At 39.0% G+C, this 452186-nt stretch overlaps 28 protein-coding genes, 3 long non-coding RNA genes and 2 other non-coding genes across 41 annotated transcripts; 18 read left to right on the top strand and 15 right to left on the bottom strand.

Annotated features, from left to right (window-relative positions):
* Nucleotides 1-22825: 22825 nt before the first annotated feature.
* dact2 (dishevelled-binding antagonist of beta-catenin 2) lies at nucleotides 22826-27666 on the top strand. 2 transcript variants are annotated; one of them, XM_088421639.1, is made up of 4 exons: nucleotides 22826-23207; nucleotides 24281-24395; nucleotides 24495-24785; nucleotides 25473-27666. In XM_088421639.1, the coding sequence occupies exons 1-4, from the start codon at nucleotides 22935-22937 to the stop codon at nucleotides 27341-27343; spliced, it is 2550 nt and encodes an 849-aa protein (XP_088277765.1). In that variant the 5' UTR covers nucleotides 22826-22934; the 3' UTR covers nucleotides 27344-27666. The 2 variants fall into 2 exon arrangements, with proteins under 2 accessions (XP_088277765.1, XP_088277763.1); XM_088421637.1 differs by having other exon boundaries at nucleotides 24263-24395.
* Nucleotides 27667-45606: 17940 nt separating this feature from the next.
* On the top strand, nucleotides 45607-66036 carry lrrfip2 (leucine rich repeat (in FLII) interacting protein 2). Its single transcript, XM_088421422.1, has 26 exons — nucleotides 45607-45893; nucleotides 47003-47120; nucleotides 50821-50907; nucleotides 52216-52272; nucleotides 52378-52416; nucleotides 53692-53763; nucleotides 55325-55372; nucleotides 55458-55526; nucleotides 56061-56150; nucleotides 56433-56495; nucleotides 57540-57593; nucleotides 57715-57771; nucleotides 58074-58145; nucleotides 58293-58406; nucleotides 58810-58851; nucleotides 59505-59636; nucleotides 60010-60081; nucleotides 60675-60845; nucleotides 61996-62088; nucleotides 62421-62513; nucleotides 63084-63185; nucleotides 64431-64563; nucleotides 64686-64856; nucleotides 64933-65012; nucleotides 65089-65193; nucleotides 65273-66036. Exons 2-26 carry the CDS (start codon nucleotides 47031-47033, stop codon nucleotides 65381-65383), a joined length of 2217 nt encoding a protein of 738 aa, XP_088277548.1. The 5' UTR covers nucleotides 45607-45893; nucleotides 47003-47030; the 3' UTR covers nucleotides 65384-66036.
* LOC148420216 (uncharacterized) lies at nucleotides 53653-59610 on the bottom strand. 2 transcript variants are annotated; one of them, XR_015866393.1, is made up of 4 exons: nucleotides 59482-59610; nucleotides 56378-57766; nucleotides 54504-54587; nucleotides 53653-53851 (listed from the first exon to the last, which is right to left on the bottom strand). It is a non-coding gene; the product is annotated as an uncharacterized LOC148420216 (long non-coding RNA). The 2 variants fall into 2 exon arrangements; XR_015866392.1 differs by having other exon boundaries at nucleotides 54504-57766.
* A 1327-nt stretch (nucleotides 66037-67363) lies between the features above and the next one.
* mlh1 (mutL homolog 1, colon cancer, nonpolyposis type 2 (E. coli)) lies at nucleotides 67364-76023 on the bottom strand. 2 transcript variants are annotated; one of them, XM_088420878.1, is made up of 19 exons: nucleotides 75610-76021; nucleotides 75444-75534; nucleotides 74208-74306; nucleotides 74072-74145; nucleotides 73928-74000; nucleotides 73650-73741; nucleotides 73517-73559; nucleotides 73352-73440; nucleotides 73169-73281; nucleotides 73000-73093; nucleotides 71827-71980; nucleotides 71413-71726; nucleotides 70462-70619; nucleotides 69088-69196; nucleotides 68293-68356; nucleotides 68065-68229; nucleotides 67900-67992; nucleotides 67712-67822; nucleotides 67367-67636 (listed from the first exon to the last, which is right to left on the bottom strand). In XM_088420878.1, the coding sequence occupies exons 1-19, from the start codon at nucleotides 75714-75716 to the stop codon at nucleotides 67481-67483; spliced, it is 2199 nt and encodes a 732-aa protein (XP_088277004.1). In that variant the 5' UTR covers nucleotides 75717-76021; the 3' UTR covers nucleotides 67367-67480. The 2 variants fall into 2 exon arrangements, with proteins under 2 accessions (XP_088277003.1, XP_088277004.1); XM_088420877.1 differs by having other exon boundaries at nucleotides 67364-67636; nucleotides 73000-73281; nucleotides 75610-76023.
* On the top strand, nucleotides 69835-72532 carry LOC148420214 (uncharacterized). The gene is made up of 3 exons (XR_015866343.1): nucleotides 69835-69975; nucleotides 70496-70622; nucleotides 71463-72532. It is a non-coding gene; the product is annotated as an uncharacterized LOC148420214 (long non-coding RNA).
* Nucleotides 76024-82362: 6339 nt separating the features above from the next.
* sack1ha (scaffolding CK1 anchoring protein Ha) lies at nucleotides 82363-90401 on the top strand. Its single transcript, XM_088420876.1, has 6 exons — nucleotides 82363-82572; nucleotides 83394-83845; nucleotides 83931-84095; nucleotides 84991-85115; nucleotides 85242-88806; nucleotides 88967-90401. Exons 2-6 carry the CDS (start codon nucleotides 83402-83404, stop codon nucleotides 88976-88978), a joined length of 4311 nt encoding a protein of 1436 aa, XP_088277002.1. The 5' UTR covers nucleotides 82363-82572; nucleotides 83394-83401; the 3' UTR covers nucleotides 88979-90401.
* Nucleotides 90402-90559: 158 nt separating this feature from the next.
* LOC148420211 (androgen-dependent TFPI-regulating protein) lies at nucleotides 90560-94846 on the top strand. Its single transcript, XM_088420879.1, has 5 exons — nucleotides 90560-91458; nucleotides 91536-91661; nucleotides 91736-91837; nucleotides 91936-92051; nucleotides 94416-94846. Exons 1-5 carry the CDS (start codon nucleotides 91306-91308, stop codon nucleotides 94588-94590), a joined length of 672 nt encoding a protein of 223 aa, XP_088277005.1. The 5' UTR covers nucleotides 90560-91305; the 3' UTR covers nucleotides 94591-94846.
* LOC148420210 (uncharacterized) lies at nucleotides 92573-95721 on the bottom strand. The gene is made up of 4 exons (XR_015866342.1): nucleotides 95630-95721; nucleotides 95490-95543; nucleotides 95274-95321; nucleotides 92573-95196 (listed from the first exon to the last, which is right to left on the bottom strand). It is a non-coding gene; the product is annotated as an uncharacterized LOC148420210 (long non-coding RNA).
* Nucleotides 95722-99026: 3305 nt separating this feature from the next.
* On the top strand, nucleotides 99027-108982 carry herc4 (HECT and RLD domain containing E3 ubiquitin protein ligase 4). Its single transcript, XM_088421430.1, has 24 exons — nucleotides 99027-99189; nucleotides 99848-100111; nucleotides 100383-100542; nucleotides 100630-100706; nucleotides 100777-100998; nucleotides 101115-101206; nucleotides 101335-101465; nucleotides 101550-101704; nucleotides 103354-103430; nucleotides 103518-103642; nucleotides 103774-103833; nucleotides 104458-104569; nucleotides 104651-104840; nucleotides 104986-105158; nucleotides 105357-105476; nucleotides 105611-105709; nucleotides 105785-105952; nucleotides 106042-106185; nucleotides 106507-106673; nucleotides 107352-107418; nucleotides 107765-107847; nucleotides 107984-108167; nucleotides 108350-108452; nucleotides 108562-108982. Exons 2-24 carry the CDS (start codon nucleotides 99886-99888, stop codon nucleotides 108768-108770), a joined length of 3144 nt encoding a protein of 1047 aa, XP_088277556.1. The 5' UTR covers nucleotides 99027-99189; nucleotides 99848-99885; the 3' UTR covers nucleotides 108771-108982.
* Nucleotides 108983-109693: 711 nt separating this feature from the next.
* On the bottom strand, nucleotides 109694-111558 carry cox5b2 (cytochrome c oxidase subunit 5B2). The gene is made up of 4 exons (XM_088421431.1): nucleotides 110818-111558; nucleotides 110257-110327; nucleotides 110083-110182; nucleotides 109694-110003 (listed from the first exon to the last, which is right to left on the bottom strand). The coding sequence occupies exons 1-4, from the start codon at nucleotides 110906-110908 to the stop codon at nucleotides 109891-109893; spliced, it is 375 nt and encodes a 124-aa protein (XP_088277557.1). The 5' UTR covers nucleotides 110909-111558; the 3' UTR covers nucleotides 109694-109890.
* LOC148420208 (signal recognition particle RNA) lies at nucleotides 111251-111549 on the bottom strand. The gene has a single exon (XR_015866501.1).
* Nucleotides 111559-112181: 623 nt separating the features above from the next.
* Nucleotides 112182-115534, bottom strand: dnajc12 (DnaJ (Hsp40) homolog, subfamily C, member 12). Its single transcript, XM_088421618.1, has 5 exons — nucleotides 115269-115534; nucleotides 114427-114505; nucleotides 114175-114314; nucleotides 113957-114101; nucleotides 112182-112807 (listed from the first exon to the last, which is right to left on the bottom strand). Exons 1-5 carry the CDS (start codon nucleotides 115344-115346, stop codon nucleotides 112725-112727), a joined length of 525 nt encoding a protein of 174 aa, XP_088277744.1. The 5' UTR covers nucleotides 115347-115534; the 3' UTR covers nucleotides 112182-112724.
* Nucleotides 115535-115896: 362 nt separating this feature from the next.
* On the top strand, nucleotides 115897-121930 carry sirt1 (sirtuin 1). The gene is made up of 9 exons (XM_088422156.1): nucleotides 115897-116281; nucleotides 116703-116825; nucleotides 116936-117171; nucleotides 118537-118689; nucleotides 118787-118934; nucleotides 119377-119456; nucleotides 119780-119963; nucleotides 120052-120570; nucleotides 121631-121930. Exons 1-9 carry the CDS (start codon nucleotides 115936-115938, stop codon nucleotides 121903-121905), a joined length of 2064 nt encoding a protein of 687 aa, XP_088278282.1. The 5' UTR covers nucleotides 115897-115935; the 3' UTR covers nucleotides 121906-121930.
* Nucleotides 121931-123385: 1455 nt separating this feature from the next.
* On the top strand, nucleotides 123386-128572 carry cacul1 (CDK2 associated cullin domain 1). Its single transcript, XM_088420636.1, has 8 exons — nucleotides 123386-123787; nucleotides 123899-124025; nucleotides 125115-125217; nucleotides 125621-125716; nucleotides 125793-125895; nucleotides 126351-126440; nucleotides 126881-127019; nucleotides 127445-128572. The coding sequence occupies exons 1-8, from the start codon at nucleotides 123499-123501 to the stop codon at nucleotides 127482-127484; spliced, it is 987 nt and encodes a 328-aa protein (XP_088276762.1). The 5' UTR covers nucleotides 123386-123498; the 3' UTR covers nucleotides 127485-128572.
* Nucleotides 128573-133108: 4536 nt separating this feature from the next.
* Nucleotides 133109-152264, top strand: mypn (myopalladin). Of its 2 annotated transcripts, none has more exons than XM_088422110.1 (20): nucleotides 133109-134136; nucleotides 138185-138360; nucleotides 138605-138644; nucleotides 138750-139104; nucleotides 139186-139260; nucleotides 139340-139481; nucleotides 140219-140242; nucleotides 140614-140730; nucleotides 140852-141584; nucleotides 143620-144654; nucleotides 144728-144860; nucleotides 146137-146217; nucleotides 147138-147359; nucleotides 147539-147688; nucleotides 147757-147836; nucleotides 149228-149354; nucleotides 149436-149643; nucleotides 149742-149907; nucleotides 151008-151141; nucleotides 151220-152264. In XM_088422110.1, the coding sequence occupies exons 1-20, from the start codon at nucleotides 133109-133111 to the stop codon at nucleotides 151396-151398; spliced, it is 5205 nt and encodes a 1734-aa protein (XP_088278236.1). In that variant the 3' UTR covers nucleotides 151399-152264. The 2 variants fall into 2 exon arrangements, with proteins under 2 accessions (XP_088278236.1, XP_088278235.1); XM_088422109.1 differs by having other exon boundaries at nucleotides 138605-138656.
* A 2955-nt stretch (nucleotides 152265-155219) lies between these two features.
* Nucleotides 155220-156176, top strand: atoh7 (atonal bHLH transcription factor 7). The gene has a single exon (XM_088421807.1). The coding sequence runs from the start codon at nucleotides 155371-155373 to the stop codon at nucleotides 155797-155799; it is 429 nt and encodes a 142-aa protein (XP_088277933.1). The 5' UTR covers nucleotides 155220-155370; the 3' UTR covers nucleotides 155800-156176.
* A 2927-nt stretch (nucleotides 156177-159103) lies between these two features.
* On the top strand, nucleotides 159104-165204 carry pkd2l1 (polycystic kidney disease 2-like 1). The gene is made up of 15 exons (XM_088421685.1): nucleotides 159104-159404; nucleotides 159590-159703; nucleotides 161208-161335; nucleotides 161439-161692; nucleotides 162122-162346; nucleotides 162414-162642; nucleotides 162709-162879; nucleotides 162959-163140; nucleotides 163227-163347; nucleotides 163458-163556; nucleotides 163643-163764; nucleotides 163847-163964; nucleotides 164083-164216; nucleotides 164297-164435; nucleotides 164697-165204. Exons 1-15 carry the CDS (start codon nucleotides 159131-159133, stop codon nucleotides 164808-164810), a joined length of 2424 nt encoding a protein of 807 aa, XP_088277811.1. The 5' UTR covers nucleotides 159104-159130; the 3' UTR covers nucleotides 164811-165204.
* Nucleotides 165205-165404: 200 nt separating this feature from the next.
* tial1 (TIA1 cytotoxic granule-associated RNA binding protein-like 1) lies at nucleotides 165405-174785 on the bottom strand. Its single transcript, XM_088421619.1, has 12 exons — nucleotides 174609-174785; nucleotides 174094-174190; nucleotides 173744-173842; nucleotides 173594-173648; nucleotides 173431-173518; nucleotides 171174-171249; nucleotides 169187-169295; nucleotides 168981-169076; nucleotides 168808-168892; nucleotides 168615-168738; nucleotides 168173-168318; nucleotides 165405-167518 (listed from the first exon to the last, which is right to left on the bottom strand). The coding sequence occupies exons 1-12, from the start codon at nucleotides 174635-174637 to the stop codon at nucleotides 167395-167397; spliced, it is 1128 nt and encodes a 375-aa protein (XP_088277745.1). The 5' UTR covers nucleotides 174638-174785; the 3' UTR covers nucleotides 165405-167394.
* Nucleotides 174786-176511: 1726 nt separating this feature from the next.
* On the top strand, nucleotides 176512-182253 carry bag3 (BAG cochaperone 3). Its single transcript, XM_088422299.1, has 4 exons — nucleotides 176512-176859; nucleotides 178764-179099; nucleotides 179945-180295; nucleotides 180377-182253. Exons 1-4 carry the CDS (start codon nucleotides 176662-176664, stop codon nucleotides 181145-181147), a joined length of 1656 nt encoding a protein of 551 aa, XP_088278425.1. The 5' UTR covers nucleotides 176512-176661; the 3' UTR covers nucleotides 181148-182253.
* An 819-nt stretch (nucleotides 182254-183072) lies between these two features.
* On the top strand, nucleotides 183073-198042 carry inpp5f (inositol polyphosphate-5-phosphatase F). Of its 2 annotated transcripts, none has more exons than XM_088420865.1 (20): nucleotides 183073-183506; nucleotides 184688-184768; nucleotides 185254-185390; nucleotides 185947-186072; nucleotides 186238-186405; nucleotides 186524-186580; nucleotides 187883-188081; nucleotides 188567-188746; nucleotides 189435-189502; nucleotides 191465-191589; nucleotides 191688-191765; nucleotides 191927-192047; nucleotides 192253-192381; nucleotides 192493-192610; nucleotides 192696-192894; nucleotides 192985-193056; nucleotides 193138-193211; nucleotides 193411-193539; nucleotides 194156-194243; nucleotides 194329-198042. In XM_088420865.1, exons 1-20 carry the CDS (start codon nucleotides 183410-183412, stop codon nucleotides 195482-195484), a joined length of 3402 nt encoding a protein of 1133 aa, XP_088276991.1. In that variant the 5' UTR covers nucleotides 183073-183409; the 3' UTR covers nucleotides 195485-198042. The 2 variants fall into 2 exon arrangements, with proteins under 2 accessions (XP_088276991.1, XP_088276990.1); XM_088420864.1 differs by having other exon boundaries at nucleotides 186220-186405.
* Nucleotides 198043-198119: 77 nt separating this feature from the next.
* mcmbp (minichromosome maintenance complex binding protein) lies at nucleotides 198120-205844 on the bottom strand. Of its 2 annotated transcripts, XM_088420868.1 has the most exons (17): nucleotides 205687-205844; nucleotides 205458-205544; nucleotides 204838-204929; nucleotides 204614-204754; nucleotides 204464-204505; nucleotides 204308-204395; nucleotides 204086-204223; nucleotides 202784-202929; nucleotides 202625-202722; nucleotides 202374-202546; nucleotides 202000-202123; nucleotides 201807-201924; nucleotides 200439-200604; nucleotides 200197-200330; nucleotides 199512-199679; nucleotides 199248-199336; nucleotides 198120-198431 (listed from the first exon to the last, which is right to left on the bottom strand). In XM_088420868.1, the coding sequence occupies exons 2-17, from the start codon at nucleotides 205522-205524 to the stop codon at nucleotides 198305-198307; spliced, it is 1911 nt and encodes a 636-aa protein (XP_088276994.1). In that variant the 5' UTR covers nucleotides 205525-205544; nucleotides 205687-205844; the 3' UTR covers nucleotides 198120-198304. The 2 variants fall into 2 exon arrangements, with proteins under 2 accessions (XP_088276994.1, XP_088276993.1); XM_088420867.1 differs by lacking the exon at nucleotides 205687-205844 and having other exon boundaries at nucleotides 205458-205621.
* Nucleotides 205845-206294: 450 nt separating this feature from the next.
* Nucleotides 206295-213311, top strand: sec23ip (SEC23 interacting protein). Its single transcript, XM_088420866.1, has 18 exons — nucleotides 206295-206483; nucleotides 206932-207440; nucleotides 207530-207737; nucleotides 207820-208013; nucleotides 208317-208406; nucleotides 208522-208642; nucleotides 209096-209185; nucleotides 209332-209473; nucleotides 209575-209783; nucleotides 210262-210350; nucleotides 210438-210593; nucleotides 210757-210852; nucleotides 210919-211059; nucleotides 211160-211315; nucleotides 211481-211583; nucleotides 211687-211869; nucleotides 212000-212171; nucleotides 212874-213311. Exons 1-18 carry the CDS (start codon nucleotides 206351-206353, stop codon nucleotides 212953-212955), a joined length of 2874 nt encoding a protein of 957 aa, XP_088276992.1. The 5' UTR covers nucleotides 206295-206350; the 3' UTR covers nucleotides 212956-213311.
* csgalnact2 (chondroitin sulfate N-acetylgalactosaminyltransferase 2) lies at nucleotides 212979-220413 on the bottom strand. Its single transcript, XM_088420869.1, has 8 exons — nucleotides 220292-220413; nucleotides 217824-218692; nucleotides 215984-216200; nucleotides 215759-215860; nucleotides 215494-215672; nucleotides 215317-215411; nucleotides 214628-214709; nucleotides 212979-214556 (listed from the first exon to the last, which is right to left on the bottom strand). Exons 2-8 carry the CDS (start codon nucleotides 218473-218475, stop codon nucleotides 214264-214266), a joined length of 1620 nt encoding a protein of 539 aa, XP_088276995.1. The 5' UTR covers nucleotides 218476-218692; nucleotides 220292-220413; the 3' UTR covers nucleotides 212979-214263.
* A 1629-nt stretch (nucleotides 220414-222042) lies between these two features.
* Nucleotides 222043-248216, bottom strand: ret (ret proto-oncogene receptor tyrosine kinase). Its single transcript, XM_088422182.1, has 20 exons — nucleotides 247973-248216; nucleotides 236553-236804; nucleotides 236069-236362; nucleotides 233176-233414; nucleotides 232909-233104; nucleotides 232631-232830; nucleotides 230996-231278; nucleotides 229754-229876; nucleotides 229569-229679; nucleotides 229311-229424; nucleotides 228153-228397; nucleotides 227919-228066; nucleotides 226249-226356; nucleotides 225959-226173; nucleotides 225755-225877; nucleotides 225612-225682; nucleotides 225389-225526; nucleotides 225170-225269; nucleotides 223709-223856; nucleotides 222043-222941 (listed from the first exon to the last, which is right to left on the bottom strand). The coding sequence occupies exons 1-20, from the start codon at nucleotides 248046-248048 to the stop codon at nucleotides 222784-222786; spliced, it is 3342 nt and encodes a 1113-aa protein (XP_088278308.1). The 5' UTR covers nucleotides 248049-248216; the 3' UTR covers nucleotides 222043-222783.
* Nucleotides 248217-252406: 4190 nt separating this feature from the next.
* Nucleotides 252407-282517, bottom strand: LOC148420193 (heparan-alpha-glucosaminide N-acetyltransferase). Its single transcript, XM_088421700.1, has 18 exons — nucleotides 282436-282517; nucleotides 282006-282100; nucleotides 280363-280481; nucleotides 278739-278857; nucleotides 274697-274766; nucleotides 274008-274074; nucleotides 272101-272183; nucleotides 268617-268693; nucleotides 267580-267610; nucleotides 267326-267486; nucleotides 263672-263784; nucleotides 263259-263380; nucleotides 261620-261743; nucleotides 261457-261543; nucleotides 260188-260265; nucleotides 257209-257279; nucleotides 253152-253264; nucleotides 252407-253053 (listed from the first exon to the last, which is right to left on the bottom strand). The coding sequence occupies exons 1-18, from the start codon at nucleotides 282515-282517 to the stop codon at nucleotides 252872-252874; spliced, it is 1794 nt and encodes a 597-aa protein (XP_088277826.1). The 3' UTR covers nucleotides 252407-252871.
* Nucleotides 282518-283938: 1421 nt separating this feature from the next.
* pcbd1 (pterin-4 alpha-carbinolamine dehydratase/dimerization cofactor of hepatocyte nuclear factor 1 alpha) lies at nucleotides 283939-286339 on the top strand. The gene is made up of 4 exons (XM_088421674.1): nucleotides 283939-284096; nucleotides 284719-284850; nucleotides 284969-285049; nucleotides 285762-286339. Exons 1-4 carry the CDS (start codon nucleotides 284094-284096, stop codon nucleotides 285852-285854), a joined length of 309 nt encoding a protein of 102 aa, XP_088277800.1. The 5' UTR covers nucleotides 283939-284093; the 3' UTR covers nucleotides 285855-286339.
* A 64-nt stretch (nucleotides 286340-286403) lies between these two features.
* Nucleotides 286404-298947, bottom strand: sgpl1 (sphingosine-1-phosphate lyase 1). Its single transcript, XM_088421672.1, has 14 exons — nucleotides 298799-298947; nucleotides 295555-295720; nucleotides 295209-295276; nucleotides 294785-294932; nucleotides 294633-294712; nucleotides 293060-293188; nucleotides 292840-292928; nucleotides 291678-291786; nucleotides 291496-291594; nucleotides 291264-291410; nucleotides 289479-289717; nucleotides 289262-289408; nucleotides 289050-289170; nucleotides 286404-288367 (listed from the first exon to the last, which is right to left on the bottom strand). Exons 1-14 carry the CDS (start codon nucleotides 298808-298810, stop codon nucleotides 288224-288226), a joined length of 1698 nt encoding a protein of 565 aa, XP_088277798.1. The 5' UTR covers nucleotides 298811-298947; the 3' UTR covers nucleotides 286404-288223.
* A 667-nt stretch (nucleotides 298948-299614) lies between these two features.
* Nucleotides 299615-299913, top strand: LOC148420190 (signal recognition particle RNA). Its single transcript, XR_015866500.1, has one exon.
* Nucleotides 299914-304168: 4255 nt separating this feature from the next.
* On the top strand, nucleotides 304169-305113 carry neurog3 (neurogenin 3). Its single transcript, XM_088421996.1, has 2 exons — nucleotides 304169-304277; nucleotides 304618-305113. Exons 1-2 carry the CDS (start codon nucleotides 304213-304215, stop codon nucleotides 305111-305113), a joined length of 561 nt encoding a protein of 186 aa, XP_088278122.1. The 5' UTR covers nucleotides 304169-304212.
* A 178-nt stretch (nucleotides 305114-305291) lies between these two features.
* pdlim1 (PDZ and LIM domain 1 (elfin)) lies at nucleotides 305292-311741 on the bottom strand. The gene is made up of 7 exons (XM_088421099.1): nucleotides 311513-311741; nucleotides 310387-310538; nucleotides 309231-309315; nucleotides 308458-308642; nucleotides 307267-307412; nucleotides 306985-307102; nucleotides 305292-305871 (listed from the first exon to the last, which is right to left on the bottom strand). The coding sequence occupies exons 1-7, from the start codon at nucleotides 311603-311605 to the stop codon at nucleotides 305685-305687; spliced, it is 966 nt and encodes a 321-aa protein (XP_088277225.1). The 5' UTR covers nucleotides 311606-311741; the 3' UTR covers nucleotides 305292-305684.
* Nucleotides 311742-312830: 1089 nt separating this feature from the next.
* sorbs1 (sorbin and SH3 domain containing 1) lies at nucleotides 312831-362401 on the bottom strand. The gene is made up of 28 exons (XM_088421098.1): nucleotides 362342-362401; nucleotides 348348-348390; nucleotides 348169-348255; nucleotides 347765-347881; nucleotides 345200-345291; nucleotides 344979-345120; nucleotides 344744-344773; nucleotides 343741-343883; nucleotides 343516-343576; nucleotides 343302-343370; nucleotides 341295-341330; nucleotides 341081-341183; nucleotides 339787-339901; nucleotides 337817-337900; nucleotides 331186-331235; nucleotides 329265-329443; nucleotides 324767-326170; nucleotides 323861-323925; nucleotides 322865-323035; nucleotides 321959-322005; nucleotides 321572-321686; nucleotides 321358-321483; nucleotides 320282-320476; nucleotides 319608-320120; nucleotides 318398-318493; nucleotides 317283-317470; nucleotides 316279-316385; nucleotides 312831-316029 (listed from the first exon to the last, which is right to left on the bottom strand). The coding sequence occupies exons 3-28, from the start codon at nucleotides 348200-348202 to the stop codon at nucleotides 315962-315964; spliced, it is 4350 nt and encodes a 1449-aa protein (XP_088277224.1). The 5' UTR covers nucleotides 348203-348255; nucleotides 348348-348390; nucleotides 362342-362401; the 3' UTR covers nucleotides 312831-315961.
* Nucleotides 362402-363470: 1069 nt separating this feature from the next.
* On the bottom strand, nucleotides 363471-386412 carry pik3ap1 (phosphoinositide-3-kinase adaptor protein 1). 2 transcript variants are annotated; one of them, XM_088421725.1, is made up of 18 exons: nucleotides 386370-386412; nucleotides 372808-372935; nucleotides 370575-370994; nucleotides 369306-369547; nucleotides 369080-369224; nucleotides 368203-368345; nucleotides 367993-368122; nucleotides 367060-367256; nucleotides 366786-366933; nucleotides 366617-366679; nucleotides 366284-366532; nucleotides 366155-366208; nucleotides 365195-365388; nucleotides 365046-365118; nucleotides 364776-364943; nucleotides 364268-364329; nucleotides 364083-364180; nucleotides 363471-363773 (listed from the first exon to the last, which is right to left on the bottom strand). In XM_088421725.1, the coding sequence occupies exons 2-18, from the start codon at nucleotides 372836-372838 to the stop codon at nucleotides 363656-363658; spliced, it is 2535 nt and encodes an 844-aa protein (XP_088277851.1). In that variant the 5' UTR covers nucleotides 372839-372935; nucleotides 386370-386412; the 3' UTR covers nucleotides 363471-363655. The 2 variants fall into 2 exon arrangements, with proteins under 2 accessions (XP_088277851.1, XP_088277850.1); XM_088421724.1 differs by lacking the exon at nucleotides 386370-386412 and having other exon boundaries at nucleotides 372808-372957.
* An 11177-nt stretch (nucleotides 386413-397589) lies between these two features.
* On the top strand, nucleotides 397590-415078 carry fam204a (family with sequence similarity 204 member A). Of its 2 annotated transcripts, none has more exons than XM_088420655.1 (7): nucleotides 397590-397912; nucleotides 398238-398328; nucleotides 399036-399066; nucleotides 399157-399259; nucleotides 400635-400724; nucleotides 413625-413734; nucleotides 413920-415078. In XM_088420655.1, exons 1-7 carry the CDS (start codon nucleotides 397724-397726, stop codon nucleotides 413969-413971), a joined length of 666 nt encoding a protein of 221 aa, XP_088276781.1. In that variant the 5' UTR covers nucleotides 397590-397723; the 3' UTR covers nucleotides 413972-415078. The 2 variants fall into 2 exon arrangements, with proteins under 2 accessions (XP_088276781.1, XP_088276780.1); XM_088420654.1 differs by having other exon boundaries at nucleotides 399154-399259.
* Nucleotides 415079-452186: the final 37108 nt, after the last annotated feature.

The following is a 452186-nucleotide window of genomic DNA, read 5'->3' as shown; positions in this document are numbered from 1 at the left end:
GGAATGAACCAACACAGAATGCAAAAGAAGAGCTTGTGAAGATCAGCAAAGAGGATTTGGTTCAAATCAAATACAGCGGACGTTGAGCTGTGACAGTGGGAGTGTAATAAGAGCAAAATAACAATAGTTTAAGTGTGCTGTAAATAACCTACATGATGAAAACCACATGCAGTAAACACAGAAATATATATATATATATATATATATATATATATATATATATATATATATATATATATATATATATATATATATATATATATATATATATATATATATATATATATATATATATAAATGATGAAAACATACTAGAAATACTAGATATGCGCATATATTTTAGGTTTTGAACATTTTGGACGGTATTGGACATAACATTTGCTTTCATTGCTAAATATTTGGGGAGATTAAAAGATCCTGTGCTAGACTCCAGACTGTAGGCATACATGTGAGGGGGCACTTGCTCTTTAATCTCGTCCTCCCAGTGTCCAGCTCTGACATAGCAATATCCCAGCTAAGCCTGACTGCTTGTGAAAAGCAAAGATGTGAAGAAGGTGCAATGATGAGAGTGAGGGAGGCAAGGAGGTAGATGGAAGGTACGAGAGGAAGACTGAGGGAGAGATGAATGTCGTGTCTAAACTCAAGGGATTAATGGGGTGACTTCTCCTCTGGAATGTTCCGCTCGCAGCCAAGGCCCGCCCACCCACAGCTGCCCACTGCAGACAGGTGCACAGCTGAGGTAAATTCGCACAACTAGTTGGTGGATGCAGTGACTAACATTGTAAGATGAATTTTATATTTAATCACATGCAAACTTTCATCTTGAAATAATTTACTTCTGCATTTAACTCATCATAATAGTGAATTACAGTGGGGACATCAAATTGAGGTGAAACACCAGAGAACCTTTTGCCTAGCTAGGTGCAGCTAGCTAAACCCTAAGCACAGTTCGTAGGTTGAGATGATGTCTTTCTCTGCCAAAACAGGGAACAGTGGACTGGTTAGACAAGACATCCAGCAATTCTGCCACAAAAAGGATTCAAATATATCAGCAATCAATCAAATTGATTGATTGAAATATATCAGCAGAATCTAATATAAAGAATGGATGATTACATCCCGGTATTTAGAACAGCGCTTAAGGAGTTTTAGCTATTTCACAACAATCAGCCTAGGACTTAACTGGACTTACACACCTTCCTAAGCAGATTTAAAACTGTGGATTTTGGACCTGTTGCTGCAAAACTAATGAGTCTACTTCCTGCACTTCAATTTTTGTTGTTGTTGATGTAGTACAAAGATCTATAATGTGAAATGAAGAGAAATGAAGTGATGCATATTGATAGTCATCTGTTGTCTACTTTGTGAAATCATTGTTGATAATTATTCATTAACATTTGATCAATGCTTGAGATGTTCGATACACTCTTTGTTAGACTGAGAAATTTCCCTTTAAGATTTCACAAAAATAATGGGAATTCACGATGATCGTCTGTTTCTTTACATATATTTGCAGTAACCGCTTCTTAATGGGCATCCGTCTGACATGTATGCCTTAAGTTCCCCTTTGTAAATCAGTCACAAGCAGGCAGACACCAGTATCTGCCACTGTCTGGGATATGATACATTGGAATTAGGCAAGGTGTGGCCCCTATACCATTATCTAGTATAGGTAATCATGCACTACCACTCACTTATTATATGAGACAAATTCTGTAGTGTTTGGCCTTACTGTCTAACGACTGTGAATAAATATGACTGATGACATAAAATCAAAGGAAATTTGAACATGGATGTTATTTTTGAAGTGAGTATCAAACTGTCTCTCAGTTTCATAAAGGTTGGTAACCTGGATCTAGAATGTCTTCTTATTTATGTCAGTCTAAAGGCAATTTATCATTAAAAAAAACAAACAAAAAAATCCCATGATTTCCTGTCTTGTTTGGTAATGTCCTCGAACCTGCTCCTACTTGTTTTGTGATATTATAGAAAAAGAAGATAATATTCCATGTATTTTTTCCCTTATGGTAACTACCCAAAAGTCTCGGTTACATCCTCAGGTTGTGTCAAGTAGCAACAAAGAACAACAAACACCAATGCATATCTACAACAACTCAATTCTGTGACTGTTGGAAAAATCCCTCCCATGTGTGTCTTTGAAGCCGCTGGGATTCCTGAGGGTCGTGTGAGTGTGATTGTAAGATGTTTGATTGATAGAGGCTCTGTGAAATCTGACTCTATGTTTTCATCTCTCTTTGGTGACCTGCCCTGTCATGTTTTCATTGTTTTGAGAAACAGGCAGTCTATCTAAACATCAGGTTAACACCAGAGGACAACAAACTGCTCAGTCACTCTAGGAGAGGTCAAAGGTGACATGTCAGGGTCACTCTGGAATCCAGGTGGATGCTCTAGAGCTGGGCTTCTCAAACAGTGGAGCGGGCCTCCCTGGGGGGGTCGCGAGGTGATGCCAGGGGAGTGCGCAGATGACACCAGAGAAAAGGCTTTATTTTTCTCATGTGAAGTTTAATCGCAATAAAATAAGAATTTTCATGATTTTCTTTATAGTTTCAAGCACTTTGATGCACTTGGTTATTTTTTTTAGACCAAGCTGTAACCCATATAAACGCCGTAAAAAATAATTAACATTTGTTGAAAGTTGATTTATATTGCTTTTTTCTTTTGTTAATGTTAAAAAGGATACACATTTAGGTATACTTGTACGTTTTTTAACATATACAGTATTAGATAATAATCGTATTCATAGTCAGCGTGTCGAGTTGGGGGGGGGGGGGGGGGGGTCTCTTTCCTGGGGGGGGCTTGGCAAAATATGATTGAGAAGCACTGCTCTAGAGGAACATCAGGGAGTTGTGGAGGTGCCATCAAGCTAAGCAACACACGCATGAATTCTCTCCGTGACAATCTCGATTTCTTTTCAGCAATTTGCTATAGTTTTAGAAACGTCATTGTATTTTTAAATTCTCACTATGTTAAAAATTACCTAGCCAAATATTTCTTTACAATGGAATACATTGGGCACAATGGAAAAATACCCCATGGGAAATGGCTTGGTGTTAAAAAAAAAAAAAAAAACATACGCATATAAATCACAGAGGAGCAAGGAGGAAGTTACAATTAGAAAAATAAGATGAGCCCCAAGACTTTTCTATTCAATCATTACAATCGCCTATTTACAATGAATCGGTTCAACCCTGGATTGTTCTAAACATGTTGTTTTTTCGCCTTAAAACGGCCGTCTATCCAAAGTACTGTTTATCTACTGATCATGCAGCATCAGGAGCACCTGGGGGTTCATTTTCTTGCTCAAGGCTACTTGAACATCGTTCCCATGGTCAGGGATCAGCCCACAACATTCTGGTTGGGGGATGAGCATTCTGCCACTGAGCCATGTTGCCCCGAGTTTACTATTTAAAATGTAGGACATCATACTGAAAGCAATCACTAATATTTTGATTACTGAGATAACTGGAATGTGCTGCATAGTGAGAGAGTGTTTAGCATGTGCACCTCACAGTACAGAGGTCATGGCAATGCTTATTTTTCCGTGAAAACTGTTGGGTCCCTGGCACTCCCAATACTAAAGAGCTATGCTTCGGAGCAGGAATGTTTGGAGTCCCAAAAATTGGGCAAAATAAATGGCAAAAGTAAGTCTAAGGGTCAAACTGCATTTGCACGACATGAGCAAACACCAATGAGATCTTTGTAAGGAGCTATTTCACTCAGCTTACTTTGTAGGCTTGCAGTACTCATCATTTCGCCTTTCAGGATTTTATACAACCTAGCAGACCGAAACCTTTTGTGAGGGTCTGCTGGGAAAGTAAGAGAGACTCTTGTCAGAAGAAATTTCATCTTCCGCCTCCAGCATAGCATTGACCACACCCCGGGTAGGGCCAGGGACATTGAGTCCTAATGGGCCTTGATCCAGGATTCCATTCTTGGGGTGAGTGATTGGAGCTGTGACCTTATGAATGTTTGTTTTTTTTGTTTTTTGTTTTTTGGGGGGGGGGGTATTTGTTTGTTTTTCTAACAAGTGAGCAACAAATAGAATAGCTTGACAGGCTGCTCGGTATGATATCTGATGGATGGATGGATGGATGGATGGATGGATGGATGGATGGATGGATGGATGGATGGATGGATGGATGGATGGATGGATGGATGGATAGATGGATGGATGGATGGATGGATGGATGGACGTTGACATGTATGCCTTCAACACCCCACCATGTTCAGTGTTTAGGGCAGATCATTCAGGCAGGTGTACACACCACACCTTCCCCTTAAGAGTGTCAGGAACAAAATTACAACGTAGTTTTTAATCATTGTCAAGAGTTAAAGACGCTGATCATTTGCAGCTTAGTGAAGAAGAAATTGTTTAGAAAGAAAATGTTGTTGTGCCTTTTTCATGCAATGGATGGCTCTGAACAGAGTTAAAGAAAAAATGTAATTGGTTTATGAATCAAACACAAAGCTGAGTCACCCATCATTCAGCACACTTCTCAACATGCTCTTTGTCCAAGAATCGAGTGTAGCGCACTTTGCTTGAGGTTACATACTTTTAAGGCGCGTTCTTATGTTTTCAAAATGGCAAAATAAAAAGTAATGACAGGGAAGGTTTAGGACTTGGTTTTAGAGACACAAAGACGGAATCAAAAAATGTAGGAGTTTTCTTAACAGGTGGCGGTGCGAGGTGGGCGAGGGGGTGAGGAAGTTGATGGCGTGGTTGAAAGATCTGTTGTTGAAGGAGACAGCATGTGAGGTGTCAAAGCAAACAGAACTAAGCAGAGGGGCCACAGGTGTGCAGTCTGCTCTCCTGCCTATGAACAGGCTGCAGCACAGACAGCCTTAAGCATTCGACGTGCATACCATACTGCCGCTTGCCTGCAGGACTCTGGCTGGCCTCCTCCAGCCACCTGGAGCGCCGACATATGATTGAAAAATATCTTAAATTACTTTTTCACTACAACGCATCTTGTGACAAAATATATTGGGCATTATTTTGTCCTATGATTCCTATTGATTTATTTAATGAATGACACATTTATTTAAATACTGAAAAATGTATTAATGAATTAGACATTAAATTAATTAAACATCTATTTAATTAATGTCACATTTAATTAACAGTGACAATTTTGTTTAATTTTTTTATGGTACTTTTATTTGTTGAATTTTGGAACTTTAGGTCCTCTCTTTTGTGAAGTCATAGTTTTGCAAATGAGAAGTATACAAAATACTTTGAACTCGTAAGTTCTCAATTTGTATTTTTTTGGGTCTATGATCCATTTTGAAATACATTTTCAATTCAAAACAATTCAAAATGATTTGATGGACAATGATTTCTGCTTCAATCAACAGGCACAATGTCCATTTTTGACAAAATGAAAGGATTTCAAGCGTGCCTTATGGTCCGAAAAATACAATAACTGCCAACCTGCTACTTGCTCAAAGTCGGCCGTGACGTGACCCGAAATGAGCAAAACTGGATACAAAATATAGAAGTTTGATTGATAAACATTAAGGTTACATTCGAGTGCTACATCACTAATTGCTGTTGAAAAGTGGTTGATGGGAGCCCTTTTGTAAAGTGTTTGGAAAATCCCTGAGCATGATAGCTGACCAGAGTGCTCCTGAGATGATTTTGCTGTTTTGCTCTCAAAGTTGAAGCTATTCTGTGTCCCCCTCCAGTCTCCTCCTCCGAGGATAAGTTGTGGTTGGGCCCTGACATCCCACATAATTTATTAAATCAACATAGACTGAAGAGACCCGTGTGCTGCAGAGAAAGCCCCTCTGTGAGATAACCTCAATCCCTGAGGGAATATGGCACACCACAGCACAAGGCTGTGGGCCCTTTGCCGATTTTTAAAAAGTGTATATATATATATATATATATATATATATATATATATATATATATACAATAAATATAATATTATTGTATTTTTGGTTATACAAATTAATTCAGCCCAAATGTAATCTATTTTTTTCAGTTCAAAGAATGACTGTTGGGCCAATTCTCTGAACAATTCCCCAGTGTGATATCATGAAGTTGGCCAACAGATGCTTATTTCTCAACTGAGTGCATTAATTAGTCACAGTATAAGCAACATATCTTATGCTACGGATTATGCATTGCGGTCCAGTTGTGTGTGTGTGTGTGTGTGTGTGTGTGTTTTTTTTTTCTATTTGGAGCAAATAAGATGTGAAAATGTAAAAGACAGTCACAGTGTACAGTAGGAACGCAATGCACACAAACACATTCATAAACGCACATGCACACATTACGCAAACATGTAGTGCTCCACTTTCACTCGTAATTGGAGCCTTATAATCACTGTTTGCTTTCCCATTTGGTTGCCCTTCAGATGTAAGTGTGACCTTGAGTGGTTTACTTCCCAAGGAGAGCATCTTGCACCAAAGATAGAATGACAGACATGACTAGTCAGCACATACATGTGTACAGCTTTACTTCGTTGCGGTATGTAAGTGGTTTTCATCACATCAATAAATGTTTTCAGCATGACAAAACAAACACAAAGCCACATAAAAACAAAACACATGAACAGTCAATGACCATGTAAAGTGGATTCAGAGATTTATTTCCAAATTCAATGTACACCGTTAAGATCATTATTAAGAAAAAAACACAACTTGTTAAAACTGCAAACTGAAGTAGAGACATAGGTTACAATTAGGGATGTCCTGATTCCAATCATGTGATTGGAAATTGGGCCCTATCACAACATTTTCAGCTCATCGGAACTGGGCGGAAAGAATACTTACATCCATGTTATTTCTTTATGTATTATTATCATTCAAGGAAAGCCTTAGTCATCAAGGAGGGCCTTCCAGAAGGACAACCTTTACTGCAGCAATCTATCAATCAGGCTATACGGTAGAGTGGCCAGGTGAAAGCCACTCCTCTGTAAAAAGAGCATGGCAGTCTTTCTGGAATTTGTCAAAAGCCACCTTAATGACTCTCAGACCATGAGAAACAAAATATTCTAGTTTGATGAGATTAAGATTGAACTGTTTGGTGTGAATGCCAGGTGTCAAGTTTGGAGCATAGCAGGCATCACTCAACACCAGGCCAATACCATCCCTAGCGTGAAACATGGTGGTGGCATCATCATGCTACGGTTCAGCAGCAGAAACTGACAGAATAATGAGGATAGAAGGTAAAATGAATGCAGCGACATACAGATACGTGCTCCAGAGTGCTTTTGGCCTCAAACTGGGACAAAGGTTCATTTTTCAACAGAACCACGACCTGAAGAGTGCAGCCAAGCTCTCAAAGGATTAGCTTCAGAACCACTCTGTGAACATTCTGAAGTGGCCCAGCCAGAACCCAGATTTGAATCAAAATAAACATCTCTGTAGAGACCTGAAAATGGTACAGACGTCTCCCATCCAACCTGATGGACTTTGAGAAGTACTGCAAAGAAGAAGATTCAAGAACAATTGGCAGAACTGTCTACAGATAGGCGTGTTAAGCTTGTGGCATCATGTTCAAAAACAGAATAGGCTGTGAATACTTTTGTAAATGTGATTTGTTCATTTTCTATTTTTTATAAATTAAGAAAATGGAAAAAAAAATCACGTCATTCAGAATGGGGTATTGTGTGTAGCATTTAGACGTAAGACATTAACTGCATTTTGATGTCAGACATTAATTGCATGAAGTTTGGATTGCGGCACATGATAAAATATGGACAAAGTGCTTTCCGGATGCACTGTGGTTCACTAACACATTCTCTTAGGTTAGTAAAACAGAGTCACTGAACAGTTTTCGGTGTATTGTGCGCAAGAATGTGTTCACATTCAAGCAACCCACAAAGATGCACATTTGAAATTAATGGTGAGATTTATGTAGGTGTTTACTTAGGAGTTTGACTTATCCAACAAATTATTTCAGCAATCTCGAGTTTGTCTGCTAGAACACAGACACTGTTTGCCACATTTATGAGTCAGATACAAGGGATGGTGCACATTTACGAGAATTAGATTGGAGGAAGAAGACGTGAGGGAGTTTTCAATGTGCTCACTGTAAAAGGCAAAATGGTCAACTTCACAGCAGACTGAGAGTTTTATGCAAGGACGGACGATGAGTTAAGACAAACCTTATCCTGAACCCAGGACAGAATGTTTCTTTTGCAGTCACCCACATGGACACCCTGGCCTGTGCCTCGTCTGCCAAGACCCAAGAAGGATTTCAAACAATACAGATTATGCTGTGCTGCATTTTACCCCACCTCCCACCACCATACTAAAGTTCTATAGACAGAAAGGCATGACTTGAAGTCACCCTCACTGCCTTACCTTCCTAAAGTCTGTGCCTCTTTGTTATCTCGCTGCAACTGTCTCTATTTTTCATCTTCAGGCATTTCCACCAAATAATTCCAGGACAAATAATTCGGCATGACAACATATTTACCAACATTATAAAAACCAATATTTGCAGTGAAAGCAAACTGTTTTCACACACAAGCTCTTGAGTGTATTTTCTTAAGTCCCTGGACCATAGACTTGCTCAGCGTGTGAAACAATATTTTTACTGCAGCAAATCCAATAAATGTAATGTTGTCATTATGGTCAATAAAATCAGATGTAATGGCCGCAGTTGGCAACGCAGTTGAATTGTAGCCAGGCTAGGGATGAACACTGTACATGGAAAGTTAATCTTTTAAAGCACCATTAGGTCCAACCTTTGAGCTTGAAATAACAGTTTAAAAGATATTTAGAAGGCAAACTGGCTTCTAAAAAGTAGAATAACATATATGTCACTGCTTCGGTGACTTAGTATCACTACTTTTAGTGGTCTGTTATATTAGAAGACCAGCCAGGATAAGCCAAGTGTTATGTTCTCAAAGCACTTCCAAAACTAATCTCATTTATGGATGAACAAGGAAATTTTACACTAAAATTGAGCTAAACAAATTACATTTAGCCATTCATTCATCACCCATACCACATCCTCATTAGGGTGCTAGAGCTTCAAGTAAAAGGCAGTGTATAATAGAGGCATGCCAAAGAAACCAATTCCCAAATGAATTAAGATTCTTTTTTACCATGATTCAGAATTGATAGAAAATGTGCCATAATTTGATGAATTAGATAATAATAACAAATGCAGTTCTTATCAGCTTCCGTCAGAGATGGGAAATCCTGGTCCAGAAAGTAAAAACCCTGCCACAATTTGACTGTAGCCACAGGTGCTCCTAATCAACTTGCAGGCAAATGAGTTCATTAACTTACCTGGTAAGTGAAAACACATGGAGCTACAACCATACTGCGGCAGGATTTTAACTTTTCATACCTGATTTTCCCATCTCTGGCTTCCGTGCAGCTACGCTGGACATGCACTACCAAAGAAGAGAGCTAATGTCACTAGGTAATGGCATAAGGGTAGCTGGTAGCACCCTTTGCTGCAAAGACCAACTTGAAAATAACCACACCAAATAATAAATGGATGCCAATGCAATGGCCTTAGTACTCTTTTTTTTTTTTTTTTCTGAAGACAGTCTTCGCAGCAGTAGTTGCTAGCAGCTACTGTTGCTGTACTCCTCGTGACTCGTTCATATTTCCATCACCTCAAGACTCAACCAACATAATTAAAGACGCTAAGAAGCCACGAATCAATTACGATATGGTACACGCCTCCAGCATTAGCACAAGCTGCTAACTATGTGGTGAATATAAATGTAGTTGGATATATCAAAAGCAGTCAGAAAAATCTGTGCATTAAACATTAACAACTAATAATTAATTAATGTATTTATTAAATATTTTTGATGGTCCACACACTGTTTTTATGGAAAAAGACTAATTTCTTACAAATCTAAACAATAAATATTATCAAAAAAAATGTTTGTTATTCTTAGCACACCTATAGACTGAAGCAGAAATCATCGTAAATCAAATAATGTTGAAACACAAGCCTTTTTGAATGAGAAATCGATAGAATTGAATTTTTGACTCAAAAATAAGAATCAAATCGACAAAGTTTCCCATCCTTAGTGTATAACCCTGACTGGTTGCCAGCCAAATAACCGGACATATTTACACCTATTGTAAGGATAATTTAGAGTTGTCACTTAATCTAACGTGACTGATTTGATTTAATTAATGGCACCTTCACAACATACAATTAGGTTTTATGAATCTCTCACCAGTTCATGTAATTAGGTCTCTTTTTATTACATGAGACAATTTCTGTAGTGTTTGGTGCTGGGCAGTGCTGAGAGTGTTCCTCAGTGGTCATGTTCATGCAGCGGTCATCAATCACTAACAGTGGGGAGTGCGAGGCGCCCAGCTGGCAGGACGAGTTGATGGCTTGATGCAACTTGGCTCGGACTGCCAAGAAAAACTTGAGCAGAGGCTCAAGGAAGAAATCAAGTCTCGCTGTATTTTGCTGTGACTATTTATTACTTTGTACATGTGAGGTTTGTGAAAGTGCAAGTTCATTATGTTAAGCTACCAGGCATTTATGCATCAGGAATGGAAATGTAAATACAGTGTAGCTTAAAGTTACAATTTCATCCATCCATTCATTTTCTAATTTAATTGCTTGAAAACATGCACCTCAAATCATCATTCCCCTTTGAAATGAATGGAAATGTCATTTATCAATCCAGCAGCTGCAAAAATAGAAATCACAAAAGTGTCTCTAGTGTTTTTATTTTAAAAAGAAAACTACACAGTATTGTACAAGTACTTGGGCTAAAACAACAAACAATGACCGATATAGAAGTTTTTTAGGCACAGGCCAATTTTTGGCATTTAAAAAAAGCACTGATTACCGATTAAGGAACTAAATTTTAATGAATAAAATAGCGTTTGTTTCCTCCATCTGCATTTCTACAGGTAAAAATTATGTGCAGATTTTCACTATTCATGCTGGCCTTGCACCTATTCTTCGAGAATAGCATGGGTCAACAGTAAATATACTGTTAAAAGAAAATCACTTGGTTGACCAAATACGTTGCGTGGCACAATTAATGTAATTATATGGGCATTAATTCCTTTCATGTGTGGTTGTGTTACTAGTAGTTGAATGGACCTTATATGTAACTTATTTATGATGGTATAGATTTATGAGTAATAAAATTAACACCTATAGAAAATGAATGGATGGATGGATGGATGGATGGATGGATGGATGGAAATCATGAGGAATGTTAATTCCTGTAAATGGTTCAGTACATGAACAGCTAGAATAAAAACTTAAAATCGGGTCACTCCTTATCACACGGCACTCTTTGAATATAAAGATGGTCATATCCTTGCCACCTTTTTAGAGGTTTTTGCATTTCGTAACGGCCGCCCAGCGTAAGAAAACTACTGGGTCCTCACTTTGCTACCTCACCAATTGAGTATCGTCCAGCGAAAGGTAGCGTTTAAGCAAACCAGTTGTCTAAGTTCCAAGATAGAACTATTGCCACCAAAATAACTCATTTAATAAAGAAGTGAATGCCTATCACACCAAAGGTAATTTAGAATCACACAAGCTAATATTTAACTGTGGGGATTTAAAATAACAAAATACGAACACGTTAAGCTCTCTTGGAAAAACTTTTTACAAAAATAGGAAGTGCATTTGTGGGAATATTGCCCACTATTCCAGAAGACTATTTGTTAAGTCAAAGACAACAGATTTTGGACAAGAGTCACAAACTTTGTTCTGGTTTATCCCAAACATGTTGGATGGGGTTGGATATGTGACAACCCCTGATTAAATAATCGATTAATTATGTGGTGTATATTTAAGAATGGAATCAATAAATGAATGATGTAATGATGTTGCAGCGATACAGGCCTCAGAGTGTGCATAACAGGTTGGTGCCTTGGAGCGAGGCCAGTGTTACACAGTCAACAAGTCCTCTCTTAGCAACTCGGCAAACATTCAACACAAACACACAGCTAGAGCTTAAACCGCATGGCAGCTTTTTTCATTTCTTTGAATGTGTCAATTTTATGCTGTTCAGATCTTAGAACCAACAAGACAGGTAAAGAGAGGGGAATGTCTCACTTTTTTGAGCTGCAACCAATTGTGAATTAGTTTTTTTTGTTTTTTGTTTTTTTTTTACAAGTGGGTTCTACTGTGACCTTTCATCATAAAAACACAAGAACAGTGAATTATTTCTTCTGATAGAGATGACCAGCCATGATGCCGTCATGGCATGATGACATTATCTGACTCATCCTGACGACTATACCCACAAGAAAAGTCTATGTGCCATCTTCACCTCAAAGTACAAGAGGGGGAGCGCGTTTGTTTCCCTATGACCCACATCGATGAGTTTACACAGCTCAGATCTGCAGAGATATACCACGGCCTGTCGCTCTTCACATCCCAGGGACATAAAAAACATGATAGGAACTAATCAGTATATGCTGGCGTCTGGGATCTGACGTTAGCTGGACCTCACAGGTTGAACCAAATCCATCACAACAAAACAAGTATTCTTCACTGTATGAAAGCCCTGTTAATCGGGATTTTCAAGCATTTACATAAGTCAAGAACTGTCATTGCGGGGTAAGCATTTTTCATGAGCAAATACGTCTGAACACGTTCCAAAATATTTTGTCAAGGCAGAAATTAAAAATGAATGAATATGAGCAAAATATAACAGATTCTATGCCGATCAGATTACTTGATTTATGATTGTATAAACGAAAAATAACACTGACATGATAGAACATATATTTTTGGAAATTATTGAAGTTAATGAGATGTATTATTGAAGTTTGTGAGTTTTTATCTATCCATCCATCCTTTTTCTAAAGCCGTGTACCCTCACAAGAGTCGCAGGCTTGCTGGCGCTCATCTCAGCTGGCTTCGTGGCAATAGGCGGGACACCCTGAAATGGTTGCCAGCCAATCGCAGGGCACACAGAGACGAACAACCATTCACGCACCCAATCGCACCTAAGGACAATTTAGTATGTCCAATTCACCTGCCATGTACGCCTTTGGAGTGTGGGAAGAAGCCGGAGTGCCCAGAGAAAACCAATGATTTTATTTTTATTTTTGTTTTATTGCCACCAGGTGTTGCTAAATCTTACGCACTGTCTCTTTAATGTGAATCAACCTCATTAAGCACACTTTTCCCCTTTTAATATAGTCCCAAAACAAAATGCAATACTTACTCGTCAATTAACAGTCAACATGTAGCTTTTGTAGGATGTTGCCCATGAGAGCACACAGGGGATGCCATGCCGTGTAGCAAGGTGACAGAGTTTCTGTTGTTGGCTGTCCACACAGACCTGCTCTGTGCCGTCCTGCTGAGCATCAGGTTCCCTGCGTCAGACCTGGCCTCGGAGAGAAGGCCTATATTATGGTTCCTTGGCCCTTGCTCCTTTGCTTAGGTTTGCAATTTTTTCACCAGGAGAAATGTCAGGGATCAAGTTTTCGATTATGTCCCCTGAAATGTCCTGTCTTATCACACATCTGTGCTTTGGCTGCTGCGGCTGCCTATCTCAGCACCCATTCGGGTCCAAGACATACACTCATCAGCAATGCCTTCAAAAAATGTATTTACCCTCCAAACACAGATATACATAAATAATTCAAGGCTCAGACACCAACGATTCAAATCGCCAATATGCAGTATGCTTTGAAATACCTGTGCTGATACTTGATACTCGAAGGATTTACATAAGTGCTTTAAAGACGACAACTGAAGAGATGTATAACCAATAAAGGCAGCAGACCTCTCTTTGCCCTCGCACATGACATCAACCAGCATCACTTGCTGATCTCACTGTCAAACTGGAATGGCCTCGATTTTTTTTCCACCTCGACAACCATAAACATCATGCAAAGTCAACCAACGGAGCAAGGAAGGAGAAACAGGAAAAGAGGATTTAAGACACGCAACAGATGAAATTTTCTCACTGCCGCCACACTGACGTTTAATAAATGGTTCCAAGTTTGACCTTGAGCTCCTTCTATATAAGGTGACAAGTCTTGCACAAAGAAAAAAATCACTCAAAATAAAACAGGATCTCAGCAGAGAGCCTTTATTAGTTTATAGTTCTCATTCTTCAAATATCTGAAGAGTGATGCTGAGGAATTTGCAAACACTTGCCCTTTATCATCTTGTCACAAATACTCCTAATCCTCACACTTAGACTCTGATTGGAGGGAAACATAATTGATAATAATTGCTTTCTCAGGGAGAGATTCGTTGCACTTGTTTTCAGTTAACGGGCTGAATCTCATTTTCCATACTAAAAATTGCGGTAAAAATGTCAACTTGTAGATATTTTTGTGTTTACCTTAAAAATGAAACAAAAGAATAATCTGAGAAAAGGACAGATTTGATTTGGGCTTCAGTGTATATTTTTTAGTGGGCATCTGGAATAGAAACTCTGAGCTTTGTTTGTGCAAAATTAAACATGATTCTGGTGGTAGTTGTTTCACGTGTTTATTGGAATGCAAAACAGTCTTGTGTGGTCCATTGTCGAATGAAACACACTCGTGAGATCTTTGGAGACTGTCTACCTGGAAGTGTGTTTTCTCATGGGGTAAGCACATGGTGGACAATGACAAAAACTTTTGTGGGCTTTTCTCCTCTGCGGGGAGCTTCAGATTTGCAAACGGGGGTGTTGGGAGGCTGGGGAGACTTTCAGCCTTAGCAGCCAGCTGTGTTGGTGCTGTCAGCCTCATTGCCTCCAGTTCATCTCCTTTTGGCCACTTGAGCTCTCATGGAGGACTTCAGGCGGATTAACGCTCCAAAGGACAGCTTGAACTGTTCAGGTGCAAGTGTTAAGGGGTCACACGATTTTTTTTAATGCTGTCGCTCCTTTTGAATGAACACATAGACAGCACATAGAGGATGCCCTCTATTCACACAAAATAGTAAGCATAGATTAGAATGAACACAATAAAACTGTCCACTGATTGGATGTAATTTTATTCTTGGTTCATATCAATAACACAGTGCAATTTTAGCCAATACCTTTTTTCTACAGGCGTCCAGAAAAGACAAGCACTTGTGGTCTGGCAAAGTATGTCTATTCCAGTTTTCTCTTGCAGTGATTTATTTCTTTTCAATAAAGTTTTCAAAGACTGGATTGCCTCGTGTATACACATTACGCAGAACCGGGCTGTGTCACATTCTTCATTTTTGATGACGAGGGTAAAACTACTTTGATATTTTGTTTAATTTGCTTACAATAAATGGTCCATCAAGTCACTTAGGTTTACAATACCCAATTAAATAAGAAGTCTTCCGTCTTTGTTTCTTTTGGCTGCCCATGTTAAATGATACAAAAAAAAGCAAGAGTAGCAACAGTCCATGTTTTTGTGGAAAAAGGCTCTGTCCTTTACAATTCAAACTTCAATAAATGTAAAAAAATAAAAAAAGACTTTTTATGTCTCCATTTGTTATTTTGTCATGGAAAGGAGTAAATCATCGTGTTTCTTTGCACATCTTTGGATTAAAGCAGAAATCATTGTCGATCAAATCATTTTGAATCAAAAATAAATTTTGAATCAAATCGCTTACCCAAAAATCTAAACCAAATCAAATCATGAGACGGTCAAAGATTCCCACTCCTACTAAAATCACTTGAGTCAAAAATAACTCAAATTGGGTTAAAAATAGATTGACCTTGGATAGAACTTTTGGGGTTCTACATTTAACCCCCCAAAATACGGCAAGCCCTTGAAATAGTCCAGAAAAGAGCAAAAAAATAATTGGGTTACTTTGTTTTTTTGTTTTGTTTTTTTCATTATAAAAACATATTGTGTGTACAAAACTATCCCCCCCAAAATCGAGTTGTCTTTCAGGTTATTCATTTGATTCAACATTTTGGGTTAAGAAATATTCCCAAAAGCTTGTTCAAAAATGTATGTTCAATGACAATTAAAAAAAGAAAGCAGATGGTCCCTTTCTGACCCAATTTAGGTTGTTTTAGACCCAACTATTTTTAAATCGCATGAGGTGAGGTGTTTACTTCTTTCATTTGACAACAAATTGAAGCACAGTGCATGAGAGTGCAGTGTCCTCCACTGCTCCTGTATCCATATTGTTCGTAACGTCAAATCATTTAGCTTGGGAATGGGACATAAGACCACCCGAGTCTAGTGTTTTCCTCCTAAGTGCAGTCAAGGAGAGAGCAGTAAGCTGTTTTGGTTAGGTTGCTGGTGACAAATGGCACAGCATATTGTCATCAGTGTCATCAGTGTTGTGCAGCAAAAGTGTTGTATGTTGACATCTTTGGTAAAACTTCACCTTCTTTTTTAAAAGACAAAGAATAGTGGAATGTGGCAGCTGTGAGCTTCCAAGTATGTATTCCATTTATCTAAGGATATTTACCACCCTGTGTATATGGAAAACTCATAGGACTGTTCTACAGGTGAAAAATAACTGACGGTGCACCGTGAAGATTGGAAAGACAAGTCGTGTACATCACAAAGTAAAACATATTTGATTGGTGGGAAACATATTTGAACAGCTGCATTGTGGCTGAAGAACAGGGTAAGAGCCGAACTTTCGAGAATCAAGGGTATCTGAGCACATTTTCATGGCAGGAGTTGTAGTTTACGAGCCATTTTAGTATAGTGAGCTAACTGCTGAAAATTGCATGCCACAAGCAGACATGAAAACGTTACCCATCCCTCAAAACAGAAGTCCTTTGTGCAAAACATGTCTTTGGCCCATCCCATTGAACCACAGTTGTGTTTCCTAAATGTAGACTCAAATACAGTTGCACAATGAATTGTGTCTTTTGGCCAAAAGAAGAAATATAGTATGTGCATGCTGAATTCTTGCCCAACTATATTGTGTAAAAGTAGCTCTGTCAAGAGCTATAATAACAAACTCTGTGTTATGGAATATCCGACTCCTCTTACTGTATGTATTTAGACAGCGACTGAGTATGTGACATTGCATGTCTCCAGACCTAAAGTTATAGCTATGATATTGCGTGGGCTAGAAAGAGGGATAAAGCGGCTCTCAAGTATTTGATCATTTTGTCTTCATCTGGAAAGACTGCAAAGCAGCTTGGGTCAGTGTGGTACTTTTGCAGGACAAACCACAGCATGTCTCTCATATTTAAATTAAAAAAAAAAAAAAGGAACGTGCCACTTGAAACCAAGTGACCTTTACAATGGCTTGGACATTTTAATATCCATTCCTGAAATATACTCTGTGTGTGTGTTTTTTTTATCCAAACAATTTGGGTACAGCAAAAAATAAATAACATTAAAAAATGAACATTACACTTTGATTGTGTGCGTGCACTTTTTGACAACCTAATTTGGGGTTGTCACAAAACTAATATACTGTATGTGTGTGTATTTTCCACAGGACTCTCTTACTTGTCACACAAGAGGCATTTACTGTTTTTGCTTCTCATCAGGAACTTGGCTGAACGCTGCACACACTCTAAAGTAGTAAAGCAATGCTAAATCAATGTTAATGTGGACCAATGTCTTTATGATTTACAGGAGTACACTGCATGGAAGCCAGTCTCGCTCACTTGCTGAATAAACAGAAGTTTGCTCAGCTCAAATAAAATTTGATGAGGAGATAATTTTGTGAGCATACAGTATAAAGGTCTCTCTCATGTGTCGAGGTTCCGCACTCTAAGGGCAAAGCAAGTCAAAATCAGCAGCATGCGAAGGACCAGCTGATGAAAGATAGAGCTGATCAGGCCTTCTCAAGCCTGACCATTTGAATTATTTCAGTTGATCTACAATTTCATACCATGTACAGTTATTGACCACAAGTAGGAGACCTGAGGAGTCGATTGAAATCTATGAATCTGGAGTCATAAAGCTATTAGTTGATTAATGCAGTAATTTACCAATGCTGTTTTACTTTATAGTAGATCATAGTGGAGTTGAATTGCACAATTGATAGTATTCACATGACATCACAGAGTCCCACCAATTGACCCGATTGCCATTTTCTGGGTCTAACAAACATTTGAGGAGAGTCTGTGTTTCTATTACATTATTTCCATTCATTGATTTTTTTTTCAGTATTCACTTCACAATGGTATGCACACGCTCCATTCGCAGATGCAGCAAAAGGGCGAGCAAAAGGATGCAAAAGATGTTTCTTTGGAGCACCTCTAGTTAGACGCTTTGAATAAAAACAATCAAAGTAACTGAGTGAACAAAGAAGAAACTCATGGATATTTCAAGGATAAATCGGAAAAATGTCCAACTAACAAAGTTGGCCAAAATGTGCTCTAACCATTTTGTTGAGGGTAAGTGACTCTCCTTAAGGTCGCATACATCTCCTCTACACAAATATTGTTAGAAAAAGATGAACATTTTCCATAAATAATATTCGATGTAAAGTTGTAAACATGACAGAGAGCTGAGATTCTGTACACTAGCTTTATACAATGTCACTGACTCCCAAGCTCATGTCATTGCAAAAGAGATATTTTGTTTTTCTCATGTAACAAAATGAAAAAAAAAATATCACAAAGTGCAATTGGTGATATATGTTCACAGCATTTACACAGTATATGGTGCAATAAAAATCTTCCTGGCAATCAGCCCAAAAGGATTATTAGTACCTTTGTGGCAGAATAGCAGAATTTGTTAACCAACAAGAGCTGTGTTGAAATTAGGCCAGTTTACAATAAGTCAAATATAAGCCCACCGCATTAATTCTTTAAATATCTCTATTCCAGCCAGCAAAGTAAGCCAAGTATGAAAAGACAAAGCATACAGTTCATATAACTTTTTGGCATGAACAACTTCTAATCAAAGCTGAAGCCCACATATTCAAGCCTCTAATCTCAGATTTCATCAGAAGATAGATCTTGGAGCTGCTCCACTGACAGAGAATAGAAAGCTGATACGTTGAATTGTGCTATGACTGTCTGAGCTTAAGAATCCATGTATCTTACACAGTAACAGCATCAGTGCAGATCAAATACTGTGTGAAACTCACCTGAAAGACAAGCAAAATAATGCTCGTTGAATACATTTTACCTGATACATATTGAAGACTTCTCTGCATCTGTTCATATGAAAAAGTAGAACGGAAATCATTCAAATGCTTTTCGTCATATCCTTCCTATCAGACAACCCATTGGAAATTCCTTACATCACACAAACTCTAGATTTAAACCAAGAGGATTTATTATCGGGAATTTTCTTCCTTTGTGGGATCTGACTCTGACAATGATATCAGATATGCCTTACTTTGAAGTCCTACAGTAAGCTTGTGATCCTTAAATGTGAAAAGGTTGTTTTTCATATTCCAAGAATGGACAAGAGATTCACCGCCCGTTTCCACCACACCGGCCTATTCCCACATGTGACAACACCCCTTGTTTATCTAGGTGACTTCCACCCTGTGCATCCTTTTGTGGCAGTGTCTTCCATTGTTTCCATGTCTAGCTACCTGCACTTCATCACATTTTAGGGCCAGGACACATATTTGTCAACTTACGTCAAAACAGGCATCACGTAACTCACTATGAGCCAGTAGAACCATGTGATTTCTCACAACCAATCAGCAGAAAAAGTTATGATGTCACAGTCAGGAGATATGGGTTTAAATCTTTGTTGGAACATCTCTTTGTGGAGTTTGTGTGTTCTCACAATGTTTGTGCGGGTCTTCTTGGGGAACTCCAGCTTCCTCACATATTTTAAAAACATGCGTGCGTAGGCTAATTGAATAATTTAATCTTGAGGCAAGTCACATATTTTGATCTTTGCAAATCCAAGAGTCAGGCCACACAACAAAACGAATGAAACAATCTCATTTTGGTTGAATTTACTCACAAATGGACTGAGTGTGAAGTTGAGACCCGTTCATCTGTATCAAATTATATCTTCTGTTCAGAGGCAATTCATGAGTCTGAGGTGTCCAGGGTGTCCCTCGCCTATTGTCTGAAGACTGCTGGGGTAGGCAGTAGCAAGCCAGCTACCCCATTGAGGATAAACGGCAACAGAAAGTGGATGGGGGGGTAACCTCTTCCATTCCAATCCAAACATAGGACAGTTATGCTGTCTGTAACCACCTGAAATGTTTTCAGCTAGGAAAAAATAGCATCAGCTAACTCCAACCCAAGGGTTAGGGTTATAGGGTTCCCCAACAAAGAGGAGCGGTAATAATAGGGGAGTGTTAGTAAGGTACTGAGCGGTAAGATGCTCTACATATTTTGGTTTAAACCAAGTATTTACGAATTGCAGCACAACCACTGTATGTATGGGTTAAAAACAAAAATAACACCGGGTGGCATTATTGTAATTTTGTCATTCAAACGTTACATTTCAATAAAATACTGTTACCACACTTTTATAGCTTGTTTAGATTTGTTTTTAAATAAACACACAAATCACCTCTTAAATTTTAGGGGTGCTGAGATTCAAATTAAGGGCATTAACATATATTGGTAATAAATAATCATGTACAGACCATTTAAACAAATTTTTAAGATATGGACATGAGCTTTTCTGCTGATGTCAACATGTAGAAGTCTTTGAAGGAGATGGGGGCACAGGGGACATCAAGGCTTCACAATGCAGTGTTGTATGTCAGCAGCATCACAAGGGCATGACACTATCCCCCTGGACAATGGACTGTATATGTACTATAAAGTGGCAAGCATGTGTGATGAAGAAGTAAACAAGAGATTGGATTCTATGGTTATGAAAAATTTCCGCTGGATGTACAAGCAACACTTGAATTAAAAATCCTAGCAAACCACAAAGTCCACGAGTGTGTGACTCAAACAATAACTGAACTAAGAAGTGGAATTTAGTGTGGGACTGCCCTCTAGCGTGAAGAGCGTGAGTTTGCTATCGTTTGTGCGTGTCTTTTCTTTGAACACCAGCATGATGCGAAAGATTATGGCAAATAAAAGATAGCATCTTTCCGAGCACTGTGTCGTTGTACAATAACTTGCCATAACTTGGGAAAGGGTCTACTCATTACTGCTTTATTGGTGCTGTGTTATCTGATTCCTGGTACGCGTATTTCATTTGATTGACATTGATGAAAAGAACTTTTCATATGAGTCATTATATGAGTCTGCATCAGGGTGGATATGAAAAGTCTAGGCAAAGACACATACTTTACAGGGACACTGTGTAAGATTTAGACCGTTTTTCATTACGGCCAGCGGGAGGTGCTGCAGGTGCTGCATTTACCATTGTCTGTAGCTATAACAAAGATCGCCGCCTCGGGAGAAGTGCCACCCCCCATTCAATATAATTTAATGACAACTCGATCACATGATTACATTTAAAACATACTGTTGGTCATTAAAAACACTTTCATTTGCATGTTTTTTAAATTTACAATCATTTGATGTATTCCTTTTGAATGAAAAGCAGTCTAAATCTTACACACTGCCCCTTTAATACCATGCTTAAAAAACAGGCAATTTTAAATCACTTTGCTTGTTTATTTTTCAGATGTTTATTTTTTTTTAAACACGTACTTTATTTTACTTACATTTCTCAGTCATAATAGACATGTTAGTATTTTTATATCATATTTTAGTTGGCCAGTGCACGTGTGCCAGTAGAGCTGATATGATCAAACCTTTTAGCCCTAATAAAGTTTCTGCTGCAGTATTTTGTAGGCCCACTAACTGCATGCTTATAACGGGAAAGCCAAAATCATGCATGGACAATATCTGCATCACACATTGATAGAATAAATATGATGTAATCCCAATTCCCTGAGTCATGTTGGGTCATTCTATTTTGCCTTGTGTCAAGCAGGATTAAGAGGCAGTATCTCAGTTTTCTCAACATTAAGAAACATGCATGTTTAGTACCCGAATCGCGGACTAAATTCTCAAACAGAGTGGTTGAGCCCAATGAGAACAATTCCTATAGACAAAAATGAATGCATTTGCTAGATTTTTCTTTTGAAAACGTTTTCCACATTGCACACATTATTTGGGGGGGTTACAAATAAAATTCTGAGCATTCCATGGCAAGGAATCTCTGACAACACATCTCAATGTTCCTTCTTATGTCAGAGACACTGTATTTAATTGCCGTCAATGTGTGAACTCAAAATTGGAGCACAGACAAGCCGAGTCCCAATTAAAGTGATACGTTCGTAAGAGGGTTTATATTTATACCTCCCACATTTTTTATCAGACACGACCCCGCCGACCCTAGAAAAAAATCCCTCAACACCACAAGAGAGCGCAGTTGTCCATGGATGTTCAACTATTTACGTGATCGAGTTTTGTCTTCTCTCTGCTGGAAAAAAAACCCATACCCCTTTACTAATGCAATTGTTACAGATCGCCTACCCAATTCCAATTTATTGTTCCAATAGTGATTCGCTCACTATATGTATGTAACGAGTCAATTTATGCCAGCGGCGAACGGTTTGGTAGAACAATTCAACGGTCCTCCACTAGATATCAGAAGAGGCAAAAAAATGGGTATTCGAGATGGATGGATGGATGGATGGATGGATGGATGGATAGATAGATAGATAGATAGATAGATAGATAGATAGATAGATAGATAGATAGATAGATAGATAGATAGATAGATAGATAGATAGATAGATAGATAGATAGATAGCCGTGTGCAAAGTCGGTAATGTAATATTGATTGCTGACGGAACAAATTAGGTTATTTAAAATGAAGATGGCTCACTGTGTCCATTTTCGTACGTGGCCTGGCAGCTCCGAGGAAAACTTGAAAAGGTAAATTAGAACCAGATGTTGAACGGGGCCTCGGGGCCAGCCAATAGGAAGTGGTGCCATTTGGTCTGTGGGCGGAGTTTTATTCCCTCCTCTCTGAGCTCGGGAGTCTCTCTATCAGGTAGTTTAAAAACCAAGAAGGTCATCAGCAGAAGCAAACTGCAAGACATAGCCCAAGCAAGTCATTACTCTTCAGTCGTAGAGACTTTTTCTTCATTGAATGAAGTATCTGGATATGCACTGTGCCCGCACTCCATCATGCTGAGCACGAATGGTTCATGCGTGGCCATAATGAGCGCCGCCGTTGGAATGGATCGCAGCAGGATAGGGGAGAGGCTCCAGGCAGCTCTGGCCGGGTTGCAGGAGCTCCATCTGCTTCGAGACAGACATGGCGACATGGTTAGCTGGGCGCTCAGAGCGGACCGGGAAGAGCCAGTCACTCGGGTGCACGCAGTTCCGGAGGACGCCAGAAAGATGGGGGCCGAGGAGCAACGCTTGGAGGCGACCCTCACAACCCTGAAGCAACAGCTGGTAGGAAGTTGTTTAATAAGTTGTTAATAAGAAGACAGCAGTTAAAATAGATGTCTGACATCTACTGTAGATGCAATCTGATGAGAATATTTGATAAAAAATAATATTACGCAGCAGAATATTTAATAAAAAAAAATATTATTACGTTGCATGAATGCTGCAGTCAGCTGATGTTTGGTTTATTTGCAAACTTTCAAGGTTTCAGCTGAAGGTAGGAAGCAGGAGCGTAGTCATAAATCAGGTTCATTGCTGTAGCAAACTATATGGCGTAGACTGCAGGGGGGCTGTCACAGTCATTAACCACTAATGTCAGGAAATAATAAAATGAAGACTGGTGTGTTTTTTGTTGAGTAAAGTGCCAATCAGTGCTGGCAATGAATGTTGCTGACAACTTGCAATGTGAGGTCCTATACATGACACGTTTTGCCATGTGTGCTGCTTTAAAACATTTGCAGAAAGAGCAGACTATCAATGCATGATGTATTATTTGATACTTGTGATGCATATGAAGAGTGAACCTCACAAAATCATATCACACCTTAAATTACACTAACCATATATTGAATTTAAAAAATTTACATTATCAGCTATATGTTTTAGAGATGTTCAATGTAGCTGTAGAAAAATAATCATAAAAATAATATAATAAACTGGCTATTAAAAAAAAAACGTTTATTTTTCACCCCATTAACAACTGTAACAGTAAATGCCATGCCCTGGCTGCAAAGCAAACAGTCCCCCATCCCAACCCCCAGTCTTTGCTCCTCTAAGCAGTTTACACAATGGCTAGCCTTTGCTGTGGGGGTGAAATGAGTTACCCACCACTGTTTTTCCATGCTCCCCCATGTCCTGCTGGGGTTAATCATCTGCCACAGCTGAGGTGAGCCTCTTTTTCTAAGGACTGTACAGTAGTTATCTTTATCAACAAGTATGTTCAACAAAGTGTACTTCTTTTGTGAGACCCAAATATAAATAAAAACTGACCATAAGACCGTTTATTTGCAAGAGATTACCATCACACGAGGTATGTCTTGAACAAAAATATTTTTTTACAGTCTCGTCTTCGGAAACAGGATGTAGGACTGAAGACTCACCTGCAGCAGCTTGACCAGCAAATAAGTGAGCTGAAGCTGGATGTAAGCAAGGCCTCAACTGAGCAACTGGAGAGTGACAGCAGGCCAAGTTCAGGTGTGTATGATCATGAAAGAACTCGGCAGAACTCTTCATTTAAGAAAGAAAGCAGAAAGTCAATTTAGTTTTGCGATTGAGTGATGTTTCTTTCTCCAGGTTTCTATGAACTCAGTGACGGTGGCTCATGCTCCTTGTCAAACTCCTGCACCTCTGTGTACAGTGAGTGTCTGTCATCCTCCCACACAAGTCTTCTCCTCCCTCCCACAAGTCCGGCTAATTCTCAAGTCAGCCCCTCATTACAAGCAGACATGTACCGTCGACGTTCAGCCGATGAAGGTGCAACCCACCAGAACCCCACCCGAGCAATAGGGTTTCATTTGGGGAGCAGCAGGATCAGAGCAAGTTCTACAGTCACTGAACTTGGACGGCCAAGACCCGTGTCAACAGGTAGACACATTTGTATGATCTGACTGTGTTTAGACTAATGACAATAAAGCTTGGTCTATGCTTGACATGTCCGCGAGCTTCGCGCGACTCCGCGTGTCAAAATGACGTAATTTCAGCAACCACGCCCTCTGCGCGGTGTCCGCATGGGCCAGATCTTACGCAACGCCTAACTTCCGGAATCCCCTTCACTTTCGCATGGAAAACATGGCGGACGAACTATTGCTTATGGAAGTTACCCGGTACAAAGACCTTTATGATTTGGCTGAAAAGGACTTCTGTGACCCAATTTCCGTAAACAACTCATAGAGAGCACACACATTGGGAAGAGATGAGGAGTCTGTTAAAAAAAAAAAAAAAAAAAAAGCTTGGCAGAATTTAGATCCCGTCAAATCTACTAAGATTCTCTACTTCTGTGATAATGTTGTTCCTATGCTGCAGTCGCTATTTACTGCACTATAGTATGTGAGAATATTGGCTGACTGCGGGGGAAAGGCACACTGAGTTTAAAGTGCTGTCGGTGAGATTCCGCACATCGCGTTTCCGAGCGAAGTGTTCACGCATCAAGCATAAACCAAGTTTAAGATTATATTGGACTTGACTTCTTTTAATGCTGTATATACACTCATACTGCAGTTCATGTGTCATATTAAAGGCTAATTCTTGTTTTATGCATGATGTGTTCCCCAGGTGACCTAGAAAGGATGCTAAATCAAGGGCTGAACTATAAACCAGTGGACACTAATAAACCACCGATATGCTCAAATCCAAAGCTCCCTACAATGGACCCTAAGTTCCAGAGCAATTTGGTATCCCGCAGTGGAGTTGAATTGTACCACTATCCAAGCCCCTTGCATGCCGTTGCCCTCCAAAGTCCTATCTTTTTTCATGGTGTGGAATCAGCAATACCTGGATTTACAGGTAGCAACAGGCCCCCAGTGAGTGATTCTGATATGCTCCTGGGTACTGAAATGGGCTATGACACCAAGACTCTGGGTTACATTGACAAACTCCTCCAGCGCAGCTCCAACAAATCTCACTTTCAAATGGCCCCTGAGGTTATGCAGACACACGGCAACTATCAGAGGAAACCACCTGAAGTCGTGACTGTGTTTCCTCAGAAGCCGATATCTCTTTCTCAACCTCCCTTAACTCAAGCCACAAACTTCATACCACCAGATAATGAACAGAAGAGACACTGCGTGACACATTCCGGTCCAGAAGCAACTGATAACGCTGGCCTTCTACAGCCTGGGAGACCTCAGGAAGTTTCGTGTGGGCATTCCTATCCTGCTGCAATAAGAGAGTACAGCTCTGATGAGGTTACTACTTCATCCTTGAGGAGGAAGGACAAAACAAATGTTGGTTTTGTATGTAGATCCCACACAGAAAAGGCATGTGGGGATTGCCTACAAACAAGGCCCATCGAGAAGAAGGTTCCTACACACGGACCATTCATGTCTCACAAGTCAAGCACGAAAGACAACCAAGTACTTGAGGAGCAAAATGGCCACACAAGATCTCCCCAGTTTGTCCATGCCAAATTTGTCCCTGCTGGAACTCACAGGGTCAAAGTGAGACAAGCCGATCGTAAGACCAAAGCAATAAAATTCAAACGAAAAAGCACTGAGAAGCCTCGAGTGATGAAGCAGCAGCACAGCTGCTCATCTGGCGAACGAACCAGAGAATCCAACGGGTCTAAAGGAGATCCAAGACGACCAGGAAAGGGGAAGGTCATCCAGAAATACCGTTGCTGTCCAAGTGAGGAGCACAAACAAGGTTCAGGGTCAGACTCAAGTTTGTGTGGCCCTGGAATAATCTATCCCCACAAGATCCATCTGAAGCCACACCCTGCTGCTGCTGCTACCAAGTCCGGCAAAAGCCGCAGACTTCAATGTGGGGAGAATGAGCAGCCAGCGGAGCAGAGGAAGAAGAGGCAAGGGCCTGCCAAGTGCTTATCTGATGGGGAGAAGTTCCCAGCTTTATGTGCTCAACGTCTGAGGTCCAAGGAACTTTTTGTACAAGCACCAGGGAGTATGCATTTGGAGCACAATATGAGTGCCAAGTCAGGCCAATGGATAAGACATCAGCATCCTTTTATATCTTCCATGTCACCTAATTCATTCAATTCTAAACTCAATTCTAGATATCCCCCAGCTCCCTATCATATGTCTAACATTTACCCACCCCGATGCGAGTCAGAGTACTCGGCTGAGTGCATGTCACTTTTTCACTCCACCATTGCCGCAAGCAGCGACGGGGAGATGAGTGATAACACCACCAATCGCTTTGGCGATAGTGAATCCAGCCAAAGTTTCCAATCCTTCTCCGACTCTGACAGCAGCCTGTCTGTGGAGGAGGGGGACCATCTGGATAGCCTTGAGGAGGAGGGCGACCTGGTATGGGCCGATCCGTCTCTGGGCCCCACTGTAGCCGGAAAGACCCTCCAGCAACTCCCACGAGTGGAAACCTCAGCTTGCCGCATCAAAGCTTCACGAGCGCTGAAAAAGAAAATTCGGCGTTTCCAGCCTGCCTCAATGAAGGTCATGACCCTGGTGTAACACTGTTACCTCAGGCAAAATATTTGTCACCAGGGAAAAAAACACAAAGAAATGTGTGAAACTAACGCAAAAATTTATTGGGAGAAGATCTCATGTTAGGAGAACCCTTTTTTTTCAGTGCACTGATTGCTTTACCAAAAAAAAAAAAAACCTTGATGCAAAATTGTTGAAAATGCATGGCTTGTAAAAAACAATTTTACTTACACTTATCTGTAAATATTTAACATTTTGTCATTCAATTCTAAATGCCAATCATAATTGTTGAAGATTTTGTGACGTCATAAAAGGTAATAAAAATGTGTGCATTGATAGAAACTACATTATTTCTTGTGATTGTTTATTGTTGTCTTGACTTTGGCTGACTAACAATGCATGTTTCTTATAATAAACTGCCATTTGGTAAATACAGTAATCCCTCGTTTTTCAAGGGGACCAGAACCCCCCGTAAAATGACGAAGTAGCGTCACCACCCCAACACGGAAAATACATTCATGTGTATGTGGGTACCAGAGTTTATTAATGTGAAAAGTATTTACACTTTACATATTTAAGACAAACATTACTGCAGTACACATATTTACATAAATCTTAAATTATTAAAACTTATTCAGTCATATTCAACAAGTGTTATCCCTTCCCATCCATTTGGCTGTAGTCTCGCGATAATTTTAGTGGTGCCCGGAAGTCTAATTAAAATGAAGCCTGTAGCTGACCAAACATGACACCAATGCGAGTTTACACCTGGAATTCCAATTTATTACATAATAAACATATATATAAGAGATTTACAACGCCCCAGTGAAGCTTCTTTCCGCCTCTCACTTGCGACTATCTAAAAGGGTTTGTGTTTCATGAGGGAGATGGGTACTCCTACAAGACACGTGATTGACTCCCAGCACGACTATCGACTAATGAGGGTAGGAGTTGTTATCTACTCACGCCCCAACTCCCGCTTTTGAGATAGACCAAGAAAGGAGTGCCGGTCTACCTCATGAAACACACATGCTGTTCTCTTTAAGACACTTTTCATTCTTACAGTTTAATGACACAATCACAGGTGACTGCGGGTTTCATCAAAACGTCTTTACCATGAACTAGCTTTGGATGTATTGCCAAGTTGCGTATAGTACACATTTATATTTTTTTTATTTTGGCAATATCTTATTTTGGCAAGGTCTGTGCACTTTTCTAGCCCTTAAAAATGAAATAATAAAAGAATTCCCTTGTTTCCAAATGAAAATTATCTGATCAGGCCAAATTTCCAATTATCTGATCAGGATCGGGACATCCCTACTACTAGCTATTAGATGTGACTAAACAACATCCCAACAAACATCCTGCTGTGGCTAACCAATTTAGCACAGATATCCGTAACAGCTCCTTATCTGGTTTCCTGATTTGGACCAGCTGTTGGCTTAATAAATTGCAGATTCAATGTTTGACCCAGACAGTCATGCTTAATTAGACGGGTGAAACAGCAATCAGACATTGAAATGAAAGTAAACACATTTGTGCTCAAGCACTAAAAGTACCATTTATCACACATGGATGGACATTGCGATGACAGTAGGTGAAAGAGTTGCAGCTAGGCTGTCAGAGCTCGGGCTTAGACTTTTGAAACGATAAGTGTTCGTGGGATGGAGGAAAAATAATGGAAGCTTTATTGGTAATGAGCTGTGAGAGGGAGATTAGACAGTTGACAATGGACGGCGTGGTGATCAAATAATCTCGTTTTCAAAATTAATCAGAATTCTTCTAAAGGTTTAGCAAGCAAAAAGGTCACTTGTTTTGACCAGGCACCAGATTTGTCTCCTGTGGCCACATGTAATAGCATTCTCAGATCAAACAACAATTCTGGCCTGCAAATTTTTAAGGAGCTTACAAGAAAGCTATCCCCAGTGTTTCATCAAATTTTACTTTAAAATTGTGTTCCCTGCAGCTATAGTCACTACAAAAGCTAGCATTTAATTCTCTTTCAGTCTGAGCTTGTCTCATTCTTCTTTAACAAGAAACCTTTGCCCTTCAAGAAGAAAAGGAAAACTTCTTAGAGTTGGAGTACACTGAATGGCAACACTTCTTTATATGCAACACAAAATGTGGGTCTAAAGGGCAAAGGCCTCAAGCCACATCAAAGTTAGTGTTTTAAATTCAGCAAATTACTTTGACTGAATCATCTATTTGGGGTTTGGACGTCCTCTGTCCTCTCCATGTGGGTGACAGTGAGTCCTCGGTGGGATTAGAGTCGCTGCTTTAGAGCAGGCTCAGGGGGAGTTGGACTTAACTTTGATGTTGGGTGAAGCAGAAGCATGTCAGCTTGACCTTGTGTGCTGGTTGACCTTTGCAGCTGTAGCAACGGCTCATCTCCAAAGACATCTACAAAAGAGGGGTCAGGGGGCCTTTTTTTTATCCTTGCTGTCTCTTCGATCTTATTTTCACACTTTCAATGTCTGTTTTACTTTCCCTTTTGCTGTTAATGTTTCCAACGTAATTGCCCAAAAAATTAAAAAAAAATACAAAATCCAATCTGAAAGTAAAAAAAACACCTGGACCTCGAATGGATAGATTTGCATCCAAATAATTTAAATATTCAAGGTTACCACACCCTGGTTACTTTATTGCACTAGAAGTTAAGCATGGATTTATTTTGTATTGACTGTCTTAGCCTTTTTCCAAAACACTCCCCACAGATGCCTCTCAAGCCATACTGAAGCACTGCAGATGTCGTGTGGGATCTCATTACAAAGCTTGTCGTTCAGGCGCTCAGACATCAAATGCATGAACACACATGGGCAGATGTCAGTTCTCATCAATATCATACAGTTTTATGCTGACACCACAAAGACTGGTGGAAATATCTCTACTACTTGCCAAAACAAAGGCAGAGTGAACGGTGTTTTTTTTTGTTTTTTTTTTCAGAGAAATATATATCTGAGTTTTATCACATCCCGCGCTATTAAAAGTCACAGATTTTTATATTTTGAATACATCAGTATCCAAGGATTTGATGAGAAAAATGTTAAGGCAGCAATAGGTAAGTTTCCTTACTAGTACATCCAGATTTCATGAATCACAATGAGTTTCCACTTGCACTTGTTAAGGGGTCGTTAAAAGTGCTCTCATTAGTTGGACAGATGATCACTCAGGTCATTAGAAGGCGTGTCACCAAGCTTCTTTGGACAGTGATCTTATTACATGTTACACATAAGGTCATTGAGCTACAACTAGCTGTAAGCACAGCAGATCAAGCAAATTTCTATGGTCCGAACCTATGCAATGAAGTAACCAATCAAAAATATCAATTGTGTATTGCTACACTGCTTTAACAGTTCTGTGACAATGTGACAACTGTGAATCAAGGACAACATTACAAACAAACGCAAAAGAGAGCATAGAGAGCTAAGAACAACAAAGGGGGTGCCGCAGACAGGTGCTAATTAAACTTTGACTTGGTTCACTTGAGTCTCAGTAGGAGGAGGGTTTCTCTTCTTACGTGAGGATGAGGTAATCCCGAATCCTAATTCATACCAGACCTTCCCTGTCTGTCTCTAGGCTCATAGTACATCTTTTTGCGCCCTCACGTCACCATTTATCTATTTTTCCAATGCAGCAATTCACATTTACTTTATCGTTGGTTTATTCCAAGAATATTTTTAAGAGCAGAATACAGTCTATTTTTATCACGCATTGAAGACATTGTTTCTGTTACGTGCCTTTTTTGTTTGTTTGTTGGTTTTTATTCTTGCTGTCTTTAACTATTTCTTTTGGGCGTTGTTGAGTCATGCGCTGATGGAAACATTTGGGACACCGGAGCTCAGTCTTTTTATAGATTCTGGGACGAGATCAGAAACTCATTAATGTCCGGCTTCCCGCTGGCAGCATCGAGGATGTCATGCTTTCTTGTGGAGAATCATTTTGCATGAAGTATTATATCTTGACCTCTAGGTCTATGAATGTAGAAAACTACATAAGGTATACCGGGGTGCTCAATCCGTCAATCGCCGTCAAGCGGTCGATCATGAATGTAGTATTGGTAGATTGCATGACATTGTGTGACATGCAAAAAAAAAAAAAAAAAAGCACAGGGATAAAAGCTAATTGCAGATACAAATGACTAACAACTATATATGGGGGGGTTAAAGGTTACCCTAACCATTAGAAAAGTCGATCTTTTGAGGCAAAACCATTTAGGCACTTATACTGTATACTGTGTATATCAGGCCGTTTTTACCTTGCAAAAAATGTTATATGTAATAATATACGTTATTAAAAAAGTATATTAATACTATAATATACTCATTTGCATTTTGTATCTATGTAATAAGTATATTATTTTTATATTTTATACAACTCTTTAGCTGGGTATTATAATTGTATCTGCATATGCAATATTTTACAATTGTCGATTAAAATAAGCATTCCTGATTGCGCCTTCGCTCTCTTCTCTGTGCCCTATCTGACTGTACAATTGAATGGGATGAACAGGAATGTCCAATCTCATGAATGTCAATTGTCTGCAGCAGAGTAAAGAAACAAGTTTCTCTGGTTGTTAAGAAGTGGACAATGGAGATAAAGAGTGGAGATTTGAAGAGATTGAAGTTGAAGAAAAGAAGTCAGTGGGGCAAATATAAAAAAAAAATACTGAGACATGTGTAAGCATGAAGTCCAAAGCAAATGGTGAGCAAGCCAGAAGAGATTCGTGCCATTCTACTCGTGTAAAGCTTAGCAGGCCCTTCCTCTACCACCACCTGCTCCTCTTTAAGCACATCCTGTCATTTAATAGCTAATCCCTTCATTCACTCCACACTGTTTGCTTACCATTGTTTCAACTCCCTTCAAGCTGTGGTCAATGGGTGGTTCAAAAGTTCGCAGTGCATGGAGAGCACGCAGTCACAGCAGCAGAGGGCAAAGTAAGTGCATTTACCCCTGCCAAGCAATTGTTTAGCAGAGAAAATCTGTGCACATGTATACGAAGCGGTGTTTGGTTCTAACCTTTGTGGCAACAGCACATTTTGCATTTTGGGGCATGTGTAAAATGCTCTAATACATAAATATATATATAAAATCTGAAGTGCGAAATGATTTGAAAGTGGAACGATTCAATTCATTGGAATTACAATTCAAATGAGTATTATACAGCTCAATTAGGCTTTTTGTTGTTATTGGACATACAGTACATTTGAATGTACTGATATTGTCAGAAGTATATGTCTCTCCAAGACATATCTCCCCAATAAGTGACTATTCAATATCGTATCTCGATATATCTCATACTGATGGGATACCTGAGAGATATACAGGGTGTTCCAAAATGTTTGACCCCATTTCGTCGGCCAATAATTTTGACAATTTTCGTTGGAATTACCTCAAATTTTCATAGCTTGTATAGAAATGTTTCTTATTTTTGGCATATGTTTGGCAGTTCTATTTTTCAGGTCAAGAAATACCTTCACTTCAAAAGGCATTTTGCATGTTAGAGTATGCTCGGACTCAGTCAACGAAGACAGTGCAGTGTGCCTTATTCACAAATTTTGCAAAGAAGGCACCAACTACAAAACAAATTAGGACTTTGCACCATAAATTTCAAGAAAAGGGATGTTTAAGCATACCTATAGAACCAACAAATATGTGTACTTTTCTTTGTAAATTTAACCATTAAAACGTATGACCTTCAACATAAAGTGCATTTAGTTTAAATAGGATCCATCAAGTAGTTTTCGAGAAACGGGCATTTAGAATGGTTTCAACCATTTTGGAACACCCTGTAAATATGGAGATGCAGTATATTATATATGGGACTATCTTGTTGCTCTGTGTCATTTTCAAACTATAGAATTTGGCAAATATCCTAAAACAAACATGATAGCTCTTGATGTTATACATGCCTAGAATTTAAAGTCTGTCTGGTCAAACTTTTTGAGTTTGAGTAGGCAAAAATGAACGCCATCCTCTCCACAGTGTGTACGTTTCAAAAGAGGACGTGTGACCATCAAGGGAACTAGTGGTGTATCTGTTGAATACTTGGTGCTTATCAAAATAAGATTTGCTGTGAGGATGTCCTGACGGTTTTATGAGCAGGATGTCCTGTGTCACTTCAGAGGATCGTTTCTCTTTTGTCAAGTCTGGAAGCTCTAATCTATCCATTTAAGCTGTCTCAGCTCTATGTCTCTTTGAGCTGGAATAATTTAGCTTTTTTTGTTTTTTGTATTTTTCTACTCTTTGGTTTGTCAGCCTTCCAACAACGCCACAAATAATTCCCATCTTGAAGAAAAACAAGGCTCTTAAATGGTGAGTGTGAACGCTGGAAGAGGACATCAAAAGCCCGGTAAGAGTGGCAGCTGGTCCTCCTCTTGGCTAGGCCCCCTGATAAGATCAGAGTGACAGGAATACATGGGACCCCACAGGTACCCCCCTCCAGTCCTATGACACTCCTCTCTGCTTCCATATGGCTACTAACTAAGTCCCTCACCTACTGGCGTAAATTCCTCTTGACATGTGACAATTTTTCTACACAGATCAAATAAGTGATCAACTTTGGCTCTGATATTGCATGCTCAAGAGTATTGAAATAATAACAGCGTAATGATTTTTTCTTCATCAACTACTACAGTGGCTTTTAAATGTGGTCAAATGTTATTGAAGTCAACCGTAGGGCTGTGCAATTATCCAAATATTGATGGAATCAATACTAAAGTTGATATAGATATCATATCATTACCGAAGTTCATGCAGATCATTTACATTTATATATTCATTTATTTATTTGTTTTGGTTTCTTATGGTTCCCTCATGCAATCCATTTTTATTTTGTATGCATCGGACACGCTTAATTGCCAGCCTACGCTATAGCTTATCGTTTGTATTTTCAATATTGTCAAATACTATTTTGGAACACAGGTTATTGACTTTTACATATTTTTTATTCCAGTGTCAGGTTTACCTGCGTGTAATCCTGCTTTGACTCCAATCGCGATGTTTGCGTCCCGATATTCTTTTACTTAAATAGTTTTGATTCACAAACACAAGTCTGGAGTTCTATTCATTATATATTCAATGCGAGCGATTTGACTAGAGCTGCCAATTAGAACTCAAACAATTTTCCAGTGCAAATGAAGGAAGTTAAAAAAGACAATTTGCAGACAGAAAGACAACAAAACCCTGGGTCTAGCTACACTGAAAAAACAGTCCTTGGATTTGCTCCATTTTATTTCGTCAAGTGGTTTCACAAAATGAAATCATCTGGATCCAGACACCTCTTTAAATTGATTAATTCTTACTTAAAATTTGATCAAGATCCAGATTATTTTCAATTTTGTTTGATATATTCTTAGAAATCCATTCTCCTTACACTGTACTATTGGCCCTAACTATTGTACAGGCAAATCTGTCTTGCATTAAACTCAAAGTATTTATCCATGCAATTTACTTGATGCAGATCTCTTCACTTCCTTCCTCCACACTATTTGACTGACCTTCACGTGTGACTGCTCTGCTTTTACATGAGGCCATAAATCCACAGCAAGCACTTTCTCAATGGCTGATGGAAGGCTGTAGCGTCCTTCAGGTCAAACAACACACAGCCTAATGGACTCAAGTCGAACACTGTTTACAATATTCTAGATGTCTGCATTTCTCCTTGTAAAAGAATGGCTCAGCTGTCAATTTCGAAAGTGTCAATCTTCTATTCATTTTACGATCACATCCACTATTTTATGGCCTGTCTTCCTAAATTAATTAATTTTAAAGACATTTGTCTCCTTAAGTATGTTGGAGCATACCATATCATATCATCAGACAGGAAAATAACCTAGAGTCTTTCCATATAAAATTATATGTGCACAAATGCACAATACATTTTCCAAAGCATTGGAGACTGCTCAATTAAATTGTATTCAGATGGGAGGAGTTGCTTATTACTGGGCAAAGTCTGGCATTTCCTTAGGGTCAATATTGTTGTTTGGTTTGTTTGCGTTTGTCTCACAGGTATTGTTAGTGGTTGGCTTTTTCTTTCCCCAGATAAAACAGATCAGCACTCACAGGTGCGGTGGAGAGGCTCACTCATTGTGAAATTGCAGAAGATGCTTTCTTCAACATGCAGAGTCATAATTACAGTTCTGGATATCTGTTTGGCAGTACCACTCATTTTCATTTGTGTCCGTTTCACTGATTTTACCTTGGAACGTATCACACTATCATGTTTATGATAGTGCGATGCATTCAAAGGTAATCTCAGTTGACTCCACTAACAAGTTGCAAGACTCCCTGAGGTCTTGTCCCTTGAGTGATTTCGACAAGCCGCCCCTCTCTCAGTGCAGAGGTCAGGGGTCATACAGGGTACAGACTGATACTCCATGCAGTATCAAGTCTCTGCACCCAGAGGTTCAGACAGCTGTCACTATCTACCTAGAAGTATGGAACACAGACAATGATTGAAGTGGAATCTCATCATCAACATCATCACATAAATAGCTCATGTGAAAAGGTCGAAAGTTTGAAAACGGTGTATGGTTTTGTTATTTCTATACATCATACTGATAAATGTCTTTTGGAAACATGACTCAAAGTAACTTATGAGGGAGGGCTGGCTGTTTGTACTAGGAAAAGAAGAACATTTATTTCGTGAGAAAAACGAATAAACAGACTAGAGGATGGCTAGTCCGGTTAGAAGAAATGTGAAACATCAATTTCTCATTAATTACGTTTATATGGAATAAGACATAATGCACAGTATGCATACATATATTTCAAAGTGGTCCATCAAGACAGCATATGGTGAGTCCCTTTATCTTCTCTTGACAGTTTGCACCACTGCTTCCTGGCATAAATAAGTTAAATAAAGGGGTGGCAACTGAGCTTCCTTTTATGGCTGTTAAGATAAACATTAACACCTGACGGTGAATGTGCTTCAAGATAAACCAAGCTTAATGTTTTTGATTTATTGCACTACTGGCAGAGACGATGGAATCTGTTGAGAATGTTTTGTGTGATCGTAATGGCTGATCTTCCATAATGGTAAGAACACAGATGCATAAATCTCAACAATTTGGACCCATAGCTCAGTGAAAACTCCCCCAGAGGGCTCAATGGTGACATGTGGATGAAATGTTTATAAGGGCTGTGTGCCCATGCAGTAAATCACAACAGGTCTGGATTGTAGGGGGGAATGACAGTGTATCTAGGGCTCCATGTGTTTCTTGAGAAAACGGGGTTAGTTTGGGGCTAACTTTGTTACTTTTAGCGAGGTTTATCCTGCAGGATTGACCCCAAAGTTTCTTTGAACAGAACCCAGGGTGACAGTCTTGACTAGTTTGTTGTGGGATTTACACATGTGAAGGATAGGATTTAGCGGATCTCAGAGGACAGCTTGCAACTGAGCTCCCTTTTTGAATGAGGCATTTCAGATATTAAAATCAAAACAGATGAGCTTCACTTGCGCCACAGCATGTCTACTCTGAGAGGAAATATTGCTGGTGAGTGAGTTTCCACAGATCTGGATGAGGTCAACATTTGACTTCAAAGAATCATCCATAACCACATGTTCAATTTTGTGGAGAAAGGCCTATCTCTACAGGTTGGATTAAGATACCAAAGTGCAGGTTTACTCACTGCGAATCAAAAGATATGAGATAACACAAAGTAAGAATAAACAACACAAAGTGCATCTAAAGACACTACTTGTTTAATTAAAAAGCCTTGATTTAGCAACACATCATCCAAACATCCTTAGATGTGCCAGTTCAAAGCAACACTTATAACTCATGCACTATATGACCTCATGGAGGATTATGTGGTTGGCGCCACTTTGTAAATACTTCAATCATAAAAGAAAGAAGAAAATATGGTAGATGGGAACATAGGGTCTTATAGGCTCCAGTCAGGCTGCTCACCAGCATCCGGCAGGCATCATGTAATAAAGGTTGACACCCACGCACTTATGCCTCCCTGGCAGATCTATCCTATTGATTAGGGTTGTGTGCACTTTAGTGTGATCAATGCCCAACCCTTTTCATTGCAGAGCTCCTAACGATCTTTACACACATATTGTCCCTCTGTGAGATCCATAAAGGTTGAGACATCCGCTGCAAAAAGAGAGTATGGAAACACCAAGTGTAAACAGAAGAGAGCGTGAGGCAGCAGAGGCAGTCTAGGTATTTGACAGAATCCATTTACAGTTTGACAGCAATGTTTTTAATGGCAAAACTGAGCTCTGAGATGTGTATTTGCTGAAAAACAAAAATATGATCTTAATTTAAAAATACTGAATTAGTCCATCATAGCCAGGCTTTGATCAATGTATTTATTTATTTACGTTTCTTTAGCCAAACACTTGAAAAAAATAATACAATTACCCAGAATTGAATGTCTGGGCATCCAAAAAAAAAAATCATATACCTTGGGATTGCATGACTTAATGTGTCTATCTGGTTTTGGTTGGATTAACCAAATATAAAGTCATGCAAACCTAGCAAGTAAGTTCAACCAATAAAGTAGAAATATAAATAATAAAAGAGTACCGCAAATCTTTTAGCAAAAATCATCTTGGATTCATCTTTTATTATTTTGTCTAAGCTTTTGTGCAGACTTCATTCCTGTGTAAAAATAGTATTTTAATCACTAACCAGTAGAAGTTCTTCTCCCACCATCTATTCAGTCAATTCATAAATGTATTGCTGTGCTTGACACTGTAATAAAATGGTCCCAAAAAGTGTTATGGTGTGGTTATTTTGATCTCCTTACACATTTGCGATATGGTTGTAATGCAAACAACAAAAACTACAAATACTGTGTTATGTGAATATAGGGCCATCTGGGGGCTTTGGCACTGATGTGGTATCCAGATGACCTTTGCTTTGGTCCGTGCAGAAAGAGGGGGCTCATCTGGTTGGGGGGTTATCCCTGGTCATGCAAACCAAATGCCAGAGTATATCTTGAGTCAAAACCCAAGGTGGAGTTAATGTAAGCTTATCTCCAGTTTTAAGAAAAAACACAGAGGTTAGAGTATTTACATTTGGTCTTTTTTTTTTATCCTAACCTTTTTTTCACAAGCCTCAAACAAATGCCTAGTCTTTGCAGTGAGGTCCTTCTTACTTTGAGAGACAGCCTACAAGATAAAGTTACACCCTATTGCACACGAGGGCACAGCTTGGACATATCTCAGTGTGTCTCCAACTAACAAACAGCCCAGCTCCCTAGGAGATCCCCCATGTGTTGTCATGGCAGTCCTCCAAACACAGTAGGGATGCATTTAAGGACTTTGTATTTCCTGTGTTTACCAAGCGTCTTGGGCAATCCTGCAGTGAGGCGCAGGATGCCTTCTCCACAATGGCAACTGTGAAGTCGTTGGATCCTTCATGGAGTGACAGTACACACACACACACATATAGGCAGAGGAGGGAAGCTAATCCCGGATGACAATGGTGTGCAAGGCCTGAGCTGTTATGTCACCTTTCCATGGTGCTGGCTAGAATGCTAATAACAGACATCCCCTCAGCACTTAACATTCCTCATTATCACGTCTTACCTCAGGTATCACACAAGTGGGCAGAACGCAACATTTGGTGCAATGTTGCGGAGAGGCTTGGAGATCTTGGTTGGCCATAAGTGGATTTGTCAAGCAGTAAACCAGGCTGTATTTAGAAAAGGATCTAAGTAAAGGTCAGAGGATCTGATCTGTTTTTAGCTTGACATGAGCTAATATAGTACAACACGATTTGGGTTGGAGATGTAAGTGGCTTTTCCAGGTGTGAGCTCAATGAGACATTGTTCCTATTCACCCAGCACGCAATAACACCAGTAAAGGACTACTGTAAACCCTTAAAACCACAGTAATGGTTGTGGCAGGGGACTAACTGTCATCAGTTTGCATATGTCTTTGTTAAGAACAGATCAATTATGCGCAAATGTGCTACTGTTTAGCATAATGAAAGGCCAATGTAAAGCTCTTCACTGAGGTTCCACCCAAGACAATAGAAACAGTGTGCCTATAGCTGTCACTCAGGAAGAAATATGCTTAATGATACAATATCTCTGGCTGCTACAAAATTTTATATTACTCAAGCAGATTGTCTTTTGTGTCATGAATTAAATTAACAGTTTTTATTGACTTGTTAATTGTCTGCATTTTGGTTAAAATTTCAATGAAGGCACAATGGTGTCCATCTCATAAGAGGGGGAAAAATTGGCGTCATAGTATTTTCTCAATTATGCTCTGCAGTTGGTAGGCCTGTTCAGATAGATACATGGAATCAATGATAAAATCTGTATTGAATAGATATCAATAAGTTACAATTATTTTGTTTTTTCTTGGGTTTCTCATGCAAATCCCTTTTTAGTCCATGTGTATGAGACACCCTTGCCAGCCCACCATGCTAGAATTAAAAGTATTTGTATTTGTACTGTTTGGAACATAGTTTATTGATTTTTATGTGTTTTTAATTTCAGTTTCAGCTTTACCTAAGTATAGTCCTGCTTTGATAAAAAAAAATTGTTATTGTCTTTCTTTCCCATGTTCTTTTTTTGTTTTGTTTTTTTAATCCATGACAATTATACACCTTTAAAATCTTACTAGAATAACAAATTATTTAAAATACCATAATGTAACTGAGAAGTACAACATTTCAGTCAATCACTCAGCCTTTTCTCTAATTTGATTGGAAGAGAATTAGACATTAATTTGATTATAACTGCTGTACATATGAATAATGGCACAAATGACATTTGTGAACTCTTTAATTTTCTTAAAAAGCCGCCACAATATTAAAAGGAGCGTAATGGTCCACATTAAATAGTTTTGCATTGAGGTGAGCACACATTTATCATCTTGCGAACAAAATATTGAACGGCTTTTTCTTTCAGAATCCATACGTTTACAGGAAAAGGTTAGACTGATTTACTGTATATCTGAAACTGATATGTCTGAAAGTCCACAGTTGTGTCCCTGTTGTAGTTTATTTAGCAGTTCTTCAGGGTCGAACAGTCCATGCTGTATATTTACTGCTTCTTTAAAGCTCATTTGACCTGCCCCAGAAAGTATTCCATTTGTATTTTTCATTTGTTTGTATCAATGCATTTCAAAGAGTTAAAACAAGTTTGATAAGCAAGTCAAACAATGCAAATTCCAATGTCTAGTCTTATTTGACTTAAGAAAACAATCTTCATTAAACACGTGCAGTGCAAGATCTCATGAGGCAATGAGAGGCTCTGTTTGCATTGTTGTCAGCTGACTTGTACTTCACAACACATTCCTAGTGTTCTTCCATTTCTCATAGCAAAACTGACATTGCAACCCCCCGCAGAGTGGCGTCCTTCATCCCTCACCGAGTCTGCTGTCTAATGAGGGGCTTAGAGCCATTACTTCACTATCCGGTTCTTTGGGTTTTGCGGCAAAACGTTTGCCGTCATGTTATACAGGCTATCTGGACTCGCCTCCTTTCTGCTTTACTGTTTTAATTGCTTTTCAAAGTGAACACTGTGGGAGCTGAGTGGAGGATCAACTCTATAATTACTTTTATTCACGCAAAGTGTACTCAGTCGGGTTAGGGTTAGGAGAGTTTGCTTGTTCTTCCCATTGCCTGTGTGATTTTTTTTTTTACAGTTACTCTGGTTTCTTCCCAAATTCCAACAACATGATAGGTTAAGTGAAGACTTCAAATGTGTATGGATATAAGGGTGTGAATGGTTTGCCTTTTTGTGCTTTCTCATGCTCAGTTGGGATAGTTGATCACAGTTGACATGTCAATCGCAAAAGATGCATTGACAGATGGTATGACATCGCGCAAAATGCCAAAAAAAAAAACAAATAGGCACACAACAGGGCTAAAAGCTAACGGCAAATGCACAAATATAATAGGTGACAAAGTATACAATTGTGTTAATCTAAAACACTTCTGTTATTATAATTAAGAATAATTATTTTCTTTATTATTCATACCTGTGCACCCATGACGTGAGATGGTGTGCGTGCTGTGGTTGACGATTGCGTGGGGACGTCAGGCTATATATTTGAACTGTCATTCTCGCTTTAATTTTGTACAGTACATCAAAATAATTTGCTGAACAACATCATGCCATTCAGTAATTTTGTACAAATTATACATTGACTGCGCTTATGGATATGCATTGTTGTATCCCTCATGTTTTACGAAAAGTAATTATAGGGGGAATAGGCAATCAGCCTATTGTAATTGGCTATTGTAATTGTAATTGTATAATTGCAATTGTACAATTCTATTGTAATGACAATGCATATTTGCACCTAAGTACATCATGCCATCATATAATTACACGGATTGTACTGTCAAATCAATAAAACCAACTAATTAATTTGAGTTATATACAGTACATCTAAATAGCAATGTAAAGTGGTGCAGAGTCTTGCTGTTTTGATCAAATAGGGACAAATCAAAGACTTCTCCTCACACAAACACATCATGTCTGAAATGAGTTTCGATGTAGAGCATCCGCCTCTTGCTGTGAGGTGTTTTTTTTCATGTAACACCTTTGCACCAAATGTCAATTGGCAAATAAAGCAGAGCCCACACCCTGAGAAGACCCTGATTAAGCTCAAGTTCCCTTTAGACAGAATAGGAGGCAAAGAGACGCTAAATGTGGGTAAATAAAGAATTATAGACCTTTAAATATCTGCAAACTTGCATTATGGAAATCATTTAAAATCCTGCAAGCACACAAATACACAAGGTAAAGCCACAATCACCATTTGAATGACAGTTGTCTTATTTATGGTTTACTTTTGTTTTTTTTACACAAACTTCAGATGCCTGGAACATCACCATTATCACTTCATCACAATATGAAAGGACAAGCACAAGCTGAGGAAATATGCTCATAAATCATCTGCAGCACAAAAGGTCTGTATCTCTGACAAGATAAGGTCAGTCATGGCAAGCCTCTGGTAAGTAGACAACATTCCTCTGTTGGCTTTTGAACCTTTTTGCTGCAAGGCTTTTCCACTACTCCAAGAGGATCATTGTTGCGGTGTGGTCTTCCCAGTGTCTTAAGAGCGTAGCTCCTCTGATCATTGTTTTGCCATCTGAATGGGCTTGAATGACGCACCCAATATATGTTCTAATCAAGTGAAGCAAGAGTGACAAGACAATTACAATGCTTGCAGTCCTCAATACAACTCAGTCCAAAAACAAAACAAAACCTCATTAATTCTAATCAAAATAGAGGTCTGTGATTGATAGTTCAGGCAAAACAATCAAAATCCTCCTTAACAAAATATCACACGTACAATTAAAAGTTCATTGTGTTTTTGGCTTGTTCAAACTGCTATAGAGCCTGTAAGAACCAGGGTGCTTTGCTCAAGGGCAAGTCACATGTTGAAGGGATCAGTCCAGTTTTACTTTTTGTCGATCACAGGCCATATTCTTTGTCACTCATTCAGACGTATACATTTCATAAATGATAACTAGCTCATTCGACAACACCAATTGCTGCTTTATGCCTTAATTCTACCTATTGTAGAACAGTGCCTCAATTATATCAACTGGACATGTTCTCACTGGTCACTGGGTTCAACACCACAGGTGTCCTGAGTGCAGGCCTTGAAAAAATCAAAAGGCAATGTTTCTTTTTTTTATGGTCTGCTTGCTTTGCCTGTATCTGTTACTTCAGTTGTCTTTTACAGTCTTTACTGTTACAATTATTTACATTTTAATTAGTGCCTCACATCTATTACTATCCAATGTAGCTAAATGAAAATGAAGATGCAAGTATGTGATATCGGTTATCGCAAGGAATATGTAACAGTTTCCCATGGAAATAAAGAGCTATGCTTTACCCTATATTACCTTATTCTATAATTATGTGGTAAGAAATTGTAATGTTAAAATTATACACTCTCTCATGAAAGGAAGACTCCCTATGCCGCAAACCCATCAGCCACACTCAGGATTAGTTCGTTCACTCGCTGTTTTAAATTATCACTGCATTTGTCGTCCGGACTGCCTTATCCTCAGAGGAGAGCCTCCCCCAGTTGACTTTGGTCTATTGGCAGTGTAACCCTGGACTGGTCGCCAACAAATCGTAGCATTGTTTCATTTCATTCACGATCAGTTCATTAATAATTTCATTTGGAATGCAAATAACCTATGACATGCTCCTGTTCAGCATTTTTTTCACCTTTATTTAACCAGGAAGAAATCCATTGAGACCCTATACAGTATTCTTGGTTGACTTTGCTCCAAACAAGACCGACAATGGACTTAAAAAAGGAAGTTAAGACCGAATTTTTCTGATCAATCGTCACAGCTTACCTGTTTTGTGGGTTTGGTCATGTCATTTGGCCATGGATAAAAATAGGTGGGTTTTGTTGCTTAATTGATATTTTGCAAACGCAATATAAACTACAATTATGTGTTGGGACTAGTAGTGTCACATTGTAGAAGTTTGTTAAGTTTTTTTTTTTTTTTTTTTTTTTACTGGACTTCTCTTATAACAAGCCAACTGGGATAATTACTGCACAACAATGTGCATCTGGTTGTTGACAGAATCTAATTTGTGTTCCAGGTCGTGGCCATGCTGTTCGCATTGAATTGCCACCATCAGACTGTATGTGCACACTTTCAGGATGCTACCCTCCCCCTGCACATTCACCTCATGTTATGTTCCTGGAAGCTTGCAAAGAAGTAATCAATGAGTCATGTGTCCTGATAACAACCAACTCCCCATGGGGCATCTTCAAAGGGCTCCTGGGGAGATGGAGAAGGAGAAGCATTGCTCTCCATGGGGTAATTACAAGTTGGAACTCAATGGTTTCTTCTTCTTTTCAGGGGAGAGCTTAAAGACAGACCTGTAAACAATTCAACGAGTTCTGTTAGTGCAGCAGGAGGTTGCTTCACTTCAACTGGTGATGCATGGAGACCACAGTGAAGTATGCAAACGCACTCGTGCACATGTACTGTACTCCACTGTACTGAAGTGCAATGGTTACTAGGTGAGAATAATATACAACAGCTGAAGAGGGAGTAGACACACATGGAGACAATTTCATGTTTGGTGCAGCTGAGTACACGGCTCTCTGTCCCAGGACAACCAGCCAAGTGTTTGGGTGCTTCTCAGCTGAAAGGGTAATAAACTAGACAAACACCGCAAAGGAACCAGTCTGGCAGTCTTAAAGTGTTTGGTTTTTCTACCCTGCTTGCATCCAATCCTCATCCAATAAAGGAACTTAAATATTCCTGATATGAGAAACATTAAATCACATGCTCGTAAAAAAAGTGAATCTACTTCCTTTGATACATTTGAAACGACACCGCAACATCTGCATTGTAGAATCCACTGCTGCACATCTGATGTCTATTTAGGTGAAATATTTTCGCAACATCCATGAAATCCATAGTCAGCACTTAAAAGACTGTGACCAAATTATGACTGCATGACTGAGGACATCTTCTGGGTAATGAATCCTGTAAGTCAGGGTAGCATAATAGCAGTAAAACCTAAAGACAAACCAGTCATTTGTGCCCTCTAATGAGACTAATATAATACAATGTGCGTGCACTGACTAATGTGTCAACATTTCCTCCAAACAAAACTGTAATCTCTCTGCTGAATTATAATACATTAGCAAGAGGAGCAAGCATTGATTTCGCTTTATATTTGAATTCCATATTACAAAATTGGTCAATAATATAGACATCTTAAAAAAAAGCTGTATTGCATAACATGCGCTAAAATTTTTATAGAAAGATTATTATTAGTAGTAGTAGTAGTAGATTTTTAGTAGTATTACTACTACTAGTAGTAGTAGTAGTAGTAGTAGTAGTAGTAGTAGTAGTAGTAGTAGTAGTAGTATTTGATAAATAAGGTCATTAACATACTGCATTATAAAAAAAAATATATCAGTATGCTGCAGTGATGTTATAGGTCTCTTATAGGAGCGCACGAACTGACTGGTTAATCACGTAACAAAATAAAGGCTCGACGGTGGCGCGCTTATTATTTGAGAAATGATCAGCTACTGCCTCCTTGTGGCTATAAATAGACCGCGCAATTTAGAAAGGCTTGCTCGCTGATTTAGAAGGTAGGTTTTAAAAAAAATACTTTTCATTCTGAAAACTGAACTGACAATGTCCATTCTCATGTTCCAATGCTGTAAAATTCATGAAACCAATTTACCGGCTACCAAACTGATGTCCTTTCAAAGATGGAAAAAAAAACGTACTCTAGTCCTCGTACTTTGGGGGCTGGTTAGTGCAGAGCTGAATTCGGGGAAACATTGAGATGTTTATATTGTCGCGTCGTGTAACAACTTGCCCACGTCGTGTCCTGAAACAATCGCCGACGTGATTTGTGATCATTGAACGCACCATCACGCCTTCATTTTTTCCCAACATCCGGGAACTTTTGAGCTAACCAGAGTGGCGACTGGTATAAGGACAGCGGTGGAAAGGCGAACTGATGACAGCTGTCAGTGGGAACGAAAACTCTTCAAAATTCTCCAGAGAGGACTAATGTTGGACCCATAACCTACCGAGGGGGAAGGAGAACACCTTTGCTGTGTCTTGAGTTATTTATAGACGTCGTGAAGGTAAACTGACTCTTTTTGTGTAGGAAATAGGAGTGGAAGACCATTGCCAGTTTTCCCTGAGAGAATCGAGGGCTAGCTTCAGTGTTAGCAAGCTAACACCAGTTCAATGAGTCTGGTGGACTTCCACTTATTGTATTTAGTGGAGAGCGATATTAAAGCGTGGATCTGTTTGGATACAAGTCACGTTTTTATTTCGGGCTTGTGAAATGCGTGTTAAAACTCGTCAGGCCAATAGTTAATGGCCATTGGAGGAAAAAGCTAGTTAGCAACTAGCGCACCAGTGCACTCCTCTTCGTAAGATTTTCCTTTGCGTTAGCGAGAAGAGTTACCTTGATCGGACATTTACAAATGGCCCGTTAAATTCCACGTCTCTCTCAACGATAGAGTTCAAAGATCGTTTGTATTGTCTTTTAGCTTTGCCAGTGAGTGGAAAACTGTGGGGGCTCATGCATTGACGTAAGCTATTTGAATTGGTTAACGCTTGCTTTCGTTGTTGATTGTAAAATGTTTATTTTTTCACGAAATCGCGTCTGTAACATGGTAGTTTACCCCCCCCCCCCCAAAAAAAAAAAGTAATGCTGTTGGTTTAAACGACTTAATGGCCCTTTCCTTTCTTTTGTCTGTCCCAGGCAATCAAGATGCTGTTTCTTCTGTAATAAAATCGGTCAGCTGTCTCTAGTATTCTAGTTTAGTCACACACCCTTGTCTTAATATGAAGGAATATCATGTAAAACGTCTCAGAACCTCCTATTCGAACCAGACCACTATAGTCTAATGTTGTTATAATCAGTCTCTATTCCAACCGCACTCATTTTATGCTTGTCACATTTCAAGCTGGTTCATGTCACACACAACTGTTATCCAAAGCCCTTATTTCATGCAAGAATAACATGTTTTTGTTGGAATAGAAGTTGAAAATTTAGAGGGTTGGTTCTATGATGATCTATAATGTCTAGTGATATAGAGTTAAAAAAAAAAAAAAAAACTTGGTCCAAAATCAGGAAGTGTAATTGTGTTGAATTTGCTGACCAGAGCAAAACGTGCCCTCTCTTTCTCTCTAGGTTTTTATAATAGTTGGATTCACACAACTTTTGTTTGCACATCCTCAGAGGAGCTGCTAGAAGTTGGTGGGACAACATGGGCACACAAGGCACTGGTAGGAAACGTGCCCCACTAAAAGATCGCTTCTCTGCTGAAGATGAGGCCTTGAGCAGTATTGCGAGAGAGGTAAGTTTTTAAAATAGTGACTAAAATACATGCTTTTTAAGTAGTGGTCCTTACATGGTTTAACGTGAGATTTTAACAGTGTTTCAGCAAATCTAATTAAAAAAATTTCAATGCTGTTACAGCAACAATGTGTTTTTCTTTTTAAATTAAAAGTAAATAGGTTGGAACATGAAACAACCTATATCTCCTTTGCAAGTGAAATATGCCTTTACTTTGTTGAGATTTATATGAATGCGCCCTGTCATTATTTACACAATTTTCCAGCCGATGAGCCAGAAATAAAAAAAAATATATGTTAGGCAATTCGCTTCTGGTTTTACTCACTAAAATACACTTGGGGATGTTTTACGCTGTTAGGAGGTAATTTGCAAAAAAAAGTATTTCACAAGGAGTACAGTACAACTGAGTGCAGTTAAAAAAAGAAAGAGAACTACTGGTCCAAAGTGTTTCAGTAATTGAATACAATGTTTACACTCTCCTTTCCATTTATATGAAGTTCATAGATGATTTATTATTCAATTGTAAATGCAGGAAGTATGTGATGTGTTTATCAGCACTTTATCAAACCGTTTGGACATTGAGCTATGACAAAGGATATTCAGTTGCAGGTCAAAACCAGGTTAATAAAAACCCCTGGTTGATGTTATGAAAGTTTGGAATCACATGGCTATTAGAACAATGCTGTGTAATAGTACACATTTACCAGATTAGTGTATGTGAAACAACACTGTAATTCCAGAATGGCAGCAAATATATTGTGTACATGACTGTATCAGCTTATAAATCTGCATCATACTCTGTTATTAATAACATATACTTTATGTATCTTGGTCAGACATGCTTTCTGATATTTTCAGTTGATAGCAATAGAAAGTGTTTTTTGCAGTGATGGTCTGCTTCATGACTGCTTTAGGTTTTATTGTACGCAACATCTATAAAACTTTTTTTAAAGTTATTTTATTCACACACTGTGGATCAAATGTTCCTGTGTTGAAGTGTACTGGTCATGTAAATGTCAATGTGTGCTAATATGTGGATAGTCAACTTGTAGGAACAGCTGGTTTTGCCGCACCATGTTTTTGAGGGTAGCTACCTGTCTTGTAACAACTTGTCTGTATAACTTCACTTTGTTCTACTGCGGGCTGCCATTCTACTCTCATACTACTCACATGGCAGGATAACTGTGGAAAAAAACTTTTCAGGCCAAAGTGGTCAAATAGCCACGTCTTTGCTTGTGGTTTCCTAACTGTTTCACACCTTTACATAAATCTGTCTGAAATGACTTCTTTTAATAATGACTCATGTCTAAAAGCTGTCCAAGCCCTCATTCTTGGGCACCAAGCACAAGGCTCCATTTGCTTTCTTTATAAGTCATGGAGGCCCGTCATAGAAACATGAGTCATCTGACCCACCCGACCAGCTTCTAAATTTGAATCTCTTTGCAACAAAACAGTGATTAGATTGACTCTGCAGGGAGTTCAGAGGGTCAGTGTGCAATCTATTGAATATTTACCTTACAAAGAAGCATCAGCCATATATTTTAGAATTGGCTTCACTTGGCATGAATCGTTCCCATATATATATTATTTATATATATATATATATATATATATATATATATATATATATATATATATATATATATATATATATATATATATATATATATATATATATATATATATATACACACACAGTATATATTTTTTTTACTATTATTACTGTCACTTGAGTAATCATTACAATCAAAATGGTCAGTAACCACCAATCTTTATCAATTTTACACAGTGTGTGTGCAGGATGGGATAGGTCCAGCACACCCTTGAGCCAAGTGAGGATAAACAGTATGGTAAATAGCTGCTTGGATGTAAGGCTGGGTATTGATTCAGATTTCCAAAACCAATTTTATTCACTTCACAAGGGCCCAATTCGATTCACGATTTACTTTGATTTTCAACCCTAATCCTCAGTTAATAATTTTCTGCAGTACCAGTTTTACTTAATTGTGGAAGACATAAGAACTAATGGAAATCGAATGTCCCTGCTATAACGTGGTGCTTTATGAATGTTTACATAAAGAATTGAGCACAACGCTTTTACATGTACTTTTTTTTTAACATGACCTGAGCAACACACTAATTCAAACTAATTACATGGCAGGCTATGTAAATAACGTGGAAAAAAAACACATTCTTAACTCATGATAAAAGAGCACCCTTACTGATGCTACTCAAAACCCAAAGCTAATGACACATCCATGTTTGGCGGGTTGGATCCCCTTGATTATCACATCTAGAAAATTGCAGCATTCGCAAACATCCATTTTATGTAGGTTACAAATTGATTTCTGGTTTTATATGTTGTCTTGCAATAAAAAGAAACAAAATCATTTATTAACCCCACTGAATCATAACTTTAAGTTTCTTCATCCAAATCACAAAATTAATTTTCTATCATTTATGCAACTTTTGTGTTTACTATTTTGCTATAATTAACTACAAATGACCACATTTAGTAAAGGAGAGGTCTTAAATTAGACATGACTCCTAAAAAAAGTTGCTAAAAACCTACAAATAACCGTATACAACTCCACTGACAGTTTTCAGATAAAAGATAATGATTTAAGTACTGCAACAGTTGAGTTGATGGTTCAATTTGTGTTTCGATTAGTGAAACAGTCTCATGACGTGCTTGTCTGTGAGCTGAAGCTATAGATAGACAGAGGGAGACCTCAGCCGTGGGCCTATGCAGCACATCAGACAGACAGCTCAACAGGTGCAAAGCACAAGACCAACCATCTCATTGGTATCTTCCGATAATTCTGTTTCCGCTTTGCAGAAAGCGTATTTAATTTATTAAATTTCCTTTAGAGACTAAAGTGCGAACAATACTCACTGAACAACACTTAAACACTACTGGTTTGCCGGGTTAATGTTTTGAAAACACTTAAACTTAGCAGGGTTTTTGGTGTGCGTGTGTGTGTGTTACATCACTCATCAGCTGATAGTGAAAACAAAACTGTACGATAGCCATATAGTATTGAGCTGAATGTAATACAAACGTGTTGGAAGCGAAAACATTTTGCAGACAGTACATTTGTCAAGCCAGTTTTTGGAAAACCAAAAGAACAATGACCATTTGCACCAAAAGGTGCAAATGTTTTGTGAAGCTTTACATCGTAAAATTAAACGTGTGATAAATTGTACTAAAACAATAGTTCACGTGATGATGTACACCATTATACTGCTCAGGTTTACCAAACCTCGGTTGAATTATTTCTTTAATATTTTACCATGAGGCCATATTCATGTGGGTAACACAATTCCAAGTTTGGTAAGAGACCCATCCAAAAGGGTTTGGTATATTTATTTTATAAAATTGAAACGCAAACCACCCATATGACTGGTTTTCTGCAGACATTGTCGATGAATTCCTGGCATTACATCGGCATTGACATAATTAAAACAATCTTCAGTTATGACCTGTCTTGTCATTGTTTACCCCCCCACCCCCCCCCCCACCCCACCCCCCACACACACACATACACACATACACGCAACACACGTGCACACACACATAAACACACTGCTTTTTTCCCCTATGTGTTTCATGAAACACATTCTTATAATATGTGTTAATGGGTCCCGAGATATGTCAATTATTGAGTGGCTAACAAGTGTGTTCATGTCGTGTCCCATAGGCGGAGGCCAGGCTTGCAGCAAAGAGAGCGGCACGGGCAGAGGCCAGGGATATTCGGATGAGGGAACTGGAACGTCAGCAAAAAGAGGTATATCTAAAGTACTTCATTGGAAAAAGGAATGTGTCATTTTTTTCTTTTGCTTTTTTTAATAATATACTTAATATACCCCTGCTATTCGCAGGGAATAGGTACCAGGCTGGCACGTGAATATTGAAAATCCGCATGTAATTTACACGGATTGAAAAGCATTGGAAGGAAAAAAATGATATTTTATTCATTACATTTAAAGAAAAACATTTTGGCCATTTAACCATCATTGCCATTATTTTGTTTTTGTGTGTATGCAAAATCTTTCCTGGCTGACAATCTCATTGCTATTTGCTTTAGTTGAGCTACTTTGTGCTGAGTTCCATTTGCATCAGTGTCTGGGATCAATATCTGCAAGTTTTATGCTTTCAAGTTCAGAATACAGTATGGTTGAAGCTCCGGAGCAGTGATGCATACTATATTTTGTGCTCACTTGCCTGTAAACCTAAGTATCTTCCACATGCCAACCTTTTTCCCTTCTGATGCAAAAGACCTGTTACAATTGCTTCAATTCTTGGAATAATTCTTAAAAGTAAAGGGAAACTTGCTTCATGTCCACACAAACACCAGCATTTCTATTCTTGAAAGAGATGTTGGCCACATTTGACTTTTCAGCAGTTTTGGGTGTTGTATGATTGTATGTTTTTCCTGGCACTTCCTCCCACTGTCCAGCTTTCTTACCGCTCATCGAGCAGCAGTAGCAGCAAAAAATGGGGTCAGATCCACCAGTGGATGGTAGGCGAATGAGAGTGTTGTAGACCTCTAACGCGGCCTGTTGTGTGGGATTGAGCTCCAGTTGGTTTTGACCCTTATACGCTATTTTTGAGCAACTGACCATAATAAAGCTCCGCTAGAGAAATTGCATCAGCATGTTTGCTTTTTGGATGATACTCAGCTTGATTTTATTGATGGTGGATGCATGCAATTTGATGTGGACACAAAGTGATTTTTCCTGTTTTCTTCTTTTCGGGTTAATTGATTCACATGTTAATGAATCACTGTATTATTCTATTTGTTGAATAATTGCTGTGGTGAGGAATTGAAGATTGATAATACTAGCGTTAGTAGCAATGTTTTAGAATGTTGAAATGAAACCCAAATAGCAACCACTATTGTTTTAACTGACTTTTCTTGAAGGAATATTGCAAGACTAACAATGAAAGACAGTGAGGGTGTACATTTGGTGATAAACATTCTGATTGTTTTGCATGGTTTGGGCATTCTACGGCAACAATTTGGCCATATCCACCCTTGTAATTGAACCTCTTGTACTCTCTAATTCTTACCAACTTTCTTTCTTGACTCCAGGCTGACTCAGAAAAAGCTAGAGCCACTAGTAGTAGTAGATCAAGCAGCCGTCATCGGGTGTGTATATTTCCTTCTTTCTACCATCTTTCCTACTTCCTTTTTTTCCTGCTTTCATTCTTTGTTTTTCCTCTCTTTTTGTTTGTTTGTTTTTTAAAACAACAGGGTCTGGAAAAGGATGTCATGTCTGTCCACAGTTACAGAGTGCGTACATTTCAAATACAGTGAGCCCTCGGTTTACAAACCCCCTGTCTTACGTATTTTTCATCTTACGACATGGACCGCGGCGTTTTTTTGTCCCCCTCTAATGCAAAAACCTTTCGTCTTACGAACCATCCAACATGCCGGTCAGTGTGTCAGCACTATTTTTTCCCTTTGCTGCATAAACAAAAACAAAGTTTCTCGCATGTCACAGAAATGCCGATATGCTATTGATTGATTAAGGCAGTCACGGAGATGCCGATATACTATTGGCCGGCGTCACGTCAATCACAGAAATGCCGATATGCTATTGGCCGAACTCCCTCACCTTGCTTGATGGCACAAGCTGGTCCGTGTGTTATGAAGACTTTGCAAACTTTTATCTATTAGACATCGCTTCTAAAATTGCAAGTGGTGGTAAAGGAAGAAGTAAGAGGATGATGACAATCGAAACGAAGCAGGAGATAATGAAAAAATACGAAGGAGGCGCACGCATAGTTAACCTTGCTAGTGAGTATGGCTGTAACCACGTGACAATCGGTACAATTCTCAAGAACAAGGAAGCCTTTAAAGCAAGCAAGTGTTCTAAGGGCATGACTTTCCCTGCCAGGGGATGGACCTCGGTCAACAACAAAATGGAGAGGCTTCCTCTATTATGGATTAAAAAGAAGGAAATCGCCGGTGATATGTTCTCGTTTAAAAAAAGTTCTCGTTGAAAAATAAGGTCTCATTTAAAAAAAAATTATAGTTTAAACAAAAAGTCATTGTTTAAAAAAAGTTCTTGTTTGAAAAAAGTTCTCGTTTAAGAAAAAAAAAAAATTCTGCTGCTTTGTCTCTGCTCCCCTCCGCCTCCACCCACCACTAGCTCAAGTCACGTCGGCCCAAAGATAGATGTCATTTTTCCTTTGTACATTTATGTTATTTAATTTAGCTGTACAGTAGATTATGTTACTAATTTTTAATACGTGTATAAAGTCGTGATGTTTTTACCTAAGGTTTTTGCACGCGTTGCACGCATTCACTAATTAACATAGGTTTGGATTGCCCGTCATACGGCCAATTCGAGTTACGAGCCTAGCCGCTGAACGGATTAAGGTCGTAACACGGGGGCCCACTGTACCAGCTATTATTATTACCCTAAAAATCAACACTCATTACATTTTTTTTATTGCTAAAAACGGTTTGTTAAATAATTTCAAACCAAAGTACAGTAAACTAATACTTTATGTTCATGCTCATTGTTGGCTTTATGATAATCTACATGTACTGTTTTTGAAGTCAACATCATCCGCCATCCGTGACTTGGGCTCGAGCAAGAGTCGATCCAGTTCCCATAGAAGGGACATCTTGGTGCGTTTTGTGTGGCTGTGTAGTAGGGATGGGACGAGATCTCACAGGACGAGATATCAAGATCCGAATGCCACAAGATTCCTAATTCCTGCACAGGATGAGATCTTTTATTTTTCTTTTGGAAGTCCCCCAGTACACATGAAAATGTGCTTCATGACAATGCTCTGCATTCCTAGTTACTGCTTTAAATGACAGCATAATATGACACCCTATGTTCCTGCTTCTGCAGTAAGTTGCAAATCGTAATCTAAACAACACAAAATAGTTTTGAAACCACAATCAATTGCCAATTTAGGAATCTGAAAAACAACTTAATTACACGGACATGGTATTATACTGCACCTGTTGCCAACGTTTAGCACAGCATCTAGCCTAAATTAGCCCCTACTTAGCAGCATTTGAGTGCTCCATGATTGTTGGTGAAAGGAAGTTAAAAAAATGTAAATGACTGCACACTTAGTTGCTGATAGCCGGAGTTTTCGTTCCTTTTGATTGATGCGCTTAACAAGCCAGAGTGACTCAAATATGTGTTCAGTTGTTTTGATGTCACTGTGTCTCATTGACCAAAGTTTATAGGAGGGTTGTCTAAAATCTCACCTTTTATATTTAAGTTGAATAATGTTGATCATAAAAATATATAAAAGTTGGCCACTCATTATCAAATGGCAGTGCGTTATATTCTTTATTCTACTCATCAAAAAAAAAAAAAAAAAGAAGCAGATTTTCATCCAAATACCAACCTTCTCAATAGCTCCAGCCCTATTGGAGAAGTTCAGGATGCCCTGATTTCTTTCAAATCACCCCTTGTGGCTATTTTGGTTTACCTGATGAAGAAAAGGATGGTAAAATATTGGCAGATAAGACAAAGAATAAATTACACCATGCACTGCAGCTAACACAGGCTGTATGTGTTTTGTTCAACTATTCAGTAAGAGAAAAGATCTCAGATACAGCTAAAACATGAACCTGACTCTTTTATGTTTACATTTGCACACTAAATTGTTGATTTGCAGTCTTGCTCAGTAAAAGGAAAACATTTCACTATTAGGCACTGGGAAAGGAACCAGCAGGCCAGCGAACCTAAGAGGCTAAAGAAAATAGATGGATGTATTACAAATTTAGCAAAAATGTCATCTCCTTGTTCTTGTGGACTCGAATCTCGTCAGACATCTCGTCTCGTGGCTCTTGTGTCTCGTTCCATCTCTCATGGTGTTGTTATCTTTTGGTGCTGCCTTGCGGGACTGCATTGTTGTAGTGCGTGACGATTTCCCAGTTTGCTTTTTAGATTAAATGTTAGTTTATCCAGCGGGAAGTGTGATTTTGAAATAACTAAGATGATACTAATGGTACCTTGAGTCTATGACTGTTTTGTAACAGTCAATTTGTTTATAACATGAAAGTAGCCGCTTGTTGTAAAGGTTGGTGTTCCTGAGAGAGCGTTTGCTTGATGGCTTGATTGACCTATTAAACACTTAACAAGCAATGCTGAGGCTTATCAAACATTTTCACCACCTAGTTGATGTTCAGTCTGTTTTTCTTCTTGCTCCTGTTCTCTCTTCAGTCTGATGGTGTGACAAATAGCTCCACTCTCAAGAGCTCACGTTCCACTGTATGTATTCATTCTTGACACAAACGTGTTTGATTAATCGTTGATATTCATTGAGATCACATGAATTTTTTTCATGGAAAAACAGAGTTCAGTTTACAATGATCTACATGGCCATAAAAAGACTTCATCTAGTTCCTCCAGGAAAGATCTGCTGGTCAGTAATTTTTTAATTTCATTTATTCTGCCTTGGCCTCATACCATGGATGCACAATAGTAACATAAGTGTCTGGTGGTTTAACCAGAGAGTTTGATTTAGACATGATATATTGATACATGGCTTAGTTAAGTGCTGCCTTGATTTAACATGAGAAATGATGAACCAAAGACAACCTTTGTGTGAAGGTCCTCAGATGTACTGTATTTGTTTTCTGACATTGATGTTTCTGCTGCATCAAGATTGAACTTGGCAGGGATAATGCTGGCACAGAGTAGCCAATTTATTTCCATTGTGTTTTAAAATCAAGTACACATTAGGCTCTGGATCCCATCTCACTAGAAGCAATATGATCCCCTTTTAAAAGAAACTCGATGAAGATGGTACAGTAGCATGCTTACAGACCTGCGCATAAAAATCTAGGTCTTATCCAGGTGTTGCTCAAGACAATAAAATCTGAATCTGAAATATTGTAGGGGACAGTGTGTCTGTTTCTTACTTTTTGCTGTGTTATACTATTTGCTGCCCATCCAGACTGGACTGTACCATGATCAAAGGAAATACACCAGCTTGTCGAAGACCAAACTTCCGCACTCTTCTACCTTATCCTCCTATCAGCCACGGGTCTGTCCTCATCTGCAACTCATTTTCCTTTCATACAGACAGCTAGGTGTACAAGTCTTTAAATGAAAACTAGAGCCTTTACACTGTACTAATGAGTCTGAAATTGTTAGTTTGATTCTTTACATTGTTGTGTAAAGGTACCGCTTTACCAGCATTTAAACCTTGTTGAAAGCTTTTATGTTCAGTGAATCATGCATCTGTCTCCGTGCACTGTTACTCTTACTTACTGAATTGTTTTCCTCACATGAGTTGACAGCCCACTGTTCCCCGACTCTTTACCAGGCCACCACTTCCGCCTCCTCCTCTGTCACTGCTGGCTCAGGGCTGTCACGTAGCTATAGCATGGTCAGTTTCCGTACGTTGTATGGAGAATCTTATTGCATGTATTTAATTCAAAGTTAGGGCTCCCCCTCTCCTTTGGCCGTATACATGCTCTAGGATGCCCAGGCAGAATGACTCACATAGTTTATTTTTAGGTCCTGGACAAACTCAGCTCTTGGCAGAGGCCACTGATTTATGCCTTAACAGGATTAGATGTGTGAGTGTGTGTGATCATGCATCAAGATCATATATCTCACTGAACAAGGATTCCCATCGTAATCATTTTTCGTATCTCAATTTGAACTGAAAGCAAACCTATACATTGCGGGAATCACTTTTCTACACTATAGTACAAACAGATTTGTACTATAGTGTATAGTATACTTGTATACTGAATGATTTTTTAAATTTTTTTATAAGATCATTCTGCAGTCCCATCATTCAAAACAAAGCAAACTATTACAAGCATCAATTCCGTAATTTTCCAAATATAGTTTTTTGGATGCACTCATGTTTTTGGCCAATATTTTCTCATATATAGGGAATTACAGGATTTTTTTTTTAAATTTATCAGATGATTAATCCATAATAGCTATTTTTTTCTGCCAAATCGGCATCTGCCTAAAGAAAAAACAAATCCATATTGGCTAAGCCCTACTAATTTCTTTATTAAAAAGTACAATGTTCATTTACTTTTGTTGTCCTTATTCTCTATTTTAAAAAATTAGTTGTAACTTCTTTACGAAGATTGTTTGGGATCAGCTTTGTGGTTTGCACCGTGTTCCCCACAAGTTCAGTTGTATACTGTGCTTCTTCAACAGTGCCAGTTGTATTATTCCTGGAAAGTTTTTTTCAAAATTTCTGTCTCTGTATCAATTCAAGTAAGGACAGATTTTGAATGAAGTCGGGGTTTTGGCAATGCAACACTGAAAGAAAATGGTCCAACCTTATCATGCAATAGTCAGCGCCTTTGCTTCCTGCATGACCCTCTCCAGCCTAACAGTTACACAGCTCTGCACCCTCTGTGTTTTTGCTGAGTCCTGCGTTGTCTCCGCTGTTTGCCCTCAGGCCTCTATTTATGACGACAACGCTCTTTACGGCTCAAGTCAGGGTTCAAGAGCAGTAAGTCTTGTTCATGTAAAATGACCACGGCAACAAAACCTACCTTTGTGCTTTTGACTGAAGTTCTGCCACTTGATGCCATTTTCTGCCACATCTGCCACTCCCACACCTTTTCACACAGCCATCTGAGTATAGCTGGTACTCCTCTGGAGCCAGTTCCTCTCGCAGCAGCCCTGTGGTGAGCGCTCTAATCAGCCTCCAATCGCATGATTTCCATTAACATCACACGCAAGATGACCTCTGCTGCAGGGCTCCATTACTTTGATTATCGATACCATTGTTGTGTGGTTTAATATTAAGGATGTTGTTAATCGTGAGCCTTGAAGTACGTGAATGAAGACTTGAGAACATTTCTTTTAAAATTGCGTGAAAGCTTGCATTAGTTCTCTGATTGTCCTGTCAGCTGACAAGAGTGTGAATCCTCACGGTGTATGTTTTGGCGTGTGCTTGTGTGAACATTTCCGTGCGTGCCCATGTCAGTCTTCCTCAGATGAAGACACTGTGAGCAGCGTGTCCCAAGAACGCTTCAGGAGAGGCCGCAGGGACAGTGCGGTGAGCTTTAGGGACAAGACAGTGCTTTATGTAAAACGTTTTTCATTTCTCAACTCAGTGTTGAATTCTCAATACCATTGATTGATATATTCCTTTTCCCCTTCCTTTGTCTGTGTTCATGTTTCATTTTGTGTTTGTTGAAAGTAGTCGTCTGACTTCTCAGACATAAGTGAATCTGCAGCTGATTATTTCAGCCGCTCCAACAGAAGGGGCAGTATTGTGTCTGATCTGGATGATTTGAGCATTCCAGATCTGGATGCTGCTGTAAGTCGCCAAACTCCGTTACAGGCACTGAGTGGTAGAATGACTTCTTTTGTTGCATGGTTTGAAACGTATTCATCATTCAAGATTCATCTCACAGTTTGCGATTTGGCAATCTTATGACTCACTATATAGTAAAATATATACAGTAGTGATATGAGTGTTAAAGAAAATTTGATAAAAGCAGTGTTGTTTTCTTCTTTTTTTTTTTTTTGAGTAGTGAATGCAGAGATGATTAGTTGTGTTTTGAATCTGTTCATGTACAGCACTTGTCCTGATTCACCTGAACTAATTTTTTCAATTTTCAGAGTGACGAACTGGCACAAGCATGATTACTAATTGTTTCTCAATTCTCAGAATTGTCTCTTCATATAATATACAATTATATTTCTCCTCTTTTCAGCTGGACGAAAAATGTGACAAGCAGTATTCAGATTACAGTCGGGTAAGTCCACTCCCCTCCTACATATTTGTATTTCAAAAAGTTCAGAGCATACACTACAATGGAAATGTTATACACTCAACATTTATATGTTTTATCCACAAAATACTAAAAAATACAATGTTCCTTTTCTGATAAACAGTCACTCCAGAACAACATGTGGACCTCTCATTTACTCAAAATGGAAATTCAGATATTCACAAAACACTGTAAGGAAATTATTAAACTTATATCAAGTTAGCCTTGAAAAAAAATCTCATTGAATCTCTCCAATTCGATATGTATCTCAATACAGTATTGCAATACTTAAGGATTCTTTGATTTTCCACTACATTTATTCTACTACATTGATTTCTGTTAAGATTAATCACCCATCCAGCTTTTATTTTTAATAATGTGATCTTCACGGGCATGCTTTTAGAATGGTCACAGTTCTGACTTCCCCTTAATCGACAATAAATGAAAAGCGAAACCAGAATGTTGTACACATACACACCTTGAGCAATCTCAAGAGCTGGTTTATCAGGTTTAGTAAAAACACCACTCAAGTGACAGTGGAAATGCCAAATGATTTGGCTCGTGCTGTTAGGTGACTAATTTTGTGTGTGTGTGTTTGGTTTTGTTTGGACTGACCGTATGTCTGTTGTATTTTCCAGCCATCTTCGCGCTGTGCCACACCAGGCCTTTCAGCAGCAACCTTAGCCTCGCTGGGTGGATCCTCATCACGACGGGGCAGCGCAGACGCCGGCAGCAGCTATGACCCAGACACTAGTCTGAGCGAACTAAGGGTAAGGCACACAAACAGCACTTACCTTGTGTTTTCACATAAACAATGAAGAAATAAAAAAATCCGTGATATGGTGGGACCAGGGCATGAACAATGAGCCGTTCTCTGTCATTGAATCTTTCCAAAGCAATGCTTCCCTTTTTGTGCTCTCTTCTGATCTAAGCATTTACTCGGCCAGTTTTTTCATTTTGTATGCACTGGGGGCCGGGATGTGTGATCTTTGAAGCTATTCCCTACGCAGGTGTGCGGGTGTCATGTATTTGGGCAGGACTGTCTTTTAAGAGATGGCAGCATGTGTACTTTGTAATCTCTCCTTAATCATTCCCGCCCTCTCTGTAGCCCCAGTTCAACCATTCCCTCCATCTTCTCCACAGGATATCTATGAACTAAAGGACCAGATTCAGGATGTAGAAGGGCGATACATGCAAGGGCTTAAAGAGCTGAAGGTAGAGGGGCTTGAGCTCACGGCATGCCTACTCGTATGCTCTGGGAGCTGTATGGCGTCACTAACTGCCTGCCCGCCCCTCTCATGTTCCCTACCCCATTACCCAAATAACACCACGGCCATGTTATCAGAGTGCTCCTTGTCTGAATTGCAATGACATTTCTTTTGCATGTTCTTCCCACATTTCCTGTTTTTATCTTAAGTTACTGTCTGTGGCCACAAATGAAGACACTCCCACATTTCTGTGGAAGCTGTAGCAATGACATGCTCCACCTGCTGACTGATGGCAGGAATGTTTTGAATGTCTACCTTCATACTTGACTGACTGTATGCTTGCTCTTGGTACCGTTTAATGTATTTCACGATACGTCCAGTATTTGAAGTAGATTACAGTATATCTCCTAGTTCACTGTAGTTCTTAGTAATAGATGCTTGCTCTACAAATACTCTACAAGTAGTTTTAGAAAAAAAAACAGACGTTGTACCAAGAAGGTGTAGGAGAATTAAAATGCTGTTTTAGTTTACATTTGATTCGAACAGTTGAGCTATGTGTCAATTGTGGCGCTGTTATTAACATTCTCTATTTCGTGTCAGGAATCCCTTGCTGAGGTGGAGGAGAAATATAAGAAAGCAATGGTATCCAATGCACAGCTGGACAATGACAAAAGCAACCTCATCTACCAAGTGGACACATTAAAAGATGTCATTGAGGAGATGGAGGAGCAGATGTCAGAGATGAAGCGAGAGTTGGAAGAAAAATCAAAGGTGGAAAAGAAACATCTTTTATTGTGTTAATTCATTGCAACTGATTGCAGTCATAGATAAACTTTTTTTTTTTTTACTGTGTTAATTTAATTTTAAGTCCCTAACTTTTTTTCTTCTGTATACTTATTTAAATCCATTTTTATACCTCGAGCTTAGTGGACTTGAGACATTGGGGGTTGAAAATCTAAGGTGGCCCTGAAGTGCAAAACAAATGAACAAACTGTGAAACACTTTTGCATTTCATGCAACAAAGTTACGTTTCCGAAAACAAATTAACAAAAGCCAAAACACATTTGCACTTCAGAAAAGATTTTAACAAAAGACGAAACTAGTTTACATTTCACAAAACAAATGACCAGAAGCCAAAACACATTAACATTTCAGGAAACTCATTCACAAAATCTGAAAAAAATTGCAATTAAGACAAACCGAAAAGGGTATGACCGTATTGCTGATTGACAGGAGGAGACCAGAAGTCATGGTGGAGCAGACAATACAGACAAATACAAATAAAACAATACAAACTAAACAAAAACAATACGAAATAAATGGCAGAAAATGTTATACAGCTTCTTGATTTATGAGTTTGATCAAGGGGGCGGTTTTCGGTGCAAGGTAGAGAGCCTTGATAAGCGAAAGTTTTTCAGGGACATCATCCTGGAGGCCAGGGGGCTTTATCCAGCACCATCAGACATTTCCAAGGGAATCAGTTCTCAGTAGTTCATAGTGAGATCGAAACACAGGTTGACCCACCATACGAAAAAAACTGCCTCATTACCCGTTCTTCCTCGTTAGCCGTCCACATCACAGGAACCTAAACGACTAGTATCAGGGCAGGAGATACCAATAGGAAAGCGGGGTGACAAATGGGTCTACAAGTTTTTCATATTTTGGTGGGTATTATGGGTCCAAAAATTATTTGGATGTCTTTTCGTACCTTGGGTTTTTTGTAAACTGGGAGATTCATATCCCAAGGTAACACTTTATTTACATTTACCTACAACAACAACAACAACAACAAAATTGGTTGACAGTTTTTTGTCAGAAATTGTTTGGTGACTTAAAAAGAGATTAATTAAATCAAATTCATTCCTCGGTTCTTCTAAATGTCTTGACATCACTATTTAAAACCTTTTTCTTTTTTTTACAGGAACTCGAAAGGCAAAAGCACACATGTACTGTCCTGCAGCATAAACAAGAAGAATTGAAAGAGGGTATCCGTCAGAGAGATGAACTTATTGAGGTACGTCTATGCTCGCTGGAGTTCCATGTGACCCTATCACTCGCATTATTGTCAGCCCACCGAAAAGTGAGCTTGCTCTGTGCAGGCAAGACTACGTGCAATAACTTGATAAAGACTGATTGACACTGGCCTCCCTCAAATTCGTGTATATTTAGTTTAGTCGCTTATCACTACAATTCTCTGCCTTACCGCTATGCAAAAAAAAAAGCACATTTTCACCCTGTTTCAATCTTGTTTGTATGTCTGTGCATTTGTGTTTATTCTGTCTTCCTCTGAATATTTCCTTCCTGTCTTGTATTTTGCATTCTTGTTACTGTTCATTAAATCTCCAGGAGAACCAGCAATTTCAAGCTAAGTTAGATGCTCTCACCAGAGAGGCGTTTGACCTGCAGGAAACTATAAACTGGAAGGACAAAAAGATTGGGGTAGGAGGTCCCATGTAGATCCTGAAACTGAGAGGCACAAGATGGTCCGCATTTCGAGTCATGCACATCTTTTGTCTCTCACGCTCGCTCTCTGCATAATGGACCCTTGTGTCATAGGCAGCACACTCACATTTAGCTGTTTGTGCATGCCACAATAACGAGGTGTTTAGTTGTGATCCAACAAGCTCAGCTCACACTTAAAGCCGCGAACACCCTACATCTAGATCACAAATATGATTGCTAATGTTTTATAAACTTAAGTAGTGTGTCTGCTGGTGAAAATAAGTTTACAGGTTAATCGCCTGGCGTGACGTGCACATTTCACTTGTGAACAGTTTGACAATTCCTGAAGAATTGTGTTTCCCTCCTAACGCACTCTCGTCATTCATCCTTTAACTTTGCCTCTTTTTTTCCACTAGCTATCTCCTTCATACATTTTCTCTGTTGGTGTGGCATGCACGATGCATGGTTGTGCATGAGGCACCCCAAGCATGTGCTGGTGCATGTCTGTCCACTGTCCAACTTCACTGCCTCTTGTCCATTCTTGTCTTCTATCGTCTGTGCGGCCAGGCCCTAGAGAGGCAGAAAGAGTATTTTGATTGCATTAGGAATGAGCGAGATGAGCTCAGACATGAGCTTGCTGACCTCAAGGGGAAGGCCAAATCAGGAGAGGTAGGTTAACCTGCAACGTGATACCAAATAAAGCTGAGACATGGGTTGCTTTCCACTATTGACTTTTGGTGGTTTTGGTTGGAAATGACTGCCTTCAAGTAAAAATAACTGTTAAGTTATTGATCTTCTAAGCTTGTCTTGAAAATGTGTTCGGATATCCAAAATGAAGCACCTCATTTTCCTATATCATTTGTTTAAAGGGCCTTAAATGCTACAGACTATGTGTTTATTTATATGGATTTTGACACAATGATTAGCAATGTATAGTACTTGGACATAAAAAAAAAAAAAGTTGTATTACTGTGGTACTTTGACATGAGAGGCCCGACCAAATTTTTTTCTGAGACACATGACAGATTGAATTTTTTTTGTGTTTGTGTGTGTTTTGAGCCAAAGTTTGAATTTCTATCAGTGTGATGATTTTAAACTCCCCTTGACATGCTCAAAAGCAAGCAGCAATTTCAGCAGTTAAAAAACAATTCAAGAACTTTTAAGCTTTTTAATGCCCTGTCCCAGGTGACTTGTACTGTCAAACTAAACATAAGACAGATGTACCATAATACTCCAAATATAAAACACCCCCCCACCCCCCAAACGAAGTGTGCGTATTAAATGCAATAACTTTAAGATTTGAATTTTCTTTCTCTGCGTCACCATTCAAGGAAGCTTAATCTGTCAGCAGCATGAGCTGAGTTTGGATGCACAGATGCACATTTTTATATCGGCCGTATTCTTCCTTACAATAATTACCATAACGGGACAAGATTAATTAATGAATAACATATATTTGACGGTGGTAAAATGCTTGAAGCAATGAATATTACACAAACGGTGCAGCAACACATATAGACTGGCAATATAACAATGCTCACAGGCTTATCGTCGGTGTCAGGCAGAATCCTCACATTTCCAAAATTTTCACTTGTTGACGCCCCATTGTGAAAGACAAAAAGTCATTTTCAAAACTTTCGATCAATCACTAATTCATCAGAATAAAGACCTATTTTATTGTTTAGTGAAAAAGAAATCTTCTGCCAAACAGTGACGACATCTATAGCTAAACTACCACACCAAATGTAGCTGCAATTAATCTAATTCAATCCTGATGCACAAATTGTTTAGAATGGTATTTCCCTATGAAACACTACAAATATGTGTACTACTGTAAATGGCATTTTTCTTTTTTTTTTAAAATCACAATGGGGAAAGTGTTTTGAGTAAAACCCTCATGGTGTCTCCTGACAGACACACGGGCTAGTCATCATCCCAGATGGCACACCAAACGGAGACATCAACCACGAGCCCGTGTCCTCGGGAATCACCGTCGTCTCGCAAGAAGCCGCCCAGGTATTAGAATCTGCAGGAGAGGGACCGCTTGGTAAGTCCTACAAATGGCTTTTTAATAACAAGTGACTTTTGCGGTAGGCTGGGTGTGAATTTCACGATCCTATTCAAACTTGCAAACTGATTTCGGCGCATGTATTTTTCTTGGTTTTATAGATGTCAGGCTACGGAAGCTGGCTGAGGAGAAGGACGAACTTTTGACTCAGATCAGGAAGTTAAAGAATCAGTTGGAGGAAGAGCGACAGAAAAACTCCAAGGTGGACAGTATGTACACAGACGGCGACAAGATGGAGAACGGTACCGACCTACACGTCATTGAAATGCAGAGTAAGTTGACCGCATCGTTACTTGTCGACATTCATCAACTCATCTTCCTAAATTTCAAAATTCTTTTCGTCTACAGGAGACGCCAACAGACAGATTAGCGAATACAAGTTCAAGCTTTCCAAAGCGGAACAGGAAATGGGTACTATGGAACAAAATGTAAGCTCACCTTGCTTGTCAAACGCTTCAGAAATGTGGAAATAACCAAACGCTTCACTCGGCCGTCTTGCTTCAGATAAACAGGCTTGAAGGACAGGTGTCCAGGTACAAGACTTCTGCGGACAACGCTGAGAAAATAGAAGATGAGCTTAAAGCAGAGAAGCGCAGACTCCAGAGAGAGGTAAATACAGATAGTTTGCCTTAAATACAGGAAATTCACAAACACAGCGTGTGTGACGCAGCCTGTTGTTGCCCGGCAGCTCCGCACGGCTTTGGACAAGAACGAAGAGCTGGAAATGACCAACAACCATCTGGTAAAGAGGCTGGAAAAGATGAAGGCCAACAGAAATGCTCTCCTCTCCCAGCAGTGATGCGATGCAAAGGCGCCATCGCAACAGAAGCCCTTAAAAGTGGCACCGCCGACTGCCTGGAGCACGAGCGTGTGCTCTCCAAGCTCTAACACTTCAACATGTGTAGCTCACCCCCCCCCCCAAAAAAACAAAACACTCAAACCCTGCAAATGGACAAAATAATGAGCAGTGCTGCATTGATTTGCAAACCAAACATTTTTGGTTTGTCCCAGCCAGCTGTTGTCGAGACTGAAATTGAACATGAATGGGAGATCTGAGAGGAAATTTTGAGTTTCATCTTTCGCTCCGCAACATTTTATTTACGCGTTCTATTTTGAGTTCATTCTGGCTGGGTGCTTGGCTGTATTTTTTTTTTTTTTTGGACTAAGTTGCATGAATGAGTATCATGATGCTTTTAAAGGACTGTCACAGCTGCTCTGGCCCTGCACCTTCCAGCTTTCCCTCACACAAGTCAAGTGCCTTCTCCATCAAATCATTGTTTTAACTGGTGGTACAATATGTATTTAAAGGAGTCATGTCATGATGTTTTAAACTTTCCACAATTAAATATATGCTTATAAATGATGGACTCTTTTGGCACATTGGCGATTTATCTTCTAACTATTTGCAACAGTTACACTTTGAAACTAATAAATGAAAAATTGTTTACAGTGTTTAGCCACTCTGAAGATATCAAATTGATGCAAGAACGCAAGTCCCTGATTATGTGCTCGAGCAGGGCACAGCAACGTCCAAGAATTCTCAGATGGATGGGTCAAGAAAGAAAAATAACACTTTAATAATTAACTACAAAATGTTTAAAAGCTCCAAAAAATGCAAAGTATAGCCTGTCAACTGCTACAGCTGTACTTTTTTTGAGTCATGTATATATATATATATATATATATATATATATATATATATATATATATATATATATATATATATATATATATATATATAAAATGTACCATGTGTTGAAATCTTCGATTCAATTACTTCCTGAGTAATGTGGAGGACATTTTGCTTAGTGTAAATTTGTTGATAGATGTTATTTTTTTGGGTGGAAACTTTGAAACAGCCTACGATTTTCCACACTTACAGTGGTCATTACAAACCAGGAGAGAGGGCATAAATTCCACCCACTCTCCTTGAGAATGTGAGGATGTGGAAAGTTCGTAACAGCGAAGTGTAGTGATGTGTTCACGGACTCAAAACAAAAAAAATGGTTTGACTTTCAGGTTGCTCAGAGCCAGGGTGTGTGAAAATAAGTGTTTATGCCTTAATTTTTTCAAGTAAATACTTAACACAATTTTTTTCCATCATCAAATTTTATAAAAAAAAAAAAAAAAAGAATACAAAATGCTGTTTTATTGTTTGTTTTTACAGGGAGGGGAAAAAAATCCAAACATGGCCCTGTGTAAAAGTGATTTACTATCATTAGTGATGTGTCCACCTCTCTGTAGACAGTACTGTGGTCAAAAATGTATTTATTTTCTCTGTCTGATCATCTTCGTGGGGAAAACTGCAAAAAAAAGTTTTTAAAAGAGGGCAAAAACTATGCATGGCATTGCATTTGATATCGAACTTCAGCAGGGCCACGTTGGGGGCTGCGTACAGAAAAATAGGATAATGCAAGAGTCATTTTAAATGTCTTTAGCCAGCTGACCATTTTTAAGTGTTACATAAATCGGACCCTTTCCTTCTAAAACGAGATTATCTTGATTCACCGATGTTTTGAATACAAAAAATTCAAAGTTTATTACTGCTGCACAAATCTCAGCAGCAAATAAACCAATTTATTAGTTTCTAGTATTATTAGTACAGCCCCACAACTACTAGTAGGTTCTGGTATATGTCCTATTTCGACTAGTTGCAATGGTGCAGTGTTATTTTATGATGTATGTACTAATTGTAAGAGGAACATGATTAATAAGATGAATTCTAACGGTGTGCTTAATTGCCTATGACAAAGAGCGTACCCGTGATCCCAAGTCTGGATGTCAAGGATATAAAATTGGAAAAGCTTTGGCTTGAGCCAAACATGTACAAAGAATGAATTTAATGACAACATACAAAAAGTTACACGCTGTAAACAAGAAGCAGCATCTGCCATTGCTAACATCTCTCAAAAACTTTGTAGAGGTCAGGTAAATTGGCGATCTGCAGCACCGTGCCATCCTCACTGAGGTGTTTGGGTGGACTGATGAGCGAACGGAAAGCTTTGCAGAGGATGTGCTCGACGTTCCATCGCCACGAGTGCAGCTCTGCGTCCTGACGTGACAGAAAAAAAAAAATCAATAATCAGGTAACGAGCGCGGCGTTAACAAGCATCCGGCGTCCCCTGACCTGCTCCTCTCCGGGCTCCGCCTCCAGGATGTATTGCTTCCTTATGGAGTAGAAGGCGCTGCACTCTTTGCTGAAATCTCGGAAGCATTCTTTTTCGTTGTCCCAGTTCACCTGCGTGGCGCCGAGTGAAACCATGAGGGTGTCGCTCTTGAACATCATTGAGGAGTCTTAAACGAGCAGGTCGTCACCTCGGTTGCCAGGCGGAGGATGAACATGGGCAGACCTTCCATGATGGGCGCGTACTTGTCAAGCAACAAGGGTAGTCCTCTTAAATTGCCCTCCTGCCGCACAGGATCGTTGTCACGGCGAGCAGTAAATCACAAGAAACGCGACTTAAGTGAAAGAACCTCAACCTGATCGATCTCCACGGAGAAATAGTCCTCCAGCATCTCGGCTTTCTTCTTCAGGAAGTCCACTATGTACTGAGCCAGGCCTTCTTTGGGTCCATCCTCCTCGGTCCAGCCGCTCTCCTCAGAGTCCAGAGCCAACATGGCCAGCTCGTAAATGGGAGCCGGAGTCTAGAATCCCGCCAGGACACATTATGCACAAACCTTCACAATATGTGATCACTTGCTACTTACAGATAGTCTGAGGACACCAAAGTTCCCAAAGTCATAGATGAGGATTTGGTAGAAGAGCTCCTGGCTGCAGCAAAAAGGACAATGACAAGTTAACTCAAATAAAAGCTTTGCTGCGTGTGCATGCGGGATGGGACGAGACACAAATCCTACAGGGCGTCACACAAGATTTTTTGCAAAATGTAGATGTTTTTTTTCTTTTTAATCAGCAATTCTTGTTTGTGTTTAGAAACCGTTTTAGTCTTATCTGGCAGTAGTTTATAGCTAAAAACGTAAATGTTGCCACAGGTGATTAGAAAGTGATTCAAAAGTGATCAGTGCAAATGGCGATTGTCGGGCTGTAAGCATCAAAGCGTGCGGACACAATTATTCGTTACATCATCCGATTGCTATTTCCAGTCGATTAAGAGCACTCAAGCGCTGCTAGCTAGCTAGCTAATTTACGCGAGCAGCTGCGCTAAACGCTGGCAACAGGCGTTGCGCAATCAAACTCCAGCGTGATTAAGTAGTTTTTCTAGAACTACGAAATTGGCTGCGATTGGTTGTTTTCAAAACAACGTTGTGTTGTTTATATTGAGCTGCGACCTACCTTTGACTCTCCCACAGCAATAGGTTGTGCTGTAAAAAGTCCGTTTTTGTCGTGACATGCTGCGCGGAAATGAAAGCTTTTGTGTCAAAATACAAGCATTTGCGTCCATACTTTATTCGCTATGATAACGTTTATTTTGAAATCTTGGAGCGTTCTAATCTCGCAAGGTCTCGTCCCATCGCTAGTGTGAATGTGCGTAAATGTATGACCTTAGTGTTGTGATGTTGAGCAAGTAGAGTTTAGTGTGATGCTGGATCAGAGTCCACTGAGGGTTGACGCAGCCCACAAACGAGTGATTCTGCAGCATCTCCTGAAGACCTATAGACACATAGGAGCAGAGCCATTTATTTTGCTTTGGATTAAGTGTTATTTCATTTTAATAAAAGAAAGAAACAGGACTAGTAGTCACACTTCTAAATCCATGTGAAGTTACACTACTCGTCAAAGGTTTGGAAACACCTCCAAATTCACGTGGCATCAAGCACATTAAGTTGTTAACTTTTAAAATGCACAGCCGAGAAGTGAAAGTCATTACAGAATGGAAACTTTACATGCCCATCACTTCTTCTCTTCCTGGACTTTTTGGGATCATTTTTTGCTTCTCAATTCGACTCGTTGGCATTGATGTGGAAACACTGCCATTCAGTGGCAAAGAGTGGTCACTACGTGTATCATAGTCTACGGGCATTGTGGGAAATGTAGTTTTTGATCAAAGCAAGCTTTTGACCTATTTATTTTTGTTCTTGTGGTCTTTATAAAATGATGTCAGGCCACATAATAATATGTAAGAATCATTATTTATTTATTATACATTTGTTCAAATATATTGAAGCTGTTTCAGCAGGAGATTGTACATTTTGTTCTAAATATTAGAAGATGCTTGTAGTGGAAAAGTTTTGGGTGGGGTCGAATTTCACAGCAAGATTAAGGGCCAGGAGACCCCTATCAGATCTGCGACTGAAGCATGGTGCCAAGTTCGAAGGGCCTATTTTGCCAAAGACCCACGAATGACGCTGATAAAAAATGTTTCGACATGCATAACATGTGACTGTGTTCAATAAAAAGTCAAGTTGAACAGCGGGCTGGCAGAACGACGGGTGAGACTATCCACTAATTTTAATCCGTTCTCCTTGCAATTCCACTCTACTTGCAAGTGAAACTATTTTGGTGTCTTTGCTTCTTCACTGACTGGTGTTTTTCTACAAATGTCTATTGGATGAACCTGACATAATACATACATAATCATCTAAATTAAAACATTGTTTTGATCAACATTTTCTTTATTTATCTACCAAACAATTAACATGCTATTTCTTAGTATTGTTGATGCCTTCAGTATTAACTCATTCAATCCATGAATTAGGTCTTAAAATAATCAATTACTTTTGATAATGAAGTACTGAAGGAATCAATTACTTTGGGTTGTTCAGTATAAAATTAATTTTGGATAACATAATTCCCAACCACCCTTAATTTTAGATTCAAATTCTGGTATTTTCTATGTTACCGTGTATAGGATATACAGCACCTAGAGTTTTGTTTTTTGTTTTTGTTTTTTGTGGGGGGGTAGAATTTTTTTGTACCTGTGTGAGTGTTGTTGCTAATTTCGCCTCTCAGCTCTTTGACGCTGTTTAGTTTGATGACTCGCCTCTTGGGCGTGGCTGCGGCCATCAGTTCCTCCTCTCGTCCCGCTTCCCCTGCATCTTCCTCCTCCTCCTGCTGCTCTTTCCTGGGACGCTTTCTGGTAAGATACATGCATATTCACCACTGTGTTTAAGTCGTCCCTTCTCAAATCGTGAGGCGTTTATGACCCCAGGGAACAAGCTTTGCTTTTGCTTTGTGAAGTGTGATTCCATTGATGCATTGACACTCACTGTGTGGGAGTTTTAAACATTTTAATTTGCTGTCAACAAGGCCTTTAAGAGACTCCAAGGACAAATATTTGACAGTAATGAATGTGCTCATTGTAGCAATTAATGATTACTTCATGAATGGGATCCATAAAAAATAAGTACAATGTTTTATAGCTTTTTCTTAGAATGTTTTAGATGTTGGTGCTCCTGTTATAATGTTCCAAACCAATTTACATTTTTTTCCAGCATCAAAGGGTTCAGGTGGTCAAAAATGTTTCTAGTTTAAATCAAGATTGACAGTTTATATTTCGGGTACTTTTAGTACTTTTTAAGTTATTTTTTTCAGTACCTGTATAACCGAGTAAAAACGTAAACATTTTGAAAGTCATGTGTTAATTTTAAAAAAGGGTGCAATTTTAGGCGTATACAATTTTATATAAAATGATCTCATTTATAGTCACTGCAGCGAGAGGAGTGTGTGTATGGGGGGGCAGGAATGTTTGCTTTGAATAAAATAATTGAGAAGCACAGGCAGAAGTTCATGTAGAAACCATGTAGAGGCCAGTTGGGCACAGTATCACTAACATTAAAAAAAAAAGCCGCCCGATGTTGCGTCAGCCATCCATTCATTTTTTATTACGCTTGCATTCTTTATTCCCAACATAATTAATGGGGATTCACCTTTGAACATCTTGCACTTCGTCGCTCCTCTCTTTCTCACTTTCCGGCAGCTCTGCCTCCATTTGGTCCAGGGCCTCCACCATGTCGACATCATCCGGCTCGACGGCCTTGGGCTCAGAATCTGAGCCGCTCTGTTCGGCAGGTTCGGGCTGGGGGAGCACCTTCTCCTTTGGCTGGAGGAATGCGTCCAGCTTCTGAGCACGAGAGTCGGTCCTCACCATCTGGTGCGCATAGATGCGCTCGGTGGACTCGGTCGCGCCGTTGGACGACTTGACCTCACCTGCACCACACACAGACAGCCCAGGCAGCAACGTCTGCACAAAAACAAAGTGAGGCAATTTTACTCCTCTATTCATAGTCAGCCTAATCCAGTAGCACAAAAATGTCAGGACATGACACACATCCAAGTAGCACCTGAGTGAAGTAAGTACGTGAAGAGTTGGAGCCTAGAAGCTTGCTCTCAATGTGTTTCTGAACGCTTTCGATGATGCTGTCCTCGTGCAGGAAATGCACCTCGTGCTTGGTGGGGTGCACATTCACATCTACGTTTTGAGGAGCGATCTCTAAACTGCAGAGATCATGTCAAACAAAAACACACGGACAGTGGATAAAAAACACTGACAAATGCATCAACAGCCAAATCTCCTACCCGGCTTCGGGTGGCTACATGTTTAAAAAGCTGAAAATATGGAAATGTGTTATTGTCTGGTGAAACCTAGTTTTGGCTATGGGTCACATTACTCATGGCAAAATTTGAAAATTGTATTTCTCAGTCTCATACATCACGAAAACCTGCCATTTGGACAAGATTGTTTCTACATTCACTCTGTACTGAAAATTGAATATTTGTGTTTGTTCTAATATGTTAACGCAAAATGTAATGTTGGACTATACACTGGAGTACAATGGAGTGTATAGTCTAACCAAGCGAATCTCAAAAGATTCAAAATAGTGTTAAGATGTGACACGGGGCCAATTAATATGGACTTAGACATTTATTCAATAAAAAAAAAACCTGAAATGCGTTGTGTTGCTCAATGCATTTCATGAATGAAATGCTCACCTAGGCATTGCTTGTAATAATTAAGATTCACTTTGTTTTGAATGATAGGTCCACAGAATGAGCTTATCTGCAAATCTCATGATATATAATGAAGCATACAAGGTTATGGTATAAATTTATGTATAATAAATAATGGCAGCATTGTTATTTGTACACAAATGCTGTAAACCTTTGTCCGATGATTGAAGGGCCATAGTCAGGAGATTTAATCGCCGGCTGCCGGCTGATTATTCGGTCAGGCCCTACCGACATAATACTTATTTTTTACCATTTGAGTCCAATGTAGAGGTAAACTGTAATGGGGTCATTAGAAGAATTGTATTTAATGTATGTATGTATTAATGCATGCACGAAAATAGCTATAACTCTTGCCATTATCTTTTACCTAAATGATGTCTGTTCACTACAAAAATCACCAACTCAAAACTTGATCGGAGGTTGCCATTTTGACAGAAGAATGTAAAGACACCTTTTTAATTTGAAAAAGAAAACCTCATACCACGTTTCCTTGAACACATCGTTACCTGAGATACAGGAAAGGGTGTGTGTTCTTAGGCAAGTATGCAGCATAAACTGTCTCCACAGCTTTCTTCAACGCGCTTGATTCCACCAGACGGTCTGAAATATCCCGGGTGCCGTTCAAAGCCAATCGTTTTACGAGCGTGCAACATTTCCTGTACGTTTGGCACTTACGGTTGATGAAGAGCACCATGATGCATTTCTTGACCGAGTAGTTTGCGTTGGAGATGTAGCCCTTCAGTTTGAAGGCCAGCTTCTGGTCCTCGCAGCCAACCTCAATCAGCTCCCTGGGAACAACCTTGATAATTAGAAGTGCTGTGACAAAAGTGTTCTTGAGTTTCCTGGATTGTCCAATACCTGCTGACTGCGTTGCCAAAAACTCCTCGAATGTTATCCACCACTGACGCGTTCGGTAAAGTCCTCACATCTGCTACCGTCTCTCCTTGCTGGAAGAGGGCAGAAAGATGTGTTGAAAAAAACCAAACAAACATCATTTTAGTAAGTATTGAGTTGGTTTGTCACCTTCTTGACAGAGAAGCTTTTCCCAGAATTATGTATAGCGTACCTACAAAAACAAAACAAAATCCAAAATGTTGAATATACTAAAATTATCAGAAGAATTCACTGATATGAAAAACAGTTGGGACAACAGTACCTGCTCACCACCTCAACAATCCTGGCGTACTCGTCACTAGGGCTTTTTAAAGCTTTCCTCCTGGTGGACATGTTGTAGAAAAGATCCTCTGCCTGTGCACAGACAGATCACATTATATTATTTGCACACTTAATTCTCAGCACAAGGCACCATCATGCTGTATACACCTGCACCTTACTAAGCCAAAAAATGGATGTGCGCCATCACTTAACCCAAGTCCGCCGAGGTGTGTTCCATACAAGCAAAATGGATATACAGAGTAGTAGTGCACAACTCACCAGTATTTGTGTTCCCTGGTTTCCAGCGCAAGGTTTGGGAGGGCCTTTTAGTTTACCATCACTGTAGTTGCCTCTGGAAGACATAAGAAGCGTCAATCTAATCCATTTAATTCGTTGTGAAATCTATTTCACACGTGGCCATACCTATAGGCGCATTTGGCATCAGCTGTCTTTGTTGTTATGGTTAGATGCGCAACGTGGCTTATACTGGCCAGAGCCTGCGAACAGACACCAGGGAGATGTGCGTATTGTTTACAGGTATTTAGGTGTGAGTACCTACCTCTCCTCTGAAGCCATAAGTTGCAATGGCAGAGAGATCTTCAAATGTCTGCAGCTTGCTTGTGGTAAAACGCTCGCAAACTATTTCCATGTCTTCTCTCTGAAAGACAAATAAAGATGTCTTAGTAAGAGCCTTGTAAGGAGCAGCCAGCGCTTTACATAAACAACTGGTTTTGTAATGGTTTGGCCTCGCAAAAGCTGGAGCGCAAAGTGAGTACAGACACGACTCAAACAAGCGATTCTTTTGAATGAACAGATTCTAATGATTCAGTACTTTTAAAGAACTGTTGTTCATTATTACTACATTATTATTACTACTATTACTACTGCTGAGCCAAAAACAAAAAAAGACCTACCAAGGAAGCTCACGTCACATGCCAAAGGACTGTTGTTAAAAGCTAATATCGAAATAAACACACCAAAAAATTAGGGATGGGACGAGATTAAAACGGCACGAGATTTCTCATCCGTGCATAGCACAAGATCTAGCGTGTCATGGCAACGACTAACTTGACTCACAGCTGTTTCAACAGGAGTCGCAAGGCAACACGACGTTCTGAAATCACGGCTAATGCAGGGGGCGAAGGAAGGACTTAATCATGCTGATGGTGAATCGTGTGGCACCTGTTGCCAGTGTTTATTGCAGAATCTAGCATTAATTAGCACAAGCAGTGCTCAAGTGCTCAATATCGTCTGACGAAAACGGTCGGATTACTTTTCAAAGGTATTTTAATAGGCACAAATTACTCAATTTGACACTGCTATCCTGAAGGTTGCCATTAGTACCAATCATTTTGAATGAACCAGACTAACTCAGATATGTTCTGCGGTCATCTAACCATTAACTATATGGTGAAAGAGTTGTCTAAATACAGCATACTCTGATTACTTTCAAATCATCTGTGTGGTGACATTTTGGTTTAGCAGTAGAAGAAAAGGATGGTAAAATATTGGCAGATAATACAAAGACAGTTTGTCTCCTTTTGCATTTACATTTAAACGCTGGCTAATGTTTACACTTGCACACTAGCTTGTTAATTTTCTTTGCCCGTTCGATAAGAAAAAAATTGAAACTGCTAAATTTATATTAGACAATATTTCATACTTTGCACAGACTGTGGGCAAAATGCTAAAACACTGCATTTTTCCCATAATACCACGGAGTATTGACTTGCAGATGTGAAAGTTGAAAAAAAAAAATCTATCGATCACAGGAACGAGCTTTCAGGCGTCCTACCGGAATACCGGTGCCATTATCCTGAATCTGGAGCATCTTAAGCCCGCCATCTTTAACCGTCACCTGGATGTTAGTGGACTTGGCATCAAGACTGCAACATTAGAGCACAGCCATTGATTCGAGAGAGATAGACCTTTGATGTTGGCACTGAGTGTGCGCGTGTTACCAGTTTTCAATCATTTCCTTCACAGCGTTGGCAGGGCGCTGAATAACCTCTCCCGCGGCTATCCGGTTGACAACCGTCTCGTCGAGCCTCCGGATGACTCCCGCCATGATTGACGGGACTCCTCCACTTCAGTCTGCAGTGCGAATCGGTTACTCTTAAAAGGTAATGCTGTTTTAGCACACCTGCTTGTTTACAAGTTGCTCTTCGAACAAGACAGCGGAACTTGCGTGGTAAGCGTAGATACATTACATATTAAAGCGTCTTACTCTTGACCGAAATGTTCTGTGTTATTTTCACCGTCTCGTTTGCTTATCCTGTCATATGAGTATTTCATTCATATTATCTTGTTACAAAATTCTAACTTAAACTTGAACTAACTTGGCTAAGGAGTGCAGTGGACTGCTGCTAGCGGAATATTTTACTGCATCTGTAGTTTCATTCGCGATCTTTGAGAACACCAGCGCGCGCGGGAAATGAGGCGGGGTCCTAAATCGTCACGTTGCTTTTCTTCTTCTTGTGCAAATATATCGTAGCTTCGAAGTGTTACTATGGACACAGCGCTACGAAAATGCTGACTCGTACTAAGCAAACTTTGCAACTAGCTGTACTGTACTTAGTTTAAGAACGATTTTGCACTACAAATTACAGATGCTCAGTATGTTTTTTAATAACTTTAGTGACGAACGTTTGGTTAACTCGTCCTCGAGTTGTTTTTTTAAGTGTGTGACAAGCATTTATATTGTTGTGTACTCGACAAAATCAGTAAAATGGAAAAACTATTATCTACTGTCTATCTTAGTCAAATAATTGTTAAATCGCAATAAAAAGGTAGTAAAATGGAAAAAAAAACTATTGTATATTGTCTATCTTAGTCAAACAATTGTTAAGGGCTACTAAAAAGCGGAGGGTAAAATGTAAACATGTCTTTGAATGTGCTTTACATTATGCTAATTGTGGACCGTTGCAAACTACGGCTAAGGAGGAATGACTTGCTGAACTTTGTGACAAAGTAGGATGACATATCCAAAAGTAATTGCAATAAAACTTCCCTGGGAGAGGCGCAGTTACAAAATCCAATCAGATTTTCGGATTTAGTGCAGCCCATCTAAATGTCGGTCCAGCTTCAAGAAAGCTTTTGAAAGTCACTATTCAAACATACTGATAACGTAGAATATAATCTAGAAGTGGCATTTATATATTCAATTATCATAAATGACACCTTATTGTAAATATTGCTTGAATGGATATGTACTGTAGTGGGTGAGTTGTCTTAACCCTTCTAGATGTAATTACACTGAGTAAAGTGTGTCAGTTGTGCAGCTTAGTTGCCTTTGGAAAATTTTATCTACGAAACTCATTAAAATTATGCCTCAAGTGCATTTTTTCATTTATGACCTTCATTCTAGGTCGGCCTCTACACAGGTGCTGTTTAACAGCTTAATTTCATAGAAACAGCGTAAGCATTCCAGGGGATCACTTTGAACGCCAACTTGGCACAGGCACAACTTCTGCAGCTTGTTGCACTGCTTTTTGAGCCTTAGTTTCAGTACAGTCAATAAACAAGCCTCTGGCAGATGCACGGCATAACCTGAAAGGTCACTCAAAGTATGAAAGGAACCATTTTGTGAACTGTAACAAATAATGTCTTTCAATTGTTATGCTTGCTCAGGCATGGCAACTTCTGTTGCTGTAAAAATGTGCACCACAGGCATGGCATAAATTCCGCAGGTCATATGACTTATTTCAGGAATTCATTGTCATTTCTAGCCGGTTGATGTTTCAACTTGCACTTTCTTTAGGGAGTTGCATGATGGGTTGCATGGCATAGAAGTAGTTTACTGTATCCACAGATACAACTAATAACTAATACAGTACTAAAACTGATTCAGAAAGTCTAATTAAAAAGAAAATCTAAAAAAAAAACAAAAAAACTTACAAACCCATGCTTTAAACTATATTAAAGCTATCTGAATTTAAAAATCAAATTAAAAAAAGCACTGATAGAATAAGTATGGTAAAAAATTAAAAACTGTAATAATGTGTTGCATGAGTTTTCACCAGGTACTCCAGTTTCTTTCCACAGGGGAAGTAATGTCAAACATTTTCTTTGCAAAAATACTTTCTATGCACCTCCACTGAACACAGCTTTCTGAATAATATTGTATTTGTGGAATATGAAAAGAGCAGCAAGAACAAATCATGACTCGCCTGTTACCTGTGCTTGGACGTGTGATTTTCCCAAGATAATCTGTGACTGATCGTTACCTGCACCCTGAACATCTGTGATGTCATTTTCAGTTGACAGCAAGTGGCAGAATTTCAGACTTCCGAAATGGACAAAAACGTGTGGATTTTGCTACTTAATTTGTATTCCACAATTGTGATGTTAATCACAATGTCATGTTTAGACTTGTGAGACCGCATAGAACACATAGTAAAGAAAAGGTTTAACTTGAAAACTGGCCAGAATTGTGAATGGTTGTTTATCTGAGGTCCAGATTGGCTGGGACCAGTTTACCTGTAGTCCAAATGGGGACGAACGCTATAGAAAATGTATGAATGCTATCTTTGCATCAAAAGAGTATTGGAGGGAAATGATTTGCATCCTGTACCTGTCTTTGACGTAGTGCAGGATGGAGCATTCTGGAAAACTTTTGCATCCACAGGATGTGCCTCAGGAAACAGTACAATAGGCCAAAATCAAGTAAAATGAAAGGAAGACATCACTGCTAGATATGATGCCATGGACTGTTTATGTTGTCAGGCAGCCGTTACCACATAAAGATGACTCACTGTTTCACCATCAAGGTACTGTTTGTTCATTTTTGGATGGAGTCAAACAGATAGTAGTCTGTGAGAGGTCATGTGTGTGAGTGGTTATGTAATGCCCTTTTTTTTCTTACACCGTTACAGCTGTATCAATTTTTACATTTTTTCCCTCGCTTACAAAGTGGATGCTTGAGCTCACACTACAACAGTGCAAAAGCCACTCCTTTGACGGGGCGCCACATGTGGTGACAAGCATTTCGAAGAATGCAAGTCAATGTGATTGCGCCCTCACATAGGTGAGCAACAGAATTTTTTTTGTGGTGTAGGGGTATAGAAAAAGCTCACAAAATCACAGAATAAATTGTTTACTTATTTGACTCCTCATAGATTAAAAAAAAGATAGTATATACATAATATAGGATCATTCCACACCTTCACATTACTGTGTTGATACATTGTTGACATACATTCCACACTAACAACAGCCCCCGCAGTTTCATCTGGTGGTTTCACAGTTGATTTTTTTTTTTTTTTAAATCTCATCTAGAGGTGATTTTAGCTGGTTCAGGACTTCCACCTTAATCTGTGGACTGGTCACTTACATCACATCCCCTGATAGTAAAATGTGTCATCTTAGAAACACCAGTCATTATAGAAATGTGATTATGTGTGGTATTTGCTATGGCCTCTCTAAATTACACATACACAGTTGATGTTTCCTCCTCATAAAATTCAAAGGCCTTTGGGTATTTTGTTGTAATGGTGGAGGTTGGATGACACTTTGTCAAATGAAATGTATTCAGATCTGACCAGTATTAGTCTAAATACAACTTGGAAAACCAGATTTACGTTCGGGTGCATGTCGTTGTGAAATCAGATCATGTTGCATATTGTTTACTCCAGAAATAGTCATTGAAAACTGGGTTGTGTCATTGCCCGTCCATTATGGTTCAAATTTAGTCCAGAAATTGTTGTTACAAGATGGGTTGTGTTTTATCCTCTAATAGGTAGCATCTTCAGTCATCACAACTGTTTAATGGCTATTTTGGTTCATTTGACTCCCATTGTCACTTTAAAATCTGGCCTTCTTAGTTTCTATGTTCTCATTGTGCTTGAATTGATTTCCTACTTGTGCTTAATCTTCTTCCTACTTTTCAAAAAGCTAAATAAAGAACTCCAAATTGCTCGGTTGTGAAATTGAGTGTGAATGATTGTTTGTCATACCTGCCCTCCACCACTGGTAGCCAGTGCCCGTGTCTTGTCCGAAGTCTACTTGGATAGGCTCCAGCTAATCCGTGTCCCTGAGTGCTATAGAAAAAGAATAGGTGGACTGGTGCTCATTCATCTTTGTTTGAATTCCACTTTCTTCATCGCTCTATTTGAGCATAACCTCATGTCCTCCAGGAGACCTCCTGTGCAGCTGCATGAAAGGCTTCACCCAGTAATGAATCTCACAGATGGTGTGCTTCCTTTTCGCTTTTGTTTTCCAAAGTCACATTTCCTACTGTACCGCTAAAAGTGCCGTAAAAGCGCCAAAAATACAACATGCAATTACAGCCTTCTTTCAGTACATATAATACGTTTTCTAGAATGACTAATGACTAATCTCTAATGACAACAGTATATCTCCCATCTGCACACTTAAAATTGTTGTCATAAAAAAACAAGCTTAACATAGTGTTCTGTTATTTATTTCAATTTTATGTAGTGATACTTGATATTTTCTGTTGTTTATAATGTGTCCGTGTATTTTTGTTGCTCAATTTCTTTATAGTTGGTATTCTTTTTTTCTAGTGAACTTTCATTTCTGAACAATCATGTTGTAGAATCAATGAGATTTCTGTTGTATTTTATTCTTTTTCCTGACTTCACTTTGTTGTACTCGCAAGCATTGTATAAGTTTTGTACCTTGCTCAAGGTTACCTCAACACCACAACTGAAAGTACTATGAAAGAACACCACCAAGTTGCATTCTGACAACAACCCAACAAATAGTGTAGATATGTAATTTGGTATAATGTTTTCCCACTGTATGTGTGGTACATACATCTATGATTCCATTTATTCCGTTGTACGATTGGAACATATGCAGGTTCTTTGTGGTGCAGCATTTTATTGTTCTGCCTGTCACTACACACCGCTGGCATCGATAGATGAAAAAAGATAATTATATTACTGTGACTCCCTTTATGATCTCACCGTGCTAGACATTCTAGAGGTGTATGTTTCTTACAAATGGATGCCTCATTGAGAAGTCAAAATAAACAGGTTTTAACAGCATCAAACTTCTTGACAAAGTGATGTTCTACCAATCATACATTCAAGAACTAGAAATGAAGCTTCTTGAGCACCCTGTTGAATAGCACGCAATCAGCACTATACACACTTTCTCTGTTAATTTTAGCTGTGTGTTAATTATAGCTGGTGTGCTTACCGAGAAATATCTCGCTTTTCTTGGCTTTACACAATGTGTATTTAGCCAAACATTTCCAAATTCATTTTCTCTAAGCCACAGAGGTTACAAGGGTGCAATGGTGAATGGCGCACTGTGGCATGCAGTGTAACAACTATCTATGAACAATTTGAACATACGTTTTCGTTTGTCTCCCCTCATACATACCTCCTCTGTGTATTTTAGTTAGTGATTGAAAGGAACAATGAGGGATTATCTTCAAATCTCCACTTCAGTAGATATCTTGCATCACATCCTTAACTTCAGTTACATCATAGTCAATCACAAGGCATAGCTATTTTAGGTCTGAGTTTGGAGCAAACCTCACAGACAATATCAAAACATTTGGTTTCTCCCTCTCTCCTTCTATGGCTTTAACTAAACATCCAGACAAGAAAGGTCCTTAATTTCTTGAATTCCAACTTCCAAGATGATTAATCAAAGAAGATGTGTTATCCATGGTCAGAGGATCTTCTGGTATAGCCCATTGTTAGAATTGTTTATGTTTATGAAAAGAAAACAGAGATCCAAAGTTGACAGAGTGACTGCACTATTCCTGTGTGCTGTTTATACTAGCTCATTTACACACACATCAACACACATAGTGTTTATTCATAGGATAAACTCCCAACCCTGACCCTAGTCTACTGTTTTTTTTACAGTAAAGATCTTTTCAATTGGAATATAGCCTCCACTGCACTGCATATTTTAGTTAACTGTCTTTATTTTGAGCGCTCCAGTAAGGTTGACATGTTTTATCCGAGGAGAAAGTAATAGGTTTTAGTTTTGATTGTTTTTCTTACAGTTTGTTTCTGTATAAGGTTTTGAACTTGCAAGTATAAAGGTACTGTAAAAGTGTCCCAGTGCCTTCCAGTTTGTGGCTTTGATTGTCCGTGCTCATTAATTAATTTCTTTTGTACGAAAGCATGCATTTGTGTACGCTAAAGCCACCATGGTAACGGCCTATTCTCTCAATGTCATTTAAATTCAGTTTCTGAGGAGGAAAAAAAACATTCCTCGTTTACTTTACAAGTAGTAGGAATACAATAAGTGTATACTCGTTCATGTGAATGAAAAAGAGCTTTTAAATAATACACAGTAATAAATCAATATTCGTGAAACAGCCTCTTGAACTTGAAGACCTAAGAGATGACATGGAAAATACAGATGAAGTATAAAAGGACATACTTTTGCAGGTGAGAGTGAGTGAGTGAGTGAAAATAAGTAATCCAATAACTAAATAATTAAATTGTTGGAAATATGTGTATATTTTTTCGGCAGGAAAAATGAATGTTGACTTAATATTGTTTTTTATTTGTTTTTTTTTTGTTTTTCACGTTATTAGCCCGGAGCATGCACGAGAAGGGGAGGGAGGGAGAGAGAGAGAGAGAGAGAGAGAGAGAGAGAGAGAGAGAGAGAGAGCGAGAGAGAGAGAGAGAGAGAGAGAGAGAGAGAGAGAAAACGAAGGAACTATGGGCGGTACGGTGCTCCATTGACCCTTCCACTTCTCAGTGTTAGCTCAGAATAATCGTCGTCAACATGCCTACAGCGTGACAGTAAACTGGTTTAGCTGGGTGGCGGGTAAAGAAAAAAACAAAAGCGATGTGTCGGAACACTTTCGGCAGGTCCCACTTGTATTAGAGGCGCGACTGAAGACGCAGCGACCGGAAACACGGCAAAATGGCCCGTTTCGACATCAAACGATGGGACCCGTGACAATGACTTGACGTTAGTTAAACTCGGTAAGTTCATCGAATAACGTTCGACTTGCTCTTGTGTGTAAATGTCCATTTCTAGGTGTGTTGTGACAACATGGAATGAAACATACGGTCCGAGACTTTTTTTTTTTTTTTTTTGCCAAGTGTGCTACGTTATTACCTGTTACGCGCTCGTCATAGCAGACGAGTCCAGAGTGACAGAAACTAAACTTTTAAGCATGGAGTCGTTAGCTCGTCGCTTTGTACAGTATTCTCCCGTTGGCTGCTCATTTTGATTGGTTTTGGTGTTGGTTTGGGGAAAGTTGCTCAATTGTGGTTTTTCGTGAACTCGAGATCGCAGACTCGTGTTTTTTTGGCCAGAGGGAGGAGCCGCGCCCAGAACTGTGCAGGAATTTCACCTCCCCTCATTCATTTGTCTTTAACCCCGACTTGTAGAAATGTGGGCTGAAGAAACTTCCATACCGTCTCGTATGTAAATATTTTGTTGGGTTACAGTGTTGGAATAAATGCTATCTTACTCTGTTTTGGAAAACAAACATTTGTAAAATGGCATAAAATGTAAACACTGGCCACTAGCACGAACTGACGTTGACAGTTGATCTGTTTATCACATGTCCGAACTCTATCTATCTATCTATCTATCTATCTATCTATCTATCTATCTATCTATCTATCTATCTATCTATCTATCTATCTATCTATCTATCTGTCTGTCTGTCTGTCTGTCTGTCTATATCGTTTTTTTATTTGTGATTGTTTAGTTGGTTGTTTTGTTTTTAATCCATATGTACAGTATTTACTGTAGATGTAAGGAAACTGATTGTGTTTTTGCTCTTACATCTCAGCCAGCAGTATGGCACGTCGCTCTCAATGTTCTTCTGCTGGGGATAATCCCCTGCACCCCAACTACCTTCCTCCTCACTATCGGGAAGAATACCGTTTGGCAATTGATGCGCTGGTTGAGGAAGATCTGGAAGGATATTATGAGTTTCTCCAAAAGGCAGATGTGGTGGACTTTCTGTCCACACCTGAGATCCAGTTTATTCAGAGCTCAGCACACCTTCCTCAGCAGACCGCCTACCAAGAGCAAGCCTTTCTTGAGAGTGGAGGAGACAGCTCCTCGGATACATACTGGCCAATCCACTCGGACTTGGATGCCCCAGGCCTTGATCTTGGCTGGCCACAGCTGCATCTTTTTGGTGGACCAACGGAGGTCACCACCCTGGTTAACCCTCCTGAACCTGACATGCCGAGTATCAAGGAGCAGGCCCGACGACTTATCAAGAATGCTCAGCAGGTGGGTCTTTGTTATTTTAGCTCATCATTTTACAAGACCCTCACAGTGTTTTCACGGTTGTCATGCCTGAATTTTGTCTCGACAGGTGATTGCCATTGTGATGGACATGTTTACAGATGTTGACATATTTGCTGACATTATAAATGCAGCCATGAGAAACGTTGCCGTCTATATTCTTTTAGACGAGCAAAATGTACATCATTTCATGAACATGGTGTCCAACTGCAGAGTAAATCTACAGAGCATCCAAGTGAGTCCATTTTATTTCAAAACAAATACATATTTTGTTAGAATAGCTCCACTCACACTTTAGTTAAAAATGTAATATTTCATCCCCTAAGTGCTATTTATTCTCAAGGCTGTTGATACCAGTACTCTTAATTCTGCTTACTTCTTTCATGTCATTTGTTTATTTAGAATGAGGTTGCATTGTAAGCAAAGACACGATCATTGATTGATTAGTAATACTGTACTATAATTGCCATTGTGTTATCTAAAATACAAGAAAAAAGTGTACAGTTCACACAAATAAAAAATGCTCAGATTTAAAACTCGAACCTCTCCTACAACAATGTAGCATACGTCTGTTTGTAAGAAAGCAAAGATGATTAGGATGTAAACGCCAAAAAGCAGAAACAAGTTGGCAAATTAACTCAATGAGCTATATTCATTCATATGTGGCGAGTAAACTAGTGTATGTTCGCATCTTCTTAAAGTCCTCCAATTTAGATAAAATAATCTTATTGTTTCCAAATGGAAAATTCTAGTGATAAAACAGGTGACAGATGACAAACAAGATCACTTTCTGTGTTAACAGTTGCTTTATTGTTTTTTTTTTAGATACATTCTTCAAATGTACTGCAGACATCAAATGTCAAACACACCCCAGTTCAAATAATGGGCTTTTGTGATGGTAGATATAAGATAAATAATTTCAAAACATTATATACCATTAAAATAAATCAATAAATATATAAAGCTTTTACAGGATATGTGGATGATGGGCCACAAATGGTCCCAGGCCGTTCTGATTTAGGTGAACTTTTAGTCACTGTTAGCACAATACTGTAAAAATTAGCAAGAACATTGCAATAATGCCACCCTGGTTTAATTTGAAAATAATAACAACCATAATTCTCTTGTAGTTTCTTCGTGTGAGAACTGTATCTGGCATCACTTATCACTGCCGCTCAGGGAAATCCTTCAAAGGTCAGATGATGGATCGCTTCTTACTGACAGATTGCAGGGCCGTGCTGAGTGGGAACTACAGGTAATGTTTCTGCCTGTTCCAAGCAAATGAAAAGCAAGAAATAAGTTGTTTGTGTTGCAATAAAATGTTTTGACACATCACTTAGCTTATATGTTTACTAATATATTTTCATTGTTATTTGTGCAGCTTCATGTGGTCTTTTGAGAAACTACATCGCTGTATGGCACACCTTTTCCTTGGACAACTTGTATCTACGTTTGACGAGGAGTTTCGGATCCTCTTTGCACAGTCTCAACCATTCTTGACTGATGCGCCTGCTGCCATGGAAGACATCGGCCTTTTACAAAAGAGGCAGTACCCAAGTAAAAGAAGTTCAATTGTCTACAGAGAGCCCAGAAAGCTGCTACCAATGGACATGTCTCAGACAGAGGATTGGACTAAACCATCATATGATGAACAAATGGAAACTGACTGGCGAATGGTGCCCCTGAAAAGGAATGAATCTTTTCACGGTCCTTTTGATATGTACGGTCGATTTCCATCACAGCAGTCAGGAATGGAGCAGCAAAGTCAATCCAAGTTTCCCATGACGGAAAAACGCCACATTTATGCTGAAGGTGTTCATGGAAGGTACAACTATCCATTCCCGACTCAACCCGCAACAGACTTTGAAGCCCGGGGTAGACTTTTTCACAGAGGGCAGCAGAAAAATGTGGGGCCAGGTCCTGAAGTCGACTTTAGGGGCCCTGAGAAATTCTGGAGCCAAAACTATCGTTCTGCAGATCAGTATTCTGAATCGGGATTGCCACAAGAAAAGGAGCCTTTTGATAGCTTTGACCCTGTGCTTAACTATTTATCATCCACCAGGAATGTGGACTTTGAGCAGGTCTCAGAGAAATTACAACCTTCTGCAGATTTACCTTTAAGTTTATCTCAGTCTACGGTGGATGACAAGCAGTTTTTCCAGGAGCCCAACACTGACCGCAAAGATCCCATGGTCAAGCGGGGTTTAAGAAATTGGAGAATTAACTCATATCTCAGTGCATTTGATAATCCAGGAGATGAAGGCCTGCCAATGTTGCCACCTCAGGCAACAGATCCTTTTGAGGAGCCATCCAACCCTGTAGAGCCAGCAGCACCGGATTTATCAATTCCTAAAATTCCAAATGTCAGAGAGTTTAAGATTCCTGCCATTCCAAGAGTAAGTCAGTTGCCATGTTATGCCAAGGCTTTTGCACTGGAACCAGAGCAGTCAAATAAGTTGCCAGAGGAAAAAACTGCTGCGCCAGCTGACACCAAGACAACACCAACACCTTCGGAATCATCATCAACAACCGAAGGAGAGAAACCAGAAGAGGCGGAACAAAAGGAACCTAATAACACTCTTCGAAAGGATGAGTCATTTAGGAGGAAATACAACGCAGCAATGCCAAGAAGCTCCAGATTAAGATCATCTCTAATATTCAACTCTTTAGAACAGCATACACCGGGACAACAAGATGAAGAAAGTGAGAAAAATGAGAGCGAACAGACAAAATTACCCTTTGCTTCTCAGGTTTTTGGACAAAGAAGATCAGCTGCGAAGGAATCTTTCCCGTGGACTCGTTACCTAAAGTCGTTTGACAAACAAGACGAAAACAATAAATCAGAGGATAAAGATTCATCAAAAGAGGATTCTAAGAGTTCCTCAGAGAACCTTGAGGTACAAGAATCTGCAAAACTTTCAGATATCGAAAAGGGAAAATTTTCCCCATCACCATCCAGACTGAAGCGGTCTGACTCTGATATGGTAAAAACTGATCAACCGCACAAGTCCTCGGTCAGCAATTTGTCATCTGTCGATATGAGTGATCCTGATAAGAGACTCATGTTTTTCAAAGAGCTGGCAGCAAAACGCAAAGCTGCTAAGGCTGCAGAGGCAGAAAAGAGAACACCCAAAACACCAACTGATCCTGACAGTGTTACTATAGAACAAGTGGAATCTACACCAAACGATGGAAAGAAAGCTGGTATGACTTCCCAAATGTCAGTCTCCTTATCATCAAGTGTCACGGCAAAAGATTTAAGTAAAAATCCACCCGTTGATGTCAGTGATGAATCGAAAAAGCAAGAGGGCCAGGTCAGTAATCTAACCGTTATCTCCCAAAGTGCAAAAAATGAGCAACCTCGAGTATCAACTGATTTCAAAAAGGTCGAATTGGGAACCAGCCAAACGGCAGCATCTTTATCTGTTTCCGCAGAAACAGAAGCTCTTCAGTGTGAATCGGAAGATCTAGATCTTCACAAAGGTGCCTTGAGTGAGTGTAGCTCTGGCCAACACTCCATTATAACAAAAGAAACAAATGCTAATCTTCCATCGCTTGAGCAGAGTACAAATAAAAGTAAATCACAATTACTTAAGTCTACCTCTAATGAGTCCACATTATTTACTCCCAGTTTGGGGGATTCTGTATCATCTTCATCTACCATGGTTACTCCTAACATCCAAACTCAAGACTCATCACAGGTCAAGCTCACTGTGGCATCACAAGCTAGCGAAGTAGCGCCACCAGATGCAAAAAGCTCTAACCCACTATTGATTTGTAGTCATCAAACCACATCTGTTCCTCATGACCCTAACATCAACTCACCTGGCATACAGCCTCTAACTTGTGATGCACTACACATAGAAGAATGTGTCAGTGCCTCCCCTCCTAGATTCACCCAGGGAACTGAGGAAAAATCATTCTCTTTCATGACAAAACAATCTTCACAAGACCAAGACACTTCTGCTTCAGTGGCACCTGAAAGAAGTTCTTTGTTATGTGACTCTGCTTATGGGCAATCTGGTGCTTCCCAAGAACATTGCGCTTCTGATGTAATCGTAGATGAGTCTGGGGTATCACCCAATGTTGTTCCTTCATCCCTCATGCAAGACAAAGGTGATATCCCAACTCATAGCCTTAGCTCTTCACTACTTGAATCCAACGTATTTGGTTTTCAAAGTCATTCTAAATGTGACCAAATAGAAGGCCGTATCAAAACAAGTCTAGGAAGTCCATCTCAAGAGCCACTAAGCCAAGCAAATTTTCCTTCTGAACCAGAAAGATCTTTGGCTCCCGCTGTTACAGATTTATGTTTTCATGAGTCCTCTGAAACCAACTTCATAACCAATGGGAATCCAGCTGACATGGACAAAATTACAACGCACCCTACCTCCATTACCACATCTGTTATGGATGATACCAACACAAAACTCAACTCTGATCATTCTGAAGCCTGCACATCAGAGATAGCTGTTGCTGACCGTAGTATGAGCTGTCAAAATGATGTCAGCAAAGATTCAAAATTGCCTACGCCTTGTGAAAATAAAATGTCGGACGGCGAAAAACTAAATGAACCAACAGGGCAAAATAAATATCCAGAGGAAGGGGTATTATCATTACAGCAATCCAAGCAACCAAAATCAAGCCAGTCTCGCTACCACTCATCCACCGCCGGTGTGCTCTCCAGCAGCAACCTCCGAGACGACACAAAGCTGCTGCTAGAACAAATTTCGGCTAATAGCCAAAGCAGGAATGAATCAACCAAGGAGTCACCTGTCACTGATGATGAAAAAGAAGATGAAGCTGACAAAAATGCCAAAAGGGAAAAAGAAAGAGAGATAGGATCCCTAAGTAGCAATTTGCCAAAGTCGTCTCAGGACCGTGACAAGCTGCTGGAGAGACTCCAAAGCATGAGGAAAGAAAGAAAAGTTTACAGTCGCTTTGATGTAAGTTGAAGTCTTCTTACAATATTTTTCACACACAAATTCATTTACTGCTAAATTGATGGCTATAGCTGTGAAGGATCCTTTGTAACTGGGCTGGCATTGAATGAGAAGATTTTTGTTCATCTCTATAACATGATTTTTTTTTTCCTCTGGCTTTCAGATGACTCCTTAACTGGGATCCAGAGCGAAACCAGAGAGAAGAAATTAGAGACTGAAGTATAGCAGAAAGTGGACATGCTAAGACATTTACATGATCAGTAAAGACCAATAGGGTAGGATTTCTATTTGTCAATCACTATCAGTGTAGTTAGCGTGGAGTGCATTCACTGAAGGTTGACGGTGCACATGTATGTGATGAAATGTTTTAACGACACAGATGGGTAAAGTGCAATTTACTGATTATTTGAGATGCCCTCGACAGGACTTGGCTTTTACTACAGTCATATCCACAATACATATAATACTGTTTGCTTTGATGGCTTGTTTAGAAAAGTGATAATAAGATCCTAGGTTTTATCACATGGGGTCTTAAACATGTACCATGAAGTAAGGTCGTGTAGTTTCTTACCAATTGGCTGGATGGATTCTCGCTGAAGTAAACTGTCCTTGTGAGCGATTTATTCTTAGTGCAGAAACAGAACTTGTTGTAAAGTATCATCTGCCATCTAGTGGATCTTGTTGTTATTCCAGTCCCCACGTCAACATTGTTTGCATTACTTAAGGCAAAGCTAAATGTTACCACATTGGTGACTTGTTGGAAGTGCGGTGTAACTCCACATAAATGCCTCGCTACATATTTCACCAACAGCCATGGTGTTGCATGTTCCTTTTAAGCAAGCCAAATCATGTCTAGTTTTATCCCTGAACAAGCAAGTAGGCCTTTGAAAAGTAAGAAAAAAAATCAGAAATAGAAACCAGACTGCTATCTGGGAGATAACTTTGAGTTTAGAAATTGAAATTAAAACACCAGTACTGAATATTCTCATTCATACTTTTCAATTAATCCAATATTAATCGCATGTTGAAACATGACTGTGATTAAAACAATCACATTTTGAATCTGATGCTGTATCTTAGTAAACAAATTTAATGTAACTATCTTCTCTTTTTTTAACTGGTTTTAATGCATTAATGAAGGTATTAATTAACAGCATAAGCTCCACTTTTTAAGAGACCAATATAAAAAAGTTACATAAAAAATAAGGTATCTGTTCAATGCCATGTTATTGTATTGCCAACTTTTTTGTGTGTTGTGTTATGTCTGAACAGCATTGTCATGTTGTTGATATTTTTTGCAGCTTTTGAGTCATCCATATTCCATTTATGACTGTAAAAATGCATGTTCCTTAAAGGACCTCAAACCCTGACCATGTACACTTATGAAGTTCATTTAGGGTTAAATAACAACTTGTAGTTTACTATTTGTAATTCGGAGAAACTGAGCTTTTGTGACTTTGTATTCTTCTGAAATTTTGCCTTACCTATAAAAGTTGTAATATGAAACAAATTAACAAGATATAATTATCTTTTAAGATACTTTTAATTGATGTCAGGTCTTCTAGACCAATTTATCAAAATAAAATTTCTTTAAAATATTTGTTTATTTATCTAGCAATTTGTTTTATTTATTTAGATACCTGCACTTGACACATGACCAACACAAGAAAGTAAAGTTCAGGTCTTCGCTTCCTGAAATTAACTGGCAATAACCAAAATAATGGTGATGTTTATTAATATCCATCAAAGATGTTGTACACGTATTAGACCACCACTTCAATGTAAAGTTCAGGTTGCCGCTGCCCGAAATGAACAACACTGGTAAAAAACAAAATAATTATGATGTTTCTTCATTATTTATGTAGTGATATCCTTGTAGTCAGTGCGCTGAAGTCTTGGTGGTTGAAGGTTATTCTTTCTTTTCGCAATTTCTAACTCTTGGACAATCCCATTGACCTGCCTGGACTATGGGTATAACTTGTTGAAATTGCTCATTTCTGTCCAAAATAGTAAAACATCAAAAGCTTCGCATTAAAAAAATTTTTGATGTGACTTTTTTTTTTCGTTTTCGTTTTTTAATGACACCTGGTCTAATAGTACATTAGTTGAGCACTGTATTTGTGATGTGGAATAACAAATATTGTCGCTTGCATGCATGATTGTCTGTGTTGTATTATAATGCCACACTAAGACAGGATTTCAGTGCTTAACTTTTCGAACCAGATATTTTACATTGTACTGTACTTACATCAGACTTCCCTTACAAAACTCTAAACGCGATTAAGATCCCTGAGTAAAAAACCATCAAGTCACATGCTGTAGAATTCTGCTTATGAAAAAAACCTCCCCTGCTGTACTTAATAATGAACAGTGGGCCTCTTGTGTGCATTGAGCTGCACATTTGCACTAATCTTCTTTTCAGTTTTCACGCTTCAGTCGGGAGATTCAGTCAGTCTTATATTTGTATAGCTTTGGCCCTGCAGAAATCAGAATTGATATAAAATGAATTCAACTCGGAAGGGAATTTACCACGTCACAGCATTCAGCTGGTATGCTTTTGTTGTAACGACACTGGCTGCTAAGGATGGAGATGAATTACCGCCTGGGATATTTGTGTATGGGGGACCTTGGAAATATCTCACGTTTCTGAACTTGGTGAGTACACTATTGTGCAGTGCAATATTTTTCAAGTGGGAACATATGGAAGACGTATCTTACTTTTTATGTTTCAGTTACTACAAATGTTATTCTTTGGGCTTGCTGCAGTTAATGATCTTCAACATGGGAAAAATTCTCACTGCACACTGAACAAATGTACAGATCTAATTTTCACTGTCTTTGCCTTCCCTGTGGGCATGGTGAGCTATATAAATGTAATACTCTTTTAGAGTTACACAATGAATCAATATCACTTACATTAAGTCTTGTTTAGTTTGTTGTTCTTCTTTTTTGGGCTATCTTCGCCTATGACAGAGAGTTGGTCTACCCGGCAACAATTGATGCCTTTCTCCCACCTTGGATAAACCATGCAATGGTCTGGATAAAAGCGTATTTTTAACATTTTGTGTAGAACCAACTTATTCATTATCTCAATCATCTTTTTCTTGACTGATTTCTGACCTGTTTTCTTAGCATACATTCGTCCTTCCTTTGTTGCTTGGGGAATTTCTGGTGCAGCCACATGCATATCCACCAACAAAGAATGCACTGGCCACACTGGGATTAGTGGGTGTGGGGTACCTATTCTGGTAAGTGCCAAATCAGCATAATACAGTCCGAAATAATAACAGAACTGAACTGCTGTTGTTGCAACTTTAATTGTCTTTCAGAACATCGAACTTTCATATCAGGGAGGCTTAAGGTTGTGTCCAGTAGCTGGGCCAGTCAAACAGCGTTTAATAAAAGTGAACAGCTAATGTTGGCGTGTGTGTGTGTGTGTGTGTGCGTGTGTGTGTGCTTTACACTAAAACGTCTTGAGACAAAGTTAGATAATCTTGCAAACAAAAAGTCAAACTCAAAGCCCACCACATATTTGTCAGCGGCTCTGACAAAAGTGTGTGTCAACAGATGAAAATTGAGTATTTCATATACCTTCACTTAATTAACTTTAAAATGATATACAGTGGTACCTTAAAAAAATGATATTTAAAGCAATTTGAAAGTTGTTGGGTTGTGTTAAGTGGGGAGTGAATCCCTACCCTTATCACCAGATTAATAATTACGTGTTTCTTCAATCTCGATTAGAAAAGGGTACTTAAGAAAGCACTCACTCAGTTGCAATTTTAATAAATCCTCTCAAGTTCAACAGATTGCGAAGTTTACAGATCTGGGCCTTTTACCCCTGACCGCGATTCTCCTACACATAAACTAGCACAACAAAAAAGACAGCACATTCAGACAGCAGCTCATCCTGATATCACATCTACCAAGTCATCCAGAGGGTGGTCCTGGCAGTCCTTTGCCAAGTGTTGACGCAATACAGACTGCGCAGCAAGGCCAAATTCCCCGTCTCGCCGCGTCGGCTCTCCGAAGCCAGACTTTTCATAATCTGCAAACACTTATCAAAAGGCACAAGCAATGACCTCCCTGCTAACATGAAAAGATGACTAAACGAAGCTGTTTGAGAATTTAAAAGTATCTAATCCAACAGTTGAAATCCCTACTTTTGAGAAAAATACATTTGAAGTTTAGGCATACAGTAGATAGCTTTCAGAATTCCATAGAAATGAGTACCTAAGGAAATATATTGACTTCAAACAAAGAAGTGTTGAAAGACCTCTGGAAATTAAATTCCAATTGACAAAACGACATCTGAGATTATTTTTATTTTTATTATTGCTATGTGGGTGTGTGTGGGTGCGCATGCGGGTTTTTTTTTTTAGTGAGATCATCATAAAATTGAATTAAAAATATTTTGTCACAAGAGTATTTCCTATTTGATGACAGTTTATTGATATTTTATATAGATATTATTTCAACACCAATATCTCAGTTAAAATATCAATTTTTCAAATGCATTCGGCAGAAAATTTAAATGATTTGATGTTCTGACATGTTTTTTGCCTTCAACGTAATACAAAAGAAACATTGTGTTTCGTGCGTCACGTGTAGGGCCAATTACGAACTTTTTATCATCTTCTTAACAGTGTTTATATTCGATTGTACATAGCATAAAGGGGACTTGTCACTCTGCCACGGGATGATTCATTTGTCGCTGACCTAGCTGTGTCATCATGAAAATGAATTTTATGAAATTACTACATCGAGAAGTGCTCAAAACATTACATTATTGGTGTGGATTGCACTATATTCATTACATTTTTACATGGCATTATACATGCAGGGCATTTCAAAACTTTTCCGCTAAATCTAATACACTTTAAATCCTTAGGTGGGAGGAGCCTGCTCACATGTAAGCACAACAGAGGAGCATCTCCCTCGTATTAGTGGGAGCGTCTCTGCTCTCATGTATATAGTCTTGCCTTCATGTGTGTGACTGTGAGATTCCTGAATTGACGATTAACTATATTTAATGAGGCTCAGCAGTTTGGATGATTTTTTATTTGTATGTTTTTCCCTTTATGACAACAATGCAAACAACGCAGTACCGTTTTAACCTTTTGGCTGCAGGGAAATTTAAATATACTAGACCTTAAGGATATTTCTGTTCAAAGAAAAAAAAATGTCACTCATTCAAAACTTTATCCGCTGACATGCAAACTTTTTTGCCAGATCAGGTCGTTTTGCTAGGGAGATGTGTTACTTTTATTATGGCATAAAGTTCATTCAAAATTTGATTTTTTTCATCCATTTTAACGGGTATTACAAGCATTTTGTTTTTCACCAAATCCACTCTTAACCAAAATAGAACAATACAACAGTCGTACAGGTAGGTATTTTTTTGTCATACAGTATCTTCCATGATATTTGATTTCATATTCTATTTCTTGTTTAAAAAAAATACATGCAATGACATTCGAATGCAGGTTTTGCATGGCTGCCAACTGGCAGAAACCACAACTACAATGATGCCTGGTGGGGGAATTTTTTTTTTTTTTTAACATCTCTGAATAATGACAGTGAAACTTGTTTTTCCCTTATAATCCTTGCAGGATTGTTTGGGTGTACTTCTCAACAGGGATTTGGGTGTATCCCCTCCTTGGACATTTCAGTGCTGTTGGTCTGCTGGGCTTCTTTTGTTTTAACATGTCTGTGGTGACCTTGCTCTACCTTCTCGGAGACAAACTTAACAGCCACGTGTGGAAAAATTCACTTCATCAGCACTGACAGAGGAAAAGTCAACAGGACAAAGTTTGTTCAACAAGAAACTAAATTCTTACTCAATGCAATGTGATGAACAATGTTCAAGAGTAATTATTTGTAAATATCAAAGCTGAACATTACAGAAGCACAATCCCTGTAATAACTGTAATACAGTAGTTCAGTTTTACATCGTCATGGCAGTTTTCATCTAACTGCAGATAAAATGACAAAAAAGAAATAAAACAAAGCATATTACAGAAAACATTTCAGTGTCTGCCATTTTCTTGTCAACTCTAACACTTTCTGTCGATTAAGTTATGGATTTAAATTGTGTGTCACGAGATGAAATAACTTGTCTCTACATGTCCAACCACAATGCAGGGCAATTCGTGGTAGAACATTTTGGCTTGTGTAGGGAGGAACCCAGGTTCCAAAATTCCATTCTAAATAGCCAAAAGTAGTCATCATTCGGTCTGGATCTTCTTGAGTAAACACACGTGTTTGTGCATGTTATCCACCTCCGAGGTCTCTGTAACCTTTAAGATGTTGGAGGTAGTTGGGATCTGCATCCACCAGTCCAACTGAAAGGATCTTGGCCAGTAAATGTAGATCTGTCTCACTCAGATCCCTCTGTCGACACGAACATCAATACTTGAACGTGTAATTCCAGTATAAGTATCAAGAGCCTTTTTTTTACGAGTACTGACCTTGTTGCCATTGGATTCTGGTATCTGTGATTTTTGAGGTCTATTTCCCTGTTCAAGACAATACTTCTGTTAAAATCCCAGGCACTGTACACCAGTCGCTACAAAATAGTGTTTCCTTTTGACTTCAGTTAAATGTGACCACTTTATGGAACACTGGTTTCATTCAAGATCACTTGATCTAAATAAAATGCAAAACCAATTTTTTGGTTTACTCACCTCTCTGAGTCCATTTGAAAAACACATAATGATGACAAGAAGACCAACAACTATCTGTGTGTGTAAACAGAAATTCTGCAGTCGGCATCACAAGCGTCCGATTTAGTTAGACGGTAATATAGAAAAAGTTTTGTACTTACTCCGAACAAGTACAACATGTCTCTTCTCGGCTGTGTGCTGAATTTTCAAGTGTCACCTGCTCTCAGTGGGAAACACACTCGAATGTTTGAAACAAATGAGACAACCTGCCTGACAGGATATACAACATTTTCAATCCTAACTCCCGTGACAAGAATCAAAGGGCTTTTACGTAGGCAATTGCGTCAAATAGGGTGTTGTTTGACTTTAAGTGTCTGCTTGTTTTCCCACTCTGGTATAAAATACATTGAAACTTTTATTCATTGATCACTTCTACTTCTATCTCACTGTTCTAATGTTTGAGAGTTTTGATGCTACATGCTTTGCTTGCATGGCTTTACTCCTACTGTAACTTCCTCCAACTTTCAAAACATGCACGTAGGAATCGAGAGTTGAAATTGGAGATAGGCATTATAGTTTTTGCAGATTTCGCTTGCAAGTGCTTGGCCACTGGTTCAGTTTGTTCAAAGCCTTTCACTCCTAAGTCAGTTTGCACAGGCTCCTGCTCACCCGAGAGCATAATGAAGTGTGATTTGTTTTTAAAAATCTATGTAGGCCTGTGATTTTATTATACTGCATTTCTATTATACACATTATCTTGGGCGGTGAGTGAGTGGTTGGCACATCCGCCTCACAGTTCAGGGACCCGAGTTCAGTTCAAGCTGGTTTCGGCCTTCCTGTGTGGGGTTTGCATGTTCTCCCCGAGTCCGTGTGGGTTCTCTCCCGGCACTCCTGCTTCCTCCCACACTCCAAAAACAAACATGGCAAGTGTATTGGACACACTAAATTATTCTTAGGTGTGATTAGGTGCGTGAATGGCTGTTCGTCCTGGTGTGCCCTGCAATTGGCTGGCAACCAGTTCAGGGAGTCCCCAGCCTACTGGCCAAAGTCAGCTGGGATAGGTACCAGGATAAGCGGCTATAGAAAATGGATGGAACATTATCTTAAAGACATTTTAAGATTTTGCTGATATTTCTGTTACATACATGTGTAACTTAATATATCTTCAGTTTTTCTCATTGATTTCTGTATGCACTGTAACTACTGTCGAATGCATCCATCCATCCATCCATATTTTGCCAAGCCGACAACACAGGTGAACGAAGCAACTGCTTTGGGCCCTTGAACCAAAATGGAAAAAAAGGCCAGCAAGTTGATAATTATGTTTTATGTTTCTAATGACTAATGTTTTCCAGAACAGTGATTTCCAACTGCCATGTCCTGAGATATTTACAAGTATATCACTTCAATATTTATTTATTGCAAATACAGTAATGCATCTTTCCAGCCAATGACAGCAAGAGTGAAAGACAAAACAATTTCTTGCTCCTCCCTCCACTAGATGGGAGAAGGTGCAATTAACCCACCTTTTGCCTTTCGTATAACACAATAGCTTTACGTTCAAATGAACAAACATAGAGTTAACGCTTAGTAGTTGTACTTGTGAGTAAATAAAGACAAAATCATGATAGTTTCAGTATACAGTACATACTTTGTGACTTTTTCATCGGGTGGGGTTTGGGGATAATTTTCCACAGATAAAATGTGCACTTTGGCGCAATTAACCGGCGGGTGTCCTTTGACCCAGTTTGGGCCTTTGGGGTTACCTCCGGACACCCCGGCTTCCTCCCACACTCGAAAAAAAACATGCATGGTAGGTGTATTGGACACTCTAAATTGCCCTTAGGTGTGACTGGGTGCGTGAATGATTGCTCATCACTGTGTGCCCTGCAATTAGCTGACAACCATTCCAGGGTGTCTCCCACCTATTGCCTGAATGCTGGGATAGGCACCAGCAAGCCAACGACCCCTTTGAGGATGAGCGGCTACAGATAATGGATAGATGGATCATGATGATACGTCAAAAACAAAGCAAAACACTAGGATGCTAAAAATGACCATAGATTGTCAAAAACAGGTAGAGGTTCAAAATGGCACCATGTGTTCATTTTTAAATGCTTGCAAATGAGAGCTGGAGTTTTATACTTGGCTACTTGGCACAACCATCAACACTTACAGTTAAAAGACCCCTATAATGCAAAATTATTTTTGGAGCTGCTAACCATGTTGCAATGTAATTTCTTCCCTTAAACACCCGTGGTGAGAGGCATAGTCTCAGTCAACAAGACGTTTCACTTCCGAGCTGGAAAAATTAAAAAATTAAAATCCTAAGAAATAGGTCAAAAACCTAGAGAAGAGAAAAAGTAATGAGAATGACAAATTATTTAAAGAATAAGTCAAAAATAATTATACTCACTTTATGGAAAATCTTGCTTCACATGTATGAGTATATTTGAATGTTGTCCAACTGTGACATGTGCTTTTGTTACATTTTGTCTTGCTGCTATATTCTGTGACTATCAATCTGCTTCCTGTTTGAATATGTGGAAACAAAATTAATTAATGATTTTGTATCTAAGGACTGGATGGAGGACAAAATAGACTTTTACAACAGCAACAGAAAAATATACAATGAGACTGATTTTCTGATTAATATTGTTTTATGTGCTCTGGTTTTGTTGAGGTCAAATTTTAGGGCCTCTATTATGCTGGTTTATACTTCTTAGCTTATGGTCTAACTATAAGAAATCACATTTGCAGAGGCTGAAAGTCACATATAAAAATGCGGCTTCTGCATTGTGGACCAAGGTAACACGTGTGCCAGTCAATTATGCGTTACAGTTACTAGAAGAATACAAACACACATGCACTGTTATGGCAGCTGGTTTTTGGCTTCATTGGGCGACTAAAGTCAGAAAAGCACAGAATAGACGCCCTGGTCAGCCCAATAAAAAGCTGCTTGGGTTTACTTCTAAGACCAGAATGCAGTGATGTAATAAATGTACACAAAATGTGCTATTATACTGTTTTGCTTTCATTAATTTTCTTTTGCCATTTTTTGTGTTTGCACTTGTGTGTGTTTTAAATGCACGTGTCTGCAATAAAGATACAATAAAGTTAAAAAGTAAATAAAGTAATTGCGTTAACGCGTCTGAATGTGCCTGAGAACGGCACTTTCACTTGGATCCATTTATCAATGCAGTGTGTAAACGTGTAACTAGTATAACCATTGGGGAGGTTTTGTAAACCGCGCATGAGCGACGCGAACGTTATGGAGGCTTCGCGACATTTCTACACCATCTTGAAGTAAAGAGCGCGTCAGTAACGGAACTGCCGCGATTTCACCTTCAACTTAAAGGTATACACGTTTGCGCACATCTATACGAGCAACAACAAAAACTGCACGATGAGGACAAATGTGGATTTATGTCGTTTCAGTTGTCTCACTGGTATCAGTTAGACGTGCAGTCTTTTCGTCTACTCTTTTGTCTGACTAATATAGACATTGACATGATAACTTTTGTTTGCAAAATATAACCGACAATGCTAGTTGATAAATACGTCCAACTTGTCACACAGTACTGCCCCAACAAGCCCTAAAACAGCAGTTGTTGACAGATAAGGAAGGGTATGTGGAGTGAAGTGAAGCAACAGTGGGAATTAACGTGTCTTTGACAACGTCATCTACACAACAATAGCGTCATCAGCACAGTCTACATTGGTAAGATTTGCTGCGTGCAGCTTCCACAGCCTCGTTTCAAAATGCAGGTTACCACTGGCGTATAGAATCACGTTTGTCTCCAAAACCGTGCGTGCCCGGTTTGAAGACATTTAAGTTGTGTTGTACTAAGTCAAGAGGACGTCTAACTAATTAAACTGCAGTAGCAACGCGTTTGAGCTAGAAAGCAATTAGAAACCTCTCCTACGTGGATCCTTAAATGAAAAATCGGAGAAGGGGTAATCTTGGCTAAAGCTAACACTATGGCCACCGTGCCAAAGACGTCAAAGTAAGAAAGCTAAAACCGTGCGTGTAGATAACCCTAACGGCATGCTAGTTGCTAGCTTGTGTTGCATTCTTTCGAAAACGCTGGCTCCCACAAGCGCGTTTGACCTAATTGGCAATGACTACAAATTTAGTTCATAACAAGCTTATGCGGCGTGAGACTGATCTCGGCAGAGAGTTCATTGTAATTTGTAATTTAAACCGGAAGTGTCGTAGAAGCAGTGGTTAGTTTGGCATAAATTACACCGGTGTCCTTGTTTAACCTCTTACCTGGATAGCCTGGAGTAGTCGCACATTTAATGTTGCACGTTTTTTTAACGGCGCCGACTAATCTGTTATGTAACTCAACTATAAATGTGTTCATATTTGCATATAGGCTCCTGCTGGCTGTTTTAGCCACAAGGAAGGACCACGATGCTGTGCTGGGGCAATGCCTCCTACGGCCAGCTTGGTTTGGGGGGCATTGACGAAGAGATAGTTTTGGAGCCGAGGAAATGTGACTTCTTCATTGCAAAGAGAGTGCGCGATGTAGGCTGCGGACGCAAGCATACAGCCTTTGTGCTGGAGGATGGTACAGTATACACGTGTGGCTGCAATGATCTCGGTCAACTGGGCCATGAGAAGTCACGGAAGAAACCAGGTAAGTGTGTTTATTTTAAAACTTTTCATTCATAAGTCTAATGGTTCACAGCATCTCCCGCCCTGTGATTGTGTAAATCTTTACGTGAATGATAGTCTGTTTTTAAAAATGATTGGCTGGCGGAGAGTTTCATCATCTTGCCTATTGCCCCAAGTGAACTGGGATAGGCTCCACCTCACCTGTGACCCTTAAAAGGATAAATGGTCATGGAAAATGGATGGATGTTTGGTCCTTGTATGAAATGGTTCATCCGATCTCTGTCCTCCATTAGAGCAGGTTGTGGCTCTGGATGCTCAGATCATAACAGCTGTGTCTTGTGGAGATTCGCATACCCTTGCCTTGAATGACAGTGGGCAGGTTTTTTCATGGGGCCTTGGCTCAGATGGGCAGCTGGGCTTAAACAACTTTGAAGAATGTGTTCGTGTGCCTAGGTAAATGTTATGTCAATATTATATCGTATGTATCAATGATCACAAAAATGCATAATTTTTTATGCTTTCTTTCCCTGATGATGGCAGAAACATCAAGACTTTGACTGATGTTCAAATCACTCAGGTAGCCTGTGGGTACTGGCACTCATTAGCACTTTCAAGAGGTGAGGATGGTTTAAATGCAGAATTATCAAAACCGCAATCCTCCTGAGATGTTTATTTTGTTCCTCTCAGGGAGCCAGGTTTTCTCCTGGGGCCAGAATCGATACGGACAACTCGGGCTAGGAGTAAATGGACAAAGCATTTCTACCCCTCAAATCATTCAGTCTCTGCAGGGCATTCCTTTTGCTCAGATATCAGCAGGTGGCGCTCACAGCTTCGCTCTCACTCTCTCAGGAGCTGTATTTGGTTGGGGCCGTAACAACTTTGGTCAGTTGGGTCTCAATGATAGCAATGGTGAGAGAAGCCACAGATTCTTGCATGTTTCTGCATCGGTGTTTTGTCGTTGTTGTTGTTTTGAATAAATATTCATTGTCATCGATCACAGACTTTGTCTTTGCTCCTCCACCCAGATCGGTCTTTTCCAGCCCTTCTGAAATCACTTAGATCGCAGAGAGTAATTTTTCTCTCCTGTGGAGAAGATCACACAGCAGCCCTGACCAAGTTAAGTAGTAATATGTAATGGCTTATTTTCTCTCATTCCACCTCAGCTCTCATTAGATGTTTAATAGCAATTATGTCTTTGAGCAACTTCCGTATGAGAAAGTTGAACTGCTGTTGCTGATTCCACAGGAAGGGGGTGTCTTTACATTCGGCGCAGGAGGATATGGTCAACTGGGGCATAACTCTACAAATCATGAAATCAACCCAAGGAAAGTGTTTGAACTCATGGGAAATGTAGTCACACAGATTGCATGTGGAAGGTAAGACTCTAATGTGTCGGAAAGTCGCAATATTTTAAAGTTATTAACAACTATTTTGCTCTCCCAATCATTTTGAAAATGAAGGCAGCACACACTGGCTTTCACACCTTCATGTGAAAAGATGGACTCATTTGGTCTTGGCGGAAATGGACAGCTTGGAACACGGACCAGCTGCAACAGGAAAAGCCCAGGCCCAGTCAAGGGTCCCTGGATAGCCTCTGTTGATTCAGATGATAAAGGTGAGGCTACACAACTGTCAATTAAAAGCGGATGTGCATCTTTAACCTCCTTCCTCAATGAACTGAAACATTTGTTGAGTTTCACAGGTGTCTAGCATTCTAATTGTTTACTACAACATTATAATGGATGGTTAATAGGAACTAGAAAGCAGAGGTGGGCATTTTACATTCTTTTTTTGAATCTCACCATTCTCGTTTCTAGTATTTAAACACAGTGTTCGCTCATCACTTCGTCCTCCATCTTCGTGGCCTTAGTACTTCACGTACTTTATTTTTTGAAAAAAAAATCTATATTGTGAAGAGACATGCTGTGAAGGTTTCTTGCATGCCAAAAGGACGAGTTGACTAATTGCACGTCATTAGCACTCCTTGGACTTTGGCCCGTAGAGGAGCCCGAAGCTGACCAAACATGAATAACAGGGAAGCAGAGTTTACACTCAAAATCTCAATTTATTACAACAACCTCTTTGTAAAACCTTCCCAATGCTTTCTTTTGCCCTCATCATACTCCTACACATCGTGCGTTCTCAGTCTCGTGTGAGATTCACTTGGAGACTGCTACTGGACTTACTGTACTGTAGTTAACAGTCAACAGCTTGGCACAGTCACTCCTACAAGACACGTGATTGGCTTCCGACGTGACATCGACCAATGAGGACAGAAGATGTAATCTACTGCTGCCCAGGAGTTTTTATCCTCTCTAGCCAATCACGTGTCTTGTAGGAGTGTTGCAAGCTGATTGACTGTCTCGCCAGTCTTGTTCAAGGTGTTGAGGACAGTACTTAGAATAGTCGCTGAGTTAACTTCACACACAAGTGAGAACGTGCGGAAGGAGCGCAGTGCTGGAGGAATACGGTTAGGATGAAAGAAAGCGTTAGGTTGATGTTACAAAGACTTCTATTGTAATAAATTAGAATTTAGAGTGTACACTCTGGTTCTCTGTTATCGTGTCTGGTCAAACACAGGCTCCACTCTAGGTTGGCATCCGAGGGCCGCTATGTCTAGGGCAACTCTGGCCCTCTGTGTTCCCTGACTACAACCAAAGGATGAAAACGGGACGTTATAACAGTTTAGTTTTAGTTTTCAGTTCAGGTAACAGGCTTAGTAATAAAAGATTTAAGTAAATAATTCGGGTCGGCCGATAATATCAATACATTGATATATTGCGATACAAAATTATGCAATACTCGTATTGCAATACGACGTTCAGTTTCCAATATATCGCAAATCGTCTTCGAAACGCCTTATTTTCATGATCTTTCATTTTTTTTTAATCAATCAGCTCCCGAGTGGTTTTTGTATATTGATATTATGAATCGTGTTTTACATGTAAATCATTCCAAGCACTTCAAAAACACATTAAATTTTACGATGTGTTACCATACGTTACCTTTTGAATTAAGTGATGTTCCAAAGCAAAAGTGGCAGCAGCAGAGGAGGGGGACAAACAGCAGAAAAATAAATCTTTATGATACAGTAGGATGATAGCATTTCCTTAATTTCTGCCATTGCCTTTGACCTTGCTTTCAGTAAGTACAGTATGTGATCAATGTGATCATGCACATTCTTTTATGCATTGGGTTTTTGAGTATTGTCACTATAAATTATATTCAAGTCAGTAACGTCTTCTTTCACATTCACCTTTACAGCCATCAATCAGAACTGTTTTATCAAAAGGATTTATGCTGGAGGAGACCAAAGCTTTGCTCACTATTGTACTACCAATGTAGGTTTTAATTTAGTAACATAGTTACATGGCTGTGGAATTATCCAGTGCAGTTAATGCTTAGCTTGCTTGGGGTTGTTCTTGTAGAGCCTTCAAAACACTGATCATTTGGTGACACCAGACGCCCAACGAAAAGTTTGCACCCTGAGTGAGGAAACCATACAAAGATGGCTGAACCACACACCAGGCAGACTCCCACTAGAAATGTCCAAGTAAAGTCCTCTCCTCAGCGTTGGCTGACTGTATTACAGAACAAATTGTACATGGTTTAGTCATTTCTTCATTCACAATTGGCAGTAAAAAAGTAGTCACTCCCAGTGTTTCCCTTTTGTGATTCCCTCAGTGAGATTGACCTGGTGTTCTCGACTGCAAGCTGCCTCAATGGATCCTTCTTATCTTTGAGGTAAGAAGCCAAAGAGCAAAACACTTGCAAAATTAATCCTTTAAGTTGCTCACTGAGCTAAACTCTCATTAGATGTTAGAGGCACCACCATAATTAACCAGACTGGCAGACTGCAAAGTAGACAAAACAGCAGTGGCGGCTAAGAGTTAGCCTAGCTGTAGTGTCAACTATACTCTAGCTCATTTCATAAATGGCTATCGTTGTGTTTCACATCACAGTCACAGTCTGTGGTTCGCCCGAACTCAGTGTTGAGCACATGCGCAAGGATTTACCAATCAAAATAATTCATGACCAGGGTATATTACAGTCTTTACAAATTTGGTGCCACAGCTGTTTTCTCAGCAGATCAAGGGGAAAAAAAACTCAACACAACTCACACCATGGGGAAAATGCTCAACGTTTGCTGGCGTAACTACTGTCGGTGTGTCTACCCTGCTTTAGATCTGAAGACAAGATAATGTTACACAAAGTATGCGCACATTTTGGACTTCATCACATCCTAGACTTCACACTCTTACTCAGCGTGTATGTTGTTATGAGTGAACAGAAGCTTAAGATCATGCAGTGACAGAATTAGCATTTTTTAAATTGGATCAATTCAGTCACATCAATTTTGCTCCTCAGTCATCCAGATCACTACAGTACCAGCAGTAAATGTTCAGGGATCGATATGAACATGGCCCGTCTCCTGTTTCAGAGACTTATTACACCAGACTACCCTGAAATTTCCCAACTGGTAAGTCATCAATGGATCAAGGATGATTATTGATTGTTGCAAAGCGGACTTATATACCAGTACTTTCTACATCACCGGCAGATTGCTGCAAGTCTGGAAAAGAATCTGATTCCCAGACTAAGCAACTCCCCTCCAGACATAGAAGCTCTGAGACTGTACCTCACTCTTCCAGAATGCCCTCTCTTCAATGATCAAAACAATTATGTGACTATCTCCATCCCATTTGCCAAATCACTCGTCAGCCTGAAAGAAGCTCCGCGTAAAGTGCTAGGTAAGAAGTAAGGCTACAGACGCATTCCTCCACATTTATACATGTTTCCACCAAGCGATTTGTTCAGTTCAGCTTGCCACGGCACATTTGGGAAACAACCTTTGCATGGAACATTCATTTTTTTGGACTATTTCATTTTCCCCAGGAAACTGGTGGTCTACATTTGAGCCCGAAGTCTTCCAGCGGCTGGTCGAGTTGTACAAAGAGGTAGTGGTGTACCTGCTCCAGATGCACAAGGTCGGAATCCCGTCGATAGAACAAAGAATTTTCACCTGTTTTCTGGACATGTCACTCCGACTTCTGGAGATCCTTCACATGGTAAGAAAGTAGGGAAATATATAAATATATCTTTTTTGTTTTGGCATTTCTCACTCAACCCCAACCCCAAAGACATATTTTAACTTTTTTTTTTTTTTTTATGAGTGCAAGACATACAATCCCAGATGTGTGTTATATTGAGCTTTATCACAGAACAAATAAAACTGTTGAATCATGTCCACTTTTGTGGCACCTCAGGTGAATGAGCGAGGCGGACACATGATAGAGTACGATAAATTCTACATTCATGAGTTGGATGCCTTGATAGACATCAGAAATGATTACATCACATGGATTCAAAGACAAATGTATCCAGGGGTAAGTATTTTAGCCTGAAATTGTATATCAATGATTGCATGAAATGCCTAAGAGCTGTGTTTTTTTTTCACTTGTGAATTTTGTCTGTCTTTGTAGACTAATATGGCTCATTGGTGACGCCTCTCTGTCCTCAGGGTCATGATGGTTTGGTGACTATGTGCAGATATCCATTTGTATTCGATGCCCCAGCAAAGACGACTCTGCTACAGACCGATGCTGTCTTACAAATGCAGGTAAATTTGAGCTAATGGTGTTTAAAGAATAAAATATTTAATAAAAAATATCATCTGTGTTTTCTGTATTGATAGATGGCAGTGGACCAGGCTCAAATGCAAAACTTGAGTTCCATGTTCTTACCTGCTGTGGAATCTGTAAACCCATGCCTCATCCTCATTGTCCGGAGGGAAAATATAGTTGGAGACACTATGGAAGTTCTCAGGAAGTCAAAGAACGTTGACTACAAGAAGCCACTGAAGGTTTGTTTTGACAAATCATTCCATTATATTTAAATGAATCAAAAGCGGTTTCTCTCTGTTGAACACAAGGATGTGGCTACTCATGGCAGGTTATCTTTGTGGGAGAAGAGGCAGTCGATGCCGGGGGTGTAAGAAAAGAGTTCTTCCTCCTGATTATGAAAGAGCTGTTGGATCCTAAGTACGGGATGTTCCGTTACCATGAGGACTCCAGGCTCCTCTGGTTCTCAAGCAAGGTATCAACGGAATTAATAGAATGGCTAGTGGCTAGCTAATATTAAGCACGTATGACAGAATGGAGTGTCCCTGAAGGACAATGAAAGTTACATGAATTAATCTCACTGGAGTGTATTATACTCATTCAAGTTGCTCAAGGGAAAAATCTACACACACTCTACTGCACATTTAGAGAACCAGATCGCACACATGCAGCCGTGCAAAGGGAGCTGTCAGGAGTAAACCTCGAACATTGATAAGCGCGCGTAATGTTAAAAAGAGCAAGACACCTGTGGTCAACCATCTCTGAATGATTGTGACAATTTTTTTGTTTTTTCCAGACCTTTGAGGACATTGAATTGTTTAACCTCATCGGAGTCATATGTGGTTTGGCCATCTACAACCTCACCATCGTGGAGCTCAACTTCCCAGTGGCCCTGTACAAGAAGCTTCTGAAGAAGAATCCGACATTAGATGACATGAAGGAGCTCATGCCAGAAGTGGGAAAGTAAGATCAAAGGGCATCATGGACGCTTTCCATCAGTCACTCTTCTTCAAAAGTATTGGAGCACTCAGGCCAATTCCTCTTTTGATGTAGCATATCAAGAATACTTGGAGATCAAATGGACATATTCTCTTTTCCCATATTCATATTTTCATGCCAAACCCCAATTGGCCTAACTGTTCCAATACTTTTTGAAGGTAGTGTAGACATCTTCCTTGTTTTGTATTAGCTGTGTCTCAAGTCAAACTACATTTCTTATACCTCTGAAGTACTTTTAAATTAGGAGTCAACAAATTTGAAAATTCATGAAATTATTTTTCCTCAATATGTTTTGTGCTTGTTGTAATTTAATACAGGACTATTTTCAAGTTAGTAATTAATACAAGCTAGACTTTTTAACTTATTTAACTACTTGGATTGCAGTCTTTTAGGCACTCACTATTCAAATTCTACTGAACATAAATCAGATTCCAAATGAATGCAAACAAATGGGACTTCATTGGTTGAACATTTTATATTTTATGATTTTTTTTTTTTGTTCCAAATTGAACCTTTTGCTATTTGAAATTTGTACTTCAATATTCATTTCAGTTCAATTATTTGCCGTAATTTAAACATGAGACAGTCAAATCACACTTTGAAACAGTCGAATCAGTAAACATATTCTTTTACTTGAATTAGGAATCTGCAAATATTACTGGACTATGCTGAAGATGACCTTGAGGAGACATTCTGCTTGAACTTTACAGTAAGTATGACAAGTTTAACAAATATAGAAATTAAACAATGATGAACACTTTGTTATTCCTTATTGCATACGTGTGTAACACAGAACAGGATTATGGCCCGGGAAGGAAAAATTGTTGTCAGGGTTTTCATTTATCTCAGGAATATGACTTACTGTCAAGATTCTCACTGTAAAGTCTGAATTCTGAGAATAAAATTTGAATAAATCAGTACATCAAACCATCATGGAGTATACCACGCTATTTTGTGACTTTTCTTTGCTTGGGCATTACTTTGCTTCGTTAACACGAAATTCATAGGGGCGTTATAGTTTGTTGTGTACGTGTCACAATGTTTTTTCTTATCAGATCACAGAAGAAAACTATGGTGCTACCGAGGTGTTGGAGCTCATACCCAATGGTGAAAACATCAACGTTAAGAAATCCAACAGGTAGCTTCTTAAACTTGTTTCGGCTTTGTTTATCAAAGCAAAACGATGCGATAAATTACTTTGAAAGAATTGTATGCCTTGTACACATGCAATATAAAGCACTCACACTATTAAGTGTAAACATTTCTCCATCCAGGGTGGACTTTGTCAATGCATATGTGGACTACACATTCAACAGCTCAGTTGCCCCACTGTTTGAGTGCTTCTATGCAGGCTTCCACAAGGTGTGTGGAGGCAAGGTTCTGGAGCTGTTCCAGCCCAATGAACTGCAAGCCATGGTGATTGGCAACACCAACTATGACTGGACTGAACTTGAAAAGGTTTGGCATCGTTTGGGCATTTTTGTTTGGATAAACGGTTGTATGTTCATTTGGAATGTATAGCTCAGACTTTATTAGTTACTTGGATATGGTCCCATTTGAAATGGAATATTTATGTAAAATAATTCCTGATTCTTTCTTGGTCTGAATTTTTTATAATCATATGCTTTTTCTTTTCTCAGGGCACTGAATATAAGGGAGAGTACTGGGCAGAGCATGCCACCATCAAGCTCTTCTGGGAAGTCTTCCATGACCTTCCTTTAGAGAAGAAAAAGGAGTTTCTCTGTAAGTGTTTCTCTTCCTGTTTGGGTTGTACGGTACATAGCAGGAGGCCAGTACTTGGAGAATGAAAGTAAAGTTGCAAAGATTAAATTGATGTTATTTGTCCCATCAGTGTTCCTCACAGGAAGTGATCGCATTCCCATCTTGGGCATGAAAAGCCTTAAACTAGTAATCCAGCCGACCAGTGGAGGAGAACATTACCTGCCAGTCGCCCACACCTGCTTCAACCTTTTGGACCTGCCCAAATACACTAATGCAGAAACACTGCGGGAGAAGCTTCTTCAAGCTATCGAGCATAATCAAGGCTTCAATCTAGCATGACGACAATTTGAGAGGTCCTAATGACCACGCCCAGAATGTTGATGGCCGCCATATTCCCAAACGTCTTACTTTGCAGACTGTGTTTGTAGGAACTGACTACAAGACACAATAAGACTTTTTCCATGTCAGCTCTTTGTGTTGGAATTTTCAGCATTTCACAAAGCACTCATTGTATTCTGTTGTGGAACACCTATTAGTCGATTTACATTTGATATTGCAGTTATGTGCATTCATTGTTTGGATAAGGCAAGTTTAAGGAAGTTGTGTTACAGTACGTATGTCTAGTAACCAGAGATTGGAAAATCCCAGAGATTGGAAAATCAGGTCCAGAAGGTTAAAACCAGTTTGGCTTTAGCCCAGGGGTCAAAAGCTCCAGTCTTCAAGGGCACCTGTCCAGTATGTTTTTGGTGCAACCCTCCTCCAATCAGGTGCATCGGAGAGGGGTTCCACCTAAAACATGCTGGATAGGTGACCTCAAGGACCGGGGTTGGCGACCCCTGCTTTATCCACTGGCCTAGTTGTTTACTTTCCGAGCCTGGATTTCCTCTCTCTCTTTAACAGTACCAACACATAATTAGCCATAGCACTTATCTTCTGGCACCTGAAATCAAATTCTGCCACCATATTTGATTGGACATGGATTATAAATTACTGTAGATTTAAATGAACTCTTCCAAGTGTTCTTTACAAAACATGCTTGTCACAGTGTAGCTGGGACGCTTAAAAAAAAAACAACACACTTTTGCAAAAACTAACATAGTCTGCCTCCTTGTGCATGAAGTGTGTGTTATAGAAGACTACTAACCTTTGTTTCCCATAAATTCTTCAGTGACAATTGATACGGAATAGTGCAAAACATTTGCTTGGAGTGCATCGTGTCATCTTTGAATATTAAAGTGGTCAACGAAATAAAATGCTGGTCATTGTCAGGAGGGAACTTAAAAGTAATTTATTGACATTAAAACTTACTGTATATTTGGCTTTTCAGGCTTGGCATAGTAAGAACAGTTGTAAAGCTGTCAGCCCAATTTCGTTTTAACAGTACATGTCCATAAGAGAAACTGAAAGATTATGGAATCTGGAAGGTCAAAGTGATGTTACTATCACCTTTGGTGACACTTTAATGAGGCAACTCATGATGGACTAGCTGGTAATGCGACCCACAGGACGGGCAGCGTTGAGCTTCCCCCTCATGAAGCCAGAACCACACAATCGCAGTGTTATCTTCCTCACCTGTTGGAAGATTTGTCAGTTTGATTAGATGCTGAAATCTTTTTTTGTTGTCCTTTTTCTTCCTTTAAACAGCACTTACAAACGCAGCCCACCAGCCTCTTTTGACCAATACATGGCACAATGTGGGGGTCTTCTTTGGTTCCTGCGTACCTTTTAGGTTTTAGCATACTGTAGGGATCCTGTAATATACATCGAAGCCTTATTAGTACTTGGAGTGTATTATAAGACTTAACTTTGCATGAGGTTAACCCACTTTTCCCTGTTTAAGCGCTTGCAGGGCACGACGTTCCAGTCCAGTAGCTTGTTCCTCATCTGTGGGTATTCCTAGAAATTGTAGGACATTACTTTGTAGAAGATCAAATCTACAAAATATAATTCATAAAAGCTGTGACTATATAATTGAACGCCATCCAGCCGTTGCTAGAACGTGTCTCCTTATGAGGATGCTGGCATCCAACCAACACAAGCCTGCCAAAGGAGGGACTGAGGGGACGAGTTAAGGCAGTTGTAAAACGAATGACCTTCGTTATTTCACTTTGCAGTTGAAAACACTAGGAAGTAAGGGAAATCGAGGCAAATTTTAATTTTACGTCACAACAAACGCTCCACGCAAGTGAATTGACATTTTAGGACACGACCTGCTCGCTGATTAAAACGCTAGGTTAAAAGAAACGAGTAACGGCGACAACTTCGGCTAATTTGCGTAAATGCAATATTTAAAAATTAAGTTTCAAATGCCCCTTAACACTTGTATTTGAAATGACCTGTATCGTCTTCATGAACATGTCGTTTTAGAGGCGTTGCTGTCACTCACCTTTCATTGTGGCCATGAAGCGAGGTAAAGCAGTTCGACTTCTCAAGTGAAAGTTTGCTGCGCAAGTCCGCAGAAAAAGTCGACCCGCCATGACTCCTCAATACAGCAGCACACTCAACCCAAGTGACCTCCGCTGACAGGTGTCTGCTAAGTTTACTGTTGTTTGTTTGACTTCTATTTGAGCCAATGGAAGCGCAAGTGGAAAACTTTATTGGCGTATATTGCGACCAATACAAGCATCAGCTACATCAGCCAATGACTGTCTGAACGACGCAAACCCTGGTACATTCCAAGTTTCTCCACGGGGAGGCACTGCAGGACACACAAAAACAGTTTTTCCTCAAGGAAAAGATGGGATAAAAGCAGCTTTCCGGGTGTAAATAGATTAAAGTGCAGCGGTGTGTGATTATTTTGTATTCGAGAGACGAGGAGTAAAAGACTGCGTTTCGCTGTCTTGCTCAGACTGCACTGCAACACCTATTCACAGGCGCGATCCCGCTACTGAGCGATACGGGGGCTTTGACCTGCTCCGTTCCCGACCTGGGCCGGTACACCCCTCCTCAGACGACCTGGTGACCTCGAGCTCCCCCGGGAGCACCATATCGATACCGAACTTAGCACGGACACCCGCTCGACATAGCCCACTGCAGCTCAGAACTCCTGAGCTCAAACGATCCGCCAGTCTCAGCCTCCCGGTAACTTGGATTACAGGCGTGCGCCACCACACCCGGCGAGAACTTGACGGCCCTGGTAATGCTTTTGACATGAACGCATATAACGTCACTTGCTGGCATAACGACATCTAGCGTCCGTTTCAAATGATGCTGTCGGTAAACCATTTCACATACTGTCCCGTGACTTTCCGTCTTCAGCTATTTGTCGGGGTTATAGCTCCTCAATATGAACAAATATTTTCAATTTTCATAACTTGGAAGTAACCGACTGTTTGAATCAGTTTTTGAATGTAATATATATATATATATATATATATATATATATATATATATATATATATATATATATATATATATATATATATATATATATATATATATATATATATATATATATATATATATATATATATATAGATAGATATAGATAGATATAGATAGATAGATAGATAGATAGATAGATAGATAGATAGATAGATAGATAGATAGATAGATAGATAGATAGATAGATAGATAGATAGATAGATAGATAGATAGATAGATAGGGTTCCCTGAACCCGGGATGCAGTTGCGATTGATCTAGTGCCATCTGGAAAAAAAATGACCTTGATGAAATAGAATACCCACAAGTACTGTATGTAATTTTTGTCTGTGCAGCGAGAATAAAAAGACAATAAATAACACACCATGTGAACACAAAATATAAAATATTTATATACCTCTTTTGACAATACTATAGGTAAAGTATACATCTATCCAATTGCAACAGCTATCCAAGCGGACTTTGGACAAGAGTAGACAGTAAGGCACGTATATATAACCAAACATTCACACAATAGTTAAAATGTACAGTAAACAATTTAAATTAGCAGTTTGATATTTAATTTGTAGTCTGCTTGGGAAGGGAACGGAATAAGCTTTTCACTGTGGTACAGTACTATACATGTGACAATAAATCTCTTTGAATCTATGAGTTTGATTTTATTGTCTCTTTTATAGAGATACTGTAAAATGGAAACAGCATCAACACTCATCCATTTTGCTCAATTAGCAATGTTGTGAATTGTCAGTTCTTTGCACTCATGAATGCAATACCAAAGTTTGACAGTAACATCTTTGACTTGGTAAAAGTCCAGAATCTACATTTCCATTTTGCACATAGATGACGTCACAGCTTGACCATGTCCACAAACAAGGCAACTTGAAGTAACGGTGTGATATGCTGTATTGTATTTAAATGTCATAATTACGGAACTTTTGCAGCAGACAAGATGGTGAGTCAGAAGCCCAGCGGAAACGTCGATGACAGTAATCGCCTAAATGTGGACAGCAAAAAGTTAGTTTTGTGGAAATAAAAGCTGCTCTTTTAAAAGATTTACCAGTCCAAAAATTAGGGGGGGATTGGGATTTTGAGTAAAATTTCTGGATCAATTTTAAGTTCAATATCACCCTGATGCATTTAATTTGACAATCTCTAAGTTAGGGTTGGGCAATAAATCAAATTCATTTGTCATTTTAAAAATCAAAACTTTGAAAATTTGCTGAATCATAAAATCGAGATTTTGCAAAAGTGGCATAGTGCTGAAGGGTGGTTAGGTTGACACGTTGACAATAGGTACTAATAACTTCACTGTGGCATTTAAAGGAATCGCCCTCTTATGTAACCCTTTTAGCTTTCAAAAGTTAATATCGTGTCTATAACTCTAACCATCCATTTGAATACTCCTTTAACCTAACACTTGAAAATATTTGAAAAGAATATGAATACTGGATTGAATACTGAATGTTTGGACTCTTAAAAATGTATAATTATGTCTTTGGGATTGAATGAGTTAATTTTATAACTAAATTGTCATCACATACATTATTATTATTTATAGGGAAAAAAATTACATTTCCTGCTAAAATATGGCTAAATAGATGCACTTTCAATTTATTCAAGTTACGCAAGCTATTCATGTTCAGTTTACGTTAAAACTATTTAAAGCATTCTGTTCATTATTTTTGTTACAATATTTTCCAATGGATTCTTTTTTTAACAAATCAAACCTTTAATATGAATGTTGGTTGTGTTTATGTCCTTCATTAGAATTGATTTAAATAGTGATTGTCCAGAATGATTGAAGAAAACCAAGATTTTATTTTTTCAGCCATATAGTGCCCAGCCCTACACTAGGCATTTGAAGGCACAAATCCAACTGTTTAATGTTATTAGTATGTTGTTGTTTTTTTACAACCTACATATTCTCACTGATAGATTTTAGATTCATCATGAAACTTCACCCCAAACTCAAATATCTCAAACCTTTTGTGTCTAGTGTAGTCAACATGACCATCTGGTTTTGAGAACATGTGATGATTAAAAAAAAAAAAAAAAAAAAAAAAGGAACTACATAACTTACAAATGATATCGGGCTTCAGCATTGCACACATTCTATGAATGGGTTTGAATGAATGGTAATTACCTGAGGATAGCATGTCTTCACTTGAGGACATCTTCTGTGCTTCAGGCTGGCAATTCAAGTCCTCTGCATGCGAAATATTTGGTGCATCTACTTTCGCAGCCTCCAGCATGGGTTCCTTCTTATTTTTCACAGCCCAGTGCATTGACTGCAAACATTTTTGAGTCAGATCATTATACCGGTTTTCCTTTGAAAACATACAAAAGTAAAACATCACGCACAGTTTTTACAGAGTCATTTAAAGCTTGCCAGTCACGGAATGGGATAGCAACTCCACTTCTCTTCCATAGATCGTAGTTTTTTCTTTTAGTGTCGTTACATAAAATTTCTTTGGCTTCCAGTAACTTTTGAAACTCTGCCACTGTCAGAATGCAAATAAAGACAATAACCTTTAAACAACTTTCTATGAATAGTTGTTAGTTGAATCTACAACAACAACAAAAAAGAATGTCAGAACAGTTCAACAAATACACCTGCTTGGGGGTTGTCTTGCTGCTTGTCTGGATGGCATGTCAAGGCTCTGATCTTGTATTCATTGAGAATCTGTTCTGTCTGCAAGAAAAAAATGCCTTGACAATTGTGACTGTGAAACGTGCTCAATGTCCCACATAGCCATCATGGATTCTATTTTCCTAGACCTGTTAATGCAAATGCAGCGTCTGTATTGCCAAACAATAACGGAGCCCTGATCTAATTTTTGAGCTCTACGATCAAGAGTGTTAAGTTTTGAAATCTATGATTAAGCTTTTTATTAATCAACATTTCAAAATCAATCAAAATAATCGGGATTTGTTTTCCATATTCACCCAGGCATATCTCACATTAATTATTTTGCCATCAATAGTCCTTTCCCAATGCTGTTTGTGTTTTTGTTTTTTACAAATGCAACCCCCCCCAAATAGTCATTTCTGCCAGGTAAGTGGTACTTTGCGATTGTTCATTTACCGACTGATAATGAAGCTTCGGTGGTAACTGGTTGCTCAGTGCCTTACTCAGGGATGCTTCGGCAATGGCACTCAACGGGTTGCTAGACGACCACTCTTTTTTTTTTTTAATTTAATAAAATAAATACAAACCGGTGAAGGGTTAGTCTCATTTGATCGATTCGGTGTTTACATTTTTAAAGAACTTAATATGTGGGTCGTGAACACTCAGTCAAAAATCATCTGAAACGGCTGGTAATGCGGCGAAATTGGGCTGTGAATGAACTATGTACAACATGTACAATGAAGACTTTGAGTTCTCAACAGTTTTGTGGCACCTAACTCAGAGTCAACCCCGAGGTGGAAATTACGTTACCCGATACACAACTTACCGACGATAACTCATCGCATCCTAATAAACCGTAATAATCTTCTAAATCCTCAGGTCTGCTGTTCAAAACGGCCTCCATTTATCAATATGATGATGCTTCGAGCTAAAAGAGCGCTTGGCAGCTTCCCTTGATGAGGCCCCTTGTCACGCGTATGACGGAGGTATCTTCGAGTTCTGCAGAATTGTGATTTTGTGAAATCTTTAGGTTTCCCTCATGAGTTCGGTTGAGCCAAACTGTAATTGCTGCCATGTGACGTCTGATGCATTCGAGTGACTCATCCTACTCTACGATACATGACGAATTTTAAAGGAACATACATGTAAATTACATAAACAAGAAAAATGAATGATTACACACTTAATATTGTGATATTATAAAGTGAAATAAACCGACAGTAAACAAGCGACACTTGTACAAATATATATACGTTTCAATGTCATAAACATATGTATATTAGTAACAGTGCTTTCCCTTTTCCGCCAAAACATCTGATAGTACATGAATGCATCATTTTTTTCCTCTGATGGTTTCATTTCAGTGACGTAAAGGGGGACGTTCCTACAACTACGACTGGAGGAGAGCACGTCACGTGATCTATGCAAATGAGCCAGCTGTCCGAGGAGGGGGAGGTCTCAGTTCACTAGCTCAGCGGCTCTGCGGGCTGAAGATGGCGGACGGAGAGAATAGTCTGGGTACGGCCTGCTCGGGCGCATCCGATATGGAAGAGCCCGCCGCTAAAAAGTCGAAAATTCCCCTTTCGACCAGCTACGGCCTCAAAGTCAGCGACGTCAATAAATTCCCTTGTGTGTCCGGTGTCACGGGGAGTTGGGAGGCGGCGGTGAATTGTGCCCAGGCAGCGGAGAGGGAAGCAAAGCCGGCGATGGCGGTAGAGCAGGCCCCAGGAGCGCTAGGCGGAGACAACAATGGCCTAGAACCGCTTGTCTCCGAACCTTTTACGTGCGCCGCGAAACCAGAAGACAGCGCCGTGCTTGGGACATTCGAGACCAGTGCTGGTAGGTCAACAGGCGGACATTTCTAAACACGTTTTGCGCTTCTCTCCGCCCGGTACACGTTTTCCCAAATTGAGCGCGAGTTTCTTTTTAACCGAACGAAGATAACCTAAAAAAAAACTACGACACCCTAACTGCAGCCGTTTTTTTGTAAATATGCTGTTTAATTGATTAGGAAAGCGTCTGTAGTCAAACTTGCGACTAGTTTTCATGAATGGAGTTGTTCCCACGAGACGCTGAACTTTGGTAGCGGCGTAGCATTTGTTAGCTTTAGACACCGAAGAAGTATAAACCAGTGAGGTTCTTGTCAATATGTAAAAATAAATGTAACGTTAAGTGTTCTTATAAGCTCCCACTTTAAAAGTATATTTAGCGAAGCTTCACTTGAAGTCTGCGTTACAGTTCTTCCGATGTCTATGTTCAGGTATCATTGGGTGTGTCGATCGCCCCTCCAATGGCTTGGCTGTTACCCCGGAGCATGTCACAGAGGAGGATGACAGATCCTCCCATGCCAGCTCCAGCGACTGGACACCTCAGCCACATATAGGTAGATGCCTGAATGAATTTATACTGCATCTTGCACCCTGTAGCTCATTTTACGACAATGCTTGAGTCATCTGGAATGCTTGCCTGCTGAGTTGTTGTCTTCTTGGCCAGGTTCCTACAGTTTCATCCAGCAACATATTAGAGAGACAGACCCAAGGACAATTCTAAGGGAGTTGCTGCCTGAGACTGTACTCCCGCCTGATTTAGATGACATGACACTGTGGCAGATCATTATCAACATCTCTGAACCCCCTAAAAGAAAAAAACGGAAGGATATCAACACTTTGGAAGATGTTGTCAGGCTACTCCACGAAAGTAAAAGGATTCTTGTGCTGACTGGTGCTGGGGTAAGTGTCTTGTCCTGAATACGTTTACACTCACTCTGCTTTCCTATGTACCATTCACCCCTGTTTATTGCACGGGAAATGAAATGTGTGTCACAAAAGATTAATTGATTGATAAATTGTTCTCAAGCATGAGAGGGTCATCAGGAGAACCTGTTTTACAGAAGTGGCTAACATATCATTTGTCTGTGACAACAAACCTGTGAATGATGTTGGAACTAATGGCTTCCAGTAGCGCATGAAGGCATGGAAAGTGGGTTAGGGCCACTCCACAGGGTGCAATGCTTCAAACCCATCGTGGACCAGACTCTTTACATGCAGTTTAATAGCCACTTTAAAACAATATATATTGGCAATATTGAGGTTTTAAAATGCCAACAAATCAGGCTCAATAAAAGCTCATTTTTTTGCAATGCCCATTTAAAACTCACCATAACAAACAGGGGAGGTAAAGCCGCCCTGCATTACATTTTCACTAGCTAAGCATTGATGACATATTAAATTATAACTGGTTAAGTATTATTGCAATATGCGATGGGGAGGGCTGGTTACGTCCCGCTTGATTAATTTCTGGTAGTATCGTTTTAGTGTGTGAAAGCTTATCTGCGTTTTATTTGGCTGTTATCAGTGACATCGCCTCCTAGTGCTACAGAGTCACCACAAAAAATGTCTACGTCTCAATAACTTAAGAAATGTAGTTGGCGAACCATGACTACTGCATGAATATTCAATTGAGTTATGTCACATAACCAACACTCAGAAGACTCAAGGAGAAAAAAAATGTACCGTAGTTTGGATTCGGAATCTTTTCTGACACTAGACACATCCCAAATACCAGTAGATGAAAATCTGTGTAGAAAATCTATAGACCATTCTAACATGCTTTAAACTCATTTCATATTAAGTGACACTTTAATTTTTGATAATGCACTTTTTAAACCTGAGAACCAATTTTCACTCTCTAGGTGTTGAGGAATGGGAGATTGTCTTAACATCAGTTTGAAAAATCTGAGATTCTTCTTCACAGTTCTACAAACAAGAGGCAGTAATTACATGCTTCAAGATCTTTTTCATTCCCAGTTTACCTTAATTCTATACTGACATGTAAAAGATGAATATAAATTGAATGTGAACTTATTCAACCAAACTAAACCATATAATTTCTCAAAATGAAAATCTATCATCTTAATGCTTACATATAAAGCAAACACTATAGATGTGCAAGAGAATATAGCAACAAAGTTTAGGGAATTAGAATATTCAAATCAGTTGCTACTACTGGAATGCAGTGAGGTTGCAATATAGTAGGAATCGACTGTATGTGATTTTATGGCCACACTAAGTGTAAATGATCTGCTCTTCTTTCAGGTGTCAGTTTCATGTGGTATACCAGATTTTCGCTCCAGAGATGGAATTTACGCTCGTCTTGCTGTTGATTTTCCTGATCTTCCAGACCCACAAGCTATGTTTGACATTGAATACTTCCAAAGAGACCCAAGGCCGTTTTTCAAGTTTGCTAAGGTTTGCTTAATGTATGTTTATTCTTATGAAGCCAGTGCAGGCATGATGAGTGTGTCAGTTTTGCTCGCAAGGTCTCAGTGCATCGTCTTTGTCACAGGAGATCTACCCGGGTCAGTTCCAGCCTTCGCCCTGTCACAAGTTCATATCTATGATGGACAAGCAGGGAAAGCTGCTGCGTAACTACACACAAAATATTGACACGTTAGAGCAAGTGGCCGGAGTTCAGCGAATCATCCAGTGTCATGGTAAGTGGCAATGCTAACCGATAGCTCACAAGCGGCCAAAATGAGTGTCCTCCGCAGGGTGTCTGGGCTCTTCCTCAAAGATAGTGTGAGAAGCTCGGTCATCCAGTAGGGTCTCAGTGTCGAGCCGCTGCTTCTCGGCGTTGAGTGTAGTTGAGCCAGTTGAGGTGATTTGGACAATGGTTAGGATGCCTCCCAGACACCTCCCTGGTGAGGTGTTCCGGGCACCCTGGACACGCTGAAGGGACTATGTCTCTCGGCTGGCCTGGAAACGCCTGGGTATCCTCCCGAAGGAACTGGACAAAGTGGCCGGGGAGGGGGAAGTCTGGGCTTCTCTGCTCAAGCTGTGCCCCTGTGACCCAACTCCAGAATACAGCGGTAGAAAATGGATTCATGAATATAGATTTTCAGAAAGTCTTAACAATGGTTCATATGACCTTTTCAGGGTCATTTGCAACTGCTTCCTGTCTCATCTGTAAATACAAAGTGGATTGTGAAGCTGTAAGGGAAGACATTTTTAACCAGGTATGTTGACGTTTATTAACACTGATCTGTACATTGTTCATTGTTCATCATAATCTGTTCTTGAATCAAATTGCCACCCTCCACTGTTGGATGCTGAACTGTGCTTGACTGCTGTATATATTAGGTATAACAACAAGTTAACCTATGTATAAAACGTTTAACGAGTAATGCATGGAAATTGTGTACATTTGGTAAAGCATGACATAATGGGCAGTCTTGTATGGTTACCATGACAGTCTCCTTTCAGCATTTGGCAGCAAACAAAAGCAAAACTCAAGATAGTGTATGAAATTCTAATAATGAATCACAAACTTTTATTTCAGCGGGTCCCTCATTGCCCTCGGTGTCCGGATATTCCTTTAGCAATAATGAAACCAGACATTGTCTTCTTTGGAGAGAATCTTCCCGAAATGTTCCACAGAGCCATGAAGCAAGACAAGGACGAGGTGGATCTTCTAATCGTTATTGGGTCATCTCTAAAAGTCCGACCGGTTGCCCTCATCCCAAGTATGCTCTTGCCCACTTTAGTGAATGTGCATTTGTGTACAGTACGTGTGCAAACGTTTTTATCAGATTTACGTGTTATCCCTTTTAGACTCCATTCCTCATGAAGTGCCTCAGGTCTTGATCAATCGGGAGCAGCTGCCTCACCTCAACTTTGACGTGGAGCTGCTCGGCGACTGCGACGTCATCGTTAACGAGCTCTGTCATCGACTAGGCGGGGACTTTGCGCAGCTCTGCTACAACACCGTAAGACTCACAGAAATCACGGAGAAACCCCCTCGGGTACAGGAGCATCCACCGTGCGAGGCCTTGTCCGCCGCGGCAGACGGAACGCCTGAGGAGGCAAAGCAGCACAGTACGGACTCGCTCCGAAAGCCTTCGCCGCAGAGTCCGAATGACACAGAAACTGGCGGTCATGTTGCGCCTCTGGAGCCTTGTCCTAATGCTCAGTGCCCCAGCGAAGAGAACTCAGAGCCTAAACAGCTACCGGTCAAAGACGCAACTGAAGAAGAGACCACGCAAGAAAGGAGCCAATCTTCCCACCACGAATTTCGGCGACGGTGCTGGATGAATCGCATCAGCCGAAGTCCAATCAGCAAGCGCCTTGACGGTAAGTTAGGGCTAGGTAGAAATCACTGACCTAATGATGATCATGTCTCAATATTCTTAGTGTGAAATGTAAGCTTATGAAGTGAACACAAAAGTGATATCCCATGAGACAGCCATGACTTACTTTATTTTACAAGTGGCAAGAGGTGGAATCAGCAGTTTGTTTTACCTTCTTCTTGGGCTGGTCAATTTAGCTTAAAAAGTAAAAATAAAACTGAAAATTCAAAACAAGTTTTGGTTTTATTTTAGGGAACATTTGACATAACGCTCTTTGAATTGAGTTGCAAAACATCTGTCTTGCATGAAATACTTCCGTAAACAACTGTAGCGTAGTGGAACGTGAGAATGAGATGAATAAAATACTCGATAAAAACTTAGACGTTTTTCAACTTTGCAAAACATTGCAACTTGTATCACTTTTAAACTAAACTATTTGGATAAAGTTACTGCCAATTTCGATGTATACCAGCTGTACAATGACAACAGAGGCATTTTATTCAACGCCAAGACCTGAGTCTTTTACAAACAAACTATTTGCTGTCTTTAGTTGTAGCAATAATGTGCTAGCCTACTGTTTGGTGTGAGTGTGAAGGAAACAATAAGAATGTGGAAGCTACAGAAGTTCATGAGGGCCATAATGTGCTGCAGCAAACAAGGGAGGAAAACATCAATGTTATTATTTTTAAAAACTTTGAAAAAAATCAAATTTATCAAAAAAAAAAGTGATTAATCACACAGGCCTCAATTGGGAGAGTGTTCAATTGTTATTGTTGTTAGTGTGTTTGCCTCACAGTTCAGAGTCCCGGCCTTCCTGTGTGGAGTTTTCATGTTTTCCCCGATCCCGTGTGGATCATTGTCCTTAGGTGTTATTGGTTGTGTGAATGGTTGGCTCGCAACCCGTCCAGTGTGTCCCATCGCCACTGCTCAAAAACTGATGGGATGGTTTTTCTTTAAAGTAAAATTCAAAATCATGCTGCAACAGAATAGTGCCAACAATTTTGTCAAGTGTAAAACAAAGACGTGGCTGTTATAAAAAAATTGATTCTGCTTGTGACTTCCAGCGGGCCAGTACCTGTTCCAAGCACCACATCACTACATCTTCCATGGGGCCGAAGTTTATTCAGACTCTGAGGATGAGACGTCGAGTTCATGTGAAAGCGACAGCGAGGAGTCAGAATGCAGTGGCGACGAGGGAGGGGAGCTCAGTGGGCCGGAGGAAACCGATGGAGAGGCTTGCCTCAGAGACACACTACAAGACTCTTTGGCCAATGAGGCCACAACAAGTTTGCAGGCGGACAGTACGGCTGAACAGACTCACAGCACCACACACCTTTAAAGTAAAAGTACCAGTTGATAAAGCACTCGTCTATATATGTTTCATATATTTTTTGACTCATCAGCCTATTTTTCATAAAGATTAAAGTGTGAGACAACTCGATGTGAATGTGGAACAGCCCCCCCCCCCCCCCCCCCCCCCCCCCCCCCTTAGTCACACATTGTGTCTGAAACACCGCTTGCTTAACAGAAATCGTTGCCATCTCTTTTTGTATTCATGATTGAAAATGCATCAGTTCTACTGGAACTTCAGATAAAAGACAGCAGTTTAAGCTTTAAGACATGACCTTGTCAACCAACATCAGTTCATAATTTGACATTAACTGTGGTCTAATGTGATGTTTTGCAGCTGTTTTATGTCACAGTAGCATGAAAATTTTAGTAATATGCCTGTTAAGACGTACCCTTCAATAGCTTACTTGAACATTTTGGCTAGCCTGAACATGAACCGTTCAACTGTCCGGTCTTTCCTAAGGGTAAACGCAGCAGATAACAGTCCTCTTTTAAGTTGAAACCAAAGAACATTTCAATATAAGCTTTGTATATTCCTCATGTAAGTTGAGTATTGGAAAGAGATTATTCAAAAGGTGTTTCCTTCAGACGTGGCAGCTACTTTTTATGGTCAAGCTTCTTATTTTTATACTCAGCTTGGAGACATACTTTGCCAAGAGTAGATGACGGTCTTTCTGTACAAAGTTTCTCCTTTGTTGTATTACAAAGCCTTACTATGTTCAAGCAACATTGAAAAAAAGTATTCATGAAACTGTTTCTTGCTCTTATTTTTTAATACAAGTGGGGAAATAATAGGACTATTCTCTTACCAAGCACCTGCTGCATGTTAACATGTTGGTTGATTTGATTTATATGAGCCTGGTGCTAACAATTCACATGCCATTTTAATTTACGGCTAAAGAGAATGGTTTACCACCATTTAATTTTTTCTAGGGGTTTCAGTAAAATAATAAAGAATGGTTTACCACCATTTAATTTTTTCTAGGGTTTTCAGTAAAATAATAAAAAACAATTGGTCACTCGTGTTATTTTTCCTCTTTTATAACTTCATCAAATATGTATTCTTCAAAAAATACGTGATAAAATCATGTCATGTCATCATACAGAGCATGAATTGACTTGTACTGCAGCGATGAAGCAAAATGCTGTTCACCAAAATTCGCATGTAAATGGATTGGTAAAGTTTGCCAATAGAATTGCCTGAATAGATTGGTAAGTGCCAGCCTCAAGACGATATAATATATATACGCCGTTAAAAAAAATACACCTCTTGGAAGGAGAGGGCGGTAACAGGTGAGTTGTTTACAGAATGTTGTCTGTTTTGTCCTGATTCCACCTGCTGCTCAGTCCCCAGCTTGTTGCCGTTCACACGCCGAGCCAGTTGTCGGTGGTAACGCGCCGTCACGTCGTTAGTCTTCACATAAATGACGTTACGAAGAAGAATAACGTCACGACAATGTCGTAAAATTCCGTCATCAACGCCAGGCTGAAATTCCTTCAGGTGTCTGATAATGTTACTGTTTTTATCGGCAATACGTTTACAGCTTTAAATGCCAGGCATCAGCTCACGGCGACGGTTGGAATGGAGGCCATGGAAGATGAGAGTTCGGACGTAAAAGATGATCATAATCATAACTATTGTGCGAGCGGCAGTATTAAGGTCCAGACCCGTTCAGGCAGCCAACTATGCGATGTAAGAACGCAACCTGTGGAAGGGGAGTCTTCTCGGAGGAGTTTGCTATGCCGAAGCGCGTCGGCTTCAGAGTTCATGGAATCGGACTCGGGCAGCGAGTGCAGCGATTCCGGCGGCGAAGCACCGGCGACCACCTCTGTCCAAGACAAATTCACTCTCGACTCCACTTCAAAATTCCGTAAGTCGACGTGGTCGTATACGTTTGCAGAATCCCCGAAAGAAACGCACCTTTAAAATGATGAGGATTGCAAAACGGAACTAAAACTCTCCCATCCTTTCACGTTTCCAGATCTAAATGCATCGGCCGTGGAAGACTACCGTAACAACCACTGGCCAAACCTGGAGAAGGCAATTGAGCGCCTGCTAATACAGAATCCCTCAGACCATATTTCTGTTTCATACGCTCAGATATACAGGTAAGGACTCACATGGGGAATTGTCCCTCATATGATTTAAAGCAGATCTCACCAACATGGTGTCTGCTGGTGCACCGGCTTGGGTCCCATAGACTAGCGGTCCCCAACCTACTTATCACTACTGACCGGTTAACCACGCCTTCAAAATAACATCAAGATACATAATAAAATGAATATTAAGTGCACCTAAAATCTGAACTCACCATTAGCACCAAGTTAATAGGAGCCTTGAGCACGTTTCTCTGCAATGGCCCATCTAGGAATGATGGGGGTAATGACACTCAAAGTGTGTTTGCTTATAACCAGTCGACTCTGTTTTTTTGTTTTTGTTGTTTGCAGATAGGATGACAGAAATGGCAACGGAGTTTAGTGTTCTGTGGTGGCGATCTCAGGGTATTCTGCCATAATCAGGAACATTGGCAAAGTTGTTGTCTCAAACATACTTTTAAGGCCGCCGCCATTTGCGATCTCCAGCCGTTGATCACCTTCCTGCTAGATTCTTCTTCACATGCTAGATTTGCCTGGTTTGTTAACAAATGGCTCACAGATCCATTCCTTGCCATTTTGTGGGTCCTTTTTGGCTGGAAAGTAGCCCTTGAACTCTTAAGTACGATAAATCATTATTTCAAGTAGGACCCCTGGTATTGCCTTTTAAGACTGTTCTTTTTCTTCAAAGTTGTAGGCTCTTCCCCTGTTTTATCACTGGGCTTTTCCCCTTTCCAAAGAATGTTTCTTATTCATTTTGCTGCTTTGCTGGTTCAATTTGGTGCACTAGTGACTGAAACGAATCCAAGAGAATCTGGTCAGTTTTCAAAACAAAAAGGTTTTTCAAAATAAAAACAACTTTTCAGTCACAAATAAAGCTACGGACGGATATAATTCATTATTTCTGGTACCAATTGACCCACGGATCGCCGTGGTTAGGGGCCCCTATTCTGAATTAGCAATCTGGTGATGATGCATTGCAATTTCCTAACAGTGAACAGTCAATATCCCACGTAGAGCTTAATATGTTGTGTATTTTGTTTGCATTTGAATGATGATTGTGACAGAATAGCAAGCCCGTGTGTCCTTTGTTTGTTTTCACAGCTACGTCTACAAGTGTGTTTGCCAACAACACTCAGAGCTGCTCTACAATGACCTGAAATCCAAAATAGCAAATCATCTACAGCGGGTGTCCACCGAACTCAACGTAAGATCAAATAAGCATTTGTGTACAAATCCATTAGTTGGGTCTCTGGTGTGTCTGCTCATCAGTCAAGTGCAAAATTAAACAACCAACAAATAATGTGTCATCGTGGAAGCCAATCAATACATCTCCACTCCCACTGAAAAAAAAATCATCCTACTTATCCTCTTATCTGCTACCATCAACTTTTTATCCTGCATCATCCCAAAATCGTGATCTTTTTTGAAGTTGATTACCGTCCCGGGATTCTTGTGACCAATGAGATTCCTGAAAAAAAAATGTCAGGCTCTACTCCTGTGCCACTTTTTATTTGATGGCGTTCCCAATCTCCATTATGCTACTCTTAGAGGTTCCATTATAAATGTGATATTACAAGATGGTAATAATTTGTTTTGTATTGTTTTAGGCCATTCCACTTGAAAACCTGATTGAAAGCTTCAACACAGCCCTGACACAATACATTGCTTCTCTTCAGTGTATTGTCCCAGTATTTATGTATTTGGTAAGTAACTTTTCAAATAGCACCGTTGTGAAAGAGAGTACAGTTTGAGCAGCTTTCTCATGAAAATCATTTTCAGAACAAGTTCTACATCGAAACGAAGCTTAACCGTGACCTGAAACAGGATCTCATGAACCTGTTTGCCGATCACGTCGCACAGAAATACGTCGACGCGCTCATGCGTGAGCATCTTGCTTTTTTATGTGTGTGCGACTGGCAAAACAACCAAACAGTGTGTCTGGAACATTATGGTCTTATTCCAAAAGGAATAAATTTGTTTTTTGTGTGCACAGATGTCAGTCACATTGAGCTTGAGAGGTATTGAAAAGAGGAAGGGGCATAACCGCCCAAAGATACTGTAGGAGTGCCAAGCTTTGTGGCTTTCATATTTAAGAAAAAAAACTTGAGTTTGTAATCACCGTCAAAGGTGGATTAAGAAATGACTGCAAACAATTTTTTGAAGGTGTGTCATGTGATTCGTACTGTTTTTTGTTTGTTTAATAGTCAACATCGGAAGTTGTGTGTAGAATTTGGAGGCAAAATGAATTCAATCCATGTTGGAATAAGGCCTTAACGTAGAATGTGATAATGCTCACAACAAGTTGTTACTGACTTGATGAGTTTTTGTGTCTTCCAGCCCTTCTTATAAAAGCTCACTCGGTGCCCTTCGAAGTCCAGCCAGCAACCATGGCCAGTGTGGTTAAAGGCCTCCACAGCCTCCGACCAGGTGAGCCACTGCAAGACAACGTTGGTCTCACCAGAATTTCGAATTCATGTCCAAAAGGAGTGGTGGGTCACGTTTGATTGTTGGTGTTCTGAAAGCTCAAAGGCCATTTTAGATGACCAAGCAGGCAGTGGATTTGCCTAGGCAAAACATTAGTGTCCACTGCGTTCTATTTTTTAGAAGTGAACTTAACCTGCTCAACCTTTAAATGCAGGTATCAAACCTTTTCAGTGGTCTTAGTACAAACCACAATTCCAAATATTCTCATCTTGAATTTGATGCCCCTGTAATTCTGACTTTTTCACTGTGTTAGCATAAGTTGGGTATAGAGTACGGGGATTGGGTTCTCGAGGAAGAAGTTGGTGAAACCTTTCCGTGTCAACGACTTCCCTTTTATCATTTGAAACAATTTGCATTTGAATTTTTGTTGTTTTGTTTTACAGAGTGGGCCCAGTTGGCGCCTACTCTTTTCTCTGACTTTATTCCTCAAATCAACCCTCCCGCTCTGGAGTCTCTGCTGTCTGACTACGCTGCTCATGATCAGAAGCTCCAGATGGAGCTTTCAATGAACGGCTTTCCACGGTTAGTTTGAGATCCTCACCGCGTCACAAGTCACAGACATGTTAACTGTGTGATGTCGAATCCCCTGACAAAGATTTTTTAACTTTTCAGGTTTTTGGGAGGGTCACTTATGGCATAGGTCAAACTGAGTTTAAGAAAAGGTTTTGAAATGAGTCTTGAACAGTGTGTGTAGGCTTTTTTTTAAAACATCCATTTAATTTTATTTATTAATTGATGTATGTGCATGCATCTGTGTGTTGGGGGAGGGTATATACGTTTTGGGTTCCCCCAAATATAAGACACACAATCCATACTTTTTAAGTTTTTGAACGATAAGTCCCGGAAAACTAAACCGTTTGTAAATTGTACTTAAAGTACGTTAATGTGCCAACCTGTAGTTGTTTATCTGCACTTGGATGCTTAAAGGTTGTGTTTGTGTTTTTCAGGGGCGATCAATCGCGCAAGAGGGCCAACGACGACTCCTGAGCAGAAGGTCGGCATCTACGTTTACATGGCATCACAGTTCCGTGTGAAAGATTCTCACACGGAAGGGCTCGGAATTGGCCGACTTGGAAGCTAACATTGGAGGCGCACCTGAGTCTGCGTGGAGGCTTTGTACAAGAGAATAGCGAAACGCAGGGGCCGGAATATGACGCACATCTGCCGTATGTCACTTCAGACCTCGGAGCGGATGATGTCATGCCGTGTCACGTGAACAAACACACACACAGATAGGTCTTTCCTGCTTAAGTGAGTTGAGAAGACTCGGGCTCATAGATGCCGGCTGTACTTTCATGTCTGACGTGCCTAACACTGCGTGAACAGGACCCATGTTCTTGTGCCTCTCGCCTGTTTGTCACCTGTTTGTACAATATTAGAGACACATGTCCCTGTACCTCAGTGGCTAACCACAGATAAAACACTGCAGCGTGAGCAAGCCAGTTCATATCCATGTTCTTGGTCAGAGTGCCTTTGCAGTGTGTGTTGTGATCAAATACGAAGAGGCGATATAGGCTGGTAACGGTATCGCATTCCTAAAGTCTATCGTTCAAATTTCTTTCAAAAGAACGGGCTAACAAAGATTCCTGCTGCTAGCTAGCTACCTATTCTTTGTGTTCGGATGCAAGGTCCCTGGTTTGAAAGCAGCAGCTTGAACGCAAGAGCGTGCGGTGTGAAATGGGAGCGACACTGTGATTCTCCATCCATCTCGTTGCATTTACTGTGTTGGTTTAATCCGAATTGTTTTCCAGTGACGCCAAAGAGGATTTGCAGTACAGTAATAAGTATTGATTCAGTATGATCTCAAGCTAACATTGTCCATTTTGCATGTTTACTTGAGTATAAGTATATATATTTTTGATACTAACAATTAACGGAACTTAAATCTGTGTGTTGTAGCCTTCCAGGTAGCACTTTTGAGTCACTAAAGAGCCAGAGATTTTATTTTGCCTCATTAATCTGTAAATGTGTCAAGTATGAATTTTCATATGACAACAAAAGTTATGCAAATATTACAATAATGTGCAGGTTTACATGAAAAGTCTGAATAAAGCTTTATGTTAATTCATCAGCAATCATCAAAATGTGTGACAAACAGTATTAGTGTAATAATTCGCTTGGCTTTGGATCTTTTACACTGGTTTAAGTGTAATTTAGCATCTAAAGTTTTTGAAAATGTCGAGTTGATGTACCCCTTTTTTTGTTTTCAATGTTTCATGTTGGATTTAAAAATCTGTTAATATTTTAGTGTGGGTGGAACATTTTTTTTTACCAAACTTTTCATCCATCTATCCATCCTCTGTACCATAACGCTTGTCTGTTTACTATACTTTACTTATAACTTAAGCTAAATTGAGTTACTGATCCTTTAATTTATCACTTAAAGGGAATCTCATTACCTCTCCCTTCAAACCTTATGTATGTACACTGTATTCTATTTAGAGGCAATACTACATTCCGCCACAAGGTAGCGCACAAGTGCATACCCAGTAAGTGGCCAACTGGTATGCTTCATGTCTTTGGTGAACTACGCACCAAAGACATGAAGCGTGTCTTGAAACTGTCTCCCAGTATGAAATACAATGTGAAAAATACAAATAATTGAGTAACTCACTCATCGAATCACAAACTATGTAAAACGTTGCTTGCTTGTTAGAGGACAACAAAGAGTATATTGTATATTGACTTGAGGAGCTATTTTCCATCAAATGGGACCACATGTTTAACAAAGTCTGTTTGCTAATTCTCAATGCTAATGTGGTATAAGGTTCTTCAGGAAATTGATTAAATCCAAGTTCTAAACATGTTTAACTCCATTTTGATTGCTTGGAGTTTAATGTGATAGATCAGTTGAAGCGGATGCTATGGCGATTAGGATAGTCTAATGTTACTCGTGAATTAGGTCACCACTACACTAGCACATATAGTGCATGATGTGCTACTGTAGCGTCTAGCTATAATGTAGTAATTGTGAAGCTAGCCACGCTAAAGTTATATAAGTAACAGTTTATTCAATTATAAAGTCTATAAAATTGTATGCAGTTCATTGAAAGTTCATTTCAATCATTCTAATATAGTGACTGTGATTTATGTATATATATATATATATATATATATATATATATATATATATATATATATATATATATGAATATATATATATATATATATATATATATATATATATATATATATATATATATATATATATATATATATATATATATATATATATATATATATATATATATATATATATGAATATATATACACACACACACACACAAAATGTTTTTTTTTTTCAGTCACATTGTGTCAAAGTGTATACATTGGTCAACTTCCAGTGACAATTTTTTTCCACGAAGGGTGTTTTGTGAGTAATGAGTCTACAGTGCGTTTTTACCGCTTAAGTTGCAGTAGTGCAGGGGTGGGCAATTCCAGGCCTCGGGGGCCGGTGTCCTGCATGTTTTCCTGTTTTCTCTCTCAAACGCACCTGATTCAAATGATTAGGATTATTCTCAAGGTCCAGCAGAGCTTGTTGATAAGCTAATGGTTTAAATCAGGTGTGTTAGGAGAGAAAACTGGAAAACATGCAGCACGCCGGCCCTCGAGGGCTAGAGTTGCCCACCCCTGCAGTAGTGCTTAACTTGGAATTGATTAGCATGATTGTGTCCAGTGAATATCGTGCATATTATTATACTGCATAATTACCACCCCAACAACATAATCCAGACATGAATTGAACCGTCATCACCGTCATTGCGGATGGTTTTGCAGGAAACTAGCAGAATGCTTTCAAATTGTGATTGCCGTTAATCTGCAGTGTTGACAGTTATCAGTGTGTGTGTGTGTGTGAAAGAGAGAGGCTGGCCAGTGGCTAAGAGGCTTCTATATCTGTAGGACGGTGGTCTCTGGCAGACCAGCAGAGGTGGAATCCCTTTTCAGCATGCCCCCACTGGCCAATGAGCACGGACGCCTCCCAGACATATGGGCCTGGCCTCCCCAAAATAACCCGCGACCGCGGCGCTGACAAATGTTGCTACTTTTACTGCTGACAGGTTACCCTAGCGACTCGCCTTCATATTTCCCCGTAAACGCCAAGGGTAACTGTGCGGGAAAAGCGGGAAAGCTGGGCAGCTGCCTGTCCCAAGGTTTCCCCAGGTGGCAGCAAGTGGAAGACCGGAATCTCCCACTTTTGAGCACAGGTGCACCTTGAGGATACGCCAGTCCGTTGCCAGAGGCCAGCTGGGCTTACCCTGAAGGTAAAAACAAAGCAGCCCTTAAAGTCATTATTCCTGCATGGTGTCCGTTGGCAGCAGCCTCACGCTGTGCATATCCTCAGAAAATCTCTTGACATGATGGACTTCAGTCTACTTTTAGATCCCGACGGAGAAAGCTGCCGCTTAATTCAATTACTCGAAGCCCGCCAGTTCCGCGGTCCTGTGTTTGTGCGGCAAGGGGCCGGGTCATGAAAACAAACCTCTTCGTCTCATCCGGCGGTCTCGATTACCGATCGTAATTGCAATTTTGATTTGATTGGTGATCGCTTGACCGGTCGGGCTGCCGATAACAAGGTCGCGCAAGATGAAGGAATCTGCTTTTCTTTGTTGATTTTCTTGGTGTAAACTGAGCCCCCGGCTATTATTAGCTATGACTTGGTGGGCTCGGAGTCTGTTTGCAAAGGATTAATGTACACAACAGCTGCACCTTCGGGTCTGCTGGAAGGGCATTGCGGTGCGCTTAATCGCACTGATTTGACTGTCAGTAGCATATGCGGCGCCCTATCTCATGTCTGTATTCCATGACTTGCTCGTCGGTGTCAGAAAATTATGCAAGGAGGAAACTTTGCACAAGTTACGTAGGGACAGGGGAGCCTGTTATGACCAGCTGGAATTAGACAAAAATAAAATGCTATTTTTACCAGATCTTTTAAATCAGATTCATTATTCATGCTGTCAACAGCGGCTGATGTACTTTGTCAGAATCCACATTGTCCATCCATTTTCTAGACTACCGTTTCTCACTGGGCTTGTGAGCGAGCTAGAGACTGTCCTAGCTGATTTGGGCCGAGAACCAAGGTACACCCTGGACTGGTCGCCACCCGATTAGACCAGTTTTTCTCGAATGGGGGTACGTCGGTTTTGAACAGGGTTTCTGCTGGCATCTCCAAAAATCCAATTAAATACTTTATGATGCGGCGACAGGAAAAATGCATTTTCTTTTCAAATCAGAAGCAAATCAATGGGAATATAAACAAAAATATTGGTAATGTGTGTTATAGTGACTTTTTTGCAAAATATTGCATGCCTTTCTTTTGTGAAGTTTATACGCATGCACATTTTCATTAATGACGCAATACAGATGGGTCGGAAATAAAACTGATATGTTTCATGACCTATCTTATGGAGGTTTGGAATAAAATATGGCTAGCGATACCACTCCAAACGTAGTTTAATCAATCAGACGGGGATGGCACAGAGATATTTTTTAACTTTCTTTCATTTTCTTCTTTCATTTTCAGCAGTAATAAAGTTTATAAGTTGTTAACAGTTGATTTGATTAAAAAAAAAATCACATATGATTAATACGTTCAAAAAAAGTTTGCTTTTGACTGTGACCATCGATTACAGCTCACTTGTTTTCAGGTTTTGTTTTCATGTGATGAATTTACGCCGTGATTGGTCAATACATGAGCCTTGTTGTCATTATCAGTTGACAGCAAGCGGGAAAATGTTTTTAAAGTCCCTACCACTGTGAGGGCCAAACTTTGGCAAGTGGCAACCACTCGCCAAATGTTTGCATATGCTGCTCGTTGCAGGTAAATGCTCACAATTATATTGTGATGAGCAGTATAGGCCAATATTTAGCGAACGTTTGTGACTTTGATCGATCCCTGACGAGATTGAAGGAGCTGCTTAAAGGTATTACTCGTACCTTAGTAAGTTAATTATAGACAAAATTTGTACTTTTTCCTGCTGAAAATGGCAAAAAATGTTAAGCATCTCTTTAGAGAGCTTTAATTCATCCAAAGTGCATACCTTGTCATGGTATCCTCAGGGCTTGACAGTACAAAATTGCATACGTGTAGAATTGACAGGGTTATTCGAACTTTGGTGATAAGAGGATCAGGTATTTTTTGTCATATTATGATCCCCAATTATCGAGTAAACACATGCAGCAAATGCATATATCGACAGATTGAAAAAAAAAAAGAAGGATGTGATAATTGGTCATCAATTGGTCACATGACACATTGCGAGGGCCTGTCAGGGACATCATTCTCACTCGGTCTACTGCAACGCTTCCTCACACACTATAATGCTTTCAATCACAGTATTGAAAAGCTCACAAACCCTACGGAAACACACTTACACACTTGTGAAGCGCCTCATATTTCAGCATCAGTAACATGCGTGAAGGCCTTTCAGTAATGTGAATAAGAGCTTTTCACTTAGTGTGCAATCCTGAATTATGGCCCTGATGACCCCTCATTTAAAAAGCCAACCATGTCATTGTGCATGACAGATGTCAGTTAGCCGCCACACTAGTGAAGACGTCGACGTGTGCAGCAAATGAAACTTATCGAGGCTGCCATGATTCTTTTCTCCAGTATGCAAGAAAACGAGCCGCCCCCGTCGCTCTCTCAGCTCCTAAGGGAAAGCTACCTGGCCGAGGCCCGAGCCCAGCAGCGTCACAGCGAGATGAGCCGCTCGGACGCGTCATCGTCACGCCTTCAGATTTTTGGCTCGCTCAAAGGAAAGGCTGAGGACTCGGCGGTGCTCCATGAAAGCCAATTGCCAGACCTGTCGGCGTTCCTCAGCCAAGAAGAGCTGGACAAGAGCGTTAACTTGGCCCGCCAGGCCATCGGACATGAGCCCCGTGAAGAGAGGGCGGAGGTCAAAGCCATCGTGGCTCCAGCTGCTTCAGCTTCCGTTTCTTCATCTACAACCTCCTCTATTCACCTCGCAAAGTCATCGCCTGCTCCCTACATGCCACCCTCCTCTATGCCTTTCACGCAGCCGCTTGATTTGCCGGAAACACAACCAAAGCTCCCGCTTGACAGAAAGCCGCAAGCGGCCTCCCTGATGAGGGACAGTAATGAAGGTCTGAATCACTTGAACAAGTCAGTGAGGAACTCCCCGTTTGGGGTGGAGACCCAGTCCAAGAAGGAGTTCCTAAACAAGGCGGCCGACTTCATCGAAGAGCTCTCATCTCTCTTCAAGGCTAACACCTCCAAAAGGATACGACCGAGAGCGTGCAAAGCCCATCGGAGTCGGAACCAGAACAAGGGACAGAACGATGGAACCATTTACTCCGACGGCTCCGACAGCAGGGAGCGCGCGGCCATGGGCGAGGATGGGCCCCAACCCGTTGTTAGCCCCCAGCCGGAGATCCAGCTCAATACTGGGATTGCTCACGTCGGGTTACAGGACAGTAGGACTACCGAGGAGCAGCAACTTGACTCCAAAGAGATGGAGGCGGAGGAAAGCCACATTCTGACACAACCTCTGCCATGTGCAGACGGGCCACTATGTGAGCCTCCGCATTTTATCCAAAAACTGAAAAGCAGAGAAGTTCCCGAGGGTAGCAAAGTCCAGTTGGACTGCATTGTCAGAGGGCATCCTACACCTGAAGTCCGGTAAGAAGCCAAAAATCTGCATGTCAATCCGCCCCGACCTTACATCTAACATGAGTTATTAGACGAAAGGTTTGCATTAGCATTTGCGTCATATTTTGACGTATTACGAAAGATGAAACGTTACTGTGGATGAGGAGGACCAGCAGTGCTCAGAGTGCCTTTATTCTGAGAAAGACTAGACCAACCATGGGCAAACAACGGCCCGGCAGCCATATGCGGCCCGTTAAGCTTTTAATCCGGCCCGCGAAACGAGGAAATGATCAATCAGGAGAATGTTAATGCTAATATCCCGAAGGATAGTGGAACTATCAGTTTTTTAACATAACAGTAACTGTCAGTACTGAAAAGGCATTTCAATGAATAAAAACATGAATTGAGTAGCATGGTTGCAATGCTATTTTAATTTTCTATTGAAATATTCCACATTTTTTTATATTATGAGGTGGATTATCAAAACACGTCATCCATCTGCTCCTGGTCTGGCCCTTCTGTCAAATTTTAGAACCCTTTGTGGCCCTCTAGTGAAAATTTTGCCATCCCCTGGAATAGACCGAGATCTAAAAGAGGAATTGGAACGCAGTACATTGGCAACCTGGAAGTCTGGTTAGTAGCATTACTTTAAAATCAACCAAAGAAATTAAATCAGTCAGCGCTTATAGACAAATCTTTACAATGCAAAGTCAATAAATACATTCTTGAATGTTTGCTGTGGACAAACTTGAGAGAAACAAAAGTGAAAATTTTTACAGCCGCAAAAGAGGGACCAACTAAATTGTCATTTTCAATTTCCAACCTTCTTGATGCATTTCACTGAGAATCATTTTGTGAGGACTCATTATGTAAAAAAAAAAAAAATCCCAGACAAGCAAAAGTTACATATGCTAATAGTATTTTTTTTGTATGCTGTTTAGTTCAATTGACTTAATTCTAATTTGTTGGTCTCAATGTGGCACAATTAACATAAGCATCTTGGCAGAAAAAGAACCCGAATTTGGATTAAAGTTTGATGCATAGTAAAGGTGATGTTTGGTAATGTAATTTCAGGGTAAATACACAGCTTAATGTATGTATGACTTATTTATTCCTGCTTCCGTATGTGTTGTCTCTGGTTGTCTCATGCACAAGATGGCAGATATGTGCCAGTCTATTGAAAATGTGCATTTATAAAAATCTGCTATACACCCTGAATCGGAATTTAGGCCTCCAGTAAAAATCCAGCATTAGGTTTAAGGCTTTAGGCCAATGTAAATTTTCGGACCCCCAGAAAAATACAGATAATCAGATGGTTAATTTTGAAAATGATAATGAATGAAGTTGGATTTTTTACCTCCCAATGCATTTCAATACACTCACTTATATATTCACTTATATGTGAGTCATCAGTCCACAGGCCTGAAGAATAGCAAAAGAATAAGAGTAAATACTGTATATTGTTAAAAAAATGTACTGTGTATATATATTTTTGGTTCATAGAATGCAAATGCAATTAATGGTTATAAGGGCATTCATTCTTTTCATGTGTTTGTGTCACAAGAATAGGTGCCATATTAAACACATGCATGCTTAATTTACTGTATGTTACACGATGTATTTTATGATTTTTTATATTACTGTATATCTTTATATATTACTATTACTATTTATTATCTTATTATTTTAGTTAAATCAAGGTCAATTCTTTGCACAATATCACCTCACCTAAGCATTGCTAAAATTAAAATTAGAATTTGCTTTGTTTTAAATGACACGTCCAAATAATGACCTCATCAACAAATTTGATGATAACACTTCAATTCTGGCATGGATTTCATGTAGTAAATAATGACGTACCTGTTATTGATATACAACTACTGTTAATGGTTAGAGTACATAAAGGTAAAAAAGAGAAACATCTGCAAATATCAGCCATTAAGCCTCTTATTTTTGACCGACGAAGGCCCACCTGAGACTGTGCAATCTAACAATGTAAAAGTAAGTTAACCACAGTTGAAGTTCTAATGTGAAGGTGAATCCTGTCAAAGATGAATCTCACATGTTGACATTTTTTGGACGCATATTTGACACGTGCAAAAGAGTTTCAGATGTTATTTGCAGTAAATATACTCAAACTTTTACTTCATTGACATCATGAAACTCCCAGTCAATTGTTTATTCTTCCTCACCATTTTGAGACCCATTGCTAAGAAAAGCCTTGCTTTTGAAAAAAATTTTTGTTTTGTTTTTAACTCCAAAATAGTGGGAGTTAAGTTTTTAAAAAGAAAAGAAAAAAGACTCATCTTTGTCGAATAGGTAAGAAAACTTTATTTGAAGACGTTCCAGGCCGGGCAGCATGGAGACATGGAGCATGGAGGTATAGGGAGGTCGAGGGAAGGGGGCATGGTCTTGTTAGTCCTACTGAGTATTGTTGAGGCACTAACATATACTTGTGCTGGGAGAATGCAAGCGCTCTGCCATTTTTAGACTGGACTGGCACTGCGAGCTGCAGTCTCGTCTGATAATGGAACCGAGTGAGCTCTTGGCAGTAGCATGACCATGCACGGCCCTTTGGTAAGATGGCTTATTTGCTCTCTAGTGGAAATTTGACATTGTTTCTTAATAAATGTAGTTGAATCTATGGCATAAGCTGTTTTTTAAGAAAAAAAAGTTAGTGTATTAGATTTTTCTCAAAACCTATTTTCATTCTATAGATCTCATTCTTTGTATTAACAGTTACTTATTTATGATTCCCATTTGATGTACTTTTCTGTATGTGTGCTTTCTGAGAGGTTTCGCTCGACGTGAGTTTAATATTGTAGTTTAGAGCTGTCAGGCTCCAAAGGGAATCTCCTTGCTAGTTTTGAGCCGCAGAAGGAAAATAGCTCTGACAGGTGCAGTGTGGAGCACACCAACCATCCTTTTTACTACTCATGTTTTTAATTTAGACTCTTACTCATGACAAATGGCTCTCGTAGCAGAACGTCCTGCAGTGACTCTATTCCAGTGAGGCACGAAAAGGAATTTCACTGACCCTTCAAAGTAAAGTCACAATCGCACATTAAATGTGCAGTAAATGATGAGTTTGATGACATGCACTGAATTGGATTTATTCATGTAAAGCTCTCGCCATCTTACCACAGGCACACCTCATTCCTCTTTGATTATTGGCTGGATTTTTAGAAAGCTCGAGGACTCATCGACTGAAAATAGATGTTCGGTGTGGCTACTGCTCATGTTGCTGCATTGGAAGTCCGTTTACTGTTAAAGTTTAAAAATGAATAGACTGTTGCCAAATAAAACTCTGCGGCAAAACCAGAACTATAGGGCAAATACTCTATTTACTGCCACTCTTATGCATCGTTACAGCCAAACATGTGGAAGGAAGTGACTACTACTTGATACTAATCTTATCCATCCTTCTTGTAATGGACTTTGAAAATGTAGCATATCCTAATATTAAAAAAAAAAAACAAAACCTTCAAGATTATTTTTTAAAATTGAAACCATGCAATTTGCTATGGTGTACTGAGTGTGCTCTGTATCCTGGGACTGTCTAAACTGGCAAAGCTTACTTTACAGGCAAAAGGGAAAGTGTTTGCTCATGTTTATATGATGGAATTGAAACTCAGCCCAAACTTCCCTCATGCATATTTGTTGCTTTAAAGAGACGGGAAGAAAATTGATAGAAAGAATGAGTGTGAGCGAACTAATTGAAATAGCATAACAACGCAAAGGAAATCAATCAAATGACTTTGGCCACCCAATAAAAACTGACATGGGGGGTAAAAAAAAGTTTGAGCTGCTTCAATACACCTCAATCAATTTCAATCAATGAACTATTAATTTAACATTATGTCCATTGTTGTGTTTGTCATTTCAAAACAAATAATGTAAGCTAAATGGCATAAATAACTACAATAGATGAAAAAAAAAACATAATTAACTTCAAGATGAACTACAAACTACAACCACAATAATAAACAAATAATAAATGCCACAAAACCAGAAAATGAATTCTCTTTAGAAAGTGTACGTGTAAATAAGAGCACATGTTGATTTTTCTGCATTGCAGGTGGTTCTGTGAGGGCAAGGAGTTGGAGAACAGCCCTGATATTCAGATCATCACCAATGGTGAGTTGCACTCTCTGATCATCACAGAGGCCTTCGAGGAGGACACTGGACGTTACTCCTGCTTTGCATCGAACCTTTACGGCACTGACTCCACCTCAGCGGAAATATACATAGAAGGTGAGTCTTTCCTTCTCTCTTGAGAAACATTAAAGCAATAGCTCTCAAACCGTATTTTCACTGAATTATGTTTTGTTATTTTAAATTCCTAAAAACATATGGGGGCAGCCTTCGTTTTGGGCCAATTAAAAGCTATTATTATATTTTTGGAAAGAATATTTACCAGAGCAGTGTGACATTTTTGAGTTGCCCTGCTTTGCAGAACCTACACAAAATACTCAAATGTGCGCATAATATCATACAGGTGCATCCTCCTCGGACTCTGAGGGGGAACTACACTTTGAGCATGTAGCCCAGTAAGTGTTCCTAATCTCACCATTTAGATTTGGAAGAATTTAAATCACTTTATTGCTAACGATGAGACTTCATCCTTACTTTGATTTGAAAAGCCTGCATGGAAAACAGCCCAAGTCCACACCACTGTCGAGACAAATCGTCACAGAAGCTAAAGAGTCTTCAACAAATCAAACCGCAGGAGAAGCAGCAGATGAGCTGAGCACTCTTCGGATGCAACAGGTGCCGGTTCCGGTTCAAACGATAAACAGCTCATCTCCAGGCCCGGAGCTCCCTCAAGCATCAGCAGGATCTACATCTTATTCGGAGGAGACGGAAACAATTGTTTTACCTGTTGAGGTGTTTCCGACGTCACCGCCAGGAGACCTCACAGAGGGTCAGTTGCTCGCTCTCTCACCACAGCTTTTAAACTCTGAGCCGCCATTCCCCAGCACAACATCCCAACCTGAGGTAGAACTGCCGACACACTTTCAATGTTTAAATGTTTCTCCCGCTAGGATGTTTATATTTTTTTTGTGTGTGTGTGTCTAGAGTCAAACGTCTAGCATCAACCTACTGCAAGGCTTTAACGGGCAAGACATCATGGCTGCCCCTGTTTTTACAAAGGTATTACTAGTCTTAAAAGGGTAGTGTTATGATGTGACTAGACAGCGTGTCACACCAACACCGTTTCTCACACCTCTAGAGTCTGCAGGACCTGGTGGCTTCAGAAGGGCAGCTGGTAGTGCTTGAGTGCCGTGTGAAGGGAGTGCCGTCCCCTCGAGTGGACTGGTACAAAGAAGGAAAACTCATTGAAGACTCTCCTGATTTTAGGATACTGCAGAAAAGTAAGCAGAAACAAAAACAAAACATGGTTAAGCTGTGACACTAGAGTACTTTTGGTATATTTCTGAAATGTTTGTAAAAATGGATAACGCATGGGTTTTTCTATGGGGTGTCGCAACAACTCAATGAGGGGTGGGCAGGGTTGGCATGCACAGTCAATGAAAGACAATCATGTTGTATTATATACATGTAAATGTAAATGTGCATTTAATGCAGTGCTTCTCAATTATATTTTGCCAAGCCCACCCTAAGAAAGAGAAAACTTCCCAGTTCTCCTCTCCACTCGACGCACTGACTATAAATAAATTATTTTCTATAAAAATTGTAGAAGTATACCTAAACTTGTATCCTTTTTAACATTAACAAAAGAAAAAAAGCAATATAAATTAACTTTCAACAATTGTTCATATTTTTTTACAGCATTTATACGGGTTACAGCTTTGTCTAAAACACAAAAAAATAACCAAGTGCATCAAAGTGCCTGAAACTAAAACAAAAGAAAAAAGAAAATTACAAAACATTACAAAAACAAAGCCTTTTCCATGGGGTCTTCCACGTGCCCTCTGGCATCACATCGCGCCCCCCAGGGGGGCCCGCCCCACTATTTGAGAAGCACTGAGTTAATATAATTAACCTGTTTAATTTCTTACCTCCAAATTTCAGGATAATCTCTTTTAACAGTTATTACATCAGATACTGATGATATGTTTTTTGTTTTTGTTGTTGTTGTTGTTTTCAGAACCCAGATCTCCAGCTGAACCAGGTAGCTTTTTCAGAATTCCTCGTTTGTGGAAAAATATAATTCTAGCCTTAGATATGTAACTTGCTGTGCGCTTACATACTGCTCTGAAGTGTTTAGTTATCATAGGAGACTTTCTGCTCCTCTTCTGTACACAAGTCAGGGCTGCTTTCCTGTGCCTGTGAGCCTTATAAGGTAGTCTCTCATCCTGTGTCGAACCGCCACGGCAGATCATTTCAACCAGCCTTGGCTTCAAATAGAATCAGCTACACGCATAAAAAAATTTTGGGCGTTACATTCTCAAACAAGCCATGAGCCCTTCTCTCTCGCAAGACTCTCAACAGCAATCTCATCCAAGCATTTCAATCATGTGAGTATCATTTTTGTTCCGCCAGAGGAAATCTGTACTTTGGTCATAGCTGAGGTTTTTACTGAAGATACCGGGATGTTTACCTGCACAGCAAGCAATCCCTATGGAATAACGTCTAGTACAGCAGAACTAAAGGTCAAAGGTACTCATTTGTTTTTGTTTTAGAAAAAAAAGGCATCACATCACATAAGTCTTCTCTCAGTAAGCTGAATGTATCTACTCGTTTGTTTCGTCTTTTTTATTTATTTATTTATTTTTTACAGGAAATGGTGTTAAAAACCACACAATTAGGCCTTTTTGCACTTTAACCGTGGAGCCCAGTCGAGTCCAAGAACTTTCCGCTTCAGATCTGATAGTCTCTTCTGTCAAACCCCAAACTGAGATCGCTCTGACCAATAACATCAAGCCCCACTCTAGCACCATCCGACTGGATCCATTGGTCAACAGCAACGTACGTTTAGACCCCTTAAACACCAGCACCCTTCGTCTGCACCCCAACAACTCCAGCATGCTGCGTCCGGACACCTTACGTACCAGCCTGCACGGTTTGGACCCCGGCAGTCTCAACTCTCACAGTGTTAGCACCCCCAACCTAGACCCACTCAGTCTTCACCAAAAGCCCCAAGAGAACACAGGACAGCTGGCTCCACACTCAAAACCGCTCAGTGCCCCACCTGCGCTTGAGCAGGACGCATCCGGACCGGTGTTGACATCACTTGACTCAAATTCCGATCACAAAGCGGCCTCTAACCATCAAAATGGGACATCTGTTTTGTTGCCCCTCCCTGATCCACCTCCAAACTCCTGCTTAAAGTCAGGTGCCCTTACAAACCACAAAGACTCACGTTCCAGCTCCAGAGTGGGTCTGCGTGTACATTTCAAACTACCTGATGATGAGGAGGGAGGGCAAAATGACAGGTCTGCTCCACCTGATGAAGATGACTTGGATGCTTTGGTCAACAAAGGACCACCACCAGTGCTGGCAAAGCCCAAACTGTAAGTAGGGGAGTCAAATTAACTCATTACAGTAAATGCAATCGTTTAATTACAGTCATAGTAAAAGTGCTATTTTTTTTCATTGCATGAATATAATGTAAATTTCTTTAATTTGACTCAACGAAGCAGTCTGGTGGTATGCAAGAGAGTGTGCAGGGACAAATGAAAGCTAAGATTCTTAAGGCTATGGAGAGAGGAAAGACGAGACGGGAGGACAAAACAACATAACAATTTATGTCTGTGTTGAACTCACTTATCTGTCAAGGTCGTCTCATTCTCGCAACACAAAGTGAAACGGTCTTTGTTCAAACAAAATCAGGGTGTCAGTGAACAACAAATGTTATACTAATACTGGATGAATACATATTTTCCGTTACAAAATGTATGCTTTCTTTATCCTGATGAGATTAGTTTTTGTGGATCAGGCTTCTTGTGCTTCAGTTGTTGGGGGTTGGAAAACAAGGTCCTTTTACACCCTGAACTGGACACTGATTGGTTGTCATAGTGATTAGCATAACCTGAAAGGCTCGTCTTGTGGGCGGAAGGGCAATTACAGAAAGTAATTGAACTGAAAATGGAAGAACATGTGAGAGTTGTCAGTATAGAATGGTAAATTCAACTTAAAAAAAAATCCCGGAAAAAAACGGAACCATTAAAAAGGGTAGGGTGATATTCACTCTTTGTAAAAAGAAGTTTGGCGACCACAGAAGCTGCTCAAGTTTAGCCTATTACATAAATGCAAAGCAACCAACTGCGACTGCAGCCACAGCTAACGATAGCAGCAACACTCCTTGCCAAACTAAACTCAAGAAAGCCACACCTTTAAGCTGTTGCAACAAACAGGTTGGGTATTGGTTTTTTTTTCACATTTATTTATAATTGTTTAGTGATTGCCAATTGAAAACTGCACCATTCCTCCCATTAGTTGAATCTAAAGGTTGCAGCCAGCACTTGGGACTAGTCTCAAAAACAGCAAAACGCTAACATCTGAGTCTATTAATGAAAATGAATTATTGTAGCCACTTTTTTAAATCAATATTTTTTTTAAATCAACAATAAAGCAATCTATCTACTTACTCTAAATAGTAAGGTGTGATTGGAAAAAAAATAATGAAAGATCTTTATTAATCTCCTCTTTTTATATCTCTTCATAACAATAAGACCAGATAAAGTAGATTTGTGAGTAGACAATGAACGTCTAAAGCAACAGTGGCTCTTTAACATTAAAAAGAAGCTTTTCCCCGAAAGGCCAAGACCCCATACAGGCTAAACAAGCCTCCATCTGTTATTACTATTTTATATATTGTATATCAATGCTATGGCAAAATACAATACTGTATAACAATCTAGTTAGGTCACTTAGTCAAAGCACTCCTCAGATGAAAAAGCATGCGAAATCTTGCCACTGAATGCGAAGATATTGCAACCCAAATCACAGTTTTAGTTCAAACGTATGTCAACAATATTTGATCCTCCCCCTAAAGTCCAAATATAAAAGCTCCTCCTTCCGCTCAACTATTAGTCGCAATTCACTAATCCTTGCAAGCAGATCTCAAATGTGGACCTTCAGGCTCTCCAAAACAAAGGATGGCATTTTCTATTTGTAAGTTCACTGATTATTTTCTTACATTTTATATACTAAGCAGTCTTTGCTCACCATGAAAAACTGAAATATTTCTATTACTCTACTTTGGATTGGATTGGAATTTGGCAATTTACTTCTTTTTATAAAAGGCAAAATGATGCAGTGATTTAATAGTAGTTGAATATAATGTAAACCACGATTGTATGATGCAATTAAGTGTGCATTTTGAAAGAGTTCTGAGGTTAGCCAGAGTTGCTTTGTGGTCACCTTGTTGGTGGTCCTTAAAAGGACAGATCATCTTCATGCTGACTTTGGCTCGCTCCTGTTGAGCTTTACGGGACTGACCTGCTGTAATTCATTGGAACACAGCACTGAGCCTCTCCCTCTTGTGCACCATGTATAGAGTCTTTCCAGCTCATCTCTTCCTCTCTGCTTGTACTTGATTGACAGGGACTCGGCGCAGCTCCAGCTCCTTCATAACCAGGTTCTTATGGAGCAGCAGCAGGAGAGCCAGCCCCCAACCCAAACCAACAATCAGCCTTCATTCCAGGCTAGGCAGGTGACAAATTCTTGTGAAGCTTCACCCTGGTCCCTCAGAGAAAACCGTGATTCCCATTCCACTAGCTTGAACAACACCTCGCAAATGACACCCAAATCTGGACCTCAACACACCACGACACCCCCTGCACCTTCACTGAGTTCTGCACCTGCGATCAACAGTTCACCCCTTTCTCCAAGATCCTTTCCATCCACTTCCCAGGTTAAAACCTCCTCCCTGCTGACGTTCCCTCCACCTATGCCACAGCTAAACACAGCTCCGCCTCTCAGTGCGACACCTTTGACCCAGATGAACACTATCCACGCCTCCCACCTCAACCTATCCACAACAGTTCTTGCCAGAAGCACCCCCACATCGCAGTTTTCCTCTCAGCCAGTTTCAAAATTAAGTTCAGGCTCAACAGATTCAACTGCCGCCTCACATCATGTCACGTCTCCAGCTGCTTTCCTGAGAAGCACCCACGCCTCCCTCATGAATCTGACCGCCACCTCACAAGCTTTCAACTACACCCGGCCCAAGGAGTTCATCGCGGCACAAACTCTCTCGCCCATCAGGAGTCCCTCCCCAACAGAATCCCCAGTCCCGCTTCTCCACGAGCTGGCAGCTGAGCTGAACTCTTCCACCACCAGTTCGCCAACGCTTCCACCATTCTCACTACCGACCAGGACCTTTCCCACGAGGGTGCTCCGGTCCCCGACGAGCCCCCCGTCGCTCATATCCTCACCCACGCCGGGTTCGGCACCAAACCTAAACAACGCGTTCGCCATCAGAGCTCAGTCACCTCCGCAGGCTTCCTCGCCCACCTCCAGCAGCTCCACACCGAGCCCCATCCAAAACCCCGTGGCTTTCCTGAGCGCCATCTTGCCTTCCCTGACCCCGTCTCAGCCTACCAACTCCATGGGCCTTCCCAAAGGAGCTCCTTTAGGGTACTTTACATTGGACTGCTTGCGCTACTGGAGAGGTCTCATTTGTTCTAATAGGTTTCTTTTGCCTCCTTAGGTTCAGCAAGAAAGTACCAAGGACGCGCCTCCCATCAACCGAAAACAGTCGCGAGATCAAAGATGCTGTTCTTTATGACATCGAGAAAAAAGTGCCATTTCAAGATGATCTTCCTATTTTGGCCTATCAGCAGGTATCAAACACCCCTTCTGTTAGTTGAATGATAGCGTAGTTGGGCGTGTTAGTCTAGTAGACTTTGACTAATTTTTAACTAACCAATATAGTAGTTGGGTGTTTAGTCTAGTTTGCAACAGGTACGTGGACATGAACCATTTTTTTTATTTTTGGCAGAAAAAATACAGATTGACGAGTATTTTTTTTTTCTTTTTAGATTAAACTGAATAAAATAGCATTTCAAAATGTATTAATGATATGCAGATTTTTACTATTCACGAGCCGGCCTGGTTCCTTTTCTCTATGAATGACAGGGGTCAACAGTAAAAATATTGTTTGGGGAAAAAAAAAAACGTCTTTCCACTCCAGTTCACAGGATGCATTACGTGGTGCAACTATTCAATAAGGACATTAATTCTTGTGATATGTGTTTGTGTGACAAATACCTGTAGATAAATGGGTGTCATATGTCATACATTTGTACCTCATTTATGTTGCACTATATATTTTATGATACTTTTTATTCTTTTAAACAAACTGTGACTTTAGGTTGTGTGCAAAGTCTGAACATCCAGGTCAAAGCTTTATACAGCTTCCTTGCATTGCTCACCTAATCATTGCCTGTTAAACGTAAGATTTGTTTTGTTTTGAACGACAGGTCCACAAAGTGACCTCATCAGCAAATTTCATGATATAAATAAGGATGCAAGGTTATGGTATGGATTTACAGTATGTATGATATAGACATGTGTGTTGTTTTTGTTAATGGTTAGAGTACATAAAGGTAAAAAGATAAAATAATCAACTTGCCATTTGGATGATTATTTTCGGCTGATACTTGAAGGGCATTAATTAGCCGATTAAACGGCCCTACAAATTAAATGTTAAAACTCTCACTCTCCATACACCTTACATTCCTAAGAAACCTTTTACAAGCACTTTTTTTCCCCCCTAAAATTAGGAAATATCTAAACTTACACCGAATATTGAAAATGGACCTTTTCAAGTTTCCACCACCACACCTGCACAGTCCCTAGTCTTTATTAGCCCCAATGGCTGAAAATTCACAATTCCTTTTTAACTTTGTTTGTTACCATTTTCTGTATAATTATATTTCCTTTAATGGGTGGGCCATCAGTCAGATATTTTTACTTCCTAATTCCCGATCATCAGTCACTGTATCCATGTACTGTAACCAGGCATGTCTAACTTAGCCTAGCTTGTCTGTGCGCTTCTCTATCAGTCGGTTAGAGTGTTTTTGTGGGAGTTCATCATCCATCCCTATCCTCTCATAGAAGCGGAGTATTGAGGGGAAAACAGCGAGCAGACCCCTTGTTGGACCAAACATTCCAGCAACTGTCATTAACTATGATGAGGTACAAGGATCATCTCATTGCATTCGAGAAGCTAACATGATGACAGTTCATACATCACACAGCGCCAGTCACGTTTGGACACAATTTCTCATGCATTAGAATGGTTTGTCCAAACATCCATCAACTAATATATAACCTGCACGAAGAAATCTATTACATTGTGCTCTTGACTCACTGTTGGTTTTCTTCAACGTTCACTCATTTCCACTTCCAAGCTTTTATTTCCTACGTCCTTATCACACATCCCAAATATGACATCAAAAACACTGAAGTTCTTACAGAGAAAACTTTGAAATATTCTTACTTAATTTCTGTTCTCTGGTTTACCCTCTCGTCTTGCTGCATGAGCATTTCCTGCTTTTCAGCAGACATTTTGTCAAACAGATGCTACAGCATGTTTCCAAGTGGTATTAAGTCATGACATAAGTTTAGGTTCAAATGTCCAAGGTTTTACTCGAATAGTAATACCACCAATGCGTACCAAGTTTTGACTTCAATACCACCAAAAATATACACAATGATGTTTAACCTTTTTGTGGTATTTTGTCTAATCATTTGATCTTTAAATCAAAGGCATTTCACATCAAAGGGAAAGGATTGAAAGCAAAAATTAGGGAGCTGAAATTTCACCTAGATGATGACAAGATATCAAATTTTCAACATGGCACGACCCCCGAGTCACACTACCAGAAGCGTGCTATCCCTTGCCTAAAATACTTCAACAACGATGTGAAAGAAAATGACTCAAAAATGGTCAGAATACCGCAAAGGGTTAATTAATGCATACACTTTTACAGTCTGTCTGCAATATTGCATACTGTGTTACATACATATTGTATGGTATGAAAATGATTTCTGTGGGTTAAAAAGGCAACGAGTGCATTAATCATTGCTTTCATGTAGAATGTTTCCTTTTTCAGGAGTACAAAGTTTCCAATTTTGAGCAGAGATTAATGAGCGAGATCGAGTTCCGCTTGGAGCGGACGCCAGTGGAGGAGTCAGATGACGACGTGCAACACGACGATGTGCCCACGGGCAAATGCATTGCTCCCATCTTTGACAAAAAACTCAAGAACTACAAGGCCATGGAGGGTGTACCTGTTACGTTCTCCTGTAAAGTTGTTGGCATCCCTGTCCCGAAGGTGAGATGTCAACTGCTGTCAAAGAGCACAATAATATATTCACACTGTTTCTTAGTTGTGACAAACACTTTGAGCACCTTTTTTGTTTTTTGATTGGGGGGGGGGGGGGGGGGGGTAGATTTGGGCAGCCCTGATCCTGTTCTGGCATTAAAAGAGTTCATTACAATATGTGCCTACAGGTGTACTGGTTCAAGGATGGGAAGCAGATCTTGAAGAAGAATCTACATTATAAGAAGATAAGAGAGGGTGATGGAACATGTGCTTTACATATAGAGGCTACAACAGCTGATGATGATGGGAACTACACTATAATGGCAGCAAATCCACAGGTGACACCTTGCTCTAAGTTTCCGTTTCATGACCTCATTGTCCTGATTCATTGTTTGAAAATTAACAGGGACGAATGAGCTGTTCAGGTCATTTGATAATCCAAACGGGACCACCCCGAAACCGGCAGACCCCCATTAACTCCCAGAGGTAAGCAGGAGTGTGGAGTCCTAGTTTACACAACTAAATTAAGTGCAAAGATTTTGTGTAAAACAATTAGGATCCAGATAAATTATTTCAAAATGTTTTGTTTTTTTTAATCACTATTGCTGCCAGTAACATTGCTACTAATGTCCAAACCCTCTTTTTTCTTTCCTCAGTATGCTATCTACCTACATAGACAATTAACAGTTGGAATTTTTATTCAGGCCTCAGAGGTGTATTTTAGAAATGTAACAGACAAAAAGAGAAATACAACAATATAAAAAAACTTAAATTGTCCAACTTACATTGTTTTCTGACTGTATAAATTTGCCAAAATGTGAAACAAATGAATGTCTGAAGTCACTCATTAAAAAAAAAAAAGTATATATATATATATATATATATATATATATATATATATATATATATATATATATATATATATATATATATATATATATATATATATATATTTTTTTTTTTTTTTTTTTAAATGAGGGACTACCACCTGGTACATATTATATTACATGGGAAAATGAATCTTTATGAACCCCGTTTTATTATTATTTTGCTTTTCTGGATGGCCTTTTTTGATTTAAAGATAGGGTGGAACTCCAATTCATTTCCATTGCCCTGGCCTTCATCTTTAACACAAGAGCGCCATCTACAGGAGTAAAATAAAATATCACAGGCGGTTCATGAGATTTCATTTTCCTATCACTTCAGCCATGTCATTGAATCTTGACGCTATCCCAAGGCAAGCTGATGTACGTATGCACATTTCACCACTGGAGAGAGCCAAAGGCAACATAACCCAATGCTAATTCAGCATAACGGCGACTAAACCATTATTATCTTTCAACTGGGATGTGGCCACGTTCAAGATTAAGCAATGCCCTTCAAAAGCTTGTTCAGTGGGAGTGAATGTGTCTGTTTAACCACATATAAGGTTCAGATTTTCTCGTGGGCTTTTCCTGACCTTTGTTTCACTTTTAGTTTCTAACAGAACCATGTTCATAATTCTTTCTACCTTATCTAAAGCCTAAATTCTGATAAAGAAAAAGAGCCCCAAAGCATGATGGTGCCACCACTATGCTTTAATGGAGGTGCAATGTAACCTAGGTTGAACTTTTTGGCTAAAATTCTGAAAGGTGCCGTATGTTTAGCACAAACACAACACTACCTATGCAAATACAACATACTGTAATGTCATAGCTGCAATGAAGCATGGTGCGGTGGCGTCGCTGCAGCAGTATCATGCTTTGGGACTGTTTTGTAGAAAATGAACATAAACAGCTCTTTCTGCCCAAAGCTTCAGGTTCATTTGTTAGCAGCCATTTTAAATGGTTTTGGAAGCCAATATATAAACTTAATGAAACTAAACTTCTCTTTTTCAGGGTACGAAGTCGTGTCCAAGAAGTTGAGGGTGAGCAAAGCCATGAGCGTTTTTTCCGTCCTCACTTCATCCAGGCTCCAGGAGACATGCTAGCACATGAGGGGAGAGTATGCAGACTAGATTGTAAGGTAGGTAGCATTTTCAGAGAATCACATTCACATAAGATTTGTAGAGTCCGTCCCCAAATATGGTCCCTTTTTGTCTTTTAGGTGAGTGGTCTGCCCAACCCTGAGCTCATGTGGTTGGTCAACGGTAGGCCCGTCTATCCAGATCTTTACCATAAGATGCTGGTGCGGGAAAACGGCATCCATTCTTTGATTATTGACCCCTTGACACAGAAAGATGCTGGCACGTACACCTGCATTGCAAGCAACAAAGCAGGGCAGAGCTCCTTCAGTCTGGAACTAAAAGTTGTGGGTGAGCAGATTTCTGACACAAATTGAGAAGAACAGTTGCAATGTCATGAGATCTGGGAGGTTTTTCAACATGTTTTGAGTCTTGAATATTGTCTTCAGAGAAAGAGATGAAACAACCTCCCCATTTTGTGGAGAAGTTGCAGAACATCGGAATACCTGAGGGGAGCCCCGCCAGGATGGATTGTCGGGTGTTAGGCATGCCCCACCCTGTTATATTCTGGAAGAAAGACAACGACACCATTCCCAGAACACAGAGCAGAATGAGGTCAGTGAGACTCTAAGAAAATAAAATCTTCACCCGACATTTACATAGAACGCGTGGAAGACTGGTTAGCACATCCGACTCTCATGTTGAGATCGTGGGTTCGGCCCCGGCCTTCCTTTGTGGAATTTGCATGTTCTCTTTGTGTTCGGGTGGGTTTTCTCTGGGTATTTCGGTTTGCTCCTACATTCCTCAAAACATGCATGGACACTATGAATTGCCCTGTACCCGACCTGTTCCCCAAAGACAGCTGGAACGGGCACCAGCAAGCCCGCGACCCTTTGTGAGGACAAGTGGTTAAGGAATGAGAAAAACAGACAAACAAAAGAAGCAAATAAAAAAAACAGATGCGATCATAAAAACATGATAGAAACAAGCTTACAAGAAAACAAGGGCAAAAAAATAAGACATTGGGAAAAAAACAGCTGCAAACAACACATCCATCCATGCTTTCATTTTCTAGAGCCGCTTATCCTCACAGGCTTGCTGGTGCCTATCCCACCTGACTTCATGCAGTAGTTGGGGGACACTGTGAACTGGTTGCCAACCAATTGCAGGGAACACAGAGACGAATAACAATTCATGCTATTCAGGCCACCGTGATATACTACTCATTAATCAAAAAATGACAATGATGATATTGCAGCAATTTTAATATTACATTATCGTCTTTATCATTAAATCCCTACTACTTGATGAAACTTCCACTCTGTGACAGGATAAGAGGAAATGAATGCCATGAAAAATTAAAGCCGTTAGAATTTGAATGGTCGACCCCCACATATTTTCATCTCACCAAATCTGGCCCTGTTTGTAAAAAGCTGGGACAGCCCTGCTCTGAAGTGAATGTAAACATTTCCTAAATTTGGCACATCACACCATATAGATCCATATAGACAAGCCATATAGAAAAATGAAGTAACACAATTCAATCCACTCTTCCATCTCCTGATCACTGTGGGCATGTTAAAGATAATAACACAAGATAATTTGTATGCATTATCTCAACTTAAAACAACAACAACAACAAATGCAGGTTGATGAAAACAGCATACTTGGCCATCCATTAAAAAAACAACAACAACATTTTGCTACTGCCCCAGCATGCAACAGGATGCCACAGGATACGTGTGCCTCCTGATCCAGCCAACCACCAAAGAGGATGCCGGCTGGTATACGGTGTCAGCCAAAAACGAGGCTGGGATCGCGTCTTGCACCTGCAGGCTGGACATCTATGGTACGAAGATAAACTAGATAAACTGTCAGCGGCTTTACCGAGGCTCATAGTACATGTCACCATGTATATGACCTTCAGCACAGTGGCATCAGAGCGTGCCGGCGCCCATGAAGAAGACGCCGCGTGCGGTCAGCCGCTACGCGGCCCTCACGGGCCAAGGCCTCGACATCAAATCGGCCTTCCCCACCTCGGAGACGAGCCCTTTCTTGTTCGCCAGTTCGCCTGCTGAGGCCACGCTGGAGAGCGAAGAGCTGTGAGGAGTGCCTCCATCGGGAGGAACGGGGGTGGGAATGTTTACCTGCGCGGGTCGGCATGGCGTGCGTGTGACGGGTTTGAAGGGGAGACATGCCGAGTGATTGTGAAATGATTGTGCCACATGCTAGCACAGTGTCACCATTCCGGTTTCCGTAGGTCATATCAAAGTGTGTTTCACATACAGAATGAAAAAAAAGAACATTTTTGCTAAGTCTTAGCTCATGAGCCATCAGTGGAGAATCATTTTGCTCTCCGAGTTTGAGTTTTTTTTTGTTTTTGTTTTTTACTTTTGAGAATGCAGTTCTTGATAACAAAAATCAAAAATTTGTTCTCAAAGTAGTGCCCTTTATTTTTCCTAGCAAATAATACTGTCCTCATAATTTATATTTCAATAAAATGCACAGCATATGAAAGCTAAGCTTCATGAGGAATTTGGAAAAGCATTGTATTATTTATGTGGTTGATATAACATTGGATTTTTTCAATACAAGCGCATTATTTATGTAAATCTATTAGGCTACTGATTTACCTCTTTGCACCATGTTTTCCATGTGTGTGCATGTTGAATGGCTAGGGTTTTTTTTTTTTTCACAGTTATGTAGTATTTTGTTAGTAGCCGAAAGCTGGGATGTTTATGATAGAAGTGAGTCAAGATACAGCCAAAAATGTTGTGGTGCAGTGCCAAATGCAAAATTGGATCCAACGGGGCAGTATCAGGTGGTTTCAATGATTAACTTTTAATGTAGAGTTGTAACTGAGTTTGGAATAACGCTGACGGAAGCTTTAAAGCATCCAAATCTATTTCTGAAAATGTTGCACACTGTAAAATAGTTTTATCTTCAAAATAAAATTATATTTATTCAAGTGAGTAAGGGTTTGCTTCACCGGAATTTCTGTACATGCCGCCAAGTATAAAACATGCATAAGCAATTTGGGGGTTCCTGAAATTTCTGCAAATATATGGGGGCTTGTTTTGACTTTGACTTATTATCTTGAATTCAAAACAAATAGAAGATCTCAGGAGCCAATTAAGCATAGCTAATCAGTCCAATTAGAAGGGAAGAAGGTTCATATAAGCATAAAATCACATTCACCTTCTTGACCCAATTAGAGTGTGAGCCTCATTTGACCAGCTGCCATGTCGAGCTGGCTGGCGCTTGTGCGCCTTGCACTCATACATGCATTATGGGAATATATGAGGACCTTGAAGGAAATTTTATTATTACAAAAGTGGGAAACATTATTATTGTTTTCTGATCTTGGTTCTTTATTATCATTTTCAATGTAAATGTGATCAGCATATTCAAGTGTGTAAATGACATTTCAAAAGAAAAGGCCTCACAGTGCTCCTTCAGATCAATATGGGTACATTTATGTTTTCCGTGACTAAATGTGCGATGATGCTCATTTTGTCATAATAATTTGGAGATGATGATGATTGGATTTGATATACACTTTCTCCAGGACTAAAGCATACGTACGTGCCTAATCTCCATTTCTCCATAAGGGGATCTGGATTTGACGCGGTACGTCTTTCTGTTGGGGCTGACGGGTCACTCACTCCTCAGTTGAACATATGGCTTTTGACAACAGGCCACAGCTGAGTTGAAGGTTCTCAAATGAGCCAAGCATATAACGGGTTGGGGGGGAAGGAAAAGCGTGGAATACTCCGAAGGGCAGGACCTCATCTGAGACGAGGCCCTCAGACAAGACAAGCAGCAGCTGGCAAACTACATCAATCTGTAATCAATGAACCAACTGGTAGATGGGATTATATGCCTAATTGCACAGCTAACCAGTCCATCCCAAAACGACCAGACAGCTTCAGCTTGTGTCCATGACCCAATAGCAGAGACAGTCATTATACTTTGCCTCTTCAGTGATTAACCATTCAAAGCTTGTCTCTGCATCCGACCCTGGAGTTTCTCCATCCAGTTAGGCCAAAAACACAAAGCGTCACTCAAAATGCAGCAAATTCGCAAATAGAGCAATTGCGATAAATCAAATTTAGATTTCAAGTTCAGAAGTTAACAAACCTTGTGTTATCTATCTATCTATCTATCTATCTATCTATACAGCTATAGATATAGATTAGTGTTGTAATTTTAATTCATCAAGACCAAGATTTTCCAGAATTAATCACAATTATTCACATTTTCAACAGCTAATTTCTATGAAGCTTGTAACATTCAATAAAATCTTGCAATTAAATAAAATGAATTAAATAAAACAAAGCAAAAGTATTATCTTTTTAAGACTGTTAGGATGTCTTTTGTCTAGCACGCATGTTCTTGTTTTTATTTTTGGTGGTTTTATTCAAGTCATCAAGTAAATTTTTAAAGGAATTTCTCAATGATCCATCTTTTTCTTAGTGCTGGTGACTACCCTCTCAGTTTGTTTGCAGTTTGCAGTTCAGCTGCTACAATTTTTTTTTTTCATGGCTTTATAACATTATCACTGCACAATCTCTCATAGACCTGCTCAAAAAAAATCATTCAAACAGCATTTTTATTCATTTATTTAATTTTAATCCATCGAGTGCTGGAAATGCTATCCCTGGCTACCTGAAATTCAACTAAATTCTTTATCAGCCACTAAATTGTTTGTGACTTTACAACACCAATCGTTTCTTACCTAAATAGACTACATTATACAAGTTGTTATTGAAGAATGTTGCAGACAAGAAAATACATGGTGTTGTGAATTTGATAAATATATCAGGCCCATCCATTCCAAAGATTGAGTAACCAGATGGGAAAGATGAGACAGGCAAATTATTCTGTCTGTCCCATTTTTTCTTGGCTCACTAGACAGATCAATTATTTATTTCCCATCTCCATCTGTACTTAAAGACATTCATGCCCCGCCCCAAATACTGTCAATCATCAGGACCACAACACAAAATATCACTGATTATAATTCAAAATGTGGAAAAAAAAAATAGCCCTTAGCTGCAAGGTGAGCAATATTACTTCTATGGTTTGAGGGCAATAATCTGCACATCATCTTGTCCATATTGTTCAAGACCTATAATCCCCAGATTTTCTCTTAAAATCCCTCAGGTTACTGAGCACACTTCCACTTGTGTTGCCTCAGGCTAATCTCAGATTATGCTTCTCATCACATGGAGACCAGGTCCACAAGTAGTGAAAGGAGATTTGAGGGCATTTGTAGCATGATATTACTTTGAAGTCCTGTGGACCAAAAACGTTGAGGGAAGCTTTGATTTATTTAAAAATAAAATCATCAGTATATTGGAAAATAAATCCTATTTTTTCTCCTGAAATAAATACTAATAAGGATTTTTTTTTACTTAAAAAAAATGACAAGAACAATTTTGCCCAGTAAGACAGTAAGATTTAATGTTCACATTTTTAGATTGAAAGCATCAAACAACTTGAATTCTTGAACATAATGAATGCAAGGACTGTTTTTCATCATTTTTTAAAATAAATATCATGTAGACCAAATTTACATTTTTGACCTCTTCACAAAACGTGTTTGCAGCATGATGAGTTGCCCAAGCAGATGGTAGACTTTGGTGTTTGTGACACATGGCACCGAGTGTAGCCTCAGTCCGAGTGCCCAGCCCAAGATAATTGGAATTTCATTAAGGTTTTTTGTTTGTGTGTGTGTGTGTGCGTGTGTGTTGAGCTTGCATCTCTACTTTACATGCATGTGTGTGTGTGTGTGTGTGTGTATGTGCCAAAGGAGTCTGGTGGACGGGTGTGAGGGGGTGCTTGAGGGCAGGGACTCCACCTGCTGCCACCTGTTCATCTGCTGTGTGCCTTATAAAAGCTGCTCCATTCTCTGCAGTGCAGAACCTTGGACTCTTCAGACCATCCGCTTCCTGGACGTTTAACTCTTTGACGCTCAAAGGACAAACAGCCCGGAGGTCAGATAGGACACAAAAAGACAGTTTGACCTTTCATTTTGGTATCCTTCATTATCTGGTTCATTCTGCGAACAAAAACATGAAGCCTCGTCGCTTGAGCTGCTCCGATTCCGGATCCGAATCCTCGGAGGCGGACTCCAAAAGCCCGGAGAAATACGAGTCGGCCACACGTCGGAGGATGGCTGCCAATGCCAGAGAGAGGAAGAGGATGCAGGGCTTGAACACAGCCTTCGACCGTTTACGGAAGGTGGTGCCGCAGTGGGGTCAAGACAAGAAACTGTCCAAGTACGAAACCCTGCAAATGGCTCTCAGCTACATCATGGCCCTCAACCGGATCCTGACGGACACCAAGAGGCACAACGCTGCACATGTGCAGTGGGTGGACTTGCAGTTTGATTGCGCGCAGCCTGACAACTATCAGTACCTGGTGAGGTACGACTCCGCGGGGCAGGACTATATCAACTCCTCGTTCTCTTATCAGTTCGATGGGCATCAGCTCAACGTCTAAGACTTGATATTAACAGTCTGTCGGATGGCACGTGAAACAGTCACGTTGTAAGTGGCGATGTGAAACGTTCGATTCTCCATTTAAGGAGCCGGTAAATACATTTGTATTGATTTATTTCTTTTGATTATTATTGTTTGACAATCCAAAGGCTTCTTTCTTTAAGCCTTGGCTATATTTTTGCTAGGATATTGAGCAGGTTCTTCAATACATAGGAAAGAAAAGACATGTAGCGTCAACAAAATGACTTTTAGATTATACATGCAATGCTGTATTTTTTTAAAGAACTTTTCAATATAGCGCCCTAAAGTTTTGTGCAATTTCAAAGAATCCAGAGAATCATAGGTACTAGTTGCATAGATAAAGCTAATATGGAGCTATTGTCGGGACGAGAAATGTACTTGAAAGGTGTTGTTTTTCACATGCTAAATTATTGTTTTGTGAATAAAGAATATTTTTTATCAAATATACAAAATTCTGCTCACCCTTATTGCCTTCCATGGAGATTGTTTTTATTATTATTATTATTATTATTATTGTTATTTAAACATACAAATTAGTTGTTTTTCTGCCATGATGAATTGACAGATTTTTTATAAATATATATATATATATATATATATATATATATATATATATATATATATATATATATATATATATATATACATATATATTGATTTAATTGATTTGCAACATTTTTTCATCGTAAGATGGTGATTTTTCTTTTTTATTGACTCGTACTGGAATCTGAGTTTCCCTCTTAATAAACTAATGCATCTGCTATCACTCATTTGTGTGCTCCTAAACAGAGCGTTCTTGAAGAGGTAATCTCATCTCTAGTACAGTCTTTATTGGGCGGGTGTGACGAGGCCATGTCCACTCGCACTGCACGCTGACATATAACTCCTCCTTTTGTTCACGGCTTCTGTGCACCGAGATAACAGAATCTTACGTCAGTAGCAACAAAAATAAGATTACAACCTTACGCAGTAAGAACGGATACAATTATAGTGATTCTTTTCATCCTTGTTTTTTACTGTATGATCGCTGTTGGGAAGAAAAGACTGGTGTATATTGTATATGTACTTAGTGTTTCATGCAGAGCAACACAAGATTGTTTACTATTGGAACAGCACTACAGATTTAAATGGCAATCACAGCCTATTGTCAAGCGATTGTCACAGATTTGAAAAGTTTGAATGGTGGCACAAGCCAGAGCAAATTAAGGAAGCCTCTGAGCAAGATGCCGGCCCGGCTTCAGCGGGGGTGCAGAAATTAAACTCCATTGTGTGCTAATGGCTGTGTGTAATCGCTTAGTTCAGAGTCACTGAAGCGTGAGTGTCCGGAGCCGGACCCAAACACTATCTGCTTTAAAAAAAAAGATTCATACAGCCAAGGCTCAACTGTAACGCCCAACTGCCACTACTGGGCTTTGCAAACTTATTTGATTTGGAGAACACCTACGCAGTCAACTAAAGTCTTTATTTATGAGCAAAAATGTCTAAGGTACAATGCCCTATCAACCAAGGACATTAAAATGACACATAAGTGGAGCGTGACATGAGCTGTGAGGAGCATTTCATTTTAGCACCAGAAGCTGGACGTGGCAAACACTGATACAGATGGTCATAATGACTCATTGGCCACATTGAATGTTTGCATACCTCATAAACGCTTTCTGACAGTTGGCATGTCAAAAATGAATAGACAGTAGAGTCAAAAGTGCGTGTCAGTGACACTGCAATTACTATCCTCATTATTTCAGTCACCGGCAGCGAACAGTTGGCAGCGGGAAAAAAATAGCCTCAACATACAACTGATTGATTTCCTCACGACGAGCGCATTACTGCATGAGTTGGTCATCAGCGTTGACAACAATGTGCTCAGTAGGACAGAAATTGAGAGGACTGAACCACAAAACGATGCATTTGCATTTTAAACTAATGAATTAGGAGTAAGACTACTTGCAAGGCGTTGATTGGAATGACATGTTTACATGTTGCACTTTTAGATTTTAAGACTAAGTCACAAAGCATTAGCAAGAGTGTTTGTGTGAAAATTTTGTGATGAACAAAACAATCTCATGATATAAAGTACAAAGTGAAAATCTTACCAAATGCCTTTCTTTTTTTAGGATAATAAAGTGTACCAGGGATGGCTCAGCTAACTCCTGTTAACTAGTTAGAAAAGTGTGTTTGAATCAAGTGGTAAACCACATTTGACATGCGTATGATATTTCAATATCATATTTAATTATGATAAATTAATAATAGAGGATACAAACTGGTGAAACTGCAGGTCTATTCTGCGATTCAGTGATAGAACATTGTGATTTTTTAGGAAATTTACCGGTAGGACTTCATTTTTGGGTGCTAATTTTGAAGCTAGCTTAGCTTAAGTGATATTATTAATGGTCGGTAATGTGTTTTGGTTGTATGAAATTTATGTATGTAATTCATTCAACGTTTTTTGTTGTTGTTGTTATTAAAATGCTGAATGAGACATATAAATGTATCACAACACATTGTGATTAGGCTACACTACAAAGTGATTGTGTTGGCCTACAACATCATTTTGTATATGGATTTTTTTATTTTATTTTTTAAAAAATGAGCACTATTTAAGTGTCCTTTTCACATATTTTATTTTTTTTCATTTTTTTCCATTTTTTTCATATATTTTGTTTGTTTGCCACATTTTGTTGTGAAGGCATAGTCATACTGTATATATAGTCAACTTCCTGTCACTTGCAAGTGTCCGACCCTACAAACCTAAATGAATGTCAAATTAACTGGGATTTAAGTATCATTAATAACATACTAAACAGCCTGGATTGGAATTGATTTAAATGATTAATTTTAGATTAGGTCAAATTCAATAACATACATAACTAATATAAATGCATGAGGTTCAATTCTTCATGTAAATCTGTATAGGAGAAGGTCACAGCAACATCATCTTTGATTCATAACAATGCTTGCATAAAAGGTAGGATTTCAGATAATTCCAAGTTGCTAAGTACATCCCAGATGCTGTCCAAATAGTCGCTGTAAAGAAGTTTATTTTTGTCTTTTTCCAGTGTGGGCTACCAAGGTGTGTACATCTTTTTTTAATTGTTCAAGTTTTGAAAATTCCATACGAAGCGGTCATCATGCAGCTATCTCCATTTCCAAACAAGACCAAATCTGATGACAACAACGGCTCCTGCGTCGAGACCGCCAGCTCCTCCCTCCGCAAGGCTTATGTCACCTACTCTTTATAACCATCTGAGTGCGCAGGTGTTCAAACTGCCAACACTGCCCTGCTTCACTTTCCTCTCTGATCCTGCACCATGAAGAGTCTGAACAACCGTGCCGATAGCCACCTGTCCAGCCAGGTGGAATGTGAGTTGGAAAATTTGGGTTCATGGGTGAACCAGGGTTTTATTGACAACTCGCCGCCATTGCCCCGAGTTGTGAGCACAGTCTACAACCCGCAGCCCCTCTTCCAGGGCTCCATGGAGAGCATGTACAACGTGGACATCCCTGGCCCGTTTCCAGAAGAGAAACCCTTGGCTGATCAAATCCTGGTGAAGGAACGCAGAGGTTGCTGTTCTTTTATTAAAGGTAGGAACATTCTTAACTTGGCTGGTTCCACTCACTAGATATCAGCCCTGACGCTCCTCTAAGAATTCACATTTTTACCCGGGCATTGATCTCGTCCATGTGTAGCTTTGAAATTCTCCATTGATTTTATTTGTTCAACAACAGAACAATGTTTTTGTTCTTCTTCTTTTGAATATTCTTGGTAGGTTTGTGGGGTACGACACTAACAGAGAACACGTCGGACAACCGGGAACTCTTTGTCCGGACAACTCTACGAGAGCTAATGGTCTATCTGGTCTTTTTGGTGGATATTTGTCTTTGTAAGTAATCACGTTAATAGAATAATTGTCTGTGCCTGAAATGGGATGAATGGTTATAAAGTAAGGTATGACTAAGTTGTAAAACTTTTCAAAGATCTATAAATGGTCATGTTTAGTCAAGTTTTGTTGACCCCCCCCCAAAAAAAAAAAAAAATCAATGATCAATGTGAAATTTGGTCCACTTCATCTTATTTGGGGAATAGCATAAGTTGAATTGTTTAGATATTTGAAAACAAATCATCGCGCAATAAAATCTATTACAAAATTTGCCCTCTTCTTTTTGGGTGTGATGCAATCACTGCTGTCTTGTTGGGTCAAAATAGGAGAACGCAACAAAAACACAAGTGCCAAGACCAGGTCTCAGGAAGATATCACAATCTTGGACAAATCGTCTCATTGACACACTAAAAATAATTGCGTTAAAAGTGACCAAATTATGTATTAAAAAAAGGAAAAAAAAGGACCAATCCAATATATGAATCAATTTGACCGAACTTTCTGTGTTGTTTTGCACAAAACAACCCAAAAAACTGGAACCATTTTATAGGAGACAACCTCAAAAGTTGGGTTGTGATGTAAAAAAATCATTTATGAACTAATATATTGAATCTTTGGTTCCGTCCTTTTTCGACCCATCATTTTTATTTGTATTTTTTAACAACATGCGAAAGTGTGACCAAAATTGTCTGCTACTGTACCTGCGCAATTTAGAGACCCAATAAAAGAGCTCTATCAAATATTCTGCTTTACAAATGAGTTAAGAAAGATGCAGTTTCATTTGAAAATCTTTATTTTTGTTGTTCCGTTTTCCCCACAGAAAGGGGGATTGTAGTTTGCAGTGAAGTGAGCTCTACTGATAGTTATTTTGAATATTTTGCTTGCCTCATTTTAGGAGATAAAGAGAGTCAAGATTAAATGAGCAATGACCAATTAGTTTCATCCGGGTGAGACAGGAGCAAATCTATTACCAAAAATGCTCCATTGGATTTGAATAAAAGTTAAAGTGCTCTAAATGGAGAAAAAGAGAATCGAGAACACGGATGAAAGTGTATCCTTTAAATTGGGACACCGTGCTCACCATATCAAGTCCTGCTTAAAAGCCAACCACAAATGTCCTCCCCATCCCTCCACGCGAACGCCTTTGTCACGTCAACCATTAGTCGTGAAAGGGGCATGACCACAAGGCTTTTGCCTTTTAGCGATAAGGGCATTTGGCCTCATCCATTGTTTCTTTGTCCACGTTCCACTGACATTGTTTGATAAAGTATTTGCGTCAAGCCTGGCGTGCTCTCTCCGCAAACAAATTACAGCCTCTAATCTGGAACCATCTGATGGTTGTGCCATAAATACATCCATAGAAGAAACGTTCAATGACGGCTTGTGTGTGTCCAGCCTTTGACGTGTCTTATCTTGGGTGCGCTGAATACAGCGACGTTCGCAGCCTGAGCAAAGCCTGATGAGGATCAATTTAAGGCCCTAACAATGTCAAGTTGTTGTCTTTCAGTGACATACGGTATGACAAGCTCAAGCACCTACTATTACACTAAAGCCATGACTGACCTGTTTGTGAATACGGCTGGAGAAAGTGGGGTTAAGTTTCAGTCCATTAGCACCATGGGGGATTTCTGGACTGTGAGTATTGGTCCATGTGGATTTTTCTTTTGTTTTTCTTTTTTCACCACATTAGCAAGCAATAGGGGTATTTTCACGATTTCCATTTTTTCCATATAAACAGTTTGCTCAGGAACCATTATTAGATGGTCTCTACTGGACTAAATGGTACAACAACCAGTCCCTGGAAAGTGGAGATCAGTCGTTCATCTACTATGAGAACATGTTGCTGGGAGTTCCCAGGATGAGGCAAATCAAGATCAAGAACAACTCCTGCAAAGTTCACAAAGACTTCCAGGATGAGATCTCAGGATGTTACGATGTCTACAATGAGAAGAAGGAGGAGGATCTCAACTTTGGTCTAATGAACGGCACGGCGTAAGTTACACTTTGGGGGTTCAACATCTCATTCTAGATGAGTAGGATATTGAGTAGTTTTTTTTTTTTCTCACTCGTCTGTGATGCATTTTCACACTAGGACCCAAATATCCACAGTCAAATGTTGTTCGAGCACAATGGCTATTATTATATACAAGAGATGAGACCTTTTCACACTGCACTTAGTTTTCTTGATCTTGAACAAAGACGCCCTGGTGCAACTTTCATATACAGTATGGGCAATTTTGCCCATACTGTATATGAAAGTGCTTCCGTAGCTGTCAACCAGGAAATAACACACACTTTTTCTGCTGTGTGTGCTATTGACCCCCACAAATGTTTTTTTTTTGAAAATTTCAAGAGTACAAATTTGAATGTTGTTTTGCTACCTCTAATTTCCTCATATTTGACCGATTCGTGCGTCCGCAGATGGAGTTACCACGCCGAGAAAGTGATCAAGGGCTCCTCGCATTGGGGTTTGCTAACCACCTACAGCGGCGCCGGATACTACCAGGACCTGGGTCGGACCAAGGAGGAAAGCTCCGTCGTACTAAGAGAGCTGGAGGAAAACCTTTGGCTGGATCGAGGAACCAGGGCTATCTTCATCGACTTCTCCACTTACAATGCAAACATCAACATGTTCTGTGTCGTCAGGTGCAGACTGAAATTCAAATTGGTCGATTGGTATCCCAATTTGTGTTTGACGTCAGTCTGTTTACAGATTGGTAGTTGAATTCCCGGCAACCGGCGGAGCTATTCCTTCCTATCAGATACGAACAGTCAAACTGATTCGCTACATCAGCTACTGGGACTACTTCATCCTGGCTTGCGAGATGGTCTTCTGTTTATTCATCCTCTATTACATTGTGGAGGAGATTCTTGAGCTTCGAATACACAAATTCTCATACTTCAAAAGTATCTGGAACATACTTGACATAGTAGTCATACTGGTAAGAACATGTTGAGAAATTGTTCTAGGTTGCGGTCTCCATTATTAACATGTTTCTTCTTTCCAGCTCGCCGTTGTTGCCATCGTATTCAACATTTTCCGTACAGTCAAAGTAGACAAGTTGCTTGGCAAATTGTTGGAGCAGCCAGAAATCTATGCTGACTTTGAGTTCCTGGCATTCTGGCAAACCCAGTACAACAACATGAATGCTGTCAACCTGTTCTTTGCATGGATCAAGGTAAAATGCCGCCTCGTTCCACTTTCAAAGTTAATATTTTCTATTCCAACTTGAATGCGTGGCCTTCTTTTCTATGCAGGTGTTCAAATACATTAGTTTCAATAAGACCATGACGCAACTGTCCTCCACACTGGGTCGCTGTGCCAAAGACATCGTCGGGTTTGCTATAATGTTCTTCATCGTGTTCTTCGCGTACGCTCAGCTTGGATATTTGCTGTTTGGCACAGAGGTGGAATCCTTCAGCACCTTTGTCAAGTGCATGTAAGGGATTTGCAAAATGGCAGCAGAACTTAGAACTGCATTGTGTTGTGCCTGAACTAACCGGTTTTCCAATCTTTTTCCTGCAGCTTCACCCAATTTAGGATTATTCTTGGGGACTTTGATTATGACGCAATTGATCGTGCAAACAGAGTGCTCGGCCCAATTTATTTTGTCACCTACGTTTTCTTCGTTTTCTTTGTCCTGCTAGTAAGACATCCTGATACTCAATTAGTTTGAAAGCAAAATATCTGGTAATATGGTATTATATTTAACATGGTATAATATGGTATTATATTTAACATTTCATATCTTTTCAGAACATGTTTCTTGCCATCATAAATGACACATATTCTGAGGTGAAAGAGGAGCTATCATCCCAAAAAGATGATCTCCAGATCACTGACATCATCAAGCAGGTAACAGAAATGACTATGGCGTAGAAAGGTTTGCGTATTTAACATTTACAAAGGATCTCACATCGTCTGGAATTTTTTCCAAACAGAGCTACATGAAGACATTCATGAAGTTGAAACTTAAAAATGAGAAAATATCAGATGTCCAGAGGGCGCTACGTGCTGGATCTGGCGAAATTGAATTCAAGGATTTTAGAGAAACTTTAAAAGAGTAAGTGGAAAACAAAGATGAGAATGCGTTTTGTTATGGCAACGTTTTAAAAGCAATCCTCATTACTTTGATGATGTCACAGGATGGGACATGCTGATCATGAAATTTCTGCAGCTTTCTCCCAGTTTGACCGGGATGGGAATCACATTCTAGATGAGGATGAACAGGAAAAGATGAAAATAGAGCTGGAGGAGAAGAGGGTTCGTAGAGAATCCTGCTTCTGCCTAAAATGACCTCAAATGTTGTTCTGCTATGCGACTTAACAAAGTCTTCTACTGAACAAGTTCAGTTAAGCTTTTTTTGTTTCCCTTTTCTCAGGATGCCCTGGCTGCTGAACTCAACAATCTTGGAATGAACTATGGGAAAGATTTAGGGGCAAAGCCTCCCATGATATTAAGTGACCAAAAGAGCAATTGTGGACACACATTTATGGATCGGGAACAATTTCTGAGGTAACATTCCCGAATACAAGCACAACTGTTGATATTTCATCCGACAATCAGGTCTATTCACCTCTCTCTGTTAATTGCAGACTGGCCAGGCAGGTTCTCCACCTTGAAAGTGCCATTTCAGGCATTACGGCAAAGATTGAATTAATTTTGAAGAAAATTGGATTGGAGGACATCACTGAACTTAACAAGATCAACGGAAAAACGATGACCAATCACATTGTGAGTATTCCTGGTCGAATCTTAGAGTAAAATACTGGAATTGGATGAAATCAGGGGACAAAGATTCCCACCCCTAAATTGTAGGCTCCCTATGCTTCTGCCATTGCTGTGTGAGAGTGGTGTGTTTAGAGTTTAGCACAGTAGTAGAAGTTGGAACCAGCAGAAATGCGGCGCTATATATATGCAGATATACGGTAGTAAATATGCATTGTGTCAGCGACAGTACAGTATGGCAGTATGACTTTTAATTACCCCATGCAGGTGGATAAAAATGCCTCAGAAGGGAGCATTCCTGTCTGTGCGGACCGAGGGACAAAGGCTACGCTGCCATCAGGGAGAATTTGCACCATCCCCACGTACGATTCTCGTATGTGAAAACTCCCTGCGATTAATGATGAGTAATCGATCAAATGTTAATGCTTTAAAAGTAACGTATCCTACAGGATTAACCCTGTCATTTCAACACTTTGTTTCGTTTGAGTCGACAGGTCGAGTTTCACTGAAATATGTAAATAATGTATGCACTTTTTGAATTTGCTTTCTAGACATCAGCACTAGAACTAAAGACAAAGTTTTATCTTTACTATTTAGACAACTACAATGTAAAGTGTTGTAGATTCCACCTAAATATAAAATTACATTAGTGCTGTGTACAGTAAGATATATCTAAATAGACTGTTGTGCAACACAGTATAACTCATTCATAATGTAATGTCTAAAAAATTGGCTTAGTTGCTGAATGGTTTATGAACACGTTGATATTTCACGATTTGCTCAGACGTAGTTAACTTCTTTGCGCAGTATGCTTAAGTGTAAAAACGTTAATGTGCAATAAAAGGTTTCATATATTATTCACGTCTGTTCGGGCCTTAAGATGCAAATGTTCAAATACCAGAAAGCAATGAGTGTTGATTTAGATGCAAAACGTAAATGCAGTTAAATAAAGTGTCTAATAAACATACAAAAACATCTGGTTCGTATGTGTCTTTATTTCACGTGACTTTTCTATTTTCTAATGAAAACCATTCCCAGCTTTTTTTAAGCATCACTTATTTTTTACTGAAGCAAATTGTCATTACATTCAATACTTTATGCAACAGAAATATACTATGCACGTCACAATCGTGCAGATCAAGCTAAAACATCATCGCCCTCCTGCCACTTCAAGAAAATGGCTAAATTCTAAGTGGACAATTTAAAATGGGTTAAATCAATTGTATGTATGTATATTGCAGATGTACATTTTTTTTTTGGTAACATCCAAACAGTATGTACAGTGTTGGCAATTATTCTTTAATTATTTTTTGTCACTTTGTCTATTAATCCAACCAGCTCTACACCCCCACATAGAAAATCAAATGTCAGTTACACGTGATAAAAAATGCACACACACGTAAATTCAAGCCAAATGGGTGCCTATGATTAGCCTTTACTTCAGAGGGCACAGAGGGACAAAATTAGTGCCTGCGTTAAGAAAAGAAAAAAAAAAAAAAGTTGACATATACAAATCTTTCCGCTAACATGCAAAAACCCTAAAATAAATTAGGCAATCACATTTTAAAAGAAGGACTGGAAACCTATGTGTCTTTACAAAGCTGAGGGACAATGTGAGAAAATGCTCGTTAATCAGGGATTAGTCTGCAAGGAATAAAGAAAAAGTATGAAGACTTTATATTCCTCTAGGAAACCAGCCCAGAATCAGCATGAAGATTTTCTGTCAACAAGAGGATGAATTGTTTTGCTTAATTTAACACTTGACCTCAACACAACAGTGAACTTATCTTGGAAGTTTCTCCTTTGCTATAAAATAGGTTCACCCCAAAAAGAAAAAGAAATATATCAAAAGCTTACTAAGAGCATGCGGTTAATCACTGAGAAAAACCAAAACCTTTCCGGAGCGATGAAAAGAATCTAATCCTTGCTTATAAAAGTAAACTGAGAAATATCTCCACTGCTGTATTTGACAGCCACAGCATAATAGAAATTGTTGTGTGCTGCAAATTATTTCAGTTCTATTTACAAAGCACTTTTCATTCATATCAAAAATGCAGTGGCTGTACGGGCGTCGGCCGAACACAAACCAACGCTGCAAAGTTGCCGTGGCTCGTTGCAATTGTTCCAATGGTGTTTATATGAGACACGTGACTTGCACAGACTTAAATTAAAAATATCTCCTCAAACTCGTGGCACTTGTTTTTTTAACCTATCGTATCAAATGATAAAAACTGCAGTAATTAAGAGCAGTACATAAACAATCTGATAGGATGACAACCAAGAAACTGAAAATGTGTAAGGTATTTGATATTTACCTTAGACGTCAAATGAACATTGTATATATTGCTTTAGTTTGAGGTTTCAAACAGGCTAAGCTATATTTGAGTGAGATTCCAGCAAAAGACACAAACATAGTTTTGGATGTACAGAGGGATTTGATTTTTATTATATTTTTTTAAAGCTTTTATTCAAATGTGTAATGCGATTGGGGGATGTTTTCGGGAGGGGGAGAGGTGATGTCGAACGTGTAGCCCAGAGTTAATAGATACTGTAGTTGAACACTAGGACAAATGTCCCTTTACATTAGTTAATAAAGAAAAAAGACGAGTTCCCTACCTGTGGATTACATGATGGATTGTCATGTTCCGGAATACAGGCGAATACACATTTATTTAAGTACCACGATGTGCAAATAATATGAGGCTAATTATTATCCCTGCTAAAAGGAATCGCACGAAGAGGCCGATTTGCGACACAGGAGGGAGAACATATTCTGATTGGTTTTGATGTTGGCTAGATTTACTGGAATTTTCTCATGAAAAAAAAACAAAACAAAAAACGTTTAACATGTTCTTAGTGAAATTGCTGAAAACTGTTATTTGTCCTGCGAGGCGAATCGATGCTTTAAGCATATGGTGTAACCCCAGCTGATTCTTCCCTGCGATAGGCTTGTTGTCGGACCAGCTCACTGTGTCTGGTAACCGGTCATGTTGAAGTTGGTAAGGTTGGACGCAACTGAACTCGGGGAGGCTGAAGCCTGGGGTGACTGAGAGCTAAATCCACCGACCCAGCCGGGTGACTGGGACTGCCTGTGAAATCGATACAATATTAGCGAGCAGGTTCGTTGCACACAAGGAATTTTATGCACATTTGCTAAGTTTCAAGTGTCCTGTCTCTAAACCTTGGTTTATGCTCGACGCGTGCACGCTCGGCGCGGTAACGAGACGCGCGGAATCTTGCCGGCCCACATTTTGCAGCACTTAATACTAGATGCGGATTTCCCCCAAAGTAAGCCAATGTTCTCCCGTGCTATAGGTGGCAGTAAATTGCGTCTGCAGCATACAACAAAACCACTCTATATAAACAGAGGTAGAGAATCCTAGTAGATTCAAACGATCACTTTTTTTTTTGTAACAGACTCCTCATCCCTCCCCAGTGTGCGTGCTCTCCAGTTGTTGCTTAGGGTATTTAGGGCACGGTAGTCCTCATCAGCCGAATCATAAAGGTGTTTGTACCAGCGAACTGTCATAAGCAATAGTTCATTGGCAATGTTTTTCACGCAGTAAAGAAATTCTGGAAGGCGGACGCTGCAGAAAATCTGGCCCGCGAGGAAGCCGTGCGGAGGGGCGCGGTTGCTAAAATGACCTAATTTTGACGGATGTAGCCGCATGTAGCTCGCCAATGCGTCAACCATGAACCAAGCTTTAGGCTCGAATGAAACATTGCACAAGTTTGATACATACTCTACTCCAAAGCCTTGTTGATTCCATGACTGGCCATACATGTTGTAAGAGGGAACTTGCCATCCATTAGTTACATACTGCTGCCCATATTGCTGCTGTGGACTTCCATAGACCTGATTCCACTGCCCCCACTGACCGTAATCAACCTGTGAGGGGGGAAAAAAAAGTCACTCAATCAGGTCCAAACAACAGACTTGACAACATGACGTATGATGACGTTCATTAGAACAGCAGTTCTGAATTGAGGTACGTGAGACACATCAAGGGATGTCAAATCAGCAAATTTACAAGCTCGCAATTTAATGCCAAAAAGGGAATAGTGCAGCTTTTCAAATTAAGAGCAAATGAACTACGACAATAAAAAACAAGAAACAAAATGTTGATAGCAACTGCATTAGAAGAATATCTTGCCAAATATGTTACTTTATGAGAACAACTCTACCTGCTGCGAACTTTTAGCCATGTCAGGAGATTCTTTGCCCCAGTAGCACTTCACTGTATGGCCTTCAATGCCTGTGCCATTAACTGACACTATGGCATGGGCAGCACTGTCGTGGGAGGAAAACCTTTTAAGAAGAAAAGCGTTTTCATTAGAGAACTTGCTTCACAGCTACAGGCCAACCTATGCAAATTACCTGATGAATGAATATCCTTTCTCTGGGAAGACTCTGATTTCCATGATCTGACCAAAAGGTGAAAAGGTCTGCCGCATTAACGTATCTGTGATAATTATAGAGAAATATCATGCTAGCGCACATTTATTTAAAGTGAAAGAGATCCATCGGAACAGTAAATAAGAACTACTTGCCCGACAGTCCGGATTGGATCCCTCCACAGTACACAGTACAGTTCTGTGGACTAGACTGGCTCACAACATCATCAAACCGCAATTGTTTTGAGCCATCTTAAATGAAGGGGAAAAAAAACACATCTGTGACACATCAGCACACAAACACACACAAGCCTATTACCAATTTTCATGGAATAAGCAAAACATCTTAATTCAAAACTTACTATCCTGTGAGTTTTTTGGAGCAGGTGGCTTTCGCGTGGCCCAGTTTGTCCTGATTTGGCGCCCTCCTAGCCATTGCCCGCCCATGTGAACGATGGCGTTCTCTGCATCCTATAACAACAATTCAAGAAGTTGAAAATGCTAGTTTAACGAAATAATTTCAGTATACTGATTAGTAGCATTAGTGTCCTATAACTGAACATGCTGAATTTCCACAAATAGTGGCCAGTTTAATTTAACTTCAAAAGGGAAAGTTTTTAGGTTTGAATGTGCATTATTGGAATATTATCCCAAAACTTTCCATAATTACAAATGAAGCAAAAAGCAAGAAAAATGAAAACTAAAGCACCTAGATCCCTGAAATATGTAATATCCAGGCCATGAATGCAGACAACAGTGCTTTGAACTCATTTGAGTCTAATGAAAGGCCAATTACAATTACAGATGAGATTTTAAAATGTATTTAAATTCATTTTCCTTTTCATATCCTGATGTACTTGTCTGGTGAGCCTCGTGAACAAAAGAATAAATCTCCTGGTATGAAAAATATCAATAGGAAATTGATCAGTATGAAATGAGTTGTTTGCTTATCATGAAAACTAAATGTACAAATACAGCTGTTTTCCATCAAATGGGCCCTTAATGTTGAGCTCCAATAAGCTAGGCTCACCCTTGGTAAGCCTTTACCCTTAGTAAACAGGGTTCACCACAATGCTTGCATGCCTTACATGTACCACTTAATGCACTAGCTACGATGTTGGATGGTAATTTTGAACCTAGCTAAGCTGAAGCGTTATTATTTATGTTCGTTTATTGACACAACATTTCTGTGACTGGAATGGATTTAAAATTACAGCGTTCCCTCGTTTTTTGCATTTAATGGGGAGAGGAAACCCTACGCGAAAACTGAATTCCACAAAGTAGGATTTGCCCCCTGACGGACAATAAGCGTACATAATTAAAGTGAATGCCTACCTTTCTTCCTTTTGTCCAGTGACCTTCAAGTACGGAGGCTGAAAAGGCGTGTCTCTTTTTGGGCACAAACTATTTTCTTTTACAACACACAACATAACAGTGCGCCACAGTGTCGCGAGTTGCCTCTAACTCTCTCCACATAGAACACCCCCCCATGTATACAAACATGCATATGTAGTAGTTATATATATATATATATATATATATATATTATAAGAGCGAGATCGGCACTTCCATAAGACACGCGACCAATGAGGGCAGGAGTTGTAATCGATTCCCACACCAACTTCCACCTGTTATGTAGCCGAAGGGAAACACGTAGGCTGTTGGATAGAGCCATGGTAGAGGAGCAAAGACCTTCACTGGACCGTTGGAAATCTCTTACCTAGATTTATTTTTTTTTGAATAATAAAAAGGTATTTCAAGTGTAAACTGTCATTATTACCATGTTTGATTAATTACAGCTTTGACTTTAATTACTTCCGGGCGCCGCTAATATGACTGGGGCTGCGGTCACCATTAACCGTGAAAAACGAGGGATCACTGTAAGTGTTTTGTTTAGGCATGTTGAAAAAGATACTGCATTAGGTGCAATTATGAATGCAAATACTCATGTACTAATCCATCTATTTAGAAAAAGACTTTTATTTGCAGTACTTGCTCCACTGAGAATGGCTTACATATAAAAGAAATGTTAGTAATCCAAGTCGAAAACTTCAGTTGCGCTCAACCACATCGCTCAGTGTTTCCCTCGGCCTTAAGCAGAGGACGCATCCAGTGGCTAATGGGGCATGGCCACTATTTGAGTAAATTCAGTACTCACGTTAGGGCTAGTAATTTAGAAAATACTCTGTGCATGTTATTCTCAACAATATTACGATAGTAAATGATGTAGGTATGACTGTGTGTGTAACTACGCACTGCTACATACTGTATATTTGCCAACAAAAAAAGTAGAGTAATAAACAGGAAAAGAAATAACCTTTCATCTGTGTTGCAGCACTGGAGCCTTACCAGTTTGTTGTAGAAGGACACAAATCCATACCCCTTTGATTTGCCTGTCGCCATGTCCTTCACAACACGAGCATCTCTGGAGCAAAATGTGAAAATGTTTTGAGTGAGTTTTTCAATCAAAACGCATGAAACTAAAAAAGGAGCCACGCAAGACACTCTGAACTTTGATTCCACTACACTGTCCTATATTACTTGTAGCTATCAAGACCCTGGACTGAGTGCTGAAAAGCTCAAAAGCAGGAATTATTTAAGTATACATGCAGTCTAAATCTATTAACAAATATTGCCAGGAGAGCACCGCTTTATCGACTACTTTAAGTCTCATGAAACATGACGTACATTAACCATGCATTCTTAAAATAGTCTTCTACCCTACAAATGAAAAATGTATGGATTACATAAGAGAAAACAAAAAAAGGACTTAAATTGAATACATGGCAAGATTGTTTTATATTCCTTGGCCAATTCTTCACCACCAATATAGAGTATGGTATTTTGGCAGCAACAAATTTTAAGAAATTGAAAATTTTCAGAAATTTTGGAGAAGACCTTAATGCGACAAAACTTATACAATTGAAAATGGTTCACTTTATAGATTTAGAGGAATACATGTAATATTGAATGTGATAGTCTATGCAATATCACGTAAAGACAGAGTATCTACAAATGATGACAGAGAAAAAATGGAATAAATAGAGAAAAAACTACATCTGAGTCTCCAGAGTGCACAGTTCCTTGCTGTTAGCCTTCAAGCTCCTTTCCAATCCTATGAGCATTTCTGTAAAATAACCAAAATGCTATTACTTCACTGAGACCCACATCTAAAGGCTGTTCAGGTTCATAATACACAGCTTACATTGTGCTGACACTTACCATATACTAAATGCAAAGAAGAGCAACACTAGTTAACATAATGCAGAAAACACAAGTTAAAAACAGTAGGTAAGAGACCATTGCTGAAGGTGACTGGTAATCAACAACTCCAACCTAGGCAAATACAATTCTTTCATCTTACATGGACTACGGCAGGGGTCACCAACCTTTTTGAAAGTGAGAGCTACTTCTTTGGTATTGACTAATACGGAGGGCACCAGTTGATGGAAAGGTACTGATCATGTTAATGATTTCTCACAATAATTAAGGAACAGCTGTAGTAAATATGTAAGTGAAATATGTTATGTACATGCAATACATATATAATTGTTTGTAACATTCCTTGAAAATCACACCGTTCTATCACTTGTGAGCTATTTGCAGAAGAGGCCTGTGGGCAACTCATTTGATCCTCACGGGCTACCTGGTGCCCACGGGCACCACGGTGATGACCCCTAGACTATGGTGTGCATAGATCTATGGTTACAGGTTCAGATGCTAGTATCATGTGATGGCTCAAGTTATGATTACAGATTTACAGCTTTGTTTACAAAGCGTGGTGCGATGTTTTCTAAGTATTAGGATGCTTACAGAGGACTTGGAATTTATTTTGTTTTTAATCTTTATGCACACAACCAATTGAAGCAGGACCAAATTGAAACTGGTAGTAATTTATGTCCAACTAGATGATCAAAAATGTAATTGACAATTTAAGATTTATTCACAGGCATGACAAAAACAGTTCAATAATGAACTAACACCAGTGGTCACCACCTTCTTTGTCTTCCATAAGAACAACTTTACTTTTTGAAAACAACCACATTTAATATTCTTAGCCTTTTGGGGCAAGCATTGAGGATGATGAAACTAATAAAATGGGGGCGAAGTGCAAAAAACATATTTGCCACAATTTCTAAATGGTAAATGCCATACTAGTGAGAAAACTCTTAAAGTCGACAATGTACACGTCAATAACGTATTGATCGTTTCTTTCTTTCCAACCAAGGCAAAAGAAACCAAAACAAAAAACTGCTCAAGCAGTCATTCTGAATACTATATCAACTTAAAATGACTAGACTACATTTTCACAAACCTGCAAAGGTATACGTTTGTTTTCCTCCCAACTTATCTTTTTGAAGTAATTTGAAAGAATGTACCAGGGTACAATGTAGACACAAATATTTTGTGGTCCTTCTTTTATGTTTTGATCTCAACTGTCATTCTTCAGTCATTATAATCAAGCGATACATACAATTTAGAGTATTCTACAAATTTTACTGTTGCAGTAGGTTTTTCAGACTAGGTGAGAAATCATGATTCTACCCGGATAACATTAATGTCGAAGTTGTAATGATGGAAAAATAGAAAAATTAAATAAACTTACGAGATTTTCCCAAACGGTGCAAATGCAGCTCTCACATCTTCAGTGGTAATCTCAGGGCTTAGATCACCCACAAACACATGGAAATGGTCTAAAATGGCATACAAAAAATATTAAAAATCATTTACCTTTTCAGTTTTAGTATGTAACTGCTCATAACACTTACTAGATGTGTCTTTCTTTTGGCTACTGGGTGTGGTGGCCCAATTTACTTTGACTTCCTGAAAATAAAGATAGTTACCCTTTTATTTCTAAAATACGAAGCGATCATGTATTTTTTTAAAAGACAAAATGTGTAGCAATAAATGTATCCCACCTTTCCAAGGATTTTTCTGCCGTTCATAGCTGCGAGTGCTGCTGCAGCATCTCTGTGCTCAAAGAATTCCACAAAGCAATAGGGGTCATTGGTCGTATGCTGCAAGAGAAAATGCCAGAAGAAATTGTTAACTTCGTTGCCTATATATCAATTCAAATGACTTGTTAAAATTCAAATATTTTTTTTATGAGTGAACGAAACATTAAGACGCTGTGAATTTGAAATTCCCAGTCACTCCAGATTTAAGTATGCAATGTTTTTGAAAGCGTCGGTTAAACATTTCTTTGACGATCAATCTATTGTATTTATACTTAGTACTTTTAAAATTCAAAACTATGCTGACCACTTACCTCCGTGATCATTTTACAACTTTTACAAGGCCCTATTTGAGAGAAGAGTTCAAGAATCAGAATTTCAGTCACATCCCTGGAGAGGTTTCCCACGTACCTGGAAAGAAACATTTTGTAAGCGTACTGCAACAATTTAACAATATCATGAACATAACAAATACCAACATTGGAAAAGGTTTGTGTACGAATACTTAACAAATGTCTAAGTGTTCCATTTGGTTTCGTTCTCTTGATGGTGACACAAGCAGCCGGGGCTAATGTTGCTAATTTAGCTGCTTATGGCATTTTCGTGAGCTTTCCGCAGACTACTGTTACGAAACATAGTCTATGCGCCACAGCGACAGTTGTCAACCGATACTTTTACAAACATGGTGGTCTTGAACTTCACCTTCGTCTGAAATACAATCGGATAAAAATCAAGCAACATTTCGTGCTGGCAACGCAAATTAAGTTAGCAACCGCTTTTCGACATTAGCCCACCAAACGCTTAGATCTGTAAAACTATAGCTACTTACAGTGTTTTGGGGTAGGAATCGTCGTCCATTATCGATGTTGACAGTCACCAAAAGCAATGAAAACACTATTTATTGATGAGCAAAAGTTTCTTGGTTCCTCAGGACGCTATTTTGTCAACTTGCTAACTAGCCAGAAGCTAGCCTAACCGGACACCACGTTTACGTCATGCTACTCAATACGCCACGAGTAACGAGAGCGCATGCGTCTTCTCTGACGGTATGTAAGACAGAGTTCTTGTAAAGAACAAATATTTTTGGTGGTGTAAAACCTGGAATTGAGTCTACAAATATCTAAAAGAACGTTTGTTTTATTTAACAGTGTCTGGACTTAATGAGATTGTTTGAATCTTCTTATTTGAATCTTCGAATCCCCCCCCCCCCCCAATCAGATTGATAAAATGTGTAATTGATAAGAAAAAAAAAATAAATATATATATATATATATATATATATATATATATATATATATATATATATATATATATATATATATATTTTTTTTTTTTTTTTCTTATCAATTACACATTTTATCAATCTGATATATATATATATATATATATATATATATATATATATATATGTGTGTTTTGATTTAATTGTATTTTATAATAAATTGCAAGTATTCATGACTCAATAAAGCAATCAATTCAATCAGTTTTACATATTTTTAAAAATGTAATATTTTTTTAATTTGTCAAAATGTTTTGAGTCTACAATTGTTTGCAATGAAGCCAGCAAGGCTAAAGCAGCATTTTATTTCTCAATACTGTTTTTGACTAAATAGCAGGCAGCAACCTATTTGAGGGAAATGTATCTAATTTATAGTGAGGAGACGTGCAATTATGAATTCTTATTTTGTAAACTTCAGTGTGGCATAACAGTAAAGAATATACTTGTCAAATTTAATTTGTTGTTGAATAAAAGGACATTTATGTTCTGCTTAGAAGATTTTTTTTCCGCAAACATCGGCAAATTGGGGTCCTTGGAAAATCTGCTTTCTAAAAGGGGTTCCCTACTCCAAAAAGTTTGAGACCTCTAGTTAAATGAATGTTATCTACTAAGCATTTCAAACATTTCATGTTGGAGGAAACTGGAGTACCCATGTGGGCATGGGGAGAACAGGCAAATTCCACACAGGAAGGTAGAAATCTAACCCAACGACCAACAGATGTGAGGCAGACAGTCTAACCAGTTTTCCCACCCCGCCAATTATGAATCTCTTTCAGGACAATTGAAGAAATTTACCTAATGTGAATGCTTGTCAAGTGTTCCAAGTGAGGTGAAAGCTGGTCACTTCCGCTTATAGGTTCTAGTGCTCATCCAGGCTTTGCATGTGTGAGTATGATTTATGACAGTAGACAAATGGGTTCGTTCTATTTATTTTTTAATGCTTCGTAAAATCATCTTGTTAGCCAGATTAACCCTTGTGCAGTATTTTGATCATTTTTGGGTCATTTTCTTCCAGATCATTCTCACGGTATTTTAGCCAAGTGTGATAACAAAGCGGTTGTGCCGTGTTGAACTTCTGACACATTACTGCCTGGGTGAAATTTCAGCTCCCTCGAGTGTTCTATCAAATGTTTTTTTTTCTTTGATGTAAAGATCAACAAGTGTGACAAACTACTGCACAAAGGTTAAACCTTCTTGCGAGTCTGATCCTGAACCGTATGTTTTACAAGTCTTAAGCAGTAAATCGAGTGCCTCGCTATTTGGAAAAGACAATTTTTCAGAGGGGTTCCCTGTTGGAAGTCTATATACTGTACTCGTGTGCATTTTAATGGTTGAGTGAAAATAATGGAAAGAAATGAGAAAAAAACATAGACCGTGTGGGGCAAAATGCAAGGCTAATTTTGAACAACTGAAACGTGTTTACTGCCTGCGTGTTGGTGTGGTGTGGGGTTGAGGGAGTGCTGCGCGACACTGGTTAGCGAAGCCATGCCTCTGTATCCAGCGCTGTCCGCCCCCAGTATTAACCCAGCTATTTCGAGAAACTTCCAGCCCACTTTTCCACGTCACTTGAAGGAATCTTTAAAGCGTCCGTCGCCGGTATTAAATGTCTCAGTGCTGGGCAGCCAGAAGCATGAACGGCATGAAGACGCAGTCGCCGACAACGTCGATGGCGAATAACGACAACGACCCCTTGCCCCTTGGATGGGAAGTCAAAATTGACCCCCAGACCGGCTGGCCGTTCTTCGTGGATCACAACAACCGCATCACGACCTGGAACGACCCTAGACACGACACGAAAAAGGTACCGATAAAGTTGCTGTATCGAGGCGCGCATGTTACGTCATCTCCATCGTGCTACCGGCTGTTCCGATCTGTTAAATGTTCCGAGGTGCGCAGTTCGCTTGGCTTGAGCCACCAACGGTGTTGACCACAAGGCCATGTTTGCCCCTTAACTCCGCCTCACTCACGCATTCTCCTCACGAGCCTTTTAGAAGGGCTCACCAACCCTGTTTTGTCCCCGCGTGCTGATCTAACTACATAATTACTCGGTGACTCATCCTGCAGTGTATGTAAAGATCACCCCTGACTTCTAATATCAGTTGCTTTACGGCGACAAACATCGCGACGTCCTCATATTAAACTTTTCCCTTACAAGGCTTTGACGCAGATCCGCTGTGGTCGGGGTGTAGTCTAGTCTATATATCAGGATTACTGCGCGTAATAACGTAATCATAAAAAGCATGGAGAAAACGATATTGGGAGAATGACGAAGGACAGAAAAGAGGCTCGCATGCTGCCACTTGTTAATCTTCAGTGAGACGTAGCTGTCGAAGGCAGATAGAAGCTGCTGGAAAGAGGACAGCTGTCAGCGGATAAAATGGGTGCAATGCTGTTGCCTGTGTGCAGCGTCCCAAATTGAAATGGCAGAGGGTAAAGGGTCACGCCTAGAAATTTCAACACAACTTTTTTTTTGGATAGATAACTGACGGTAAATGTGTCTAAACGTTGTAATAGTACTGGCATTTAAATGCAGTTTTTGTCTGGACGTCTTTCGGATCAGTTGTCAATGGTTACCCAGACAAATCAGTCAACTATGAATAAACCTGTTGCTTGCCTTCCACCAAAGCTGCCACTGGCAGTTGCTTTAGACACTTGAGTTATATTGACAATACAGTACTACAAACTAGTTTTCAATTGCAATTCTTTATAATCAATGTTTATTGTTATAGTAAAAATAACTGATGATTCAGAGCAAGCTGTTGAACATGTTTCATAGCACCTTAATAAACCATGAATACACATTCAGTACTTGCCTAACAAATGACACTATCTTCCTTGAAAGGACATCTTACACTCTAAAAACAGTTGGGTTAAAAAACCCCCACTCAATTATGGATCAAAAAAGGTTAGACACAATAAAACAAAACAAAAAATGGGTCAGAAAGAGATCCAACGTTTGGGTTGATTTGAACTACATTTCCAGGTTGTCTTACATAACAACATCCCCCCCAAAATGTGTCATTCTGTACTAGACAAGCTAAAAAGTAGGGTTATTTTTTTTAACCCAACTCTATTTAGAGTGTAAACTTGTAAACCAGCAAAGCCAATGTATCTCAGGTAATCTTTGTAGTGACGATTTAACCTGCAATCTTCGCATTTAAGTCAAGACTGAGACCCTTCATCTTTCGGGTTTGGTTTTCTTTAATCCGTCTTATATTAAAAAGAAAACTAAAGATGTTCATCTGGAGTGGGCACGGTGGGCGATTGGTTATCACATCTGCCTCACAGTTCAGAGTACGGGATGTTTGAAGTCGGGTTCCTATGCAGAGTTTACATGTTCTTCCTTTGCTAGTGTGGATTTTCTCATCGATTCCTGAAGTTTGATTCTTAGGTTATTTGAAGACTCTAAATCTTCTATTAATCCACTGATTCTAAATGGTTTTGTAAATATATTTAGATCTTCACTTGCACTGTGATTTTCGACAGACATAATTTAAAATTTTAATTTATACAGATTTGTAGACATATATAAATAAAACTCCTTTTTAGTGTTGGAGCATAATTTCTTAAAAGTAAAAACACATTAGCTGGATAGCTGTCACAATGAGTTTGTCTGGTTGCTGCATGTAATCATATTTTACTTATGACAGACAGGTTTGTCATTACCGATGATATCACATTTGAGCTCATGTGTATGTGTTTCAGGTTAGGGAAGTGTCCACTAATGGACCCAGCACACTATCAGAACCAAGCCTTCAGGAGACGCCGAAGACTTTTGTAAAAGAAATGAAGCACCCCATCCTTCGACCAGGTTATGTGCCAATCCCAGTCTTCCACGAGGGTGCCGATCTCAAACAGCAACAGCACCCGTGCTATTCGTACATCCAGCCAAACACTGCACACAATATCAGGACAGAGGGGCGTATACCTTCGCCCACACCAGGGTTTCATTGTAGGCCTAGATCACCTCTGCATGGAGCTGGTGATGGCTGCTCCACGGGGCCTGGAAAAGGGAGCTCACCTATATCTCAAACGGCAGAGGTTGGTTGATAACAAAAACTAAATGCCCCAAATATTTTTTTCAATAAAATGTTCTATTCAGCCCCATTGCTTCAAGTGTGCCAGTATACCTGCGATCAACTTTAACGTCTCATGTACTGGGACTTTTTGCAACATTGCGGAGCCTCACATGAGTGCACTGTACCCTCCATTTTTACATTTGTCTCTTGCGCTTTGTGATACTCAAAATGACTCCTTCAGTAATTCAGGCACCGCATAAAAAAACGAGTCTTCAGCATTGGTGGCTAGACGCATACAGAAGTGTTGGCATGTGTCAATGCCATTAATTATGAGGTGCATTTGAACATTTCAAACAGGTAAAATTAATTCATTATGAATGAAATACATATTTTTTTAATTAATAGTTGTCATTCATGATATATTTATTTATTAATTAAGTTGAATCATCTGCTGTTACTTACTGCCTAGTTTGCCTAGAAACAGTTAAATAAGTTGAAAACTGGCACTTGATTTTTTTTTTTTTTTACCACTTAAAGCACTGTGTGGCCCAAATACTCTAAAGTCAGTGTTTTGAGAAGTCTTTTGTATTTGGAAAATAAATTAATCAGCAAAATTCATCCATTTTAATTCGTCCAATAGGGCAGCCATTTTTTAGTCAACAGCGATTGGCAAAATGTCGGCCTTGGTGGATTTTGCTGCTTAATTCATGTTCCACAAGCACAGTTATTAAACAGAATGCCACACTTAGGTTAGTATGGCTGCATAGAACATATTATTGCTATTTTTTTTTACTTCCCTTTTAAGTAATTAGACTTTGGAGTGAAAATAAATGAGAGTTCATAATTTTCTATTGAACTGTTTTCAAGGCTTATACCGGGCCACATAACCAAATCCCTCGGCCCAGCAGTACTGGTCTTCAAGCTGGTTACATCCCAATACCAGTAATCCATGAGGGCGGAGGAGGTCAAATGCAAGCACATTCTCAGTTAAATCCACCCCTCCACAGTCAGCGCGTCCCCTTTTCGGAGCAACAGCAACCTTTCCACCGTGTTCAGCAGGATGAATGGCCCGGCTATTCTGCAGGCATGCAGCCTCCACGAGAAAGGGCTTCTCCCTCATTGTATCCCCAGCAGAGAGATACTGCTGCTATTCACCCACGGCATAATATCAGAAGTCAGTCACCTATTGTCACACAGGTGCTGGGTGAAAGACCGCAGGTAATTGCTTTGGACTTACACACATATTTGTCAGTATGTCATGTTGGATATCTAAATCTTTAAACCTCTGATTGCCCACAGCATACCACTGTGAAAGAGCCATCTCCGAAAGTGGAGGAAGAACAAATGAGTCCTCTGCAAAAAACAGAGACGATCCAGGTTTCTCAACCTGTGAGCACAGACGTTGATGGGCAAAAGCCTCATTTTCAGCAGCCTCCACCTCAACAGCATCAACACTTCCAGCAGCCTCCACCTCAGCAACATCAACACTTCCAGCAACCACCGCCTCAGCAGCCGCAACAATTTGAGCAGGGAGCACCTCAGGCATCCCCGCAGTGCGAGCAGCTACCACCACACTTCCCGCAGCCCCATCAAGCAGAACAAAACACTGCAGATGTCACTGTCAAAATGCCATCTGAACCAGAGGCGCATGAGCCAGCAGCTGTTGGAACAGAAGTCCCACCTGTAAAGGTAGAGGCCGAACAATTGCCCCAATGTCCTGTCCACCCAGGTTTGGCTAAAGTACAGAAGATAGTTGAACGGGTTGCTAAATTGGAAGAGGAGGTGAAAAGATTTGAAGGGAAAAAGAATGATAAGAAGTACTTGTTACTGGAGGAATTGCTGACCAAGGAGCTCTTAGCGTTAGACTCAGTTGATCCAGAAGGTCGCGCGGATGTACGGCAGGCGAGAAGGGATGGAGTCCGTCGTGTTCAGACCATACTAGAGGAACTAGAGCAACTGGAGGAGCAACCTGCAAGCGAGACCTTGGCGGAGGGAGACGGCCTGACACAGAAATTAGAGCCCAGCATGATCACCAAGGAGAATGTTGAGATGGCAAAGGAGATATCCTAACAAAAGCTGGAAGTGTTTATTTGAGAGTGAACAAGATCACATTCTGCACTGTATTTGTGAAACTTGCATGCATTTATTAACAGTGTTGGTATTTTTTGCCATTCACCATGTAATTGATGGGAGCTCTATGTTGTCATGGTTTTTGAGACAACATTGTTGCTTTTCAGTATTGTGCCAGTGTTTTCATAATAAGACACCTGTCATGAGCAAGGTGTTGACAAAGTTTTAGTCAAATCTGAATTTGATGAAGAGGCCTTTATCGTACAATAAAGAAAACATGTATTTTCTTAATGAATGTTATGTGTAAATGCCTTTTGTCTTTATTGATATCGTATGAAGCTTTCCTCAATCCAGTCGGCATATTGTTTGTATACACTGCATGAAGAGTGCAAACATTTGGGGCTTTAGAGCTGAACTTGCTGCAACATGCAGTCAACACAAAAGCATTTGCCCTTTATTACGATGTTGGAGCTGTTGTGACAAAAAGAACAATGAATATGTCATTTAGGATGCTGCTTTTTGGTACATGAGTTACTTGGTCATCTTTGCACTTCATCATGGAAATGTATCACACTGAATGATCAGCATCATTTTTGAAACGTTACACCAATTTTGTTGTGTTTCGAGTGTTTGTATAGACATTGGGTAATGTGTAATTTCAATGCAATCTATCAAGTATTTATATATTATATAGTATTTCACTATATAGTATTTTACTATATTTATGAATGTGTTAAAACAAATGGAACTGTGATGTGAGACAATCAGCACTTCGTGCTAACAAGGAAGCAAAAGTTACCAATTGTCAGAATGTTCTTTGCAGAAACACCAAAGCCACAATCTGTAATGTTACTGACAAAAACTGCCTTATAAGTGCAATATGACACCAAACTATCACTTGAATAGTGTCCAAATTTATTTTATGATTAGCCTCACACCATTTGCGCAATGATTTGTCACCAAAGTAAAGCCCTCTGTAATGCCTTATAGTCCTCACAAATTATGGATTGTGGCTTAGTATTGATCACGGGTGATGAGTCGGAGTCAAATGCATTGTTGAAAGCAAGTCATATTGGTACAATTGAAATAAATTGTATTTGACAGTATTTCTGACTAATATTTTGCTCCAGCAAACACCTGGCAAAAACATTTACTCTAAGTAGAGCTAAATGTGCAGATAGAAATTGATTATGGTACAGCCACCGGTTTGACCCACAACCCACAAGTCATAAAATAGGCAAAAATGTTGATACTTGTTTTCAAATGAAAAAGTAGGTAGTGTATGCTAATGTTTTAAATTGATTTAATAGATAATCGCTTCGCTTCGCTTCCTCGAAGAATGACAAATCTTTACGTTGAGAATCCGAAAGTAGCAGTTTTGACAATTCCGAACTAAGCAATGTCTTAATATATCATCAAAGTAGCTGCCCATGAATTTGATAATTGACAATCTTTACCATGAAGAATCAGGAAATAAGCAATGTCGTCATTGATACTCAATACAGTAGTTGTCTGAATTTGATAATCGATTAGTTGTCGATTAATCAACACTTCTCATATACCCTCGATTATTTATTTGATATCTTTTCAACTAGTCCTCTATGTAATCTTGAAAGGTTTTAGTGCGTCTAGTACAAAGATTAGTCACTGCTCAGCTGCTCCCTGTATTGTCCCCTAGGATGCCTCTGAGTCATAGTGGAGAAAGTGTTAACCCCTCTCTTCCTGTGTGAGTGACAGTGGGCACAATTCCTCAGCTCGTAAGAAACATTAACACGTTCATTCCAAGCCGCAAATTGTACAATAAACACAGATTCGGGCATGCGTTATTTCCGGTGGTAACTTTTCACTCCCAGTGAAACCTGGCGACGCTGCTTGCACGCCACTTGCTTCGTTTTGGTGACGACAGGTCACGTGTCATTGTTTAGAGCAGCAAACTGGTCCTGTACCTCCTGGATGGCTTCCACGACAGTTTGCCGAGAGAAGTGCCCGTTGATTTATGCCTTACTTTCATGCCCAGCCTAACAATGGGGAGGAATGTGTATCCGGCGGTAAGGGAGAGTAATCGCCAATATGCGTACAAGTGGAGCAAACCCATCGGACAAGCATCCAGCTGCTGCTAGCTTGTAGCTTTAGCTCACCAGCCGGAGGGGGACGAAGAGCTAACCGGAGTTAGCAATTCACCGTCATCCGCCCGAGTTGTCACTTGCCTTGACAAGCCTTTTCATCTAGCTAGCGACTTATCGTTTAACGTATACAGACAAAATGGAGCTGTTCCAAGCCAAAGACGATTACATTCTTCAGGACGGCGACCGCGCTCTTTGGTGTAGCCGAAAAGACGGTACCATGACAGTCAAGCCTGGTAGGTAACAACCGCCCGTTCGTCTTTTTCTTGAATCGAATTGACACTCCTTTTTCTTCTCAAGTTGAAATAAAACCCCTACCGATTCCCCAAATGACTAGGTGCTTTAATTGCGTTATTGGACACGATAACCACCAACCTCAATCACGGTGCTCAGTGCTCACAATTCGATAACCTACTAAAAATATCACACTTTGTTCAAGTGTTTTGACGAACTTCAACGACAATTCGCCTCAATGGGTGTTGTTCCATTTTATGCATTTCATTTTTGCGTACTTGCGAAACTAGAGACAGGCTGGCGAGTGTTCTTGTGACTTAATGTTGCACGCACAGAAAAGTAAACGAGACATTCAAGTTCTTAATTACACAAATTAGCTCTGACAGATTTCCATCACATAATTTTTTTGACAGCTTCCTTGACTTAATGGTTATTTTGGGGAACGCCTAGCCATTTTATTTAGTGCTGAATTCCTATGATGGTCGTCTTGTCGAGTATACTTGCCTGTGGATCGAACCCTCTAAGTAAAAATAAAAGAGCCAATGACTTAATAGATCCCTTCCAGACTACTGATGATGTTGATACCTGAAGTCCTACGGTTGTATAGCCGTCCTGAACAGGTTTACAGTTGCACCACTGTTTCATAATTTAATTGGAAGAAGGGTTTCCGCTCCCCTCTCAACTTCCACTCTACCCCTGTTCTCAGAGGGAAGTTCAGTATGTCTTAAAAGCACTTGGCCAGAGTTGGGTTTGCATTTTTCTTCAAGATTTTGCCTCTATTGATTTGTGGTGTCTATCGGACTAAGAATTTCTATTAAGTGTTATTTTCAACATCTTTCTTCCTTTGCCACACCCTTCACCCGTTTTCAATTTTCACCACCACTCCAATTTTCCTTTGACTCAGCCTTGCCACTTTATGGCTGTAACCGGTCACGCCTAGCCCGGGATTTAAGCACACAGATGTTAGCACACAGTGGCTGTGTTTTTGACTGAATGTCTCCTTTTTGTATTATGTTTTGAAGAATGACAAATCACCAGTTTGAATCGTTAAGTCACATGTTGCAATTTGCTGCGTCTGAAATCGTATTGGAATTGTGAATAATTTGTGGCACTTGGTTTATAATTATTCCATGACAGTCCGTCACACTTGCACAGATATGTCTCTATCTTAATTTTCATTTAGCAACAGACCTGCTGCTTGCTTGGAACCCGGTATGTTTGGGCCTGGTGGACGGAATCATCGGAAAAATACAACTTCACACAGGTAAGAGGGTGGAGTACACATTTGACTTTGCTTTTAAACTGTTTGGATAAAAAAAATTCTTGGCTACTTGATAAGGCAAATCTTCTGTGACTCGTTTCACATTCACAAGAGAAAGTGTGAAAATGAGTGTAAATGTACTTTGAAATGCATGTAGTTATGAAGAGGAGATGGAGGAGTGATGTGGTGATGATTCAATTGATGATGATTTTTATTCCCTCATGTTTTGCCTCCCAGAAGCACAGAGCATGAGTTATTTTTATACACAAGTGTGATTTTATTACTTTCACAGACATTGTAGTTTAGCATGATGTGATACTGTTTGATTCAATTGATCTACCAAGTGACTTTTACTGTTGTATTTATAATTAATTATTAACTGCAATGAGGCTGGTTTCTTCACACCTTTTAGAATGTGAAGAATTCTGCACCCGTCATGCAGTCAGCCCCTGCCCACCTCCCTTCCCTTCTTCTACTTCTCTTGGCAGATCTTCCTCTTGGCCTTGTATTAATCCGCCAGAAAGCACTTGTTGGCCATTTGCCAGGCAACCACAAAGTCTACAAGATCATCAAAATAGCTGTCATTCCTCTGTCTGATGAAGAGCCGCAGGAGCTGGAGCTGGAGGTGTGCATCCTAAGTCTGTATTCAGACTCGTGGCAAAGTGTATGATGCTTGACCTCATTGAGTGTTGCCAAGAATACAATGACTGCATCAGCGTATGAATCATAATCGGTCTATCAGCTACTAAAATATATTTGTCTGGCTTTTTTTTAAAGTCCCACATAAAGGTGAAATTTAAAGATTTGATGTAATCTCAGAGGAAATGGCTAGTGCTAAGATTTCAGTCTTTCAGGGGAGCTTCATGGATGGTGAGGCACAGTATTTTCAAGTGAGTAATACTAGCGATTAAAGATTGCCCCTGAATAGACTATTAGACTCCTCCCTGTTTTACATTGTGCTGCAGAATAATGCCCCCCCCCCCCCCCCCCCCTGCCCCACTAGGTATTGAAATCCTGTTTACCAAATTTTACTAGTAGGTTCTAGTGTTTCCTTTGTTTTTTTTTTTTTTTTTTTTATTTATTTTTTTTGTTTAGACTTATAATATCAGGTCTGTCTGGATGGCATTATGTATACAGTACTGTATTGCATGTACACTAAAGTGACATATGCTCTTTTTCAGCTCTGCAAAAAGCATCATTTTGGAATTGACAAATCAGAGAAACTGGTTCAGTCCCCTGATGAGTCCAAGTTAATGAAAACATTAAGCCAGATCAAATCAAATGTGGCTGTGCCCATTAAGAAAAAGGTTGGTCTTTGTTCAGTCTGTCACACACCTGATGCCTTTGGTGTTTCCGATGCTTACACTGCTCTTTACCGGTTTAACTCATTGCCTGTCTGCTTGCCTACCTACCTACCTACCTCCTACCTGACCTACCTATTATGCCCAATCCAGTATTCCCCTGCCTTCCAGGTAAAGGAAAACAAAGAGAAGGAACGTCTAGAGAGGCGACTGCTTGATGAGCTGTACAAAATATTCATGGATTCTGACTCCTTCTACTTCAGCCCTACCTATGACCTGACAAACACAGTGCAGCGCCAAGGAGACTTGGAAAAGTCCAATTTACCACTTTGGAAACAGGTGTGAAGGGAAACACACATTTGACCATGGTTCCAAATTCTGTGTGAACATTAAATACAAAAGTTGGTTTATAACAGAAGCGGTTATTAATAATAATAATTAATATTTTTTGTGAAAGGTGGATGACCGTTTCTTCTGGAACAAACACATGATTCAAGATCTTGTAGATTTACAGGTATGTCCGGATGTCCACATTTGTTGACATGAGGAAAATATTTGTAAATGTAAAATGCCTCCATTGTAATTGTGCAGCAGATGTACAATGAATTTGGCAAATTGAAGAGCTAAGAGCCGCTGCATCCATGTGCATTGCCATTGTATGGCTCTATATTCAATACAATATATAACAGTGACAAAATAAAATATTAACATAAAAACATTTAAACAATATTAGTAGACATAAAACAAGACTGTGACTTTTCTGCAAATGCCTTGTTGTTTGAAGCATAAATAGATTCAAGAGGAGGGGTTCAAAGGCATTTTTTCAAGATCACACCGTGCATGATATCGCATCGTCTTCTGCAAGCAAAGATTGAAAATAAATGAGCAGCTGTAGCAACCGTTGCTGAGTGACATAAATACATACAAAAGAAAAGTTAATTTCACCAGTCCCATTTAGAGCCGCTTCAATTCCAAGTGCCGACTGTGTTTTGAATACACATCCACGTTCCATGCCGATGCTCTTCTATACTCTGTATCAACTTCATCTGCAGTCTTCCTTCTGCACGAATGCAGACTGTCCAACGGTGCCGGCGTCTCTGCTGAACATAGCGGGGCTTTGAAAAATGCTGCCCATTATGGGTGCAAAAAACACAAGTGTCCCATGGCATCAAGTGGCAACAGTTAAACAGCACCGACATTCTTCTCATCAAAATCTGTGCTGATCCACACATATTGCCTTATGTTTGTAAACATGACCCAAAAAAGTCTTTGTAGCTAAAATGTATTACTTAAGTAGTTTGTTTTTTTTCTCTGGTTGCCAGTTTCCAAAACCTCCAATCACAAAATATGAGATAATGGACTTAGGATATTGCTTTGATCAAAATTGGTACTTTTTTTGTGGCATCAAAACTGCTCCTTCCATGTGCTGTTGCAGTGAAACACACTTACTCTATTGTGCTGTTTCATTTCCGTCGTTGCCATGGCCAGGGAAAGCACTAGCAGACAAATACATAGCAACAGTATATTGCAATCTTCTGGTATAGCACAGCCACTGCTCTAGCAAAATCACTGCTCTCACTTTGAGAGCAAAAAGATAGTTAAAGAGAGGATGGACTGATGAAGATAAGATGATCTTGTCTAAGTGAATGTAATCTTATCAGATAAGTTACCAGTTCAGTATTTTCCCATTAACGAGAGTGAGGCTTACACTTTTTTTTTTTTTTTTTTGGTCTTAGATGGAGATTAGAATTTTATTTTACCCGTAATGGACAAGAGAAATAATATTCAAAACAATGAATATTTTATTATATCTCAGACCCCTGAGGTGGACTTTTGGGTGATACCAATCATCCAGGGATTCGTTCAAGTTGAAGAACTTGTAGTGAATTACAACGAGACATCTGATGAGGAAAGGAGTAGTCCTGAAACTCCACCACAGGAGGTGACCTGTGTTGATGACATCCATCCCCGCTTCACCGTTGCGCTTATCTCCAGACGGAGCCGGCATCGGGCAGGTATACCACCAAGATGTAGTGCTTAAATAATCTTCTAGCCTCGGTAATGTTTATGCCACATTTATGTTTATGCCCTAAAATTAACAGCATTTGTCATTACCAGAAATAATTTTACGTCTCTATTTGGAAACCCCATAACCAAAATTATAGTTTATAAATTTTAAATCTCAATGAGCAACACTCAAATGGGGACTAAAAGGAATTCAATTTGAAAGCCCCCAGTCCTGTTCAAAATGAACATGAGAACATTGAAATAAGTGCTTTAAAAAAAAAAAAAGCCTGAATCGCGAACACTTCATTTCAGAGGTGGTCTACTCTTAATTTCCTTGAGGCACTGACAACTAAGAGTAACTGAAAAAGCAATTGGTGCTCTTTTCACCTCTGTTGTCTAATATTTCAGTGTAGGTTTACATAATATAGAACACGCTTTTCTTGTCACGTGAAACAATCTTTTAATAGTCTTCATCAATTCTCTTTGCCCAAAGGGATGCGGTACAAACGCAGAGGAGTAGATACAGATGGCCATGTGGCTAACTATGTGGAGACGGAGCAGTTGATCCACGTGCACAGCCACACTCTGTCCTTTGTACAGACTCGTGGCTCTGTGCCTGTCTTCTGGAGCCAGGCAGGATACCGCTACAATCCCCGGCCACGTTTGGAGAAAGGTCAGTGAAACCATTTCTTGCATGCAGTCAGGCTACGGAAATAATTTCTCAGACATTATTGCAGTTGTTGGATTTGTGATTAATTCAAATGGTACTTAAATCAGTGCCACTGTACCAGTGAGACGTGGTAATATTCAGCCTAATTTTAAAATTAATGAAATACACGACAGTACACCCTACCCCATTTTTTTCAACAGTTCATAACTCCTGTCGTGTGTTTCCTTTGAATGTATTTCCACTGTTGACCACTAGATGGCGAGACAGTAGTTTGACACTTAATTCACAAAAGAAGAAGCTTGAAACCAGGGAATACATTATTTCAGGTCCTATTTTTTTTTTTTTTGCAGCACGATTGAATGTCATTCTGCTTCAGTCCTGATTTTTTTTTTATGCCAAATAATGTGACGATTGTAAATCAATTTTATCATTTCCATCTTTGGGCATAATTATTCATGTATACTGTGATGTGATTCATTTATTTGTGTGGAAAAAGGGGAATTGTTTCCATTAAACACTGCAAAATGGGTACACATTTATCTTTTTACTCTCCATTGTACTTGCTTTTTCTCAATATAGTAAGTAAAAAAAAAAATACAAAATTTGAGCCAAAAGCCCTGGAAAAGGACAATCGTGTATAACGTATTAACTATTTTTTCCATTAAATATTTTTACATTACTGGTGTTTCAGAGGAGAAAGAGACCATGACGTACTTTGCTGCCCACTTCGAAGAGCAACTTAAACTCTACAAGAAAGAGGTAGGTTTGCCAGTGTAGACGGGTGTATGTGTATTTTTAAAAATATTGTTGTCATTGCACCTCCCTGTAATGCATTTGGTGTGAATGTTCTCGGCATCCCTCTTAGATACAGTGGTATGAAAAAATCTGGGCACCCCTGATCATTTTCAAGATTTTCCTTTTAAATATCATTGGTGGTATGGCTCAGCAATTTCAGTAAAATATATAATATAGAAGATAAACACTCTTATATTTGAGAATTGAAATGAAGTTCATAGGATTTATAGAAAGTGTGCAATAAATATTGAAACAAAAGTAGGAAGGTGCATAAATTTGGGCTCCCCAAAATAAAAATTACATCAAAATTTAGTAGAGCCTCCTTTTGCAGCAATAACAGCCTCGAAACGCTTCAATGGCTTCCGATGAGGGTCTGGACTCTGAATTTTGGCTGAAGGTATTTTCATCTTTACAAAAACATCTCCAGTTCAGTTAGGTTTGGTGGTTTTCAAGCATGGCTCCTCTGCTTTAAATCACACTACAGATTTTCAGTAATATTCAGGTCTGGGGACTGAGATGGCTATTCCAGAATGTTGTACTGGTTCCCCTGCATGAATGCCTCAGTAGAATTTGACCAGTGTTTAGTGTCGTTGTGTTGTTGAAGTATCCAGCCCCGGTGAAACTTTTATCTTTGTCACTTATTCTTGAACATTGTTTTACAAGAATCTGCTGATGTTGAATTCATGCGACCTTCAACTTGAACAACATCTGCATGGTCCACACAGCCCCACAGCGTGATGGAGCCACCACCAAATTTTAGTTTGTCAGGTTTTGTCTTCCAATGCTGTCTTCTTTTTCTGGCATGCACACAGCTCCTTGTTACTGTATGTCCAAATAACTCAATTTTCAGCACCTTATTCCAAAATGAAGCCGGCATCACCTAGCGCAAAATGCGCTGAATAGTTGAATGATGCACAGTGACACCTTCTGAAGCAAATCATTTTGTAGGTCTTTGGAGCTGGTCTGTGGGTTGAGTTTGACTGTTCTCACCATTTTTCGCCTCTGCTGATCAGATTTTTCTTGTCCTGCCACTTCAGGCCTTAACTCGAACCGTGCCTTTGGTCTTCCAATTCCTCACTCGTTTCCTTAGCTTAGTCTAAAACATAAAAAAAACTTAGCCACGTGCATCAAAATGTCTGAAACTAAAATAATAATAATAATAATAATTATTTTTTTATTGCAATTATACTTCACATGACAAAAACAAAGTATTTTCTCTACGGTCATCCGGGCCCCCTGTGGCATCACCCAGGGGGTCCCGCCACACTATTTGAGAAGCACTGATGTAGGCCATGGGTCAATGAGCTTGCCAGATAATCCCCCTCCCCCAATATTAGCGCTCAAGGTATTCAAATCAATAAAACAACAAGGGTGCCCACATTTATGCACATACTTACTTTTGTTTAAGTCATTATTGCACACTTTCTGGAAATCCTATTAACTTCATTTCTCTTCTCCAATATAACTTTTATCTGCTATATGATCTATTTTACTGAAATTGATGATCCGAACCACCAATGATTTATAAATGAAAATCTTGAAAATGATCAGGGGTGCCCAAACTTTTTCATATCACTGTAGTTAGTTCACACTTTGCAGCCACTTGGTCAGAAAGTGTATTTTGACTGCTACTGGTTATGCAAGTGTTATAACATGAGCATTTGTTCGATCAGGGATGAGCCATTCAATTTCCCAGGGGCACCCATTAAGAATTTACAGTTGCCAAGGGCCTCACCACCATGCTAACCTCAAATGTGTTCCATATTAACTGAATGTCTTTAAATAAAGCTGATCATTTGTTTGGACTATGCTTTAAGTTTAAAGTTTATTCATAAAACATTTGTGAAAATGTACTAATTAACACCTACTTTTGAATGCAGGGCTAAATGTTTTGCGAGTTGATGTCTTCTTTGTTTTTAATTTCAGGTCATCATTAACTTAGTTGACCAAAGCGGACGAGAGAAATTGATTGGGGACGCGTATCTAAAGCAAGTGCTTCTTTACAACAACCCAAACCTCACCTATGTGTCATTTGACTTTCATGAGCACTGGTGAGAGAAACACAGAGAAACAGCATTAGCATGATTCTTTTGAACTCTGTAACACTACATTGCTTACCCTTTTATTTGCTTTGTGCACTGTATCTTAGTCGAGGGATGAAATTTGAAAATGTGCAAATACTGACGGATGCCATCTCGGATATCATCACTGACATGAAATGGGCCTGGTAAGTGTGACTCACTATTTTGTTTGCAGAAAATCACAAATAGTTTGGGAAAGGTTGTCATTTAGACATGACAGGAGATAGAGCTATCTAGTGAATTTACCAAAGCGTTCTCATCAGGTTTCTTTGTTATATCCCAATTTCCTGTTTGGTGTCTCCACTAGGGTGGACCAAGCTGGAGTCATTTGCAAGCAAGAGGGAATCTTCCGAGTCAATTGCATGGATTGTCTTGACAGGACCAACGTAGTCCAAGCCGCTATTGCTCGGGTGGTTATGGAACAGCAGGTAAAATATTTGACTCATCAATACAAAGGCAGAGAGCAGCACTTGCTCCTAATTTTATCAAGGCATTTCTTATGATTGATATTTGAATGTACCGCAGTGTGTAATTTAGCACTTAAAACTAAAGCTTACCTGGCTCAGATTTGACATTGACATAATAGGAGAATGTAGCAGATAGAGCTTTAAAATTGATATTCATTTCTTTCAGCTGAAAAAGTTGGGTGTGATGCCTCCAGAGCAGCCCCTGCCTCTCAAATGTTACAGGATCTATCAAATCATGTGGGCCAACAATGGTGACACCATCAGCAGACAGTATGCTGGCACAGCAGCACTTAAGGTAATTCGGCTGTTATGGCACAACTCATAATTGTGGGATGTAGTGATGTTTTATTACTTTTCTGGGCTGCATCAGTATATGGACAAAAACCTTGAAATGGTTTGTATTTAGGGAGATTTTACGAGGACGGGCGAGAGGAAATTGGCAGGTGTGATGAAGGACGGCGTGAACTCAGCCAACCGCTACTATCTGAACCGATTCAGAGATGCTTACAGACAAGCAGTAATTGGTATAAAACAGAAGCAAAAACATTTGCTGCCAGTATATCTGTGCTCAAAAACAACTGTTTAGTGTGTCTCTCCCCTTCCTCGCAGACCTCATGATGGGTCTTCCAGTGACTGAAGACCTCTACTCAATTTTCAGTAAGGAAAAGGAGCATGAGGAAAAAGAGCAGGAAAGCCAAAGAGGAGCCCAGGAGCAAGTCAGCCTTTTGTTGCAGACATACATGCAGCTTCTCTTGCCTGATGATGAGAGGTTTCATGGTGGTTGGGCTCTCATTAACTGTGACATGAGGTTTGCAGCACATTTTACATTTTTGACATTGACACCGTTGTCAGAAATGTGTATATCAGAAGTGTTAAATACATGTCTTCGCCCTGTCAGCCTTATCGATGCCACGAATAAAGATGTGGATGTGCTTCTTCTTCTGTCTGACAAAGCCTACTACATTGCTTAGTAAGTCCTAACTACATACAGCATTCCCATCTAAGTGGGATCTCTTCCTTTGAATCATCTTCTTGTTATGTTTGTTCTTAGCTATGATGAGGAGGCGGATAAAGTCAACCAGTACCAGCGCCTCAATTTAGAGGGTTTGGAAAAGATTGAAATTGGTAAGTATTCTGTTTTACTCATAGCGGAAGTGACTGGGCTTTTGTGCACAGCCTGAGTCACCCAGCACTTCCTCAAAGAGTGTGTAATAGTTTTTCTCAGTACCCTTGTTGTAATGTTGAGGAATATGATTCATCCAAGGAAATGAAAACGAAAAACACCCAAAAAATGGAAGTAGTAAGTGTGAATATTCTGTTGCAGGTCCAGAACCAACGCTGTTTGGCAAACCAAAGTTTTGTTGTATGCGCCTGCATTACAGAAGTGAAGAGGCCAGTGGATATTTTCACACCTTGAGAGCAGCCACTCGAAATCCTGAGGACGATGGAAAAGGTTGCATATATATCTGTCAATAACTAGAGAGGCTTTAAGTCAGGGGTGCCAAATATGTTTTTAGTGGGCCACATCTTAGATATGGTTTCCTTGGGAATTCCATGACCATGACCCGAGTGAATGTATGATGGCCTCATTAAATATTCACAACAAACTGTTAATTACGGTAACTATTTTTTTATATCAGAAGCCAGTATAATCTGGTTAAAAATACTGTATTATCTTTAAAAGGGTGTTAGTAACAAAATTAATGCAATTCCTCAATACTTCAAACGTGAAGACAATTTGCAATAAATTGCTCTGATGAGCCATGTAAAATTGAGTAGTGGGCCAAATCTGGCCCCCGGGCATTGAGTTTGAAACCTCTACATTAAGTGAATCAATAAAAAGTCATAAACCCATATCCTTACCATATATTATCCGCTGCACGAACAAAAATCAAATGCCTTTTTTTTCTCTCTGTATATCCTTGAATAGCTTATTACCTAATTTCATTTGAGATTTTTTTTTTTAGGTCATAAAATAGTCTGCTCTTTGCTGCTTTACCCTATATTGCTCTAACACTGTAATTTCCCCTCTGGGGATCATTAAAGGATTTTCTTACCGTATGTTTCAGATACACTACAATGCATTGCTGAGATGCTTCGCATTACAAAACAAGCCGGGGGGCTGGACCTACTGGTGCTTGAAAAGAAGCTAGAGAGGTCATTAGGATATATATTTATAATACTAGCACAATGTTCGATATTTCTGACATTCATGTCCTTTCTGTGTATGTATTCATTTCAGGCGTCAAAGCAGACCTCATGAAGATATAATGGGGATCCAGAACAAAACTGGTGAGCAGGCGGAGGGCAGCTCTGGGCTGGCCCAAGGCAAAAGTTTCCTCCTCAATAAGTTCTCCTCTCTAAATCAGAAAGTAAAACAGACCAAAACGAGCGTGAACATCGGCACCTTCAAGCCTCTCGGAAAGCTGGGAAGTTTCTCTAAGCCTGATGTCAAGGTCAATTTCCTGAAGCCGACTATGCATGTTAACCTGTGGAAGTCAGACAGCAGCTTGGAGACATCGGATGGCAATCCTGGCACAGCGAACCTAAAAGATATCAGTGACATGAATTTTGATAACTCGGACGATTCCGACTCTTATAATTCTGATCCAGAGCACCCGTGCTCGGGCTCATTTGAGAACGTGGACTATGTGCTGCCGAGCTGCGGCATTGTAGCATCTAACCCAAGACTGGGCAGTCGCTCCCAGTCCATTGGGAGCGCGGAGCTAAATATCCCCTCTATTATCCGTGTGAGTGGCTGTGAAGGCCAGCAGGAGAGCTCGTCTCAAGTCTGCGACGACAAGTCTCCGGGGGCTGCCTCAGTAGCTGAAGAAGCTATTCTGATTGACTTTGGCACTCCCTTCGATGCCTACTGCCATCAGTTTGTCCAAGACGCACAGACCAAACCCGTAGAGGTGTTTGGAGAACGGCCACCCACGGCTGCCCATCCGCCCAATCCCGTAGTGCCGGCGCAGAATAAAAGCCCGGCGGACCTCAAGCAGCCAAGCACACAGCATCAGCAGGAGGACTCAAACCTCCCCAGGCCATCCCAACTCGACGTCCAGGCCACTACCTCCGCTTCGAATCTTCTCAGAATCCAGAGGCCCACATCTGCCGTGTCAGGCGGCTCTCAGAGGAGTCTGGGCTCACAGCTAGAAGGCAGCCTCGGCCCTTCTCCAGCCGACAGTAACGGTAGCCGGGTAGTGTCCCCCTTTGCCAAGATCAAGAGCTCCATGGTGCAGGTGGCCAGTCTCACCCAGGCGGGGCTCACTCAGGGCATTAACTTTGCCGTGGCCAAGGTGCAAAAGAGCCCTGAGCCCGACACAGTCAATGAGGCCCAAGAGAGCGAGTTGAAGGCAATGTTTACGCAGTGCCAGACCAGGATCATTCAGATCTAGTGCTTTGCTTGGAGCCGCTGTTTTGGAAGAAGAAGCGTGTTACTAGCAGTAGGAATGGCCCCCCCCCCCCCCCCCCCATGGCCAACGCGTGCCCTCAGTTAAACCCTTTAGTCCAAGTAGCCAGTGTTGTACAGAATCCAGAACTGCGAACACTTGTAATGTGGCAGTGAATGTTTACATGCACACAAGAACATGTGATTTGCCCTTTCTTGAAAGGAATATTTTGCACATAATGACAGCCAACAAATTCAGGCGTTTGTCAATTTTATTGGTTGTCAATTGCCATCATTATATTTTCTTGGGATGTCTAGATTGCTAAGATATTCATAACAGTTTGTGCAATTTAATACTGTACGTTAAATAAATTTGCTGTAAGCACCTTTCTAAATAAGGCTGTGTATTTGCATCAAAAAAGCCAAACTATTTTCAAACAGATCTTTCTACTGTAATTCAGTGAAAGAATTTAACATCTGCTGTTGATGAAGACTTTTTTTAAGACAATAATATTACATACGGTGTGACTCAATTTAAAAGGCTTTTGAGTGCTCATTTCAGGAGAAAAGCTACAGCCTAATTACACATATTTTAAGGTTGGGATCTTATGCAGTTTGAACATGTGTGCAATTTTTGTGCATGTAAACATGACACTGTTCTCAATTGATCTTAATTGCCCAAAATGCTTGCATGACAGGTTGGTGGCTAATGGCCGACTTTGACAGAGCAGATAATTATTAGCTGCATGATGACAGACCAACTCTCGATGATTAATGTATTACAAGGTATGTGCAGGCCGCCTCGTGGTATTCGTAATAGATCAGAATACCCTTTTGTCACAGGTATCCTCATGTCTGACAAAATGACTTTTGTGGTTCTAAAATGATGTTCTGGTGTTAACTATTAGCCATCGTAGAGCAGTCCAAAACTAGCAGACACCAATCTATGTAGTTATCCTCTGTCATATTAATATTGTCAAGTGTTGCTATAATGTGATACAAAATGACTACACAAAAACTTAGTAAGAGTATCATGATTGTGAGTGTGTCCAGAGTTGGCTCGGGTTCGTTTAACACCTTTTCTTCGGATGTTTTTTGTATGGATGACAAGGTGGCAGCTAAATGGAAATAATAATAATATATATATATATATATATATATATATATATATATATATATATATATATATATGGTATAGATATATATAGATATAAATATATGGTATAGATATATATAGATATAAATATATATTTTGGAAACTTGTATCATGAGTATGTAGGGTGTCTCCACATAACCACAGTCTTAATGGTAGAACTAATTCACTGTAATCTAAAGTTGAATTGTTATATATTGTTGTTGTGTAGTTGACCAAGACAGCAGAGTAGCACATTGTAGGTATATATGCAAATGCACCAATCCAACCATAAAGAAACACTCCCGAAACTAAAAGCTTACTTGCCTTAACAGGGATTTAAAGTGGAACTGTATATGTATATCAGGTATTTATGGTAAACGCTACATTTTCAGTCCATTCTCACATTACATTTGTGTACTGTACTGTACTGTTCAGGGTAACTGCTTCATCTTGGGATATTTTATCAGCTGACGCATTCAGTCCTTATTTTGTGTGGCACATGATTCTAATGACCAAGTTTGTCGACTGTATTTAAATGGACACACTTGTACCTCCTGAAGATTTAAGAACGCTTTGAAATCACATCCATAGCAACAGCAATTTTGTTTTATCTTAGCCTTTCTAATCTGCAGTTATGTTTCATTGCTTCCTGAAAATATTCCATTGGAAATTCTGCCATATGTGAAATACCCAGTGAAATACGTACTCATAATTTGGGTTACTATATTGAAATATTTTAATTTCTATACTGTACTGACCTGGTGTGTGCTGCGATGGAAAATCCCAAGATAATTGATCATGTTTCATGTTTACCATGGATAAACACGGCTGTTTTCTGCAATCAGCTTGCTGTGCCGCAGTTAACGTGCAGTAGTTGGCGTTGCGGTTGCTATGTTATTTTAGAGAGCTGCCAAAAGCTTTAAGATATCGCTGGAATGCACAGAAGTCGGATTTCAGTTGTGCATTAGGATTACAACACTGGAGGTCGCGTAAAAGGAATAGTAGTCCTCAACATTCCTAATAGAGACCACAATTCTATATATATATATATATATATATTTTTTTTTTAAATGCAGGAGTTTGTTGTTATTGTAATCCTCTTTTTCTGGGTGATGTTTTTCTTCGGTTTTGACAAGTGCTTGAGCAACCGTCTGTTCATTTTCTGTCAGTTGCGCCTGTCTTGCGCTCCCACAAGTATCCACATGGCATTTAAATAGTTCTTAAAGCAAACATTTGTTCAACACTGTTTCTTCAAGTCATTATTTTTGTGGTCACACCTCTTTATCAACCCTCTTCCGGTGTTGACGTTGTATTATATATTAAAGTCTCCTATTTATTCTCATCCTCTTCGGGTGTTACTTGATGGCAAAGTGCATTGTACACTTTTTTTATTCAATATTCCATTGGAATAAAACATGAGTGGATGAGCATGAGGTTTGTTGCTTAATACAGTAAGTTCAAGGTGATGCACGGATCCATACATTATTCACAGTGCAAAACAAAAGACTGGACTATTTTTTTACAATTTTATTTACATTGGGAAACAATTATAAACATGGAAAACTGTGTACAACCATAAGGATGTTAGCTGCTAGCATGTAGCAACTGCTAGACAATGCTCGTGAACATGGATGCGTAAACGTTTGTTTCATCATTTAAGTATCAAAAGGATAACATTAACCAAGAGAATAACTATGGTTCGTTTCCGTTGACGGTCTTGTGCTGCTCCATCCTGCAACTACGCTGAATCTCCATGTGTTTGGCCCTCAACCAGATGTCTCGAGACAAAGAGCAGTGCCCGAGGCTCAGCGATAGCAACCTAACAACAGAGAGCTGGTCAATTGCATCTCATTGCACCATTCTTATGAACTAGTGTTTCCCAAGGCACATTTTGTGCGTTTTAAAAACATTCTTGTGCTTTAAAAAAAAAAAAAGGAAAGTGGTTAACTATGTACCTTTTGCCATCTATTGTAAGAACATTAACCCCTGGGGGAAATTTTAACCCAACTCTGGCTTTTTGATGTGTGTTATGAAAAGACAAGCATACAAAAAAAACAAAACAAAACATGAAGTTAAAATATTGCATAGATTGTTAAAACAGGACGGCTTCCAGAGAGACTGCCGTCTCTTCTAAATGCTTGCAAATGGGAAGTGGAGAGGTACACCCTTTAGATCAGTGGTCCCCAACCTTACATAAGATCAACAGTGGCCAGAGGCGGCGCCAAAAAAACAAAGATCAAGCACAAACGTATGAACTGTTAAACGAAATCATCTCCAAAACATTGTTTTGGGTGCAGCCCATGCGGACTGGTACCGGTCTGCGGACTGGGGGTTGGGGTCCACTGCTTTAGATGTCAATTCTAGCCCATGTCGGGCTCATCTCTGCCATTCAAAATTGGAAATATTGTCAATTTTAATAAAAAATCTCCGGACACCCAGGGGTTAAATTGTTCTGTCTAATACCTGAAATTGGTCATTTCTCAGCACACATCTAATCTCGGGCATCATATTAAGGGAGTCACAGCATGTCAAAAGCTAGTCCACTTTGGTTAAATAGTATATTTCCGATTTTGAAATTGTCTAAGTGACTTTTAAAAGGTACTTTCTAAATAGAAGAAAAACAACTAAAGCCCACCTTGCCACAATAAGCATTCGGTGCAGGTCCTCAGCACTAATGCTTTGGGGATCGTCCTTCCTCATGTCTACAAAATCATCCTCGACTGACTGGAGACAACAAGGAAAGAAACTATTTAAACACAGGTTGAATAGTTTGAAGAGGCTGCTCAATATATTAATTCAGACTGCAGTCTATGTTGAAAGTTTTGCCTGCTGGGCTTGTAGCTCAGGTCTTCCTGTCAATTTTTCCAGGAAGTAGGAAGAGAGACTGAGAAGGTCTCACCTTGGTCACTTCGTCTGATATACTATAGTCCAGCTGCCGGGCCACGCTTAGGTAGAGTCGGAACTTGTTGAACTGAGGGGAGGTCTGCGCATGGATGGGGAAGCTCGAAAGATATTCATCCATGCGGTCTGGAGCCACTTGAGGTTGTAGGTTTATCTGACAGTCAGACTGTTGGATCAAAGAAAGAAAGGTGGAAAATATTTGACATTTATACATGTTGGAATGCTTTCATCACATCACTGCACACCAGCAAGGAGCAAAGCTTGACCAGCCGTCACGCCAAGACAAACAACTGGACCTGTGACCAACCCTGGAGGTTGTTTACACTGTGCTGCCCTTCCCTGCAGACTGACGCCTCTTTCTAGATTGTTCCTATGGCACACAGCTGCCGCCATGGCAACATAACAGCCCAGCACACAGGAATAGCACAGTGCATTCCTTGCAGTGTTCACAACAGAGTGAGACCCATGCTAAAGCCCTCAGCTGGAGGGGGGGTTCTGCGTCCAGCCAATGACAGCTCAAACAGCAGCGTGATGCTAGCTGGAAACAACCTCCAGCGTCGGACATGATCCAGTCTCAGGAGAGGCTGGTGGAAACCTAACACCTCTCGGGCCTGGCAGGGGAGAGGCTCGGTTGTGGCGTGGGCGTAGCGTCAAGTGAGATCAGTGTGATTGCGTGTCCTCACCGGCAGCAGCGAGCGCCCCTCTGATGCGACCAACACGTTAATATTGCAGGGGAATTCCATCTGGTGGTAGTTAAAGTCATAATCAACCTTCTGCCATGAGATCACATTCCCCAAAGCTGTCACATTGCGCACACCTGCAGCACCACACGCACAAACAAACAGAGGCAAGCTTGTTAGTGTCAAAACACGCTTTCGGAGTTGGCCAGCTTGGGTCGTCCCCTCGAAGCATGTGCAAGTTTCACCTGTCGCGTCTAGTTGGCCTTGTTCCAGTTTGGTCTCATCAAGGAAGAGGGAAGTGTTTTTGGCCAGCTGCAAGGCTCCGCTCACCAGCCGGTTGGCCACATAGTCCTTCTTTGGCACCAAACGCATTTGATTCATGTTGTGAAGAGTCATGGCCAAGTAGAATGACTAGAGTGTGTAGATAGAAGAGGAGTTGGATTAACTAAAGTATTTTTTCTTTTATCTCGCTTTTTCGGTTGTAGAAATTTTGACTTGAAAGCGGAACATTTTTTTTTATTTTTTTTTTTTTTATTATTATTAGGTCATCCACACACTGAACGAAGATCACTAAACGCCGACGATGTGACGACATCACACATTATGGCCATTACTTCTGGCCGCTGTTGATATGACAGTGAGAAGGGTGGTGTGGTTTTGAAAGCAGTCGGTGATGCACACGTTGTTTTGTCTCTGTGAAATCTGGCCCACAACTGTCTGTAAGTTGTACTTTCTCTGTAAGAATGTTGATGTATGATAATATGCCCAAAGTGTATTTGTTTGTTGATCCAACAACTTGTGAATATGGATAACATGCTACCTAATATTAGTTCTTATTTTCATCGCGTTATATTGTGCTGCCCTGTATGCGTTTAGCTTGTTAGCGTTTTCCTTTGCGCCAGGTATTTCCCTTGAAATTAATAGCATTTGTAATTCAGTTTTATGATTGACTTCATGTAATTTGCACACAGTTTTTGAGCCCACCCCCTCAACCCGCAATAAAGCTCTCAAGCGTTGACCGGTCCGTGGTGATAAAAAGGTTGGGGATCGCTGCTATATGTGACTTCAGTGACTCAAGTAAAAAAAATAATTATAGATTATAAAACACCTAATAAGGGGACCTCTAGTATTTAACGGTGAAATGCATTATGGGAGTATTCAAATTAACATTTGTATCTGAATAATTGCTTAGTGTTTTCAAGATGCAAGTAAATACTGTCACTACCTTGACTTTGTATTAGCTAAAAAAAAATTCTTATTTTTTAGCGTCAAAAACACTATTCAAAAGCAACCCCCCCCCCCCCCAAACAAAACAAAAAAACCCATCACATTTCACTATGCATACAGTCACACCAGGTAGGGGCTTCAGGAAGTACCCAAATCTAATCGTTAGATCATTAGAGATGTTGAGTTATCTTATGTAAAATGTAGATTGCATTCAAATGAAGCGAGCCCCCCCCCCCCCCTTTTTTTAAATTCCCTCTCACGACCATTTTCGTATCACGCAGTGTGTGGCGACTCTAAAGCATTCACTTGCCAATTTTCAATGTCCATGTAACACTTGGAAATACTTTGACACCAATCTCATGAAATTACTCTTGGATTTTACTCACAGAAGGAACAAGTTGCTGGATGACCTTGTAGAGGCATTCCGTGTATGAAGACATAGTAGGACATCCACTCAGGTTCAGCGTGAACTTGCCTAGTGGTAGCACATCTCGTCTGGTATACCTAAAAAAAAAGCTCTGGATGAAATCTGCTTCTGTGACAGGCAGCCAGGTAACAATGCATAAATGTGGCACATACACATTGGAAATAAGATGCAGCATTAAGTACTCTGCAGCAAGGGAATCACCCAGAAGGACATGTGTTAGATATGCAAGGAAGTCCCTCCGTACTGACGCCATCTCGCTCAAGGTTGAAGATAAAACTAGAGGAAGGAAAAAGTTTAACGAGGACATACAGTACATTATTGATGTCTGTTAAATACAGTAGCTAGTAGACAAAAAGTCAAGATTTCTAGAGTGTCTTCCCACCTATTCACTGTTAAATTACACAACCAGGAAGTTTTTATTAAGCCTCTTATTTGTACTGTATGTGTAAAATGAATTATGTGTGAAAAAAGTTGTGGTGCATGTCTTGTTTTAGATCACTGGTGAGAAACCAGGACTTTTTCTCACTGGCGTGGTTGTCTTGCAAGGTGGCACAGGGCAACAGGGGGTTGTTATGTGCTAGTAGTTTGGCATAAAGCATATGGAGGCGAGGAACCAGTGACGCTGGAGGGCTGTGCACCCTCTGTTCCTCCGCTGTCTCCATTGACTCCGAAGCATCGATGAGGGATGAGGACGCGTCCCTGCGTGGATATACAAACAATGAACAAGATGTCTAGGAGCATTTTAAGAACATCAAACTGCTCTAAATGGTCTCTCACTTGTCTTCTGCCAGAGCGCTGAGAGCAGGGCTCACTGAGAGGATCCCGTAAACTTCCATGACGTCATTCAGTTTGAAGCTCTCCCAGTCCTCATAGACCTGCCAGAATCACGTCTTGAGATTTGGCCATATACGTCACTCCGCCTGGGGATTGACATACCTTGATTAAACAAGACGGGCCTTTCTCGCCTGGTAGAGGGAAATTGAGGTCAAGATGTGAGGTAGACGTCATGTGACCGGGAGCAACTTCCGTCTCCTGCCGCTGAGCATCGCCCTTGTGTTGTTGATCTGAGGAATTCTGAATACCTGTACATTAGACAGGAGGAATCTCGTGTAAGGCAACGCGGCTTGATTTTCCATTTATTAGTAATTACGGGTGCAACAATGAGAAGGAAGCGACATTCGGAAAGCTACAACTGATGAAGCTCGGCTTCATGGGTAATCATTCCACCACTTGTGTTTTTTTTCTGTGAAATCTGAGATGAATGGTGGGGGCCACCAAATGAGTTAAAAAAAAAAAAATCTTGTTTAATCTACAGAGTACAAGCTGGTAAAAATGAGCTGACTTGTTTTGTAGATAACGTATTGGGTGTGTCCTAGGGCTCAATTCTGGGTCCAATTTTAATTAGTATCTACATCAATGACTTGCTGTCAGTGTGCTCTGGATGTGAGATAATAATGTACGCTGATGACATAGTCAATTACATACATAGGAGTAAGGCTGGGCGATATTTTCTACATATAAAACCTACATTTCCCCCCTCAATTATAAAAAAAAAAAGGAAAAATAACAGAAAATTTAAAACAAAGTATGCTTTCCTTTTAGCTATCATTTAACATACATAATTCCCTAATCACAAACCCTCACCTTGCATGAAATACTTCTGTAAACAAATGTAGCAATATTGCACATGTTATGAGATTGATAAAGTGCAAACTTTGAAACGTAAAACTTTTTTCAACTTTGTTAAAGATTAGACATTGCAACTTTTATCACATATGATGTGGATAAAAGGGGTGATGCCAAATTCGTTCTATACAATGACAATAAAAGCATTATATTACATTCTATGCAAGACCTGAGGTGTGCGCTCATGTTCTATAATTTTGTATCATATGCTGTTTTTATATTAACACATTTTTATGCTTTTTGTTTTTAGCTACCACATTTAACACCTTAAAGACTATAATTGGAAATAAACTTTGCAGCAAAAACTGTTGCTGTCAGAGAAATTCTCATTAAGGTGAACTGCCCATGCTTAAACAAAATAAAAAATAATAATAAAAGGCAGAAAAAGAAGTGACCAAGAAGTTACTAATGTGAATGGATGGAAAACACTTTTTTTTCTTCACTATTCTATTGCGCTCAGCCGGTCTGTGCAACACAGTGATATTCTAGAATAAAATGTCATTACATAGTTATTAGAACTTTTTTTTTTACATTGTGACAGCATTGTCATACCTGCATGATGTTCTCTCTGTTTCTGTGGCTGAGCATCCATGCCATCGACATCATCATCTTCATAGCTGCGCTTTTGTCTGTTGGGCAGGTACGAGGTGGACGGCAACACTCTGGCTTGACTCGATTCAGCATAACAGTGCAACATAGTTAAGGGAAATGAAGTAAATGTATAATTCAAAATATCACATGTTTACACGGTTTTTCGTTGAGATCAGGATATGTCTTTGACCCAAGAGTTTTCCCCAGGAATAGGTACACAGTAAAAAGTTTGTCTTTCGGAGGTCACTGTGTCTTTGGAGTTAAAATCCACCTGAAGGTGTACACGAGAGTCATTAATTGGGGCGTTTATGCTTCTAGAATGAACAGAGATGAACTTACCCCACATTCAGCCACATCTCTATACTTTCCACACCTTAACACCTAGACAGAAAAAAACCCTCAGTAATCAATATATTGATTTAGTGTGCTGTCAACTAGAACGTGTCTGTGTGAAGAAATCCTGACTCAGAAAATGATGTGAGTGCTCACTTCAGTTTGTGATGATGGATCAACAGTTTTATACACTCCCATGTAAAACTCTGGATCAAACATGTCCTGAATTGAACAGCGGAACTTGACCAGGCTGTCAGGCTTTAGGTAGTGCAGTGGGACGTCATTCATCGATGGAACCTAGAACAATATAAATATATTAATATTTTCAAGACAAAGTACTTTCTGACAGGCAAAAAAAAAAAAAAAAGTTTCAACATTACCCAAGTGTGGGCATCCGTTTCATTTAAACGACCTTTGAAGAATTCAACCACTTTTGCCTCCCAACCAGAATTTGGGTTGTTCTGAGATGCAGCTAAAATAGCAACAAGAGCAAATTAAAACTCATTAGTTTTGATACACCAGGAAAGACAAATATGAAAGTCATGTGCAAGTCATACATTTTTAATAACTGGAGCATCCATAGGAAAATAAAATGTAATAAAAAAACAAAAAAACTTAATGGGGTGACAACTAAAATAAAATTAGAGGAATTAAAGTCTTACTTGTAGCTATTGTTTTTTTTGTTTTTGTTTTTTTAACTGATCAGTTTGGAGTTCCATATACAGTATTCTTATATTGTGTACCCGTCCATTCGCATGCGTGGACGCGGGCGCAAACTTCATGTTTCTAGCACAAACGCAACCCACCGTTACTGCAACCGATCGTGAGGGGGTTTTACTTATTAACTGACGGAAAACAACCAGGATGTATGTTACCTCCGATGAATAGAAAGTCACGAGTACAGTACATAATGGCCATGAGCTCCCGAGCTAACAGAGCTGCACGCACACGCTGTGCTGAGCGTTCATGTTGAGTAGTAAAGTTCGCGTGAGTTTCTTACCGAAGATTTCCTCAACAACACCCAGCGGGTTGTTAATCCAGTCGTGTGCGGAAGGCATCGTGTCCATAGACAAATGATGGATGGATGCTAAGTAAATCGGGTAAATAAGAGAAACACAATAGTGAGCTTCAATTCACTTTTGACAGAACGGCAGAAGAAGCTAGGGCGGGAAATACACGTCACTGGGCGAAGAAAGGGTGCGTTTGTTTTTAATTTAGACATACTGGACCTCAAGTGGTATAACTTTCATTTCCGTCAGATTTTTTATTTTGTCGGTTTTATCTTGTTTCTGCATTGACGCAAGTTTCACTGCATCGAAAAAAATTGCACGCTAAATAACCCACACTACGAAAAAGAAAAGGAAACTCAAACTACCAGTGCGCAAATACTTCCTCACGCCTACAGGTGGCAGTGAAAACGCCGGGATATTATTGCTTTTCTCGGACCCAAAGAGCGCTCAATTTTGTTAACCCAGACGCGGCGTTCCATTTACTCGGAATTCAGTAAACTATACAGTGACATGTTGTCTTGTAACTTACGGGAATCTATTTGCGATTACAGTCACACCATAACCTAATAGCAGTATCAAGAAGTACAACAGCAGCAGTACTACCACAAGTACTTTTATTACTCATATTCCTGTTACTATTTACTACTATTATTACTGTACTACTACGTCTATAGTAGTAATGCGTTCTCATTTTGACTGCCTCCAGAAAAAAGGGGAATACTGTATTGCAAATCAATTGAAATACTGTATCTAAATTTCTCTGCGGTAGATGTATCATTTAAAAAAATGTTCTGTTTCTTCCTAGTGGACTTGAACGCATCATGCTCTTACTGCCTGCCCACTCGCCTACTCCGGTAGTGGCTACGTGTAATTCACAGGGAAAATGGCAGATAGAAAAAACAATAATGTACCTAACTCCGGTGCAAATTTGTTATTTAGTGGGGCTCCGGAGTTTAACTTCAATTTGCCTTTCATGCCAGTGAGTCAGGCCTCTGGTCCGGCGGTGCTGTCAGGAGGTAAGAAGGAATAACGTTGGCCGAAACGTTAGCATACAGGATAACTAGCAGAGTTTTTGTTGGGATGATTGTCAACTGTTATTTAGTCCACACAGTTGAGAAACAATAATAAAAAGCATGTAGCACATGTCATGTGGTCAGAATTCTTAACTGATTGTCATTGATTTATTTACATGTACAGTTTTGTTAACATATACATTAGTTCGCTGTTCTCGTCTTCACAGTGAACTCTTAACAAGATTTTCAGTCATTATGATGTTCCATGTCATGCATTTAATTTTTTGGAAATATATCATTTGTTATAGTCTTTGTTAACCGAACGTAATTGATGTGTTATTAGATTAGTAATACTGCAGTAGGCTTTAGTTTGAGTGGTTATGTCTTATGCAACGCAGAGATAAAACAATTCGTGCATAAAATGTGGATGATGATGTCTGATGTCTATCAGATGATTCTACCGAAGTTGGCGAGGAAGACAGCTTTTTGGGGCAGACTTCTGAAAACGTACAAGCTCCATCTACCTTCAGTTACTTCTCTAACCCGGTTACCAGCAGTGACCCGTTTGCATCTATTGGCCAACCATCATGCCCACCACCATCATCATCAGCAGCAGCAGCCACATGTGCCGTCTCTGCACCGCTTCCTAGCAGCACTAATATGGCCCCTATGATGCCTCCAAGCTCACAGTTGAACACTACTCCTCCTGTTTTTGGCAGTACAGTGTATCAGAGCCCAATGGGACGCCACACTCCTCCCCCGGGTACAATGACCCCGCCACCACCGCAGATGCAATCACAGAGTCATAATCCATATAGACATACCGCCATCAGCAGCAAAGCAAGCCCCTATATTCCAGCTCCAGAAGTCCTGCCGCAAAGTCGCACATCTCAACACAATCCCTACTCTGTTACCTCAGGGTCACAATCATTTCCGCTGTCAGGACCCGCATTCACAAAGGTAAACTTCATCACTGACTGTGCCGGCTTGTACATTTGATGCATAATGTAACATGCTTGAATTTTTTTTTTTTTTCTTTTCTACTCCAGCCTCCTCACATGCAAGCACCACCACTTCCTCCTCAAGCCAATACTACTGGTGCAGTTGTCCCTGCTATCCCAATGCTGCAGTACCACTACAATATATATGAGCCTATTCAGCCACACTGGTTCTACTGCAAGCTAGTGGAGTCCAAAAGTGTGTGGCTTCCTTTCAGCATCATCGACTCCCTCCAGCTTGAGGAGACGTATAACTCTGGTACTACCAGCATCATCGTTTCAGAAGAATGCCCATTATTCTCAGTAAACATAAATTAAGATGCGTGGTGTTTTATTTACAGTTCAGCCAGACCCAGAAAATGTAATCGTGCGAACAGACGGCGGTCGGTTTGACGTGCACCTCTACGACCGCATGCGATCTGCTGTTTTCTGGGAGGAGGAGGATTCTGAGGTTCGCCGCTGCACCTGGTTTTACAAAGGGGATACAGATAGTCGCTTCATCCCCTACTCGGAGGAATTCAGCGACAAACTGGAGGTTTGTTATCCGACTTCATTCAAAGTTAAATAAAATTTAAATGCTAAAAAGGGGGGCAGGGCTCAACATGAAATGAGTATACGTCAACAGAGTTGTTAGAAAACCTTAAGTTTCCTTTTCTTTTTATTAGAAAATACTCCCTTAAATGTGACTTATGGCAACACAAACTAGTATATAAAACACACTGGTTAAATTATTGCAAAGTTCCATTTGAGATTTAACTAGTTTACGAAAAAACAGAACTTGGCCCATAGCCCCTTTTTTGATCTGCTGTTAATTTCCTCCATATGTCTCTTTCTCTAGGCTGAATATAAGAAAGCTGTATCTACCAACCAATGGCATCGTAGGCTGGAGTTCCCGTCTGGAGAAACTATTGTCATGCACAATCCAAAGGTACTATTGCAAGTCCCACTTGTGCTTGAAAGTGTCTTCAATCTCTCCCCGAGTAGCTTGAAGTAATGGCTATGACCGGATGAGTGACCGAGATTTGTTGTCAATATTTGTGTAGGTGATAGTGCAGTTCCAGCCTTCGCCCAATCCTGATGATTGGAGCACAAATCAGGATGGACAGAGCAGACCCAGAGTGGTGAAGAGAGGAATTGATGATGACCATGATGAAGTCCCTGACGGTAGACAAGATCCTCATTATACAGCTGACCTAGACCAAGTTCACACATAGACAGATATGGCTGACAGTCAAGATCTTCTGGGTTTTAGTCTCAGCTCTTTGTGTGGAATTTGCACCTCCGCTGTGTGCTTGGATGTTTTTTTTCCTTTTTCACTTGTTCCCAAAATATACATGTTAGGGTAACTGTAAAAAGCTCTTGAAAAAAAGAAAAAGAAAAGGCACATAGAAATATGTATTTATGAAAATATCAGTAGCTTTAGTTTGGAGGATTCGAGAATTGTTGATCTCAACATGGAGAAACCATAGGATTTAAAAACTGCCTTTTAAAGTGTGACCGGATAAATGCCATTTATAAACAGACAAATGCATTGTGAAATGCCTTCTAATGCACCATAATGAAAATTTGAATAAAGACTAAAACAGAGCATATCGATATTTCTTTTACCTTTTCTAGGCGAGCTGGCCAAAGTGGACCATCTTGTCTTCATGGTTCATGGAATCGGTCCTGTATGTGACCTGAGGTTTCGAAGCATGGTTGAGTGCGGTGAGTTTAATCCCAGTATGTTATTCGTGCAGTCACTTGGGTGTTTATATTGCGGAGTGCCCCCACCTGTATATGTAGAATATAATAAGCACATTTTCTTGATACTTTATTACTGAGGTAATAAATACAAATGTATATACTTTCAGTGGATGACTTTCGCAGCGTGTCACTGAAACTGCTGCAGAGTCACTTTAAGAAGCCCTTGGAAGATCACGCCATCAGCCGGGTGGAATTTCTGCCTGTCCATTGGCACACAGCTCTTCATGGAGATGCCACAGGGGTGGACAGGTGAGGAGACCTTACATCTTTGAGATGCACTGATATATGCAGTATATGTAAACTTGTCAAACTGGTCATTTTACTCTACAACTTTTCTGTTCTCTTTTCAGGAGAATAAAGAAAATCACTTTGCCCAGCACTGGACGATTACGCCACTTTACAAATGAGACATTGCTAGATGTGCTGTTCTACAACAGTCCTACATACTGCCAGACCATCATGGACACAGTTGCCTTCGAGATTAATCGACTCTATGCCCTGTTCCTGGAGAGAAATCCAGATTATAAAGGAGGAATATCTGTTTCTGGGCATAGTTTAGGTAATGCGCAATTTAAAACAAAAAAAGTGCCGTGGCAAGTGCGTGTGAATGGTTCTTTGATAGGTATAGACCTATTGTTTGGCAGGGCCAGGAGTTTTGACAAATCCCCACCAGCTCATTTTAAAAATCTGAATGCTAACTGTGTTAACTTCAGTGAACTATTTACAATTTCAGTTACCTTTATAGGTGATTCTGCTGACCATGAGAGCATTCAGCACCTTTTGTTTTTGTTAGAAATTAAAACAAAGATAAGTGAGAGTTTAATATTTCTGCTGTTTAGAGATTTTATGAGAACTTGATTTATGGTAGAAAACTACGGGGTTATAGGTTTTCCCTTGACTTCTTAGGATGTGTTGATGACCCTCAGAGCTCTCTGGATTTTTTGTTGGAATTCTATAGCAAAGATGTCTGTTGTCTATATAGAATTAAAACATCTCAAGTTATTATATTGTTATTGTTATTGTTATTGTTATTGCAGGGTCCCTTATTTTGTTCGACTTGCTGTCAAATCAAAAGACTGACACGAGCCCTCCCGTGGTGCCCACCCTCAACGGAGAAGCTAAGCGGGTGAATGCCGTTTGATTTCTTTATTCATTAAGCTTGGCGGCCACATATGCTTCAAAAGTAGTTATAAAGTTTGTCTCCAAAATCAAGGTTGCAGCCCCGGTTCCACAGGCCGTCACCCCTCCAGTTGCAGAGGAGGAGCCCAAAGAAGAGGAGTTAGAGGACCTTTCTTCTGCGCTGGATCATCTTGGCCTGTCCGAGTACAAGAAGACTTTTGACGAGGAAAAGATTGACCTTGAATCTTTTGTAAGTGAAAATTCAAACCTAATGAGAAGGTCACAAGTAGACTGGGGTCTATTGATTTTGTGATCCTTTTTTTCATGATCCCAAACACTACTTGGATAAGCTCCAGCTCACCTGCAAATTTGACGTGACCGATTTGTGTCTCTGTGCTGCTTGTTTGTTTCAGCTCATGTGTACAGTTGAGGACTTGAAGGAGATGGGAATTCCGCTTGGACCCCGGAAGAAAATTGCCAAATTTGTCAAAGAAAGGATGACTAAACAGGCAAGTTTGTCAAAATTGAAAAATGTGATCCCTTGAATAAAATCTCCGACCTGCTCTTCCGCTCAGGAGAAGAAAGCTGAGGTCCAGGAGGTGAGTCAAGTTGTGGAACCTGCACAAGCTGCTGAGACTCTTCCTGAAAAGACTCTGCCAGCAGGCGTCTCCTCCATTCACGTCGACTATAACTACTTCGAAGTTGGCACTGGACAGGTACGTGTGGTCATGTTGCTGAAGCGCTTATGAAGAGGATTCTCTTTTTTTGACCGAATGTTGAAATGCGAGCCTATATGCATCCCGCTTTGCTTCTCAGGTGTCGGTGATCTACCACAATTTAGACTTCAATCCAGTCAATTTCTTTGCTTTGGGTTCGCCGATTGGCATGTTCTTGACGGTCAGAGGCTTGGAGAAAATTGAAGAGAACTATCAGCTGCCAACCTGCAAAGGATTCTTCAATATTTACCATCCGGTAGGCATTCCTCCTCATTGTCTATCAAGCAAGCCCTAAATAAATCAAAAGTAGGGATTGGCGATGAATCAATTTGATTGATTAGTGGATTGTTTTGCGCCGCCGAGGTTTTTTTTTTTATGTAAGCTACAGTCCTCACGGCTGACTGTCGCTCATCTGTTTCAGTTGGACCCAGTGGCATACAGGATTGAGCCCATGATAATACCAGACCTGGAATTGAAGCCTGTTTTGATACCACATCACAAAGGAAGGAAAAGGCTGCATCTCGGTAAAGTGGCCATTTCACTAAAGTCAATCTAGTATATTTATTTATGACTGACATTTTGTAGTTGTGGATCCAGCAGCTCTGATGGCATCTTTTGGTGTTTCAGAGCTCAAGGAGAGTCTCTCTAGAATGGGCTCGGACCTGAAGCACGGTTTTATCAGTTCGTTGAAGAGCGCGTGGCAGACACTCAACGATTTTGCTCGCGCCCACACCTCGTCCGCTCAACTTCAGGCACAGTTGGCCATTGTGGCTGATCAGATTGAAGAGCAGGAGAAAAGAGCGCAAGACTGTGAGCCCCCTCTCTCTCTCTCTCTCTCTCTCTCTCTCTCTCTCTCTCTCTCTCTCTCGCTCTCGCTCTCAAACATTGGTGCCCCTCGGATATGTGTGCCTCTTCTTATAATGGTAATGCTTCGTTGTAGTTTCAGAACAAAAAAACCCCGCTGAAATCCCTGAACCACAAAAAGAAGAGGAGCCGGAGGTCAAGATCGGGATGCTGAATGGAGGGAATCGAATCGATTTTGTCCTGCAGGAGAAGCCCATTGAGAGTTTTAATGAATACCTGTTTGCCCTCCAGTCACACCTCTGCTACTGGTACAATCATTTTTTTGTTTCAGGGTTTGGCAGTTTGTTGCTTGCACCACATGCACAGATCTCCACACTAATTGGAATTAACTAGTGTAATTAGTTTGGTGGTAAGGTTATCCATGGGTGAAAATATAATCAATGCTGCCTTTAACTGTCTTTATGGGCGCTTGGGTTCACTTCACTCACCCCCCCCCCCCCTTTTTTTTTTTAAATTAAAATCATTTTTCATCCAGACCTCCAATGGTAGAGGGAGGCAGGCCCTCAGTGCAAGTTGATTTCAAGAGGCTGCCAGACATTAAAACAGTGTTTTGTTTTGTTTTGGTTTTTTGCTTCAGGCACTTTGCTGCGCTTTTTTTTTTCTGTTTTAGACTAAGCCATAACCGGTATAAACGCTGTAAAAAATAATTACCGTAACAGTTGTTGAAAGTTGATATATATTGCTTTTTTTCTTTTGTTAATGTGAAATAGGTTACAGGTTTAGGTATATACAATTTTTATAGATAATAATCTTATTCATGGTCAGTGCGTTGAGTGGGGGGGGGCAAAACGTTTTCTCTTTCCTAGGGGGCTCGGCAAAATGTAATTGAGAAGCACTGCATCAAGACAATTGAGATCAGTCTATGTCTACAAATGTGATGTTGCTTAACATTTCTAGCATTTACACCTTCTTTCAGCCTGTAAAGAATAATAAATATTTGTGATTTGCAGGCAATCTGAAGACACGGTTCTGCTTATCCTCAAGGAGATCTACAAAAGCATGGGCATCCAGCCGGAACACACAGTACATTAACACAATAAACCCCCATCACAAAAGACTTTGATTTTGTTTATTTTCATGCCATTTTCTTGATTTATGATTTTTTTTTTTACAGTCTATCCATGTGATTTTGCTGTATGCAATTGTGTAATACAAATGTATTACACCATCTGTTTTAAATTAAGGAACATAAAAGGCCATTTTAGACTTACAGAATAGTCAAGTTTATTGTAACATTTTATAGTATAAATTATAGAGCTGGACAAGGAAGAGAAGTGTATAAATAGACAAAATGCCAACAGGAAGGAATGAAGTAGCAGCAACAGTTATTGAAGCCTTTTCTGCATCCAATGAGAACATTGACCAATAAATCATTTCCTTGCACGTTTCTTTGTGTTCCATTGTTTGGCTGAAAAGAAGAGTAAATGAACCAACTGTTCTACCAATTTTTAAATGAAGGAACATTCACAAAAATCACACATCATTGTGAGACAGAAAACCTCCCACCTGCCTTTGAACATTCTAGGCTCCTCTGATGACTTCATGTCTAGCGTCAGCAGACTAATCAGCAGTTAACATGACCTCTGGAATCAAAGTAAAGGAGTCTGCAGGCATCAAAAAGTGGGTACGAGATGAAAAAAGTCATTCATTTGAATGAAGGACAACGGTTTGTAAAATTATTTACACAAGGGTACCATTCCAACACAATCCAGTGCTGGGAATAAATAGTGCCAATAAGCCACGACACACTTTGGAGAATAAAAATGCAGGTACCTCAGACTCAATATTAGTTTGCATGCTCACATTTTTGCACCTTCAACAATCACATTGACATGCTTCTCTATTAAGACAGAGACTGACTGTCACAGAAAATAAAAAAGGTCCCTTTTCACCAAACAGCTAATAAATAGAATACTAACTGAACAATATGGCTCCTCAATCAAAAATAAAAGTTGACCTCTCCCCAGTCGCAAAACCAAAGAACAAACACAAGAAGTGGATTTTCACCTTCATTTTAAGGAATGTCAACATGACAAACTGCTGAAATCAGCAGCAGTGAGAAATTTGGTGGTTATTCTGTTGGGTCCATTTCACAGCAGGTCAATACCTGACCTGCAAGATGAATTGATTTTTAGGGGGGGGGGGGGGGGGGGGGGGTACGTGTACAAAACGCAGCAGGGGTAAGCAGTGATGTGATCAACTGCTCTTTTCAGTTTGCCGTAGCTCAACAAGCCACGTAATTGTTCTTGGTACATTCATTTGTCTACAGCTGTGCATTGATAAAGTCAGCATTTCACAGGCGTGTTCCGCTGATGTCACACCAGACGCGCGGCGAGCTGCTCAGTCCTCTGCTTTATTCTGAGGCTTGAAGGCCTGCTTGCGCAGGTGAGCCTCAATCTCATCCCGGAAAACCAGCATTCCTAAGTAGGAGTGGGAGGCCTCGTTCATGGCTTTGGACTGGATGCACATGCGGTACTGTTCGGGGGTCAACTCGTCAGCGCACTGCTTCTCGTGCCACAGGTGGAACAGACTAGACACCGGGGTCCGGATCACAACTAGGTCGCTCCGAAGATACTTCCTGTACAAATGGACGTCTTCGACACCCCAGCCTTTCACTTCAAGGTCGAAACCCCCTACAAGAGGGAAAATGATCAGTAAGCTTCCGAATAAAACGGCGAGTAATAAACAAAAGATTTGTCCTTACCGATATTTAGGAAATCTGAGCGATACTGACATGTCATACCGAAGCCAAAATCTCTCCAAAACCCAGCATCCTTTTTGTGAACCTATCAGACAAGACATTTATGTGTCATGCAGCTTATCAAATCAGGGGGGAAAATTTGACCAAGTTGGGTAAGTCAGCTTTACGTATAGGTCGACTAAAAATAATTGTCCCGAAGATCCGTCGGGACCACGTTTGCACTATCATTTTCTACAAGGACCTTTCCCGCAGACAAATGCAGAACTGCAGTGACGGCAGTGGAGAAAGACTACATAAAACCGAGGATGTCAGATGTTTAGGATTTCCCCAAAAAATGTTTTTTCAAAGTGGGTCTGCATGCCACAGCAGAACCTTGACTGCATCCCCACTTAAAGTGACAACATGCAAGATGAGCAGCTATATAAACTCACTATAACAAACAAGGAATGAGTGTTTATATTCATTCGCTTCAACATTCACTTTTATCATTATTATTTTAATGATAATTTAATACGATGAAAACTTATATCCAAACAAATGTAATATTTTTAAGAGAGGTGGAGGCTTGATTACTCAATCGTTCTATGGGATAATCAATCGGCTAGTCGATTTTAAAAAGATTCAATGGTGACAGCCCTACTGTTACGTAACTAACTGGCAGGATTAAATTGTACTTCGATGAGAGCTCTTACCAGTTGAAGTTCAACAGGTGGAGCCAGTTCCACATTTCCGTAAACTATGGCAGGATTGTACAGACTAAACACAACTGGGTAGAAGACTTTCTTGTCTGTAAAATACAATAAGCAGCTCGTTTACTCTCAAATGCAACGAGAAAGACATTTTGAATGAAATGGCATGTTCAAGCATACTTGGATCTGCATGGAGGCGACATGTATTCAGGAAGTCCAATGTGAAATGGATGTCGACATCACAGAAAAACATCAGGACGTCGCCTTTGTTCCAAGCACGTGCTCCGATATCCAGCCCCCGCCCTCGGGAAAACTCCTCATTCATCGGGATCAGAGTGTAATTAGAGAAATCCTCCTCTCTAAAATGAAAAAAAAAAGGGATATCATCTACATACTTTTCATGACACATCTGGATGACAATAGCTTGTTGTAGGCGAGGACAAACCTCGACATTGTTTCCAAAGATGACTTGACTTCTTGTAGGCCTTCTCGACCAAAATAAACCACCGTGAGGTGAACTCGCTTGTCATTGTGTACACACACCTCCCTAAAAGTCAGTGACAGCGTTACATCTTTTTTTTTACAATGCTAATAACAAGAACAAGGTCATAAAAAAAGCATGTGCGGAATCAACAAGCTACAACGTGTCAGAAGAATCAAATGTTCTCACCTGAAGTTGTGCAAGAACTGTAAAAAGGTTTCTACTCTGCCCGCCAGAGGCACAATGATGTTGATAATCATCCCGGATGTGTTAACAGTTGTGCTCTTGACTTTCATCAGTGGACCAAAAGGTCTGAAGAGGGTGATGTGGCGGAAGGTGCTGGACTTCTTTTTAGCGAAGAAGAGCTCGTAAAGTGAGCCTTTGTCCCGCTCGGTCCTGTACATACCTGTCAATACAGGACACCATGGTAGTGCACATTTTGTGCCCAAAACAATCTTGTGAAGCTCATTTTAGTCTATCTTAATAACAATGATTGTGGAATAGAAAATAATTGGCTTCAATGTTTGAATTCATATTCCCTTGACAGAAAAAGAAAGCACCTTTAATTAGTTTGCGTTACATTCAGTTCTTTCCGAATAGTGGGTGCGTTTGCGCTGTTTATTGTAATTGCAAATCTCCGGCACCAGGTGGTGCTGCGGCGCTCCCATTGTGAACGTGTGCAGGGATTAGAAACTAAATTGCAGTCCACATTACTTTATATATTAATCGTAGCCAGTCCTGGCACAATGGTAATGATAACAATGAAACAATTATGGCTGATGAGAATGTAAGAATTACGATATACTATTCCCATGAATTACAATCAATATTGTCTTGAAGGCTTACATTATGCTGTGTCCCCAAAAAATGTAACGTTTTTCTGGTGAAGTATGACATTCATAGAAAATGAACATGCTGTTTGTGTTATTATGATCAAACAGCCAGTTAAAAACTTGCAGTGTGTACCTGCAGAAATTCAATACAAATAAAACAAGTGGAATTTAGTTTTGCACGTCACAAAATGGGAAACGCATGTTGTAACAGCTCAAATGCCCATATTGTACGGCTTTGTGCTAAATCTACAGTGCATCCGCTTGAATATGTTGGTGGAATTTAGATTTTTTTTTTAACACACCAAAGCCCATGTTTTGTGTTTGCCTCAGACAAATGTCTGCAGCTGTGATTCATTTGAATTTAAAATAGTTTGCTGGTTTTCCAAATATACTTGTAAATATGAAGCTCATGGTGCTCTCACTTATTTAAAAAACAAACAAACATGTTTTGATGTTGGATGTTGTACCAGTGAAAAGTTTAGAAACCACTCCAAATTCCACACACAAGTAAAAATGTTATTCAAACTAAAGCATGCTGATTTTAGATTCTTCAAAGTAGGTACATTTTTACCAAGAGGATATCTTTGAACATTTTTTGTATTTTCTCAGTCAACGGATTTTGCCTTATGTTCTGAATGACTAGTTTCACGGCTAAGTATTTTCAAGGGTTAATCCCTTGGATTTCTTTCTCTCCTTAATGTTTGAGGACATTTTAACGCCAGCCATTTAAAAAACAAAAGAACCCGCTGGCAACTTCTGAGCACTTACTGACTGTAGTTAAGTGTTTTTATAGGTTTTCTCAAACCTTTTCTTCAACTATTTCCATTTAAAAAAAAGTATCAGCAATGTTGTCCAAGTCTTAATTTGAAAGTGTTTTTCAACTTGATTAATACTAGTTCTATACACGGTCTAAAAACAAGGATTTCTTTATATCTGTCTTTAATAGAACACATATGGACAGACGGGTAAATATAAAAATGCTCACAGGCCAATATTCTTTTTTTTTTGTGCAGCATGACGATTATTGTACTTTTTTTGCATTTTTTTTTATGGACGAAACCTTTACTGAATCTAAAATTAGTTATAGTTATGCAATTTGTGCCCCATCATTTTGGATTCAGATATTGGTTTACTCCACATGCAGAAACTAAGCCTTTGTGGATAGGCAGCTCGTTTCAAGGCACATCGGGAAATACCTTCTACGAAATGGCCCTCTTTATAGGCATGCTTCTCCAGCGGCACGCCGTCCTCCACGCCGTCCTCCTCGTCAGGGTTGTTGATTATTTCCAGCGCGGCTTCGATGACCTCCACCAGTTCATCCCGGCGATCTTTGCGAACGGGTTTCTCCTCCGGGTGTCTCGTCAGCCCCATCTCCAACTGGTAAACCTTGGATGAGGTGAAGCTCTCGAATGGCACCAGAGCGTACTCGCTGGGTAGACGCGCCCCCGTGTTAACCTCGGCCTTGTCAATCTGAGAGTGCAGGTAGTCCAGAAGGTCCCCCGGCTCTTGCTCCTTGTTCTCACCCAAGCCTTGCGCCTCGGGAAGCTCTTTCTTGTCCTGCAGGAGTTGCAGCTTCTCGCTCATTTCCTGCAGTTCCTGTTTGAGCTGTGCAATTTGCCGCTTCAGACTGGCGGCGCGGTTTAGGTGCTGCTCTTCCTGTTCATGCAGCAAGACCTGGTAGTACTCTTTTCCATAGGGCTCAACAGCGATGCCGGGCAAGACCAGGCTGACGTCGGCTTGAGGGGTGCAATCCAGCAGGTAGGCAAAAATCAGCAGTATCAGCAGCAGGAAGAGGCCCAGGAAAAGCCAGCGGACCCGGCCATGGAGCAGCAACCCCCGTCTGGGCATCACGCTCTCATACAAGATCCAGCTGGCCAGTCTGCATTCCCTTCCCTCTCTCACATCACTTTGGACATCATTCAACTTACGCGTTACACAAGTAACATCTTACAGGTTGATTTTTGTTTTTGCAAGACATTCCAAAAACATTTGCGCCAAATTAAATTAGGTGATTCCAGTGGGCAATTCCTTGGATCCTTTGCTAAAATATTTCCTTGGCAGTCACCTATGGAGGAAAAAGAAAAACCCATATAAAGACCATAAATTGCTTCACAATCATTGGCCAATGGCAGACTCAGAAAGAATACACACCTCCCAGATGTTTCTTAATGTTTTGTTTCTAGAAAGTCTGTTTAAAAGAGAAGATCATTTATGTCAACTATTGAGCAAGACACAACCAAGCCGACGCCACTTACATAACCACCACAGTGAAACCACCACAAGGCTCCAAAATTAACACAAAAAAAAATCTCGTTACCTCAAACAGACTTGACTGTCCAAACTTAACAGCAATACAAATGTGAAGTGAGCTACTTCCTGTTAAACAGTTTGTCCTTAGCAAATAAAAGCATGACACTCATGCATAAAACAGCATCATATGACAGCTGTACCATATAATTGAGTAATGTTAAAGCCTCAAAATTACTAGCAAAGCGTGTCAAAAAGTGCAACAAAATAAAGAGTTTTCTATTCAACTTTTCTCCTAATGTGATATACCTTAAAGGTTAGGCTTGAAGGTCAGCTAATCAAGTCTCGTACAAGATAGTGCAATACTTCTAACCTGACAGCTTTGGTCGTTACCTGGCCTTTCGGGAGTAAATCAGTCAAACAGCTACAATGAAAAGCAGCGGGGCACGAGTGGAGTCTACCACTGTAATTCTAATCAACATCTTAATAACACAATGACCTTGAATGTGCTTCAAAATGACATTCAAAAAATATCTCTAAAATTAATCCAAGAGGATTTCTTTACAATTATTTTCATGAAAGGTGAACACAGTAAACAGTTTAGTGTTTGCGTGTGGCCTTTGGTCTGACCTTTGTGAGGGTGCACCCACTGTGGGCATGTCATCAACAAATTGCAGGGACACGCACGTGTGTAAAAAAAAAAAAAAAAAAAAATCCTACTCAAGCACACAACTGGACAATTTAGCGTCAACTGTGCGACATGCATGTTTTGGGGATGTCATGCAAGCAGGCAAAAATATGTCGCGCAACCAGCACATGCTAAATCCTCAAGAGGAAAAAAAAAACTCAAACCACAGAATTGCGTGACAGATGATCTGCCACAAAATGATATCTTAAAGAAAATTCCCCAAACCACACCAGTTTGACAGAAAAATACGATCATCATCTTTAATTAATACTTGCATGGCTTTCCTCCAAGTATTTTGAGCTCCTTCTACATTCCAAAGATAAGTTTGTTATACCCTTTACTCATAATACTAGGGTGTAGAGTACCTCCAACTCTCATTGTGACAAGCATTATAGAAAGTGGATGGATGGATTTCAGTGCGGTCATTCATTAACTGTACACTTCATACAGCAAATAAATGTTTTTAAATTGTCTGTGAGGCAGCGTGGTGCAGAATGTTGAACTAAATACTGCATGATAACGCCGTGTTCATTATCTCTTTATCAAAACTCAAGTGAACCATTAAGCATCAATTTTGCGTGTGAACAATTATTGTGAATTGTTTAAACCGGAAGTCGACCAGATCGTGCCGTTAGTTTAGCTACATTGGGTTATTTATTCGGTTTCCAGTAATTTTTCTGTATATAAAACTCCCGCAAGGCAAGTTTGTTGTGCAAGCCCTATACTCACGTCATCGTGCTCGCGTCCTTCGCCGTTTATTCTTGAAGCAGGAGGATCGGAGTGCTTCCCGCATCGACAGGCAGCCTGTGTTGCAAAATGCCACGGAGCAAAAAGAAAAGAGTGGCTCGCCGTCTACTTCCGGTCCGCAACAGCCAATAGAACCCATTGACGTCACAGAGCACGTTGAAGCTCGTGAAAACAACAAAAATATAATTTATACACTCTAGATAAAAATATCAACAGAAAATTAATTGCTGTTAATAATGCATTAAAAACGTCAATTTGACATCTAGCGATAGCTTACATGTAACTAACATTTCTCGCTACGCGTATTGACGAAATCTTGTATTCGTGAAGTTGCTATAATAAATCTGCTATCGCTTCACTTCTATTTTTAGACATTAACCGTAATTTGTCCGTCACAAATAAACAAAGTAACGCCATCAAAGCCATTTGAGTGTATTCCTGGAATGAATTCCTTTCCAGCTCGTTTTCAATTGCTAAAATGCGTGACTTTATGAAGAAGCCAAGATTAATATATTCACTGTGATACAGTGACTTTTAAAACTATTTTTCATATGGCATTTTCAGTGCTGCTTTTATTTATTTTTGTCTCTATTTTTATTCCTTTTTTAAAAAAAATAAACTTGCATTTCCACCCCATTTGTCATTGTATCTGCACCTTCAGAGTAATGAAGGTGTTCCAGTCCGTTCAATTCTGACGAAAATATGTTTGAATTATTTGGGACAATTTAATAAAGAAATCAATTTCCTAAGAGTGTTTGGGACCAACATCTGCCAGAACCTGCACGCGCGCTTCTAACACTTGACCATGGAGAGCATTGTGGCAAATTGCTTCAGTGTGGTTCTCCCAGAACTGGAAGAGGCTCCTGGATGTGGTCAGGACATGCAGAAGCTCCTCAGCTGCTCCCTTCCGCTCTCCGCATCCACACTTCCTGGAGCCTAAAAAGAGCTGAGGCATTAGAAAGTGCCGAAACCCACACAGAGACAGCTCTGCATTGAACTGTTAATAACACAAACAGTAATTCCTATTGCTGACACTTTGCACATTCGAACATTCCTGATTCCGAGGTTGAGTCTATTCTATTTTTTTGGGTCACTGAAAATGTTGCGGAACATTTGCCTGACTTCTTTACTAGCCATGTGTGTTCAAATTCCACTCAGTCGATGTGTGTGAGCTGTTTTCTGAATATGTGCGCACACGCACGCACACACATATAAGTCCTCATAGGAAGGCCCTAAACTGGAATCAAATCCACGAACGCCACAGGCAGACGTGCTAAGCCTGTGGCGTTCGTGAATTTGATTCCAGTTTAGGGCCTTCCTTTGAGGACTTTGCATGTTCTCCCAGTGCCTCTGTGGGTTTTCTACCGGTACTTCGGTTCTCCACACATTCACAAAAACATACAGGGTCGGTATATTGGACACTCCAAATTGCCCCGAGGTGCCTTTGCGTGCTGTGATTGGTAGGCAACAAGCGCCGCTTTTGCGTGCTGTGATTGGAAGGCAACAAGCCCCGCCTGCTGGCCAGACAGCTGGAATAGCTAAGAAGCAGCTAAGAAAATGGATAGGTACACGGTTTTCTGTGTTTATGTTGCATGTAGTAATTTCAGCCTCTCTGTGACCCTGAACAGTGAACATGATTATCATTTAAAACCAAGTATATGTTTTAATATATTCAATGCAAGAAAGTCATTATCTTTCTGTTGCCCCCCCCAAAAAGGTCTGCCAACAAAAAGTATGTTTTTATTGTTTATTACCTATAACATAATCGAAGAAAAACAGCAGTGATAGCACTCATTATTTTACATGTTTTCCCCTTGATGTTTGCTTTTACATGGAGTGAAAAATGAAATGATGTCCCACACCGAAACTCGCAACAATTTCTATTAAATCATCGAAAAAGAAGCACTGACATTTTTCACGTATTAAAAAAATAAAAGTAAGAATTCCGTTTTGTCTGTTTTTTTCTGAAACATGGCTGGGGTAGAACAAAACTTTGGTCTTTGGACAATAGTAAGGAACACAATCCTCCAAAGTAGAAACTTTACAATTTTTGTCCACACAGTTTCAGCTGTCTACAGCAAATGATGGTAAAGGTGTCCCTTTGTATTCCTGGGCTGGAACATGATCTTCACAGTAGCACATTAATATTTGGAGGCTATTGTCGAAGCGACACAGGCACTTAAAAAACATTGACACTGACATACAATCTGGTACAACAGTCATGCAGTGATACAATGTGGCCAACATGACTGTGAGGTAATAATCAATCCACATGTACAGTATATGAGCTGAATGAACATCGGCCTACTTTGATCCAGCTAGTTTGGCAGCAAAAAAGACCCCAGTTTTAATACCCGTGCAACAGAAATAAAAGGGAACCAACTTTAGCATCAAGTCCTATGTATATACAGTCTTATAGAAATATACACCTCTACCAACACATTTCTACAGTGTGGATTTGTCTTGTCTCACATCTAACTATCAAACTTGTCCACAGTTTTTGCGGGTGAAGGCAAAGCCATCCAGTTTGCATAAACACTATCATTGGCATATCTTGTAAAGACTGGATTAGTGGCATCATGTCTGTTGAGCGGTACCGGGCTCTTCTCGGGCCAGTTGGGGTATGACATGCCTAAAAATGAGAACACATCATTTTTCTGCACTCAGTAAAAGATAAGCAGCGTGCAGACAGCAAGGCTTTTAAATCAAACTCTGCAGTGGCCCAAGGAGGGGGCGGGGATTGAAGTTGATAGACATGTCACTTATGGCTTTTGTCACCTTTAACGATGGTCGGTCTTGAGAATTGTATCAAGGCATCAATTGATATTGCATCGGCAACCCGTACATTCCGTTTTAGTTAAGTACCATCACTAAAGAGTTGCACTCAAAAGCCTTACTGTTTCTCCATTCACTTTTATGGAATCGATATGGATTAAAAGCTACACATGAAAAAAGTGAGGAAAATTTTAAGACAATCTGAAATTCAAACCAAAAGTAGCAATTTATTCAGTAAGGACCTGTTTCAAATGCCACCTGTTTCCACTAGTGCCAAGAAAGGAAATTATGACCAAAAGAAGTAAAAAAAACTCATATACAAATAAAATGTTAATGGAAGGTGAATGGTGTTGTATAAATTAAAATGAGCGTATTTACAAATGCAGCGTTTTTGGTCATCTTCCCTGTACATTAGAAGCAGGTCCAAATAAAACAGATTGCAAGACAACAGTATTTTATTTCACCGAGCCTAATTCACGATGAAATGGTCAGGAATAAGCAGCAAAAGGCATGCCCAGGTCACAGTCACACACACTTGACTATCCAAAGCCAAACATAACTGGCTAAAACAGACAGCCTGTTTGCCCTCTTTCTAAAATCTAGTAAATGCATTGGAAATTCTACCATAGAGCTTGTTTTCAATCCATGTGGAGGGGAGGGTTCGAGGGATAGGGGCGTTATTACAGTCCACAAGTGGTGTGTCCTCTTCAGAGAGCGCGTCATCGTACAGCAGGGCGTCAGCAGGCGTGGATGCTGCCAGGTCCAGGTAATCCTAACCAAAGCAGATCAAGGTGTGATTAGGCTGATTATGTGGGGTGGGCTGTGTTTTCTTTTTTTTTCTTTCGCTCTCGCTGTGCGTGAATTAACACACTTCTTTGTTTTGATTGACCTGGTTTGAAGCAAAGGGTGCAGTAAACGCATCCCTGCTGGGCCACATTTTTATAATGCTAGAGAGCTAATTATAGGTTCCGAGGTTATAGCTCGGAGAAAAGAAGCACGCAATTACAGACCAAAGGAGATAAAGCTTCATTATAATGTTGTCTTCAAACATCAACTTGCAATATTCTGTAGTTGTTACTGCATGCGGACATTTTGTTTTACATGTATAGCTGATCATTGTACTGTATGCAAGTGTGAATTAAAAACGAATGAAAGGGAAATCATGCAATTTCTCACTTATATTTGGATGTGCAATTCTGGGCAATTGTTTAAAAAACATACTCTCATTCAGTGTGTTTTATTTTTTTATTACTGTTGGTTTCCTCCATTGTAGATTAATACTTAAATCAGCAATATTTTGAAGAAATATTGATGGACTTTTTTGGCAAAAAAAATGTTAACGAAAACGTAATGTCTTGTAATTTTCATTCTTAAAAGCAGTTATATAACAGATAAACATATTCATTGTGATTATTCACAGTCATAATTGAAGCGTTTCTGTATACAGAGTAGATCCGTTGTCGTGATTGAGTTGTTGGGGGGGGGGGTTGTAAATCAAAGATCAATCACACATTGAAGTGGACGTGAGTGTCTGTCATGTGTTTTGAAATAACTTGACAGGCTCCAGTTGTGGATGGGAGCAGAAGAAAGATGTGAAAATAGGAGAGCATGTGAGAGTTGCCAGTCAAATTTAATGCCAAAAGTGTCAAATTTAACTTTGAAAAAAATCCCCCATGACACCTTTGATAAAAGCAGAGTGACATGTATTCTTCGTGAGAAAGTGCTGCTCTCCACAGAAGCTGTCAATTTTAGCTTACCACATAAATGCAAAGCCCCCCAGTTGTGAGTACAGAGCCACAGCTAACACCATAGCAAAGGTCTTTGCAAACTAAACTCGAGAACACTCTGCGTTAGAGCAAGTCTGCAATGGACAGGGCGGATGTATTAAAAAAACAAACAAAAAAAACTGGCTTTTCTCTGAAATTTTTGGGTGAGGTTATTGAGATCAATTAATTATAGATCTTAATTAATTCATCATTTATTTATTTAAATTCCCAGACATCCCGAGCTAATACTGAAAAATAGAAAAATGTAAAAATTATTTGAGCTCTTTAAGGAGATTGGATTGGTAATGCTTCACCATACCCGACTTTTAACCATCATCTTTTCCAGTTCTTTGCTGATGTCAGAGAATGTTGGCCTCTTGTCTGATTCTTGTTTCCAGCATCGGCTCATGAGGTTATACCTGCAGAAGAAATGTTTTTGCGGTTGTTTGTGTAAATATAATTTGATTTCCCCAGAAGAGTACATTGTACGGAACATTGTACTCATAGAAGTCGCAAAATAACAAAGAGGAGAACTCACATTTCTTCAGAGCAGTTCTCCGGTCTCTCCATCCTGTAGCCAGTCTTCAACAGGTTGAAGAGGCGTTCAGGTGCAATTCCCGGATATGGATTGCCTCCTAATGTCACAATTTCCCATAAGAGCACACCAAAGGACCATCTGGAAAAAAAGTAGTAAAGACCAATCAGTGTCATATCTTAATTGGATCACATTGCGGTATTTCTGTGAAAACTTCAGAACTCACACGTCACTTTGTGTTGTGTAAATGTGATCAAACAGGGACTCTATTGCCATCCATTTAACAGGTATTCGGCCCTTCAAAAAAGATACCATATGAGGTCAGTTATATCATTATAATTATATAAAACCATTCCTTTTTCTCTTCACCTTGCTCCTCTTAACATAAGAATCCTCTTCATACACGTCTCTCGAGAGGCCAAAGTCTGAGATTTTCATCTTTCGCCCCTCTGCTACAAGCACATTTCGTGCTGCGAGGTCCCTGTGCACAAGCTGTTTGGCAAAAAAACAAAACTCTCAGAAAGCCTCATCGCAATAGATCATGGAGATACACAACGCCCCAATGAGTCAAACCTTCATTTCCGCTAAATACTGCATGCCTCTGGATATCTGCCAGGCAAAGGAAATCAGGTCACCCATAGTGAGCGCCCTGTCGTCCGGGTTCTCCAAATAGCTGGAGTTTCGGTTGGCATCCATTCCCATGAAGCTCGGGCCAACTTTCCGGCTTTCGCGAAGGAAGTTGCGAAGTGACCCAAACTTGGCATATTCCACAATCAGGTATAATGGACCTATTCAGAGAAACGGCGTCTTCACATTGCCTGCGCGAGAACGGCTGTGACTGAAGAGTTCTGCTCGGGTCCTACCGTCCTGGCTGCATGCTCCATACATCTTAATGACGTGGGGATGGTTAACTTGCTTGAGTAAAGTGAATTCCGACAACAGGTCCCTCAGTTCACTATGGGAGGCGTTTTCTGTCATGGGGAATAACAATAATTATACGTGAAAAACAAAAATCAGCTCAACTCATTCACAGCCATTGACGGTTAGAGACGTCAGATTCGCTTTTACTGGTCGGGCAGTGAATGAGTTAACAGACACACTGGCCAACTGTGTTGCCGCGGTTGTCTTGGAAAAGATACTTTAAAGATTCAAAGAGGTTTTACTGTCACATGTAAAGTACTATACCACACAGTGAAACTGATTACTTATTTGAAAAAGTAACAAAGTAATGTTACAAGTTACTTTAAAAGTTACATTATTGTAACTACTATTATTGAAACTATGCAGATGTCGATAACAATGTGGACTGTGCAACAAACTTAATAGTTTTGGATTTCGGCTGATAGCAACTCGGAATACTGTTGGATTTCTCATGTATTTGAAAATGTACACATTTAGGAGTAATGCATTACTTGTATCACTCCTGGCCAGTACACATATAAATCAATACCCCCACTCATGTACCAATTTTATAAGACCCATCTGTTTGATTGTACTTTGCTCATTTGTTAACGTGAAGAATTTTACAAAAACTCTATCAACAATTTGCATGAAATGTGTAAGTCATCACTATTTTAGACCCTAACAAGTCAGATGTGCTCAAGAATGTACATTCTATGTGGAGGCAGGGCTGGACTGGAACAAAAAAAAAAAATCAGCCTTGGCTTCTTGACTTTTAGACGCTGTCAGCCATGTGCAAATAGGCTTGAACTTTTAGGCACACAAACACACACACACGCATGCACACATGAAAACAAGTGCACGCGCACACACACACATACACACACACGCACACCGAACCTTACTTTGAAGTTCTTGTCATATTTATTTTTATCCTTGAATACTGTAGCTGTAAAACTGGTTTAGTAAAGCCCCTTCCTCATTTCACAAAACAAGAACTGTAACGTTAATTTAAGACTCTTGATTTCCTTTGGGTGTAATTGTGACATAAAAAATATGAAATGATGAAACATTTTTTTTGTCAGTTTGTTTTTTGTACCATCTTCAATCAAAGTTTCAACACACTCATTATACAAGCGGAACTTTTAAGTAAACAGCAACACTTTGCTGAGTCTATTACCTAGACAATGTCATTTTATTTTCCTTTTTTTTGTACTGCATATTAGAGCATACTATTACTACTAATACTATTGCATATAGTGGAATAGTGCAGTGGTAAGTTTCCCTGCCTTCAATGCAAGTATTGTGGGTTCAGTTGTCATTAAAGTCAGTGATGTGAAAGTGAGTAATAATCCTTTCCTGTTGCAATGTTGCTCAGCACGAACTGCACTGACGAGAAGCTCCGTGTGTACAAGTCTTTAGTCTTTTTTTTTTGGCATCTGAACATATTTTCAAGTACTGTAAATCTAATTCGTTCGTGGCAGTGGGCGGTGCTCAGTGAAAGCCCAGAAACGCATCGCCCACTTCTGATTATGACAATGTTGAGCAAAGTTCTCGACGCGTGTAAATTTCATGAAACGATACATATCAACTAATCATTTAGTTGCATGAATGACGGTTTGAGCTTTCCTACCTTTAAGCATCTTCACAGCCACTGTAGTGTAACCTGCTTTTCCTTTCAACCTGAATGCTGTTGCCTTGACAACTTTTCCAAACTCCCCTTCTCCCAAAGTCTTTCCAAGCACGAGGTTCTTACGAGGGAACTCCCATTTGGGATCCTCCTGTCGGAAGAAATTGAACACGATGTCCAATTTAGTACTCCGAAGGGTCAAACATGACAAAACGTGTGATGTTACAAGAAGCTCACAGGTATTTTAAAAGTATCGGTCTCGATGGATTCCTGTGAGCCTCTTCGCAGGTTGTTGGCGGGGAAGCTGATGGGATAGGCCTGGGCCGGCCGGCGGAAGGTCATCTCAGCCGAAGCTATTGGGGGCTTGGGTGAGTTCTTGTGGTAGCGGTGGATGAAGTATGAAGAAAGGAGGATGGAAACGATGAAGGAGAGGAGCAGAACCGTGGCGATGACGGTCTTACACATGTCGTCGCAGAGACCCTCTGGAGGGGGGGCAGTAGAAGGGTGAGTTTAGTATTGACATGAATGGGGGACTTAATCACAACATTTTTAGTGCATAGGCATGTACATAATACATCAATCGAAATGAATGTGGTCCATCTTTGCATGTGTTTAATTATATGCACCATATTTATTCATTATTTTTTAAATTATTTGATTTTATTGATCACATATAAAGCGGTGGAGACAAATGTTGCACAAATCTAACACTTTAATAGCAGACAAACATGTCTAAATGAATTGACTATATTGATGACTAATTAGAAACTATTTGAATATTTATAATGCAAAAAAGGATCATTAGGTTGAAAGGATTTTTGTATGTACATGTAGCGATGGTATTTTTTTCCAGGCCAGGCTTCTATTTCATGATGGTCAGTTAAGGAAAGGCTTAAGGACACAACACAACACAGCACACCACGATTCACTGGAGATTCCTGCCAGGAATGCCAAAATCTGCCCCCCACACACTCACTCACTTGTGCTTTAGTCTGCGGCCCCAAAATCATTCCCCCACATTCTGTCATTCCTCACGCATCTCTTTGGCCGATTAAAACATACCCTTGTGGGTCGTATGAGCTGTTGTTCTAATTGGTGCGACCGAACTACACTGTGCTTTAACACATTTTGACAAAGGAGCTGCAAACGTCTGGTTTTGACTATTTTTTTCATGTATATATTTCTGCCCTAGGAAATATATAATTCTACATGGTGTTTGAGAACTGCATTATTGGCGCTGAATAAACATTCACTTTTCACGGTTTACATTTTGTGCGTTTATTTGTCCACCCATTTTTTTCTCCAATAGAAGGTGCCACCACCAATTACAATTTTTAGTCTTGCCCTTAGCTTCATAGACATTTGACATTAACATGAAATGAATTGACAACTCACCCTCAATATCTTCCTTTTCACAGAAGCATCTCTCCATCAAGCAGTAACAGGTCCCATAGCCAGCCTGTATTCCATTCCTTAGGCCGAGTTCATGACCTCCGGTGACAGTTTTCTCTTCACACACGCACACATGCACCCATAGACACGACACCCAAATAGACACACATGCACAAAGTGAACATTGTGAAAGCAAAAGAATCTTAAAAAAATAAAAATAAAAATAAATTAAAAAATATATAAAAGAATGATATAACTTACTCGTACAGTCTTGAGGGCATATTGATGTATCTTTGCTTTCAATTGCATCGCAAAAGCTATCTGGACATGTGCGCAGGTCTGGGGAGCAGGTTGAGTAGTTTTCCGTAATTCCTGGAATAATAATCATCATAATAATTATGTTCTTTACTTTTAAATAGCGTAGAGTGTTTATTTTCCCAAGTTACCTTTTTCAGTGCCTTGCCTCCATTGGCATCTCCCTTTTGTTGCCCCCAGGCCTCTGGTAGACTCACAGTCTCCACGGCGTCTGTTTTCCGCGCAGGGTAAAAACTGCTGACTATCCGGGTTCACTGTATAAAACACAAAACATATTTTAGCAAATACACTGGAGTGAGAAAGGAACAACATTTATAGTTCAGTCTAAACAATGGAAAAGAAGCAAGACAGAACCACGTGTTGTTGAAAAGGATTTTCAGAGGCAATCATTTTATAATGTGAGCTGAATGTGCAATGTCTGGCTACAAATTAAATTCAAAAAGTTCTCTTTTTCCAGCTAGCTTCCTTTTTTGATTACTGTGGTTTACCCACATTTGATCACAACTTAAAAAAAAAATGCTGGGGCATACTAAACTGGACTTTGGCTGGTGTCCTCGTTTTCTATATCTATATCTATATGAGACATGGCTTCATACAATTTAAAGTTGTTGATCGTCTAAACTCTAGTCTACTCGCCTGAGAAACTAGCAAAGATTTACCCTGGTACTAATTCAATGTGCCCAAAGTGTGGTATCAGTCCTGCGACATTAGGGCACATGTTTTAGCTGTGTAATTCACTCAAGACCTTCTGGATTGGAGTTCTTTGAAGCAGTGTCCTCTGTTTGTGGCATGTCCTTCAGTTGTTGGGTTTTTTCCTTTGGGTCAGCTGGGAATTTCGGTTTCACAAGAAAATGCTGTAGCCTTTCTTACAAAGTTGGCTTGGAGGCGAATCCATTTACAATAGAAATTGAGTAACCCTCTCTCATTTAACCGGTGGATCAAAGGGGTACAGTTGGTAATTCCACCAAGAGAAGATGTGACACAACCGGGTGAACCTGCGGAATAGCTTTATCCAAACCTGGACCCCCTTTATGGAGTATATCGAGAACATGTCTCTTTCATGAAAACATTCTCTCTCCTTTTTTTTTTTTTCTATTTATTCTGCCACCTGCTGAACTACGCAGTATTTTACCATGGTGTCCTTACTTATTGTAGTGTATGTCTTTTGAGCTAAACGCCTGTTGTTTGTTGTTGGGTGGGGAGAATTGCATTTCTGCAGAGATTCTTATTAGCTTGTGCTATGTTGTCTGTTTAAATTGAAAATCTATAAAGTACAAAAAAAAAGAAAGAGAGAGATAAAATATCCTATGCTGATAAACATTTCTGGGGCTTAGTAAATAATGCATTAAGGATAGCATTTGCTGGTATTTCACCTTCAGTGTCCAGAATAATTTGGATTTGAGTGCTGGCCTCAGACAGTGTGTGCGCCGCCTGTGCTACAACAATGTACTGCAGATCCTGGCACTCGACTCTTCGAAGAGGCTCTGAGTCGTTCACGAAGAGGAGAGCCCACATTTCGTCAGGCGCCTGCGTGATACTTATGGCGGCATAGCAGGACAGTTCGTCAGCAGAGATGTTCTTATCGGGAACCTTGAGTTGGTATGTGACACTGAAGCCATCAAACTGCAAGCAATTTTCCACGCAGACTCTTCCAACCTGAGATGGGGGAAAAGAGAAAGCGGTCCCTTTGAGATGTGTCCTGCCATTGACGAATGACCAGTCCAGGGTTAGAAAAGACATTATAACTAATTGCATCAGTTTATTAAGTAGTTAGAATAAACATATTCTTTATTGAGACAATGCAAAAATAGAATATGTTTGTTTTAACTAGTTGTGGTACACTTCATTGGAGTACATTTTCTAAGTTGTCTGCTTTTGGCATTAGACTCAGCAGTCGATCATCTGTAACTGGAAGCTATCACTGATAGGCTGGCAACCAGTGCAGGGTGTACCCCACCTACTGCCTGAAATCTTTGGAAGCTTGCCTCTTCATCACAAAGGGAGACTACATTTACTGTATTTAGCAATATTCATCAGCAAAATGTTAATACTTTGTCTATAATTACTTTGCTGATTAGATTATTCGTTACGTTTATTTAATAGGTTTAAAAACACTTCTAGCCACTTGCTGTCACTGAAGATTATATCATATGTGTGCAAGGCTCAGGTAACAACCAACCCTTTGTATGGGTTTGGTCATGTGATGTTTGTCTATACAGTACAGTATAGGCCAAAGGTTTGGACACAGCTCATTCAATTTCTCAGAATAATGGCAGCCATTTGTTTTTCTTTAGTTAGGTGGTTCTTGCCATAGTATGAATTGTAATACTCTTTAATATAACTGCTGATGGCTGTGTATTAACCTTACTTGTGCAGAACACAAGCAATGGTCCCAACCCCATTGATAAAGCATGAAATTCCAATAATCAACCCTGATAAATTACACTGGCGAAGCACCACTGACTTTTTTGTCCAGTCTATATTTATATTTCACAATATAAATATTAATTTAAAAAAACCCTTATTAAATGAGAAGGTGTGCGCAAACCTTTGGTCTGTACCGTACATGCGATGTTCTTTTGAGACAACAGCAAATGGCAAACTGTTTTCAAAGGTATACAACTGTACATGAAAAATAATTTAGTTATCAAATCATGAATGGAGAAAACATTCATTTTTACTGCTGAAAAAAAAGCATAAATAAGTTTAGGATCCCTTTAATATTGTCTTGTCATAGCGTTGTGTTCTTCCCGGAAGATTACTCCAGGGTATTGGATACCTTTTGTTGACAAATTCGATTGATCAGCGTTTAATGAAAACTGGAAAAACGGGCCACTGAAACAATCTATCACTGTGGCTAAAATCAAGCCTGAGAGATTAGCTCGAGCTAGGAAATGGATCTAAATCACTCTAACTTTCAAGCAAAATAATAAAAACATCACAGTGTTTCCTTCTGCCGCAAAAGTATACCACTGTGAATCTGCCTTCATATAGGTGAATGTGAGTACCTGAGCATAAATGGAAGCTCTTCTCGTGAGCGTGAAAATATGTGTGATGTTCTCAAAGCGGATGTGGACTGGTAAAATTGTGACATTGAAGCGAAGCAACGCAGTTGCCTCTAGACCGGGATAGGTGGTGTCATTGACCAGGTAGTCCAGCTGCACGCTGCGATTCTCTGTCACAAGCAGGTTCCTCTTAAGGATCAGCTCTGAAGGGTAAGCATAAACAAATTCTCTTAAACATCTGTTCCCAAAAATGATAAGGTTTAGTTGATGGGCTTACTTACGATAATTATGAATAGTTTCTCTGACGCCATTATGAGCAGCTTTCTTTTCACTGAAGCTACGTTTCACATCGAATGTTTCTCTTGTCCATGGGTCAGTGCTGAGTAATGTCTCAACATATCTATTGTGACTTTGGTCTGTGGAATAGATTGAGGTCAAGTCCCTGTCAAAAACTGACAACGTCCCATAACTACCACCCTGGAAGAGACAAATAAGATGAATCAGCTCTGCTGGGAATTATCCATTCAGACTTTTCTTTGTTTTCTTACTTTCGTCCGATTGAAGCTTATGACGATATCGGCTGCATCTGTTCCATTCACGAATGGCGCGTTATCGTCCTCGTCATTGACAAACACATCCAGAGGAGTGTCCAGCGTCGTGATGGCGGCCTCGGTGCTAACTGTGCAAACCAGCAGGAGTCTGTAGCGTTCACGCTCTTCTCGATCGAGAGGAGCAGTCACGACCATCTCGGAGGTGTTCTGATTCACAGCGAATGGCGCAGGCGCCTCTGTTAAAACAAGAGGAAATATACACCGCTGTTTCGACTACACTGAGGAACATGTGCTCTGTCAATATTGGGGATAATGTCAGAGTCCATTAGTTTCATGATGTGATCCGACACGATGCCAGTGGGCACCAGGGTGCTCCCAAGGACCACTTAAATCACTGCGGTCCTGTTACCTCACCAGTGATGGCACATTGTTGAAAAAGTGATCATTTGAAAATGTAAACACTTGCACGGTTGCACTTTTCTCACACTATGAAGAGTACAGCAATAAATAAATAAATACTATTACTAGGGATGGGATGAGACAGTAGTAACCCTTCTTTTTCCTCAACCGTAAAACCAAACTAACACCACACAGGTGATTTGAAAGTAATGAGCATATTCTGTGTTTCACCTTTAGGGCAACAGCTATAGTGTGCAATATTTTGCTATTTGGATTATTTTTTTTATTTTGTTTAAATGCTTGATGCAAACACAGAACACCATTTAAATATGAATGACCAACTTTTGTAATTTACTGATTATCTTTTTTTTTTTTACTTAAACATTAACTTTGAGATTTTAGACAACTCTCTCCCTATAAATTTTGGTCAGTGAGATGAAGTAACGGCAGATCCACAGAATAGATGTTTGAATCAGCCTGGATTGTTAAAAGGTTATCAGTAAGAATGGAAACTGTCAATTCGGCAGCATCAAAATCTGCAGTCATTTACATCTAATAAAATGCATTAGAAAAGTTTTTGACTGTTCTCAATAGCCTAAATGACACAGGTGTTAAACTACAGTCCAGGATGTTTTTACTGTTTCTCTTTCCAACACACCTTTATTCAAATGATTAGCAGGAGCTTGAAAATGATCCTAATAATTTGAATCAGGTAAGTTTGAGAGAGAAAGACTTTAAACATGCAGGATCCCGACCCTTGTGGCCTGAAGTTTGACATCTATGCTATATAGGGTCTTGAGCACTGCTCGCTAGGAGCTAATTTATGCTAGAAGCTGCGCTAAACACTGGCATACAGTAAAATGTCAGTGTAATTAAGTTGTTTTTAGCGCCTTGGATTGGTTATTGAAACTGATATCTCACAATGTTGTGTTGTTTATATCAGGAGTTGCAACTGTGGAAGAGTCAAGTCAGTGTGTTTTACTGTCAAAGTAGTATCAAGAAGCATTTAATAAGCAGCTCATTCTCATGTGTACATTGCAAAGACAAAAAAAACAAAACAAAAACCCCACAAAAATGCATAATGTGCTATGCAGAGAAGAGAACTCTAGTGGCATTCTAATCTTGTGTACAACGAGATCTCATCATATCCCCAAAAACATTAACCAATTTATTTATTTGTTCATTTTTAGTATGGCATTTGAAAAGTGACAGTAACCAAGCAGAACTTTTAGTCAGCAATTTGCACTATCCATATTCCATAATGAGCATTCCCAGAGTGGATGTTTAGAGGAGAAATACAGTAAATAGCCACAAGCATTTGCACTTGCCTGAAGGTTATAGTATTAAAGACACAGCAATGTGGGAACATTTTTCCACCTCAACTCCCTACATTTATTTTCAATTGATAAGAATACAAACTGTCAATTACAAATCATTTGCTTTTACTGTTTTTTTTTTTAATCTTATTATTTTACTGTGGTTTCAATATTACTTTCAAAGAACTGGCAGGTATGTATGAATTATAATTTTGCTTTTTGTGATTAAAAAAGTAGTTTATTTATATTTGTTTCTGAACATGTTGATAACTACTATTCATAAATCATGAGCATGATCTGTTTCTTCACATAAATGAATACATTTAATTCCCAATAATATATTTGTAAAGGTATTTTGAGCATATATGCCTTTTTAGAAGTTTGTATCAAACTGGTACTGCTTTACATTAATCAGCACCAGAAAATAGCTCTGTTGAAAAAAACCCGGTTTGCATTCACACTGCAGTGCTTAATGGTCAATTACATGTTTTTTCTTGAGGTCATTCACATTTTTCAAATAAATGCAACCTGTATGAGACCTGCCTGTGAACGCTAAACGGCCCAAAACTCCCACATGCGCATTAAGGACACTGTGATGTCACATAACAGGCGAGCTCAACGTTTGTGTTCACGAAAGTACCACAATGGATGGCCGAACGGAGAACCAGATGATGTTGAAATGGCTGTCTACTGAAACCAGAATATTTTCAATCTGTTACATTTAAGGAGGAAAATGAGGAGGCAAAGGCTGGCGTTTTTAGCCATGGTATGAAAGTAGTCTTGGTGACCTCATAAATCTAGCCAAGATAAGCATTAAGCAATGTGACATGCAATCAAAATTTTGTATGTACAAGGTTTTATTCCACTGTAGTGTCAAGTTATCCCAAAAAGTCATTGTATATTTGTTACTAGTAATTCACTGTTTACGTTTTGTACTTTACAGCATCTTTTTTGTAATATTGGACTCACTAAGTAAAAGATTGGCATCAGTTCTTACACAGTACATTTAAATTTAAACAGCATGAGGATTTCACTTCTGTGACAAATTGTTTCAGGTGTTTCATGGTTAGCCGAGGTCACCTATGTTTCTATCATTGACCAAACGAAACCAAGCTGTAAAAGTCTCGGATCAATGCAGAAATAGTAGCATTTGGTACTTTTATTTTGTCTCTCACCTGATTCCACACCGTAAGAGATGGTGTAGTTGGGGCACACGTTTAGTCTCGTGAGTCGTCGCAGCTGCATTACTGCCCCGGGGAATCTGTTCTCCATGATGTGTGGCTTGGAGATGTCTCGGTGAGGGAAGCATAGCTCTTTCATATCCGTCTGCGCACACTGTGGTATTGTGGCATTAACAAAGTCTAGGACGATCCTTGCGGTATTTCTAGTGATACACCAGGACTTCTTGGTGAACTTAGGTAGCACCATAACGTAGAGGGACAACTTCTTCACAGACCATGAAGGTTTATCTGATAAGACACAGAGAAAGGGAGCGAAAAAAAAACAACATTTTAATCTCTTCAGACTTCCCGATGATGGAATTCCTTTATCGGTATGGGAAGAGCGTAGCCAATCTAATTGAATCTTAATGCAGAGGATACCTGACAGCAGTACTTCTGCTCCTACATTAACATAAAATGCTTGTAGTATGGCACTCACATTGCAAAGCAAAGCCAAAGTCATCCTCGTCCAGGGTCTTGTTCAAGGACAACACTCCAGTGTTGATGTCCATGTCGAACCAGGAGCTATAGGCCGGCCGCTTGAGAGAGTTGGACCAGCACAGGTAGAAATGGGGCTTCTCAGACTCGCTGTCCAGCATAGCGTGGACCTGGAGGACCCAGCTCCCTGCGGTCTGGCCAACATAAATGGTCTCCTTGTACTCATTCTGAGGGAAGTACAATCCTTTAGCCCCTGGTAAACACACACAATAATAGCCGTCTGTGTATGATGAGCTTGATGCTGTACATGCGTATGCATTAGAGAATGGAATGAATCAGGGATGACTTGAATTTATAGTGAATTGGAAACCAATGCCATGAGGTGGGAAAGCGCATGTATGGTTATGTCGCATAGCATAAGTACATACTGTGGGGTATATCAACACAGTTGTGTGTGCTTCTAGCTTTTGTTCGATATCGTACCAAAGGGTCTCATCATGATGTTTTTTGCTTTAATTGGTTAGGAAGGGGATTTCCGAGGCAGCTTCACAGGGATGCGCAAGCTAGCTTGTTGGATTAAAAACATCTAATTAACAGTGCATCGTCTTCTAATTTCTTATTTTCCTACACTAAGATTCCAATTTCAGCATTATGGCAGATGGGAAATGAGGAGGTTGCTTTTGTAGAAATCCAAATATGGACATTTTTGTCCAAAATTTGCATCTTTGTCAATAACTGAAAACGAATATGTACATACACTTGCTTTTGTGAAATCACATCACACACACACACACACACACACACACACACACACACACACACACACACACACACGCATAAATACATATACATACATACACACACACACACACGCATATATTTTAAATACACACACGTTTGTGTTTTTCAGATGGAAAGATAAACATGAGATGACATTTCTGACCTCATTTATTCAATGTTATTTCTACCCACTTTTTAAAGTGAGTATTGGAACATGAATGTATCTAATTACGCAAGTGTTACCTTTGAGATTAGTTGTTTATTTGTAAATAGTGCTTGTTTTTGGAAAATTGCATTTGCTGTTAAGCACAAAGATGAGAGCTGTCTATGCTAGAAAAGTAAACCCTTTTGAAACTGAATGCAGAGGGAAAATTGATCATAGCTATTTAACAAATGTTAGCGTCGCGGATACAATTAATAAAGAAATAAACAAGAAAAAACCTACTGGCATTCTGAGAAACATACATTACACTGGTCGGCCAAGGGTATTCCAATACATTTGGAGGGAAAGTGTATAACCTATGGATGGAGGTATATTTCAGCAGGAGCCCCCCCCCCCACGTTGCCCCCGCCCCCTCTTCCATTCAGTTAGCGGAAATTGAAAGGAGGGCTCAAATGACACTTAGGCAGCTCTTTTAATGAATTTCTCATGTGGTCGATAATCATGTGGTTTCCGATCGCCCTTGTATTCACCTTGAGAAGTTTAATTATGCCAGATCACATGATACAGAGGAGAAGCGAATCATTACCGGCCAAAGGAAGGGAGGAGGTATACTTCATGTGCTTGTAAGGCTAATCCATAAGGAGATGAACCACATCAGCTATATGTTTTACAGGAAAATTGAGACGTGAGTGTTCGTCCTGTAATTATATCCCTGCTATGATCCCCTTTGACGACGGAGAGCGACCATTTAGGGAGCGCGCTAATGTCATTAGCAGACAGCAAAACTAGATTTTCTATTTCTGTTGGTGCAATTCAGGCCTCAGCTCTGGTTTCAGACATTGATTTAATTTCACAGGACTTGGTTGACAGGAGGCTGGATTGATGGATAAAATGTTCCTTCCTGAAAGATTGTGATTCACTCAGTGGCTGCAACCATTTTTGTTGAAATGGCGGGGAAAAAATGGGTCCTCTTGCTTGTTCCTTTTGTCGGACGAGTCATAACAATTTAATTATATATATTTTTAATTTTCAGTTAAAGCCAAGGTAGTGGATCCATACAAAGAAATATTGAAAAATATGTCATATTAAATTTGTTATCGCATTAAATAAATTAAATGGATGGTTTTCGTGCGTGTATTTATTAAGAGAACTATGGATTAAAAAAAACAAAAAAAACTTTAATTTGCTTCTTATACTTTACTCATGGTTATCATCTCTGTCATAGTTTAAGGGACATTAATGATCTAAACATATTGAAAATAGAAAAAAAGAAAGTCAATGTGTCTGTCAAACGTGTTAATACATATGGAATGACTGAAATACAACTGAAAAGCTGTGCACCATTTGCTATTCACAAAGAAATAAAAATAAATTATATATCTATGAGTTTAATTTAAAAAAGGTTTATTTGTCTGTGAATCTGAAATGATGTGAAGAGGAGCATGTTTTGTGATGTATTTTCTTTCTTTCTTTCTTTCTTTCTTTCTTTCTTTCTTTCTTTCTTTCTTTCTTTCTTTCTTTCTTTCTTTCTTTCTTTCTTTCTTTCTTTCTTTCTTTCTACCAATGTGGGCCCATAATTCACAAAATAGGCTGACCACTCATTATACCAACTATAACCTTTAGAGGGCAGTATTATCATGGCAAGCGAGACCATTGCATGTCTCATAGGAAAGCGTTTAAATCATTCTCATGTCAGCAAATGACAATAATGACTGACGATGATTTATTTGTAGACATATAAATAACAAAAACACATTAGATGGGACCATGAGCTCTTCAGATAAGATCCTAGTTTGCATACCAGCTGGGAGCAAAACACATTTGGTGAAAGCAAATGTTGGCTTGAAGCCACTGCGTCTTTGCAACACAACTTGTTCATATCAGTCAAAATTCAATTTCTCTCCAGGACTGAAGCCAATGGAAAGCAAGTAATCAGACTTAATTTAATGGATCAGCTGACCTCTCAAGGCAAAGAGTAGCTTTGTTCGGTAAAAACATGATGACTCATTACCTTGCCCGGCAAAATGAAACAAAAGTGACATTTGAGTTCCTTGGACTGAGTTTATTATAATGCAAAACAGCAAATAACACTTTTCCAAGAATTGGAATACCAGTCGGTTTTTTTTTTTTTTTTTTTCTGGAACAACATTAGCCTGTTATATCCAAGCAAATATTACCTTGATAAGGTGAACCTTTACAACCATCAAACAGTTATAAAAGCGGACACCAAGCTGCACCTGCTGCATACGTAATCTCTTCAAAGGTAGGAGTGTGTAATTTTGCAAACAGGCACTGTTTGAACAAGAGGCCTCTTGCATAGCCCCCATGTTTACAACAGCTATTTTCTATCTCTGAGTGGATGTGAAAAACACTAGAAAACAGCCACAATGATGGCGCACTCTTTGCTTGCCCTTGTTGCGATGCCAGGAGGTAATACTGACCCGTGTGTCCATTTTCCCTCGTATATTATCTGTGGAAGGACAAAGGGGACGGAGCCTCATCACAATATCTGAGATGCGACACAAACCTAAGTGTGTCTAGAGGTGCTTTGTCGGGCCTGCTTGTGTGGGACGCCCTTTCTGTTGTCCTAGACAAAGACGGCAACTCAATTAGCTCAATGCGCGCTTCGACTGATAGATTTACCAGCAATGAGCTCATGCGCTTGCGAATACTCGCTGGACAGGCTGTGGACATCAAAAGGAAATAATACAGAGAGCCACGCAAAACTGACAGAAAGAAAGCCGCGCATCCGACACAGGACATGTTATTCAACCTCTTTTCAGTCATCTCGCTTGGTTGGTATGAGCGTTGGGGCCTCTGTTTGTCAAGGTCAACATGCTCTTCATGTGTCCTTGGAAACGACTCATTGGAAAGGCAGCAGACCAATCAATAACCATACTAATCAACAGTGATGTTGATTGTTTTCCCATGATGAGACAGACATGGTGAAAATCATCTCACGACACACATAATGGACCTGCTTTAGTTAGAAGGATTAATCATCTCTGGGCATGGGCCAAGGCTATATCAGGGGGTCTGCCCAACAAAAATAGAGAAACGATCTATCAACACTCATTTTCACATTGAATAAAAATTGCACACGTACTGTATATGCACACAGATGCACGCATACTTTTTCTATATTCACAGTTACTCATACATTTATTGATACAAATCAATTAATAAAAATACAATATATTTTTTAAGTTGTTCAACCAGATAGTCCTCGTTCTAAATGAATGAATGTCATGTTTCGAGATGTCTCATGAGATTGAGTCTGAAACAAGATTCATGTAAAATGTGTAATATAAAATACCACAGAATCTAAATATAATGAATATTGTTGTTTTCAAAATGATTACTTTTTATTGAGCAGATTGCAACAAAATGAATGCTCGAGCATGCAAAAATAAACAAGAAAGCCAGGATCATTTGTCAGCTGCAGCTGAGATATTTCCTAATACTGAATAGTTTTAACAAAATGCATATGGATCCTGTTAGCTGTGGCGTATAATGTACTGTTTTTTTTAAGTGTTTTCAAACTACTTTTGTCTTATCTACCAATATTTTTCCATCCTTTTCTTCAAATGGATAATAAACATGATTTGAAAGTAATCAGACTATCCTTTATATCTATTGTAGGGCTGCAGGAACTCTTGGTATTCATTATTGATTTATTATTAATTAAATAAAATAATTTTGCTAAATATAATACATTTGTTTTGCTTGGTGAAAGACAAATATAAACAAAAAGACAAAAACTTTTCCACTTGATTATGAATGACCAACTTTTACATCTTTTGATATTTTTTGATAAATATAAAATAAGATTTTAAATAATGCTCCCTAAACATTTGAAAAGTAATCCGACTGCTCTCGCTACCCGGTATGGAGTACTGAGTACTGCTTGCTAGCTGCTACTTTAAACTACACGCTGTGCTACTTTAATAATTTCAGAAAAACATTGTGTTGTTTATATCAGTTGTGACTAGTGACCCACTCAGGAAGCAACAGCATGCATGGTTCTGGGAGCAACATCAAAATAAAAGGACGCCAAGGCATTTTTGGCCATACTATTATACATACATGCTATTATGAAGACACCACTTATGAGACAAATGTTGTGGGATTTGATGTCAGGTTTCAATTAGATAACAAAAGTTGTATGTTGAGATATAATCTCACTTCTGAAAGCCATTATTGATTATAACATTTGAAAGTGCCTCTACTGCTGCGCAGCATTGTTTCATCATATCTCAGCAGAAGATCAAGGTTCATCGAATGAAGATCATGCTTTCAAAGGAATAAGGTGTTAGTGGGAAATGGTCATTTCCTGAAACAAGGGCAGCATTAAGATCCATCTGATCACTTTCCAGCAAAAGCCAATCATGTACTTTGCTCAGTTTACTGTGCTGCATACCTTAACATAATAATCCATGTAATCCAATTAGCTCAAAGAGAATAGAAGAGCACAAGATCCAATGTACCATGTTCATCAGTCATCAACAAATCTAATAGAACATCTCCTTAGGGGTTAGATGCAAGTACAAATTAAGTTTTAAGAACTCCCAGGGGTCTAACAGTGGGAGCAAGGACTGTTCACGTGACGCGACTCACAGTCATTATCTTGCTTTGAGGAAATATCTCATCACTGTAGTAGAGAGTCATAGGGTTGCTTTATTTTTGTTGACTAAAATGTCAAAGTAGAGAACTTACAGTTATCAAAAGAGAAAATCTATTTTTGAGATTATCATTTTTTGAGTTGTCAGAAAGCAGGTCATTTCCTGATTCATAGAGGATGACAAACCGGTAGATGGTTTATTACTTGATGTGATTGGTTCCAATAATGTTAAAAAAATAATACCTTTATACCTTTTTATACCTGCATTTATACCTTTACCTGGGTAGTCATCAAAGATTTTTGGTAGCCAACCCACAAACTGTAAAAACGACACTAATGTTGGCCTATTATGTTTTCCCACTTCTGTTATGCAAATTGTATCTTTTGAGAAACATTTAATTTCAGCTGCCAATGTGATAGGAACATCATATACTTAAAGACACTAGTGCCCAATCAATATGAATGTTTTTAGGCCAATGACAATTTTGGCAGATAAACATACTGCTGACCAATCGTCTGGACAATTAATGAAAAAAAATAATCATAAATAATAAAATAGCATTTGTTTTCCTTCCAATGTATTTCAATAGCTGACCATTAGATGGTTATTTTCCCTATTCCCAGGCCAACCTTGTACCTATTCTCTGCGATTAGCAGGGGTCAAAAACAAATATATTGCTTTTAAAAAAGCATTGTGTGGTGCAATTAATTCAGTTATAAGGACATTACTTGCTGTGTAATTGTGTTATAAGTCGTAGAATAGGTGTCATATTGAACACTTTTATGCTTAGTTTATATATTTGATGATTTTTATTTATTTTATTTGTATTAACTGTGACTTTAAGGTTGTGTGGAAAGTAGTCATCTAGGTCAATTCTTTGCACAATTTCCCTGCATTGCTCACCTAATCTTACTAAACTTGCTTTGTTTTGAATGACAGGTTTGCAGAATTTCATGATTCAGTAGATAATTGAGAATACAAGGTATGGGGGGGGCAAAAATAATGGTTACACTGTTAGTTGGATAAAACTGATGGAAATGGTGAGAGAGGTAAAAAGTAACAATAGATGGCAAATACAGTATCGCCTCTTTGACCAACTATTTAGAGCCGATGTTTGACCATAATCGGTCTATTAATCAGCCGGCCCCCAATTTATACACCAACACCACCGAAATAAAAATAAAGAATTTTCGATCCGAGAATACACTTGTTAAGAACTCATTTGTAATTGTAGTCGACAGCTGATTCCTGCAATCATCATCGAAATTGTATGTTGAATATGGACCACGTTTTGGAAAACAAAGGTGGAATTTGCCTTATGGGAGATGGAGGTTTCATATCTTCCAGCAAAAATGGAACTCTAGCTCGCAAGGTTTCTGGCAGTGACTAGAAAAAAATTCCCAGGTAAAGTGAAGGCACCAATAAATGGATAATTGGCAAATCACACATCCAGAAATTAGAAAGAGTGAGGCTGTTGGGGATTTGTGGCAGGGTGGATGAGTGGTTAGCTCATCTACTTCTGAGGTTAGGGGTTCAAATCCCAGGTCCTCCATCTAAATTATCCATTGGTGACCCTCGTGAGGATAAGCAGTATGGAAAATGGTTTGATGGATAGGCACAATGCGGAATTCAATATGAACAGCAGTCCACTAATGAAATGAGAATTTACTAATATTCCTCCCATCTGGATTTGCCATAGTCACACAGCCCATAAAAAAATAAAATGTCTTTCTTTCTTTCCCCCATAGTTGTAAATAAAATGTCAAACACAGAGGGCAACAATGGGGAACTAGAAAAGAACTTGTCAGGACCTATGTGAAACAAAAGACCCAAATTCCCAAAGGGCAAAATTTCAATCAACGTCTCCTTGTCCTTTCATCACAGCAAATTAAATTCTACCCATGCATGAGGAGGCGGCATGACCCATAACTGACTAAAGGATGATGCGGAGAGCTGGGGAAGCCTCCATGCAGTTAACAGGGGGATGTTAGACCACCCAGCAGAAACATCAACACGACTTCCTACAGATTATAGTAGTATGTACGTATATGTTAGATTTTGATTGAGTTCCCTGAAAAGTGTTCCTGATGAATATTATTAGGGCCTGAAGAAAATCTAAAATCGGAATAGAAAAACATATTATTTTTAATAATCAAATACCTCAATTTGCTGGCCGAAACAAACTCTTGATGCATCAAATGGCCCGAGCATAAATCAAGCAAAAATGAACAACCTCATAAACAAATAGAGTACCCGCCTGTGTATTAAGGAAAAAAGATGATATCAAATATGTAAACAGCACCGTTTCACCAAATAACATGCAGTATCATGTTTTCAAATAGCAGTAAAAGATGCGTAATGACAGCTAGAGAGACAAATTGACAAGATTAATGAGGCTTCCATATTGGCAACACAAAACAGAAGCTTTAGTAAATCATGTAATGCAATAAGGAGCTAAATCAAATAGTAGCATGCACCAAATGAGATTTATTGGTTTGGTGCCGCTAAAGGAGAAAGATGCTGATGAAAACGATGCAAGCCAGTGGGAGGAGATTTGAAAGAGGTTGTGGTTGTGGCCTCCTCTGGGATGGACAAGACATGACGGGTGGTTACCGCTTGGTTAAGGTTACCAAAGGGCAAAGGGGGTCAAAGCTACGGAAACACCGTCACGGTGGAAGATAAACGGCTCGATGCTTTTATGTGAAAACATCTGTGGCTCTCCTCGCGGATGTGATGGATTACGTTGGACTGTCCACTACTAAAAGGATTCGGAGTAAAGCTGTCGTGGGGTTTGTGCGTCTACGACAAAGCTTGCAACTGATGCTCTTGGTCTTAATCAACTATTAGTCAACACAACCATTAGGACGAATCATTAGCTGCTTACAATTTTTTGGAAGGTCTTTTACAATATGTACTAAAATTGCTTCCCATCAGCAACTATTTTTAGATCTTCAGCTTTTCTTTACGAAAAGGTGGATGTGTGGCTGCTATTAACCACTGAGTGTTAATTGCCCATTTTCTCAGATTCATTACCTCAGCAAGAAACGCTTCACCAATCAGTGCCGCGCGACATAAAATGGGGAGGATGGGAACTGCCACTAAATGCATTAGCGAAATGTTTAAAACATTAAAGACCCCAAAATAAGACACACTCGATTTATTTTTCCTCTTATACCGTTGCGTTACACGCCAACATTAGGCTGACCTGCATAATTGATTTTGATTCAAAACAAAATATTCTTCTTCTTGTGTAGATTGATGTCACCAAAATAATAATAACTACAATAACAAAGTTGTTAAAATAATATCCAATTAAAACTGAGCATTATTAAGTTTGCAAATGCAGATTTATTTTAAAAAAAAAATACACCTCTTTTACGTAACCTTTATATATTTACACACACAAACACTCACACACACAAATATTAGGGCTGCATCATTTGTGAATGAACTCTTACATGTTAATCAGGCTGTTTTAACCACATGTGGTATCACACATTACTATTAGGTCAATTATCAGGTCAATGTATGGCAAGCTTCTGATATATTTTTCTACATTATTGCCAAGAGCCTTCTTACTCAAGAGTTGAGTACTCATATTAGTATTTGTCTAGGAAAAAGGAGTATTTTCAACATGTGCTGTACATCAAACATCTAAGTGTATGGTTACAGTGTACATTACATCAGGAGCTTCAATCAGGAGTCACTATCATTGACATTATGGGATTGAGGGAAAATTACAATCAATGTGATGCGTCATTTGGGCAACTGATAACAAACTGAGCAGTGTGTTCAGGCAATATTTTCCCAAAGAAAACAATCGGGCGGTGTTTACCCGGAGATGTGAGCAGCTGCTGCACACCTGCCTGCTGTTCACCTCCTTTCCTCTTTCACCCTCTTTTGTTGCCACAACCAGCCTGGTGACTACATCATATGAGGTGTATTTCAGCAACCAGTAAATTACCGTAACGCCCTTCATTTTCTCGCACCAACCAAAGCATTAAGAGCAAATGCCTTTTAATGCAGTATACATGGAAATGCACAGGATGTGTGATGCAAACTCACATCAATCAGCCTTTGTGCATCTATAAAACTGTTGTCAACATGACAAATAATCATAGGACATTACATATGGCCATGCCACCTTAAAAATAATCGTGAATCATTTTAACAACCCCACAAGAAGAAAGGTTCTCCTGGTTTATTACGTTTACTGGTAACGCCACTTTTGCAGAAATGATAAAGCACAGACAATTCATAGGCGCACATTTGCCTCATCTTTGATTGAAAAAAAAACAAAAAAACAATGATGAAGTGCTCTGTTATTACTTGATAAGGCTACATTGGCCCTCCCTTACAAACCAGTTGGTTCAGACAATCATGTAAGGACACATGGATCTTAAATTAAACCGTGGAGTTGGTCTTTTCTGAATCTATGTGAATTTACACTTAGGTGAAAGGAATTTAGAAAAATGATTCTTGTTATTCTTTGTCAAAACACCTTTTCATCAAACTGAAAGCTTGGACTTGGACTGCAAAATATCAAACTCGAGATTCAAGGAGAACGAAGGACCAAGGAGAATGAAGGATTCAAGCTCAACTCCTGAGTGAGACTTTAAACCAGGGGTGTCAAACAAATTTTTATCGTGGGCCACATTGTAGTTTTAGTTTTGTCAGAGGGCCGGAATACATCTAAAAATAGTCTAAAAAAGTCAGTCATTGCTTAAATTTTAACGTACCCCTGAAAAAGTCCTAAAAATTTAGGACTTAAAAATAGAAAAATGTGTCTAATAAACGCCATTTTCGCTTATTTACATCCTTACCTAGTTTTGAAATCAGAGGCTGGTAAAAACTGTTCAAAAGATAGATCTGAAACAGAATTTTTTTTTTTTTTTTTAAGACAACCTGCAAGTTTTGCTGGAAACTTGAAATCAAATCAGCATTTGGCGGGCCACATAAAATGATGTGGCGGGCCGGTTCTGGCCCCCGGGCCTTGAGTTTGACACCTGTGCTTTAAACCATCAAGATGTTCATTTCACTACAGTCCACACGATATACTTTGCAGCCTCACAAAGATGTCCACACTCCTGAGCTCTGAGCCCTACTTTAAATATAGACTTCTTGGGATGACCGTGTTGGTACAGTTGGGCTGTGGGATTGTGAATGGGATTATGATATTATGATATATGGCTGTATTTGCTCGACTGTTACAACAACATGCCATAATTCACATAACATGAGATACACACCATGCCCGTGCCACTTCACACACAACGCACTGTTTCAGCTCAGGAAAACATTATTTACATGAAAAGAATAGTTAAGTCGGTTGATTTAGTATTTAAAACATGCAATACAAAACAACAACAAAAATGAATATTATACACCATAATGAAATATGTGCCGGAAAAGAAGCAAAGAAAGTCATCTAATCCTACTCCTTTAAAATAGATTATCCAGTAAGAATTGCAATCCAAAATGTTTTTATATATTTACAAGATACGCAGAATTTTCACCATAAAGTATGTGTATAAACATGCATTCATACATTTACAAATATAATCCCTTTATACACATTAGTGTTTACATATATTGGATGTCTCTCCCTTGAACCCATACCCCATGTCCAATAGATATTTGATTCAGTTTTAGTAAACATAAACGGCATTTTAAAGAAAATGTTACATCTCCCAAAGTACTTTGAGATGAACAACACATTTGAATGCCAGACGAAGTCCCACACTAGAGAAATATATATTTTTTCAAACAATAGCCTGCACTTCATCAATGATTTTCCTCCCATCTTTCAAAGAAAATAAAAACAAAGAAAAAACTAGTTGTGATGTTGATTCTTACCTCTCAGCAGCATCCACAGTAAAAGTAGCAACACCGAAGCGCCGTTTCCCCGTGAGAAACCACAACTTGACCCCATCTTCGCCAACCATAAGTAAAAGTTGATGCATGCAAATGCAATTCACTCACTCGACGGAACCACTAGGGAAAAAAAAGCGACAATGAAAAGAAAACAGTGCGCGCGTCCCGTGCGGCCACCACTCCGAGTCGTCCGCGTTCCGTGGCTCCAGCGGTGCGGTCGCTGCGTGCAGGCTGCAAGTGGCTGCTGGAGCTGCTGGGCGGACCGGCTGCGCGGGGCGCGGGGGGGCTGAAGAGGGGTTGGGGGGGGGGGGGGGGATGGGGTGTGCATCTCACTGCCTCATTGCCCACGCTGCTTCCGCAACAGCAGGCGGCAAAAGCATCCACAGGAAATTTAAGAGCGTAATTTAACAGCGGGTCAGCCATCTCATTAGCACCCTACAGGGAGGAAATAATGAGCGAACAATAACCATTATATGTATGTTACTGATATTATTAAATTTGCAGAAAATATGTGCCAAGTTGAGAAATTCGAATTAACTTATGCAGCCTTTTTCTTTTTTTTGGTTAGATTTTCGTATACCTAAACTGTCATTTAAATCAACGGATGTAAAAACTTAATAAAATGGCTATAAAAATGCGTATATCAGGTGTGAAGGAAAGTGCAAATCAAATTAAACAGACTGGAACAGCTCATTTTGGACTTTAGGTGGCATGCATGACAGAAAAGAGAACCCATAAAGATGTAGTCATGACGTCACAACAGACACGAAATTGCTGCGTGCTAATTGCTGAGCAGTATATATATATATATATATATATATATATATATATATATATATATATATATATATATATATATATATATATATATATACGTTTGGCGACCTATGATGAATCTCTTTTAGACGATTAGCAGTGCAATGACAACGTTGAATGCTAGTGCTATAGTGAGCGCTGTTGTAGTGTTCCACTTTCTGTCACTGAAGCGATCAGTAAGCTATTTCTTGCAAGCATAGCAGCTGGTCACTTTCGCTGGTAGGTTGCAGTGTTCATCTGGGCATTGCTTGCAAAAGTAAGAATTTGTGTCTATTGATTATGGACAGCAGCTTAATGGGTTTAGTCCTGTTCACTTTGTTTAATGCTTTACAAAATGATCTTGCAGGTGGGATCGGACCACGGGCCCAACATTTTACACACCTGATTTACACAGGTTTGTGTTTTCTGCTTGTTCTTTAGTACAGAAGTTATTTTGAAGCTTGAATGGTCAGGCCCATTCACACAGGGGCGGAGTTACATGGTGGCCAGGGGTGGCCCCTTGTCACTCTTGCCACTCTATTGCCCCACACACAAGGGAAACTTTAAATATCTTGACAAATGCCAGTTATTTATATTTACATTCCTGCGATTGGCTGGCAATCAGTCCAGGGGTTCCCCGGCCTACTGCCCGAAGACTGCTGGGATAAGCACCAGCAAGCCAATGACCCTAGCTGCTAGAGACTTTGGATGGATATTTACATTTAAATTGATTTAATCAAATAAAATAATTTTATTTAATGACACTCTGACTGCATGCCACCCTCAATGAATTGTGGTGACACCAAAAAATTCTGACTCCCCTAACTCCAAGCAAGGCAGATTTGGTGTAATTTTGCTGGCTTGTAAGGTCACTGCATTCTGATGGCTGCCTTTTAATGCCCCTTACATATAATTAAATGGTAAAGTGATAGCATCTGGCATGAAATAAATTTCCTTTAGAGATAAGAGCTGTATCTTCAGTGGATTTTTTTTTTAAGATGTACTCCAGTAAAATCATTTCTTTTCAATTTACTTGGCTAGCATTTTACCTTCAACAAATATGTAAAATGTACTTTCTCTGTATTTAATGTGCAAATCAATCATTTTTCTGTTATGCTTCTCCATGCTAGGGACACAGGTAAACTAGGTAAATGATTGCAAAATAAATATACATTGTCAAACACAAGTTCACGCTTGAAGTCTTCATTTACCTTAACATGCATTTTTGACAGATGAGGAAGGGGGGCAGAAAATCCTGAGAAAGATAATTAACAATACATGTAGAGAAAGAACATGCAAACTGGATAAAGAAAAGACTGATCTGAAATTTGAAGCCACAATCCCAATACTGTGAGACAGATATACAAACCACTATGACCCAGGGTCTTTGCAAAAATAAATAAATAAATGATGTAACTAACTCACTGGACCGCATGTAACAAAATCAGGCGCTTTCCCGAGATTCAATATTCTATTGTTTTTATTACTGTTCATCGAAAGTGGGAAAATGGAAGTCACAACTAACATGGAATCAAAACATTATATTTGTTTCATTCGAATTAAAGGTCTGGACCTGCTGAGACACATCAGTATTTCAATGCGTATATTTATGTTGAATAGGACATACATCCTGTTCTCTCCACCAAGGGATGTAACAGATCATTACATGATATAGGAGTCAGAGAAAGCATCATTAGAACATTGGATCTGGGATACAATTTCCACATGACAGACTATAGCTGTCTCGAGACATATGCATAACAAGAATCAATAAGAGCTAGGGAGTGTGGTAGTTCAGACATGGTATGTTCAACCACCAAGAAGCGTCTTATTTAATGCTGGGATGGGATCACATTTGGAGTCATAGTATTTCACTCTCTAAAAAGCACACTTCATCAGCATCTCCTATATGTATGCTCCATTATCAGTTCCCAGTGAAATGCTAAGTGTGCTTATGTTGTAGTTCTTCAAGTGCAGCTTCGGCGTCACGATCAGTTTTTTTCTAATGCAAACCTGGTTGAAATTCTAATAAACTTTTTATTCTTAGTTCAAACAGCTGACATTGCATTTCCAATGAGGACCGAGTAATTGAGGAAAAGGCTAACGGACTTGAATCTTACGCTGGGAGCAACCAGCAGAGCCATGTCCACCATATTTATAATGGAAGTTTATGAATGCCACCAAAAATGATGCCCGGGGGGTGGGGGGGGGGGCACTTATGCATCTGTGCTCATACATCACTTCTGAGGCCGAATGTTAATCATGTGCCCCTAAAATTACATTTGATCAATTTGTGTTGACCCCAATTTTGCATGAACAGTTTAAATAAGGCTCTTTTCTGTTTAACCCTCAAGGCATGGTTACGTGAGCGTGCTGTAGAAAAACCTGAGTCTGTCACCAGGTGTTCCCACACACGTCGCCATAAAATTGTGTGCAGCGGCTCGGTGATGGCTTTGTTGCTGTCTTCTGATATATTGCATTTAATTTTCTTGATTTTTCACCGGGATGAGTGTGAGCCAAGAGGTGTCGATCCCATTCATTTGAGTTGTGCATCTTGACCCCTATTAAAGTATTGTCACTCAGACAGCAGATGGTACAGGCACACACACAAACACACAAAGAAAAAGAAGAGCGGCCATGGCAACAGACTCATAATGGCTGTGACCTGTTATGTGGTGGAATCACTTGGTCTAATTTGTTAAGTACCACTTCACTACATTTGATTTAATCCCTGTAATTAATTCACAAAACAACTTACTTCTATTTCCTGCAGTTAAGAAAAGCTCCAATAAGACTGATTTACATTGGAATCATTTTTACGATGGGAGACCAAACCTAGTCGTTTTAAGCATGCCTCATGAGCCTTTTGTGATGTAATTGAATTATGAAAATTTGTAGGAAAAATTAGATGTTCTATCTGCTAGTTGCCATTAATTAATTGCAGTCATAGTTCAAACTTTTTAAAATCACGCTCATCTCTAAAGATGCAGATGAGTGAGATGAATTACAATTAGTTTAAGTACAGTCACAGATAAAGCATGATTTTCTTTCAATTGCATTGATCTGATTTTTAATCTCTTACTCCTTTTTGTATTCAGATGAGATCCATTTTTTTGCAGCAGGCTTCTTGTGGTTGAAATGTTGAGAATTGGAAAATAAAGGTCAATCACATCCTGAAGTGGACACTGATTGACTGTCATTGGGTTCGACATAACCTGATAAGATCCCGTTGTGGGTGGGAGGGCAAGGTTAGGAACAAAGGGAAGACATGAAACTGGAAGAGCACGTGAGAGTTGTCATTCCAATGAATGGTAAATTTAACTTCAAACAACGTTTGTGCCATTGATAAAATAATAAAATATGATATAACAGAATAGAGTAGAATAGGATAGAATACCTTTATTATCATTGTATGGCAGTTGTACAACAAAATTGGGAGCACTGCTTTGAAAGGTAAAGGTAGGTAACGGTAGAGTGATGTGCATTTATTGTAAAACAGAGTTTGCATCCCACAGAAGCAGCTCAAGTTTAGCCTACCACATAAATAAAAAGCACGCAGATACAACAACAGCAACAGCTAATATCGAAAACACTAATGAAAGGTTCTTACCCAGTCTAAACTCAAGAATGCTACTGTTTTACTTTAATGTCAATATTTTGCTGATTGACAAAAGAAAAGGGTGCGATTTCTCCTGATGGTCAAAGATAAAGTCTGCAGCCAGCACTTGGGGCTAGCATAAAATACATCAGAAAATAAAAGGTTCTAACCAAGACATTTTTAGGTGACATTTAAAAATAGATGAATTAGATCAATTAATTACAAATCTTAATAAATGAATCACTCAATTAGTTTTAATTTGTTGACAACACTAACAATAATTATGTTTCAAATTAAATTATCAAGTAGTTGAAGTCAATAAGCACCTTCTAAATGTTCACATATTTACTTGACAAACCCTTTCGCAGAATTAATAATTTATTGATTATTTGGGGTGACTGAAATATAAAAAATATCCATCCAAAAAAGTTCGGATAGCTTCCACCACAGCCAAGAGTAGTACAAGATTCAACTCAGACCACTGTTCTTCAAATTTTGAGGAAAAAATTCTTTCTGTACAGCACGTAAGCAATGATCACCCACAATGCAGTTCCCCACAGGCTTTGGAAGAGCCACTCCCAGTGGCTTTCCTGAAAACGCATCTCCCAGCTGAACGGGAAGTAGAAACCCAGGAGAGAATGTCCCACGTACACCAAAATGGAATTCATTCCTGAGGAAGAGATGGATGAACATGTTTTTAAACAACAGTGCACTATTTTCTTTTTTTAACACCATTAATCTTTTAGGGTTAGGGGCCATGGTCAGTACCTGGATATATGAATGGTTGTCCGCCCCACCAACCCATAACATCCATGATAAAGTACATGCCTGCTAGCAACAGGAAGGAGAGTGAGCCCATGCACGTCACGTAGGACAATGACCTGATGAAGACAAAAAACTACAGTTATTTACTACAACAGCAATGTGTTTTTTGCTGCGAAGAAAAAAAATCAGTTAGTGGACTACATAATAAAGGCCAGGATTTACTCAGGGGTTGGGCCAGACCAATGCGACAACTGTTTACTGCCACCTTGTGACCTTATTCCTAAATTTAAAACTCCTTATAGATATAATATTATAGGGGCGTTTTGCATAGCATACTGTAGTCAAAGACGACCGGAAACTTCTATAGCTGCAATCGTCTAATCTTCAACCGACTGGACAAAAAGGAGCTTAACCGTCCATGGCTGGGTCACCTGGGTGACCCTGGGTGACCCAGGTGACCCATATGACGCTCATAAACAAACCGAGTCTTTTGAACGGCTCTTCACTGTGATCGATGGCGCTCATGTCTTTGTAGGTCACCAATGATGCGGCAAAGTTTATTCAAGATGACTCTTGTAAATACAGTGTGTGTAATGGCCAGCGCACTCTCCAGACACTTAGGTCCAATGAGTGTATAAAGCAGCAGCAGCAGCAGCAGCAGCAGCAGCAGCAGCAGCAGCAGCAGCAGATCTTTGGCGCATGCCCCGTGGCCTCTCGCCAGCCAGCCATGTCCCGTCTGTTCCTAAGTGCAAGAATGTTTGATGCAATATCATCTAATGCAAAATGGCTGCCTCCCAACAGTCTCGGAGATGCCTTTTTTCCCTCTATTTTATCTCAGCTGAAGTGGGGCCAAAAAGGACTCTTGGCTGGGAGTTAATTACTGCTTGACATCCCGGCAGGGACTCGTACTCAAGAGCTCAATAACCTGTGCATGATGAACTGCCTATAAAAGCCCAAGCAGGTAATGGCGAGGGATGAGCACAGCTTTAGGGAGGGGGAGGCCCTATGGAACATAAGCAGGAATTTGCTTACACATCATAGATGAAATGGCATTCTTCCTGCTGCAACATTAAGAGGTGCCCATCATACGAAAAGCAATGGGCAAGTGGAACAAATGCACTCATACAGTTGTGAGTGTGTGAGCAAGTACAGTGGACTTCACAAAGTGGACCCACCCCTGCTAAAACAAATCAGATTTTTATTGCTATTTAAGAAAAAAAAAGACTGCTAAGGTTCATTTCCAATTTGGTAATGGTGTGAATGTAAGTGCGCAAGGTTGGCTTTCTAATAGGGACGGGCAAGTACCATAACCAGGTATCGGTATGGGCCGATACCAGCTTGGTCCGCAAGTACAAAGTACTTGCCATCACTTGCCGATACCAATACCTGACAACTCTATTTCTATGTGAACTGCAACATTAATCCTCTCATTTGCCAATCAATATTCAATATTGTGTCTGTGAGTATATTTACCATATTTTTTTGGACTATAAGCTGCGACTTTTTCCTCATGAATTGAGCCCTGCGGCTTATACTCCAGTGCGGCTTTTTTCGTTTGTTGTTTTTTTGATTTGTTTGCTAGCCACCGGCAAGCAAATGTGTGTATCTGTTCAAGGTTTCAATTTATGGAACAGCTATGAAATAGAACTGAAAATATGTGAACCAATGGCTGTGCTCAAAGAGTTTTAAAAATATATTATTAAAAAAATATATGTCTAAACTGAATTAGAGAATGTATAACATGTTGGTTAAATATGTGACGTGTAAATTTTATAAACAGTACACAGTATATATAATTTTATATATGTATTTATGATTGTATATATGAATTATGTGCAATGTGTTTTTATGTTCACTAAAATAATCTATCGAACAAAGATAGAAAAAAAACATACTGTTGAAGTATTGATTTCGATTTTGAACTGCTATTTAATTAACAGTATTCTGTTAGTGTTGAAAATATCCATCCATCCATTTTCTATAAATATGTTGGGACTAAACCGTGCCTGTTAAAGAAAGTATGTCATTTTTTTGCTCATATTTGGCAGCTGCTGCTTGTATACCGGTGCGGCTTATAGTCCGGAAAATACGGTATGTTAATATAGTTTATATTACTGCTTAGAATTAGGGCTTGACCTATGAAATGGCTAGCTGAGAAATTCGACCGATTATGGCCTTTTAAATACCGGCCGAACATAATTGAAGATATTTGTTGACTGTTATGACTTTTTGCTAGTGCTGTCAAACCATTACATTTTTTTAAAAACTAATAACTAACAACATTTCTCATTTGCATTTTTCAACAACTATTTTCTACAAAGCTTGAAACATTTGCTTGAGTAAAATCTTCCTCTTTTATTCTTTTAGGGAGCAACCTTTTGCAGTAAAATTATGTAAACGTTCATCTTTGTCTGTTTGTGTCAGTGATTTTCCCTTATGAGTTTGTTAACAAAGTCAGAAGTTCAGCGGCCAAAGGAAGTAAGTACAACTGAGTTAACACAGTTTTTTTTAAATGCTTTATAAAATGTACATTAAATTCTAAGGTTAACGTTTTGATAAAACAAAGCAAATCTTCATTTTTACAAGCTATGCTTATGAGAGCAACGCAAAGAACTGACCTGGATTTCACTATTTTACTCATAACCCAAAGTCAAGATATAGAGTGCAATATAAATCACACATAATTGTTAAATGTGACACATATTCAACTTTTGGTTAACACAAACACATACATTTTCTTTTAACAGGGCCATTTTTTTCATTATAGCTGTGGCACTGTAGAAATACAACGATAATACGTCACTGCACATTCATTTTGTGATTGGAAAATAACTTGCAAGTTGCATTATCATGCCTGCACTTCCTAACTGTGAAAAATAATATTGTCCTAAACAAATACCTCTATACAGCTTAGAAATATTAAACCCGACACCCACGCTGAGTAATGGCAAGCATCTTTTCTGCTGAGAAAGCAGATGAGAAATGTAGCTACACAGACGTTGCAATCACTGATCTCAAGTTTTAGCTTTTGGTCTAGTTTGCCCAAGGAAACGTGCCTATAGGTGTCTTTTGTGATATTTTTCACTGTAAATTCCTATCGCTTACAGGCTTGAACCCAGCACAGACATTACTCAGGATTTCCCCCGGACTTTGGGAAAAGTATGAAGAAAAATATTGTACTTTTATCTGACCATGATCACCAATCGCAACAGACACCAAGGCAACAGTGTTTTGTTGTAATCATATTGTGTCCTTTAAGGATATTTTGGATTAAAAATCGAGTCAGCTTACAACTTTTGTCTGGCAAAAGTCCTGTACCACTCACGCAAAAGGGCAGATGAGCGGAGCACTATTCTGAAAATAGCTCTTTTGTGTCATTAGGGTTTATTGACATCTATTGAGATACATTGGAAGAAAATACACTCTTTTTGTCATATATTTTTCATTAATCAGTATATTATTTGCTAAGCATTATATTTTTTTGTGGGAAAATTGGAATTGGCCTAAAAAAAAAAAATCCTTATCAGTCGTCTCATTCTTAGAATGAATTCTCACCAAAATTTGTGTTTATTTGTTAGGTCCCCATTGGCTCATGATGAGATCTTACGTCAGCGTTCCCCCTGAGGCGATTTCTTTTTTACGCTCAAGATCATCAAAACAATATATTCCTCAAGATTCTGTGCTTTCGTCTTTTTCTCCAGTCACATGATCGTTTTGGATCAGGCCGCTGCGCGGTTACGTTGATGCTTTTTCCAGATCCCGCTTCCATTCCGTCACAGTCAAACGACGGCGCGAGCGCTTGTGCCAAAACTGCCGGAGGGGGTAGGAAGGATTGAGGTTCCCGATTTTGCAGCTCGTAAGGAAGAGTGATCATGTCGGTAGGATGGATATGAGCACTCCACTTCACACTTCTGACAACCCGAGTGATTATTTACAGTCCGGGCTGTCATTAGAGGTAACTAAACGCGTGTTTCACTGGCTGTGATTTGTGCCATTTGGAAAACACATCCTTTCTTTTGTGAGGAAAGTGGCTGGATTTAGAGGGTCAGGAAGCACTTACCAAAGGTTTTTATTGACAGGTATAAATCCTTCGTCTCGCGTGCACTTAGAAAGGATGGCCGCCGAGATTCCCTGAGGAGGGAAATGAAACAGATTTCAAATCGATGAAGAGGAATAAAGTGAGTTGTATAGGGCAACTAAAACGCCAGGCAACAGAATCAAGCAAATGCTGCCGCTTGGAGGTTCTGGATCAATCGAGTCACACGGATCAAACTACAAACACACCAATTCGATCGCCACTCTCCTGACGCTTCTTCAAAGAGTTAGTGACGGTGGCACACATAAGCAGGGAATCCATTTGGTGCCCAGTTGACCTCGTAGACTCCATACACAGAATGAACGCTCAGATGAATCTGGCATCAATAAGCGTGTCTAATCTGTTTCTATTTAGATATGATTTAGATATTTGAAGAAAGATTTTGCACTCCAGGGACAAAGCAAGCAGGGGCAAAGATCAGAATCAGTGCTTGTTGTGGGGATATCCATCATCCATGTATAGATGACAGAATCGATGGTGTGGAAATAGCCTAGCCGGGGCTGAATTGAGCCTCCGGGCGCTTCGGGCTGCAGGATGTGGGATGAGGCTGGTATGTGGGCCAATCGCTCAATTTCAATCTCTCACTTCTGGAGTCTGATCGTTGGGATTTAATTAACACGGCTTGTTGTTGTTCTTCCTCTTTTTTGAGGGGGAGGAGGAAGAAGCTCGGCTTCACCTTAATAACAATCTGCCATAGGAATCAGACCAAAGCACACATTGGTGGAAAGCAGGTTGGGATTTTGCGGTTTTTTTGAAAAAATCGTGTGGTCTTGTGGTTGGATTTCTGCAAGAATGAACATGGTGACCTGCTAATGTCAAAAACATCTAAATTTCCTTTCTCTGCACAATTGTGGTTGTTTCAAGACCTCAGTAAAACTATGAATGAACTAAACTATAGTTTAAATTGTGTCTAAACTGGTCATCCAACTCCATTTTATTTTTTTGCCTAGATCCCTGCACCTCTTCATTAATAAACATGATATATCTCCACCAACAACATTACATTGAGTAGCATCCACAACATTAACTATCAGCCATGGTTGAGGGGAATCATAAAGTCCAATGTTTATTCATCTCATTATGTGTTACCTGCCACTGGGAGAAACTATATGGATCTAATCTATGTAACTTCCCTCTAGCCAAACCTCAACAACAACAGGTAGGAAATATTCCCCAGAGGGACATATAATGTAGACAGATTGAGGTTAATGATGTCCACTTTTTATGACAGAATTTCAAATAATTGTCATTTTTAACAAAAGTAACTTACTAGTCAAAGGTTTGGAAACAACTTTAAATGCAAACACATTATTTCTTGAAGCACAAACTCACTTGGCTGTTCTTTACTGGTATTCCTAAACAAACAGAAATATAGTGGTTGAATGGTCTAATTGATTAATTCTGGAATTGTAAGAGAAAGTCCATAGCTGTCTTGAAAATTGTTTTAAAAATGTGATAGTATGTTCAAAATATCTCTTTCCTGATTAAACTGGAAAATTAGGGGGAAATCTGTAGCGTCTGCATAAAAGCACTGCATGATGCACGATGGTTTTGTTGTTGGTACGACAGGTGGCGTATTAATTTCATTAAGCATCGTATATTAGCAGCTCGTGGTGCAGAACAACATTGCATTTGCATTTGTTGCATTTGACATCAAATATTGGAGGCGGCTATATAGGCGAGTAAGTCTGTAACGATAGAATCTTTTGAGCAGTTATTGGACTGAGTAGTTGTTTTTGTGTCTTTTTTGTTAACATGGCCAGCCTCTTCCTTTCACCCAGCCTAGTTGAATATCAAAGGCAGTGAAGGAGGCAGCCCAAACAGCTCCATCGTCACTTCGAGTCACATGATTGCCTACTTGAGGACGTTTCCCTCCGCAGCGCTCAGGCTGCTCTTAAGCTCATTAGAAAAATGATACATAAAGTATCTCTGCACCATTTCACTCTGATTAGAAAAATAAGGGGCAAAGAAAAGGGGGGCCTTCAAACATCGATGACTGTCAATCTCATTAAGAGTGGACATAGAGCCTCATGACACGTTTTGAGATGCAAAACAGGCCATCTGATATAACCCTCACCATTCCCTGAGGGACACATTCCCGCTCTCAGTGAAACAGAGGCCAGCTTGGCTGTTTTTGCCCTTTTTGTGTTTGGAGACCACCCAGAAAGGAGTGAAGGTCCAAAACAAATATTAACTAGAAGCTACTATGTGATGAAAACTTTTTTCAATGAGGGTAAGCTGCCTCTGTTATACCGGTTTGTCATTACGGCCATGTCTTTGGTCTGCAAATATTTGCAGAGACTAAGCATGCAGGTGAGCAACCTTGCTATCCATCATATGTGATGTACTGGGCAGTGTCCTGTCAACAACATGCAAAATATGCCTTAACAAAGCACATAGAATGAAAATAATAATGTTCAGTGTTGATAATACTAACAAAACACCTTCATTTAACAATATATTTATAAATGTGATTGTAGTTTTCCACCAGTAATTACGTTGAGTAAAGTAAGTAAATAACAAAGTAAAGCAAGTAAGTTCCCAAAAAATAACTTAGTCAGCAAGTACGTAAGTAAGCAAGCAAACAAGCAAGCAAGTAATTAAGGAAGGAAGGAAGGAAGGAAGAAAGGAAGGAAGGAAGGAAGGAAGGAAGGAAGGAAGGAAGGAAGGAAGAAAGGAAGGAAGGAAGGAAGGAAGGAAGGAAGAAGGAAAGATAGAATTAAGTAAGTAAACACGTATGTAAGCAAGTGACTAAGGAAGGAAGGAAGTTGAATTGTACTGAGATCACATACATGTCATGGGGCTTCCACAGTGATGATTAACATTCAGCCAGCTTTTAAAAAAGTGCGGCATTTACCTACAAGATGAAATAGTCTTATATGTATGAGTGTGTTATGTAGATGGAGTGGTTTGCTGTCGCATTACAACGTCCAGTCGACCTACCAAGATGGTGGCCCACGCAAAGAACCTGCACAGGATGTGGATATTCTTTTCCTTGTAGAAAATGATGATTTTTCCCGCCTGCAGAAAGATAAGGACAGATATCAAAACTCATTTCGATACAAACTTTAAAAGAAGCAACTGAGACATCCATCGTATTCAGTTATTTGTCCTTGGGTAACCAAATAGGCCTGGGAGGTGTCCCTGATGTGGCGGTCACATTTCTTCCAGCCTGCGATGCCAGATGTGGGGTGTAAGTCATCTGGACCCTCTCTTTAATTTGGTGATGATGAATACATTTCAGCTGAGGACATTAGCACGGGCCAAAACAGACGAAGCCGTTGGACACCTGGCGTGTCATCTAACACCCAATGACTGATGTGCCCAGTCTCAACAGTCCATCGGGAAATGAGAAATGTTGCACTTTGAATGGCATATTCTAACCGTGAAAGTTTAAACTGCCGCTGCTGCGTCCAAACTGTCGAAAAATGACCACCTCTAGAAGCAAAATTATTCAGATAACATTTTGGATTTGAATGAAGACAGTTGTGTTTCTCTAATGACTGCTAATGAAGTGCCTGGAGAAGACCTACAGGCAGTGGGAGAGCATGCAAACTCCACACAGGAAGAAGAAAATAATTCTGTATCTATCGTTCATTGGCATGAACACTGGGAATTGCTGTATTTGGTACCCTTATCTCAGATAGTTTATAGTGATTGGAATCATTCACCAATGACTGTTCTTTTTTTTTTTTTTTTTTTTACGTCAAATCTTAAAAATAAATGTAAATGTCTCAATAAAATGATGTGCTACCTAAAGTAAAATAAAATAAAATAAAATCAGTATTGAATATTTCAAATTTGCTGGTGAGCTGTGTGACTCTAAAGAGGTCATACATCTTAACTGTACAGTACCAACAGTAAAAAAAAAAAAAAAAAACCCCTGATTTGAAGATTACTACCTTAGCCTTTAACACAAGAGAGAAATATTGATGGATTTATTTTGTGATCAAAACATGTAAGTGAAAGTAGACTCAGAGGTTTATCATTTAGATTCTCCTAAGAAGGCATCGTTTGCCCACATAACAGCTTTGCACATCTTGGTATTTTTTCAGTCAGCTTTGTGAGGCAAAAGATGGTTTATGACCTTGGAATGACTTTCATTTTAACTTGAAATCCTTGACCTCTTAATATGTAATGCTAAAATCGAAGGTGTTTCTAAATGTTTGACTGGTACTGTAGGTGACGGAACAGTGTATAGATGTGAATCACCTGCATTCCTAAAAATCCCATCACAATGGAGTTGATCGTGCCAAGAATCCCCTCCGGGTCAAAAGGTTGCGTAGTGCGAAACATTTCCTGGAGAACACACCAAAAAATTATTTGAAATTGTCACACTAATACTAAATGAAGAAAAAGAAAAAAAAAACCTTACCCTGCAAGTAGGATATCTGTACATGTTGCCACCAAATAACAATCTGTCAATGTACCCTGCTGCCCCTCCAGTGCAGTTCGGGAAAAGACCATTATCTCCGATTCCACCAGCTCCCAGATACCCTCTGTTAGCAACACAGACATAAACATGACCTTTAAAAAAAAAAAAAAAAATCACATTGAATTTCCCATACTGAAAGAAAATAGGTGCAATAAAAACATACAAATACTGTATGTGTGCAATCTAATAATTTACATAGAAAATAAAAATGTTTTATTACAGTTGACAGGACGATCTTGGCTGAGTGGAAAATAACAATTCATCAGGCTAAACACACTCACACACACACACACAAAACAGTAGCGGAAACAGACAAGTTTTGCAACCGTAATTGTGTGTGATAGGAGCGTCACACTAAAAAGAGCACTTAGCAGAGGAATCCGAGCGAGAAAGATGGATCCTTTGCTTCTTCTCCTCTTATTGCACATGACAGAGCCAGATAGTCTAATTAGACCGTCTGAAGCATTCAGAGCAAGCCCATAAATCACTGGAGTTCATAACACCAACAACACAAGGTGCACACCAGTGACGTTGACAGGACCCTTTTACTGGGGCACGTGCCCCAGTATTAATGAGATTTGCCTCAGTATCAGGCACAGACTGCTGAGTACAGTTGAAGTGAGAAAAATAGGAAATAGGAAAGAGGAATTGCAGCACAATAGTTAATATGCTGTAACCAGTCACAGAGTTCCCCTTAAATTCATTAATTAGGGAAGGTTTATTTTAAATAAAGTATCATGGCGATTAAAAAAAACTCACATATTCTTTACCTTTAAATAAAACAATGTCTGTGCAGTTAGTTAGGCTTTTAAAATTAGCAAGTAGCAAATGACAATTTAACATTTTTTTCAAGACCATGTACACAATGATTACTGGTACTCGTTTATCGGTGGGGTGGAGGTTGATTGTTTTTTTTTGTCAATCATTTATTCAAGTTTGTTTTAATGTATCATATATATATATTTTTTTGCTTTACTATTTATTGTTAGTTCGTTAATTAAATTAGTTAATATTTTTAATGCTTTATCTGTTTTACAGCAATCTCCACAGTTATCGCTTCAACTTTGACAACCCTAGATTTTTCTTTTTTTTTGCATGAGTATGTCTTTGTTTTGGAATTCTTTTTTTTTCCATTTGTTTTAAACATGTTTTATAGCTGAAAAATCACTCTATCCTTGCACTTACTGTAATACACTTTTATCAAGCAGGAATGAACCTTTTCTCACATTTGTTTTCTCGGTTAAAACGTTTTCAAAATTCAAACATTTCCATGGAGGCAAAAATTGCTTACAAACAAATCGAAGTGAAATAGCAAAGGCCTCAAAAGGTGAATTGCAATACTGTATAGCAAGGAAACACTGTCATTTTCTTTTTTTTGTTGAGTGTATTGTGAGTAGACCTTTATTTGACCTTTTATTTTTTCTGTGTGCCAGTACAGCTTTATGCCCAGCAATTCCCCTGGTGCACACTAATAGATGAAAAATCACAACCATAACCACAAAACTACCCATACGATGAGTGACTTATTCGGTAGACTGATTCAATTCCATACTGTAGGAACAGGCTTGGTCTTACATACGTGGGGCAGTTGGGTACCGGTAGGAGAAAGGTGATGCATAGCCACAAGGTCTCCAAAAGCATAACGGTCAGCCACTGGGGCCAGTACAACACCATGTCTTGGATGGGGGCCCACCAGTGGCCCTGCGGGTACAAGTTAAACTTCAATGCTTGACAATAGAAAAAAAAACAAAAACAAAAACATGATGTACAGTAATTTTCAGCCAAGAGCAAGAGGCAAATGGTTATGGATTCAAAGAGATGGGGCTATGGATTAATAAGGTATATTGGGTATATATTATCCACACAGTCTATACAGAACCTGTATTATTCATAGTCTATTCATTGAAAAAAAACTGCAAATATAAAATACCAAAATAGATGATTTGTTTTTCTTCCAACAACAAACAAAAGTGAGGCAAGAACACTGCTTACTGCTTTTTGTTGAGTCTCCTTGTGTCCCCACAGAATCTGCAGCAGAGCCAAAACAAAATAGGTGAAGCCCAAGCGCTGCAGTACCCCGGGGATCCTGAGCCATGACCAGGACACTGCAACACATGAAGGAAGTCTGAGTGCTGAATACATGAACACACACATAACTCTTTTCAGTGAAGTTGTTGCTGCTGATCTGAGCACATTATAAATCAGCAAAGTGATAATATTGGGAATGAGATCTTTTCAACCATCCCACCAATACAAGCGCTACATTCAGGGGAAGACTGATGGACAGCACAAGTCAGCGGGGACTGTCAGTATGCCGGATATGGACGGTGCATGCGTATCAAAGGTTCCAAGTCATCTCCTGCTCTGCGCAGATTGAGCAGGATCAAATTGACTCTTGGTTGAGAGATTGATGGTAATCTACACATTAGTTAATTGAAAAGACCTTTGCTGCGAAAAAGTGTAGTTAAAACAATGAAATCCCAATCATCGATCAGGTCACATCCAATGAGAGGAGGAGATCATGGAATGGGGAAAGCAAATTTACAGTGCATTTGTTAATGTGGAGTCACAACATACTATATTGGAGTATGCACTTGTTGTCTATAGCTGAATATGTGACTAACCTGGCTGATGAAGCCACTCATCATTTTTCTTCTATTTGTGGCCAAAAAGTTCTCTTTGGTTCAAATCACTCATTCACTTTTCCTATTTAGAACAATTTGCTTGGTTTATAGTGATGTAAAGGACAATGCCAATCCTCTTTCTAACTAAAAGTTCTGTTTCATATCCCAACATTTACACGATATGTACTGTGGTAGGAATAGATGATCTATCTTGTTGTTCCAAGAAAATATCTTAAAAAACAATTCTAAACTAATGACTTAAACTTCTTTGGCAATAATTATTACTTTGATGAGTTGTTCAACACTTTTAGATGTAAATACCCTAAAATAAAAGCAGGCCCTGAACGTTTGTTTCATAATCATCATCTGAAACCCAGATGTCTTTAGTACACAGCAAAAACTTGCCGTTCCAATAATTTTGGATCGGGCATCATGTACACTGAGGACTAGAAAGAAGCAATTTGAGCATTTCACTATGATTGGGTAAACACTTACTCATCAGGAAAGACAAGTTGTTAAATATTTTTGTTGAATATTGATCACATTTGCATGGACACTACTGTAAACTTATTTTTGACATTAACATTGTGCACCAAACTATATAAACACCGCAAACAGACACTGTGCAAAATTTAGACAGTTTTTCATTAAAAATGAATACATTGAATAAATTAAATGATTATACATTGCAAAAACTTAAAAAAAAATAAATGCAAAAAAATAAATGTGTTCTTGATGACCAACAGTATGTTTCAAACATAATAGAAGGTCTAGTTATCATTAAATGATATTACATGGGGGGGGTGGCACTCCTCCGGAGGTCGCCATGTCTGTTATAGCCATGGACAACAGGAGGAGGAGTGAGTGTTGCTACATTTACCGTAATGTCCCTAAAGCTCCCACAGGCACGTGCAAAAAATTAAACATACACCCCTTAAATGAAAAAAAAAAAAAAACAAAAAACAAAAAAACCCACTGATGCTGATAATGGAGTATTCTTTCTGGCTCACTGATTTAAAAAGAACAAAATAAATAATAATAACAATAATTAGCTTATACAGCATTCTAGTGGCTATCATAGGAACACTTTTTTTATCTGACAGTTTATAATCAACATGCTCACATTCCCTAAAATTGACTTCAGTCTTTCCTTCCACAACAAGCTGGTTAGATGGTATCGTGAATTCCAAAAGCATTCAAAAGACATAATCAAAATGCTTTAATGTTTATATGAGGTGACTCGGAGTTGATTTTATTGCTTATCACAGGTTCCTCTGCCTAGCCTGACATTGACGCGCACGGAGATAATGTGACTGCATTCTCTTATTAGATCAAACAAAACATCTCAGGGTGTCCTTGGAGGCCGAGATCGAAGCAACGGTTTATGGTAAAAGTCATACTGTTGTGAGAAGCTACTGGAGCAGCTGCATGGAGCTGAGGGCTGTAATTCTATCTCTTTGTAATCGTCCATTACCGCGCTGCTTGTTTTTGCTCAATCTTCCCCTGTTAAATGTCCCTTGGTGCTGGATTGGAAATCCACACACATACAGTAATAACAATATTTTTGTTAACTGGGTTACACAGACATGCACCCAGGAAAAGGACCATTAGCATCTGGCTAATGTGTGAAATGGCGCCCCGCGAAACCCCTGGTGGACGATGAAATGAGGCCAGCCATGCTGCTTTTCTCTCCTTTAACCCTTAGCGGCACTTTACTGCAAATTATTGCAAGGTAACACATAAGCTATTTGGACCCTGACCAACTGCTACTGTGTATACGGTGGCTCCAAAGAGAAAATCACGAATAAGTAAATAAATAATAACATTTAAAAAACAAACAAACAAAATAAAGCAAATTGAAAACAAAAATTTAAAAATATAACAGAACACAAGCATGAATGAAAGTCACAAATAAAGATCAAACCAAAGAAAAAGAATCACAAAACAAGTTCAAATAACAAAAGACGAAATATAGCAGCAAATCAAAAACTCACAAAAAACAAACAAAAGGAAATCAACCGCAAATAAACACAACAAAGAAAAATTAAATGTAATAAAACGAATAAAAAAGCATTTGTGACACAAAATAAAGTGAAGCACAAACAAAAAACATTACAAAAGATGAAGCACAACAGTAAATTAAAAAAACAAAAAAAACAAAAGAAAACAAAGTATAAATAAAACAGCAAAAATACGATAAAAAGAATAAACAAACGCAAATATAAAGTCTGGAACAAAACAAAAGAAAATAAAACAAACAAAAACATTCAAGATGAAAATCAACATAAGAACATTACATAATAAGAACAACATAAGAAAATTAATCACACAAAGCAAAAGCACAAGAAAAACTTCAAAACAAATCACAAACAAAAAGTAAAAATGCTTTTTTGCTTGTGATTCAGTTTTTCATTCATTTTTTTAATTAGCCTTTTGTTTTCATTTTGAATTTAAATTGTGTTTAGTAATGTTTAGTAATGTGCAATGTAATGCTTTTTTGTTTGTGATTACTTTTCCTTTGTTTTTACTTTGTCATTTTTTAGTTTGTTTTCATCTTTTGTAATGCATTTAGAGTTTTTGTTTGTGATTAATTTTCATGTTTGTTTTTAGTGTGTGATTTTTTTTAATTTAGTGTTTTGTAATATGTTTTTGGATCACCTTTGCGATTGTTTTCCTTTTGTTTTTTGAGATTTATTATTTTCTGTCATTTTTTTGTTTGTTTCTTTATCCATTTCTGCTATTTGCACTTCAGGGCTTCCGTGGGCAATGCTTTGAGTGTGCTTTATCTAAATACGGCAGAAGACAAACATTTTTGCAAACTCTTCACTGGGTCCAGTTTGCACAACATCTTGACTTGGCTGAGTCTTGTTTTTCAAAAGAACAGGTACATTATTTATGCGGCGAGTGGACGAGCTATTATGCTTTAATGATGTTCCCAGCACAGAAGTGAAGTAAATAACAAACCTGCCCGCAAACAGGATGTACCGGTTCCATTAGCAGCGCACGCTAATTTTGCACCTACGTGGTCCATCACGCGGGGAGTAGTTGAGGAAGCAGAAGCCGAGCGTCAGCAGGACCACGGTTCTCCACGTGATCTTTCGTAGCAGCTGCAGACGACCTACTCCTCTTCTCTGCATGGAGTTCATCGCCAATACCACAGAGGTCCCAATGATGAAGACGAACCTCAAAGGCACAACAGCTGACTTTACAAAAACAGACTTTTTTTTTTTTTTTTTGCTGGAATAAATGTGGTAACAAACTAAAAATATGACCTACCATGGCATGACGAGATCCGCCACAGTAAGGCCTAAAGAAAAATATGGTATCATTAAAAAGTATATTTATTGTATTGCATTATTCCTGACCTGAATAATTCCTGTAATCCAAAAGCTACAATACGGTAAATAAGAACAATTTTTGGCCCTAAAAGTAAAAATGATTAATAAACAGACAGTGTCTTGTGACAGTACCGGCCCTTGCAGCACAGAAAAGATTCATCACATCACCTGTAAAATCAATACGGTCTTATAGATTTAGCAAAGATGCTATTATAAAGCTTAAAGTGCACACACCTCATGGCAAAAGAAATCATTCTGAAAAACAAAAAATTGATTAATTCTGTTTTTGTACGCTTCCTCACAGTCCCATGCACACTTCAGACATTATTGTAAATAAACAATAAACAATGATGGATTTGAACCTCCAATCTAATGCATGACACAAACTGCATGACCTGTGTGTGAGTGTGAGTGCATGGATTTAGTTCACATGCTTCATAATTAGTTAAATGGGGTCAGAAATTACTCAAGATGGGGAATTTTGTCCAGATACAGGTCTATTTTTTCCTTATATCATCTATCATCATATATCATATATATACTGTATATATACACACATATATATTGCTATCCGTTCTATTATAACAAACCCAGGGGTGCACATATTTTTTTTGTGGGTTACTACACGTGAATAACAAGACATAATATTTGGTACGCACCCTTTCTTTCGTTCAAAACCCTTTCTTTCGTCTTTCTCAAAGTCCTTCTTAGTGTCGCTCCCACATGAGCAGAGCACGCATCACTGACGTGTTGTGAAACTTGATTGTTGACTCAAACTAATGTAGACGCTTATACATAATTGTATGCATCCGTAATTACTTTCTTTCTCTGATGACCTTGGAGGTATATGAACTGTCAAGGTTTGAAGAATGTGTTTTTTATATGAAGACCATTGCATTGGTAAATTTAGCCCTGACTACAAAATGACATTTTGGGACTTTATTGTGTAATTTAGTGCCTAAGAGTTTACTTCACCATTCCACGGGGCATGTTGGAAGAACCAGTAGCCTCCTCCACCGTAGTTGACAAACACCATCACTGTGAGGGCAAACCTACAAAGCCAGCATAGGTAAGCAGTGGAGAACTAGAGCTGCTCAATAACACACTTTTTCAAAAATAAAAATAAAAGATTTTGAAATTCTGCTATATTCCGCATGCAGGATAATGCAACCTGAGCAGTATAAATCACTCAGGAAATGAACACTTGTCCTCTGAATCTCCTCAGGCAAGACTGCTGACTAAAGGCTTTAGTGTCTAATATATGATACACTTGATGCTTTGCAGCAGGAAAGGTTGCTGAAACCTCACACATGATGGAGTGCTTCACTGAATCATGCGCACTGGCGGGAAAAAGGTGTTGCATGTGAGAAATCTGTGCCGTATAGAATTACAAGGCACACACTCACAGAGCAAAGTTTATTGGTATGTTGTAGCTTTGCTCTGGGGAAGATTCTCTCCTTTCAGCATCTTAAATACATCATATATATTGTTGTGAATTCACTGTTATTCAATAACAAAAATATTTCCTTTAAGTGTCATAACGAAATCAGCGAATGTTCCTATCTGTCCGATAAAGTGCTCTGTACTTCTGCCCGCATTCGATTAAGGGGCACACCGAGCCATTACTGCTCTTTTAGCTTCGGACTGCAGATTCGAGATTCTAATCAGCCGCTATCTTCTCCAAAGGTCCATCAAAGTGAACTGCGCTCATGTGACTGTGTACTCTATCTAGTGTGCACATAAATCATTGAAGTTTTGATGCGAATATCCATTAGTCGCCATAGTGACAAAGACAAAGGTTAAATAAGTGACCAGACGATTCCTGGTAAAAGAAATGACTGCAATATGAGGCTTTATGGGCCATTTCTCTAATGAAAACATTCCGTCTTTGGCAGATTAAACTACAACCGTCACGTACTTGACACTTGCAGCTGCAAATAATCGTTAAATTTTCCCCTAAAAACACTTGTTCTCATACAGAGTGGAAGTTTTTTTTTTTATTTTTTTTTTTTGGGGGGGGGGTTGAATCAGGTTATTTGATGAGTCCAGATCAATCCAAATGCCAACATGCCTTTCTCGAAAACTTATTACATCAGCGATTGATTGATCTGGTGGGGGTCACATAGTATCAATGATTTACTGGTAACAGATTAGTTATAGACGAATCTTGCCGACGGAAGTGAGTGGTTACGACTCACTTACAGACCTCGTTGATATGAATCATTGGGTATGCATGAGCAATTTCAGGCTCACCTTCACCAGGCAAGTGCTGTATTGCAATCATAGAGTCACAAATAAGCAAAGGATAACCTGATACCACTTGACCGCAAATATTGGGTTGATGATAAGATTATTAGGGGGATGAAGCAATTTCTGGAGAAATTGTGTGCAAATGCTGAAAACAATGAAAAACATGGAAGCATATGGACTGATTTGGAATTATGGAATATAATAGAATAATTTTTGAAATATATGGAGTGATATTGGATATTGTGGAGTCATGTGGGGTTAATGATCCAGCCAAAAAAAGGACATTTTTGTGGGTATAAAATGTTGAATATTTGGAAAAGTGTGAATTTTTAAAAACATTTTTGGAATGAGGAAAAAAAATATTGTTAGAAAGTGTTGACAGAAAAGTGAGACTTTGTAGGTTGTAGAAATTGTTGTCATACAAAAAACAGTGGAAAAAGTAAAAAGATTTTAAAAAACTATGAAAATTGTGAAAATCATGGAATTCATGTTTAGAATTTTGAATGGAAACATGTTTTTGAAGTTAACATTAGCATTTTTGAAGTGGAAAGTGTTTAATTGGGGGGAATGAGAAAAATAATAGCCTGTGAAGCACACATTTTTTGAAAATGTTGAAATTGGCATGGTTTGAATCGGACAACATAATACTAATATCAACAACATTAAGAACAACAATCATATGTGCTTGATAACAGTGCCAATACTTTATACACTATATATGTAGCTTCTTGCTCTTTGGCCAAACTTCTGAAAGCCAATCAGAGAAAAACCTGGAGCTCAGTCAAAGTCAGGACCAAAATGAATGAGTCAGCCATTTGGCTGAAAAGCTGGCAATCCTCAGGTCTGCTTTATTATTTGTTCTCCTGTTCCACTAAATACTGACGAGGCAATTTTTTCAAAGCAAACTGGCGGCAAGCTTTTAGTTGTGAGGCACGAAATTAAAACCAGAATCCTTTTAGAAAAATTAACATGCAACCGTCACCGCACAGTACATCATGTCACTAGGGCAATTATTAGAACTCCCTTCTGCTCACAACAAACGTCTTTTGCCATGAAAAATGGATCAGCATTTACGGTGGATGACTGATGCCTGTGTTCTCTGAGGCAAGAACTTGTTACTTATCAGGGGCATGGATCATAAGTCAAAAGGCGGAGACGCGCTTTGATTAAATACCTCTGCCAGGTATTTCACATTATTACCATTCAGGAAATTTATATTGCAAGATCGAGGGCGATATTTTTTCACTTGTTATCATTAGCCAATGTTGCACTTTTTTATGTTATTCAGCACTCACATTTATTCAACTTTAACAAGAATTTAAGCCCCGTGCAGTGTTTTGATTATTTGGGGTTATTTTTTGTGTGATAACTAAGTGGTTGTACCATGTTGAACTTTAACATGTTGTCACCATCCGGGGGAAATTTCAGCTCCCTTCTTTCAGTGCTTTCCCTTTAATGAGAAATACCTCGTTACTTTTCTTAACAGTTTCCTATTTTTTTTCATGATTTATAAGAAACCTAAATGACATTTCAGCTAATATGAGCAGCCAGGTGAGTGGCTAGAAGCGGCACTGATGGGAAATGGAATATCAGTCATCCTTTCCTTGAACCGTTGGAATCACTTGTGTGAATGCACTTAACCAGCTGAGCTCCCAAAATAAATAAACGTAAGCGGTGCTTTTGGATCAGATGAACTGCGAATCCTAATGCGAGCCACAGATGGAGAAGATGTTAGTCATCTGTCGGATGCTGCCTTTGTGCTGCTGGGTTTCCTCCCCGTCTCCATTTTGGCAGGAGATCTATGGCCATGCGCATGTGTGCTGATATGTTGACTGTATTATTACATCAATTATTTGGCATGAGGGAGGTCAGGGCCACACCAGCATCCTGTTTCCAGAGAGGCGTGCTTTGTGTCTTCCCCTAGGCCACAATTAAGGCGAGCAGGGAGCCCAGATTCAATCACACACACCCTGTCCACCCTGTCCAATTGGAAGACGCGCGCGGCACCAAGGCAAAATGCGCTGATATCAGACAGTGTGCCCAAAAGTACCCCGCCTGATAACAAAGGCTTGGGGGAGATTGTGGCCAGACTGTGACCCTTGTGATGATTCATTACGCTGGGCCTGTAGATGGACATCATGCGGCACCAAAAAAAAAAAAAAAGGCCGGCCGAGTGGTGATAGATTGAATAATAAGAAGGTGCGCATACCCTCGAAAAGCGTCCAGTGAACGCAGACGTTTCTGTTTCGCTTTGGTGGCACTGACCTCAGCTTGTGTAGCATGCGCGTCGTCCTGCAGGCACAATTAGAAAGGGGGGAGAGAATAACGTCACTCTGAAATATTAAGTGCATTACATCACGAGTAGCAGCGTTTGTCATCTTAAGATTCAAGCTTTCTATAGTGTGTTCTATTGAACATACAATATGAAGCAAGTATGCATTCATTTTTGCTTCAACTTCATTCAATTGTGGTTAGCATTTGTTGTGTGGAACAAGATTATTTTTGCCTCATGTGGAAATGGTTTAACTTTTTGGGATTTTAAATGGGTATGTCAATGTTGTGTTTATTTTAGTATTTTCAAATTGTACTGCAAATGGGATTCGTCCCGCTATGTAAAATTGAACAGCAGCCATTTGTTTATTCAATGCTGATATTGATGGGTGTAGCTTTATTCTCTCGCTTTCCTTATATTTTTTTGTTTTACGTTATGTACTTCATAAATATTAAACAGCAGGCATTCAGCTGCACACTTATTTTTTTAAATATTTGCAGTGATGTATTTTTTGTGAGTATGTATATGAGTGAGTATATAAGTGATTCCTCAACACTATGCCATATATTATCAAGTGTGCCGGAAATCATACGATTTGTAATAATTTGTCTAAAAATAAAATGTATATAATAAGGGCTTTCAAAGTTAAAGTGATAACTCTGGGGATCAATTTGAAAAAAAAATATGAAAAATGTGACTAATAGTGATTAATTTGGGAAAAAATTTCAATTAATTAGCTAAAAAACACTCTTGACTGCACTTCAAATAATGTATTGGACATATAGTGACAGGAAGGAAGAATAACTGATATTGATGTCATAAGGTACAACTAATGTAGATTTGTGACACGTTGCTTTTTTAACAGCAGAAAAGATCTGTATTAAATGCAAGTAAATAGTAAAAATAAATTAAGATAAGATCTTTATTTCAATATTTTTTTCTGTTTGATGTAGAATTTATGTCATCTGCTGTAGCTTTTTCTCGATAATGGTTTATGAATATTGTATTCTGCCTGGTAAAAAGTGACTGAACAACCGGTTGACTAAGCAAAAACTGCATCTGCTAGAAGCAGGACAGTTTGATGATAGCGGTGGTTTTAGAATTTGTTTAAATTGTACAAACAAAAGATGAAACAGAAAGGCAGGATGTTTTGACTGCCCTTTTTTGTGTTTCTGTGCCATGGGTATTATACTGTATCAATAAATGTTTTCATTTTTTGGAAAAAGATGCATTTAGGAATTCCAAACTGAAACATTCCAAATTAATAAAACATGAAATTTTGACTGTAAAGTTTTGTCAGACAAGTATTCTAAAATAACGTTCTATCTTTCCATAATGTTCAGCTCCTGGCTCGTTAAGTCTTTTTGTGAGAACAACTCTCTCAGATTGCCTTCTCACTCGGATTAGCTGAACACGTTGGCCCCCAAGTAGATCTTTAAAGCAGCAGAGCAGGAAGACACCATCACTAATAAGTAATGATGGATCTACATGTCACTTACACAGCATGTGCAAGACTGAGACATCTTGCTTGTAAGAATGAGAGGAGCCATTCATGCTCACCAAAAATGCATCACATGAACTAAGATGTTTGTCTGAATGCCTCTATGGCAGTCTGCGGCACAATTGGCTCTGCTAACATTTGTATCAATCTTTCTATTAGTGTCTCTGGAGCTTGATGGCTGGAGCCTCTGGGAAATTTTACCGCGCAGCATGCGCTCTATCTGAACAATCCAAACAATGTAGTCCAACTGTTGGATCAGGATGTAACCTAAACTTTGTTAAAGAAACTACAGCTAACACGTGTTATTTTAAAAACTGACAAAGTCTCATAGCATTTTACTTACATTATCAAATGAATACCGAAGGCTTTGGCAGCAAATGGTCTTTAAACGTTTTGATGTGCAACACTTTCTGTAAAAGAGACCCAGTATCAGTGAAAATAATCCATTTGAATCTAAGGGCTCTATTTTCGAGACTGGCGCAAGTCTTAAATGGAGTGTGTTTCAAATTTGCACAGAGGTGGGTTAGACTGGCTGTTGGTCATTTCAAAGACATGAACATAGCTGACTTTATTTGTTGTCAATAAATCAACATTTACGGTAAAATTTGGTCAACTAACATCTCGCAAGGAGAGATGATTTAGACAAAGAAACCATAAATGCGTGACTGCAGCATAGTTTAACTATGTTTGACCAGTGTGCAAATTGACAACTCAATTGGGTTTGATGACATCCATTCATCACAAATGTCCTCGGGGCTCAAGTATCTGCCTGCCTCCTAATTGATCTTAATGACCAAAAGCATGTTCGACAAATAATCTGACTTGGTTTGAGTTAAGACTGACTTTCAGCCACCAAATTGTCACATGTGCCATGTGCATGTCAAAAGACATGACCCTCACTTAGGTCAGGCGCCCAGTAGAATGTAGAGGAGTCAGCCAAATTCTCAAACAGAAGTAATGAAGCTTGTGCCTGCATGAAAATAGAGCCCTGAAACTAATATGACAAAAAAATTGTCAAAGTTGTGTAGATACCTGTATATGTAGTGTGCAACACCAAATAAAAGAGAAGTTGTAGCCAAGAAAAGAGCCGCCACCACAATAGCTTGATAACACAACAGAAAAGATACACATTGTTACATCATCATTGGCACAGAACAAACATTATGGCATTCTAAGTATAAATGAAAACTTTAAATTTGAGTGGGATTTCAACTCAAATTCCCAACTGGTTGGTGGGAGACCATTTTTTTTAAATATATTTTCGGGTAATGGGGGTGGGCATTACCCAAAATATAGATCATCACATGATAAATACAAATACACTTGCTTATTTATACTTCTATTAAAGTGGATGGCAACTGTGATGGCATTATTCTTATGTCAAATGCTGGTCTTTGGGCTGGGCCAACATCTGATCTAACTTCAAATAGTTCAATGTAAGGAATTCCTTTGAGTTCTTTGCCTGTCAATCAGTGCCCACCATGATCCCCTAGTGACAAACAAACAAGAACCTAATGGACCTAATTCTTGGTCAATCCATCACATGGGTAATCTAATCCAAGAGGCATACAAGGAATACGAACACAGTAACAAGGGAGAAATATGAGAAACATTTGGAGTAGACATGAGCATGAGTCTCTTTAGTCACAGAATAAATAGGTTAAGTCTTTGTTTGACACTAATTATGGCCTCTTTCACAATCTAATGAGTTGCAGTACAAGTAGTGATAATTTCTAGTTTGTTACAGTATGTAATATTTACAATCTCGTTTTTGCTAAAAGAAAAAAATTAAAACATTAGAAATAATCTCAATGTGATTCAGTGTATCTCAGCTACTGGGTCATTCCAGAAGTGGAGGAAATGTTACATCTCACTCATTGAAATTTAAATAATCCTCATTCTTCAAGAAACATATATTCTGCCCTTTTAGGATGGTAAGAGTGTGTCCTCTCTTCTATTTTTCATATTTGTATAACATAGTTAGCCTTGATTAAATGTCTCTCTCTACTTTGTGCATATAATCAGAACAGGACAATTATTTTTCTTATATTTCTTTACTTGTTTGCACAAGCAATTTTGTCCTCAGGCTTGCGCCACGTATTCAAGCAAGTAATAACAATTCTACCATTGACCTGTAAAATGTCGATTATTATCTGTTATTGTTGAAATGTAGGATAAATTCATTAACATGATAGTTTATTTTTCAGTCGTTCTGAAACTCAAATGCCCAAGGGAATACCTATAAAATTCTCAACAACAAAAAATAAAACCCCAATGTAAGAGCTCCCCGAAACAAAACAAAGAAACCCTAAGAATACATTATAATACACCGTACAGGAGTTCATTAAGACAAAACCACACTGCTAAATTTACTTAAAAACATTATGATTTGTCCCCTTTAAAGGTCGGTGATGTATTTCACAGGTGTGAATCATTCTACAAAAGTAGAAAACGGGATCAGGAGATGTTTGTGTCCATCAAAGCTGAGTGAAAGGGGAGGCCGTGGATGCTGTGTTTGCCTTTTTAGTGGAAGAACAAATAAGAAGAAGCCATTTGGACCCGAACAGACAGCCACCCTGACATCCTCTCGGAACATGGAGTGGTCACTTCATCGCCTTCGGAAAGTCATGGCATCTTTGTTGTACGCTCATAAAAAACATCATAAAGCTCTCAGCACATGAAGTGAAGCGCACTTTGCAGCGGTTGGTCTCGCTCTATTACTGTCAGAATAAACGCATGATGAATCGAGGCACTTGGAAACAACCAGATTAAGTTCATCAATACATTTGCGTAAGACGGCCACTTAATAGGGATGGCTATTGAATTTGAAGTTGCGGTTTCGGTGAAGTCACAGTACTAGCGTCAGGTGAAATTGCGCACAGGCACACATCCTTTGAGGATGACCACACCAAACAAATGACCTCACAATTTAGCCGTGCAATCAATGGGATACAAACTTTCAAATTCCCTAGCACGGCTTCAGCTGCTGACCAGACCATTACTTAAACTGAGCGTACCCTGTGGGGAGTTTGTATAATCACCAGTGTGTGTAGCTAATGGAAGCTCATCACACTGCGAGGGGTGCAGTTCCACCAACCGTATATCTGCTCGGATAATGGCTCCCCGGCCTTAAAAGTCGGATCCACAACATAATCTGCAATATTGTTAAGTAGGGTGTACATTATGGACAGAGACGCTTTCAAAATCCCATTATGCCCTAATCCTTCCACCTTCCCTAATGTATTACTCACAGACCTCTACGAACAGGATTGGGCCTTCAAAACAATCACAAAAAGCTTTTCTTTTTATCCCTTTTCAAGAAAGCATGTCTCATGTGATCAATACACACAATATCCCAAGAGACGGAAGAGAATACTGTCCGCTAAATGCGAACAAAGCATGTGATGCTCCTGTACGCTGACCCATGAATAAGAAAGTGGCTTGGTTCAGAGGCACCTTTCCTTTCTCTGACAGTTATTTACACTGAACACGAATGTGTGCCAAAATAACTGATGGATTCATTGAATCCCAAAGACCAATTTTTATATTCTTTTTTGAAGCGTACAGACATTCAAGCTCAGGTACTGATTTTTTTTTTTCAAGCGTTTGGCTAAAGGAGGCTCTAAAATTAAAATGTCTAAATATGTCTAGCGCGCAATCAATTAAGTGGTAAGGTAATCCATTACTTTAGTACTTTATTGAGGTAATTTAGTACAAAACATCAATTTCTTTAAGTAATTAAGTACTTTAGGTCATTTATAACTAAAGAAATCAATTACTTTAGGTACCAGAGTAAAAGAGTAACGTAGAGTACTAAAGTAATTGATTACTTAGGCAATTAATTCTTAAAGTAATCGATTGCTTCTGGAAATTAAGTACTTTAGGCAAAAGTCCAAATTGATTACTTTAGGTAATCAATAATTAAGCACAAACATAATTGATTGCTTTAGTACATCAAATACCAAAGTAATGTATTAGTTTAAGTACTAAAAACATTAATTACCTAAAATATATGATTACTTTGCTACTTAATTCATTGAGTACAAGCTATTTTTAGACACTGCTTTAGCCAAACACCTAATATCAATGAGCACCTGGATGCTTAAAAACTAAAAAAAAGTCTTTGGTCTTAAATGAGTTACAAGAATAGTACATATAGGGTTTTTATTTCTAATCACAATCAATTCAATGTATTTTCATGCATCGGGCTTGTTGTGCTTGGGGTGTTGGAGCTTGAAAAAGAAAGGTCAGTCACACCCTCAAGTGGGCACTGATTGGCTGTCATTATGTTTGGCATAAGCTAATAGGTTCCTGTTGTGGGTGGGAGAGCAAGTTCAGGAGCAGAAGTGAGACGTGAAAATGGAAGCGTATGTGAGAGTTCTCGGTCTGATGATTGGTGAATTTAACTTCATAAACCACTGAGGGCACCTTTGATAAAGGTAGAGTGGTATGCATTCTTCATAAAAGGTACCTTGCCTACTACCACAAAAGCAGCTCAATTTTAGCCTACCACATAAATGCAAAGCACACAGACAGGTAATGATCACAACAAGGATGCAAATTTAGTGAGCGTCTGTGATGAACAGGATGGACGACCTTTTGTTTTAATGTTAATTTCTAATTATTTGGTGAGTGACAAATCAAATCAGCATCTTTCCTGCAAGCTCCTCCTGATAGATGAAGCTAAAGGTTTAAGCCAGCACTAAAGGTTGCAGCTAGAAGGCAAATGGACACAATCGCATCTGTTAAAGTCTGTTTTGTTGTTGTACATCTTTTCATCTTCCAAAATAATAAAATAACCCTAGTTGAAAATTTTTCTCGGAAAGTTTCAGGTAAGAATAAATAGGGATTACAATGTTTGTGTGGGGAGAAGCCGGAAAGACCAGAGATAACCCACGCAGTCCAGGGGAGAACATGCAAACTCCACACAGGGAGGCAGGAGCCAGCTGGAATTGAATTTGGGTCCCTTAACTGTGAGGCATACGCGTGAAACACTCATCCACTGTGCCGCCCTGCATAAAATCAGTAAACATCTAAATCATCGTCCTTCAATAGGAAACTGTTGGTTACTTACGCAAGTAGGAATTGTGAGGTTTTCTGTCCACAATATGAACACAGGTGGCATTGCTGGGATGGTCTGATCTTAAGATCCACACTGAATAGTGACCACCCTCCTCATATGTCTGATTCCATCTGCATTCAAAACGGTGAAATAATTATTACATGTAGAAATGAAAACAGATGAAAATGTTTGCTAACCAGAAGACTATCTGAGGCACTGAACAAAATTCACAACTTGAACGGTAACATTTGTATTACACACAGCACACACAGCAGTCTATTTTCTTCCTTTTGTACATTTGTCTTGGGTGCACTTCTTCCGATTATTTTACACGTATATTAGATTTTTTCCTCATCCAATCAGATTTCAGTCTCTGAGTTAGGATGCCAGTCTATTTCGCTGAGCGTTTTCAGAATCAGTCATGCTGTCTGGAGTAACTTAAACAGCAGTGAATAGCAATGTGACTGTGTTTCCGACCAAAAAGACAATTTTTTCCTCACAGGGCCAGTGTCCAGGTCCTTGATGACTGGCATTTTTCTGTCCTTTCGCTGGTTGGTCAAAGTTAGCCAAGTTCGCTTAGCAAGACATCTGATATGTACACAACATTTATACTGATATAATTAACATATCTGGAGCGTGTGATGTGTGTAATTACAGTATTTAGATTTCATTTATATATTAATGAAGCAGTTTGATTATTTTTGTATTGCTCTCTACTATATATGCTGTCTTTCTATCTATGTTTTTAATACAAATAAATCGTATTGTATTTTCTTCACACATTTTCCAATGTTGACACTCCTGGTGTTTCTCGTAGTTTCTCCTGGAAGCAGCTGGGCCTTTCTATTAACCTGATCATAGTGGTCTGCCTCACAGTTGTCAAGTATTAGTTTCAATCTCCTGCTGGTTTTCCTGGTCCCCCTCCTGACCACTTGGGCCTCGTAATAAAATAAATAACACCAGTGAAGCCCTGCAGTGCCCCCCTGTGCTCATTAATTGTAAGTGCCTCAGCTAATACCTGTTTCCGACCTCTAAACAAACATGGCCTGCTCACGTTGATCCACCCACCACCACGCATGACTTACTAGCTATCACTTGGAGTGTTTTTTCAAAAGGGCAAGGAAATCAATAAGAGCAGCCTGCTTAGAGACCTCAGCATTGACTAGGGAAGCCCATGTCCTGACCTCTGAGAGGGCTTTTAATGTGACACTTGGTTCTTTCTGACAACATTTTCAGGTGATTCCCAGATGGGAAGGCTTCCTTTCTTCTTGTGAGACCTGACAGGTTATTTATGACAACTGTTGTCTCCAATTTAACCTCCGGTGTGAGTTTTGAGCATGGTGCTGTGTGGCTTTAATGATCACCCTCCATCAATACAGAAATGTCAGTTTTTATTAACCCCAAAAAGACTAGTGATCAATATCAAGCGAGGTAGTGGTTTCAGAAAGGGCATCACTCAGCTTCAGAAAGTCAGTCAGAAATACATCCCCAGCTCCCCTATGCTAGATTGTGCCTGGAGACATGGCCAAAAAAAAAAAAAAAAAAAACCTTCACTTGACAATAGTTAGCAGAAAAATTGAGAACAAATTAGCTTAAATAAAATAAACATCAGGTATTTTTAATTGAGACATTTTACCGGCAAAGAATGTCATTCATCTTGGATTCCACTTGAATGCTCAAAGTGAATTTGGTGCTGATGACTATAGATGCATTGTTGTACCTGGTTTTCACATGAACCAAACTCTGGTACACACACTGAAAAATATATTCAAGTATAAATGTTAAAATTTCACACAGGTTATCACATTGTTAAGGCAATGAATAAGATTGGGATGCACCACAAAGATTCTAATTACATCTATTAAGAAACTAAATAACCAAAACGTTTCAGAGGACTTTTGAGCTTCAAAATGATTGAAAAATAAACTTTCACTTAAAAGATTTCTCTACTTCATAATAAAAAAAAAAGCAGGTAACTATCAAAGTTTTTATTACGTGATCTAATAACAGCAAAATAACGGGGTTATAAAACCGCAGGAATTTTAGCTTTCTCTCAGGTGTAGAAGCTAGCCAGACAGCTGTTACAGCTGACCAAGAAGACAAGAATACTTATGTAAATAAGAACGTATAGGTGAATATAATGTTTGTAGTAGCTTCGTTCATTCCATAATTGGACATTTGGTCTCCTTGGAAAATAAACTTCTATGTTGATGATTTTCTGCATCATACTGTAGTCATCATTAATAGGTCAGAAACAATCATAGGCTTGATTCTCTTATCTTACAGATACATAGTAAAATTGTATTATATGATTTAATGCCTGGTGCAACCGTGGCACTGATTACAGTAAAAAGGGTTGCACATTTGGACAAATATTAGCTTTCTCTCAGAAGTAAAAGCTAGCAATCTAGCAAGGTGTTACCTCTGACCGAGGGTTCAAACTCGTAAGTGGAGAAAAAAGAAAAAAAATATGTAACATTTGAGTTATTTCACATAATTAAAACTATTTCCACGCATTCTTTGTTTTTTTTGTTTTTTTATATATTTTCTCTCAGAACATGTAAATTTACTCAGAAACGGCACATTTTATTATTTTGTGTGTGGATTATTTAAAATTTGGTTGATATGTAAAATGTCCTTCAATACTGGAATGACCCATAAACAATAGCATTCAGGTTATAGAACAATCCAGCCAAGCATCAGAAAATCATAAATCTTCTAAATCATTCACACACTGGCCAAATTTTAAGTTAGTTTTATCTTTTGGGGTGGAATGCTGTTTTACTACGGTATGTTTTAGCAGAAAATGACACAGGAAAACAACTGTGTATCAATCCATCCATTTTCCTATTTCAGGCTAAAAGCCAATACACATGGGCTGGTCAGAAGATGAACATACAACAAATAAGACATTGATATCAGGCCAGGCTACAATGATGAATTAGCTACATTATGTATTTTTACTCAGTATCATGTGACTACAGAGTAATTAAAACGAACTTTTGAAATTAAAGGGTGAACTATACTATACTTACATGATGTTATCATTTTATTGCTCATCATTATTAAGAGTACATGGAAAACAAGTCCATAACACTTGAATCATAAACAGCCTTGCAAAAATAAACAATAATCACATCTTTGTTTAAAACAAAACCTTGTGTGAAGAGTCATTTTGACACCAGGCTATGTTTAAAAAAGAATAAAACAACTGTAAAATTTTACAAGATCTTAAAACCCAGTCGACAGCAGATAACTCCGTTTAGTGGGCATGTTTACCTTGTAGCAATAATCAGAAGTGTACAAGACCTCCACTTCATAGGGCAGCTGGTTATGAAAAATTAACAAAGCTTGGTCCATTTTCAGAGTGGGCACTGCATGGAGAAAAATAACTGATTTACAATGTCCATGTGTCACTTTATAATCATCATAATTATAAGATATCAGATCTTCTTCAAGATCACTATCACGAGGACAATGAAAAAGTGTTGTCCGTGTCTGTGTTTTTAAACAGTGCAATTTTAACCTTAGCGTACAGGGAAAGTATAATTTAATTTGGAGAATGTGCTATAGAACTTTTTTTGGGGGTTTGGTTATCAAATGAAAGCTGTGTTGCGCATTATTTTAAAACTACCGAACCATGAAATAACAAGCGTGATGCACTTAAATGTTGTCTGTGAGAACCATCATTGAAGAACACAAAACTCACCCGATGAGATGTGCGCACCAAAGCCAGCGGTGGAAAAAACAACTAAAGTCACAAATGCTGGCACAAGTCTGACAGGCTCCATGTTGTCATTTGAACACACTACCTCTGCTCATCTTTATAACTCTGATCTCTAACTAATAAAATATGGTCAAAGGGCGGCTTGCATATAAGTTTAGTGGTTCCTGTCGTACAGTTGTGTCAAGATTGTCATTTTTATGGAATACGACTGTATTTAGGCTCAAGAAGATACAGAATTTGACCCAAATAGTAAATTCCGGAGGATGAGATACTCTGCCTTTTAAAATCATAACACTGTTCTATTTTGACTCATTCGGTCAACATTTCAGTCACATTCCCAGCTCAAGTAAAATGGCCACAAAGCATGCTGATGCCAGCACTATGCTTCACGACAGGAATTTATGTGTTTATTTTTCTGAAGGCAGTGTACTGTTTGCGCCAAACACGCCTTTTGGAATTATGGCCCAAACGTTCAATATGAGTTTTCTTGGGCCATAACGTACAGTACTTTCCTACATGTGTTTGGAAATCCCAGGGGTATTTTTGGCAAAATGTAGTGGGGCTTGGATGTTATTGCCATTCAGCTAAGGCTTACACCTTGTTACGCTACATTAAAGCTTAAACTTGTGCATACTAAACAGCCATTATCTACCAGAAATTTCTGCAGGTCTTTCAGTTTTCATCACATTAACTTTTTGGGTGGATGTCAAGACTTGTTTTTCTTTTAGTGTTTGTGTGCATGCGTTTTGTTAGCGTTTTGTTGTGTGAGAGGTAAATGTTAGTTTTGGTTTACATGCCAATAACAGACATGGCGACCTCCAGAGGAGTGCCACCCCCCATGTAACATAATTTATTGATTACTAGACCTAGAATTATATTTAAAATATACAGTTAGTCATTAAGAACACATTTGCTTTTTTTGATTTTAAAAAAGCGGTCTAACTCTTAGTAACTTTAAATTTAATTTTCTTCTCTATTAACGCTCAGAACATCAAGTACACACTGAAAATATCTAACGATTGTACTTTGTAAAGCTACCAATTCTATTCTATTTATTGTATCCACCGTTCATATTTATTTAATATGCACCAGAAAAATGCCCTCAATTTCCCTGCGTACCTGTTGAACAATGACTACAAAGGTATTGTATTCTATTACAAACTGAATTAAAGCATGTTCTCATTTCCAAATTTAGCAGAGCATTAAGTGAACAACTTGTGCGACCTGTCCCTTGTTTCATTTCATTAAGCACCTCATTTCCCCAGGCGCTCACTGTGACAGAGGAGTTAATGAGGGCGTTGAGGAGTAGCACATTTGACCTTTGACATGAACTCCCCTAAGCCAAGGGGCAGCACGGCTTTGTTGCACAGAGTGACTACTCTCAGCCGACTGTCATTTGGAAGTCATAGGTTATCTCTAACGTGTTGATATAAATGCAACACAAATAGTCTGGGCTGTTTTTTTTTTTAACTCGCGAGTTCAACAGAACAGGTTTATGATTAAACCAATGTTGACAGATGGATTTTTGTTCAGGCTTCTAAAAGGGCAGCTAAAAGGAGGACCTTGGTTGCAGCTCGTGTTGATTCATTCCAGTTGTTGTCAGAGCACAGGGAGAAGCTGTTGCCTTTGTGTATGAGACCATGGTGAGTACACAACCTGACACACACCTGTTGCACATGCACTATTTTAGATCACAGCAACAGTTTTAGTATTAATTCTCCTCAAATATTGTGTCTATTGTGCAATTGTTTACTCTATTATTATACTTTCATCATGGCATGATTTGTGCATGTGCATGTTTGCCGCTAGTGTAGTAGGCGAGGCTTGACTCTGCTTATTGTTTGCTGCTGCCACTGCTCATCAGATTAGAGCGTTGCTATGGTACCTGTTGATGTCATTGTTCTCTTGTTCACTCAGGTTTTCTTACTTCAAGAGCTCATCTAGGGACACTGCAATATAAATTCCCCCTCCCCTGCAAAAAGTGATTCCAACAATATATAGTAATCAGTGGTAGAGTGCAGGGTCACGAGGTGTGACAGGAAATCAGGATCAGGCCTGTAATTCATGTGATTCGGCATCATGTGCCAAATGAACAAAGGCAGAGCAAGTAATCCCCCGCCTCCCCTATCATGATGACCACATAACTTTGTACCAGCCTGTTTAAAAGCAAAGAATGCAGTTTATTGTTTCCAGATGGGATTCCGGTGTAGCCAATCACAGTTTGTGTTAGTGTAACGGCCCCCTTGCTCTCTTGTGTCATTTCAGGCTGCGAAAATTCAGACTTTGACTGAAGAGGAGCGAGCTCACCTTCTCCCACTGTTGCAAAGCGCTCAGTGGGTGGAGGTGGTGGGACGGGACGCTATCTACAAAGAGTTTCTTTTTAAAGATTTTAATCAGGTTCTTATTCTAACATGTCAGCCATACACACGCACACACACACACACATATGTAATCAATACATATTAGGTACATTGTACAACATATTGATGATTGAAATCAATATTCTTCCATTCAGGCTTTTGGTTTCATGTCCAGAGTGGCGCTACAGGCGGAAAAGATGAATCATCACCCCGAGTGGTTCAATGTTTACAATAAGGTATTGTGAGCCCCTACAAATTTAGCTTTCGCGGAATTTTTTTTTTTTTTTTTTTTTTTTTAAATCGCTCTTTCCTCACTTCTTAACTTGTGCCTGTGCCTCAATTATTAACTTGTGCCTCTTATCTTGTGGCATCTTGAGGCATTCCTGAAGGGAATTGAGGGACTTCATTTAACCAAAACTGCTTTGCCAGCATTTTTGTGCCAAGTATGTTGATGTGAGTTAAGGATTCAATTTAATGGTGCTTTTCCACCACATTGAGGCATCTATAGGTAATTATAAAGCTATTTGGGGGTGCTCAGTTACTTGCTTTTGCTGTTGGTGGAGGGTCTCAGTCACTATCAATGAATGAAATAGCCATCCATCCAGTTTCTATTGCGCTTGTCCTCATTTGGGTCATGCATGATTGCTGCATGTTCCTGCTGACTAATGCAAGACTCAAATTTCATCTTATGAATGTCACATGACCAAACTCAGCATGTGAGCTTAATTAGTCATTACTTAAGCAACTGTTAGTGTCATTTTCAGTCAACGACTCATTCTACAAATGCAGTATTAATCAGAATACGTTTAGACTGAAATGGGCACACAGAGCACATCATTGGAATAGAATGTTTTTAGTGTCATTGTATAGCAGATACAATGAAATTGGGATTGTTTAACAAATTTGATATTTTAGTGACATTAATATCCCTGCATTGTGACCACCCAGGTGCAGATCACCCTGAGCACGCACGATTGTGGGGGACTCTCGCAGCGCGACATCACTTTGGCCACTTTCATTGACCAAGCCTCTTTGATGTGACCATCAGATGCAGAAGCTCAACATACCTTTATTCTAATTAGTGTGCCTAGAATACCCAGACTAAACCTTGTGTGGTATTTTCAAATGTCTTGAATATTGTGGTGCTCTGTACAGCGTGAAAAGTGTGTTTGTTTTTTGTTTTTACAGGTGTCTGTTAGTTGTTTTGCACACAGCAAAGTAGCTGATGGGAAGTATCACTGTGAAATACAAATCTTTGAGGAATTGTTTTCCTCCATGTTACAAATCAGAATTCATTTCAATTTCGATTAAATCTGGTGAAGTGTGTATTAGAGATAAACAGTCATTTTACTACCGATGTTCCGCACTAATTTATTTTAGTTATCGGTTTAATATTGATGATATTGATAATATTGATGATGAAACATCTGGAGATAGAATTATTCTGGCTACAGACACCTATATACTTAACAATTATGCATCATATTTGCACCAAGATTTGTGCTAAAATACACTACTTTATTGCAGACGTTTATCTCCTTGTTTTATCTACATGATGACGCCCCCCACACACAAAAACACAAAACAACGCACAGTATATGTATTTTATTGAAAAGGAAACACTTAAGATTCCACGTGGATAAATCTTAATACTAAACTGCTCATTGTTTCTACTTAAAATTCGGACTTCTTGATTGTAAAGATAATTGGGCCATTATTTCGATAAATATTACAAGTATGCATATTGTCCTGGTGTACACATCTCAAACTTTCAAACACAGAAATCCTCTTTCAATGCCAACAAAATCAACTATTATGCCCACTCCAGATAAGTGCGCTTGGCTTTGATGATGTATGATAAATGACTGTATCCCTGAGGGTGTTAGGAGGAAATAATAGTAGTATGACCAGAAACTTCTGTGGACACAAAGGTGAACACTTCTTATTGCTACATCATGAAAACATCCATTGAAACTACAGTAAGTCACTTATAAGGCGCTATATATTTTTTTAAGAAAAAATTGTGCGATCCTGTTTTGAATATTCATTGAGCTATTTCTCATTTGGAACAGGGATGGGGTATTGTTACCATACGTTTTTGAACCAGGCACTATCTGAATCAACATTATAACCCTGAAAGGAGTGCAGCTCACACATGTACAACATTCATGTATTGATCCTTTGAAAAGTATTAAACAAACGTTAAACAAAAATTACAAACACCTACTAGCCTGATAAGCTATCAATAACCATGAGACATTTTGCTATTATCACACAACCATCCCTATTCTATCATTTAGTGAATGAAAAAAAAGTTATTGCACAGAAAAACAAAGCCATGAATATAAAACATGGTCCTTTTAGTGCAGAGGTTAAAAAGTGTTGTTTGTTAATCAAAATCATGGTGGATCGCAATATTTTTTTTTTTTTTAAACATTAAAAGATAACTCGAATGCCCTGACAGTGTTAACCTTCAACAGGCGCAACTTGTAGAAATGAAAGCAAACATTCGCTTTGTAGATTTGCACCAAAAGTAAAAGTACACAGTGAGGTAGTTTGAATTAGGACATAATTATCAAAACAAGGGCGACTCCAGCAATGGAAGTCATGCACTTGAGCACATAATGTTAGCAAATGGTTACAATCTCTTCATTCATGTTCAATGTCATTAGCCGGCCTGTGATCAGATGGGTATGGCAACCAGTACAGCTATTACACTTTGGGTTACACTAGCTGTTCACTTTCAAACATTTGCCGGATGTGCAATAAAACGCTCCCACGTTTGAAACACATAAAACTCCAACTATAAATGCACAAAAATTGTAGATCAACTGAAAGTAATGAGGTGCTATCCAACAAGGACATTAGAGAACAGGATGACCAAGTGGTACTATCATGTGCTTTATGGAGGAACCTAATTTGCTCCTGCCAGCCAATTGCAGTGCTTTCACATTGAAAATGCAGTTAGAAAACTATTTTTATGACATGCAGAACCGGCCTCATGCAGTCATATCCTGTTTCACAAACGCAGCACAGCAAAAAGCTCTTAGTGGTCTTGCTTTTTTTTTTTTTTTTTTGCGGAGTCATCAGACACTGCCAAAATGACAGTAGCACATTGAAATGTTTCGGCTTTGCTATGCAGGTTGATTACAATTGAAATGAATCTAATGACACAAACACCTTCACTACATTATTTAAGTCAATTTGAACAACTCATTTAAGAGCGCCGGTCTTTCAGTAATTATCCCCCGGGGTGATTGAAAGGACATCTTGTGCTTTAAAAGCCTTAGCAGGCTTTTTCCATGCAGTGATGCAGGATAAGGCAACCATTCAGCGATGAACTCGACGCACTGGGAGATGATGAGCAAGTATCCCGTGTGCGGTGAGTTCAGCACAACCCTGATCCTTTTTCAGTGGGCTTTACCATTACCGTTCATGTGGCTGGGGTTGGATTTGGGCACCTCCGTACTGTACAGACAGTCCAAGAAGCCTCGAGAGATCTCTGTTACCAAGGATCTGTCTGGGATGGACTGGGCCATGCCATATATGGCTCCCTGGAACAATAGGCAAGGACAAAAACAGCATGTGAGAGTACTGCTGAGTACACTTTGATCGTGAACTTTGAAGTGAATCTTCACATTTGCATACATTTCAAAAACACACATGCTGAAAGACATTCTTCTTAAGGGATCAAAAATGCATTATTGCACAATCACATTCAATAAACATGCAGTTTTTGATACAAATGTTATGGATTATGTCTAGTGATATATGAGTAAGATTTTTCAGGGAAAATTTTATTTGTCAAGGAGACCAAACACCAATATTTTGAACCAATATTAGCTTGCTTTAAAAGTGAAAATATAAGCAATCAATTTCGGTCTATCGCCAGTAATGGTAAATGAAAACACCATTTTCTAACGGATTATTGTACGTTCCAGTGAGGTAACGAACATGCAAGACAGCAATGTTACTGAAAAGTCAGACTTTGCAAAACACAAAGCACATTCGCTACAAAACTGTCTGATGTAGGTCTCTTAAACACTTTTGCAATTGCCACATTATTAGACAAATGATCAGTCATTATACGCCCACTTTTATTATCTATATCTCAGCAATTCAGTCATTCACATAATCTGCCATTAATTGAAGCGAATCCGGACGAATTTTGAAGATTGCTATTCAATACCTTAACTATACTTAATTGAAACAGGTACAACAGAAGACTCCTCTCACCTTTCCTGTGGTTTTCTCTTTGGGGTTTTTCATAATGATGGCAATCTGTTCTCTGACTTCACTAACAAAGCGCTCCGCAACCCCTGGCTGGGTGTGCAGAACTGTGCAACAAATGTGGATGCTGTCAAGACATGAGAACATAATCACGCTGGTGCACACTGATGGTATTACGAAACAATGTTGGGAGATGCTGCTAGCTGGCTTCTACTCACCTGGATGGATACTGAAGTGTGTTCAAATTCCAGCCCTTTGATGTCAATGCGTTCGACAGGCGGAAAATATCAAAATCATTCGAGCCTATCGCCACCACTGAAACTTCAGGATCCCCAAATACAAAAACACCTTTCATCTTTCGAACCCTGTCAACATAAAAAAACAAGTTTTCTAATGTTCAAAAGAATGACAATTCCACAAGAGTGCAGCTCATACTCTGCTTTGATTTTGCGTGCTACACTGATGATCTTCCGAGTGGCGTCCACGTAGCCATTCTCTCCCATGTGCATCATGGTCGCCCAGCAAGCCGCAACAATTCCTCCGGGCCTGGAGCCCGCGACGGAGGGCGAGGCATAGATTCCACCTTGCCAGTCCGGAGCCACAAAGTACTGATAGTGACGGTACTTTTTATCACTGTAGAGAATCACTGAGGAACCTTTCGGGGCGTAGCCGTACTACACAGGGATGTCAAAAAATAAGAACATTAAATGCATCTTGTTAATGCTACAAATGTATGCATTCTATTTAAAAAAAAAAAAAAAAAGCCTTGTCAAACAGTGAAATTTAATAGAGAGATTGTTTAGTTTAAAAGAAAATACAATGCAAATAAGCATTGGCAAGAGGGTTTAGAGTATCTTCAGGTTTAAGAAACTAACAATTAAGACTTTCATATTATTTAAAGTTACATTTTATTTCATTATACGTAGTCTTTATACGGGCCTGACCACTTAAATTGGTTGTTTACAACCTTTCAAACATCACTAAAAAAATTATGGCAAAATGTCTGATATTTGTAGATTAATTTAACTGTTTATCTTTATGTACTTTAACCATTTACAGCAGTTCTATACAAGTAACATTGGTGTCATTATTTACTACACATAAATCCATACCCTGCATCCTTAAATATATATCATGAAATCTGTTAATATGCTCATTTGGTGGATCTGTCATTCAAAACGAAGCAAATCTTATTTATTACAAGCAATATTTAGATGAGGACTAAGTGTGAACCAAACATTTTTTAAATAAATGTAAATTATATTTACTGTTGACTGCTATTAGCAGAAAATAGGTGCAGTGAATTAACTGACACCTATTGAAATGCATTGCAATGCATTTTATTCATTGTCGATTTTTTAGACTAAAGAATTGTAATCTATTTTTTTTATAGACAAAAATTGGCATTGACCTAAAAAATTTCATATCAGTTGGGCCTTGTCTTTTATGACCATTTGGAGTGAAGATATTTGCAAATTCTATTATTCTTTGTGCTGAAACCTTTTATATTGGACAGTAAAGGTCGTATAAAACATTTTTACAATGCGTGTTCCTTGCAATATTCATTACAGCAAACTACTTAAATCTACCATCATTCCTATACACAACAAAATGAAACAACATGGACTTAAGTTAATATTTTACTAAGCCAGCTCTATGCCATTTATTCGTTTAAGTTACATTTGTCTTCAACTAACTTTATGATAATATATGAACTACAATTGTGTAAATGTAATTTTTTTTGTCAACTTTATGGAGATATTGCACAAGCGAGACACCTTTTCTGAGCGTACAAGTGCAATTTTTTAGCATATGCTTTATAGATCCACAGGAAAAGAGGTCATAAGTTCATGCTTCTGTATTGCTTGTAATTTTTCTGTCTTTCAAACATGCAAAAACATGCAAAAATTGATACCTGCCTGACAACACTTCTTTGTTTAAGGAACAATGTATATGCATTGGTGCCTTCATAAACTGCTGTGCATGCAATGAAGCTTCTTTAATTGAGTTATAAGCCATTGCAAGCAGACATGCTGCTCTCACTGTCATATTTAGGCTCAAGAAAAAACATTTGGTTGATACACTATTGTTACAATCACAGTATGGACATTTTTTTTATCCGGCCAAGAGAAATATATAAAATGAAGTATGGTCGTTAGCATTTTTCTCTTTTATTTCAAAAAGCACTTTTATGACTCTGGACAGGACACAATTCATTACCTTGTGAGTGTCTGCAGAGATGCTGGTGACACCTTTTACCCTGAAGTCAAAAGGCGCTAGGGCGTAACCGGCCTTGGCCATGAAGACGATCAGAAAACCACCTAGACAAGCATCCACATGCAACGGCAGGTGGTTGCGCAGAGCCAGCTGGAAAACAGATCATCAGAGAGTTAAGAGAGAAATATGCTTAGTTTCAATACAGAACCTAAGTAAAGGGAGAAATGCTTCTGACCTTAGCAACTTCTTCGATGGGGTCGATGATCCCGTGCGGAAACTGGGGGGCGGAGCAGACAAGCATGGCTGTGTTCTTGTTAATGGCTCTCTTCATAGCCTTGTCAAGACAAAAAGAGAAAAACAAGATTGAATAAGCAAAATTACACAGGTCATGTCACACATGATTCATTTCCTTCTCACCTTTACATCGACCTGCATTGTTTCCTTATTGAGGGGAACATGAACAAGCTTCATCCCAAAGTAATGTGCTGCTTTATCGAAGGCTGCATGGACGCTAACTGGCGCGACGCTGCAAAAATGGCAACAAAATACAATGCTTGTCAGCAAAAAAAAAATACTAATAATGAAAATAAACATCAAAACCCTTGCATAAATATCGACAATAGGAATTAAATGGTTTATGGGCGATCAATAAACAATAATAACATTTTAGGCCTATGTTATTGACCAGTAGAGTACAAGATCACAAGACACAAAATAGGCTTTTATGTAGGGGCCCTCATACTAATCGACAAGCGAATTATATCACCTGATTATGGCCCTTCAAACATTAGTCAACAATAATTACCCAAAGGTCCGAGATTTTCAGATTATTTTAACTGTTTTTTAAGTTCTCAAACTTGCAGTTGTATACAAGAAATACTGGTGTCATTCTGTATAAAGACATTAATTATACAATAACCTTATACACTTAAATATCCATCCATACATCCAACATCCATTTTCTAGAGCCGCTTATTCTCACAAGGGTCGCATGCTTGCTGTTGCCTGACTTTGGACAGTAGGTGGGGACCCAATTGTGAGGTGCACAGTGACGAACGGCCATTCAAGCGCCCAATCACACCTAAGGACAATTTAGTGTGTCCAATGCATCTGCCATGCCTGTTTTTGGAATGTGAGAGAAAGCCTGCGTGTCCAAGAAAGAAACCACACGGGCTAAGGAAGAACATGCAAACTCCAAACAGGAAGGCCAGAGACAGCTGGAATTGAACCCAGGTCCCTTTAACTGTGAGGCGGACATGCTAACCATTGCTCCAATGAGCTGCCCACCTTTAAATAAATATACAATAAATGAAATGTATAGATGTGGTCATTCTACACACCAGCCGATTGATCGACATTTTCTACTTTGAACGAAAAAAAATGTCATCAACCACAAGACAATCCATATGGGTAAGGCCCTTTTTAAGCCACTGTGATGTTAAAATGACTTCAAATGTGTTATTTGTAAACAAGGACTGTTAGGACTGTTAGGACTGTTTCTTTAAAAACAAAAAAATATTGAAAGTTAATCATAGAAAGGAAATCAAGCTTCCAAGAATTCTAGTGGAGCTTGCCTTACATTTCTGGATATTTGACACCTCGTTCATACGCCATGTCTCTGTATGCTTTGCAGGCCATTAGTATGCTCTCTGTTCCTCCTGAAGTCACCTGGGGGGGAAGAAAAAAAAAAAAAGGTCAGACCAAAAAAAAAAAAGCAATACATTTTCAGCTTATGTCAAATTCCTGCCTTGTATTGATCAATGCAACACTGTGCTGTACATCAAGACAAATTAACTTACTGTGCCACATGAGTTGGGTCCACCGTGGAAAAGCGTGCAGGTCATTCTGACGACCTCTGCCTCCATTTTTCTTACACCGGGAAAGATGTCTGGATGAAGTGGGTTGCTCCATGCAAAATCACCGTACACCTTAGAAAATACAGTAAGTTATGTAAACATAAAAAATAAAAAATTGAGAAGAATGCTTCCAGTAAGTCATGTGTAAGCCACTGTGTTAGAGGTAAATACTTTGGAAATGTTTGTCAATACTTAAGGAACAACATGTCAGTATATCTTCCCCAGCAAGCCAAACAAGTATGAAAGCAAATGTGTTCAGGCATCTGCTCTGCTTTATTTCTTTTTTAAAAAAACAGACTGCCATTATGCATAGCAAAAAATACAGCAGCGATAGGATCTGCTATTTTAAAATTCACAGCTATTGTGTATCTGAAACAATGGAAATTATTTATCATGTTGTGAATGATAACCTTCCAAACCTTTTTTGGTCATAATTTGATTTTGGTAATGATTTGTTGGAATTTATTTTATTTTTTTCCCTCTGTAGTATGTATATAACTGAAAATCCTTTTTTGAAACTTTGAGCAAAGTGAGAGCACTGGAATGGAGTGTGATGAACCTTAGCGTTTGTTTCGAGTTCTGCTTATTGTGGCAAATGAATGATCAAATTTGAGGACATACTGCAGTCACATAAGCTGCTGTGACCGCATACTGCCCTGCGAGCTTTCTTTTTGAGTGTTATATAAACTATGTTGACTGTGCAACAAACAGTAATACATTTATGTTTAACTTATGCATCCTGAAAATGTGACGAAGAACTCAGATATGAATGTTAATTTGAATACTCCCTAAATGCATTTTGCTACGTTAAATTCCAGAGGTCCCTTTATCAGGTGTTCTCAATGGTATTGTCATTACTTAAAATGTTGAAATGAATGCTCTCATTATGCATTTTTTCTGCGTTACCATACCAAAGGTCCCCTTATTAGGTGTTCCATGAGGTAAAGTTATTCGTTAGAGACATAAGTGAGTACTATAGTGTTAGAAATTAGGTGATTTTCTGTATTTTATTATTCATGACAGTGCACCGTGAGTAACAAGTATGTGCTTTTCATTTTAATCTTGTCAACTGTTTCTCACTGGTGCCTAATGCAGGCAAATCAGTGTTACTTAATGGAGTAACAATGTATGTTTTTTTTTTTGTTTTTTTTAATGTATTGTCTTGTTACAATTTGAAACGACCTGTAAATGTACATCAAACTATAAAATTACGAGACCAAAAAAGTAAGTGTAATCTAATTACTTACTTGTCTGGAAATAGCTAAGGGTTAGAATGTTTGGAATAAAGGCTGATCACGTTGTGTAGCTATTGACTCGTTCGTTGCTCAAGTGTGGCCACAGAACATTGTGTTTGAGCTTTTTGAGGCCTTTCGGTTGCTATTTTACCAATGTAATCATTGGATTCGTATTATTTGTACAGGTACTTAAAAAATAGAAAAAAGAAAGAAAAACCTTTCGGGTGACTTTCATTGGTGTCTCATACACTTTTACGTAAGATTTTTACAGTGATGCATACCTTCACCAGGAGTTTAGTCAGTGTTTCATCACCCCAGTACACCGCGCCTGATACACAGCCGTTTTGCCACTGCACCTCATCTGCAACAATACACTTCGTCAGAACAACAGTCCACAGTTGGTTTGAAATGTAACAAAACTTCTGGTACTTACTCAAAGTTTGGTACTCTCTGATCTTGTCCAGCACTTGGCTCTGCGAGAGACCTTTTGAGGGCAGTTTTTTAGTGTAGCTCATGCCATTCTTCAGAGTGCACAAACCGGCAGCCATGTCATCTAAAGCCTTGTTCAGTTGGCCCTGGATCTATCATGAGAGTGGAATTGTTTTAGTGACAATGTATGAGTGCCACAAAAAAGAAAGGATTTCACTAGAACAGTTTCCTTATACTGAATGTGATATTATTCTCAGTGCTTTGTCAAAGCTCCATGTCATTTTGATGTAAGACAAACATGACAAGAAATTGGTAAATGTTATCTCCAGAACACAATGTTAAGTGTGTCAAAGGTCTTCCCCTCTCTACTCCGTCATCAGACATGACTCATAAGAGAATCAGCGGATTCAGTCAGTCAGGACACGTACCGCCCCACCAACAAAGGGTAATTTTCTGATGAGTCGAAAGCATTGCTTCTTCATTCTGGAAAAGAGACCTAAAACCAAAAAGAACAAGACAAAGTGAAATGCTGGTACCTAATCAACCGCAAACATTTGACAGATGACTATGACACATAACCGCATGTCAAGAAAAAAAGGCCATTTCAGTAGGTGTGTTTCTGAAATCTGATACAATTTTTCACTCTAAGCAACTTCACACATCAATTCAAGGGGTAGAATCAGGCTTATACTAAATAATTCCAATGCATGTTTCTAAGGCTTCCATATGAAAGGTACAATAATCTTGTAAACATCACTTATGTAATGTGCTCACTTTCTTGTTGGAAGAGGAATCCCTTAAGCCATACTGCTCCCAGTGTGGTGATGAGCGTCACTCCAATGATCTGCCATGGTTCCAAGTCCCTGCAGTACAAGTTCACCTGTCGCCGGCCCTCCTCCAGGTAGATGAGCACCATCTCCTTGTATACCTCCAAGGCACTCTAGGATTCAGACACACACGCAGTTCTGGTTGCAAAGTCACAAAGCACTGTCACAAATATTTGTACAGAAGTACATAACTCATCAGAAGAGAAAAATGGCATTAATTAATGCAGATGTAAATACATAAGGGCCTATGATTATCATTGGCATAGAGTTTGCTGATGTACTTACATCAGTGGGCATTGTTGAGCTCAAGTTTCCCCTCACACAAACACCGTCAGCAATTTGCTTAGTACAAACGGCTCAAACAACACCGTGCTCGTCTTTCTTCAGAAGAGCCAACTACTTTGTCAGTCGCCTTAACTTCTATCACTACAGACTCCTCCCTACAGTTGCACTGCTAATCAACACTTGAAACTGCCCAGAGGTACTGGGATGTTCATCAATCTACCTGAACTAACCTCAAATCATCGCCAAAGTCACTATGTAATGTATTTGTAAATCTGGTTATTTAAATCACAATAAAAAATGACTAATAAAGAAAATTATATTATGTATGACTTCTTTTGTCATTATCTTTGGAATTTTTTATGATACAGTAGGTTTGATAGCACGCAGGCTTGTACGCCCACCTCAACCACTAAGTGATAGAGGAAAGCTTAAGGTTCAAAAAGATAACATCTTCACTAATCACTACCTGTTCAGCACACAGAACACTCCATAACTGTGCACCTTGGGCAGGTTGTATAATTATTCTCAGTATCCTGAAGACAAAAATGCACCAGCAGCAAGTGGTGACAATAGAGATATTACATTTAGTTTGAATGAATAAAAATGGAAGGATGTGAACCAGCCCATTGTAATCGTAATGTCAGTTGGGATAACAAACAGGTCTGGCAAGGTAAGCCACGCCAAGTGATAAAAGAGCTGCTAACAAGGACCACATGTTGACTGTAGGGTTCACAAATATCTGTAAATGGTGGCAGAGGTAATCACACTCTATAATCTTCACGTACTGCAAGTAAAAGTATGCATACTTGGGGGACAAAAGCAGAGATATTGATTCAATATATTTACTTTAGAAAAATAAATACCTTGATTAAAAAAGGTCAAACTAAAAATGTTAACGTCAATTACAAAATATACCCATGTGGATAATTTGAGACAAAGAAAAACAGTCCTGCAAAAAAAATGTCTAACTTGCTATCAATATGAACGGAGTTTCAAACAGAGGTTTAAATATCAAATGTGGTATAAAAATGGAGGGGTGGAGATATCTTTTTTTTTTCATGTCATCATCCCAAAAACTCTTAATTCATCAGTCCTAAACCACTGCTTTTGTCAAGATAATTGCTTAATCGTGAGTGTGCTTGTGGTGTTTTTAATGCCAACATACAAAGGACCATCTTAGTAACTCAGTAATGTTCACCTTGTTACCATTCAGGTTAAAAAAGAAAAAGAAAAAAAAAAAAACACAGAAGAGACTCAGCAACTGTTATTCAATCTATTACGAGGGCATCATATATTTTATGGTACACAGTTTGGTAACATCAGATTTTGTTCCTGAAAATATAAACAATTTAACACAAGAGACATATGTTTTCTAAAATTAATCTACGTACAGATGTACAAGTAATCTAGCACCGGAATGAATTTTGGATTGTCAGCCTTCTCCTACAACAGTTGTAAATGCTGGAACACCTTCGACATGTAAGTTGTTCACCTCCAAAACTAAACCCTGCCCTAGAAGGAAAACAAAAAACAACAAAAACAAACAACAAAAAACACTCATCTGTGGCAAACCTGAACTACATGGTATATTTTGTTTTAGTTTTTAATTTCTATTAAAATGAAAGACATTGAATATTTCAAGTCTGAACTTTTTATGTAATGTTGGATTCTTTGATGTTTGAATTGTGTTATGTCTTTGTTTTTTGTTTTTTATTTGATGTATATTGTATCTTGTTACCGTATTGGAATGTTGCACAAGAGCCCAATTAGGGACCAGAGTTGAGAATTAGCAATCACTATAACATGGAACACATCAACTGCAAGACTGCAACTATGTTTGAGTGCAATGTCCCTGTAAAATAAAGCATGATGCAGTCATTCAAGAATTAATTGCAGGCGGCGTTATGTATTCTGTAATAATAAGTGTCTTTTGGCCTACCCTGCATATGGTTTTCACAGTCAAGACAGCCACCAAGAGGAAAAAATAGCTACAGTACAACATGGCCTGCTGTAAAAACTTTGCAAAAAGTTGGCCGAAGACAGTCAATACTGTATTGACTTACTCATTTGTTGCTCACCCCTCATCAAACAATGCAGCTCTCCTTTGTTGCGTCAAAGGAGAGGCTGTGTTCTCATGGTTGTGAGGTGGTCAAATTACAGATCACTGAAACGACTGTAGCCGTGTCGGTGACCGATCGCAAGGTAACAAGGGTGGTTAAACTATGGTGGTCGAGTTATTTGTGCCCTCAGGGAAAATCGATGTCAGGAGCACCTTTCTCACCGCAGGAAGATGAGTTGCCTCTAGTGCCCCCTAAGTTTTGTCACGGTCGAGTACATGGGTCTGTTGTTGTGAGTTCATTGTCCCGAGTTCATTGTCCTCCTTTGACACGTTACAGTATCCCCACATCACTCTTGCGACCAAAGCTTTGTTCAAAACTTCCTGCGGGCTCAGGCTGAACAGGAACTCTAATTTTAAAACAATGGGTTCCACAATTGACGATTGTTGCAATTTATACAGCTATTTTTTTTTTTTTTACAAAGGAAGGGCCGTCTGCGTTAACTTTTAAAAATAAGAGCTATTATCTGTAGTGATTTTGGGCGCCTGCACTTCACAGCGTTTATTGCAGTCGCTTATTGTCTTGAATATGGCAACAGTTCAAGCAAGGTGTTTGTGTAAACCGTTTCGTAACTCGCCATAAATCGAAGCGCAACACTTTTACATCACAGTTCACAACCAAACAATGTGAATGGACTTAGAGCATCTTTGAAAGAAACACAGCTTGGCTCAATGTCTACCAGCTGATAAACAAGTCTGAGCCTTGCACCGTTATTTTAAAAAATGTCACCGATCAAAATTTAAAAGTGTTTGAATATACATAAACAACGGGACAAGAACTACTACTTACCGAATAATCCATGTTGTCAAGACGGTTTATGGCCGACAACCTTATCTTTTTGAGAGACAAAGGAAAGTCACCTCCAAACGCCTGCTTGAAGTCTTGGCTCTCATCTACAAGCTACTACTACAACACAGCTGCGAGCTAACGAATCCCGGAAGTAAACGACAGCCTGCTTATACTCTGCGCATGTGCAGATACGGCAACGCCCTGGATTCGTCTGGGTGCTGTCTTAAATCTGCCTCTACGCTATTTGTGATTGTGTATTTGTGTATTGTTTTTATTGTGTTTTTATTTTATTATTTTATTTCATTTTATTGTGTATTTGTGATTCGGGCAGTTATTATTATATTTTTGAAATCGCTTGACCTGGCAACAGTAAAATATTTGTTCATGTATGTATGTATGTATGTATGTATGTATGTATGTATGTATGTATGTATGTATGTATGTATGTATGTATGTATGTGTGTGTGTGTGTGTGTGTGTGTGTGTGTATGTATGTATGTATGTATGTATGTATGTATGTATGTATGTATGTATGTATGTATGTATGTATGTATGTATGTATGTATGTATGTATGTATGTATGTATTCATTCATTCATCCATTCATTCATTCAGTCTTAAAGCGTTTTTTTAAAGCGAGTTTTGACTTGGTGTCATGTAAGCATTGGGCGACACGCTCAAAAAAGTACACAGTCCTGTCAGACATACGTACTGTAATGTGCTGACAGCAACATTTAAAGCGGCCGCTAGATGTCGTCATTTCATTATGACGTCAAATACGGGAAAGTCAAAGGCGTTATTTGTGCGGATTCCTCTCGCCGGGTGTGGTGGCGCGCGCCTGTAATCCAAGTCAACGGGAGGTTGAGACTGTCGGATCGCTTGAGCTCAGGGGTTCTGACCTGCAGTGGACTATGTCGAACGGGTGTCCACGCTAAGTTCGGTATCGATATGGTGCTCCCGGGGGAGCTCGGGGTCACCAGGTCGCCTGAGGAGGGGTGTCCCGGCCCAGGTCGGCAACGGAGCAGGTCAAAACCCCCGTATCGCCCAGTAGTGGGATCGCGCCTGTGAATAGACGCTGTAGTGCAGCCTGAGCAATAAAGTGGGACGCAGTCTTTTTGACACCCCGTCTCTCTTTACAACTAACACAAACATACATTCATTTTACTGAACCACATTTATTTATATCATGATTTGTTTCTTGTACTCCACGTTTTCTTCAAAATACGTTTTGTTTGCCCTACACTGCCTCCTTCTGGAGCAAGCGGATGCTTACACGTTCGAGTCAGGTTTAACTGCGTACAGGTGCCATGTGATTGGATCAAGGCCTAAAGGTGTACGCTTTAAAACGTTAAAACCTTCTTACAACGTTTCAGGTTTACCCCCAAGGATATGAGTGCATACCTCTTGCCCGTATAGTATTCCTTCGCTGTGATATAAATAGTTGAGAGAAGGCGGCCTCCCCAATTCTGCTATTCTTCCAATAACTACAGTGCGAATTAAAATAACGGTTACACAATTAAATGTTACTTGATTTTCAGTCATGTAATACAGTATACAGTGGTTCTCAAATGGCGGTACAGGAACTTGTGGGGGTACTTGAAGTAACTCCAGGGGGTAACTCGATATTTTAAAGTCTTTAGAAATAATTATTGAATGAATTAAATGTTTTAGGAAAATATAACTTTATAAAACAAAGTATATGTTCAGTCCGTTATTCAATTTCATTATTTTAAAAATCCAGATTCTCCTCATGGTAGAATGGTTTGACCCAATTTGTCACGTGCCACTCCTCCTTATCTCTTGTTTCCTTTGTGAACAGATCCCTACAATGATTTCAAGGGAAGACTTTAAATTGAATATTTTTTGTGGAACAACATTTTATTTATTTATTCATTTGTTTGTTTTTGAGAACAGGTCTTGCACTTTATCTTGATTATTTTTGTGAACAAATATTTATTAATAATTAAGTTAATTATTTATTTTTATGAACAGATCTCTACTATTATCCAAAAAGAGGACATTTTACATTCAATATTTTTTTGTAAAAATATGTATTAATTAAGTTATTTCTTTTTGATAACAGCGTTATTCAATGATGCAAAACAGGACACTTTATGTTGATTTTTTTTTTTTTTTTTTGTGGACCAATACAGGACAAATGAAATTTGAAAGGTTCTAAAGCTTAACAAATCAGACCCCGATGGCATGTTTTGTTTTGCTTTTTTGCTTTTTGTACCCAAACATGCTTTGCACTTGTTAAGGGGTACTTGGCTGAAAACATATTTCACAGGGGGGTACATCACTGAAAAAAGGTTGACAACCACTGATCTAATGTGTACAGTGGAGTTTGCATGCTCCCCCCGTGCCTGCAATTGGCTGGCAACCAGTTCAGGTTGTCACCCGCCTGCTGCCCGTAGACAGCTTAGATAGGCACCAGCAAGCCAGGGACCCTTTAGTGAGAATAAGCGGCTATAGAAAATGGATGGATGGATGGATGGATGGATGGATGGATGGATGGTTAATACATACTGAGTCTTAATGTGCAAAACCTCTGAAATTTCAGAAAAAAAGATTTGACTTGGACCTTTTTGTACATCCAATCATGATGTTTATTCTCATAAACTGTGTGTCGTGACACGTTTCAATTTTCACATTTATGTTGTTTTATTATTACGATACAGTTTTACGTTTTATGATAGAAGTGTGCAGTACTACACGCTTCATAGCAAGGTGCTGTATAGTCATATATTTCTCGTTAGTGTCTTTTGAATGAACAACCCATACCCAACATATTTACTGGTCCAGAAAAACAGCTGCATCCAAAATACTGTCTTTACAAGTTAAGATGTCCCAGTTTCCATTTAAACCGTCAGGATTCGTGTAGTGATGCTTACCGGCTTACATTATAGAGCTAGGAAGAGTCTGACGTGCACGTGTTTCCTTTGATCCTTAATGGTAAGAACAGCACACGTGGTCGTTTTTGCACGATCCAAATTCATATAGTAGTAGTAGTAATAATAATAATAATAATAATAATAATAATAATAATAATAACACAACTTTTCTCAGACGCAACCAGACCAAAGAGCGAATCTTTGTGCACGCACAGCCTTAACATGTCCTTAAGCTTGAACAAAATAAAGACAAAACGTCTCCAGACGACTGCTATTCCACTGTAATTGGTGTACACTGGCTTCAAAAGCTGAGGTGAGATGTACAATGCATTGCTTGTGAAAAGAAACTCCAAAGCACATTAAAAGTGAATTCGTTTTTGTGTAAAGTGTTTTCAGGGTCATTCCGGTCACGACGCGCGCACCTCTCCAAAAGCGCACACGTCTCCAAAGGCGCACTCCATACTTTCTAAAAGACAGTCACATTGTTGAGGGGTTTCACAAGAGCTGTACATATGGCATCCGGGTTGCAATTAAATGTTTTTAAGATGTTTTCCCTTTCTTGAAGAAGTTTCCTTTTCCCTTTCTCTCTCCCGGCAGCTCTTTGGCAGAAGGAGCGAGAGGAGGGGGGCACATTGAATGGCGTCCCTGATAACAATCTGGTCAGCGAGTTGTTGGACTTGGATTGGCCTTCTCAAAACGTCCTTCAAACAAAAAGCTGAAGACGAAAATAAAGCCCCACCTGGTACCTCTGTTTGCTAAAATAATAAATAGATTTGGTTTAATAAATAAGCAAAAGAGAGCGTTAAGTTTGGGTGTATAAACCAGGCGCATCGTGCAGACATCACCTGCTCTGGGGCTTGGTCATTTGTTTTGTTAAATATTGTTAAATCACTTTTCGAATCAATTTTGCGGTCATATCTGTTTTTATGGGTGCTTATGTTTGCTCACACTTTGCATAACAAGCAGGATAATAGCCCACATCACGCTGATAAAGGGGGAAAAAAAACAAGCAAAGTCCCGACTGCTTAAAACAACACCTGTCCGTCATATGCCAATATGGACCTGACGTCGTTGAGTATTTGTAAAGTGGGGGCATGTCGTTTACCTTAGACTTTTTTGTGTCTTTTACAACTGCAAGACGGCATTTCATATCTCTTCTGGGTATTTGTCCACTTTATTGAACGCATATGGGGTTCAGATTGTTCCAATGTTTGGACAGAAAGTTAAGCAGGTTTTCATCCTTAAAGTGGAAATTATATTTGAGCACTGGTAATCACCCCCAACCCCCACACAACACAAATGATAGACGCCCGATGACGTTTTTCATGGTCATTTGACCTCAGAAAATTTAACACATAATTTTCACTGCTTGAAACAGCGACGTTTCAGTTATGGTCTCTGCGCAACTATTAAGGCGCTCTTTATTGTGTGAATCAAGTTTAATTGGCCGTGTTAAACGGGAAAACCCTTTGTACTATACACAGCCAAACAATAGCGTTCACATTTCCAAATGATCTTTTCGGCTGGCGCCATGCGTAATAGCTCCCACTGGCGATATTGCGCTACAGCGCTTCAAAGTAAAAGCGAGGGTTGCTTAAACGTTAATATATTTTATGCAAAGATCAATCAAAGTAGATTAATCTGTAACATACCTTCAGTCTCAAGCAAGACAAATTAGCTGAAATTTATTGACTAACGCCATTTTGAGAGTGCGTTGTACGCGTCCAAAACAGTAAGCATTATAATAAACATACCTGATTAAGTTCCAAAACCACCTCAAAGTTTCGATGGACTTCGCCTACGAAAATGTGAAAACTCTGCGTATATTTCTATTTATCTGAAAATTACATTTTATCTCTTGCCGTCCCGATTTGACTGTTTGATTCGAGTGCGTAAAATGCGCCATCACACTCAAAGCGAACATCAAACCCGATAACAAAAACAGTATATTGTGCTAAAGCCATTTTGTACTGATGTGGCAAATTAAGTAAGTGATATGTGCTGCAGTATCATATAAAAAAAGAAATGTAATAACTGAAAATTCTCAAAACTTTTTTAATGCTCATGAAAGGTCCCAGATTCAGCTGATCTGAACGTTAAAAATAAACACACAAGTCTTCAGTCTATTTTGTATTCCTAGGATTGATGAATTTACATGTAAAAATATGACTAAGCCGTCGAGTTTAGAGCGAACAGATCAAACATCACAGCTCCGTGTATTTAAATCCAACCAAAGTTCAACAGGTCTAATAAAAATTCCAATAATCAAATCGATTCATTTTTGTTTGACTTATAATAATAATAATAATAATAATAATAATAATAATAATAATAATAATAATAATAATAATAATAGCTTCCATCCACGTGTTGCCCTCCCTCACCGAAAAGTGAACACACAAAGAGATACAGTTGTGAGGCTGATGAGAGGCTTCAGGACGTGCTGCCTGAAAGCTGATTGGCCATCTGATGCATGCTGTTGATTCAGGAGCACAAAAAGATAAGATAGAGGCCTTATAAAATGAAAGGTTTGCGCATCCAGCAAGCAGTCGGTTGTCTCCTGTTGCCACAGGGAACCAGCCAAAGGTACGTGCAAGTGTATTTTCTTCTTGCGTGTATGACTCGCGAACATGTTTATATATATATATATATATATATATATATATATATATATATATATATATATATATATATATATATATATATATATATATATATTTGGAGGGCAATGCCACAGTTATTTTGGCTAGCACGAGGCAGTTTACAGCGCCTCATTGAAGCTGGAAATTATGTTCTGTATATTTTTAATAAAGTTCCTGTATTGAATTGTGTAAGAGTCCCATTACGCTGTAGTTGCTAGTAGGCTTTCATCAGCCAATGTGTTCTGCAGACTAAACTGTAATGACATATCATTTTACTGGAACAGGATGTTTCCCAACGAGCACCAAGCGCTAAATGACGTCGCAACAAGCAGCAACGCAGGGACGCACAGTTATCCAAAATCCCACAAGGCAAAAGACTACATTGCCCATGCGCGTCAAAAAGCAACGGGCCACGCAAAATGTGCGCATTCTGTGCTGCGGGGCAGACGCCGGGTGAAGGCCAACGACCGAGAGCGTCACCGGATGCACAATCTGAACTCTGCTCTGAACACGCTCAGAAACATCTTACCAGCCCTGCCCGAGGACGCCAAAATGACCAAGATAGAAACTCTGCGGTTCGCCCACAACTACATCTGGGCCCTGACTGAGACTCTGCGTATAGATCAACAAGCACACACGGCAGACTACCTGCCTGTCCTCAGCCGAACCTGTCCACATGGTGAGGCTGACTCGGTACAATCTGATCTGAAATGTTACATCCCACCGACCTTTTATCCTATGCTACTTCACAGTGAGACAGATCTTAGGCATATTAGGTAATATTAACATTTCAGGTGGAGAAACCTTTCTAAGCAGCTATTTATTTTTTATGTGGTTGACTTTGCCATGCGCTTTTATTTTCCAGCCATTGGAGGGGCTTGTTTACATCTATTACATTATTTAGTTCCATATGTAGACAATGCTTTTAGAAGAAATCAATATGTTGAGAAAGGAGACATTGACTTTCAGTAAAATATTTATTTGGCATTGATATTAAAAAAATTGAGATATTTTTGTATACTATTTCTATTCAATAAAAACAATACAAAAATGATGCAGTGTGCTGTCGAGCAATGCAGCCCCTAGTTCCTGGGGTTTAAAAGGCGGATCATTAAACAGGCAATAAAAGTGGTTCTTTTCCTGTGAATACTGCACTACTCATTCCAAACAGCGGCAAAGCAGGAATTTACTGTAATCTAAAAAAATGAAGTGTTTACCTATACCAAAAGTCTTATGTGCAAATCAGCACGTTACATCCACTCTTCCAGTGTTCGCATAAGAAGAGTATCTAAACTGAAGCTACATGGTTTGAAGTATCTTATGCAGTCTGAAGCCGAAGTCCTTGGTCGCTCTACTTCGGGAAGACAGTGACCACGTCATAGCCCTCAGGCGGGGTCATTCGCTCTCGTGCATGTTTCTCGCAATAAATCTGGTCCTCCACAAAGAAATGTCCCTTCTGTTTCAAGTTGACATTGCAGTCTGTGCATGTGTAGCACTCAGGGTGTCGGAACTTGTCACGTAGCTTCACCAACATCCCCCTGAGTCACAAATGTCAACAATTCAACCTCCACTACAAGACAAAATAAACTGAAAGCATATGGCATAAACACTGTGCCTGATTTACAGTATAAAAAAAGTAAACATGAACTCATTTGTTGCTTTATGAAGTTTGCATTTTTGTTTTTGTACTGATTACATAAATTACTGCCAATTTAGCTCTTGAAGAAATACGGCAATGCATCACCCTTAGTTACAATGTTTAAATTTAAGGCCCTCGTTTGAGTTTTTCCTGCTCATTGACAAGCATGCAAGTAGTTAATGGTTTTCAAAAAGATTTTTATTTTAAGGTGGAGTATCCTGTGATTGACTGTAGTGACTGGTCCAACCCACAGCTTTAAGTAGTTAGGTTAGAATTTTTTTAAGTAAATCTTGCCAATTCTAATAAATTAATGTCTGCTTTGTTCTTCATCAATGTCATGGCAATGTGCTAAGCATTTATCACATTTCTAATTTTGGTCTAAAACACTTCTTACTAAACTTAATCTAGCAATTTTGAGCAGTAAATAGCAAATATTCATTCATCCATTTTCTATAGCTGCTTATTCTCACAAGGGTTGGTGGCGTGCTGGTGCCTATCCCAGCTGCCTTTGGGCAGTAGGCAGGTTACACCCTTGAGCAAAACACACTTTTCACTTGCAGATTCAGCTTTTGAATATCACATGATCGAATCCCCGCCCCAAAACAAGTAAAAAGTCGTCAACAAGTCAAAAAGGTGTTTTTAAAAGGTACTGAACGAGAAAAGAGTTTTCAAATTACGTATGGTTTGAAGTATTACGTTTTTCTTACGGAAAGCTGCTAAATAAGATTAGGACCCCTTTAAAGATTTTGTAAAAACATGTACCTGTATTTCACAATTCGACTTCAACATTGCCATACTGAGAGGTGCCCTTGCCTTTATAGTGAAAACATATATTTTTGCCTAAACAACAACTGGTTGGATTTTCTGAATTTCAAGATGCTTTGTATAAAGATGACGCCAGCGTTCACTCGCGACTGTAATTAGCCACAAGATGGCGCCAGCCTATGAGAGTAGAACAAGTATGCAAACGTATTTAGAACGTGGAGAATATTTTAAAGGCTTATATACTTACACAACCCCTGATCCACACTTATCACAGACCGGAAGCTTCTCAGGATTTCCAATAGAGGCGCCAATTTTTGTTGTAGGTGCTTTCACACTCCTGAAGCCTGATGGTCTGTCAGAATTACCTACAAATATCATACACACCTTAAAGCTACTTTGCATTGTGACCTCAGCTCATTATAATTTACAACTGGTGGCCTGTTGTTAAATTGACTGGAGAATAACCAAACTTGTTAACATTTGCTGTCATTTGGATTATAAGAAAAAAAGTAGCAAGTGTGATCCCTACCCGTCTCAAGAATCTCCTGAAGTACTTTGAAGGAAGCAGACTGTCGAGGAGGCTCATCCGACTCTTGGTTCTCTTGCAGCATTTTGTAGACCTCAGAATCTGCTGCAATAGGTGGCCGCTTCGGGGACTTTGATGGATCTGCAGGTCTGCAAGACAGATGTAAACAAATTGATGTTTGTATGAACCACAAACAAAAGATCTCCTCAGAGCAAAATGGTCCACATAGTATGTTGACAAAACATTGTGTCACATTCAAGCATGCTGAAACAGGCCAGCAACATCAACGTAAGTAAATTGCGTTTACTAAATGTAATTAAAAGACAAATGATGCTTTAAGTAGACAGGCAATGATACAGAAACCAAGAACATAAATTGTATTTTGACAGAGCAAAAACATTCCTCTATAATGAGCAATTTATTTATGACGAAAGGGTTTAAAACCACGTTTCAGATGCTGCAGATGCTCCGGCAATTGTGAAAGCTAAGCATGACGAACTCTAAACCATCTGACACTAAAACTCCGACATTCCTGGTTCAGGTCCACCCTGAACCTTTTGCAGGGATCCACAAGAGTCAGAAACATATTATCCTTTGTCAGATACAATAAAATTCCAGTATTTGTGGTGGGTAGACACTTCAAGTCCAATTAAAATAGATCGTTTACTGAGATAATGGAAAAAAAAATCTTAAATAAGCAGGAACATGTCGTCCAATGTTTTTCATGAAAATAGAGGTTGCCTGTGCCCTGCAATTGGCTGGGAACCAGTTCATGGTGTCCCCCGCCTACGGCCCAAAGCCAACTGGGATAGGCACCAGCAAGCCTGTGACCCTTTAAAAAATACAAATATATGACTGCAGTATGAAGTATGCAGGGATCAACTCTATAAAGTCATTCATTGATTGGTAACTGTACATGCTGATTAAGGGCATTTTTGGGGAAAAATACCATGTTTTTACGTGTTAAACTTAATTGTTAACAAGAGTTCAAACCAATCAATATAATTCATTCGGCTATATGGTGTTAGGAGGTCATGTTTTTAATACAGATCAACTTAATTTTGTATTTGACTGGGTGTTAAGAATATTCCGATGCCACTTAAAAAAAAAATGTTTTACAATGCGTAATAGTTTGTGGTTGTCAATTATTGCTCTGGAGCTGACAATATTCAACCTGCTAGAGTTTGTTCTTACACAGTGTCAGGCTCGTTGGTGGTTGTCAAGGTTTTGACTTCATCCACAGCAGAGTTAAAGTTCTTGATATTCTCTGAGGAGTAGAGCCCGGATGGGTTGTTGTATTGGTTGGTCACAACCTTGGAACCAAAACCGGAGAATGGCAGGGCGCTCCTGTTGTGGGCGGAGCCTATTTGTTTCACTTCCTGTCAGACAGATACAATAATAATGTTAAAGCTTTGTGTGAAACTGACTAAAAGAAATGTGTGACCTTTGTAAAACAAAGCCTTTATATTTTTCGGGATGAGCAACACACCAATAGGCTCAGGATTCAAGCATCCATAAGAAAATTACATAAACAGACTGACTGCAAGCTGAGTCGATCAAGCAGGTCACACCACAGTCGTTTGGACAAGAAATAGTGAGGAGGCATCCAAGTGACAAAATGCATACAGGCATTCAACACACGTGTTCGTGACAAAACTGCACAGCAACTTAACAGTGTGGTCTGCGGAAGACACATCCCACTGGCCTTTGCTTTCCACTCAGTAGACAGGAACTGAGTCTTACGTCAGAGCTTGGCAGATAAACTACTGTCGTCTAGGAAACCTCTTGTTGGGAAGTAAACAATGACCTCATCGTTGGCTGCAGGGGTGCGGCGAGGAAAAGGTTCAGACTCGCAGAAAACTGTACAACTACCGGTAAGTTGAATCTGATGATTTCCCTCTAAATGACAGAGGACAGCGAGCCATTGTGTAAGTTCCAGTTTAGATATTGAGTCTGCAGACACACACCCGAGGCTCTGATGCAAGATTCATCTTGTAGGGATGCGACTTTCCTTCTTCTGATGAGAGCGGCGACCACAACTTATTCTCTGATCTGAAACAGAGGGGAAGGATAATGTTTATTGATTCCAAGTCTGTAGGTGTTTTCATGTTGTATTGACAAAACGACCCCATATATACGTGCCTTTCAATGAAACATGGGCCTTGCCAATATAATTTTGGCTTGACATTGTCAACGTATTCCCTTAGCGTAACTGCAATAATTTCATCTTATGTTAGATCTCGTGGCGTCAGACTAAACTTTTTACAGGATAAAAGCAAGCTTTAGTGTAGTACTATTCTGTGTACAGCTCAAACAGCAATTTAGAATTACTGGAACAGATGCAGTATAATTAAAATGAAAATAATAAGGCAGGGAATGTCCTCAACAATCCTCAATCCTCAAAGCAGCGAAATGTTTTTGTGGTTATTTTTTTTTTTTAATTGAAAATGATCTCAAACTTGTGATATTTTGTTTTGGGGAGACTCTTATTTTTGCCACCATTGCAACACTGCACATCTGCAAGAAAGGTGTGTGTCAAAAACAGTGGCGCAAACATGGTTCTGGCCTCCACCATGAGGCAGATATTTTTTGTCCACCTATTTTTAAATTTGACTTAACCCAAACTGGTCGATTTTTTTTCCCCAGCCATAGAAAATGTATAGGTTCCACGTGTGTATTGTCTTATGTTCTCTTTGTATGTTGTTGCTCTCTGTGTGTTTAAGCAGCAGTTTTTAGAAGAATTGTAATAAAATTAACATTGACATCAATTTCTGTTAGCCAGTCTGACTTTTTCACATTATATGTTTGCATTAAAACAATTAAGACTTTGATAATACCAAATTAGATGGTTTGGTTGACTATGCTGGGATTTAAATATAAAATTGTTTGCCTTTCATTTTATAAGTCAGTTTCATAGAAAACTATTTAAAATATGGTCTGTATTCATCGACTGCAGGTGTGTCTCGGGCATCCTTTATACGAGATTACTTAACACACAGGTAAGGGCTGAGTAGAACAATGCTTTTATGAAACTATTGTGTCATCACCTTAACATTTGGTTTGGGCGTGAGCTGTTCCTGTGTTAAGTATTTACAAAGTCTGAGGATCTGAATGATCTCTTACCTGTCTATAGAAAGTGCCATCTCCTGTATACACCCCTTAATTTTGTTCTGTGCTTCCAAGTGGGTCATGTTGTCTGTGGCTTCGCCATCAATAGCCAAGATGACATCCCCAATGCAGAGGTTGGCCTCGGCTGCTTTGCTTCCAGGTGTCACCTGCAGACAAAGTCGTGGGCAATATAATAAATAACTGTTGTAAAGCATATTTCAAAAAACAACATAATTTTAAAGCAGGATTTCACACAAACTGATTTTACTCAGGATAAATGACCTTCACGCAATGACCTGAGTGTGTGTTATGGTTTACTGTACAAACACCAGCAAAGATGTTTGGGGGGGACACTATCCAGAATAAAGCCCTTAACACAAGAAACTGGCAGAGCTCAGGAATTTCTAATCATGTTAAATGGGTGGGGAGGACAGGGGGCAAGGAAACAAAAAATAGCAGAAGTCACTCTACTAAAATCAAGTGTTAGTGAAAACACTGCTTTCACTCATTGACTTCAACATTATTAAGCACATGTTTAAATATACAGTACCGTAGAATACAATCTTTAGAAAAATACAGATGAATTGTTTTAATTGACCGGAATATAAAAAAGCACGTTCGTTAATGTCGTTTTAGTTTGTTGGGAGATCTAAATGTACTGAACTCTTTTGTAAAGCGTTTAGACAATGTTGTCATTAGGTAAATTAAAAATGGTCCCAGTTTGAGCCAGTCCAGTACTGCTTAAGAGGTATTCACGGACCCCCGAAGAAAAGGTGCTCTTATCTATTTAATTGAGCAGAAGACTAAAGACCACTAACTGCTTAAACGTTCAAATTTACAGGTAAAATCTGAAGACAAAATCTCTCAAACTGTGCTTCAAACAAAAAAGTAAAAAAAAAAAAATCCCGGATTTTTTTTCATGTTAAACAAAACACATGCAGACCTAGCAATTAGCTAAACATTGGCGAATAAAACGCACAATCAACTTAACTTTGCCTAGACACGTCACCACAAATAGCTGTTTGTTAGTTATCTAGTTCGGCGAGTTAGTTTAGTGCAATGGCCAATGGATTCCCGGACAAGCCCAGGTGCAGGTGTGTTTCACGTACTTTATAGTCAGAAGTTACTCATCAAAACTTACCCGGGAAATAGTCAGCGGCTGCTCGAAGTCTTTTCCTCCGACCAGCCTAAATCCCCAGGGCCCAGGACCCTGCACCACTATCCGCAGAGGCATAACGAACTTTCAGTGGCGTGCAGACGACTTCCTATGCGTCCAAAGTCGCTGTCACTCGGTCTTTGTAGCTTGTGCAGATGACCTGTGGGATGATCAATGGCCAGCAGGGCGGCAGGCATTAAAGGGGCGTGGCCTCCACTTTGTGGGACGACCAGGTTTGGGAAGCAGCTCACGGCGGATTCCAGGATCGTCTATTGCAAAACGCAATGCTCGTCTTTGATAAACTCCTCAGGTCACGTGATGCCACCTCGGCCACAAACTTGGTTCTTGAGCTGCACATTATCGAAAATATCAAGTTAAATCACCTTTTAATACGTTGTTTTTTTCATTCAAAATTGAATCAACCTATTGTATTGAAATTATTCGAATCTGTAACAAAATATTAGTGCAAGCTTTATTTTTGATGGAGTTCTTTCACAAACTTTGAAACTGCAATTTGAAACTGCATTTGAAGGCGCAAGATCATTCCCTCATTTGAGACGGCTCAATACTCAGAGTAAGCCCTTATCTTATTATAAACGATCTCAGGCACGTTTGAAGCAAGCTTGACTGGCCTGTGGATGCCGTCACTCCAATTCCGTGCAAGTTTACCATTTATGGTAGAGCTTTAATCCCAGGATGTGGAATGTGCCGCTCCCAAATCTTGAATTCCTTCCAGGATTGCTGCTCAAGTGAAGTGAGAAAGCTTCTGTTTGCTGGCTGAATGAAACGTTTTGTGTGTGTTTGCAAACAGACTGCTCAACCCGTGAGCTAACTTGGATCGTGTCGTGTGCATATAACCGAATGAAAACAAAACACAACCAAAAAAAACCTAAATGCAGCAAACATATGCCACAATAGCATGAGTAACTCATGTGAGATATTTTATTATTTTAACAAAAAATGTTAACTAGGCAGCACATTTTCTCAGTGGTTACATCTTCCACTGGCGAGGTTCATGTTTCAAATCCATTAAGTCTAAATGTTCTCAAATTAAGGCATGTTAGGTTGTGCAATAAACTATTTATATGTATAACAGTTCGTACCCTACCTCTCAGCCAGTCAGATGTGTCATCTCACCTGTGAAGCTCAGAGGACTACACCTTGTTGTTCATGTAGTTGCAATGGGAAGAACAGATAAACATGCGACATGTTTTCGAATAATAGCGTAGGCCTACACAAAATCCCAGAATCCTTTACTAAACATGGTTTTAAATGGGAAATTAAATACTGCACAAAGATGAACTCACAGCAGTGTATAGCATCTTTATTTTAATATTCCCACAGCACTGCAAATAGAAGCAAACAAAGCAAACTCATAGCAGTTTGTGTCGCAAACCAATTCAACCATAACATGATCAATGAATGCACCGTCACACTTCTGATACTTGCACGGTAATTGACAAGGTCTCTTTGAGAGACTAGACCTACGTGGGGAAAGCAGGTTAACTGAAACATGACATGGATACTTTTCAGAAATAGTCATGAATGAAAATGAGGCACAATTTTGCATCAAACATAAGGCATTATGAGCTCCCAAATGGCAGCGTAATGTTCATATGCATCAAACTTTCTGTGCTCAGTAACGTTCCACACTGTGGCAAAATCCTTCAGGTAGATAAAACACTGCATGTGAGTGACAGCTCCACCTGATGCTCCCAACATATGCAGTCTATTTCTTATTTTACATATTTACAATCTTTCTAATGTTCTGCGTTAACTCAAGTTGACCCTTTGCATATATTGCATCACATTCAAATATCGTACATTCATACATCCTGCAATGTGTTATGACACACACTATGACACAAGCAATTTATTGTGTTGAAGTTGTTTTACACAATAATCATGTTCCTATAGTTCTCTCAGGATTGAGCTGTCTCCTAACAAAACAAAACTATTGATGAAGAGCCCAAGTTACACAAGAACTCAAAAAGAAGAAGAAAAAAAAACTGTTTGGCCAACAGCACAGAAAAACATCATGCTTTTGTGAGGTGACAGAACACCAGAACAATCTATAAGTGCTTTAACAGGAACACTCATAATACAGTTTGTTGTAGTCTTCGTAGCGGTCAGGTAAAAACACTGGATTTAACCTCAAAAAGCACACATCAGTGAGGACAAAGTGCACGTTGCTACCGGGTCCTGTTAAATATGCAGTTAAACCATATTATGTGACATTCATCACTGCACAAATGTAGCTAATATGCTGTGATGCTTCCATATTCTGTATAATACTGAAGGGCTACTGATAGTCTGGCAATACTTGATTACATATTTACTCATAAACACTCATACAGTATAAATACGTTTTTCTTTAACTGCCCTATATACATCTGGAACAACAAGAGCAAAGAATGACCCAAGTATTAATATACAGTCCATTGAGGACATCTTATGTTGGTGAGGAATTTGAGAATGACACAGCAATATTAGGACTATGATGTTTGTCGTAAGGTAAGTAGGAAATCACAGTTAATACACCGGCTTTTGGTAGACAGCGTTACATGTGTGATATTACGGTGGTTGCAGCATCAATGCTGACTTTACCCTTCAAATCAATTTCAAAATTAAAAGTTGGGAGTTGTATCCATTTCAAAGGCCTCTTAATTTGCTATACACATTTACATGACAGAACCAACCAATCCCATCATTAAAGGCATTGAGTCTGATAATACATTAAAGTCATTATTATCTGAGACACATTGTCATCTTGAAAAACTTGGGGTCACTTGGTTTGGTGGGATTTTCCTAAATCAGAGGTACCCAACTGCCGGTCCGTTTTATGTATTATTTGAGTCAGAAAGCTATTTTATTTTGAAAAATCTTTGACTGCGAAGACTGGCGGATTCTCTTAGATTTGAGCGCCAAAATTTCACTCACAAATAAGACGAGTGAGAAACATGTCTTTGGGAAGGAAAATTGACGTGCCTACAACTTTGAAGAAAAAGAGAGCAGGCAATACCAGGAGTCCTACTTGAAATAATGCCTTGTATTGATAAGGTCTTCGAGCGCTACTTCGTCTGTAAAGGACCCCCAAACTGACAAGGAATGGATTCTCTACCTGTTTTTTACAGAACCAGATGAGCTCGCAAATGGCGGTGGCCTCAAAGCATTATTATCACTGTCTACAGTCCCTATTATGAGCTGTTTCTGACTGCCAAAAATATGCTTTAATTGTTTGACGTTGTGGCTATGAAAAACTGAAGATAACTGCACATTAGCATTTGTAGGCGTATGTGTTAAGGTTGTGTAAATTATTGTCTGCAGTAAAGAAATACCCAATCTACAGAAACATTTTGAGTTGCGAATGTTCTGGCCAATGCTGACTGTTGACCTAAAAAGAGTAAATAACACAAAAGAACAGAAAACAGATCCCAAATCCAGTTTCAGACACAAAATATGTGATTTCATTCCCAATCTGTTGTGCAGCTGGACTCAGATGGAAGTGATATATAAACATGTATTACCCCATTTTCGTGCCCAGCACAAGTCTAGCACAAAGTGCAGCCGAACTGTGTGCATGGGTGGAGTTTTACTTTGGCATTTTCATAGACTGGACCGGTAAAAATAGGCATTTGTGCCATAGTAGGAATGAATATAGCTGACGTAATCAGCAGCCAATCGAAGTGACACCCCTGTTCTGGAATCCGTCCAGTAGATTGGCACGTGCAAAGTATGTTTATGTGAAACTGCAAGGTGTCCATGCACTTGCAGATGATGTCAAGTTGGCTGCTATGCAGTGGGCGATTGGAGACCAACTTCAACGTGCATGCATCATGCATCTGTGTGTGATACACTTACCCACCCACCAGCAATATGGGGCCATTCCTCCCCTGTACCACACCACCTGAATTCATCTTGCCTAACTGTACAGAGCTTGGAAACTGGAGCAGAGGAAAGAATGTCTGACCTACTTTCTGTCACCTAATTGCCAGGTGTACGAAAGGCATGTAATACATATAAAAAAATGCACTTGGCCCGCTACAAACGTTCAACTGAGGGGTAGCGTGGTCTGCCAAACTCCCAAACACAGTAAACTAGACTTGCTCTGGCACGAAAATGATGATCAGTTTTTACTTAGTCCATGTAGTTGTAATGACATGAACAGATTGGAAGCCTGTATTTGTAGGGTAAAAAATACCTTGTGGTAGAGTTTCACAGAGTATCCTCATGTGAAGGCCGGCACGTGTGTAAAATATGCACTAAAATCCATGCTGTGGTTTGGGCGCTGACTATAGAGCCACCTTCACTGTGCCTTTTTACATTCTTTAGAATGGACTGATCATTTTGACTATATGACTACGCTAACCCACAGTCATGCTTGATGTCCAAAGCTTGATAGGCAAGCCTCTGTTACAGTTGAGATTCATCACTTTAAAGTTTAACCTCCTTCACGTAATTCCCAGGGAAAGTGCCAAACTGATTTGTCCGCTTTGAGGTACCTGAAAATGAACAGAAATGCAAATGGGTTGTGCTCAATTCACAGAACACATTGACAACTTTTAATAAGACTATGGTGTGAATAAAAAGGCCAATTGAGGAATCCCTCATTTGTTTTATGAATCAGTATTCTGAGATTACACATTAAAGAACTGCAAATATCATTCAAAAGAATCCCTACATGGACACACACTATGTGACATAGTAAGACTGACTTCATTCGTCAGGAATGTGAGGACTGCGGTACATACCAACAAACCAGCCGTCATCACATTTCTCCATGACGCTTACGAGATCTCCCTCCTGCAGCTCGAGCTCATCTTCATTCTGCGGCGCATAACTGTACAGAGCTTGGAAGCTGGAGTGGAGCAGAGGAGAAATGGTAAACACTATGTAACGTACAGATATATGGGACCAGAGAAGAACTTTAAAAAACTGTTGACAAATCACAAATTGTACACGATAAGGCTTTCTCCCCCTCAAATCCTAGTGAGCATGTTTGATGAGCAGTCACTCATGCCTTAGCCATGCACAGCCTACACATATGTTGCGGTATGCTTTGGAGTAAAGTATCCTATTCAATGCTAGTGCTGTCAAGTGCTTTAAAGAAACTGATTAATTAAGATCTGAATTTGGTTGATCTAACTAATCTCATTTTAATCTTGTCTAAATTATTTCAGAGAAAAAAACCCTCGTATTTTTTTAAAAATTAAGATACATTGTGCGCTTTGCATTTATGTCGTAGCGTGAACTTGAGTTATTTCTGTATTATACATGATAAAAGGTGCTGATAACTCTCACATGCTCTTCCATTTTCATGTCTCCCTTCTGCTTCTGAACTTGCCCTACCACCCACAACAGGAGTCTATCAGGTCATAACAAGCACACTGACACACGATCAGTTTCCAAGGAGTGACTGACCTTTGTTTTCCGACCCCACATAACTCAATCATAAGAAGCTTGATACATAAAAACGGATCTTACAGATTAATAATTTAATAAAAATACAATTATAAAACATAACACACAATCTGTTAGATACCACGATTCAAAACTAAGTAAATAATAGCCTTATGTTCGAAAAGGAGAACCTGTTATTGCTACTAAGGAAGGACCGCCTCTATTTATGTGAAATGTTCACTATTTATGTTTCCATGTTCACTTTCTATATATGTAATGACAACATGTTCCAATAATTCTGTTCATATGGTGTTGATGTGAAACCCAAATCTACATGCCGGTAGTTCCTACTTACATTCCACAGTTGAGACGGCTGGGCTCTGGGCTGCTGCTGTGGGACAGGGGTTGCTGGGAAATGATGAGAGATTGTTTACTGGGGTGGGAGTGCAGTCTATGAAGTGCGTTGAGAGGGTGGTGGGACAATGTGCCGCAGTACCTCACTGAGGTCTCAGCAATATTCAAGATCTCATTACAAACTGCCTCCTAGTAGTAGAAGCGGGTGAGTCCCAGCAATGGTTTAGATTGAAAAGTAGGGAGTAATGGATGGAGGTAAAACAGTGAGAAGGCAGAATTGAGGCAGGGCCAGTAAGTAGAAAAGAGGAAAAGGAAGTGATCCGTTAAAAGTCACGGAGGAGCAGATGGTGGTGGTGACCAGGAAGGAAAGCATGGAAAGGCAAGACAAAAGTGTGAGTTTATGGAAAAGAAAAAAATCAAATAGTAGCTCGTATTAATTTAGAATATATTATTTTCATGCAGCATTAAAAAAGGATGCAGATGCAGCTCTTGAATATTGCATTTTAATGTCACATAGTGATTAGGGATGGGACAAAATTAGAAGACCACAAGATTTCTCGTCCTTGTTCAGCATGAGACTTTTTTTTGGTTTTGGTTGTTTTATTTTTTGGCAATGAATACACAGGAGAATGTGCTGCTTATTACTGCTCTTGATGACAGTAAAACAGATCACATAACATCGAGAAAAAGGTCACCCAACTTTAATCGATGAAAACGAGGGCCATAGTAAGCTTTTATGTTTAAGTTGTTCTTGGAAGCACGTCACGAAAATGGGCTGACTTTACTTTTTTGTTGTTGTTTTTAGTTGAAGAAAAAGGATGTTAAAATATTGTCAGATAAAAACATATAAAAAACAAAAAAGACAGTTTGTACACACATGACCCCCAACAATCGCGAGCTGTATGCATTTTGTTAGACTATTCAGTAAGAGGAAAGATCTCGGCTGCAGCTGAAAAATTGTGTCTCGTGCCATCCTTAATAGCAATGTAAGCATTAATGATGACTCAAAACATTCAGTGGGTAAATAAAGGCAATGAGTTAAAGCTTTACAGTCGTACAAAATTAAATTAGACAGAATTGAAATAAAACATGTAATAGTATAGCATAGAGACTTACGGCAAATGAGTTCACATTGTTGTTATCATGGATGTCAAACAGCATGACAGGACTTCTGGAGTTGCGTCCATGATGATCAACGTCATTCCGTGCAAGCTGCAGAAAGACAAAAGTAGTGGGCAATGTTCAAAATAAAACAGTATTGATAGGAGATCACACCATAGTTTGCGCAACAGTTTGAAGAGCACTTTTTCAATCTGTTTCAAATATAATACACATTTTCCGAGAGACCGACTGACTACTGACAAAGATTGATTGTGATCTCTTGAGTCTGAACGTGTTCAACAAAGTCAGTACTCAAAAAAATTACACTGCAACATTGATTTTTAAATTTATTGTGTTTTGGAAAAGAGCTCTACATTGATCAATTCTTATTATATATATTACATTTATTTATATTTGACTAATTAACTGATCTAATCCTTAAGATATTAAAAAAAAAGATTAAGAGTCCAGATATTCAATCCCAAGAACTTATTATTTTTATTATTTGAAAAAAAAATAGTGTTTAACTATGCAGTCTAAAAATGATTCCTTTCTTCATATGACTTTAGGTAATTAAGTATTAAAGTTAACTTAAGGTATTAAAGCACTTAAGACAATTGAGCACTGAAGTAATAGATTACTTTAGATAACAAAAGTAAAAGATTACTTCAAGTAGCTAAGTATTAAAAGTTACAATGGTTGCTAAAGCTATCAATTATTTTAGGTAACCAAGTACTAAAGTAATTGATTACTTAAGGTAATTAAGTACTAGGTAAATCAATCATTCTAGGTCATTACTTTAGGTAAAAAATGTGTTTTTTCCTTAATTACCGAGTTCACGAGCAGCCATTTTTACACATTCCTTCAGCAAAATACTTGAAGAGAACTACAGAAATAAGCATCTGGGATTGAATGAGTTAACGTGCAGCTAGTGTGAATGATCATTTACCTAATAATCAGACTGAGATGCAATCAATGTTCACACAATGTTCACACAAAAGTCGATCTCGGTTAACACTTGTGTGTTAGTTGCACACGTCATGCAGACCTGTCATCGACACCATTGTGAGGAGCTTTCTAGACTAAACCATGAGCCAAAACACTCGTTAGGCACTTTTTCCACACTCAAACGTTAGCCGCACTACATCAGCAAAGACCATATGGAAAGGTCTCAAGGTCCCAGAGTGAGCCTGAACTATATCACAGCACACCATGCAGAAGGTACCTCCGCAGGGCTATTTTGTCTGTTTCCAGGGGCGGCACAGCTACTGCCCCCATTCCCCTCTGCACTTTCCCCCTCCGCCCTGAGCCAGCCTTCCAAGACTGGCCCGCCACTGGGGCTAATGCTACGTGACAGATGCGGTGAGGGTGGGGAGAGCAGGAAGCCCTCCCCCTGAGGAGGAGTAAAAGTGAGAAAAGGAGTGGCGGAATTGGGCCTGGGTGGGTACGGCGGAGGCAGGGGCGAGGCAGATGGCGAAGTCATGGGGGAGATGCAGTACGGGCTGCCGCTGATGGGCGGCACAGGGCTGGCAGAGAACGGAGGGGGCAGGTATTCGCCGCAGCGGTAAGACACGGTGGGCAGAGGAGGCAAGGGGGGCGTCGGGGCGGCAGGTGGGCTTCCACCCCCCACGGTCAGAGAGATCCACTCGGAGGAGACGGCGTGGACCTCGGGGGACACGGAACGGCAGGGAGAGCGAGGGAGGGGCAGGGGCGAGGTGGTCAGGCGATTACGATACAACTTTTTAACGAAGAGGAGGCGGGTGTGAGAGGAAGAGAATGGAAAATAAAGATGAGACAATTTGAAAAGACAGGAGAATGAAAATGTAAAGTTGAGCGTCAAGGAGAACATCGATGAGAATAAATTTTGTGAACTTTCGTCATCATGTTGTGCGACCTTACCTGAGGGGAGGCGTTAGTGCTGCGCTGCGGCGAGGAGCAGAGAGGCGGGTCTGGGTAATCCAAGCCATTTTTAACACGTGGCCGTTTGTGCACTTCCACATAGGTGACGGGAAAGATGCCTTGACGGTTTGTGCCTGAGATTTTGCCTTCATACCAGTTCTCATCCACTCTACGAATCAGCGTGATCCTTTCTCCCTGCAAATCATCATTTATACTCTTCGTGACTGCATTCAATTCGGTTGATTTTTGTGCAATGTACAGAAGCAGTTCAAAAGTTTGGAAACACCTTAAAATGCGCTTAAGAGGTCATAAAGTGTAAGATATTAACTCTTTAAAATGCACTTAAAGTTGGCAGATGAAAGACAAGACTAGGCTGCATAAAGATGTCATCTGGACAAAAAATGCCTACTTTGAATAATCTTCAATATACTTCTGAAAATGTGGTGAAAGTCATTCCAACAAATGATAGGAAAATACCAAGATGTGTAAAGCTTTCATCTGGGTAAAAAAAAATAAATCATACTTTGAATAATCTAACATTTTTTCACTTCATCAATATTTCCTCATTTCACTGTCAGAAAAAAAACTGGTGCTGTTGGATTCCATTAGATGCTTCGAGGTAGAACCTTTTGGTGTAGACCGGTGTAGAGTAGCACAGGGCAGAGTAGTGCAGGGTAGAAATTGTCGGTGTAGATGGCGCTGTTTTGTAATATACCTAGTCTAAGACTCACGATTGAACTCCTAAGTACAAATTATTACGGTTAAAAAATGTACGTTTATGGTCCAAACGAATAAACATCATTAATGGGACAATATCTAAGCATTTTGATCAAATAAAATGCTCAATGATTGGCTTGCACGATGACCAAACTAGATCTGGTAAACACCCATAACTACCATCATGTGTGTGTTTTTTTTTTTTTAACAAGCCATTGAATCTTTAAAGGTAAAAACACAAAATGTTTTTTTTTCCGATAGTGTAGAAATCTATAATACAAGAAAGTTTCAAATATTGGTGTTTTCAAACTGTTGAATGGTATGTTTTTACGTGCTTCAACTTATTTAGTATTTCATACCTTTCTGAATGACATCTCTACCACCGTGTCTCCTGTGAAGTTAAAGCGGGCAACGGCATCACCGTATTCAAGAACCTGCACCGGGACACTTTTCTTAGGCTGTGCTTTCTCTGTGGGGGGCAGGAGCTGAGCAATTACGGAAACACACAACGAATGATGAAAAACACTGTATAAGATGGATCACCAAAAACCTTTTGGATGCCAGTCACAGTACCTCAACGTAGCTTCGAGGGAAAATCCCAACTCTTCCATGATGCTCCCCTTCATACCAGTTTTGATCCACTTGTCTGATGATGTACACAATGTCTCCCTTCTGAAACGGTAATTCCCTAAAATACATACCAGATAGATTTAAGTTAATAAATGACAGACTCCATAACACTAAACCAAATAAATGCATTTGGATTCTGTAATATAATACGTCTCCTTAAGATCTATCACTCACAAAGTTTTATTGGGACATTAAACCCAAGCTCAATTAAACATTATGAGGCTCTAGATTATAATATACTGTAGAGGAAAAATATAGCTTGCTATGATTATTAGGGTATCATCTTTAAACCTTTATCTGCACGTATGTATTCTACTTATGTGTGCTTACTTTAGAGTTTCCGCTCTGAAGTCGAAGCGTGCCATGGCAGGAGTTCTCTGTGTAGACACACATAAGACAGACACTTGAATTATCTTGAAAGAAGACATCCCCATTTAAACCATTTAACCATCATAATTTCTTAGGCAATACTACCAATACAAACAATTAAATGAATGATTATTTTTACAAATCCTTACAAATAAAATAGCATGTGTTTCCTCCCAGTGGAGATAAAAAGTTTAGATATTTGGTAAATATTGTTAATAAGCCGAATATTTTTGATCGCTACTTGAAAGGCCATTATCAACCAATTTAATCGGCAATCTTTAAGGCTTTAATTGATCCAAGTACCAGATATTTCGATAAAATGTTTATAAATTCCTCTGTCAAAATATCCCACAAAAATGTTGGCATTTTACAGCTTTTACAGCTACAATCTTAATGAGCTTTATGTAGCTGAAATTGTTAGGTAACGTTGGTGAAAGATCTCAATAATATGTAGTTCAGTTCTACAACACTGTAAATTACACCCAGAAAATAAGTATCTTATGTATTAAAACATAAACAGATATTACTTTGAGCTTTCACGCGATTAATTTAAAAAAATAATAATTAAATGCAATATCTTCAATTAACTGCGATTAATTGCGGTTTTCAACAATTATTTTCTACGAAGCTTGTAACAGAAATTTACACGTGTAGAGTCTTGAAATTAAGGTAAATCATCAAATAAAAAACAATATTTTGTTTCACATGTTGCAAAAGTTTTGCTTGAGACGACACCATAGATTTCCAATTAATACAATGTTTGAACTTGACTTTACAAAATGCCTACTCTCCCCATTCCCGCCCATGTGCTGACATAGCAGCTGCTGTGTTTTTCCTTTTCGCAACAGACCCGGCTTGTATTTGTACCTCAATGCCCGATTTCCGCTTCTCTGTGTTATCTGTGATGTTGAGCAGGTCTCCGAAGCGCTCATTGGTGATGAACTGGTGATGTGTTGGGACAATGCCAGTGTGACGCCTTGATGCTATGTCAGCCTCTTCCTGTTCCCGCTTGAGCCGCCGCTGTTCCTCCAACATTTTCTGCCAAGGAAACAGACTGCTGTTTTCCCCTCTAGATAAAGGCCCTTCTCAAACTGTGACACAATAATGAAGTTACTCCGTGTTCTATTTTCTTCCATGCTGTTAACTCCTTGATCATTTTATACCAGTGGTTCTCATGGGGGTATGTGATGGCAGAGAGGATATGAGAGATTTTAGTAAGTTTCTGCAGCTATCAGCGAATCTAATAATGTATAATTCTATTTAATGCCCCGACAGAAAGAGTACAGTTTTTGTTTCAAATTAAGAGCAAATTAATTGGAATGTGAACTATTGTGTTTTGCTTTATACATGGCTGTGGAGTTGCTGAATGAAATACACCTAGAGGTACGATTACAATTGTAGTTCCAGAAGCCTTGGGCACATTTCCAGCTATCGTATTTACTAAAGTATGAATATAGTTGAATTCACTTAGGGTTTTTTGTAAAGACATTAAACGTGTTCATTTGTCAGTATGTGATCAACGGCGTTCACACTGAACATATTTAAACATTCCTTGTAAATCTTGAGAGGAATCTGAATGTCAGGTACATTTTTATAACCATAATGATTTTCAAGCGATTCATTGTCAAAATGTGCCCGAAACTTTTGAATACCATGAGTAATAAATCAGACATGGATAGCAAAGCACTGTTTTACATCTTTTTTTTTTCATCCCAAAATGCTTTGCACTAGTTAGTGGGTACTTGCCCCAAAAAATAAAAATAAAATAAAATAATATAAAATCACAGGGGTATATCATTGAAAAGAGGTTGAAAACCACATTATAGCCTATGGCATGTACACATGTGATTAAAGTAAAATCACCTCTTTGTCGCCATGACGCCTTCTCAGTACTTCATCCTGGCTCTCTCCATGTGCTGGGGATGAGTCTAACAAAAAGAAGCAAAGATGGATTGACACCGTGAGCAATTTGTTCCATAGAGACAAACACAGAAACCTAGCGGACATAAGATGATATTGCAGTCAAATCTCTGATCCCAATGAGTACAATACATAGATATGCACAAAATGATTAATGTATACTTCAAGCCAACATAATCCCTCTCACACAAAATCAAACATGCCAAAGTTGATTGAGCATGCACAAATGATTCAAAGAATGAACACAGAATAATCAAATATGTTCATGAAGAAATTAAGAAATTCAGGAAACAAAAACAAGCAACCTGTGATATCTTGACTAAAATGCAATTCGGTTCAGGTACATATTTATGGCATTAATCTACAAGACTCGAGTAATTTCAACCCTTGTAACTAGAAAGTGTGATTTCTGCATTTCTTTTTGTGCCCCAGCAAGGGTCAAAATAAACACGATTCCTTATTTACCTTGTGCACTTTCCTTATTTACTCTGTACATTAAGTAAGCCTATGTTGAGAGGCTGTTTTGTGTGCGACTCGATGATGTCACCAAGAAGCCTATGTTGAGAGGCTGTTTTGTGTGCGACTCGATGATGTCACCAAGAAGCTAACGTCACATGATGAAAAAGCTGCCTGAACCTCCTAGTCACTCTTTTGCATAGATGGAACCATCGCGCTTCACATTTGAATGGAAGAGCATCAAACAGCACACGCAAAATGACATGGATGCTTCACTGTCACTTTGTAAAACCACCACACAGAATAAGATGGACGGCGGTGCGTTGAAACGGGAGACAAGGTGAAGAGTCGAGCTGAATGAGTGAGCAAAGATGAAGGAATGGAGATAGCCACCTCTGTGGTGCGCTGCCGGCGGTTGCAGGAGGTTCCCGTTGGCATCCAGGCCCTGTCCGTTACTCAGCTGCTCAGAGTTGTCGCCCTCTCCATTACTCAGTCTCTCCAGGACCTCCAGGGAGGACAGGCGCTGGGGTATGAGAGGTTTGAGTTCTGGAGATATGCTGTGGGGTCTCTGAATAACTTTAGTGGCTGAAAGCGTCCTCCGAGGCTGTTGGGAGCGGACACTCTTGCGTAACCTGAAAGGAGCGGGGCCCATAAGCAAGAGATTCCCAGGCAGCATGGTCTTCTTCTCTGGCGGTGCTGTTTTTTCTTGCCGCGCTGTGGCCTGCTGTCTCTCGTGCCTGAGAATTGTAGTGAAGCGGGTGTAGGAAGCCGGACAGGACCCTTTGCATTTGGTGGGTTTGAGGGGGAAGTGATGGTGGTTCAGATGGTGCAGGTGGTGGTGGTGGTGCAGTGGGAAAGACATTGGAGGCAGGGCGCACGGATTTTTTGTTCCACACGGCCCAGAGGAGATCTGCTCAGGTGAGCTCTTCTTGGAGTTTTGGAAAACCTCATGATCACTCGATTCGGGCTTCATCTGGTCTCCTTTCTCTGAGGGGGAGGATGACTCCCCCACAGTTTCATTGCCAGGTAACAAGGAGTTCTCTGTGTCCTTCTCGCCTGCCGCTGCAGGGGAGCAGGCATCTGTCTGGGAGTTGTCAACCACCAAAAGGCTCTCAGCGGACACAGCGGAGGGTACGTAGAGCGAGCTAGCGTGTTCTGGGCTATGGCTGTAGCCGGAGTTCAACGTGGGCAACGAGGAGGACCGACTGGGTGTCAGACTGGACTGCTGAATATACATTTCAAACTCGGTGACCCGTGACGAAACTGTGTCCCGTGGAATGTGACCCCCGTTGGCCTCTGACTTTTCACCTCCGTTGGCTTTTGCCCCTTCAAAGAGATAAGCCAGGTTGCGGACGCTCCCTTGCGGGCTGCAGCCCACCGAGCTGGGCCGCTGGATGTGATGCATGATCCGGTAAAGGCTAGAAAACTCTGACGCGCTTCTCCTCATTGCGGAGGAAACTTCCTTGAGGCCGTCAGCGCAGGAGTCTGAATAGCGACACCCCTCCCTCACCTCTGTCCCAGCTCTGTCATGATCACATGTACTTGTGTACAGATCATCACAGCTGTGCGCCTTGGCTTGCCTCGCAGACCGCGTGTTGCTTTCCTGGACGTCACCAGCAGACGGCAGCAGTTTGGGCTTGAACTTAGACGGCAGGATTTGGGGGATGCAGGCTTTGGCAGCAGAAAGAGACTTCTTACTCTTACATTGGTTAGCTATTGCATTACTGGCAAGAAACGATTGACTATTTTTAGAGGAGCAGGGTGAATTTATACAGCCATTCCCACCTTTATAATCCACTGGCAAGCATGCAGGACAACAGAATAAACATCATATTAGATTACAGTAGTCACAGGTTCACACAGACACAAACACGCTAAAACAGAATTGGCCACATTTCTAGTAAAACAACTGATTCAATTACGTGAGGCTACTACACAAAGCAGACTTGATGCAGTGTACATCAAGTTTAAGATGACTAGGGTTAGAGAAACAGCACAGTGTAAGATGAATAGTTGCGCTCTTTGAAATGCAATTGAATTGACATAAACATTGTTGAAGGAGAACATAAAAATGAACCCAAGTGTTCATAGCAGTGGAATGTTATGTGATGTTGGAACGTCACGAAGGAATCTGAACTCTGACTGCAGTATCAACGAGTCAAAACTTTCAAAACGATTCAAAATTTTCCATAGTTTATATTCATGACACTGCTAACGTTTTCCATTTTGGCCCCCATACATTTCCCACATATTTACATTAACCCTCGTGTTATATTGTGGGTCAAACTGACCCATTTGAAAATGAAAGCAAAGACCTCTGCTTGCCAGAGCAATTATACACATTTTTGCTATCATGCTTTTTGAATTCTTTAAAATCCCTGCAAGTGCTTTTTTGATAAATATAATAAACTCTGGCCAAAAAGACCCAGGAACATTATTGCTGTTTGGCGAGGGGGGCGTTTTTGCTTTTCCTTGCAAAGAAAAATAAAAGAGCAACATAACAGAAGTTTTAAGTTAACTTTCATGGCAACGCTTGCTTTTTGGACGTTTGGCAGAGACCAAACAAACTTGAGCGTTAAGACCATGCTGAGTAATAATTATTCTCATTTTCTTGAACTGCTCATCATGATCCAGATGGGGGCAGGAAATGACACGACATTTTCACATGCTGTGACACACGTTTGCAGCACAAGTGAACCATCTGCCACTTCGCATCTGCTGCACTAATAAACACACATGAGAGAAGACTGCTTGATATTATAAACCAAAGAATGAGGCAAGTTATCAGATTTTGCAATAAAAATGACTTCACGGCCCTGTTTTTAGAAACGTGATGATAGGGAATGTCTTCTTTCATGAGCATGTGCCAGCGTTGCTACATTGATTCAATCGTGAGCCCGGTGAACAGCGAGTCGAATGGTAAAGGTCGGACGTCTGCCTGGAGATACTGAACAGTGTGTCACTTGACTAGAGTAGCTAATGCATTTAGCCTCTAAATTGACTGTGTGAAAGGTGGGACAGCAGACTCTTTATCCATTGTATATTTCCTTCAAACAGGTACTGTATCTATTTATCCATTGATGTTACTGTTAAAATCTAAATTGCATTTGTTTATGTGCCATTGCTTCTATAAATTTCAAAAAATATTTGTGAGCTTTAAAACAAAGCAGGAGAATCTTGACATTTCTCATCAACAATCAATAATGAAAGTAATTATTATAAATAAACAGCAATGAAGATACAGTAAAATAAGATAGCCATGGTTCCCAAAGTGTGGCATGAGTACCACTAATGGTACATGGGCATCTTATTGTAACATTGATTACTGAAAATAATGTTAAAACTGAACATTGTATAATGTAGCTTTCATCTTTTAAAAAAATCTATTAAATAGGTTTGTTAAAGGGGAAGTCAATTTTTTTTCAGTTCAAAAAAGGTTCATGCAGCCTCACTAATATGGCACACTAATATGAACTGAACAACAACAGCTACTTTAAAAAAAAATGCAGCCATTTTGCCTCTTGCTCTCAAATGAAAATAACATCACAGTTAGACACACACTTAGAGCTCAGGTAACAACCGATCATATGCAGTTCAGCTTACACATGTCACATGACCTAACACCAGTGGCAAAGTGGCCGCCTCCTGAGATGCCCTGAGATGGTTACAAAATGAGTGGCTTTTGCTGCTTAGTTCATTAATTCAGCAATATTAAATCTTGTAGAATGCCATGATAATACACGTGAGGAAGCACTGTGCATATTATTGTAAAGAAAAGTTTTGGGTTGACTTCCCCTTTAAAAATAGTTGTGTTTAACTTCTTGGGTCACTAATTATGCATTTAACCTCAAATTTTAATGAAGTTAAAATGTTTATTATTCAATACATTTGAATGTATTCAATAAAGATTTAAGAAATTATATATATTTACAATATTTCAGTTCTGTTTTTGATGAACTCTTTACTTACGTATTTTAAATGTTGTAGTTAAAGAGCAAGGTATTGTTTAATAAAATGACTAAACAACTAAAAATTCTACAGTAATTAAACATTTTTTTGGGGAAAAAAACATACAGAACTGCAATGACTATCTGGGGTTAAAATGTTAGATTAAGTCTCAACTTCTCAAAACACATTAAGCCTTGGAAACGGCTTTTACTTCCTGAACCCTCCTGTTTACATATAACATCGTAACATAGAAACAACGAAACTGTGTGCCACAGAGTGACGTGATGTAACATAATGATATGTGCTTGATCATGCGCCTGATCTGCCCATTCTCTTGCTTCCTTGCAGTCACTCTTGTCTCCTCCCACTGTGTTTCACTCTCCCGCCATGTGCTCAGACATTCCTACCACTGACCTCACACTGACAGCTGACTTCCTCCGGCCTGCTCACCCTCTGTGTCCCTCCTGTTTATCTCCCCCCTGCCCTGCACAGCTCTTGTTTATCTCACTCATCCCTTCTCATCCATCCCCTCCCTGGCTCTTTTTCTTTGATGATGGAACACACTCAAGTCCTGCCCTACCTAAACCTGCCTAGCGACTGGAGCGGGAAGGGAAAAACTCCCCAAGGTTAGGTTCCATACACTTAGAAAGACAACCTCACTTTGTCCTTAAGTTCTCCAAAGCAGATGTCCAGTAATGCTATCGTCCATGTCATTGGTAATAAATCAAAAGTGACTGGGAATGAATGCCGTGGGGTGATTGGCTAAAGCTGTGAAACCCAGGAGCAAAGATGTGCAGACGCTAGCAGAACGGAAACACATGTTTATCATCAATGCTTTTATAGCTCATTGCTTCTGTCTGCTTTCACACAAAGACCCCGTTTAACCCAAAGGTTCATGCACATCCACACACACTTGCGTCCACATTACTCAGATGGGCTATACCTTTAGAAGAGGATGAGCTGCCATGACGCTTGTTTAGGGCTCGTAGACCTTGTAAGGGAATGTCACCGCCTTCCAGAACAGTCTTGTAAACATGACGGTCACTTTCTGGAGCCAGAGGCTCATTTTCAGATGATCCTCCATCCTTCTCCACCTTACTGAGTCCAGACTTGCTTGAGGAACTAGACAGTGGAACGCAGACAGCAAATTAACAAAGTTAATTCATTCATTGTGTGTTTAGAGGATAAACAGAAACACATTCATTGGCAATGGGGTTTCGTATGGTTCTTATTTGGGATATCTTGAGGTCATCCTCTTTTGGAGACTTGTGGGAGACAAAATAATGAGAAGAACTTAAGAACACGGAGAATTTAAAGGTAGCTCTTTAAGAGAAAGCACTCACAATCACAGATACGGTATATTTGTATTCCATAGAGGCCAAGAGAACAGATGTCCATAAATATTCTCTGAGCATTCCCGCATGGTCTATCATCCCTTACACCTGTATGGCGTCTCATGTTCACTCTCATCCTCTTGCTCACATACTAAATGGTGCTGCTCTATTTCAAGACAAATGTGGTCATTAAACTGAGGGGGCATCTAGGATCACTGACAGCATACAAACATTTTAAACCTGCTAAAACAAAAACTTGGCCTATTGCTTTGCTGGATTTTATATCCACCAAGGCAGTTTTACAAGCTTGGCCGCATGCATGGATTCTTACGCTACTTGTTCACTACCTTGACAAGAAGCTCTTTCATAGCTGGAAGAAAAATATGTGGACTCCAAACTGCAGTGTTGGCTCTGAGTTAAGGAGCATTGTGGCTTTAATTCAGAAGCAATGAGAGATCCAAGATAACGTCTGGAGAAGGTTCTGGTAAAATCACAACGGGATGCTTGTAGGCAAAAAGAGCAGCCTAAGCTCCTCATTTCACTTTGGATGTGGGGATGAAATCATAATTTACAGTTAACAGTTTTATTTGAAGCAATACCAGTACCAGAGTTAATTTATGGCGTAGAAGCAGCCACTTGTTTTACCTGTCTTAACACAACTGCCACCTTCCCCACACATTACTCAGTGATGTCATTATAACCAGATGTTTTGCTTTTAACAACCAAATATCATGTTCACATGACATTCTTTCAACATCTTGTTTCAAACAGACCCCAAAGGCGAAAACACCCTGGACTAAACATATGTGCCTTTGAAGTAACTTACTTTATGACTTGAGGTTCCTTTGGAAGGTTTGTAAACATTAACTTCCATCCAAGCAAGCAACCATTTCAAAACCTACTTCAAAATTAAAAACAAATTAGTGACCATTTTAATTCAGGACCATGAATTAGAACACTGGCGGCTGTGACGACCTAATGGGAGTACCAGACAGGAGTTGTTGCGAGCAAAAAAGGGAGGGAAACTTTTCTTTTCCTAGAGGATACTTTAGACTTTACTACAGAGAGGAAGCTAATGAGACAATGGAATTGGCTTTGTTTTAATATCTGATAACCTCTATTTAAGTAATCCAGTAGCCACTTAATTCTTGCCAAAAACAATCTAAGGAGGAGATAACAGTTTTTACAGCATCTGTGCATTTCTTCCTTCTATCCTTGTAGCATACAGGTTGCTGTCTGATACTAATGTAATACATAAATCACCTAATAGCAGTTGTGTCTCTTTACACAGTCGAAAATCCCCAACCTTTACCGTGTCCAGAAACAGCAAACATAAACACAGAACACCGTGTTCTGGAAGCTTAGTGCTTAACTCAAAAGGTTCCCCTCAGGAAGCAGGAATCCCCCCTGCTGAAAGCACACACACACCTCACAGTGACATTTATCCCCACATGGCAAAATAATGATTAGCGTAGTGGAAGGAGCGAGTGAGCGCAAGTATTTGTATGAGATAGAAAAGCGTGAACTCACTAGTTCTTCAGGTCGGAGGCTGTTTCCAGGGGGCTGAAGGAGGGGGCACTCTGCAACAAACCAAACAAAGAAGTCATTGATAGATCCACAGGATGGTTTCCTCCAGCTAGAACAGAGACAGGCACATTAGCAATGGCCAGATTCTCTTCTGGCTTTTCTTCTCTGTTGTTCACTCGCTGGTGTGGCTTTTAGTCTCCAGCACGCTGAGATCTTAGCAGCTCTGGACTGGGCTTGGCATGAAGTAGGACAACGCGTGTGTTTTGGCCTGCATGCAAGTTAGAGGGAAAAAACGGCAGTGAGGAGAGTGGAGGAAGGGGAGGGGTGTGTGAGTGGGCGGTTGGGTTTGCATCAGTCAGGGGGCGCCCATACATGCGGGGAGGGGGCTGTCACAGCCTTAGCCAATGGACTGCTGTCTCTCAGTGAAGCCGTTCTCTTTTGTCTGGTATTGAGTCACTCTCATTACCAGTGGAGCAGACCGGAGGACAATTAACCAGCTGGTGGTAGAAACAGGCCGAGTTACACACTCACACCTATATGATACTCAATAACAGTGGTTCTCAAAAGGGGGTGTACGCCTGGGTGTGTGTGAAAACCCTTCAGGGTGTTTGTGTGATTAGGTTAATGCCAGATCCAGCAAATGTATTTCTTTGCTTTTTAATGTGGTGGGCAATGGCGTAATATAGTTTTCTTTTCAAAATAAGAACAAAATAATTGTAACATGAGGAAGCCTTATTTCTAAATTCCGTGACTCTTTTCCAAATCGTTTTATGCCTTTACTTTGTACAATGGGAAAGTGCAGTTTCTTTTCAAATTAAGAGCAAATCAAATGGAACATGAGGTACCCTATTGCTAAATTGCTATCAACTCCTTCCCAAAGTGTTGTATGCATTCATTTTGTTGAGATTTATATAGATGCACAAAAATACAACATATTTTATACTTCTATGATAGGAACGGTGCATTTCTCTTTTCGAATCAATAGCAAGTTAATTGGAACACGAAGTAATGTATGGCTAAACTTTGATAGCAACTCCTTTCTAAAGTGTATGCATTTATTTAGTTGGGATCTATATGGATGCACACAAATAAAACAGGATCTGTTACACGTCAATTATGGGAACAATGCATTGTTCTTTCCAAATCAAGAGCAATTTCTTTGAAACACAAAGTAGGTTAGGCACTAAAGTCCAAGTACAGTACTAGCCAGCCCTGGCCCTGTTTATCTTCCAAGAATTGAGTGTTTTAGGTCAGTATGTCTGTAATCTGTGCAAACATGAATGAACTTATTGCTTTGTGTTGTTGCCACTCCTTGTCAAGATGTATGCCTTTGTTTTGTTAAGGGTTATACTGGGTGCACAGTTACAGCAAAAGATGATGTTACACTTCTGTGATGGGTAAAGTGCATTTTTCTTTTCAAATCAAGAGTAAATTGATTGTAATGTAAGGCAATCCATTGATAAAATTGTGTTATAGCAACTCTTTTTGAAGGCATTGCATAATTTTATTTTGTAAGCCTTAAAACAGATAGTGGTATATTTCTGACATGAACAGTGCATTTTTCTTTTAAACTTAATTGCAAATTAATTGGAACATGACACAATTTATTGTTAAATTGTGTAAGAAGAAACTCCTTTTGAAGGCATTGTAGCCCATTTTTTTTTAAGTTTAATACGGGTGCGCTGAAAAAAAACAGATGGTGTTATTTTCTTTTCAACTGAGTTACAAATTCATTAGAACACAATTTATTGCAAAATTTTGTTAAAGTGATTCCTTTCCTGTTTGTTGTACAGATGCTAAGCTTCTAAAACTGTTGAATAAAAAATGCCTGGAGATACCACAACAAATGCTACTCCAAAGTTTAATAAATCACACATAAGAGGGCACAGCACACGTAAAACAGCGTTCTTTCAAAAATGCTTTGTACTTGCTGCCAAAGAAAATATTTCACCGCGGTGTACAACACTGAAAAAATGTTGAGAACCAACTCAATTGCCCAGATGTGCAAGCTTTGTCGTTGGAACAGATTGATAACATTTAGGGTGAGAACAGTTGTTATTTGGGAAACGTTATTATGTCCAACAGCAGCCATTGAGCGTGCCAGCACCAAGCAGCACTTTGAATGAGGCTACTAATTTTAGGTGACTGTTTCTGCTGCTTTCCCCCACTCAGACGTCACAGCAGGTAAAAATAACAGGCACAACACGGGCACTAGGAATATGAGCACAAGTGCTGTTTGCAAATACGATTGCACAATCCCCATCGCAGCCATACTGGCCCTGCTGCTAATACCGCATCCACTTCCCCGCCACGGCGCTTCTCTTAACTGTTGGCCAGAGAAGGAGCATTCTCAACACCCCATTTGCCACAACATGCCTTTCTCCTTAGTTGCCAGGGCAGAATGATCATTAATAACCCATCAGAATAAATGCCTGTCTCTATAAGAACAGGACATCAGGCTGGCAGGTCTATGTTCTGATCTATAAATAAAGCCAAATGTTCCATGTTAACTTGGAGAGAATGCGTGTGTCATTGAATAATCTCATGCACTTCCTTACACCTTGGTGACTAGTATCCCCCTGAAGATGTGGTGCACGCGCGCACACACGCATACACACACTCCCAAACAGCTTCAGTGAGAAATATTAAGAAAACACGTGTGGAAAGGTGATTAGGAGTGAAGTCATCTCAATCAGGTGGTTATCACAAGGCTTAATTTGTCACTTTGCTGTGGGCAAAAGCAAAAAAAAAAAAAAATCATCTGACACTCATCACTGAAAAACAAGCACGCGCAAAAATGGTTGCTTGACTTGAAAACTAAACAAAAAAGCAGTACACGAACCAAACTGACAAGATGACAAAGTTTCTGAAGAATTCCATCTTTCCTAACAGGTGTCCCCAGCTACTCAGAGGAAAGGCTCCTGTGTACCGATTTCATATTTAAAATAACTGTCATGAGTAGGCCACAGTAACTTGAATCCCATTCTTTCCAGCACCTTCTGTATGTTGTTATGTTCTCATGGAACCGACAGCCCCCCCCCCATTGTGAGAGCTCTGTTACAGCCACTTATCGCATCTGCGTTAAATGCTTGAAGGTAAAGGTTAAGTGAATAACGGAGGTTAAATGTGAAATCAAAATGAGCCGGCGGGCTTAAAATGTTGCTTCCTTTAGAGGATGTCAGGTGATTAGGGGGAGGCGCCATGATATTCAGCGCTGAGACAGTGTGGCAACAGCCCCCCTTGTCAGCATATGCTCAACAGATGGAGTCACTCTGGCGCTTATAGCGGAGCAAAACACTCGTCCTGACCAAAGTGATGTGTGGAATTCCAGCTCCCGATCGTGTATCTCAATGAGGCTGTTTGACCAGAACTGCCACTGTGTTTTTTTGAAGACTGCTCCAGAATTTACAATTTGTTGTAATTATTCAAGAGGATAACTCTGACCATTATACACAACTGTCAGTCATACTCATACATGGTAGTCAAGTCATAATAAATTGACTCAATCACTGCCATTGGCGACATATTCTTTTATTTTGGAGCCTTCACAGCGGTAGTTGCTATCAGCTAGCTTTCCTTCTCTGTTTTTATTGCCATCATGTCATGTCAACAGAAACACACCATTAAAAAAATCATATTCAATCACTGATTAAGGATGCTAATAATCCTCTGGTCAATTCGGATATGACACAGGTCTCCAGCATTAAAGCTAGCCATTAACTATGTGGTGCACTCAAATGCAGTGTGATATTTCAAAATCAGAGAGAGAAAAGGTCCAGCAATGCATGAAACATTAACAACTGTCCATCAATCCACAGGCTGTCTGGGCTCTCCGTTATAGATAGGGTGAGAAGCTTGGTCATTCGTGTCAAGCTGCTGTTCCTCCGCATTGGGAGGAGCCAGTTGAGGTGGTTCGGGTCTCCCGTACTGGTGAGGTCTTTCAGGCATGTCCCACAAGGAGGAGACCATTGATGTGTAATGATGTACAAGTGTACTCGATAATTAGAGTTAGCAAACTGGTGTTTTCAAAAATGGCTCGTTCACAGCAACACATGAGCCAACAGGGGCTTCACTTAACTCCTCGCGCCCTGGACTTTCTGCCTTGAGTCACGCCTGCCTGCCAATAAAAATGCATGAGTACTGATAACGTCATTTCAAAGTCCAATGAGTCAGTCCGCCTGTCTGAGTCTTAAGGTCAAATGCTTCTCATACCAGGTGTCGCTTTTGAAGTGACTATGACATAAAACAGGAGTCAGTCATCACAAGGAGTCTGTCAGTCAAACACCTCTAGCGCTAAGACTCCTCCACATTTTCTCTAACTTGGAACTGTAGTCTCTGGGAACAGCAGACTCTGTCCCTACAAGCACATGAACTAATTCCAATGTCAGTAGTGCCACCTCATATGATCCAGGGTGTGGTAGTGTGGCCTGAGAATGAGAAGAACATCTGCTCGTGACTGGGCAGCACCACGCTTGTTTGATGCCAAGAACCCAAGGCATGGATGTCCCGAACTTTGTCTGTTTTACGAGTTAGATAGCTTGATAAATATACCTGCAGCGAGCAGGCAGGCAGGCAGGCAGGCAGTTGTTATTCAAACGTCCCAGATTATCCCGGAGCCTGTTGATAAGAGTGGCCAGCGGCCTCTCTGTGTGGTTTGAGGAGTGACTTCTGGATGAATTGCCTTTGGCATATCTTATGCATTCCACTTCTCAGGGTATACCTCAAAAACTATGTTTTACTCATGGGAGTTGAATTAATAATGTGGAAGAAGTAATAAAATATTATTAGACTCTATTCTGTCTTTCTTTCCCAAGATTCAATAATAAACTCTGCTGACCGCTAATCTGTGTAATTATCTAAACCAAAGCTCAGCTCTAAGCTTGCTTGCTCAGCCACACAGACTGACAAAAATGCTGAGAAACACACTTGAAAGGAGCAAAAATAGATCTTAGCCGACTATTTTTGGCACAAACGAAAAGAGCAGAAAACCATATCAGGTGTGGTTAAGGCAACAGATTACATCATGACACGTATTGTGCGAGCCTGTGAAAGAAGTCAAGAGAAAACCTTTTGGATGGCGAATGGTCATGAGTGTGTATGGCTTATCTAAAGGACTAACTTCACTGTGGTTTTCTTTTTATTTAGCTTATGTATGTTATTTATGCTACTACTGAGCGGTACCGGTCAGTGATGATAAGGGAAGGGTGTGATAACTTCATTGAATCAGGAATTGAACACATTGTGACTGTTGTCTTCCTAGCTAAATAGAACTCAAGCCCACCTAAATAAACTAGGAATCGAATGAAGGCCTGGGAAAAAGTGGACCAAGTCAGGTAAGTCCTCCTAAAAAAATGGGTCGACTACAAATATCCTCGAAGATCGAAGATCCGCCAGAAAATTTGTGCAACTGTCTTCTACGCGGACCTTTGTTTGCAGACACAGTGTTGCAATGATAGCAAATCATAAAGACTGGGGATCATTTTCAATTTAAAATAATGACAAAAAATAGTATTTTTTTTAAAGTGGACCCGGCACACCACAACAGTATATTGAATATTGCCACACTGTGGAGATTTTGTTGTCTTGGGACACCATCTAGTGGGCAAATGGCTAATGGTATCATTAGTAGTTAGTGGGCTTTGTCAAAGACATTATTAGCACATGGAATTTCCAAAAGAAATGCAAAAACGGTGTGAACTTTCCAATAAACAGGACTGTATTATCTAAGAAAAAAATGTACAGTATCGTAGCTTAGTTTTAAGTATTCAAATTATAACCAGTAGGGGGCTGCCTCAAGCATGAATGTCCAGTTTGCTTTTCCACAAGAAGAGGAAGAAGGACAAAGGGCAAAGTTATTGGAAGGAAGTTATTGACCTCATAGCTAGCTAACAGGCAAGCACCACTCACAAATTTACTCATGGAATATTGTTGAAGCGTCTTCTGTAAGTGACTTTAAGGATAATATTTCATGCGTAACATACATACAACTATATGTATCTGTGAACTAACTACTAGTCAGTGTTTGTTGACCTTAAACGGTAATCAGTAGTCCATTAATGCTAATTGTGATTGCTAATGAATAATTACTTCCACTCAGTTCAACCTTAGATTATGAAAAAAAAAAGATAAAATAAAATCAAATTTAATGTTTTTTTTGTTGGGCGGGGGGCAACTTAATTATTCAATATAGTAATGGATAAGATAATCAATTTTAAAAACTAGTTGAGTGACAGCCCTAAGTGAATGTGAAAAATATCAATTTTTACAATTGCCACTACATATCAAAGTTAAAGTCTAGAATGTAAATTGTTCTTTAATAGGTTTACATGAAGTTATTTTTACACATATGACAGTAAACCTGAAAGCATGGTGGATGAAGTATAATAGTATAAATATCAATTGATCTGCCTGTTTTGAGGTTTGAATTGTACCTATTGGTCTCCTGTGGAAAAAAAAAAAAAGGATGGTGGGGGGAGGGGTGATTATCACCGAGCATCCATCTGAGGAATGTGCATTTCATCGTAATAGTACAAATCGGGAGTCACAGACAATTTGTTCGACATTATTTAAACACATATGTTATCACATGCATTAAATACGATACACTGACATTTTAAAGGCAACAACAACTTACCGCTTTGTCAAACTCCATCTCTGAAAAGAATTTATACCATGGCTCATTCTCTAAATCTACATCTTCCGGACATACATCCTGAGTCTATAGGGGCATGGCAACAAGAGGAAGAGGAGGAGAAAGACAAAGAGAAGACAATTCAGACAGCATGGAATAACAAACCGAAGTAATGAGCCATCAGATGGCTCATGAATTCACCCAGAATTTGGCTTATTAAGAGATAGGTTCTCATTTGATTAAAAATGGTTAATTATGGGGCAAAAAGAAAAAAACAACACTTTAAAAATATATGTGTGGTGCATGGCATAACTTAATGGGGAAGTCAAGTCAATTGCATTTAAGTAAAATTAATCAAACAACAACATCTATCAGTATTTATTCATTTCGGGTGAAAATGGCATCACATTGGCTGAGAGCTCAGCTAATGTCATTTTCATTGGACAGCAAATGGCAAAATGACCACCCTTTGAGATGGGGAGAAAAAGGCTTGCTTTTGTGTCTTAATTTATATTACACACTCAACATTAATGAGAATACCCATTTTGAGAAAGGGCTGCTTTAAGCATACAGTACTATTGCATGGCTCAGCGGAAGTCCTAGTCTTACAACTAGAAGGCTGCGGGTTAGATCCCTGACCCTGGCAACCATGTTGAAGCGTCCTTGAGTAAAACACTGAAGGCCAATTAGCTCTCAGTGGATGTAGCACCTGCACCCTGCATGACAACATCCTCTGTTGGTGCATGAGCGGGCCAAAGTCAGCTTTTGAGCACCTTTTGGTATACAAAGAAGTACTGTATATAAGTCCAACCTGTTTAGCATATACCACTGTAAAAAAAACAAAGAAAACTTTTGACTTGACTTTCCCTTTTAAATAAAAAAAGGGTAGAAAAGCCTGTCTGTAAGAATACAAATAAGTAAATATAATCAGGTTAGCAGTGTCACCTCTTCAAGTTCTGTTAACATGAGACTTGATAAAGCCATTGGTCATTGACCGCAGACCCTCTGGACTCATGATCCAGAGTTTTTATTTAGGCTACGTAAAGGAGGTTTGGGTTCCAATTAGCCACAATCAGTGAACCTATCCTTTAAAAAAAGTGATTTACCCCAGAATGCTGCCGTTTACACTTTCATATAATCTAATCAATAGATACACCACAATGATGAATAACCATGCAAAGGGACACAACTATAATCTGTAATATAATCAGCCATAGAACATGTGTTCTATATGTCTCACCTTTAACACAATGAAAAGCTGAGCTGCTAACTATAAGTGTCAGCCTGGGAATGATTGGAGAGGACAAATAGTAAACAGGATTTTAAGACAAGCTGTAACCACAGTCAATTACAGTCTTACCGTTCCGTGTTATATAAGAAGCTCAGCTGGAAATAAACCAGCAGCAAAAAATGTTTGAGCCAGTATTATTATTATCGGTACCACACCGTTAAACAAGGACTAAGGAGCAAATTTTCATGGAAGGAGAAGGGCATCCCTCAAGGACACTGAAATTTGGGTCAGCACCATGTCGAAAGGTTAGCATTATAATTTCCGTCTGGAAAAAACACAGCATCCATGATCTGGGTCTGTTTCGCGATCCTGTCACCGCGAGACGATTCAGCCCAATAACCTTAAATTGCCTAAGAACGACAAAGGATCCACTTGTAAGCAATACCCCTCCCCAATGTACGCTGGGATCATCTGTCAAAGGAACAGGACACCCTTTAGGAATGTTCAGTACAAGGCAACGTTGCCTTCGGTGCTGAAGCTGCCACACGGGAGCTTGGATGCAGAGGTGGGTGGGGGATGGATGGATAGATGGATGTAGGAGTGAAGTGCTGCTCACACGACATGCAGCGAGAGAGCAAGAGAGAGAGAGAGAGAGAGAGAGAGAGAGAGAGAGAGAGAGAGAGAGAGAGAGAGAGAGAGAGAGAGAGAGGGATGGAGCGAGCAAATCAGGCGGCTAACATACCGTTCTCTCCAGCTTCAGCACCGATGATTTCCCCGGCTCATACTCAAAGATGCTCTTGGGCTCGGCGCGGTACTTCCTGGTGTCTACCTTTTTATCCGGGGGCTCCCACTCATTTCTGTGGAGAGGCGAGAATTAGGGGCGGGTTGGGTATGGGATGGGAGAGAGACAGTCCTCATTATGTAGTCGCCATGGCAACAGTCTGGATAAGATTTTTTTTTTTTTTTTTATTAATCTAAATATTCTGACAATCAGCCCAGCCCTTCTCTCCTTGAATGAAAACAAATGTTTTCCTGGTAGGTCGTTCATCTAAGTAAACAAGATGGAACAAATGCTTGATTTCCCGTCTGAATTCTGCAATAGAACAAAAAAATCTGGGGGGAAAAAAGTATGTGTTATTTTCATCCTCACTGCCACTTCATATGCTTTATAAGGTGTATTCAGGCATTGACATTTTGGTGACCAAGGAGTAAAGGTCAGACCTCGACATGTCAGCCACAGCTCTAGAGGCTAATGCTTCCAATCTTCTAATCCTCCATCACCTGTTCTCCTGCATCACTCGTCTCTCAACAAGGACATCTTCCTTTGCCAACTTCTATGTGTGTGCGTGTTTTTGCTACGTGGCGGGGCTCATATTCCAGGTTTTTACGGTCTTTTTAAGGACCTCTCGTCCTTGTGGGGTCGTTTTGGTTGGTCCCACAAGGCCATAACTCATTTGAGGGTCAAGACTTGGTTTTGGAGTTCAGGTTGGAATCTGATTTTGGTTGAGGTCAGGGTAAGGGTTAGGCATTCAGTTGGAATTGTTGTTAGAATTCAAGGCAAGGAAATGCAAAATGCTGTGGTCACAGTCACAGCTGGGTGCTTCGCATTTATATGCTAGGCTTAACTTGAGCTGCTTGTGTGGTAAGCCAGCTCCTTCTTACTAAGAGTGCATCACAATCCCCAAAACATGCATGACAAGAATATTGGACGCACCAAATCGCGCTAAGGAGGGTTTGTGAGTCTGATTGGCTGTTTGTCTCTGTGTGCCCTGATGCTGCTTTGATTAACATGGACATCAAGAGCGCTCTGATATAGAATGTACTGCATTAAATACAGCATACAATATTATATACTATTGCCTTGTCTTATTTTAAACTAATCATTCAAATGTTGTGGTTTTTAAGTGTGTGCAATAACTCTGGATTCATAAGAACTTTCAATAGAAAGTAACCATTTTATGATTTGATTGAAACCATATTATTTTCACAGAGGGCATTAGGATGCATGTGCAGATGAGATGATGGAGGACACTAACCTCTTGGCAGACGTTCTGAGTGATGAGGACCGCGTCGGCACTGGCATTGACCTTGCTCTTGAACCAACATCTGCATCACTTTGAGATCGTGGCACACCCTTCACTAAAATAAATAAATACATACATATCAGAACACCACACCTACAATGACTATTTACTCTAGTAATGCCTCACCTGAAGTGAGGTTAGTTCATTAATCAATTTTCAAACTCACCATCTTCCATGTAGCCAAAGGGGTTTGGACCATTTTCTATTCAGCAAGAATGAAATACATAGAAATGTATTTATTAATTTATCATCTGGCAGCTGTATTGTATTTCTAAAACATCTTTTTTAAAAGGCTAATCAATAATTCAGAAGCCACTAAAACATTTTTCCTTCTTTCCGCATTCTATGAAGTTTCACTAAATACAATCAAAGTGTGTCGATGCAAAGCACTCTACAGAAGCATTACTGAGCTAAAATGGGATACAAGTGTCAATGAGAATCACAGTGAGAGGAGTGCAGTGGGCAAAAACAGACACACGAGCAGACCTTATAAATAAATATTGATACTGTATTAATAGAACTGGCTGCTGGTCACTCTACGGTGTACCCAGTCTCTCACTAATGGTTAGTTGGGATATATTCCAACTCAACATAACCCTAAAATGAAGAAAAGTGCAATAACAAATTGATAGCTGAATAATATGAACGAATTGACACAAACCACATTTTTTGTTGTGCGTTAATGAGATCTGTATCCAACCTCAAATGTCACAAGTCTACTGCTGTTATCAAAATACTAACTGAAGCTTAGCTTTGCCATACATTTAATGATTGGTTATGGTTTGCAGAAACAAAAAAACCCCGTCCGCCAAATAAATAGTAGTACCGTACATGAGAGCAGCATGTGGTTATAGATGGCATGTAGTGTCACCAAGTGGCGACAATAGTACACTACACTACACGTTCAAGGCACATCAGCGCACTCAAACGAAATTACGATATTGTAATAGAGAATATATTGGGACACACACATTGTAAACCTCCATCTCGAAATCATCATCTTAATATGAATTCTACCAGGTTTCCATAATAACAATTTTAGCAGTTGTCCATTTATAATTTTGATGCCTTCATTGAGAATCAACAACGTAATAGTCATGAAAAGCTAAACACATCGAATGAGGAAGTGTGTCCTAATGTTTGGCCTGCACGGAATGTATTTTGGGCAGCACGGTGAAAGAGTGGTTAGCACATCCCATAGTTAGGAGTCCTGAGTTCAATTCCAGCTCTCTCAGCCTTCCTGTGTGGAGTTTGCATGTTCTCCCTGTGCCCACGTGGTTCTCTCTGGGCACTTCAACTTCCTCTCACACTCTAAAAGCACGAATGGTAGTGGACACTCTAAATTCTTTTGAGGTGTGATGGGGTGCATGGACTGGCTGTTTGTCTCGGTGCGCCCTGCAATTGGCTGGCAATCAGTTCAGGGTGTCCCACGCTTACTGCTTGAGGACAGCTGGGGAAGGCATCAGCAAGCCTAGTGAGGATAAGCGACTACAGAAACTAGATGGATGCATGCATTTTAAAGGCAGAATTTGCACCTAATGTAGTGTGCCTAATGAAGTGTCCGCTGAGTTGTATTTATGGAGTGTTAAAAAAACAAAATACAATTCTTTACCCAGATTTGTACATTTTGTAAATGTAAATTGTATCCTCATAAAACAAATCTTTGTAAAATTTAGACAAGTTTGTGCACAATAAAATGGTATTGCAAGATGATAGTTTTATTTGGTTGTTTCACTTCTCATGAGTATGAAATGAAACACTAGATACAAATGGGTAATTTAATACAGTAACAGTGGACACAGGAAGGCTTTGTGAGACAGAACTTTGCGCCATGTGCACCAAGTGATGATGTAAATAAATTAATAATATTAACGAATCACTTCATGTCACCTGATTCATGTTTGCTCATTAAAAAATCTACAAGGGCTGTGGGAGATCAGCAGGATGTGTTTGCGCACACAGTACAACTACTCGGGTGGCAAGAGAAAGGGGAAATGTTGTGACATTTGTCGTGAATAAAGGGGAAAGACAAGACATTATTGACTAGCACTGCAGTTGACGACATTATATAATATAGTTAGGTTAAGTTGGCAGTACATATAATAAGTATATCATGAGTAGTGATGAGTGGTATTAGTAAATCCAATGAGACTAGGGGTCTACCATAAGATACCTTTTGATTTCCTGTCATAGTTTTCAGGAAACCTGTAGGTGGGGCGGTAAGGGTTTTCCTCAATAGCCTCTGAGTGAAGTGATGGAGACAAACACCACAGTGTGACATTAAAACACACATACACACAAATGCACAGGATTTGCACACAAGCAAGGGAAAATGACTGGCAAATGTCATTAGCATACTAAGAGTTGAAATTGAAAAAGCCTCTTACCAGGTATCTTGTGAATCTGCTTGAACATTGACTTGTACCAATCTTTGGACTTTTCAGTGTTCTGAAAGTAATATGAATAAACATTAGTGTTTGAAGAGGGCAGATGCATTTTTAAAGACAGATACAGAAAGTCAAGAGCTAAACATTCATTTTAATAATATCTGACTGATATTTTACTTTTCCAATGCATGCCTCTGTATGTAAAAGGCTCTCGGTGTTACTCACCCGCGTTGGCACAATGGGCCTGTTGAGCGGACTGAGGACGGGGGAGTGTAGCGACAGTCGCAGCCTTTTGCCATCCATGTCTGCAAGTGAATTGACCGAGTCTCTCCCAAGATCAGGGCTTTTGTCTCTTTCTGGGGTGGGGTCTGGAACACAAGACGACACAATAATTGTAAGACAAGGAAATCAACTTCACAATTGGATTTTGTGACTCATTAGCCATAAAATTAGGTACACTTGCAGTAAGTCTACTGCACACCAACACAAAAACCTAAAAATAATTCCGTAATGAAAATGATAACGCTCAATTCTGATGACACTTTCAGAAAAAGTATCATTTTATTATTTTAATTTGTTTAACATGCCTGTTGTGTTTCGCTGCATCATGATGACAGCCAATACTTCACAGTAGAATGTTCACTACAACACTGAAAACTACTACGGTGTTTATTTCAGTGACTATTATTTTATTTTGCATAAATGCATGCTTTAACTAATACAGATACTGTAGTACACTTACTGGATTCCAATAAATTATGCAGGTGTACCTTCTAATAAAAGAGAGAGGGGGACAGAGACTTCCTGTAGATGAGCAAGGTAGGTTTGGGTGATTTGAATAACAAATATAAATGCCCAATCTTTTGATGGGATTATGACCAGTTATCCGTTATTTTTAAATCAGCAATGGCCTCAAGATCTCAACAGTGGTTCACTGAAGTCAAATCCCATCAAATGAAGTCAATGAAAATAAATTATATACAATTATTAAAAACAAAATAATTGATCTCATAGTAAACAAAAAAAAAACATGAAAATACATTTGGCATGTATGGTAAGGTTCAATGAAATGTAATTAATAATTAAAAGAGGAATTGCCCCAACTATGGTTTCTTTGTTTAAATGGTCTGGTCCAATTTTAAATATTGCTTTGAGATAAAATGACAACGTTGGAGGTGAAACAAAAACAAAAATCAAGATCCCATCACATCGAGATCCTAGAGCATACCTTCCAAGTGAAAAAGCTGCTTTTTCTGCTCTGTTGTGGGAGAAAGACAAGGGCGAGGCCAGCATGATGACGTGTGACAGAAGAACAACGTGACAAAGTGGAAGCGTTTGTTAGGAGCAGCAAAGAGAATGACCAAGCAAGCGGACTTTCAAAACACATAAAGCCACAGACATAAATAGTGTAAAAGCACATTTAGTTTGTTAAAACCCCCAACTGATGGACTGGCGCGACTCACCTCTGTTGTGTTGTAGTAGAACTATTGTGGGATTAACTGTGCTTGTGCATGGATAGATGGAGCTTGGGGTTGATGGGAAACAATTGTTGTTGTCACATGGAGCTGGAGCCTGATTTTCTTTTAGGCTCTCTGGTGACTTGGCCTAAAAGTGACAAAAATGACAAACTTTCTATTGTAAAACAACAATTACATTTGTCAGGACGAGTTGGGAGAAAACATACCTGGCAGTGACTGTTGTTTACAAGCAGAAAATCAGCTGTGATGTTCTCGCCCTCCTCAGCCAAGCCTCCATTCATCTGGCTTGAGCAGACACCTGCAAAAAGTCCAGAAATCTCTATTTGACAGCCGGTGCAGTCACGATAGCAAACAAATCCAGCTAATTAATGATCCAACAGGGGAATGTTTTCGTTTCGATATCCCCCGGAAAAAGGAAGAAAAAAAAAGATTCTCCCATAACCTCTGAATTTTGTCACCAGAACAAAGCACCTATTCAGTGAGCTGCAAAGCCTCATTGTTGCAGTGGCCTTTATAGTCAGACTCTACAACAATTAAAGCAGCGCCCCAAAAGGCTTGGCTGGCTTCCAGCACTGTCCCAATGTGCTCATCGCAACAAACAGGCCCACAGTCAAGGCCTCGGCAGCAAATTGCATTGTGGGCACACCGCTACAAAAGAGCTCTTTGACACACAAATGAAAATATGAGCAATTGCCCTTTGTCGTGACCCTGAGTTGCCTAACGACGACGGATCTGGTTCAAAACATCATTAGTTATGTAAGTCTGACAGCTAAACAAACCCCTAAAAGCAGTGATGTTGTAATTGTACCAACATTGACTTCTTAAGGTATGTGCACTTACCGGTACTTATACTTCTGACGACTTTTTACGTTTACTAGTTTGAAAAGTGTCTACATTTTTTTCAAGCTCTGCCGATGAAGGCATAACACAAGACAACAGAGATAAACCAATGCTTTAAAGGGATAGTGTTTACGATTGAGACCGTTTTTCACTATGGACAGCAGGAGGTGCTGCATATACCATTGTCCGTGCTTTAACAAACATGGCCACCTCGGAGAAGTGCCACCCCCCATGTAATATAATTTAATGATAACTAGACCAATGATTATATTTTAAATATACTGTTGGTCATTAAGAACACATTCATTTGCAAGTTTTTGGAATTAAATATCATTTAATTTATTCCTTTTTAATGAAAAAACGGTATCAATCTTACACACTGTCCCTTTAAGTGGTCCCGAACACAGTGGCACGGCATAGCACTGCCAGGACAGTTTACGACGTAGCAAGACTTCATATGAGGCCACAGTACACTTGATACATTTCTTTCTTGCCCTTTGTGAAACTCACATGAATCCTTCAGTAATGTGGCTACACCAAATGAAAAAACAAACAAAAAAATCAACAACAAAAACCAATTAATTTTAATTAATTAATAATGTTGTGGTAGTTGTAGGATACGGCACAAATCTAGGTCATTTGCTGCTAACAGAAATGTTGACTAGGGCTGTGCAGATCGATCAAGTATTAATAGATCATAACTAAGTGAGTATCGGTATCACAATGATACTAAAGAGCGTCAATCTTTTACATTTCTTTTCTTTACCGTGGGTTCCATATGTATCCCATTTTCCCTGTTTGATACAGTTCCTGGAAAGACAATTATGTTTTAAGAAATAAGATTATATTCTTATCAAATTAATTTGATTAAATGATTACGTTTTTGACACGTAGTTTATAGTGTTTCCATTGGGAAATGTGTGTTATGGCACGATTAAAATCCAACAAAGTATAATTCTTTTAAACACTTTTAAAATTCTTTTAAACACCATAATATTAATTAACCTAAAAATACTTTGTATTGATATCGCTGATCAACACCAAGATCTCAGGTAACGCACAGCTCTTAAGTTAATGTCTTGCGATGTGCTGGATAACCGAGGTGCATTCAAATGCATTCAGATATTTCAAACTCAGGCAGAATTTCTTCATTTATAAGTTACATATTATCTATTCTGGATTTATTTATTTACCATTTAACTTAATGATCTGCTATTACCCTCTGCCTAATTTTGCTAGCAACAGTCAAACAACGGGTGAACCGGCACTTTTTTTTCCTACTTAAAGCACTGAACAAAAGTGAGCCACTGTTGAGATCTTGGGACCATGTTGCCACTTGCTGTTGACTGTAACCAACATTGTAGCTGCTCAGGATTCTGGTAACCAACCATGGCTCAGCTTGCAAAGGTCACATGACCAACCTCAGACAAGAGACGAGTTGTGATTGGTCGCTACCTGTACTAACTGTGACGTCATTTTTAATCGACAAGTGGCAACATGAACGCCCTGACAGATGAATACTAATGGCTGGTTTTGGTGCTTAATTCAACTTCCACAAACACAATATTAGTCAGAATATCATGTTTAGACTTGTGGTGCTGCATTGAACATTTTTGCAAAGTACACTTTTGACTTGATTTCTCATTTTCCTGTCAAAACAAACACTTAAGTTTATTCAGTAATGGACAGTACAATTTCATTTGTACTTCATACTTTTGCATTTAATTTCAGTCTGTACTGATTTACATAGAAGAGGAATTAGAGCTTCGACTTTAACCAAAGTATTTTACACATGCATAACCGGTATAATCACAACACACATTTACATGAACATATTCTTCAGAAACACACGTTCACAGCATTACAGCTTATTGCGGCTATTAGTGTCACTCAATGTGTTGTTTCCATTTTTTGTGAAGCTGAAGTCTTACTTGGTGCTGCGACGACGCTGGACTTTGCACCGCCACTGCTTTCATCATCTAAGTGGACCAGGGTGGCCCTCAGTGTCACCACTCCTTTCCCTTTGCACACCCTGCTGGCATCTAGGCCTGAAAAGGATTGCCAAGCAAACGTGTTATAAGTGCACTTCATCACCACGTTTTTGAATCCTTAAGCTGCCCCAAATAACAAAAAAAGACCGTTGTAACCAGGCCATCCAATTTATATCCTGTCACGTAAAATTAATTGCCACGATCACTTAGTCAAAGCAGGAAGTAGAGCACAGTGCGTCTTATTAACATGATTCCACATCCTTCTAGATTTTCATAGGGGAGTATGAGGTGTCTCACACTTGAAAGCACTGAAAGATTAATGAGGAGAAGTAGGGAAGTATCACCTGCAGCAGGAATCAGGTCAGGGGATCCTTTCATGTTTGACAGAGGCGTGATCTTAACGGTGCTCACAGCCCGAGGACCTGACGGGACTTAAGAACACACGTGCATGCACAAACAACACTTCAGCTGATTGTGTTCAGCATTGTAAGAACGGAGATCCATCAACCTCGTGCGTACTTACTGGGAGTTGGGTTTGGTGACACACTGCCCTCTTCTGGAGAGCCCTGAAACGAGCAGCTATTAGCCAAACAAATTCAATGCTCATTCACCACAACACATTTAAGCAAGCTGGTTGACTTGGGCAATAGCTAAATGCAATGAGGACAAATTGCATATTTTGTCTCGCTGCGGGGAGAATGTCACCGAAGAGAATTAGATTGAGGACAACTGTTGCTGGATGACGCATGTAACTTCCTCTGTCCCAGCTGCATCACTCAACCACTTTCCCATCAGGGGTTCTAATATTAGCCGTGGATCAGGCTGAGCTTTTTAACCAGGCGTGCACAGTATTTCATAATGAAGAATCGTGACAACTAAAGCAAAATACACTACTCATTATCAGACCATATTCAGACTCAGAATGAGATCAACAGAAAGAAGCAAAAGATAAGCAGGGAAATTGTGCAATAATTTACTAAAATAGAAGTTGGATACTGAATGCAGTAAGAATCATGGGTAACATTTAGCACCTCATGAGACCTCTTAAAACAACTAATTTTGGAAGACGGATTACTCATTTATGCACTTATTTTTGTCTCTAACTTGTGTAAATACTCTGCTACCCTTGGCTCCTTAGGTGCCCCATGGGGGTGAATACAGATTTTTAAATCTAAATTAGCGATGGGTGAATTAGCGATCAAATGAATTAGATTTATTCGTTTTAAAAATCACAGATTTAAAACGACCTAAGTTGTGAACTCGAGGTTGGGCAGAATTGGCAAGAGTGCTGGATGTGTAGTTTACAAGATGTGTTGACAGTAGTTACTTACTACTTAATTGTTCAATAAATTATGCACAAGTTATGAGTAGTTAGATTTTGTGCACAAACTACGGATGTTTAAAATCAGTATACTGTACACTTCTTGTATGAACATTTTCAAGTGATTTTTAATACATCAAAAGCAATGTTTGATGCTACTTTTTCTTTTCTCAGAGTGATAGCAGTACAATTACTCAACTCTAAGTGGTCTTTAAGTGGTCACTAATACCGACACCACTGGGAATTTTCATACGTTTTTTTTCCCCCCAAAAATCAGTGACATATACCGGTAATCTTAAATAAAGTCATATATATCTTATTATAACATATTCCTTTAAGATTTCAGACACAATTTTCCATTTCTAGAAATATACTAAACAGATTTTCATCTTAACGGCCAAGACGTATGCCTTTAGTTTCCAATCGTAAAATGGCCACAAGAGGGCTGATAAAAAGGTTGGGTAATGGCCTGATACCGATACCTGGTAGCAGTATTTACCCATCTCTAAATAAAACATTCATTAAATAAATATTTGTTAGTTTTACTGCTCTAATCAAAATTGATTACATTTGCAATCTTCCAAAATTACTAAAGTTTTTTTTTTACTTTTTGGCCATATCGCCGAGTCCTGAATTGAAATTAAAAAGGAAGTGATCTCATCATTACGGCTTAAATGCTGATGTCTATTGTGGGAGTTGTAGATTTATACACTAGAAAATAAAGCATGTGTATTTATAATATGATATATTCTGTACATGTGTATTTATAATACAATATATTCTGTACTTACCTTGATCACAAACTGTCGTCAGTCATCACAAATTGTAAAATAATTCAACATTATTTAGACATGTACCTTTAAATGTTTTAGCTCTCGATTGACCAGTGTTGCATGCAGAGCGAACACCAAGGGCAACAGCGTGAAAACAGTCAAACACCTCCATCACTCTACTGGGCCTCTCTTTGAGCACAGCCAACACCAATGATTTAAGAGACTTCCCCCGTTTGAAAATTCTAAGAAAAGCCAGAGACACACTGGCTGTTTGGGGAGGGGGCATTTCACTGAATCACAGTCCGTTTCCAGTGTATTTGTCACAGAACAACAACTTGGCAAACTATCACCTCACATGACCCGCAAACTTTACTGATGCCTACATGTCTTAAAATCACCCCAAATGAAGGATTGGCTACACGGAATCGACAGCAGATGCAACTTCTAATACACGCATGGGGGGACATGAAAGAGAACCTTTATAACAATACCACTCAGCCACGGTGATGATCTCGCTGACTATCACAACATTCTATATATTCCCTCACGATTTAATCCATCAATGTCCAGTTTTGCTTATCCTCACTTGGGTCAGCAATGATGCCATTCCACTTCTTCCACCAGTGACATCAATTACTTGTTATACATCCTCAGATGAACCCAAAGCAGTAAATACAGCTAATAAAGAACGATAAAAGAAGAGATGACAGCTTGCAATGTTCAGTTTGCTGTATAAACACACTGGAGCAAAGATTACTCTTGGCCTTTTTAGGAAAAGATTCCCCAAGACATTCATCTATTCTTCGGCGGAAAGGACTAGTGACTAGGTCAGAAGCAGCGGAATGGCCGAAAGTGATCATTTATATTTATGAACATAAACACACTGCACATAATTAATAATAATTTAGAATAACGATGCCAAGCTATTCCTGAAAACGCTTCACGCAATCATAAACACGGGTAAACTTTACTTACAGGTCGAAAAGCAAGCTTGTCTTTTAGAGGGATGCTAGGCCCAGCTCGCAGTCAGCATGTGTCAAGATCTGCCCAAGCCTCCTGAGACGTCTGGTTGATCTGAGGGGATCTGAGTAGGACATCCCAGCTTTGACCTTGACCTTGACAAAGTAGGGGGTCTGTTTGTTTCTGATAGCAGGTGTGCCCAGACGGACCTGTCACCACATGCCACCTGGGAATGTGGCACCCACTCTGCAGAATTCACGCAGACCGCCAGACTAGATCCTTCTGCCCCTCCCACATAGAGCGTTTGCTACTATACTCAACCCTCCATACCTCAGTTAACATGATGCATCATGACTATGTCTGCTATTGCTTGTATGTTAATAGATATATGCTCGGTGTTTTGTCAAATGGTCAGAGGGATTTTCATTCAAAAATAGTTTGTTATTTGTCAAAGAAGTGAGTTTTGTTACATTACCACTGGTAAATCTAAGAATTCATGGGTTGGGTAAATAAATATTTTTCTCAGTAAAAACATTAATTGCTTACCAAATAATTAACTTTTTTTCATCAAAAGATTGAATTTGAAAGAAAAAAAGATTATGAAGCATTGATGTCAAAAATGAATTAACATTCTTTTATAGGATCAAGATGATGTGCGTAAAAATTATGAGAATAGTCTTGAATTGGGAGAGTGAAGTGATAATGTTCAGACGAACAAATGAAATTCCCTACAATTGTATGTGCATCAATGTATACGTGCATTAAGATGAAGATGTTGTTAAGTTAATCTTTAGCTTTCATATGTTTTTATACCTATAAATAATTTAAATGTTCTTTGGGAGAACAGCCTCATCAGTAAGATCCATTTAATATTGTGTGATTAAAAAATAAATGACAATTATTACCAAATCAATGTGTCACATTTGTAGCATAAGAACTAGGAAAGTGAGATACCAGGATAACTAAACTTTTGTATATAAGGGCGAGCAGACATCCTAGTTCAACCGAGACAGTCACAGCTTTTGAGTCTTGTGTTCCTGGTACTGATGGATCATCTCGCTAGCACCACGATGTTTTGCCACGATTCTATGCAGGTCATGTCCCAAGCTATATTTCTAATTGTTTTTACGTTCAGCCAATTATTAGAGTCTTGTGTTTGTCAAATCAATTACACAATTGCCATAGTCATTCATTAGATAAACAAATTAAACTAAGACATTTTATACAACATTTCATATCTACAAAAATACTAATTTAGCGAAGTAAACAACAATGACTAGTCTGTGATCACAATACAGGGGGCAGATGGAAACATTACTTATTTGACAAATGAAAATCAGAACAGCCGTATGTCAACTCAAGTTGCGGGGCAAGGGTTTTACGAATTGTAATACAATGCTGGCCCGAGCAAGAAGAGTTGGATGAAGGTGAGTGCTCTGACTTGTTAGCGCTGTTGAACTGTCATCCAAGATAGCATTTAACATTTAGCTAGTAAAAACAAACACTGGTCACCAGATTGACAATTACATTTGTTATAAACAGAATTTATTGCATATATCAGTAAAGAAAGTAGTGACCCGGGTTTTAATTTTAAAAATCATCCTTTGTGCGCATAAGGATGACACAAATTGGAATAACGGTTACCTTACTGCCCCTCTGATTACTAAACAAAGGCTTGGTGATCCCAATAAGGCCTCTAATATAGTTTACACAGAAGCTGTTTTTCAAATTAGCGAGGCTAACACAAAAACCATCCTCGCCACACATAGAGAAAGGGATGTTATGTAACAACCTTTGACTTCTGTTTTGTCAACGAATGGTAGATAGCTGAGAAGCTATCCAGCAGCGTGTGCGGATCCCACCAAACAGTTCCAAAAATGGCTTGAAAAGGCTGCAGCAGAGCAGCAGCTTATCCTGCTAATTGAGAACACCCCCCCCCCCCCCCCCCCCTTCTTCGCCTGCACCCTCCCAGCTCTCTTCCATAAACATCTTCCACCCTGGAAAGCAGCCGGGGATTCTACACATTCCTCCACCAAGCTATTTGAAGTTCATTTCAAACAACTGAAGCATAAAAGGAAATGTATGTAACATGTCATTATAGACCTTGCTGAATGATTACACATTCATGTTGATAAGGACAGAAGTCCAAAGTATATCTGTGTGAACAGCACTTCAACAAATACTTTAAAACCTTCACTAATTCAATTAGCACAGTAGCATGAGAAGGAGCAGCTTTGATGAATTTATTGGTTACATTTGGGGGCTTCATACAAATTCTGTTGAGGAAATTTAAGTCTTTGTTGTCCCATTGCAGTAGAAATGTCCATGTCTGCTTTCAGATTGCTACTGCACTCCTGATGAGTTCGGGATGTGATCATAGCCAGATTTCTGTTAGAAAAAACACCATGATGGCAGATGTGAAGGTTGTGGAGACAAATGCAGTTGGCCCCTTTGGACAAAATGCCAGTTACAAGCATTGTTTCCAAAGCTATGCTTTTAACAGGCTTGCTAGGCTTTAAGAGATAGCGCATAAGAATGTCAGTAAGCTGACAGTAACCAGGACGCTGCTTATTCTCAGCGAGACCTCCAGGCTACACTCAAACAGTGACACCAAGGATCATGTGCTAAGAGCCCATGGGGTGTTTACTACTTGACATTATAAAAATTCAATTCAAAAATATGTATAATATTTACAAGACCATCATATTTTATAGTTGTTTGTGTGGGTTCACTCAAGGTATTGTGTTTGCCTGCAGTCTAAAAACAGCACATTATGACCAAGTTGACAATTTGTTCAATCCGTATTCCACTGACTGGCAAAGGTTTGCAAGTGGTTGCGAAAGTAGAGGTTGTTGACTTTTCAACAGGGTTTGTTCAAGGTCGCAGACGTTCACCAGGCAATTGCAAAAAGTTCTCTTTCAGTGCCATGGATGAGAATTCTCGTCTTTTAAAATAACAATAAAAAAAATTCTAGTCAAATAGTTTTTGTTATGGAGGGTAGTTGACACCCTTGAATAATGCGTACTTAATTTAAGAAAATTGAGTACTGCAGTGATAACTGTGACCATTGGGGGGCAGTGTTTCCACACATACAGCACATATATGACCTACATGCAATTCTAAGCAAGGAATGGGAATCAGTCTTTCATATGATACCACCCATATTTACATAGACATATTCAGTCGGCCTTGAAATATGAGTAAAAATGTTTAATATACTTGCCCTCTAGAGGTTTCCCTTTCTGATAACGCTCGGCACTGAAAGAGTTTTTAAGTGCTGTGAAAAAGTGTTTGCTCGGAATTTTAGTGTTGTTTTTTTCCCCCTTATTTATACCAGACAAAGACATTTTCTAAATGATGATTTTTATATACTATGGGGAGAACAGTACAAACCTATCTATCTACATGGTGCCAGGGGTCATGGCCAGGCCACCCCTTGTAACATTTTGGCCACCTTTTTGGTGCCACTTACCCCGAGAGGAAAGTTTGGTATTTCAAGCTTACCCTCAAATTAAAAATATCATCAAACCAAACAATTGTGGTCTTGAGAATGTAAGTTATTACTAAATCAAGTGTCATTGCTCAATAGACATTTTTATTACGGTATTTTAAAAAAAAAGTTCAATCGGAGGAAATATGAACAGGATGAAAGACTGCAATTTGGTCTGGGATAGTGAAACAATGCTCACAATGTTGTTTGATGCCGTCACTTGATAACAAGCTCAGCTGTGCTCGGATTCCTTGAGGCCTAGCTCATAGGGCAGATTGGACATTGGGTTAGTGGCAATGACAAGCTCAATCTTTGTCTGAGAGAGCACTTTAAGACTTTCCTCCACTCTGCTGGATGTTTTGACTGATGCATGGAATGGAAGCTTTGAACATGTTCCCTAATATAACTCTCGGAGAACCTCGTGCAACAGACCTACATGATAATTGAGTCATAGGATATGGCGGCTAAACGTGAATATAAACAGCAATGTGATAATCCGGCAATTTTAAGCACTATGAGGTTATCCTCGTGTGAAATGGGCTTATAGCGGGACTCCACCGGGTCTCCATTTGTCTAATTAAAGAAACACACGCAAGTTCTGACTTGGGTCCTTCCAACACAAAACAACACACAACTCACTCAATATCAGACTGGCTTCTTAAGTGTTGACGCATATCGTACATTTAAATGTAATTTAAATTATTATTGAATTGTAATTCAATTATTTCTTAAACTGTAAAGTTCACTTTCATATATCACACAGCTCATTGATGATTTATGATTGAACTTCACAATTAAAATAAAACCTCGACAAGACGCAGCAGTGTAGCCCTCTCACATGACTGAATTTGATTCAAGTATTGAATAGGGTGTATTTGGGATGATGGAAGTTTAGTATCAAGCACCAACTCATTCAATCCTAAAGATATCTTTTTAGGTGTTTTTTTTTAAGAGTCCAGACATTCAATCCCAGGTATATATACATATAGCATTTTTTTTTTCAAATGTTTGGCTAAAGGAGGCTCTATCTCGCGAATTAAGAAGTAATCACTTAGTAAATTAGTAGTAGTCAATTACCTTTGGTACTAAAAGTAAAAGAATAATTGATTATTTTGTGTAGTAAAAGTACTAAAGTAATTGATTAATTTAGGTACTAAAAGCACCTAAATAACAGAGTACCTTCAGTACTAACGTCCAAGGCAATTTTTTTTCAAGCGCTAAACTAATAAAAAAGTAATTGATTACTTTTATGTATGAGTGATTACCTAAATAATTACTTACCTAATGTCATTGATTAATACTTTACTTAGAACCAGCCATTTTTAGACACTCCAAGGATATGTTGGCTTGTTAGCCGCTACGCTCAATCTAGACCACAACCACTGTGTATAGCTATATTACAAAACATTGGTATGTCTAACCCATTTTTGGGAGCGCCGAAGCAACCCTAAAAATAATTAAAAAAAAAAACAAAAAACAAAAGAAATACCAGAATTTGAAAGATTTTACGATTTTATTTGCAGTCTCTCTTTTTTTTAAAGTACTAGCTAGCTAGCTAGATGGCAGGGGAAGTGTTAAAACTGTACAATATTTGAAAGGAACATATTATTTAATCAACCATAATATAGCACACCTCCTTTTGCCACAAAAATAGCTTGATCCAGTCAACCCTATTCTCACTGAAGCAAATGCATGAGGACAGTCTTCCCCATTAAATAGTTGGAGTCAGTCGCTTGAGCTTACTTTACAATGACATATGGCAAATTATTAACTTCTTTCAGTCATTAACACATTATTATCACTAACACAAACTCATTTCTGTTACTGTTTATGTTGTTAGGTAGGAGTTTTTCTGGCAAGGAAGCATTCCAGGCTCTCAGTGGTGATTCGGGCTTTTGGCTGTTGAAAGTGAGCCATTCATTCAGAAGCCGTTGATTAAAAAGAATGAGCTCAAAAGACTGTCTCCTTTTGAACCCCTTTAGAACCGTTTTGAACTTTGACATATTGTCGCCATCTGGGTGAAATTTCAGCTCCCTAGTGTCTTCTTTCGATGCTTTCCCTTGGGTGTGTAATGCCTTTGCTGAAAAGATCAAATGACTGCAAAATACTAAATAAGGTTTAATATTAAAGCCAATTAGATAACTGACTAGTTAACTGACTGGATACCTATTATCAGTGTAACTATTTTGTGTATGTGTGCGGATTTATTGAAGGGTAAAATGTGAACCCCCAACACATCTCCTATTGGATGTTCTCTGATGCCAAAACTGTCTTTAACCTTAAAAAGATGGACAAATTTGCAGAGATAGACAGACATATCAGTATGGTAAATTCTACCGGTGCATCATTAGCCCGTCATTATTTAAGCCATTTAAAATAGGGAAAAGTATTATATTGATGGCAGGAACAGTGGGAAATTGGAGGTTAATGAGGGGTCAAAAACATGTGTTTTACCTAGAAGTTTCCTTTGTATTAGGATAAAGAAAATACGTAAAAAAACATTTGCATTTCCGAGGAAAGGAAAAAAGGGTGAGTTATACATTTGCAGTGTATCATTCACACCTGATCATTGTGCTTTGTGTGATGATGAGTCATCGCACATGCTCATTCTTTTTTAAATATTCGCCAGCAGCTGCAATGACACTGTTGTTTTCCATCAGCTGCTGACAATGAAGCAGAGCAGATGGGTGGGATGGGTGTGGCACTGGAGGCTGCTTCTGTTCAATTCCATCATCAAATCACAAATTGCATTTTGGCTGCTTTTTCTTCATGCGTTTAAATGCGACGAGCCATGACAAGCCAAAGCATCACACTTCACTCTCCACTTCACCCAAAGGAGAAAACGAACAAGGGGGAGACAAGGAGGTTGCTAAGTAACCCTTTGTAACATTAACATGCAATGAAAACAGAAACCTGGCGAGTAACGTCCACGTTATTTCAACAGCTTCTGTTCATGCACAACATGCTGTCAATGTGCTTATTAAGTTAACTTTTTTATTCCATCCATTTTCATTCCATCCATTTCCGAGATGCAATTAATGTTGTACTGTAACTCCCTGGTTTTACAGCTTCTCACAGAAGATTACATGGGCCCAATTAGCATAATTTTCACGAAGCAGCCAATAATCAATAAACACCTAAGAAATGGCAGATCAAAATATTAATATACAACAGGAGTGTCAAACCCAATGTAATAAACGGTCAAGTTGTACCTCTAGTTTCTGTCGGTCCATTATGATTGTCAAGTCAAATCAATTTGAAACATCATCGTCACACATTTGCCGTAATTCCCCAAATATAAGACGCACCTGTGTATAAGACGCACCTTTAATTTTGGGGTCAAATTCTGGAATTTTCTATGTTATTGAGTATAAGACACAACAATACATTGGAAAAAAGAATAAATCTCGTGTTTTGTGAAATCTTCCAATTTTCTTAAGTATATATCCATAAAGTATATATTTCTTGCATGTTAAGTTGGACGTGTCTCAGACTTCCCACATTGTGAGTGGTCAATGAACGCCTGAACTGTGACCATTAGATGGCGGTGTTCCCATACATACAACACAAATATTACATACTTGTAATTTCAAGTAAGGAATGGAAATCATTCTTTCAAATGATGGCACCCATGTTTACATAGATATAGCACAATATTCTGTCGGCTTTGAAAGATGAGTGAAAATGCTAAAAATTGGACGGCACTTCTAGGGGTTGCCTTTTCCATCAGTGCTTGGCACAGTTAAGTGTGTTTGTCACACACTTACCTTGTTTTGAGACAAGAGACCGGTAAAAACTATTCAAAAGAGAGCTTGGGAATTAAAAATGGTTGTTTTTTTTCCAAACAATTTTTTAAAAGTTGAAGACAACTTGCAAGGTTGGTACTTAGCGAGCAACATGAAGTCAAATCAGTATTTCATGGGCCTTGCATTTACTGTACCTTCTGCTGAGTCCCAAGTGCTGGCTACAGCCTTTAATTTAGTCAATCAGGAGGATTGGTGCTGTTTAGTCACTCGCCAAATAATCAGAAATTAATACTGTATTAAAATAACATTAAAATGTTCATTGCAGACTTATTCAAACACATAATGTTGGACTTTATTATCTTTGTTGCTGTCATTAGCTATAGCTGCAGTCACAGCTGTGTGCTTTGCATTTATGTTGTAGGCTAAAGTTGAGCTGCTTCTGTGGGGACAGTTTACTTGTTACAAAGTATCTATATCACATTTATATATATCACTATATCACTAAATCACATTTTTTGAATTTAGATATACTATTCATCAGACCGACCCCTCTCACAAGCTCTTCCACTTTCATGTCATCTTTTCTGCCTTTCCTCCCTCTCAGGCCAAAATGACAACTTCAGTGTCTACTTCAAGGTGTGTTTGACATTTGTTTTCCAACCCTCAACTACTCATGCACAAGAAACCTAATGCATCAAAACAGATTCATGAAGAAAAAAAATGCAGAAAGTCAGAGACTAAAAACAATTTAAAAATATGATTAAAAAATAACACAAGTGTGACTGCAATTATTTGATCACAATTCATGTTAATCTGACACCCCTAAAATATATGTGCTAAACTAAACGGTACTGCGTGTAGGCTTTCAAGCTTTTCAGCGAGTGCTCCTCTAACACGAAGCGAAGGTGGGATGTGAGGGGGGTAGTAGGCCTATAAAGTGACTCTAGAAATGTTTCATAACCGTACAAGGTTCATACCAAGACATCCAGTGCTAATCGCTCTTTTCTGCACAGCGATATAGTCTTTAAAGGAAAAACAAAGCTGTTAGAAACTTCAATACATGATAAATTGCACTAAGCTCCAAAGGGAAAACGCACACTTTTGTAGGTCTTACAGTAGCTGACATATTTGACTTCATTTCACTGTAAAACAAGTAGTTCCGGATCTTGGTGTGACAAAATGGACCATGGCAGAGCTAGATACTAGCCAACATGCAAACTGAACAGCCTCTCTGTGTAAACACATCTCCTTTTCATGTCAAGTTGTAAAGCAAGTGTCTGTGTGTTTTTCACCGCTATGTTACCACTGGGTCAATACTTGGAAGCAAAATTGCTTGTCGTCCTCTTGCGACATGGGCTTCTGTCAGTGTCAGCAAGGTAGAAGCAAGAGATACTTGTGACAAAGTACATCAGTGTATAGTACAGTTTCATATAGCATTCTTCTTTGGATACATATAGGCGGTTTATAGAAGGCATCTTCTTTTTGAGTAAATTCTGCTTCACTGAGCCAGCCTAACCAGGCGCTAAAAACAGCCTTTAAATGTTGCCTTTAAGGGGCAAACTACAATCTTTGTTTTTATATACAGTAATTAACATGCAAAGGACAGAAACACAAACGTTGCCGAACTGAATCCTTAGGACATATTAAGAGTTCGGGGGATTGTGGTGTTTATTCAAGCTAAACTAACCATTTATTGCACCTCTCCTCTAGTCATTTTTTTGCAACCCAATCTTTACATACGGTGACAGTGGTAATGTGGCAAACACACAAAAAAAGTCTGGCTTTCATGTCCTTAGAACCATTTGATTAATTATTTGTTTGAGGTTAATATTTTATCAAGCCAGTGTAGTATCACGTTACACACATCACTTGGACTGAAAGCAACAAATCTAGCCGCAAGATTGTGAACGAGAGTGCAGAAAGGGTAAATTTAAATTTTTATGAGGTTGTTGATATTTTAATTCTGTTATTCTGTTATTTTATTTAAGCAAGCCAAACAAAAGTTGAAATTGACAAATTGAAGATAACACAGGGGTCAAAAATTGCCTAAAAAATACACAGCTAATCTTTATAGGGATATAGTTTTGAATATATTTTTGAACTCGTGTGCAGTGTGACATTCTGTCATGCCACATGCTGTTGTTTGTCCTGGTAGCGCATGTAGTTAAACATTCAGCTTTCCTGTGTCAATAAGAACAGGGTGTACTCACATTATACACAGTATACTACTGTGCACTGACATAACATTGTTGGGTGAACCTTAAAATATAGGAAGAATATTGACAGCTACAATCAAGTTCGCCCATATAAAGCATCAAAACTAGGGGTGTCAGATTATAGATGAATTGTGATCAATATCAGTCATAGTTAAAGTGTTATGTTTTGTAATTGCAGTAATGTCATTTTTAATCTCTAATTATGCTTTTTTTATGCTGATTAGATCTGTTGTCGTGGATCGAGAGTGTGTTGTTGGGACCTGGGACACAAAGGTCAATTAACACCTTGAAGTGGACACTGATTGGCTGTTATTGTTATTGGCATAACCTGATAGTCTCCAGTTATGGGTAAATTCAAGAGCAGAATAAAATCATGAAAATGGAAGATGGTGTGAGTGTTATCGGATCAATAAACTGCGACAAACCACAGATTGCTGTAGACCTAAAAAGAACTCCTGAAGGCGTCTTTGATGGGTCGAAGTATATGCATCCTTTGCAAAAAGGAGCCTACTTACCACAGAAACACCTCACGTTTAGCCTACCACATAAATGCAAAGCACCTAGGTCTAACTGCAGCCAGAGCTCAAGATAACTGCAGACACACTAATGTAGCAATTCACGAGCAAAGCTCTTTGCCAAACGAAACCATAGAACACCGCACATTTGAGGAAGGCTGAGATGGACAAGATGGATTATACATTATCAGAAAACAGCATGATGGTAAAAACTTGAGAAATACAGCAGAAGATATATCGGTGTAATTGCAGCTGTTAAAGAAAATAAGTGACTGAAGCCAGTCCTGTTGTATATGAATCTTTTGATCTTTCGCAACATCAATATGTATCGAAATTTTTAAAAAGTGGAAGGTTATTCTCTAAATTTATTTTAGGTAAGACTAGAATGAGATTACCAGAGGTAAATCAAGCCATGGTAGGCAGTAGCAAACAGATGCAGGAGGACATGTCCCAATAAATAGATCAATCAATCAATCAATCAATCAATCAATCAATCAAATTGTATCTGTATAGACATAAATAAATAAAATAAACATTTCACCATGTCAAAATCTGAAGAGTAATATTGAGTTTATATCTACCTATTTTCTATGGGGGAAGATATTCAGCGGAGTGGAAGCGCACACCACCAACAGTCAGAGTTTAACAAAGTAAATGGCACAGTGGAACCCAAACTATTAACCATGGGCCAGAATCGGCCCACTTCCACATTTTGCACATCCACCGGAACAATACTAGAGACCATTATGCTTTTTTTTTTTTTTTTTGGGAATGAAGTTGGTTACACTGATTAGTCACCAGCCAATCACAGGGCACATTTAGACAAACCAACCAAACCCACATCTGCATCTCTTGAGAGTAATTCTTCCTTTTCATTCTTCAATCTAAATGAGTATATAATTGGAATTTGGAAAGGAAGATGGGAATGCTTAAAAAATCAAAACTTCTACACAGAACGGTCATAGCCAAGATGCCATTCATTAACCAAGCATGATCTATAAAAGCATGTTCTTGAACAGTTTGTGATGTGAAGTGATGTTCCTGATCAAATGCCCAATCACTGTCAATGTCTTTTCTCAAATTGAAAATGCTATCATCAATAAAACGTCTGGAACCAAAGATAAACCACAAAGTGGGCAAACAGAATGCAGTGATAAATCATGCAATTAAAACCATTGGTGGGCACTAAAGTGAATGGTCTTTAATGGGCATGCGGCATTGCTGGTTTCAGTGCAATTGTCTTTGCAGGATTGACTGTACCGAAAAACCAAACGGACTCACATAAACGATTAGCTGAATGGACATTTAAAAATAAATGTTCAATGCTGATGCAGCATCTGCGACAGTCCAACAAAGTCACCTCTTCAGGAAGCGTAAGCTTGGCAAAGTAAATCATAAAATATATATACTGTGCATGTAAAAAAAAAGAACACAAACAAACAAACAAACACAAAAAAACAACTGCCATTGATCCTTAAATGAAAACATGTGCTTACCCGTTTTTGCTGGTAATAATCCAGTGTTGTGATGGCCCGTGCAGTCAGCACTGTGCTCGAAAGGCTTCTGCTTGTCTGGAGCGTCCTTTAGCGCGTCACACATAAACGAGCGCGTGCGCACACTCACGCGTGCACGCACGTGCACACACGCACACACGCAACAAAGCCTCTGCTGCGTCAAGATGCAGCAGAACCACGAGCACTTCACAACAAAAGCATTCAACACAATCTGTTCTTTTAATGTGAAAGTTTTAATCAGTTCTCCGGAAGTGGCGAAAGTAAAATATCGTACGTGGCCGCACAGCGACCTCACTCGTTCTTTTGTTTTATTACATCAAAAGAGAACTAAATTATTCTGTCAATAAATACAATATAATGATTTGACCATTTGTTCTTACACTGGATGACTGGAAATTTGATGGTCAGAAATTTAGCCCACTATTTTTGTCTATGTCATAACATCGACAAAGCAAGACAAATTTATTAAAATAGCATATATCATACACAAAGCGATTTAACACGCTTCACATGTGGTTCAATGTAAGTATTCTGGACTACGCCATATTATTCTTGAATGCACATAAAAAAATACAAATAAAACATTTTTTAACTGTGCTGTTTGAGTTGGCATCGTGAATTAATTTTTTTCAGTGATCTGAAACTCAAAATAAATTCAGTTGTGCAAGAAAACTATTATGAATATCAATACATGTTACACAATTAGACAACAAAATTGCATCAATATTTTATTATTGAGGCTGTGCCAACTTAATTCTGTCATGGGAATATATATGGGACAGCACAGTGGGTGTGTTAGTGTGTTTCAAGTTTGTAGAGTCAAAATTTCAATTTTGTCTCTGGCCTTCCTGTGTGAAGTTTGCATGTTTTCTCCAGGTTCGCCAAATTCCTCCCTCAGCCCAACATGCATGCGAGACTAATTAAAGACAAGGGTAAATTGAATATATGGTGAAAATGTAAGGAAGAATGGTTGTGTGTTTATTTATGCATTTAGATTGACTGGCAATTTCATTCAAAACATCCATGCATCCATCCATCCATCCATCCATCCATCAAGATAGCACAAAAAAACTAAATCATATGCTTCTAAGACACAAGAACCCAACAATAATTTATTGACATGTTCCACAGCATAATTTTTTATTTGCAAATTGGTTCTGTATGTTACCTACAATTTATGAAAAAAGTGATACATGTCTCTAAAATGAAGTATTGACTAGATAACCTCTACTAGTCTCTAGCATTAAAACAGCACACCACGTGAACCCATATTCAACACAATAAATTGACTGTCCATCACCGCAGCCGACGAGGAACAGGAGGAGCAGACTGGGTGTGTCTAGGGGGAGGTCTTTGAGGAGGTGCTCGGGTTGGGAAGGATACATAACGCTCGTGCAACATCTGATCTGACGTGCTGTAAAACAAAGTGGTGCATTCATATGCAGTTGGACATTTCACACTGATACGAAACAAAAGTCCATCAATGCATGAAAGCATGACCACTGAAAATATCTAAACAATAGTTTTGTTTTTTTTTAAGAATAAAAATGTTAAAATAAAAGTTGTCATGTACCGTATCAAGAAGAATGATGGAAGTGAAACTACCCCCAGTGAACTAACCCCAGAGCCATGACCTCAATTCTCCTCATGTAGCCTAAGTATATTTTAGAGTATCCAGTGTCCTTTTGCCTTGTTTACTGTGCATATGCTCAGAAAGACTGACCTTTGTGAATTCCGTGGAGGGATTCTGGGTGGAATTAGTGGAGCAGCATCAGAAGGCCGTGGAGGTTGTGGAGGAAGAGGGAGATTTTCTAAGGAGTCCTTGAACAAAATAATATAATACTGTACTATCACTCTTACACAGACACACACATAAAGAAGACGAGTAACAATAGCTTTTGTGCTCACCTCTATGTCTGGCTCTGTTCCACTACTGTAGCTGTGAGTGCTGAGTCTGTTGCTCTCAGTACCTCATGTAAAGGACAAAAAAAAAAAAAATCACTGTTTATGTCTTTATATCCACATACAAACATTCAGAGGAAATCCAATACAAGAAGGGTTCTATACGAACAATCACTTGAAATATAGTAATACTCATTTTTGGTTGAAACTTAGACATTCATTTTCTTGTACTTATTAGGATAACCTCCACACTGTTCGCCAGACAGTTAAACAACAAATATAGGCAAACAATCATTCGCATTCACACCTATGGACAATTCAGAGTTTCAATTGCTTAAGAAGTGTGTTTGTTCAATGGGGAAAATCCATTCCAATCCAAAGGAAGAACATACACAGAAACACTTGATCGTGAAGAATTGAACAAAATATTGGAAACACATGAGATGTTTTTGCAAGGAATCACAACTTCTGAGCCATATCACACAGAAGAAATAAGCATTAGCGTAAGACCCACTGGAAGTACTGGATGTGCTCCCTGTCTTCCAACTTCCTCTCTGGATAAGATGCGCTGCAGATGTCACTGGAGGAATCGTTTTGGGCGCTCCGTCATATACAGCGCACTCCAATGTCACAGTGGCTCCCCAAAAGGAGTTTCTCTGCAGTGGCGCGCTAATCTCGTAGTCTTACAGGCGAGAGACAGCATCACATATTTATTTATTAAAATCTAAATTTACAATTGGTCTTACATCAGTTTAATCAACCCTCATTAGGACAACGATATTACCAAGGTCCTTCCCTGCTTTTTCTTTCTCATTGTGACGTCTGTTGATGCTTTCTCTCAATTTTTTCAGATTATCCTAAGAAACAGACGTGCAGGAGATGCGTTTATTTAATGAGCATTAAATAGCATTTCACACAGAGCAATGATTTTACCTGCTGATAGCGCACTGAGCTTGCTCTGCTCTCATGGTCAAGCCGCCAAGATTTGAATTCATGAACGGCTTCATCCACAGTAATTTCTCCCACTTTGACTCTTTCTTGCAGTGTGATGAGCTGTCTCTGACCAGGTGTCTTCATACCAGCAAAAAAGTCATATACAGGTACGGGAGGGTCCATCATGGACTGAGCTGCAGGTGTGAAGAACATGTTATTATGGAATCCTTCGTTTGGCAAAAACAAACAAACAAACAAACATTTTGTAAACTTGTCTACCTCTTTGGATGGTAGAGCGACTGAAGTGAATGGTGTAAGGTTTCCTTTGCATTTGTTTTCTAGAAGTAATAATTGGCTGATGGAGCAACGATTGCAGTTTAGCTAAACTTCCCCAAAAGAATTACAGTTTGGGTAAACTTAAACAAACAATGGACCGACGGAAGGGGGTCCACAGTACCAACGGACTATAAATGATGGACCAGCAAAAAAAAAAAAAAAAAAAAAAAAAAAGTAAATGCTCTGGACTCTTCACTGTTGTTATTTTTACTTCATGTGAAATTAACGTGAGTAGTCTTCTAATTTATTGGAATAAATTCAGCAATGACTCCTGTAGGTCTCTTTTTTTTTTATTCACAAAAACATGGAATGTGAATACAGGCGTGAACATTTTTTATGCTGTAATGTAGGTTGAGTGATTGGTTTATTATCTTTTATGTGAGATAAGATTTTAAGATGTAACCCGGAACAGATTACCGGTAATTACATTTTAATTATTTTCTTGGAGCAATGGTGCCAGTACTTAACATGTTCTCGGTTACTTGTAAGTGTAAGTGAGAATAGTTGTTGTGTAGACTGTCACGGATGATTTGGATAGATGAATGGAAAAAAAAATGTGCTCAAAATCAAACTAAATGGCGGCGGTCAACCAGGAAATTGTATTTATTTCAGAAATCTGTTTACCTTCCTGATATGATTCCATGGTTTGACTTTGGGATGTAGATTTATCTGAAAATACTGTCAAAAGCACAGGGATGGAGTTGAAATCCAGGTGTGAAATGCCAGTCAGTTTAATGATTGATTGTGAAGTACCTCTTGAAATATAGGTTACAGGCTTCTCGGGTTCAGGTTTAATTTCAGGTCTCGGGACCGGGGCCGGTGGCCGGGACAGGACTGCTGCATTGTGGCAATTATTTTCATTCAAAGTATCATAAAGATCTTCACTAGAGAAGTCATATGGGTCGACCTCAACAGTGTCATTCAGGTCATCCGGCTCGGTCTTTGCCATTCCTTCACATTTAAGTTGTTCTCCATCTTGGTTTACATGGTTGTGAGGTTTTGCTGAAAGTAGAAAAAAAAGTCAGTTTTTGTATTGTATATTTCACACCATTGCTATTCAAGAATCTCATTTTTAAGGTAGTTCACCTTGAAAGAATGTCCTCAACATAGCTTCCTCTGGGTTGTCCACTACTGCAGTCATTACTTCATCTACAAACATGGCAGAAACCTTATCAGAGTCCAAATTTGCAAACTTTCCCCAACATTCACATTAGGACTAATATAACAAAAGTTATGAAATGAAGATGGTAATTACATAGGTCATCTGCACACTCAGGGTTTATGTGCCGCATTGACTCATACATATCACTAGGACAAGTTGAATACTTGTTAGATGACATCTCTTCATAGTCCTCTGTACTCTTGTCTGAGTCTTTGTTGTGAGAGTTGAGCATATCTTCTGTCTGTTCCAATTGTTAGAAAACAGGATATAATCAAATTTAAACATTGACATACAAGTTGTCTTTGATAGGAATAATTAGGAATAATTACATCATTAAAATGAATAAAACCATAATTACTGGACTTACAACAAATTCATCAATAAACTTTCGGAGTTCTGGGAAGCCACTCTTTTCGGCAAGGGTGTTAGGATATTCTCCATTCTTGTTCATCACGCTGTAAGCTTGCAGCGCTCCGGGAATCGTAAGAAGAACGCTCGTCAACTTCTTCAGGCCATACTTTGCAGCCAAATGCAGCAAGGTGGGAAGTTCCTCATTGCGCTTATCTAAAGTACACCAATATAGTTATCCATCTGGCAAAGCTATGGGATTCACAATAAACTCTTGTTTTCCTTTCTATCTGACAGTGAGACACTTAAAACTGTTAAAATTCAAAAATAAAAACTTTAAAAACCTTAAAATGTCTAAGTATTATGGGATTTATGACTCAAAGGTCAAGTGGCAGATGCATTTATGTCAGTGCTCAGCATTCAATATTTCAGTCTAGATAGGCAATGCATTTAAGACAAGGTGATGCCAGGGAGGGCGTGAATGACCCCTAGACAAAAGACCTTGTTTTTGCCATGTGAAGCGTAATTGCCAAAATATAGTTGTTGAAAGTTCATTTATTTATTTATTTTTCCTTTTGTTAAAGATTAAAAGGATACAGCTTTAGGTATACCATTTTTATGGATAAAAATCTCATTACTAGTCAGTGCGGTGAGTGGGGTGTGTGAGAGGTTTTTCTCTTACTAGGGTGGTTTTTGCAAAATATAATTGAGAAGCATTGTTGTAATTAATTGATCGCGATTAATCTGTTAAGATGACACCCCTAATTAAAAGATTTTAAGTGTGCCTTTAAAGTCCGAAAAATGCAGTGATTCATTTTTATGATTGCTTTCCAGGGATCGTTGCAACATTTACTGTTGCATTTGTTAAGCTCCATACATGGCATCAAACATTAGGAAATTATTTAAGGAATTCCCTCAAACAGATCAGCCAGAATAGGTCTGTTGCACTCACATGCTGCCATATTGTGCTCCTCTATTTGTCGGATTCCAAACAGCTGAAGACACTCTGGCGTCTTGGATTTTATTGAGTCTGTTAAAATGTTGTCCAAAAACTCTATTGAATTGGACCTCAAATTGAAAGCCTGGTAGAAAAACAAAACATGATGAATACCAAAACAAAGGAGATTAGCATGGACACTCAAAAAATAATACAATGTCTCACCTGACAGAGGAAATTTATGGGATGGGCAGCATTTTCAAGACAGCGATTGACTTCTCCCATGTTTGTATAATATGTGACACATTTCAAGGGTATTCGTGATTGGTTTGAGAACAGAGTGAGTGATACCAACCCTGCAGGCATATCTAGGTCATAAAACATAAACAATCATTTTTAGTAGAAAATTATGTTCAAAACCTGACACTAAATGCATTTGTTTAATGCGGGGGTTCTCAAACCTTTTGGAGTCAGGGACTCCTGTTTGAAAGCAAATTTTTCAAGGACCCCCCCATTGCAAATGTTTGCAGAAACAAAACAAAACCAAAAATAATTTAAGCCAAACATAAGTGCCCTTTTTATTCAGCAACATATTCAATTTGAAAACAATTTAGTCGTGACAGTAGCACAGCTCTCAGTCATTTTTATTGCAAAACTGTAAAGAAAAGAAAATACACCAAACGAAACTCAGGTAAATCCCATATGCAAAAATTATATCTTAATAAATATACACAAATGCACTATCAACAGCGGCCAGAAGCAGCGCTAAAAACAAAGACTAAGCCAAACCTATAACTGTTAAAAGATAAACTTGCATCAGTTCCAAAACACTCAAATTATTTCACGGGCCTCCACGCAATCAGTCCTTGGCCCCCTTGGGCTCCGCGGACCCCACTTTGAGAACCACTGCTTTAATGGGTCCAAACAATTCTCAAGAGATTCTACGACAAGTTATCTACTGATCACTACTTTTTGTACAAAATTCCAATGATCGTCAGAAAGACAGACCATACACAACATTATGCTAAAATACATAATTTAAAGTTTGGAATATTTGTAATTGAAGAAGAAAATGAATGACTTGGATGCCCAAATGACTTACCGGGTGCAGTGAGACTTATTGTGTACTTATTTACAACGATGCATTGAACTGTTTTTGTGGGGTTATTTTCAGAAGAAAACTCCACTTTTGGTGACAGAAGCTCATCTATTTCATCAGTAAAGATGACAAAAATGGTCTCCTCCACCTGAAAAGCAAACAGAATCAGATCAATGAAACAATGGAACTACATCTATCTTAACATTTCATGAAATAAGCACATGCTTACCCCACATTGAAGTCGGGTTGGTTGAACAGTGAAGCAGGTGATGTGTGAGTGTGGACTCATTTCTTTGCTTACTAAAAGACTCGTGCTCACGTCGTCATCATCCTTCAAGGCTCTTTTTCGACACTCTCCTGACATCACTTCCTGTGTTTCGGCAAGGAGGAGATCTTCGCTTGACAAGGCTTGAACGCCGTGCAGCTGTTCAAGGGATGCTTTTTTCATGACAAGTTCTGCCTGTAGCCGGCCTTTCAGCAAACAAATAAACAGGTTGATGGTGATTTGCCATTTTACGTAAAATCAGTGATTGGCAGGAATCACACAATTTGACGAGTTGTCAATGAGGTCATTTATCGGTTTTGCAAAATATTTGTTGTATGAATATTTTGAGGGCTGACATTTTGCCTCTTACTTAAATGACAATTACATTCATGTTTGCTGTCACATCAATTTCTTTATTTGCAGTACTTACATGGCGCTGTAAAGTAATTTACAATATACTGTAGTAATTTCATTACAGTGAGTTGTTGCATACATTATTTCTGTCAAGTTATTCTTGTTTTACCTGACTGCCCTTTCACTTTAAGTCTGGCCAATTTAGGAAAACATTACTATCAAAAAGTCATTGATGATTTTTACCTGTGCGTCTCTGTCACTTTTTGGCATGGCAAAGATTGTTAAAATATTTTATAAATGTTGACTAAATATTTTGTTGATACTCTGTATACTGTGTACCCGTGCATACAAGCAATTCATTCAAAATGTGATGGGATCAGGTATCAGGTTTGTTTTTTAGTGAGGCATCGGGTGATTTCAGTTCTGCGAACCTTCTCAAAAATCCTCATCGCGTAAAGTCCAGAAGACACCAATAGAATTAAATGATATTTGAGAGGTATTCATTTAACTTTGTTCATTCCCAAGATTCGTTTCAAATATATTTTCTTCCCTATTACATACAGCTACATGAAAGTGGCAAACTATGACAAATATCTCTCAGTGTTGTACAGTATAGCGTAGCCAAAACCATAAATTGCTAAATTGTTTAGTTTTTAAATAAATCTTTCATGTTTAAGTGTACATTTATTATTTTATTGTTTTTGAATATTTCTTTTGTGTATTGTACTGCAGCATTTAGCATGAAACATTTCTGCTTCCTCAATGGCAGTAAAAAACAACTTTGAATCAAATCTAACAGTCATCTGGGATACAATTAAGTTAACACAATTAAACATTATAAAGAAAAATATTGATTGCGAGAATGTGAAAGGGGCCTACTGTTAGTGATGATCTCCAAAATGACAGAAGCATAGATAGCAGGTTCATCTTCAGCGTGCAGTTTCCTCCAACTGGACCAGTCGTCAAAGCCATCAGTAGTTAGTACGTCGTCTTCAGTTACGCCACACAGCAGCGCCACCACTCGGTGTGATGGGTGGAGCACCCCCTGAAGAGCTCCATGCAGCTCAGGCTCCGACATGAGATCTATAAATCCTCCAGTGAGGAGTAGCAGAATGCATTTGAAGCTGTGGAAATTTTCAAAGTTGTACCCACGAAGCTGATCATCTGGGCCAAGGGTATAAAGCATAACCGAGTCCTTGTGGAACATCTTGGAGGATTTCTGCAGGACCTTCTGCAAATATGTTGCCCATTCCTGAGCCTCGGCCGTATGGAGAATTAGGAGCTCAGCTTCAGAATGAACTGAAATTGAAAAAAGTTTAAAAAGATAATTATATTTACAGTTTACCTTACAAACAGTAAACCTGGTACTAATTTACATATGGAAAATTAGTAACTTTCTGTTAGATGTATGCCAAGAAGAACACAAATATAAGGTGATTTACCTGTAAATATTCTGACTCAGTTGGCTAGTAATGACATTAATGATCATGTCAGAGCTGTAATTGTAAGTGTATTTGTGTGTGTGTGTGTGTGTGTGTGTGGGGGGGGGGGGGGGTAAATAAATACTACATTCCAACGAGTGCTTATTGGCCCTGCTCTTCAACACATTAACACCTTTGGACAACATAACATCCTCAAAGAATTCATCGTGCCTGTTTTTTGGGGATACAGAAATCCAGGTAAGCAAGGGTAAAACACAAGATTGGAATTCCAAACTTAAAGTGCTACTTAAGTGCCCTTTGGTAGAATTTTATTCAACTCCTCCCTGAGGAGTATAAATTGAATATATCAACCATACTACTTGTTTTAGTGAAAATGAGAATATTAATAACAGTATACTGTATATTTTTAATTGACTTTACACGATCAGCATTTGGGGTCAATCACAATTGCTGATTGGCCAGTTTAAAAATAACTGATCCAATCGCAAGATGAAGCTATTAAAATAACTCCCTTATATAGTGCATCTTTTTGTATATGGCATAAAGGCATAAACCTGTAGCTATACTGTTTATAGGGTATCAAAAAATATACATTTATAAACTGGAGTATTTTTGACCGGGTTTAGCGGTGTTTGCCATGGCCAAAACTGACAAAGATATCCAGGTAAAAACATCAGTGACCTCGAGAAGGCATTGAAGAACTGCCCAAGCATGGGTAAGGTAAAACAAAAACAACTTGAAACAGAAATAATGGATGCAACAACGTAACGTGATATTGTAATAAAATTACTTTACGGCATCAAATAAACATGGAACTGATGCTACAGCTCTGAAATAAATGTAGAGGAAAAACTGCCATTTATCTCCCGGCGTGTAACGACATTATACCCAAGATGATCACCATCAACATAATCAGATTGCCGAAAAGTCTAGTTTTTAATACTGTATATCGAGCGTGTAGTGAAGGTCCCTTCATAAAACTGATTAGTATTTGTCTGTGCTAAATCTCTATGATCAAACCAAACCCTGTAAAATGTATCTCAATCCTTGTAATCATCACAAATATTGTGTTAATGATGTGACACTGGCGATATTATGTGTTGATTTCCATGTAGCTGCTCCTAGTGTTTATCATGGTGATACTCAACAACATACCAGCTGTCTAGTTGCGGAATGTCAAGGTGAGCGTGGTTTGAGCATGAATGTCCAAACTGTTAGCTATTTCAGTGCAGAGAGTCCACAAGGAATTGTACAAACACTGCTTTGTGTCAACAGCAGTCAGAGTAATTTAGTTTGACTCATTAAAGTGTTTAATCAGGTCAAGTTGACCTCTGTGCTTGCTAACTGGGAAAGAAACCCAACACGAGTAATCACCTTCATCACAGTTCCCACTGATGGCAGTGCCGAGAGAGTAGACGTGTATTTGTTAATGGGCTGCTGCCATGCGCCATCAACGGATGGACTTGCGAGACAGGGAAGCAACTGACATGTGGACTTAACCTCAAAGGAGGGCTGAAAGTTTGTCTTCCTCTTTTGTTGTTCTCACACAGAGGGATTAGCATTGGAATTAATAATAACAATAATAATCATAACTAATCACATTTGAGTATGACAATAAAAATTCTACATACAGGGCAGTAAGGGTCGATGAAAAGGGAAAACTAATTTACCTGAGTCCCCACAGGAGATTTGTTCATCCATGTTGATGGTGTCTTGAAGTTGTGTAAAATCAGTCCACAAGGATCATAATTTATAGAAATGTCTTTTTTTAATCGCCTCCAAAACAATTTGCGTAGTTCTGTAAAGAGAAAAAAAAGTTAGCTTTCACCCTCTGCCGCTGTATCAATAGTAACATTCAGTTTCCTGATTTTAGCGACTCACCCCCACTTCCTGAAACAGTTGAAGAAGTGAGAAATACACCACAGTCATAACTAAAATATGCAACATGCCAGTGATTATGGTAAACTTTGTCACCTCTAGAGGTCTGCTTATTTAAAAATAAGTACTTGGAAAGGAGTAACTAAGATACACACAAACAAACAAACACACACAGTCGCACACACATTCACACACAGAGGACCTGTAGTGCAAATTTCTGCATCACACAAAAAGTACTATCAGTATGCATCAGCGGAATCAATATGTGTCATAATAGTATCAGTATGAATCCAAGTGTGTTTGATGTACTTCACCTGTGTTTTACTTCTTTAACAAGGTAAACACTGAGTACAAACGGTTTCATGCTTCTGATATTAGTGTAAACATCACTGTAAATTAAAGGCATTCAAACCAGGAAAAGCTGTTTCACTTTCATATAATGATAACATGTACATATCAGTACTGGACAATGCTTACAAAAATGATGGTCAAAAAAGATATAACAACAAAAACATGATACATTAAACAGAAAAAGAACTATTCATGTAGTACATATAAGTGTGTTTGACAAACTACAGTATGAAAATACAGTAATGTAGTTATTCCTCTGTTACTACGTTAATTCAAACACTAGAGGGCGTCAGAAAATCATTTTCTCCAGTCTATCCACATTTCTTTCAATTTGCTACGATAGGATAAAGTTAAATGCATATTGCACTCAGTACTTGTTAAAATTATTAAAATGATTCAGTTAATTGGCATTATTGTATGAACTTAACACTGTCTATTGTCAGAGCTACGTTAATAGTAGTATACATGCAAACATGTCGTTCCAGACACTTATTCTACGGCAACAACAATAAACAGATGGTTTATATGTTTATATTTTCATATTCAAATGAGGACAAGACCTGTATCAAAATCATTCAATTTATTATTTCCATTTCATAATTTCAATTGATGATCATCATTTTTTTTTTATACATTTGAGGTGCTGTAGGCTAAGGGAGCTCATGTTTTTGTTCCCTATATCTACAGAACTCAACATACATAATGTACTGCATAATAATTACATTTAGGGGTTTGCTGCTGTCACACAATCTGGTGTTTACCGAATGCACACAGTCCTGCGATGTCTTTTTATTGATAACACTGTTGAAAGCGAAACAAACCTTAATATTTTTGTTTTTAGCTGATACCAACTCAAAATGGTGACATCATTTTGCATCTTGAAAACTATAAAACGTCACTCAGACGTTAATGTTAATAAGGATACACCCAAAATGCATTTCACAATTTTTAACACCAAAAATCCCATTTGCTAGGATGTATAATTATCGGTTTCAGGAATTTCTGTATTTGATAATCATTAATGGTTTCACTTTCACTGTCAGTGAGAAATGTGAGCTTTTCAATTCAATTCTTTCAGACTTTTACTAACAGCCTTCACTATATAGAGTAAAAAAATGTGTTGCCTCCCTTATTACCCATGTTTTTAATTTTAATCTAAGTACTGGGCAGTAATAGTATGCATGATCAGCATTACTGTCAGTTACCACCTTTACAGCATCATTGCCAATTATATTTATTTGGACATATCGAGCAACCCCTGCTGTAGACTATTTCATTGAAATTATTTATTGCCGTCTTCAGTCAACCACGACTGGCTAAGTATACCTGCTTCTAACAGTCAAGTACACAGCATTTATTCACTGTCATAAAATCACTACAGCTAAATAAACAAAGTTTCATCATGTCATTAATTGCTACTTCAGAACAAATGAGCCAAATGAAAGCCTCAATCAAAGCAACGAATGAAGGTTTGGACTGTAAGTGGTTTCCGGGTAAAACACATTTTTATTTATGTCTGGTCGAAAGTGTTTGAGGCTACACTGGTGGAACATTTTCCTCAGATTGATGTGCCCATATCTGGACAATGTGAATGCCAATGAACACACAGTAATCATAGATGGTCACAGCCATTGCACTAAATAACTAGATCTTGGCACTCCTTCAGGATTCTGTGGTAATACCTAAAACAGCTATTGGCATCATCCAACCACCAAATGCCACATTTCTTGCAGAAACTCTATACACAACCAAATGCACTCATCAAATCAAACCACTCAAAGAAGATGTTAGCTGGCGATTTATACATTTAAAGGCCTGTCTAGTATATCTTGGCATCACTTGTGTATTTGCAATGGCCTCAATCAAAGTTTCCTAATACTGCAGTTACAAAAGGCAGCTTATTCACTTGCCTTACAATAAATCCCGGCCGTGACATCAATTTACTTAGCTTTGCCTTTCTCCAGTTATACAATTAGTTTGGTTTCTACTTTGACCTTCTGCCATGGAGACCTTTTAATGGCTGTTGCAAAAGTTCACTCCTTGGCTTTTGAAGCTCCCTGTGAAGAACAGGGTGATCCATGACCCGTCTTTAAGAACAATTTCCTGTAGAAAACGAATCCCCTAATTTTTTCTAACCCTGCTATTAGGCGCCATATGCATGACCGTCCCGTTACCTTTTGTTTGCTCTCCTTTAAAACCACTATCTATTATGCGGCTCAAGTCAAATCTCTACAGCCCGGGTTTAATAAGAGAATATTTTGCTCCTGTATTTTAACCTGGTTATTTAATATCCTCTTTGGTGTTGTTGTTGTTTTTTTTTTTTCTTTTTAACCTTGCACACATAGTGAGATTGTGTTCTGTCACAACTGGCCCTGTTTCTCAGGGTACAAATTCCAATATCACTAAATGATATTGGATGGAAATTGAAACTTCATAACTAACATTTATTGTTTTTTTTTGCGCAGTGGTTGTTGTTTTTAAGTTGTGATCTCGCCATTTGGAGTACAAAAAGCAGTATGTATGTATTCCAGTTCCTATCGTTTGGATTTGAATTGTGGGTACTCTGGCTTCATGTCTAACAAAGGAACCTGACACTTCCGTATTCCAAATTCATACATAGTAAAGGAGGTTGAAAAGAATATGTCTTTACAATAAAATGCTCTATGCAGTCTCACTAGTCTAATCACTGTATTTTGATTATTATTGCAATTTTAAGAATGAAGCTGCAAAATACACATGTTTTTATTCGCCTGAGAGGGCGGCCATTTTGCCACGTGTTGAAATTTTAAAAGGCCTGACCAATGACCAATCATGTTTCAGCTTGTGAATGCCACATGCGTTGTTTTCAAAAAAAATTTTTTTTTTTTTTTTTAGAAACGTTTACTTGGATTAAAAATAATAAACTCTGCATTACTTTAACATTATATTTTACTGCATTACTTTATTATGTTCTTGGAAGAAACTACATTTTCTTCCAGGAGGTATCAGAATACTGTACTTTTTTATAGTAAGCCTCCCATCTCTGGTGACCTTCTCATTTACTGTACTTCCCTATCTTGTGAAAGCCCCAGGTTATTGCCACTGCCTCGCCAGTTGTCCAGGAGACTTTTAAAGTGGAGGAAACTAGAAACAAAGCCCAATCTGAAGACGCGGACTACAATCTTGAAATGGAAAACTAAAATGGGGAGTGGGTCTCTAGTTCAAATGTTATTTGGATGATAGCCTGCAAAAGAAAGCGAGTGTGTTTGGTTTCTCATTGAGAGTCACCAGCAGGGCTCATTGTGATAAGAAAATCAGTCTAATGTTACCTGATCTGGTATAATGCGGACCAATTACTACTCCATTGCACTTCATTACAGGACTGTAATAGGGCCGGGGTCAGGGTTGGGAAGTAGCAGCAGAAGGAAATTGAGTCGTCATTGATAATATGATAAACTGATGGCGAGAGGGTTCCTCCAACAAATTATTGAAATTTACAGTTGGTAGGGAAACACAATAACCTCATTTGGTAAGCAGATGGCAAGCACTTGTTTCAGGCAGGTCCTCTCATACAATGAGAGGCACAGAGAAAGAAATTCAAAACGATTTTAGTGTCGGACTGTTTTGCTGTTGCTAAATGTACTTACTGTCCGGTTTTACAAATATCTTAAGTAACAAAGACAAGCACTCCACCGAAGAAAAAAAAATCTGAAGAAAGTATAGAATTCATCCCTTGTGTTTTGCTGCCATTAAGTCCACACGGTTATGCTAATAGAACATGAAGAATTCAAGGGGAAAAAAATCCCTTCGCTGCTGAAAAGGAACAGCAGCCATTTGTTTGCCTTAAACCATCGCCAATTGGGGCCCCTTGAATAAATAAATCAAATAAACTGTCGTCAGACATATATTTTCAATCCATCTAGGTAATCACATTCTGTTTACCTGAATGGGAACTATTCTAAAATGTTATTAAACTTTAAATGGAGTTTAGGGGTTGAATAACTAGGAGCGGGAAATGATGAGCAAACAGGAGGATAAAAATCCAATTACTATTAAGCAAGCAATGCATTGACTAGTAAAGAGGAAAATAGCGTTGACATTTTCCACAAGCGCAGCACCCACCTGACAGCGTTGTCGTACGAGCGCACAGCAAATTCAATCGGGGGGCTTGTAGACATGCCTCGGTCACTAGCTTACACAAATGCGGCGCTGCGCTCTATAGAGTAGTAGTACGCTGGTAGAATGTGTAGAACGCTAAAACCAAATATCTAGCAGACTCAAATGAACGTTTGATTGTCTGGTCAATACTGGTGATCATCAGTCAGATAAGAACATTTTGTTTGGAAATACAATACAACAAAATCAAATGTAAAAACTGAAACAAATATTTCATAAATTTCCATCCATACGTTTTCTAGAACCGCATATACTCACAATGGTCACAGGCTTGCTGGTGCCTATTCCAGTTGGCTTCGGGCAGTAGGCGGGGGACCCCCTGAATTGGTTGCCAGCCAATTGCAGGACACACAGAGACGAACAACCATTCACGCACCCAATCACACCTAAGGACAATTGAGTATGTCCAATACACCTGCCATGCATGTTTCTGGAGTGTGGCAGGAAGCTAACCTAACCCTAACCCACGCGGGCTCGGGGACAACATGCAAACTCCACACAAGGCCGGAGCAAGGTGGATTTGAACTCTGGTCCCTGAGCTGTGAGGCAGACGCGCTAGCCACTGCGCCTGCGATCTGCCCTTATTTCATAACCTTGATACTTATAAAGAAACAGTTGAAGTAGGGGATGAATTTTCTGCCTTTTCCAAAACACTACATAAAATGTTCACCAGATAGTGAGGGAAAAATAACTTATGAATCATTTACAAGCCCAGTTAAGCTTATCTCACATATCTAAATAGGCAATATATTGAATGCATGCTTCATTGATCAAAACTGTTGTGGAACAACTTATCACGCGACCATCTTTACCTCCTATTTAAAGATTATTTTGCTTTCATCTACAGTCTCCACTCAGCTGAAAACCACTACAAGATGATAAGACAGTCAATTTGGATGTCAACTCTGTAATCACACTGTCCACTAGATAAGGGCAACTTTTATTTATTTATATTAAGTCCCTGTTCGTCTTGTTGAAGATAATAGTTTCATTTTCCAGACAAACTTTGCCAGTTATCCTCATTGTGGAGCAAATGTGACACATTTCTGCTTCATTAGGATTCGCTGGCTTGACAGAGATTGAGTCATGTGATGAATTCACAATGGCAAAGGGAATAGGAGGTATTCCACTAATTTCTTTGCATGTCTTGTAATGGTTTTAAACCACATTGCTGATCATTTGTGGCAGTGGAAATAAATGGACGAAAACCATCATTTGTAAACTTATGATATTTATGATTTAGCAAACTCAAGAAGAGTCTAAATTTACTACCTGATACAGAAGGTAAATATTTTTGGAATGAGAGCCTCCTTGGCTGTAAACTGCTTGTTGAGGATGTTTGATTGTTTTATTAAGATTTCAAGTTTGAAAAAAATGATAAATGTTTTTCAGAAGTAATATTATAAATTCAATCATTCATATTTAAGTTGACTAGATTTTTAAAATTGAAAGTCATGTTTTGAACTGTTTTGGAAACATTGTCCTTCTGATCCATTGTGAATACCTCTGCATAATTATTTTGGAATTCATTAAGGCTCTGCTATATGGACAAAACAAAATCTCAATTTTCACCAATAATTCTGGGCAATTATGATTTTAATCCTTTTTATATGAAGTATCGGTGATAGACCCAGCAAACTATTATTTAACGTTTTGATTTATTAAAAAATAGGAAAATATTTGGACAATTAAAAATGTAAACTTTTGACACACATAGCTTGTGCATCATTATAAAGGTCGCCTGTAACTATAGGCCCTTTTGTATATTGCTTGTAATTCATTCATCTCACATGCTAACACTTTGCAAAACACTGATTTCACAATTTAATCAACTTTAAAATCTTTTAATTTCCAACCCTCATAGGCCAAATTAAGTTTTAGTACTTTTTTTTAACTTCTGGGTAAAAAACGGCTCATAAAATATTAATGTTGAATAGTTTGTGCAGTATTGCAAATCTGCAGGTAGAAAGTTGAAAATGTTTCTGATTGAGCAGCTTCATTCCATATGTGTTTAGGCTTAGTTTCGTGGAGGGTTGTGGTATATTTTGTGATCTATTTGTCTTAACAGTGTGCAGCAGAGGGTGACTGAGAAAAGAAGTCAGGGATGAGAGGAACAAAACTCCTAAACCGCACTGAACAACAGAACCACTTAAAATGCAGATCAATGAAATGAACATCTAACCATGGATTTCATGCATGGCTTTGTAACTGACGTGTGCTTTGCTTTGACAATTCCACAGAATTTCCTTAGGAATGCTTCTATAGCTCTCTCAAAACCTGATCAGAACCATTTCTAAACGAAGTTTCCTGGGGGTTCTATCAAGCACTCTTTATGGCTGGACAGGAAAATGAACCTTCAAGTGGGTTCGGATTTTTTTTTCTCCATTTTATTAGAACACGAAGACGTCACTTATAGTCGAGATTGCACTTCCACTAAAAAGCACAAGAGGTCAGAGCTCTACTACAAATCCGAAGCATCGTGCATCCCGAACGCTGCATGCCTGACGTGTCCTTTTCATTGTTATCATCAAGACCACTGCTTGAAAGATGTCCCTTGAAATAAGTTTGCATCAAACATCATTGAGTATGTCAATTAAAGTATGATGAAAAGAGCAATGGGTTCTTTTCATTCACAGCAAATCCAAATCAAAGCACTTGTAATATACGCTGACTCGTGGTGTTAAACAGAGATTGGTATTATTGAGAAAGGAACAGCAATTGAGAGGTCTCATCCACCTACAGGTAAAAAACTCAGCATTGAACTGTTGTGTGTGAATAAGTTCATATTCTGTCTAGTAATACACCAAGCATTGAAAAGCTGATATGAACTGTGAAATGTAACATCGATAAGCTTTAGCTGTCAGTTCATCAAAGCTTATGTCCACAGTGCATGGTGTGACTCTGTAAGCTTTTGTACTGCCTCAAACTGACCACTGCAGATAAAGCACTCTGAAGGAAATGGCTTACTGGAATTTACCATCTGATCAGTGATCACCGTTGTTTGGGACAGACTTCTGCGAGTGCCAATTTCAGAAGAGTTCAAGAAAAAGACCAAACAAACATATAGTTTGCTGTACTATAAAAAAACGGGTACGATACCTGCATAGACATTTTTACTGAATGTATTTTGTGATATTAATATTTCCATAGCATTGAATTATAGCCACGCTTCTGAGTTTATAATAAGATTATTAATTACAACATGCATGACTCCAATAAAATGGCATGTCTGTTTCTCACTATGCTTACAGTATACTAGTTGCATTTGTACACACCTGCACATCAGCATGCTCAGAGATGGCCCTATTATTTAGCTGAAGACTGCCTGTGTCTGGGATTGAATAAGTTCATAGTGTCAGTGTTAGTCAGTTGTAAAAAAACAAAACAAAATGAAAAATAAACTTCCTAATTCAACCATGTAATGCCTCTTAAAATGCTGTGTATGTAAACAGGTTTCATTACATCAAATCAAGACATTAAGAGTATGTTATACTCAATGACGATATCACTTTTCATCGCCATTTTAACATCGTTGTGTAAATTTGTCATATTACTGTGTCAAATCTCAGATTTATCAGCTTGTATAAACATCTAGACAAAGGCAAAATGACATAATTTCCATGAGTAAATTAAACATTTTCAAGACTAGCATGGCCCTTGTATCCAAACCCATAGAGACCATGAATGTCAGTATTCTATTTATGCCAGTCTGCTGTCCCATTTTAGCAGAAATAAAATGTAACCATGCTATTACCTCTTTCTCCCACGTTACTGACAACAGTAACAGTGAGAGGATTACCAGGAAAATCAATAAACCGCACAGGCTTCATGAATGGGCTCATGTTGCACGTATGTGCTGGTGATGCTATTATGTTTGTACAGTGTGATATTACCTTTGCTCAAAAGCCCCAATCCACTAGCGTCCAAAGTCATCTCCACTTTTAAACAAACGGCAGTAACCGAGACCGCACGAGGATGTCCTATATTCCAAAACAACAAAATTAGTACATGCTTTGGATGAGATATTCCTCATTTCCTGAAACTTTTGTCCAAGTGGAGGCTTTGCATTTTTTTTTGTTGATCTCTAACTTGGAGCAAAGGCCGAGAGACAGACAGAAGAGTGTTCCACTCTCCAGCTCTTAACAAGCATAGTAATACATCAGTCAAAAGCAATAATTTTACTATTAATGAAATTCCAATTTGCCTTCAGTGCATTTCACGTTGACATTTTCCACATTGCAACAGCAGCTTGATAAAGTTTTTAAAATGCAAAAACGCATCTAAGAGGCTAAAGACCAGCCCGGGTGTCAGCGTGCCTGGCAGAGGACGATGGTACTTAATTTTTATCGCCACATGCCCGGGGCATTGGAAGCCTTGAATGTTAACATTGGCTTCATTTTCATTATCATCGTATGATTATGGATTTTACTGCATTTAGCTGATAATACAATTCGGCTCTCACCTTAAAAGTATTGGCTCCGAGGTTTCATTTCTGCCCAAATGAAAATTTCATTTGACAAACAAGTATAATTAGGCTGCACTTCTTAGTCAGTGTCAGTCTGTTTTCTGATTGAACTTAGACCAATTTGCTGCCACTAAATGAGTTTGAATAATTTCCATTCCGAATGTCTTGGGGACATTAGCTTTAGGAGTGCTAAATGGCAGCATGCTTTTTGAAGTTGCTGATTATTTGATGCCACCCTCGTCTACCTATATACATTTTCAGCTAACTTCAAAGTTAACAAAGGGGGAAAAAAAAGCTCCACACAGCCTACCTTAGAGTACAATGAAAATGTGAGTGTTTTTGCCCAGGTCTAGAAGGCAAAATGAAAATGACTTTAATAAGTGTGTAATGTATTTCGTTAGCTTCAATCCTTTTTGCTTCCTCACTTTCTTTCTTTGATGTGGCCACTTGTATTACACTGAATGAGCGGATTTGTTTCAAAAACTATATACGCATAATAACTAATATTGCGATATAGTTGTATTAACCCTCCTAATTGTTGTGTAAGACAGACAGTATCTGAATGAGCTAACTCTAATTCTGACTACTAGATACTAACAACAACAATTTTGTCCTCAGTAAACCTTACTCCCTATGATGAAGTTTTAAAACGGTGTGGCAGATTACTGAGATTTAAAAGCGTTTAACTCCACTTCCGAAGCTAAAATGAGAAGAAATAGGTCTGGTTTCCTTAGTTGCCAAAGTTGGGTTATGTACACATCTTCCTTCTTTAATGGGTTTACTAGATTATCTTGAATCTATTTCATCAGAGATAATCCGTTCTTTCTCATCGAAATAAACACCAACACAGGCAGAAATTGAATGAAAGGAATAGGCTATAGGAACTGCAAGGGCAACAGCAATGAAGGATCACAAAGTGCAATATAGGATTGATGACTGGAAATGGGGATTTTGACAATGTGATTAAAATATGGGAGCGGGGGTAAAAAGAGAATAATTTACGTGGTTAAAGACGACTGTGTGTCAATAAGGGACAGAATTACACTTCATTACCATAAATACAGGAAGTCAAATAGTGGCTGGGTTACGGAGAAGTTGAGGAATGAGACAGTTATCCTCCGAAGCAGCGCTTTCTCTCTCCATGAGGATAAGCTCTATCTCTTCCAGACACAATTTTATTGGCTATAGATTTTCACATTGCAGTCAAGTTTATAGGTGACGTTCTGACAAGGCCCTTGTTTTCAAGATTCAATACACACTATTTACAAGTATTTGCAGTACAGAAAACGTGAAATAACATCAGCGGGTTTACAGAAAAAATTAGTCAATTCTAAAGCTGGCTTTGGATATGTATTGCAATTAATTTCTATGTAAGATTTACAATTTATAACATGAATTTGTGTATTAAATCATATTATTATCATCACATCTTTCATCTTAAGATGTATGTAGGCTGCAGCTTTGTCTCTTTGTATTGTCTCCTGTTACCCAATATAATGTGAGAATATATGACCAGTATGATTGAATGAAATGTTGTTTCAATGAGTTAACACCTGATGGATGTATCTGATTAAATAAATATTCATTTTCTTAAGCTATTTTCAGCAGTAAGAAGTTAATATTTTGTCCATAACTAGACAAAGCAATTTCTGGAGGAACTGCATGCAAATGCTGAGAGCTGACTAAAGAATTAAGGCACAATATGGAATACTTCGGAATCAAACAATACACGATATAGAATGATTTCAAATTATATGGAATGATACCGAATAATCTGGACTCACGTGGAGAAATATTGAAAGATGTGTAATGTTTACGAGATATTAATTAAACAGTTAGAAAAACAGTAATAATAGGTATCAACTGAACAGTGGAAACAGTTTAGATTGGCAAAAAATCTGAAAATCAGAGGGAAAACCCCCCAAAGATAAATCATTTACTTTTTTGAAATTAAAAAAAAAATGTGTTAGGGATGTGTTAAAGAGATGAACGTTGGAACAATGTGACTCGATCAGAAAAGTAAAAACCATTTGCTCTGGAATGTTTAATATGTTTTACAAAATGAAGGGGATTTTGTTTGTACATTGTACTGAAGGCATGAATTGTTGGAATGTGTTGGCTTTGACAGGGTGAGATTAATTTGAGAAATGTAGAAGTAAATATACAAGGTGAATTGAATAAGATGTAAATTTTGAATGGGAAAGATGAAAACCTTAACCCAAATCCAGTCTGAAAATTACATCACATGTGCAAATAAAAAATACATCTGCATACAAAAATAATACATCCTATCAAAACATTCATACAACATATAGTTTGCAGAACCAACCAATGACCTCATTGGAAAATTATGACCTGATAGCCAATCACCATTTTTGCATAAAATGCCAAATCTCGGTCACTCACTATCAAGTCCATCAGATAGGCATAAAGTTTACCCTGGATTAACAATGATCTTGCCAGAAAGGAAAGGAAAAAAAAAACTTTAATGAGTTGCAGAAATGTCTCAAATTAATCATGATTAATTCAAATTTCAAGCACTATTTTCTAAAATGTTTGTAACAGATGAGTAAAATCTTGGAAAAAATGTGAAACAGTCAAAAATCATGTCAACATTGTTTTCAAAGACTGTTGTATTGGTTTTCTTTGTATGGCACCTTTAAAATGATCATTTTCCTGTTTCCTGTTCCGACAAACACTCATCTTTGTCTGCCTTTGAGCCAGTCACTCTCCTCCAAGCAGTATTTGGAGTAATGCAATAGAAAAGTAACGGAATTACAGTAATACATTACTTTTTGCTGTAATGCCGTACTGTAATATATCACACCCCCCAAAAAATAGTAATATTGTACTCGTTACAAATGAGAGTAACGCAATGCATTACAAAGCCTGAAAGTGGTGTGTGTGTCCCCCTCATATTCACCAAAAACACTGCGAGAGCAGAGGAGAAAAGTCCGTACACAAGATGGACCTACTCCCATTAGTTTCAGTTCGTCAGAGATAAAAACAAGAAGAATAAAATCGTTAGGTGCACTTTGTGCGCTGCACCTAACGAGCTGTCCACTTTGCCAAATAGGACCAGTAATATGACAAACCATTTAGAGCGGTGCCATAGTAAAGTGAAGTTAACGAAAAGAAAACACGCGGAGGATTGCACTCCCTCGCTCAGGGGATTATCACTTCAACCTCAAAAGGTTAGAAGATTCGTGGTGGACTATGTTGTACATATAAAATATGCTGCCACTTCCCATAGTGGATTCAACAGCATTTGGAAACCTTGCCAGCAAGCTCCCTGTCACAACTAGCAATAATGACAAAGTAAACTAATGCTAATTTTCACTGTACAATTTCTATTAATAATAGTCTATAAATAGTTCTGATCAATATGTATTAAGATGAAGCATACAAAACTCATGTTGAACTACGTTGAACACAATAACAATGATGTTGGCTAGCTGCTAATGTTAGCGCCACCTAATCCATCTTTTTTTGAGAAACATCTGTCCCTAACCCTAGCCGACTGAACTTGAATTTGAATATTAACATTGACATTGTGAAATGCACTAACTGTTTTTGCCTACAGCATAAACAATGCATCACCATGCTGTGAAGCTAAGTAATAAAGGGATTAAGATACAAAAAAAAAAAAGATTTTGTATCCTGTCTTTAAGGTTCACAATACAATACAGATTAAATAATTTATATTGTTTTTAGGCTTAAGACCACCTTTCACAAGGTGTGTAATAAGTGTAATGAGCTACAATTAAATGGCAAATCCATATTTCCCGTTATGGTGTTGAGAATAATATAAAAGTAATACAATAGTAGTTTAATACATTTCATCTCAAATACAGTGATATTGTAATGTAACTAATTACTTTGAAATGACAGTAATACGTAATGAATAATGTATTACAGCTTTGAAGTAACTTGCCCAACACTGCCTCCAAGTTAGCAGAGCTCAGCTCGAACAGGAACTCCAGTCCTCGAGGAAGGCAATCCTGCATGTTTTTGATGCTTCTGTCATTAACTCACCTGCATCAAATTATTAGGTCATCAGCAAGCTCTGCAGGAACTTGAAAATGATCCTAATCATTTGAATCAGGTGTGTTCAAGAGAGCAGTATGGAAAACATGTAGGTTTGCGGCCCTCGAGGACTGGAGTTTGAGACCTATGAAACAGAATTAGTTTTTTTTTTTTTTCTTTTTTTAATGCATCACAAAATTTACAAAGTTAATGCTTTAACTTTCACAGTCCTAATCATGACGTTTTTGGAATGAAAGTTACAAAAGCTTCAATTTACTTCCACACACTGCGACTTGCAAATGCATGTCATTTTTTCCTCAAATTCTCATGAGAACAAATTACATCTTAGTAGCTCACCTTTAGCTGTGGCATAAACAAAAAAGTTTAAAAAGTGATGAGAGCACACTGATGAACTGTCATCTCCCCTGGTAAAGCTTTCCAGAGATTAAATCTCTCAAAGCCCACTCTACAAACACTGATAAAGCCAAAATCTGATTTTGGTATCTACAACCCACAGTTTGCATTGCTATCCATAAGAAAGCTGCTTAGCTTTGGCAGCTGGTGCATATTTGAATGACTCCAGTCAGCGACAGTAGAGGCAACGATACCTCTGAGTCGAGTCGTTCACCGCATTATGGCTTAATGGGAAGAAACAATGCATGCCCTTTGAAGCCATAATGATTAAAGCAACTGCGATGCAGTCGAAGGAACTCTTTTACCAATGATAGTCGAATTAATGACATGGCACTGGGAGTTTACACAGCCTCAATAAGCATGAGAGTCTACCCATTCAAGATGTGCAGTTAAATCCCAGGTGAGTGACAGGTGCCAGCGACAAGGCTGTTAGGGGGAGCGTTTGTTGATATAACCATGTTTTCCTCTCTTTGAGCGCCTGATCTGCAAAGGTACACATAAAGGCCCTCCTTCAGCAATGCACACAGAGCACTTGGAAAGGAGCACATAAAATGCACCCCCCCCACCCTCGCACCTCCCTACACATTAAACAGTGTGGAGGAGGTGCAATGGAAGCACAAGAGGGAGGCTGGGGGATTCAAATAAACGCTGGAGAGTGGCAAGTTTGCATTTGCCCATACCAACAAGCTCCTATCTCATTAACAAACCGCTGAAATAAAAGAGCGCTTTTTTGGCTCACAGCTATAAAAAAATTATCATAGTGATGATGTTTCTCAGCCGTCAACAGAGCTGTGATAACGTTGTTTGATGATGACTTTCCCATGAATGTTAAGCAGCCGCCGCGGCAGAGGAAAGGAGCTTATCAGCGCCTAATGCCCATCTCTAATTCCTGCCCTTCTTGAACTAGCCATTTTCTAACAGCATTAACTGTCAAATTTACATCCCGTCTTAATGCCACTAAAGAGTACGGGGGATGAAGAGTAAATGACAGCAGTGTAATGAGGAAGGCAAGGCACTTTCTCTCCCTCTCTCTTTCTCGGTGGAGAAAAGATTTGGGCTATATTCTGCTCCTGTGCCATGACGCTATGATGGAGAGCTTACCTGTGAACTTGCAATACTCGAAAGGTAGGGTAATAAGCAGCGTGTTTGTTTGTAAATAATCAACATTAAAACACTGGTAGTTTTTAAAAAGATTCAACCTCGCAGGCCAGTGGGGAGCAATGTGAATTCACATGACAAGCATTCACGTCATTGTGTATTTGTTTGAATAATTTACATTTTTTTTTACTTCCAGGTAACAGACAGCCAGACTTACCTGGCTTTTAATGAATATATTATGCATTAAGGTAATTGTTCCAGGAGACAATCAATCCTCACATTAAAAGAAAAAATGTTGCCCCAGCTTCAATCGGAAAACAAATTCTGAGTCATAAATTATAACCTTTACTTTGGCCAGCTGTGCACATTTTGCACTTAATTATTCTTTTGTATGATTACATCCTGCGACTCATTATTTGTCTTTTCATTAGTTTGATCTATAATGAGGAAAATATTGTGCTACCTGTAAATCTGCCTGCATAATAACAAACAATTCTAGTCATGCAATTTTGATTTTTCACAAGGTTTCTTGTGAAACTAAGAAACTATGATGGCATTTAGGTTTCAGACCTTGGATGCTATTATCATAATTAAATCACTCAGTAATATTTCACATTTTTGAAAGGTTTCTCGAAGGCAACAAATTTATGCACTTTATAAAGTTATAAAATAGATCCCCTTATTTCAGTTCTCACCAACACCATTTCCATCAATCGTCACCAAATATCAGCGTATTGTTTGCAGATTTGCATTGATGAAGGCTTGAAATTCATCATCACATTGTCCCCTATAGCTCACGGCTCAGCGTGGAAGAAGTCAGGGCAAAAGATTGCTGCTCCCTTTTCTCACAGGAAAACTGCTGTAACGATAAAGAAATCTTGCACCTTCCATCTTACACTATAATCAAGCATACAGAAGCACCTATGAATATGTGGTCCATTCCATCTGACGGGTCAGATTCTGGCGGGGCAGGCTCATCCAGATTAAATCTGCGCCCATCTGATTGGACAGAGTATAAGACTCAAACTGGGCTAATTTCATGCCAATCTGGTTGGCTTCCTGTGAAACGACGCGAAGGCAAAGTGGCGGTAATTATTTGGAAAGAAGGCGACAACGGATTAAAGGGGAAATAAAGTTGAAAGGCCTTCTCACCTTTACAAGATAATGATTTCAATTTAAATGTATCGCTGTATCAGTATGATATGTGATCCATCTTTACTGCTCAGCGATCACATTTGACATCAAATGTGGCACGGAGGCTTTATGTGCAGGTTAGTGATGAGTAATTATTACGGGAAGAAATATAGTTAAGAATTGATATTTGTTTTTGTCCGTGTAAAGAGTTAAACAGTCTATGACCGCATGGAGTAAGTATATTTGTACAGTATTTACAGTAGTGTCCTTACCTTGAGATATGTGTTACCCGATTTACAAGCTTGATATGCATACACTTAATGTCTGGCTGAGTTTTTGCCGTTATTTACAGTAAAAAATTTCATTGGATGAGCACTGTATGGCCAGTGAACTTAGCTTACTCATGTAAGGTGGTTTCAAGCTGTTAATTGCCACTCCCACTTGAAGTATACTGTCAAAATGTAATGAAAACATGAACATTTGAAACAAACACACGTCTTCCACTTGACCAGATAGTAGTAACAGAAAATGCAAAATGACATAAACAAGTTTTTTAATATCATCAGTAGTAATGACCCTCGAGAACCGGGTTCCTGAGCTAGTTAAAGTGGAAGTCAAACCAAAATATCTATAGCACAAAGATGGCAAAGGTAGGCGTGGCATAACATGTGTGATACAATTACCAATTACTAAGCCTATGAATGTAAAATAAAAACAAAAAACAAAAACCGGTATGCTGATGTGAATTCATCATGGGTTTTTAAATGAATGCATTCTTCTGTTTACTACTAGATGTTGCTAAAGCTTACACATTGTCCTTTTAATTAAAAAATATAGCATTTTGTGCCATAGCTCCTTTAAAGGAAATTAACTCAAATAACTCAGTTAGGCTTTGTTTTTCAATGGCTTTTTGTGACATGTATTCCAAAGAGTGTCTAGCTTCAACAGTATAAAAATTTTACAAACTGACATCATTCACCAGCACTCATACTCACAACAATAACCGCCTGTCTCAATCCTTGTGTCCAGTTTTGCCATTTGCTTGCTATCAAAGTTAAGCTATATTACTGGTTCTGCATTTATATGTGTGTGTCTCTTTTATATATATATATATATATATATATATATATATATATGCATACATATATATAATAGAGCACACCAAGAATTGTCATGAATTGATTAAAATTAGCCAAGTCCTCACAGTGTATTCACTTTAATAGATTAAATTTGCAAACATAAAGTTATATATCAAGATGATTTTGGTTTTTCCATTAAATATTAACATTAGACAATAAAAGGAATCTCAGATTGTGTTTGGATCCTGCATTTGAACTGTTCCCAAGCATTCCATGGTGCAAACACATTTTGTCATTTTAAAAGGCGGGGTATGATGAAAGATCACCTATAAACCAGGGCCAAATTTGAGGAGGATGCAGCTGTGCTTCTTCCTCCTTCCCTGCCTGTACAGTTGGCTGGCGCTGAGCCTGTGGGCACAGTAGATTTGACACAAGAGTGCTGATGAATCTCATCAGTTTAATGTGTTTATGCTTGCTAAGCCCTAAAAGCTTATTGCTGCTCAATGGAGTGCTACAAAGTTACCTCATTTTCTCCCTTGGTTGTCTGTCGCCGCGTGGCCTCTCACTTGGGGCCGCTATAAAAAACACAGACTGTCAGTACCTTGATGCAGTGTGCAACATGTACTGTAGAAGGCTGAGGGCACGCTGTCTCTGTGATTTGTGTTATCGAGCACAAAATAGACCTTGACATAAATACAGCAAGTGCAGATATTACTGTTTCTTTCACCACCTCATGTCTCTCACCCTCCACATTGATCCCTTTTTACAGTCTTTTCACACTAAATACTCCAGTCTTATCTTCAGTGCCCCCGCCTCGCCTGTCTCCTATTGGCGCCAAAGAGACTGGCTTCCTATATGACAGCTAACACCCCATATTAATTCAAATGTCATGCCTCCAAATCAATATTGTAAAACAGTTTAAACAGAACTCATCACTGCTGTGCAGTAAGTGTTTTTTTGGGGGGTGACAGGTAAGTTCAAAGGAAATGCAGCTGAATGGTATGATTGAATTATCTCAACATTAAAATATACAAAGTGTTACTTCATAGACACAATCGCAAATTATCCACGCTGGCATGAGCTTTAACCTATTAGATAGCGATACATACTGTATGTCAGTAAGCGCAGCAGATGTGGAAACATAAATGGATGCTACAGTAAACTTATTTAGCCTTTTTCAGCAGTAAAAATAACAGCAACAAAAAAAAAAACAATCTATGCTTAAATATAGTGCTGCGAAATAAGAATATATACAGTATTTTTAAACAAAAATTCCTTACTGTTTGCAGAATTAGAACACTGCAGTGCTATTTTGTTATCATTGATATTTTCGGTTTAGCTAAGTAACAAGCAAGAAAAAGAAAACCATTTTGCAAAATTGACATCAGATATTATATTTTGTATTTTTATTTTGTGTCACCACCTATGTGGTTGTTCAGGGCAGCTAGCCTGGTATTGCGACATGACAAGGGCTGTCATTATCAAATATTTTTAGAATAAATTATTATCAATTATAACATGAATTAATCAAATATTCTGATAAAATTTTATTTTGCAGTAAAATGTATTCTTAGATTTTATTGACCAATTATTAATGTTTATTTTGTATTGGCCAGTGATTAAAAAACAAGTAACCCAAATACCACTCTAGTGACTGATGTACTCACCCGTTGAAACTGAATCAGTTACCGGTTCGCAAAACATAATAAACTTTCATGAAGGATGACAGAAATTAGAATAATTACTGTTGAGAGGCTGAAATTTTCATGGTTTGTAAATCTGTAAATTGAAGCAAAACAATGGCTGTAAACAATTACTCAGTGACTAAAATCCAATAACTGCAGATTGATTTGAGAATGGATTAGTTGCCGATTCATCGGTGTTTAAAATTAATCATACAACCAGGTTAGACAATGGAGGAGGAAGAAGGAAAGACATCAGTGCCTCAAATGGAAGAAGTTGCATTTTCAACTCAACAGATATTGGCAGGTGTCAATAGGTTTCGCTCGGCTGCCTTTGCACCTGTCGTCAGGTAGTTGGCAGGACGAGGTGAGACACTGCAGAGTGAGCTTTGGCTGGCCGTGACTGCTTTTCAAACACGTCCGAGTTTTGCTGCTAAGTCAGTAATCACTGCGATTAGTGGCGACGAATAAGCTGCACTTCTTACAAGTATCATTCTTATGAGGCGTAAGTCAAAGAAGGAAAGATGGAGAAGCGATGGTAATTGCTAAGCTAGCCTAACGATATCGTGAAACACCGGAATTACCGAGTGACTAACTGTACTTAAAGCTCATGCTGGAACCACGTTAAAACGGAATGTAACAACATTGTATAGCAAAATAGCAGGCAATTCAAAAAATGGCTGTAGAGAAAATGATACAAATAAAGCTATACACACAGCTAAACAGGAAAGGATTGTTACGGCCTCCAAGCAGCCAGGGTGCATTGCCTAGAAGATAAACCTCGATCAATATCGAGGATTTGCAATTCAGAAAATCGATTGATGGATGTAGTATATTTAATGCATATATGTCATTTTATAAATACTATTAGTTTTCAACTACAGTCTTCGGTTTTGATTTTGACTTACTGACTGACTTTCAAGATGAAATAACTTTGGAGATTTTTTTTAACTATCATTTACTTTAGAATGCATTTTTTATGGCTTTAATTTTTGATGAATATCTGTGCAAAAAAATATGCAGAATTCTCCACCACTTTTGTTTACATTTTGACATGACTACTGGTCATCATTTTCATTTGATACAGGTCTTTTTAATGTCACTTCAGTATAAAGGGAAAAAAAAGTAAGCAGTCATGATGTTGCATAAATGATTTTCAATAAATATATCATATATTATATTGTGTATTATATTATTACTGTGGTATAAAAATGGCTTTCGATATGGTGCTAAAAGATTTTCTTTCTATATTGCCAGCGCTACATAATTTCTTAACTGCCTTTTTTTCACGTTCGAGTAATACTTTTGAAAAAACATTTTTCCACCGGCCGTCGACTGAGAAATAACATCACATGTAATCCAGAAAAGCTGTGATTCATCAATACTCAAGCCTTGAACACATGTGTTGTAATTTTCAGTCAACAGCATGTGGAAAGTTTTGAAGGTATTTATTTCACATCAAAAATATTTTAGCTTTCAAATGACAAAATATTGATTTTTACTGTACAAAATGGCAAAATACGTTTAGTATCCCTTTGAATGCATTTAATCAATAAACATTAATTCAGGAGAGGAACTGTTGGAGGAAGTGAAGGGAGATTATCAGTGTTTCTGAAATAACTTCACTCCATCTGATTATGGTTATTCAGCTTTGGATGAAATACTGAAAGGGGATCCTGGGTAATGAACTTCTGCGACAAAAGGTACGCAATTACACCATGAAAAGTTTCAAAGAGTTACAACAATAAACCAGCTAACCTCTAATAATGGCAGAATATTCTGCATTGTGTGTGACAAATAGGGTTGTGTCAAAACTTTGTGAGGCTCGACCATATTCACACACACTCATTGAGAGACATTGTTCCAAAGCAGCGCTCAGGATATGGATAGAATGTGACAAATTCTGTCAGAGTAAATATGGTTTAATAAATGAATTAGCTTCATAAATAATGGCTGTAATGACATTTTAGGGGACAATAAGCCAGAGCGTTGTCAGGAAATAGTTGATGTATGAGTTTCATGCCTCAGCGGTTCCTCAAAATGAACAGGCTTGGGAAGATAGCAGGGGCCTGCAACCAGCCTATTTCCTCGAATTATCTACTTGTTGTCAATTTGCACAGTGGAATTACACATGCAAATTGAACTGCCTGCACAAACACCACTTGGAGATGATAAAAACAAATTAACAAAGGCTATAGAAGGAGGATTTATTTCACTGGCTAACCAGGGTCAAGCAATACATGTCTTTTACAATTGTGTGCGCCCAATTCTGGTGTAATTATCGCAGCGAATTGTTTCATGTCATCGTATTCTGCCCCAACCTTCTTTTTACACATACGTAAAATTAACTTAATATTCTGACGAAAAAACATTTTGATTTGCAGATCACCAGTCCCTCTTTTATACAGCTGCATTACGCTGCAAGGTGAAAGCTCGAGAGTTTAGAGATGCTTCTGTCTTGAGTAGCGATCAGTCTACATAGCACAAGTGTTAAAATATCTGCTATCACCTCTTCGCATCCTACCCTCTATTGGCGAGGACCTCCATGTTTGCTATTAGATATCTAATTTACTTTGTACACACAGTGCTAATCTGCACTAATGAATTCTGCCACACCACGCCAGATCGAAATGACTTAAAATTATTACCACTTCTGCAGATTTGCCTTCCCTCATTTGAGCCTCAATTTGGTGGGCCGCAAAAACAGTCTGTCACAGCAAGATACTAATAATTAGGGGTTTAAGATGATTAGTTTATCTCTGTGCTCTTACAGGCCTGACTCTTATCCACCATGGCCAAAACTTAATAAGAAACTCGAAGTTTTAAACAGCCAACTCCAAATTACCAAGAAATGATGGAAATAATCAACTGGAGCAAACGGCGGAGAAAAAGAGAGACATAGAGGTCGCCAGCAGAAAACATGACATTATTTAAGTGTGAATTACAACACAAATTCTGACGATCAATATATACAATATTTGCAGCAGTATCAGCAAAAATAGTGTAGCATTAGTGATATCTTAGGACTCTAATTTACTTTCAAACGCTTGCTCATCCTCTAGTCATACATGTAATTAAAGTTGCCATAATGCTGAGTGAGTGATACCAGTTAATGGTCGTACTTTTTAGAGGGGTTTGAGATTTTCCATGTTCAAGATGACATTTAATATAGCATAAGTCTTATCTGTCCCATTTAATGTGCTCTGCACTTTGCAAAACTCTTTTGCCATTTCTGGTGTAAGGAGGTCAAGGGCACTACAAGGTCCCTGCGATTTTGTCTCTCTCTTTTTTTTTTTTTTCAAACCCGTAATGCTGCCCTGTTTCTGACAGTATTTTGGTCAGGAATAAATGGTGGGCATAATACATAAGTAATCCATTTGTACATTTTTAACTCTTTTAATTTATGCCATTAGAAAGAAGAAAAAAACCTGCCAGCAAATATTTTGCATTCTGATTGACCATTGTTATTGTATTTAAAACTTTCTCAAACATTTTCTTCTCTCCATTCACTTCAATTGAAAAAAAAAAGTTGTTGATGCTAAAAGGGTACCCCTTTCGTGTGATCGGCGCTCAAAGTGTTAAAAAAGAAATCAATGAACAGAATCAAATATAAGATGTTTTTAAAAAATTGTTATATTTGTTTAAAAGAAAGTGTTCCAAAAGTGTTGTTGAAAAAAAAGTCAATATGCACTTAAAGTGAATCCTTTGGACCCAGGAGCAGACATATATTGTCATGGAGGTAAAGAAGTAGAAAGTATTTAAACACAAAAATCCAGCACCGGAGACTTGAACTAATTTTTGAAAACTAGGCTTGGAAACTAAACTCGTGGAGAAAAACTCAACTGAGTTGGGAACTAAAATTATAGACTACAAACTTGACATGTTAGCTTGAGAGCTGAATTGAACTTTCTTACAATGTGTCACTGAGAACTTGAGAAATACTGTCAGACATCAATCCTACATGACATAAAAAGCAAATGAAAGGGCCATAGCAACTGCACGAAAACGGATATATCAAGGAACAAACATGTCACAACCAGTCATAACACAAAACACACAGGACTTCAGAACTGACGCTGAAGATTCTTCTACACTGGGGTGCCCAACTGTTTTGCCGAGATCCATTCAACCAGCCAACCTCCTGCGGTCCAAGGAGGATGAGGGGATTTGAGACCACCGGTGACCTAATAACCTATGATAACCTAATAACTTATGATAACCTAATAAACAGCAAATACATTTTGTATGACTTCTATAACAAAGTCTAAATGCTGTATGCTACTGAAATGACTGTATTCTACTATAATGAATAGCTATAATTACAAGTGTTTATTTTCGCTAGTTTTCAGATCTTCTGGACTATAAATATAAACCATAATTCAAGCAATGAAATATTGATAATTTTCCTGAAAATATTTTTCCTAAAACCTTTTCAAAAGTAACATGTTTGTTGTATGTCTCATTTAGTCGATTTCAGGAGACAAAAAACCTGGTCTTATTGCAGCTTAGCCATGAGACGTTACCAAAAGAAAACTTAATGTGAACAAGAGTGAAAGAGCAATTTAAGGGTAAATGTTCATGTACCAGTGCTCTGGGTTCTACAAGATTTGCATGCTAATCATCCCAATAATAATGTAATGCCCAAAGCAATGAGGTCCATAGAAGGAAGCTTATCTCACCAGGAATATGGCACAAAAATAGGTTAATATTTGAAGGCGTTCTAGTAATTTACAGACCTCACCTCATTTAGAAATATCACTAGAACCTGCAAGTATCCTTAAAGACTAGTTTGGAGGCTCCATACTAGCTAGGATTGTTGCCAGAAAATGTAACTTGATGACCATAAAACATGCTAAAATTGAAAATAAAACAATTGTTTTCAGTTTTCCGTGGCTGCTTTGGTTTCTCAGCTCAGTAGTAAATTCTATGGAACTGCTTGCTCAGTTTTCACATCACTTCATCAGTTACCTGTGCACAAAAAAAAAAAAAATCTTCACCTCTTCATTTCTTTGAGCAAGCTGCAAATGCTTTGGCATAATCCACACAAATATGGACAATTCTTCACTGTTTGGTACATTATTAAATGATTGTATCATGTTGATTAAAGTGTATGATAACTAATCTCTTTGAATTGCTTACAACTAGGGCTCAGTGATAAGAGAGAAAAGTATATCACAGTATAAGTATTTAATAATCGGTCAAAGAACAATCTTTTATTGATATAACTAATGAAAATATTCATGGATGAAAATATTCATGGATTCAGAGACAAAAGACGTCTTTTTTGTCTTGACATTTGCTAATTTATTTGAATATTATACTTAACCTTTAATAAGAATTCAACATAACAATGAAAAACTCAAATAAGCGGGTCAGTATATAGTCAGAAAAAAATTAAATGTTTTGACATAATGAGCTTTATGGCTAGGCAATATAGTTGAAAATGTTACTAGAATTTTATACTAGCCAATGTTAATAATCATTGATATTTTTGTGACCGCCGTGGTGAAGCAGTAGTTAGCATGTCCGCTTCACAGTTCAGGGAGCCGAGTTCAAATCCACCTCACTCCGGCCTTCCTGTCTGCCGTTTGCATGTTCTCACCGAGCCCCACATGGGTTCTCTCCGGGCACTCCGGCTTCTTCCCATACTCTGAAAACAGAAAATGGATGGATGGATGCGTATTTTTACCTATGAAAAAAAAACTAAACAAACAAACTGTGGAGTTTGAAATGTAGTGTAATGTGCAATCAGCAATTTGTTCAATTGGTTCAAATGAATTGAACAGAATAGCGTTACAAAGCACAAGCTGAAATATCTGTGTTTGATAAATTGTGGGAATTGCAGTTTTCACGGGCGCTGATGTTTTAATAAATAAATCGACTTTTTCTGAGTGGAATACAAATGAGTACTTGTTGTTTGATAACGGTTTTCTAAAATACTCTAGCTATAAATGCAGTGCCTAATTTGTAGTTTTGAAGGCACTGCAAGCCTTCTTATAATATAATAATAATAACAATAATAATAATAATAATAATAATAATAATAATAATAATAATAATAATAATAATAATAATAATAATAATAATTCCAGAATTGCAGATACGAAGTTGATTGGATATTCAGGTCAGCTGACCAAGTCTCAACAAATCGCTGCGTCTGTAGTCATGACGTCACCGTGTTTACCCCGGAACTGTGAGCTTCTGATGTCGGCTTCTAGTTAAATATGAAATTTAACCCAAATTCAGTCCGGTTTTTCACATTAATCGAATAACATACGTTGTTCGTAACATTAGTTCTATCATTATGTACAGCGGTCTTCTGCCCAAGGGTTTAACAGAAGACGACCTCAGTTCGGATGACCAGGAAGAAGCGCATGACAGCGAAGTTGTGTCTGGGAACGATGGACCTGTTGTAACTATTCCTACACTTATCGATTGTACAAATGAAGATCCGACACGTTGCCTGCCTGGCATATCCCAGGAAACGTGGCAAGTATGTATAAAATACAATCTCAGCGAGTCTATTGTTTGGGGTTGCTTTGTGTAATACTATAATGCAGCTGGAGACTTCTCCCTATCACTTTCAGCATTTCTGCTAGATGGCGGTCTTATAAATTGTAACGGTGGACTACGTCTGAAACAATGGTTGTTCCACAATCATGTACAGTACAGTATATGCCTCTCTCCCCAAAGAGCTGGGAGAGATACTCGCGATCCTAGGCACGAATGAATGGAAAATATAATGCACGGGAAACAAATACATAACACAGAGCTCGATTGTTTCATAACTTGTGATTTCACTGTGCTATATGTTCAAGAAATTTAATGAGCTACGTAAGAAGAGAGACGAGGCGAAGATGACGAAAATCCCGAGGAAAAGAAGAAGAAAAAGACGGCCGTGCAACAAAGGTTTTATAAGTTGTCTATCGTAAATACTATTGCATTTCCTCATAGTGGTCAATTGTTGTGTTTTTTTTTGCCTTCAAAAAACTAAAAACACGCTTCTTTTTTTCTTCAAACTTAACTACAATGGTAATCAGACTTGAATTTTAAATACAGTGTTCATACAACACACTTTATAATAATGGACAACAACATTTACGATTTTATATCATTTTTCAGATGTATAAATATAAAAAACACAAAAATAAAACACAGGACACGCAAAAAAAAAAGACCATAATCAGCACTTTAGTCTAGAACTAATCTGTAAATTTGTCTTTTATAGTTTAACTTCACTCAAGATTATTGTAGAGTGTGCAGAGAGCCAGCTGCAACACTATGTTTAAAGGGAAGAAAGGTTTGGCATTCATTGGTCACTATTTGAGGAAATGCAATGTGAAATTTGTTGACAAGGTGCAGGCAAACTAAATATTTTGTCTGACAGCTCCTCACCTACAGTATAATATTACTATAAACAACATTGTAAACTGTATAGTAGAATTAAAGTCCTTGACATCGCTTGCCTATTGCTGTATTATGTATGCATCCAATTGAAACAGCCAAGTAATTGGTTTAGAAAATTAGACACAATGTTGATGAGTATATGTTGATAATATTGTGTACCTAATATTGGCTTGTATATGGTTAACAACATCTGTAATATTTCCTGTCAGGAACAGAGGGAAAAGAGCCAACAGAGACAAGGTACCCAATAAGTACTGAACATACAGTAATGTTGAAGGACCATCAATTTCTGACGTCCACACTATTATTCCTATAATGTTCTGTCAGCAGAGAGTGTCAGGAGGAGCTGGAGAAGCACTGGGCTGGTCTTAAGCAATACTTTGGTGTAAATGATCGATTTCATCCCCCCGCATGTTCCAACCCCCCTCTAAAGGTAATAAAACCCTCTGCCTTCCATCTTATCTGCGAGTGAGGTTTAATGCGGTGTCTGTCGTTGCTGTTGGTAACACTGTCACATTCTTTGTGTTTCCATGCCACCATGTTCTTTCATTGTTTTATGTGATATGACATTTGGATTAGAAAAATCCTCCCGGAAACTCAACCTGACATTGAGTACAATATTAAGGATTATGTTCAGCTACATTTAGTGATAAGATTAGAGGCACACTCCTTTCTTGTGTGGCTGAGATTAAAGTCAGATCTAGGGTCCCCTCCACTGTGCAAATCCTCATAAAAACCCAAATTTTGCTTAGCAAGAGGAACTAGCGTTTGACTAAGTACTTATGGAAGCTATGAAAATAGCACATCTTTCTCCAGTATGCCTCACAAGTTGTGGTCTTATATTCTGACACATTGGAAACTGCAAATGAAGCAAAACGTGTGCAAGATAGAACATTATAACTGACGCAGAGAATAAAAGCTGCGCTCATTTCAATTTGAAATGATTGTAGTAATTATTTTTGGTATATTTATATTTTATTTAATTGAGGCTGTACTGATTTAATTTCATTCTGATGGGTGCAACTGTGAAAAGATAAGAAGCCGAATGAATTCAAAACTTTTTACATTTATATATTTAGGCATTATTCACCCCTCAAATTCATTTTCTCATGCTCCATATGTAATTTTCATCCATGTTTTATATCACTTTTTCTCACTAGTGTCGATCGCAGCTGACTTTGGGTGAGATGCTTCACACCCCGCACAGTCATTTTGAATTTAATTGCCTAAAATAATGAATGTGTCAGTTTTTCTTATTGGATACAAAAAAAACCCAATGTAAAAAAATATTAAATATGGTAGCACTTCATGGAAGTGGTGTGGAATCAGGTGTGGAATGTTATCGATGTTTTAGTGTAATCAACACCCATTTTCTCATATGATCGATTTTGAGTTGAGGTCCATAAAATGTTCATCGGTTGTAGCTATATCCTCCACTCATATTTTATTTTAATGTGATGATATTTTGGGGCTGAAAAAATCTGGCGGTCTGCTTCCCTAGATATGCTCATCACAGCAGAACTGCCTTGCAATCACAAAGCACTGCTTCGTCTCGTAATGGAAATTTGTAATTAAAGTGACATTTATGTTTGGTAATCTCCTGTAGCATTTTTAAGATTTCCACACTAATATCCAATCAAAAAGGTTTTCATTTGTGAGGGGAAATCTACATATTTGTAGTAATGGCAATCATATTAAATATACGGCCCTGGGGACTTTTGAAGTTACTCTTTGATTTTTTTTTTCTCACTGTACCCTTATTTCCCCCCCAAAAAGGCTGATTTTTTTTTTTCCCTCTCTTCATGCAGTCCGGCCTAGAAAAGAGCATAGAGAGGGCCATAGCTGAAGGGGACACTGCAAAGGCGGAGGAGATGAGCGACAGACTCGCCACTCGAGAGGTACATTGTGCTGATAAGAGATCTTTGGGGTGCTTGTGCTGTGACAAATCAGGCTAATGGATCCGTGGCCATTTCCGCCGCAAAGACATAGAGGAACATAAACACAGCCAGACACCCACCATTCAGTCCTGCAGCCCTTTTCCATTGAGTTAATGGAAAGCCCTCCCCTTAGTTTTGAAGTGCTGCAGTTTTAAAGGACTTTTGGCTCTGCTTTTTAATGAAGGCTACATTGCTTTCAAGCCAACTCTTAAATAATTCCGCAGGTATGAGTTTCATACCTTTGAAGTGTACATATCCCTAAATGCAGTGCCTCAAGTTTGGAACTTACCGCCTTGGTAGGCATCAAGGATCAAGTGGTTTGAAAGTAATTTAGCATAAAGTGTAGCCCCCGAACATGTAATTGTATTTAAAAAGAAACACAGCTGCTTTGGTTCAAGCTTGGCTTTACCTTCCTTCGCTTTATATTGTATACCTATATTATTAAAATCAGGGATCTTTGTTTCTTGGTGTGTTTTGCTGACGGTATTTATTACTGTTTTGTATTTTGCAATGGTTGCAAACATAACATTGACAGCACTTTTATAAGTTGTTTTCTTTCATTCTTTTCAAAGGCACAATTTTAGTTGTCTCATAGTTACCGTGACAGTTATGTATAGCCACTTGCCAATAATTTGTAGTAATTAGTTTATTTAAATATGCGCCTTAATGTCGTAATCACATGTATGTGTAATTTCAAACTTCAAATTTCAGGTTGCTATTATCATCATTGTCACTAATATGAAATAACATTTGTTTTAGTGTGTGTACATTGGCTCCAAATAAAATTAAACAGGTGAGCCATGATTAGCTGTTACTGAAGTCTCGAGCAACTGTGATGTAATTTTTCAGATGACAGTACATTGCGAAATGGATGTCCCATTAGTTGGATAAAAAAAACGTGGATTTTGGTGCTTTCTTAATATTTCCACAAACAGCTTTTTAAACAGAATACCAGTTTTAAAAAATGGAGGCATATAGAACATTTTATCGTCACGAAAATTTGGGACTTTCTCTTTAACTATTTTAAACAGTTTTTTTTTTATGTTTTTACAAGTTTATTTTAATTTTACATAAACAAACTTCACTGATTTGACATGGGATTCTTAAATTATTAGATGTTATGTTGTAAATATTAAGCTTTTTTTTTTTTCCCAAAAAAATCCCCACCCTGACATATCCCTTAGGCTCCTGGAAAAATCAACTTCATTGACTGAATCTGATACTGCAATTTAAAGGTTATACTGATATATTGACGATATACTGTAGGTCCATCATATTCTCACCTTAACTTTGAGGAGAGTGGGCAAATTTGAAGACTTAAATAAACAGCACCTGTGACTGGCACCTGCACCGTGCTTTGAAAAAGCCTCTTAGAGTGCTGCTGAATGGTTTTAGTCTGAGCCGAGGTTCTTGCCTCTCTGTTACCTGCTTTGTGTTTTGCCAGAATGATGATGGAACCTGACAGCAGTCTGGCATCCTCTCCTCCTTGTTTAGCAATGATTATTTCATTTCTACCAGAGGAGTTAACTGACCAATTAGAATTCATGGGATCTGTAGTCACTTTCGAACTCAAATAATACTGACAGAGACACATGAAGCAAAATGTTTGAAGGGTTCTGAAAAAAATTGAATTGTAAATAATTGTCGTGTATTGTTGAATGTCACAACATGCTGTGCATACAGTGTTCAGCAACATCCAGTTTTTGTTTTTTAGCCATCCTGTTCATGTCTGAAAGGGGCTCTGTGACAAATTATTTAATGGATCAATAGTGCCTGGTGTGGCCAGAATCAATTTTAAGGTTATAATGAGTGGCTCATTTGGTACGCAACGGCTTAGATCTTTAATTTGTTTACGCTCGTAACACCAAGACAAGATTGTAGCAGGCTTTTTTCAGAAACAATATGAACAGGTTTTCTTTGCAAAAGATGCAAAAGCATTCTGACAGCTGTGAAGAACTAAAGAGGCCTGTTTGTCCCTCTAGGCATTGTTTTGTAAAGAAAATTCTCTGACATGTTGATGACATGATTTATTCTGAAAGAAATGGAATGAGACAGAAAGGTAGCTGTCAACATGAGCACTTATGCTCTCTTATGCATGCCATCACATAGTTTAATGATATTTATTTATGATTATTTATTTATTTGTTTTTATTGGATCCCTACAGTTCTGTGATAATTGTTGCTCAAAAATGTGGTATACATGCAGTAAACGAATACATTATAAGAATATCACAGGTTGACCAATTTTATTCTTATATCGTATGATCCGCACTGTAAGGCGCAACTTAAACCCTTCAATTTTCTCAAAAGGTTGTAGAAATTAGTTTATTTAAATATAGTGAAACGTTGCAATCACATTTTGTGCCATTTGGCTTTCGTGAGTCACGTAAGTTTACAAAACATGAAAAAAATGCGTTGCTTTCGATGTCACTGCATCACATGTTAGTGCCACTTTGCTCTTTTCGGTCAAAGCACTGGCGACTTTTCTTTCAAACACTGAAGCTTCTTGGCATAACTGACGTTGAACAACTTTTAGGATGGTATAGCGTTCTGCGCAAGCTTGACTTTCAGACGATTTTGAACCGTAGTAAACAAGAATCCTGATTTGATGTGAATCGATTTGGCACATGCCTCGTACTAAGTCATTGTTGTGCAAAAATTATTTGGTTTCACCCCTTGTATAAAAACATGTTGATTTGTGCATTGTGACAAAAGCTGTTTTAAAGAGGAATTCAAGCCAAAAATCTTGACAGTAATAGGTTCTATCTGGACCTACTAGTGAAATTAATATAATTTTCACTTGATAGCTAGTCGCAAAGTGGCTGTCCTGTGAGTCTGATTTTGCTGCTTAATTCATATTCCACAATACATAATATTAATGAGATTAGTATGTTTTAACATGGGGCTATGCAAAGAATACAGTACAGAAAAACGCCACCAAATGAAGGCAAAACAGCACAAATACAGCCAAGCGCCTCGGGTCATGACAGTTGTTTTTGGTCTCATAACAGGGAAAATGTCATAAAGAGGGGTTGAAAAAACTCAGTATTTCACGTCGCAACATGAAAATGTCGTAAATCAGGGAAGTTGTAACACGGGGGTCCGCTGTATATTATTTTGACTTGACGTGGAAGTAGTTGCATAATCGCTAGCATCAGAACTAATCCTTTTATGTCCCATATAATTTATAAAATTCACAAACATAACTTTTTGGTTAGTGTGGATGTTAATTGTTGGACAAAAATCCTGTTTCTGGGTTCTCCTAAAACGTGATGGTTTTGGATATATGGGGATACCGTCCAATCCCAGCAGTTTCTTCTCAGGTACCAAACAAGTGTCTTCATGGCTTAGACAAAGCTCCCTAATATATTCCTTTTAAATTATGTAGTTCATCTTCTCCCATAAAGATGTCTGTGGTTTTTCTCATCATGGTAATACCCATTTTAAATTCCTTCTTCTTAGAAGCTATTGAACACACAAATGTTGAACAAAAAAAAATCATCACTTCTGAATGAGTCCATGTAGCTCAGTGCTATATATTAAAAGGTCTAAGTCTTCAAATTAAGCAGACCAATTTACTGTCTTTTGATAAATGCACATGCTTTTGCACTTACACGTTTTATGTAGGCTAATTAATTCTGTAATTAGCATAACATTGAGTGACTGACACATAGTGTTGCCCCAAGCTCTGTCAAGAGCTGTGATAGTGTCCAGAAATTCACAATTGACAGATTGATTTTGCAGCTATTTCAGCTGTGCAGGAAGTTGATAACAAACTAGACCGACAAAGCGACCAAGGCCTTTAAGTCAAAAAAGAAGTCAACCCTGCAGGATTAGTGTTATGAAGGATGTACTATATACACATTTATTACTACATATATTGCTATGTTTATATCATGCAATATGTATACATAATACATGGGTTTTGCCAATAAAGTCCCTAAAAATCAGAAACAAAAGACCAAAAAATGACACTGTCCCATGAAAGTATAATTAGTTGGTGTATAAAAATAGATCAATGTGGCTCGGTGATGCAGTGGTTAGCACGTCCGTCTCACAGTTCAGGGACCCGAGTTCAAATTCACCTTGCTCCGGCTTTTCTGTCTGGAGTTTGCATGTTCTCCCCAAGCCCCCATGGGTTCTCTCCGGGCACTCCGACTTCCACCCACACTGTAAAAACATTTGTGGCAGGTGTATTGTACATACTAAATAGTCCTTAGGTGTTTTGGATGCGTGGATGCTTGTCGATGTGCCCTGCAATTGGCTGGCAACCAGTTCAGGGTGTCCCCCACCTATTGCCCAAGTCAGCTGGGATAGGGACTGGCAAGCCTGTGACCCTTGTGAGGATAAGCAGCTCTCGAGGGAGGGAGGGTGGATGAATGGATGGATGGATGGAAAAAAATAGATCATGATATCGAGTTTATTAAAGCGTTTTAAATATGTGATCCAGGATTTCTGGTTATAGAAAAAAATCACTGGATGAACTAGAAAAAGTAAAAGTCCCAAGACTGAATCCTGTTATAGAACACATTTACTAAGTCTTGGAGGAATTGTAATAATCACCATTTCAAAATTGTCATTAAAACTAAGAAAATACTGTACATTTGAAAGAGTATGTATTGTAGTTTCAGGGACAAGCTAGTGCATTTCCCCCAGTCCTGGACCCCATGTAACACAATTATCAAGTCAAACAAAACCTGACTTTGAACTCAACACTATTCTTTCACTAATCAACTCTTTGGTTATTGTGTTTCATTCATCCTAATAAATACTCACATTTTTCCCTTTTAAATAACATTGAAAGTGAGGTCTTTTGAAATTAAGGTTGTCCTTTATGTGGAGAAAGTGGGTTTATTTTATAACAAAAGACTGTCACACCATGTTAGTGTAGAGTCTCCCTGTAGCACTCATCTCAACTATTAGCGGCATTACCACTTCAAAACAGAAACTCTATTCAGTCTGCCACGTTGGGGGGCGTTGAGGTTTTTTCATGACTGCAGGAGTCAAGGAATATGAAAATGAAAAAATATATTACATAGCTTCAAAAAGCCTATAAAGTATGTGATACACTGTAGAGCAGAGGTTGGCAACTTAGTTTGGCCAATTTACATTTTCATCAGGCAAGCCTTGCTTTTCCCACCCAAAAAAAATAAATGTATATATTATTATTATTATCAGTAGGGATGTAACAATATAGAAAGCTCACAGTTTGGTTTTATCACTTTTATTTCCTAGAACAATGAGCCAGTCAAAAAAGACCTTCCAAGGAAGGAGAGAAACATTAGTCAATGGCATCAACGTGTTGAGAAGACCATTTTCAAAATAAATGCACCACATGATATATAGATGTCAATGCAATAGCGGTAGTAAGCATTGATTTTGAAGTTGACCTTCGCAATGGTGGTAGCAGAACTTGTTAGCATGAGTCCTTGAGACTCGGATTTTATTGCTGAGCTACCAACATCAACACACTATCATTAAAAAAAAAATGCATCATCAATTATATCCTATTCAGTCGCTGATTAAGGATGCTTAGAAACCACTAATTAGTTAAACTGACATTGTTTGAAACAGCACAAGTAAGTTTTCGGCATCAGCGGTAGCTGCTAACAATGGATGCAGTGCACACGGTGTATTCAAAAGCAGTTGGGCATTTCAAATTCAGACATAAATAGAATAACATTTCCAACAAAAAATGGAAGCGCATTAAAATCAGTCCCTTTCAAAAAGACTGAAGAAAAATAATTTTCAGCGCCAAAGTGTTTTATTTCATTTTCATCAATTATTTACAGGACTGTACAAGATACTGTTTGTCATACAGTCTATTCTCGAAGCCTTGAGGCAATGTGTGAAAAACACTTGTATATATAATGTTTACATAATTTTGAGGTAAGAAGAAGAAGAAGGTGTTTTATTTCAAGTTGCCTTTTGTGGCACTAAAGATCACCATACACTTTTCTTGCATTGCAAAAAAAAAAAAAAAGTTGTATAAAGTAAATAAAAAGTAGGCAAGTTTGAACTGGTGAAATGGGTGAAAAGAATCACTTCCTAACTGCCATGGTTCTTTCACAGTTTTGTTGGCTCAAATAAGCAAGCCTTTTTCTTTGCCTTCGCTAGTAATCAGGGTGGAAAACAAGTGCAAACTGCACTCAACCTGTCAAACTTTGGCTGTGTTTGTGCTGGTATGACTTTCGCACAATATCCTATGTGAATATGCTGTTAAGTGCTACCAGTGGTCATAGAGTTTAATTTGTGGATTTGGCCCCAATGTAATTGTACATGCTTTGGATGGAAGTTAGTCTTGATTTGTTTTTGTATTTCAGTTTCAGGGTGTTTTATGATTATTATTTTTTTTTAATTTATTGCTCTTCCACACCTTTACTTTGCCCCCCTTGTGTTGTAATTAAAAAAAAAAAATAAAACGAATAATGAGCAGAACATTAATGGAAGGTTGGCTTCATCAGATTTGGACTTTCTCCTCACCAGCATCAGAGAATTAGGTTGACTGTCCCTGCACAACCCCCCTTGGGCCACTGTGTGGCCAGTTTAGTCAAACTCTCTTCTTTGTTCTCTTTCCCTTCATCATAAGCAATTTATCAGTGAATGAACTTTTATTGTATCTCTGGGTGACTCACATTAAATTTTCACCCATTAATTTTGAAATGGATTTCAAAAAATGGGTACAAAGCTTTTATCAAATGCCTGGGAATCTCATTTGGATTATTGTATTTCATTAATTACTTGAGAGACAAAGCATACTTTTCAATGTAGATTTGTATGCTGTTTAATTAATTAGCATGTTTTCTCTTTTAATTAAAGCAATTTTAAATTGGAGCCCACAGCAAAACACATATATAATTTGTTTGTAATTATGCCTTAATTGGTGGTAGTGAAAGCTTAGCACCCTTGGTTTCAGTTTTTTTTTTTTTTTTTTTTTTTAATGATTGCCGTTTATTGCTAGTCACTCATTAATTATACTGTTTTCTCTAATTAGCTTATAAAACTGTTGATGGCATATTATTCTAAGTGTGAGTTCAAAGCTTGCTAATAAGCCCACCCCACTCAGAAGAGGCAAGATAATGGATTGTGCACAAGCAAGTGAACTTTTTTTGTGTCTGTTCCCTAATGATGACACGTCATGTGTATCTTGAATCAGATTACTTGAGGAGAAAATTGAGACGTTGCTGTTAGGCTGTGTCCTCCCTGGAGTTTTTTTTTTTTTTTCTTCCCCTTTTGCCTGCCGTGTAATTGTGTTTGTCAAAGTGGTGGCAAGATTACAAAAGTTCTTCTGAGGCTGCCCACTGGGATGTGCATTGGGATTTGGCATTGTAACTGAAATAATGCTGTTTCAATTATTTCAGAGTTCTATAGTGTTGTATAGTGTATTGAATAGTAGTTAAGTCATGATTGCAGATCCTACACGAGAATATATACACTCATATATAAATAATATAAATAAAACTAAATATACACTCATCTCTTCATATCAAGAGTTTCATTTCTAGCAATATGTTTCCATAACATTGACCTAAACAAATATGTTAATAACAAACACACAAATAATAGGCAGTGATTAATTGTAACACTTGTGATTTTTTTTTTAATTCCTTCTGAAGTTATGTTTTTTTTTCTTTTGTCAATATTTTCTTTTGTCAACATCTGTGTTCTTTTCGAGCCTTTAAAATTCAAAACAAAAACAAAATAGTAAAATATAATGACATTTTCTTAACTCTTAACGTTTGCCCTGATTCCGATCAGATGAAAATGTTGTGATCTGGGCGTTTTCTGATCACGTGATTGGGATCTGGACAAATCAAATTATAACATGTCTCTAACATAGTTTTGAGATTGTAAAACGGAAACTGAAATCTATGCCTCTGTACGTCTTGGATTCTGATACCAAGACATCTGAAAGAACAATTTTGCGTGAAAATTATGTCTCACTAATCAGCAACAATGTAGCAGAAGTTTTAATTGTCACTCGAAACACTATATTTGTATATTATCTTACACAGTGTTTACATTTTCAAATGATGGCTTCGCCGTTTTTATGAACTGGCTTTGTACTAGCTATCTTTAGAGCAGGCTCACGGGCTACTCATGTGGTCTACTCGCTGGTGGCGGGCACCACGTTGGTGACCTATGGTCTCGATGCTCATTTGATGATTGGGATGATTTACTTGGCTCACATTTAGATGAGGTGGGGTGCCTGTCTTTTCGAAGGCGATATGGGTGGTTCCATTGATCTGTTGATCCTTTGACCTTCCCAATGTCGCTGCAACAAAACATGTTTTCTTTTTTCCCCCCTTCTCCGTCAGTTTTAAGAAACGATGCTGGAAAAACACACACTCGCACACTGCACAATCTGATATTCATTCCTTTCTTATACAGCCCTTCTTGCCAAGGTTGACTAAGGCCACATTATTTAGGCATTAAGGTAGTGTGATAAGGGAATTAGGCTGGTCATTAATCGTTTACACGTCAAATGCAGCAGAGCAGCTCGGGGAGGTGATTTAGTGAGGCAAAGCCATATAGCCCTTGTTAATCCACCTCTCACACGTTTTAATTGGAAGAGTCTTCCTGGATAGGAAATTTATGAATGGCTTTAAGGCAATTTCGTCCTTAAAGCCATCATTTATTTGATATTGTTAAAAGAAGCTTTAACACTTTATCCACATGGAGAAGCATTTTTCGTTTTTAATTGAGTATTTTGTAGCCGCTTGATTGGAACTGTTTTGAGAGTCTTGCCAATTATTTCAGTTGTGTAATATGCAGTGCAGCAGGCGTCTATGTTTTTTTTTTTTTTAATCGCATTGGGTCCAGTGTTTGGGCCTCCGTTTGAATCTCCATGACGACCCCAACTCGAATGAATCAGTACTATTGACATAACCCTCATCGTGGCCTTAAGCTGCAGTGGCCGCATTGAGTACAATGATGTTGTTTTTTCTTTATTTGCATTCAAATCTACCAAAGGTCAGAGTATTAATCCTCTGAATAAACCGTATTTTTAACAGGGCTGTGCACAGGACACACACGAGAGAGAAACTACAGAACAGGAACATGATGATGACAGACACTTAAATCATATATTAATATGCATGGCGGTGAGAAGAGCTGCCTGTTAGGGCCACATAAACAGAGACTGCAGGAGGTTTCTTGTCTTATGCCTTTGTCCCAGCTTTGTACTTCCATTCTTATTTGCTCTAGCTTCTGATGTGAGAGGATTTGGCACTAAGATACATGGGGTGGGGGCAAAAAAAAAAAAAAAATCCTGAAAGTGGATCAAAAAAAGTAAATGAAAAATAATGTCATATTACAGAAAACATGAGAGGCTAATTTGTGCCGACTTTTTGCTAATTTTGTTCTCGCCACAGAAAGAGAAGCCGTCACCTGCTCGGCGCCACAGCGCTGACAGTGCCAGTGATCCATGAAATAAGCTGCCGCTGGCTTTGTTCAGATAAGAATGAACAAATCTGCACAATGTACTGCTCTCGGAATCTCATTTTCATACTTGCATGCAGGCTGAAGGAAATAAGCTGTTTGCAGGCTCGATTAATCAGACATTTGAGGGGTTTTTTTGTTTTGTTTTTTTGATCTGTTCTGTCTCCAAGGTAACTTGGTTGACATTCATGTTGAGCGTCAGCTAACACAAGGCTAAGGTGGTTAAAAAAGTATAATTGTGAACCTTTGTTAATTTTACATGCAAGTATTTTTTTTTTTTTATAAAGCGTCATATGTTTGAAATAACAAATGTATGAATGACGAGTATTTAAGTGTGTTTTCTCTTTGGTTTTTGCAATTCTTTGGGGGCGTTAAGTGGTCCAACTGAAGAGCAGGAGATGCGTAATCCTAAAGTGTGTGTGTGTGTGTGTGTGTGGGGGGGGGGGGGGGGGGGGGGGGGCATTTAGCGTTATGCTGATTGATTTGATTGTTCCCAACAATGACGCCTCATAGTCACAGAGGTAACATTGGATTTGTCAGTACTGTAATTTAATAAATGTTTGTGGACATGCACAGTATACTCTTACCGCCGCATCTCAAACACTGTGAAGCATCGACACCAATCCAACTAAGAGCAAGGAAAAGCCCTGGTGTGCTATATCACCTGCTTGCAAATCTACTGCAAATGCAGACTTAGTTGCCCATTGTAAGGCTCTGCAAGAGTAGAAAACATGATTTGGAGTATTTTAAAAGCTAGAAAAAGGCAAAGAACTGTCATCATATGTACGCTCCAGGTTATACTGACTTTTTCACAAATCTTGTAGTGGCTGTAAAGATGAATGCCTTGAGGGCCCTGCCACAGCCAGGCACTTGCAGCCAGCCGGAGCCCTTATCTTAAATCCAAGCAAAGTACCATTAATCTTTTTGAAAGACCTTTATGGCTTTTAATGTATCCCAAATTAGAACATTTTACACCCTTGGTTCCTGAAATATAGTGATAAAAAGCCTTTAGAGTTTAATTTTTCCTGCCTGCTCGCTCTGACCTGCTTAATCCCGGCATGCATTAGGAGATATTTTAGTTTCAGTCTTTCTAATAAAGTTTATCCCACTTAATTATAATTGAAACATTTCTTTTTCTACCAGGTCTTTTTTTTCTTTCTCAAGTGGTGCGTTGGTGGCACATTTCTTCATTACCTCAAGACTTTCTTCCCCTCAAATTGTGCTGTGACTATCACTCAGAATTACCCCAACGTTTGGTGAAATTGTTCCAAGTTGTTTATCAAAGTTCGCCTCTGCTTGAATAATAAACCTATCTCAGGAGTGACAGAGGAGGCAGGATTTTCGCTTTGTTTCCTGTGCTTCTGTGTGACTGGGGTTATTGGGATTATTCTGCTTCACAATACACTTGTGTCTTCCATGGGATTTGAATGTTTGCCTCATGCTGTCACGGTCCTTCTCCTCACCACTGTTTTCGGGGACTGCCTCCAGTATTTCAAACAAAAATGTCGCGACTTGTGATGGTTAAGAAGTGCGTTTGTCATTTTTCCCCATTGGTTTATTGTTAACTGTTTTCTTTAAATAAACAAATAGAGACTATAAGTTAGGGATGCATCAACATTTCGGCCACCAAAGATTTTAGGTCGAACGTGGCAAAAAAAAAAAAAAAAAAGGTTTTCGGCCAAAAGGCACTTAAAACACTACATCCAAAAAGCGGTGCAAAAATCTCTGCCAGTAAGTGCTTGTCTGAATTTCACACAAACAAATAAAAGCCGAAAAGGGGCGTTGCCTACCAAGCAACTGCTGTAAGCGTTTCATTAAATGGACAAAACAGCACTGCCAAGCTTCCACTTCTTTCCTCGGACAACGGGCAAGCCCAAAAAAAGCCCCATCAAGGAAGGTGAACAACACCACGTTACACGCCAACAGTGTATCGCAAAAGCCGATTAAAATAAACACATCACATAGTACATAGTCAATGCAATGGCTGTAGTATGATTTTATTGTGAAGTTGGCCTTCATAGTGGTGATTGCTGTTAGCTAGTTTTCATCCTCCTCGCGACTCTGTTTATATTGCCTCATTATGTCTCTACCAACATTAACACACAGCCTTTAAAACAAATCATTTTCAACCACTGAACAAGGATGCTCAGAAGCCACTAGTCAGTTACGCTGCCATTGTACTGTATGGCACAAGTTTCCAGCGTTAGGGCTAGCCGCTAACTGCGTGATGCATTCAATGGTCTGATATTTTGATATCAGGCAGAAAAAAAAGAATGATGGAGTCAGAATTAGGGTTTTACCTAATTACAATAAATGGTCAATTCAGTCACCTTGATGAATTGCAACATATTAAGGACAAAAAAAAAATTCAACACTGTATAATGTTTTTCTAATTTAACACATTTTGTCTTGTTTTTTCATATGATAAAAAACAAATCGCAAGGAAAAAGTTGCGGTTTATAATCTGAAAAATATGGCAAATATACAATGCTGGGATCACTCTACTGTGACACGACCTGACCAATACGTCTGCAACATGATATAGCTATCACCACAAACCTCCGTTTTTATGCTTGTTTACTTGGAATGAAGTATAAATCTAATATGAGTAATTAAATATAAAACCTTAGATTAAAAGATGATTGCAAGTTTCATTTCTGTCATTGATGCGGCAGCTATTTGGAGAGACTAACCCTAACCGTGCAATATTGACATATTATCGAGAGAAAAATAAAAACAAAACTGTGTTGAACCATTAATACGTCATCAAAATGTATTTTCTTTATGTAACCAAATGCATCTTAGATATAATATCATTGATAAAACTTTCTGGTCACCACTAAGCCACACCAAATGGCAAATCATGTTTTAACAAAAAAAAATGTTTTGACACAAAAATCTTAAATTCAATTTCCTAATGCAATAATTTGACATTAAAAGCCAAACACACATAGCAACAATAAAACAAGCAAAACATTCAAATTGCTATAACTGTCAATTTTTGACCTACTGCCAGACATTTCAAAGGGGATTTTATTTAATGATCTCCATCCGACATAAGCCTGCATCCATACATGTATATAGCTGGCATTGGGTAAAATTCACGTATCTCCGAAATCACCACTTTTAAGGAGACCCCAAAAACGTTTTTTACCATTAGCTTTGCATCATGAAAGAGAGCAAGACATGTTCAACAGTTTATAGTGGTCAACAATTTGTTAATCACAAAATACGTTACCGCTATGTTGTGTGAAAACTGTGTGTGACAATGCTTTGTTGATGCTGAGCCCCGCTGCGGTGTGGAGGAGGCAGCAGAGACCGTGACATGAAAGCGCCCTGACACATCAGTCAGACAGCTTTTATTTTATGCCTCAGACTGATTTCCATTCTCCAACGGGCCTCTCCTCTGTCTCTAAATAGCTGGCTGTGAAAATCGCCGAAGCCACTGATTGCCGTGACTTTGCGCAGCGCAAACAGGAAGAGGACGCTTTGAGGGCAGCGAAGAAAAGGAAGAAGCAAATAGCTTGGGGGTACGTCGTCTCTGTTCTCCGTGTTCGTGTCTGCCATCCCTTCTTCCACGGTGTCAAGTAGAGTTACGACGGAGTTGCTGAAGTCTGGATACTTTGCGTCGTTAGTCATTCCCAAATGAGAGCTGACGGTTTGAATGCATGTGTCAAGGGTTCAATAATGCACTGTTACTGTATTTATTTTTCAGGTTCGAGGCGAAACAACGCTGGGAAACCAAAAGCAACATGGGCTTCATGTGATCAGGATGGGAGGAAGGAGGTTTTTCTCTTTTTTAATGTTAAAAAAAAGGAAAAAAAAAACGACGTCCGTTACGGCAAAGTGATATGGTAGAGTTGTATGTTTTTGCACACTTAAAAGAATTAACACCCGAAAGAGTGTGTGTTGGCTGAGGGCGGAATAGAAAATCCATCTAAAGCGGGGGAAAAAAATGGCACATTCAAATTAATTCCCTAGGCGTCCATCGGAGTCTGCATTGTGTTAGTTTTCCATTACATTTCAGTGATTTGAGCGTTCTGGCCTTCAAATTAAATCTGCTGTACATTACTGGATGATGCGTTTATTTATTGCTGTAAAGTGGGTTAATCATGAAGGCGCTCCTTTCTTCTGCCTGGGAAGAGAAAGGAAAGATTAGGCCCCTAATGCAATGTACAGGATAATGTGCGATAGGATTTGTGTGAAGAAAATGAAATTTGCCCGCTGTAAATTGTTGTTAACGAACATAAACTGGAAGTTGAGAAAGCGGCTGAGTGAGGGGGGTGCACCAGAGACATGAAACGGCGGCTTTGCTTTGCTGTTGGCCGTCTCCCATGCTGGGAGACATCCTATTGTTTCTGCATCCCAACAACAGGCACGCGTTTCTTGAAGCCTCCACTCGGCGCTCTTTGTGTGATGAGCGCTCTTCAGCGTGTTCACTAGTCGAAAACTGCGACTTTGATCTTTTTCTGCTTTTGCCAATGAAGCTGCTTTTAAACGATCGTCGTGATTCTTGCGACTGTTAATTCTAAACAGCTGTGGAATGATGATTGCTTGTATTCATGATGCTCATGCAATTATTTTTCCAACTGTGGGAAATAATTACTTTGCCTGAAGGTAATGGGAAATAAAATTAATTCACCTATGTTATTGGTATTCAACACATTTGCCCATTGTGTCCATCAGGTCAACACAAAGTATGTTTTGGTTGAATCGGTATGACGTGTTATAAAAACAAAAATAAAACACTTTTGTGCCCATTTACATCAGGTCTCATGAACAGAATTATGCTGCAATGATTTTAACGTTTTAAGTGAATCCCATAAATTCCGTGTGTGAATCTGTGCTTATTAAACTATTAATTATCTCTATAATGAGACGAGTCAAAACTCTGTTCAGCACTTCAAAGTACAACATGGGATTTCTTCTTTGACTTTGATGACTGCAATGAGAAACGAGAGAGATTTTCCATTAACAGGGCCGCAGAAAGCTGATTTTTAGAGCCTTCGTAAGTTCTCGGTGACGTTGAATATAGTAGTGGTTTGGTGTAAAGATTACAAAAAGCTAAAGTAACAGCTCAGAATTTTCATTTTGATTTTTGGGCCCCTGACATTCCCTGGCGGTTGCCCATTTGGATTGTGTTAAGTTACCAAGTAAAATACTAATTAACAGCACTTAAAATTGCTTCAGCTAATGATCTTTTTACCGCCTGTAATATTCACAATTCTTATTATCATGTTTGCTAACAGAATGAGAGGTGTCTGCAATACATTTAAAGAACACCAAGTTGGTGATGAGCAGTCTTAATGTTTACCGCAGGGATGCATTAAAAACCCAACTGCAAGAGGTGAAAGATTTGGGTAAAATAGGTGCAAAAATTCTCAGTAAAAGGTTACACTCAAAACACTTTTCAAAGTATTCTATTTCAGCCTTTCGATGGCAAGAGATGAGAGCCTCTTGTATCACTTTGCTTAAATAAATAAAACAAAGGAAAACTGTATTTTTTCAAATACCATCAAAGCATGTTTTCTTCCACTTGTTTGTCACTCCCAGTAGTTTTTTTTTTCTGTAAACCTAATTTTAAAAAAAAGAAATCCAGCATTGTATGTTTGACCCTTAAAATATTCAACAAAATTGTACAATTTAACAAAAGTTCGCTGACAAGCTAATTGGTATATTTAGATACAACTTCAATAAGTGAAGTGGGCCCCCGGTTTATGAGAGAAATCCGTTCCGTGGTTGGGATCGTAAGGCGACTCATATGAATTTGAACTGTATTCGTCACATACTTAGCTAGCTTTGAAATCAGAGGCTGATAAAAACGGTTCAAAAGAGAGATAGGGAAGACAAAAAAATGTCCTCCCCTCCAAATTCTAAAAGTTGAAATTTTAAAAAAAGTCTAAAAAAAGTTAAAAGTTGAAATTCTAAAAGACAACTTGCAAAAATGGTATTTTAGCTAGAAACTCGAAGTCATAATTTTTGGGACGTGAAAAACGATGTGGCGGATCTGGCCCTTGGGCCCTGGATTTGACACCTGTGATGGAGACAATGAAAGCGGTTTGCACCATCGCTTTTTCAACGTATTCTTCCGCATGAGCCTTTCCTTGGTAGCTGTTTGTGTGAGGCCACTTTTTATGACTACAGACCTATTGTTTCTATGCTAACCGTCAGTCAATCATTCTTTAACTTCCTCTCATTGTTATTATAGCTGCTAATAGCATAACAAGTTCCCCAAGATGTGTGAGACATTTTTAAAAGCTATCTGGACTTATTATTGTTGTCTCACTGCTACTCCCGCTGTGTCTTACCGGAGGTCTCACCCATAATTGTTTCTACATCAGAGCTCTCAGGACTGAGGTGAGTAGACTAGTCTTCTTACAACAAAGTTGTAAGAAAAAAAAAGTAGTCTCATTCCTCAGTAAGAGTTGCCACTAACAAGCTGTATTTCCACCAGAAAGGAACATGACTGTTTGGTGTGCACACACACACACACACACACACACACACACACACACACACACACACATATATATATATATATATATATATATATATATATATATATATATATATATATATATATATATATATATATATATATATATATATATATATATATATATAAATTAATTCGTAAAATCTAGATTCTAGACCAAATGTAAAAAAAGAAGTATTTTTGTTTAAATTATACCTGATTTTAGTTTTTTTTTTTCTTTTGGGTTAGAATTTATTTATCCTTATCATATGGGGGTATATAGCAAAAATGGTCCAGCAAAGACTGAAAGAAAGCAGATACACATATTGCTTTTAGAACAAATGTATTGTCAGTCAACTCTGCACTCCTGTAAGATCCCAGCTGCATTGGTCCTCAAAAAAAAAACCCATTCTTTTTTCAAAAGACAGGACCCCAAACATTTTAACACAGACTTTTTTAAACCAATTGTTGATATTTGTTTATGAATGCTTCATCCCCATTTAAGTTAGCTAAACAGTAGTCAATGCAGTATGTTGTCAGTGAACATGACGAGCGCTTATTCAAGAACAGCGTTCCACCCAATCCATAGTATCGCCCGTTATTAATCTCTTTGAACACAAGATAATGCCTTGAGCAGAGATGATTCTGCTTTTAAGCTGGAAAATCCACTTTCCCCCCTTGTCATGTGGAGGAACTGTTTTCAATAGTCTGTAACTGGAGGCCAATCTTAGCCCCTGACCTAGGCTGATTTGTTGGGAAACACAGACAAATTCCTTGGGCACATGTCGAACGTCTTCGAGGAAAAGTGTTTGTTGTGCCGTGCGGGGTAAAGGGAGAGGAGGAAAAGAAAACAACAACAATCCCATTAAATGGTTGGGAGGCTTCTCTGGTATGAAAGGGGAACATATGTTGGTGATAATAAGACATCAGCGCTATCACTTGCTGTTATCAGCAGGTAGAATAGGATTAACTCATAGGGAAGATCTCAAAGATATAGTTGGCGCTCCAAACACCTCACACAAACTGGAGCGCAAAAATATGGAAGAGGAAAGTGTTTGTGCATTGGGAAACTTGAAGAAATAAAATATGGACAGCATATGCAGCATTATACTTATTTTATCAGGATGGTTGAATGCTTTATTTACAAAGAATGGCACGCTTCGGCTGCCTAGACACATGCAGTTCGACTCAAGACTTGTTACATTTCATCAGGAAATACAACTACATACAATTAACCAAAGTGATTTACTACATTAATAAACTGTATACACACAAATATTTATTTGATCAAAGTGTGTCAAAACACACAGTTAGCTCTTCAGGTAAATTTTGCGTCCCATATAACACATTAGAGGACTTCTCCTGGCGATAGCACAGTGGAGAAGTGACAAGCCGTGTGGATGTTGACATATTCAGTTGATTTAATGACCTGTTTAATTCTGGCACATCTGCAGCTCTCAAATGTTTTGCAGGTTTAATTAGCGTAATCACTGCTTGAAAAAAGGCCACAGGGTTGTTTAATGGGTCATGTTTGTCAAGATGCACAGAATTATAACACAAAAGACGTGTCATTCATGCAGTGCAGCAGTCTTCCTGTAATTACGGGTGTCACAATTGATAATTACAGAAAGAATTGGCTTGTGTAAAAGCCAAAAGGAACCCCTGTGCTCTGAGGAAATTAGTTTGACATATTAACAATATGTCTGGTTCCATGTCGAATACTTACTGTATACCTAAGCAATAAAATGTAGTTTTGATTTGACGCATGGAGAACCTCTGAGATGTTTTCTATCAAAGCATCAAAACAATCTTTCATTCTCCAGTTCGGCTGGCGCCTGGTAAAATGAAGTTATGGCTGACGAGAGAAATTAAAGTTCAGAACAAAGTTCACTTACCCCAAACTGTGACATCTAGGCCATGCTAAACATGCAATTGATCTATAATGAAAAAGAATATAGTTTACTCTTTGAGTTACTTATACATCCTCTTGATTGCCTTTCTTGAAAATTGCTTGGAAAGCATCGGTTTTTATCATTTAGAACTTAAGGAAGGGAAGAAATTAAAATGAACTTTTAATTAATTTTTTCCTTTGCTGTCATGGACTAAAAACACTTCAATGACCAAATACGCTGAGCATGCACCCATTATGCATTCATCTTTATGTGCAAATCACATACCGCCATTCATCTGAATGAATTATTAAATAAGATAATTAATATTTCATTTTTCTTTATGGAAGCATTTAACAGTTCCAACTGAGGTAATCACAGATTAAGAAGTGCCACAAAGCTGCATCGTCCCAACTTTTCTTCTGAAGTCTCATCAACGAGTGAGAGTGAGTATGGTAAATACATATTGACACCAAATCATCATCATGTGACGTATTTTAGATGGACGAGTAGTATGGGTTTCCTCCACAATGTAGTCTTGTTCTTTCTCATGATTTCCACCTTTGCACGAACACTGTATGAGAATCTCCTGATGTGCTGAGTCTAAAATCACTCTAGCTTTGGGCTGTATCCCTCCATCCAAGGGTCGCGGGCATGCGAGAGCCTATCGCAGCTGTCCTCGGGTATTAGGCGCAGTACAACCAAAAACACACAAAAGGGAACAAATCCTGACAAGCATACCTTTACAATTTATAGTGCTCAGTTTACCAAACGCATGTTTTTGGAACGTGTGAGGAAACTGGAGTACTCGGAAAAAAAACGTGCAGGCATTGGGAGAATATGAAAATTTCACACAGGAAAGCTGGAGCCGGAATCGAACCCACAACCTCCACATTCGAGGCGGGCATGCTAATCAGTGGAATTCCATGTATACTTGTACTCTCAGAACGAGATCACGATATTAGGGAAAAATAATAGTAAAACATATTATCATGCATTATTTTATATTACATTTTTCCTTAAAACCGTCTCTCATTTTTGAGCCCTCAACCTCATGAGACGTCTCATCTCACGGGATTTGTGTCCCGTCCCATCCCGAGTAGCTTCTTGTGGATATGATTGAGAAAAAGACCATTCGCTGGTGTAACATTTCCTTGATTTATCCCTGGAAAGTGTAGTCCGTGTGGTAATGTGTTGCTGAGCGCCAAAATGAAGAACACTTGCCTACTGTTTAGCGAGCAATTATACCATGGCGCCTTAATTAAAAGGCGGAAGAAACTCGTTATTTCTGTTTTGATACTGGTAATTCTTAACGGACGCGACAACAGTGGCACTGTTGTCCTTTGTAAGCCCTCGCGCTGCCTCGGTCGAGGCTCGTCTGACTCTCAGGCCAGTTGAGCGAGGAACTAATTTGTGTCCAAACCCCAAGGAACTCCAAACTCTTCCAAGTAATTCCCTTCATTCAGACTTAGAAGGTTGCGTCGACACAAACAATGGCAGCGCTTTGTAAAAGTGATGCTAAAACCTCTGCCAAGTATAATTCATCATTTGAATGACAATAGACCACTTAGCACTGCTTAAATTATGACTGTGTTCTATCACCACCACTTCACTGTCTTAGCCTTGTGACAGTAGACCGTCATTAAAGTCGACGGGATATGTGGTGCTCGCTTATCTCACTCTGTCCTCTGAGTTTACTTCAGACGGAAACTGCTCATACATGACTTTTCAACAGCGCTCGAAGTCATCTAGGTCATAACTCTGTTTAACTTGTCCATTTGGCCCAATGTTACAATCGTCATTCTTCCCAGAGACGTCAGCAGCAAATATTGAGGTACATTTGGTTGTACAGATGTTGATAGGTAAAATAAAAGAAAGAAATAAAACCACAACCTTGAGAAACCTATCCATTGATTTGGCCATGTATTTTCTATCTCTTTCTTTCTTCCTATCTTTCGTTTTTCTTTCTCTCTTTCTATATGATTAAGAGCTGGAGTTGAATTGAAAAAAAAAACATGTTATTTGGAAAATGATTTAACATACCATAACATTTTAGGAACTGAAAAGTACTCTGTGTCAATATTGGCGATATTGTCACCAGCATTTACTTTCTATTAATCCATACCCAAATCTCAGGTATTGCTCAGCTCTTAGGCAAGCAATCCAATAAAAAACTTACATGTTTACATTTGTTCATTGCTATTTTTTTTCCAAAAGCACTTTAAATTACATTTTACTACTGTTTGATGAATTGTAGTTTTTTTTTAAATACTTAACCGTTTACAGGGTATACGATAAATATTTTTGTTTTAAAAAATGTTTTCATCTAAAAAAAAAAGCAAAAAAAAACAGAAGTGTCTTTTGTCGGAACCTTAATTAACCCAATGTTAATACCATGAGTCTGTCCTGCTTCTCACTAGCCATGTGAATAATAAGAAGCTACTATAGTTTAGTTCTGTTTTCAGTAACAAAATTCCCATTACTAAATTCCCACAATGGAAGCTAAAAGTGATTAGGGCAATTGCATCCCTCAATCAAAACTGTATTTTCTTCCAAATTGTAATGGATTCTTGCAATCAACCTATTCCACATACCCACAACATTTCAATGAAATCAATGATCCGACAAAATACTGTAACTCAACTCAAATCAAACTCATCATCCATCCATCCATCCATCCATCCATCCACCGTGAAATTTGGCCGAGGTTCATCTGGACTGTTCGCCAGACAATCACAGGACACATGTGGAGAAACAACCATTCATATACAGTCATAACAATGTCTCAGTCTAAATGACTATAATTTTCTGAGAATATCAGCCTTTGGCTACAATGTGATGTGGGATTTCAGTCAAGGTTTCACCATGATTTGACCCAACAAAGTATCATGCTGGAGTTTTTTACTCCTTTGTCGACGTCTTGTTCTCTGTACAGTGATAACTACTATAATGAGATTTGCCATTAGGAAAGAAAAGAATTAAAAGGAGCCCGACCATCTGCATAGCTCACTATGGTAAAAAGCAGAACGCTATCACGCTGGAATTCAATCACTGAATTATAGCCTTTTTGTGTGTGTAGGTCTAGTGAGGACTTTGTATTATATTCATTTCAAAAAGGCCTCAATTTAATTAGCTCTCATATGTTGAAAAAAAAAAAATCATACTTTTTTCTGCCATTCCCTGGTCTATCGTTGGGGATGACCTAAGTGCTGATGTTGAGCATTCATGCATTTTGAAAAAAAGTATCACTTCCCCTCCACACACACACATGCAGAGACATTGAAAAATAAACTATTAATGTAAACAGTTATTGTGTTTACTTGATGGAGGAAAGTGAAGCCCCGAACACAGTGTTAAGCTTGGCATGCCTCAGCCAAAGGGGACCTCTCACCATCAGCTTCAGCCTTATTAAACTGATTACCAACTCCGCCTAATTAATCGGAGACAGTGCCCTTTCTTGTCATGCAGAGAGGGAGCTCTGCGCCTCAGAGTTCCTTTCTCACTCCCTTCCATCCTCACCCATCTGTTCTCTTCTGGTCCCACTGTCCTCCTATTTCTTCTTGCAGCTTTGATTGAAGTGGGGGCATGGTAATTTTCATGCATCATCTGGACTGGCAGGATGCAAGGACAAGTAGCAATTACCTAAAACAAACACAGCTAAGATTGCTTGAGACGCTACCACTTTATTCAATCTCGCAAAATAAGACAACAGACTGAGTGCATAATGATTGCAAAACACATTTTATGGGCCACTTTGCTCATTGTTTTGGGACCTCTGATGGCATAATGTGCACTGAAAAATTTGAGTAAGGATATGATTGGAGCTTTGTTGGAGTTGATGGGATTTTAAAGGGGAAGTTAAACCAAAAATTGTCTTTACAAGTTGTTCTGCGCAGCCCCGCGAGTATAAACAGAAATGGATCAAGCAGCTAAATGCAGCCATTTTATCCATCTCAGAGGGGGCGTTTTTGTCATTGCTGTTGACTGAGAATGATGCCCCTGTTGCTCAGGGCTCAGGTAACTAATCAATCATGACTTACCTATTTTCTCAGTTTGGTCACGTGACGTTCAAAAGCTGCGCAACTGCATTCTATAATGATGTCTAAATCTTATTGTCTGCAAGGCCTCTCTTCTGCGTCTGTCTCAACCTATTAAAAAGATAGACTTTCGTCATTTCTAATGTTCTCCCTGATGTTTTTGTAAAAAAGCGGTCTTCATAAATTATGTACTTCTAGCATGTACAAACAATGTTTGCATTCGCAAACTATAGTACCTCCAAAACATTATTTTTGCTGCAGCAATAATGACGCTATGCTCACTATAGCGAAAGAGTCCAATGACAAATTGATTACTACTTTGGGAGTATGCGTTCCCACATTTTTTTTTTACTTACAACTATAAAAGGTGGTAAGAGGTGAGCAGTTTGTTGATTGCACTATCACTATGGCAACTGTGTGATTGACATACCCGAGACTCCAAACTGAGACTGTCCCGGTTAAACACGGGCTGACATCTGGTCACACGATTCGACACTCAAACACAGCTTTTTAGTCACGTGGGGCAGTCAGTCAATCATCAGTGTATTTCTTGCGTCGAGGAAAATATGAGCCAGACTTTTGAGCAAGCATAGATATCCATTCGGGCCCAGAGAAAAGATGCTTTGAATGCAGCATACTTAAAAAGCTCATCTCCCCAGAGCTGGGAAGCGCATACTTGCTGCTGTTCTGTTTTGTCATCTTTGTGTTAGCCTGGTGCGCTCACTTCCTCCTCTGGAGAAACTAATACAGGCCTTTTATTTCTCCCGCAATCGCACCAAATGCCAAGCCTAACTGGTCCCCCTATTGCTCCTAATTAATGCTTGATTAAAGAGTGAAAATCAGGATTCTACCAGTGACTTGTTTTTCCAAGGAGTGCGGAATTAATCCCCTTTGGATCTTGCGGAATCATTTAAGGATTCGCCTTGTTCTGTTTATCAAATAAACCAAGTAATTAGAGACTTTAGATAAGTAGGCTAAATTGATGCCCGCCCTTTGTCTTCCCCAGCTAGTGCTGGCTGATAGAAACAGCTGTGTTGCTCTGCTAATGTGCAGCTTTATACTTGTCCAATAACAATGCCCTTTGTGTTTGCTAGGCTTGTAATTACACTGGGGAGCCTCCTTGACCTTGGTGAGCACATCTATCTTACTTCGAAATCAGTGTATTTCATTTCTTAACTCACAAAGATACATCGCATGGGAGTTTACTGACATCCCCATGAATGTAACTCAGACTGCATTAGAGCTACGCACAATTGCAATCATGTGCTGAGGAGACGTGCCTATCCGCTGGCTATTTAGCGGCTTAATGCTCCATTAGCGTAGTCTGTGGCTCTACTCTGTCTGGATTGGCAATGTTTGGTGTTGTGGAGTGAGATGTGTTTGTTTTTTATTTACACCTGGAACGCCAATGGCGTTATCTTATCTCACCACTTGATTTTAGGGAGGTCTTATGTGTGAATACTGTATGAGAGTTGATGTCGCATGAAGGAACGTTACTCGCTTCAGGATTGATCATGTCTGGTGTTGTGTCGGCAGGATGTTGCCAGCGCTGCAATCACATAATAATGGGCACCATGTTATCCGGCTGAAAAACAAAATGTAGGGTGTCAGTTCAAGTGTTACTAACTTTTACTAAGACTATGTATGCAGCCAGGGTTCAATTCTCACTCGGAGATGGTGTGAATGTGAGCGTGGAAGGTTGTCTGTCTTTTTTGTACCTCGTGATTGAGTGGCGCCCAGTTTAGGCTGTGGTTCCGCTTTTGCCTGAAGTCGACTGGGATATTCTTGAGATCTTTGCAACTCTGAGCAAGAAAAGCTGCATAGAAAATGGATGCTTTAATACAGCTTCTCTAAACTCTACATCAGTCTACGGGCTGAAAAATGCCAAGGATAGAATACAAAGCAGAGCTCCTTTATGATTTTTTGGGGGAAAGTCTGAGTCTAAACTTGGTTTACCTTTTGCTTGTATGTGAACGTTCAAATACCAGTACTCAATGTCTTCATATAAATGGCACACGTGTGTGTGTTTTGATAGCTAGAGTTTCACATAGCACATTTAAATAACTAAATCAAATAATATTACTGTACTATGCACTACATCGAAGGAAATATGGGGGGCATCGTTTAGTATCTAAATTTGACCCATCTACATTACTTTTTACACAGAACACCTATTAATCTAAACATATATTAGCAAACCAGTCTGGCTTCTGTGTTTGACTTTTTTACTTAAATTTCAAGATTCTTAAACATGATCGGTGTCTTCACATAAACTGGTAGCCCTTCGTATTACTCAGTACCAAAGAAGTAGCTCTCGGTTTCAAAAAGGTTGGTGACCCCTGGTTTAGATCTAACTCTGTGGGTGAACTCATTCGATGTCAGCCCAGTTAAAAGAGATTTTTTACATCAATAGTCATCAGCGACACTGAATGAGTTAAAGAAGTGGGTTCAGTATAACCATGTTCCACTCTTATCAAGTCATTTTGGTATGTAATACTGCCCCAAATAAAACAGACACCAAACAACGTGAAAAAATCAAAAAATGGCACAAATATGGATTAAAACCTATTTAATTTAAGACAGCAGTCCAGCTGGCAAAAGCCCGTTTTCATACGTCACTATCGAGGAGCGACAAGAGGATAAATCAGACATCCCTTGATTTAAGCTAGCCTGTAGTAGCTCCTCAAAGCTTGAGCTGATGATCCTTCAGATGGCGACGTGAAATCAACTTCTGAATTACATTCTATGTTTGAGGAGCTACAAATGTTTCAATTAAAAGATATGATAAGAATCCAGAGACATGGGGCTGGACAGAGTGCGCTGCCATCTTGTGGGTCAATGTGAAATTGCATCTAGCATGTATGTGCTGGTTAACAGGGCTACGGGCCAAACACTGTTACTTTTATGGCAGAAGCTGCCGGCCGGATAACATTTGGTCACGGGCTGCATTTGGAACCTCGGCCGGACATTGGACATGTATGGTGTTGATAAATACCCCCTAAACATACACGCCGATGGTCTATTGCTCCACACTACTGTAGTTACTAAGTTGATCATAAAGTCTGACTCTACATTGTTCTTTTAAGTGGGTATGTTGTTATTTGCCATTTTTATTTGCATTTTGATCATTATTTCTTCAATTTACTGCACTGTCCATGCATGTTTTCTACTTCATTCTAATTCGCGGACTCCATCTTCCCCTCATGTAGCCACGTGGTCTGTGTTCTTTCTTCTTTTATGGCAGGCCTAACGCTGAGCCTTCCTCTAATTAGATCAGGAATTATAGCGTGGATTAGGTGTTGGAGGGCCATGCCAGTGTTTCTGACCATGGTAGCTATTTCAAGTCACCATTTCAAAGTTATGCGCTTAATGCCGGTTCTACCCCTCCCCATCCCCTCCTTGCTTTGCATTATAACACAGCTGCAGGAAGAGTGACAAACACTGTTAATCTCTTGTTTGCTGGCAGCCCATTACAAAGGAGTAAAGAAGGATTTTTCACAAACGCAGTAAACACTCAAAATTCAGCATTGTCCATTACTTCTTAAACACAGCTGATAACAAGCATCATTAATTAAACTGTGGGAGTAAGTGGGGTTACATAAATTAAAGTGAATAATTGGACGCAAGTATAAATAGAAGGCTTGTTTAGGAATTGTTTCCTCTGAAACTCCCAACTGTTAGCAATGTAGATTAAGAGTGGTTGGCTCTTTTTTTCCCCCCTCATGAGGTTTTTACCAGTCCTGGGGAGAGGTTTAGTCATGGAGTGCTCTTTTAAATTGTGTACCGCATTTTACCAGGAAAATGATCAAGTAGGCATTTAATTGCTTTGACAAAATAAATTACATCCCATAGCCATTGTCTTGCTGCCAAGTCCAGTGCACGCAAGCTGGAAAAAAAAATCTTACAGCGCTTAAATTTCAAACACACAGTGTACGATTGAAGTAGTCAGTATCCTACAGTATTTTCTCAATGTTAGTAGATGTTGTAATTGGTGTCCATTAGGGATGGGGCAAGACACAAATCCCACTAGGTGAGATGGCTCACGAGATTGAGTTTTTGCCATTTAAATTTGTCATTTAAAATAATGCCGGATATAACATTTTCCAAAGTCATTTCTTTTTATTGAGCAGAATTTCTCAACAATCTCGTACAAAACGTAAACATGATCTTGCGTGCTAAAGTAAACATAAAAGGAGACAACTGTCTTTGTCTTATCTGCTAGTATTCTACCATTTTTTTCTTTAAATGAAAAACCAAAATATCGCCACACAGGTGATCAGTTAAGTAATCAGAGCATCCCGTCATACTCCTGTAGAGCTGTAGGTATTGAACCTTTTGTTATTTGGATAAAAAGAATATATATATATATATATATATATATATATATATATATATATATATATATATATATATATATACATATATATATTGCAGAATGGGTCAGATGTCAGACGATTGAGTGGCCGTCCCCAAATTGAATGTCATGAGTTTGCTCTTTAACATTTTGAATACCTTTTTACAAAATAAATACAAGATAACGATATAAACTTTGTAAAATTAACTTTGAATTTCTGAGTGAAAAAAACCCTAGTTGTTTTTTTTTTTTAAGTAAGTTTCACTCCACGTTTTGTACTGCGTTGAGTGCAAGACACAAAACATAGCTATCATACCCGTGATGTAATTTCTAATGATGTCATTAAACAGATTTAGCTGGATATGCAATCACTAAGACTCATTTATGAGAGGTACAAAAATGTGAGGGACGCAAAGATGTTTCTATTGTTTACATGAAAACGCAACAAGTCCTCTGAGGACAGATGGCCCAATCACCTTTGTCAAGGAGAATCAAGTCAAGACAAGCCCATTTCGCTGACAGCAGTGGGAAAGATCTGAACCACCAATATAATGTGCTGTTCTATGCAAAAAATGTGCAATGATCAGAAGGTGGATTTATAGGAATCATTTGGATCGATAACAGATCCGCAATGAGGAAAATTCTGGTTGATTTTACGTCAGCCTTATGTCACCATAAGCCACGGCAATCACTCTCAAACATAAATAACAGCCCTATCGGGCCACAATTTCCCTTTTGGGAGACAAAGAATCCTAATGATGAAGGCTGACGACTGAAATCAGACAGGAATCTCCCAAATTCCCAAAAGGTGACACCGACTCCCCGGTGTTCCAAATTGAGCGGTGGGTTGGACGAACAGCTGCCAAAAGTCACAGTTGGAATCCATATGGCTCCGAATTAATTGGCACGCGCAGGCCCGGGCTTGATGTGAGCATGGATACATAACCTGCGTGGGTGGCCATGAGGTGGCTGGAGATTTGAGGTTGAGTCTCAGTCCTCTCTTGCACCATTTCACAAGGTCTCCTGAAAGCTTATCTGATAGTTGGAGCGAAGACCTTTTGCCGCTTCCTGGAAATTGTTATTAACACCAGTGACCTCAGTCTAATTTTATGGGCCTCGTGGAAATGTTGTGCTCATTACATTGTGACTAATCTGACAGTTATGTCAGTATTTTTTCAAAAGTCATTTCATTCATGTCATGTAACATAAAACGATTCATTTCTGGTGACTTTTATATTGTCATAAATAATCAACGTACAGTATATCCCCTCCCAGGTTGTTCTCACTTAGTAGAGGCCTGATTGACTTGGACAGCAAGTCTCTTGTGGGCAATCTCAAGGGTGTTAAAGCCATGCAAGTCACGGCACACTTAACACAGAGCAGCAACCTGTGTACCGTGTTCACTGTGTTCAGTGGTGGGAAGCAAAGATGTTGAAATCCTTCATTACTGTACTTAAGGAGATTTTTCAGATAGCTCTGATTTACTTTTCATTCCTACACTTGAAAACTGATTTTTATACTTTCTACGGCCTACTTCACCAAAGTGAAGCTGCAACTGCCGTCAGCTGCAACCTTTAGTTTCAATCTTCAGAAGAAATAGTGCTATTTCCTTTTTACAATCGCCAGACAATTAGAATATGACATACATGAAAAATAAAACATTGTCCATACTGTCCGTTGCAGACTCACTCAAATGTCGGAATTTCTCAAGTCCAGTTTGGTAAAGAGCATTGCTAAGGCTGTAGAAAGCCGCTGGGTGCTTTGCATTTATGTGGTATGCTAAACTTCTGCTTCTATGGTAGCTGCTTCTTAAAAAAGATTGCATATCACGACCTCTATAAAAGGTGCTGTTGGGGTATTTTCTTTTAAAGCTACAGTAAATTTCCCATACTGACTGACTGAACTTTCTTCCTTTTTAAGGATATGCCAAAATAATGACAGACAATCAGCGTCTTCTGTGATCTAATTTGCCTTTGTTTTCCAACTCCCAACACATCAAAGACAGGAAGAAACGACAAAATTACAAACAAAAATCGAACTAATCAGCATGCAGAAATCAGACAATCACTGTCTGCTTCAAGGTGTGATTGACGTGTTTTCCATCCCTCAACAACTCAAGCACAAAGAGGCCCCATGCATAAAAAAAACAGTTCTCATCAGCATTAGAACGGCATAAAATTAGAGATTAAAAATGAGATTAATTGAATTAAAACATAACTGTATTTAGATCACAATTAACCTGTTAACGCCCCTAATTTGTCCTCATTAAAAACATAAATCATATTAAATACAGAAATCTACTATTTGCGGGACAAAAGAACAGACTCCTACCATAAAAAGTTCAATTTAGCAAGTAATTAACATTCATTTAAACATAGTTTCTTGACATCTAAATGTCCAAGGATGTCGCCTAAGGACAAGTTTTATAATAGACAGGAGTTTAGCCAAAAGTAAAGGTAGAAAAAAATAAAAATAAAAAAATGTTTTAAATAGTGAATTTATGAATATTCAGATGTCAACTGAATTGAAATAGGGAAAGTTAACTTGATGTTCAATAGTTAGAAGCTTGCTGGCAATGTACTTACATAAAGGAGTTTAATCATCCCTCTTACTTTTACCGGAAACGTTTTGCACCTTCGTAGCGTGTAAGTAGTTTGGCCACCACTGCCTGTCAATTTTTTTCCACACTCAAAGCAAAACAAATGAGCTCTCAGTCAACAAATTGCCACAAACTCCCAATCCCCCAACTTCCCGCCTTGGGAATTTCCATTAGAGGCGTTTGAGTCAGAATCAGCGCACAAATAAATGCAGCGCTCCTGGGAAATCACAGCAACATGCAGATACATGTTAAAACGCAAGAGAGGCTTCTCCGCTGTGCCGGGCTTCCCGAAATCCAGATGTGGCGGACGGGGGCTCAGGCTTCCACGCCAATAATGAAGCAATTAGACAGACTATTATGAACACCTGTGACACTGATTGGCACTGTGTGGCTTGGTCTCATCGGCTGTACTAAAGACGCCCCAATGTTGCTAAGTTAACCTCTTAACAAGGCCTATAATAACCACGCACGCGTACTCGTGCGCACGCGCGCGCGCACGCTCACACAGCGGGTTCACATTAGAGGACGTGCTCATCCCACATAGCCCATTGCGTCATGTATTATTGAAAGCCACGCTTGTGCAAACACAACTCCAGTAAATTGGGGTCTCAATTTTTCAGTTTCATTAAGGTTAATGCAGTTTTAATTGGTGCTTGATTTGGAGCCTATTAGAAGTAATTTATAAGTCCTTTTCAGGGACCTTTGAAATGACGATGTGTGGGATTAATAAAGTAAAAGGCACCAGTTGGAAATGTGGGTCCCCACTGGAATGATGCACAGTCTATGGGATTCCTTTTCCCCCCTCACTCTTATAGCTTGTTTATTTACACAAGTGCTTTCGGGTCCATTAAGACAATCTACTGAAGTGAGAGCTTTGCCATCGTGGATTGCATCACCCATTCAATGAGCAATTGAAATGGTGCTTATGGCCTGATTAACAGGGATGCTCTGTAAATAGGTTGGAACAGCTGAGGAGTACAAACCATATTATTGAAATTATGGCGGTCGGATCTGGGTTGTACTTCTGGCATTAAACATGTTGGGGGAAAAAACAAAAATACCCCAATAAGTGGACAAAATGTAACCCTACTGTCAAAAAATAAACTTTGGGCAGTGTGTTAGGCTCTCTGTGTGTGGAAATACACGTGTGATGTGATTTTCATTCAAAACCAAGCGGCAACATATGTTTTTAAATATATTAAATGTACATGAAAAACAATGATCAAATTAACTATAATAACGATTATTTTTGTGTTGGTGAATGTCTAAATAAGTTTAGTATCCCTTTAAACCTAAGCAAGAGGCCCATATTTATGAACGAGAGACTTTAAATACTAAAATACTAAATACAAATGCCACCTTGCTTTTCAGGAATATGTAATAGGATAGTGATGGATCTAAAATTAAAAATACCAACATTTGCATTTTGGCAGTATATTGATGCATCACTTTTTGTAGGGGATATGTTCCATCATGATCCCCTGAGTTTCAATAAAATACTTTAAACCATTACTACACCCCCCCCCCCCCACACACACACACACACACACAGTTTCTTTGCATTCTAAACACTTGTTACACATGATGTAATTTTTGAATAACACAGTAAATACTGTACCAGTGCTTGTTGTTGGTCTTCATCTTCTTAAATTTTAAGAAAAACAATGGTAAATGGAAACTTGCTTTCAGTTTTCATAACAAGGATCAAAAGATCCATGAAAAGATCCATCTATCCATCCATCCATCCATCCATCCATCCATCCATCCGTCCGTCCGTCCGTCCGTCCGTCCATCTCACATCATGTTTTACCTTGTATAAAATTTAGAATGTACTTACAAGATTCTCTACAGATAATGATGCCGTATCAGTGGCAAAAAAATTGCCAGAAGAGAGCATAAAACTGAACCGCTGACAGCAGGAGCCACAATACATCAGCAGATGCTGCTCCTTCTGCGTGGCATGCTCACTGCACCGAGTTCAATCATTAAAACACATTGATGTCATCTCAGCTGTATTTTACCCCCTCTGCGTCGGCATGAAAATCTCTCTCCAACAAGGTTGTGAGACAGGTGGAACTCTTGCTTATGGCTCACAGGTGGTGTTGTAGGGCTCTCCATTTTGCATGTTTGTAAATTGCCTACAGAAGTGAATAAAATGGTCCCATCTGTAAGCTGGTGCGCCAAAGGCCCACTTCAGAGACCTGTGATCAATTTTGGTGCATTTATTCTTTGAGAGAGGCACACAATGGGAGTGTAGTGAAGATCAGTTTTCAATTGGATAATAGTTTTGTGAAACGAGGGGATCCAGAGGGCATTGCTTTCACACATTCTTCTGCCTTCGTATGTTGGTAACACAAAACCATGTGCTGCTGCAGTCTCAACACCTCCACAAACCTTTTCTACCCCCTCAATCAAATTCAATACAAATGCTACTGCAATTTCACACACTGTTGTAGCTCCTCTTAATGACGTCTTCAAACATAATCAAACTGAACCCAATTAGATTTCTGTTTTCTTTTAATTTCACAGTAATTTGCTTCAAACGTGTCAACAGTTTCAGCTAGGTTATTTTTTATATTTTTCCTAGTCAGGTTGTATTTTTTAAAATATGTTATCCATCTAGCTAGCTATGTCTGTCTGTCTGTCTGCAGTACGTCGTCAACTCCGACCCCCAGCATTTAAATCCAAAACAGCCACTAGATGGGGCATGATAACCACAGAGAGGCTCTCCCTCTGGGACGCAGCCCCTCCCCCGATTTTAGTTGGGCGCTGCTTCATGGGAGAGGTGAGGAGAGGAAATTGTCTGCCAAATTTTTCACAGATCCCTATCATCCGTACAATCTGTGTCTTTTCCAATTCAAATATTTCTCAAGCTAATTTAATGTCTCATTCCCGCAATTTACTCCACTCTTTCCTTTTTTTGTGCAAGCCTCATTTGTGGATGACTTAACCGTGCTGTGAAGTTATCAAATTAAATGAGACATACACAGCTTAGAGCGAAAAATTATTTGATTAAAGTCGGTTATACTTGATATTGATATACTGTAGGTCTACTGTACCTGTATGTGTATATATTAGGAACCTCTTGTGGATTTGAACCTATTTTCGCACTGTAAATCATTTACAGTCAGATCTGAGGAAATTCAAATTTAATAATGCACACTAATGGCAAAAGTGGACTATAAATAACTTTTACACAGATATTGTGCCTATAGTATGCAATATAACATGTTTTTTTGAACAAGGTATACATATTATTGCCAATTTTTTTCATGTCACGTTTTTATGATCCAATTTGGGAGATGTGCTTATTTTAAATTGTTTCATGAGAAAGTTGAACGTTTTCGTATTAAAGATTGAAATCTAACAATGAATATATTGGAGCTTTGAGTAATAAGAGTGAAATTGAATAAATTACCCATTACCTGCATAAATGATTTGAATGGTTCACAATGAGTTCGTTTAAAACAATGGCCAAAACAGATTTATTTTACTTGGGGCACCTAAGTCAACAGAAGTTACAGGAATGACTTTGGATGCAATCCCATTATAGAATGTCAAATATTTTGATGCCATAGGTAAATGGCAGATTGGTGAAGGGGACAATAACTTGATGGAAATGAAACGATTTCTGGATCAAAATAAAACATATACAGCCCGTCCACTCGCCTTAAGCAATCTCAGGCCTCACCCCAGTCGGCAACATAATACTGAGCAATGAATTTTAAATAAAGTCAAACATTTGCTTCATGCTCCTCCACAGTTTAAACAAGACATTTCTGATGGAGACGTGTGGATTTATTGTAAGTAAGAGATATAAGAGATAACTTAATCCCCAATTGGATTGTAAAGCCCACCTCCACTTCACAGAGCTCCACCCTGCCGTACTGCTTTCTTGACCTTTTGTCTCATTTCTCTGCGGGTAATGAATGCTTTCGGACTATTTCAGACGGAAAGATCTTGCGCGTAGTCCGCAGCGTTGGAATGCCATATCAGAAAATCACCCAATCAGCATGCCGCCATTGAGAGCAAACAGAGAGCGCTAGGCTGCAGCGTGCGCACAACGGTGGTGGACTGGGTCGTCTAGATGTCAATATAATAGACTGGCTTATGATGTGTAAATAGCACACCACTTAATAGTCCTCTCGCTCTCCGACGGAACATTTTGAATCATATGGAGGGCAGCCTTTTCCGGTCCCTGGACACACACACAAGGTCCTGTCATCCAGTCTTGATCCAGACTTGCGCTATTATACGCTACATTTGAGGAAAAGCTAAAACACTCCTGCATGTGAGCCTAACAACAGGATGATCTCATTCTGTAGGCCTATGTGTCTGCCCATACATCTAATGAAAGAGTTTATGTTACATTTTCTTCAAAATAAAAAAAAAATCGCAATATACCCTTTCCACTCATGCTTTATACATAAAAAGACAAAAATCTGTATTCAATATTAATATTATTATACTGTATTTAACCTACGGTACTTTGAAAGTAACCTTTGGCAAAAAGTGATACATTTTTGTTTTGACAGTCATTATTGCATATGTTAATATCCAAAAAGTCTCAATTTTTGAATTTTGAAATACAATTCTAAAAGATAAATACAAGAAAGCATATTTATAAAATATACTGAATGACATGCTTTTTGTTCCCTTAAATTACCACGATACGTCAGTCAAAACAGGGTAGTGATTGAAATGATTTAATAATTCTTCAAGTTTATTATTCATTAGGTGTTTTGAGCTACAGCATACATGTAAACTTCCTTTTTATCATTAAGAGTACTAACAGTATAGTACATTCAATTGCAAAGGAATTCTTCAAGATAAATAGTCACTATTTATAGATCTTAGCAAGTGCTTCATAACATGACGTGAAACCACTTTTCATATTGGTTTTGTTATGTAACAATATTGAATATTAAGTAACAATCTAAATCACTTTATCATTCAGTCATGGTTTCATGGTTGTTTTTACCCGTTTTTTTTGTCAGTTGAGCAGGAAGGAAAAAAAAAAAAAAAAAACTTCACTCTGACCAAACCAGCATCTGCTAAACATTGTAATTCTCCTTTAGACAGAAACATTAAACAAAAGAAAATTTACCAACTTACGAACAAACATACCCTACAGAATTAATAAGGCCCAAAGGGCGATATATTTGTAAATTAATTATTAGAACACCAAAACATTTTGCTATTTTCATTTTAGTGGAAAAAACAGCATGACATTTATTACAATAGCCTTGAAATTGCAACATTAAGTCAATGACACACTTTCCCTGTGTATTTGTTTTATTTCTTTCAACAAATTTTTACATTAACATAATGCAATGGCTTCTCTATTAATTTCATGCTATGCAATGTGTACTTAGAATTGCACAAGCAAATATTGTAGTGGAATATAATAATGATGCATTATGAGCCTGAGTTATTTTTGAAAAAACTGGTTGAGCTCAAGTGGCTTCTACTAATGAACAGCAATTGGCAATCGACGTCATCACTATCCCCTCTGTGACACATCTTTTGTGTATGTGATACTTTCCCCTAGCAGAAATAAATAGATGTGATCTCAGAGTACATATCACTCATGAGCCGTCTTTGATTTGGGACACTATTTCAGTCTGACCCAGGAGACAGCAAGAGTTCCCACAACGAATGACCTTGGAGTCTCTCTTGAGCTCGCTCCAAACTCGCCACTCAAGGTCGCGTCAGATCTATCTGTTGTTTCTCGACATTAGCCGACCTCACCCCGGAGTCCCGTCTTGAAAAGTAACACCTTCCGGGCGTCTCGGAGGCGTCGTGGGAGTGCAGGTCGAAGTGGATCAGATAGGGTGATCAAAAACAATGCAAGAGGATATAAAATAAAATTTTACCTCCCTCTTAATCCCAGGCTTCCACGAATGACCTTTGATCTCACAGCGTGAGAGGTGTGCTGAGCTGCCCGCTTGCGCCGCTCGTTGCTCTGATCCCGGGAAGCAATCACAGAGTGCTCTACTATCAGAGAGGCTGCTGAGGAAACACTCTAAGCCCGCGTCTGGAGGTGGGCGCCCTGCGAAAAGCAAATGTGCGCCGATGGAAAAAATGACCATGTGCAGCCAAGCACACAGAAAGCCTGATGTGCTGGAGAGCAACACGATAAAGTTCAAGTGGATATTGTATCGACAAAACGGCCCGAGGCCCGCTGTGGTTCAACACTAATCAAAAAATTAGACCGACACCGGGGAAAGTTTGGCAAAAGGAAGAGGATGATGCTAACTCTCTTTCTGCTTATACTGGCCACAACAACAATTGCCAGTTGCGCAATTTAATGAGAAATAATACACGAGCCGTTCAAGCAAAATAGCATTTACAAGGGTAGTGGTTTTTAGGTTAGATGGATACCTGAGGCAGCTTGTGTTTAAACACAAAATGTTGTTTTACCAATTCCCAAAATGCATCTTATATTTATTACCAAGCCCAGAATTAATTTCAAAATGTATCTGTGTAAAATAAAAATCTAGATATGCAAAAGAGCATTTCATTTATTTTTGATTTTTTTTTTTTTTTTAATTGTTCAAAGGGACTCTAAAGTTTAAGAACAGCATGTCAGACTGTTGTGGGTTTTGCAGTTCTGTATGTCGAGTATATGAACATCTGGTAAAATGTTCATATGAAATTGAGAGTTGTCAAGCGTTTAAAAAGAGATTAATTGGAACTGTAATTGTTTTAACTAATTAATCATTTTTAAATATAATTAATCGGTTTTTTTTTTTCTGAGAAATATCCTCAACAACAGTAAACTTCAATACATTTTGTCATTGTGGCAGATCCAAAACCAATATGAGTGGTTAAAAGATTTTAACAGATGCAGTTGTAACCATTTACTATACCTTCTGCTGCATTGTAGAATTGTAGAATGTGCTCCTAGCAACATTTAGTTTCAATTTTTTTTTTTTTTTGTCAATCATCACATAATTAGAAAGTAACATTAAAATAAAACATAGTTGTTCGTCACAGACTTCAAACGTTTGATGTTTTTAAGTTTAGTTTGGTAGCTGAGTGCTTTGCTTTGATGTGGTAGGCTAAACTTCAACTCCTTCTGTGGTAAGCAAACACATTGCAGGACCCTATCAGGTGATGTCAAATCCAATGACAGCCAATCGGTGACCACTTCAGAGTGAGATTGAGTATTGTTTTCCAACCCCCAACCACGCAAGCACAAGAAGCGCAATGCATGAAAATGAATCTAATCAGCATTAAATCAGAGATTAAAATCACATTCATGCAATGAAAAGGAAAACACTTTAACTATGACTAATTGATTGATCGCAATTAATCTGTTAGTCTGACACCGCAAGAAACAAGGTAAGCATATGCAGTACACTTCTATGAGATAATAATCACCTTCCATTCATTTTTTTTTTTTTTTTTATATCGCTTACCCTTACTTTCTGTAGTGAGTTTGGGCAAGAGGTGGGTTATCCCCTAGATTGGTTGCCAGCCAATTAGGGACACATACATACAGACATTTACACTCACATTATGAACAATTTAGAGATTTTAGCGAACCCAAGAATGAAGAAGAAGCCGGGCTACCTGGAGACAAATGAGACAAATTTAGGTTTATTGCTTGTACCATTAGTTGCGTGGAATTTTCTGTAGTGACAAATATTATAACGTAATGATGTATATACGGTACTTAGAAAAACATTAATATTCATAGTCCTTAATGTTTTATATTTTCAAAGGTGTCAAGCCAACCCAATGAATTTGTTTGAGAGTCTCAATCTGGTGGCCTCCGGCATGGCAAATTCCCCACATGAGCGTTTATTTGATTGCTTAAGAGTGATTTCCGGAAACCAAGTTTTGGATGGCCAGGAGCTGCCTTGTAACAATTATGGGGTTAAATGGCAGTTGGCCACACAGAAGGGCATTTGCCTGCTGGCAGCCCCTTCCTGCTTTGCCACGGTCAAAGGTCAAAGACTTTTCAGGAAAAGTTCATTTCTCAAGCCCCTGAAGCAGGTGGAGGCCTGAACAGCCATGTTTACTCTAACAGCAAGAAGAAAATGAAAAAGATCACATCTATACATTTGGTTCAAAACTACAAGTTTGATGATTTGTATCTTCACGTTTGTCATATCTTTATCAATTTATATGTACAATCTGTGAAAATGGATAAACCTACAATACAATAGCGATAATATAAGTACTGTAGTCTTAGTTTCAACCAGTTTAGACACCAACTATACTGTGTCAAGATTTACTTCACATACAGTTAGACAAAAATGTACAAATATAAATTGTATTTTCACTGACATGTTTAAGAAGTCCCAGCCGGTAAACAAGATACACATTCGCCTCCGAAGGTTTTAGTGCAATGCGGCTCATTATTTGGTTTGAGACTGAAAACATTTCAGTTGGTATCAAAAGCTGATTATAAGACATGAGATCAACATTTGAGCTTTTATTTCTTTGTGCAGGTATTTGAATCTGCAACTGACCCATGACTTCAAATACGTTCCTTTTCGTTTTAAACACGTTTTTCACACAAATTGTGTTCTATGAAACCATCAAGACAAACGGCTAAAATGTCTTTACTGCGTTTCAGATGTGGGATTTGCCTCTGAACACTACATATGTACGAGTTATTGGTATCACCAACATGAAAGCCGGAGGGATTTCAATAGGTTGAAAAAAATGACATTGTGAAGCAGACCGAAAAGGGAAAATCAATCTGGACCATAACCAGGCCAACCATTTGGAGGCACCCAAAGAAAAAAAAAAAAGAACCCAGTGTACTGAGCAACAGGTGTATGCCAAAGGAAAATAAGAGCAGTTGACAGAACATTTTCAAAGTTGTTCAAAGACGCTAAAACTACTATTAGGGAATTCATCAGTAACTTCCAGAAGTGAATGTATCGCAACCAAATGTTCATAAACATCTCATGGACAAAGGAAAGGAGGTTCCTCAGATGCCATGCTGGAATTTTGGGAGAACATTTTGTGGACTAACTGGACAAAAATGAACCAAGTGATCAAATGACTGCATATTTAAAATATAATGCATTTCTACACGACCCCCAACTTGTTACGAGTTCTTCTGTAAAGTACAATGGCTGTAATTTCATGATTTGTTCTTGCACGACTATTTATGGGAGGGCTTTAAACCTACTGCCTCAGCTCATGGCTTGGCTGTACAACTAAGTCTAGAGCATCAATTTTCTTGCTCCGCCCTAAGTCATCATGGTAATTAAATTCAGACTCGCAATTGGCTTGCAGAAAAGGGTGACATAGTGAGCAGTGGTTCATCACATGTGAGAGTTGTCAGTCTGATGACTAGTGAATTTAACCTTAAAAAATGTCCCAAGGGCACCTTATGTCAAGCATTCTTTGTAGGAAAGAACTTGCTTACCACAGAACTCAGGTTGAGCCTACCACATCAATATAAAACACCCAGCTGAAACTGCAGCCAGAGCTAATGCTGGCAACAAAGATGCTAATGTAGCGAGCTATGGAAAAGCTTTTTTTCCACACTAAACTTAAGAACATCTTAACATTTGAGCAAGCCAGCGATGGCCATTTTTTTTTTAATGTTATGTTGTATTTATTTGGCCATCGACCAAAAAAAAAAAAAGAAAATGCACTATTCCTCCTGATGATCAAATCTAAAGATTGAATTGGATCAATTCCACACTAATCTTAATTAATGAATTCCTCGATTCTTTACTCTCTTGACAGCACTTAGCACGTGTCCTCTAAATAAAAATGTAACCAAACTGATTAGGCAATTCCTCCATAAAAAGCAATAATTGCTCATCACACTGCCTAAACAGAGAAAGTAGTTTATCAGGAGTAAGTGTTGATAGGTGGCCAATCTTCAATCTTAAACTCCATAGACTAGGATGAATTTTCTGAAACAACAACTGAAAGAGGCTCTGCGGACAGTCTGTAATTACCAAATAGGAATGTGAAATAGGAAATAAAGATTTGGAAAAAAAAAGTTGCTTTCCTATTTCCTATTTTTCTGGTAATGTTCAACCCAAATATACGACAAAATATAAAAACTAACTTACTCTTTCAATACTTTTAGAGGGGAAAGTGCTGTAGCTACTAGTTTACTTCCTTGCTGCTTTGAAAGTGAGGTTATACTGACTAAAGATTGGAAGCGCCATGAGTGTTTGTGTGCATCCAGTGATCTTGAATCAGTGGGAAATTGTCCACCAACAAAATTAAAGCACAAAGGGGCAAATGGCAGATCAGAACGAACCCGACCCTTCGTTGCTCTCACTATTTGGATTGGTTAAATCGTTGGGACCTGGAGTTGAACCCATCAGGAAGGGCTTAAGTGTTTAGGATTAGGGATCTAAAAGGCATTTGGGGGCCTTGAATCAAACCCCCAGGACCGGGGCGGAGGCAAGCTTCGCTGTTTGGCCGGCGCTATAATCAAACAGCGAGAGCTGGGACCTTTGCACACCTGCAGGAAGGGGCCGCCGCAAAAGTAAAAAAAAAAAAAAAAAAAAAAAAGTTCTGGCTTGAGGGGGCAGGGCAGGCGAGAAGGCAAAGGGCCGCTGCAGAGTGACAACAGCTGGTCTTGGCGCAACATGGTGTGGCCCAAGGGCAAGGTCAGCCCGGCAGACTGGGGGGGAACAGCGGGAGGATTGTTTTCACACAACTAGTGAAAACAGCAAGCGCGGAGACAGTGAATGTGCCAGCTGTGGCAGTGGATTGGTAACTGCTAGCGCGCACGCTGACCTCGTATTAACACTATGAAGGGAAGCTGGCTTGCTAATGACCGGTGACCTTTAGCCTCACCTGAGCTCCCCCTGCACAGCAACCTCTGGAAACACGGAATTGACAAGCCCTTATCTGGAATCTGCTTAAGGGACTCTCTTAATGTTCATTATACAGTGCTCGTATTTTATCGTCCTGATACAATTTTGTAAAACTCACTACATCACTACAGTCACTACAGTGGAATTACTGCCTCTCCCCAAATAGTTAAACAGGGAAATAACACAAACATAAAACACAGATACACCACACCCAGCAACCTAACATTCCAACACTTTTGAATCAAAACCTGTTTGCACTCTATCCAGGCAACCACCCCCTGTGAAAAACCTTACAATTTAGGATCATGTTGCACTGTATAGTAGAAAAAGACGTTCTCAAACTTTAGGAAGCAATCCTAGATTTTGCTTGAATGAAATAAAATAAAATATAGGCCCACTAGTTAACGCTAGAGAAGACTTATGATAACAAAGTAAAAGTCTACCAATACTGCAAGAAAGTGTGGTCGTCTGCGTCGGTAAGAGTAAGTCACAATGGGTAAAAAAAAAAAAAAAAAAAAAATCACACTAGCAAAGATACACGCACACATAATACACACATACTATAACTACGGACACATGGTTGCAGGACATGAGCGGACCCTTCAGGATATTTCACATTTGATCACTTTTTCGTTTCAATAATTTGATTCCCTGTACACATTTGGCATGTGCTGATACTACTCTAAAAGTTCTGCTAATTAAAATAGTTTCATATTTTAAAAGTCCTTCTTAAAATATGCTTTAATTGAATTTCCAAGAGTTGGAGTGTGGTTGCAGCAGAGTGAGAGTCAACCTGAATCCATCCATGAAAGCGGCAGGATTGACTCGTGTCCTCGGGCCTAATTGGGCTGAACAGTTAACATCAAAGAAAGCTAGGCTTTATATGTAATCTGCTCGCTCCTCTGCCACATTCTCATGCCGGCGCTTTTTTATATGTTCAAACCTTGTAATGAAGGTCATTCTCCATCAATTCACTTTGATCTAAAATGGCAAAAATTTTGCATTTTAATAAAAATGGGAGAAAAACTCGCTTTCTGGCTTTCTATTGACTTCCTCCATTTTGTTTTCACACACTCCTACCAGAACGTAGCCTTAAAATATATATTAAAATATATATAAAAACTTAAAACTTGAAAGTGATATACACATATATATACATATATATATATATATATATATATATATATATATATATATATATATATATATATATATATATATATATACATACATACATACATACATACACATATATATATATATATATATATATATATATACATATATATATATATATATATATATATATATATATATATATATATATATATATATATATATATATATATATATATACATTTTCACAAAATCCACATTGTGAATGGAAAGTGGCGGTATAGATATATTCTAATTCTATACTCAATTGTCTTTAAAATGCTACACGGAGGTAGCTAAAAATGATGAAAACATTCAAAAAAGCTGTACCTTCAAGTTGCAATCCATCGTTTGGAGAAAAATCCATCTAAAATTTTGTCACATACATCTTTCAAATGTCCATGACAACTAATACCTTGCATAAGCAAGAGGAAGAAAATATATTGACTTGAAACTTTCTGCTGAATGACCACTGGAGAGTAAATGCCAATAGCAGGTAAAGACATCATCTGAAATTTGAACGCTGAAAAATCTCCACAGATGAAAGAACCAGAAGTTTTATCATGCCTTTTATATCAAAAATGCATTAGGGCACATAAACACAATACATTTTGATGCCTTTGACGTTTTATTGGTGCAACAGGTTTGTTTTGATTTAATTGTTTTGATTGTAATGCATCAGTAATGCAAATGTCCTGATTGCATTCATGCAAAGGGAGGCTGGATTTGCAATGAAACACGTGACCATCTTTTCATGTTCACATTTCATTCCTTATATTTTTTGACTTGCTATCATGTCAGAGACATATTGGTTACGTGCGACTCCGTGACGTGTCATCAATAGGAGATACACGTCTCACATATTACTGTTATTTTTTTCTTCATATAAAGAAAATTAAATATAAAGAAAACATTGTAAAGATTGATACAAATCATATTTTGAATTGAAAACATGATACTACAAAAATGTTTAAACTTAGCGAGTTCAACAAAATGTGAGATTTGGGAGGAATGGGAATGGACGAGTTCAACAAAATGTGAGATTTGGGAGGAATGGGAATGGACTTGTCATTAAGCTGAAAAAAAAAGTAAGAAAATGGTCTAAATGTCCTTTAATTGCATGCAAATTGCCAAAATCTCATACATATCCCTACATTTTTGTGATGTCTGTGGCTGCTGTTGTTAAAACCACCCAACTAGACGTGGCCAAAACATCTCATTGTGTGTGTGTGTGTGTGTTTGTGTGTGTGTGTGCGTGATACTGTGTGTGTTTATCTATACAAAATAAATAGGTTCACAACACACTGTAGGTGTGAACATCTTGATGCAGAAGTTGACATGTCCAAACATTCGCACCATACAGACTGCAATTACACTGTGTGAGTTTAGCATAGTTTATCGTGATTTATGGATAGAACATCATCAATTATCTCTAAGTATAAAACAAAATTGCTGGTGATAAAATTCACCTTTGTGGAAATTCCCTCATAGCGCACTAAATATTATCATTTAGCCTTTCTAAATTATTGGGAAGCGTAGTAACTCGGTTTACAGCACACCGGTTTGAATCACAGGAAGCGGGCTAACACTCACTTGTGTGAATCATGCATTTTCTCTGAGATGAAAGTTGTATTGCATGCTTGGGCAGCTACTCCTGCAGCTGTGTGTTTTTATCAGTCTTCTGTACTCAGAAATCAACTGTCTGGAGATCGGCTGCTGAAACACTGTAATGAGCCACGGGCGCTAATACTTGAGGATCAGTTGCACTGGATGAGGCAGCTTTATCCAGTTATTAGGGTAATGTAATGGAGTCTCCTAATCCAAACCCAGCAAACTCTTCCACTGCAGGGGGCACAATCGTGAAAAAAGACGCTATTCCTTTAAAACTGACTTTGCCGCTAATATGGCACAGTGCACATAAACCGGCGGCCTGTTCATTGAAGTCCTTCACACTATCTCCCATAAAATGATTTGCTCCCTTTTCTCTTTCCCTCCAACAAACGCAGCAAGCATATTCGACACCGCTTTAAGCCAAATTAAACCCGACTCTTTTATTTTAAATGAGAAAAGGGAAAAGAGTGCTGACGATCTTGATTAGGCCAAAGCGAAGGAGGGAAAAGAAGAGGGGTAAAATTAAATGGTATTAAAAATGTATGGAGAACATTAAATTAATGCCGTCCAGTGAAATTGGTGCTAATTGGGAGATAATCCAAGAGCTCTGGGCCGCCTAATGCCATCCTGAGTAACGGGACAAGCCGGGCCTCTCGTTTGCTCCCACCGCAGAGTCCTACAAGCCGCTGGGTGAGGTCAAAGCGTGCTGGAGTGGGAAGGATTAGCAAAAGCATTGTTGGCTCTTTCCATTGGAACTTGACCTTGACGAGAGTTTGCTTCAACCTCCAGTCCCTTCTTCTTTCTAATATTGCAGAAATGTGACTTTAATAGAAGCATAATGAGCGGTTTTAGAGGATGAGCGTCAACCGGAAATTTCAACATTTTGGAATCAAAAGGCCTCATGTGAAAGATTAAGGTTGTGGCAAAAAAATGATTCACGTAAGAATCAAGATTCTCTTTCGCTACACTTCAGAATTTGTGCTTGCATTTAACTATGTCAAACGGCACTACCAAGGAAGAGGCAATGACATCACATGCCAACGGCGTTCTGCAAAGGCACCCTTCAAAACAAAACCACAGAATAACACATCAATGTTAGTACAATGGCCGCAGCACGCTTTTATTTTGAAGTTGGTCATAGCAGGGGTGGGTGCTACTAGCTAGCTTGACTCTTTCTCACGATTCTGTTTTTATTACCATCATGTCACGTTTCTACCAACATCGAAACGCCACCACTAAAACAGTCTACTTCAATCACTGATTAATGATACTAACTTAATTACAATAAACGGTCATCAAATCACTTATGTTTACAATACCTAATTGAATTACAAGTCAACCGCCTTCTATTCTAGTGGTCGGTATGTCAATGAAAAAAAACAAAATACTTCTTTCTTCACAATTGTAGACTTAAACGCGAGAAAAAAAAAAACATATGAATGACTCCATTTGTCATTTTGTTTTGCAAAGGAGACTGGAGTAGATCGTAAAGATTCTTTGCACATCTTTGCACGAATCAATGTCAAATAAAATCATTTTTAATCAAAAATAGTTAGGGGGTTTCTGAATCAAAGAACTGACCCAAAAATCTGAATCAAATAAAATTGAGGAGTAATGCAAGATTCCCACCCCAATGAAAGATGGTTTGCATTATACAGTATTTGTGCAACCCAGGACTCCAAATAACTTCTCAAATTAGGATTATCATCATTCAGTCATAAAAGTAAGTATGTAATATCAACCGGAAACTATAAATGTAAAGTGCTCAGCAATTAATACAAAGCTTTGTGGGAATTTCAGTGAATGTTTGAAAATGGTTCCTGATAATCTTGATCCTAATCCCTTAATTGAGAGTCAATGCGGTTTCCAGTATATGTACAAAACTTCGGTCTGGTCAAAAAGAAACTTTTAAAGGGGGCCGTCTACACCTGGGCACTGAGCGTGCCTTTCAATACTCTGAAGGGGCTTTCAAGCAAGTCCTTGGCTGCCATGTTAAAAGCACTACCTTTTAAGGCACATCCGAAAGAGACGCATTTCCACAGTGTTTGAAGATTTTTCTATTTGCATAAAAAAGGGGCCCCAGCAAAACTGTAACTTGTGAACTGATCAAAAGCCAGGGGCTGTTCTCTAGTTCAATGGCTTCCCCCCTTTGACACGAAAGAGGCTCTCTTGAGGCGCCTTCGCGGCGGTGGCCTTGGAGGTTAGGAAAATGTAGCCTCTCAGACCATACGGGACTCCTCTCCCGAGGCTGGTCAACACTCAAGTCTCCAGCAAGAGAAAGGAGCTGGTTTGCTGCTGTGGATCACCTCGTCACAGGGCCTCACTAACATTCCATAAGAGGGCTTTTATATTCCTTTGGACTGCCTTTCATGTTGAGTGGAGGAAGTTTGTGTGGGTGTATGTGTGTGTGTGTGTGTCTATGTTGGATGCAGGAAGGGTAGCAGCATTTTAAAGAGAGGAACATGATAAGAGTATTTTATTTCATTCATTCATATATATATATATATATATATATATATATATATATATATATATATATATATATATATATATATATATATATATATATATATATATATATATATATATATGTACAGTGCTTTCAAAGATATAAAAATATATATAATTAATCTAATTTTAATCCAACAAAATATTTATTAAAACCCAAAAGGTGTTTCATTAAATTAAGTTACATTGTAGCAGATTGATATACAACAAAAAAAGTGGTTTAACTCATTTATATTTTTCAAGTAAATTTAAAGTTAAATTTATTTAAATACTTATTTCCCAGACCAATAACTTTCACATGCATTCCTTTTTCCTGCCTCCCTTTTGCTCCTGAACTTGTTTTATCAATCACATGAGTGAAAGAGAACGAGAGGGACAGAGAGAGAGTGAGAGAGAGAGACACGGTTTTTTACTTTTTCATCTCTGGATATTCCCCAAGGAACATGTTAGAAGAATGGTTTTCAATGTAGAATGTGGTGTCTCAATTACCTGTTCATTCACACCTACAAAAAGTACCTCTGTTTCATAGGAAAAACATTTGAGTTGCATGTACCTAGCTTGGTCTTAGGTTGCATTATTTTGTTGGTTTAAGGCGTTTAAGGCGGTGTTCTTTTTAACTCATTTTTGTCTATAGTTAGAGTCAAACTTTGGCAATTTCATCCACTTATTTAAACATGAATGTAAATGAAAAAGTAATTTCTTTGGAATGAAAGTCAGTATAGCTAACGATCTTCTTTGTTTTGAAAAATGGTATAAAATCAAGTAACTACAATACATTAATGGAAGTCTCGCATACCATACTTCACTAACAATCTTCAAACTTGATGGCCTAATGATGAGGTTGAGAAAAAAAAAATGGATGTACTTTTTTTATGTTGCACATGAACAGCTTTCAGGTTAGCCTTCACACCACCTTGCTGCTCAGAATCGTGGATTACTGTTTGAAGCTGAATCCTTATTGGTTGAATTCAGCCATTCCCTTCCTTGTCTTCCAATGCCCTGCGACTCAGCTGGTATCACTTAAGGAACACGGAGCGAGGGGTGGGGTCACGAGGTCACACCATGACCTCATCAAATTAGCCCTAACGAGTGAGGTGTTTAGCACGAGTTAAAACAAGTAATCTGAATGGCATTAAATGCAAATGCAGTGGCCATATGCTCACTTCAAACATGGGCAGATCGCAACAAGCAGAACACCCCCTCCCTCCGCTGACCTCCACGCATACACACAGCGGAACCATTCACAAGACTCAGAGTGTGTGTGTGTGTGTGTGTGTGTGGTGGTGGTGGGGGGGGGGGGGGGGTTCTGTCACTCAGACCTGGTGTAAAACATTTCAAGTAAAGTTTTTATCTGTTTGCAAATAATCTGCAACAATTTTGCTTCTCCTACCTTATAGTGTCACGTGCATCCATATCGCTTGCCATTTTGACCTTAAACGACTAAGGCAGGAACAAAACAGAGGATGTCTGGGAAGGTCCAACAGTTCAGCGAGAAGAAAAGGAATCACAAGGGTAATAGCTTCTGCTCAAGCGCATAAATGCTCCGCCATGTGCCCCTGTTAGTGGGAGCGAGGGCCTGGTCAGGTTGTGAAGATTATGGGCCAAGACTGATTTCGCACCCTCGGGCGGTGGCTGAGCCGGGAACATGTGGCAGCTCATATGTGCTAATAAGCACCTGTGGAGAAAAGTGGGAGTGGGGGGGGTAAAACCCCCCGGCGGGCTATGCAGCCATGCCACCTGCACAGACCTCCACTGTGCCTCTGACTCACTCATTGCTGGGAAACCTGAAGAACATATCTCTCCAGCTCGTCAAGTGAACATCATTTTCATTTTTGAATCCGGCTGGAATTTCCTACATTTAATACATAACCAGACTAATGCAGGTGATATTCTGGAATGTCGGACTGCATTCAATTAATTACAGTCTTAAAAAGCATTATTATCATTTGTTTAATCATGTTAAACTTTTAAATTTGTAATTTAATGCTTTCCGTATGCGGATTAGATCTGTTTAATGCAATAGGGATTCTTGTGCTTGAGCTACTGAGGACTGGAAATCAAAGGTCACATAGGGCAGGAGGAAGACTTGAAAATGGAAGTGCGCATGATGAAAAAAAACAAAAAAAACAACAACATACACACACTCTTTGTAAGGATGAGCTTGCTTACCAAAGAGGCAGCTCACGTTTAGCCTACCAGATCTATTCAGTTCACTTTCTGGACCAATCATTCCAAATGTTTTGCTCATTCCATGGTTTCATTTTTGACCAGACATAAAAAAAGCAGCCAATAAAGGAATGACAGCAAAAGGACCAGAAAAGAAACTGGAAACTATGTACAATTCTAACTGACGAGACAACAATAAACACCTGGATACAAGTGGCGCAGGGCGCTGATGGGCTGACACAAGAGAACAGGTTGATGGACGGGTGGACATAAATAAACCAAATGAGACACCGGCAATAAGGGCAAGAAAACATGAACAAAACTAAAATCCAAACATAACCAAAACAAACTCAAAACCAGAACATGACAGAATGCTGCTTTATTTGAGTGGTAATTTGAATTTCTCATTATTTGGCGATTGACAAAAGAAAACAGCACACTTTCTCCTGATGTCGAAACTAAAGGTTGCAGGCAGCACTTGGGTCTCAATACAGCGTAAGTTAAATGGTTACAACTGCATCTGCTGTAAAACAAACAGTAAATGATTGAAGCCACTTTTTTGTTGTTGTAAATCAGTCTTTTGATCTTCCACAATAACACAATGCATCTAAAAATATAAAAAAAACTCTGGTTGAGGCGTTTTCTCACAAATTTTCAAGAGTTTAAAATTAGATGAGTTAAATAATTGAATTGAATTGAAGATCTTAATCTATTGTTGAATTGCTTGACACACAAGATATAGTCATTAAAAAAGATGTTATCCGTTAAGTATGATTTAACAACATCTGCTGTGATTGCTCGTACACTCCTCATTTACACAACTCTCAGTGACACAAAATAACACTCCTCCAATGTGTCATGAGTAGCACATTCAGGCTTGTATAAAAGTTCACCTTGTTTGAGTCAGTGTGTGTGTCTGTGTGTCTGTGTGCGTGTGTGTGTGGTTGTAATGGAGTTTTCGTTTTTGCCTTCATCTCGTTCAAAACGGTGCACAGCTGCTGATGAGGAATGTGAGAGCAAAAAGAAGACATTGTGGCAGAAAGCGCTCCTGTCAATCAAAAGAATTCTTAATAAATTTGTTGAAGCTGTGAAAGCATTCTGACGGAAAGAAACAATGTTCCTCATGTGTTCTCCGCGACCACCAATTCTCCTCCACAAAATGCCCAATCAGACATGATACGCTTTCAAAAATCAAGGGGGAAATGGTGGAACTTTATTTTTCTTCTACAAAAGAGAGAGCGTTACAAATTCATATGACTAGATTAAATTCCTTTTTTTTCATGATGATGGCAGGACGTGTTAGGGTCAGAAATGTGTTCCTCACGTGCTTTGCAAGAGGATATTGCGAATGAGGGAACACATGTTAAAGGGAAACAGACAGCTATCTTCCATAACCATATGTTAATGAGAATCATATAAATCTTGTGTACTTGCTCTCTGCAAACCACATAAAACCACATTTTAAAAAAATGTATGTACACGTGTATTTTTAATTTATGCAACAGTGTAATCTTCACAAATCTGCTTTGAGTGATTTATATGTATGACAGCACAAGGAGTACTAATCGCTCTCGATTGATTTACTATATTTCATCATTCTTACATCTGGATTAAAACATAAATACTTAGAACCCCTCTGTGTTATTTATTATTTATACTCTCATCACCGCAAATGCTCTCTTTTGTGATTCAAGAAGAAGATGCCAAGAACTCTACTGCGTGCGTGTGATTGTGTGTTTACAATACAGACTAACCAATTTTGTTCACCCTAAATCTGTTACAATTAATATTAACCTTTTAGAATTATTTCAGTATGCCCACATTGGCAAATTAAACTACAGTGAAACATTTTTAATCTTGGCTGACTCAATATGATACATGTTTCTCTCCTAAAAGTTAGTTGAAACAATATTAATAAGATTTTCAATTTAAATTTTAATTGAAGTGCCACAACACAGAGCCTGAACTAATTTCTGTGACAATTATTGAATATGTTTGAAAAAAAAACGCATGTGTCAGCAGACGGGTTATCGTGTACTCTGCATTTAACTTTCTCAGAAACGTTACAAAATACACACGTCATTAATTAAACAAATTCACATCATCTCCCAATTCAATTTGTGGTTTGGCCTTAATTGTTAACACAAGTTTGGCAGTTCGATTTTTTTTTTTTTTAATCAACTTGACTTATCTGGCAGTTTATAGTCACTCCCTGTCTTGAGCCTTGTGCTAGCATTGTTAAACAAATGATGTCTGCTGCCTGATGTCACTGTAGCAACGCATCTGTGCTCAGCACCTGGCAGCTACTAATATAATTAACGTGAAAAGCTTTTACCTGTTGTTGCAAAATATTATTTTGCAAGTGTTGCAGTTCAATAAAAAATAGAACACTCTTACAAGTGTTGTTATAGCACATATTTAAAACACATAGTGGTTGCACACATCCATTGCTACTGTTTCCCAAACATTTCCCAGGTTGATTATATAATGTGCAAACATTATTAATACATCCGTGACATGTATTGACCTAGGCCTGGGCTGGGTTGATTTTCCTACATTGTAAATCTTGAAACTTCAAGTTTACATTCTAAATGACCCCAAACAATAACAACTTGCTTTCAAAATATGCCATGATTTTATGTTGCAGAATTTGAGACCTGAAAGAAGTCCTTCATTAGTTCACAAGATTGGCTGTATTGCTTTGAGTTCACACTACCCATTGTTTTTTCAGTCATCTTAGAATGAAAATAAGAGCCAGAGATTTCAAACTGCTTCTTTGCAACTATGTGCACATTTTTTAGCCCTTTAAGAAGCATGAAATGCTCGAGGCAACCCCTCCTTTTCCGAAACATTAAATAGCTTCAAACGTAAGGGATTCTGATCAGTGCTTCAAGTGAAGGAAGCATAGCAAGAGCATGAGCTCAAGCCCTGGATTATTGGGCCATTGTCCGAAAAGAAGAACTCTCCACTTATTGGAGCGGGTATAATACTACAAGGCACACTATTTGGATTAAGTGGTGCCCCTTTCGCCTATGCAACATGTGACAAAAGAGGAGATCGGGCAACTAACCTGCAGTTTAGATTAAGGAACTCCATCAGCTCTAAACGCCTCATGTCACTCCAGTTTTCACTGAAAAGCAGCTAGTTTCTGGTTGCTGCCAGATTAGATTTTTCAGCAACAGCAAACAATCTATTTGTGGCCTTTACATTAAGTAATTACTTTATTCAGTTTTCTACTGCCACCAATTTTGTCTCCAGATTTTTATATATATATATATATATATATATATATATATATATATATATATATATATATATATATATATATATATATATATATATATATACACTTTTTTACGAGTTTACACATTACAGAGGCAGCAACTTTATTCATTTCGGTTGATTTTCTTTTCTCCATTGTTGTATTTAAACAGAGTGAATCATAAAGATTACGCCAATCATCACATAGCCAAAACATGGCACCGTGTACGGCACTGGCATTTTGTTGGAAAATGAGACAACAAATTAATTAAATTTAACATTCAGTAGGTTTGTCAGTGGTCACAGCTAAGTGGGATACAAAATAATTCTGGACTTGTTTTTAATGTGCCCATATGCAGTCTGGGCCCTTGTACACTGCAGCAGCGATATTTTCGCCTCTGCTTATACTTGATATTTGACATTCATTTTTCACGTAAAAAGATGCGATGTTATCTTGGTTTTACATCACTTAAGTTTTTATTTTGTCATTCTGTTTTGGACATGACCCCTCACATATATGTAATAAAAATCACGTTTGCATTTCCCAGTAATTAAACTGAATGTTTTTTTTTTATCTTATTCTCTTGGTGAGTGTCAAAAAGATATTTTAAATAACAAGCGCAACTTTACTGCAAAAGTTGTCCTCAAGTTGAATGAACATTTGGATACAAATCAACAAAACTCCTAATTCAGTTTAGTGTTGACAATCAATATTGAGATTTACATAAGATTTCACATTACACAAGTAAAGCTTGTTTTGCTTCACACTACATCAGTGGTATGGTGCCTTCCTGGGGCGTGCAGGCTGCATTTATTAGGAGGGGAGCTAGAGGGCTCACTCCAAAAAGCATCACAGGAGGCAGAGGCTTCGTCATCACCATTACCACATTAAAAAGCCAATTATGCCACGAACAAAAGTGCACTTTATTTTCACTTAATGCAATTAGTCATTAACTGTGATTCTAAGTTCTACATTTAAACAGGGTCCCTTTCTCTGCCAATTATTCATAGTTTCATGTTCTTAAAGCATTCGCAGTTTCAAAGCAAACATATTTTCAGTGCTGGTGTCTGTGTTAATCATCCAGCCCACACATTTCATGGATTAGTCATTCA

The sequence above is a fragment of the Hippichthys cyanospilos genome, chromosome 8 (genome assembly GCF_059441005.1).
Source record: "Hippichthys cyanospilos isolate Australia breed blue-spotted pipefish chromosome 8, RoL_Hcya_1.0, whole genome shotgun sequence".
In the NCBI taxonomy this organism is placed as follows: Eukaryota; Metazoa; Chordata; class Actinopteri; order Syngnathiformes; family Syngnathidae; genus Hippichthys; species Hippichthys cyanospilos.
Note: the sequence above shows the minus strand (reverse complement) of the source record. Positions and strands in the feature narration are given on the sequence as shown.

Coding starts and splice junctions, on each gene's coding strand:
- LOC148420193 (XM_088421700.1), bottom strand. CDS start 282,517: ATGGAGCCTGTCAGACTTGTGCCAGCATTTGTGACTTTAGTTGTTTTT. Junction 274,075..274,696: donor GTTGCACACTACATATACAG/GTATCTACACAA, acceptor TCTCTTTTACAG/AAAGTGTTGCACATCAAAAC. Junction 261,744..263,258: donor CCGGTACCCAACTGCCCCAC/GTATGTAAGACC, acceptor TGTTGCTAACAG/AGGGTATCTGGGAGCTGGTG.
- fam204a (XM_088420654.1), top strand. CDS start 397,724: ATGTACAGCGGTCTTCTGCCCAAGGGTTTAACAGAAGACGACCTCAGT. Junction 397,913..398,237: donor TATCCCAGGAAACGTGGCAA/GTATGTATAAAA, acceptor TATATGTTCAAG/AAATTTAATGAGCTACGTAA. Junction 399,260..400,634: donor GTTCCAACCCCCCTCTAAAG/GTAATAAAACCC, acceptor CTCTTCATGCAG/TCCGGCCTAGAAAAGAGCAT.
- atoh7 (XM_088421807.1), top strand. CDS start 155,371: ATGAAGCCTCGTCGCTTGAGCTGCTCCGATTCCGGATCCGAATCCTCG.
- sec23ip (XM_088420866.1), top strand. CDS start 206,351: ATGGCAGATAGAAAAAACAATAATGTACCTAACTCCGGTGCAAATTTG. Junction 207,441..207,529: donor CAGGACCCGCATTCACAAAG/GTAAACTTCATC, acceptor TTTCTACTCCAG/CCTCCTCACATGCAAGCACC. Junction 211,060..211,159: donor TCGAAGTTGGCACTGGACAG/GTACGTGTGGTC, acceptor TTTGCTTCTCAG/GTGTCGGTGATCTACCACAA.
- tial1 (XM_088421619.1), bottom strand. CDS start 174,637: ATGGACGACGATTCCTACCCCAAAACACT. Junction 173,649..173,743: donor GCAGAAAAATCCTTGGAAAG/GTGGGATACATT, acceptor CTTTATTTTCAG/GAAGTCAAAGTAAATTGGGC. Junction 168,739..168,807: donor AAAGGATATTCATTCATCAG/GTAATTTGCATA, acceptor TCTTCTTAAAAG/GTTTTCCTCCCACGACAGTG.
- inpp5f (XM_088420864.1), top strand. CDS start 183,410: ATGGAGCTGTTCCAAGCCAAAGACGATTACATTCTTCAGGACGGCGAC. Junction 185,391..185,946: donor CGCAGGAGCTGGAGCTGGAG/GTGTGCATCCTA, acceptor GCTCTTTTTCAG/CTCTGCAAAAAGCATCATTT. Junction 186,073..186,219: donor CTGTGCCCATTAAGAAAAAG/GTTGGTCTTTGT, acceptor TGCCCAATCCAG/TATTCCCCTGCCTTCCAGGT.
- sack1ha (XM_088420876.1), top strand. CDS start 83,402: ATGGCACGTCGCTCTCAATGTTCTTCTGCTGGGGATAATCCCCTGCAC. Junction 84,096..84,990: donor TAAATCTACAGAGCATCCAA/GTGAGTCCATTT, acceptor ATTCTCTTGTAG/TTTCTTCGTGTGAGAACTGT. Junction 85,116..85,241: donor GTGCTGAGTGGGAACTACAG/GTAATGTTTCTG, acceptor TTATTTGTGCAG/CTTCATGTGGTCTTTTGAGA.
- LOC148420211 (XM_088420879.1), top strand. CDS start 91,306: ATGAATTCAACTCGGAAGGGAATTTACCACGTCACAGCATTCAGCTGG. Junction 91,838..91,935: donor CTTGGATAAACCATGCAATG/GTCTGGATAAAA, acceptor CTGTTTTCTTAG/CATACATTCGTCCTTCCTTT. Junction 92,052..94,415: donor GGTGTGGGGTACCTATTCTG/GTAAGTGCCAAA, acceptor TAATCCTTGCAG/GATTGTTTGGGTGTACTTCT.
- mypn (XM_088422109.1), top strand. CDS start 133,109: ATGCAAGAAAACGAGCCGCCCCCGTCGCTCTCTCAGCTCCTAAGGGAA. Junction 134,137..138,184: donor CATCCTACACCTGAAGTCCG/GTAAGAAGCCAA, acceptor TCTGCATTGCAG/GTGGTTCTGTGAGGGCAAGG. Junction 149,908..151,007: donor AGAACACAGAGCAGAATGAG/GTCAGTGAGACT, acceptor CTACTGCCCCAG/CATGCAACAGGATGCCACAG.
- lrrfip2 (XM_088421422.1), top strand. CDS start 47,031: ATGGGCACACAAGGCACTGGTAGGAAACGTGCCCCACTAAAAGATCGC. Junction 57,772..58,073: donor CCTCTCGCAGCAGCCCTGTG/GTGAGCGCTCTA, acceptor TGCCCATGTCAG/TCTTCCTCAGATGAAGACAC. Junction 65,194..65,272: donor AGCGCAGACTCCAGAGAGAG/GTAAATACAGAT, acceptor GTTGCCCGGCAG/CTCCGCACGGCTTTGGACAA.
- csgalnact2 (XM_088420869.1), bottom strand. CDS start 218,475: ATGCCCAGACGGGGGTTGCTGCTCCATGGCCGGGTCCGCTGGCTTTTC. Junction 215,861..215,983: donor CAGTTCTTGCACAACTTCAG/GTGAGAACATTT, acceptor ACTGACTTTTAG/GGAGGTGTGTGTACACAATG. Junction 214,710..215,316: donor CACCTGTTGAACTTCAACTG/GTAAGAGCTCTC, acceptor CTTGTCTGATAG/GTTCACAAAAAGGATGCTGG.
- mcmbp (XM_088420868.1), bottom strand. CDS start 205,524: ATGGACACGATGCCTTCCGCACACGACTGGATTAACAACCCGCTGGGT. Junction 204,930..205,457: donor TGTTGTTGAGGAAATCTTCG/GTAAGAAACTCA, acceptor TTGCTATTTTAG/CTGCATCTCAGAACAACCCA. Junction 202,723..202,783: donor GCCCGTCTTGTTTAATCAAG/GTATGTCAATCC, acceptor TGATTCTGGCAG/GTCTATGAGGACTGGGAGAG.
- pik3ap1 (XM_088421725.1), bottom strand. CDS start 372,838: ATGGATGAACAAATCTCCTGTGGGGACTCAG. Junction 368,123..368,202: donor CCATAAATTTCCTCTGTCAG/GTGAGACATTGT, acceptor TTTTTCTACCAG/GCTTTCAATTTGAGGTCCAA. Junction 363,774..364,082: donor CCTCCACGGAATTCACAAAG/GTCAGTCTTTCT, acceptor TTTGTTTTACAG/CACGTCAGATCAGATGTTGC.
- herc4 (XM_088421430.1), top strand. CDS start 99,886: ATGCTGTGCTGGGGCAATGCCTCCTACGGCCAGCTTGGTTTGGGGGGC. Junction 100,999..101,114: donor GGGTCTCAATGATAGCAATG/GTGAGAGAAGCC, acceptor TCCTCCACCCAG/ATCGGTCTTTTCCAGCCCTT. Junction 108,168..108,349: donor ACTGGACTGAACTTGAAAAG/GTTTGGCATCGT, acceptor TTCTTTTCTCAG/GGCACTGAATATAAGGGAGA.
- sirt1 (XM_088422156.1), top strand. CDS start 115,936: ATGGCGGACGGAGAGAATAGTCTGGGTACGGCCTGCTCGGGCGCATCC. Junction 119,457..119,779: donor GGGAAGACATTTTTAACCAG/GTATGTTGACGT, acceptor CTTTTATTTCAG/CGGGTCCCTCATTGCCCTCG. Junction 120,571..121,630: donor AATCAGCAAGCGCCTTGACG/GTAAGTTAGGGC, acceptor TGTGACTTCCAG/CGGGCCAGTACCTGTTCCAA.
- cox5b2 (XM_088421431.1), bottom strand. CDS start 110,908: ATGGCGGGTCGACTTTTTCTGCGGACTTGCGCAGCAAACTTTCACTTG. Junction 110,328..110,817: donor CTTCATGGCCACAATGAAAG/GTGAGTGACAGC, acceptor TACAATTTCTAG/GAATACCCACAGATGAGGAA. Junction 110,004..110,082: donor GAGGCTGGTGGGCTGCGTTT/GTAAGTGCTGTT, acceptor ATCTTCCAACAG/GTGAGGAAGATAACACTGCG.
- dnajc12 (XM_088421618.1), bottom strand. CDS start 115,346: ATGGAGGCCGTTTTGAACAGCAGACCTGAGGATTTAGAAGATTATTAC. Junction 114,315..114,426: donor GCAAGACAACCCCCAAGCAG/GTGTATTTGTTG, acceptor GCATTCTGACAG/TGGCAGAGTTTCAAAAGTTA. Junction 114,102..114,174: donor TAAATGACTCTGTAAAAACT/GTGCGTGATGTT, acceptor AAATGTTTGCAG/TCAATGCACTGGGCTGTGAA.
- pcbd1 (XM_088421674.1), top strand. Junction 284,851..284,968: donor TTTTTAAAGATTTTAATCAG/GTTCTTATTCTA, acceptor TCTTCCATTCAG/GCTTTTGGTTTCATGTCCAG. Junction 285,050..285,761: donor GGTTCAATGTTTACAATAAG/GTATTGTGAGCC, acceptor GTGACCACCCAG/GTGCAGATCACCCTGAGCAC.
- bag3 (XM_088422299.1), top strand. CDS start 176,662: ATGTCTCAGTGCTGGGCAGCCAGAAGCATGAACGGCATGAAGACGCAG. Junction 179,100..179,944: donor CTATATCTCAAACGGCAGAG/GTTGGTTGATAA, acceptor ACTGTTTTCAAG/GCTTATACCGGGCCACATAA. Junction 180,296..180,376: donor TGCTGGGTGAAAGACCGCAG/GTAATTGCTTTG, acceptor GATTGCCCACAG/CATACCACTGTGAAAGAGCC.
- cacul1 (XM_088420636.1), top strand. CDS start 123,499: ATGGAGGCCATGGAAGATGAGAGTTCGGACGTAAAAGATGATCATAAT. Junction 125,717..125,792: donor TCCCAGTATTTATGTATTTG/GTAAGTAACTTT, acceptor AATCATTTTCAG/AACAAGTTCTACATCGAAAC. Junction 125,896..126,350: donor ATACGTCGACGCGCTCATGC/GTGAGCATCTTG, acceptor TGTGTCTTCCAG/CCCTTCTTATAAAAGCTCAC.
- neurog3 (XM_088421996.1), top strand. CDS start 304,213: ATGAAAGGTTTGCGCATCCAGCAAGCAGTCGGTTGTCTCCTGTTGCCA. Junction 304,278..304,617: donor CCACAGGGAACCAGCCAAAG/GTACGTGCAAGT, acceptor TTACTGGAACAG/GATGTTTCCCAACGAGCACC.
- sgpl1 (XM_088421672.1), bottom strand. Junction 294,933..295,208: donor TACCCTTTGTTGGTGGGGCG/GTACGTGTCCTG, acceptor CTCTCATGATAG/ATCCAGGGCCAACTGAACAA. Junction 289,171..289,261: donor ACACTTCAGTATCCATCCAG/GTGAGTAGAAGC, acceptor ATGTCTTGACAG/CATCCACATTTGTTGCACAG.
- pkd2l1 (XM_088421685.1), top strand. CDS start 159,131: ATGAAGAGTCTGAACAACCGTGCCGATAGCCACCTGTCCAGCCAGGTG. Junction 162,347..162,413: donor AACATGTTCTGTGTCGTCAG/GTGCAGACTGAA, acceptor GTCTGTTTACAG/ATTGGTAGTTGAATTCCCGG. Junction 163,141..163,226: donor AGCACCTTTGTCAAGTGCAT/GTAAGGGATTTG, acceptor TTTTTCCTGCAG/CTTCACCCAATTTAGGATTA.
- dact2 (XM_088421637.1), top strand. CDS start 22,935: ATGCTGAGCACGAATGGTTCATGCGTGGCCATAATGAGCGCCGCCGTT. Junction 23,208..24,262: donor CAACCCTGAAGCAACAGCTG/GTAGGAAGTTGT, acceptor ATTTTTTTACAG/TCTCGTCTTCGGAAACAGGA. Junction 24,396..24,494: donor TGACAGCAGGCCAAGTTCAG/GTGTGTATGATC, acceptor TTCTTTCTCCAG/GTTTCTATGAACTCAGTGAC.
- pdlim1 (XM_088421099.1), bottom strand. CDS start 311,605: ATGCCTCTGCGGATAGTGGTGCAGGGTCCTGGGCCCTGGGGATTTAGG. Junction 308,643..309,230: donor ATCTTGCATCAGAGCCTCGG/GTGTGTGTCTGC, acceptor TCTGTCTGACAG/GAAGTGAAACAAATAGGCTC. Junction 305,872..306,984: donor AAGTGTGGATCAGGGGTTGT/GTAAGTATATAA, acceptor TTTGTGACTCAG/GGGGATGTTGGTGAAGCTAC.
- mlh1 (XM_088420877.1), bottom strand. CDS start 75,716: ATGGCGGGAGTCATCCGGAGGCTCGACGAGACGGTTGTCAACCGGATA. Junction 74,001..74,071: donor GATGCCAAATGCGCCTATAG/GTATGGCCACGT, acceptor TATGTCTTCCAG/AGGCAACTACAGTGATGGTA. Junction 67,637..67,711: donor CGGAGCCCGGAGAGGAGCAG/GTCAGGGGACGC, acceptor CTGTCACGTCAG/GACGCAGAGCTGCACTCGTG.
- sorbs1 (XM_088421098.1), bottom strand. CDS start 348,202: ATGAAAGGATCCCCTGACCTGATTCCTGCTGCAG. Junction 321,484..321,571: donor TCCCTCGAAGCTACGTTGAG/GTACTGTGACTG, acceptor GTAATTGCTCAG/CTCCTGCCCCCCACAGAGAA. Junction 316,386..317,282: donor AGCCGTCTCAACTGTGGAAT/GTAAGTAGGAAC, acceptor GCTCCACTCCAG/CTTCCAAGCTCTGTACAGTT.
- ret (XM_088422182.1), bottom strand. CDS start 248,048: ATGGGGTCAAGTTGTGGTTTCTCACGGGGAAACGGCGCTTCGGTGTTG. Junction 225,878..225,958: donor AGTATTTAGCGGAAATGAAG/GTTTGACTCATT, acceptor TTTGCCAAACAG/CTTGTGCACAGGGACCTCGC. Junction 222,942..223,708: donor GATTGAAAACAAGCTCTATG/GTAGAATTTCCA, acceptor TCTCATTTTTAG/GCATGTCATACCCCAACTGG.